Source organism: Pararge aegeria, chromosome 22 (genome assembly GCF_905163445.1).
Source record: "Pararge aegeria chromosome 22, ilParAegt1.1, whole genome shotgun sequence".
Lineage (NCBI taxonomy): Eukaryota > Metazoa > Arthropoda > Insecta > Lepidoptera > Nymphalidae > Pararge > Pararge aegeria.
In genome coordinates, this window is record NC_053201.1 from 9029006 (window position 1) to 9605721 (window position 576716).

Here is a 576716-nt window from a genome sequence, read left to right on the forward strand (position 1 = left end):
AAATGCGAAAACTAAACCGTCTGCTGGAATTAAGGGCAAATCCTGAGATCTTTAGTCGAGCAGTGGACTAATATGGAATTATTTGGAACCATCATTAAGTGCATTTTTAAGTACATTTCATAGTGTATCCTAATACATAATGTTTTTTTATTGTCTGACATCCGATTTACAGCAACTGTAAGCAATATTCAAAATAATTAATATTAAACAATTCTGCAGTCAGGAATTGGGAAGCAACGGATCAAATTAAGTACCCATTTGTTTTTTTTTTTTTGCTATATGAAACGATCGTTATTTATTGAATTTTTTCGGCCACCGCATCGCCCCGCTGGCGCCGGATGTAGGATGCTTCTTAAACACCAAACTAATAATTTTACACTCTTAATATTTTTATTATTGTTGTTAATCTTTTTTAATCAGACAGGTTAACCGGGTCACTGTTGTACGAAAGTAAAAAAGTCACCGTAAATATTTGAATTAGTGGGATCTAAGTTGGTGAATAATTTTGTTTTTTTTTATTTATTAGTTAAAATTACATTTTTATTCATCATAATTACGGAGGTAATATTTATTGATGTTTAGTCGCATATAAAACTCATTGATGATATAAAAAATTGTATTACTCTTTCTCTACATGCATACTCTTTAAACTTATAATGAGGTAAAATTCGAATATAAAAATTTCATTTTCATATAAACTAAAAAACCCGCGTGGGAAATATTGGATTATCAGCTTAAAAGCGATGTGCTACGATCAAGTCTATTGAAAAGTAGGTTTATACATTTTCAAAATAATATTCTATTTAAGTTAAAATGTAACGGACACTGGTAAATTACGAAAATCCTGTTTTTACTTATGTAATTAATTCGCGAAGATGTGCCTGAAGGCAGTTTTGTGGCGTCTAAAGCTCCGAATTATAACGAAACCCTAATTAAATATGTCACGAAGGCTTCACAGTTTCCTTTATACAAAAGTCATCCAAATATATATTAAGTAGTAGTACAGCATTCTATGGGCCTCATAAAAAGTCTCAGAGTCACTCAGCGGGCGATGGAGAGAGCAATGCTCGGAGTATCTCTACGCGATCAAATAAAAAATGATCAAATAAAAATCCTGTGAAATTTATTCACAAACGGCGGAAGTGCAACTTCTGAAAAGTAGCTTACGAGAGATTGAGGTGGATGTTGAGTATCAGAACTATTAGGATAAAATATGTAAGGTTTATTATTTAGTTTCCATGGTAACTAGAATAGGTAAAAAAAATGTATTATGTTTTCTATCTCACTCGGTCCTATACATTTATGTGTTTGTTTCTTTATCTAGATATTATTCGGTTTCCTTGGTAACTTAAATAGGAAAAAAATAGATAAAATAGTATGTATATTTCTGTCTCATTCTTTGCCGGCTTCATCCTACACATTTTTGTATTTGTGTCTCTTAACTGTCGTTTTTTCCGTTTCATCCGGTTTAAAATCAAAACGATTCTAAAGAACATCACTAATGTGGAGATTCGTAAAAGAACCAGAGTTACCAACATAGGTCAACAAGTCGCGAAGCTGTAGTTGCAATGGGCGGGCACATAGGAGAAAGGATGGAGTGCTGGAAATGACGAGGTGCTGGAATGGCAGCCCCGAACTGGTAAGCGCAGCGACAGCGCAGCGACCCCAAACGAGGTGGCCAGACGACATTAAGCGCGTCGCAGGTAGCCGCTGGATCCAAGCGGCACAGACCCGTGGAATTTGGAACTCCCTACAAAATACCTATGTCCAGCAGTGGACGTCTATCGATTGATATGATGATGCTGCTGTCATCATCATTTTGAGACACAGCTTGTCCGGGGAAAAACTACCACCTTACTTCTGCAACCGTATTGCTGTGTTCCGGTCTGAAGGGCGTGGTTGCCGGTGTGATTACATTTACATGAGTCTTAACACCTACGCCTCGGGTTGATTGAACAGGGCGTTACTTTACAGAAAGTGTTCCTTTCACGCCCTGCAAAGTGTCGCTTTGTTTATCATCATCACATTAATCCATTACCGGCCCACATAAGGCCTGCGTCTCCTTCCAAAATGAGAAGGGCTTAAAGCCTTAGTCCGTCACTCTGGCCCTGTGCGGATTAGTGGACTCCACACACCTTTGAGAACATAATGAAGAATGCATGGCATCTAAGGCATGCAGGTTTACTCACGATGTTTTCCTTCACCGTTGAAGCAAGTAATATTTAAATTACTTTAAACACACATAACAGGGTTGTTATGATAAAGCCTTAGTCCACCACGTTGGCTCTGCGCGGATTGGTGGACTCCACACACCTTTGAGAACATAATGAAGAACTCTCAGGCATGCAGGTTTACTCACGATGTTTTCCTTTAGCGTTGAAGCAAGTCATATTTAAATTGCTTAAAAAGCACATAACTTAGAAACAACTTAGAAACATTAGAGGTGCGTGCTGGGAGTCAAAGTGCTACCCACTGGGTTATCACCGCTTTGTTTATAGACGATAGGTATCTGCTTGTAACGTCTTTTGCACGCCTCATAAGCGAAGCGTTGAGGTTGTGCTCTACTCTCGACATTTCAAAAAAAGCAGTTTTCTCGAAACTGAAATTGATTTTTTGTTATTTATATTGCACTTACAGGTTATTTTGAGTACACTAATATCAAGTCAAATAATTTGTCAGGCACATAAAATACATTTCAATAACAATTTTTATGTTTAACATAGTAAATAATAACATTAAACATAATCTTTTTTGGACGTCCGTGTATGGACGGGTGTATGTGGCATCAAAATTGGTCGAAAAAATGATCGTGTCGGAATAATTTTTTTTTAATTATCTAAAGTAACACACGACATAATTTCTTAGTTAATATGAGCGTTCAATTCACTGTCGTTAAATTTCCATGTAATTATTCTAGCTAATATTAATTGTAACTTTCAATGTGCAATCATTATGACATTCCCGTGTCTTGTTTACAAAAAATGAATAATAATTAATATGAAAAAAAAATTTGTAATGAGCATTGAAAGTTTCAGTTAAAAAAAATTCAATTTTATTGTGAAAAAAATGAGATTATGAGGCGTGCACTTTTGGATTTTCCAAATTTTTTTTTTTTAATGATTTCACTTCATGCATACAAAGAACAGATTTAACAAAGTGCCGCTTTGCGACAATCAACCGGAGGTGTTGGTTTTAGGTTCATATGCCTTTTATTACACCGGCAACTACAGCAATGCGGCTTGGCGGCAGAAATAATCCTTGCCGGTACCTACATAATATTTGATATCCTTCATTGCATATATACTTATATTTTTTACATCCTTGTGTTTTTATGACTCTCATTTTACAAGTATTGTTTTGTATTTGTCCCTACTTAATATTATAAATGTCAATGTAAGTTTTTTGGTACGCTTTCACTCAAAAACTACTTAACCGATCCTCATGCAAGTTTGTACACATATTCTGGGAAGTGTTAGAAGTAATATAGGATATTTTTTATCCCGACGGTAAGCTCGGTTCCTTTGGGAGAGGGTATGAAAGTGTTTGACGATTTTACACTATAACTACAAATTATAACCGATTTTAAATAATTATTTTTGTACTAAGTATAGAGGTTATAATATGTGTTTAATTTTGCCCAAACTTTGTGTAGATCTGAATGTGGTTGGAGATAGAGGACAGAACTCCTCAGCGGACAGCAGCTAACCCCTCATTAGGCTTAGCGATACTGAATACTTTAATTTTTTTTAGAACTATAACTAAATTGAATGCCACATCAAAAAACAAAATCAAACGCAGACGAAGTCGCGGGCAACAGCTAGTTATAAAAATTTATGTAATTAATGACAATTTTTTTTTATGGGTAAATGATTTTTAGTTATAGTTTGCTGTTCTACCAGGTACCCTTGTTTATATACAACTTATCGGCGGAAACCTGCTATTAGTTTTAAGACAAGCAATTTATTAACTATTTAGTATTGTTGGTTTCAAATAAAAAAATAGAAATATGCACCACTACCTATTTTCTGAATTTGTTTTTTTCGCCATTGCCTGGAAGAAATCGCTATTAAGCGATAAGGCCGCCGAATTGTATACGTTGTTTTGTTATTTTTTTTTTAATGTACTTTTTGTGACGTGCAATTAAAGTATATTCATTCATTCATTCGTACACTAGTTGTTGTAAAACATTAATTTGAATCACGTACGTACCGAAATAACAAAGAATTTTCAGCATCATAAACTGCAGCGTACGGAACTAACATGTAAATAAATCTCCGTAAAATAATTCTTTTGCATAAACTACATTTCTTTCCGCAGTGTTTTAATAGAATCCGCCTCGTGCAGGACAGTCAAAGGTGCAATTAAAATAACGCTTCCACAAAAGTAGCTCGTATTTCTTCCACGGAAAATATAATTGTTTGCGCTCGCCACGTTTCATGCATAAAGACAATAACCTGATACGTTGCTTTTTGTATAAAGAAAATACAAAAGATTTCCACACACATTTCTTTTTAGCCGCTGACGGAAAAAGAATGGAGCTATTTAATTGGCCGCGTTGTCTGTGTGAGAGCGGTGATAGCGCAGTGGATCGAGCTTGACTTCACTTTCGGAGGGCCGAGTTCGAATCCCGGCTCGAACCTCTACTTTACTAAGTTATATGCGTTTTAAGTAATTAAAATATCACTTTCTTTAACGGTGAAGGAAGAAACCTGCATGCCTGAGAGTTCTACATAATGTTCTCGGACGTGAGTGGACTACGGCCTTAAACCCTTGTCATTGTAGGAGGAGACCCGTGCCCTGGAGTGGGTCGGTAATGGGTTGATATGTTGTTTTTTTATGCTAGATAGACTAGCGCTTTACAACTATCGTAATTTCGGGAAATACGGCAACAGACACACGCCTCAAACTTATAACACCCTGTCGTTTTTGTGTCGGGGGTTAAAAACTGTAATAAACTCTGACGAAAAAAGCGTACAGCAGTTAGTAAAATATAAAAATTGAGGAAAACGTTGCCGTCTCAAGAGGCCGCTGTTGCTCAGTATAATATAATGCAAAATACAATTAATAGCGCCGTGAACAGATTCCGCCGATTCACGTTTAAATCGCTCCTTTATAACTCCACAAAAACGCTTGACAATATTAGCTTTGTGAGAGTCTTTGTGAACAGGACAGCCATAAAGCGTGAGGAGACGCTATTGTACCGGACTCCGTGAAAAATCCAGTAAAAGTAAAAAAAAAAATCTCGATAAGATATGCCTACAAAGGGGAGATAAGTATTTACGCTTGTACTTTTTCTATTTCGGGCTCTTGTAAAGCGGCTAACTTTTATTAAGAACCGAGGATAATCTTACCTACGTAAGTAGATACTTACTAGGTATATTATAACTTAACATAGATTTGGTTGACGTCCAAGTTGGTATAGCGGTAAGCATGTTCAACTATGGATCACGAGGTCCGGGATTCGAAACCTAAGGTGTGCCATAAATTGTTAGATATTGTGTATTTTTAGTTTAATAAGTTGTTTAAGCCCACCAATCCTCATGGTAGCAGCGTATTGGATTTATGCTGTACCACTGTATTCTTCTATTAGAGACGACGCTTGAGGAGTATGATAATGATGATATACAGTGTTTTTTTTTTTTTTTGTTCAAATTAAATTGTAATAAACATTTTCCAATAACATCAGCCAACCTCTAAACTTTGCGTTTATGGTGAGGATGGCAAGTTCGCAAGTATATATCTATATAATCGTATGAATCTTTAACAACGTTGGCTAAAAAATGTCTTTTACATTTCCTTAAAAATATATGTTTTTTTTTTCATTACAACATTTGCAAAATGCGTTTAGAGTTCTTAAAATATTTTGGGTAATATGAATTTTACGCCTGTTTATGTAAAAGAAAGAAAAAGAGGAATGAAAATGAAAGAAACAAAAGATTTTTATGACCGTTTTTTTTACTGCTAGTTTGCCCTCGACTGTTGTCTCACCTGAACTTGATGATGAAGTCTTAGATAGTGGCGGGCTAACCTATTAGAGGGTACGGCAGTTTTATTAAGCCCTAATCGGTTTGTACGCGACTTCGATCTATCGATTTTACCTTACCGATAAAAGCCCCGAAGCTAATAACCTATCCAAAATCATCTGATCACAGATTAAATTTAGTAGTGCTCTCCTTTTCTTACTCTGACCTGCTCGAAGGATGTCTGTACAAACTTTCTTATTTGATCAATTTTTTTTATTAACCGATTAGCACTTACATGTTAGTCTGCTACTGTAAAATAATCACACAACAAAATATGCAGCGCAGATTTCAAAAGTGCCATCAGAAATGACTGAATATGTTAATCAACATCCATCCGGGATATCCATCAGACGACATATTCCGAACAAAAACCTCCATATCCATTATTTCATTATGCGAGTGCCAGGAACGATGAAAATGCATTTCAAATACAGGTACATAAGTATACGTATGTAGATAGCGGTTAGCGTATTGGGTAGGAGCTCGGCTTTATTTTCCAGGGGTTCGAATCCCAGCACGCCCCTCCGACTTTTCTAAGGTATATGCGTGAAAGCTGCACTATAGTTACTTGTGAAAAATGTATAGTTAATAATTAATAATGTCTTTGCACTCGCAATTGTTCTTAATGTACAAAATTGTAACTGACTCTAAAATCACTGACTCATTTTTCTTCTTCTTCTTCTTCTTTGAGTTAATGGCTTTTTGTCATGCCGGAACGCCACAGTTTACTTCGCCAATGACGGGTGGGTAGCTTGAAGAAAACACAAAGGAGGATGGTGAAAATGTCTTGAGACTATTTTAGTTCGCAAAACAATAGCAGGGTAGCGTTTTAGTAACTGTTAATATCTAACATTACAATATACTATAGATATTTATATATATATATATATATATATATTTTTTTTTTTTCTTTTTTTTTAAATTATAGACAAAAAAATATATGTGTTGTTATGCATAAAATGTACTGAATGTAATAGATTAGTGTATTTACAGTTTAATGTTGTTACGTTTAATGTATCTGCATAAGAATTTAACATACGGACTAAACACAAGGATTAATAGACATTGTACACTTATAGGACGAGGGATCTTGGGGGGAAGAACATCATAAAGTGTATGTAGGAGTTTAGGGCAAGAGAAGAGTATATGAGAGGTTGAACCTTCATCCAGACCGCATTCACACATTGAGTGATCTCTAATTCTTAATTTAGCTAAGTGTACTGGAGTGCAAGCGTGTCCGATCCGCAGACGAGTTATAGTTGAGGCAACCCACCGAACCATATTTCGGTGATAGAAAAACCAGGGTCGACGGGGGATTTCCGGTTGCAACGTAGCGTAGTATTTACCTTTGACCGAATTTGATAGGTTCCAACTTGATTTCCAAGAGTCAGAAAGATAAATTTTAGCAAGAGCGCAAAGATCTTGGGTGTGGTTCTTAAATTGGGTTAGGGAGCCTGACTCAATAGCAAGTTTTGCGAAAGCGTCCGCTCTTTCATTTCCTTTAATTCCAGTGTGACCGGGGATCCAAGCCAATTTGATAGAGAGTCCTTTTTTATGGCAAAGGAATAAGGTTTCCCGGATTTTGAAGACTGAAGAAACAAGTGCTCTACTACGGAAAGGATTTCCTTTGAGTGCTTGAAGGCAACTTAAGGAGTCAGTCAATATAATGGAGTTTTGTATATTGTGGGACTCTATAAAAAGGATGGCTTCCAAAATAGCAATAGATTCTCCAGTGAATACCGATGTTTCTGGGGGGCACTTGTATTGTAGACATATTTTATACTTTGGGATCCAGCATGCTATACCAACAAAACCGTTAATAGACAATTTTGAAGCATCTGTGAATATCGCCAAACAATCAGACCAATTATTTTGGAAAATTTCGTTAAACTTAGCATCAGCTTCGACCGTATCTTTACTTAATCCTAAACTTTCAATCTGTGGAACGTAGGTCAGCCCTGGGAAGGGGGTTGAGTATAATGGAAGCTTAGGAGAAGAGTGGAATGGATGTGGTAAACGAGTGAACTTACGGTAACTCATTAGAAGACAGGGGAGATTTTGATCGGATCTTAGGACAGAAGACAGTTTTTGTAGGCAATCAAGGAGAGGATGGGGGGAGAGTTGCAAAGTCCTGCAAATAAAACGATCACTGAGATATTGTGTACGTATAAGAATAGGTGGGTCAACACATTCAACCTGTAGTACATTGGTGGGAGAAGATTTCATTGCACCGAGGATAATCATCAGGCATTTAAATTGTAATTTGTTGAGTTTTTCAGTGGCAGATTTATTTAAGGGACCTAATATAAACAGCCCGTAGTCCATATGGCTGCGGACTATAGCATTATATAAGAGCTTTAGCGTATAAGGATGACCACCCCACCAGACTCCTGATAGAGCTCTAAGGATGTTTAGGGAGCTTTCACACTTACGGATAATATGTTCAGAGTGAGCTACGCCATTGAGTCTAGAGTCAAAAATTACTCCGAGAAATTTGGTTTTGTGAGCAAGAGCAATGCGATGATCATCGAAGAAGATATTTGGAACTGGAATTTGTCTTTTTCTAGTAAAAATGACGGTCTTGCACTTATCGATAGATAATGAAAGCCCATGATCTGACAACCACTGACTTAGATAATGCAAAGCCGAATTCAAGCGAGGAGAAATTTCATCCACGGATGAGCCGTTGGCGTAAATAGCAATGTCATCAGCATATTGCAAGACTTTGCAAAAACTCTCCACTGACAGTTCGAGATCGACGGTATAGATATTGTAGAGAAGTGGGCTCAGAACCGAACCCTGAGGTAAGCCTTTCCAAACAACTCTAGGGGAAAGATTTAGGGAATGTGTTCGTACCAGAATAGTTCTGGATGAAAGCAGATTAAATATGATCTGTGTCAGTCTCGGCGGGATGCTCAGCTGTTGCAATTTTTGCCTGAGTATCGGGAGAAGAACGTTATCATAAGCTGCTGAAATATCCAGGAATACACCCACAAGGTACTCTCGCTTAGATAGGGCTAATTGAATATCTGTAGAGAGGATACCAAGGCTGTCGGTTGTGCCAAGGCCCTTGCGAAAACCAAACTGGGATTTGGCAAGCAACCCTTTGCTTTCCAAAATCCATTCAAGACGGTTTTTTATCAAATGCTCCATAATTTTAGTCAAAGAGGAGGAAAGAGCGATGGGGCGATACGAATTAGGATCTAACGGGTCTTTACCGGGTTTCCTTATGGGAATTATTATTTGAGTTTTCCAAGGTCCTGGGATGATTCCTGTATTTAGAAACCAGTTTAACATGTTGAGAAAGCAGATTTTTGCTTTATCATTAAGCTTAACAATGAAAGAATATGGGATCCCATCTTCCCCTGGGGAAGAGTCCTTCAGGTCTGAAAGAGCACACTGTAGCTCGGAGAAACTAAATGGAGCATCCATAGGATCTGAAGAAGTCAGTGAACTAGGATAAGAATGAATGTTTTCACAAGGAACAAAGGGAGGGGCAAGTTTATCTGCAAAGGCCTCTAGCCAAACGGCAGGGTTGTTTGAAGTTGGGTCGTTGGAGGATACCGATTGCCGGAATCTTTTCATTCTATCCCATACCAGGGTAGATGGGGATCGAGGATCCAAAGATTCACAAAAAGTTGTCCACCCTGTTTTTTTCTTTTTGGAAGTCACCCTTTTGACCTTAGCATCTGCTCGTTGGTATTCCAGGAAATTTTCGTGTGTCATCGAGATCTTATAAGACATTTCTGCATCTTTACGTTTATGTATTATGTTGGTACACTCCTCGTCCCACCAAGGAGGGGATAATATAAAATCACGTTTAGCCCTTTTGAGAGGTATGTGGACGTCGGCTGTATCTTTTAAAATTTTTATAAAGTTCTCATAATAAAACACTATATTCTCTTCGTCTACAGATTCTGGTAAACTATCAATTTTAATATCAACCGATGCTGCGAATGAAGACCAGTTCGCTCTGTTAAGTTTGTGTTTGAGGAGCGGATTGGGGTTGAACAGAGGAATAGTTTTTTGGGCTATAGATATTGTTACTGGGAAATGATCACTTCCATGGCAACTTGGGAGAGTTCTCCAGGAAGTAAGAGATGCTAAAGAGGGAGAACAGAGAGTTAGATCGACGGCAGACTTAGGATTTTGGTGAGGGTATACTCTCCTTGTTGGAGAACCGTCATTGAGTATACACAAACTTAATTCATCCAGAATATCTAACAAGAGAGTCGAAAAGTTATCTGAGAAGTGGGAACCCCAGATTGTGTGATGGGAGTTGAAATCCCCCATCACGAGTATTGGAGGAGGAAGAGAAGAAATAACTGATTTAAGTTCAGAAATAATAGAATGATTAGGGTGAGGGATATAAATTGATAGAAAAGATACTTCAAGTGCTCTCACAGCCACAGCGTTAAACTGACGTGAGTGAGCCGGTAAGGTAAGACAGGTATATGCAAGAGAGCGCTTAAGAAAGAGGGCACTACCTGCATATCCATCATCTCTGTCATCCCTAAGGCAAGCATAACCTGGAACTCTGAAGCGAGAATCCGGCAAGAGCCATGTCTCAGAGATTGCAAGTACAGCGGGTTTATGTTCATTGATAATATGAAAAAGCTCATGTTTTTTGCGGCGTATACTTTGACTATTCCATTGAATTATCTCCATGGACGCCATTGTTGAGAAGAGATGCGATTTTGATAATAATTTGTGCAACGTTGGGCGGTAGGGGATGTTGATTTATATTTTCAAGAATGTTGTTTAATGAATTGGTGAGGGAAGGTATACTTCTATCATCGGGTGGCAAAGCGTAGTCGTGCTCAATATTTAAAGCACTACCATTGGGAAAAGATGTGGGACAGTTCCGGATGATGTCATGGTGTGCTTGACGATCGTAGCCCTTTGTTGGTTGAAGCCTGGGACGAGGAGTACGGAAAATTGTTTGCCTGTAAGAATTTCTTGGCGTTTGGGGATAGTGTACCCTATTAGAATTGGGAATAGAAAAGACTGGGGAGTAAGTGGGTTTAGTGAATAACTCTTTTGTCATGTCAGCATAAGAGCGTCGCACTGGAGGGAATCTAGCAGAGGCATCCTGATACGATAAGTTTTCCTCTGACATTAACATTTTTATTGATTGCTGCCGGGAGTGTTCTGGGCAGCTTTTGTTTGTGGCCATATGTTTGCCAGAGAACAGAAGGCAAGTCGAGTTTTCAGTTTCTATCTCACAAGATTCACCTGAGTGGGGTTGGGAGCATTTGAAACAACGCGGTTTCGATCTACATTGGTCCTTGATGTGCCCAAATCGACAGCAATTTAAACATTGGATAGTAGGGAGTCTGTAAGTATGGATAGGGAGAGAAGTGTGATAAGAAAAAATCTTGGGTGGGAGGGTTTGCCCTCTAAAAGTCAGAACGACAGACTGTGTTGGAATCCAGGTCACCACGCTATCGGTTGTTACCTTACGATTAAGACGACGAGCTTTAAGAATCTCCCCACAACCTGCGGGGAGTTCTAGAGAGTCAATAAACTCATCCAGGTGCCAATCAGTGGGAACTCCTCTTACTAATCCCATACGGGTAATATTAAATGTGGGGATAAAAGCTGTAAAGTTAGAAGTATCAAGTATAGGGTTATCTATAAATTCATTGGCCGCCTGCCCAGATGAGAACTCCACTGATATTTTATTTCTTCCAACACTTTTCACACCATCATTGAGTACTGACGTGATTTTGTTCTTGTGTAGAAACTGACCAAATTTAATTGCTCTCATAGAAGCGCCGGCTGAAGGGTCAGCGACTTCACGCGAGACGTATACTATATATGGGCCTTTATCATCATTAAAGTATTTTTTTGGACAATCAGAGAGAGAGGGATGCAGGTAAACAGATTGCATAGAGGGAGCTGTTGAGCCAGGATCTGTAATAGTTTTTTTAGGGAGAGAACCCGTTTTATAAGTGTCATTTAAAGGAATAGTTCGCTTAGTGCCACGGTGGGTAGATTCAGAGTCCATGGGTATAAAATGTGGGCTCTCGACCTGCTCTGCCGAAATATTCATATTTCCCCCCGGATCAGGGGGTTTAGGTGGGGGTTGAACCTCCATTAGCCCTTCACCACCTATCACCAACACAAAAACAAAGTACTCACTCCCAGACACCAGCTATTGTATAGAAAACTCAGTTGAATTTAATAAACAACCTCACTAACACGTGTTTCCAACAAAACCTACCTAAATTCAATCCTGACTCATTTTTAGCAACTGAACTATAACGAACACTGTCAAATGTCATCTGTCAGATGTCATATGTCAAATGTCACTCATTATAATCATTGTCTTGTCACTATTGTCCGTATGACGCCATCTAGCGTCGAGTGTGATGAACGGCGTGAACAATGCGTTTCAAGTAAATAAAATATCAACAGTGAAGGAAAACACCGTGGGGAACCTGAATGCCTGACTGTTCTACATTATGTTCTCAAAGGTGTGTGGAGTTCGCACTGTGCCAGCGTGGTGGGCTACGGCGTTAACACTCTTCTCATTGTGGGAGGAGACCCGTGCCCATTTTGGGCCCGTAATGGGTTAATACGATGATGATGACATAAAGGCCTACATTATTCCTGCATTCTATTATAACTGCTTGTGAAAGTCATGTTAAAGTTAAAATTGGTTCAGCCCCTCGGATATAATCACGTATAAACAGACAGACAGTAACCTTTAAGTACCTTAAAAGAAGTTTTTGAATGGCTGTCTGGTTTTTTCTTGCCACATACGTGTAGTTTCCTAGTTTAGTGAGAGCTATACATATAGATGGCAAACAAAGAAGTTCTGCGTAATTTTTCTCAGTCTTAGAAAGTTAGTACATCAGGCATTTTTATATAAAGTACGCTCCCATCAAGATTTCTCAAGCCGCATAAAAAAGGTTTGACGACCTCCCTGGCGCAACGGTGAGCGCTGTTTATTTAAGAGTCGGTCCCGGATTCAATTTCCGGCAGGGGCAATTTCAGAATTTTCTCTGGTCTGGTCTCGTGAGAGGCTTCGGCTGTGGCTAGTTACCACCTTATCGATAAAGACGTGCCGCTGAGGGATTATGCGTTTCGGTACGATGTCGCGTAGACCGATTAGGAATATAGTTTTAACATAGCTGCCATTCTCCCTAACATGTTAGCCCGCTACGTAAGATTGGAGTCAAAGGCTAGCTTGTAGTGGAAAAAAAAGGTTTCATTTCGAAAATCTAAAAATTTCTAATCGAGTAAAAAAGATAATTATTTGTCAACATTTTAAAATACTCATGATACTTATATGGTCAGAGCAGGTTAGCCCGCTACAATCTTAGGCAGCAGCATCACTTACCACCAGGTTAGATTGCTGTCAAGGGCTAGCTTCTTGTGACAGTTAAAAAAGCATGATAAAACATTAAATAACTATTCCACGTTATTCCACGTTTGCGAGAAGGCCTTTAAAGTTTACTGAAAGTTCTCTTATGGCGCGTTTCAATTTGGTTCTCATACGGCGGGCGACTTGAAGTGGTTTTCAAATATGGAGGGCTGCATATAACTGGGATTTTCAATAAACGGCGCAATATATCTGAAGTAGAAGTACTCTAAGTCAAGTTTTATGAGCTATCGAACAAATAGTGCCCGATGGTGTATTACTCGCCGAAGACCTTCTTTGTACGTTTCTTTTTTTGAGTGGCTTAGATATGGGTTCTTATATATCTAATCTATACTTATAATAAAACTGTAACTGGAAGATTTCTGTACATTTAATATATTTTGAAAATTTTGACCGGGGGATGCTTTATAATCGATACTGAGTCCAAAACAGATTTTTATTTAATTTTTGTCTGTCTGTCTGTCTGTCCGGGCATCACGTGAAAACTACTGAACGTATTTAAATCAAATTTAGTATACTGGTAGTTGATATTCCGGGTCAACATCAGGATACTTTGTATCCCGATAAACAATAAGTTCCGTCCGGTAAATGGAATGCATTTTTTATCAATTTTACTTCATAAAAAAATCTTAATTTTCTATAATTAATTAATACACTTCGCCATTAGACTAAGCTAAATTCAATTTTACTCATATCTACTCATTCAATGTATACGTCTTTAAATTTATTGGTATTACTTAATATATAAGAAGCTAATAAAATTTTTAATACGTTGAATGAGTTTACATTTTTTATATTAAATATTGTTTGTTAGACCAGAGAAATTACGAATTATAGTGAAAGTATCACTCACGAGAAAGAAAAGTGAATGTTAAAATAAATAATGTTAGTAGAAAAACGAATATTAATAATGAAAATAGAAAAATGAATAGTAAAAGTAAATTATTGTTGATGTTTTGAAATGAGCAACTGTTGTAGAATCTGCCGTCCGAACCGGTCAAAGCAAACCGGGATAGATTTATTGCAGACAGACAGACTCGACGTTTAAAAGTGCTTATAGAGTACTGTAAGTAAGCTTACTTAAAATAAATAAATATTGAATATTGAATAGAGAATTCTTTGACTTTAATTATTTTGTCCCTCTTTCACGAAGCATCAAAGCAACTGACGCATGTTTTTTTGCATATATGTAATTTGTGACATGTAGAGTGCCATACACTATTGCTACTAGTAAACTATTTTAGTACTATGACATTTATATGCATTTTTTATTAGTATTATGGCATTTATATGCATTGTTTAGTAGTTTAGTTGTTATGGCAATCTCAAATTTTAAGTGATCTTCTAAGTTTGCGATATTAATTAAATGTCAGATTATATCCCGCCCGGGATCGCAGGGGTGCCGTTATATTTAATATCGTTAGACGTAGCGCATTTAAACTTCCTAAAGGAGTGCAACTATCTCAGTGGTGAACAACTTACCTACACTAGATATTATATATCCCTACTTCCCAATCCCTATCCCTATCCGTACTAATATTATAAATGGCACTGTAAGTTTGTTTGTTAAGCTTTCACGAAAAAACTTCTTAACCGATACTCATGAAACTCTGTACACATATTTTTGGAAGTGTAAGAAATAATATAATATACTTTTTATCCTGACATTAAGCTTGGTTTCTTTGGGAGAGGGGATGAGTGTTTGACGATTTTCATCATAACTCAGACAAATTATAACCGATTTAAATAATCATTTTTGAACTATAGAGGTTATAATATGTGTTAAATTTTGGCCAAACTTTGTGTAGATCTGAATGTGGTTGGAGATAGAGGACAGACAGCGGACAGCCTCAGCGGTCGGCAGCAAACCCCTCAATTAAGGCTTAGCGATACTGAGTAATTTAATTTTTTTAGAACTACAACTAAATTGAACGCCACATCAAAAACAAAATCAAAGGCAGACGAAGTCGCGGGTAACAGCTAGTTTAAGATAAATAAATAAATATACTACGACAATACACACATCGCCATATAGCCCCCTATTCTACGCTTACATTGGGACTATATGGCGATGCAGATGGTAGAAAAGGTAACTATTTCTCGATAATCTATATTCGATATTATAGCTTCTTTGGTTTAGATCGTGACGGCCGTTACTAAATATAAAAAAACCACGACAAGAAAAATAAAATTTCGATGACCGCGCAACGGCGCAACGGTGAGCGCTGTGGTTTTAAGTGGGAGGTTAAGTTACATAAAAAAGATATTCGGCGATGGACTCTCTATGCACGTTTCGCTTAGACATCCTTAGGAGATGTTGACTTCGTGAAATTGGGACAAAATAATCCAATTCAAAGAATGACCTATTCAAAATTCATTTATTTTAAGCTTATTTACAAGACTCTATAAGCACTTTTAAACGTCGAGTCCGTCTGTCTGCAATAAATCTATCCCGGTTCGGCTATGACCGGTTGGAATACAGATTCTACAACAATTGCTCATTTCAAAACATCAACAATAATTTACTTTTAACACTCATTTTTCTATTTTCATATTAATATTCTTTTTTCTACTATTATTATTTATTTAATAGTATGATTGTGAAGATGATGTAGTGATTGTTTCGTTTTTTAAAATAGGCATGAATTTTACTCATACTCTGTGTGCCTTCTTGGCAAGAATGGAGATTTTCTAGGCCAGCACGCTCCAAAGATCTTATAATTGCTTTCCATCAGGCATCAAACGCAAGACTATCTGTTATAAAAAATTGTGAACGCATAATATGTCAATAAAAACGAGAGTTAAAAGAGAAGTGTTTCACGATTGGTAAAAATAAACCTTACAAGCTGGTCTATTGTTAGAAATATTATTTCAGGACCATGATAGCGTACGTGGGCCGTATTTTTGATCCCTCTGTCAATTGATACCACACATCGAGTTTTTGAAAAACAAAATAGAGGTAGAAAAATACTCATAGATCTAAATTCGGCTGAATTTATATCAGCTTGAATAATAAAAACATACGTTTTTTTTGTTTTTATTGTCTGAATAAAATACAGTGGCGATTCATGTCGGCACTAACGACTTCATCAAAGCGAATCCAAAAATGTTTCCATCAATGCCCTATTTGTTAGTCGATATTGATTTTGATAAATCGTTTTGTTCTTAATTCAAGGGTTTGTATTAAATTTTTTCCCCTAATAATAAACGAAGCTTAGCGGCATAGTTTCGTAACGTTTTGTCTGTGTATTTCGAATGTCATAATTCTTAAGACACTTACAGATGAATTTATGCATAATGTATATTAGTTTACTGTAACATTACTTTTAACCTTCCCTCCAAAAAAGGAGTGCTATAAGTGTCTTTGTGTGTTTGTGTCTGCTGTGGCATCGATTTCCCGAACGGATGGATCGATTTCAACCTTTTTTTTCCGGTTGGAAAGGTGAATTAGTCGGTATTGCTATTAGCTAAGTTTGATTAAAATCGCTCCAAGATGACCGCTTGCACAAAATGGTGAATATATAATTAATATATTACTTAATTTATATATTATTTTTCCTTTGACATAGTTAATAATCTTTTTTTCATCGAGTCCTTACAACCGGAGCGTGGAAGAGTTACATAGACTGCATACACTGTAAAAATGAACGAACCGAATCGATTAATGTAAAGCTTAAATCTGTTATTATAAGACTTGAAATAGAAGAATTGAATATAAATAATTTTAATTGGACCAGGCGCTACTGAGTAATTTTTTAACAAAACGAAGCAGTAGTTTTCTCTAATCCGCGCGAAAGCAATAAAATCTTATTAGTCTTTTGCTTGCAGGGAAAGTTTGTAGGTACCAGACACACACATAGTTTAGTTGGTACAAGTTTTCATTGACATAACTAAAAATGAGTTTTAACGTTGTGAAATAGTCAACGCTAAATTGCTTTATTCGCGGAAATTCGTCCAATCGCGGTATTTTCGCATACAGCCTACATAATAATCTTCGTTAAATAAACTTAAAGATTTGTTGATTATAGGAAATTAAGCTTAAAGTTTATCCTAATGTAACAGTTCCCTTTTTGTTTGACGATCAGTTCCAGTTGTGCTGTACATTTAAGCAGGAGGTCCCGGTTTCGATTCCCAGCACGCCTCACGGGTAATTTGGGAATTTATAATTTCAGAATTTTCTTTGGTCTGGTCTGGTGCGAGACTTTGGCCGTGGCTAGTTACCATCCTACCGAAAAAGATATGCCGCTAAGCGATTTAGTGTTCCGGTGCGATGTCGCGTAGAAAAGTGACAGATTAGCCCGCTACCATCTTAGTCTGCATCATCACTTACCTCCACGTGAGATTGCAGTCAAGGGCTAACTTGTAGTAAATAAAAAAAATAACAAGTTCCATAATTCTCATCTTCATACACGACTAACTTAATATATAAACCAGTAGTATTGTTACTACGAGTTTTTCAACTATACGTCATCCATACTCCTAAATACTCGCAAAGAGGTTTGCTTCTAACTTTTTCACCCGCATGGTTTGGAAGTCTCTTTCAATATCTGTGAATAGACATCTTCTAGCCGAAGTTAAAAGTAAGTCTAATCTACAATCTTCAGATGGCAGATTGAATTTGTAGTTCTATCCCTATCTACACGAACTAGTAGAAATATAGCGCTGCTAAATTAAATTGGATTGGGATTCCATTTGACTATTAACTTCTGGCGTTACTGGTGCAGTTGCTTATATCCAATACTAGCGGACTGTTTTATACAACTTCGATATACTTACTACATACTTTCGTCGTTTGGCGTAACGTTAACCGTTCACGCATCGCACGAATCAGAATCTTTCAAAATGGATATTTTTTGCAATTTTTTCAAAATTCCTCGTTAATGATAATAGCCATTGGTCGAAGCGTAATGTTATATAGCCATAATTGTTACTACCAAAACAAAAAAAAAATTAAACAGCATTTTCTGAGATTACCGTGTTTAACCAAACAAAATTTAAAAGCTTTATAATATTTCAATTATGCCTGTAAAAAAAACCACGTCAGTCTAGAACTCCATTGCGCTGATTTTGAAAAACAAATACGGATAAAATTGCGATGCTATCCTATAGAAGTTGTTTGCTTTTCCGGGAAAAATGAAGCCTTTGAGATATTCCAGACTATAATGTAGGTACCTCTGCCCGGAGGAAACTTATTGTTTATCTGGATAAAAAGTATCCTATATGTTAACCCGGTATATCAGCTACCACTATACCAAATTGTATTCAAATCCGTTCAGTAGTTTTTACGTAATGCCCGGACAGACAGACAGACAGACAGACAGACAGACAAAAAATAAATAAAAAATCTGTTTTGGACTCAATATCGATTATAAAGCATCCCCCGGTCAAAATTTGCAAAATATATTAAATGTACAGAAATCTTCAAGTTACAGTTTTATTATACGTATAGATAGATATATCGTTTATTTATAAGTATATTATCTATATATAAATAAACAATATATAAATTTGGAATTTAAAAAACCGTTGACATTTAATTTTGTGTAGTTACATTATTCTACTAGTCAAGCCGTTTAATTTGATACCAATATTGAGCGAAATGTGAAAAAAAAATTAAAAATGTAATTCTCCATTTTGTGGTGGCGGCCATCTTGGATTTGAAAGTCCATTCGTTTGTTGCCCGTGTTGAGGGAGTTGTGTTAAAATATGTAAATTTGTGCTGCGGCCAAGAAAGGAAATAAAAATAGGTCTATTGAATGCCTCAGACAGACACATACATACAGACGCGTCAAACTTGTAACGCCCCGACGTTTTGCGTCGAGTATTATAAACGTGCTAGGGCTGCCCAATTTCCCGCACAAAAATATTTTAATTTTATTTTTCGAAACTTATCGCCAATCTTTTCCATATAAGAATAACAGCCACGTCTAAGACAAGAAGTAGTGAACACGTTATAGTAAGTTTGCCTTTGATTTTCTAGGCAATACTGAAAGTTTGTAAAATAAAAGGTAAGCGGCTAACTGAATTAAGTAATCTTACTCTTCCATGTATGTAAGCTATCTACAGAGAAGATTAGAAAATAATAGAAGGAAATTTTTAGTCCGGGAAAACTAATAGTTCAAAAGTAAAAAAAAAAACAGAACATACAATCACAAAGTCGCCAGCATGTTACGTAGCAACATAATATCGTAGTTGTTACTATAATATTATAGTTTGTAGCCTTAAGATTGTTTTGTACCCCAATGTGAATGTTTTATATATTTCGCAGACGATGCACGCTAGTTTGATGTTTTGTCATTTCCTTCGAGATATGCTAATGGCCTATGAAGAAATAGCTTGAAATACAGACATGCATTTTGATTTATTAGAGTAGTTGTTATATGCATAAAGGAATCATTTATTTTAAAGGTACTTCGACAGATGATGTTTTTAACGACGATGTAGTTGTTTTTTTTTTTTTGTTTTTTTTTTTGTTTTTTGGCTTGCTTTGCGCTGAAATGCTCTTGGTTTGATTACCAGTTAGATTAGGGAGCCGATACTGACTGCTCAAGTGAAGTATAGCCAACAGAGAGGAGTTTAGGTAAACGGGTCTTAATATCGAAACCGTACCCACTAACTTAACAATAATGCGGAAGTGAGTATTGAAATCGTGGAGACCGAGTTCGATACCCGGCACGCACCACTGACATTTCGTACATAATAATCTTCGTTAAATAAACTTAAAGATTTGTTGGTTATAGGAAATTAAGCTGAAAGTTTATTTATTTATTTATACACTTTATTTGTACACCACAAATAGGAAAAAAAAACTATGGACACAACAAAAATAAACTTGAAAAGTAGGATACAAAGGGCGGCCTTATCGCTTAGTAGCGATCTCTTCCAGGCAACCTTAGGATTAGGAAAACCAAATTATCATAAGTTAACAGTTCCCTTTTTGTTTAACGACCAGTTCCAGTTTTGACGACCTCCCTGGCGCAACTGGTGGGCGCTGTAAATTTAAGTAGGAGGTCCCGGGTTCGATTCCCGGCACGGGTAATTTGGGAATTTATAAGTCCACTGACATTTCGGAGTTATATGCTTTTTTTTAATGTAAGCAATTTTTTTTTTTTTTTTTTTTGTGCCTTTTTCTTCGTCTCTGGTCCAATAAGGATGATGGATAAATCTCTGTCAGAAACCAACTTAGATGGTATTTGCAGTAAAGACACCACACCACCAAATTTCACATCGCTTCGATACAAAAGAAAACGGGATGAGGTTGGCTCTGCAGATTTTAGGATCTTCCAGGAAGAGATGAGAGATATGATCAAATCACTTTTTTCCGTGCAGGAACAAGAGTTAAAAAAGATTGCCCCCACACTCAAGGATATACAACAGTCGTATCAAAATATTGAGAAAACGATTGCATTCTTGTCTGCACAGAATGAAGAATTTAAAGAAAAAATTTTTAAGTTGGAAACTCAAGTTAAGGAAGACAGAACGTATATTGGTGTTTTAGAAGAAAAAATAGAGGACTTACAGAGAGGAAGTAGAAAATCAAATTTTGAAATAAAAAATGTTCCAAAGAAAAGTAATGAAACGAAGGAAGATTTAATTGAAATGGTCAATTGTTTGTCAAAATGTGTTGGTAGTAGCTTAACTAATGCGAATATAACAGACATATATAGAGTGCGTGGGAAAAGAGAGGGCATTACTAACACACCAATCGTTGTTGAAACCTCTTCTACCATACTTAAGTCTGATATCTTGAGGTTGTGTAAAATGTATAATGTTAAACACAAATCTAAATTGTGTGCCAAAAATCTAGGATTCCGCACCTCAGAAGACACTCCTATATTTGTATCAGATCAGCTTACCCCTAAGGGAGCCCGTCTTTATTTTCTTGCTCGTGAACTGGTGAAAACGAAGGCATACCGATTCTGCTGGACAGCGTTTGGGAAAATTCATGTAAGAAAGGACGAAAACTCCCCTATCATTACTATAAAAGATGAAGCTCAGATCTCATACCTATTACGTGGAGCATGACTAAGACACTTTGTTATTATTAATTTATTTTTATTAACACTAAATCTAGTTTTAAACTGCTGGTCAACTAATTTTTATTTGCTTTTTAAAAATATGTTACACTACTACAATACACACACTTGCACTCAAACATCAAACACATTACACTACAAGAATATTGATATAGTCCCGTTCAAACACACGCGTCATCATCAGTGGCTTAGCCACACACAATTCATGCTAAGAGTCATTGCATCCAGTCTTTTTCTATTAAATTATGGATAACACATCACTAACTCAATCCGACCTAGACAATGCAGAAATTTCGCAGGCAGTGATATGTGAAATATCAGATCTTCCAAAGCATATTAGTATTAATAACAAAGGTCTTACTGTCCTTTCTCAAAACATTAGAAGTATTTATCGTAACTTTGATGACTTTTGTGTGACCTTGTCCCAGTTAAATCACGAACCTGATGTTTTGATTCTTACTGAATGCTGGCTGAGCCAAAATAAGCCTATTCCTCAACTGAGAAATTACATCTCTCATAATTCTACTATGCATTTAAACCAAAATGATGGTGTAGTTGCCTATACTAAAAATACAATCAATGTTAATTTTAAAGAAGTTCAGCTAGTGCATGCATCATGCTTACAATTAGTAACAAATAACAACAATGTCATATTAGGCATCTATCGCTCGCCATCTCATAACAGTGCTGATAGTTTTATTGAATCTCTTAACTCGCATTTAGAAAATATTAAATCCTACAAGAATATCACAATAACTGGTGACATAAATATAAATATTATTTCAAAACTTACTGAACACACGTACGAACGCAATAATAGAACAAATTACCTTAATATGCTCACTCTTCATGGTTTACTTCCAGGTCATTTACTACCAACTAGGGAAGATAATTGCTTGGATCACTGTATGCTTAAATTAGAGAAAACCAAACGTAGTGCTTTTATAACTGTACTCAATACTACTGTTACTGACCATGCCATGCAACTTCTTCACTTATCAAATATAGTTGGTAGCAAATATAGATGTTCAAAGATCAAGACAATTACTGACTTTAATGAAGCACTCAAGAGTCTTGCTAATAAAAACATCTCTATACTACTACATTGCGATAACCCTAATATATTAATTGAAGAATTAACAAATAAAATTAAAGATTCTCTAGACGAAAATACAAGAACTTTAATAATTCCTAAATGTAAACGTATTATTAAACCGTGGATAACTCCAGGAGTCCTGCGTTGTATAAGGCACAGAAATAAGTTACAGAAAAGTTTTCGTGCTAATTCCTTTGATGGTAACTTAAAAATTGTTTACAAAAGATATCGCAACCATTGTAATAACTTAATTAAAAAACTAAAACGTAAATTTGAAAAAGACCAGTTGAATAAATCTACAAAAAATTATAAAGCACTTTGGAAGAACATTAAAAGTTTTACTAATCTGAATATCTCAAAAAATAAAAATACGGATCTCCTAAGTATTAAGCCTTCCCCTTCTGAATCTGTTAATCTTGTTAATACATATTTTGCTGGTGTTGGAAAAAAACTGGCCGAGAATATCCTTCTAAATAATCCGCAACAAAAGCCACCTAGGCTCATCACCTCTAACTACTCCCATTATTCATCATTTGGCCTCCTTGAAACTGATTTTAAGGAAGTTAGTGACATACTTGTGAATCTAAAAACGGGTAGTGCATCAGGGTGGGACAATGTCCCAACAGAATTTCTTAAACTAGCTAACAATTTGATTGCTCCCATCATTGCGCACTTTGTTAATCGTTGCTTCAGTACAGGAAATTTTCCTGCTATCTTAAAAAAATCGATTGTTACACCAGTCCATAAGGGGGGAACCACTAATGATGTTAGTAACTTTAGACCGATCTCAGTATTACCTGCTATCTCCAAAGTTCTTGAAAAAATAATCAACATACGACTGCTTAATTATTTAGAACAACGCAATATATTATCTGAATGCCAATACGGATTCAGACGAGGTAAGTCTACAGAAGATGCTGTATCAGCACTTAGTACTCTCATCGTAAAACAGTTAGATAGCAATAAAAAATGTCTCACAGTCTTCCTTGATCTTAGAAAAGCTTTTGATACTGTTTCGGTGCCCATTCTTATCAAAAAACTCGAATCTATTGGTGTAAGGGATACGATATTGTCTTTGTTTAAGAGCTATCTGAGTGAGCGTACCCAAGTAATCAAGATTGATGGATATATTAGTAGGGAGATAGATATTAATTATGGCGTCCCCCAGGGTAGTGTTTTGGGTCCAACCTTATTTTTAATCTATATCAATGAACTGTGTAATCTAAAGCTACAACATGGACAAATCTTCTCATACGCAGATGACACTGCCATTGTGTTCACTGGCAACTCTTGGGAAGAAGTTCACAGTCATGCTGAGAGAGGGCTCAGGGACATTTCTAAGTGGCTGGTATGGAATCTTTTGACGCTTAATACAGAAAAAACTAAATATATGTGTTTTACTATCCGTGAATGTACACAACCAGGTCAACATCTTAAACTTAAGATTCATACATGCGGACAGTTACGCAATGACGCGATCTGTGACTGCCCGGTTATACAGAAAGTTTCGACTATTAAGTACCTCGGTGTAGTGCTAGATCAACGAATGACTTGGTATTTTCATATAGATTTAGTCTCTAACAGGATCAGGAAACTAATATGGATATTCAAAAGCCTGAGACATATAGCTTCTAAAAAAATTTTGAATACGGTGTACATAACTCTTGTTCAATCAATTATATGCTACTGTATAACAGTCTGGGGTGGTGCAGCCAAAACGAAATTTATTGAGCTAGAGAGAGCCCAACGATCTCTTTTAAAAGTAATGTTCTTTAAATCTTATCTGTTCCCTACTTCACAACTCTACTCCACCTCTGGGATACTTTCAGTCAGGCAGCTATATGTTTTGAACATAGTTCTTAGAAGGCACAAATCTTTACCGTTTATAGCTTTAAATAAACGTAATCGATTTGTTGTGGCAAAACCTCTTCGCACCAGAACTGTTTTTGCGCGAAATCAATATTTCTCGCAATCAAGTTACTTATATAACACGATTAACAGAAAACTTAAAATATATCCGCAAAAATTGCATGCATGCAAAGAAATATTAAATAAATTTCTATTAACATTAAATTATAATGAAGTGGAATCGCTATTAAAACGCATAATTTAATATTAAAACAATTATAGAGGTTAAAACACACACACACACGCACGCACACGCACACGCACACGCACACACACACACACACACACCCACACGCATACTCACACCCTCACGCATACTCACAAACACGCACGCGAATTACTTTACACTTTAAATATATTGTAATGTCATTTTTCTTTAATGTTCATTTTTTAGTTAACTTAATTTCTTCTGTTAAGATGTCTATTATTTTTAATATCAACTCAAATATTTTTGTTTGTATACCTACCCTCGTTTTTATGTTTATTTCTTGTTATGGAAGAGCGGTGTCTTCTGACACAGGGGTAGTAATACTACCCTTAAAAGAAGGCTCCAGCCATTAGTGTTTAAAGTAATTTTATTTACCCAAATAAACTATTTTTATTTTTTTATTTTTTTTTTTTAAGCAATTAAAATATTACTTGCTTTAACGGCGAATGAAAATATCGTTAGGAAACCTGAGAGTTCTCAATGATGTCTTCAACGGCGTGTGAAGTCTACCAATCTGGACGGCCGATTGGCGCAGTTTGCAGCGACCCTGCTTTCTGAGTCCAAGGCCGTGGGTTCGATTCCCACTACTGGAAAATGTTTGTGTGATGAGCATGAATGTTTTTCAGTGTCTGGGTGTTTATATGTATATTCTAAGTATTTATGTATATTATTTATAAAAATATTCATCAGTCATCTTAGTACCCATACCACAAGCTACGCTTAAATTGGGGCTAGATGGCGATGTGTGTATTGTCGTAGTATATTTATTATTTATTTATTAATCTACACTTGGCCAGCGTGGTAGGCTAAGGCCTAAACCCTTCTCATTCTGCCCTCTGCCCTACAGTGGGCCGTTGGCCGTAATGGGTTGATGAAGATGATGACGATGAAATATGATTGGGTTTCGGTGAACTCTCTCTCTCTGGGGCCGTGAATACCTCTGGTTCAATCCGCGCCTAACTTAATGACTAACTAATCATTTCCGTATTATCTCTGGACTGGTGTGGGTAGTTACCGACGAAGACGTTCGCTAGCGTAGACGTGTGAGGTATACCGGTAAAATACCACATAAGGTCATGCTTGCAGTGCGATGGCTGTTGGAGTCGGAATGTTCCCTCGGGGGGAATTATGAACAGTGTCTGCAGTGTGGAATGCCTTCCTTTACGATGAGCAGACGTCATGACTCTGATGATGATTATATTTTGATTTTTTATGTTTTGTAGTGACAGCTTCCAAGACTTCGTTTGATGGCGCATTATACTTTCAGTTTAGTCGCATAAACTGACCTTAAAGGATATTGCCCGTGGACAGGCCCAGGATTTGGCAGCGTGTCACATGTATATTTAATCCAAAAAAAATGTCTTAAATCTGGGTGAATAAATCAAAATAGTTTGCAGAATTTTGAAAGATAATTGTTTTTTTTAAGTAATAAATTAAAACCACCGTGACATTAAATTACGTGTCATTAGGGGCCCAACGTTCCTAAGAAAATGGGCAATGTCCTTTGCAAGAAAATATCAGTAGTTTAGGAAAATACTTTAATTAAATAAATATATTTGCGCTCAAACATATCGGTTCGAACGGCAGTTTCATAAGTGAAGCAGTGTAAAGAGAAAAAGCTTCGTGGTAGTTTTTAAAAAAAATATAATTTTTATTACTTTCTATTTACGAAATTAACATACACTTATTGCTTTAAAATTTTGTTTCGAAATCCAAAAACGCAATCGCCACATTTGCGGACCTACATTAGTCGTGTAAAAACACCACCTTTGCATTGTAAATGTCGATACAGCCGCGCAAAAAACCGCCCAGCATTCCGACCTGTACAAACATTTGCGCCCATAGAGATTTTATAAATATCCTATAGAGCGGCTATTGGGTAAAAAAAACAACCGCAACGGAACTGGAAGTGTATAATTTGTACAAGCCCCTAAGCTTTCAAATAGTTTCTTATCCCTAATTGTGTTGTGTAACAAAAAGTATTTATTCAAAACAACTAACTCAAAGAGTGATAAATAAAAAATATAGAGGATATTTTAATACGAAAGTAATTGTTACTGTTTCATGTATGAGTGTTTTGTAAAAGTTACTTTGAATACTTTTTTCGTATAACGAATGTATGTACAACTGAGAGTTTACTAATTTAACAATTCGTGTGAAGTTAAAAATGTGTAAGTAGTGCCTAATCAGGTTGCTGTGTTGTTTCCAATCTTTGTGATGCAAAAAATTTGTAGTTGAGTGTTCTGTTGACACAAATATAGACACTCTATCTGTCTATATACGTGTTTAATTTCCATCTTCTAGGCAACAGATTACTGTTAAGTTAAGTGGCATTAAGTGTTTAACATGCCCGACTTTAGATAACATGGTCCTGGGTTCCATTCTAGTACTAGGACATTGGGCAACTTGCATTAAGTAGCGTGGTCTTACAGTACCTTAATGACAACTTATAGCATACTACAATTCAATGAAATAAACTAAAAAGCAAAATCCTTTTATACTATGATTTGTAGGTAATATGTATTTTTATGTGATATTGTTTAATTCGAAACAGAGAACCGCATCATTATAATACTGTAGTAGGATTTACAGTAAGGTTCACTGTTTCAGCGCTGATTTTCAGTTCAAGTCACTCGACATTTCAGACCGGCCCAGAAATGCCAAGGTTTTTAAGCTCCCAATCGCTCCCTCTCGAAGGAGACCTGTGCTCAACAGCTGGCCATTACTACTCGTAAGCTAGTAAAGAAGAGACAATATAGCGATAAGACCGCAAAATTATATCTTGTACCTTAACGCTCTTCTATTTGTATTTTTGTAATTTTTTCCTGTGGTGTACGATAAGGGTGTCATCAATTCATCCACTCTTTATAACAATTTTTTTTTTCGGCCATTATAAAGAGCGGTCTTATCGCTATATTGTCTCTTGATGGCCGACTGGCGCAGTGGCCAGCGACCCTGCTTTCTAGGTCCAAGGCCGTGGGTTCGATTCCCACAACTGGAAAATGTTTGTGTGATGAACACGAATGTTTTTCAGTGTCGGGGTGTTTATCAGTAAATTATAAGTATTTACGTGTTTTACGTGTATCTTATAACCCATAACACAATGCTTACTTTGGGGCTAGATGGTGATGTGTGTATTGTCGTAGTATATTATTATTTATTATTATTATATATCCAAATGCGCCGTGTGATGTGGTGTGTTAAATTTAGTAGTAGCATAGCGCCCTCGTAGTAGAAGCGGTGATAGCGCAGTGGGTAGGAGCTCAACATCACTTTCGGGGGGCTGAGTTCTAATCCCAGCACGCACCTCTTACTTTTATGTGCGATTTAAGTAATTAAAAATATCATTTGCTTCGACGGTGAAGGAAAACATCGTGAGGAAACCTGCATGTCTGACAGTTTTACATATGTTCTTAAAGGTATGTGGTGGCCACCAATCCGCACTGGGCCAGTAGATGGACTACGGCCTTAACCCCTTCTCAATGTGGGAGGAGACCTGTGCCCTGTTGTGGGCCGGTAATAGGTCGATATGATGATGATGGTGATGACAGCGCTCTCTGTGCTACTGTGTTAGGCCAGCGTGGTGATTATGGGCAATCCCTCCCGTTGGGCGATTTTAGTCCAGCAGTGGACAGATAGTGAATAGTAGCCAAATGGCTCCTTTTTACAAACGAAGGTGTGAGTCTGTTACTAATATAACGTGTATATATCTCTGTTTGCACCACTTTCCACGACGCGATGCAAAAAACGAAAACATCGTATGGAAAACAGGCACTCTTCGAGATCGCTTTACATTTACCGCGAAGTGTGAATGCCGGACTTATTTCTGCAATAACAGAAATTCTTTTAAAAAAACCCGACGTCAAAAGCCACTGCATAGATACGTCTGCTTGCGGCCGAAGTCTGCTATTAAAAATGTGTGTCAGTGGTCGATCAATGACAACAAGTAACAATAAAATAAAATTAAATTTAAAACGTTTATTAACATTAAACCACCAATTAACAAATTAAAAAAAATCCACACAAGGGAAGTTGTGTTTACTTTTCACTCTGCTTTTATGCAATGAATTATAAGCGTGCACTGCTGTTCGGAAACAAACTTTATCGCAACATGATATACATGACATTTTTTTAATATTAAACTTTTTTTTTAATTTCTTCAATATTTTTTTATTAAAATGAGGCAGGCAACGGGCTCTGGACTGGACGAATTGTAAAACGACATATTCTAATTAAAACTTGTGTTATAATAGAACTGTTGCTTAGATTAGTGTTGTTCATTTTGATAAAGTAGGCTCAGCTTTTATAGTGATTCCCAAGGAAAAATTCCTTGGAACCCTCGTAGCTTTAGTTTTAAGTTGACGAATTTAGTCATCAACTGACTCCTATGTCATATTTTACATGAAATGTATGCATCAAAGTGCCATCTAAGTGCCTATTTGAATAAAGAAATATTTGACTTTGACTTTGACTTTGACTAAGATAATTCTGGACCTACAACTGCTTACATTTAGAAAATGTGTAAAAACACATCTATTACAGCATCAAATGTATAGTAACACATTTGATGAATTTCTGAATAACAAGGTAGATTGGAAGCAGCCAGCTTTGCTCACATTTCCCGCAAGCATTATTTAACTACTTATTGCTTTTAAGTTATTTAAGAGTGGGATTTTCAAATTGTTTACTTTTTTTTCATGTAATTGGGAGAGCTGACGATGCCACTAAGTTGTTCTCAGTCTTCTCAAGAGACCCATATGATAGCCGTAGAGATCTATATTATTTAACTATTTATTGCTTTTAAGTTATTTAATAGTTCGATTTTTTTAATTGTTTATCTTTTTATGTAAGTCGGAGAGCTGACGGTGGCCTCTACCACTTAGTGACCTTCTCAAGAGATCCTTAGTATGGCCCCGGGATCTGTGAGTATTGTTAACTTTGCCGATAGTTTCCATCTTGAATCAAAGCCACTTGACAAATGAAATCGTTAAAAAAACCAACACGATCGCATTTAGGTCGAACCAGCCGCAGTTATAAAACTTTAATAACATAAAATAAATCTTATTCTACCACATCGAATGAATATCAAGCCGCCACTGGCAAGCGAATATGAAAAGAATTTTAAGTAAGGAATTAAACGAATTTTAGGCGCTTTACGACGGCGGCCGTATGAATAGTCCATGGCAGCCATTGTTACATGCGATGGTGTATTTTTGGCTACAAAAAAGGAAAATTTTCTTCAACTATTTTAGTAGGTACATAAACTTTTCGTAATAGAATAATTAATGTTTTTAGGAAATACAGATTATTTTTAAGGTTCCTTATCCAAACGGATCCTAATCCTAAGACTCCGCTGTCAGTCCATCTGCCTGTCTTTCCGTCAGTCAGTAACCATGACAGTTAGACGGTTAAAATTGTCACAGATGGTATTGTATTTCTGTTGCTACTATTTATTTATTAAGAGCAAAATACGTATTAACCGTTTTGAAATACAGAACACACACAATAACATGCACTTATATGCATGTGTCAATTATAAGTGCACAAAGCATTGACAAAGCGTCATGTAACTTTAATTTGAAAAAAAAATCTTAGAGAAAAACAAAAATAATTAACACAGTTATTAACTGTATTTATTGATACTCTTTATTTGTTACTACATGTTAAAGAATCAATAAACGTATAGAAAAACAAAGACAGAAGCAGAATATAAAAGGCAGCCTTATCGCATAGTTGCGATCTCTGCCACCTTAGGATTAGGATGAGGAAAACAGAATCCAGAAAGCAGAATATCTTTTGTAAATTTTACATGAAAACCTTTTTTAGCATTAAGACCCATAAGATTAACCTCACACCATTGAATTATTCTATTTAGATAAATTTGTATCAAATTAATGTCATTTTCCGATTTTACGGTTTCAGTAATACTCTCGGTTATCAGCTTGTAAAGAGCAAGAACAGTTATTCACTTCAGTTTTTATGTTTTTCATAAAAACCAGAAATAATAGAGGCCATAAATGAGAACCCTGAGGTACCCCAAATCGGGCTAGTTGACTGATAGATTCATAACCGTATACAACAACAATTTGGGATTTCTGCTCCAAATACGAAACTGAGAAAGCTTGTGGACAAGAAGTTGGTGGTCACTATAACAACATAACAGTATATTAAAAACAGTATGAAATAAATATTTAATGGGGCTCCCATACAAAGTCATGATTTTTTTGTAGTTTTTATAGATAATGGTACGAAAACCTTGGTGCGTAAGTTTTTAATATCTTAATATTATAACGTTTGTTATATACACCAGGTGTTGCATGCGATTTTGCCAGCGTTTGATTTGATTTTTTTTTTAAATCCTGTGTATGAGCATGAACTATTTTTAAGATCGGTTTAGCTGCTAAGCATTCTAGTCTATCTTCAGGTTGCAAGCTATCTCTGTGGCAAAATCGTAATAACTAGTGGTACCCTTGTGTGGTGAAAGGCTGAATTTTACCGTTATATGTAAGTTTATTGTTTCTATTCACTCACATTCTAAAGGCTGGACAGAATTGTTATTGACAATCCAGATCTCAGAGATTACCTTAACCTCGGTTGTCAACAATTATAATTCAACGATATATTATAACACCAGCAATACTTCCAAGTAAATGAAACGGTTCCAGTAAGTTTTCGGAAAAGATATGGCCGTCGCTCTCTATTTGTTCGGTAGCTCATAAACTTGACTTACAGCCGCACTCCAGATATATTGCGTCGTTTATTGGAAATCTCAGTTATATGCACCACTCCATATTTAGAAACTAGTCGACTTCAGTGGTAGGTCGTATACCAAGTTTACTTAAATAGAAAACTTACAGAATACAAAACGTAAAGCGGTGGTGACTGCGTTTATAGTCTGTTTTTCTAAAAATTGTCTAGGGAACCGTTTGTTTAACCATACTCTTTGACGACCTCCCTGGCGCAACGGTGAGGTCCCGGGTTGGTTTTCTGAATTTTCTCTGGTCTGGTCTTGCTTTGGCCGTGGCTAGTTACCACCAAACCACGAAAATATGTGCCGCTAAGCGATTTAGTGTTCCGGTGCGATGTTTCGTAGAAACCGATTAGGTTAGCCCGCTACCATCTTAGACTGCATCATCACTGGTGAGATTGCAGTCAAGGGCTAGCTTGTAGTGGAATAAAAACAAAAAATCTGATAATGGACAAACTGAACTCCATCTGGCCATCTGCTACTCATTACCCGTTTGCTCGGAAGTTTGTAGCTCGGATATATTTTTGTCTTAGTACAATTATATTTTTTCCTTTCAAGGTAAGCTTTAGTATATGATTTTTAAATACAATACTTGTTTTAAAAGTAGGTACATTAGCAGACCAGTAGTAATAGAGCTTTTTGTGACAGAGATCGTCCGGGTAAATACTGCAGCCATGCTAGTTTCTGCCGCTAAGCGACATTGCTGTCTGAAGAGCGTGGTTGTCAGTGTAATTACAGGCAAATAATTCTCAGCACCTACACTTCCGGTTTTTTCAAAGTCAAAGTCAAAGTCAAATATTTCTTTATTCAAATAGGCACATAGATGGCACTTTTGATGCGTACATAACATGATGTGACATAGGAGTGAGTTGATAGCGATAAATAAATTCGTCAACCTAAAACTAAAGCTACGAGGGTTCCAAACGCGCCCTGGTCTAAGAAGAAGCCCACAACGTATTTAGCTGGTTGTTATTTTTTTTTCGTTATGACCATCTCACATTGTCATTTAAAAACTATTTAAGAAGCAACCTGGTTAGAGCAATAATTTACACCCAAGCATTTTTATCGTTGACGTACTCCTCAATACTATAATAGGAAAATTTATTGGTCCCTCAACCAATCACTGGGCGACACATTGCTGAACGTGGCCCTTGCATGCCTTACGAAATTTTGCTTTTATTGTTACTCCATCAATTATTACTATAAAAATGACCATATCATAAAAATACCACCTACGCTTCCGGCTGATGGACATAAGCTGACACATTGCAGGACGTGGCACTTGCATGCCTTACGAAGTGTTGCTTTTATTATTACTCCATCAATTATTACTATAAAAATGGCTATATTATAAAAATACACAAAACCAAATAGTAAAGCAATGAATAAGAACCTCAAATGCAAGTACAAAGTTCCCTGTTTGCCGATAGAATTATGGCATATTATTTTAACCGAATGAACTGCTGGTGCTACTAAATTTTGGAACACCGGATTTATGTCTGAATGGACTTAGGAAAGTTTTGGAAACGAATTGGTATAAGTACGTATTTGTTACATAACTTGGTTCTATGCGGACAAATAGTCGAATAAAATGTTGCATTAAAGATAAGCAGGAGAAGTTCAGTCACATATTAGCAAGCAAAAATAGCGTGCCTCTTAATACATCCGTAAACATTTTTGTTGTAATTGAACGCAACACATCTTTGGTGGTTTGTCTATGGCACAGACAGGAACTGTATTTCTATAGACAATAAATTCTTCTTTCCGTAATCTGTGTTTGTTGCTTGTTCATCCTGCTGTCTGCTAGTCATTATTGCAACCATGTTATGTACTTAATACTTTCCGAGTAAAGAAATTGACTATGTAAATAGTCTACTTATTTTGTTTTCTTCACCACAAGCTATAAAAATCTACAGTTTTTCATAACTCTTCGGAGTAGGATTTGACATTTTTATGCCATACATTAGTTAGACGTTGTGTAGTAACCTGCATGCTAGAGATTTTGTATTTGTATATTTTGTTTGCCTTTTGAATTCTACTTCCTTCTCTATGTTTATTTTTTTTTTGTATTTGTATTCTTGACTAGCTTTGCCCGCGATTTCTTTAGCGATAAAATTTTGATTTGCCCTAAAATTAGAATAATCCGCCTATCTTTGACACCTATTTAATGACGGCCGATTGGCGCAGTGGGTAGCGACCCTGCTTTCTGAGTTAAAGGCCGTGGGTTCGATTCCCACAACTGCAAAATGTTTGTATGATGAACATGAATGTTTTCCAGTGTCTGGGTGTTTATCTTTATATTATAAGTATTTATGTATATTCTTATGAATATGATAACACATAAATACTTATTATATACAGATAAACACCCAGACACTGAAAAACATTCATGTTCATCACACAAACATTTTCCAGTTGTGGGAATCGAACGAACGACCTTGGACTCAGAAAGCAGGGTCGCTGCCCACTGCGCCACTCGGCCGTCAAATTCCTTCAGTTCATTAGTTCATACGGTAAATGGCTACAAACATACAGAAAAACACACTTTGGCGTAATTATATTAATATACTAGATGTGGTGTACGAATAAACAGTTGTTATAATAGTAATTTAGTGGGCCGTGCAATAATTGTAGACATTACTATTCCACATGACGATTATCTGGTGAAAGCTGAAAAGGAAAAAGTATCTATATACTTGGACCTTGCTCACGAGATAACCGCCATGTGGAATATTGAGTCGGCAGTTATTGTTCCGATCGTCGTTTCAGTCAATGGTCTTCTCGCGAAAAGCTTCGACCAACATCTTAAGAAGCTTTCGCATGGTTGTTGGATCAAGGGTCGGATACAAAAGGCAGTAGTCCTTGAAACGGCTCGTATTGTGAGGAGGTTCCTCACTCTGGAGCCATGACCGCTGGTTGCTTGGGCATTCAGAAGCCCCGCAAGCGGAGGGTTGTTTTTTTTTTCTTATGAATTTTTAATAGTGTTTTCTGTTTTTGTAAGCATTGTTAAGAATTTAAAAAAAAATGAATGAAAAAAAATAGTAATTTAAATAATAAGTAAGAATTTAGTTTAAGTAATTTCATAGTAATTTCTCCAAAACGATCTCAAAGGCGTTTGGAGTCTACCAATCCGCACTTTAGCGGCATGGTGGAAATGGTGGAAATCTCCCGCATTATGAATGAAAACCCGTACTCTGGTGGACTGGTAATCAGGTGATAACGATCGGTGAAACACCCAGTGCTTTGTTACTCCAAAATTGCAATTTTTCCGGTTCGGACCGCAAGCCGCAAATAGCCGCTAACGTATTATAAACAGTTGACCAGAAAAATGGAACTAACACAATATATTTGGAATAACGACCTTTATGTGACCAGCTATATGATTTATTCGCGTTCCATATTGCTTTGAAACAGCCAATTTACAGCAACGTCGTGATTCCAGTAGCTGCAATATGTTTACTGTGAACATGATGTATTGTTCAAGAGTATTTCTTCGACGGGCATCTTCGCGTATTGACAGACGGAGTGTTCCAGAAAATTTACCTATTTAACATAAGGTATTAAATTTATGTGTAGAAACTATTTGTTTTTTTTAGCAAAAACACGCCCTGTGAAAACATTACAGTTGCCTATTTCTCCTCCCCAGTGCAATAAAAAGAATTCAACATGTAAAATAATTACCAAAAATATATAAATAGCAATATAAAATTAAGAATTACTGAATAACAATAATAATAAAAACAAAGCATCAAACATATAATTATTATTGTAGATTACCCACTGTCTAATAACATTTTCATCTCATACACACATTGCCATCTAGCCCCAAGCTAGATGGCAATGTGTGTATTGTCGTAGTATATTTATTTATTTATTTACTATCATACGAGAATTTAATGGCACCTTTGAGTATTGGATACAAGCAGGCGTTACTTTGCGGAATTCCGTGTTATACTAACAATGAACTAAGCTTATTCCGCGAAAAGCAGGAGAATCTGTATGGTGTATGAGACTGTGACTTATAATGGACTGAATGCGAGTGGAATAGATTTTTAAGTCATCTTTGACGGCCGATTGGCGCAGTTTGCAGCGACCCTGCTTTCTGTGTCCAAGGCCGTGGGTTCGATTCCCACAACTGGAAAATGTTTGTGTGATGAGCATGAATGTTTTTCAGTGTCTGGGTGTTTATATGTATATTATAAGTATTTATGTATATTATTAATAAAAAATATTCATCAGTCATCTTAGTACCCATAACACAAGCTACGCTTACTTTGGGGCTAGATGGCGATGTGTGTATTGTCGTAGTATATTTATTTATTTATTTATTTATTATCTTAGGATGCTCCGATGTCGGAGCGAAACATGCCGAAGTATGGTGTGGATTATAAAGATTGACGAAATTATAAATTACACCGTAGCCGATTACCTATAGCAAAATAAGTTGATTGTACTTTAGGCATCCTTGACGAGTACATATTTTTTTTTTCATTGTAGTGAGATGAAATTCTAAGCAGTAGCGCAATTACTGCGGTTTTAGTTAATTAATATCATTAAAGTAGATATTCATTTTAAATTTAATCAGGTATTCTATTTGTCTAGTGGACGTTTAGAAATAGGGCACGTTTTAATTTAGAATACCATCTCTGTTTTCAATTTGCGTACCTTGCCTATAAACTCTGCGCACACCGGACGTATATTACGTCTATTTAAGTATTCCAAGGCTCATTCCAAAACAGAGCAACGCATTTACTGCTTGTAATTAAGTTTACCCCAAAATACAAATTCCACGAACCTATGTCAGTACCTTCCGTCACCTAGCCTTTTGTTCACCGCGTGATCTTGCACAGACAAACTGACATTATTCACAAACAAGGGTCATTGAATATACTTTTTTAAATGGGTTTTGGTTTGGTTAGTACGTGAATAAACTATGAGACTAATGAAAGAAAACCAGGTAGCTACTTTTACTCATACACACTCAACCATAAACAAACACACGCACACACACACACACAAACATACGCAAACACACACTCACCCGCACCCGCAAAATTATCTATATCCCACTATCCTAAGCATACAAAAAATAAAGCACTAAACACTATATCGCCTGTAATGTGAAGTAGGGTATAAATACAAAACTCCACCAGCTTAAATGATAATGGTTAACAGTCTGGACTCCGTTTCGGGGGAGGTAATGTTCTATCCCCGGAACGCACCTCTTACTTTTCAGAGTAACGTGCGTTTTTAATTTAACATGTCAATTATCAATCTCATTTAAAAATTAGTGATGTACGGAAACGATTGGTGTTAATAATAATTAATAATTACGGTACGGTATTCAACAATTAAATATCACCTCAGGCTAACCAAGTGCGTGTTGATAAAACGCACATTACTCAGAAAAATAAATAAAATAAAGTAAAACTTTATTTGGAACAATGGCACTTTAAATATTGGCACTGCAATAGTAACAACTGTGTTGCATGTAGGTACCACCGCCCACATCCGAGTAATATGATGCTAATTATATAAATTTTCTACTAAATTTAGTGTATTGTAACACATACGTGTTGTGTGTGTGTGTGGTGTTGGTGTTGCGTGTGTTTGTGTCTGTGTGTGTGTCTGTATAAGTATGTCTGCGTATGTGCGTGTGTGTGTGTGTTTGGGTGCATGAGTGAGTGTGTGTGATGTGTGTGTAAGAGAGCTTGTATGCATGTTTATACATTTGTTTGTGTAGTTAATTAAAGTGAAGTTTGTGAAGTTATAGTGGGGTATAGAACTTGGTAACCCAGAAAGGGAAGCCGCAGTCTTAAGATCTAGGCCTGTGAATAGCAGGTCCTATAATTTCAAAAAGGACAGGTAAGGGATTTATGTTCTAGTTAAAACCGAGGCACGTCGTGCTTCTTTTATATAGACGCCACTTTGTAATTTTACATTTAACCTTCAACCTTCAGTAGTTAACAATGTTTTAGTTTACTCAAAAGCTTTTTAATTACTTTCTCAACACTTTACACTAACGGGCAAAGGAAAGTGTCAATTTACAAGAATTAGCTGGCAAAGAGGAGACGAACGACGCTTTGATTATAGACAACCGGCAGTAATTATTGAATAATTAGCATCAAACCCTCTTTTTCCTAATGGCCGTGAACAGAAAGCAAAAAAGTTAACACTTTATTTGGTTTGTTGGAAAGAAATGTATTTTTTTGTGTGGTTAATTAGCGAACGTTTTATTTTGCAAGCGAATAATTTTACTACAACATTTTAAAGTAACATTTTCATTAATCTGTTTCTTCAGCAAGCTTTCTTCTATTTGTTCTAAGCTACAACCCAAAGTATGTGTACACAACTTGGAATTAAATTAAACAAAATGTAAAGATAAAATTAAAGTTTAAACAAAAAATAAACACAAAAAACCATTACTTGATACTAAATCATTATAAAGGCGGCACATGCGAACGATGGGATTGTAAAAGTAAGTATTGTTCTTGTAGACACTTAGGACAAAGGGTTTAAAATATTTTAAACTGGTTTTAACGTAAGTATTCATAGTAATGAGCGAATAATCATTACTAACATTTTCCGACGCAATGTTGCCTGTTTATCATTTTTTTACCTGATATACTTCTGTGAGTGTGCTCAGGAACTTCACAATCTTGTTCCTCCTTCCCCGTTCTATCACAGAACGGTGAGCGGTGGTAACCTTTTGTGGTTGATATTCCATCAACACGCACGAATCGTTTTTTATCCACGTTTCTGATACGTACCGTTAAGATATGGAACGCCCTCCCGGCAACTGTTTCCGGCTACGTACAAATTACAATTTGAGTATCTTCAAGGTTAGAGTGAATAGGCTTTTTCTAGGCAAGCGTGCTCCAAGCTAGACCTCATCATTGCTTCCAAAGGGTAAGATTGTCGTAAAAAAAATATAATAATTTTGGTAATTATTAGACTAAGTTCAGATGGTCGGCCTTTATACAAATTGCACTTAGTCTTATATAATTGGACTCTGGGCAGACGGATTGGTGACCGCAGTAGATTGTAATAGAAGCACAAAGGACACTGTTGACCGTTCTCCGATATATTATTTAAGTCCAGTCGTACGACACGGTTAAGAAGGGTGGTGACAACTGTATTCTATTCCACCGTCACCACAGGGCTCATCAAAATTCAAAATTCAAAATTAATTTATTTCAAGTAGGCATAATATAGGCACTTTTGAAATGTTAAGTATGTCTGTTTGTAGTGACTCCGGTTCAGAAGGCAGATTTTACAGAGAATAAGCCAAGAATGAAACTCAGTTGCTCTTTTCCAACATAATTTTACAATTTAACAATCATTGTTCTGTCTTGTGTGAAATATAAACGGAGCGGTATCCAGGCGACCTTGTCATTAAGAAATTCATCAATAGTATAGTAACCTCGAGGTGGACAGGCGACATTAAGCGCGTCGCAGGTAGCCGCTGGATCCAAGCGGCACAGAACCGTGGAATTAGGAACTCCCTACAAAATACCTATGTCCAGCAGTGGACGTCTATCCGTTGTATTAAATGTGTTTTTAACTTATGTTATGGTAAATCTAATATTAACTTCGATATCATGTTATAAAAGCATATACTCAGCCGTAGGTTTTCTGCAGTACATCATCATAATTCACAACCTTTTGACGGCCCACTACAGAGCAGGAGTCTCTCATGGTTTCGAGCGTCAGTGGCCAATTAGTGAAGGATTAGAAGACTTCAATAACCTTGGAAAACGCTAGCAGTAGATCTCGGGCTACTATTTAGTAGCAATAGTGTTTTGTTTACAAAGTTTAAACCTGTCCTGGGAGTTCTCCACAACATTCGCAAAAGCGTATGAACACTACCAATCTGCACTTGGCCAACGTAGTGAAATAGACTCTATACCCTTCTCATTCTAACATTAGAGCCGTGCTCTGTAGTTCGTTGGTAATTGGTGTATGATGATGACGATAACAACCCAATATTCAATACTATGCCGTGTGGTGACAGTAATCAGAATACAGTTGTCACCACCTCGTCTCTTCACCCGGGTGTCGTACGAGACATCTAAGAAATATAACTAAGAACGGGCAGTAGCGTTCTCAGTGCTACTACTACCATATACTGCAATCACCAAGCCGTCTGCCCAACGTAATGATTATTGGCAAATCCTTACGCTGGGAGAGGCCTACAGTCCAGCAGTTTACTGTTATAAACTGTTGCTGATGATGGTGATACAATACTATCATAGCTTCACTTTTTTCTCCTGCACACAAAATAATGAATTAAAAATATCTGCCACCAGCTAGCTCCCTAGCTTTAAACAAAGTTCGGTACGGGAAAATAAGATTGTGAGGGCAATATTTTTTAAACAAGATCGCCAAGCGCAGAATGAGTTTAACGAGGAATTTTTAATTTATCGCTAGCGTTACAGACGCCGCGGGATTATGGATTTTTACATCGCGGATACGATATAGCTGGGAACTTGAGCTATATTTTATGGAACACTGGCTTATGACCGCGACTTTAATCATGGGCATTCGACGCTCTCGTTCTTAAGAATAAAATGGAACTGATTTACTTGTAATACTATTTCCTACTTTTATATATCCCTATCCCTTCCCTACTAAGATTATAAATGTGAATGTAAGTTTGTTTGTCACGCTTTCACGCGAAAACTACTGAACCGATCTTCATGAAACTTTTAATACATATTCTTGGAGGTATTAGAAATAATATAGTATACTTTGAATTGAAAAAAAATACGTAAGAAAAAAAATGTTTGTGAAAAAATCTCAAAATCTCATATAGACTATAGGTGTAGACGATGTAGCATTACGCTGCCTCCCAAAATTACGCGGGCGAAGACGCAGGGCACATCTAGTAATATTATAAATGTGAAAATGTGGAAGTTTGTTACTCAATCACGCAAAACCGGCTGGAAGGATTTAGATGAAATTTGACATGCATTTCGCCTTTAACATGGAAACAACATGCCTGCCAATTATCCTGATCCCTTTAGTAGTTTACAAGGTATAATAGAAAATTATTTACGAGCTAAGCCACGGACATATAGTTTTGAAATTTGGTACGCATATACTCTATGGAAAAGGACATGTACTTTCTATACCGATCTCTCAAGTAGTTACCGTGGTAAGATTGAAAATTGTTAACAAGCTAAAGCTTTAGACCCAATTCTGAAGTCCACGCAGACGAAGTCGCGGGCAGAAGCTAGTATTATATTTGCGAAAGTGTGTTTGTTTGTTTGTGCTCCCTTCACGTCCTAACAAAGCAACGAATCAACTTGACTTCGGTAAGTTTCAGGTGAAAGGTCGGAGAGTAAATACATAGGGATTTTTTTATTCCTAGACACATACGACAATTCATTTGATGATATACGAGTATATATTTATATTTAATAATTAGATTCAAACATTGATTTAATAATATCGATTTTGATTTTACAACTCATGATGTTATTGCTGGGTCAACAGTTTTCTCACATGGCGTCGTCCACTGATCATCATGTCAACCAATCGACGTCCACTGCTGGACATAGGTCTTTTGTAGGGAGTTCCACAATACACGGTCCTGGGCCGCTAGCCTCCAGCGGCTCCCAGCGACTCGCCTGATGTCATCTTTCCACCTCGTTGGGGGGCCGACCTACGCTGCGTTTACCGGTGCGGGGTCGCCATTCCAGCACCTTAAGACCCCAACGTCCATCGGTTCTCCGAGCTATGTGCCCTGCCCATTGCCACCTCATCTTCGCGACTCGCTGAGCTATGTCAGTAATTCTAGTTCTTCTACGGATCTCCTTATTTCTGATTTGATCACGTAGAGATACTCCTAGCATAGCTCCATCGCCCGCTGAGTGACTCTGAGCCTTCTTATGAGACTCATAGTTAGCGACCATGTCTCAGTTCCATAAGTCATCACTGGCAACACGCACTGTTCGAAGACTTTATTGTTCAGGCACTGAGGGATTTTGGCCGAAAAGATGTCACGAAGTTTCCCGAACGTTGCCCATCCGAATTGGATTTGACGGTTCACCTCTTTCTCGAAATTGGACCTACCACTAATAAGAGGTAATAACAGTTTAAACCCACATCTGAATACCTCCCTCCTAAGATAGAGCAGGCCTCTTTTAATGCGCTGAAGATTAAACGATATGCGACTAAATGAAAATTCAAAAAAGAACAACTTCTGAAGTTTTCGCTTTTTCTTTCACACGGAAAATCACAGCTCGCAGAATAGATTTAAACGATAATAAACGTACAAAAAGCGGCCATTGTATTAAGCATTACATAATGGCGCCAAATTAATACTCAATATGTTATGAATTAAATTGATTTCTGTTTTGCTGGCGTTAATAAATACGGATTTAAGCAATCATTACAATGACAACGGTTTTGTTCGCAGATTAAATTTGCGGTTAACGAACAATATTTGATTATTTGCGGTAATCACCTATTTGTTTGATTTTGGAGGCTATAAAATGCAGGTAAAGGCGATCTGGGACTTAATTTTAAAAGGTTTTTCAGGCGGCCAGAATAGCTTACCAGCCACGGCAAGTAAGAACGAATCAATGTAAGTAATAAATAAGAAACAATGAAGTAAATACTATGGTGATAGGATTATCACTTTCACATTTATGTCCAAAATCCAAAATCTTTGAGAAGATACTTAATAAGAGGCTCCTTAGTTACATAAATCAAAATAATTTATTATCAGAAAATCAATTTGGTTTCCAAAATGGCAAATCAACCGAGGATGCAGTTTTAAGGGTATAGGAAAATATTATTAAGAACATTGATAATAAGTTAAAGTCCATTGCCATTTTCTTAGATATTTCAAAAGCCTTTGACACTGTCTCTGTCCCCAAATTGCTGACAAAGCTTGAACAAATTGGTGTTAGAGGTTTCGCTCTCAATATATTTAAAAGCTATTTGACTAAAACTTTAGTACTCAGTATGTTCAGATCGATAACTTTCAGAGTGATGAGACTTCCATTAATTATGGTGTTCCTCAGGGTAGTGTACTCGGCCCTACCCTTTTCCGTATTTATATAAACGAGTTATGTATGCTTCCACGTCCAAATGGTAAAATTATTACTTATGCAGATGATACAGTACTTCTTATTCACGGTAAGAACTGGAAAGAAGTCCAATATCTCTCCGAATCTTCATTAAAATCGATCTTGAGTTGGCTTCAGCTGAATCAACTTGATTTAAATGTATCTAAAACAAAAGTCGTTTCATTTGCTTCTTCTTCACTATCCCAAGCACCACCTACCTTCACCATTCGGGCCCACTCCTGTTTTAATGACAATTATTATATTTGCAAGTGTAAACCAATTGAACGCTGTATGAGCACCAAGTACTTAGGTGTAACAATTGATGGTTCTATGACCTGGAGGCAACATATTGACTCAATTGTTCCTCGGCTCAGGAAACTTATCTTTGTGTTTCGGCGACTGAGGAATGTGGTTGATCTCAAAGGTCGGTACTTAAGGTTATGTGCATAAAAGCTTTATATTTTCCTACCACTGAGCTGTACTCAATCACTGGAGTGTTGACGGTACGGCAGGTATTTGTCCTATCTGCGATTCTTCGTAAACATGCCGAAATGCGCTATGACCCTAACTTAGCAAACACGAAGCGTAGATCATATATGGTGTGTAGGATGGAGGCAACCCGCACCGCAGTCGCAAGACGCCATTACCCATGTTTGAGTTGCTTACTGTACAACAGACTAAACAAAGAAATTAATATCTACCCTTTACCAAGACACTCATGTAAGTTAAAATGTTTAAAGTGGCTTCAATCACTATCTTATGAAGAGACGGAAAAAGTTTTAATTACAAGTTATATGAAGAGACGGAAAAAGGTTCAATTGAAAGATTCTCTCACACACACGCACGCACGCACACACACACACACACACACAGACAGACACTTACATACTTACACACAAAATACATACACACTTACACACACTCGAAATCAAAATTAACATGTTTCATGTATCCCTTTTTTTAATCTTATTTTAATTAATATTTTTGAAGGTATTTCGATTATTTGATAAATATCAAGTGAACAGTGGTAAATTTTAAGTTTTGGAGGTGGGCGTGATCACTGTTACGCAGTTTCATACTTTTACAGTGATCATCGTTTCATTCATTAGTGGTTAAGATATGTTATTGTTCACAAAAAAAAAATGTAGATTCGAGATCTGTAATACGAAAAAAATGTTTTAAATAAAAACAAGCGTGGGGCTGCTTTTTAAGATATTATCGGAATGATGAACCTTCTTCTCATATCTATCAATGAAATATATAAAACACCATGCACCCCACGGCAACATTTTTTGCTTTTTTACCTACACAATTATTCATTTATATTTATTAGAATTTTTAAAACTATTCTTAATTCAAATTTATTTTCTATTTTATTTATTTGGATTTTTTGTAAAAATAGTTATGACGACAATGTCTCACAAACACTTATTATCACTCTGGTCTGGCTATCCATACACAAATGATAGCTTTAATTTAGTACCTACCCGTTTAAAGTGTACGAGTGTCTCTGGAACTAATAGTGTTTTTAATAATTCTAAATATAGTACATACGAAAGCGTCACACTAACCCGTCAAAACTAAGGTCTGTCCAAACAGTGTATATTTTCACAGGTAACACAGTATTCCGTCCGTATGGTACGAATCGAAGAGTACAAGCCGGCGAGCACAACGCCCAGCCTTTGACGACAAAGCTAATTTGAGGTGTAGTGTTGTCGATAATTGGAGGACAAACGTAATGTCCCGTTTGGGACATTACAACTACATTAAAGGTCAGGTAACTGGTTGTTTTGACGTTGATGTCAACGTTTTGTTAACATGGCGATTCCCTGCGGGCGGTATCGGTACTATTCTGTTTTACTCCCGCGCATACTGTGTTTATAAGTTATTGCTCATCATCGTCATCATCATCATGTCAAACAACGGACATCCTCTTCTGGACAAAGATCTTTAGTAGGGAGTTCTTGTGCCGCTTGGGTCCAAGCACTCGCTCGATTTCATGGGTCAACGTCGGGGGTCTAAGAACACTGCATTGGCCGGTGCAAGGTCGCAGTCCTCTGAGCTGTTTGCTTCATCCACTGATAGCTCCGCTCTGCATCTTTCTTAATTAGGTTGGTAGCACCGGTACTTCTACGGATCTCCTCATTTATGATTTGACCACGTAAGGATACTCCAAGCATAGCTGCGCTTAATAACTCAGATCTTTCTTATCAAGCCCAGAGTTAGCGTCCATTTTACAACAATGTTTGAAGACTTCAGTTATCAGGTCTTGAAGACATGGAATAGAAAAAAAAAGTAAATAAAACCTAAGTACTAAAAAAAATAAGTATGTACCTCTAACGATTCTACAAGCCCCGCCTCGTTCAGTTTTATCGGTAATCTAGGTTCTTTAACGGATGTTCCTTGGTAGTTAATTAAAAAATTAAAATTTTCCTGTAAATAACACTGAAGATTACATCAAAGGAAAAAGGAAACTTGTAATTATTGTTACTAAAAGAAGTGGAAAAGAAAGGTCTAAAAGCGAGTTAATTAAACGTCCCATCAGCGCCGGTGAAAATTAGAAAGTTGGATGTTTTCAGACGGACTCCATTATACATTAATAGCTTGATTTTAAAAGCTGTAGGCACTTTGAAACTATCTAGTTTTCTTAGCCGTAAGGGGCTGTGAAATATTTCTTTTAGATACAACTAGCTACTCGCCTCGACTTCCCATTGGTATAATTAAAGAAGGAGTAAATTAACTGCCTTTGCCTAAAGAATAGCAGTAATAGCCCAGTGGGTAGGACTTCGACACCTCTAAGTTATGAGCGTTTTAAGCAATTAAAATATCACTTGCTTCAACTGTGTAGGAAAACATCGTGAGGAAACCTGCATGCCTGAGAGTTCTCCACAATGTTTTCAAGGGGTTTTGTGGATTCCATCAATCCGCACTGAGCCGGCGTGGTGGACTAGGGCCTAAACACTTCTCATTGTGGGAGGAGGCCCACGCCCTGTAGTGGTCAGTGTAATCGAACAGAACCGGTGGTAGAGTCACTACAAACAGACTGACTTGACGTTTCAAAAGTGCTTATTAATTATTTGAAATAAATGAATTTAATAATTTTTTTTTTGATTGCAAGTGTTGATGAAGTCTAAGATGGTTTTGGGTACGTATATAGCCCCTAACTGCTTCTAAGCGGCATTGTACCGATAACTCTAAATCCCTTGGCGGCACGACTTTATCGGTAGGGTGGTAAGTAGCCACAGCCGAAGCCGTTCACCCGTCCAGACTAAGAAAATACTGAAATTAGAAATTCAAAGATTACCCCCGCTGGGAATAGAACCCGGCAGGGTGTTTACGTATCTTGCAACAGGCGTATATATTGCAATAACTGCTGTCAAACGTCACTTTTCCATACAATAAATAAACAAAAGTGACGTTTGATAGCAGTGATTGCAAGATATACGCCTGTCGCAAACCTGTTGCGAGATACGTAATCACCCTGCGGGATCTCCCACTCCCACAGCGTTGACATAACGCCAGGGAGGTCGTCAAAATACGTCCTAAAAATGCTACGTGTCTCATTGACAGTTAAAATCAAAACTCATGCGGTAGAGCTTCCGCAATTTTGAGAGTTAAAAGTGACGCAGGTTGAGGATAACTTTGAGCCACGGCTAATCAGGCTTGATGGACACATCCGAAAATTAACTTTCTTTGTTCAAACACGAAATTAATTCAATTTTGCGTAAGGTCGCTTAAATTGGTCCCGCGATCGCCGAGTGAAACTTCACCGGCGTCTTTTCGGCAAATTAGAATTTATAAATTAGGTTCATTTAACAATTATTTAATCCATCTTCTCTTTCCTCTATAATTATCAATTATTTATACAGCGCCAGCGTATTTATTGATTTAATTAAAATTAAATTATTTAACGCTGCCAGCATAAGTACAAATAATTAAGAATAAGGCAAAATCTAAGCAAATAAATATAATATAAATATCTCAGATATGTACCTACATCAAATTACCTTTTTATCAATATAAATTTTCAACCCTTTATCCCTTTATCATGAAACTCTCAAGCGTAGCAAGGGTGTTGCATCTAGAATCCTGATGGTAGCGATGGGTGTAGGGGCGCCTAAGATGATGTTAGCTTTACCCCTGGGTGAAATGCTATACTTTTACACATCTTTTAATTCCAATAATTATTAACACCATAATTCTGGCTAGTTTCAGGGCGCATATATCGAACCGAGAAAAAAATAACACATTTTTCTTCGGACCCGGGATGTTTCTTAATCAAATTACATTTCAATAAATGAGTGATACTTAACGGATTTTAAATGTAATGACGAGAATCCAGAGTGTAGCAATGGGTTTAGGGGCACCCAAGATGATGTTAGCTTTACCCCTGGGTGAAATGCTATACTTTTACACCTCAATTAATTTCAATTATTATTAACATTTAACACCATAATTCTGGCAACTGAAAAGGCGAATATTTCGAAGCGAGAAAAAAATAGCAGACTTTCTTCTGACGCGGGATGATTCTTAATTCAAATAACATTATAATAAATAATTGAGAGACAACTTTAATTTTAGATGTACATTACAACCTAGTGGGGTTGCCTGATCAATGTCATGACGTCTATAAATTTCAAAAACAGATATTGTCATAAAGACATATGTCTAGACTAGCGCTTGACTGCAATTATGATAAGTGATGATGCGGCCTGAGATAGAGCGCACTTGCCTAGAATATACCTGTTCACTCTATATTTAAAGGTCTTCCCCGATACCTATAATATGGGTTATATTATAGGGATCGGGGAAGACGGAAGCCCGAGACATTCCGGATCTTAGCGCTGCGAATTAGGAACGAGAAAGCAAATCATATGGACTTTGTACGATTGCTTGGGATATCAACTACGAAACGATGCAGAGCCATATTGTCGAGCAAGTGGAATGGTAAATTCTCAATACTTCCGTAATCCGCTCATAAAGATAGTAGGTAGAGAAATGGCCACCATTTCCTTAAATATATTAATATAATAACATCTAAGTGGTAAGCTAAACAGAAGATCCATCAATTAACGTCGCGTCGCATTTGATGAATGCCCTCCACCAATTTAATTCATTAACATAAATTAAGACACCAGTGGGTGGTTCTTTATCAATTGAAGTCAATTTTAACCGTCTGAAAAAAGGAGAATGTCCTAAATTCTTTTGTATTTTTTGAAGTTATACTTCTTTTGGCGCGTTAGGTAAAATTGATGAGAGTAAATTTGTACGATGCGCGCAAACCGTCATAAAAATCCGACACCATGAAGTTAGCTATGAGACTTGACAGTGTGCACTTTCAACTGTCAAAGCGTCTGTCTGCGGGTTCATTCCGGTGATTTGATAGTTTAATTACTTAAAACGCACATAACTTAGAAAAGCTAGAGGTGCGTGTTAGGATTCGAACTCGGCCCCCCGAAAGCAAAGTCGAGCTCCTACTCACTGCGCTATCACCGCTTCGATTAGGCGATTTAGTCCTTAATAAATAAAATAAAATAAATAATAAAATAAAAAGGTGCCTGTGTTAATTTTCGTCCTTTGAACTAACCTTATGCAAAGAATCAAGTCGATTAGTTGCTAAGTTAGGGCGGAAAGAAAGGACAAGCAAACAAACAATCCTACTTTCGCATTTATAATATTATTATCTATGGATTACAGTTTTTTTTGACATGGTGCAAATGTGTTATTTTAACATTCCAAAAGGACACTTCAATTTTTATTTATTTATGTGTATATAGTATAGAATATAGTATTCAAGCGTAGTGTTTCATCGCAGGATTAAATTCCATGTGCATTGTGACAGTACCGTTTGCGTTGTCCTAGTGCGAACTGTTTCAATATGAAACGTGACTTGTTGTACGAATAAACAGCGGGTTTGCCATTCGTGATTATTGCGTTCACTTTATTATTTTTAATCTTTATTTGCACACAAAAAATATAGAAAAATAAAAAAAAACACAGACAGAATATTGGATAGAAGCAGGCGTTACTTTGCGGAAATCCATGATATATTATAAAAATTTAAATTTGCTATACTTCGCGAAAAACAGGAGAATCTAAAGATTTCTTAACAATTATTAGTTGTAAAGTCAACAACAACAACATCTCCTGAGAATGCTCCGGTTTCGGAGCGAATCGAGGGTACATTGCCGAAGATCTGTTTGGTGTGGAGTATAAGGATTGAAAAAATTATGAATTACATTAAACCGATTCTCCTGCTTTTCGCGAAGTATAGCAAATTAAGCTTAATTTCATAATACACAGACAGAAGTAGTGTACAAAAGGCGGCCTTGTCGCTAAGTAGCGTTCTCTGCCAGGCAACCTTAGGATAGTTGGAGGAACGGAGACGAAATAAGCTTGTAATGTGAGTTTCTGCGAAGCGGTGATAGTTTAGTGGTTACGCCTTTAGCTCCCTTTCGGGGGGCCGAATTCGTTTACCTAAAAGTTATTCATAATTTTCACAAAGTCATGTGAGGTCTACCAACTTCGAGCCACCATGCTGGCCAAGTGTAAACTTGTTGAAAATTATGATGGGGATGCGAATTTGTTATGACGTTTGCACAATATAAATACATAATTTTTTTTTAAATCTATATTTAGCAATCTCACCGGTACCATGTTGGACTGGATGGTAACGGGCTAACATGTTAGGGGTATGGCAGTTAAAAAATCTCAAACCCCTAGTCGGATTCCACACAACATTGTACAGGAACGCTCTAAATTGCTTAGCGACACATCTGTAGGTAGGTAGTAACTAGACACGGCAGAAGCCTCCGGATAAACCCTCGGACTAACGCAAATCAGAGTTACCGAAATAGTTCAACAAGTTGCTGTAGCGAAGCGTTAGTGATAAAGGACAGGGCGCGTAACTCGGAGAACCGATAGTCCTTAGAAGTTGGTATAGCAATCCTGCACCAGTCAATATCATCATGCTCAATAATTAAACCAATTGACGTCTACTGCTGGCCATTGTAGGGAGTTACATAAAACGCAGTCCTGGGCGTAGTGAGCAGCGACTCTGCTTTCTAAATCCAAGGCCGTGGTTTCAATTCCCACAACTGGAAAATGTTTGTGCGATGAACTTGAATATTTTCCAGTGCCTGGGTATTTATATGCTATTCATTAAAATATTAACAAGGCATCTTGGTACCCATTACAGATACAGCTACGCTTACTTTGGGGCTAGATGACGATGTGTGTATTATCGTAGTATATTTATTTATTTTTATTTATTATTGTAATCAGATTCATCAGAAGCTGTTATTTGTAATCAATAAACTGGAAATTAATGTGGTAAACAAGCGAACATAAACTCCGTAACGAAAGGTTAAAACTAACTGTGATGTGTGGATGCATTCTAGTTTAAAGTTTTTGAACTTCTTAAACATGTTTTCAAGTTGACGCTACCAATACAAGAAGTTTGTAATAGAATCCCTGGCATTGTAAGGATAATTTAGGACTACAGATATTAGCTAGCTTATGATATGATTGAAAATAAGTATTTTAAAATCATTTTCTCCTTCTTCAGCATGTCCTACTGGCACTGGCTTCCTCTCTTAAAGAAGAGTAGGATCTAGAGCATTGACCCACCATGCTATAACGAAAACTAAGCTCTATCTGTATGGTGTAATTTATAATTTCTTCAATCTTCTTATTCGTCTCCGATACCAGAGCGAAACGTGCGTGCGTGAGTTGTTGCCGAAGATCTGTTTGGTGTGGAGTTTAAAGATTGAAGAAATTATTAATTACTTGGTTTTCCTAATCCTAAGGTTGCCTGGAAGAGATCGCTACTAAGCGATAAGGCCTCCCTTTGTATCCTACTTTTTAAGTTTCTTTATGTTGTGTCCATTGTTTTTTTTCCTATTTGTGGTGTACAAATAAAGTGTATAAATAAATAAATAATTACACCATACAGAATCTCCTGCTTTTCGCGGAGTAAGTATAGCAAATTTTGCTTATTTTTCGAAACATCCGATATTTTGCATATACTGTTTAGGTCCAGTAGGTACTTATTCCTCTTTGAAAATACCAACGCATTCTTATCAATGTTTTAGGGTTCAAAAAATGCGGTATCATAACATAATGTATTATGAATTTATTCGGATATTAAAAAAGGTTCGGAAGGTTGCTTATAACAACAAATATCTTCGGTCAGATTCCTTAAGCCGGGTGAAATAGGAAAAAGGTGTTGGCATCTGTATTGTAATTCCGCACGAATTTTCCTTGTGTTTTTAAAGATATCTTGTTTGGATTCTTATAAAAATGTAATTCAAAAACTTATTTTAAGGATACAATACTCTTTATACCCTGGGGTGATCTTACTGACTCGGCAGAGCCGCAGAGGGATCCGATAACAAAAAAAATCCATGGAAAGCCCTTTTTCATTCCACAATGAAAGCACAATATTAACGCCTATAGAAAAACAGGTTATAGTGGTATAAACTGATTATTTACTCGTGCGGCAAAGAAGCAGGTGTCTCAAAGTTCTGTAATGGTTTTGTTAATATATTTTCTTCCTTAACGTTTGTTACTTGACCATAAAAAAAAATTATGATGATTTTCAGCTCGATTCGATAAACGGTGCCAGCAGCACCTAACACGACCTAATTCTGACATTGACTCCCGCGTTTTTTAGCTTGTTTAGTGTGTTAGGTTAGGTGACAACAAGGAACACTGCGGGTACTTACCCTTTTTTATCGTGGTGAGTTTTCGAATTTATAAATTTTTAGTTCCGTATCTTTAAGACCTCGAGCAGTGATGAATTCTAGATTGGGAAAATTATAGCTGTATATATAACTATGCGTCTGTCTGTTCAGCAAGATCAGAATCAGACAGTTTATAGAAAAATCTATGTTTGGAGTATCCTGAACTGATCACATCAGAAATAAGGAGATCCGTAAAAATCAGAGTAACCAACATAGCTCAGCGAGTTCTGAAGCTCAGGATAACAGGGTAAACATCTCAGACAACCGATAGGCGTTGGGGTCTCAAGTTGCTGGAGTGGCCTCTTCAGACTGGGCAGTGTTGGTAGATGGACTAAAAGGCGGTTAGAGACAATGAAACACAGAAGTCAGCGATTGCGGAGCACATTCTACAAGGGGGCACCCAGAACTGGATAGAGCTACATGACCCTAAAGTTCTCTCCACCGACCAGCATTATATTACAAGACTAGTTCGTGAAGCGATTGAAATTCGGAAGCACAAAAATTTCAATCGTGAGGGCGATTTTAAATAAGCAAGTGTGTGGAACCCAGTGGTAGAATTATGCAAACCAAGAAAGCATCGTACAGCTTCTCAATTTAAAAGTGACGTTGTCTGTGCAGTGTTTCTAACAGTTCGTGAAATACCGACAAAAAGAACACGAAAGCGGGTAGTCAGATTCTGCCCGTGACATCCAACTTGACATCTCGTACCTACGCAGTCCCATCGTGACCACGATCCATGCAACTGGGTCGAAATATCGACAAATCCAAAATATTATCGTGGTATGTACCCGTTGAACTATATTTAAGAGATGGACTACCCACACATGAATCACAGGCAGTTGTATGCACTAAGCGTGTAAATTATATAAAATGGAGAGAATCTCTATTCTGGGATTTAAAAACTTAACGGTAAACTTTTTATAACTTTAACAGTAACTACCCTTAAGTTTTTCATAGCTCGTACACGAGATTGTTTTTTGGTTTTATATAATCTGCCCCCTTAGAACATACCCTGTCCAAACCCCGTATTCACGCCACTATTGGATGGAAATCTGTACTAAAGGTCTATGACTGCAATGATGTGTATCGAACGAAATTATAATAATGATGATCTTTCTAAATTAAACAAAGATATTTAAACCAAAGGCGTAGGTATAAATAAAGTAGGGCTGAAGAGGCTTGTTTAATACACTCGTAAATATAAACGCTTATCTTTGTTGCGTTTGAAACATAAAATTTTAGGACAGCTATTTGATCTTTAGGGATTGAGCGCTAGGTCACTGGGAGATAGGGAGGTGAATTCAGTATTTCGTTATACGTTATAAATATTTCATTGAGATATTAAACGAAAATGTAATGGACAAGATTGTACGGTATATTTAATAATATTTTATTAACAAAATACCTTCTAAAAGAAACTTACTTTCCCGCGTAATAGAGCAGATGTTTTTTTTTGTCCCATGGACAATCGATCAAGTCGACCTATCTTAAAGATAAATGAAAAATAAAAAATACCTATCTACCTATCTTTAGAAGTAATCATAGGTTGAAAGAAACCGAAAAAATCTCGGGTGCATTTTTTGGTTGGACCTATTGTGTAACAAAAAGTCAGCTGCAAACAAACTTGTTATTAAGGTTCCATTATCAGTAACTTCAAACCTTAAATATACCACGACAATCACCCAGACACTGAAAAACATCATGTTTATCGCACAAACATTTTCCAGTTGTGGAAATCGAACCACGGCCATTCAGACAACATTGTCACTGTCCACTGCGCCAATCGGTCGACACTCGTCAACTGTTGAACCGATCTTGATGAAATTTGATGATAGACATCATATTAACCCCGGAAACGCTGTGTGTAAAGTTACTGCGGAATTTATAATATAGCATTATTATATGGCTAGACCGAAATTTTGCATGGTTATATTTCAAAATGTCGGTAAAATAAAAAATAAATGTAGGCGGCGGGTAGTTATTGGGCTAGCTACCCGTCACTTTATGAGACGCCCTACTGTCTGAGGGGGGTCAAGCTGTCCTGATCCACTCTTCCTTAGCGTAGTAGCCCTGGCAATCGGTTGGGGCGATTGGTAGACGTCTGGGAAGTATACAACGGGTTCCCCGGACGTCTACTAAAGCCAACGAGAGGGACATGCCCTGGTGGTATTTAGTTTGGGTAACCGAGTTCTACAGAACCTCTGTCCTGCCCATAGACAGACAGGACAGAGGTAGCCATAAAGTTTTTCCACCACGACAAAAAATACATTTTCTCCGCATCCTGGAAACGGTACGGGATTTTTGCAGATTTTTAAAGACCCAAAATAAACGCGGACAAAATCGCTGACTACAGCTAGTTTCTAATAAAAGTGGAGGAAAATAAAATAACTGAAGCGGCAACATTGACGGAGCGACGACATAAAGTGGGGGAAATCAAAACTTTGAACGGGACTTTCAACGACTTAGCGAACGTGTATCGCGCATTCGAACGCAAACGAAGCAGAAATCATTGGATGTCGTAAAAATTGGTATAAACTAGGTTCTGTATTGCGTATAAAAATATGTGTATTAACCTATACTTTTTTAGTGTTCCGTTGTTAGTAAGTCCATCCGATCCGTCTGTCTCTCAGTCTGTATATCCGTGACTCTTTGGAAACCGACTATTAGGAATATCCACACACAATAAACCTATCTATACTCGATACACATTACTCGAACGTGGAATCTTCAGATCGAAAGTTGAATTATATTATATATTGTGCTACATACAGGTATAATTGTGTAAAATTATAATAGATGTATACTCGTACTAGATTGTAGCGCAACTACTAAGCTCTTAGCCAGAATTTTAAAAATCATACCACAAAATCTGCGTTTTTGTTCTATCTTATTTAAGATGAAAGCGAAACGGCTTGGTTCCAAGCAACCTAGTCATTAAGAAACTCATCAATGTAATCGCGATTTATGAATTGTGTTTTGATACATTCTTTTAACTTATGCAAATATTACATGTAATATTAGATTGAAATTTGCATAAGTTAAAAGAATGTATCAAAACAACAACAAATTTCTTCTAGGCTTGCGTCATGACACAGCCTACAAGCCTAGAAGCTGTGACAGCCCTCAGATATCTGTGAAAGTTAAACGAAAACATTGTGAGGAAACCTGGCCGCCGACGAGTTTTTTTATTATGTTCTCAAAGGCGTGTGCAATCTACCAATTCTTACTCTAGCGTTGTAGACTACGGCCTAAACCCATCTCATTCTGGGAGACCCGTGCCCTGGTCTAGTGGATCGGTAATCGTAAATTATGACGAAGGCTGATGATGATGATGATACCAGAATTTGTCGAACTTCATCCGCTATCAAGAAGGATAGGAGTCTAATGTTTTCCGTAAACAATAACATCTGTGTATTCCAAACAAATAACTATCGGAAAAGTTTAAAACACGAGTTAATGCGGCACTGTCCCGTATCCGGCAGGCGCTATCTCTCAAGTTATTGCCTTTAGTAAAATCTGCTACACTGCGAAACTGTGTTCTAGATCTAGACAAACAGCAATACTGTCGGCTGATATAACAAAACGTTATAGTTTTCTTCGCAGTTCAATAATAAACGTTTCTGAGTAATTGACAAAGCGTAGCGAGGTTTTAGTGTATACTTGTTTAATATTGGACTTTGTACGTTTGGTAGAACCCTCATTCTTTACTTACTTATGTCCCAACAGCTACTGCTCGGGGCTTTTAGTAGAAGGGCTCGTCCGGGGGAGTACTTCTGCCATGCCTATTTGCGTATGAGGCTTAACAACTACGTCTCAGGTTTATGGACACATGTTGCAGGACGAGTTCATTGCAGGCCTTGTTGCCTTGTTTATCGGCCATGGTTTACCAACTTACAATCAGGTGGTTCGGGTGCTTGGTCCGTCAACTTACATTATATAAGGTTCCTCTCTCATAAGAGACACAAGTTTAGAGCCATGTTTATACCGTGTGGTGACGGCATATCAGAATACAGTTGCCTCTGTTCAAAGTCAAAGTCAAATTTTTCTTTATTCGAATAGGCACATAGATGGTACTTTTGATGCATACATTACATGTAAAATATGACATAGGAGTGATTTGATGGCGATTACTAAATTCGTCAACTTAAAACTAAAGCTACGAGGGTTCCTAACGCACCCTGGTCTAAGAAGAAGCACACAAAAAACTTAGCCGGTTGTTATTCTTTTTTTTTTGCTATCACCATCTCACATTGTCTATTAAAACTATTAAAGAAACAACCTGGTTAGAGCAAGAATTTATATCGTTGTCGTAGTCCTTAATACTATAATAGGACTTTTCTATAAGCTTTCGTTTAATACAAACTTTGAAACTTTTTTAGAGACATCTCCAAGATATCAACTTGTACAGTACGATTCAAACGTAAATGTGCCCCTGAAGTTTGCGCATGACGTTGCGCACCACACACATTTTGGGTGTCCGTTGTAGCGGGGAGGGTCACAGCGCACGTCTGCCAACTTCACGCACGCATTTAAGTTTGTATCGTACTGTAGTTTATTGTAAAATGTTCTTTCCACAGGTGTTGTACGAGGCGACTAAGGGAATATAACAGAGATCGGGCAGCGGCTTCCCCAGTGCTTTTATTACATCAACTGTGACCACCAATCCCAGCGTGGTGTTTTGGCCAAACCTTCCCGTTGAGATAGGCCTCTAATAGAAAATAATAATCTAAAACAAAAATCTAGCCCCAAAGTAAGCGTAGCTTGTGTTATGGGTACTAAAGTAGCTGTTGAATATTTTTATGAATATAATACACATAAATACTTATAATATACAGATAAACACCCAGACACTGAAAAACGATCATGTTCATCACACAAACATTTTCCTATTGTGGGAATCGAACCCACGGCCTAGAACTCAGAGAGCAGGCTCGCTGCCGACTGCGCCAGTCGAAATCGAATCGAAAGTCGAAATCGAAAGTCGAATATTTTTTAAGTGTCTAGGTGTTGTAAAAATATTCATCAGTTATCTTAGTAGGATAACACAAGCTACGCTTACTTTGGGACAAGATGGCGATGCGTGTTTTGTCAAAGTGTATTTATTTTATTATTATTATTGCCGAAGGTCTGTTTCGTGTGGAGTATAAAGATTGAAGTTATAAACTACACCATACAGATTCTCCTGCTTCGCGCGGAGTATATCAAATTAAGTTTAATTTACATAATGTAGAATAGGCGTTGAAACTTTTTACAGGAAACTTCTATCTTGGGCTATAACTATTAGCAGAATAAAATGGCTTAGCTTCAAATATAGTTCTTTATTAGTATTCTTAAGAGTCAAGTACCAAGCATCCACCTGCGATAGATGCAAGAAAACGTAAAAGCTTCCGTATTCTATTTTTATTTAAACACCTTGAAAAGTGAAATAAAGAAAGGAATAGATGACCCAACTTCGATGTTAGGTAAAATACTTTTCAGTTTGGCCTCAATGAGTGTTGAAACTAGGTGAATACCGTTCCCATTAAATAGGGTGGTTTCCAATGCTTTCACGTACATTACCGTATGTTTTGTACATAATTTCATACGCAACTGAAATTACGAAGGTGGAAATAGCTTTTTATGAAAGTATATAAGACATGCATAAGCATGAGCTGTAATCTGTCTTTAAATGAAGTTATTTGAACTCGGATATAATTTTTCTTTTTTAACATATATATATATATATATATATATATATATATATGCAGCGTTAAAACTAACAACTTTTGTTCTACACCTATTCAAAATTCAGTTTTAATTTTGTTCATACCGAAAAAAAATTTGTGAGCCATCACGGGACTCCTGGCAGATGTCAAACATTGAAATGGTTTTGCCATGGCTAGTGACCACCCCACCAGGAAAGACGTGCCGCTAAAAGATTAAGTGTTCCGGTGCGATGTCGCGTAGAAACCGATTAGGGGTATGAGAACCATACTCCCTAACGGAACTTCAGTAGAATAATAAAATAAAGAAATAATACGAATACAAATCACTTAATCAAGCATAAATTAGTATGGCAGCTAAACTTTTAATAGCCTCACCATATTACATAGCGCTATGTTATTTAGCTTGGAATAACAAAACATGAAAATTTCGCACGGGCTAATGTATGAATATATTTTATAAGCTTCCGAGCTAAAACTTTTATAAGCGTAATGAATATAAATTAAAATTTAATAGCAGTCTCACTATGCTTCGCGAACTTATGTTAGCTTTAAAATTTAGATACATGCTTACATAAAGATTAATGCAATCCGAAAGGATGGGTTCAACTTCCATATTTTGAACTATTGACAATTTATTTAGTTTATTTTGCAGTGCCTCCACTGTCTCATAAAACTTCTACACAGATAGATAGTTAGATAAAGTCTTTATTGCACTATCGCTATTAAGCGATAAGGCCGCCTTTTGTATTCTACAAAGTGTAGCACTTCGCAGTATTTACAAAACTACTGCGAAGTGCTTACGTCTTTGTATTTCTATTTTTTTTTTCCTAACTCCATAGTGGTGTACAAATAAAGAGTTAAATAATAATTGGACAAATTAAAAAAAATCAAAAATAACTAAAACAAAAAAATATATATAAAATGCGCAAAGGCGGTCTTGTCGCTTGAATAAATATCATCAGATCATATAGCCTATAACAGGCCACTGCTGGTCTAAAAGCTTCTTCCAATGGGAGGGTTTTCCCGTTATCCCTTAGGAAGATGGTGGGACTCATAACAGGGCATAGCTCCTTAAACAGACATCTTTCCATTGTAGGTGTCACCGACAGCCCTCTTTGCAGAGCATGTATGCAGGTGAGACACCTATGCACGCGATGCTGGAGTGCACGGGCGTTACAGAGCAACGAGAGATCTACCTGAGATCACCAGCCACTATCCCGGAAGTTCTTAGGAACCTGGGCGGTAGGCTAGGATTCTGGAATGAGCTTGGATGGCTGGAGTAGCGAGCAACAATGGGAAATTTCGCCGTACAACAAGCGAAGTGCTTACGTGCGGAAACTGCCCAGAGAGAAGAAGAAGAAGTCACCACGCTGGGCAGACGGGTTGGTGACCGCAGTAGCAGTAGTAGTAGCACAGAGAACGCTGCTGCCCGTTCTTTGTTATGTTTCCTTAGTCGCCTCGTACAACACTTGCGGGCAGAGGAGGTTTGGTGGCAAGTGTATTCTGATCTGACGTGACCACACGGCATAAATATAAACACGTTGTTAATACCTGTCTTACGCCAGTTTTCACTAACGACGGGCAAGGCAATGTCTTTATGACGGCCGATTGCCGCAGTGGGCCCTGCTTTGTGAGTCCAATGCCGTGTGTTCGATTCTCACAACTGGAAAATGTTCGTGTGATTAACATGAATGTTTTGTGTCTGGGTGTTTATCTGTATATTTAAGTATTTATATTATTCCTAAAAATATTCATCAGTCATCTTAGTGTTTATAACACAAGCTACGTTTACTTTGGGGCTATGTGCATTTTATAATATTTTTTTAAAAAACGTGCCTAAATTATTTGCTCAAAGTAATCAAAGAAGATCCCTAGGTATTTACTTTCCACCAATCAATGTTCACTAAGCAACTCATATAACCTTATTTCTATGGTTCTTGCCACAAGGTGTGGTATTTTGTGTATGTATTAACATATATTTTTATTCTTCGAAGGGATTTAAGGTTATTAAAAAAACCGAATTGATATTATTTTCATCTGTCAAGTGTCAGTTTACGAGTCCCCTACGTTCTCCCGTTTGAACGTAATGAAACAATAGTATTTTATTCCAAAATTTTTATTCGAATTTAAGATATGGTTTATGATTGCAAGAACTTGCCTATTCATTAGAAGATGCTTATTCACTTTTGAAGGTACCGAGATTCAAAGAATCAGGATTCAATCTTGGGAGGGCGTTCCAAACCCAAACCAGCCATGCGTATGAGATAAGTAAACGCAAATCGCTTTTAGCGACGGTTTGTGATATTGGCGACGACATGTCTCGAAACGAAAAACTCGTTCTAAGTATTTCGATGCTAGGATAACATAGAGACGAGAAACGACAGAAAACGATGCGATGGTAAGATATAATATGTATATATATGCTAGGTATATACCTAGTATGCTAATATACGTCTCATCTTCTTGTTTTTAAAACCATAAGCTTCTCACTACAGGGCACGGATCTGCTCTCAGAATGAGAAGTGTTAAGGCCGTAGTCAACAACACTGGCTGAGTGCCGATTATTTAAACAGAATTCTTCTGAATAGGTATTTCTGGAGAACTGTCTAGCATTCAGGTTTCTTAACGATGTTTTTCTTTAACGTTGAATTAAGTGATAAAATTAATTAGAACGCTCATAACTAGGAAAATTTAATATTCCGAGCCGGGATCTAGCTCGGTCCACCTAAAAGAGAAGCAAAATCCTAACCGCTAGGCTTTCACCGCAAATGTATGTACCCAGTAATATGAATAGTTTGTGGTCGTACGGCCAAGAACCACAAGTTTATATATTGGCCAAACAAATAGCGAATCGCCGATCATTTAGCAATCACCACAAAGCTTTTATCACCAAAATACAATGCATTAAAAATATACATTTTGGTGTATAGAATTCAAATAATTGTTAACATCTGTTTTATAGTCACCTACAAGCTGAACAAAATTAACATTCCCAAATGGCCCCGCCCGGGAATCGAACCCGGGTCCTCCAACTTGAAACCACAGCGCTCACCGCTGCGCTAGGGAGGTCTTCAGAAGAGAAGTTGTATAAAATTACGATTTTATTTACATGGTCTTCAAAATAGTAATCATATATTTTCAATTAACTATCGTAAAATAGGAAAGTTTCGTAATCTAAAAACTTTTAAAACATTTTTTTTATTTTTTTAAATTTTAAGGTGTGTGCTGGCATCCGCTACAAAAGTTTTCACTAAAATATATTTTTCAAGTACTATCTCAGCAGAATAGCACAGGGAGTAAAAATTATCCCCCGATTGTATCCCCCGATTATATCCCCTGACAAGGGATATAACTTACGTGTTCACCAGCTAAAGCACGGGAACATGGAATAGGAGAAGTTTATCCCCTATTTATATTTAGTATTACCCATATATTTTATTTGGATAATATTTCCACTTGTGCGCCAATGCTCTGAGAGTTGATAAGCTGTGGGAGAAGTTAAATGTTTATCCTTTCCCCGGGGAGATAATTGCCCATGCTAGCCGGGTTGTAGATAAAAAATATGTCCCCCGATTATATCCCCTGACAAGGAATATAATTCCTCGTGTCCATCACCTAAAAAGCACGGGAACATTGAATAGGAAAAGTTTAATTCCGTTTATTATTACACATATATTATTTCCGCTTGTGCGTCAGTACTCTGAGAGTTTATAAAGCTGTGGGAAAAGATGCACCTATATCCTTTCCCCGGAGATATAATTGTCTCTCGCCCATACTAGCCGTGCTGGTTGCCCGTCAATTAATACTATAGTAAAAGTACTCATGTAAATTATTTGTTAAAAATACAGTTGTTAGCTTAACACCAAAACATTACTAGTTCGTAAAATGGGTACATGTTTACATTTCGGTTACAATCATTTCGTATTCATACTGTGGTCACATGTTTTCCATCGCAGTACGCGTGAGGGGTTTAGCCATCGTTTAGTGTTGAATTATATATCAATTGCTCATTTGTTTGTGGGTTACTAATTAATAACAATACACTCATAAAGCTGAAGTATTTAAATGTGTTAACACATCTTTGACAGCTGATAATGAGCAGAATTTTATTGCGTTTCTATTAGGTGTTTTTTTTCTATTTCATAGATGTAAAAAGTGATAGCATAGTGGTGAGGACTTAGACTTTACTTCGAGGGGGGGGGGGGTGTTTGTCGAATCCTAACACGGCACCTCTAAAATTCCAATTAATTTATGTGCGTTTGAACAGTCCCATCATTCATTCATCATTATTTGAACTTGTTCTATTTTTAAGAAACAATGAGAATTTATTTGAACGTTGTAGGGATAATTGTAGGTTTTAGGTGAAGGCTATACAAACATACAATAAGTTACCAAAGATCATAAGAGAAAATAATTTAATTAATTTTAAAAATAATGCTATGCATTTTTAGTTAACAATACATTTTATAATATTTATGAATTTTATAATAACTTCAAATATGACATTAATAGTATTCTAGTTTTAAATAATTAACTTAGTCTTTAATCTGCATGCTTGAGAGTTCTCTATAATGTTCTCAAAAGCGTGTGAAGGCAACCTGGTAAGTTTTAAACCATCCCTATCTCTATCCCAACTAATATTATAAATGTCATTGTAAGTTTGTTTGTTACGCTTTCACGCAAAAACTACTTAACCGATCCACATGAAACTTTGTAAACATATTCTTGGAAGTGTTAGAAGTAATATAGGATACTTTTTATCCCGACATTAAGCTCGGTTCCTTTGGGAGAGGGTATGAAAGTGTTAACGATTTTAAACCATAACTCCGACAAATTATAACAGATTTAAATAATTATTTTTGTACTATAAAGGTACAAAAATAATTATTTAAATCTGCAATAATATTTGTTTAATTTTGCCCAAACTTTGTGTGGATCTGAATGTGGTTGCAGATAGAGGACAGAACTCCTCAGCGGACAGCGGCAAACCCCTCATTTAAGGCTTAGTGATACTAAATACTTTAAATTTTTTTAGACAACTGAATTGAATGCATTAAATAAAAAACAAAATCAAACGCAGACGAAGTCGCGGGCAACAGCTAGTCGCTTATAAAGTGTTTATTGGTAAAAAAAGCTCTACTCTACACATATATTGTATGTAACATACATAGATATATGTACGTTACAGTAATTTTAAAAAGTGGTTAAATAATTTACCTTTTGATAACTATAACTTGATATGTCCCAGATATTCTATTAAATTGATTAGATTTGATGAAAACAAATCTGCTGGTAATAAATAAAATTATATTTGATCGACAGCCAATGACATTTTGCCGGTGGGTATTTTGATTTATATGTGGGTATTTTGGAAGTGAAGAAGACTCGCGCGGGAAGCCGTGCAATCCAATGATGTCTAGCGCCATGAAATTCATCTCAGCAGCCACGACCACTCTGCCAAGAGTGCACGACTAAGAAGATTTTGATTTAAAAAAAAAAGTCAAAAATATCTTTGTTCAAGTAGGCCCGGCCCTAGAATATATAGCCCTAGATAGGTGGCACTTTTGCGTTTATGCGTACATAAGAATTACACGGTAGTGAGATGATGGCGATAACCACATTCGCAAACTTAAAACTAAAGCTACGAGGGTTCCAAACGCGTCCTGGTGTAAGAAGAAGCCCACAACAAACTTAGCCTGGTGTTTTTTTTTTTTTTGTTATCACCATCTCACAATGTCATTTTAAATTATTAGAAGACTGGTTAGAGGAATAATTTACACCCAAACTTTTTTATCGATTACGTAGTCCTTTATACTATAATAGGACTTTTGTATAAGCTTACGTTTAATACAAACTTTGAACTTTTTAAGATTAATACGAGTTCATTATCGATACACTTCAGTCCTGTATAGACTAACGATGCAAAGATACCTCCCGGTGTCTCAGTCGTTACTCATTATTACATATCAAACTGCCATGTTAAATAAACCATGGACCATGCATAACCCATGCGTATAAAGATTTGGAGCGATCCTATTTGAATATGAATAAAAATTCACGGGTATACTTTATGCTGGGTGGATGGACGGATTTCCTTTTGACGTCGCTCGAAGAAGCCCGACGTCGTCAAGGGAACGACTACGTCGCACCGACAGACCTACGCGCAAACTTGTTTCATGCTAAAAGGTTATATTTTATTATTATAAACCCATTATAATCCCACTACAGAAGTTTTTAACTTTGCTCTCCTCACAGAACGATAATGTTTTTTTTGTGCCGTTTTTATACCGTTGTCAAAGCTCGTTTCTGTTTTTATAAATATAAATTCAAATTCAAAATTTCTTTATTCATGTAGGCCTATCACAGGCACTTATGAAGCGTTCATATAGATCACTTCTTCACATTGTTTTTTTATTCTATTTAATTGCAGATAGGAACAATAATTTTATCATCATTTTTGAACTTTGTGTCCTTCTAATATATATTTATTTATATTACTCTATTACTTTACATTTTAATAATAATAATAAATTAAAATTGTTGCAGAATAAAATTCCATATTTGTAAGTAACAATATTAACTCAGACCTATGTTAGTTCCGATCACGAATCCTTAAAACTATTTTACTTGCGCCCCCTAGCGATAACATGAGCACAGTTCCAAGTTTTCCAGAGAGAGAGGACTGTCTAGCTGAAGAAAATGTACTGAGGAGGACGTCAGTGCTGCTCACATGGACGCAGCGCGTTTGCGCGTAGCTGCGTAGCAGTCGTCCACGTGAGGCTCCGAAAACATTGCTGATGCGCTTGTAACTCCGCTGCGTGTAGTTTGTCCACAGACTGCAAGTGTAGAAGAACTGCACAGCTGAACAGTACAGCTTTAAATTTTTGCTTGTTTACATAAATTTAGTTTGAATTGTTTAATTTACTAATGAAAGTTTAATTTTATATTCCTCCGTCTGTACTCTGCATAAATGTTACTTATACTATTTTGCAGCTACTTAGTGTCTAACGAACATTTGTCTTGCATTCCTTTTAGATATAAAACGAACGATATAGAACGAGAATTGGTCAAAGCTTTATAGTCCACCACGATGGCTAACTGCGGATTGGTTGACTTCACACGCCTTGGAGAACGTTATGGTAAATAAGGCGTGCAGATTTTCCTTCACCGTTAACGCGAATTATTTTTATTTATTTATTTATTTGGTATCTATGACCCATCACTACGCACTACACTATAACATGAATAGAGTAATTAAAAAAATATATATATTTTGATTGCTTTCATTAAAAATGCTTGTAACTTTAAGAATTAAGTAATTCCGGTCCTTTCGGAACTATGTCTCACTAAGCTATGCATATCCGCGTAGAAGTTCTCAATACCTGTCTCCCGTGAGAGAGGATACCTTTACTCAGTAGTGGGACATTATGTGCCAGACGCTGAGGACCATAATGGAATCGCGACGGCCCATCTTGTTATACTTCTAGACGACCTCTCTGGCGCAACGGTGAGCGCTGTGAATTTAGGTCCGTAATTTCCGAAATCGATTTCGAATTCGAAATTTGGGAATTTATTATTTCTGAATTTTCTCTAGTCTCGTCAGATCCGAGGCCGCTACGCGACGTGCCGCTAAGCGATTTAGACTCCCGGTGCGATGTCGTGCAGAATCTGATTAGGGGGTATGACTGCAATCTCATCAGGTGGTAGGTGATGATGCAGCCAACCAGTACAAGAATAATGCAAAAATATATATAATTAGGTATTATTATATACGAGTACTAGGGCTTCATAAAGGATTATGATTTAAGATTAACAATTCATGACACGAATAATAACGAAGGGCATCTAACCTACCTCCAAATGAGATTAGGGTTGTTTATCGTTTATCAATACGTAATTTATTATGCACATCGCCATCTAGCCCCAAAGTAAGCGTAGCTTGTGTTATGAGTACTAAGATGACTGTTTAATATTTTTATGAAAAACCAGCGTACCCAGCCCGCTTCGCCGGGCTAGATTTTGCTTTATTTTATTTAAACAATAAACTTACATCATTAAATTTTTAATTTAAGTCTCATAATATATTAAATCATTTATTTCTCCCCGTATTCATTCTCTTCCATTCTCTTCTCGAGCGGGTGAAGATCATTATCTACACCCATGTACACCAAACAATAGAATATCATCATAGTAAATAAAAGCTGTATTTGACAGTTCAAAAATAGGAGTGCTCCGATCGTCACCAAACTTCACAGGATTACTCGCCAGGTTAATCCGGAGATTTTCTGAAAGTTTCATTGAAATCGGTTAAGCCGTTTCGGAGCCTATACGGAACATACCCACACACTTTCTCTTTTATATATATAGATAGATAGATAGAAGAAGATATACACAAAAATACTTAGAACATACATACATATACCCGGACACTGAAAACATTCATGCTCATCACACAAACATTTTCCAGCTGTGGGGATCGTACCCACGGCCTTGGATGCAGGGTTAGAAAGCAGGTTCGCTGCAAACTGCGCCAATCGGCCGTCATATCATTTCCACTTGTGCGCCAGTGCTCTAGGAGTTGAAAAAGCTGTGGGAGAAGATAAATTCTTATCCTTTCCCCGGGGCTATAATTGTCTCCTGCCCATGCTAGCCGTGCTTGGCAGACGTGTTGGAAATCGCAGTACATGGTACTAGAAACACAGAGGAGTGTGTTGCCCGTTCCTCGTTATATTCCCTTAGTCGCTTCGTACGAGAACCACGTGAAGTGGCGGGGTGGTGATCTGAACTGGGTTCTGATCTCGCGTCACCACAGAGCACGTTGCTGCACGTTCTAATTTATATTCCTTTAGTCACCACGCACGATGAAGTGGGTTGTGATTTGAACGGGGTTAACTTTTTTCAATAGTAATTAACTAAAGCTAAAGCTATGAAGGTTTCAAACGCGCCCTAGTATGACATGAGGAACAGCATGGTTTTGGGTTATCGACATCTTATAAAGTCGCTATACACTTAATAATCTAAAACTTAAAATCGGTAATAAATGTAAGACTCACCTTCTTATAATCAAATTAATAATCCTTATATATTCATCAGCTATCACATAGCAAGGTTCGTTTCCTGAGCACTGGGTTAATATCCAACGGGATTTGCTGAACAGACTCGCCAAGCGACGTTGCCTTTCACGGTCGATTGGAAGATTTTCTAGTGGCGTATCTAGTAGTTTTAAAATCTGGTAATCGGAAATTGATAGTATAATTTATAGTAAATAAATTAATCTTTATGTACTAGCTGATAAAAAGAAAGCTGACAATTTGAATGCAAAAAAATAATATAAATTTTTATTACGTACACGCAATAGGGTATTTGGTTATAACCTTATTAATTAGTAAAATATTTTTAGACATTTTATTATTTGCGGTTGGTTTTCCTAAGTTAATTAATAAACCAATAAATCTTACAAAGCAAGAAATTTCCAGTTCCACAATTTGCATGTGCGTGGGAGAAAAAATCTACTACAGCGGACGATGAAATCCTGGCATCCAGGTGGGACCTACGCCTCAGATTTATTGACACAGGGCTGCACTGTAGGACGTGTTCCATATACTGCTGCCTCTTTTTGCGAGGAGGTGATGTCCGCAAAGGAGGCAGCGGGGCGAGACAGAGAAAGGACATCAACACCCCCCTCTCGCAGGAGACGAACCGGGCGCCGGAGAGCAACCAATGACCTCCGGCCTCCATGAGTTGTAGGCCCGCGAGTGGCGAATTAAAGGGGAAGTTTGTCACCCAACTAATGACAGGCCTAAGAAGGTGGCGTGCCGTGTAGCGCACGCCGCTCTGGAGGATTTGGCAGCGATCAGGCCATTGATGATAGGACCCGCCATGCACTGGGGGGTGAAAACCTTGGCGAGAGTGCGGTGAATACGCAAGTGAACCCCGTGCTCTCACTTACAGGTCTATCGAGGGACACACAGAGTTTTTAGTGGGTGCAAGTCCCACATAACTACTCCGTTTCCCCAACGGAGTGGTATGCGTCAGGCATTTTCTCTATATAAAAAAAAGGACGTGTTTCATGCATCCCTTACGAAGTGTTGCTCTGTCAACGATGATTTTTCTCTAACCACAAATCCATCTGCCTTAAATAATAATCATAGAAAACAGGACTTTAGCCTTAGCGGATTAGTGTAATGACGATGATCCGTTCACAGATGTAATAGCGATCACGCAGAAAAAAATACACGTAGGTACACTGAGTGATAGGTATTTGTGTCTACTTACCGAAAAAGGTTGGAGCCCATGCATAAAAGATTTATTTATTGGGAAATCTGATAGAAATTAGGCACGAACATGTTTACGGCGTGGCAAATAAAATTATCCACGGGCAAATAGATTATATCCTTGATTCCGCTCGCGTGGGCCTTCGGTAAAGATGTCTATCGCAATCATTTCACGACCGTTTATTTATAAAACCCTCTAGATATATTTTATTTTTTTTACACAAGGCTGCTGCCCGCGCCTTCGTTTTAAAATCCTCCAATTGTTTCTCATTGAGAACCGATTTTATATTTGTTTTGGAGCTGAGTTTTAAGAGAAACTAAACGCTCAAATTTTTGGCAACTAGGCTAGTTGTAAGGATCATAACTGCCCCAGAGCTACTTGTATAGAAGCCCGAGATCTTTGAGAACTGCCTATAGAGGTAGAGCTTTCAGTGACAGCCATGCTTATTTCTAACACTAAGCAGCATTATTGCAATGCTGTGTTCCGTTCTGAAGGGCGTGGGTGCCGGTGGAATTACGGACACATGAGGCTTCGCATCTACGTCTCAGTTTGATGGGCACAGGGCAAAACTTTGCAGGATGAGTTCCTTGCATGTCCTGCGACGTGTTGCTCTGTTCATAGGCGATGCTTTTACACGTTCCATCATAGCCCATATGATTTTTCATCAAATTCTCTATAAAAAAAAAAACTTTTTTTGACGTGACAACGTCTTATAATTCGATGGAGCCGGCTGCACGCACGAAAAAACATGACGTATGCGGCGTTACCTCGCTCTGAGGCGTTTTATTCAAGGCTTGAAGTGCAAGCGAGAGAGCGGAACGAGCGACAAAGAGGCACAGTCGGCCTCCGCGTTCGACATCTGTCTCTCTCCTACTTGAGTGAGCGATGCGTCCGCGTGGACAGCTTCTATACAATAATACATTACATGTTTTCGGCAAGGATGAATTAGAGTGAAAAGTGAATGTGGTGTCAATTGTTTATAGCAACGATAATATCTATCAAACAAATAAATTTAAAATTTTCTTTTGAAAAATGCAACCATTCCATCAGTATTTTCTTACGACGTTGTCACGTTCAACTATCGTCAGTAAGCCGACTTTACAGACAACCAATTATTTTTACTTAAGATCATGTCGTATGCTGACACTGAGCATGATATTCCACAAGATTAAGTTTTTTAAGCTTTCCTTCACATTGCAGGCTATCGAATTGTGGAATGCTCTCCCTACGAACATACGACAGGCAAAATCGCTTGATATGTTTAAAAAATCTGTCAAATCTTATTATCTTGCGCAATAAGACGACTGGTTTTTATTTTTTTCCATCTATTCATTAATATAGCTTATCATAATATTTATAAGTTTAAGATTTTTTTATTTATTTTATATATATATATATATATATATATTTTGTTTATGTATTCCTATGTAGTTATTTGAATGTAGGTTTATAATATTTTTGCACCACCTATTTGTTCTCGCTCTTGTTGTCCTAATCCTAAGGTTGCCTGGCAGAGATCGCTTTTAAGCGATAAGGCCGCCTTTTGTATTCTACTCCAGTTGTTGTGTTTCTCTCTATCCGTCCATTATTTTCCTAAATGTGGTGTGAGTATATAAGATGCGGTTGGTACAGTTTGTTTGGAGCGAAGGCTCCACATATTCTTCATAGGCTACCAAGATGCCCGCGTCACGTTCCTTTGTACGTATTACCACTAAATTTCGTATAAAGGTTTCGTCATTAGCTTCCTACGTACCTACGTGTAACCTGCGCCTTAGAAATCGAACACAAACGATATTTACGTATGCTGAAATATGAATAGTCTGTGGTCATTTGGTCGTACACTAGATGTTTATTTGGCGAACCAAATAGGGATTGGCAGACCGCCGCAGAGCACTCATGTTTATTCATTAGATGATGTAGATTCATACAATTCATTCATACAAAACGTTTCTCTCCTTCTAGTGATATAGTTTATATCCAGTCAAATATAGCAAATACTATTTTAGCAGATCAACATCACGTGGTCACCTTGCTCGCAAGCAAATAATTTAAATCCAGTGAAATTTATTCACGCATTACTAAGTGAAACATCTGAAATTTTTCGACAAGAGATTGAGACGTATCAGGAGTATTGGATAGAAGCAGGCGTTACTTTGCGGTTTCCATAATATATTATGAAAATTAAGCTTAATTTGCTATACTCCGTGAAAAGCAAGAGAATCTGTATGGTGTAATTTATAATTTCTTCAATCCTTATACTCCACACCAAACAGATCTTCGGTAATTTTACGCACGTTACGCTCCGAAACCGGAGCATCCTCGGGGATGTTGACTTTAAAATTAATAATTGTTAACAATTCTTAATGTAAGGGGCATTAGTTTTTACTAAGCTTAAAATTATTTTTAAATATTATTATTCCATAGTAACCAAAATACTCGTAGGTAACAAAAAATGTAATGCATTCTATCCCATTCTCTCCTATACATTTATACGTTTGTTACTTTATCTACATATTGTACAGTTTCCATGGTAACTAAAATAGAAAAAAAAAGTGTTCTCTCCCTTAAATTTATGAGTTTTCTTTCTTACTTATGACGCATTTTCGTTTCATTGAGTTTCAAATCACAACAATTCTAAAGAATTTTACTTAAAACAAAATTACAAACCTTAAAACGCATTATTATTTTCTGCTCTGGGGTCTAGCATTTTGAGCCCGATATATTCATGAGTATATCCTTAACCACAGATAAATAACATGCACTAGCCCATAGGGTTCGGATGCGGGATACGTTACGGCAACATGATTACAATTTAAGATATCGCGCGAATAAATTCCATATTAAATGTACATTCACGATTATTATAGTTATACAGCCGATTGGATTGGATAGAAGCAAGATTCTACGACAGGTTAGCCCGTGCAGACTCATCTGGCGGAAAATGATGATGTAGTTAAAGTTTGTAACCGGTAAACTGTGAGTTCTCCATTTTCGCTCCGAAACCAGAGCATCCCTAGGAGATTTTGTTACAATGAATAATTGTTAAGGTAATAAGTAACGAATAATAATAATTGTTAACAATGATTCATTGTTAAGTAATTCATTCATGAGGATGCTCTTGTTTCGGAGCCAAATTGGAGAATTTACAGGTCACACAACACACACACAAAACTCACATGGTTTCGGAACGAAACGTGCGTAAACACGTGCGATTGGCGCAGTGGGCAGCGACTCTGCTTTCTGAGACCAAGGTCATGGGTTCAATTCCCACAATTGGAAAATGTTTGTGTGATGAACATGATCATGACTGCGCCAATCGGCCGTCAAATATGCAGTGCTTTTGTGCATGTAAGAAGTGCACGCGAGGGTAGATTAGTTTGATAGCCCGGACGGAGAGACGGAGAGAACATATGTTTAAAACATAATCTCTGAAGAGGCAGTTCTCATAAAAATCATAGACAATTTAACGTTTGCATTAATTCATTTATAACGAAAATATATTCATGTGTTTTTTTATGTTTATAGACGAGCGCTTGAATACAATCACACCTGATGGTAAGCGATGATGCAGCCTAGGGTGGAGCGAGCTTGCCTAGAATATGCCTATTCACTCTTGATTTGAAGGTACTCATATTGTAGGAACTGGAGAAAATGGAAGCTCGAAGAGCATTTCAGATCCTAGCGGTGCGGATCAGAAACGAAGATGCGAAGCGCGTCGTACGCGTTCGCGGTATATCGACTAGTTAGGGATGCAGTGTTACTTTTAACTGGCAGCACTGTCTGGGCTCTAGCTCTATTGAACCTGACATATTCATTAGTATTTTCTTAACCACTGATAAATCATATCCTCTAGTCAACGGGGTTATTTTAATGCCGGGATCCGGTGCGATAACATGATTACAATTTGAGATAGAGCGCGAATAGATTCCATATTAAATATGCATTCACAATTATAGTTCCGTTAATGTATTCCGGAAGTTAATTTCACAGTATCATGCATTATTAGATGCTAAAGTCGGTTGCACACTGCGACACAATTTTAGATTAAGCTTATATATAACCTGCGACAACAGACAATTCTATGCGGGTTTGGTATTTTCATCGTGTTTTCATATTGTATTAAAGCGTACCTGTGAGATTTTGTGTTTGACAATGAGGAACTAAAGAACGATAGCGGACTTTTCCACTCTAGTAGTATATATTTTTTCATTTCAAAATCAGATATAGAAATACATTAGAATTCCTTAAGGTATTTGTAAAAAACAGGTAATGCAACTCCACCTCTCTTTAATTTAGCACCTCTAAAAAAAAACCTTGACTGCAATCTCACATTTTGGTAAGTGATGATGCAGTTTAAGATTGTAACGGGCTAACCTGTTCGGCGTATGGCCCTAATCAGTTTCTGTGCGCCATCGAACCGGAGCGTTAAATCGCTTAGAAGCACCTCTTTGACGGTAATCTGGTAACTAGCTACGGCCTAAGCGACCAAATTCCCAAAACTTACAATGTTTCTGTTTCCGGAGATGCCTTGATGATTTGGGATTCGGGGTGGTTTTTAGAGAGGTTTTCTTCCGGTCACAGTCCGGCCGGTTAAGGCAAGACTATCAGTCCCGCTGGTAACCACACGATATCAAGGCATCCCACAGCAGGCTGGCGGTGACGAAGTTTTTAGTCCGTATCCGATTATCTCAGCTGCCAAGCAGTACACGCCGCCATACCCATAACTTGTTCTACGCTCAGAACAGAACAGTCCCCCTCCTACCAGGTTTTTGCCATCGTTCGGTAACCTATCGATGCGTTATCAGGTAAGTTACTGAACGATGCCCAGGATGCATCACGTGGAGGTAATCTGGTACAGCATCCCGATCATTTATCACCTACCCCTTAGGAAAAAATAGACTAAATATCTAGTATAAGTATATCAGATTGCATTTACACAGGCAATCAGACAGACAGACAAAAATTAAATAATAATTTGTTCTGGGTTGCATATCGATGGTTAAGATTCCTCCCATTAAAATTTAAAAAATATATTTGTGCACGGAATTTTCTAGTTACAGTTTCATTATAAGCATAGGTAGATAATACATTTTAACTCTAATAATACCGTGGAATAAAATCTCGGGATTTAGGTTATAACAATTAGAGAAGTTGAAAACACTTTGATGTGTGGAGTTCTCACATTCACGGTAACAATACTTAAAAAAACTGGTTGGAACTAAATCTTTAAAAAAATTAAAAAAAAAAAACAAAAATACCTGTGTCGTCTGCTGCGAAGAACTAAAAAGATAGAATAGATAAAAATTTTAATTTGATAGATTTTATTTTTAATATTTTGTTTTGGTTTTCAATAATCTTACTTGACAGTGTTAACAAATGCAGTCGAAGGCATAACACGCTCACTTCTCATTATATTTGTTTGGTGATATAGTTAGAGCAACAAAAGAGTGAGCAGATGCCTCCAACTGCGTTTGTCTTAGTTGACAGTAAATGAATTTAATAAGGATGGCAGATACCAATTCCAATGTCAATTTCTCCTAAAGATGCTCTGGATCCTGCTGACCCAAGTGTATAGAGCAAAATATACCTAAGATGATCATTTCGGTATCTGACAGGATAACCAATCCAATCTACGCAGTGTTATGTTGTGTATTAATTAATATACACATAACGTGTTAAAATTTAATTCGTAAATCCTACAACCTCCTAATGAAGAATTAACTTTCTTGTTTTGCTTACATAAGCTAATATTTGTTGTTATTTAGAATAGCGCACTTATGTACCTAGTATACCTATAATGATAAGCTTTTAACAAATAAGTCACTGCAATTGCGACAACATTTAAAACTATTAACTTAACAACCTCAATAGGTATAATATGTTTTGGTTCCGAACGCGGAACGTGAGCACATTTTATACACGTACAAACAAACAAATAAGAATCGTTGACTCTTATTTGCAGTTTTCTATAAATATGTGTTAACCCAAACCCTATCCCAAAAATCAAGTTAATCGGTTGCTTCGTTAGGCTGCAAAGTCAGGACAAACAAACAAACAAACCCATGTTCGCATTTATAATATTAGTATGGATTACGATACAGCTTTCCATCCCATGCGAAACGTGCCCAATTCTTTTCTGGAGCGGACCAACTTGGCATCCATCCAAACGGACGTTCCTTCGTATTCAACGAACACAGTTTAGTTGATGCTAGGTTAACCTAATAGATTCAGCCGAATTCAATCTGCACATTCTAGTACCTAAGTTTGCGCTAAAGTGTTTGTGTTTGAAGATACCATTAAAATTTTTGGCCCCAACATAAAGTGTTTGAAAGTGTGTGGTGAGATTTTATCTCACGATCCCAGGGAGATAGTTGGTAGACATATTTACAAACCGATGTTCGTATACAAATACCATGTGAGTGTGAATTTTATTTTTTATTAATAAAATATTTCTCTGTTAACTACAATTTCAATGTACCTTTGCAATTAAAAATCACTTGCTTTAATTGTGAAGGAAAACATGAGCAAACTTGCACGCCTGAGAGTTCTCCACAATGTTCTCAAAGGCGTGTAATGTCGCGTATAAAGTCTACTTTACAGTGGACATTCCAGTACTGTTTTTTTTAACTACATACATATTGACTATAAACAATGAGAAATAAGCGTGAGCGGTCGGGAGATCTCCTTCAGTAACGAAGTTAGCTCTACTCTGACCATCAGAAAAAAGTCAAATAACTACGCACGATGTAGTAAATACAAACAGCGCTTGACGAAAATATCCGAACTATGCCGGGCGGAACCGAACCTCGCGCATGGACGGGGCATAGCGCATTTTCTTACGTGACAGTATTTCTATGTTAGTGCCTACGACATAATCTTCCACTATCAGCTGAGTTAAGGAGATACAAGATGAAAAGAAGTTCTTTATTAATTCTGTTACTGGACTTTTCTTCACGGTCTGCCGAATAATTGTAACTTAAGTTCGTTGTTCTTGAGGTTCGACTACGGATCACAATGCCCTGGGTTCGACTCCCGTGATGGGCTGAAACTTATTGGGTTTCAGGAAATTCTCATCACTGCAGAGATTATAATTTCAATTATCAGTTTTCAACACCTTCAGCCCTTTTTTCAGGGCAAAAAAACCTTATGAACCTAGGAAGGAATGCCTAACGAAATGAAAAAGGTTCTTTAGACCTACGGCTAGCAGAGGGAACACATTCATTGCATTAATCAGGTTTAAAAGACTCGATACCCAATAACCCCGATTAACGTACTGAAATACGAGTAAATTTATATTCAGTAGAATTTGAGTCAAAGGGATCTTACGATTTAAAGTCAAATAAAGTAAAAGTCAAATATTTCTTTATTCAAATAGGCACATAGATAGAACACTTTTGATGTATTGATTATATACAAAATGTGTACATAGCAGTGAGTAGTGATGGCGATAACTACAATCGTAAACTTAAAACTAAAGCTCCGAGGGTTCCAAACGCGCCTTGGTCTAAGAAGAAGCCCACAACAAACTTAACCGGGTGTTCTTTTTGTTATTTTTTTTTTTTTTTTTAATATATAGACAAGTGCTTGACTGCAATCACACCTGATGGTAAGTGATGATGCAGCCTAAGATGAAGCGCGCTTGCCTAGAAGATGCCTATTCACTCTGGATTTGAAGGTACCCAGATTATAGGTATCGGGGAAGACGGAAGATGGGAGGGCATTCCAGGCCTTTGCGGTGCGGATCAGAAAGGAAGAAGCAAAACGCTCTGTACGTGTTGATGGTATTTCAACCACGTATCTCACATTATCATTAGAAAATATTTTTGTACAATTTAGTAATTCATAACAAGCACGTTACAGTTACCAAACGGCAGTAGTACTAGAGCTTTTTGTGACACAGCTCGTGTGGGGAATTACCTACAATTTTATTTCACAGGCACATGAGTCCTAACACCAACGCCTCAGGTTGATATACACAGGTCGGCAATTCAAAGAACGTGTTCTGTGCCCTGACTAAAAAAATAAAAACCGAACAGATTATTACCTGAGCATACACCATCTCAGAGTATACGAACAGCAAACTGAACAGTAAAATAGAAGTAGTGTTGCCATAAAAACCAACAACCCGCTATACAACGCAACAGAAATAATAATGGGATACAGATTATAAATGAATATTACTTGCTGTTTAAATACAATGAATGTAGGATACTGCATTATTTCTGTTTACTACTGCACGGTTATCCTAATTAGAAATCTAAAATACTAACTGGTTGTGTTGTCGGCTGTGCTAACAGCATTAATTTTATTTTATTACAGAAAATTATTCCTCTGTTTCGTAGTTATGTAGTTTTGCTATTACAATTATTGCAGGCGCTTTAAAATATTAAAACTGTAATCTTATTCAGTTATATTATATAACAATTTAATTATATAATATAACTGCCTTGTATAGGTGTTAGTAAGTTTGATGGCGAATCCTTAGATATTGTGTCAACCCCTAGGTTAAGCTAAAAACTTATAGTACCAAGCCCAGAGTTCTAAAATAATCGCTGTGCACCACCGTGCCCCGAAGAGTACGTTAAGACGTCACAACGACTATTAGCAGTATCGTGCGATTCTAATCGTTAAAACCCGCCAATTAGCATTTAAGCAGCGTGGTGGGTGTATATATCTTTCGCTCTGTACCGCAGGTATATTAAACTTGCAATATTACTCCTCACCCTGTCTGTGGCATCGGGGCTGCAGGGAGTATGTGACCAGACTCCGCGTCAAGCGAAAGTGTTGACACCGAGTGAAAAAAGCTATTTTCGTTTAACTATAGACACGAAGAATTCCAGTGTATATGGACTAGCCCAGACTTATGTGTGTAAGTACTTTTGTAATTTCATTCTTTGGTTAACACGAGTGAAAATCAACTTGCAGGGGATGTTATGTATATGAATTACCTTTTTTATAGTATTAGTTGACGGACCAAGATTTCATATTAGATCACAGTGGCTCTTAAGCATGCCTGAGATGCATCGGGAATCCATGATGTTCTGGAGCATAGAATCTCAATAAAGCTTTTTATGACAGAACCCATCCGGGACAGAAGGGCCTTTCGCCATGTTTATTTCTGCCTATTGGATAGAAGCAGGCGTTACTTTGCGGAAATCCATGATATATTATGAAAATTAAGCTTAATTTGCTATACTCCGCGAAAAGCAGAAGAATCTGTGTGGTGTAATTTATAATTTCTTAAATCCTTATAATCCACACCAAACACGTGCGTAGAGGGTACATTGCCAAGTAGTGCTTAACAATAATTGATTGTAAAGTCAACATCTCCAGAGTCCTGAGGATGCTCCGGTTTCGGAGCGAAACGTGCGTAGAAGAAACATTGCCGAAAACATATACTACTATACACATTTACTGTATCTCTATTTCTCCACTAATATTATAAATGCAGAAGCATTTAGCGTAGAGTGAACTATGAATTTTTCGGGATAAAAAGTCAGTCTAACTTCTGCGTCTTCGCAGCCTGTCGCCCGGACAATGGTTCTTTTGGCCCTAGGATAAATTCGTCCGTGATGATGTTATCATATTAAACGCGGGGAAACTTTTCAGTAATCTTGGAATCCATCGATAGAAAACGCCCGTTCAGATGGTTCATGATCACAGTCGAGGATGCTTCAATGGACAACAATACAGCCGATAATGAACACCGACCAATTGACGTAGGCAGCCTTAAAACCTTGGATACGAACAGGCAAGCTAGATACAGTGAGCGGTGTTACAATTCCGTCGAGAATTCAGATAACTCGGAAAAATATCGAGTAGAGGTACTTAATCTTGCTTTTTTTTTTTATTCTACTACAAGTTAGAATTTAACTGCAATCACACTTCTAAGGCACAACACTAAGGTAACACACGTCACGTCACGTCAAAGTCAAAGTCAAAGTCAAAAATATCTTTATTCAAGTAGGCCCATAGGTGGCACATAAGAATTACACGGTAGTGAGAGTAAACTTAAAACTAAAGCTACGAGGGTTCCAAACGCGTCCTGGTCTAAGAAGAAGCCCACAACAAACTTAGCCGGATGTTGTTTTTTTTTGTTATCACCATCTCACAATGTCATTTTAAATTATTGGAAGAGCAACCTGGTTAGAGCAATAATTTACACCCAAGCTTTTTGATCGTTTACGTAGTCCTTTATACTAAAATAGGACTTTTCTATAAGCTTACGTTTAATACAAACTTCGAACTTTTTAAGAGACATCTCCAAGATATGAATTGGTAGTTTATTGTAGATTTGTATGCAATTTCCTTTAAACGAATTATGAATTTTATGTAACCTAGTATATTGCACTGTAAGTTAATTCTTACTTCTAATATTTAAATGACGTCTTTGTCTGTAGAGTGGTCTTCTAAGCCGGTTCGCTCTTGTCAGAGCGGTCGTGGTCGTCACTTAAGTGTTGTGGCACGCTTGACTATTCGTCGCCACTCCTCTCTGGCAACTGCCTCTCTAGCACATTCATGTAAGGTGACAGCCATTGCAGCCTTTATTTGGTCAGCCCATCTCATGATTCCTCGATTCTTTCTTGGACAACCAGACGTTCAATGGTGTCGTTTTCTTAGCATTCTTCTCCAGCACCACATTTCAAGAACGTCTGTCTTCTTTTTCTCACTCTCCCGCAGGGTCCACGTTTCCGAAGCATAGAGGAATATGGGGGACACGAGCACTCTAACTAGCCGGATTTTCGTGGCTTTGGTTATGCCCAGCCCCTGCTGGGAATCGAACCCGGGACCTTTAACCACAGTGCTCACCGCTGCGCCAGTGAAGACCAAGGATTAAGCCCATTATATAGTCGACGTTATTTATAGCATTTATATACCTACTTACATTATTTATTGTATGTTAAAGTCTCTAAATATGTATGTGTTGCTATGATCTTCTTAATATATATAAATCTCCTGTCACGATGTTTGTCCGCGATGGACTCCTAAACTACTTAACCGATTTTAAATTAAATTAGCACACCGTGAGCTGTCTGGTCCAACTTAAGAGATAGGATAGCTTGGATCATTAATTATAATCGCAATTTTATTTTATTGCAATTAATTAAGTGACAGTCGCATGTTATATATACTACTACACTTATTTAAGGCTTAGCGATACTGAATACTTTAAAAACAAAATCAAACGCAGACGAAGTCGCGGGAAACAGCTAGTATATATATATATATAAGTTTATTTTATATTTATTAACTATATTATGTACTTTTGATCTATTTGTGAACACTAGGTTATGTATATGTGTGTTATTCGCATGTATGTATTTTTAAAATTTGTACCACCAGCAGTTTATTTTCCTCTTCTTTTTTCCTACCAGAGATCGCTATTAAGCGATAAGGCTGCCTCTTGTATTACTTCTTTCTTTATGTTTCTGTTTTTATTATATTTGTATATGTTATTGTTGGGGTATACAATAAAGAGTTAAATAATAAAATAAATAATAAAGGGATCTAAAAGACTGTACAAGCATTTGGTCCAAAAGTAGCATAATAATTATCATTTCCAGCGGCTCCCCGCGACTCGGTTGATGTCGTCTGTCCACCTGGTTGGGGGTCGACCAACGCTGCGTTTATCAGTATTGACGTGCGGGGTTGCCATTCTAACACCTTGGGACCAACAAACTGCCATCGGTTGAGCTGGAGAGTTGCATTATTTATATCCTGCAGTCAGTATGTTGATAAGGGTGAAATTTCCAGGTACACTGGGTATCACCTAAGGAAAACCTACAAAACAGAGATCAGACAGTTCGCCTTCGTGCGATGGTGGCTGAGAATGAAGAGGTGTGGTACGTGGGAGAGAACTTGACGTTAGTTCTAAAGAAGGATGACAGTAAGCCTTCAGACCACTTGCCTATAACGCCCACGGAATACTGTGGTTTGTGCAGTGAAGCTCGATATGAGGTTAGTTGTATGTCCAGTTCTAATAATATAAATGGTCAAACGAATCATTAGGTTTAAAGACCTTTTATTCTCAAAAGAAACAGTTTCACTAAATGACAAAATAAAATTAACAATCCTATGAAACGAGTTTGGCCAGATATTGATTAATCTAAGATTTCATGAATGCCTTCTTCGATAAGGATTGAGGTGGAATAAATTATTATTAGTTCATAGACCTGTACGATTTCAGGTAACATTCAAAGGACAATGGTCTAGACTGCTTCACCCTCATCAATATCCAAGCAAGCCCGACGAAAATGAGTACAGCAATTTAATTGGTGCTTCCCACGCTTATGACTACACTCTGTGGCAGCAAGGCGACAACGCGAGTGACGGTTTGAAGACTTTAGCTGAAACAGCGGACGTCACTAAGTTAGAAAGGGAGATCATCAACGCGGTAATGTATATCTAATTTAAAAAATAATGACGGCCGATTGGCGCAGTTTGCAGCGAGCCTGCTTTCTGAGCCCAAGGCCGTGGGTTCGATTCCCACTACTGGAAAATGTTTGTGTGATGAGCATGAATGTTATTCAGTGTCTGGGTGTTTATATATATTTTCTAAGTATTTATGTATATAATTCATAATAATATTCATCAGTTTTCTTAGTACCCATAACACAAGCTACGCTTACTTTGGGGCTTGATGGCGATGTGTGTATTGTCGTAGGATATTTATTTATTATTTATTTAATTTTATCGTAGTAAAGCTTTTTGTGGCACAGTGTAACTAAACCATTAACCAACTGGTTCCTAACAAAGATCTCTCCATGAGGTTTCATAATTTGTAAAATGTAAAATGTTAAATAATACTGGCATATGATCATCCAGAGGCTAAGACCCCAACCTTGTTGTCCCATGATAACTGAAGACTTTTAGAGCGTCGACATCGTCACTTGCCATCAGCCGAGATTGCAGTCGATGGCTACCTTAAGTAATAAATAAATAAATATACTATGACAATACACTCATCGCCATCTAGCCCCAAAGTAAGTGTAACTTGTGTTATGGATACTAAAATGACTGATGAATATTTTTATGAATTACTAGGGGTCCCGGCGAACTTCGTACCGCGGATCTTTTTTTTTTTTTTAATCCAAAAAATCAAATATCATAAAAATTGGTCCAGCCTACGTAAATACTTATAATTTACAGAGAAACACCCACACTGCAAAATAACAATGTCTCATCACGCAAACATTTTTCAGTTGTGGGAATAGAACCCACGGCCTTGGGCTCAGAAAGCAGAGTCGCCCACTGCGCCCATCGGCATTTTTTTGTTGCTTGTTGCACTGCAAGTGATGATCTTGCAGTGCAACAAAAAAGCATAGAGGTACTGATGGGTATTGTTGTTATCAGATGTCGACAGATAACGGGACACGTACCTTGATAAGGGGTAAAAGACGGAGACACCCGTACATGTCGGAGCCATCGGATTCACTATTCAGAGTGGACAGGATACACCACATGTTCTCAGTCGTGGTAGCCATAAAACCCTCACCGGACTGGTTCTTGGGGGTTTCGAGATTTGAACTTTGTACGAAACTTGGTTGGCATGAAGAAAGTACCATACCACTGTACCCTTGGGATGCAGGAGTGAGGGATGGCATATCGTATGAGGTAAGAGGGTCATGAAACAGTAGCTGTCAACCGCGACTACGTCCTTGAAAAAACACTACTAAAAGCGTTTATTTACCCGGACTATAAAATCCTGCTGTTTTCGAAAAAACCTATTCAAAATATTGGATGGATGTCTCTTATTGGGAGCTCCAAAATTCATGGTCCCAGGCTGATTGTTTCCAGCGGCTCCCAGAGACTCGTTTTATGTCGTCTCTCCATCTTTTTGGGGACCAACCAACGCTGGATTTAGCGGTCCGGGGTCGCCATTCCAGCACCTTGGGACCCCAACGTCCATCGGTTCTCTGAGCTATGTTGAATTTATGTAAATTCCGTAGGAACTATTCCCAGATGCTTTTCTAGGCAAAAAGGAATTTGGTCGTTTGTCCAAGCTATCGCTGAGCTGAATTTCGTCAAAGTGGATGCTGTTCCATTGAAAACCAATGCTGTGCCAAGAAACGAACAAACATATCGCAAATTATTTACACTGCGTTGTGTTGTTATTTAATAAAATCAGCTTTTTTTTGTTGCAAATAAAAGTGCATTCATTCATTCATTAATATTTCCGCATAGCTATAAAATTAATATGGATTGCTAAATTATTAGCGCATTATAAGCAGAAGTAACATATTAAATAGAAGATAATAAGCATCAAATAAAGTAAGATCTAAGAAGTTTCCACTTTACTACAACGAAATTGACTTGTACTACTGAATTCTTTTTTTCAAGTCGCCAACTTCAGTCACCACTCCGACGGACGCAGTGAACAGAGTGGCATTCGGTTCATTTGACATTCAATCACCATTTTACCAGATGAACCTAAACGATATGAAGGCGTTCGCTTATCTTCACGTCAAAAGACTTGCAGTTTATCCGCTAAGAGATTGCGAGGCAGGTAAGAAATAGGTTTTCGACATGGTTCGTAGGAAAAAGCTTAACTTCTTGGTCATTGGTACGGTCATCATCATCATCATATCCGGCGAAGTTTGTTGTGGGCTTCTTCTTAGACCAGGGCGCGTTTGGAACCCTCGTAGCTTTAGTTATAAGTTTACAAATGTAGTTATCGCCATCACTACTCACTGCTATGTTCACATTTTGTATATTAAACAACGCATCAAAAGTGCCATCTATGTGCCAATTTGATTAAAGAAATATTTAACTTTGACTTTGACTTTTCTTTGACTTTGACTTTGACTTTGACTATCACTTTCGGGGGGTCGAGTTCGAATTCCTTTAAACCTCTAACTTTTCTAAGTTATGTGCGTTTTGACCATTTAAATATCACTTGCTTCAACTGTGAAGGAAAGCATCTTGGGATACCTGCATGCCTGAGAGTTCTCCATAACGTTCTCAAGGGCGTGTGAAGTCTACCCTTTTCATTCTGAGAAGAGACCTGTGCCCTGTAGTGGGCCGGTAATGGGTGGATGATGATAGTAAAAAATGATAAAAATGGTGTTTTCGAGTATAAAGTATATTCGGTTGGCCTGACCAGACCTAATTAGGAGATTTTACCCACGTGTGAAAGTTAACTGCGATTTATATCGTATCAATAGAGCGCCATCTGTTTTCCAGAAACAGTCTTGTCACTAGATGGCGTTCTACCGATATCTCAAGCGACACCCGACGAACTTATATCCGAAAAGTTAATGGTGCGAGTCGGGGATCGAACTCTGTCCCCCCGAAAGGAAAGCCAAAGTCTAACGCTCTCAGTTAACTTGTATCAAAAAAACCATCCGATAAATTTTAATTTTCTCACATTTATTTCCCATTAGCATGTTCTTAAACGTGGTTCCGAGCTTTGTAATGCTATTAGCTAAAATCTTGTGTATCAATGTGAGACCGCACAATCTTATCTCCGTACAACATCTGCTAAAGACCCCAAAAAGGTTTTATTCAACAGATCGATTCGACAGATTAAAACATTTCCGATCTTTTTCAGAGGAAGGTACGAATAGCGAGGGTGATCACGATCAGGAACAAGAGGACCAAGCGGAAAACCTCGAGTAAGTATTACATTTATTCATTAGACTTATCTCTAATCTTTGGGTGGAACTTCAAACATGAAGGTATTTATAGAAACGTTCTTTATAGAAATGGTTTTTGAATCAGCAAGATTTTTGTGAGGAACTTGGAGTCAACTTACTGACGAACTCTGTAAGATTCAATAAAAACGAAAAACCAAACGTTAAATTAAGCGGCGCTAATTTAAAAGGAAACCGGCCAAGTGCGATTCGGATTCGCGCATGATGAGTACCGTGACATTATTTATAAAAAAACCCTCCTTAAATATTTATTTTATACTGTTTTTTAGTATTTATGGTTATAGAGGAAATAAATCATCTGTGAACCTCTTAATTGTCTATCACGTGATAGTTAGAGTCATGAGATATAGCATGTTAAAAAACGAACCGACAGACAGACAGTCCCGTTTTACCATTTGGGCTCGGAGCCCTAAAAAACAGAATAGTTTTGTATTTTTGCGTAACATTTTTCATATAATTTAATTACTTAATTATGTGAGGTCACAACTGCAAAAGACTTTACTATAATTTTTATTTGCGGTTTAAGAAATTTATTGTTTTCATAAGAAGAGTATTCACTTACATGAAAACTTAAGCTATTACATTATAAGGTTTGCTGAGATCGTAAGTTAGAGCGTGCTACACAAAAAATAGACTTAATTCAACATGCCAAAAACAATTAATTTACATGCAGCTATCCGTTAAAACTTTTAACTTAAAAGTATACAAAAATATGAGGGTAGTATGGTACCATTGTAACAAAAACCCACTAACGCTAGGCATATCTACGTCATGAAGTGGATATTACATAGATGTAGAGTGACAAGATGTGCCTCAGTTAGTAGATAGGAGAAATAGTTATTATTTTTCATTTAGTAGGTGGGCCTTTAATAGTTTTTTGAAATTGTAGAAACTTTTACTTTCTTTTATACACTTAGGGAGTTTATTGTATAATTGGGCACTTTCAAATGTTATATTTTTTTTACCGTAGTTAGTTCTTGGTGGCCGTAGTATTATATTATTTGCACTTCTTAACTGTCTCAATTGCGGGAATTTATTTTTAATAGTAAAAGTTGTATTTGTGTGTATGTCTTTTGTTAAAATTTTTCGAATTAAAATGCATGTGTAATATTTGTATGTACTTGAAATATTCATCAATTTTGTTTCTTGATATAGTTTTACTGTTGGTGTAAGAAAATCATATTTAAATAATATTTTTACTAATTTATTTTGAGCTGTTTGTAAAAGTTTTATATTGGTGTTGGCTGCTGAGCCCCAGATTTGAATAAGGTAGTCGATATGTGGCTTAACTAGTGAGTTGTATATTATGTATCGGACTTTTTGTGGTAGGCAACGTACTATGCTTCGCAAGGCTCCAGTAAGAGTAATTATTTTCGATTTAATTTTTCTTATGTGTGGTTTCCATGTAAGTTTGCTGTCTAAGATGAGACCCAAGTATTCTTCACAGTCTGATCTAGTGATTGTAGTATTATTTATTTTTAAGGGTTCAAAATTGTTAATTTTTTTGTTCTTTGCTGCAAAAATTACGTAATGAGTTTTACTTATATTGATGGTCAGTAAGTTACATTGAAACCAGACATTAAGTAAGTTAAGGTCATTTTGTGCGTCTTGAACTATTGTCTCTATTTTATTACCATAATAAAATAAAGTGGTATCATCGGCATATAGTGATAATTCACCTTTAAGTCCTATTTTACTTATATTATTAATATAAATCAAGAAAAGTATAGATCCAAGAATCGAGCCCTGAGGAACTCCGTAAGTTATCGATTTATGACAGCTTTGGTATTCCCCGATCTTCACTACCTGGGAGCGATCAGTTAAGTACGATTCAAAAAATTTTATGAGCATTGTCAGTGATACCTATGTCCTTTAATTTGTTTAAGAGTATTTGATGGCTGACTGTATCGAATGCCTTTTTTAAGTCTATAAATATGCCAAGTGCAATTTTTTTGTCATCTATGTTATTTTTTATTCTGGTGACTAAGTCTACAGTTGCAGAGAGGGTGTTAGATTTGGGTCTAAATCCGTATTGTTTAGGGTACAAAAAATCTATTGAGTTCAAGTACGTTTCTAGTCGATTATAGATTACTTTCTCAAAGATCTTCGAAAGAACCAGAAGCACGGAAATGGGTCGATAGTTACTGGGATCCGATTTAGGACCGGATTTATAAATAGGGGTGACCTTAGCAATTTTTAGTGTTGTGGGAAAGGTCCCTGTTCTAAAACAGGTATTTATACACCGAGTTAGTTCATCAGATATGCTGCCTTTCACAGATTTTATCACCCTAGTATTTATGTTATCAATTCCTGAACTAGTGTTACTATCTAGTTTGTTTATTATAGTAATAATTTCTTTACTTGTGGTTAAATTAAGGTTGCTTAGGCCAAAATTAGCGTGATTAGCGTCAGTTGTGGAGCTAGTATAGGTTTTGTTACTATGGTACTTTGTGGGGATAGCTTCCGCGAGTTTTAATCCAACAGTCGAGAAGAAATCATTAAAGTATTCACAAATATTGTTTCCGTCTTTTACTTCTAAGTCACCTTTCTTGAGTTTAGCCGGCTTCGCTATTTCTTTTGTCTTATTATTAGCTAAACTATTTAATAGGTCCCACATTTTCTTTGGTTTATTTTTACATTCAAAAAATCGTTTAAGATAATAGTTACTTTTCATCAGTTGTATATCTTTAGCTACTGTGTTTCTTTCTCTTATAAAGTCTTTTCCGATACCTTCGTCTTTCGGGTTATTTTTATGTTTTTGCCACAGAATATTCTTCTGGTTAATTTTGTCTAAAATGTTTCTATTTATCCAATCTTGCCTCGGTGGATTCAAAATTTTTACTTTAATAACTTTGCATTGTTTTATGGTTTGTGATAATTTACATTCAAATTCGGTATAGTTTTCATTTATATTATCCACTTTGTTATTTTCCATTAATTTGTTGAATCTTATATAATCAATAGCTTCGTATCCGATTTTTGGTTTAGATTGTGGTTGATATTTATCAATCTCAAAATAAATTTGCTTGTGGTCTGACATTGATGACTCAATGATAGCTAGATGGAACCGGTTTTCCTTGAGGTTCGTTGAGATATGATCAATTAAGGACTTATTCTGAGAAGTTTCACGAGTGCAATGTAAAGGGTCAATTTTATTGATTATTTTGAAACCACTTTCTGTTAAAGTGTCCTTATAATCTTCCACTGAACTGCTTGGATCTAATAGATCAAAATTAAAATCTCCAAAAACTACTGCTCTTTTTCTACGATCCAGTTGAAGTGAGAACGTGTCTAGGAAGTTTTTGACATTTGTTCGGCCAGGTTTATATATAGCGCCAATGTCTAATGATAATTTTTCTAAGTGTATCCATAAGTAGTGGTTATCATCTTGGGAGAGTTCTTCAATAAAATTGTGTTTTAGACTGTTATGAGCAAAGATAGAGACTCCACCGCCAACAGCATTCTGTCTGTAGTGGTAGTAGTGAGTGTAGCCAGTTATCTGAAGTCGTTTGGCCTCTTCATCGGATTTTATCCATGTCTCCGATAAAATTATAACATGCAGAATCGATTTAAAGGAATCTACAACACATCGTAGTTCGTCAAGTTTACCAGGTGTGACTATGCTTCGCACATTAGTATATAGGCATTTGAGTGTTTTTTTGTTAGTAATTATTGCGTCGTAATTGTCAAGAACTTGATAGGTAGTGCAATTATCTTTTAATTTAGGTTGACTTAATTTTTTGAGTTTTTTGGAGGGATGCTGATAATTTTAGGGACCCCATTGACATACTTAATTCGTAGGTTGTCCTCACCGTTTGCATTCCTGCGTTTCATTTCGTCTTTGAGTCGCTTGAATCGTGCTTGCTGAAATGGCGTTTGGTCAGAGAAGATTGTTATTAGATCATTTTTCAACATATTTCTGCTGCGTAGCAGGATTTTAACACTTTCTTCCGAGTCAAAGCTTACTTTCATTGCACGTTTTTCATTAGGTTTATATTTTCCGACTCGCACAACTTTAGCTGGTTCAGTGATATCTTTTGAGACCAGTTTGATAATTTTTAGTACTTCATTTTTGTCCAGTTCCCTTCGTTCCTTGAAGTCAGTCGATTGAGGCTCTGGTATTCCAACTATTAATATGTTTTTCTTCCTCAGGTTTTGATCCGTTATTTCAGCTATCATATTACTATATGCTTCTTCATCATTTATAGGTAGTTCATTAGACGTTGCCGTTAGCTTTTGGATACTGTACTCCAAGGACGCAACTTTGGTATCCATTGTATTAGTTAAGCTAGTGATGCTTTGTATGGCAGTTTTAATTTTATCCTGTTCTGCGGTCAAAGCTATAAGTTTTTGTTCTGTTTTTCCCATGCTTGATCTTATTTGAGCTATCTCATCCCTGATTGTAACAATATCATTGGTTATTTGAGTTGAGCTTTCTTTTTGTGCGGTTATAGATGAAGTCAATAGTGTCATCATTTCAGTCATTTGTTTTTGAATGCTTGTTAGCTGTATATTCACGTCATTGTCCAGGCAGTACTTACGTTTATTGCGGAGGGTAACTGAAGGTAGGTCTGAAGAGGCAATGCTTTGGGCACTTATAGTAGATAAATTCGGTTGAGAGCCACTGCGCTCAATGTTTTTGCCACTTCCAGTAGGTGAGCGTACTATATCCATGTTGATTCACAGCCGGTATTCGGAGTGCGTATGCATTCACAACAACGGCCGCCGGTGCGGGATGAAAAATCAGAGTCCGTCTCTTTTACCCGAAGAGGTGAAAGGAGCCGCTGGCGCGTCGATTGATTATGCGTGGTATATAACAGGCGTAATAGGCACAGTACTCAATATTTCAATTTAACTTTTAACTTCAAGACATTAAGGTGGGATTTGTTTAATTGCAGTAATTAATTTTAGCAAAAATATTTTGTTACACGTCTATCCTGCAAGCTCGCTAACGAGAGACTCTGAGTTTATTTAAGTTTTATTATTATTTTATTTTATTATTGAAGTAAAACTTCATTAATACTACGACCAGGGAGTAACTCAGATTTTTTTCTGACGGAAGTATCACGTCAAATGTCGTCGTCGCGTCACGTCGTTAGGCGCATACGTTAGACGTCTGTGTAGTTTGAACTGGTCGTAAGTATATGTCATATACTCCACGCTTTTTGACCTATACGCTAGCAAGTGGCAAATATCATAATCAATTAGGATTGTTTATTTCCAATATTTTCAAGCGGATCAATTGTGACTGCTATTCACAATTGTGAATAAAAATTCAACAGTTTTAATAAAATAATTTTAAATAGCAAAGTTTTTTGAAAATCTCTCTATATATTAACAACAATTTGTTTACAACAACAAGTAAATTTAGAGATATTTTATTTATTACTTATGTAATAAATAAATTATTAGTAAAATTTTTGACGATTGCGACATTCTATAATATTCAATGACAAGGTTATATTGACATGTGCTGATCTAACCTTCAATTTTCTACTCTTAATTATTCTATTTAACAAGTGATAATATTTATAAAATGTGAAAGGAATATTAATTAATATTAAGTGAATTTTAAGTAAAATGGCGGAGTCCCGGTAACATTTTACCCTTTCATCAAAAAATAATAATAAAAAATTTACTTTAATCTAACGTTAAGGTTACACGCACACAGTTTTTTATAATTGTATAACTATATTCGTCAGTTTTAAACGCGCCCTGGTTTAAGAGGTAGAAAATGATGAGACATTATGAAAACCAAAGTTCTCTTATAGGGAGCTTATTGAAGAGCCATTTCTGGAGCCGTTAATAGACAACACGATGGAAGATTGCGTGTTCGGTGAATGGACAGACTGGTCACCGTGTGTTCCCGACTCGGGTACTTGCGGACCCGGTACCCAAATCAGAACAAGAGAAGCGGAAAATGAAGTAAGTTTTTTTAACCGGCGAAGCAACGACAGATGTTATGAGTTTAACTTGTGTGTGTCTGTGAATCTGTCTGTGACTATTTTTTAAATCTAAGATGACCGCTACCACAAAATGGCGAATTCATTTTTTTTTTTCACAACTCCCTCAATAAGGGTACCTTTTAAATAAAAGAGCTTATAAACAAGTTAAATGACACACAATATTTATTATGGGTTTTATTTATATATGTTACTAGCTGTTGCCCGCGACTTCGTCTGCGTTTGATTTTGTTTTTTGATGTGGCGCTCAATTTTGTTGTAGTTCTAAAAAAAATTAAAGTATTCAGTATCGCTAAGCCTTAAATGAGGGGTTTACTGCTGTCCGCTGAGGAGTTCTGTACTCTATCTCCAACCACATTCAGACACAAAGTTTGGGCAAAATTAAACACATATTATAACCTCTATAGTACAAAAATTATTATTTAAATCGGGTATAATTAGTCGGAGCTATGGTGTAAAATCGTCAAACACTTTCATCCCCTCTCCCAAAGGAACCGAGCTTAATGTCGGGATTAAAAGTATCCTATATTACTTCTAACACGTCCAAGAATATGTGTACAAAGCTTCATGAGGTTGGGTTAAGTAGTTTTTGCGTGAAAGCGTAACAAAGAAACTTACATTGACATTTATAATATTATAGTTAGTAGGGTAGGGATGTTTTTTTACTAGCGGTCCCGCGTATAACTTCTGATATATTTTATCACATATGTTTCAATGTATAATCCACAGTTCTGCATAGCCTTTTACCCTACTCCTAAGGATGGCAGTGTGATGTTTTCTTCACCATAAACCGAACAATACTTCGAGGGCATACAAGGAACACACCGTCTCATGTGTCGGTGACCAAGCTCTTCAGGCCGGAACACAGCAATAGGCGGGGACCTCTCGCTGCCCAGCGTTGTATTTGCCATGCTGAGCAGCGAGAGGTCTTGGGAAGCCGTGGTGGTTTTTAGTTCGGGTAAACGAGTCCCACATAACCTATGTCCTGCCCAAAAGACCAGAGGTAGCCATAAAACTTTTCCACCACGACAAAAAAAAAATGCCGGAACATAGCAATGCTGCCTGGCGGCAGAATTAGGTATACAAGTAGTAGGTACTTCCCTGGATGAGCTCTGTAACAAAATCTCAAGTAGGTAGCATGTAGATTGCCTCAAGAAATGGGCATAGCCCCTAAAATAACTGATCAATTTGACAAACTCCACTTCGAACTAAAGTTACGCTTACGTTGATGTCATGCATCGTCTCGAATCCTCCAGTGAGATCGCACCATACGATATTTTTCCATAAAAGTGGCCTATTTCCCAAACTTAAAGATAAATTAATGCTTTGGTGATGATTTATTTTATTTCTTGGACGAACTCCTAATAAAATAGTAAACAACATTAAAGATTAAATTCGATCGGTAGAAATGTTAAATATTGGATAAAGTGAGAACAGGTTGAAAGGGAAATCTTGTTTGAATTAAGGAGCGTGCTGAGAAATAACTAAATGTGGAGGGTACTTCTGAATTAAATCGTTTTCCGAGTCTGATTTTCTTAACCGGGAGCTTTCTTCGGGTTATCTGATGTATATATCTAATGAAAATGAAAATTAAAAATTATTTATTTGTTATCTAAATTTCATTACAAAACAATAGGCTAAGACCTCAATTTAAGTTTGGAAAAAACCTGTGTTTGCAGGTCTCGCCCTTTCCGATATAAAGTTTACACATATACTAATAACATGACAACCAATTTATTACATTTATCTCTCTATATCTGATATATATATATATAGCGGTATTTTTTTTATTATTTTACTTCAAGGTAGCCCTTGGGGCCTTGACTGCAATCTCACCTGTTGCTAAGAGGGTAGCGTGCTTACCTGTTAGGGGTAAGATATTATAAGCCGTACGCTAATTAGATTCTATGTGATATCGTACCGAATCGCTAAATCGATTGACGGCACGTCTTTGTTGGTAGGGTGGTGACTAGCAACGGTTTAAGATAACGCACCAACCCTGAACTGTGAACACAAAACTAACGACGTTGGCAAATTATAGGACAGACAGGCTGGCGTACTGACACACAGACATTTCAATCTCCTATGTGTTCCTATTATACTGAACTCCAAATAATATGATGACAAGGTTTTTAAAAAGAAAATCAACTGATCTGTATAACGAAACGAATCGAAATCTAGGCATCTAGTTACAATACTAGGAACTCCGTACGTCTAGTAAAATAAATTTTAATTCATAGCCACCATTCAAACCGATTTTAGCTAAATTTTGTCCACATGCCAGTTCCCGCGAGATTTTAAAAGACGCAATTTAACGCCAAATAATGAACTTTATATTCAACATTTTGCAACATTAAGTTACTTTATTCCAATCTTCTTAAGGATCTCTAATTAGTGAAATAAAATTATAGCTTATAATTAAGCTTTCTGTCGGTGGTAAAATGGTTAATATTATTCCAGTACTTTGGAGCCTATTCGGTACAAACAAACGAACAAAACCTTTTTATAGTAATAAAAAAACCATCACCTAACCCATATCATATACCATAGCAGAGAAACATTTCGCAGAGCATGCAAGGTAAACATCCTAGTGTTCCGCCAAGTGTCCACCTACCTGAGGCGCCGGTGTCAAGCCTCATCATCATCAACGTATTAACCTTTTACTGGCACACTTCAGGGCACAAATCTCCTCCCATAATTATAAGGATTTTAGCCAAAAGGCCGAGGAGCGAGAGCCCTTTAAATAAATTAGATTAAAAAATAAAAAAAAATATAAGGCTTTAGGCCGTATTGATAAACTTCACGCGCATTTGAGAACATTATGGACAGCTCTCAGGCATGCAGGTTTCCTCACGATGTGTTCCTTCGCCATTAAAACGAGTGATATTGAATTACTTAAAAGACACAACTTAAAAAGTTAGAATTGCATGGCGGTAGTAGGTACTTCCCCGGACGAGCTCTGACACAAAAAGCTTAATTCCTACTGAAAATATAGATAATATTATACCCAAGTTTAAAAGTATAGATTATCCATGTACAAATCTGGATGGTTGGATGGAGTAATATCGATGAAAAATCACGTCCGCTTGAAAACATCCTCTGCTATTAAAAGTAGGAGGAAAGAGCTAAGTTCTGCACCTGCGTACATACTTGTAATATGGAACTTTATTTTCAGAACTTACATTCACAAGTGGATGTGGAGGAAAATCCAGAAGTTTGCCGACGAAGTTACAATGGCGGTCTGACTGAGTTTCAAGAATGCTTCGTGAATTGCTCTTAAAATTAGGTTATGAAGAAACATTAGTTACAATAAATTTCATAAAAGTATATTCATGACTTATATTATAGAGTGGATAGAAGCAAGCGTTACTTTGCGGAATTCCATGATAAATTATGAAATTAAGCTTAATTTGCTATAGGTACAGTTAGTTTGTTTGGAGTGATTAGGTATACCAAATTCGTATTGATGGATTAGCTATACCATCGGCTTGGAATGTATAATAATAATATATATAACCTAGTTCGATAGTCTATCTATTATGAATATCTATTAGCGGATATCCATAATTTCTATATCTACGGTCACAAGATATTTCAAACTTCAGTGCCTAGATACAGTGGTACTGAGACCAGGTTCGCAGCGGGTAACTGGAGAGATCCCGACTTCTTGTTTTTTTGCGCGAAAAATACCGGTTTCGAAGTTTTGCCGGTCGGCGCCCTGCGCGGGGGAAGACGCGGCAGAATCAACTTTACGAGTCGGGTATGAACATAGAAGCGGATGGCGCATGCTCCTACAGCAACGCGACGGCCCGCCTCGAACGAGCGCAACTTGTTGATTGTTCGCTCACTTCACGCCAGTCTGCCGCGAACGATGCGTTGGGCGGTCGTGTTCCGCGTCACGCCCGATATCGCTCTTAACTTCGAAATTGTTTTACGAAAATATGTAAAGTTTCCAAACATAAAATTGTGCAGAACTGCCGCGTCTAACTCAACGTGTAGTGTTTAATTGACTAGGACTTAACTTAATAAGTAGTTTTAAGTTATTGTAACTTAATAGGCTTACTCGTTACTCGTTTTACCTGCATGCTTCGTCCCACGAGTCGTGCGAAGCGGTTACCTTTATTGGATAAAACGAACATTTTTCAAATGGATGTGCGTTCTTATTATGTGATAGTGTGCGTGTTTAGTGTGAATACAAGACTCCGTGTGTGCCCGTCAGCTTCTTGTGACAAGTTTTTACTGTAGTGACGTGCTTTAAATCGTAATTTCTTCAAGTTGAATTGAGAAAATGTTCCGAGGGGGAGAGAGGGGCCTGTTCGCCGCGCTCTTGGTTGCCGTGGCGTCGGCGCAGTATACGAAAGGTAGGCAAAAACGGCTTCACAGTTGATGCTTTCTTTACCTGTGCCCTGTGCCCGCGCAACCACGACACTTCGGTTGTGTGCGCTTTGTTCTATAGCCTATTGTTCGCTTCTCGGAAACTAGAAATTTTTAACCATTCATTGTAGGTAATGTGACGTCATATTTTTGGAACGTGAATAATTTATCGTGGTATTTTCTTGGTAGGTACTAGGTACAGATTATTTACCTGGTAGGTGCAATTACTATCGATATGACTGAATAGTTTAGTATCTATACGACCAAGATAACAAGTGATATCGTAAAATAATGCTACACAGTACATACCTACCTACCTATAATTTAATCTGTATTTTATATAAGTTGCATAAACTCAACTTCACTGAATATTAAAGTATCAATGCTTGAGATCAACTAATTATAATGGATGTTAGAAAATCATATTTCGACGATGATTTTTTATTTTTGATACTTATTTAAAATTGCAATTTATATTTGGTAAGTAAATAGTTACCTATTTAATATAGAAACTTTTCCTGTGACATTATAAAACCTATCGATTCCGTAATATTTTAACTGTTTTAATTAATGAAATGATAGATATAATATAAAATAAAACTACAATGATGTTTTATTTTATATTATATCTATCATTTGTTTATTTAGGTTATTTATTTAGGTGAACGTTACGCCTTAAATTTATCACAATATTGTGTTTACTTAAAACTTTAAACATTCTCTCATTAAATATTTATTTAATCATAAAATAATATATACGAACATGCAAAGTAAAACCTAGTTAGGTATTAGAAAATAGACCTAATTAATTTGTGCTATAAATTAGAGCTAATAACAACAAGAATATGTGAATTGTGATAAGAGCAACAAGTATAGGTACTTATAAAATATATGCTTTGTTAAATCATTAAGATTATCATATCAAGAAAGACGGATCATTTTCAAAACATTATAATTTGTAGGTAAGAATCATCCTTATTATATATATAAGTATAATATAAAAATGTAGGGTTGCCACCTGCCATTTTTGGATTAAATTGTTTTTTTACACGATTTGCGCCATACGCCTTTGGCATATGATACTTTAGCTGCTGCTCGCGATTTTATCCGCTTTTATTGGGTTTTTTTTAAACCTGCAGGAATCCTTTATTTTCCCGGGTAAAACAGTATCTATAGGCGTCTGTCTCCAGGTCGCGTATTTTTATGCAGAATTATACCAAGATTTGTAATAGGTAATCCTACAATTTCTTTCGTGGTTTACTTTTACCAGTAGCTTTTCCTTTATTTCTATAACCCTATGTCCATCTGCAGAATGCTACTAGCTAGGTACATGGTTGCAAAATTTCATCAAAAATAGTTCAACGGCTAACACTTGCATAGGTGACCAACAAAGAGATACTCTTTTGCATTTATAGCAGTAGAGTAGTGAGAAATTCAAGTCCTACGCTGACTTGAATGAATGAAACTTTAAATAGGTATAGGTACACCACTAAACGATAGAAAATAAAAAACAATCGCAACACAGCTTATACAATTTGGTAGCCTTATCGTTCCAAAGCGATCTATACCCGGCAAGCAAGACTTGCTTCTGGGCTTGTGTAGATAGTCGGGTTTACATAGTTTACCGATGATCTGTACTAAATTTTTATTATAATGCACACGATAACTAAACTTGCAGTACCTCCGTGCCTTTTAATTTAGTCTCCTTTTCCAAATTGGGAACATTGTCAAAATGATAACATAATATTAGGTTAAATTATATCTTTCAGTTAAGTTTCTTAAGTTCATGTATGTACAACTGATACACTTGTGAAACTTTTAAGTCAGAAAATTTATGACAATACCAATAAAAATTATCGAATTTGCGTTCCTAGTTCTTCAAAAGTAATTTATCTGTATTTCAAAGAATTAACAAATTTCATGATATAATTAAAGTTAATATAATCCGAAAAAAAATCAACTAGGTAGGTATCTATGGGTTTATAAAAACATTATTTTAGCCTAAGCATGGAGTAATTGACAACCGTAAATATATTTTGACAACCCTAGATGGATTCGGTACCTATCTAATCGTAAATTCTTATTATATGCTAACGGTAATTTTGAATGTAACCTATCAATATTAAACGGTAGACTACCTACTCACTTATTTCATACATATATACAGTCAGGTTATCCTCATCATTATTATCATCACCACATCAACCCATTACCAGCCCACGGATCCCTCTAACAATGAGAAGGGGTTACGGTCGTAGTCCACCACGCTGACCCAGTGCGGATAGGTGGACTCCACACACCTTTGATAACATTATGGATAACTCTCAGTCATGCAGGTTGTCTCGCGATGTTTTCGTTCACCGTTGAAGTTAGAAAAGTTAGAGGTGCGTGCTGGGATTCGAACTCTGCCCCCCGAAAGTGAAGTCAAAGTCTTACCCAATTGACTATCACCGCTATCTTCAGTCATGTATATTCATAAATATAGACGCAAAATGGGAATGGAAACAACCTAGGTAGGACTATGAAAAAATAGACTATAGGTACATAATCTATGCAAAAGTAAAGTTTTTTTAACAGAGAGAGACCCTGTCCTTAGCGTAAAGGCATAGGGTAGGGTAGGGTTTTCCTAATAACGTAAACAAGTGAACACTACTGCCTACCTGCCGACCCTTTTTGGGATTTTTCTGCATCATATTATAATGGCTAGTGTGTACCTATCTTCCGAAAGGTGGTAAATAAATAGTTTGTAGTTTTACCTAATATTTGCTAGATAGCTAGGTGAAATGTCTTGAAATGAAATCATTATTTGTGTTAGCTGACACAAATAGCTGACTTTCCCGGCAAGTACCTCTAACATTTCTCAGTTATGTGTATTTTTTAATTTAAACAACTATCACTCGTGAGGGAAAATGTTGTCCTGAGGAAACTTGCATGCCTAAGACAGAGTTCTCAAAGGCGTGTTTTTTTTTTTCGGATTGTGTGTAGCTGATTAATCCGATTGGTGAGCCTCGGTATGGGGCTCTGCCAGGAAGAGTTTTAACCCTAGGGCTCGAAGAAGCGTCATGTGAGGCCGAACCTCTGCTCATTGCGATTGGAGTGTTAGGTTTACGGACGGTGATTAGTCCGCACGCTTCCGAGAACGTGGTGCGAGCCCACGTCCGGATGACGTTAGAAGTCAGAGACCTCGTCGTCGCCGTCGAAGACGCTGTACAGAGGTTGATAGTGTGTTCTGATAGGGAGCATTGTCAGTAGTAATCTGATCAGGGTCGTGAAGGATATGTTTAGGCCTCCTCTTGTTGACAGTGGCGCTAAGGTTGGGTGAGTAAAAAGAAGCCGCAACTATGAGAGATCTCAAAGGCGTGGGATGCAACTGCCCGCTCTTCTCATTATGAGAGTTGAATCGTGCTCTGTAGTCTGCCGAGGATATAAATAAATAAATAATATAGTAAATGAATATACTACGACAATACACACATCGCCACCTAGCCCCAAAGTAAGCGTAGCTTGTGTTATGTGTACTAAGATGACTGATGAATATTTTTATGAATTATATATTCAAAAATACATATAAACACCCAGACACTGAAAAACACTTATGCTCATCACACAAACATTTTCCAGTTGTGGGAATCGAACCCACGGCCTTGGACTCGGAAAGCAGGGTCGCTGCCCACTGCGCCAGTCGGCCGTCATTTTCACACCTGGATATGTTGAAAATGATGATACGTATTATGATGATCTGCTTTCCGAACCGTTGGCAGACTCACTAAAAACAGACTGACTTGACGTTTCAATAGTGCGTTACGTGTGATGTTTAAATAATTTCATTCAAGTAGGTAGGACTAACTCGAAATATATGAATACAATTGACTAGAATTATTTTTCAATAGTTAGTTACATAGGTGATTGACACGAGACCCTTTCTATATTTTATTCAATCTTTTTTATAATGACTACATAAAATTTATTTTACAATTTACATTAGTCAGGTATAAAGTATAAGTTAAGTACAAACTAGGAACTGTGCCTCGCTGCGGTGATTTCGAGGACGTTTTAGATTTTATTTAGTTTTAAATAGTTTATTTTAGGTTATATTTATAAAACAATTATTTTAAAGAATAAATAAATATATTAAGTGTAAAAAAAAACTAGCGGTTCTCCCATTTTTTGATTTCATTTCAAGTTAGCCTTTGACTGAAATCTCACCTGGTAGTATATAGAGTTTAACGCCAGGCACATTAGCTATGATTCTCCGGCTGCAAATCACAATAGATAGTTAATATGTAAATGTCATAGCGAACCAAAGAACCCTGATAACTAGTAAGTACTTATACGCCGAGCGTATAATTCATCCGCTCCAATAGTGTGCAGTACTTCCATACTCTTTTATTGGAACGGTGTGAAAATAAATAGTTTCAATATAATTTAATCATTTAGTTTATCATTTTAATTGTTTTAACGCTTAATATTGACTTTCACCCGAATCCTGACGCACTAACACACACTGTGGGTGTACTGTACGTGCCGAACCTTTGAAGTAGCCGACGCCTACCGTTCGAAATTACCGCGTTAAAAGCGCGAAAACTATTAGAGCGAACGAACAAATATGTAAATTGTCTTTATTAACAATGACTCAGAATGTAGATATATAATCGGAAGGCAAGAGTGGATTTAAATAGATACCTACCGCCTATTGGCTACACTTGCGTAAACATAAAGCTGCTTATTATGTTATGTTTCACAAGTTCACATATTTTCAGGTAATTTAGACATTCGATAATAAGAACGACTTAAAACCTCTGACGAAATGAATCGATACTGGGAGTAAGTATATAATGTACTAAGGGTCGTATTAAAATAAGCAAATATTAATAAATAAATATACTGGGACATTACACACATCTAACCCCAAAGTAAGCGTAGCTTGTGTAATGGGTATGAGTGGTATACTAAGATATTTGATGAATATAATACACATAAATACTTATTATATACAGATAAACACCCAGACACTAAAAACATGCATGTTATTCACACAAACATTTTACAGTTGTGGGAATCACACCCACGGCTCTGGACGCAAAAAGCAGGGATGCCCACTGTGCCAACCGGTTCTCAAAAATAAATATAATAAGGTATCGTAAGTACTGAATATTACGCAAATTGTGTGTAATCACATCAACCCATTACCGGCCCACAGCAGGGCACGGGTCTCCTCCCCACAATGAGAAGGGTCTCAGACTGTAGTCCACCACGCCCACGTACGGCCCAGTAAGGATTGGTGGACTTACATGCCTTTGAGAACATTATGGAGAACTCTTAGACATGCATGATCCCTCACGATATTTCCCTTCACCGTGGAAGCCGTTGAAGCAAGTGATATTTGAATTGTTTAAAACGCACATGACTTAGATAAGTTCAAGGTGCGTGATGGGATAAGAACTTTGCCCCTCGAAATGCTGTGTAAACTATGCTATATTTATATAAATCTACAAACATCTCCAGGTCATTTATTTAAGTCACGAATATTATCAAGAACTTATAATAAATTGCCCAAGTTGAGCTAAAAATAGGTAACAAACAGACTTTATGATATGATACTTCTTGATAATTGAGCGTTCTATTGGTTTAAACATGATTTAAATCTGTCTAGTGATTTGGTAGAATATCGAGTGGAAACAAATGAAAAATCTTTTCTCTTTATCTGGCCTGAGCTGTAGCGTGAGTGAACGTTTTTTTAAACTAATTTTTATGCAAATTAGGGAATATGACTACATCATAAAACGAGGCCCCACACACATGTCAACCCTTATCGTGTTGATGTAGGCGTTACATTAACTTTTTTGGCCTTACGTTAGGGTTGTCACCCAGGGGAATTGCAGATTACCTGTATGTAACCGTAAGGACTTATTTGCTAGTTGCTTAAATACTTACGTGGATTTAGTAATATAAGCAATTATATTCACTTGCTTTAAGGGCGATGGGAATCACCTTGAAGCATCATGCTGTTCTAAAAGCGTGTAAAGCTTGAAAATTCTAAGACCTGTAGTTGACAGCCAATCATTTATTCGATTCCATGTTAAAATCTTGACGGAAAAACCCTTATCGATATCCTAGTCCGTAAAATCGAACCCAATCTCGTCATCCAAAATCGGATGTGCTTCCTATTTGACTACGAGACAGTTGCTAATAAATAATAATAAATAAATAAATATACTACGACAATACACACACCGCCATCTAGCCCCAAAGTAAGCGTAGCTTGTGTAATGGGTACTAAGATGACTGATGAATATTTATTCAATGAATAATATTCATAAATACTGATAAAATATATATGAACACCCAGACACTGAAAAACATTCCTGTTGATCACACAGACATCCTCTAGTTGTGGGAATCGAATCCACGGCCTTTGACTCATAAAGCAGGGTTGCTCTGCGCTGCCCACTGCGCCAATCGGCCGTCAAATATAATGTCTAGACTAGAAATCGATCCTGGTATCCGAATATCGCAGGAAATTCAAGGTTCTATGAATTAACACAGGATAATAGAATAAAAATATATATTCTTTTCGATAATCAATTGGTGTGGTTAAAGTTAAGTTTTCATTCTTATTTTAATTAGATTTAATTTTTTTCTGGAAGTGACAACCCTAGGATTTCTCCGCAAGCATCCTACAAGTGTGTACGGAACTGATAAAAAGCTTACAGCTATCGAGGCTTGTTATTATGCTGAAACATTTTATTTAGTTGCATATATTTTTTTTATTTCACCACGAGGATTATTTTGACTGCGATCAAATTTAAGTGGTAATACAGTGTAAGATGGTTTCCAGCAACCATCTTAACCTACTAGTAGTGGTATTTATATCAACCCATTCCCGAACCACTATAAGTCACGGGTCTCCTCCCACAATAAGCAGGAGTTAAGGCCGTAGTCCACCAGGCTGGCCCAGTGCGGATTGGTGGACTCCACACGCGTTTGAGAACATTATGGAAAACTCTCAGGCATGCAAGTTTCCTTACGATGTTTTCCTTCACCGTTGAAGCAAGTGATATATCAATTACTTAAAATGCAAATAACTTAAAAAAGTTAGAGCTGGGATTCGAAATCGCCCACCCGAAAGTGCAGTCGAAATCCTAACCACTGGGCTATCACCGCTTGTCACTAACAACGTTCACTGTTAGAATACATTGACCTTTAGGGAGGGTAATTACGGTAGGTGTCTTGAAAATTGAAACTGAACAACCCTTGAGAGCTGTCTATTACGGCTTAGTTTGCTCAAAGGCTTTTTAAGCCATATTAAGAACAACCGGCTCAGACATGCAAACCGAACTTGTTACTAGCACTGAGTCGCTAGTCAATATCGAGATACTATAGCGTTCTACTATGAATATGAATGAATAGTTAATACCCTTTGTATCTAACTCTAATATTGTATACATAATTAAAATTTCGTTACCTACAAACTGATTGACACACATCGCACAAATTACCTAGTAAACCACGGAACGTAGTAGGTAGGTAAAGTAAGCACAGGTATTATGATTAGTTCGAAAATAAACGTTATGTGTAGTTCTTGGTTTTTCAAGTAAAATTAAACCTGATACGAATGTGAGATTCCATCGAATCATCTTTTATTTAATAATTTTCTCTTCTTATTGCTAAATTTATATTAAACTTGCTGACCCGCACAACTTCGTCTGCATCATATCGGTTATTATAGGTTTGAAATTCTTAAAAAACTAAGCACCGACTAACTAACTACCGATTTGCAGTATTTAAGGCAATGACGCGGCGGTAAAGGAACCGTAGCTTGGAAGTAAAGTGCTCGATTGCCAGAGAGTCGCAGGTTCAAATCTTGTCTTTTCCGTATTTGTTAATATATGCATTTACATAAATAATTATATAAATACACTGCGAACGTCGCCATCTAGCTCTTCTACTAAGATGACTGCGGAATATGTTTATGAATACATACATAAATACAGATAATCACTCTGACACTTCCAGTCGTGGGAATCGAACCCACAGCCTTCGACTCAGAAAGCAGGGTCGCTGCTGACTGCGCCAATCGACCGTCAAATAAAAAAAATATCAATTAAGTAGGTATCGCCAAAAGAGTTTCGTGAAATTCCTCAGCCAACTTAGCACCCACGGATGGGCGAATGGATGAATGCATAAACCTACTGCGATAAAAAGAACATTCGGGGCAGTCTGGGCCCCGGGGACCGCCGATGGAATGAAAACATAATATAAGTAGGTACATAATATTATATGGGAAGTATACATGGTATAGACATACAGTATACGTGGAGAGCGTGCCGTGACGATGACGCTTCCATGATTTTTTTCATCCGAAAAGTGCTCAACGCGCCTAAAGAAGTTTTCATTTCAAAAGTTTCCAAAAAACCAGTGAAGATGCAGTCAAGAAATAGACTAGTAGTGCAATCAAAAATATATATACAGATTTGTCTGGTTGTCGTGAAGTTATTACGTTAAGTTATGTTTATTGGGTAACTAGATTGTTAAGACTAGTAGTGCAATCAAAAATATATATACAGATTTGTCTGGTTATCGTGAAGTTATTACGTTAAGTTATGTTTATTGGGTAACTAGATTGTTATTTATAAATTCATTAGTCATTACACAATCAAAGGAACGCACACGACATAAAATTTGCCAATCCAGTTAAATAGAGTAACGGTTGCGTGTCACACGTTTTAGAATACGTTTGAAATTACTCATAACACACAAGACCCATTCAATAGCGTAAAGATTACGTAACCGAGAACCTAACACTTTACTTCTGCGAATTCTTGAACACATACTCGAATATTACGGCTATTAATATTAAGGGGCTACCTTTGAAAATGAGATACTTTAATGTAAGGTGCTTGTTAACCTATCTGCGGCTGCATGAAAGCTTATGCGTGTCTAAGACAGAATAATAATAGGTACGGCAGAAGTACTATGGTGGAAGTGTTTTTATGGTCGTACGCCATAGAAACGATAAATGAGATATTTGAACGTGAATGTCCTATAGTATCGGAAAGTGTGCTCCGGAACTCTTCGATTTAAATTCAAATTCAAGATTCATTTATTTCTAGTAAGTCTGCACGTAAACTGTGTGTTTATTGTGACTAAGTACCAAAGAATCGGTCCCGAGAAGAATCTGGCCAGCAACTCAGAAGATCCAATCGTCGTTTTAGTTTATTTATTATTTATGTACCATAAATTGTGATTGTGAACATAACATACATGAAGTGTACAATGGAAAGCTTATATCTATAAGAGATCTCTTTCAGCTAAAGTTTCCAGTTTGTATAAAACCAAAATTTAAGTTAAGTATTATATATTTGTTAAATTAATATGGACTGCTTCCCGCGATAGATAAGTGATAAACATTTTTTTTTCTAGTATATAAAGTAGCCTTTAAATATAAAAGATTTTAGTATAGAATTTTTATCCAGGACATAATCTATCTCCACTGAGTGAGAGGGAGTGACAAACATTTAAAGATAGGTACATCTATACACCCTCACGAACTTTCACGTTTATAATATTAGAAGAATTAACAAAACTCAAATAAAAAAGTTAAAGCGGGCCCTTAATAAGTGTAACGCGACCGGTCCAATAATAATTTCCTGTCCCTCACACAATAAGTCATTCATTAGCCTTAATTTATTCTCCTTGCACTCACCTCACTGCAGATAATGTAAAAATGTTACAACTGGTTTTTTGTTCGTGTCGTCTGTACAATACGCTTTTTAAATGAACCGAGGTTAAATGGCGATAAATTGAAGTGGCAATGTACAGTTCATTGTGTTGAAGTTCATTTGCCTGCGCGAGCGTTGGCTATGGCTTCTGTAATACGGCTGCCGAAGTGGTGACGTCACACGATCCTGCGCGACTGCTGTTTCAACGACGAAGCCATGCGGTTACTAAACTTGCGAATTGTATGAGAATACCTCAATATGCCTTGTTGTGATATTTGTACCAATTCTGTCAAACACAAATCTTTAAGTAAACAAAATGGACAGCTTTAGAGGTAGTTCTGTGTCTTTTTGATATTTGATACGCACAGACCTTTAGATAAGGACAGAAATATTTTTTTTGGTTTTTTCGACCTCTTTAGCTCAATGATGAGTGCTGTGGTCTTAAGAATCAGAGGTCTGGGTTTACTTCCCGGCAAACGGAATTAGGAAATTTATTTCCGACCTACCGATACGTCTTGCTTGAGAAGTCTTGCTACCCAGTGACCGCCTCATATATATTTATAAAGGTACCCTGATTATACGTAGCATTGCACCGGAAAGCTAAATCTCTTGGCGGCAAATATCTTTTCCCGGGTAACTAGCCACGGCCAAAGCCTGCGACCAGACCAAACCGTCGGAAATTCAAAAAATACAAATTTCCAAATTTCCCTTCCCGTTAATCTTCTCTTTATTAGATAGTATATTCCATTAACTATAGTCTCTGGTAGCAACTGCACGCCAAGTAGTTAATACACATACTTGAGAAGTTGGAAGTATTCGCCAAGCCAATAACGACGAACAGCGTCGGCCGGCAGCTTAAGTTATCGATAAAATGATAACAGAACTGGCGCACCGATTGTGCATGCCATAAGTAGGGTAGGCAAAAGTTGGTACTTCTATGGAATGTCCTTGTTTTTAAGTCTTATATTTTCGTCTTTATGTCATAATAATAGAATACAGGCCAGCGACATATATAAATAAAACGCGTGTGTACTTTTATGTGTATGACGCTAGATTTTTGTACAATTGAATCAATTAAATCACGGGAATGAGCCCGCAGACTTTAACAATTGCAAGCGTACACTGTCAAACCTTATAGCTAACTTCAGGGTGCCGGTTTTTGTAACGGTGTGCGCGCGCATCGTAAAAAGTGAACTAACAGACGGTGTATTCCCCTCTCGGACTCAGTTACGCAACTACCTTCATCCAGTTAAAATTGTGTAACCATTGTGCGCGCGCACTTTACACCATAGTTTCACTCCCAGGATTTTTTCCACACGCCGCTAAAGAAGTTAAACTTAAAAAAAATTACTTCCCGTATGAGGTACTGCCTAGTTAAACAGGCGCGTTAATCGGTGTTGAAAGGACTGTTTTTATTGTTTTGAATGAAAGAAACACACACCCGAAACAGCTGCAAAAACAACTTTGTTCTGTTTCTATAGCTGATTTAGTTATTCGGTAAATCTTTGCTAAATTTGCACATGATGAACTTTGATAAGAGTTTTTGGATTGCGGAATTTTTGGACTTTGATAAATTTGTAGATAGCCAATTATTATTTGGTAATATTATATATATTACCAAATAATAAAGAACTAAACGCACGGTCAGTTCAGATCCCAATAGGTATGTATAATGATAGACAATAAACATTTAAAGTAAACGGATAGAAGTCAAATTATTAATCAATTGGAAATACTTCCATCGTACCCATTTTAAGTTAACGAATGTTGTTATCACTTATAACCATCACTCACAATAATGGAAAATATATGCATGAACGCTTGATGTAAGTGGCCCACTTGAATAAATAAATTTTAATCGGATTTAATGTCCTAGTAAAAGTGTTGACCGTATGGTAATACTAGCTCTAACATTACAGTTTCGTGATTACAGACACGCTAACTTGTCCGAATTTGATGAATTTCGATTTTGGCCGATTTTAATTTGGCAGTAATTATCCATTTGATGATTAAGCGCGATCATTACGTAGGTATACGTTGTCTTATTCAATCGAAATTGGACCTACCTTTACTGTTAATATAGTTCAAATTATACATTCTAGTGCCGTCATAGTTATTAAGTCGATAATCAAATATGCTAAAAATTAATTGGAAATAGATGAGTTCTTAGTTCATGGCCCTGATTTTGTGTGACACTAGCTGTTCTCCCGCGGTTTTACCCGCGTTTACAAAGGGTTGTTACGGACTGTTGTTTCCGCATATTCTTATATTTATATTACCGTATTCATAGACGTAAACTCCCTTCCCGTAAAAGGCAAGGTTATGTACGTTCTAATGTCATGGTAATAGAAATCACATTTTTGTAATGATTAAAATTCTGTGCCTAATAATTACAATTGAGAATAACTTTTGAAGTTATACTTCTTTTGGCGCGTCCGGGAAAAATGTTAAGAGTAATTTTTTACGATACGTAATACGCGCACACCGTCACATAAAACCGACACCATGAAGTTAGTCAACATTTTAGTTTTTCTAAAAAAGGTTTGACAGTTGACTTTTAATAATTCAAACAATACCTTTTTTCTATTGTGAGTGTCGTTTTTTCTTCGAAAATAAGGCGAAAAATAAATTTTTGAAAAGGATTTATAACTTGTTACGCCAAAGTATAACTTCTAACGCGTGTTCATAAGTACACACACGTCTTTTTTAATTATGTGATTATACATCTCATAAAATGCGTTATTGTGACATATTTACCGAAGAAGGCTAACTAACACTATTTTAGAGGTTCAAAAGATCAATATTAACTATCGTATCGCAGCGGCCGCGTCATCAGCTCTAAGGTATGATTTAAAGTTATACGTGATTACTTGAGGCAACAGTAGCAGTTAGCTCCTTTATTAAATACATCTTATTGTGTAACTTCATTGGCAACAGCTATACATAACTGGACATGTAAAGTGCGGTTCGATTTCGCTCTGCTATCATATCTCGATGTGCTACAGGCGTAACTGACTAAATCTGGTTATATCCGTCACGAAATAGGTTATACTTAGTTCAATCCAACTGTATGCGGTCACACCGTATATTCTGTTATGGGTCAGGTGATTAATGAGGGCGCTATGAATAATGCCCGGTTAGTATGAATATCGACTAGCCGAATCGGGCAATTTGGTTAATTAAAATTCAAATCTATAGTTATGTTTATTATGACCTTTGCCTGCCACTTCGAAATTTTGGATATGATCTACTGCATCGACATTTGATTTTTTCAATATTCATTGACGTGCATTCAAGAGGTTAAAAATTTGTCGAGATTCGTTTCAATTAATTGTTTTGATTAGGTACGTTCATGTCCGCATTATTCAACGGAACTTCTGTCATCAGAAGTGGGATTGCAGTAGACAAATTTTTCGCTGAAGTCAACGCATCGCGTTCTTCGTTCAACGCATTACTATGTATTGTGGCCAATCGAGAACCAGCGTTTGGTAATCGAACAGCATTACGATTATGACATATTGCCATCATAGTTCAAGAAGATCCCATAATGTTGATATGACAAAGCCTTCGATGAATATTGAATTTAATTGAAGAGGTTAGAGTTGTCACATGACTTTTGTTTACTTATTCTAACATACGTTACCAGTAGATTTGGAGCGTTGTTTAACTGACTTCTTAAATCAGAAGTGGGATTTCAGTAGACAGCTAGAGTGCTGAATTTACATTAAGACTATAATCTATTTTTGCCAACAGTATCGCCTAATAATCATCATCAACATACCCTCTAGAAATCGAAATCAGTCCCCCGAAAGATCGAAGTTTCACTTTATAGGTAACATCATACCACCGCGGCTTCGGAGCCCTTAGAAGATCGATAGCATTTAATGCCATTGTCTTAAGGTAGACCTAAGAATTGACAAAAGGTTTTCTCACTTCAGTGCCATGGCATCCGCTGTCACTCCTAGGAGGGTATCTAATGGAAATACTGTGTATCTGTGTGAGTAGACAGGGGAAATTCGGTGTGTGATAGACGCTGATATCTTTTACGGAGTCAAATATCTATATAATATGTGTTTTCATTTTCTTCTTTAGCTTCAAGAATAATTTAGAATTTCTGCTAGTCTTTTTTTGTTATTTAATTTCCTAGCATATTGTTATATATGGGTTTAATATTAGTAATGTTGAAATAGTGTCAATGTATGAATGGATAATTGAGAGACAAATGCAAAGAAGTCAAGGTAAATTATATATCTTAGCCAGCATGTAAGAATACAATGCACAGTTTGTACTATTTATTTTATTATAAAAAATACATAATTAAGTAGTATAATAAAAAACTTAAAACCAAACGCTCCGCAACCCGTACTTTTTCGGACGCTTAGCACACTTACATTATTAGTTGTCTCACTAGCAAAGTAACGGAAATGGGTTCTAAACAACTGACAGCTGACATCATAATATGTAGCATATTAATTGATTGAAGATTGCACCGCTTTAGAGTTAACTGATATATAATGTAGTAAAAGTAATAACCGGTATATAATAATAAAAGTAATAAGTAAAAGTCTTAGTTTTCACAAGCTGTATGGAGTAAGGATCTTCGTATCCGACATTTTATACTATCACCGCAGTAACAATATCATTTTACAATCTTTTAGAATTTCCCGTGCACTCGTTTCCTACTACACTTGAAAGTCGTTGAAAACGAGAAAAACACAAGACATAAGGAACTGAATGTACACGATTTAGCATCAAGTGCCTTTGTCAGCGACTACAACTTCCCTCGTGAATTAACAGAACAGCACAACGCGTTTATTGGATTTTATTACTGAGGTCGTTGACAAGAAAAACTCAAGACACTAGAGAAGTGGAAAAATTTTACCTACTTTGAAGTGTCAGCAACTGCTACCACTAATAATTAATTATGACTCGTTAAATCCTTAATCCCGGTCATTATCATTAATACCTGACAATCAAAAAATAAAAATAAGTTGATATGGACAATTGCAATACCTTACGTGAAAGTTAACTTGAAATCGTAGTTTGTATAAAATGCTGTATGGTAATGAGCAGACCAATGCCATCGTATTGATATCGTTACTGTCAAGGCAGCAACAAGTTAAATATATAATATCACAAACTATAACATTTAGCCGTTCACTCGGTTTCCTATTACATTTTATGACTGAGGTCGTTGGAAACGAGAAAAACACAACCGAATAGCCATAAGGAACTGAACGTACATGATTTAGTATCGAGTGGCTTTTTCAGCGACAATGAATAAAATTTCATAACACAGCTTTAATCATTGATGATTTTTTTATCAATGAATAAAGTTGTGCTGCTCAGGTAATTAATTACATTCTTGAACTCTGAGGTGGTTGAAAACAAGAAAAATACAACACGTCACGCGCATGGAATAAGTATTTATTACGGTTAAAAAAAATCGTCTAAGGTTTTTCTTACTATTATATATTATCGTAAAGCGGTATCATCGCTTCGCGCATTGGGTAGGAGCTCGAACTTCACTTTCGGAAGGCCGAGTTCGAATCCCAGCACGCACCTCTAACTTATGTGCGTTTTAAGTAATTAAAATATCACTTGCTTCGACGGTGTCGGAAAACATCTAGAGGAAACCTGCACGCCTGAGAGATCTACATAATGTTCTAAACGGTGTGTGGAATACAATCTGCACTGGGCCAGCGTGGTGGCCTACGGGGTTAACCCCTTCTCATTGTGGGAGGAAACCCGTGCTCTGTAGTGGGTCGGTTATGGGTTGATGTGACGATGATGATGATATATTATCGTTAACCTAAACCCCATTATGATTGACTCTTGTGTGGTTTATACTTATTACCTTAAGAAAATCTAAGTATTCTAACGGCATTCAGACCGGCTCAGTCACCTTTCAGGAAATATGCTTACAATTATAGCGACTAAATTAGGTATATATCGGGAGTTTAATAACTAAAGGTACGAAAGTTGAAGTTAAATAACGGTCTTGATTCAAAAAACTCGATCAACAGTGTCCCCACGAATTGAGGTATACAGGTATACTTTACTTTGAAACCGAAGGCCGTTGACCCTGGTGAGGCGACCTTTCTTGAACCACCTCGAAAGTTTGACAAGAAAATGTTCTTGTTTTGAATATTTTAAGGCGAAAATCTCATTCTACTTATTTTGTAAGTAGAATAATAATTAAATAATTATTTCCTTGATGGGCCCTCTAAATAACAAGGATAGCATAACAATAACAGTACTAGGTAGGTACTCCTTTAAGTCAAATAAAAAAAAACTACATTATATATTAAGTACTATAGTATACATAAGTCTCACTTGCGACCGAAAGAGCTACGCATGGATATTTTTGATCCTGATCCTTAATCCGAATTTTAAATTTTTGAATTTTTTGAATTTTGATTTCTTTTTGTATTTGCTGAACTGAACCTATTTACCATGAATCGAATCACGAGCTATCAAAGAACATAATGGGGCGGAGAAACCAAGAAAAAAATTATAGTAACAGGCAACACTGTTGGCAAGAACCTTAGAGAACGGTCCAAACTAGATGGAGTCTGGTCACTCCAGAACACTGAAAGAATCCAGCTCGTACAGATTTTCTACCATTGCCAATATAGCCTCCCAACAAAAGTCAATGGACTTAATTCACCTGTTCGAAGCTGAGATCTTACTAGGAGCACGATCTTAAGCAATGAAAGAGCGGCCCTATTATTTATTTTTATTTCAACTCTTTATTTGTACACCACTACACAGTTAGGAAAATAAAGGACGAATAGAGAGAAACACAAAAAAACTGGAGTAGAATACAAAAGGCGGCCTTATCGCTAAAAAGCGATCTCTGCCAGGCAACCTTAAGATTAGGAGACAACAAGAGCGAGAACGAGCGAGGCCCTAGTGAGAGATATCAGTAAAGTTATATCCAAACTAACAGGAAGGTTTGCCAATAAGAGTCCCAAACGCTATAAGAGCTGTATAACGGTAATAGCGATCGGTATACAAGCCATAGCTCTAATGGTTGATAGTTGGGCCGTGTTCCAAATATTGATATCTCTAGCCGTTTACTCTGCATTGATAGATCAGTCAGATAATGTATGTTTTGGCAAGGCTTCATAAGGTGACATTATGTTGGGTGTAAGAAGGCTCGGAGTCACTCAGCGGGCGATGGAGAGAGCTATGCTCGGAGTATCTCTACGTGATCAAATCAGAAATGTGGAGATTCGTAGAAGAACCAGAGTTACCGACTAAGCACAACGAGTCGCGAAACTGAAGTGGCAATGGGCCGGGCACATAGTTCGGAGAAAGCATGAACGTTAGCGTCCCAAGGTGCTGGAATGGCAGCCCCGCCCGGGTAAGCGCAGTGTTGGTCTACCACCAATGAGGTGGTCAGACGACAGGCGTGTCACAGGTAGCCGCTGGATCCAAGCGGCACAGAACCGTGGAATTTAGAACACCTTACAAAAGACCTGGCGATATTACTTCCCCGGACAATCCCTGTCACAAAAAGCTCTACAAAGGTATCTCCTACATGTGATTTGGTAAGCTGACAAAAGAGTTACTATAAGGTATCTCCTAAATATTATCTGATTCCAAATCATATTTAGCTGACAAAAAAGTATGTTGCCTTACTTTGTTCTTTCATCTTGATCGCTGAAAGATAATCGTCGACTGTACCACTTTAGTACTGTATAACTCGTAGTATTTTAAATTATGTGGTTCCTTTCTCCTAAACTACTTCGGAATCTAACCCCTGCGTGGGTTGTATAAAATGTAATTAGTTACAAAGCTTTTCCGCGTCGATGTGCTCGCAAATAGAAGTAATTATCACTGAATAGGGCAATAGATCCCAATTACAATTAGGTACATCGCAATGTGCCCCCAGGGTCCCACCGGAGTGAGTAATAAACCCACTACAGTGATGAACTGTTGAAGTTTTATTGACAAGAGATTTCCTGTTTACTCGTAAATGTTGGTACCTAATAAGGATTTGGGGATCTTTTGAAGAAATGGGAACAAATGTCTGACAATATGTGGTTTTCATACTGATATCTATATTAATATTATATTTATGTGTTTGTTTGTTTGTCCCTACTTTACACCCTAACTAAGAAACGAATCTACTTGGTTTTTGGCATAGAGTTAGTTGAAAAGACGGTGGTAACGTAGGCTACTTTTTTTCTCGTTAAAAAAACGGTTCCCATGGGATTTGTATAAAACCGTAATAACGCAGACGCAGAACGCAGAAAACCGCTTGAAAGTCTGTTTCTTTATTTGCTACCTATAATCGGTGCTACTCTGTTCTAAATCTTGGAAATAAGATATTTTTTTCCCGAATTAGCCATTCTGAGACCCGTTCCTGCGGATTAAAAAAAATACTACTTTGTTACAAACGTTCAGCTTAAGAGCAAAACCGATCTTTGCGAAATTTTGAATGTATATAGATAGCATGCATTCTGGAGACAAACATATTTTAAAGCAAGGAAAATTATCAGTTTCCGTGGTCAGTACCCTGGATTAACACATAGGATTTTTATACCGGAAAAATGTACGGTTCTCGTAGGGTTCATGAAAAACCAAAAAACAGACGAAGCCGCGTGCAACAGCTGGTTAGAAATACACGGACTGTTATTAAATCGAAATCCATCGCGAACAAAGCAAGATGTAAACGTCATCTCCAAAGTGTCCGCAACAATGTAGAAATTAATCTCTATCATTTACAAGCTTGGCATCAGAATTAGAGCTCACGGGCATACGACGCCGAAATTTAATTAAACATGAGATGGCAATTGACTACAAACATATCACTTACCCAATTATAAAGGCTTAAAATGATAAGATAAAATTGCATTATAAACATTTATATATAAGGTCTCTCATAAAATGATTTAAAAATGTTTCTAACCGGAGCAACTTTTTGCCAATGCTTATGAAGTACGAGTAGTTGACACTTGTAAATCTATGACATGTGATGAGTGATTTGATTCATCTTTATCATCATCATATCAACCTATTAACGACGGTCTCACAATGAGAAGGGTTTATAGTTAGGTCGCAGTCCACCACACTGGCACAGTGCGTATTTGTGGACTCAACACTTTGAGATCATTAAGGAGAACTCTCAGGCATTAAGGTTTTCTTACGATATATTCCTTCACCGTTAAAGCAAGTGATATAATATTGCTGGGATTGGTAGTCCGCCCCCCGAGAGGCGAAATTCTTACCACTAAGCTATCACCGCTATGACCGTCAAAATCTTTTGTTTTTTTGCATCCCACTTTCAAGTTATCTAACCCTTAAATACTAATATTTAAAAAAGTGTGTTTGTTTATTTATTTGTTTGTTTGGCCGACCTTCACACTCTAATTAAGCAACCGATCGATTTGATTTTTCGCACAGATTTAGTTGAAAGGGCGGTGTGTAACGTAGGCTAACTTTTATTCCAGTTAATTAAATGGTTCCTCACGAGATTTGTAAAACACCTTAATAAACGCGGAAGAAGGACGCGTACAACAGCTAGTATACTAAAAAATAAATTAAGCTCTGTAACGTAACGTTTAAGGTTAGGTACACACTAAAACTACATCAGAAGAAAAAAAAAATATTATATTTTGTTATGAGTAGGTACCGTAACTTCTTCAGATGCAATAAGTAAAATAGCTGTTTACCCATTAAAAACATACACTTATTTATTTGAATGGATATCGATTAAGGAGTACAGATTCCTATTTATTTGTGTAGAAATAGATAAAGGAGTACGGACTCCTCAAGTAGCCAGCAGGAGATCGCTGTGGTACGGGACCCCTCAAGTCCCTTATCTACTTTCTCCGACTGTAAATATTTGCAATTAAACTGCACAGACGGCACAATAGATCCCTATTAAGTCGAATATCGTCCGTATGTCTCCCCGGGGCGTCGTTTCCCACAAAGCGTACCGTGGCTTGGCTTAAAATAAACTCTCTTTTTCTTTAGTCACATAATTGCAATTGATTTTCCCTATAATGATTTCCCAATCAGTTATTACAACCGGTTCGCTTGTCGAGAATTCGGGAAAAAGAAAGGTATTCAAACTTCGAAATTCAAAATCCACTTATTTATTTCAAGTAGCCCTAATATAAACACTTTATAACGTCAAGTCTGTCTGCTTGTAGTGACTCTACCACCGGTTGGGAGGCCGATTCTACCGAGACGAAGTCGGCAAGAAACTCAGCAGTTGCTCTTTTCCAAGATCAACTATTTACATTTTAACATTCATTTTTCTATCTTGTAAGAGATGAAAGCGGAGTCAAATACTTCCAAGAAACCTAGTCATTATATGAAATTCTTTTTTTTTATATTTTATTATTTGACTTTTATCCAACACAGATGCCAGCCCCATCATTCCTTAAGTAACTTAGGTAAACAACTAAAAACCTAATTATTAAAACAATACCTACTATAAGAGAAATGTAACAGTATCTATTATTGCTGCCTACGCAAAAATATCTCAACAACAGACCTGAAAGCTTTTGATATAAATCTTGTTTTTGGGCTAATACAGATATATGTATTTTGATAATGATATTTTTCTTGGCCAAATTGGAGATTGAATATAGAAAAAAAAAAACTTCTTGCTAGATTATTGTAAACAATCTTCAGTAAAGTTCAAAAATGAGAACCCTTTTACCCGGAGAGGATTACGCCTCCTATTCGCCTTCTGCATCGTTTTTAACTATCATTTCTTACTATAAGAGACATCGTGTTCCAAGCAATGAAAAGTCGATGATAAAAGTTGATAGTAATGATCTCTACTTGTTTAAATTACGTACACTTTCCTGCATTCTCATAAGAGCAACTTGCTTAGTCTATGATATATATCTGACCTGAAAGTTGGCTTCTGCCAAGCTGTAAGTAAGGTTTAGGTCCCACCACAAAATTGACATATTTAATATAAGTTTAGCTAAGTTCCTTAATTATATACAGACAAATTAACTAATATTTTTGTAATGTACATCTGTAACTGACTTAGTATACGTTTTGGCTAGCTGTAAGTATACTAAGGATATTAATAAATAAATAAATAAAAGACCCAGTTTTTACTTTGAATTTGGTGCTCTTAATGTTTCTCTTTAGTATACCCATACATCCGTACATAATAATAAATCAAATTGAAGCTTCTTTTGGTAAAGTCCTGGTTTTTTGTTATATGGGTATTAAAATCTGCACAGTTTTAAATAACAAATCTTCAAAGGCGTTGGTTTAAAAAAACCAACCAGAAAAGTTTGTATGGAAAATTATGCGGATAAAGTCGCGTGCAATAGTTTCTTAAATAAAGATCTTACTAGATCTTTCAGTACTTTAGTAACTAATAATATAAGGATTCAATAAAGTCCCTGCTTCTTTCAAGTTTTCCATAACAAAGGAATTTTCAATAAATCACTCGCTATGTAATACTTTTCCCATATATTTGAATAGTTAGTTAGTTATACGAAGTAGTTTGCGATACTCGTTAAATGCAAGTATATAAACAAGATAACGTACGCACTCGTTTCGCTGTTCCAAACCGACGTTTCTAATATTGTTGAGGCATATTGAGTGTATAGAGACAATATTTCCTTAACAAATTTTAACGAAATATGTCCATTAGGTTTTATGATTAAATGCTTTAAGTTAAATTGTTTAAATACTAGTTAGGAATAAGGATATATACTTGCCAAACAAGGCTATGCAAGGAATATATCCGTTGTAAATGGATGACTCACTATTTTCTTACTTGATGCGAATGAACTGTAAATGAATTTGTGTTTGCAAAAGTACTTGTAGGTCTGAAACTCGGACGTGCACTCTGGAGACGGAATAGACTTCAAAATACGAATTTTTATTAATATAAAGTTTCGAATTTCCTTTGCAGTAAGTTGTTTGACAGCTTCCGACGAGAGTCGGTTGAGATTTAAAAATTCTCCCCAGATTTGGAATGTAAGCAGGGATTTGTGATTTTAATATTTTTATTTCATCGTTTGATAACAGGATTTAAAAGTCCGAAACATATAATGAACTAGGTAACTTAGTATATGTACCAAAAACACTCATATATTGTAGCGCTTGTAGACTAGTGGGTAGGACTTCGGTTTCGTATTGGAGGTCCCAAGTTCCATCACCTCTAACTTTCGAAGATATGCAGTGCGATTTAAGCTATAAAATGTCATTTGCTTTAACGGCAAAGTGAACCAACGTGAGGTAACCTGCGTGCGTGAGAGTTCTCCATAATGTTCCCAAGGTCGTGAGAAGTCAACTAATTCGCACTTGGCCATCGTGGTGGACTACGGCGTAAAGCTTTCTCGTTCTGAGAGGAGACCCGTGCCAGGTAGTGTAAAGCTAATGGCTTGGATGATGACGATATAAACTTAAAATGTTGTGTGTTGTCTTAAATGACGGCCGATTGGCGCAGTTTGCAGCCACCCTGCTTTCTGAGTCAAAGGCCGTGGGTTCGATTCCCACAGCTGGAAATTTTTTGTGTGACGAGCATGAATGTTTAACTCATATTTAAGTATTTATGGTATATTAAGATATGTATTAGTATATTTATTTTTTATATTTATCAATAGTATTTTTGTATTTGTGTAGTCTGGTTTAGGTATTAGTATGTAGATATTCGTATGTATGTATTAAATAGTGTACCCCACCTATTCGTTTTCTTTTTAGTTTTCCTAATCCTAAGGTTGCCTGGCAGAGATCGCTTCTTAGCGATAAGGCCGCCTTTTGTATCCTGCTTCATTCTTCATGTGTTTGTTCTTTTTTTTGTCTCGTTTTTCTGAGTGTTGTACAAATAAAGAGTATAAATAAATAAATAAATGTTTTTCAGTCTCTGGGTGCTTATATGTATATTATATGTATCTATGTATATTATTCATAAAAATATTTATCAATCAACTCAGTACACATAACACAAGCTACGCTTACTTTGGGGCTAGATGGCGATGTGTGCGTTGTCGTAGTATATGAATTATTATCCCTCCTGATATTTGACCGTCCTCATCCCATGGCGCAGAAACAACTATCTGCCTAGGATTCCTATCCTGGTGCCTTCCTATCCTGGTAGGAATACCAGGATAAGAATTACGAAAAAAAAAATCCTTTTTTTTTACTTAAACTAGACGTCTAAATAATTCGAAACAAGATTAATATCGATAAATAATATATATTTGGGTTTTTTTGGTTATCATATATATTTATTTTTCAAGAATTCAGAACCCTTCCTAAACTATTCGACTATGTTATCAAAATAGAGTAGGTACTCTACTAATTGAGCTACAATCAAACTCTTGTAACGTACTAATATTTTAAACGTATTTTCTCATCGAAACGTTAATTAAAGTTGCTTTAACTTTTAATACAATTAGCTCTATATTAAGACCTCTACAAAAAATATCTCGAGTAGGAAACTGTTTACAACTTTCCTTTGGTAATATTTTCCTCGCTTTAATATAGGCAAAATTTACATTATTAACGACAAGCCGACATTTATCGAGAAGTTTTTTATGAAAATAATTTTCGTATCAAAGAAAAATAAGCTTTCTTTGGTAGCACCGAAATTGATAACAAAGAAAATGGGGAAAAAGCAAATTAGCGAAGTTGATTTAGGATATTGAAACCATGTAATTTGTTTTGTCTAAGAACAATTTTATTACTTTATTGGGTGATTGTTGAAGGATACTTCATGAGGTGATTCGATTGTAACAACATTATAAATAAATACCTTGCAAGAGAGACAAAGCGGTCAAAGTAATACTTTTTACCTCTTATTGCTCCAAGGGTCAAAAATGAGGAAAAAAGAGGCTCTTTCGACCAGTTGTCTCATTTAAAGCTTTACGAAGACAATGGCGAATCTTTCCCTCCGGGGCTTAGTAGACGGGCGGGAGAAGTATCGCCGTACGTCGTAAAATTAAGTGCAGTTCGCGTAGCTGTCAGCATTAAGGTCTTAGCTTTGAAGCGGAATGCGAAATGTGGTATTATTTTTAAAATAGTATGATCATTTATAGAGAAAGGAACGTTTTGTTTAGCGAGTTAGGTAAATGTGATGGTATGTAAAAATATCTTATTGAATACAGCGTTATAAAACTACCCCACTCTGTGTAACTGTCGTGAACAACACAGACATAAACGCAAAGCTTTTGAAGTTATAACATTCCTCTTATTACTTCTGAGGTTAAAAATGAGTAAAAGCCATTAGTTTTCGATAAGTGTTCGATTAGAAAACAGCTATGTCTGCGAGAACATATCGTTTATTTTGGTCTGGAGGCTTTGGCCGTGGCTAGTTACCACCCGACCGACAAAGCGGTGCCGCTAAGCGATTTAGTGTTCCGGTGCGATGTCGCGTAAAAACCTATCACAAGCATAACTACCATACACCCTAACAGGTTAGCCCGCTACCATCTTAGACTGCATCATCACTTACCACCAGGTGAGATTGCAGTCAAGGGCTTACTTGTAGTATATTTTCCTTCAGGGCGAAGGAGACGGCCCGGTGAAGAATCATAAGTCATCACGCACCGTCGTAAAATTTAAAGCGGTCCGCGTTTTCGTCAGTATTAGTACTAAACCTGATGATTGCTTATTGTTGCCCGCGACAATGCCCAATCAACGTTTATTTGTCAGTTCAACCCAAGATTTCGTGCTGTCGAATTTGTTAAAGCAACTGACATCACGTTTATTCGAGAGCCCTGAATAAATTTTGCTTTGATGAATAATGAATAGATTTCATAGCCAAATTATTTATTAGTAAAGCCTTCTGCTCTTCGAATGATAAGGAAATCTCTCAGATCTCCGAAATTATACTACGCCAGATCGATTGGTGCTACGAAATCAAAATGTTCCAGAAAAGAACCAGTCAAACACTCCAACCAGGACACACTCTTTTCCAAGTCCCCGCGAATCCCGCTAGCCCAATCATATTTATAAAACAAAATGTATCTACGTAATAACGCACATTTCGGAATCTGAGGTTGAGGTTTGGCTATGAAAATGCAATGACTTCGAATATTGGTCTAGTAAGAAAGATACGACAGTGTTAAAAGGTACCAACGAAATAATAAGAATTCAAAAGTTACGAGTCATTAATAATTTCCTCCTGGATTGCATAATTTGGCATGTTTTTAAGCGATCAGCCCTGGATCTTCGGGATTATCTATTATTATTTAATACACATGCTGTAAATATATTATGTAAACTACTTGAAACATCTTAGCACTAATTGATTAAAGTTTGTTATCTTTTTATCATTGTTGTCTATGCAGCTTCACTATTTTAATTGTTCATCATTGACAGGTATTAAGTTGTTCCTCAAAGGCGTTATTTTTTGCCTTTACTGGTTAAGGTATATCCGCCTTGTTAGTTAGTGTATATAGTCCAAAGAAAATTTATATACTAGTGTATTTTGATCTGGCAAGATCACTCATAATGGGATTTCAGTCTACCTGCTGGCCACGAGAAATTTGCGTCGTGCACTAGACTACAAAAAATGTATGGAAATATAACAAACTTCTCACTGGAAGCGGCGACTAGCGCGGCGCGGCGGTGCGGCGTGCGACACTTTTTTTCTTACATTATTCACATTTTTTTCGTGGCCATCACGTAGACTGTGCGTGCGAAAAAAATTTTTGGATAATAAGTGATCGAGAGCAATTCACATTGCTCCTTTGTTTAATGGACATTATATTAATCTTTCTTTGAAATTCATGAAAATATATTTCTCTAGCAAGAGGTGAGTGCATTTATGGAATTTAAGATTATGGAGAGTACAAAAGATTACTTCGAGTTTTGGCTTACATAATAACTTGTATTATTAAAAAGTAATTAATTCGTTAAACATGTAGATGGCGTTTATTTAACATAATTCACAATCTATGTTCCTAAGTATTGACATCAATTTAAATTTTCGCTGTTGGCGAACAATTTCCCAAAAGTGAAGAATTAATAATTTGAAATCCGAACTGATTTATTCAAGTCACGGCTGTTTCTATTAACCAGAGCTTCTCGTCCTTCCTTTATACCTTACCCCCATTACATAAATGGTACATTTAAAAGCTAAGACGGGTTCGGAAGCTTACTTACTTGAATATACTTTGCACGAATGCGCAAATTGATATAGAATACTTGGCTTCATGGTATCTGCCTCGGTTGCCAAGTTAGAAGTTTTTCTGCAAAAGTTATTAAAGATTTCTTATCTACGGAAAGTGTAGGGAACTTTTGAGGTGGGAAAATAATCTTTTTTACTATTTATTATTTAGTAAGACCTTTCGTTTCTCAGTCTTTTATTCTTAAGACGAAATTGTTCCTTCATTTTCTTTACTAAATGCCTAGAACTTTTGTTTTAAATGTTTTTGCGTCTTACCCAGTAATACTAATACGTAATTCTGGCTGTCAGGAGCTTACCGTATTGTCTCTTTAGTTTCATAACTTATTAATTACCTTTTTTTGTTTTGTTCCAGGTAAACCAAACCCACCGTCACGTAAAAACTACTATTCTGGTAAATTTTTAGGTGGGGAACCAGTAGCAATTTGATGTGTCGGTCAGGAACTATTAGATGTTTGGCTTTTAGTTACAACTCAATACATATAAGTCAAATCTAAACTGATTTCAGTTTTATATTCTTTGTCCATTTAAGAGGATGTTAACGGCTTATGTCTGCCCTCACCATAATTTGCCAAACTAATCGCCTACTGCTGAACAATGCCTTCTCTTGAAGAATAAGGGGCAATAGATCGATTTAGGATTTAGGTTGTTAGAATAATTGCGTCATAGCTAGGATTTTAATATCTTCTTCTTCTTACACCACTTTTTGTAGGGGTTTTCTGCAAACCTGAAACAGACTAGTTTTTGGATTCTGGCATATTTTTTACGTCCCCTGTCTGACTTCAACCATCCTTTGGATAGTTTTGTTGGTGTAATGACCGCCACCTTTCGGTTTTCAAGGTTACCGCTTGCGAATAATCAAGTAATTTATAGGTACTTACACATAACTCGCATCTTAACTAATATCCACTACACATACACATCGTAAATCTGAAAAACCTTCGTCTCAATTACACATACATGTTCGTACTTACATTATAAGAAACATTAAAACTTGTCACATAACTCATCCCTTTATTAGTTTCTGAACGATCTCTAATCGAGTTGGAGGAACATATGTTTCTACCATAAAAAGATCTTTATTTAGTACCAGTTTTTTTTAATGACACGCGTTTGTTCACGCTTGTCCGACACATGTTTGGTGGAAATTTCAGATGTAGTCTAAGAGCTTGTTTTAGTAAAAATTCTGGAGTCACTTTACTAAAAGAACTTTTATTTTATTGATGTTCACTATATATTAATTAATTTTGCGTGAAAATAAGCAAACCTTATATGATTGTAAATTGTCTTAGTATTTATGTTTACGTTAGTGTCTTAGTGTTTATTGGTTTATGTTTACGTTATTACTTACTAGGCTAGAAAATTATTTTGAATTTCATTATGTACCTAGTCTAATCTTTTATTTTAATTATTATATTTTCTTATTAATTTTCTCAAACGTTAACACTAACCCAATCAATGTAAAATAGGTGCAGTGTTCGTTGTTTTTTTTCTGATTACATACCCACTTGTTTTGAACAGAGGTGAACTAGTGTTCACCAGATCTCGCTATATATTTTGTCGAAATACGCCAGGGTTCCGTTTATGGGTAGTAACGGCTAGAGGAACCCCGCTGCGTAACGAGTTCTGGTTGTGACAACCCTATTTTATATAGAAATTGTCCACCGTTTGTCATTCCCCTGGTGTGACAGCTTTTTCAGCATTATTTATCCCGGTTCCCGAGTCCCGAATAGCTTTGCAAGTGACACCGCCCGCTCAGTGAAATTGTCGATTTTAATTTTGACGATTTTATAGTAGTTTCGCTCTACTTTCTAAGGGCCTTATAAAGGTGGGATAGTTGCGCACTGTTTTGTCGCACTTCAACTGACCTTCAATATTTTGCGACAAGGATGACATACTAAACTAAAAAGGCGATTTTTTAGTTAATAATAAACCTCGTATCGTTCTATAGGTGTGCCTATCATATTTGATAGTTTCCTCGTCTTCTTCAGGAGCCGCGCATTATCTTCACCAAATTAAAATGGCACTCTTTAAGGTAAAACGTACCAAACCAACCAATTTAGCGGAAACAAAGTCTGGTAACCCCTGCTTTTTTTAAGTCGGTTAAAAAAGGAGTACGAAATCATCAGTATCAAGCTCTCTACTAAATGCCGGTTCAAGGCATATACGAGGTCACTCGTCACTTTTACGTTTGCTCTCTATATTAGTCATAATTCCACTAATGCAACACTTCCATGCAGGTCTCATAAAAATATGACACTATTTACTAAGCGCATAAGAGTCTTGACACACCTCGATTTTTATCAGAATCGATATTGATTGTACAAATGGAAAGGGTAGATAACGTACGAGTATATCGCACCAAACTGCTAACTCGTATCACGCTACGAAGGTGTTTTTAAAAATTACAACTACGATTAAAGGAAGGAAGGTTCCTGTAGTTAAAGCGGTAAAGAAACGAAGAGTGATATATTAAAATCTATTACTATATTAAAAATATATGGAATAATACAATAATTTGGAATAGTTTATGAAAATCTTTGTAAATGAATAAAACTTGATGAGTTCGAATGAAATTCAAAACAGAGATATAAATTTTATCTCTGTCTGATATATTGATTGGTAACAGAAATAGTACAGGAATAGAGTTTCTTGCCGGCTCTTCTCAGTGGAATCTGCCTTCCGAACCGGTGGTAGAGTCACTACAAACAGACTGACCAGACTGACTTGACGTTTCAAAAGTGCTTATTAATTAGGCTTACTTGAAATGAATGAATTTTGAATTTTATTTTATCCTGGATACTTTTAAGCCCTGAAAAAGTCTTTAATCCCGCGTTCTTTTGTAATCATTACGTTCAATAACGCTGAATAGTCAGGGAAATTGTTTAAACATAATAAACGTCCTATGTTTTCATGTGGCTTCCCCCAGTACGCAGAACAAAGAGATGAATTGAAATACGCTATTTAATTAAATCAGTGTAATGTTATGCCTAAAGCCGGCATCGCATACCTACATAAAAATTTTAACACAAATGGGACACTACAATACTTTTATGCACAAGGTCACAGACCTTTGGCACACATCAAAAAGCAGGTATTAAGAAGAGACCTGGCTGCGTGAGATTTTCTATGTACGTTTACTTATTCGCGTGAAAGTAAACTAGGATATATATTGAATTTAAAGAGCGCCATCCAGTGGCAGTCGTCTAAACTTAAGTTAAGGTACTCTGTCTGTAACGGTATACACGAGGCATGTTGGTCTAAATTTCAAAACTGGAGTTGATTCTTGTATTTCGTATTTTTTATAACATCTTCAAAGTTTCGATACCATAATAGAATGCTATTAGGGGTCCAATATCATATTCCCTCCAAAGTAACAGACATGATTTATTAATATTAACCTGCAATTTAGATTTTAACTAAGATTACCATATTACTGCTATCAATAATTACTTTTAAAGTAGATATACAAAATCGATGCTTTACTTTCTTTTATTATATTTATGAGTAGCGTTGACCTGGGTTTTGCGCTGTGTTTGTTTCTTGGGAATAGTCGTTCTTGGAAGGTTTCATTGTTTGTTGGCATTAAGAACTTCTTAAGCGATTTGCAAACGTTACTTTCGCGTTTTGCGCGAACAACCAGTGACTTATCAGTTATCCAGTTAGGGGATAATAGGATTTTGACAAAATTTTTATTAGACAGAAAAATCTGTCTTTGATTTCAAAATGACCCATTTCAGGATTACCTGAATAAACGTCACATTTTCCTACTCTATCCATATTGTATATTTAATAATATTTATATGGGACCAAACTTACGCTAGATTTCGGAGTAAATGAAATGCAGCCAGCATTGTTATCACCGGCATTCTACGCGGGAATGAATGGTATGGCAGATCTATAGAATTTTAATAACTTTTCTCAAATAGGCATTTTACAGTTATCTACAATGCGTTCAAATGAATGTTTACATGTTTACGTTATTGTGATGGTGATAACTTTTTTCGTTGATATAAAACTAAAGCTCGGAGCATCGCTTACACTATTACGCAATAAACTTAAATTAAAAAACCTCTGACTTTCACTCTAATCAAGATCTTTCAATTGATGCCCATATTGGGGAGAGAGCTGTGAACATATAGAACAATACACACATATACAAATACCACATATATACACATACACACATATACACATGTCAAACTTATAACACCCTCGAACCCGTCGTTATTACGTCGGACAAAAAAAATTGAGACGCTATGCTGATTTAAGGCATCGAAACTATTTTGTATGGAAAATATGCGTGAAATGGGTTTTTGTATCCAAAAAGAAGTTGGTTTCTGACCTGCCGCATTTTTAGTTTTAAATCTAAAACAATCAAATGAAGTCCGCCTTTTCATCTCCGTTTAAATAACTACACGTAAAGTAAGTGATCATCTACAACTATAAATATCCAGCTGTACATTGCAGAAGTGCTATCGATTTCCTGTAGCAAATGCCACTCAGAATCACAAAGCGACATTCATACATTTGCAAAGAAACTGAGTCTAAGTTCTTTTGGCATGTAATGCGATCTGCGTCGAACAGCTTCAAACGGCTTGGAGGCCACGATTTTTGGGTCAAGTAGAATGTACCGGTAGAATACGGATACTAGCTTACTACCAAGTAGTTTGCCGTACTTATTACTTATTAGGAACAGAGGCAGACATTCTTAAACATAGTGTGAATCAAAACTAGATGAATCAGCTTTTATTTATTATTGGTAACATACTCGTGTGTGTGATTCATTGAGTAGGTATATGTATCTACCTACAATCATCTCATATCAACAAACCAACAAAGACACACTCAACAGACTTTCGCATCGATTCTTATATTACATATGCAAAAATTTGTCTCAACCTATGCTCGTATTGTATTTTTGGCATATATATGATACTTTTCAACACAAAAAGTAACTGGAAAATATTCTTACGCAATTAAAAAAAAAATCTTCGGACGGCTTGCAGCTAAACCGATCTTAGCGTAATTTTGCATAGACGGATATTTTCCGCCTGGGAGTATTTTTTATCTCTGGAAAACCAACGCTGTCAGTCGCAGGGACACAGCTACATAATATACAAACAAACCGAACAGATAGTTAAGGGATGAAAAAATACTTGTGACAGAGGTGAAAAGTATAACATTTTGAAGTTTATTTATAGGTCAAACAAATAAAGCTATGTATTCATAGCAAATTTAAGTTCACTCAAGTCGGTCGGTCAACAAGATTTTCAAGGACAAGTAAGTTACTAGATTCTACTTTGTGGGTTATGTTTATAATCTGGCACTATGTATTCATAGCAAATTTAAGTTCACCCAAGTCGGTCGGTCAACAAGATTTTCAAGGACAAGTAAGTTACTAGATTCTACTTTGTGGGTTATGTTTATAATCTGGCAGCCTATTTAATATGTATTAGAAATTCAAGGTCTGAGTCGATAGCTTTCCCCACAAAGGTGCTTCAGATAGGCATATTAAAACCCACTCTTGAATTATTTGCATTCGTTTTCTATTATAGGATAAACCTATGTCATTTTAATATTATTAATGCACGTTTTCAATAAATCCAGGCATCGCCTTTATGCCTGAAGATTTTCATGATGCCTATAAACAAAAAACGTACCACCAAATCTTAGGTTAACGGTTTTTGAATCCCCTTAGATTAGGCATTACCTATTTAGGCATTGCCTTGTTCCTCGTTAGTGAAAACGGGAAAATGTCCTTATTCTCTTTATATTAACAATTTTATCACGCCTTTAAAACACTTAGGCCAAGGACAGGCTTCGAAAGTGAGTTCAAATCATCTTCGCTTGCAAAGACAACTTCACGTTTCTGGTATGGGGACATCCGTGTTTTTTTTTATACAATTTCATTATTTGTCATGGGTATAGTGGCAATAGAAAATATACTGAGATAATTTCCTGCTTCCACCTATTATGGTCCATGGGATACAGCCCGCTATGCTAAAATATAGGGCTTGGTATGGCCTAGTTGCGATAGCGTAAGTCAGTCAATTGCACTATATGAAACTCGACGATATCTTCGATGGGACTTTAGCCATGATGTCATCGTCACTTAAGAGTTCTATTCCTTAAGACATTAAACGGTTTAGTTTAATATATATTACCCTCCCTTCTAGTAGAGGAAGGAACTGCTCAGTCTTGATACTTTAACTATGCTGATCTTGATGATGATGAAGATGATGGTAGTAAACAGATAACAGAAGCCTGTTGTTGTTTATGAGGAATGGTCACTAAAACACACCAACGAACAAATATTGATAGGTTCAAAAACAAAGTTTTATTATGAAAAACGAATACTAAATTTTAGTAGTGGAACTACTTTTAGCACTCTTTTCTTTATTGGACCATTAAACCGGTAACAATCAATTTCATCATTAGGAGAGTAACAAAAGTAAAAGCGATATATATACAGGAGATTGACACTTTCCTTTCATATTGAAAATATCATATTAAATAGGCTGCCAGATTATAAACATAACCCACAAAGTTGAATCTAGTAACTTGTCCTTGAAAATCTTGTTGACCGACTGACTTGGGTGAACTTCAATTTGCCATGAATACATAGCATTTGTTTGTTTAAACTATGAATAAACTTCAAAATAAGCTTTTAACCTCTGTCACAAATATGTTTTTATCCCTTAACTATCTGTTAGGTTTGTTTATATATTATGTAGCTGTGTCCCTGCGACTGACAGCGTTGGTTTTCCAGAGATAAAAAATACTCCCAGGCGGAATGCATGCCGTGGAGGTCTAAGAAGAGCCCACATCAAACTCAGCCGGTTTTTTTGTCATTACCATCTCATAGCTAAAAGGTAATTAGGTAAATAACAAAAACTTTAAATGTAATACCTGCAATACTGAATTTAAAAAACGGAAAATTAATAAATAAATGCTCTTAAGTTGAAGCTCATAAATTCACATATTTCTTCTATCTTATTAGTTATCAAGTGGGCCCAAGTCTACTGGAAAGCAGAGTGGAATTCTATTAAAGTCCTTTCAGGGAAGTTTCGACGCATCTTAACAAGTTTCAAGGATTACTTAGCAAGAGGTATTTTATAGCCCACACATACTACTTTACCCCACTTTGATACTCAAGTATGCTCCACAAATTACTTCAGCTTTTATTATGAAGACTTTATACATCCGCTACTGAGAATAAGATGGACGGAAAATGCATGCTAAAACTTTCAGAACAATAAATAACAATTATTCATTTAAAAGTCAACATCTCCTGAGGATGCTCCGGTTTTGGAGCGAAACGTGCGAGAGAGTACTTTGCCGAAGATCTGTTTGTGTGGAGATACACCATACAGATTCTCCTGCTTTTCGCGGAGTATAGCAAATTAAGCTTAATTTTCATGATATATCATGGAATTCCGAAAAGTAACTCTCCTATCCAATAAATAAGGCGCTTCAAAGCTGAGGTGCGATTGTATAGAAAAAATTATTCATTGGACAGCCTAAACGTATGGTTTCATTTGTCAACCAGCTAATTGCAATAATGTTTTGGGCTTCACGGATGTTTTACGAGTTGGGTCGTTAACTAAGACGATGTGTGAAGGGAGCATTCTGTTACTTCAGTAGCATAAATAACACTTCTGCTTGAATCAACGGTAAAAAAATATTTCTTTCGTGAAATTATACGTTAGCTTTAAATGTTGCACTATGTTTGTTTTTAAACCACTAGAGCAGGTCGTCCAAATGAGCCAAACCCGAGCATTATAACACCTTTTGTCTATAGTATCTACAACACTTGTGGACCGTCTGTTAGACTCTATGCTGTAGGTAAAGTGAGGTTATTATTTAGTAAACTTGCAGTTATTTTAAGATAAGGTACACGATTTTCTCGCTCGCAATCGAGAAATCGTTCTGGCATATCCCAACTCTGTTTCGCCAACCAACCAACCTAATGTCACTCGTTTTTAGTCGCAAATCCAGTACATCTGCTCTTTGTTTAACAAATATTCTGTCAAATGCCCGAGTTCATTAGTTGTAAGCAAATTTGAGTTTTAATGTTATTCACATAAGATCCATTTTACTCCGAGTACCTATTCCCATACTCGAAAACGACTCCTCGATTACGAGCGAGCAAATCTGTAGTAAGGCTTTAGAAATCGTAGGAAACAAAATCAGAACAATCCCCTTTAACAAGAAGGCAGGACAAAAAGTTTTCAACGTAAAGTTACTAGTGGGATCTTCGCTCGCAGTACTAATAATTGAATATTGAAATTTCGCAAGTATTTTGCTCAATTACGCAGTGAGTCATTGCACGAGATCGTATACGTATCGAACGGTCCAACTTTTCCACCTTTTGTTGACACTGAAGCCTTAAAAGTTGTAATAGGTCTGCCAATTTAAGAAGGTGCACAAATTATTTTGTATATCATAAGTATTACCTCTATACCTTTATCATATATCTACTATTTATGATAAGAGTTTTTTACCTCCTTAAGTCGACGTACAAAATAACCTGAAATTACTACATTCATCATCATCATCATTTACCCATATCCGCCCACTACAGACGGGTCTCTTCTTAGAGGAGGGTTTAGGCCTCAGTCCATCCCGAACTCTTAGCCATTCAGATTTCCTCACGATGTTTTCATTCACCGTTAAAGCAAGCGATATTTTAAATTTCTTAACACATTATTATCTCGAGTTTCATTATATCCTTGTTGTTATAACAAGTGATCTTTACGTCCAATTTTTTTCATCGATAAACTTTCTATGCATCTGTAACTGTGGAAGGTAATGACTATTTCCTTCCAATCATTTTTAATGTAATCATATTGTAAGCTCAAAATATTGTATCGTTAAGGTCTCTTGTTCTATGAGACGAGGCATTTTTGTGTTGGGTGATCTTTTGTTCTTGGAAATATATGGCGCCTGCGGCCACCTGCTGTTCGACGCAGCACTTGAAAAAAAAGGGACTTTATTTTGACGCGCTACGGTTTGTTCGGTAGCAAGGGACGATTCGGATGGTAATATTATTGTTCTCTGTGACACATGTTGCCTATTTTTTTGTGTCATCTTATGTAAGTTGTGCAAGATTTTTGGGTAGAAATTTTGGTGCGCTTGGATTTTATTCACCAATTTTGTTTTTTAAATACATAGTTATTGGATAAGTAAAATGTTAACTGATTGAGATGTGCAGTGTATGTCTTAGATTTCGAGGATCTGTGTGGTATTATCATGAATTGATCTTCAATGTATAACAGCCCAGTGCTGGGCTTAAGGGCTCTCCCAATGGAAGAGTGTGCGTGGTTGGTTAACTGGCCAAATTGACCATGATACAAAGTAACTCGTTGGTTTTTCTCTTGTATAATATATTACTCCTAGAGTCGATATATTGCCAAATGCTATAATACAGCCGCATATTATTACTCCATGAACATCAATCTTAACTTATATATCATAGACTTCCGCAAGGAAACGCCTGCTTCTATCCAATACTCCATATTGATTATTTTGATGTATTTTTCCTCCCTCGATAACGATTAACGATCAGTTAAACGAACTCGTGATTTGTGGACATCGTTATTACAGTTGTTGAAATTAGTCTTTTCGATCCTCTTGTAGCGCTGCAAATAAGTGGCGAAATGACTATCTTTAGTGACGGATGAAGACAATTTGTCGATTGAAAATACGTGACTCAGCAGCACGCAAAGGGCGTATGACACGCGATGCTATAAAAAAAGGATAAAGCATACACTTTGATGAAAAATGATATAGAAAGGGATCTCCACCATTTATTATCTGGATGTGCTTGTCAAGATTGCCATTTTTAATACTTTACGACATACACTTTGGATTTTTTTTTTGCGTAAAGCAATCGCTAGCGATACTGCAGCGCGCTGGGTGCGTAAACTTTAATTAGTTAAAAAAAAATTTTTTTTTATTGAATGCGCTATAAGAAATAAAGTTTTACTTTGGCTTTTGTCTGCGCCAACTGGGCAAAAGGTAAGTTTTACTTTAAAACTTTTACTAACATCTTTAAACTTCATTACTCATTACGCAATTTATACCTAGTACCTAAATTTGAAGTATAAGTTCATTCATGTTCATTCTGCATTTAAATGATGATGTATTTTTTTTACGCGATAAAAAGTATCCTATGTTACTCTCCGCCCGTTCAACTAAGTAACTAAATGCCACAACTTCCTTTTACTTCGAGGGATGGCAGTTATATTAAACCCAAAAGGTCTAAAGGGTTTCTATGTGGCATCTTACTCGAACGTTAATGCTTGGTACGTTCGTCTCTGCCGGTAGGACGGTAACAAGCCAAGCTGAAACCTCGCACCACACCAGAGTAAAGAAAATTCTAAATTGATTTATTGACGTCCAGTGCTGATGAACCTTCTGGTTAAAGTTTGACTGGTTAATGTCGTAATCAGAAACTTCCAACATTGCCTCCTCCATTCCAGTGTTAAATTGCAAATCGTTGATGTTAGAAAACAGCTAAGTTTATTGTCGCTTCTTCTCGTTAGAGTCACTGCAGACGACAGACGTGACGTTTTAGTAGTGCTTACTGAGTTAGGCTATCTATCTATCTATAAATATAAAAGAGAAAGTGTGTGGGTATGTTCCGTATAGGCTCCGAAACGGCTAGACCGATTTCAATGAAACTTTCAGGGAATCTCCGGAGTAATCCTGTAAGTTTGGTGACGATCGGAGCACTCCTATTTTTGAACTGTCACACTGTCAAATACAGCTTTTATTTACTATGATGATATTATATTGTTGTGTGTACATGGGTGTAGATAATGATCTTCACCCGCCCGAGAAGAGAATAGAAGAGAATGAATACGGAGAGAAATAAATGATTTAATATATTATTATGAGACTTAAATTAAAAATTTAATGATGTAAGTTTATTGTTTAAATAAAATAAAGCAAAATCTATCCCGGCGAAGCGGGCTGGGTACGCCAGTTTTAAATAAATGGATTTTGAATTTAACACGAATACAGTAAGGCAATCAGCGAATGTTATTGAATTCTATATAGAATAATAAACATTCATGAATTCCTAATGCAATACTGTAACAATTATGAGAGAGGATCATTTCACACCAGAATTACAAAGCGTTCACAAAGTTGATTCCCACTGAGTCGATAAAACTCACCTCAATGACAATGAATAGGGTTGCCATACATAGAATTTTCGTGGCTTAGATTACGTCTAATAAAGTTCCGATACCAGCGTTGAAATAAGCAGGTTATTTTGACTTAAGTTTGGATCTTCCATCCTTTTCTCCCCTGCTACGACATTAAAGCATGGTCTGACTAATCACTAATATTTCAGAGAGAGGTGATAATGAATTTACCTGGTCAGTATTTCTATTTCCTTACTTTAAAATTAATAATAATTTTAATTTGGCTTTCGAAAATACAGGTGCTCTTCTCATTTTTGTCAACTTAGAAATGTTTTTGTACCTTTACTTAATCCCCTGTCACTTTACATTGTGGCATACCAGCATATTTTTCTAATTCTGATTACATTTTTCCCACCGTGAGCCTCTACGTTGTATTTTGTACTGAATATTATATATATAGAAAAGTCCTATTATAGTAAAAAGGACTACGTAATCGATAAAAAAGCTTGGGTGTAAATTATTGCTCTAACCAGGTTGCTCTTCTAATAATTTAAAATGACATTGTGAGATGGTGATAACAAAAAAAAACACCTGGTCAAGTTTGTTGTGGGCTTCTTCTTAGACCAGGACGCGTTTGGAACCCTCGTAGCGTGTAATTCTTATGTACGCATCAAAAGTGCCACCTATGGGCCTACTTGAATAAAGATATTTTTGACTTTGACTTTATTAAAATATGTCAGAGCTCGTCCGGGCAGTACTATCGCCATCCTTATTTCTACCGCTCAGCAGCATTGTGTTATGCTGTCCAAAGGGCGTGGTCACCGGTGTTATTATAAGAACGTCATGAGGGTTAACACCTAGGGCTCAAATTGATGGACACAGGGCGCCATGTTACAGAACCTGCATGTCCTGTAAAGTGTTGCTCTGTTAAAAGGCGATGGTATTTCACTTACCATCAGGTGGCCCGTCTTGGTCGGTCAATTATTACTATTTAAAACAAAAAAATACAAAATTCTAAATATTCTTGTTTACCCATTGAATCGGGTTGTGTCCTCATTCAGTTTTCTCACAAGTGACAGCCCTAAAAGTGAATCACTAATATAACGGTAGCATAGATTACTACGTGTTTGTAGTGATGGCTCTCTGACACCGTTAGATAACGAACAAATATAGGTGTCGATAAAAACATAGTGTTCACTTCTTTTAAGGCACTTACCTACTTTTTTTTTTTTATTATAGGTATATTTGATTATAAAAATATAATCTTATGTTATGAGAGACATTAAAACTGTTTAAGCTACTTAAAGTAAAAAAAATACAATACTTACACGGCAATAAAAAGTGCTTATTAATTACCTTATCACTATACTATTAAGAAAACAACATGGAACAATTAAATACAGTACTATTGCTATTCGGTTTTTATTTTTACTACCTTTGAATTTACTTCCGATCTCGATTTCTTGCTCTCTATAGGCAAAAAAGTATGTAATTATATGTGTTTCATCTAAGATAAATATACACCATCCGCCTATGATTCAATTTCAATGTCTCCCTGGCATAGAGGTAGCCTGGAAGTGATCGATCTTTTGTGATAAGACCGTCCTTTTATATTTACATTTAGCTAAATGTAAGTGAAAATTGTGCTAATCTGTCCGCTTACTACTTTCTGTGGTATGCAATACAGTAGACTTTTATTTATTTATTTCTTAGTTTTTCAATGGTTACAAACAGAACTATTACACATAAGAGTAAAGCTGTATTTTAATGGCACATAAACCAGATGAAGTTTTCGTTTGACATTACATACTTTATTGCATACCACAGTATATAACTCCTTTTCTATATTTTTTTTATCAAAGGAGAACAATCTATTTCAATGTTTTTAGTAGGTTACATATATATACATTTGGTTTATGAAAGGTATATCGAGATATGATTTACTGATTGTAATCAATCTGATGATATATGCTAGGGCTTCCTAAATTGGGCGGGGCGCGGCGTCCTGGGTCTTAGAAATTGTATATTTGAAAAAATCAAGAAAATTTTTTTTATGATAGTCTATGTGCAGCGGTGCCACGGCTTGTCACTCCAAAATACGTGGAGATCCCATTGTTGGTGTGGTATTATTTTTCTTAATTCTTTGTTAAAATGTATTATTTCAGTTCAGTGAGGTTATTCTATTTTTTGCGCCTATATGCCTAACTAACTAGACCGATCTATTTAACTATCTAGGTAGGCGCAATTTCTTACCTTATAAGTGCGCCATTGGCTTAATTTGGTTAGGAATTCCATGTGCTATGGAGTTCTTTCCTCCGGTTTCCTTAAGATCTTCATCAGCTTACCAAATTAAAGTGGGAACAACTAGGCCGTTACAAAAATAATTATGAGTGACACAGTAGGCGCATTTAAATCTGGACCATAAAAACCACCACTGGCATGCCCAAAGTAAATATAAATTCGGTTTTTAATAATAGTGAGTATTAATAATAAAATTATATTAAATTTGACACTTGATTTCATGTTGACATTATTGTATAACATAGAAACATTAGGGAAATTAAAAACAAACAACATTTATTCGTATGAACGAAGCTAATGATACAATTAAAACAATGGTCCTTCGAGCCGGATGCCGTATTAAAAATAACAGCGAACTCCAGCGTGCACTCGGGTAGCTAGCGTATTATTAAAATTATATTTCTATAAATAATAATTACTGCAAGACCGTCGGTAACGAGTAGCGGTAAGAGTTATTCCCAGCAACGAAAACCTGTTTTTAACCGGAAAGTAGAACGCCGGCCTCATTCCTGTTGAATAGTAACTTGGTGTGTACAATTTGATTTCTTGACGCGCTTGAATTATACAGAGAATACGCAGATAGGTATTGTAGGTGTCGCGTAAAAAGAGCGCTGTTTTACGACCTGCGGAATTTATACAAATTTTATACGATCACGAAAGCTAACTGCCTTCTTGGTCTAGTGATTAGCATTTAGCGTATTGACCTTTATGTCTTGGTGATTCATAGTTCAGGGTTCTATTCCCGTGTCGTGCCAAAAATTATTAGGTTTTATGAATTTCCGTTAATAACCACTCCGTGCCGGAGATATTAACTTAGCGTTGTTCCATCAGAAAATAAAAATTGTTTAAGCTCCATTGAAGCTGCGTGGATTCACGAAGCTCTAAAACTCTCTAGGCCCCTAACAGGATTCCACGCGTCTCACTGAGACAGTAATAGTGAAAAAGGGGCTGAAAAAATGTAATATATAAAAGACACGTAAAAACGCCTGCTTTGAAGTAAGCGTCCTTTTTGCATGAAAATGATAACACCTACCTCGTACGTGACAAAATGTATTCATTTGGAATCTACCTTATTTCTGTATTTTCTGTGATAGTTTTATTAGTGATTTTTCTATTTAAAAACGTTATTCATTAACGAAATAAGGTTAATCCGATCCTATTTAATATTTCTCAGATGTAATTGTACTAATTAATCTTTTTTTCTGTTTTTAAGGTAAGAAATAAAATATGCGGTGTAATTGGACAACCCTCCGGAAAATGACACTCGTGAGTAAATAATAACCTGTTGATAGAATAACATCTTATATTAAGTATAATAAAATAAATAACTATACTAAGACAAAGCACACACAAGCTATGCCATCCAGCCCCAAAGGCTGGATGGCATAGCTGCCCTCTGCGCCACTCGGCCGTCTAAGTATCCGTCATATGTTTGATATAGAGGGATTTTTCATCTTCATGCTTAATTCCTGTTTTATGCCTTCCCTTGAAAAAAAAAACGCTGTGCACGCCACTGTTATCCAGCTAAGGAAAAATAGACCAAACTTAAGTATTCATATTGACATGTTAATTGACAGACATAATATCTAACCAACAGATGTGCTTCTAAATAACGCACGAAAAAAAGTTAAAGCTTTTAACACATATAATACGCACTATTATATCAATATCACATATAAAACTATGTTCAGATTCTCTCACTCATAGCTTTACCTACTTGTGTGTTTTTACTCCATATTTATTCCCGAACGGGTTTTAATTCATAATGTTGGAAAACGCTTCACATAATATGTTTGCGACTTTCACATGGCGGAATAATATGTCAGACATACTTGTATGCTGAGTGGCACGTGGTTAGTGTGGCCATATCTAGTTTACAGACATCGTAATGGAATTAAAATTTCTAGTTTCACTGGTTTTATGAGTATGTTATATTGTAAACCAAACATGTCTGAAAGATATTAAAAAAAACCTCTTTAACTTAAGAGCTAAGTTCTTGTAAGCACCCTCTAACCTTCCCTGTCCATTTCCTTTTTCCCTAAAAATAAAGTCTTGTCGTGATTCATCTCTTTCCCTCTAATATAGGTATAATAAAATATAGCATTCATCAAAATTTATTTACTAACTTTTTAATTTTGGTGCTAAATTTTTTCTCTTTGATATAGATTAAATATGGACTCAGAAGCAGACCTAGTAAATAAACCTATAAATTCTAAATAATGTATTGAAAATATATGTTGAATTCAACAAACGATTATTATTTCATCAAATTCTTAGTGAATTTTAAATATATTTGTCCCAATACTCTATCCAAGTAAACATTTATTTCGAAAAGGTTTACCTATTTAGAACCTTTATATCAGCACATTAATCACAGTTTATACAACTTCAGAAAAATTGTAAGGCAATTAAATCGTTAACATAGCTAAACGTTAACAGTTCGAGACAAAAATAAAATATTTCATAATTAAATTATGTTGATGGGCATGTCTTTAATTCCTAATATATTATTCCGCTAAATTAAAACCATGCTGAGACTGCTAAAACAGGATTGTTTCAGAAAATATAGACATCTGGTCACACTAAACAATATGATACAAGCATTTCGTATGTTGAATTTTATTATTGCAAATAAAGTAGGTCGTTAGTATTTCTTGGAAGTGAAATATTAAAATGTTAAAATTTTCATTTGCGATTAGAATATGCACATTTCAAGGTTCGGAATAATTTTGTTGGGTGCAGCAGCATTTGAACTGCAATTTAAGTGCAAATGGCAGTTTGGATCTGGTTATGACTGAACTCTTTGACAACGACAGCGCTTTTTAGAAGCGTGTGTCATCTTTTAAATTTTTCTATTTTTTTTTTTCTATAGAGACAGACGAGATATTGTTAAAAGACATTATTTTTTAGTGGTCCGTTGCAGACGAGCCACACGTCTACCGAGATTGGTTTAGCCAGAGTTGTTCACCGTATTGATTGGTACCAGTTCCCAGTTGGTTACCTAACGACAACGCTTAGCTTCCAAGCTATTTTACGTACATAAAAAAAAAAAACAAAAAATAAGCCGGCCATTATCTTAAGTTCTCCACACGGATCATAAAACCCACAATCGCAAATTTCCGTCTAATTTCATCCGGATGTTTCCTTTTCATTTGCCGTTGTTTTCCTCCCTAACCTCGGCAAATGGTTCCGCAGATAATCCCGTCTTTAATAATATTTACATTAATTAATTACTACGTATTGTTCGTGAAGTTGGCTTATCCTGAAACGAATTTTGTAAAAGATTTACTTTGTTTGAACGCGTGGGTTGCTAGGAGATATCCCGTGGCACAAAATTAGAGGTCGTGGTTTAGTATCATTATTGGTGCCCTTAGGTACCCTTAGGAAGGATGCAGGGTGTTGGGTATATTTTCCCGGGCAACTAGTAAAACCCGGAAGTGGGACATTTCGTGGTGGTTTCTAGTTCGTGTTTACACCCTCAAGGAATTCCCCTTCTTTAAGGGGGTAATCTCAACTAGAAACCACAACGCAAGAAGACGCAAGAGCAATAAAACTTTTAACCAAAACCAAAAAAAAATCTCTTCTCCCTTAAAAATAATACTATTTCTTTTATTGTTAACTTATATCAATAATATTATACATATATGGATATATTATGTATTGTGTCGATATTTTTATGCAGCTTACATCCAAAAGTATTATAAATGAAAAAAAAATGTTTGTTAGTTTATTTACTAGCTACCTCTGTTAGGCTCAACAACTGTACCGATCTTGACAAGTTTTGTACAGAGATGAATGAACGATGCAAGCTACCTTTACGGTAGCTTGCATCGTTGAGACGGACAATGTAGGTCGTAAAAGCGAACGTTTCGCGCTAAGTATATTTTTAAAGTACCAGAAAAAACGCGGACATAGCTAAGTTGTTGAACACATTTCTGCCCATTTTAATAACTTCCTTTGTTTGTGTTTAAAGTTACTGTGAAAACTGTTAAATTATGAATGTTCCCGCCCCAAGTTTACCCCTGCTTCATTAACAGGTGTAATCATGTTATCTCAAAGTGTTACATTATAATTATTCATAGGCGCTGATGAGACTATCAAGACTTTAGACAAATAAACATCGTTGTATATATTAAAGTGCGGTGTAAACACCTTGACCTAGAAACATCGAACTTTGCGTAGAAATTGCGTGAGGCAAGTAGGGATTTTGTGATCAGTTGTGTAGTTTCATAAGTAGGTTTGACTAAAAAGGGTTTGTTGAAATGTATCCACTTAGAGTGAAAACGGGATTTCGACTTTACTCCTTTTTAACTTTAGGTAATGATGTATAAAATAGCTAAGTTACTCTTACACTAAATGAAATTTTTAAATTGAAGCGAATGATATTAATTTTATTTTAAAATACTAATCTTCGAATAAGACATGTATGTATTACTTTTTAGTCCCTCAATATGTCTGATGTAAGAATAAAACGGCTCGTCTACTAAGCCCTTGACTGCAGTCTCACCTAGTGTTCAGTGATGACGTCTGAGATGCTAGCGACCTGTCTTTGTCGGTAGCCACGGCAGAAACCTACCAGACGACATCCTACTAATGACCATAACACTCACTAATGCGCAAAACATTAATTAAAAACCAAATATTCTTCCCCGTTCTGAATAGGGCGTAATAACAGACAGAGTGTCGTTGTCTATTTACCCCCCCTCACCGGAGAAGCATTTCTTTCATTGTCCTCACTAAATCGTCATCAAATTGTACACTTATGTGTTTTATGCACTTTATTTATTTAATTCAGCGGTATCACTAGATGCTTATCTCATTCTTGCCTACTCTTGCTGTTATTGAATAGGGGTAATGACAGATAAAGTACCGCTTGCTAATACCTCGAGCCATAATGGGGTTTCATTCAAGGTCCGAATAAAATCGCCTTAATTAGACACGTTTGTGTTGTTACGCACTTTGTAAGTTTAATGCTGGGATAATATATAATACCTACTGGCTGTCTACTACATTCTTACCTGCTCTTGAATAAGGGCTAATCATAGTTCAAGTATCGTTCGCTATTACCCCAGCCAGGAAAGCGTTTCATTCATTGTCCTCATAAAATCGTCCTCAAATACAGACACGTATGTCTCATACGCACTTCACGTATTTAATCGACCTATTTTACGCTTCCTACCATATTCGGCTATCGTAAGTATCACTAAAAAGTGGGGCCGTCACATAAATTACGATTATTGATTATGTTTACGGTTAGTAAACATCTTTACTATGGTGAGTTTAGTATGTGCGGATTCGTTTCCATTGTAACGTCCCTTGATACAGTCTACGTCTTATTTTATTTGAACACGAATGGAACAACTATCGCTTTACCTTTATATGTATTATATATATGTTGCCATAGATTTTTAGAAATTTAAATTTTTTAACACGCGTGTTGCCAGTGATGACTTACAGATCGGAAATGTGGTCGCTAACTATGGTCCTCATAAGAAGGCTTAAGAGTCACTTAACGAGCGATGGAAAGAGCTATGTTAGTAGTGTATTCTACGTGATCAACTCAGAGGAGATCCGTAGAAGAACGAGAGTTATCAACAGCTCAACGAGTAGCAAAGCTGAAGTGGCAATGGGCGGGGCACATAGCTCGGATAACCGATGGATATTGGGTTCCCAAGATGTTGGTCGACCACGTGAACAGACGACTTTAATCGAGTCGCGGGGAGCCGGCCCAGAATCGTGGAGCTTGGAACACCATACATAAGACTTATGCCATTGGATATCAATCGGTGGATTTGATGATGATGATCAATTTTTTTTAATTTATTCTTGTTCATAAAATAATTTTCGCAATATTTATTTTAAGCCCGGTCAAAAAACGCAGCAATGCCAATGTTATATAAGACACTGACTTAGTAGATACTAGAAGTTTATCTGCAAAGATAACATTACACGTAACGGATACATCAATGGAACCGGACTTGTACGTAGGGCTATAAAACTGAGACGGGCTTATCTTCAGTTTTTATGGTGTATTGCGCTGGCGACCACGTCAGCGTGGGGTATGCTATTGCGTTAGCACAACGTACAGGGCATACACCATGAATCACTGACGACTTCCCTGGCGCAGTGGTGAGCGCTGAGGTCCCGGGGACGAAACTCGGCACTCGCAATTTGTAAATTTATAATTTCTTTGTCCAGTATGATGAGGCTCTAACCGTGGCTAGTTAGCAATTTAGCACTCTACCGGCAAATACGTGCCGTAAAAAAAATTTGCGTTGAAGTACGATGCCTTTATGATGGCTTTCATATAACTTCTATGCTCCTAACAACTAGTCCGCTAACTTGTAGACTCGAAGTAAAAAAAACATTTCTTATTGTGTATTAACATACGGAGTGTTCTAGGAACACAATTTTTGTGACATGACACAAAATTGCAAACATTGCAAAAAATGCAACTAGACGCAAACATGAGAACAATGATAGAGCCGACATGTTCAACCTACTTGGAGTATGTTAGTTAGTAGTTAAGTTTGTCCGTTTTATTGCTTAACGTACTCACCGAGGCACGGGGGTAAAGAATTTCAGTTTCGTAACCTCAAACTGGTATTGAGAACTTTTTAATAGAAAGCTTTCTTTGGTCTGACCAAAAACCGACAGAGTCCGAATCGAATCCAGGATCACGTGACCCGCAGTCGATTTAACCCCTCGACTAACGCGGAAATCTATCTACATAGTTAACTGTAACTGAAACGGTTATCTCGATGTATCTGCGGAAGTCGATACTTAGTTCTATGAGGTCATAGAAAAACACGCACGTCACGAACCTGTCATCGAATGGTTTGTAAACAAATAATACACTTTCCTCGCGAATAGTTCGCAAAATTATAGTTAAAGAAAACAATACAATGCCTGTGAATCATTTGTACGCGAAGACAAAGGCTGCATTGTCAATCGTCGATGAAGTCAACGAGGCATGGAGAGCAGGATTAGCGGTTCTTATACATTGAATGACAAAATAGGCGCCGATGCTTTGTCGTTCACACAAATTGAATTGTTGCTTTTATTTTACTGTAACCGTACCTACCTACCATTATCTTCGACAGCCGATTGGCGCAGTTTGCAGCGTCCTGCTTTCTGAGTCCAAGGCCGTGGGTTCCGACAACTGGAAAATGTTTGTGTGATGTTTTTCAGTGTCTGGGTGTTTATATGTGTATTATAAGTATTTATGTATTATATTCATAAAAATATTCAACAGCTATCTTAGTATCCATAAAACAAGCTACGCTTACTTTGGGGCTAGATGGCGATGTGTGTATTGTCGTAGTATATTTATTTATTTATTATTTATTTATTATCGACGACAATGGCGATCGATGGTTTTTTTATTTCTTCCAGAGATATGCGATATCACGTTATTAGCAGCTTTGGTGACAGAGCTCGTCCAGGGAAGTACAGCTACCGCGATTCTTATTTCTCTCGCTAAGCTAAGAAATTACAGGCAAATTAGGCTTAGGGTTGATAGCTACAGGGCGGCACTTTATTGAACATTCTCCTCGCATGCCTTGCGAAGTGTCTATTAGGCGATGGTTTTAAATTTAACATTACATGAGCGATCTGCGTAGTCAACAATACTGTTAATATCTTTGTATGAAAACAAAAGTTTATTTATTAGAAATTATAATAATTTCTCTAAATTAATAATGCTTCGACTTCGACTTAACTTTCGAGGGGGCAAGTTCGTATCCCAGCACGCAAGATCTTTTTTTCAATTAAAATATCACTTGCTTCAACGGTGAAGGAAGACATCGTGAGGAAACCTGCTTGCCTGAGAGTTCTAAATAATGTTCTCAAAGGTGTGTGGGACCACCAATCCGCACTGGGCCAGCGTGGTGGCCTGCGGCCCTAAACCCCCTAACATGGTGGGAGGAGACCCGTGCCCTGCAGTGGGCCGGTAGTCTGTTGGTGTGATGAATGATGCTTTTTATTGGTGCTGTCCTAATACTGTGTTTCAGACTAGTATTTTGTAAAAGTCCATTTGGACGGCAAATCGATTTGATCATAGTACATAAGTTTTTTATAAATATGTACGAGTATGTATGGACGATTAAAAGTTGTTCAGTTTCAAAAATTGCGTGACGATAGTTAATTATTAACTAAATACGTGTTTACTTCGTTACTCAATATTGTCAAGTAAACAACCGGTGGTAAATACATTACCAACTGGGTGAATTGTAAAACCTTGCCGGAATAAAGAATATTTTGAGTTCGTAAAAGATCGCGGAATTTTCTCACGATAATGCGGCACGTTTTGCTGATTGTGGTAGTTTATTTCTTTTCATATCGCTTCGGCGCCGGATCGCGGGGAAATTCCTTGTATAATCTGTTCATAGTAAAGCACCGGATACATTTTATTTTCCAGGATTAAATAGCTAGTACACTAGTTTCCGCCAGCAACCCTTACCGAGTGGTTTCTTTTCTCCCGCGGGATTAAAACGTCTCTCCGGAATAAGCAGTATCATGATCAACGTTAATATTATTTAGAAGCTGTCCCTCGCAACTTCGTCCGGACCAACCGTCGTCCAACCTTAAAATATAGATATGCTGGCCAGAACTTTTTAAGGGGAACAACATTGTCATACATGATTTTATCGAAACTTTAACCGTATACGCAGCGCACCCAGCTTTGAATCATTCTTCATTGGTGCTTTGCTCCTATTGGTCTTACTCTTAGCGTGATGATATAGGTATTATAGCCTATAGCATTCCTCGATAAATGGGCTATCAAACACTGAAAGAACTTTTCCTATCGGTCCAGTAGTTCCTGGGTTCAACGCGTTCAAGTAAATAAACAAACAAAAAAAACTTTATATGTTAGTATAAGATAAGATATAAGATACTAAACCTTAGTTCACTACTAATCATATCTTGTTTATGACAATGTTCTCAGTTATCATATTTAATTAAAATGAGAATACAAAACTTAGCAATATTGTTGCTGTAGCCAAAGATGAATACCGTCGTCCAATGACTCAGGTAGAGTAAAAATGTAGCTTTGATTTTCAATGGCGCAGAAAGTCCACCACCGATAAAAGGGGCTTTGCATCCTTTATAAATGTCGTCAATTTGTAAAGCCTTTAGTTTCCGATGTCAGGTTTTCATTCACGCTGTCCTTCTTTCTCCGTTTGTTTTTGTGACACTTTTGCCGCACCAATGTGACAATGCCTCTTATCAACCAATCTCCGTGGATTCGTTGCATCCAGTCAACACCTAACCGGTTGCTATTCCTATTTCGCAAATATATTCCTATCCTACAGAGCCGGCGCTATTCTTTCAAGGAACACCAACGCGCACACGCTTTATATTAGCTTCACCTGTATGTATGACTCCTTTGGACTTGATTTTGCCCCTCTTTAAACGGTCTGATTTCGTTCAAAATATGTAGATATAAAACGTGAACTAATTTTGCTATAATAAAAATAGTAGTTTAAGAAAAACTAAAAATCAGCCTTTCTAAACTGAAAGGCAGAAATTAGTTTTTAAGTTTTTTCGAACTATCTATTTATTTATCATACATACTCGTAAGCTGTAGAGACGTGGACCTTTACATAAAAAGTCTGCACACGTTGGACAACTTAGGACTAAAACGTCCCGTTTTCACTAAATCTAGGCATTGTCTAAGTCGAATGCCTAATAATTTAGGCGATGTCTATAGAAAACGTTTTACTAACTCTTAGGTAATAACTATTGGTGAACGGTTGATGTATGCCTAGTAATCTCCTTAGATTAGGTGTAACTTATTTAGACACTGCCTTCATCGTTAGTGAAAACGGGCATATTTATGTAATGTGTGATGGAAAAAGCGATGTTAAGATTGGCGTTATTAGGCAGTTTCCAACCTAGCCCAGTAGGGTTTGACATGCGCGTTATAAGGTATATATGTCATTCTATTTATCGTGCTTTATTTGGGATAAGACGAGACGGTGGGCATATTTATCTCGTTGATACAAGAGGCGAACAGTGATTACTGAAATTGTGTGAAACAGTCCTTAATTGGAGCTGGGCAGGTTCGTATATGGTAGGCAATAGAGTTCAGAGATACTGGAAAACCTCTGGACCACCATATATGACAATGTAGTAAAGGAAGGGGAGAAAACTGGCCATACCCCCTAAAAGATTCGCCTGTTACCATCTTAGACTGCATTATTAGGCTAGATTGCAGTCAAAAGCTTACTTGTAATGGAAGTTAACAAAAAAAAGGTGTCTATGTGGCATCGTACCGGAACGCTAAATCACTGAGCGACAGGCTTTGCTGGTAGGTTGTTAACTAGCCACAGCTTCAATCTCTCAGACCAGAGAAAATTCAGAAATTATGAATTCGAAAATTGCGTTGGCTGGAGCTCGTCATTTTTAAGACAACAGCGCTCATTACTGTTTCAAGGGGAGATCGTCGATGTCAATAATACATCGCTTAAAAAGGGGGTAAAAGGGGAAATGGGGGGCGAAACAATATTTCCTTCTTGCAGTTGTTGTTAGATTATATTTTATCGGATATTGTGCGGCTACGTGTCGAAGCGGGATCCTTTTATGATTTGCTGGGCGTCTCCTGCGCCCGTAACATTGTTCACACGTTTTATTGGATAACGCAGCCGCGGTAGGCAAATGTTTGCGATGTGTCCCCAACACTGTAATGCATGCCTCTCGCTGATAACTTCTGATGGAATATCGATTTTCTTTGTATTACGGCACGAATGAATTTCGTAAATTTTGACGGCCCGGAACAGGGAATAAAGTTTAGTAAGACAAGCAATGAGTTTTCGGAGTTATGTGCGTTTAAATTTATGCAATTAAAAAACCTTAATTGATGGGTGAAAGAAAACAACGTGAGGATACATGCGTCCATAACGTTTCCAAATGCGTTTGAAGGCTAACAATCCGCACTTGGACAGCGCGGTGGACTACATTCTAAACTCTAATACCTTCTCATTCTGAAAGGGCTGCCGTGCTCTGTAGTGGGCCGGTAATGCCATGCTGGTTTGCCAGGTGGTCAGCATGTACATTTACACCTGACGAGCCCGTTTTTCGGTTTACCTACCTACCAGCCCGGAATTACGAAATCGGTGTTAACCTACTCCGTGCCTCGGAGGGCAAGTAAGCACGGTTGGACTCTGCTTTTATCACTAATAATAATAAGTCCACCAACCCGCATCGGAGCAGTGGGGTGGGTCTATGCTCTCTTTCGAGAGAGGAGACCTGTGTGGGAAAGGCGTAAATAGGCTGATAAAAAATTACAAGACTCGAAAGTAAATTGGTTATTACTGTACAGCGGACTTCTGACTTGGCAAATGAAATTGAACTAGATAGGATACTGTTTATTTTGTGATGCATGACTTCGCCCTCATTAATTGGTCAATTAAGGGGTTTTTTCAGCAGGCAATTCTCTACAATAGGTCTCATTCTTTGTTTGGCTTTTAGTTTTTAAAGTTACCTCAATAATATGTATTTATGAATACAATCAAACAAATGCGTCACAATTGTTTTAAAACAGGCGCTACAACTATATCGCAACAAATACTAAAACGTAGTCTCTTTTTATCCTAGCAAATACTTAAAGCGTAATATCTTTTACTACGCCTACGTACTTACGAAACGAATTCTTACTTTGAATAATACTTAAATTTATTGTATACATTAAAGAAGCATTAAAGTCTTAGAAAACTTTTCCATCCCCTTTTAAAAGATTAGCCTATTCGGTTCAACGAACTAAGTACTAAATATGTAAGTTTATGAGCGTAACGGAATTCATTATGAGGTAAGCCCTTTGGTAGCTTTTTGTGAGCCGAAAAATAATTTCATGCGATATTCTTTTAAACATACGTGAAAACTAAAATAAAACGGTATAATTTCAGTTGTCTTTTTATTCGCGATAGAATGTCATAAATTATTATTTATTTACAATGGATAATTTCGTTTATTGTACGTTGAGAGGTTGCTTGACAGTGCATATTGCGCCCTTTAGTATAAGTAGGAATTTATTTGTAGGTCGAAAATAATACCGACCAATATTTCGTCAGACATACAAAAAACTAAAATAATTTGAAGGTATTATCATTTCAGTTCTTTCTAGCCCTTAGTTACTAATATGACTTAAATAGAATATAAAATAGAAAAGAAATAGAAATAGAAAATATTTATTACAAAAACTAGAAATATTTAGTACAATAAATCTTTGGAATCCTGACCCCTAAACTAGGAAATCCCGTATCTTAGGGGCCTATGTATGTATATTATTCATAAAAATATTTATCAGTTATCCTAGAACCAATAACACGAGCTACGCTTTCTTTGGGGCTAGATGGCGATGTGTGTTCTGTCGTAGTATATTCATATTTATAAAAAAAAAGTACTAGTTTATTTAATGTATTACACTTGCGAAAGCCTAGAGTATACTATAAAACTTGTGTAGGGTGGTAAGTTATGTTGAAAAAGAACGCCTGACCTACGTAGAATCTAAACCCAGGGCTTCTCAAAGCTGTAAATCATTCAGCTGCATAATATTAAAAGACTTACATTGCTCTCCATATATCTAATATGATAATTTTGGACAAGAATGTTACTTTTAAATTGTAATGTAACTAAAAAACATTTGCTACATTATCGCCTTGACCTCGATAGGAAAATGCGCGCGCGAAAAATTCTAGGCGCGCCGCCATTAAATTGGGCGGAAAAAGCTACCTGTACTTGAACGCAAAACGAAACTAAGTCGCCTATATTTATAGCAGAGTTAACAAGGCTATGTAAACTTTAAGGTAGAAACTCATCTTATTTTAAAAGGTAGATACCTATATGTCCATCCGGTTCATGTGCGTTTTAGGGAAATGGGTGGCCACCGAATACGCCTCTTGGATTATAATGTTATTTAAATTATTAAAACAGCTGTTTAGATAGGTTGTTGTCTGGTTATATGTAGCTCATTTTTAATTTTTCCATCATCAGCATCCTACTTACGTTGTACTGCTAGGCACAGGCCTTCTCTCATGTAAGAGAGGTCATTTAGAGCGTTAACCAACTACACCGCTCCAATCGGGTTGACGGACTTTATCGATTTTTATCACATATGAAGCCACTTTGGTTTTTGATTATAGTTTAATTACTCCATAAAACCAGACGTTTTAGTTCTTAACTTTTTATTTTACTAATTATTTATAATTATTTTTGACCCGGACCGGGAATGCAACTCAGGACTTATTGTCAAGTATGCTAACCGCTTGATAAAGGAAACCGTGTAGGCAAGAAAACATTTTTAAATCAACGCAAAAGTGATTGAGTCAGAATTGCATTAGCCCGATCTTTGCACAATCTCAGTCACGGTCAGCACTGAACCAGTTTGGCTAAACCTGTATAAGTTAAGACTAAATTGTTAATAGTAGTTTCTCTGGTATTAAAATTCAAATCAATCATATCAATCAATAGCCTACAACAGTCAACAGCAGGGTTTGTCCATCATCACCTCGCTGGGAAAACGGGTTGTGATCGCAGCACGTGGTTGTAGTAGCACAGAGGACGCTGCTGGTGCGTTCTCCGTTGTATTATACGACGCCCGCTGGAAGGGTAGGAATGGTGACAACTGCATTCTGATCTGCTGTCACCACTAAGGATGTTCCACAGATACCAGGAACACTGAAAATAAAATGCCTACTGGCATTAAGTTCGCCTTTGTCCCTAATTCTATAGTGTGGAATTAATTAAAACAAACAAAACAAGGATGCATACTGCGGATAAGGAGTCAAAATAAGAAATGCGTTTTATAAATAACCACCATTTATACAACGCGTAACAGAATAACGAAATAATGTTGAAGGATGCATGAGTATATCATAAGGAAACACCCTGTAAAATTATTAAATCAAAAGAAGCCTAGTAACTTTTCCATACCAACGAATTCAAAACATTCTTGTGACAACCCTATTGAAGATAAAATACCGACACGCGCATAGTAGGTACCTACGCTACGCGACGAATAACTAATATAAAAAAACCATAACCCCAAACAGTTAAAATATAACTTACCACCAGGGGAGATTGCAGTCAAGGGCTCATTATTAGTGAAATAAAAAAGAGAACAAAAAAGCTAACGTACCGCAAATCCCACGAGTATCCGGAGCGGGCTTGAGGCTATTTATCTATTAATCTCTCTCCTTCTTTCTTAGTTACTATACCCTCGCACCTACTGGATGCAAATTTCAGCCCAGCCATTAATACCGAACTTTAGTTATGTACCGATATTAACTATATAATGTATCTTTGTCAATAGTATGCCAATATCGCTATTTATAACGTAACCCACTGCCCCTACGAGATCGGCTATACTGTCGTAAGACAAAGTGATTGTCCAGATAGTATCTCGGGCAGAAACTAACCATTTCTGGCTGCGTTTAATTTATCACTGTAAATAAATTGTATATGCCGTACACGCGTGAGGCCACAAGTTATGATAAATTGCTTATACCCGGAAAATGGAAATGAGATTAATTTTGTAATAAGAAATGATTTATTTGTTGTAGTTGTAATCTAAAATTTGACGACCTTCCTAGCGCAACGGTGAACTTAAGCAAGAGGTTCTGGGTTCGATGCCCGGCAGGGGCGATTTGAGAATTTATAATTTCTGAATTTTCTCTGGTCTGGTCTGGGCGTCTTTGGCCGTGCCTAGTAACCACCCTTCCGACCAGGTGAGATTGCTGTCAATGGATAACTTCTAGTGGGATAATAAAAAATGAAACATTACTTGCTATTGATATTCAGCAACTTAAGTGACACTGAAATCTGAGACGTTCAAGTAGGAGGAGGTAATAAAAATAATGGGGAAGACTTTCAGCCCCATAATAGATCGGGCTATGTCATTAAACATTGAATATGTCAATAAACGAACTGTTTGGCGTATATTTAATACTGCCTATAATACCTATAAAATGTGTGATAAATTTTCTAATTAGGAATTAGCAATTATTGATTGTAGTCAAATCTAAACCTTTAATAATTAATACTGAATAGCGCAAGTGGGACTGAAATCCGATGGGTTCAAATCGGGAGACGGCCCGAGTCAGGTTGGGTCGGGTTAAGATCGGATTGGCCTAGATTGGGTCGTGTGGGGTCGGATAGAGTTACGTTAGATTAGGTCAATCAATTGTGTATGCCAAAAGTAGGTACTTGCATGTACACAAAGTACAGCAGATTGCAAAAAAACCCTAAAAATGAAAATTAGAATTATTTTTTAATAATTATTTGTTGTGGCTAAAATCCAAACGCACTATAAGCCTGTACGGCTACTCGACATGGTACAATAGTTGTAAATATGTCAAATATATACCTGGACATAATATATGAAAAAAGGACAATTACTTTCTATACCGATAGTTCCCGTTTTCATATAGTTCCCGTGGTAGGTTAAAAAATTATTAGCTTTAGACTCAATTCTAAAGTCCACGCAGACGAAGTCGCGGGCAGAAGCTAGTAGTATAATAAAATTCTGCTGCATCTTGTCATGGTGTCTCATCTAAAAATATGCGTACCGCGCTAAAAGAAGTTTTCACTTCAGAAAAACTAATAACGAGGTTGCTCCGCTTTCATCTTACAAAAAACAACAAATATTATTAAATTTTAAGTTCGAAATTTGAAAAGAGCAACTGCTGAGTGTCTAACAGGCAAATACTTCACAGTGCGATGGTACTTAAGGTCCCATCGTGGATGATTGAAGTTAAATCATCATAACACGTTTACTTGAATCTACATTTGCTCGAAAAGCTAGACCATCATTCAAATAAGTTCTTATTTAAACATGTGTTAAAAGTAAATATTATGACAAACACTGACTAAAAACTAATGTCAATTAGTGACATTGTTAGTGATTTTGCATTTTATAAAGCCTTAAGCAAGACTTGACATCGCTGGCTATCTGGTTAAAACTGTTGAACTGACATACGAGTAGGTTGTGTATCTTACCTGAGACAGCGCAGATATGAATCGTGATTCATGTAACACACATCTTGGTTTATGACACACCAAGATATTATTATTATTTAACTCTTTATTTATATACTACATCAATAACATTTATAAAAAATGAAGAAAGAAGTATAATACAAGAGGCGGCCTTATCGCTTGATAGCGATTTTTGCCAGGTAACCTTCGAATTAGGAAAAAAGATGAGGAGAATAGACTGCTGGTGGTACAAATTTTTTAAACTAAACACATATGCGCATAACTACATACTAACACATAAACTAGAAATGTCAAATAACACACTTGTATCTCAAATTTAACAAGATGTAAAGGAATTCGTAGACGTTCGTAGGAACATAAATAACATCCAGTTTTGATCACCGATTTGTTGGAACTTGTAGTCACCTATTTGACCATAATTAAACGCCAATAAATGATTAAAACGCACCTCTAAGTTTTCTAAACTATGTGCGTTTTTAGCAATTAAAATATCACTTGCTTCAACGGTGAAGGAAAACATCATGAGGAAACCTGCATGCCTGAGAGTTTTCCATAATGTTCTCAAAGTTGTGTGGAGTGTACCAATCCGCAATGGGCCAACGTGGTGGACTACGGCCTAAACCCTCCCACTGTGGGCAGAGGCTCGTGCCCGTTTATTTATTTATTTATTTAAGTTTATCCTCTTTGGTTGACAGTGCATGTGTACGAATATAGTACACATAAAAAGTTTAAACAATAAGATTGTTAAAGAGATCACAAATTACTATCTTCAAGTTATGAGCGGTATTGTAAACGATTTTTATATTATCATTACAAAACTATTAATAACTCTTTAATAGTTTTAGCCGAGCCGAGCTCATACTTTAAACGCTATGATCAACTGATATAAATCGCTTATTTACTCGAACAATTTTGTTTAGACGCCTTGAGTAATATTGTGTTCGTAATATAAAATAGTGGAGTTTCTTGTAAACTAATTTCTCTGCTAAAATAATCCTAGAGAATGTGATCAAGTTATATAAATCGTTTTTACCAACACAAAAGAGTTTTTTAAAAAACGTCACTTTAGTAGCAGAAATTAATGAGAGGAATTTATACAGTTTTTTTGATTACAGGTTGTACACAAATCAGAAAATTTAACTAAATTAAATTTTCTTCTACTTAAATTAAGCTTCTGGAAGAAATCTCTTTAGCCATAAGTTTGTTGTGCACGTCTCGTTGTTTTTATGTTAATTTTAATTTTTGGTAGTAAATAAATAAAATCAAAAAATTGGCATTTCTAAAAACACTCCTTTTAACACACAGAATATAGTGTTAACAATAGAATGTCTACTAAAAAAGTGTGTATGTGCAAGAAACTGTTTGTTTAAAATTAAAATATTACGTTATATAAGTCTCGAGTAGTTTTGCAATGACAACGCATAATAATTAACTAGAGTACCTATGCAAACACCTTTTAATAATTCCCCTGTTAAACACAAGTATAGAAAATGTGATACAAAGCTATTGCAGAATCCTTTGATAAGCATCAGCAAACAAGGCTGGAGTGCGGTTCGACGGCAGTTTCCCGTACTTATTCAGCTTCCAGTCAGGTTGGGTTAAATCAGCCGCAAATATTGACTTGCACATTTGAATAGCGTCGTGGTTAGCCAAGGCGAATATAGTTTTCCTTTGTAGAAGTTTTATTCTTTAGTAAAAATATTTCCTTATTTTATTTAGTAAATGTATGATTTTCATTTTGACCGTTCTCAAATTATAGTTCAGTGTTGATTTTTACTGTTTTGTGTTAATTGTATTACTGATGTATATTAATTTATTTACTTAATCAGAGTACCTCATTCATTTTATGTTAAATCGTACCGTACCTATTTCAAAATCTTATATTTGTCTAATCTTTGTGGCCTTAGATTTGAATGAAACTATTTATAAATCAATTTTTGTTGTTGATTACGAATTAATAAATAAAATAAAGAATTAAATAAAAAGTACCTTTGACTCGACCTAAATGCGACGTTAGTACGTTCCGCTAGTCTTTCGGGATCTTATGCAATGCTATTAAAATATTAGATTATGGACATTGATTTAATATGGTACTATCGAGATTAGATACCAACCAAAGAAGAAATGGTTGACAGGGTTTTTTAAAACCGAAACACGTAGCATAAATCTTGCAGTTGTCATAGCTTAAGTTCCAATTAAATCTCAAATTATTCTTATACCTGAAAAGAATCAAATATTGAACAGTAAATGAAGAAAATGCGGCATCTAAAGACAAGATCGCACCATTTTTCACGTCAAAACGCGTTTCATTCCGGTGAGCGTGTAAAGAATTATCTAATTCAGTTGATCGTCGATCGCGTGTTTCAGTGGTAACGATTTGTTTTGATTACAGCTGGGGAAAAGAGAAACAAGCTATAAATTAAATGCAAAGACTTAATTAGCAACGCTGTTTCCAATACCATTAGTGGTTCATGATGACAGCCATCGGGTTCGTATACAAAATTGATGGTGTATTTGCAAAGGCGTTGCCGCCGTTAATGGAGCAAAAATTAGCGAGTTTCAGAAAAATTATTTCCCGGTTTTTTTTTCTCTCGATGCATTCGACTTAATGATTATGTTTGCATTTGCAAGTTTGCACGGAAAACCATAAAATTTCTCTGCAAAGACTGGGTACCATCGGAAGACTGTAAGGTATGGCTTCCTCCTTAAACTTCGCGATACGGTAAATTAAATAAAAAATTTGGTACATCCCAAAATACACAACAGTATTTAATATTTTCTTCTTGCCCTTAATCCAATCTAATTTGTAATTTATATAATTTTTATTTAATATACTACGACAATACACACATCGCCATCTAGCCCCAAAGTAAGCGTAGCTTGTGTTATGGGTACTGAGATGACCGATGAATATTTTTATGAATAATATACATTAATACTTATAATATACACATAAACACCCAGACACTGAAAAACATTTATGCTCATCACACAAACATTTTCCAGTTGTGGGAATCGAACCCACGGCCTTGGACTCAGAAAGCAGGGTCGCTGCAAACTGCGCCAATCGGCCGTCCAATCGTAATTATTCTTCCACTCAGTTCTATTAGCCGTCAGCTTACTATACACTCTTATTTCCCACCATCTATCGATCTCTTTAGTCTCTACTTTGTTGTCCTTCCACAAAAATCTTTAGAATTTGTATTTGGTAACATGATTTAAGAATAATAACAAACATAATTAATTAGTCAGTCAGTTAGTTTGTTGATCAAAAAAATTAACTGATAGTAAACTTTCAAGATAAAATGCGAAGTTTTTAATTTTTCATCCGAGGCATTAGTTCGCTATTCCATTTGCTCTTTATGCGATATATGTTATGAAATGCCACTTAAGTAATTAAAATGCATACATGCGCTTTATGCAAAAATTGTTGTAATGTTATTAAAATAACTCAACTTGGATTTAGAATAACTAGGACAAGAGGACTGCTCTGCCGTATTTATATTAAAAGGTCTACTAAATCGCTTGTTGGGTACAATGTTATTACGAATGTATTAATGTTATGTAATAGAAGCTAGGGCTGTTTTTTAAAAAAGGAATCGGAATAATTTTGTGACACTAAATAAAAAACTAAAGTGCGGCCAATAAGTCCACGGACGAAATCTAAATAAACAAGTGTCAGGACGCTCGCTTAGTGAGCTGGTAAACAAAATAGTAGTCTTCTGTAAAAATTTCAAAGAAAATATGTTTTTTACCTCACAAATACTAATATTTTTTTTTCACGTGGGGAAATCCTCATGGATACCACCGCGCCATGGGGGGGCGCGGGGACTATTCGGACTCGTACCGACTAAAACCCCACGGTGGTCCCACCAGTTGACTGGTGGCTGGGCCACGGGAACGCTTTCGCTTACATCCGCGACAATACTATAATAACCTAACCAAACCTAAAATGTTAACGACCTGTCGTTTGTTTGTTTGTAATTTGTCCGAGGATACACTCGTGGCCGCACTTTAGTGGCAGCTGTTGTGATGGCCAAGTTATAAGTAGGATATATCATTAATCGCAGACCAAAAAAGTGAAACAGTTTGTTTCTATCAAAAGATACGAAATAACCGATTGTTATATGTAACTTACATAAAACACACTATATCAATACGAGTTTAATTAAAAGCTGTAAATGATTTGTTTTGAATAAACAAAATCCAAAGCTTAACCTTTTGGGATAATTTGGAAATGTTTATCACGCTATCTTGAGGTTGAAATTATGCGACCGTAGAAGGAATTTCATTGCGTGAAACAGTGCTTGAACACGCAAGATTTTATTAAGTGTTGCCTTAATTGCACTTTTGGCTCAAAACTGGGTATTGTGAGGTTGTATATACGTACCCCAGTAAATTCAAACCGCGATAAGCGAAATGAACTGTAAATTGTACCGCCGGAAAATCTGAAATTGGAAAATTTGGTAGTAGAATTTACGAACTAGAATGCTCTATGGCAACAATTCAATATTTTTAATTTTATTTTTAACGTTCTATTAATTCTGATTATTTTACCAGCACATTACTTCTTTAATCGCATAGTAGGTAATGTGAAATTTGCAAAGTGCACAATAATAATAAAATAATAATAATATACAATATCAACTTTGATGAGATCAAAGCTCTAGCCAGCATCCTAACTTATATAATAAATGTGAATGTGTGGTTGTTTGTTTGTTGGCTTAACGCCCTAACTAAGCAACAAATCAACTTGATTTTTACCGGATAGGCTACTATTTTCACAGGAAAACAAACTGTTACCACGGGTTTTGTAAAAAACCTTGATAAACGTGCACAAAAACGCGGGCAAAAGCTAGTAAACATATAATCGAAAAAGGAACAGGTTATTATGACCACTTTAATAATAATAAAACTCTTTAAAATTACACAAAATACTACAAAATACAATAGAGGAAACAAAACTTATGAATTAACTTAAGGGCGGCCTTATCACTGGCAGTGATCTCTTCCAGGCAACCACTAAAGTTAAGGATAACAAAGAGTTAAAATCACCAGGTTTAGTGCACATATAAAAAAAAAAAAAAACCGGTTTATTAATTTTACAACTTACATAAAATTACATACACTACTACAGTTTTTTCTTAGCATTTTTATTGGGTTTATTATGAATAGATTTTGCATAATATGCTAAGCTGTAGTTTTTGGATGTACTGAAACTTTGGTCATTTTCCTTGCACTGTAGTTTATTTCAAATTTTATTTTTTAACACCTCAAATTCAGTTTATTATATATATAAAATATAATACAATTTTAGCTATCTACGTGAGTTCAAAATGTATGGACTTTGGTGCTAAGGAAATAAAACCATTTCACTTATTCTTAACATATCAGAGATTGACACAAAATAACTCATAACAAAAAACTGTAATTACTGTTTAGCAATCATTACAGTACAGTTGTAGTATCTAATAACGTATAAAATATTGTTTAAGAATAATAAGTCTCACAAGTTACAGTTAAATGTACACTCTTAATATAATTTCTTCGATTCCTCACAAGCATTAATTATACATTCTTACATGTATACCACATATACCTACTATAATTAAAAAAACTAAACGTCAACAATGCTAGTACACTTTTTGGTAGTCAAGATAAAGCTTAACTGTTCGGTATTTTATTTATGAATGTTGGTTTAATTTCGGCAGTTCCGTTCACCATATGCCATTCAGCCCGAACTTAATTGGATTTCGTGTAAGGAATAAAACCGTGCCGTGAGTAAATAAAAACTTTTTTAAACCCCTACGTGTATGGCGTAACACGCCATGTCATATAAACTTTATCCTTCATTACGAGTAACGAAGGTCTCGTTAAATAATTTCTCATATTACTCGGGATAATTCAGGCTTTTGACAAACCAAAAAATAAAATAACATTTGTTTTAATGAACGAATTTGTACCTTTTTGTAAGTGCTGGTCTTTGAAGGAGATTTGCTTTTCTGTCAATAATCCAAGTAATGAGCGAGTGTAGAATAGCGACACGTGGCGATTGAGTGTGGATGAGCCGCTCTTGAGTCCGTCTGCTATTGAAATAATGAACGAACCTTTTAAATACACGTCTATTTTCCTAGAATAATTTTATCCAGGTTTTTGACTGTGTTTAAACTATTTTATTGATTTTTATTTCATTCGATCGACATAGATTACCCATTTGATGGCAATTATAAACATAGCATGCTTCGCAGGGCATGCAATATACAACAAAGTGTCGCTGTGTCTCAGTGCTTCGTCCATCAACTTGAGGCGTCGGTGTTAAGTCTCATGTGCCTTTAATAACACCAGCAACCACAACCTTTACGAACAAAAAAACAACAACCCTTAAGAACGGAATACAGCCGCTTAGCGGAATAAATAAACTGGGTGATAGTGGACATCCCCGGACGAGCTCTGTCACAAAAAGCTCCTTAATACTAAAATAAACGTTCGAAAAAAACTTTTATTGTCATATTGACGTTAATAAAAGATTAAAGTATTTTCGACGTTTTACGATAAACATCAGCGCAAGCATCCCTACTAATATTATAAATGTCAATGTTAGTTTGTTTGTTACGCTTTCACGCAAAAACTACTCAACCGATCCGCATGAAACTTTGTTCACATATTCTTGGAAGTGTTAGAAGTAATAAAGGATACTTTTTATCCCTACGTTAAGCTCGGTTCCTTTGGGAGAGGGGATGAAAGTGCTTGACGATTTTACACCATAACTCCGACAAATTATAACCGATTTAAATTTAATTTTATACTGTAGAGGTTATAATATGTGTTTAGTTTTGCCCAAACTATGGTTGGAGATAGATAATAGAACTCCTCAGCTGACAGCAGCAAAGTCCTCATTTTAAGGCTTAGCGATACTGAATACTTAAATTTTTCTTAGAGCTAATTTTAATGCCACAAGAAAAAACAAAATCAAACGCAGACGAAGTCGCGGGCGACAGCGAGTATTGTATAAAAGTTTTAGAAATCGTAAAAGTAGAACTTTCTGCTATAAAACAGCAGTTAAGGCTACACGTTTTTTATAAACTTTGCATATTTGTTCCAATTACACGTCGGTAACGCAACCTTAAGCCTTGCAATGGTTAACAAAATATTAGGAGTAGGTGTTATGCGTACATTTTAATACATTATTCTTTCGATCAACATTTAGATGCTATGCAAAATCATGATATTCTGATAACAAATTATACCTTCTACCTTTTAACTCTATGATCTATTTATTTCTATATATTTATATTTTTCTTATTCCTTTTTTTTCTCCAATGATAGAAAAGGGTTAAAAAAAAGACGTCCATATTAATTTACGAACGTTTTGTCTATCCGAGTATCCAAAAACCGAATTAAAAACTTACTAACAGATAATATAGAATTTAATACTAGTATGTTGTACAATATGTAAGGTAAAAAACTACATTACTAAGTAAATACTATAATGTATCAGTATTAACATAAAATTGTATGTATTTTTGCAAGTTATAAAATACTTATTACCTTTGTGCTTGTAGGGCCAAGTAGCGGTACCCTACATCTCTTGACTGCATTCCATTCTTGTGAATCAAGAACACGGTTGATGATATATCTATCGCAGTGTACAGTAAGATATACGTATATTTCTACAGCTAAAGCTAATTGACACAGTATATTTTCCATTTAACACTGTTGACACTAATACAAAGTATGGATCAATAATGCTAAAGCCTATAAGAAATGAGGAAAGAATGAGTCGCTACTTAAAAGTCAAGTATCTATAAGTTTTAATAATGGTTGAAATGATTTCTGTTTATTTAACTATTAGATTGGCTGTTGTTCACTTATAAAATGATAAACCATAGAAAAAGAATTAAGTTTGGTCAAGTAACATCACAAAATTAAAACACACGCGTCATCATATAGATTTTAAAGTTAAAAAATATGGATTTCAACAGACTAAAATTTTTATTTGCCTTTTTCGAAATTGGCTAGAAATCTGCATGCAATTAAAGCAATATTGTGAAAGCTTTGTTGTTTGCGTCGTAGGAAACCTAGAAAAAGATTGAGAAATGAATTTAAATGAAATAGTTAAAGTAATGAAAGAACCAGGGAATGCTGGAATTTTTGGTTGACAACGTTAATTGTATTTGGATTTTAAAGGGGCTAGAGCCACAAAAATATTCTTTTTTAAAAGCCGTTGTTGTAAAACTCTTTATAAAAGTTGCGTATAACGGAAATGCAAAGCGGACATATATTGGTCAGGACTAAATTAATTACCAAATCAGACGTGTTTCCAATATATTAATAGTTTTGAATATTATAAATAGTAGTATTAATATTATAATCAACTAGTTCATTATCGTCCTTGATTGTCTTAATAATAATTTTTGCTAAATTGTTTTTCTAATTTGAGTCATTCCGTTATACAACTGTAAATAACTTTGTCTATGTCATCAATAGATTAAGTATTTCGTGAATATAAGAGACTTGATGCTAAAATATACTAAAGAATATATATCCGAGTAACATCGCCACTACTTAAAGGCTTCAGACCTAGTTTAATAACTTAAGTCGTAAGGTGACTGTCAATTCTAGTCTTTCCTCTATTAGTATTGGGGCTACTAAGTTAACTTTAATCTAATTGGTTTTATTTGAACGTTAATTGCAGTAAGCTACATAAAAAATGCACAAATAAAATCCATGTCACTGTGGTCCCGAACAAAAATAATACCTTTTGCTTTTTGTGTTATTGTTCAGTGAATATTGTTCAGTATTGGTGACAACGTAGTTCCACAATTTTAGGGCCGTATTTTTTCCTCGTGTACGAGTATACTCTAGCTATTATCTTTACGAGGGGTTGAAAGCTCTCACTTTTTGCTATTGGTATTTTTTATACTTTTCCATCCTGCCGGGTCCTAAACTCTTAAAGCGAGGTCAAGGGTCCATACAAAACAAGTTGATATTCGTTACGACTCACACAAGTCTAAATTATTTATGGCAGTTCATAAATTTCTCTTTACAGCTTTTGAGTGCGTTACGAATTGTAATTGGTTTATATTTTTGTGGAGTGCTCTATCGGTTTTATTTCTTTTTTTAAATTCTAGTCGTTTGCTTCGTGTTGTGATGGATTTTGGGATATAAATATCTATCACACGGTTTCGTGTACCAAAAATCAGTGTATCGTTATGTTAGGTCTCAATCTGCACTATGCAACAAAAGCTCGTAATTTAAGCGATTAACTGTCCCAAAGCTGTTAGTATCTTCAAAACAACTCTACACTATTTTCGAGTAAACTTCGTTTTTCAATTGTTTACAATGTTTTTCTTCGGATCACAAGCACCTTTTTGTTTGATAATCATAATAATCAGGTATGAAGGTATGAAGTCAGGTATTTCGGAGAAGAAACCAGTTGGTATAAGCCCGTTGTTAGCAAATTGGCATCGTCCGCCTCGGAGATAACCAACAAGCCATTTGTTCTGGTAATCATCACCAACTTTTTTTTATCAATTTCATGTTTTTTATGCATCAAAAAAATAGCATTGAGCAGAATGCTATTTTTTTCTCCATATAAACTATAAGTGATGGAAATTTCATACTCATCCGTGTCCGCAATTATCGTAAACAGAGGTAGATAGTGTTCGCTTCACCTAGTAATATATAGATAAAAAGTAAGAAGATATAAATTATAACATTTCTGTTATCCACTTCATCGCGTAATATGATAAGTCTTCGCGACTTTTAATTTCGTTCGTGTCATTATAGCAAGTAGCGACTTCACCTTCTCACTTGTCGGATGAGTAATTATACAATTAACTCAACAAGGCGCCTTATTATATAAAAGGTCGAGGGGAAACTTTGTTTTTGTGTGAAATAAGAAACAACTCTCATTGTTTCTGTTTGTTTGTTCAAAATTTCCTTCATCGCCGCTCTCGGAGCAACTGTTGTTTGTAAGTCCGTACTTAAGAGCAAATCTTCATATAAATTGTTTTTATCGATTCACTGTATAGGATGGCTTAAAATACATTGGAGGAACGGCGGTGCTTAATTATTGGAAATCTCTTGTTAAATGTTTAAAACAAGGTCAAAATGTCTATAGTTTTATACCTACTGCTGACTGTTATCTGTTTATGTTTTCCTAGTAGTAAGTGCCCTGTTCTAAAACGGGTCACAGACATCAATTTCCAATTTCTGGGTTGGTCTATTGGCATTTTCAGTCAAAATATATTGAGTATCTGCCCGGATTTAGGAAAATTGGTGTTGTTCCACCCTCGTTCCTTGGAGAACAATAAAGCTGTTAGTCCCGGTTGTAATAACTTAGCATAAAATACTAATAAGAATTAAATCCTGTCAACTTAAGTAGAAACACTAGACTTCATAGATAGAAGCTTACCGTTTTATGATAAAAGAGGCCCGTGCAAAGCAATAAGATATCCAGAAATTTACCATAACTTCTCGCTAACCACATTCCGGGGCGGAAGCGGATCAAGTGTAGTGGTTAGGATATTAGCTTCTATTTCGGGGGGCTAAGTACGAGCAAGCAAGCACTTCTAACTTTTCTTAGTTACGTGCGTTTAAGCAATCAAAATATAATTTGCTTCAACGGCTAAGGAAGTCATTGTGAGGAAAAATGCACGCCAGGGAGTTCTCCATAATGTTCTCAAAGGCGTGTGAAGTCCACCTATCCGTACTAGGCCAGCATGGTGGACTTAGAACTCTTCTCACTTTGGGAGATAACCTGCGCCTTATAGTGATCCGGTGATAGGTTGATAAGATGATGAATAACCACATTCTTGGTCTTAATGACGATGTTCATTATGAAGCAAAAATTATAAAGTGTTTTATATTGAAAGTCTTTAAAGTACCTCTCTGTCAAAATTTGAGTGGAACCACTTAACGATAGTTAACCACGTAAGCACTTCGCCACGTAGCATAAAAAAAGTTTGCTCATCTCCACAGAAAAGGTCTTAACGTAATCAATTTGCCCGTTGAAAGTGTTAGTTATTTTCACAGGCACCAAAGTATAATAACTTTCTAGTTTAAACAGAAGTTCCATTAGCGTGGGAATTACTCTTAAAGCGTTCGAAACGTGACAGAATACAATTAAAAAAATATCGCACCAATATAGCTGTGAAAAACCTCGACAAAACTATAAAAATAATACTAGAACTCCGATCAATTGACTCCGGTGCAATAAAATTTATATCGGCTATGAATTTTCAAACATACTTTGGAAATTGGCTGACTATAAAAGAAGAGTTTTTGCCCCCAATATTTTTTGCGCCGTGCACTACAATAAGCCGCCTCGTCGGGTCGTCAGAAATATTCGCTCGAATTTGATTGTGTGATTAGGCTTTGAATGTCCATTTCTAATTCGTGTTCTTAATTATTGGCCAGTAAGCATTAAGATATACGATCTCTATTATAAAATGAGAGGGAAAAAAGCATGCTTTTATTGTAATGAACCCTCGACCCAAATTTCAACATTATCATATAACAGTGATGTTTATTTGGAATAGTTACAAGAAATAATTCAAATTAAATTTGATACATACCGAATGTTGATGACACTGCAAAAATGTATTATTTATTATGTAATTTAAAATAAATTAGGGTCAATAAGCTTATAATAATGACAAAGTCAGAAATCAAAGTAAAAAAAACGTGCCACCTATTACTTGAATAAAGATATTATTGACTTTGACTTAATAATAAAAACTGTCTTTATTGTGTCTCATTTACAATGGATCATAATAATCTAAGGAGAGGTAACAGCCGTATTTACAAAGAAGGCGCAAAGATGGTTTTAGTTGTAATCACTTCATTAGATTAAGTAAGATTGCACAGCTTGTCTTCGTAAAAAAATATTTTATTCATTATCTTGATTTTAGGAAAAAAATTTGCATCGTTTAAATTTTTGAATATACAGCCATAAAAGCTATAATGAAGAATAAATACAACGCTCTTTTATTTCAAATCCCTTAATAATTGTAGATTGTTTTACTTCCCCTCTAATAATGGAAATTGTCTTTAAGTGCTCAAAGAACAAAGAGTCGGCTTTTTCAAAATGACTCTTGACTTAAAAAAGAGAAACACTTCTAAATACACGCTCATTTATAAAAACGGATAAAGGACGTCGAATTTCAGCAACGAATAATAAAGTTGTGGAAATTTAATGTCTGTTTTCTTTGTGGTGTACAAAGTGGGAAGGGAATTAAACTTTTAATAACTTATAATAAAAGGTCAAAAACGGCTAGATAATACCAACATCGTAATTATATCCTAAGCCGTTGATCGGCCCTAAAGGAGTAATCATGACAATATTTTAACTATTTTCGCTAAAACGTACCTTGGGGATCACCCAGGCAGAGTTCTCGAGCTGGTCACTCTTTTTATTAGCTAATAATAGTTGGCTTGGTCGGACTCATACCGACTCAAATTTTGCGATTTCCCAGCTCCTAGTTCCAGCAATATTACTGCATTATTATAAATGTCCAAATACTATTTGGTTTTTGGATATTTCGATTAATATTTGAGTAATTTTTGTGTATATTACATACATTAATCGATAGATCCAGTCTGATCTCGTCTAGTTGTGTGAGGCTGAACTCATAGCTCATAATATCTAAAATGTGAAAAATATTAAATCTGCGCGAAAACAGATTATCCACGCGGATGAGATCTCGGGCGGAAACTAATATTACCCATTACCTAAGCCTGGCAACATGCTAAATTCAAATCAGTGCGGGTCGTAAATTATATAGGATTGTGTTAACATGCAAAAATGTTCCCAGTATCTAAATTATAAGATTACCATTCTAGGACGTTTTCCTGCCAGTGCCAGTCACGTGCCAGTCATCTGGGGAAAAGTAATCCAGTTGGACCCTTGTAATGCGTGACCATAACATCCCAATAATGGCATTGGATCGTTCACGACAATTTCGGCTGTCCGAAATCTATTAGGTCTGAGGGTCCAACAATTTTTGGCTTGTTTAAAAGATATAGGATAAGGACGACATATGTGTAAAGTGGGCTTGATCGTTCTGGGTAACATATTGATCCCTCTTTCATTGAACATTATTTTGAAAGTATTTAAACTACTATAACTATGTCGCATATAATCAGATTTTTAAATCTAAACGGTAAAGGTAAATCTTCAACCTGAGCCATGATAGGTAGGATATTTGTAAGATAACGATTGGCACTAATGACGTTTTCTACAATCTGCATTCTATCATCTTTATTCTCTTGGCGACTTTAAGGCCCCTAGGGTGTGAGATGTGACAAAAATGGTAACTCATTTTTTTCTGCTCTCTTGTTATTTTTAGCTCATTAGGTGGCTGGTTGGCTTTTTAAACATATTATCTTGTTATCACGTGATGTGACAATATAGGTTGATTTTCTTGTTGTCCTTTTTGTTGATTGACTTCTTTGGTAACTAACTAATTAGAACAACAATTAGAATTTGAACATACTACCTTTTGGATGTCATTACACGCTCTAAACCCTTGATGCTTTGTGAGGCTAAGCTTGAACGCTTCCCAGAATATTCCTAGGCATAAACTGCAACACCACGTAGACTTAAACAGTGCTCGTATTTGTACCCGAAACACACATCAATAATACCAAAATCTGTCTTGGACCTAAATCCAAACCACACAAGTATCTCAAGTTGTTCGGAGGGAACTAAATAATTCATGCCCCGTGCAAGCTTAAATCATATTACATTTATCTTTGAATTTATGTTTATTACATACAATTTAACTATAATTTTTCTGTGTTGTGACAGATGAACCCGGAGTGGTCTCCCTCTAAGCGACCTTGTCATTAAGAAGCTAATACTTACCAATTACATATTTATGCTTGAAAACATTGTTTAAACTTATGCGATGGTACATCTAATATTTCTTTTGATATTAAGTTTGAAAGCATACACCCCAAGGATTGCTCTCATTTTCTCATCCTTAGACATATCGATATGCAGAATACAGATATATCTGTGATATATCACTAATTTAAGTCAGTTAATAATAAGTAGATTGGTTATCCACTTTTTGCCTATAAAATCTTATATATATAGAATTTGACAGTTTTGTATGCATTACTGAACAATGATTTTGTCATTTTTTAAAAGAATTTGCCTTGTGATATTTTACTTGATAGATCGCAAAAGTTTTTTGGGTGCTTGTGCACGCTTTATAGTTATACAAAAATATTCTCTCTGTTGTGAAGTCCCTTTGAAATTCTACCCGGAAACGGAAGAGGTACCTGTATATTGTTTTTTAATTGAATCATCGAAATTGTTTCTCTAAATCTTTGACTACGCCCGAAACACTGTGTAAACGAAAATGTAATTATGATTTCCTCTTACGTAAATGTTTTTGATTTAATATCCATGGAGGCTGAACCAACTTTTTATACCTACTTCGTAGATCAAAGAAAATTTAAATATACCCATTTCAAGCACCCGTAAAGAGCTTTAAAAACATCTGAAATTAGAATGAAGATTAATCTGACCGACCTACTTCGGAGAAACATTTTATCCGTGCATTTATTGGTCTTAATTCCTCGTACCTACTCCGTCCTTGTTTGGCCTGAGCTTCAGGTGTGTTGGATAGAGTGGGATGGGTATAATAGTTGAGTCGTTGAGTCAGTGTCTTAAGGCTGAGTCATTTGCTCTTGTCAATGATTCAACGTAGCCGATTTTTCCGGCTCATCGACGTTGTATTTCGTTTTAAAACTTTTATGGTCAGGTTTTAATCTTTCTTGCCATCGCTTCAACCATGGGACATTCAATTTTTTACCTACTTAGTCCTCATAAAGGAATTTCGACCTTATGCCACCAGAGCGCCTCCATGTGACTCACTTCTTTTACTTATGGGCAACCAACGTTTTTAACTCATAACGTTTTTATTTTGTTGACGTGACAACGTCTTATAAATTGGTTTGCTGGGTGACACTTCAAGAAACTGCGTTACGCTCCGCTCACGTTATGCGCTCACAATGAGAGCGAGTGAGAGGCACGCGTCCCTTCCACTCGGGCATGGTTAGCCCGCCTAAGAGCGAGAGAGACAGACATAAAAAGTGAAAGGCACGCGTCCCTTTGTAGTAAACGCTGTTTCATTGTACGCAAATGTATTGCAAGTTATTGTATGTATATTTGTATATAAATACGTATGTATGTGTAAAGGTAAAAATAAAATTTTTTTAATATGAAATTCAGTGCGAGATTCTTTGTATAAATTAATGTTTTAAATATAATTCTTTGTATAAATAAATGTTTTAAATTGTTACTATTATTTCATCCTTCTTCCTACTATACGAATGAATATTCACATTAAAATTATTTTACCACTCAAAGTCGTTGTCACGTAAAACTTTCGCCCGTATACCGACTTTACAGGCAACCAATTTTTTTTTTATATAATAAGTTATCATAATTTTTTTATATAAATTCCTTCTTTTTGACAACTTTCCTGGCAGAGCGGGGAGCGCTGTGGATTTGTGTGAGGTCCCGGGTTCGATCCGGCAGGGGCAATTTGGAAATTATTAATTTCTTCTGGTCAGGTCTGGTGGGAGGCTTCGGCCTTGGCTAGTTACAAGACGAATTTAGCTTAAGCGATTCAGCTTAGCTAAGCGATTTAGCTTTCAGGTGCGATGTCGCGTGCAAACCGATTAGGGGTATGGGTTTAATACGTAACTGCTGTAGGTACCCCTAACAGGTTAGCCGTAACCATCTTAAGACTGCATCATCATTTACCAGCGGAAGAGCTTGCATTCGAAGGCTAACTTGTAGAGAATAAATAAAAAAACTACTATTTTTAAATCATAAAATATTTATGTCGAAAATGTCGGTTATGTCGTGTTCTCATTATAATTCATAATAATAATTGTTTATTGTTCAAAAAAACATCGATAAAAGGTTCATTACATCTGCTTTATAGGTATAACTTATATTATTCTTATAATTTACGTGGATATACAGAAATAATCTGTCCATAAGGTAGGTATAAACCTGTGTTTCAGGCGAAAGTGATCGCCGTTGAAAGTTCAAATATGGCACGTTTAAACAAAACAAAGATGCTATTCACAGGTAAGGCAGGTAATCGTAATTGTAGTTAGAAATTTTATATCGATACTACTTAGGTTTAATATTTGAACTTTTTTATACCTACATTTCTATAGAAGACTAGCTGTTGCCCGCGACTTCGTCTACGTTTAATTTTGTTTTTAAAGTATTCAGTATCGCTAAGCCTTAAATGAGGGGTTTGCTGCTGTCCGCTGATGAGTTCTGTCCTCTATCTCCAACCACATTCATCAAATCTACAGAAAGTTTGGGCAAAATTAAACACATATTATAACCTCTATAGTACAAAATTAAATTAGTTTAAATCGGTTATAATTTGTCGGAGTTATGGTGTAAAATCGTCTTCCAAAGGAACCGAGCTATATGTCGGGATAAAAAGTATCGTATATTACTTCTAACTCTCCCAAGCCTATGTGTACAAAGTTTCATGAGGATCAGTTAAGTAGTTTTTGCGTGAAAGCGTAACAAACAAACTTACTACAAAACTTACATTGACATTTATAATATTAGTAGGGATAGGGATAGGGATAGGGATTAATTAATTAATATTATTATTAGGGATTAGGGATTATGGATAGGGATAGGAATTACAATGCTTGTCATGGTGTGTGTGTGTGTGTGTACGTGCGAGAATGTGTGCGTTTTGCTAATAAGAAGCAATGGCTCATTTGACTTTTTACGTAGTTAGACGTTTTGCTACTGAGAATTTCTGCAGGGCTAGCACGGGCAGGAGACAAAAATTATATCCCCCGATTATATCCCCTGACGAGCGATATAATGAACGTGTCCACCTGCTAAAGCACGGGAACATGGAATAGGAGAAGTTTAGCCCCCGTTAATTATTACGCCTATATATTATTTCCACTTGTGCTCTGAGAGTAGATAAAGCTGTGGAAGAAGATACTTTTTTATCCTTTCCCCGAAGATATACTTGTCTCCTGCTCATGCTAGCCGTGCTGATCGGAAAGGGACAAAATGTGACTACTTGTGTCTGTGGGTCTTTGCGATATCATTATTTCTGATTTAATCACGTAATTACCCTGTAAACGGAATTCTGCAATACCCTGCCCGTTGAGGAGGCTTTATTGGCCAATATGTTCACTTCAATACAATTCGTACTGGATATTTTACAAAGCCAACGTCCACCTAAAGATCTGTTTCGACGTGTGATCGCTTGTAGGTATTGTATCCTGATACAAGGTTCGATCTTGTGTTCAACACGTTCACTGGAACATGTAGCGGTATACTGTTGCAATAAGGTCTGTTGCACACTTCCCATATTTGATTATTGACCGAACAAATCGCGGTCTCGTTTTTGCGGCTGTTGATTGTGCTTGCTTATCGGCACCAAGAAGCATGGCGGTAGTAACGATCAGAGTCTCTCACAATACTGAAGGGTATTGCTAATGCACCAGTTTTTATACAGAGAATACTGTCTAGAAACTACCAACACTTTGACAAATTAATAAAGATTTTATAAATTTTCCAGTGTCTTTACCTACACTTGGAGGAAATACCAATTTTATAAATTTTAAATGCATATAGAAATTTTCGGAACCCACAGGATTTGCACCTGTAATTCTCTGGCAATCGTGGCCTGAGCGTTTTGATCTTTCTCTTACTGCCGATGCCGAAATTAGTAGGTATATACGCATTTATATCAGTTTTGTGTATTTCAAAGGTCTCTAGGTGCAGTGGACTCTTAAGGAAGTAGATCATTAAAAAATAACCCTTAAATACAGAGGGTGATTGAAGTTTTTATGGCTATGATACGCGGACGGAAACGACATCCCTTAGATTTAAAATCAAGTTCTACCGCAACTCTTTAATAACTCGGTTTTACTCTGAGAGAACGGTCAAGCCGAGTAGGTAATGGTATAAAAACATTTGAACGAGAGATTTTTTTTTGGGCTACACACTATTCAGAAATAAAAACCGAGACCGTACACTATTTTAAACAACATTATATGTCGGATCAGCTTAGTAGTGTTAAATGTTGAAGTGTATTATATATCCCTTTTCGCCTATTGCTCTGTTGACAAAGTTAAGCTTTTATCGGAGAGGTAGTCAGCAAGGTGCTCGACACGGTACGCTCTAGATCGTGTGAACATTCTCCAGGACATGTTATGTATAGATATTACATATATAAGTCTACTAATACATACTAAGTATTAATAGCTTGAGTGCCTTCAAGGCAAGAGTGAATTGACTTCATAGTCTAGCGTGCACTAACCTTGACTTTTATTTTCTGTCAGGTAGAATTATCATCAAGCGCAAGCCAGTAATATAAAAATACATGAGCTTTTGATAAAATTTACTTTCCCCGATTCTATTTTGACTGAGATAAATTTTGGTTCTGAACTTCTCTCTTTATAGTATGTCCTCTAAAGTATGTATGGTGTACTTATGTTTATTAAACTTCCTCGATAGTAAAATGATTGTCCTCGTATTGATTTTTAGTATTAGAGAAATATCGATTGTGAGAAGTTATAGTCCTCATATTGGATTTTACTGCCTTATTTTTTTGCCTAGATTTTACAACCCCGTGCCTCGCAGAGCATGTTGAGCGTCTTGGTTATTCTTATCACTAACATATTTCTTATCTCTATTTAGCGATAAGACTGCCAAACTGTACCTACCTGCTAAATTTGCTGATCTATTGTTTTTTTAATATCATGTTAATCTACTATGGCAGTTTACAATAAAAGTGAATTCATTCATTCATTTATGGTGACATCGTTTTAATCTCCTATAACATCTTAATCTCTCTCTCTCTCTCCTATGAGAGAGGAGACCTCTGCCCATCTGTGGGGCATTAATATTCTGAATATGATGAAGGATCCAGTTCATGGTCTTACAAAAATGTAGAAGCCTTTAGAAAACAAGTGATTTATGTATGACACCCTCATTCACCAGCCTAACACGATCCCGTTAACGTTATTGGGGGCACAACTAAACTCATAATCGAATTACCATCAGTTAAAGTTAACAACCTGTCGATACTGATGCTCGATTATGACACGTAGACAAGCGTACAATAGGGTATACTATGGCGTGCGGCAAGACTACATTATAATGTGGCATGTTGTATGGCGTGTCCACAGCTTAGCGATCGTACAGTTGAGAATTGAACGCACAAGTCCTTGAAAATATAATAAATAAAATAATAATATACATGTCGTTACCATCTTACACTGCATAATCATTTTCAATTCATCAAGGGCTTACTTTTAGTGGAATAAAATAAATTAAATTACCTTTATGGTCAATACATTTAACTGTTGTAACTAAAACTCCTAGGTTTACTTAAGTAAGTTAAGTTAACGAATGCAGTTATCTCCATCACTAAAATTTGTGTAATATGTTAAATGTATGAATGCTTCATAAGTGCCTGTAATAAGGTCTATATAAATAAAACAATTTTTAATTTGAATTTAAAACGTGAGGCTTAGCAAAGATACAGATTCCAATGTTTAAAGATCGAATCAGGAAAGGCCGATTGACGGCTTGGGGTGAACTTAAAACCGCTTTTTGGGAAGAATCAATTTAATACTTATAAAAAGAACTAAAGTTAAAATTGCGTGCCTTTAGCATCATCATCCACCCATTACCTCCTCCTCTCAGAACATATGGAGAACTCTCAGGCATGCAGGTTCCCTCACGATGTTTTCCTTTACTGTTTAAAGCAAGTGATATTTAAATATACGCTAAAATTGAAAACGCATATAACTCCGTAAAGTCAGTGTTGCGAGCCTGGGCTCGAACTAGGTCTCCAAGAGAGGAAAGCCGAGGCCTTACCCACTAGGCTATCACTGCTTTTAGCGACAAGCCGCAATTCTTAAGCGCGTTTTCACACTAAGTATTTGATTGTTAAACTGTGGTGAATGGCTTGGTACACGACTTCTGTTTACTCTCATGCCTTTCATAAGAGCAGGAATTGCGTTTTATTACAGCTATGGTTAAGAGTTTCCGCTTCTCCTATAGCACTATGTATGGGAGTCCTCCCATACATTATACAGTACCATCAATTGTCTGAGAATATGTTAAGCATGTATTGTTTTGCATATTCTGAACCTGAGTAATGATGGAAAAATGGAATCATTTTAGAATTACTTCGTTGTCTATAATCGGCCGCCATTTTTTTGCTTTACATGGCAGCTTTTAACTGCAATATTACTTGATGGTAAGTGATGATGCAGTATTAGATAACAGAGGGCTAGCATATTAGGAGTTAGTTAATGGCAGTTATATCCAATCCGTACTAATCGGTTTTTACGCGGCATTGTACCCGAACGCTAAATTGCTTGGCGGTTGCACGTCTTTGTTCATAGGGTAGCCACGGCCGAAGCCTTTCCAGAAACAAGTTTAGAGAAAACTCCGTAAATAAATTTTTTAAATTGTCCCAGCCTGCATCAAACCCGGGACTTTTCACTCAGCGATCACCACTTCGCCAGCGCCAATAACGTTAATAACATGATGAGGGATAACAATAAGGATTTTTTTTTAATATGACTAATACTAGTTATATTTACGCGTTTTTAGCGGGATGGCGTACGGAATGAAACTTCAGAGGTTTCTGCTGTGATAATGTTATTACACTCCCTGTTTTCCCATTATCCTGGTACGGTAATCTGACAAGGTATTCTGGTATTCTAGTATTCTGGTAACGGTAATCCGGTAAAGGTGAGTATGGGTAGCTGGCAAGCAGCTATTTTTATTGCCTATTGCCTCTAGTTGGCTAAACGCCGACGTTTATTCGTCGGTGTTTAGCCTACAAGAGGCTTTGCACAATCGTTACCGTGTACTTACAACACTCAAAAGCTGAACTTCGTAAATCTTATCTGGAGCACACATTCAATTTTAAAAGTTGAATGTAAGTATGAAATCTCAGTTCTCTAGGGTCTCTTCCCAGATCTAGAGATTTTGCGATAACTCACTGAGAGGTATTTCACGTAGTCTTCATTCGGCTGTATAAATATATCACTTGTTCGATTCGGTTGTATGAAATTAACCACAATTGTTATCTTCGCTATTAATAATTATTTTTTATTATTGTTTCAGGTATGCGTTTTGACTTATATAGTACAGCTTCTTCTTAGAACACGGCGATTTTGGAACTCCTAGCTGCACCTAGTGTAAGTTTTGTTTAATAATGACTAGCTGATTCGTCCGCGTGGATTAAGGTTTTTATTCCCACGGGAACTCTCTAATTTCCTGGGATTAAAGGTAGCCTATGTTCTTTTCCATGACAAAGGCTACTACATGCGTGCCAAATTTCATCCAAATCCGTTCAGCCGTTTTTGCGTGTAGTATAGTAAGATTAGTAGGATTAATAAGTGCCTCGCTGGTCTAGTGGTTAGCATGTTTAACAACGGATCCACTTAGGTTCAATTCCTATTATTAGGTATTGGGTTTTCCATTCAAATTACTTAACTGAATTACACTAGCCTGGTTAGGAAATATGGAGTGGTTATTATCTTACATGTGATGATAAACAATTGTAAAAAAAACATCAACCCGCATTAAAGCTGCGTGGTGGATTTAAGCTCTAGAGCCTTCCCTTCTGTAAGATAGGACGCCTGTGCCCAGCAGGAGGGCGTCAATAGCTGATGATGATGATGTTGATGATAAGTGCAAATGATACTTTATTTCGTATAAACAAAGGAATCCTCAGAAAATTAAAAAAGCATTCGTGTAAAAATGCGATTTTTTCAAATACTTACTTTTCCGGAATGTTCGCTAAATTTCGCGATCCACGCGGAATTTATGAGAGCGCCGTTAAAATTATTATAATTAAGCATTGTAAAGAACCATTTAAGTTTAAAAGCTACAGCAGACAACATAGACAAACATAAGTTTCGCTATAGAAAATTGGAAACTTTGTAGTTTCGTTGCTCACTTGTTTAAAACTCGCGAGTTAATTCATTTACCTACCGCACGTAACAGAGGTACTCGTAAAGCTCAACGAAACCGGTTACGAATTGCATAGGTCACCGATTAAGGTCATTTTGGATAAGGCATTTATTTATCAATCACTTTCAAATTTAAGGGCAAGCACCGAACCGCAAACGCAGCGTTGGTATTCCTCCGACGAGGTAAACGGATGGTACGGTGAACCATACAAAACACCTATGCCCAGAAGTTGACGTCCATTGGTTGACATGATGATTATGACCAAACCGTTCATAAAGCTGTGAATCTGTGATCGCCTAAGGGCTGCGACTTTAGCCTTCCTTTCGGGAGGTACCGAGTACATGCATCGTTATTTTTTAAGCAACTGAATATTCTAGAATATTAAGATTAAGATTTATTTCTTTGAAGAAAAAATCTTAAGACACCAGCATGACTACAGTGTGTTCCATAATGTTTTCCATTATGTATCATGCTACATTTGTAGTTTGCCATTTAACGAAAATAACCTTTCTCATACCATTCTACTCATACCTTTATATTTAGCATAAGCAGCAGTAATAAGCTCACAAGGGTTATTATAGCTCGAACATAATATTAAGAAAATGCAACTAGATATCTCAAGTGTTGTTATGAAAGGGCATAAGAAAGTGGGTCTTATCAGCTGCAGTTCATAAAACGAATTTCTTGAAAGACTATATTAAGAAACGAGTTTCGTGTTTAGTATTGCACGACTTCGCTATTGTTTATCCAACTAGTAAAAGCATTCAACTTTGTTCGTGTAAAAGGTTTTACTTAAAACACTTGACACTTTTGGAATAGACACAGATTTTAGCGTTATTCTGTGAAGCGTAATTTCTTTTATATTAGGACAAGGCGGAATTTTGGCGAGGATTATTGATGATGTTGAGTAACTTAAAGACTATTAGGTAAGTTAAATCGTGTTTATTTCGAATTCAAGTGAGCCCTCGACTGCAATCTCATGTGGTGGTTCAAATTATGATGCAGTACGTTAGGGCTATATAAGGGCCGGCGCTCACTTACGGCGTGGCACGGCATGGCACAGCAGGTTATGCTGCGGCATCCCGCGACGTCCCGTGGCATGCCGGAGCATCTCGTGCCTTGCCGGGGCATCCCGTGGCATGCCGTGGCATCCTGCTGAAAGCCCAGCCATCAACCAGTTTTGCTCCACGCGGATTCGAAGTTGGTTGTGTCGTTCGTTATGGTTTACTGGGATTTAGTATTATGTACTTATTTTAACTAGCTTAGCAATCATAATTCTTCGACTAAAAGTGACCCATACGTCTCGCGGGATGCGACGGCACACCGCGGCAACGCGTGGAATTAAACGGCATGACACGTCATGCCGGAGCATCCCGCGGCGCGTCGCGTCATGCCGCAGCACCCCGCGGCACGTCGCGTCATTTCGCGGCACTGTGGTATCGAAATAAAGTAACGTGAATTCTAAACTCGTTGAAATAAGATTCAAAATAACTTGATTAGTAATAAAATCTTTTGCCATGACACGCCATGCCATGCCAGCTGTGGGCGCCGGCCCTTAGTCACACCTTATCAGTTTCTTCGCGGCATCGCTAATCGTGCAAACGCTAAATGGCGGCGCCTGTTAGATGATAACTAGCCATCGCTGAAACCTTCCACCAGACCAAACCAGAGATAATCTAAATTAATAAATTCACAAATTTTTTTTTCGGGAACGAACCTAAGGCCTCTTTTAAAGGATCGCAGCGCTTACTGCGTCAACGCCGTCATACTTCTACATTGTATTACTAGATCCTTTAACGCCACGTAAAAAATAACGAAACTCGATGTGGATAGATAAAGAGGATCAACTAAATCACACCGAGCATACCGTGGTGATACGAAAATAAGATAAAAAAGAAATAATGTTGCACATTCTAACTAAATCCGTTATAACAAATAAAGCAGATAAGGTTAAATAAGTTTTCTTGTTAGCTTAATTCGTCTAAAACTTGCTTCCAAGAATTTCAGGCTCAAGAAGGATAGTCAAGCCAGATTAGTGTAATAAAGATAATTTAAGAGATATTTATAACTCGAGCACTTTGTACATTAGTTTCGCCTTCTCTCTTAGCAAAAGTTTTTATACTCGCTATTTTAAAACGGATTTCAGTTACGATTTCCTCGGCGCATTTTAAGTCCTACTTGGATTGGAATCAGAGTCCAATACTTATGTGTATCAGTATAATATTTATATAGAAAGCAGGCTATAGATATATGGAAAAAGTTGAGTGAACGAACTTGGTAGCTGGGACACTCAACGAACTGTCATCTGCGAGGTGAACACTCATGTAGCCCATTCCATTAATGATCATCATCTATACTACTATTATTTAGCTGGAGAGGTTAATTGAACGCGCTTATCTCAGGAACTACTAGTTCGAAGCTTTTTGTGCTAGATAGTTCATTTAATGAGAAAGTCTATATTATAACATATTTATATCACACGTTTCGACAAACGAGAGCGGAGCCTCAATGTAAAATGTAAAACCGGAAAAAAATTGATTCTTATGAGCTTCCGATGCGTACGATACGTAAAAATTTAAACGGTCCTCTTTAAAAGTTTGCGCGACAGAGATAGCACGACATGGCCGCATTTTATTAATGTAAACTTTAATTGTGCGGGTTATATTAAGGTTTACTTTTCATCCTTTTGATCTACATTTGTTTGTTCCGGTTGTAGTCTTAAACCGCGGGTCGATTACTATATTATCTTTTTCTTATTATATATTAGTACAAAAAATAATGGTTCAAATAAGCTGTACAATCTCCTAAAATTGTAAAAAAACAATAAAAGATCGATTTCAAAAGATGCAAAGGTAACTTTGAACGCGAACCATACTGAATTCAAGTAGTTACATTTCAAATGTTGACCTAAACTTGAGATGTAACTTTGTGAGGAAGATGATATAAATGAAAACAATTGTAAAAGATAAAAGCCCCGAAGAATAAGTTCAAGTAGCAACATTTTCAATTGAAATAAAAGATCTATAAACACTACGTGGTAATAGCAATATGAAAATTGCGGACGCTATAAATAAAAGAAAAGATAAATAAACGATAAAACATCACCGAATAAGTAAGAAACTTTATTCAATCTATAAAGTATAATGTCAAAAGGAAGACGCTATTTATAAAAGAAAACGGTTAATGGCCAAAAGATATAAAAATCAAAGTCTGCGGAGCGTAACCGACGCCGAACAAACTAAGTGTATTTGTAAAAGTTCATAACTTTGGGAACACTGATCGCTGTTGCAGTTTCCTCGTTATTTATTTAAGAACAGTTGTAAAGTAGTCAAAGTTCGGTTTAAAAATGTTTCTCGCGGCGTATCGCAAACAGGAGTTACATCGCTTTGAACATTTTGCCTTGGGCCTTTTGTTTTCTAAGTTTTTTAACCGAGTACGGTTTCATCACGTAAATGGACGTCGTTCGTAAGAAACCTCTTTAGGCTCTTTAGTATATTGAAATGTATATTAGAGAAACTTGAAACTAATAGAAGTTGAAAATCTCTGTTTTAGAATATTTTAAAGGAGTCGCGTTAGATACGCGAGTAGCAGCCTTACAAATTATGAAATTGAATAGGAATGCAAAAATCAGGTTACGCTGTCACTAGTCTCGTGCAGCGATATAGTCCAGTGAGTAAGACGACAGCTTCCCTTTCCGGGAGACCGAGTTCGATCCTCGTCACGCGCCTCTAACTTTCGGGGTTTTGGGCGTTCTAAGCAATGAAATATCACTTGATTCATTGGTGAACGAAACGAATATTCTCAAGGGCGTGTAGAGTTTACCAATCCGCACTTGGCCAGCTCGGTAGACTAAACCCTGAGCTCTTTTCATTCTTAGATGAAAATCGTACCCTGTTGTGGTCCGGTAATTGTAAAACGATGCTATACTACATATATGAAATGTGTATGTGGTTTGGCTGTAATAATATATAATAAACTACCAACAGTTCTCGAAAACATTAATCTAAATATGTTTAAGAATAATTTAAAATGCTTCACGAAAAATGTTATTATGATGTTAAAGAATATTTATTCTAAAATGAATTTCATTCCAAATATAAATTATAAAGCATTTCTTTCCATTGGTTATTAAAATATTTATTTATTGTCATTTTTGATTTTATTTTATGAGTTAATAGTGTTTATTTTAATCTAATTTGACATTTAATTAAGAGTGTTTTTAACCAAATTTGCACACTATTCATTTAGTAGAATTTTATGCCCACTGAACTGACTGTATTGTTTACTAACATCTTGATATTGTACATACATTCTTGCAAATAAATGACTATTATGTTGATGAGCATCAAACAGCGCCTTTCTTCTGCAGTTCAAGTGCGAATTCTTAGTTTCTTCGGTCACGTGTCCAGGCGTAATGACGTGTCCATTGAGTGACTTGTGGTTCAAGGTAAAGTAGAAGGTACCAGAGCACGCGGAAGATCACCGATGAGATGGACGGACCAAGTGAAGGATACAATCGATGCTCCTTTACATGAATGCGCAAGAAAGGCAACCGTTAGAGAAAAGTGGCGAAGTATTGTTAAGCGAGCCACAACACCCAGATGGCGACTACGACCAGTCTGTCAAGACTGAAACGACTAAGAAGAATATTGATGATGAGGAACCTCAACATAGAAAATGTGATATATAATACATTGTTAAACGCAATGTCAACACTGCTATTTCCTTCAGCATCACTCAAGTTATAAAAGCGTCCACTCAACCTCGATCTTTATTCAGTATTATTGATATATCCATTTTAACTGCTATGGAATAAAATGTCAAGTGCCCTGAGTCGTGAGTCCACTGCATCATGGTGGAGTGTCGCTGTGACCTATTGATATATCGGATTTGTATTAAACAGACTTCAACTAAGAGGATTGACTCAATTCGCCTCGTGTTTTTCCTATTATATATTTTACTAGATGTTCCCCGCAGTTTCATTTAGTTTTACTAGTGGTAGTAATGTACGTACTATTATACTGGAACTCACAAACCTCTCCCGTAGGTACGTCCCGTAGTATATATTTTTCAGTATCTCTTAGACTATGGAAACAAATAAAATTAAGTGGATGGTTTATCTACAGAAGAGTCTTGATTATAAGCTGACTCTTTTTAGTAAAGATTAATATTTTATGCCTTTAAATTACGATTAGAAATATATTTTTATAAAACGACTTAACTGCATTTTTGTGGATTATTTAGAATACTATTTAGGCCAAAATGGTATTATTACTGAAATTGAATATAGACTTTCGAATAAAATATCTTCGTAATAGTGAAACAATTATCAAAATCTGTTTAGTAGTTTCATCGACATTAAACAATTTTCGGTTAGACACCTCAAATCATTTCATTAACTACATTTTTATTTAAAAAAAGTTTGATTATTTATTTAGAAAACGCTTCTCAATTCATCAGAGTTCCTCTCGTTTAGAAGACTTATAGCTTGAATAACCTGATATCTTTATTTTTTATCCACATGCCAATCACTAGTATAATAAGGTCATAACTGTTACTAACTGAATGTAAGCCAACCGAAAATCTGTTTACGCAACATTTCGCAATTTGTATCAGTAATGAGTAGGTACCTAAATTTTGTATGCCAAATTGATTCGTGATTCAATAATGCTCACTGAATTTGTATGAATCCCACATCCGCGTACGGGGAAATCCTATAAAAATCGGGTATTGTGAATCATTAGAAAGGCTTGTGTGCTGATCAAGCTTTTTAACTGTCCTTAAATAAGGATGATTTAAAACAAATAAAATACACTTTTATGTCTACATAAAACGAGTGTATTTTTTATTTTATCCCAAAATTTAAAAAATCTTCTAATTTTCGTAATATGTAACTTTGTCATTTTTCATATGGAGAAAATTTTACAAATTCATTTACCTGAAGCGGACAACCATTTAAGTAGAAATATAAATATACTACGACAATACACACACCGCCATCTAGTCCCAAATTAGGCGTAGCTTGTGTTATGGTAAAGAATAACATATATTTTGTTTTAGCAGCCTTTGAAGAACTTCATGGATAACTTAATTATTAATACACACACCGGCATATTTAGCGTAACATAAAAAAAAGTTTTGATATCAGTATCATATAAGGTTTCTGGCTGGTTTATACGTCATTTAATTTAAAAACAAATATTTTCAAATTAAGAAAACAACTGAACATCACATTTTATGCAATTATTATACTCCTTGTATTTGAACAAAATTAAAAAAATCTGGAGCGAACTTCGAGTTTGATTTAAAATTTCATTAAAATACTGTTTTTCTTAGTTTTTTTTTAATTGCGTATCTTTCTGGAGTTGTGTTCCGCTAAATATGCCAGTGTGCATAGCTTAAGTTCTTTCAACCTCATTAAGCAGTACTCAGCACCTTATAGATGACGATACTAAAATACACATGGACAACTGTGATATTGACCCACATGACTCGAATAAACAAGATCTTAAGTAACGTGATTTTAATGGCGACGCGCGAATATGAGGTGCGCGGGCGTCGGTCAGTCGGGGTCAATGCACTGCGGCTGCCCGACAACCTCTAGTCTCGACGAGTTGCCCAACGCTAGGGTTGCCACTCACCATGTATGAGTAAACCATACCATACCATGCCATGTCCATAATCATCACGCTGGGCATACGATTTGGTGATCGCAGTAGGTGGCAGTAGTAGAACATAGGACGCTGCCGCCCGCACTGGGTTATATTTCCTTAGTCGCCTTGTACACCAAGCGCGCAAAGAGGAGGTCGCACCCTACCATACATCTGGTTCGAACTATAGTTTTTCACTTCTCTTACCATAGTTAGTAAATAACTAATTTTTACTTATTACTTAACTATTTTTCGTATATATAATTTGATTTTAATAATTAAAATTTATTTTTTGTTTCAACTTTGCGTACCGGTACAGAAGATCTTAACAGATATAATTAAGTTTTAATGACATCAATATTAATATTTCCAGCAAACTCGTAAGGTAATAAAAACTACAATTATATGATATTTGTTGCTTTAGTTAGATATCAAGGAAAGTTTAATACAATGGTCACAAGAACCTGAAATAAAAGATTACCTAGTTCAGGCTAGCGTGCTGGAATACGGCCTTAACCCCATCTCAGCGTGTGAGGAGACCCGTGCTCTGTAGTGTTTCGGTAATGGGTTGCTCATCTAGTCTGGTACTAGTTCTATTCGTGTAGTGGGTCGGTAACGGGTTGATGTGATGATGAAAAATCTATTGAAACTATGTTGAAAACAGACGTACATTTTAAGGGGTAAAAGACTAGAGAAATTATCACTTATCTTTCAAGTCTCAACCCTACAAGGCGCGAGTGTCCAGTGACATAAGTCACGACATTCTTAGCCAATACCGCAATTACAAAACATTAAATGTCCGAGCCCTGACACTCTATGTCACTGAAATCGCAACGATACACACAACAAAGACAAATAAACCCGAAAAAAGCGTGGTCTAGGGCTACAACGCTTCAACTCTTCGCTTCGCTTTTATTCTTGGTAGGGCATGTAGCAAAGCTGGAACTACATATTTAAGATATATACATACCCCTCATTGAGGCATTATTACATGCTGTTCATTGTGTCCAAAAACAGTGAAAACGCTCTGCGCACGTCTCACTTCACAACCGCGTGTTTTGCCAGCTAACAAACTTTTCCTATTTTCCATTGAGCAGGTGCGAAATGGAGTGCAGAGACTAACCTAGAAAACTACTAAAGTGGAGTGATTTTCGATCCTTCAACATTAATTGTGTATACTGATTTCAATGTCATGTATAATCCGCTCAGACTTCAAGGGTCCAATTTATTTATTCTGTTTCGAAATATTACCGCTAGATTAAAAAAAAAACGAAACAGACGTCATTGAAGTCACGAGCGGATAATCGGACAAATAAGCTTATAGAAATAATACCTAAATGTATAGATTTAGTCATATATTAAACTACTACTATATGAGTAACATAACCATGATTTGTGAATAAGGTGCCGCTGTGACGCGGACGCTTTAATTAATGAGATCGTCCAGTACAGCCGAGCAACGTGTTAAGAATTTAAAATCAATACGTTGATTTTGCTATTTAATTGATCTAAATATGGTAGGATGCTTTAAAAAAGCACCCTCATAATGAGTAATCGTAGGCCAATGCATCACTCGTAATCCATATAAAAACTTGAATGGAAGACAACTCTATAATCCGATTACGTTTTGTCGCCGATTTTCCTTATAGTTGAAATGAGTCATTGTCATTACTAGTAATACCGGGGTTTACTAACATAGATTAAAGCAGTATTATTTTAATACTGTTGATGGTCTCGTTTCTGAATTATAATCGATATTTTAGTTGTATCGTATAAAACTGTGATTTTAAAATAAAAGTGATTTATGCGTTTGTAGTTAAAACACAAAGCATACTACTAATATTTTGCTCTGAGCCATATGTCGGTTATTTTTTTTTCAAATCGATTTTAAACGCCATTAAATATTATGACAATACGTTTTGTTTGTAATATTATTTCGTAGTGTTATGTAAGACAATATTTTTTTTATTGTTTGCTGACGTAATTTAAACAAGACGATATAAGTAATATAAGGAGGATTCAGGAGAAGGCAAGGTAAAACAAAACGTGCTCCCGTGCTTTTACCCATTTGAGTGCTCAACTTGAAAGAATAATATTCTCGAAAATCCGTCAAATAACCTCAGAGAAATGGGTGTACATACATTCAAATAAAAACATTGCATCGAATCGAGAAACTAGTCATTGCAGTTAAACGAAAACGTTAAAGAGATAATCTTAATATCATCTGAAGTAGAAAATATCTTTGCACTAAAATTCATTTTGGTTAAGTTTTATTAACTCTATCCTATTGTTTCACGTTTTTATTATAACAAATATCACATTATTATAAGTAGTCAATTTATTGCAGTTACGAAAACTAGAGGTAACCAAAATGACCTCTGAAATACTTATCATGTCACTAAGGCCGAGTCTTAGTTCAAATGTGCTAAAAAGGGGGTTTTCGAAGCAGTGTATCTTATATATATATATATCATAATCCTTGAGAATACTTTTCATGTTTGATATTGTAGTCAAATTGACGTAATATAAACAGAAATAGTGAATAGATGGCACGCCACCCACTGTTAATTCCGTCATAGATAAGTTTCCGAATAATGGAAACCCGCATCGCGGCTATGCAAAGGTCGTAACACTTTTTTTTACAAAACCCGTGAGTGGGTGTCTTCCTTTCGAGGCCAACAATTTATGTATTGTATAAGAAAAAAAAACATTGTTATTGATATAGATGCACATATAAAATTTTATGTAGCAAGTAAAATTGAATTTTATGGCGTTGTATAGGATGATGTGTTGAAATAAAGAAAACAAGACTGAGTCATTTTCCTTTAAGGCACACTTAAAAAATATTATGGACCCTTCAAAATAAGCGTCTCTGGTACTCGATATTAAATTAAAATACGGAAATAGACTTCTGCGTTGTTGGATGTAGTCATATGCTTGATGCATTGCCTGATTATTTTTTTATTTTCTTTTAAATTTAAGACCGTTGATAAATAAATAAGATCTATAAATTTTAAGATGCGTAGATGTATGTATATATATGATATATATATATAAATGCTATTCAATAGTTTTTTTGTCAAAAAACCCCGGAATCGTTACGATAAAAATCTTGTTTAAATACTTTTGCACCTTTATTTTTACATTCTACAGTATGTAAAAAGTAAAACAAAAAATCAAACCAAAAAGAAAAAAAATATATGAAAGCAAATTCTATAGAATTGAAGTTTAATAAAGATATTTTCTTATTAGTGATTACATTAATTGTTATCTTTAGTAGAGAAATTACAAATCTTGCCAATCTTACAATACAATAATACTAATACTTTGAGATTGCTTCTTGTCTAATGTGGTCGTAAAATTGCCACAGACCTGTAAAATAACTAGATTGTCTTTTATGGCGTCTGCTTATTATATTTTACTACCTCCAAAAAGCGATGTTACGATCATATCGCAATCAGGACACGAATCATCGGAGTAATAAACATTTTTACTACTCTATAGTTACTTTATGTATGCTACCTAACACTTCGTAAATTATCGGCATTGCACGGTTTTGGTCGGCAATTAGCCACGGCCAGAGCCTCCCACCAGACCAGACCAGAAAAAAATCAGAAACAATAAATTCCCAAAATCCCTCTGCTAGGAATGCAAACCCGAACCTCCTGCTTAAATGAAAGCGCTCACCGTTGCTCCAGGGAGGTCGACGAAAAACTACCACGTGACTGAAACGGGTAACCGCTACTATAAATATAATAATAATCATCATCATCATCATCACATCAACCGATAGACGTCCACTGCTGGACATAGGTCTTTTGTAGGGAGTTCCAAGTTCCACGATTCTGAGCCGCTTGGATCCAACGGCTACCTGCGACGCGCTTAATGTCGTCTGTCCACCTCGTTGGGGGTCGACCAACGCTGCGCTTACCAGTACGGGGCTGCCATTCCAGCACCTTGGGACCCCAACGTCCATCCTTTCTCCGAACTATGTGCCCGGCCCATTGCCACTTAAGCTTCGCGACTCGTTGAGCTATGTCGGTAACTTTGGTTCTTCTACGAATCTCCACATTTCTGATTCGATCGCGTAGAGATACTCCGAGCATAGCTCTCTCCATCGCCCGCTGAGTGACTCTAAGCCTTCTTATGAGGCCCATAGTTAACGACCATGTTTCAGAGCCATAGGTCATCACTGGCAACACGCACTGTTCGAAGACTTTCGTCTTCAGGCACTGAGGGATTTCTGACGAAAAGATGGCACGGAGTTTCCCGAACGCTGCCCATCCGAGTTGGATTCGGCGGTTCACCTCCTTCTCGAAATTGGACCTACCTAACTGGATCGTGTGTCCTAGGTATACGTATTCGTCAACAATTTCGAGTGCAGTGTTCTCAACGATTACTGGTTGAAGCGGAACATGAGCATTAGACATAATCTTCGTCTTGCTCATGTTCATTCGTAGGCCAACCTGTTGAGAAGCTCTGCTGAGGCCATCGAGCATCGTATTTAGGTCTCCCAGAGTCTCTGCCATTATGACTACATCGTCGGCAAACCGAAGTTGAGTGATGTACTCGCCGTTAATGTTGATGCCAAGTCCGTTCCATTCCAGAAGCTTAAAGACGTCCTCCAACGCAGCGGTAAATAGTTTCGGGGAGATAACATCTCCCTGTCGCACGCCTCGCTGCAATTGGATTGGTCTCGTAGTCTGATCCTGTATACGAACTGACATAGTGGCGTTTTTGTACAAACACTGCAACACTTGGATATACCGGTAGTCAATTCGGCATCTCTGCAGTGACCTAAACACAGCCCAAGTTTCCACCGAATCAAAGGCTTTTACATAGTCCACAAACGCTATGCAAAGTGGCCGGTTATACTCTTCAGTCTTCTGTATAACCTGCCGCAGCGTATGAATGTGGTCTATGGTACTAAAGCCCTTACGGAAACCGGCTTGTTCGGGAGGCTGGAAGTCATCAAACCTACGAGCGAGACGATTCGTAATGACTCTCGAAAACAGCTTGTAGATATGACTCAGCAGCGAGATGGGTCTGTAATTCTTCAACAAGGTATTATCACCTTTTTTGAAGAACAGAACCACCACACTCCTGTGCCATGCCTCTGGCGTTGTGCCTTGGTGAATAACGGAATCAAACAATCGCTGAAGGACTTTCATATTTCATATTTCCATAATAATAATAATAATAATAAATACACTACAACAATACACACATCGCCATCTAGCCCCAAAGTAAACTTAGCTTGTGTTATGGGTACTGAGATAGCTGATGAATATTTTTTTATGAATATAATACACATAAATACTTATAATATTCATGTTCATCACACAAACATTTTCCAGTTGTGGGAATCGAACCCACGGCCTTGGACTCAGAAAGCAGGATCGCTGCCCACTGCACCACTCGGCTGTCAAATATATATCTCTTGTATCTAGATAATTTAGCTTCTTAAATTTATGCATCTTTAAAGGTTTCTGTATACATCGCGATGCTACACAAAAATCATTTTTTAATTACGCCATCTCGCAAATCTCTTAGAATATTTTTTTTTCAAGTTCAAGTTCATCTAATAAAGCATCTTTTCACATAAATCCCGACTTTAGAAAAAATAATTTTTTTTTTCTCGGACGCTCAAGCAGCTAAATAAGAGGCAGGTATTCGGGATCATCGTAAACATCAACCCATTTCCGGCCCACTACGGGCACGGGTCTCGTCTCAGAATGAGAAGGTTCTAGGCCGTACTCAGGCATGCAAGTTTCCTCATGATGTTTTCCTTCACCGTTAAATAATAATAATAATAATAATAATGATCATTTATTTCAGACGTTTCCATTCATAGATTGTTAGTATATTAGTAACAATTTTTCCATAACCACTATGTTAGTATTGAATAGTTAAAAAATAAAAAATAATAAAAATAAACAATACTATACTCGCCTGATTGCTACTTTCACACAGTGGCCCAGTACAGCAAGTGATATTTAAATTGCTTGCATTAAAAACGCACTTAATACCGAAAAGTCAGTGGTGCGTGCCGGGGCTTAAACACGGTTCCCACGAAGGAGCCAGTAGGCTATCACCGCTATATTCGGGATACTGCCATTTTATTTATTGACATAGTGCGTTGTACTTAGGGTGTACAAAATGCTATCCTTTGTACTTAACCGTGCGACCTCATTTAGACAAAATACAATCTTACCGAATTAGTCATAAGTACACTCGGAGCTAAGAGCAAAAGCCAAGGAACAAGTGACCTCGGCCCGAAGGAGAGCTTTCTTGGTTTTATAAAAGTTAATAGCGTATGAATTGTCGACATGGAAAGTTACTTCCCGTTCTTGCGTCAAGAGCGCGCGTAATCGATAAGTGTTCCCAGTTTATGCACTTACTTTGCTAGTTTCATGATACCCCCCACTCTATATGATAATGTTACAATCTGGGAATATGTATCCAATATGAGACTGGATGAATTCTTATATCGTATTCGGATTGTAGCTTTATATTGCTATGACATTAACACTTCCATGGTTTTTTAGCATTTGTATTGTTAGTTTTTGAAGAACTTCCCGGCAGATGCAATTTAGGAATTTATTATTTCAGAATTTTCTCTGGTCTGGTCTGGTGGTAGGCTTTGGCCGTGGCTAGTTACGAGCGATTTAGTATTCCGGTCCGATGTCGTGTAGAAACCGATTAGGGGGTATAACTGCCATGCTACGTAACAGGTTATTAGCCCGCTGCCATTTTTGACTGCACTTACCATCGGGTGAGATTGCAGTTAAGGGCTAACATGTAGTGGAATAAAAAAGAAATTAATACTTTGAAATTTCACAGACAGTTGACAGTTTATTTTGGATTTCGACTTCGCCTAACGACATACTTATAAATTAAAATATTATTTGAAGGTTTTATTGTTTTGATTATAAATATGATATATGCCCGCAACTTCGTTTCGCATTCCTGATTTCCTGTGAGATTGAAAAGATTTTTTTCTGAACTGAGAAACAGTCCCACCACACATTATTTTGGTCTGCTCAACTGTAACAGTTTATACAACGCACGTCGAGATAGCTCCCACATGGAAGATTTTTTTCTACTTACTTGACACTTTTTGTTATGTTTTGGCTAATTTACTAAATATATTAACTATAAGAAAAAGCCTATGTGTTGTTCTGATGTATTAGCTACACTACTTTAAAGTTGTATCACAATTTAATTCAGTGGTTTTGGTGAGAGTAACAATAATAAATTCTCACTAACTCCCAGGTTTATAACGTAAATGGAATAGTCCAATTTCCTTAGCTAGATAAAAGATACAGAAACAGCGAGGAAATTGGTCGCGGTGTACTAGGGTTCAGTACGGGATCTAGTAAAAAATTTTGTTTATTTTCTAGTAAAAAAAATAAAAATAACAGGATTTTCCGTTAAGGATGTAACAGTCCGAAATAAGGACTTAGTTCAGGTCCGGATATATAACCTACTTACTTAAAAACTGTACGTTGTTGAGTGAATGTACCTGAAGCTTCCGTCATTTAAACAACTGCTTGGATACAAAAAATTGCAAAAAATATTTGGCATAAAACAAACTTCTTAAATTTACCGCTTGTAATATTTCAGCGGACACAATCTACATTTAAATAGGACCCCACTTAAGCAGTTTGAACGTTATCCATACTGTTTTTGTCTTAAATATTAATATGGTAATCTATTTCTTACTACATAGAGGGGATAGTAAAAGTTATTTCTACATCTGACGGAATACAGATGCTCGTGTGCGTTAAGGGTCGTGTCTAAAGTACCTAATAAGAAAATTAACTTAATATAGAATACATTCATACCGATACCGGAGGATATTATAATTATCACTTTTTTGTTTGATCACTGTTACGCAGTTTGATACTTTTACAGCGATCATCGTTCATTCATTAGCGCTTAAGTTATGTTATTGTTCACAAAATTAATTAAAAAAAAAATTACAGTTAATAAATAAATAAAGTATAAATTTAGAAAAAAATTACGAGAGACGTTTGTCCACGTGAATTTATTTTTTGGAAAGTTGTGGTTACAAAATGACTTCGTTTTGTTTACGTTATAAAAAAAAGTTAATTAGGCTTTATAATAAAAAAAGAATCTGTGAATTGCCCGTTTTGAATGTCAGAATTATTAAAATGATGACGGTTTTTCACCATAATCCGTTTCGTGGTTTTAGGAGGAGTTAGCGGATAAATAGACAGACGTGGATAACGACTTTGTTTTATACTTATTGGAAACTAAGTATTTTCCGCATTCTTCGTCCAAGTTTATTACGGTTTTTAGCAATTGTCTTGGCCCTTAGTTTTCTTGGAACGAAAAGTAGCCTTTGTTACTCTTCGACCTTTTATCTGACACCATGCTATAAATAATGTGATGGTTTCCTAAGTTAGGGCCTGAAAGAAGGATAAACAAACTAAAAAAGAAAGAAAATTTTGCATTTATAATATTTGTTAGGATATAAACCATATGTGGAATATTAATTATCTTAACGATGTTGAAAACTGCATTACAACCTAAATAGACAGACCCGGAAAGCGACTTTGCCTTATATTTATTAGAGACTTCGTCTTTTAAAGGGTAATAATAACTTGAAACATTAGGGGGTAATATTTATATATTTATTTATTTATTCCCTGATTTTGCTATCCAACACTAAAATAATTCCAAATCAGACAAGTAATTCCTGAGATCATCGCGTTCAAATGAACAAACCAACTTTTCAGCTTTATATATTAGTATAAGATAAGATACAAAAGCTTCAGTCGTCTAATTTCCAAACAAATAGCTTTCGACTTGTTTGTCTAAACTTCCTTACAGTTTTATACAAATATGCAAAAATATCTGAAGTGCCTACGGTCGGCGCTTTCGCTTAGTTCACTAACAATTCGTAATTTACATATTTTTCGCATAAGTTCTATTTTATGATCTGACGGTCACAGATAATATGTAATATGTGGTTTATGTGGAGTATATCGGGTATGAGGCAAAGTACTGCGGTACTGCGGCCGGAGAACGACCCATGAAAATTATGTTCTGTAATATTGAAGATTATAAAAGTAAGCTATCGGCCTTCTTTATTGGCATTATTTTGTTATACCCCGTCTTTATTGGAGACCCTTTATTTTTTAATACTAGTACATTACAATGTAGGTTTTATGTTCTGTGAGATTCATAACATGTTAAGCAGGGGATGTATTTATATTTTTTTTTTCGTCTGGCCAAAAACAATAAAGGCAAAGTCGACCTGCTATGTCTACATTCTTTTTTATCCCACAAAAGGCCTTGACTGCACCTCACCAGGTGATAAATGAGGATGCAGTCTAAGATGGTAACAGGTTAACCAGTGAGAGAGTATGGCAGTAATATTTATCGCATATCCCAATCTGTTTCTACGCGACATCGTACCGGAACGCTAAATAGGTCAGCGAAACGTCTTTGTCAGTAACTAGCCACGGCTGTAGTCTCCCACGAGACTATATTGGCGTAGGGTGATATTGCCAGCTATAATCTTATATATATATTTCTTGTGGGCGTGTGTATGTCACTGAACTCCTCCTAAACGGCTGGACCGATTTGAATGTTTTTTTTTGTATGCGTTTGGGTGGCACCCTGGATGGTTTAGATTCAAAAGTCAGCCCGACAGATGGCGCTGGGGTCCGCTAGAAGGTATAAATAAGTCCAAATAATGACTACATAAAAACATCGTACTTTTAGCCAAATTGTCGATGAATACAAGATCTAACTTTTTAAACACTTTTTTGAGTAAAAGCTGAATGTCCAATGATGATATCATCCTCAGATTTTTAATATCCGACCTTATTAAGATAACACGTTGAAAATCTTAAAGAAGTTACTACCATTTCGAAAAGGAAAATTCAGTCTTGAATGATAAAAGGTCAGACTAGCATTTGCATTGGCAAATTCGTTAGCTCAAGTTAGTTAATTAACATTTTCTATTATTCACTAATAATTCCGTATAGTACGAGTATATTCATTAAACTTATTTCTACAACTAGTTTAAACGAATCGTAGTTGTTTCCTTTTGTCAACAAAGGAACAACTTTATGCGCGACGGTGGAGCAAGCAGGCGCCTGAATCAGTGTATTAAAACAGGTTTGAATTACTCATTTCCACTCTCGTCTCTGCAAGTTACGTTTTATTCAAAAGTCCTTTGTCAGAAGTGTCACAACGAACCCGGCAAAATAAACCAAAAGGCTGGCTTCAAGTCTAATTTATGTGCGATGAATGTGCAAGCCAAGTATCTCAAGGCTATTCTGTTAGGATTTTCTTGAGGAACGCCACAGAAGACAAATCTGGCTGGAATATTTTATAAGGATACTAAAAATTTTTCACTACACTTGTGCGGTGTGGTACAATATTCTCCTCAATTCTTGGCACGTCTTATAATTTGCTTCTTTATGACTATGTACAGGTATTTCGTGGAAGTGGGTACTAGGACATCGACTTTTAAAAGTATGATTTAAAATCATTTTTATTAAGCTTCAGATATATCGAGGACCGATGACAATACACTAACTTGGTAACAGTAATTCATTTTCGCAATTAGCAAAATAGGATTTATGTTCATTTATATAAATTTCGTCTAAAGTTTATAAGGCAGGCAATTATGTTAATTTTAACTTCCAACCCTTATCTTAAGCCGATTTCTATAGTATTAACAAATTTGATGGTTATCGATTAATTTTATTTTAATTAGTTTGTTTTTTTTATACCAAGCGTGTTTTTTTAGTTTTTTTGAACTATTAAATTAATAGTATATTTACTACACAAGCAACACAATACAGACCCCGTTTTAATTTCAAAAATCTTTACATGTGTGTTAGTGTTTATTAATTATACCTGATAAAGACACCTTTTCCTTTACTGAACGTTTGGCGTTAAATGCTGATGGTAGGAAATATGTTTTTCTATCAAATCAGCAATAGACAAAGGTCTGTGAGACCACATGTTAAAAGTTAAACTTCAATTAAATTTTTAATATATAATGTAACCTTACAATTCCAGCCTCAAGTAATTATAATGACTTGACATCATGATTTATATGATATACATGTGAACCAGGTACGGTGTAGTTTATAATTTCTTCAATTGTTAAGAAATTGTTCATTGTAAAACCAGAATTTCTTGAGGAAGCTCCGGTGTTTATGCGAAACATGCGTAGAGGGTACCTACATTACCGAAGATATTTTTGGTATGTATAATGATTAAAGAAATTATAAATTACATCGTACAGATTCAGTGCTAAATTAAAGCTTTAGGTGCATATTTTTCTGGGACCCTAGTATTTTATCCGTTACGATAGTAATCCGTGACAGCTGATTGTATGGTTGTCAGCGCGTACTTTTAAAAAAAAGTATCTCCGAAAACTTTACCGCCTTAACATCACTGTACATGTGTAAAATTGTACCTACACGGAAACCTGTGAATTTGTGTTTCAATTTTATCTTGGAGCTTAACCTGTTTTCTGTGCCTTAGTTATCCATGGCAATAATCGTATGGTTGTCACTACGTAATCGAAAAGTTTATGCAAAGTTTTTTAAACTTAACCTCCAAAAAGGAGTTTACATGAGTGTAATTAATTGTATATAAACGTCGCATTTACATGAGTGTAATTAATTGTATATAAATAAAATTAACAGAAACCTCGTTTTAATTTTGCGGAAAATTTAATTAAACTATTTTCCTCACTTCAAAAGCAATTGAGCATTTCTATTTGGTACGAAGCAGGAGAAGTTTCTGGAACACTAAACTATAACATTTCAAGACACAAATAACTAGGTAGTAATTGTAATCAAGTTTTAATTAGTCCATTGTGCACAATATTATCTTAAACTACGAATTTAACTTTTACGGCTTTATTTAATTAAACTACGAATAAGTATGATGTAGCCTAGTAAGTTTAGTATTAGCATATTTAATACGGTTGTCGAGGGCCTGGGTTCGGTTCCCCGGTCGGGTCAAATAAGTTTTTCTTTTAACAACAAAGTCACAGTACCAGCTTTTAGTTACAAAATTGGCGATCTCCAAACTACGTTAAATTTATCTTAGTTATTATCACTCATCATATCGACCCATTATCGGTCCACTACAGAGCAGTCCACCACGCCCAATACGGACTGGACTCCACATACCATTGAGAACAATTATGTAGAACTCTCAGGCAATCAGGTTTCGTCACGATGTTTTCCTTCAACGTCTAAGCTAGTGATATTTTTACTATATTAAAACGCACATTTAGTTCAAGTTTGCAGACAAGTTCAAACTTGTAGTGGAATAAAAATATGGAATAAATAGCAAATTAACGATGATCATCCTTGTAACAGAGATCGTGACATAATTTGTGGTAGAAGAGCTTTTTGTGACAGAGCTCGTCCGGGGAAGTACAGTAAGCACCATTGTTCCGGGCGTGGTTGCCGGTATGATTGTACGCACATGAGGATTAGCTCCTATGCCACAAATTGATAGACACATAACGGCATGTTGCAGAACGTTCTCCTTGCATGCCTTGTGAAGTGTCGCTCTGTTTATAGGCCATGGTTTTCCAATAGTCATTAGTCCGTCAATGCTAACTAAATTTAAAGAAATAGGTATACTTACTGTAGCTTCACAATATATTTATAATAATATAGTATTTGTAAGACAACATATTAGTCTTTATAAACAAAAAGTGGATATAAACAGTCGACTTACAAGAAATGGTCATGAATTAGTGACATCTGCATATCGACTGCGAAAGGTACAGTCATTTGTGGGATTGAGTATAAGCTTTTATAATATTTTAGAAATTTTGGACCTACCAATGCATAAGTTTAGAGAATGTGTTAAAACACATTTATTACAGCGAGGTTATTATACAATTGATGAATTACTTAATGACAAGGTTGCTTGGAAGCAAGCTCCGCTTTCATCTCTCACAAGATTGAAAAATGAATTTTCAAATGTAAAATGTAAATAGTTGATATTGGAAAAGAGCAACTGCTGAGTTTCTTGCCGGCTTCTTCTCGGTAGAATCTGCCTTCCGAACCTTTGGTAGAGTCACTACACACAGACAGACTTGACATTTCAAAAGTGCTTATATTAGGCCAATAAATGAATTTTGAATTTTTGAATTTTGATTCCGCTGGCTAAGCAACTTTGACCGACGACTGTTATTCGATGGATGACCGAATAGGTGTTTTGATAGCCATAAGTATCGGTCTTTATTGAGTCATAAGAATCTTAGTTCGATTCCTAATGTTTTGCTGATAATGACAGTGAGTCTCTCGTCAAAGATCGAATGAAGCAAGTGATCAAATATTATGCAAATGCCACAGGTATAGCTCAAAGAGTTTATCCTCAGTGACGGAGGCCTTTGAAAACGTCTGCAAACAACCCCGACCTGGGTTATGTAAAACACCTTTACACTGGAGCCTGTTTCGAAACCGAAGCTTAATTTTTTTGTTAACGAGTGTAGTTATCGCCATCGCCTCACATTTTTGTATGTATGAAAAATTCAGGAGCGCTTTTGATATGGATATTCGAGTAAAGAAGTTTTGAGGTTAAAATCAACCTACATGCAATGTTGTAACATTGTGTTTCATCCAGCCACTTTTTGTTACTCTTTAAATAAACATTTCTCTAGATGAAAGGTAAGTAATATACTATTTGTACCCCTGACAACATAAATTCGAAATTCTATTACAATCAGTTCATGAGTTAAGGCGTGAAAGCATGATAAACATACAAACCCACATTCCCATTCATATAAGCTAGGATACAAATCTCCATTTATTAATCAACATCCTTTTTTGCCACTGGCGTCCAGCTCCACATACCTACCAGGGTAACATAAATATATAGACAGCTTACTTATCGTCATTTACACTCACTAACTTTTGTCACAGTGTTTGTATTATTCTAGTGTTAGAAATATCTTTGTAGGATTAAGAATTTTAATAAGAATAAAAGTACATAAAAAGTGAAGGTCATTCGCACGTAGAAACTCTATGAAAACATGACGGTATGCCACGTTCAAATGACTAATGTCTCCCCCAGTGACTTGCTACGTCTTTTATGCTGCTTCATTCAAACCGTTTCCATGTTCTGTCCTAACGTTTTCAGGTAATTTATGATGCGCACTTCAACTTTGATAACAGAATGTTGTGACCCAATACGTTATACGTTTAATAAAAGGACTATTGTTCAGTTACTTTTTAACGTTAGTCATCCTTACCTACTTGATTTTCACCATTTTGTAGTTCTTTTTCTACCATCTAGACGGGCCCATTGGCGCAGTTTGCACCTACCCTGCTTTCTGAGTCATAGGCCGTGGGTTCGATTCCCACGCCTGGAAAATGTTTGTGTGATGAACATGAATGTTTTTCAGTGTCTGGGTGTTTATCTGTATATTATAAGTATTTTATGAATATTATTCATAAAAATATTCATCAGTCATCGTAGTACCCATAACACAATCTACGCTTACTTTGGGGCTTGATGGCGATGTGTGTATTGTCGTAGTATATTTATTTATTTATTTATCTGCCTTCAGCGCATCCTTAGTTATTTTGGACATATCACAAGACGCGGAAACGAGAGTATTGAGAAGTTGATAGTGGTTGGAAATGTAGAAGGCAAACGTCCCCGTGGCAGATCTCCAACACGCTGGTCAGATAAACTAAGAGAAAATGGTGCCCTTTTCTTCTATAACGCAATACAAATGGCCAAAGACAGGACCCGATGGAGAGATATAATATATGACAAGATTACTCGCCATAGCAGTGATCACGATCCTGTCATGAGGCACCGACTAAAGAGAGAGAGAGTATTTCTTTATCGTAATAATTATTTCATTAAAATCTCAATATAATGTCGCAAACTTGTTCTGTTAGCCATTGATGACTAAATAAGATTCCAGTGATAAGACCTAATCTTATTTAGTCAGGTCACTCTCAACAAGATTATGCAGACATGTGTAATGATTGTTCTTGTTGTGCACTTTACATTCCGCATGCTTAATAGTCGAATATGGAGGAATGTTATATTATAACAAGACCCATGTAAGCTCATAATCAGCGAATAAAATTTCATTTCAGTCGCTTATTATTAAGTATTATTTTAATATCTTATGTGACATACCTCGACGTCGATTAATACGATTATAATTTAAAAACAAAAGCGTTAACGATACTTAAATAAATTTTTCTAAGCTGTGGTAGCTGGCTGATTTTAATACTACATTAAAATATTCTCCTGACACGGTGCTTAACGCTCAGGTAAGTCCGGATACAGCTGGATTGGCCATTATGGGGTACACCAGTCAAATCGACCATGCTCTAGTTTAACTAGTTTCTATTCATACCTGTAGTTTCCTCCACAAAGACCAATCGATCTCTACTCAAATTCAAAACGAATCAAAAGAATGGCAATAAAAACGGGGGCGTCGAAAGAAATTCTCCGCTCTAAACATAAAGGCATAATGAAATTCATCCCCAAGTGTGTTGTGGGCTATTATTCAGCCACATACAATATGTAGTGTGCGGGTAACAAATGCTACTGGGCCGCGGCACGGAAGTAAAACAACTGGATGTACCTTTGTGTAGTACAACCGCAGAGTTATTTTATTAATTTGATTTGTAATTGCGGTTCAGGTGCTGATAGTGCGTTTGTTCAGTAAATTCATTAACTTCTAAAGTAGGATTTCATCACAAAAAATCCATTTAATTGATCCCTAATAATTTAACGATGTTAAAACCTAATAAATTCCACAGATGATAAAATTTAATTTTTTCGTGAATTATTTTTCGCAATGAACTTACAAGTATCTACCAGGACTGCGATTAATATGTCATAAAATATTTAATTACCATTAATTTAAATTTTTAATGTTTGTTTTTTGATTTTAATGCTAATTATTAATTTCTTTTTTTTGTTTGTTAAATATCTGAGTTTATTTTTTATATTTACAATCTCTAAACTTTGAAATACCGTGTGTCAATAAATACCTGCAATGTATCTAACTACCTCACCGGACTACTACAGGGTACAGTTCTCCTCCCAAAATGAGAAAGTGTTAAGGCCGTAGTCCACCACGCTGGCCCAGTGCGGATTGGTTAACTTCACACACCTTTAGAACATTATGGAGAACTCTCAGGTAGTGTCTATAATTTATTAGCGCGGATGGAGGTTAGCTGTTCCACAAGTTAAGTTTCCTTGGACCTTCGTGTTACCGCGCCCCGCGATTTGTATAGAAATAATTCCGCTGCTATACCGCGGTGCCATACTTCTTGCGAAGTGTAATTTGCCACAGAAATTTACCTACAATTACCGTGATTCCTCACCCTACACGTACGTAAACTCGTGGACTTGTTTTATACCCACTGTATCAAACGTATGTATTTTACTTGACACCAGAATTGGAGTGTCAAACGTTTTCTTTTATATGAAGTTTAATTGTCACCAGAATGGGATATTAAAAACTCTATTCATCATATTATGAACAATTTCAGAGGTGTACTATTTACCAGACTGTACTAATTGCGAATCACTTGCCGTTGTCCGTTAAGGAGTTCCGTCGTCTATGTCGGCAGATGATCTCTTAAACATATTATGAAAATTAGGCTTAAATTGCTATAGCCCGCGAAAAGCAGGAGAATCTGTATGGTGTAATTTATAATTTCTTCAATCCTTATATTCCACACCAAACAGATCTTCGGCAATGTACCTTAACAATCATAGTAGGATAGTAGGATTACAACTATTCGTTACGTGTATTAGGCACTTACTTATACACTTAGCTACGTCTGCGTTTATTTTTACGGGGTTAAAAAATTGGCAAAATGGTTCGAGTCTACATCATGTCGAACACGTTCTTTAAGAATCACACGGCGCGTTTTATACTGTTACTTTTAAAACATAAGTACTATACTAATTTAAATATAATTTTGCGCGATTATTGCTTACTTGGGTCTGGGTTAAAATCTACGTAAAATGAATGTTTCAAGATTAAGTAATTTAATTCTATCAGACCCCTCAAATTCTCCTAAGTGTTTCTTATAACTAAACATAATTACTTTTGCGCTAGTGTTTCCGACCTCTATAATAAACTTAGTTTGACCTTTATCAGATAATCTGACATATCCTACGAAAATGCTCGTTCTTTAGTAAGTTTCGCGTCAAGTTTGTGGCCTCAGGCCACCTTATCAGGCCCTTGAATGTCCCACTCACAGTAATTTATGTATGTTTGAGTACCGTCGCCTTACTTTTGCCTTTCAAAACGGGTCCAAACATTTTTTACTAAAATTTCGTTATCTTATCACCTTTACCATATTGAAAAGAATTATATCCTTTGTAACTTCTTCTTCTATCCCTTTGTGATTTTTGGGCTTTGTAATAAAATTAAACGATTACTGTTATGTCTCAACGTTAAACGAAGAATGTATACATAACTAATACATCCCTGCGACGTCGTCTGGGTGAAAAGTTTGGTTTATTGTCGAACTAACCGATGACCTCCTTGGCGCAGCGGTGAACGCTGTGATTTAGCTAGGTGGTCCCGGGTTCCAGGGCCAATTTGGGAATTTATAATTTCTCAATTTGTTCCGGTCTGGTGGAAGGCTTTGGCCGTGGCTAGTTACCACCCTACCGTCAAAGACGTGCCGTTGCGATGACGCGTAAAAAACAATTATGACTACCATACTCCCTAACAGGTTAGCCCGCTGCCATCTTAGACTGCATCATAACTTACCACCAGCAGGGCTAGCACGGGCAGGAGACCAAAATTATATCCCCCGATTATATCCCCTGACAAGGGGAACGTGGAATAGGAGTAGTTTATTATTATACATATATTAATTAGATATTATTTCCACTTGGGCGCCGCTGCTCCGAGAGTTGATAAAGCTGTGGGAGAAGATAAATGTTTATCCTTTCCCCGGGGATAGAATTGTCTCCTGCCCATACAGGTCACATGTCTGCTGCTACATAGAGCAACTTGTGGTGGAAAAAAAAAACTAATATGTTTTCCGTTATTCCTCTCCGCTTTCCGTGGGACGACGGCAGTTCAGAATACCGTTCTCACCATCCCTCTTCTACCAGAGGGTGTCGTACTAGGCGACTAAGGAAATGTAACTCAGAACGAGCCACAGCGGCTTCTACTACCATCCAATGCAATCACTAGCCCAACGTTATTATTATGAGCAAACCCTCCTTTGGGAGGTTGGGAATAGCCTTTAGTCCAGCAGTAAGCATAGCTTGTGTTCTGGGTACTAAGATGGCTGATGAATAATTATATGAATAATATACATAAATACTTATTATATATAGATAAACATCCAGACACTGAAAAACATTCATGTTCATCACACAAACATTGTCCAGTTGTGGGAATCGAACCCACGGCCTTGGCTCAGAAAGCAGGGTCGCGGCCCACTGCGCCAACCGGCCGTCAACAGTGCAGTACAGTAGCAGTGGACTGTTATAGGGTTATTGATTATCATAAATATGTTTTCTGATTGTTAAAAGTACTACGCCTTGTTTGCTACTGATATACAATGCCTACCATGATTTTTCAGTGTCGGTCTTCAACGCTTAAGCACTCCAAGAATATCATATTGTTTTATTTTTAAGCTTTCATTTTAAACTTGTGACATGAAGCACAAAAACTATACTTGTCTACCTAGTACTTACTTAGTTCCTATCTTAAGTACTCTTATTATTGGCAACAAGAGACTTCACAGAGATATATGTTTAAAAAATCTTCTTTGAACAAAGTAGCTAGTAATTTGAGCCATTCAGGCACAGGGCGTCAAGTGAAAAAGATAACTGAATTTTAGTGGAAAGAAATAAATGACACCCACTGCTTTTCTCCTATTTCAAAGATACACTTTTAAAAAACCTCGCACACTTCATTTAATGGACGTGACCGCAAGCAACCTTGACCGCATAAACTCAGACTAAGATGCAGCCTCCTATGCGGCCAGGTCGTAATTAATTCGCTACCCCCACTTTTGGTCGCGCATGCTGTTACACCAACTCTGAATATAGAGACTCTATTTCTAAGTAAAATATATCTAAGTGATATAGCTTGTATCGGAATTGTAAATTCTGTACTATAGAAAATTATTTTTTAAACGTTCCGTTCGGAGCTGTAGCTGTAAAAGTGTGAAAAAATTTGAGCTTTATAAAAAGGTCGCTAAGTTTACTATCATAAAAAAAGCTACTTAGTTAAAAGTAGAATATTATAGAAAGTTTATATGATGAAAATGAAAAAAATGAAAAATTATTTATTTGTTATCTAAATTTCATTACAAAACAATAGGCTAAGACCTCCATTTAAGTTTGGAAAAAACCTGTATTTGGAGGTCTCGCTCTTTCCCATATAAAGTTTACACATATACTAATAACATGACTTAACCAATTTAATACATTTTATAATTTTATACTTTTTTTTTTTGTTTAGAATTTTTCAAAATCTAAACAAAAAATCATGCAAGCATGCAAATTTGTGAGTGTGTGTGTGTAAGTGTTTGAGTGTGTGTGTGTGTGTGTTTATGTGTGTGCTTTTACTTTAGAATCAGGAAGAGAGATTCTGTCTCATCGTACGTTAATGACTTTATCCAATTTGTTACTGTTTTTTTACAGTCATGCAGTTTCAGTGGATAAATATTCAAAACTCTATTTATTCTATTATACAGCAGACAAGATTGTTTCTTTAGTTGCCTAGAGGCAAAGGCTGTTTTTGTGTTAACTGTAGAGACAATGCGACTATTTGTTCTTTTATTTAAAGTTATTGGATCAAAGTGTAGTTTTTTATGAATTTTTAAGATTACTAAGAGTATATATAATTGTCTGACTGTTAGGACATTGCTAAGGGCATATAATGAGTTAGTGGGATACCGAAAACACTTAAAATGCATGACCTTTAACAAATATCGCTGAGCCCTTTCAACGTCAATAAATCTGGTCTTGGCAGCACCTCCCCATACAGGTATACAGTAGGTTGTTATGGATTGAGCCAGAGCTAAATAAATTTTTTTGAGTAAGTCTATTGGAGCAATAGCTCGCAACTTTTTAAAAATCCATGTTAGCTTTCTGACTCTATTTGCTACTAATTCTATCTGAGGGTACCAAGATAATTTTTGATCTAGGATAACACCAAGGTATTTCGTGGAGGATACCCTTTCAATGGTAGGGCAGGAGCAATTTTGAAAAGAAAGATCACCACACTTGTGAATCTTGATACTGAAATAATTTTTTGGTTGAGAACTATTTTTGATTGAAAAACATATATAATTGGTTTTGTTTGTGTTAAGTGTAAGTAAATTCGCGCTAAGCCAATTAGCTATCATGGTCAGTCCATTTTCAGTCGTCTCTTGGACTTCCTTCCAAGTATGCCCAGAAAAAACTATGGCGGTGTCATCAGCGTAACAGAAAACCTGACCATTCTTGAGCTTGATTTCGCACAGTTCATTTATGTAGACCAAAAACAAGGTTGGCCCCAGGACACTTCCTTGTGGGACTCCATAAGTGATATCAGCCATATCACTAACGTATTCACCTATTTTGACCCTTTGCTTTCGGTTACATAAATAATCCTTAATTAATTCCAAAGGTGTACCTCTAATTCCTACAAGGTCCAGTTATTCTACAAGTTTGGGGACAGAGACGGTGTCAAATGCCTTTTTTAGGTCCAAAAAAACACAAAGACACTTTTTACCCTGGTCAATTTGGTCTACAATTAAAGAACTTAGATCAGATACTGCGTCTTCGGTCGATTTGTTGCGTCTAAAGCCATACTGGTTTTCTGATATTAAATTAAATCTGTCTAGAAATTTAACCAGCCTTAAGTTCAGACATTTTTCCAAAATTTTCGAAATAGAAGGAAGAACTGATATTGGTCGGTAGTTATTGACATCGTCTCTGGCACCACTCTTGTAAATTGGCGTTACAATAGCTTGCTTGAGTGGGGATGGAAAAATACCCTTTTCAAAACACAAATTGGACAAATGGGAAATAATTGGGGCCACCTCGCTTCTGGCCATTTTCAAAAAACTAGTAGGAATGTTATCCCAACCGACAGCACTAGTGGATTTAAGCCCCGAAAGCACCGCATTTACTTCATCAACTGACGTGGCTAATAGAACAAAAGACGAGAGTGGAGGATGTGGTGTTGTATTTGGAAAATTAAATTGTGAACAGATGGTTGTCAGAGATATTTTTTTGGCGAGGTTTTTACCTACACTTGCAAAATAATTGTTAATATGATTAACAGAATCAATTGCTAAATGTCTAAAACGGAGAAGAGCAGTGTTATCCACCTTCGTTGGAGATAAGTTTGTGACTCTTTTAATATTATTCCAAAGCGTTTTATTATTATCTGACTTGGCTAATTGATCCCTATCATATTGTTTTTTAAGTCTTTTTATTAGATTGTTGCAAAAATTTCGATACCGTTTGTATGTGATAGTTAAAATTTCATCATGTTGGTTTAGTTTAAATTTTCGCTGCATTTTATTTCTATTTCTGATGCATCGGAGGACGCCTGGAGTAATCCAAGGCTTGATAATACGTTTGCTTCTTGGTGCTATAACTGTTTTAGAATTTTCTTGTATTGACTCAGTTATTTTGCTTATTAGCTGTTGAATTATGGTGTTAGGGTTATCACAAAACAGTAAAAGTGAAAGATTTTTTTCTATTAGAGTTTTCAAAGCATCTTCATAGTTTGTTATAATTCTTGTTTTAGGAGCTCTGTTATTTAATTTTGAATTTCTGAGACTAAGAATAATCGTCGAGTGATCAGTTATAGTTGTATTAAGCACTGTTACATGTGCCGATATAGAATTTTTATTGAGTTTTAAGAAAAAGTGATCTAGACAATTAGCATCACGGGTTGGTAAAACGTGTCCAGGTGAGAAACCATTAGTAGATAGCATATTTAAATAATTAGATCTATTATTTCGTTCATAAGTCTGGTCCGAGATTTTAGGAATAATGTTGATGTTAATGTCTCCTGTTAGAATAATATTTTTATGAGTTTTTAAGTTTTCCAAATGGCTGTTTAAAGATTCAATAAAACTGTCAGCAACATTGTTGGAGGGAGACCTGTAAATACCAAGAACGATGCTATTATCTAGTTCAATTTGTAAACAGGACGCAAGAGATATTTTAATTTCCGTAGCGTGAACTGTTAATGATTTTTTAACATAGAGCACAACACCATCATTTTGATTTAAGTGGTTAGTGGTAGCAAAAGATATATACCCCTGTACGCTTGGTAAGATTTTCTTAGAATTTAGCCAACATTCTGTCAGAATAATTACATCTGCTTCGAAGTTTAACATTGAGAGGTTAATTTGTAGGTCATGTATGTTACTATAAATACTCCTTATATTTTGTGTTAAAAATGTAGTATCGTTATTTGTTATTTGTAAAAAGTTATGTAGATCCCTAACATCACACAGACTAGAATACGATATATCAGAACTATCTATTTCCTGCACATTATTAAACTGACTATCCATATTCAGATTTAAAATAAAAATGAGGTAACTCAGACTTTGATCTGCACGTATGGGCGTAATACAGTAATAACAACGAACTTATTTTGCCTGTAAAAAATAATGTATAGTAAATATTTCGGTGGCTATAAATAATTTTAAATTTTAATTTTAAAATAATATAGAGTAAGAAGTGCGTAATGCGGTGTGTAACAGTGTAGGTGATGTGTGTGTTATGTTTATGAAGTGTTTTTGTGTATTTAGTAAAAATTTGGGTTTGTTTTAATAATTCTTTGTTCAAATATAAATATGTCCTTATGTTATCTATTTGCGAAATATACATGCGCTTAACAGTTGTATTGTTAAAGAATAGGTATAACATTAAAGGTGTAATTATAAAAACAGTTTGTGTATCAAATTTAAAAAAGAACACAATATAATATCTGACTGTAAAGTAATAATGTAGTCATTTTTGTAAGAGAAGGTGCACTTGAGCCTCACTACTTATATGAATAATGGGTGAGTTTTCATTTTTACGAACATAGACCTTTCCAAAAGCCGTCCAGCAGAATTTATATGTTTTAGATTTGGCAAGATCTCGTGCGAGGAAATATAGGCGAGACCCTTTGGCTGTTAATTGTTCTGAAATATAAACAGGAGTCTCTTCATCTTTTCGAAAACCCAAATGCTTAGCGCGCAACTTTGATTTGTTTTTAAAATTGAAGGATTTACACATTTTGAGTATCTCTGTCTTTAAAATCGCCGATGAAGTTTCCACTAATATAGGGGTGCTTTTGGAATTATCTCCTTTTCCGCGAATTCGGTAGATGTCCGTAATGTGAGCTTTTTCAATTGTACACCCTATATTTTGGCATAAGCATGTAACCATTTCTATAAGGTCTTCTTTTGTTTCATTAGATTTTAAAGGCACATTTTTCATTTCAAGATTATTTTTTCTACACGACCTCTGCAGGTCCTCCACTCTCTCCTCGAGAACTGTTATGTACTTTTTATCTTCCTTCATCTTACACTCTAATAGCTCAATTTTTTTTTTAATTCTTCATTTTGAGCGGTGACTGAGGCAATTGAATATTCTATGGCTTGATTAGATTGTTGTATTTCTTTTTGTGTCATAATAATTTTTTTTAGTTCACTAGCTTGTTCAGCAAACGAGGACGAAATCATCTTTTTAATTTCCTCCTTAAATTCGTCAAATTCAGTACTGAGATTACTATCCCGCCCTCGTTTGTTGCGGAAAGCAACAAAGTTTGGTGGTGTTATATCATCAGGTAGAGCATACTTCGTGTTGGGTGATGTATCCATGTTGGCAGTATAATATGTAAAAAGTATAATCTAAAAGAAGCCCTATTACACCAAATTAAGGCCCACAAGTCAACGACATTCAGGACATGTAGTAGAAATCTTAATTAACAGGTGGTTGGTTGCTATGAACGAGTGTAAAAGAGCCGCTGGCGCACTGCAGAGGGGCGGAAGTTCGACGTTTCAAACTGCGTCAAATTGGTCGTTTATTAGTTTCAAAAATCCTTGCACAGGGTTTTGTTGTACTAGGGTCGCATCCAGCAATGCGGGCTATGTAATCAAGCAGAAGAAGCTCCAATTGTGTCGATAGATGGCGTTAGAAGGTTTAAAACATGGCTGGTCGGAGTCTTGTAGTACCAGGGTCGCAGCAAATAAAGCGGGTCATGTACTCACACGGCTATAATAGATGACGCGCGGAGTAGGTATGTCGGTGCGCACGAAGTAAGTGAAACCTCCTTACGTTTTCTGTACTCCTATTTTTGTGCACTATTTGTTTTGGTCTTATTATAATTTTAAATCGAAAATAATTACTAAATAAGGTTTCAGAGCACGTCTAAGCCACACGGCGGTCCGGGGGGAAGAGGAATGATAGAAGCAGGCGTTACTTTGCGGAAATCCATGATATTTCATGAAAATAAAGCCTAATTTGCTATAGCGCAGCATAACGAATTAGGCTTAATTTTCATGATAAAAGCAGGAGAATCTGTATATTATAATTTCTTCAATCCTTATACTCCACACCAAACAGATCTTCGGCAATGTATCTACCCTCTACGCACGTTTCGCTCCGACACCGGAGCATCCTCAGGAGATGTTGACTTTCCAATGAATAATTGTTAAGATAAAGTTTAGTTTTATTCGACTAAAAGCTAGCTTTTGACTGCAATCTCACCAGCAGAGCTAGCACGGACAGGAGACGGATATAATTAACGTGTCCACCTGCTAAAGCACGGAACAGGGAATAGGAGAAGTTTACCCCCGTTTTTTATTACACATAAATTATTTGTATATTATTTCCAGTGCTCTGAGAGTTAAAGGTGTGGGAGACAATAAATTTTTATCCTTTCCCCGTGGATATAATAGTCTCCTGGCCATGATAGCCGTGCTGCTGGTTGAATTGATGATGCAGTCTAAGATGGTAACGGGCTTACCTATAAAGGTTCTGGCAGTTACATTAAATCCTTAATCAGTTCGTTCAGGAACGCTAAATTTCGACGAGATTTCGACGAGAAAAGAAAGCCACGAGAAAAATAACCACTAAAAAAAGCCTCACAGCAGACCAGACTAAATTCAGAAATTTTGAATGTCCAAGTTGCCCTTGCCCAATCGATCCCGGGGACTCCCACTTATAAACAAACGATCACCGCTGCCCCAGGGAGGTCGTTGCTATAAATCTGACGGCACATTATCGGTTGGCCACTTGGGTTACGATTATTTTCACTGACCGCTGGAGCGAGGGCCTAAAGTTGCGAAGTTTAGTATGCCGAAGATTGTATGGATCGTTTCACCCAGACCTCCAAAATTATGTGTTCGCTTTAATGTCGTAAGACTAAGACTTAGAAACTCTAAGTAATCTTAATAATATTTGCATTAGAGGCGCTGTTTGTTTTCTTTGTAAGCATTCGAGCACAGAACATCTATAACTTTCACGGAATAAAATGAAAACTGTACGATTTTATTTACTAACTTCTATATTGTGTTTGAATAAAACGGGCTGAGACTTGCGAGTTTGATAAGAAACTTCTCAAGGCAGAGATGTATTTGTAGCGAAATCCGATTTGACCGCTACATTGTATTTGTCTCAAATATTTTCGGGAACGTGTTTAACTTTGTAGCCAGTTGTACTGGCTGTGGCTGTTTTTGGCTGGGTTGGAGTCAATGGTGGTTTTGCTATAAATACCTCTTCGGTAAGACCAATGAAGACTAAAACTATGACATTGATTGCTGTCTTAATCACATACACTTCCAGTCATATCTGTACACCTGAGAACGGTTTTTTTTTGTGTTTTGAGTATGGTCATTACTAACAACACTTTACTTAACAAACATTCATCATTATCATCATCCAGGTGGGTTAAGGCCGTAGTTCACCACGCAGGCCCAGTGCGGGTTGGTGGACTTAACACACCTTTAAAAACATTATGGAGACCTTTCAGGCATGCAGGTTTTCTCACGATGTTTTCCTTCACCGTTGAAGCAAGTGATATTTTAATTGGTTAAAAGTTAAAACGCACATAAATTAGAAAAGTTGGAGGTGTGTACTGGGATCTGAATCGGCGCCCCGAACGTGATACTGAACTCCGATATAGAATATCACTTTTTTATGTTTTTCTTCTCTTTTTAAAACATCATCATCATCATCATCATCATCTCAACCAATGGACGTCCACTGCTGGACATAGGTCTTTTGTAGGGAGTTCCACAATGCACGGTCCTGGGCCGCTTGCCTCCAACGGCTCCCAGCTACTCGCCTGATGTCATCTGTCATTCTTGACACCCCTTGCCCCGCCGTTACCATAACCGCTGCCAGAGCCAGGAATAGCGGGGCTGCCGGGGACTAGGGGCTGTGGCTTTCTTTTCTCCATTCGTTCAAAGATTTGCCCGGTAATGACAACGCTGGGCAGGCGGGTTGGTCATCGCAGGGCTAGACTGATCGCACCGGCGTCGCTGCTGCCCGACACCGGTCTGTGCCATTTATTCAGTCTAGCCAATTTGAAGTCGTTATACCGCCACTTGTCGGTCGCCAGAGCCTCGTCGGTTAGACGGCAGGGTGCACCACGTGCAGGTGAGGTTGGCATTTTGGGAGGCTGACTGGTACTAGCCTCCCCCTTACACCCCTTTAAAACATACTTCACACTAATAAGTTATGAAAAGATTGTCAACATAATAAGACGAGTTTAAAAAAAAATGGAGTGGGTATACTTTCTTCATATACTAGTACATAGCAAATTGACGTAGGTTTAGTTTTTTTAAACTTCTATAATAAGAGTCACATCACTGTTTTGTAAGATAAAGTTCTTTTCCAAGTTAAATGAGTTGTTTTACGAAATTCTACTGAAATTGTCTAGTTACTTTAAATAATGGAATTGGTGCCGTAAAATAATGAAGGTACGTATTAATTCAATAAAACATTTGGAAAACATTTAATGAGTGGTACGGTAATTTTCGTAAAATAACAAAACTATGACTAACGTAATAAGATATGTTGTAGATGTGTTTCAACTCACAGTCAGATATTGTCTTTGAATCTTTGTGATCCTGACCATATGATGTGTGGTTCGAAATAACTTCAAAGATGCCTAGACTGGTACCTTGACTAGTACAGCAACTCCGCGACACGTACACAGTCTCTATATGATTCAGTTCCAATACATTCAACGAGCATTACATTTGTACCTACTTATTTTAATCCACTACTATTACAAACGACTAAGACAAGAACTTCTGAATTCAAATAAAGACGTCATTCCCTATTTGTAATTTGTGACATGTCTTAATTAGTCTCTAGAGTTTTGAATTTTAAGTGTAAAGTTAATGGTCATATGCAAAATAATCTCGCAGTATATAAGGAAATGGCTCAAATCTATTCTATATTTTATTATTTATTTATTTCATAAGTATCAGTGAATTTATTATCATTATATCAACCCACTACCGGTGCAGTACATGGTATGAGTCTCTTTGCAGCATGAGAATTGTTTAAGCTACTGGCCAAGTGCGGAATGGAATACTTCACAATCCTTTCATAACATTACGGAGATCTCATTTTTAAAAGCATGGTCGCTTTATTGATAAACAAATATAGCGATTGTTTAAAATGGCGGACGGTTAAGGCAAGGCCAAACTGCGGCATTTAAGTTTTGGTTCAGCGTCACAAAAAGCGTGCGTTCTAGCAAGTCTTGTGACTGATCGCATGTAGGACTCAATCTTGAACACTGTAGGTTGAGAATCGAGATGTGAGCTTCGAAGCTTTAGTAGTCCAATCTTCAAGTTGTTTATTAATGCCTTACTTCCTTGGCTGTTATTATGGGCTCTTAATGCCTTCACAAAGTCGCACTTCATTTAACGGTGCTCGATTCAGTAATGTTGGGGTTACTGTTGTAATTAAATTGTTGGCATTACCAGGTCAAACATTTAGTTTACCAATCAGAGCAAATATGGACAAGAACAATGTTTGCAAAGCACTTCATTCTCAATTTATAACCTTTTATGGAAGAAGCGGTACTATTAAAGATTTTTCTTCTAATAATTTGTTTCTGCACTTCTTAACGAATGAAAATCGGTGATTGAATTTGGACAGTTATCTAAATCGACCTTTTGTTGTATTGTATCAGTAAATGACGGGAGTTCATTTATTTTGCTTGTCTTTTGGAGTGGTTTATTGACTTAGCAACGTCTTGCGATCTTTTCCTATTACCGTCAGTCCATCTGCCAGTTCGTTAGTTAACTTCTGAACTAGGCAACAAGAAACAATAAATTCACAATAATTGTTAAAGTAGTCTATGGTCCGAGTCCAGGATTATTTAACGAATATTTTGAAAACCGTATCTGTTTTATTCCGGGACAGTTAAAAAGCAATAAATATTTAAGGACTGCTCTCTTACAAGATAATTTTGTATAACCAAACTTATATATAAACGCTAAACAATGCGCAAAACACAGCTTTGCACAATCAGTGAGAAGTTGCACAAATGAATATTCAAAATTATTAGTAACTTACATTTTCTACAAATATTATTGCTTTGATTCGATGTTAACATTAGGTACATTAAAAGTCTCGTAATTATATTTTATAGTGTGCTTTACAATAGATTCTAATGGAATAATTAAGCGGAGATCACTGGAAAATGGGCCATTAATAAGACAAAAGGCTAGTATTCGTAGGCGAAATATTAAAGGAAGCAACTATATTAGCTTAAAAATATATTTTTTTTTTTTTAGGGTGTGACGATCTTATAATCTAATAAACATACAAGGGCTATCGTGCCAGGTAAGGATAGTAGTAATGTGGGTGGTGAAGCAAAGATACTTTTATTTTTTTTATCAGAATAAACATGTAAGACGACATAGGTATAGAGCATAACGTTTTTTTTTCACGCGTTTTGTTTAGCTCGTCGAAGCAGATTGAATAGTTTGTCTAGTTACACGTTACCGAAAAACGACCTTGACGAAATTTAGCATTTAGATGCATGCATCCTGATGTATTTGTGTGTAAATTAGTTTATGTATTACTATGTAGTTATTCGCATGTATGTATTTTTTTCCCTAATTCTAAAGTTGCCTGGCAGAGATCGCGATTAAGCGTTTCTGTTTTTCATGTGTTATATATTCTTGAACGGGTAAATAAACAGTTATTTTTTTAAACAGAGTGATCATTAAATCGCGTAAAATTTAACTTCGATTTGTATGGAATCGAAAGAGCGCCACCTAGTGACAATATTATGTGCCTTTAATGTAGAGGTAGAAAATCTCTCACCTGCACGACTAGTATGGGCAGAAGACAGTTAAGTTTTCCTACAGCTTTATCAACTCTCCGAGCGCATAAGTGGAAATAATACCCAAATAATATGTGTATTAAAAACGGGGGTAAACTTTTCCTATTTCATATTCCAGTGATTTAGCAGGTGGGCACGTTAATTATATCCCTTTTCAGGGGATATATTCGGGGGATATAATTTTTATCTCCCGCCCGTGCTAGCCCTGTAGGATGAAATCGCGCATGGTAGGTATTATTGATATGAAGATATTAAGTGTTGTATTTTACGGTGTGGAATCGAAAACGTGCCTGGTGTACGAAAACTACAACTTAAGTGATAAAGCAAAGATCCCTTCATTTTTGTCCTCATTTTTGTGCGGCAAAGTAAACATGGTACGAGACATTGGTATTGAAAATGACGATTCTGGCTTCGATGCGATTGCAAATTGCAGCGAACAGGATCCGAGAACAATCCAATAAGCGTTCGAACGCGTTTTGTTCAGCTTGCAGAACCCGATTGAATCGTATGTCCGTATTCAAGTTTCACGACATCGTATGTTGCGCAATTTTATACGTCTGCAAGAGTAATTTTCGTCGCGTAGTTGTTTATTAACTCGCGCTGGCGCTGTGATTTAACCCTTTCCGCCATTTGTGCTAGTTTTACGTGCACACTGTTGTTTTTGCTGATTTACTTCTGTGATTTTCATTTGTTCAACACAAAGGGGATTGTTTTAACTATAAAAATACCTTTTGCGAAATACCTCCTCCAGAAGATACTACATAATAAAATGTGGGTATATAAAACAAATGGGCGACTTCAAAATGCACGTACAAACAACATGTGTCATTATTATCAACACATAACGGGCCCACTATTGACACACAATATAATAGGGTTCAGGCCGTACTGTACTACATAATGGTGAATTGGTTGACTCCACACACCCTAAAAACATTATAGATAACTCTTTGACATGCTTAAATTGCACATAGCTACAGAAATTGAGAGCTGCGTGCCGAATATCGGACTTATTCTTCCGGTAAGGGAAGCCAAAACACTAGGCTATCACCGATTTTATTACGTAAGTAGTTGTTTTTGTGGTCTGATTTTAATATGGATTTCTGACCTTGACGCATGTGGTATAAAAAAGCAAGTAGGTTTGCTTAATAAATTAATGTGTAATGGAGCCAATTTAAATTATAGTGCAAGGCTTATTTTAATTGTTTATGGTCATCAATTTCAATGCTATATTCGTGCTTTATCCTTACAATATTTTTTGTTTGTTAGTATATTTGTCAATTGCCGGGCACAAATACGTAGTGTTTTAGGTTCTCTGTACGAACGTTAAAGGAAAATAACAAAAATGTATAAAAGTTTTTAATATTGTTCTTCAAAAGCTAGTAGATATCTACAAGCAAGAATTTGGTGTTGTAGAATAGATATGCCAAAATTAGCTTACCTTATAACTTTAATATAAATTTTGACGGGTAACCTCTGGATTTGTAAGTTAGCTGAATTGTATGATTTATGTATATCGCGGTAACTGGAATATTGTAATCGTATTTGAGGATATAACACAAATAACAAAGTTGATTGATAACAATCAACAGGCATGTTATGCAAATGTTGAAATAATAGGAACATTTCTCAAAACATGCTTCCGTGTATAATTGTTAAGGTGCACACGAGGTCCACGTACCTAATCAATCATATAAGCAGCGATACTAATATTAGAGGAAATAGCAACGATCGGTGGAACAACATAGAAGATGGAAATATTTGCTTAATCCAATAATTCCTTTTATACGTTAGTCGCAGAATTCCGATCACGTGCCGCTCCCCAAAAATATTTTAGTTGATTCTAAACGCAGAATTAAGGTTGCCAAACAGGAAATCGGCATTCGTTGCAACGTATTCCGATTCAAATAGAACAAATTGCTCGATTGAGATAGTATCGCGTACTGGATTGGTCACTATTGGCGATTCTGCGATCCCGCCACGTGGTATGCCTCACTGTAACTGAATCTGCGACGTGTTTGCATTCGGATGCAATGCTGCAATCTTTTAATAGTTTCCATTCATCGACATTCTCTTTCGAGTTACCAAATGAATTGCTATTCATTTTCAGTATTGGCAGATGTGACCGAAAATTCGTGAAATGCTACAGTTCCAGTTTAAAGAGGATCATTTATTTAATATTATGTAGAGCATAAATAATTATAATCCCATATGACCTCTAAAATATTGGTTTCTATACTTAAAACTTTTGCTTAACTTATTGCGATAGGAAAACCAAATTGGGCACACACTAATTTGATAAATTATGATTGGATTTTGAAATCATTTACCGAAACTTTTTTGACCGTAAAAATAGATATTATAATTTTACTTACTGATGAAGCTGATTGTTTACGTTCACTCTATAAAAGCTTTTTTTGATTGTATTACTTCTGTATAAGAAAAGCACCTAGATAATATAAATAAATAATAATCTTATCTTAATAATCTTTAACCATCTATACTGGTATAAAATACGGTACCGATATTTTGGTCAAATTGCTGGAGGTCTCGGATATTGCACCTTGGGAAAGACTATCAGTAGACTGCTGATAAAACGGATTTATTATTTTTGTGTAAATGTTGTGCGTTAGTGTTATTTTAAACCTAATGTTAATACAGAAAACAGATTCTAAATTGTGCAATCATAACATGGCAAGGTTCTGATTTTGTCTTGCTCTGTAATCTTAACTACACCCGAAATTAATTCCGTTACATGAATTTCGACGTTCTCATGAAAAGCTTGAATAAAACTAAAAATATAGCCGCTTTCTAGACCAAGAATTACTTTTGTATGCTTTCCTACTTATTCTTAAATGAAGGTTTGGTTTAATCTAGTCCGGTTTGCAGGATGTTGTATCTTTTTATTGAGTCAGTAATCTGATTAAAGCATCCTAGCGCTACATGAATACTAACTAACTCGCGCTACCTTCTAACTACTAACCTGCACTGTGTAATATATTCATTGAAGCCTTGCGAGTTGCTTTCTATCTGCGGTAAAACGTGAGATGCAAAAGTTTAGCATATAAATAAATGTTATGGGTAAGTTACGTGCTTGGTTCGTCGGACGGTCTGTTTACTTCAGCAGTCTTTACCCGAAGCTAGCGTTGAAGTTAACGGGTAGTAGAATGTTGTTTTATTTCTAATTGCAATATATTGGATTCAGTCTAAATAACGGCCTTTCTTTCTACTTTATTTTCCGCTTTGTTTCCTTCTAGTCGTTCTTTTATTAAGAACCATTTAACTTGTATAGGAGGTTATAGTTTAACAAGTTCTCAAGATTACAAACATGCATTCCGTTGGAAGAGTGATTTAGTCCAGCAGTGGAGTAGTTCGAGTGGGCAGCTATTTTAGACTATTCATGATGAAAAAACTAATATCTTAATTTCATTTCATTTCTTCTCTTTAGAATAGCAAAAATTTTACAAGCGTTTTTACTACTTAAGTTTACTTCGACGGTATTCAAGTAAACTTAAGTTATAAAAGCGCGTTTTATCTGTTAGCTCGACTTAACAAGCAATGATTTTTTTTTAATCCGAACTACAGAGTATTAAAATAAATGAAATGTTTTAAGTTGCTTGTTGAATTGAGAAGGGGAAGTTCTTTGCGTGGCCCCTTATTTAATTCTTACGCTTGAGATCGTTTGATTACTTAAATAAGCCAGCCTTAGTAGGGGATTTCTCTAACAATAGGCATTGCGTTCTTAATTATATTTCTTAAAATTAAAAATACTCATGTTGTATTATCAATTGGAAATAAACACCTGATTTGTGTGAAAATGCGTTTAAGTGCGATGGGTCATCCGCGAATAAGTACATTGTTCATCGAAGACAAGCTAACTGTAACTAACTGCCAACTTCATTTAAAGCTCCAGGATTAAAACTTAAAGAGGGTTCTGGCAAATTGTAAAGGAAGTAAATTATTGTCACTTCATGTTTAAATTAATGACAACTGTTATAGTCTTTCTTTCGTGTTTCGCTTGTAAAGTCGTTAAATAGAAGCAGTTACAACAAATATTCTTTTGGATCCTCAACTATAGACTGTTATTTTTCCTAATCTTAACAGATTACGGAAGAAACTTCCACAAGTACATGAATGTATCTGCAACAAAAACAGCCGACGGTATTGAATACAAATGGAGTAAGTGCATTTGTAGAATACCTTGGAAATGCTACTTTTCCCGATACTTGTTTTCAAATGAGCTTTAAATTGTACAGCAGAATTGTGTACTTTTCCCGGAACGTGGTTTGAAATGATCCAGTAAAATCTCGCAGGCCCGTTCCAGGATATTTGAGGTCGTCATGCGAACGCCGTAATCGCACCGTTTGGAAAATTATCGCGCCGTGTTAACACGTCGCTGTGCAAACTGGCTGCGTTCGGTTAAGCTAATTACACTTAGTGTAAGCCTCGCTTAAATACACGCGTTTTGTGATTCGACTGATATAGCTGATACTGTAGAACGCTCTATAGAACGCTTCTAACAAAAATATTCTTTTAAAATACCGAAATTCGAATATAATTTAACTCAAACATTGCCTGCTTAACAATTTTATTTTTATAGTAACGATAAGCATTCGCTTAGTCACACAATTCGCCATACTTTATCTGTAGCCTCAGCTTAGGTCGTGACTATTAGATTCTACGATTGTTTTAACTTTTTTGTATACCTACCATCCGTACAGTATATCTGTATGTTTTTACTATCTTCTATCTATCCGTACCCTTTAAGATGATGATGGTAATCTAATGAACCTAAGACCTTATAGCTGCACTATCTCGTAAAGAAGCTCAAATCACTCCCTGTCATCTATCATCTATAAAAAGAATTACTAAGAACGTAAGTATTAATAAATTAGTTGACTGAGAACATAACATGTAGAAAGAATTGCAGAAAAAAAGCAGAGTTTAGGGTTGTGACTTCTTTCTGCCTTAGTAATTTTAGATGTTACTTGGTACTGATTTAAAAATGTTGAAGAGAATATTTATTTTGTTTCTTTAGTTGTTTAACAGAGGTGAATTTGTTTTTTTATTTTCCGCATACAAAAAGTTCTTATATATATAAATACATTACAAATTTCAATTAAAGTTTGGAATAAATATTTTCTCATGTTGATTTAATTAGTGTGGCAATTACACGTAAGATTTAGGATATTAGACGAATAGTAATGCATTTTCCGAATTTTCCCCAGAGATTTAAGCACTCTTTAACTTGTAAAAATTCAAGTCGTTCATGCAAAAACACACCTTATAGTATTCCAGCAAATGTGGGATTAGCATCCGCGTTTAGAACACATTGAACATTTGCGGACGGTTTATTAAAGTTTCCACTTTCAATGGCTGCAATTAACATTTTGTCGCCGTACCCTAGAGACTGGCGGTTGTTAAATTGAACCCTATCGCGTGGTCCCTTGTTAAATTTCCCACTGGTTTTAACTCCGAAACTAGAGACTGATTAACTTGACCGAGCATAGACTTAGTTGGTTCATAGCAAATTCTGAACTAGAACAAGAACAATTCTGAAGTTACCGAGTTGAATGAAATTATGAAATTAATATCTTTGAAATGAATTTCTGGGAATTAAATATTTGCTAAACAAATTTAGTTAAGATTTCCGCATTGATATAATCAAAATAATCGAGAATAGCAACACAGAACGTTGTAAGATAATCTACAATATCGGATCGATCTTCCTCGTCTCCTGTATTATTTACTATATTAAAAATTCATGACGTACTCTTCCGTCGATGTTTTATTGTTTCTCCTGAACCGGTTAGCTCGAACCCCTCGGATGCACCTGTTTTGAATTTACTTACTATTCAAAGTCATTCTTCCGTTTATTTGGACCGTTTTGCATTTTTATTCTCTATTTATTAGCTGACACCCTAGGGAGGCCAAGGGATAAATTAGGGGAAGCCTAGTTGCCAATTCATTGGGGTCCGGAAAATATGTCAATCGTTCGGTTCAGGGATTTCGTTGTAGTTTAATGAACCGTGATTGTGTTGAGCACCCCACTAAATCCGATTTTTGACGGCTACAATATAGGCTAATTTATCACAAGTGGCTCAGTTTTTGTCGATGCATATGGCTGTTTTGTTATACAAATTATGCACATGTTCGTTTCGGTTATCGTTTGTTCCGAGAACACATTATTTTTATTACTTTAATACTAATGCTTATATTTTAGTTTTAAGTTAACTTATTATTTTCAATTTACGTAAAACAATGTTTCCGGAACAGTTTTTACAAAAATATCAATTAAAAAGTAACAACATACTTTCGATTCATTAATTAACTTTTTTAAATGTCTAACCAGGTTTATTTCAGTTAAAAGGCTAACCTAAGCCAAATAGTTTTGCCGATGGCTTCTCAGACCAGGACGTGTTTAGAAATCTTGTTGTTTTACCAATCACCTATCTACCAGGCATACATTTTATACGCATCCACTTTCTATAGTCCTATTTGAATAATAAAATAATTAACGTTGACTTTTATATATTTAACGAAAAAAAGCACCTTATTTAATGAATTAAAATTTAAACATCAATTTTTAAAATTTGGCAAAGATTTAGTAAACATATTTATATGGGAAATACCACCAGTATTTCCCACATAAATATGTTTTAAAACACTGATTTGGTTAATAGACATTTAACTGAAGGAATACAAATCACTATGTAAGTATAAATTACGATTTCTGTTCATCAGTATGAACGATCCGTTGGTCTCGCCGAAAGCTTTGAATGACTACCTGGTCTACATTACTTCCACCTGCCCTGTAGTGAATCCTTATCAGTCCCTCTCATTAGTTTAATGTACGTGTACAAGATGCATCGATACTATTAAGGGGATATCAACTTAGAATTTCCCGTTTACCAATCGTTCTTGTATGGTTATATAAATTATATAGCATGATATTTTTATAACAAACGTTTGATGAATTCCTGTCAGAGATTGAGTGGTGTATATAAGTCTCGAAGGTAAAAATATATAGCTAGCTTTTAGAATAGGCAAAGAACTGTGATAATGCAACTTAGAATGCCTCTAGTAATAGTCAAAAAGATTAGTTTTTCATTGTATTGTGAATTGTGATAGCAACTGCCATGTCGTTGACTTTAAAAAGATATATAGAAAATTGATTTGCGAAAGTGCAAAAAGCGTGGAAATAAATTAAATATATCTGACAAAAACAAACGGCCATCGGATTCAAATAACTGTAATGGGAAAGGCATTCGTGTAAAAAAATAATTGGTTCTCCCATAAAGACCGCCATCTATTTCCGATGAACGAGAGTTTAATTCTGTTTTTTTTTTCATTTTCGCGAATGTTTTAGAGTTGTTTGTTTCGACGATTTCCGTCAGCGGAATAGATTGTTAAGTTTTAAAAACGTTTTAAACAAAGAAATCTACGAAAAGGACACCAAATGTTAGGCGCCATTTTATTGTAAAACTATGGATGCTCTTTCATTTGATGTTTATTGCAATTTGTGTTTATTGAATACATTTGTTGTGCAAATGTATTTTTTCAGTGTCACTCGTAAACGTGTTTGCCTTAATAAGCTGGAATTCATTTAACGAAAACAATAGTTACGCAACGAAATTATGTGTTTCATTGTTAACTGCATATGCTAGAATTATGTTACGTTTGTTTACACCTATTTGCATTTAGATCGTTTCATCTTCCATGAATTTTAATTACAGAATAATCTCCGTGCGTACTCAAAATTCTTCTTTTGGTGGTAACATGCGAAGGTGATACCATATGTAACCAATTTGGGACGAAGTCAAACATCGTCGGGGCACATTCAATAACGGGCCCTCAGAAAGTTTAGTTAAATTTCGTATTCCACATTTGCCATTGTTTTATGCAGACGTCTCCGATGCTTTCCATAGACGTGCCGTTTGTCCTTCACCAAAATTTCATTTACTTAGGTTACCGCAAAACTGATTTGAATACATTCGCCGTCAACATTAAATTTCCCTAAATTAATGTCTCGAAAGTAAGGTCAAGACTTTATTTATTTTTGTGAATAAAGTTTAAGACAAAATAAAGATTTAAATTGGCGCAAAAAAGGCTGTCATTCCACAATGAAACGGTGTAGTGGGTTTCGCAAGAACCTCTCCCTTATGGGAATTTAATATGCTCAGGTAATGGTGATAATGATCACACTAAAAGTAGAATTTTCTAAGCACTGGATTGTAAATTCTTGTAAGAGATCAAAATCTTACATCGGATTGTAAATCTTAACTGATTAATCTGCAAGAGAAATTTGTTTATCAGCTTATAATCATAATAGCTATCTAGTAAAATTCACTAGATAGTTATTATGATTGAATAAGACGACATATGTGAGGCCAAAGTTCCTTAACTTTGAAAATAAAGTTACCGACCACTTTTAGACGCTTTGATGTTCCGTTTTGCTTAACTAAGCTATCAGGAGCGTTGCTCAAAAGATTTAGTCGAGTAGTTATAATGAGAGGCTAAACTTCGCCGAGTGACGTGGGTATTTCGAATTTTTACCCATTTTTTCTGCGAGCCCGCTCGTGTACGCTTACTTGGAGAATAATTACTACGCCTACTACCTCTTTGGTATAACTTGTTTACGGTATTGAACCAGACAACCCATCATTCTAACCAATTGATTGAGATGTATTTACCCTTATAAATATTGATAGTCTGGTGGGTTTACTTTTCGGGTGTACAGATTTCGATCGAACTATCGGAGTAATGTGCGTTTAAGTAACCAAATAACACTTGCATAGCTAAAACATTGTGAGGAGATAGGTATGCCGAGGATTTCTTAAATATTCTCAAAGACGTGTTAAGTCTACCAATCCGCACTTGGCTAGCGCGGTGTTGTGGTCTAGGGCCTAAACCCTTCTCATTCTGGGAGGCCCAGTGACGCATGAGCTGATATTGATTGTTGCTTGTCGAGGCAACTAGAGGAGAATTCATGTAAGGAACGTGCAATGTTCCATCAATTGGTATAGGGACGTAGGACAGAGTAGCATAAAGGACATAATCAAATGATGTATGCTTCCGCATCTAGGCTCCACTACCCTCCAGCCTATTTGGAGATAAACCAACCCAAATCGTCTGGGACATAAATTGCTCCGAATCAAAAACGTGGCTTCAGCCAGCTATCGCGGAATTTACATTCTGGGTCGACGAGCGTTGCCGTAAATCATTGTAATTTCATTTAGTCCTCAATTCCTTTTTTCATGCATTTCACTCAACTCTCGTCTCTTAAGTGTGCGGCATTTTATCTTGATTTATCTGGAGATGTAGAAAATGATCTGGTATTCTTCCTAATCAATACTTACATTTTATGATGAGGAAAGATTTGTTAGTTTATTGTTAATCGATAAACTTGAAAACAACTGAATCGATTTTATAAATTTAAATTGCATATTTAAACGATTGACAGGCAGATCTCTACTATGAGAGAGGTTTATGCCCAACACAGGTATGATAATGAGCCCACTAAGCCGCACTGTGGCAGCGTTGTGGGTCCACGCTCTAAGAATCTCTCCTATTCGAGAGTGGGCCTGTGCCTAGCAGTGGGGCATTAATTAGCTAATGTAGGTATCATTAGCATGGTGACGAAGATCAAATGATTTCTAGTAAGATCATATGAAAACGTATATAATCCATTTTAAATATATACATGTTTACCGAAAATTCTCAATTGGTCAGTCTATAATTATATAATGAGTTTTTTAGAAGGTCAAATATTCCCATATAAAAAATATTGGATTTTTTTATCTTTCCAGGAAAGGCATTTCATTCCACGCCTTATTTGTATTAGGAAGGAAGGTATCTTTAATATTTTGATATAAAAATATAAGGCAATTATATTTCTTCATTCGCCAATAAAAATACGTATTATCCGTTCATTATTCTAATGTCATAAATTACGGTTGAAAAACAACTCTCTTTGAAGCTGTTTGATTGTAAATTAAGTTAAATTACACCTACAAATTATTATTAAAGTAAATTCTTTATAATATCATATTCACCATCACATAAAGCAACGGATTGATGGACATAGGTCTTTTATAGGGAGTTTCAAATACCCACGGTTTTGTGCCGCTTGGGTCCAGCGGTTCCCTACGACGCGACTCATAGTTCACCTAGTCGGGGGTCTACCAACGCTGCGAGGTCGCTATTCCAGCACCTTGGAACCCCAACGTCCATTGGTTCTCCGAGTCACGTACCAGCCCATTACCAATTCAGATTCGCTACTTGTTGAGATGTATTGATAACTTTGGTTCCTCTACGGATCACCTCATTCCTTATTTGTTCATGTGGCTGCATGACTGAGCCTTCTTATAAGACCCTCGCTAACTGTATGCGACCACGTTGTGCAACCAATAGTTATCAGTAGCAACACTCACTGTACGAAGACTTTGGTCTTTAGGCACAGGTATTTTGGACGAAAAAATATCAGAGCGTATTCGCATAACACTTAGTTGAATAACGTTCCATTTTCACATTTATCACGAAGCTCATAAATAAATGGACTTTTGTTGGTATTTGCAAAGTGCACGTTTTTGACCAAATACTCCCTGGAACACTGAACGGTTTCTTTCAAATTGGGTTTTTCTAAATAATTATTACGCTCAATTCCTTTCACTACATAATCTCTCTACTTCAGTTAATTTTTTATGGAAACATTAACATTTTCTATTTTTTACCTCGTTAATTTATGAAATTATTTTTAGCTTAAAGTTACTTTTATTTTGTTTGAGAGACGTACCCAATTTTGTCTTTACTAATACTAATACTTTTAAAATTCAGAATTTTTATTTCTTAAATCTTTCTAAATATTTAAGTTAACAAAATCCCTGGCGACCTCATTTCTCGTTTTCTTTTTAAAATTAAAATATGCTTTGCTCCATATTTTTTGTACATGTTGAAAGAAAATTCTTTAAATTTCTATCGACCATTTATTTTACCTTCATGACAAAGAAGTAAAGCGTGGTGACGGCTGATCAGAATACAGTTGTCACCACTCTCTTTCCCGGGGGTGTCGTACGAGGAACCTAACGGAATATGACGAAGAATGGGCAGCAGCGTCCTCTGTGTGTACCGCCTACCGCAATCACCAAACTTCTGCCCAGCTAGATGATACCAGTGTAAACCCTCCCATTAGGAAAGGTCTATAAAAAAGCAGTGGACTGTTATAGACTATTGATGAAGACGAAATACTTTGTAATATCGAGGAGCCAGTTAAGTGGGTGAAAGGGTATATGCGGTATTTTACCCAAAATTAAATTGTAATAGCTCCATTACGTACCTAACTGCTGTAGTATTTTAAGCGGGTAATTTTGTGGGAGCAGATTTATCTTGTTACATATACTTTTATGTATTTTCGGAATGACTTCATTATGTAAGAAAGATTTTCAACTCAATGGAGTGTTTTTCGAATATTATGGTAACGATCTTAGGCGATCTTGAATTTGAATTTTTCAAATTCAAAATTCAATTATTTCCAGGCCCAGGTTATAAGCACCTTTGAAACGTACAAGCTGACTGACTTGCAGTCAGCTGGTACTACTACTACTCTACCACGGTTCGAAGGCAGAATACACCGAGAAGAGCCGGCAAGAAACTTAGCGTATTGCTCTTATTCAACATCATTTCATAGTTAACAATCTTTTAATTTTCCTATCTTGTAAGAGCGGAGCCTGCTTCCAAGCAGCCTTGTTAAGAAATTCATAAATCGTATAGTAGACCAGATTTATTGAATGTTTTAACACATAGTTTAAACTTATGCATTGGCAGGTCCAAAATTACCTTGGGAATCGTATTAATAAAGAATATACTCAATCCCACAAATGACTTCTGCACCTTTTGCAAAAGGTGACAAATCGAATCGAATAGTTTCGATTTGTCTTGTCATATCGACCTGCATTGAGAGGCATTATGTCCTCAATCAACATGTGTCTGAGAAGTAGACCTATATATATTTCAGTTGGTTACCGTGCATAAAGCACGGTAACAAACTGCAATATATATTTAAAGGTCTCTAAAAATACATCTTATTATGAAACTGAAACTGTATCTTTATTGATTTCTGAGTATTTGAAGCAACATTGGGCAAGTGCGGATTGGTAGACTTCACACACCTTAGAGAACATTAAAGAGAACTCTCAGACATGCGGGTTTCCTCACGACTTTATCTTTCACCTTTGGCAATTGATATTTCATCGTAAAACGCACATAACATTGAAAAGTTAAAGGTGCGTGACGGGGATCGAACTCTGCCACCCGAAAGTGAAGCCGAAGTCACAACCTGTACGAATTTATTTTAGGCAAAATTAGTCAGCGAAAAATAATAAAAAGTACGATTAAGAAAATCGATGTTGATAATCGCTTACGCCAAATTGCTTAAAGTGCCCTTAATCCACGTTACTCCTAATCGTATTTGTTCATAATCTGACTAATCAGCGGATCTTTAACGGAGGCCTTTGTTCGTTTAAAAATCTGTTAATCTCGAGCCAATTTCACTGAGGAAAGCTGACGTTTAATTTTATTGCCGCCCCGTCAGTCTTCATTGAATCGTTTATGGCATACGCTTCGTCAATTAATATCGAATTTTATGTCCTTGGTGTGCCTTGGTATGGCCAGAGTGTGCGCTATTCAAGTTACCAGCGAGTTCGGAAGGCGTATGTTTTCTCTATTTTTTATATCTCCAAATCAAGTTTTTTTTCGAACGTACCTGATCCCATCCCAATGTTGCTTACTATTGCCTTTTCAGCTTGTCGAGCTCGATTTACCCTGAAAACACAGCAGTTTCGTTCGTAAAAAGTTCGCTTTGTCTGCTTAATAATTGTTATCAGAGCCTTCTTTAGTTAGCTAGTTAGCTAGTTTTCTTTGACTGGGTTCATCGACCGCTCGGGTTCCATCTCGTAAATATCGGAGCGTTGAGGTGCGCTCGTGCACCCTTTATAAGAGTCATTAACTTTACATAAACATACAAGAAAAAGTTAACATAATATAAATGGCATACATGATTTTGTTTGAACGAAATATTTTTATCTAAGTAGAAATAAAGAGTTTCGTAAGGTTAAATGTTACATGCCGTGATCGAAACGTAAACAATCAAACAAAAGCATAGCGTAAACTAAATCGCTGTCACAGTTTACCCACAACGCTGCCCACTCGGCTAGACGTATTGTCACTCAGGCCTACACTTACGTTTGATTGGCTTGATTATGAGCTTTTTGAGGGACGATGATATATCTGACTGGAAAGTCACTAATGTATATTATACTAGTTATTGAAAGAAAAGAATTTAAGAAATGTATAAACTTATATATTTTTTTGTTTTATACAGGTACGACTACACATATTATCATCAGGAAAAATTCATTGCTCACGCGTAAATGAGCTCGTCGCAGCTTTAGCTTTGTTTTGGTAAAGTATGTTAGTATTATAATATATAAAAAAAAACAGTTTGAATTAGTAGGGATCAACGAAAAACGAAACCTTTTAGAAACTTTTTACTAAATCTGGATTTGATAATTTTTTGTTTACAAGTAAACAGGTACATGTACAGTTCGTGGACCAAATATCCCAAATGAACAGCTTTAGTAAAATATCCAAAGCTATATTATCCAAACACCTTCATAGTTTTTTTAGATATTAAAATTGTGAATTGTATTCCCCACTAAAGCGAATACAAGGAAAACGTTAACGATCAGTTATTCAATTACAAATGTACCAAAAACCCAAATGGGTGAGAAAAGGAATTTACAGAGGCAAGCTGTTCTTCTAACTCTATTGCCTAAATAACGATATATCACGTCGATTCGAAATGACACACGAAACCAACAACGTTAAGGAAAATCTACGTCAATGCGTATCCATTTTTCATGACATAAAAGATAACTAACGCACTTTTTGTGATGCGAAATTGAGATTTATGATTATTTCGAAAAATATCTGTTTAAGCATCACGTGAGAATAAATATGACTACGTCGCATAGTGTATATGTATATATAAGTATATAAAGCATGATAGAAAACTTTATGGTAAAAGAGAAAAAGACAGGTGATTTAGGTGGTTCAAATGAGAAAGATAGGACGATATATAAAAATCAAAATCATAAATAAAATATATAAATGAAGCCAGGCACAGACTTTTTTTCACTTTTTACACTAATATTAACGACTCTTGTGAGTCTAAAGACACCGAAAACTTATATTTTTATAATTTTTATTAGTGTTTTTACCTACACTTGGAGGAATTATCAATTTTATAAATTTAAAATGCATATAAAAAATTGCCTGAGAGTCGCAGGTTCAAATCCTGTCGGTTCCGAAAATTTTTATATGCATTTTAAATTTATAAAATTGATAATTCCTCCAAGTGTACGTAAAAACACTAATAAAAATTATGAAAATATATAAAAAAAAAAAAGCAATGAGCGATGACATCTCTTGTTTCAAACGTGTCTCATTGTAATATGGACCTTTGAAAAAGTAGATCGAAACTGCAACGTTTCCTACTAGATGACGCTACAGTCGCTATAAGACTAATGTGAAAGGCATTTACTAATTTCGGCATCGACGGCCGTAGCTTAATTGGTGAAAGCGCTCATGCCGCGATTGCCCGAGAGTCGCAGGTTCAAATCCTGTCGGTTCCGAAATTTTTTATATGAATTTAAATTTATAAAACCGAAAACTTAGTCTGTTTGCCCAACATTGGCAAAGGCCTCCCCTCTTCTTGTCCAATCTTTTCTATTTAAAACTTTCCTAGTCCGTGTTTTCACTGCTTTTGCTTCCAATTCGTCTTTCTACCTTCGAAACTGTACCACGATTCCTTTTTCTATTTCTTAATGTCAAAAAGTGGTTTCCTGGTTTTTTAACAGTTATTATTACAAATATGTTAAAATTATTATCGTTCGTTCCTTCGTTAGTAGTAAGTTCCATTTTACATTGCTATTTGAGTGTTTCGATATTCGAAATCCTTACTGCGATTGCCAGTGTATGGTTAATGTTCTATTAAGGGTACAGTCCAAACAAAGTTCAGACATTATAAATAAGGTACGTAGTCGAAAATACTAACCGGATCCACTAAAGTTAGACCAACGGGGTAGCATAGTAATGCCCATATTTTGTATACATAATTCAAATACAATATATTCTTGTTTCCATTGCGTTTGCACTCAATGCGAGATAGCCTGTTCCCGTTTACAAAACACATAACGAAAATCAAATACAACAAATTGAAATCTATCGTGCGGGGCAACGCAAACATCAGGATCGAGCCGGAGTTTTATACAGCGAAATTCAAAGTAAAATATTTATTGTCTGCGCTACTCCCCGACTTGAATAAACACCCGGTGTTTCTGTCTGAAGCCCGTTTTGAGTGAGGGGACTGCACGAAAAATGACACTTTCAAGTTGAAAAAAAACCATTACCAATTTCTGAACTGGTATTTTTCGACTACTTTAGCTAGATAGTTGTATACTAAAATAGCAATCAGATATGCAGGTAGATTCTACCTGTGTAGGTCTTCTTATCTTGCCCTTATCCAATGCTATATGGGTTTGGCAAAACAGGTCCTTTTCAAACTTGAGTGCAGACTTTCTTGGTCTAGATACGGTGGTATATTTTTAACGATCAATTACTACTTGCTTACGGTCAATACACCTGGAGAATGTTCTTGTTGGTAGAATAATTGTCACCTTTTGTTTGAAGGGGCTTTCATCCCAGTTTAATCGCTCAAACAGTTTTGGACCCTTTCGGAGAACTTCCTCTTTGCAGCAGATTCGTTTGTCATCAGAAGGTCTCCCTAGGCTATATAACGTCTTGGGGTGGTCCTGCTGGTTACGCCTGGTGGTTACGCTCCATCATCATCAGTATTTATCATTGTATTTAATTTATATTTAGGTGCGTTATTTGACCACGAAAATACTTTTAAAATACTCGAATACTAATTCCATATTTATTGGAGTATTTATCTGTCAAACATTTACACTATTCATATGAATTCATCCATTAAATACAAAACACAAATAGTGTTGAAATGTTTGCGGATCTACGACTATTTGGAAGCCAATAATTTTCAAACAATTTGAAATCAATTTAATAAGGGCCCGGTAACGCGGTGAGTGAATTGTCGCTTACAAATGTCATTTTGGGTCCCCGGCCCTTAAATAAACACTTCTTGTTATTCTCAGTCGTCCGTTTAAACAATTTGCTTGCTTATTAGGCTTTTGTTACTCGAAAAGTTTCGAAGCTCCTTTATTGGCATATTAATTTTGTAGGTCTCTTAAGGACCCCGTTTGATTAAATACGATAAAGAAACTCAGACGTCGGGAATAAAGTGAGCTCAGTATTTTTCTTGATTATTTTTACTTTTATCTTTACTGACTTTTATCTCAATATACTTATTTGATACAGCAGTTTTGTACTTTCATCTCTTGGATTGTCTGTTATTATTTTAAGCCATAGCCATTGGCCATATTTAGTTCGTTCAGTTTACATCTGATTGAGATTCGTAATAATTAAATACCCTGGTTCAATATTCATAACAAAAAATGGTATATTTTCACCTACCAAAAATGAAATAATATTATTAATTTTTGGTTTCCTATGTATTTATGGAGTTTATTTAATTTAATTTAGTTATTATAAACCAGTTTTAGATTTTCTGCTATGCACTCTCTTTGCAAAATGTACTTTATATGAAGTAAGGTTATTCCCAAACGAGAGATTTATTATTGTTATTGTAATTAAAATAAATCTTTGTCAACAATAGAAGCCGCAAAGGCTTATGAAGCTTAAATAAATACTTATAAAACTCGACGTTCATTTAAAATATTATCATAATTTTTAACATTCAGCATAATGATGATTTTCGTCATAATACTCCTGGAGAGTTCCGAAGAATTTGCATAGAATCATAATAAGTAATTCCGCTAAAGATTCCGAACGCCTACATTTCTCAGTTTATCCATCGGATACTTTATACCTTTGTGGAAATAAACCGGATCCCTCCTCAGGGATTGAATTCCCACTCGGTGTTTGTTCACAGCATCTTTATTTTGTGGACTGAAATGCAATATATTCTCTACCCTATTTCAACACTGTCTACAGATTAAATGTAGAAATAGAGTTATCAAAACAATGGGTGCGGCCATCTAAAAAGGACATCGAAGACACAGACAAAGTCAGTTAATTTATTTCATATACTTTTATTAACTTTTTAAGTTGACTTGTTCTAATTTTGAATCAAAATGTGTAATAGATTTTCTGTCACTTCCAAATTTACGATCAGATATATACATCTCTGTGGTTTGGATGACAATTAATGATCTCATAATGGAATTAGATTATGAGCATTGGAAAATACTATTATACTGTGTTATAAAAATAAAATAAATATTAATTTATTTCACTTATTAGTGATAAACGTGTTAGTAAGTTTTAGTAACAATTTTAAATTACGTGTCTATATTATGGTTGTAAGTCAACAATAATCGCTATTGTTATTCCCAATTATAGCAGCTGAAAAATTAATACTTGTACCGTAACCGTACCTACTGTAAGTGGAACTTGTGAAATAAACTCATATAAATCGTAATTTTTTTTTATTTTAATAAGATTAATACGACTGTGTAGGACGTACCTATGTTTAACGACCTTTACCTGTCCTCTAGCAGGAAAAAAATAATAATTTACATTATGATCAAATTAGACTTCTGTGCCTGACGCTGACAACACACGCGCGGTGTTCGTATTAGTTTACTAAGTGAGCTATATATTATAGCTACACTTTATATATCTTAATTCTCTCCCATGTTACGAAATTTACCTTAATGTGACCTTCACACATGTGGGGTGGGTGGCGCTTCTTGATTGTCCGCTGGCTGAATGATGATGATGATAAAGTAGAGTACAAGCAAGAGCGCCGACAATGTAAAGAAAGCCTTCTCGTACGAGAATATTACAGAATTGAAAGTAAATGAGAATATTAACAAAACCATTTAATTTCCATTCCTTCCTTCCCAAATGAAACCGAGCCTCGGAACCGCGTCGCGAAATTAGGAGCGTTATTAAGCGGCGTTCACACTGTTAATCAGTCTTGACGGAACGTGTGTGATTCGCAACGCGTATCCGAGTGAAATACTGCCTACGTGCCTGTACGTCCGGACTCCGGTATTAGCTATATCGCGGGCTAGCTTTGCCCGCAGTTTCGCCTGCGATCATTTAAAACTTCATTATCTTTTTCCATAACTTAAAAAGGCTCCGTTCTTCGGTAGAAATATTTGGGAGAGCATTATTTGAGCACCTATGGTAAGTATTAATAGAAAAATTTTTTTTAAACTGTACCTTAAGAGGGATAAGAGATTACTACTCCCAAAAAATATGTGTATCAAGAAAATAAACGTTCGAAAATATTGCTTTATTGCAACAGTAAGTTCTGAAGCAAGAATCGTAACACATTTTTCTAGTTTATCCCATACATTTTGTATTTTACCTATACTTTATAACTTTACCTTTGTCCTATTTGAACCGGGCATATGCAATTGGGGAAAATATTTGATTAGGCGTTATTTTACGAAAATCCATGATATGTTATGAAATTAAGCTTCATTTGCTATATATACTAACTCCGCGAAAACAGGAGAATCGGTATGGTGTAATTTATAATTTCTTCAATCTTTAAACTCCACACCAAACAGATTTGGACTATGCACATACTTTGCGCACGTTTCAATCCAAAGCACTCCTCAAAAGCACATCGTCAGGAGATATAGACTTAAGCAAATTAAGATTAATTTTCATAACTTCGGCAAAATTTCTTAGTCTACGGGCAGTGGCGTGCATAGGGTTTTCGGTCAGGGAATGCATGAAAAAAAATAGGTACTGAACATGCTATTTTGAGGTTACTGTATAATTTTATTTGTGAGTAGGTACCTAACCTAACATTGTTTGTGATACCCATGTAGATCTTCTCATCATCTCATATTTCCAGTAGGTATAGTAAGCTCTGAGACGACCGACTAGCGAGTTTTTAAAATTGTCTGCCATTGCGGCAATTACATTAAATAATGTTTTTTAGTGTAAACAATAAACAAACATAGGTATTATTATAAATAAATAATGAAACAAAACATTGATCACTGCTATTCGCCTGTTTCTGTAAGTTAGTCAGAGCTCTTTTTACGTGCCGCTCCTTGTAGGTGCATTCCTTCCTTTACGAATAATCTCAATTAAACGTTAGTTAAGAATTAGCTCTAAACTTCCCTACATTTTCCAAGCACACTGAACCATCAGATCACACGCCGAATATAAGAACTTTCTTACACTAAGAATATTCCTCACAATCATTTACAAACAGTACACTGTCACAAAGGTTAATGTTAACAATAATAATTGTAACTATTTACAAACAACCGTACAGCAAACGAAAAAAACAGTAATTAATTCTAATTCGGTGAATATAAGTTGTTATGACAGAAGGTAAAAGGTAAACAATAATGGCGCTGAGCGATCGCCAGCGATAATGAGAATATCATAGTCAAAATATGTCCGTAATATTTTCTTAGTACACAAATCCTATTAAAAGTTGTCATTTGAAGAATATTACTTAATCAGTTACCAATGGCACCTGGTAGGTATACGTTAATAATTTATTTAACATAATTCGGCAACTTTTAATTTGGTTATTTTAATATACTTTTTGAACAAATTAGGTACTTATAAATTTCTAAAGACCTTGAATGTTATAAAATTCATTGATAAATTTTTTAACTACAAAAAAGAATTATTGCCGTTTAAAACAATAACAAACAAAGCAAATTACTTGTGCTTATAAAAAAACAAAGCATACATTTGGATTTCAAATTTCCGTAAGCAGTGCTTTTAAGATTTGCACACAAGCGAAATCCCTATACTGGAAACCTGGAAAACTCGCACACATAGAAAGAGTCAAATATTGTGTAAGCACGCACGCGATTATATCACTACACACCAGAACTTCCTTGTGTGCTGGTGCACACAAGTAACGACAGATGCATTCAATCGCCGTGCTTCTATGGAGACCGCGGCGGCGCGGCGCATTAATTCGAGCGACGAATAAACGATTTGCCCGGCAATGGATACTTAATCGTGAAAACCCCAGCTAATTTTATGAGATTTAAATTATATTTAAAGCGTTACTTTTTATTTAGGGATACTGTTTACAACTCAAAATTAAAATATAGTCGAAATATTATGCAGTTTGTCTATTTTAGTTCTAAACCATGACACGGGACTTGTCCATTGATTTACATAGAAGTGCGGCCGGTTTTAACTAGATGGCGCTTTTATAGTTTTCTATTAACTGTTTAATTTTTTTTCAATCTTTAAATTTTAAATCGTCCTTATGGTCTGAGAGGCCCTGAGGTCAGGGTATGCACTGCTTATTTGCATCTATGAGATGCACGCCACTGTCTACGGGATACCTGAAATTCAACGCTGACAAAGTTGCCGCCTTCCCCTAGTTCATCTCATTAATCTGAAGGCTGCGTAGAAGCTGAAAAAACCAAGAAACCTTCGCATTTAAATAATGATAGTACGGATGAAATGCGTAATTCCAAATTTTACACTTTTTTTTTATACCACTACGAGTTAGCTCTTGACTGCGACATCACCTTGTGGTAGTAATGATACAGTCTGAAATGGTGACGTGTTCCCTAACCTGTTAGGGATTATGGCATTTAGTAATTTTGAAATCGGAATCGGAACTATTTGCTCTTTTGATACTACCTCGTGGAAGCATGCATTGAGTAATGAAGTAGCTTCTTACTCCCAAAAACAAACTCCTTATTAAAATAACCTTAACATTACTCCATTTCTGCATGAAAGAATCCAGCAAACACACTTTCGCATTTCTATTATTAATAGGGATTGAGAAATACCGCGACGAAGCCCGGGTAATGTGTGTATAAAATGATTACCTCACGCGTATGTTACTCTGTTTACAGTGACTCCCTGTTTCGTGTACCTTTGCCAGCCAGGCAAATGCGATGTCTCGAAACAGTTTTACGGTTGGATTATAAGAGACGAGATCTGATTTCTCGATCAGCGCGAAGCTGTCATCCGTGACTCCATCAAAAGGAATACATAAATCTTCTAACAAGATTAAAACCTTTTACTATATAATAGACCCTAGAAGGTGGGGAAATCCTATCCTTACTAATATTTTAAATGCGAAAGTGCGTTTGTTAGTTGTCCTTCCTTTCTTTTTGGCCTTAAGAAGCAACTAAAGGACTTGATTAAAAGACACACAACATTGTATACACAACTGTCATTAATAAACAGTGCGCTGTTCTGAATTCATAGTCGGTGTCTCATCCTGGCAGTTTTTCAAAATAACACACAGCCGCAGGTAACATCTAATATAATATAATAGGAATTTGCCTTATTGTTCGTAGTTGTGATATTATAGGCATATGGAATTTCATCATCAATAATACCTTAACCTAAATTAAATTTAATAGAATTCTTGCAAGTACTCAATTGTGCCAGAAGGTCTCCACTTCAATCTTTTTTTAGAGTTCCCTTATAATTAACGTTTGTATGTTGTAGTTTGAGTTTCTTGGTGTACAATAAAGAATACTTTTTCTTTCTGGCTTTCGTAATCAGAGTCAATGTTATGGTCAGAATCCAGGGTTGATAATCTTCGTCAACGGTCCACTAGCGCCTGAAGTTAATCAACAATGTAATTCAAAATCCTTCGATCTATTAATGAAGTTATACCTTTATATCCTTATCGACAAACGTAGGAAATTAATCTTGATTAATTGATTGATTTTGGATCAGATTTCTTATTGATTGCGGGCGTGGGTACGTTAACAGAGGACATCATCGTCGTCGTTTCTGTGAATATGCAATAGACTTCTAAAGGTTAAAATGATACTGCCAAGTATATTCTACTCTAAAACCTGTTCACGATAAAACTAAGCGTCTAGGTTACTCGTCCATTCACATTAGGATTGTAGGACTGTGATTATTCAAATTTATGCGCACCGACATTTACGGAGACCATCCATTTTGTGTGTAGTCGCTTTGTTCGATCTAAGTTCTAATGGATAATGCACATTAAGCAAACTGTCAAGTGAAATCTTTTGTATAGAAATAGCGGAAAGATTTGGCCCAGAGCCCAATGTTTGTCGAATTCTGCGAGAACGTCACTTACAATGTATTACACGTTACAGTCATGACTAAGTTGCGGATGCCAAGTCTGTTCGTACCAAACGTTCCGTGAAGGTGATAGTCATTATAACTTGTTGTATACACGCAAATTATTTTATGTCTAGAGGTTTTCCAACGCGTCAACGTTTGTTTCAGTCGCTTGATGGTTGCATGGCATGTTCCGTTAAGTACCTAAGTCCCTTATGTAATTATAAGGATGCTGGATCCAAGCGACACAAGACAGTGGTATGTGAACTTTTAAAAGTAACTTGAGCATTATCTATCAAATAGCACCATTTGGTCTGTGAAACTGATGATGAAGACCACGGATGACTACCGAAACGAATCAATCAATATTACACTGGATAGCAATTTAGGCTAGTCACAACAAAGTCACAAAAAAAATTCTACAACATTTTAAGTCGGTGACAAGTAAAATGCAGAAAGTTACTATGTATGGATGATGAACTTCGTATTCCTTTTTATACAGTAGCAAGAAAAGTACCAGTAATTTTCTACATTTTACTTGGACTTAACTTAAAAATGTTGTAGAAAATATTTATTTCTTCCTCTTATTTGTATAATAAAGTCGGTTCTTTTTTGTCATTTTTTTTTTGTCATAACAACAATATAGTTTAAGAATGATCTAATCCATTAAATTTTAAATCGGTAGCATAGTTACTGGATGATGTGACTGACTGTATGATGTGTCAACCGAAAAGTCGGATCATTACCAATTTAGTACGATACCCTATAAAGCTGAATTCCCTTCCAGTCACAAGCAAAGGTCTTGGTAACGAAAAAAGGTTAGCTTAATTGAGGTACCGATATTTTTAAACGGCCCAATCTTGAGGTCAGCTTTCAGGAAACTTCGTCCGCAATTTACCCTACCGGCGTTCCGGTTGGTTGCGATGGAAGTGAATTAGGAATTTGTTAGGGTCGATGTAAGTACTTCTTCTGGGTTTGCGTGTGTATATTAACGTTGATTTTAAGAGTCCTATAAAAAATAACGCGCTCAGTTAAAGGACAACAGTCATAGAAAGTCATTATATAACATTCGGGCATAAGATTCCTTCTAGTTTATTACTGAAAATCTTCTCATTTCTTTTCTAACGGGATTTTTTTTATCAGAAAAATAGTTTGCAATTTCAACCGTAGAGACTCAAGACATTGTGATCCCAAGTCAACCACTCGTTACTACTACAGGAACAAGATATTTAACGTATGCAGTGGAGATCTTCGTTGGCACTTGTTCTCGCATTAAATGGATTATAAAACAACTCATCATACCCTCTTATTCCTTGCAACAAAATTTGGCTGAATTCCCAAATGTTGAAATCAAATGTCACATGATATTTATTACGGTATACACATCTCAAGTTGCATCAATACCAAGATAAAGTCTCGAAGCAATCGTGACGAAAATACGTAGTGGGGGTCCGTACGGGGACGGTCTTCGAGCCCGCGCCTTCTAACAGCGCGTGTTGCTAGTGACCTAAGGCTTCGTAACATGGTCGCTAACTATGGACCTTATAAAAAGTAATTGGTTTACCTAGAGTTTACCGATAGACCGACATAGTAATAGACATATCAATGTCGTGCTGTGGCGGCACATTTGATGACCTTCATGGTGCGCGCTGTTCATTTAAGTGGGTCCTGGGTTTGATCCCTGGTATTTATAATTTCTGGTTTTTTTCTGGTCTGGTCTAGTGGCTAGTTAGCACCCTATCCTACCTGACCTACTGACAAGTCGTGCCGTTAAGCGATATAACGCTATAGCGTTAAGATGTCGCGTAGAAACCCGATTACGGCTATTAAGCCATCACTCGACTAAGGGGATATAACGGAGAACGGGCAGCAGTGACTCTGTGGTCACCAACCCATCTGCGCTGATGTTTACGGGCGAACCCTTCCGTCGGGGGAGGCTTTTAGCCCAGCAATAGACTGACTTAGGCTATTGATGAACGGACGGGACGCGAGCACGTAGGACCGATGGACATTGGGGTCTCAAGGAGTACTGAAAACTCCGCACTGGCAAGCGCAGTGTTAGTAAACCCCCAATTAAGTGCGCGAGACGAGACGTTTCATGTAGTCGCCCGGACACATTATACGGCACAGAATCTTGGAGTGAAGAAGAGAAAAAGGGAAGTTAGTTATGATTTATATTCAATTTTACGGTTACCGAGTAGGCACTTACAAGTGGTGTTCAAGCATTATCGTCTAGCCATTTATATAGCCGTGCAATAATCCATAGTCTCACATAAGAGTGTTCTAAGAAGGTCTTAGTCTTCGACAAGGAACATGTGTGCTAGCCTTAAACGGATTACAAAAATGCCTATCTGTGTTCCCTTTACGGGTTTTGATGCTGTATTTACCGAAGAGGATTTTATAATCTATTCACTTGAAATCTTTAAGGCAAGCCTTCCATAACTCACTTGGCTAAATACGGTTTGTAGATATAAGCATTACATTTGTCGAGTGCTACGCATTTTTCTCTGCGAATTTTGAATTTGAATTATGTAATCTGTGAAGAGTACGCGGCGCCTACTTCGAAAGTTTAACGCTTGGATTTTAACATACATTAATGCAAAGTGATGAATTGCTGATGCAGCTGATGCTACAAGATGTTAACTTTAGATTCGAAGGGAATCGTTCGTAGTTTACGATCTTATTCTATTTACAAATTAATAAATAATGCACCTTCTGAGATTATGAATGAAAACACTGTATATGTTTGTTTATAACCTATGTCCGGCTAAACAACTGTACCCATTTTGACGAGAGACTTGACGAGAGACCTGGAGAATTTTTCTGGGGGATAAAAAAAAAACTTTAATTGCCTAAATAAACTGCTGAGCAGGAAAAGTAATCCTTACAAAATTTGGTACACTTCCGTCCTGGAAACAGATAGTAATACTTTATCTCGCAACAATAAACAGCTCACGCGGGATCTTCAAAAAAACCTAAACATCGCGTATGAGGTCGCGAAACCGTCAAGTTAAACAATCGACGGTTGTATATTGATCTAAGTCGTTTTTCAAATAAATATTGTGACTAAGAAAATTTTGCTTAATCCTGCTCTTTGTTGAATTCTTCGAATCCAAATGTCACTTTCAAAGTAAACCTAAAGTCAAGACGAGAAGTTTGTAACGAACGCGCCTTGTAGATGTTACAAAGATACAATAATTTATTGCGCTCAGTATTTCTTGTTTTAGTTCTAATGTGAAAATCTAAGCTATTTGCACTTTCATTTGTCAGTATACAGTTTGCTTAACTTTTTATTGTATATTCTTTTAATATTATTATATTCATAATCTTGATGACTTACCACCTAAAATATTTTTAATATGTAACTATTCATTACCGATTTAACAATCCTAATCAAGGCCGAATTCAAGTCGAGTTGAAAAAATTAGTGTGATCTTACTAGCCTCCGGTTATCCAAGGAAAATATAAAAACACGCTAAAATCGAGGTCAAAAACAATAAATATTTAAAAAATTACGACTAAACACTATTTTAAAGGGACACCCAACTGTGCTAGAGGCAATTCCGTTGAGAAGTTATCTAGGAACCTAATGTGGAAACGAGAAAATAGATTTTTATATTATGGCTGGAAGTTTAAGAGGGCATAATATTTATATTTACCAAAGAATATCTTGGGATCGTATTCTAAACGCTTTGAAACAACCCTTCTTGCCCTTCAAAGGTAAAGTACTTATAACATGGTTTCCGTAATCCACGAGAGTCTTACCCACGTTTAATTCTGGCAAAATTAATTACTCTTAAGTAAGCTTACCGTTTTCCTTCTAATTAATTGCTCTAATATTTGAGCAGACGTAACGATTTATTACATCGATTAAGACCCAGTAACGATTTACGATTGTTCATTTCCTACTATTATATTGGTCGTTTAATTAGTAAATTTTGTAAATGGATGATACTTCAAGTATCTTTATATTCATATGACATCATATTATAATATGTAGGACGCCCCTGAATCCATTCAACTATTCTTATCATACCAGTTAGAAGAAGATATTAAGAATACAGAATAAGTGCTAGGAGAGCAGTATACAGAAGAATTTACAATAGAAGCACGGTTTGATATTCCAGGATTTATTGTAATTCCTGAAATAGCAGCACTGGTCACGTTTATCGGCTAACTACAATTACCATAGCACAGAATGAAATAGAAAATAACGATGTAAATACAAGGAGTTTGCAGAACCTAGTTTCGATAGCTGAAAGCTTAAATTTAGACTTAGATAGATAGGTTCTAAAATAGAAATACACAAGTTAATGAAAAAATACCAGAATTTCAGCTAATCGAAGAATTTTAACGTTTGCTATATGCCACGTTAACTATACCGATCAACGTGAATGCAGAGCCACGAGTTAATAAAGGTGTTAAAGAGCCTCTCATGAAATACCACGCTTAGATAACTTTTTAAACAGCAGCACTTACGCTAATAGCGAAAGCGTTAGTAATCGAGTTTAACGGCTGCTTACATTCATCAAACCATTAATGAGGAAGAAAGAATAAGACAGTTTAAGTATCTAGAGCTAGTTGCGTGAATTCTGTTTACGTTGGTTAACGTCACTTCCTTTGTAGCAATATAATTAAAAAACACCAAATTTATTGTTAAAAGTACTCCCGATAGATTCATAAAATAGGAGCACTTAGTTAAGTTAAGTAAGTATGGGGAAGGTTTATGTGCTGATTACATTCAATATTAGAGAAATGAGAATAAAAGGAGAGCTATGTAGTTACCAGGAGTTCAGTAGATGGAAGAGTTCCAATCACGTTGTTCCGATAACGCCTGCATTGAAGAGAATCCCATTAAATTCCAGGCTTAGATAATTCCTAAAATAGCAGCACTCAGGTTAATGGCGAGAGCGTTAATGAGCAGGTTTAACGGCTGACTACATTCATCATACCAGTAATGAGGTCATCGACACGCCAGCTGCGCTTGTAATGACCCGTGAACTATGCCCATCGTGTGTTTTTTGTTAATTAAAAGTATTCCGCCCGAGACATCCGTCATCAGTGGAATCTAAGGTTGGATACACACTAATTGTCCAGTGTCAATCCAGGGTATAACTGATAGAACGATGTGTTTGAGATTTGAGTGTGTTTATTCAAGTTGATTGTTAAAGTCCAGTAATATATTTGAGTACTTAAAATCTACGTACATAAGGTTTGAGCATAAACTTTTTTTAAGGGCAAGAAACTTCTCATTTTTTACTGCTACGCATTATTTATTACTCATTTATTTTGGCACGTCTGTCATTATTGGAACGTGTATAATTAATTTGTGTGTGAATAATGCAATGGCATTTTAGTGGATTTTTTAATAATTCAGTCTAAAGTTACCAATATCATCCGAAATGCCGCAAAGGCTTCCTGCGGACATCAGTATTCTAATTTCCCAATAGGACATTTCTTGTTTTTCTTAATTTGAGCCTACTTCATAGTTCACACCAACTACATGTTATTTAAGAAACTAGCTATAACTAGTAATGCGTCATTTCATGCTATTTGTTATGTGATTAACGTTAAAATTAGATATCGTTATTTTATTCCAATTTTTAATTGTATTGTACAACAAATTGTTGATAGTCTTTAAGAACTGTTCCGTTTATTAGAAAAAGATATAATAACACTTAGATAATAGAATTATATTGCCATAAGGACAAGAAGTTACTGTGTGATTACTTGTAATATTATTTACTAACTTTTGCCCGCGACATAGTCCGCGTTTTTATTTTATTTATTATAAATCCCACGGGAACCCATATTTTTCTCGTTGTTGAAAGAAATCATATCCACGATGCACGATATGTCACGATCAGTAAAAAAAAAAGCTTTTTTTTTTAAATTCCTCGGGAATGTTTCTCTGGCGGCAATGAAGATGTTGTTGAAAATAGACAAAAAAGAAATAAACAGATATACTTTCGCATTTGTATATAAGCATGGATTTGGATTGTTACTATTACTTTATTCCACCCTTGGTTCCAAGCTGGTGGTGAGCGATGATGCAGTCTAAGATGGTAGCGGGCTAACCCGTTAGAATTATGGCAGTTATATTAAACCTACTACCTCAGATCGCGTCTCTACGCGGCATCGTACCGGAACGTTAAATTGCTTATCGAGACGTCTTCTTCGGTAGGTTGATATCTAGCCACGTGACCGAAGCCTTCTATCAGATAATACGCACAATAGGCAGATACAAGGAAAAACTTACAGCTTTTATATTTATTACCTCGATATTCATTTAACTTTTTGTGCAATGAATTTATTTATTTTTGTAGTTTAACAGAAACACTCGTATTTTCTATTTCTCATTATACAATGACAATAAGTCATGCAAAACTCAGTTACGTTAGCGATATGGTCGAGAAAATCGATTTGCATTACCAACGATGCGATTAAACGGGTAAAACGAAAAAACTTGTCCACTGTCATTTATTTTAGTGATGGCAAAGGTTTTAATTAAAACGAAGTTTTTATCGCCAACAACAATTTGTTACAGCTCGAGTTCCCGCAATCCAGTGTACTTTTTTGGCTTCTTCTTATTGTTCACTGGGACTTATTGCCTTTTAGATCCCTCTGTGAATTAATCGTACAAATCGTTGCCTAGCAAGTGTAGTTATACATGTTTTTTCAGTATCATCATCATCATCATCTCAACCAATTGACGTCCACTGCTGGACATAGGTCTTTTGTAGGGAGTTCCACAATGCACGGTCCTGGGCCGCTTGCCTCCAACGGCTCCCAGCTACTCGCCTGATGTCATCTGTCCACCTCGTTTGGGGCCGACCTACGCTGCGTTTACCGGTGCGGGGTCGCCATTCCAGCACCTTAAGACCCCAACGTCCATCGGTTCTCCGAGCTATGTGCCCCGCCCATTGCCACTTCAGCTTCGCAACTCGCTGAGCTATGTCGGTAACTCTAGTTCTTCTACGGATCTCCTCATTTCTGATTTGATCACGTAGAGATACTCCTAACATAGCTCTCTCCATCGCCCGCTGAGTGACTCTGAGCCTTCTTATGAGGCCCATAGTTAGCGACCATGTCTCTGATCCGTAAGTCATCACTGGCAACACGCACTGTTCGAAGACTTTAGTCTTCAGGCACTGGGGGATTTTGGACGAGAAGATGTCACGAAGTTTCCCGAACGCTGCCCATCCGAGTTGGATTTATACAGGTCTACGCACCCACAACTGCGCACTCCGACGAGGAAGTAGAGGCATTGTATGAGGATATTTCGAAAGCCATACATGCCTCGAAAACCTACTATAGTGTTGTGATGGGGGATTTCAACGCGAGGCTGGGCAAGCGAAGCGGTGCAGAGCTGAGAGTGGGGCAATTTGGATATGGGCAACGGAACGAACGGGGGCCAAATGCTGGCCGACTTTATGGAGAAGGAGGGCCTCTTTATGATGAACTCCTTTTTCGAAAAGCGGCCGCACAGGAAATGGACCTGGCTGAGCCCCGATGGTTCGACGAGAAATGAGATCGACTTTATCATGTCGACCAAACGGCATATATTCAATGATGTCTCTGTGATCAACAGGGTGAAAACCGGGAGCGATCACCGTATGGTAAGAGGCACATTGAATATAAATGTAAAGCTGGAAAGGGTCAGACTGGTAAAGTCTACGCTCCGGCCTACTCGTGCTCATATCCAAAACCCCGAGAGCTTTCAACTGGAGCTGCAAAACCGGTTTGATTGCCTGGACTGCGATTCTGTGGACGATCTTAACAACAGGCTTGTGGAAACTGTCCATACGGTTGGGTCCAAGTTCTTTAAGACCCACCGTAAACATAGAACCAAAAAGTTCTCAGCCCATACACTCGGGCTTATGGAGAAGAGACAAGAAATGAGACTACAGTCTTCAAAAGATGCGTCTGAATATCGGCGTATTAATAGACAGATCTCGAAGTTGCAGACGAAAGACTTGCGACACTTTAACACTGAGAAAATTAAAGTCGCCATTGAGCGCAACAAAGGCTCGAAAGTGTTCGCAAGAGATCTGTCTATCGGACAGAGCCTGTTGACTCGCCTGAAGACTGACAATGGTAGTCTCATATCTTCTAAACCAGAGATCCTGAGTGAGGTTGAGAAATTCTATGGACAGTTATACACCTCAACACAAAAGCCTGTTGAAAGTTTGGCTAAAGACCCTAGAGCCAAATTGACCCGACACTTCACTGAAGATATCCCGGACGTCAGCCTTTACGAGATTAGTATGGCTCTCAAACAACTTAAGAACAACAAGGCACCGGGTGATGACGGAATCACAGCAGAACTCCTGAAAGCGGGTGGAAAACCGATACTTAAAGTCCTTCAGCGGTTGTTCAATTCCGTCATTCATCAAGGCACAACGCCAGAGGCATGGCACAGGAGCGTGGTTGTTCTGTTCTTCAAAAAAGGTGATAATACCTTGCTGAAGAACTACAGACCTATCTCGCTGTTGAGCCATGTCTACAAGTTGTTCTCAAGAGTCATTACGAATCGTCTCGCGAATAGGTTCGACGACTTCCAGCCTCCTGAACAAGCCGGTTTCCGAAAGGGCTTCAGTACCATAGACCACATACATACGCTGCGGCAGGTTATACAGAAGACTCAAGAGTATAACCGGCCACTTTGCTTAGCGTTTGTGGACTATGAGAAAGCCTTTGATTCGGTGGAAACCTGGGCTGTGTTAAGGTCACTGCAGAGATGCCGAATTGACTACCGGTACATCGAAGTTTTGAAGTGTTTGTACAAAAACGCCACTATGTCAGTCCGTATACAGGACCAGACTACGAAACCGATCCAACTGCAGCGAGGAGTGCGACAGGGAGATGTTATCTCCCCGAAGCTGTTTACCGATGCGTTGGAGGACGTTTTTAAGCTTCTGGATTGGAACGGGCTTGGCATCAACATTAACGGCGAGTACATCACTCAACTTCGGTTTGCCGACGATGTAGTCATAATGGCAGAGACTCTGGAAGACCTTAATGCGATGCTCAATGACCTCAGCAGAGTTTCTCAACAGGTGGGCCTTCGTATGAACATGAGCAAGACGAAAATTATGTCTAACGCTCATGTTGCGCTCCACCCAATAATTGTAGGGAACTCTGCACTCGAAATTGTAGACGAGTATATATACCTAGGACACACGATCCAGTTAGGTAGGTCCAATTTCGAGAAAGAGGTAAACCGCCGAATCCAGTTTTTTCAGTAAATTCAAGAATATTTACTATATAGGGTGATTATTTTTATTCTACCTATATCTGTCTGTTCCAAAAAAAAGGTGAACAGATTGTTCGTTTGAACGCGCTAATCTCCGGATTTTGAACTACCTGTCGGATCTGAAAAATCTTTTTTCGCATTCGATAGCCCAAATCATCCGAAAGGTTAAATTTATACATTTTCACCAACTTTCGCATTAGAAAATAATATTAGTATGAATACTGAAATAACGCATTGGCTTTTTATTATACCGCGTCTGATAAAATATTTTGCCACATATTCTGCATAGCATTCCTCAATAGTCCAAAGAGAAGAAAACGAAGATGACTCAAGGGTTGCGCTCGCGCCTCAGATCCAGAGATAAGGCCTACACGAATCGTTCCGAAGACGGCCGAACAGCTCTGCCGAGGTCATTCGCTTCATTTAGGCTTGGGCTACACGGAGTCCGGATACATCGTTTAGTTAAAATTATTTTTACATAGCTATTTTTGACGGAATAAGCAGATGGCCCGCTCAAAATAAGTGAAAATCATCAATGTGGCACTTCGCAGAACATTGAAGGAAAACGTCCTGCGACGAGCTTCCCAATGTGCAATCAAAGGGTGGTAATACTTCCCCGAACGAAATCTGTCACTAAAAGCTACTTCTACAGTCGTCCGTTTCGATTCAGCTCAGGTTCACTTCGGTTTAAGCCAATAGCATATTGTTACAGAACGTGCGGAAGTAATGTTTTAAGTTTTAGTGGTCAACTTAAATGGTAAATTGTCCACCATTGCCAACTTCATTCCCACTTCCCACAATGTTTTTTTTTCAAAATCGTAGTTTTGACAATTACATCCGTAGATAGGTGTCAATTTAACAAATTGAATGGCAGGCACTTGATGTTTAAGTTGCCATTAATGTTAATTCACGTGAAATTTGATAAAAAACGCAATAACCAATCTGGTATAAATGGTGGATGAACACGTTCAGATGCCTTAGTTGAACCGGAGCGCAACCGGACTTGTATGTAATCCGAGCTTTAATTCCTATCCCTTATTAACCTATCCCATCCACGTCTCCCCTCTCTGTCACTCGAATGAATATTTAAATTAATAGAATGCATTCTGACAATGATTTAGAAAAACGACTGGATGATGAGGGATATTTATTTATGGTTGAGGAGGCTCTTGCTCATGAATTCAATTGTTTCGGTCATAAATTAACTTTGATAAACTTGTAGGTCGCTGCCCTTTTTAATTTCAATTTAAATAATTTGAAAGGAATTTGCATTTTCTTTCATCTTATCAATTGGCTTCTTTTTCCTATTCTATTATAGAATAGACGAAAATTTAAAGAACATATTTTTTAGATTGAGTACTAGAGCTTATTAAAAGTTGACATATTTTTTCTAACTGTTTTAAAAATATAAAATAAATATGAGATAAAATGAATGAACAGAAAAAAAAACAGTTTTATTTATGTCAGTTTGTTTTTTATTAAATTTCTTAATAATTAGAAATAAACATTACCCTGAAAAGTATTGAATATATTGTTTATATTATATGACAAATGAGAAAAAAAATGTGCGTTGTTTTTGTTTACAAATAAACATCTACACCCAATACTTTTAGTGAGAGCATCTTTCAAATGTCAGAGCATGACAAAATACTGATTAACTCTTCCGACGTATTAGCAAGTTTATGAATAATGCGTTATGACAAGAATTTGATAAATAATAAAATAAAATCCTGTACAAAACATTTCTGTTAATAAGCATTGAATATAGGTATTACAGAGTAAGAAGCTAGTGAAATTCGTGGCTTCAATTCTAACTTTGTTAGTTCAAACTTGCCGTTCGGTGTTCGAACAATTTGATAGTGCATTCAACTGTAAATCTCATTTCAACTATAATAATAATTATTTTACCAACTAACGGAAACTTATCTAAATATGCCTGACGACCTGATTTATTAAGAGATCAACTTAAAGCGCAGATGAAATAGTAATGGAACAGAATAGTTCCATAGGTAATGCGCAGTTACAACTTTTTATATTGCATACAAATAGACTTTCTAAACACATCTTAACTCTCGGAAATTCGAATCTCTAAACCTACATCGGTAACTGTACATGCAAGTAACTGTACTACATAGGTAACTGTACATGCAGGGCAACTGCAAAGATATTTAATTGCTTATATAAAAACGTTATGTACGTTTTTAGAAGTTAGCGGTGCGTGCCGCTGATCGAACTCGTTTACCCCGAAAAGGAAGCCAAACCATTACCCGGGAGATGAACATGACATGGAATAAGCTAGTGAACTATTTTTTTATTAGGTTGCACTGTACCAATGTACATAGCAAGAAAGTCGTCCACAGTCCCGCGAAAGTAAGATAAGTACCGGTTTAGGCTTCGTCGCCTTAATTTCTACTTGATGTCAGCAAATTTCATCTCCTCACGCAACTAAGAATCAAATTTCACATCTACAAATCGTTACTACGTTATGACAAAGATATTTATTTGAATAGACTAGCTGTTTATAACATATGTCTGTCTATCGTTTGCTTTTCTCCAATATTTCGATTGATTCCTTAATAAGTTACACGCGTAGATGGTGATGCGATGCGATGAGAATTATTTATTAAAGTTAGAGTTCAGTCGTTATGAAAATCAGTTTATTTTAGAGAAAACAAAATGCAGCTTAAATGTCACAGTATAAAGTTAACTTGTACTTAAGAAGTAGGTATAACATAACATGACGTGTGTTGTACTGATAACAACATTCGTAAATTTAAAACTAAAGCTATGAGATTTCTAATCGAGATATTCCTACCAAGCTATATCGAACAAAGTTATTCTTTTTTTTCCTGATTTTCTCATTTAATTTTAACATAACATAACATATTGATGTATAAAGACTTCTTTTATAGGAAAAGGAACAAAAAAGCATTGCTCAGGAGTGTTTGAAAAGTGGCCAATTTGTCTCATTTTACTGTTTTTAAATGACTTTGTCCTTCTGGCAGTAATATGACTTAAAATATATTATGTGGAGTTATTATATCGTCTACACAATGCATACTTCGGGTTCGTTGGCCCGCTTATCTGTTGGATCGGACTCTACAGCCGGAGATATCGTCAATCAATTACGGAATGTCACAGTCATATATCATGCAGATGTCAACCCGGCCTGAGTACACTGTGCATTCAGACTATAAGTAAATTATAGACGATATACCAATGAAAATTAAATTGGTTTGGAAAATATTAGTACTGTACCGCCTCAATAAAGCTAAGTTCAGGGACCGAATAATCTGAGCCAAAAATGCTCTAACTCTGCTTTTAATAATATTTAACTAATATAATCAATAATTATTTTTCATTACTTAATTTTGCACAAGTTACAGTAAATTAATTAGTTAAGTACATAAGAAATCAAATTAAGCAAATTAAAAGTGAAAAAAATAATTTAATACTTTATGTTTTTAAATATATTTGTATGATCTTTAGATAAAATTCATGTCACACAAAACTAACTTTATCTATACTAATCAGCTTAGTTGTGAGGGCTATTAAAGAACGTGATTGGTAATATTACGCATCATACAGAAACACATGAAGTCGATGGTAATACGCAAAGACGTGAAATTTCTATCATAAACATTAAATTCAGCTCTCTTTCTTCTCTCTACGTTAAACCTTTCTTCTCCTTCCTGTAAAGAAATATGCTTATCCTTAACGCGTCCTTGCCAGCACGTCTACTCTCAATTACAAATAATTATCTATCGAATCGCCATCTAAGAAGTTTCAGATCAAATAATACACAAAAGGTACATATTTGTCTGGCTGACCCAGATAACTCCTTAGCTTTAGTGTTTATTTAGCATTGTATATTTCTTCCTCTCTCCTATTAAATGTAGACCAGCGAATTCATGATAATGATGATTTTTCTTTGTTCAGAAGGAAACATCACCTTGATAATAGGTATATCTGGGTCACTGAGCAATAATGATTTATTCTGATGTCTATGACCTGAATAGACATTAGTCTGTGACAATGCAGGATTGAGTTCGAGAATAATCTTATTGTAATAGGAAGCTACCAGTCAAAGTTAGATGCGTAATCGAATGACTGTAGATATAGTCGGATAACTTGGTATAAGCTCTGGATACTTTTATGGACTTTGTATATTAAATATTAATATCCTACGAGTTACGGGTAGTAAAAGTTGTCCGTGACTAAATGGGCGTACAGATTATATTTATGATTTGTCCTCTTTATCCTTTGTTGCATTTCAGTTGCTTCAATCAATATTCGAACGTTTCAAGCGAAGCTCTGGATTAAATACCCGTATTTATTGTTACACCTCTTTGCTTTCCCGTGTCTACTATAGATGTTTCAATTTTTCGGGCTTCTCTTCGAACTAGGTATCTGAGGAGATTTCGAGGCATCTCTTCCTTGCCCTTGGCGAGAAAACTATACTTTCCTGGTCTCGTGATTTTATTTGGTCATCCCGGCAACACCCGTAAGGTTGGGGATGCTTTCATCGTCGTATGTGGACGTTTTGTTCAAGCCTGTAGGTGGCTTGTTCGATCATCTTTAAATGATGAAAAAGTACTTCGATGATGAGATTACGATTTTTCGCCATCCTGAAAGTGTTTTTGTGCACGTATAAATCAAGCGCTATCAATAAAAATTCATCATTCGTTTGAAAATCAGAAGTGTGTTCAAAATATTGCGACTAATGGATCGATACCGTTTAATAACAGTCCGATATTCCTTTGTTTTCTTGGACATATTATGTTGGATGATGCCGGTGCTATCAATTTTCGGGCTCCCTTATAAATCATCCGTGCTGTCTTTTTCCGCTCACGAAAAAGGGATGTTCAGATTACTTTGACCCAATATTTTCGCTAGACTACAGGTATGGACATTTTAAATACATTGTTTACCATAGAGTCAAGTTATCTATAAAAACTGTTATGATTATTGGTCTTGTTTCATCCATGCACGTTTACACGCACCAATTGTTTTGTTATTCAAAGTTGAACGTAATTTGTAATTAGATCGGGTCTACGGATGGGGACATTGAACTTAAGATTCTGGTCTCACCCATACTCCGCTCTCTAAAAACTATTAACATTGACACCTAACTAATAACAATCGTTAACTTACTTTTGCAGTACATTATCAAAGCTTGCCAACTCGCTTTAGGGTTCTTGGTTGGTGTGACCCCCATATCTCGTATGTGTTATTTTAGATATTTTATTTGGTAACGCAAATCGCTCAATCAAGTCATTCCACAGTATAGTGTTCGAACAAAGATCTACCGCATCGATTTTAATTCATTATAATAATAAGAAACGTTTTTATGAAATAATGTACTAGTAAACCTACCCTTTACCAGCTTTCCGTTGGAAAGGACGACTATCAATTACCACGTTTCAGTCACATTAATCATCTTAGGTTTAGCGGCAAACTTCCTCGGCGACTGTCACAGTAGGATCATTTGTTCTGCTATTGTTGTTGCCGTTTGATTCATTTTAATGATGCAACGTTTTGAGGTGTTACAAGTCAGCTGCAAAAACATTATGACTTTTTTATATTTTGTTACAAGTTTAGACCAATATCGCGCGCTGGTACGAAACTTTTGCTACATCTTTTACTGTGATTATATTTCGTTTTATCTCTTCTGTTGGTTGCAACGCCCACTTATTTAGATGAACCCTTAACTCGTACATATCGAATATGTTGTTTGTTACACTCTATTTCTTGATTGTACTTAAAAGTAATAATGCTTGCAAAGAGCAGAGCAGAGCTTATAGGATTCACTACATTTGTTTAAACTCCAAAGTCATCGTAATGCAGCCGGTTTTTCGGTGTTTTATAGGAGTGTAAGGAACTATTCGCTCACGTTTCCTCTTTACCATTTTACCATCGCACCGAAAGACACCGGGCGGGTTTTCATGCTTATGTTGTCAATATCTTAAAAACTCGCACGAAGAGTTTTGCGTCTTTTTTTCTTATACGCCAGCCATGCGTATGAATTTCCCTTCCGAATTCTGTTTCTTAAAACCATCTTTAAAAAACGCGTGAATACGCATCTTTTAGGTAAGCGCGTCCCATCTTAAGCCACAGCTACACATTCCATCAGGTGAGATAGGCTCTAAAACGGCTGGGCCGATTTCAATGAAACCGGAATCTCCGGATTGACCTGGCGAGTAATCCTGTAAAGTTTGGTGACGATCGGAGCACTCCTATTTTTGAACTGTCAAGCTGTCAAATACAGCTTTTATTTACTATAATGATATTCTTTTGTTGGGTGTACATGGGTGTAGATAATGAACTTCACCCGCTCGAGAAGAGAATAGAAGAGAATGAATACGGAGAGTAATAAATGATTTAATATATTATGAGACTTAAATTAAAAAATTAATGATGTAAGTTTATTGTTTAAATAAAATAAAGCAAAATCTAGCCCGGCGAAGCGGGTACGCTAGTTCTAGATAAAAAAAGCCTAGCATATGACAAGAAAGTTGTATTAAGTCGTTTACTGTAATTACATTTTGTATTCTAATCCTTAGGATGATTGCCATTGCCTCGCCTACCCGTCTCTTGATAGAACCCTTATGTCAACTTGGATCCGTTATTAATTTCCTAATGCCCGCCATAGTCTTCCCTCCATCAATTTGTTTGACATTGTTATTGATTATGTTAGGTATGACTTTATTTATTACTTCATTAGTTTTCGCTTCTTATAAGAATGCTTATTTAATATTTATTCTCGAAACTAACTTTAGTGTTTAATTTAGTTACTAGAAATGGTTGGACCTACCTACTGTTTTATTAAACAGTAGGTATTATGGTACCTAGTGTTTAATTTAGTTACTAGAAATGGTTTGACCTACCTACTGTTTGTTTAAACAGTATACCTACCTAGTTTGGTATACCTACTGTTTTTTTTAAACAGTAGGTATACCAAATTTGTTAGTCAAATATCATCATAGCCTAAAGCAGTCCAATGCTGGACTAAGGACTCCCTCGCATCCTTGCTAACCCTCCTGGGTTTGCTCATGCTACGCTGGGCAGCCAGGATGGTAATCGCAGTGGATACTACTAGTGTAAGTAAGTTGAATCCCACGTTCCCAGTTTTGGGATGGTTAAAAAAACTTTTATTTTTAAACGGTTTAGCAGCAAGACCGATCTTGAGATAATTGCATAGATACTTAAAAAGCTTGCATCCTGGAGATTGACACTGGATGATTTTAAGCCTAGGCAAATAAACTGTTCCAAAGTGATTCTTTAAGAGACTAAACAAACGCGACCGAAGTTGCGGGCATAAGCTAGTATGATAAAATAATGATAGAAATGACATAATGATAAAAGTAATAGTGTACAAAATGGATATTAAGAGGCAGCATGCATATGTTTTATAAACTAATATAATCGGACTTTGAAGATAATAAAGTTCATATTATTATGAGAATGGGGACTCATCGAGGAGTCAAAGTTGAACGCCTTTTTATTACTCAAGCGTTATAAAGGGTGAGTTATAGGGGAAAATATAAATAAACAACAGCGGCGAAGAGAATAATTTTGCGAATTACAAAATTTATATTCATAACGAAATTATGTGCCGAGCGTGAAATAAGCCGATTAACGTACTTAGTTAATAGCTTTAACGAAAGCCGTCTTCACGCAACATTATGAAGCGCGAACTAAATAATCGGATGCCTACCTTCCTACAAACTTGTATGTAGCCATTAATATTATAATTCAGCCTTTTGTACCTAGTATATATTTTCATGTGCCTGGGAAATTAGTAAAGGTCATATTCTAGTGAAACTTCTTAGTTAGAAATATCATCATCATTTCAACCCAATACCGTACAATAACCCGCTAAAGGGCACGCTACACACCTTTGAGAACATTATGGAGAACTGTCAGGCATGCAAATTTCCTTACGTTTTTATCCTTCACCATTAAATATAGTGATATTTGAATTACTTAAACACATAACTCAGAGAAAGTTATAGGTGCATGCTGGGAATTGAACTCGGCCCCCCGAAAGTGTAGTCTAGCTCCTACCCGCTTTGCTATTACCGCTTCATTTGAAATATAAACGCACCTAAATCGGTAATAAATTGTAAGTTATGAATGTCTGCTTTATCAGAATATTTATACTTTAAACGATATATAGGCTATAATTTATTGTAAAATTCTTAATATTTTAACAAGTAGGTAATTTTTATATAGGGATATAAAATCTGCTTTGTGATTTGATGAGATCGAGTCCAATCAAAGAAATATGTATATATATTCCCGAAGCATGGTATATACTTTTGTTTGTTAAATATTTATTCAGATGATGAGATGAGAATGATTCTTTGTAATGCCATCCACGAGGTATTTTCCTATATAGAAGAGGAACTTCTTCGATGGATGTCACCTTGGATGATATTATATAAGCAATTGCTCTGGGAGACTGATTAACTTTGCAACTAAAAAGGGATTGTAACCCTACCCCTTTAAAACGAAAAGTGTAGGTTACAACAACAGCCAAATTCCATAGGAAGGTTGATGTCAGGCAGACAGTCGGTCGTAAAAATATGCTAAAACAAAAACAAAATATCCGCGAGCAAGTTTAAAGAAGAAATGTTTTTCGACTATGGTCCTAACGTAGGTTAAGGGCAAGGAGAAGAAGTTGCCTTTAGTATTAAGTATTTTGTTATTAATCTATTTAGAAAATCATCAAATATTTAGATTAGAATTATAACAAATGATATAAAGCAAATAATTACTAGTTAAGCAATTCTATATCAATGCATCCTATAGTGAGGTCATAGCATGTAATGTGGCCATAGTCTCCATTACATACATGATAAGTCACTTGCTAACACTTGTTTATCGCAATAATAAGCATACAGAGGATATCCTTAGAAAGAATCAAAGTAAGTGATGTAGTATAATGTGGTTTGCGAGGCTGGAGCGTTTATTTCACGGGGCATAATGGTCGTAGAACAGAACGGATGTTGGGGTATTCCGATTTGCGGTACCTTTATGTGTATTTATTTTAGGAAAGAGGTTTTATAAATAATATGTTTCTTATAATTATTAGCTCCTGCACACTTAGCCTCTACATATCTAGTCCAAGGTCTTTGGAGTCTTCCGCATGACATCCAGCGAATTGCCTGAGGTTGTCTATGGTGGGTAGATAAGAGTTTGCTAATACGGTTTTCAGTGAGTCGAAACACCTTAAAATATAGTCATTCTTCGGTCTCCCGAGCTACGTGCCCCTCCTATTGCCACTTGAATATCGCAACTTGTTTCTGATTTGGTCACGTAGAGATACTCTAAGTAACTCCATTACCCACTGTATGCCTCTTGTTTTCTTATGAGTCCCGTGGGTAGTTCATAGTTGGATATAAAATAGAACGCTAAAAAAAATCGCAAACCCATCTTGATTTTGAAGAGTAGAATAAAAATTTTAATGAACACTTAAAATTTCAATTTTTTGAAACAAAAACTCGCTCTGAAGTTCTGCCCATTCAGAACTCAAGAATTGCTAAACTATCTTATTGCGCATTTTAATAGGTAGGTATAATTTAATATCCAGCTTCATTTAAAATTCACTAACTTCATCTCAAAAGTGGCGTTTAGCGGCCTTAATTTTCAATGGTCTTATAATGAATAAAAATATTTTAAAAACATTTCAAGACTTCCGAATTCAAGTCAACGTTTTCAATTTATACTAACTTCCGTTTAAATGACCTCCTTTAGGTTAGTAACGGAGTTCCTTCGGACTTCTTCGAAAACTTCTTGTTGGTTACGATCAGATATTTTGTTAGACAGTTCTGACTTCTTACTTTTTATTTAATCATTTGATTTCATTTGTAGAAGCGCAGGCAGTCGTCATTTGGCAAATGATTTGACCAATCCATTTCGTTACGTGGAACGTGTAACATGGATCAAATTAGCTTCGCATGTCTGCAGGTAGTGCTAAGGAATTCACGTTCAATTTGCACTTATATTACGTGAAATATTGCAAAGCGACGGAACTGTGCCGTTGCCAATAGACTGGCGATTGGACATGAATACTACGAACTGGTATACGTGACAACATTTCAATTTACGGTACCTATACATTGACGTATTGGCAGTCCAAAGCGTTGATATCAAACCGATTGCTTTTGGAAGCTGTGATTGACCGTTTATTTATTTTATCTAAAGTTTTTTTTTTAACAACAACACAGATGTTCCCGTCAGGTTAATCTTCGTGTTTCCAAATTGTTATAAGTTAACTACGTCGTTTTAGTACGGGCTAGTGTTACCGACTTTTCTCAAGGAATCTCGAAGCTGATGTGGCAATGGGTGGGACACATCCATCCACACCCAGGACCCAAATCTCCAGATCCTTTTCCCGCAACGGTGAACACAGCATTGGTCGGCCCCTAAAGGTAGGCATTAAAAGAGGCCCAGGATTATTGATTCTGGAACTCTTTTCAAAAGACCTATATAAAGCAATGGACGTCAATGAGGTATGATAATGAAAGGAGAAGAAAATTACATTGCTATACTTCCAATAAACGCGGGGGAAGACACGGGAATACGTGGAATTATATATCTCAGTAACATTTAAGTAAATATTATACGGTACTTGAGTTTAATACACGTGTGTAAGAATGACAAGTCCCATGACCCCGCGATTTAACGGTTTATAGTCACGACATAAGGTTTTACCGAAACAGTTATTTTGATATACTTAATAACCGATCTTGGATACCCCTGCACTTGTTAGTTATTGTCGAAATTGTACAGTTGTTTAAAGAAGCAGTTAATATTAACATCTGATAATTATCTTAAAATATGATTTACCGAAGGAGTATAGGAGTTCTTTACTGATGTGCACCTAGCATAAATAAAAATAAATAAAATAAATATAGTACTGCAATAAACACAACGCCATACAGCCCCAAAGTAAGCGTATCTTGTGTTATTGGTACTAAGATAGCTGTTGAATATTTTTTTATGAATATAATACACATAAATACTTAAGATATACAGAAAAACACCCAAACACTAAAAAACAATCATGTTCATCACACAAACATTTTCCAGTTGAGGGAATCGAACGCACGGCCTAGAACTAAGAAAGCAGGGTCGCCGCCGAATAATATTATGTTATCTATTAAGGATCTTGTCTGTTATCTAATAGTTTGAAATAAATTATTACTTATTTCCGTTTATTAATAGAAATATCTGTAATATTTCACGATAGTGAAAATGTGTATTATAATATTGAATAATAAAATTAGAAAATTCAATACAACGAAAATTAAAAAAAAAAAAAAATTATGAAACAATCTACGATGGAACACACTAATCTGCTTGGCTTCTATTCCAGTAGCGACAATAAGACAGTCGCCGGTTGCTTATTCTGGTCATTGATAACAATTCGTTACTTATTTTCGGTTTTGAAATCTGTGCCATACTGATATTACCCCGCTACCCACACCCATGTTATTTACGACATAAATGTTTGCTCTAGCTCCAGCATATATATTTTGTAATAAAAATAGCAATAAAACTGTTTGACAATAGGCATTAAATAAATAAAGGTACATAGTTATTTGTGTCGCCTACACAGATTTCACAACAACGTTGAACGTAGGTAGTTATATAATTTTTATAAGTATTTTTCATACACTTGGAGGAATTAACACTAATAAAAATTATCAATTTTATAAATTTTAATGCATATAGAAATTTTCGGAGCCGACAGTATTAACATGCGGCTCTCTGGCAATGGAAGTCCTACTGTCGATGCAGAAAATAATTGGTTTATGCCTTTTATATCAGTCTTATAGCGACTGTAGCGCCATTTAATAGAAAACATGGCAGTTTCGATCCAATTTTTCAAAGGTGCATATTACAATGTGACACGTTTGGTACAAGAGATGACTCATTGCTTTTCTTTTAATTTTTGTTAGTGATTTTGCTACACTTGGAGGAATTCTCAATTATAACAATTTCAAAAAAAAATACGTAGGTAATAAGTATAGAAACCGTATCGACTGCTAAACAACTGAACTTTTAACTGAATCAAATTGGTGACTATATTTAGAGTTTTATTTTATTAAAATGCTTGTTTTTGCTATTCTAAAAAGCCAACTGAAGCATGACCCGATGTTACACAAATATAATTTCGTCCGCTAACCAACCTTGTTCATTTATAGAACAGTGAAGTTTATAAACGAAACTTTCGATTGGGGTTAACTGTGCCAAAACATCTGGACTTTTGTAATCACGGCTAAGCGAGTCCTTTTTTTTCGTCTCAGAATATCCCGGTACTTACGTAAACCGAGGGCATTTTGTATTTGAAATATTTTGTTATTGAATAAAAAAGTTCTTAACCGACGATAAAATTAGGCTTTTATTTCTGCTTCTATTCATTCTTTACCTCTGTATACGGATTTATTTTTATATCATTGTTACGGATTGCCAGTTTCTGTCACTAAACGGTTTGTAGATCCATTGAACAGAACAGATCCAAAGAACTCAAGCTTTACGCTTAATATATGTGTTTAGAGGATCATGAATTTACTAAATGCTATTAATTATCTTGATTCTTTTATCTCAAGTTAGTTAATCGCATAACAAAATTTGAAACGCATCCGTATTTTTCGCATTTATAAAACGCATATTATCTCATTTATATTATAAGACCTGAATTGGTGCTCATTTTCTCTGTTGGTAAGTTTCAAACGTGGCTAGTTACCGCCCTACCGACAAAGATACGCCGCTTAGCAATTTAGCTTTTCGGTACGATGTCGCGTAGAAACTTATAAGGGTTATGAGTTTAATATAACTGTTATTATATACTCCTAACAGGTTAGCCCGTTACCATCTTAGACTGCATTATCAATTACCAGATTGCAGTCAAAGGATACGTTGTAGTAGACTAGAAATAAAAATAATAATTAAAGAGGCTGGCGCAACGGTGAGCGCTGTTAGTTAAAGTCGGAGGTCCCGGGTTCGACTCTCGGTAGGGGAAATATATAATTTCAAAATTTTCTCTGGTCTGGACTGATGCGAGGCCGCTAAGCGACGTGACGCTAAGCGATTTAGAGTCACGGTGCGATAGACACCGATTAGGGTTAGACGTCCATACTCCCTGACAGATTAGCCAGCTATAATCTTCTACGCATTATCACTTACAAAAAAATTCTGCTGATAATTCTTATCTACATAAATATGGGTTTTATATAATAAATACGTTTATGTCTGCCTATCAGGTGAGATTGCAGTCAAGGGCTAACTTGTAGTGGAATAAAAATATAAAAAAAATGGTCCATAACATGACTCTTGTAATCACGGCAAAGTGAAGCCGGTCCTCTAGGGAACCAACTAACACTGCAATTTCAAAAATTGCGACGCGATAAAGGACAACGATTGTGTCTTTTCGAAACAGAATTTTCAATTTACTCGTGTTGTTCTGTCGCTGTTCTTTAGGTGATTGTAATTTAGTGTTTTATTGTACTCTTGCAAGAGTTTCCCAACGATTTACGGAAGAATACAAAAATAAACTCCGTTATGACATTTGTGTGTTTTTTGATAACGACTATGTCACCGGAAGGTATTTTTGCATCGTTCGGGTACATACGAGTACAGGACTGAAGTGTATCGAAAATGCACCCATATTTATATAAATAAGAATTATCAGCAATTTTTTTTATTTTACTACAAGTTAGCTCTTGCCACTGGGCCAGCTTGGTGGACTACGGCCTTACCCTTTCTTATTGTGGGAGAAGACCCGTGCCCGATGATGATGAGATGAAAACGTTGCTAATAAAAACTGTCAACATGTTATTAAATCATCTTACTCACATCCTGGGGTAGCTGGAAGAGATCTCTTATAGAGATAAGCTTTCCTTTGTACACTTCATGTGTCTTATGTTCACAATCACAATTTATGGTACATAAATAATAAATAAAATAAATAAATAAAAATAAGTTACTACCATCGCTTGAAGCAGTGTTATTTTGATATCGTTGACGTTGTTTTGGAATTAAAATTCCTATTTTAACAATGTTTTGTTATGTCATATAAAACTGACATTTCAAAAGAAATCATAGTAAGCCGTCAGAAACTAGAAAACGCCCTTAAAACTAATTTCGTTCCAACAACGCGCCTACAGTTTTATTCCTTTGAAAGCAATTTCAGAGAGATCTCCGTGACACGGCTTTTGTCCCAGCTTTACCGTTCGGTTCTTATCACTGGCCACAGACAATCAGAGCATAACAAGAGCAGGCGTTCTTTACACTCTTTAAGAGCTGGAAATGGAAATACCGTTGCCAAATTCCCACATACCGCCAGCTAAGCCACCATATCCTTTGATTCTTGTACGTGCTTGTTTAATTGTTTGGCGAGCTAAAATTACGCCTACCGAGAACAATGGCGGATGTTTGAAAGAACGTCCGAATTCGAAATAATCGTAGTGCAGTGGCGGAATTTACTAGTGCTTCATAAAGTCAAAAGTATTGTCCACTCATGAGAATATTTTAATGTTCGCCGCTTTAAAAGAGCGGACTGACTGGATTTTATATTATCATCTTGCTTTTAAAATTCGCATTTCAAAAAGGAAATACTGTCAGTGGGTTCCTTTGAATTCTGGTGATGTGTTCTACGTTTTATATTATTTCGATGGATTACTTTTTATCCCCTCGGCTTTTTTACAAGTGTGAAAAATTACAAACTTCTTTGTTTCTGCGCGTTACACGCAAACTGCTAGATCAATTGTGATGAAAATTCTGTATATCGAAAGAATAGAATTAAGAGAAACGCAAGGTTAAATATAGGAGATACATCTTGACCTGATTTAGGACTAGCAAACCCGAGGACAAGATATACTTAGCTAGTTATCTAACATGTATGTATTTATACAACGTGTAACATAATTACGAAATAATATTGAAGGATGCATAAGTATATTTCATAAGGAATCACCCTATAAAAATATTAAATGAAAAGAAGCACATTTATTTATCCATACAATCGACTTCAAAACATTCTAAGTTTTTAAATTTATAAATGACAACCCTATTGAAGACCGATGCGAGCAGACGACGCTACACGACTCGTCTTATAAAGAGACAGGAGTCACATGATTTTAATTTTGCATGTGATTTTGTATCTTATTTTTCAGTAAAAGCTATGGCAGTGTTTTTTTTTTAAACTGTTTTGTTTCGGTTTCACAGATTAGTCTCAGAGACAGTACATAATGTACCTCAAAAGCCTGTAAAGTATTATTTCGGTTTTCATTAACACGTTGTATATAATTCATTTCAGATTTGTACCAGTCATGTTATTGGATCGGGATTTGTATAAATAGAATCCGTTAACTACATTAGAGGTGATAACATCAATAGCTAAAACTTATTCGGGCTAACCTAACTTATTAGTATACTTACACAGGGTCTTATTCGGGTTACAGGGTTGTCAAAGAATTGAAAAAAATGGGACAAAAACTACAAATGTGGCCAACCATGTTCTGTTACCGATACCTAGTGAAAAATTTAAATCAGAAATGCTTTTGTATAGTTTGTAAGTGCCTTCAGATCTCACATGCAAACAAATCTTCTTAATAGCGAGCGCAAACTAAATGTCATTGCAATCTCTGATTTTACTGGTCACCTCTTCGAGAACCTCTTGCCATTGAAGCGCAAGAAGGTTTATCGTTATTCGGTCTGTAATAGTGACTATTAACGTCCGATTATGACTAAGACATCATTAGCTATCTTTGCATCGTCCGAGTCTCATACAAGAACGCAGTATATCGAAAATCACCCTTATTTATATCAAAATAACCACCGGCACATTGGCACATTGGCTGTAAATCAAATATCATTTTAATTATTTCTTGAAAAGAATTAATTAATTAAATAAGAATTATTAGCACATTCGGTAAAATGCCTATCAATTTAATATAATATCTGGCACATATCGTTAAAAATAGTTATACTATTTACCCACTTTCAATCCGTTAAAACAATAATGACGGTACCTCACTATCTCCCACTAGAATGCTCAACCTCAGTTTAGAAAATAATTAGCACATCAACACTGTGAACTACTTTCTCGGTGTGAATAATTGCTGCAGACGTTCGGGAAATGTGCTAAACACTTATCACCAGTTCGCTGTAATGTAAACATGGTATGAAACCGGAACATTGTTTCAAACTATTAACTGGTACCTAAGCCTAAATCAGTTTTTCCTTTTAACTACTCTTTGTGATTTAAGAGACAGAATTCTATATTCAAATAGTTAGCGTAGAAACGAACTCAATTTCTTTGGTTTCCAGCATAGGTAATACGATAATAACTGGTGTCTAGTGCAAGATGTTAATAAACAATCGAATCCAAAATCTTCAGATGGCAGATTCCAGTAACCTTATAGTAACATATTGAATCAATGGCAAATTCAATTTAGTTGTGTTATCGTTTTCTTAATCACCAAAATTCAGGCTATCTCTATACACAGACAACAAACTAAGAGACAGACAAACAGCCATTTCGTGTTTATAATATGGTATAGATTGTGGTGCAAGCTGCTTGAATTTAGTTGTGCTAGAGAAAAAGTGTGAGAAATGAAAGGACTACCAAATATGTTTCAATAGTTTGAATATAAACTTCGCGCGAAATTCAACTTAAAATATCGATATAATAGAATCGAATCCATTAATAGTATTTTTTTGATGTTATGTATTAAATATCTTTTGATTGTGCTATATATTTTTGATGTTTTTTGTCGTCATCTATATCTTCCTCTATTTATACTATTTAAACCAAAATACCTCGCGATTAATGTTTCAATTTTATTAAGCGGTGGTCTTAACAAAGTTTCATTATTAACGACACCCGGCAAAAGCGTTTGACATAGGCGCAAATACGTTACTAACTGTGTCTTAAAGTTAATATTGTTCCAGGCTTTCGAAAAATGTGTTAAATTGTATGTGCATCGAAATTTAAGATTTTTGATTCGTGTTACTATTAATTCAATCAAAGCGATAGAGTTTATGCAACGTTATAAAATTATCGACTACCGGCAAAACTGTTAAATTCAGGCGCAAACTGAAGTTACGATCTTACTGTCTTAAGGTTAATATTGTTGCAGGCGTTGGGAAAATGTGTTAAATACTTATCACTAGTTCGCGGCGAAGTGCAAACATACTATGAAACATTGTTCTGGAACTAAATGTTCGACCTATTTTAGCTGCCAACAGTTTTTACTCTAGTAACTTTGCACATGTGAATTTCCTAGATGGAATTTTCCAATCAACTTGTCTTTATATTAATTTATTGTTTTGCAACAGCTTCGTAAGTCTCAGGTCGGACGAGTTCCTGGATTTGATACTCGGTTGGGTCTAAAATAGTTAGGTTTGAGGAGGCTTTTTTGTCAACAAATTCTTAGTCCCTGATTTAACACCTTATGCCCTCGTTGGGCTTGCGGTTATCATATACGACTAAGGATTACGAGGCTATTTGTTTGATTCCCGGTTTAAGCCAAAACTGTTAGGTTATGAGATTTTAATTGTCGAATAATTTATAGTCGCTGAGATTAAGAAAATTGACATTAACCTCCTGTAGCGGAGATAATATTGCGAAATGGGTTGTAAAGACTAACTTGTGATAATAATCGATATGGCCCGCCGACCCCTATGAGAGCGGCGTGGTGGGTCTTAGTTCGAAATCTGAGCCAATGAGAGAACCTTTTTATAAAGTGGGGAAATCCTTAACGATATCCCTGTGAATGAGATTTTCTCCAATTTTCATAGATGTTTACCCACCCTGATCTCAATAATAACAATTCACTACCAAATTCAGCGACGAATTTTAATATTGCACGTCACGAACTACGCCAGAACTAAATGCATGACCTATTTTAGTTGGCAACCTATTTTACTCGAAACTATGCTTGATATGGAATTTCTCAATAAAATGTATGGATGCTTTGTTTTTAGTTTTATTGTTAGAAATCATTCAATTTTGTTTATGTTTAAGGTTGTATACGCTAGAGCATTATTATTTTAATCAATTAAAAGTTAAAAAAAAACTTAAAATCACGCTTGGTATAAAAAAAAGTTGACGTTATTTATTAAAGCGTAATTTTTTAGTTTTTCTTAAACTATTAATTTTGTTAGAGCAAAATTAATCGTTAACCCATTCGTTATCAAATTTGTCGATATTAGAGAAATCGGCTATAAAAAGTAGTAATAAGTATTTTCAAGAGATAGTGTTCCTATTGCTGAAATAATATTAAAACGTTTGTTGCTGGTAATGTATGGCCAATGTCAGCAAATTGGCGCAGTGGGCAGCGACCCTGCTTTCTGAGTCCAAGGCCGTGGGTTCGATTCCCACAACTGGAAAATGCTTGTGTGATGAACATGAATGTTTTTCAGTGTCCGGGTGTTTATCTGTATATTATAAGTATTTATGTGTATTATATTCATAAAAATATTCATCAGCTATCTTATTACCCGTAACACAAGCTACGCTTACTTTGGGGCTAGATGGCGATGTGTGTATTGTCGTAGTATATTTATTTATTTATTTATTTAATGTATTGCGCTTCTCTTTTTTCAAAAAGTTGTCGAGTATTAAAATGCAATGTTACTTCAAATTTCAAAGCAATCGGGAGAAAACTTGTGGAGAGAATGATCAAACGAATTCATGTTTGATGAATTGGCATAGAGAGAAAGACAGGGTTTTTTTTAATAAAGATTTAACAATTCAAAATTTCATAAAGTTTTTTATTTGTTGCAGGTATAATCACGAAGTTTCACGTCAACGAAACCTAAATGGCTGTAAAGCTGCGGACTGAAAGCTGAAAGGTAGAAGGTTAAAAAAACCATTCAGTCAGAAGAGCCGGTCAAGAGTAACATACCTTTATTTCACTGTGAACGATTACTGATTATACTATAAATAGTACATTCAATCTCATTGTCTGATGGAAGGCTTCGGCCGTGGCTACTTACCGACAAAGACGTGCGCTAAGTGATTTAGCGTACCGGTGCGCTGCTGTGTAGAAACTATAGGGTGTAATACAACTATCATACCTCTTACATGTTCACTTATTTAAGACTGGAACGAAATACTTTTGAAGTATTGGATAGAAGCAGGTGTTACTTTGCGGAAATCCATGATGTTTTATCAAAATTAAGCTTAATTTGCTATACTCCGCGAAAAGCAGGAGAATCTGTGTGGTGTAATTTATAATTTCTTCAATCCTTATACTCCACACCAAACAGATCTTCTTTACAATGAACAATTGTTAAGATACACAGCACTTAACAATTGTTCATTGTAAAGTCGACATCTCTTGAGGATGCTTCGGTTTCGGAGCGAAACGTGCGTAGAGGGTATATTGCCGAAGATCTGTTTGGTGTGGAGTATAAGGTTTGAAGAAATTATAAATTACACCACACAGATTCTCCTGCTTTTCGCGGAGTATAGCAAATTAAGCTTAACTTTGATAATACTTTTGAAGGGTGCATACATAAATTTCTTAAAGAATCACCATGTAAAAATAAGAAGCATATATATTTTCACATACAAACAAATTAAAAACATTCTAAGTGTTTACTTATGACAACCCTATTGAAGATAAAAGACCGACACCCGCATTGTACCTACGCTATCCGACGTACCTAATAAAGTGACGGGAGTCACTGCATTTTATTTTTTATAGGGCTTTTATTTTTGATATGTGGTGTAAGGGCTGTGGTTTACTCAAAAACTATTAGCGTTTCGGTTTCACAGATAAGTCTAAGAGACAGTAAATAATGTACCTCTAAAGTCTGTGAATATTTAGGTTTTAATTTACACGTTATATAAAAATGTATTTAATAATCGATACTCAGTCTAAGCTACTTGTGGAAATAAGTAAAGTGCTAAGTAGTTAAAGTTATCCGTAATTTACTTGTTTCAAATGTACTGTTAAAATCATAGGTTAAAAGTCCGAAATAAAGTTATTTAAACATAAGCACTTTTAAGGAAATGGGTTAACAAGCAGGTGGTAGGATCGCGTGAGACGTGGCGCGTGCAATTCGGACTTCGGCCATTCGCAGCTTAATGTACTTAAGGCCAATGCAATTAGGGTTAGCATAAAGTGAGGGTTGGGAATACGGCTGCAACAAGCTTGTCTTGGTTTTGGTCGGAAAGTATTCGTAACGTCTGTCGACCTCCCTGGCGCAACGGTGAGCCCTGCAGGCCTAGCACGGGCGGGAGATAAAAGTTATATCCCCTGACAAGGTATATAATTAACGTGCCCACCTGCTAAATTACTGGAACATGGAATAGGAGAAGTTTACCCTTCGTTTATTAATATACATATATTATTTGGATATTTTATCCACTTGTGCGCCTGTGCTCTGAGAATTGATAAAGCTGTGGGAGAAGTTAAATTTATATCCTTTCCCCGGGGATATAATTGTCTCCTGTCCATGCTAGCCGTGCTGTAGTTTTAAATGCCCCGGCAGAGCGAATTTAAGAAATTATAATTTCTGATTTTTTCTGGTCCATTCTAGTGGGATTTGAGGGATTCACAAATCCCACAGTGCCTGAAGACTAAAGTCTTCGAACAGTGCGTGTTGCCAGTGATGACTTACGGAACTGAGACATGGCCGCTAACTATGGGCCTCATAAGAAGGCTCAGAGTCACTCAGCGGGCGATGGAGAGAGCTATGCTAGGAGTATCTCTACGTGATCAAATCAGAAATGATGTGATCCGTAGAAGAATTAGAGTCGCGAAGCTGAAGTGACAATGGGCAGGGCACATAGCTCGGAGAACCGATGGACGTTGGGGTCTTAAGGTACTGGAATGCCGACCCCGCACCGGTAAACGCAGCGTTGGTCGGCCCCCAACGAGGTGGACAGATGACATCAGGCGAGTCGCTGGGAGCCGCTGGAGGCAAACGGCCCGGGACCGTGTATTGTGGAACTCCCTACAAAAGACGTATGTCCAGCAGTGGACGTCGATTGGTTGACATGATGATGATGATGATGATTCTAGTGGGAGGCTTCAGCCATGGCTAGTTACAACCCTGTCGGCAATTACGTGTGAAGAACAAACAATCAAACACCATTTCGCATTTATAGTATTAGTATGGATAGATTAGCAAGGAGGTCGAAGAATCGCGTGAGACGTGACGCGTGCACTTCGTACCCCCGACCATTCGTAGCTTAATGTAAGTCCAATGCAATTAGAGTTAGCATAAAGTGATGGCGGGGAATAGGGCAGCATTTCCATCAGATTATGAGTATGCGTAACAAGGGATATATGTAGCTCAGTTATGAATAGCTTTAAGGCCATGTTTTATATACTTGCATTAGTGTGACGTGACGAGTGATGAGGCGTTAAATCTATAGGTACTTATAATTAAACTTTAACGGGTCCAATTCTGTACATTGAATTTATTTAAAAAAAAAATTGGGGGGCACTAATTGTAATTTTTTTCACGTGTGTCTGTCTGTCTGTCTGTATCTGGGCCGCGCATGACGCTGAAGCTACTGAATGAATTCAAATGAATAGGATACTTTTTATCCCGAAATTCTGGTCAGTTTTTTTGGAATAGGGGATAAAAGTGTTTGACGATTTATCACCATAACTCTGTCAAATGTTAAACAATTTAAATAATCCTTTTTTACTGTATAGGCTATACTATCAGTTTAGTTATGCCCACATTTCGTCTAAATCTGATGAATATGATTGGAGATAGGGGACAGAACTCCTCAACGGATGGTAGCGAACCGCTCATATAAGGCTTTGAATGTATAAAATATTGTCAAATTTATGAGGAGTTCAGTACTAGGGCTGAATAAAAAATGTTAGAGAATTTCTAACATTTTTTTATTCAGCCCTAAACATCAACTAACAATGCGATTTCGATACTTCTTTTAACGATTGCTATTCTTTGTTAGTTATAGGAGCTAAGAATGATCGATATCAAATTACCTTTCAAATTTCCAAAGGCGGGCACCCATCCATTCGCTATTTCGCGCTATCGAGTAATATGTAATGCAGCAGCAGTTATGCAGTTATGGCATTTGCAATTAGCTATGTTTTCGTGATTTAAGATTTCAAATAAATAGGTGGTTAAAGCTCCAAGAGCAAAATCAAATATATTAATCGCCCACACCACAGTCGGTTGATTAAATATTTATACATTAATTATTATTTTGATATATAGATTTATTGTAAAATATAATTTAAATTTGTATATTTGGCACTTCCAGTGCGATTGAAATAACTTTACGTTTGGTATCTGATTCTTTTTTGTCCGAAATAAAGATAAATAAAATAAGTATAGAATAAAAATAAGAACGGTACAGGAAATTGTTTAGAAAGCAGATGGCAGATCCGCTTGAGACTTGGTTCGGACCCCGACCATTCGTAACTTTATGTACTTATGCCCAAAGCAATGTAGGGCTACCCTCATGAAGTGAGGGTGGGGTATTAGTTATATATAAAACGCTTCTCTTTATCTCTATTTATTTTGTAGATATGTGTGACATATATCACATTATAGGGTTCGTTTGAAGGCTTATGGCTCCCTACCCTAAAAATAATAGAATTGTTATCATCATCATATCGACCCATTACCAGCCCACAACAGGGCATGGTTTCCTCACACAATGAGAAGGGTTTGACGCCGTAGTCCACCACGCTGGCCCAGTGCAGATTGGTTGACGCCACACGCTTTTGAGAACATTATGGAAAGTGCAATTTATTCTTTCACCGTCGAAGCAAGTGATACATTAATTGCTTAAAACACAAATAACATAGAAATGGAATGGAATGGAAACGAAGTTATCCACTGGGCTATCACAGGTTTACAATGGTTATATAGATATAAAATATTGGTAAGACATAAGAAAAAGAGTAAATCTAAAAAAAATACAAAAAAATAATTAACATCTATAATAGCAATCGTATGAACTGGGAGACGTAGAGTGGGAGTGGGAAATTGATTGGGTCTACAAAATCATAGAATGTTATGGAAAAGACTTAGTAATCATATAATTTTATAGGAGAGCGTGACATGTTTTTACGCAGTGTCATGTATATCAAAGAAGATCGGTACTGCACGGTTTTTTGACAAAACTTTTTACGTTTTAAGTCTGAAATTGTACACATCTTCTACCATGGTACAAACTATTATGGCTCGGAAGTTTAATTACAGTTCAAAATGAAAAACAATCATGTCAACAAAAAAATCGTCCAAGTCGTTAATGAAGTTAGTGTACATTAAAAAAATTAAATAATGTACATTTACAATGAGAATTTATAAAAAATATATATGAAGACCCTGCTCTACCCGCCGCGTTAACATGGTTGCTTAGTATGGGCATTCATAAGAAGTCACACAGCGGGCGATGGAGAGAGCTATGCTCGGAGTATCTCTGCGTAATCAAATCAGAAATGAGGAGATCCGTAGTAGAACTAGAGTTACCGACATAGCTCAATGAGTCTCGAAGCTGAAGTGGCAATGGGCAGGGCACATACCTGGGAGAACCGATGGACGTTGGGGTTTTAACGTGCTGGAATGGCGACCCGGCACCGCTTAACGCAGCGTACGCATTGTGGAACTCCCTACAAAAGACCTATGTCCAGCAGTGGACGTCAATTGGTTGAATTGATTAACCCAGCGCTGCAGCTTGATTAACCTACAGGGATTCTCGCTAAAGGCATGATGTCTTTGACGAAATCCAATACTTGAATATGCCAATTGTGTTCTGCTTTGGGGCATCTCACGCCCTATAATTAATTACATTTCGTTATTTATTATATGCAGTGGGTACGGTAAAAGAAATGAAACTATTATTTCATTTGGACTCTTACATATTTAGAATAGCTTAGTGGAGTTAATTTGCTTTCAAATAAATAATAATAATAGTACAAAAATACATGAATAAAGTAAAGTAACCCTTTTACATAATATCCCCATAGGGACTTTCGCTCAGGGCGCGAATGTTTGTGACGAAATGCAATTATGCTTGAAAGAGCCAATTGTGTAACGCTTCGGGCCATTTCACACCCTATAATTACTTTTCTAATTTATGCTATGTGCAGCATTTAGGCTGAAAGAAATTTATTTAATTTAGACTCTACTATATTAAGAACAGCTTGAAGAAGTTAGTGTTCGTACAATTAAAAATAATAATAATACAGCAAAGAAACAGTTATTTGAAAAACTCCTGTACTTTTGCACAGCAGCTCCAAAGGGACTTTCGCCCAAGGCAAGATGTTTCTGACGAAATGCAATTATGCTTGAATGTGCCAATTGTGTACCGCTTCGGGACATTTCACACTCGATAATTACTTTTTCTTATTTCTGCTCTGTGCAATTTTCACGATAAAAGAAATCAAATTATTTCATTTAGAAGATTATTTTATTTAGAATAGATTTATTTTAGATATTTCAATAGTTTCGTTTTCAAACAAGGTACATTTTATTTTTGTATCGCTATCTTACTTTCTTGTGTAAGACGCCACACGTGTAGAAATCACCACTATAACCACTCTAATACCACCTATGAGTAACTTCCTAAAATCAAGTAGATTCTCGCGTCAAGATGAAATCATCAATAGTCTAATATATTTTTCTGGTAAATTATCAAAAATTGAAATTTGCCTGTAAGCCAGCTAAATTTTGAATTTCATACTAATATATGGTATTGGCCCATTAGCCAACTAACTGCCATCCAATATAATTTCCAAGGAATATTAACCGAATGGCATTAGTATTTGTAACGCCAGCCACTTTATACAAGTTAAGAAGATATGGGTATTTTAATTTAAATTCTGATTTAATAGGTACCGTTACGAATGTTGAGTTCAAAGAAATTTTAAACAAAACCCAAATTAGATATAATATATGCCATTTGATTTGTCACAAGTCTGTTATGGCGTTTTCCCTATTAGCACCTCTGCACTAAAATTTAACAGACAGAAAAGGTACCAAGAATATAAATTTATAAAATTATTCTAAAATTCATAATTACGAATTTACATGCAAATTGTATGAAAATGTATAATTATAAACGTGCCCGAGCAAACTGAGTAATCAACTCTTGTTGCCCGTAAGTGCAACTCAAATCCATGAAAGGCAAAATAAAATGCTGCGGGGTCTTTTGTGCCCGTAATTGCATCTGTTCCTGATTGATATTAACACGGTTGTAGCAACAAATTTAACACTCCCCTTCCATTAATAAGTATACACATTCGCCAGAAATTCAATTCATATAATGGTGGCGTATTATTTGGGAAATGCGCTAGCCAATTTGGGAAAGACGCCCTGGGCCCTTTTGTACCCCCGTTGCGCTTCATTGTAGTGTGTAATATTATTAATTTGCTTACTACTGAGTTCACGATTCTTTTTCGATGCCAAAACTTTCAGCGTAGAGATTTCAAATGTAGCTGATTTGCTATTTTTTTATTTAGTTCAATATTCATTTATTTCTAGAAGGCCTAGTTTATAAGCACTTGTGAAACGTCACGTCTGTCTGTTTGTAGTGATTCTATCACCCGGTCGGAATGCAGATTCTACGGAGAAGGAGACGGCAGGAAATTCATTTGATTGCTCTTTTTAAAATTCAATGACTATGAATTGTCTATAGGTATACGCTACGCTATAGCACGAATAAAAAGGTATCCCATGTCAGTCTCCGAATACAAAATATGTCTATGAAAATTTCATAAAGACCAGTTCAGTACAGTCGTGTATAGTTAACAGCCTTTTTGTAAATCCCTTAACTAAAAGTATAACTATGTCTATGACCTGGATGAAAGCTATAATTATATGTGTAAATTTGAATCAAGATCTGTGCCGAATATGATTGTTAATTAATTATGAGACAAGAATTTCCATTTATTTACCTACTCTTGTCGTGAGGAAGTCATAACATGTGATGGAGAAAATCAAAGACGGAAGGGCATTCCAGAACTGTAGGGTACGTATTTGATACGAGGAAGCGAAGCGACTCGCATCCATGTCAATGTAATATCAACTATATCGTTGCAGGTTATTACGGCATAACTATGTTTTTAGCCTTTTTGATAGCCTTTTTAATAAGATAAGCGTATGACACAGGTGACAATATAGCGGGCGCGTCATTACTTTTTGTTATTCTTTAGTTTTAAGCCATCTAACCTGGAAGTGGTTCATAAGATCAGTACTTTTGGGGAAAGAAGTACAAGGAAAAAAGATTTTCATTCTCATTAATACAGTAATATCACATTGGCATAGTAGAAATAGTACATAGTTTTCGAGTATCTTTGTCTAATTATGGCGTTATGGACTTTTAAGAAGCCTGCAATTAATTGTGCACTAAATAACTTTGCGCATTTAAAACGTCTGTTTCAAACAGTTGACAGGAGGGCGGGCTAGTTTTTTTATATATATAAATATTGATACTATAAAAGTGTGGATCACAGAAAAAAAAGTGGATATTATAAGTTTTTTATTGTCATTAATAGGTCGGTATTGTAATGCCCTATCGGCATTATATCTTCTTACAAGTGGCCTGAGATAAATACGCAGTTTTTTTAATATTTTTGGTTTTAGCCTTTTCAAAAGACTGTAATTAACTGTGTACTAAATTGCGTTGCGCGTTTAAAACGTCTCTTTCAAACAGGTGACAAGAGGGCGGGCTCGTTATTTTTTGTTGTAAAGAGCCCACGCTTACCGATTCAGCGCGGAAATGCGGCGTCACTCTTAGTACAATTTAAAAGCTGACTGTTGCATTTTGATATTTAAAATTTTTCCACCTATTATTCTTTTTTTAATTTAATTTACGAGAAGGTGCAACTTGGAGGAAATTTCTAAATGCGATTCATAGTTTTAGCATCTTTTAGTTAGTGATGTTTTACAATCCATGTTTTTGCTTTATAATAGGTAATAATTTAAGGACTCAGGGGCATAGGCAGATGCCCCACCTGATAGGATAAGTGGCCAACCATGGCGTATAAACATAGCACCACTTCACAGGGCACGCAAGAAACGCGTCCCGCAGCATTCCGTCCTTTTTTTTTTTTTGGCGAGGGGGAAAAGCTTTATTGCTTCCTCCGAGACTTGGGCAGGACGGAGGTCATGTGGGACTCCCCCCTCTATAGGGGGTATACCTATACTAAAAACCACCACTGCATGTCCCTCTTGTTGGCTTTGTTAGACGCCCGGGGAACCAGTTGTAAACCTGCCGTCCTGTGTTCATCAACCTGAAGCGTAGATGCTAAGCCTCATGTACCTGCAATAACTCCGCCAACCGTGCCCTTCAGACAGTAACATTGTAAGAATGCTGCTTGGCGGCATAACTAAGCAAGGCAAGTATATAAATATTGGATAGAAGTAGGCGTTAGGCGGAATTTCATAATATAGTAAATGAAGATTAATTTGCTTAAGTAACGGGACGTGTTTACTTCCGCGGCATTTAACAAATTAAGCTTGATTGTTATAGTATGGCGGTTTATGCTTTCATCTCCTAATCTTGCTCTACTATAAATAATAAATAAATATACTACGACAATACACACATCGAAATCAAGTCCCAAAGTAAGCGTAGATTGTGTTATGGGTTCTAAGATGAATGATGAATTATTATGTGAATAATATACCTACAAAAATACTTATAAGATATTGATAGACACCCAGACACTAAAAGACATTCTTGTTCATCACACAAACATTGCCCAGTTGTGGGAATCGAGCCGGCCGGCCTTGGAATCAGAAAGCAGGGTCGCTGCCCAATGCGCCAATAAGCCGTCCAAAAGAGGAGATCTGTTTTCTGCTGTTGAACATTAATAGCTAAAGATGATAATGCTACAAAATGCTAAGAAATTGTGTTTATTATATGTCTCAAATAATCGTATAAGCTTAATAAGCAGTAGATCTCAAAATAGCAGTCAGACGCTTGAACTTGATTAGTAAACTTAACCCCCAAGTTTCTCATAGATTGAATATCATTCAAAGTGTTGCCAACCTAAATTACTGGCATGAATAATTCCGCAGACGGCGGTATCAACACGCAATGTGCATTTGGTTCATAAAGGGAATCCGTCGTGTTATTGGGGTTCGCGGAGATGTGATCATGACGTCACACATTCAATACAAACGTAGTTGCTAATTTCCTAGTTTATAAGTAACTATTGCACTTATCAGACTAACCACTTGAATCCATATCTATACCTTTGCCTGCAATAAATATTGCAATGTTATTTTTTATTTCTCTACAAGTTAGCCCTTGACTGCAATCTCAATTGGTGGTTAGTGATGATTTAGTCTAAGATGGTAGCGGGCTAACCTGTTAGGGAGTATGGAAGTCTTACCCCTAATTGGTAAGTACGCGACATCGCACCGGAACACTAAATCGCTTAGCGGCATGTCTGTGTCGTTAGGCTATCCACTGCCAAAGCCCCACTCTACGTAGTAGTTTTAGTTTTTTTGCGATCTGCGACTCGTTTTATATAAATAAATAAATATGAATAAATATACTCGGACAATACACACATCGCCATCTAGTACCAAAGTAAGCTGCTGTAGCTTGTGTTATAATACACATAAATACTTATTATATACACATAGACATCCAGGCACTGAAAAACATTCATGTTTACAAAAATTTTTCCAGGTTTGGGAATCGAACCCATGGCCTTGGACTCAGAAAGCAGGGTCGCTGCCCACTGCGCCAAACGGCCGAAATATCTTTAGTTTAGTGGGGCCACACTGAACAAACATAAATTCCAACTTGATTTAGAGCTTACGTAGGTTCTATAAATATTTTCCACTGCACCCTTTCAATCCACATAGGGTGATCGTTACTTAGTTGCATGAATGTATCAGAATTGGGTTACGCGATGCTATTGGAAATATAGGCAGCTACTCAATGAATAACTGTTTGCAATTTTATTTGCATAGATTAGGTGCACGTTCGAACCTATGTTTTTCCGGTATTTGAAACGGAGTAATAAATTTTTATCTGTTGTAGCAATTTTTGAAATGTATTCCAAATATATTATTCAACGTATCAAATTGTTTATTTATGGTGGATTCAGATATATCAGATCAGTGACACTTGGGAGAGTACAGTCAGGGACAACGGTAAATGGTATAATTTGTATTGATCGCTTGTCATTGTCAGCATCAGGGAGCAGGTGTCAGGTGAAATTGCAGGGTTTTTTGTGTGTGGTTTTGCTCAAAATTTCGGCTGGCATCTGCAAAAATCGAACCACATAAGTAAGATGTCCAAAATCAGCACGTTTGCTCGACCCGGCATACACCTTCCACTTTGTAGACGACTGAATAAAATATTGCAATATTTTTTTTTATTATTATTCCTCTACAAATTGGCCCTTGACTGCAATATCGGCTTGTGGTATGTGATGATGCAGTTAAAGATGGTAACGGGCTAACCTGATGAATTTATAAAGTCACTCAGTCCTGTATCACTTAGAACTCCGACGCCTCATCTCCGCGATATAATATAAAAACAGACAATGGATAACATATGTCTTTTAACAATTTCGAATGTCAGGAGGACCTATGATGAGTTTAGATACACCCTTATAACTGTCGAAAAATAAATGTTTTGAATACAAGCAATATTCCGGTACTCAGTAAGAAATTGATATTCAATCGTTATCGATATGATTGTGAAATGAACGTCGTCAAACTATAAAATGTCAGTTTTACGATTGTTTAATTCTCTTGTTGGTCTAGTTGTTAGCATGTTGAACTAAGTCTGCACGAGTTCCTATGTTCGATTCCCTGGTTGGGCCAAAATAAATAAATAAATATACTACGACAATGCACACATCGCCAAGTAGCTTATGTTATGGGTACTAAGATGACTGATGAATTTTGTTATAAATAATATACATAAATACTTAGAATACACATATAAACACCTAAACACTGAATAATATTCATGCACATCACACAAACATTTTCCAGTAGTGGGAATCGAACCCTGGACTCAGAAAGTAGGATCGCTGCAAACTGCGCCAATCGGCCGTCATAAGTGTTTTAATCGTATTTGCTTTACCAGTCCGGATCTAGACAGTGTGACAGTTTTTGTTTACTGTACAATGCACAGTTGTGTGTAAAACGAATAACTACTTAAATCTGTGTACTGGGGTTTTTTTAAGCAGAAAGTCTCAATAGAAATCGCCTTTTAAATATCTGGTAAATGTCACGTGGTATGTTTTTTATAATAACTTTTGGCCATAGAGAAAAATGATAATTTTTGCAATGCAAACAAACAAGAGGCATTTGTCAAATGTTTGCGCGTGCCATTTTACGGAGTTAATACTGTACGGTTTTCAAATTTTTGTTTGTCCATCCTATAAGCCGTATTCAGATCCTATGAAGTAAGAAATGGTCTTATATCTTAAAAATACGCTTTTTAAAAAATCTAAATTTCTTACGTATTATCACTATAATTACATACCTACTAGGTACAAACCTCCGAAAGAATAAAATCTATATTAAAATATTGTCCTTCTATTTTTTCACTGTTAACTTAAACCAAAGCTTTAAGTACAAATCATTCACACTAATCCAAAGTAAGCCTCACGTGTTTAGCTCGCTTATGTACAGTAAAGTAAATGAATAAACATTTATATTCCACTGAGCCGATATATTCTTGACGTATAAAATGCTTAAGTTATTACGAAATGACGGTGTGGAAATATTCGTAGAATTTTACGAGTGTGTTATAAAGAGTCAGGTATGTAACGGGCTTACCACTTAACCCTTATCGGTTTCTACGCGATATCGTACCGGAACACTAAATCGCATAGCAGCACGTCACTGACAAAGGTGAGAAGGGTGATAACTAGCCTCTGCCGAAGCCTACCACAAGATCAGACTAGCGAAAAAAATCTGTAATTTTAAATACACATAATGCCCCAGCCTGGTGCGAACCACGGACCACCTACTTTAATCCACAGCGTTCACTGATGCGCCAGGGAGGTCCTAAATACGTATATCGAGTAAAAATCCCTTAATACTTAATTCGACTTATAGCAGGTAGACCCTCTACCATCTTAGATTCCAGCATCATTTACCACTGGGAAAAATTGAAAGTATAACTTTTAGCTGCCAGCCTGACTGGACAGCGCGGTACCTAATGCAGGCTGCATTCTCGGGACCATTCCAGGTTGGCATGACCTGTACAGTAATTAGTTTTAGTTATAAATTTCAATGTAACATTATCAGTAAAAAAACACAAGGTGAACAAAAGAATGTTTGAATTAAAAGTCAAAGTCAAAGAATTGTAGGTACGTACTGGAATTCAAAAAAATTGAGTCTTGTTGGTAAGATTTGCGAAGACCAACAATAGTGCAATGTGCAGTTATTTCATATAGATTTATGTAACACTGCGTCATCAAACGTATCACGTCAAAGGTTAACCGAGCTATTTCAATAAAGTTCAATTTTAGAACATGCCTATAGGCTGATCATTTGGGTTATGATTTACAATATCTGTAAGGGTCATATTTATTGGTTACAGACTCGTGTTATTATTTGATTAAACATACGCCTAAAAAAGGCGGAGGTTCTCAAACAGGTGTCTGTAAATTATATGCCTATTTTCATAAAAATAGTTATTTTTAAATAATGTTCGTTCAGGTGACCCTTCCTCTATCTTAGACAATTTTTTGAAACTTTACCAAACATTATCATCATTATATATATATTCAGACGGTCGATTGGCGCAGTGGGCAGCGACCCTGCTTTCTGAGTCCTAAGCCGTTGGTTCGATTACCACGATTGGAAAATGTTTGTGTGGTGAACATGAATACTTTTCAGTGTCTGGGTGTTTATATGTATATTATAAGTGTTAATGTATTTTAATCATAAAATATTCATCAGTCATCTAGTACTCATAACACAAGCTACGCTTACTTTGGGGCTAGATGGCGATGTGTGTATTGTCGTGGTATATTTATTTATTCGTTACCAAACGTATCTATATTATATTCTGAACATGTTACTACGCATGTTAAATAAAAATCCTTCTTATTAAAAATAATCGGTAGCTACCAGAGGTACGTAGAACCAATAAAAAGTTAAGTACGCGTAATCATGGACGAGAAATAACTTTACACCTATTCCTATAAAGAAAGACTCAATCAAAAAACTCAAAGGCTAAAAATATTAACTTCAAGACCGCAACAATATAATAAGATTTACTTTCCGATATATCTTATCTTATGAACAATAAATATAACAGAAAAAAAAATCCTTTCAATAAAACTAAGGAAACTAATTCGTATAAGACCCTAGAGTAATATAAATCCCCATTTGCTGACATAAAAGGGGAGTGCTCGGTAGGAAGTCCTAATCAAATAGTTGCTATTGTATTTAGAGTAGGTATACTGTGGAGACCCCTAACTAGGGCCTACTTTTCACTCCCTCGTCAAAGAGAAGACCCTCAGATACAATGTTAATAACAATTTTATATTTTATAAGAACATTGCCAACAAAGAGGGTATGATGAAACGAGAGTTTGCTCTCCAAACTTTCGCCTCATCATTCAGACGCAGAAGGGGGTTACCTTTATGATGTAGTCGTGTAATTATTTACGCATGACATGTATCTGCATGAAGAAATAGTAGCTTAAGGATAGCCCTCCTATTTTTTTTTCCTAAATGTACATTTTTCGATGAAATTGATTTCAACTTCGGGAGTAAGCCGTCAACCTTAAAAAGTAGTTAGCGGATTTTAGTGATGTTCTCACCAGTATATAGACAGTCCTTCGGAAAAGGTTAAGGTATATATATATATATATATATATATTAAATGACATAGTATCGTCATTTAAAAAATAATATAGTATTCATAACAGATAAGATGAAAAAAAAATATTCTTATTACCAGTATATCTTCCAATTGATGTAGGTAATCAACTTATATACCAGAGTTATGAAACATCGAGTGGGTTAAAACAATATCTTCAAGTCGATCTTTATTCTTCGGGTATCGATGTAGGAATCAATTCAAACGTCTCAACAATAACAACGACAGTGCCAATGGATTACCGAGTGCGATCACGTAGCCCCATAACGCTAGACGCGGGAGTAACCTCCGTGAAACCACGTCACCACTTCTGAGATTGCCCCATCTAGCGGACGCGCTCCAAATTTGAAAGCATTCGGTGCATTTCTGGAATCTGAAATGCACTTGTGAAATTTTAAATTTTATGCCCGAAGATTACTCGGTTGATTCAATTTTTGCGGGGCCAATCACTTAGTACGCTCCTACCTCGCTGTAGAAGCTAATATTTTGCTAAACTGTAACAAACTTATAATTTGTATTGTAAACAGACAGTAAAAGGAAATAGTTTGATCATTGATAACGTCACTAACGGAATAGTTTGTTAATTGACTTTGGATAGTGGAACATCATGAACAGTCATAAACTTACAAATACTTACAAACTTGTAATTGAAAATAATATTGTGTCGCTATAAGTAAATGCCTGAGAGTTCTTCATAATGTTCTCAAAAGTGTTTGAAGTCCACCAATCCGTATTGGGTCAGCGTAGAGGACTACGGTCGTAACACCTCCGTGTAGGAGGAGACCTGTGTCCTGTAGTAGGCCGGAATGGGTTGGTATGATAAATAAATACATATTATAAATTTTTACACAAATGCTCATAAAATTTTAGTAGTAGGTATTAGAATTTTTTGTAACAGTACCGCCATCCTTTTTTCTGCCGTCAAGCAGAATTGCTGCCACAATTAGAGTATGTTGTGTATATTCGGTGCCGTAAGAATCTTTACATGGCTCTGAGTTTACGGTAGCTTAAATTTTTTTTTTATAAAATTTATATGGTGGATTTATGGTGCCATTTTCAAATGAGAAAATTCGTAGCCTCTACTTAGTGTAAAATATTATCTACATTTATCAATAAAATACTTGCCCTGAAGTTGCCAAACTGATTCGTCACATCGTGTCAGAATTATAGAATTTTTCATTTATATTTTTCACCATCGCACAGCTTCTCAAAATGCACCTTCTACGTAGGTACGTGTGATTCCAATGCTTCCAAAGGGTGTCAAACTCATTTCGAAATACATCAGCTAGTTCGGACCTTTTCTGTAGGGCAGTCAAAACTTAATCTCTTTGTCTTAAAATCTTAATGTGCGCAAAACTTTCATCGACATAAAAAATAATTAATGCAGCAGCGTATTAAATTTTTCACTAGAGTTGACTTTTTTCATTAAAATGGCAGCCGAACTGAATCAAGACTCGCTATATTTATCGACTGCCATCTCTATATTTTCATACTCACAAAATAAATAAAAGGAGATAATGGAAAGTGTAAGCAATAAATTCAGGGCACATGGTGCACGAAGAGCTCGTGGTAAGTTTTGTGGGGGTGCTTGATAAAAGCTGACTGGTCTAGGTTTACATACTACCACAGAGTATGTATACCTTGAAGGTAACACTTCGGCCTCCCTTTCAATGGGACCGAGTTTGAACCCCGGCACCACCACCACTTTCTTTTAGGAGTTATGTGCGTTGTAGGCTCATTAATATCACTTGTAAATAAATAAATAATAAATAAATATACTACGACAATACACACAACGCCATCTAGCCCCAAAGTAACCGTAGCTTGTGTTATGGGTACTAAGATAGCTGATGAATTTTTTTTTTTTATGAATGAAATACACATAAATATTTATAAGATACAGAAATATCGTTAAGAAACCTGACGGACATTCATAAAGTTCTCAAAGGCGTTAGAAGTCTATCAATCTGACCTTATAACCAAACCCTTAGCCTATACCCTTTTTATTCAAAGAGGAGTGCCCAGTAGTGACCTTTAACAGGATAATCATGATGTTAATTGACACTTGAAAACTTCTACTTGTCTAGAACTCTCTGTATTTTTTTTTTACAATACAATCTTATTGGCCATGATTAGTGTACCTTAAAATCTTACTGCGGGAAAAACGAAAGGCGTTTTCCCTTCTAGCTAAACACTTATAGTTATCCTGCTTGCAGGATGTGAACCTATTACCATTCGGATTTCAGTCCTTTTGGGTTTTGCGAAACCAAGCGTTCCTATAAGTATATACCACAACTGATCAATACTCTAACAGCGAATAAAATTTTCAAACCAATCCTTCACTTCGCTTTAGTTGCCATAAGCTTTTTTCAAGTCATCATCAAAACTTTCCACTAGTTCTTGGGCTACACAGGGTTGTGCACCCCACGGTCTCGTCATTAATCAGCCCCCTCGCGTCAGGGTTGACGTATTATGTAATTTTTATCATACATTACCGTAACACGCAATGTGACAAGGGGCATCGTGCATCAGCCCTGACCTTATCCAAGGTTTAACGTATTTAATATTTATTTATTAATGTTTACAAACGTTTATAAAGTCGCCATTGCAGTGTTGTCCCATTTTTACTGTATTTGACTGGGTTATTTTTACTCTTTTAAACGATTTTTCAGTCATGTCAAGATCCCGTAGCAAATAACAGTCGATTGCGGTTTGTCGGAGTGGGAGATTTTTTTCGCTGACTTAATTCAATAATCGGATGGGTGACCCCTTGCGAAAGTCCAGATATGACTTTCATCAGTTCTCTGCGCCCGAAAAGCACAAAAAACGATCGAAAAGCACGGAAAATACTCGAAAAGTGCGAAACCGTCGCTCGGTCTATTCTTGTGTGTATACAAGATACGGGCTAAAATTTACAACATTTTTACAACCTTACTGGCCCAGCGGTAAGCGCTGTGGTTTTAGGTCGTAGGGAGGTTCGCCACGGCAGAAGCTTTTTGGGAAACTATAATTTCTGAATTTTCTCTCTAGTCTACTCTGGTGGGAGGTGAAAGACGCACGTCTTCCACTTCTCACAAGACTAGACTGCCGCTAGATTACCGCAAAGCGATTAAGAATCCCGGCACGATGTAGCGTAAAACCGATTAGTATTATGGATTTAATATAACTGCTGCTATTTAAAATAACCCTTAACAGTTTAGCCCGTTACCATATAAAATAAATAATATAAATAATAAATATAGTACGACAATACACACATCGCCATCTAGCCCCAAAGTAAGCGTAGCTTGTGTTATGGGTACTAAGACGCCTGATGAATATTTTTATGAATTATATACATAAATACTTAGAAAATACATATAAACACCCAGACACTGAAAAACATTCATGCTCATCACACAAACATTTTCTAGTAGTGGGAATCGAACCCACAGCCTTTGGCTCAGAAAGCAGGGTCGCTGCAAACTGCGCCAATCGGCCGTCAACATATAGTCAAGTGTAGTGGAATTAAAAAAAATGCACTTTAGTATTAACTTTAAATTTTACGGCTAACACAAGGTGGCAATCTAAGGATTGTTCCTATGATCTCAGACCTCGGCTTAAGGCGGTATGCATAAGTGAGCCTGTCTGGAATTAATTTGGTTGACCTCGCATGCATGGCAAAAGCATGCATGTGGAACATTGGAGATTAATGCGTTCTATTGCCTAGCCTGTGGTTGAGTAAAGTAGGTTAATAATATTAAGGTGCTTGTTTATGAACATATATGGATTCAAAAAAATCGAGCTAATAACGTGTTCTCAAGTTCAGTCTTAACGAAATTTGTAGACGACACTATTCTTTGACTCCAATGCTTTGCATTTATAATAATAACGAGCGGACCCGCGCGACTTCGTCCGTGAATGAGTCGACTTCAAAAAATAGTCGTATGTTGGCGCGGACTGTTTTATAGAACTTTAAAGAAACAACAATTCCGACAATTCCGATATACTTCCGTCGTTTGGCGTAACGTTTACCGTTCACGTGTCGCACGGATCAGGATAAAAAGGATATTTTTTGCAGTTTTTGCAACATTTCTCATTAATGATAGTAGGGTGATGTTATATAGCCATAATTGTTACTACAAATCGAAAAAAAAAACGAAACAGCATTTTTTGAGATTAGCGCGTTCAACCAAACAAAATTTAAAAGCTTTATAATATTTCAACTATGCCAAAAAAGCACGTCCATCTAAAACTCCGTTGCACCGATTTTGAAAGCCAAATGCGGAAAAAATGGTGATGCTATCCTGTAGAAGCTATTTGCTTTTCCGGGATAAAAAGAAGCCTATGTGCTATTCCAGACTATATTGTAAGTATCTCTGCCAGATTACAGCCAAATCGGTTCATTCGTTATGGCGTTAAAGCGTAACAAGTGTCCATACATACATCCAACCATCCATGCATCTATCCTCACAAACTTTCGCTTTTATAATATTAGTAGGATGGTACGCATGCATTCGATCGTTGTCCCATATGCTTTGCGACTGACTGTTATCTGTGAAAGATTTATGTTCTTGATCTCCGACAATATTCATCAATTTCACCATTTCCCGGAGGAAACTTATTGTTTATCGGGATAAAAAGTATCCTATATGTTGACCCGCGATATCTGCTACCACTGTACCAAATTTATTTCAATCCGTTCAGTAGTTTTCACGTGATGCCCGGACAGACAGACAGACAGACAGACATACAAAAATTAAATAAAAATCTGTTGACTCAGTATAAAGCAGTACTCAGTATCTATTATAAAGCATCCCCCGGTCAAATTTTTTAAAATATATTAAATGTACAGAAATCTTCCAGTTAAAGTTTTATTATAAGTATAGATAATTAAAGGGTATAGGATGCCATTCCTGCTTATCTAACATGGACAGGAGACAGTTTTGATCCCGGGAAAAGGACAAAATTGTCTTCTTCTATCTTCTCCAACACACCCATCTCAATCATGGGTGTCCGTAAAGGTTTCACAATGAGTCACGTCCACCAATTTACCATTAAGATTCTTTTGATGTCATGCAACTTTTTACTATATTCTTTTTTTAAATCGAGTAATACATAAACTGGTGTAATTCACTACATCAGCATCTTCATCATCATCATCCTATTACCAGCCCACTACAGAGCACGGGTCTCCTCTCAAAATGAGAAGGGATTAGGCCATAATCTACCATGCTGGCCAGTGCGGATTGGTAGACTTTCCGAGCCCTTGAGAAAGTTATGGAAAATAAATAAATAAATAAATATACTAGGACAATACACCAGTGGCGTGCACTTCATACATGCACAAATGCACTGCATACCCTAAAATTGATACATAACTCGTATAAAAGGAGGATTTTTGCCGTTTTATGCAATTTTCCTGCTGTATGCATACCGTGGTAAGAAACCCAGTGTACGCCACTGCAATACACACACCGCCATCTAGCCCCAAAGTAAGCGTAGCTTGTGTTATGGGTACTAAGATGACTGATGAATAATTATATGAATAACATACATAAATACTTATAATATATAGATAAACACTCAATCAAACCCACGGTTTTAGACTCAGAAAGCAGGGTCGCTGCCCACTGCGCCAATGGGCCGTCAAACTCTCAGGCATGCACGTTTCCTCACGATGTTTTCCTTCACCGTTTAAGTCAAGTGATATTTAAAACCCTTAGATTAAAAACATAACTCCGAAAAGTCAGTGGTGCGTGCCGGGGCTCGAACTCGGTCTCCACGACAGGAAAGCCGAACTTTTACTCAATTCAGTTACTGCACGCCAAATAAATAAGGATAATAAACCTACTCGACTACTCAACACATGTAAATCTCCCTTAATTGAGTTATCAGACACTGATCAAATGCACTATGCTCTTTAGTAGGTGTGTCCAAAAAGATCTATTTTTATTCCGCGCTTGGCTTATACGCGATTCCACTGTATAACACCTTAATGAATTGGTTAATTGGGGTAGGAACAGTTCGTGTCCATTTCAAATGGCCTCAGATCGTAGCGAGGACAAAATTGAATGCTCTGATTATATGGTGTAGTGTTCTAACAAGTTGGAGGGATCCGGCAGAAAAGGGTTAACAGAAAATGTAATACGTTGCCTTTGTTTTAATAGGCAAATTGGACACTGTGCGTTAGAATAGAAAATGTTACTTTGTTTTATATTCTAGCTCTTTCGTTTTGACGACCTCTGCAGTGCAGTGTGGGGCTGCTTTATAATTAAAAGGTATAGGATGCCATTCCTGCTTATCTCACATGGACAGGAGACAGTTTTGATCCCGGAAAAAGGACAAAATTCTCTTCTTTTATCTTCTCCCACAGCTTTATCAACACTCCGAGCACAAGTGAAAATAATATACGAGTAATAATAAACGGGGGTAAACTGCTCTTATTCCCGCCGCACCAAATCTAGCCCGAAAGTAAGCGTAGCTTGTGTTATGCGTATTAAGATGACTTATGAATATTTTAATATATATTATAAATTTAAATAAATATACACTCAAGACACTGAAAACATTCATGTTCATCACACAATAATTTTACAGCTGTGCCAATCGAATCCACTTAGTTGGACATAGAAAGCAGGGCCGCTGCCCACTGCGCCGATCGGCTTCCAAATCGTCATCGGTTTGCAGACAGATTCTGAGTCTCGTCTCTCTCTCCTATGGAAAAAGAGTAGCCCACATGCTGCAAGATTTTGTTAGGTTGATAATTGTGGAAGAATAAAAAGTCTTCTTCGCCGAAACACCAAAGCTGTAACGACATTTTTACAGTCTTAAATAAAGAACATAGAAATAATTTTAATGACAGTCATGAAATATAGACGCAATATTTAATATTATTACCCACATTTTCATTTATGAATAAGACGGGGGACGAAATGATTAATTTTAGGGATGCAGGGGGCAACTAAAATGGGAATATGAGCAATTGGAAACGATAAATAAAAACCCCTAAGCTTATGAAAAATGTTATTACAGAAGCCCCCGCGATTATTGAGTTTGTCGAATAAATGTGGCGACCCTAACTGTAAACAGGGCAATAAAATAAACACTGCAAAATGAATGTGGATATGTGTCTCATGTATATATACTAGCTGATTCTCTGGCTTTGCTTTCTCCCATAGTAGGATTGAGAGGCTGAGGAAGATGCTACAAATCGTATGAATTTGGACAGCATGTAATGTATTAATATTGCAGTTTTATATATCATACCTCGTAGATAAGGAAACAAGAATAATAATAAAATAAAAAGAAAATAATAATTAATAATATAATATGCTTTCGCTTGGTTGTTGAATCAAGGGTCGGACACAGAAGGCAATAGTCCTTGAAACGGTGCGTATTGTAAGGAGGTTCCTCACTCTGGAACCGCCTCTTGCTAGCCTTATGAAGCGGAAGGTCGATGTTTTTTTTTTATAAATTTTTAATTGTGTTGTTTTTATTATAACTAAGCGTTGTTAAGATTTTTTTAGGTATGGTAGTAATCCTCCTGGTCCTTAAAATGAAAGAGAAAAAATAAGTATGCATTATTGTACACCAATAAACATATACAATAGTATTACACAAACAACAACTATATTTGCTGATAGTCGCATCGCTAAGAGATTTATCTGCCAGGCAAGCTTTAGAGGTTATTATGGCCAGTGTGGGTTTATAAACGAAGGCTACATTACACTAAAATAATAAATACATACACACATAAATATAGATACAACAATAAAATAACAGGTATAGTTAAAAAAAACGTGTGTTTACTTATGTATACGCGTTTGAAGTTATACTTCTTGGGCGTAACTAAATAAAAATCTTTACAAAAATTTTATCTTTCGCCTTATCCAACCTTTGTAGGAAAAACGACACTAACAATAGAAAAAAGGTATTTAATACATTGAGAGTTTAATTATAGCATTATTTAGATATCTCATTATCGGACAAACAAGTTTCACTCAACTTTACAATTTCGGATTGTTATACAATTGAATCAATTAAATATACCGCAAAAAGAGAGAAAGTGTACACTGTCGAACCTTTTTTTTGATAAACTAAAACGTTGCTAACTATAGCTAACTTCAGGGTGTCGGTTTTTAGTGACGGTGTGCGCGCACATCGTTAAAATTTATTCTATTTTTATCTATTTTCCCTAACGCGCCAAAAAAAGTACAACTTCAATAAGGTAAAAGCTAAAAGACTGTAAAATTACGAGTATGAACTAATTGAATGTAGACTAATATATAATTGTTTAAGTAGAAATGAAATACTGCTAGTACATGAGTACGCTCAAGAAGCAGAAGAGAAGCAGAAGAGTTTCCGAGCTGCACCAGTTTCAACAGAAAAGGGGATAGAAGAAAGTATTGTAGGATGAAATTTTAAAATAATGTCGTCAGATCGAAGAAAGAGAAGAGAAGAGTGTTTGGATTGAATAGAATGCTTTACAAAGGGAATAAAATGTGTGCATTCCTGCGTCGGCGAAACGGGAACCACTCGAGTTCGTCGCGAAATTCTGAAACATTGACAAAAATATCTTGATCTTGAATGAAAATATATCTTGTTAAAGATTTTGAATGCGCTCAAATTTTTGACAACCTCCTTGGTGCAATGCGCACGAGGGTCCGATTGTTGTCGTGCTATTTATATTTTATTGTTATGAAATTGCTCTGATCTGGTCTGGTGAGGTATGGCAACACGTACGTCATGCTCCTGCAAATCGAAACGCGTTTCGGTATGATGCCGAGGTCGTGTAGTGTACCTACCCCTAACAGGTTAGCCCGCTACCATCTAAGACTGCATCATCACTTACCATCAGGTGAAACGGAAGTCAAAGGCTAACTTGTTGAATTAAAAGTTTAAAAGTAATTTCTCAGATAACGTACGTCAACGAACGTAGATAAGGTACGTCATCTCAGTCAGTCAGTCTCATCAGGTCAGTCTCTCTATTTCGGTACCACACCTGGACGCCCTATGTGTATCTACACTTTGTTATCTAAACAATACTGCATACATTGATGCTGATTTTCTTAATATTAGCAATGGCATGTCCGTGAGGGATATCTAGCTTTTGCCTACCGCTTCGCGAACGTTAGATTCCAATACAAAAAAAAATGGTCGTAACGATTTTACCTTTGCTTTGATAGATCAGTCGTTCACAATTTCCCGTTACATAAATAAATGCAGTCAGCTTCGCTCGCATCTCCCGCAAGATAGAAAAATGATTGTAAATGTTGATGTTGGAAAAGAGCAACTACTGAGTTTCTTGCCGGCTCTTCTCGGTAGAAACTGACATACAGACAAACAGACATACTTGACGTCTCAAAAGTGCTTATAAAGTTAGGCCTACTTGAAATGAATAAATTTTAAATTAGATGTTTATATAATTGTAAGAATATCAATCGTTTATACATAAAAAACAAAGCAAAAATACTTTACAATAGAACTACGTTCTTAGTTTTATCTTTAGTGGAAGGACAAATATTTTGTAAAAAGATAGGTTTCTGTTCGTAGGAGGTCTCTGGAGACTGAGTCCAGACCTAGTGTAAGATAAAGCACATAAAATAGATTGTCCCTGGCAGGTACAGGCTCTTTGTGGATTTATTGCCTTTCCTACATTGAAATTGTTTTAAACTTATACTGATTAATACTAAGATAAATTCTTCTACACCAGTATAGTATAGTATAGTATAGTATAGTATAGCGTTTTCTACTATTATTTTGTCTATTGCTCACTTTCTTTAAAATGTAAGTAAGAGTATTTTTGAGTTTCGAATTAGATATACTTATACACAAGGAAAGGTAAGGTAAGGATAAGTACTTATCCTTACTTAGTGTGTCTGTATGTTTGTATTTCCTTTACGTCTTTACTCAGCAACCAATCAACTTGATTTTCGGCATAGAGATATTTAAGAGAACGGAGAGTTACTGAGTATTTCTTTACAGTCCCAAGGGGACTGTAAAAAAATACTCAGTTTTGGTGAGAAATGTCATCAATAAAAAATAAAAAAGTTTCGCTGCATGTACTTATGTTAGATAACATGTCCAGTGTCTGTGACATTGGATATAATATTCGTATAAACTTAGTTTATTTACACAATAGCATATTTATATAATACAAGATCAGCATTTTATGTATCTTCTCATTCTGAAGACATCACTCTTTAGCAATAAGCCTGCCTTTTGTATTCACACCTTTCTGTCTCCAAAATTTAAGCTATGTGAGTACCAAATTTATTCTACATTAGCGCAGTGGTCGTTCCGAGCATAGGCAGTAGTTAATGTACAAATAAACAAACAAACAAATACTTTTCCCATTTATATTATTAGTACGGACTATTTTGAATATATAAATTTCAAACAGCCTGTCTTCGATGTTACAGCTATATTGCATAGAAATCACAGTAATGTCGGCAACAGATGCTTTAACGTCGCCGTACCTAGAGCAAAATACACAGACTTGCAAAAAAGTCCTACAGGCTAGATATTGCTGGACCTCTTCCAGCAATATCTAGCCTGTTTTGTTTTAGACGGTTTATAGAATAAGTAACAAGCATACCTTATCACCTTACCGAAGAAAAGCGGTAAGGAATGCGTGTAACTGTTTGATGAAGCATTCATTGAACTGGGTCGTTTATTTTATTCACGTTAGCTGGACAGGCTGGCATTATTATCGATTCCATTTTCCATATAGATTTTAAGGCATAAATAACTATAGCTACATGGTATCTATTGAAAAAATTGATTTCGTTTTACAAACATGCCCCAATTTGTTGTAACCGATACACAAAAACAAAACACCCTTTTTTAGGTAAAATAATTTCATAAAAGACGGATGGACGCACCGAAAAACCGCGCAAACAATTTAGGAATATACATGACCAATAGACCGAAACAACGGGCAAATCGGGGCAATATATTAAATGAATGTACCAGGGAAGCATAAAATGTGACGTATCGTATTGTTAGTAATTGGAATCGGGCGTAATGTGTGCAGAGCTTATCTGTGTTATGCTTGCTCATATTCCTGCCCCCGTATTGTTTGACAGTCGCTAACTGGGTGGTGACCTTTTAACGCCATATTATATTCATGATTTAAACCGTTTTGCCATCGCACCGCAAGACACCGGGCGGGTTCAGATCCCTATGTTGTCAATATCCCAAAAACTAGCACCAAGCGATTAAAATAATATGTCTTATACGCATAGCTGGGATTTGGAACGCCCTTCCAAGTCTTGTATTACCTAATTCTGTGTTCTCTAATTATGGACAAAACCTCCCGTTGGGAGTTGTCTGTAACTCCAGCAGTGGACTGTTATAGGCTATTGAATGATCGATTTGATTTAAACTTTTCATCTGCCTCACTGCAAAAAGTAGAATTGTAAGTATTTTCGTAAAAATGCTCAAGGCATGGCACCTATAACGTGGTTTACGACCGGCCCGTATTATTGTATAGGTAAGCGGAAAAACTAAGTGAGACTAATCGATCGGCCGTCATTTTCACACACGAAAACTTGTGTGAGTGAGGAAGTTGTAAAAGTAAAATGTACGTATCCTTGAAAGCATGTACTATAAGTAATAATGCTAGAAAGTTAAATTATCGTCGGTTTATTTTTTACTTCTCAATTTTTGTACACAACTATCTAACTGTAAGAATTTTAGTGAAAATAAATCAAGTAATAATAATGAATAAGAAAGTTCTACTTTCTAAACACATAAACATTAATTTAATGCCAAAACCTTGTTGCTACAGTGAAATTTGGAAAACGCATATTCTACCATTTTGTAAGTAACCAACCAATTCAATGATGACTTATAGTGAACTAAATAATTACTTAGTATAGGAACGTGAGTTATTCCAGTACCTTAAGCACGATATTGCGAAACTCGTAAACTAGTTGGATTTCGAATATCGAAACGTCATACCTAACCTAACGTTACAGTATATGAATTCTGAATGTAAAACTACATATTGTCATACATCTATAGCCCTAGCGAATAAATGCATTGTAAAATTAAAGTCAAACCAGTTTAGCAGTAGAACTTAAAATAAATATAGCAATCGACACTTTTTCGTACTAAAGGTACAGATTAAAGCATTAAATATAACAAGCTTAATTTAAATTAAAAGTATGATCTATAATCGTGATGCACGATCATCTCGTCACGAGAGATTCATATCAAAATGACATGACATAATCTAGAGCGTGGAGCAGATGGTTTCTTTAATATAAAAATGGTGTGTTACATAAAGCTGTAGGGACTACGGTGATGTTGTAAGGTGTATTCGACAAAATTTTGTTAAGAAATCCTTAGATAAAGAACATTCTAGAATTACCGATAGATATCTAGTAGACGAGCAGCGTTAAATCATGACGGCGCCGAGCTGATACTAAATGTCGATGTCACAATAGTGAGGGACATGAACGCCGTAATTCCATATGACAATGGGAACAGGAATCTAATAGATTTTTCGATAATTTCGAATACTTAGTGACTTAAAGTGTATTATTTAAAAAAAAAAAAATTTAGAATCAAATAATTCCATTTATGACCAGAAGAAATAGTCGAAGCAGTATCCATGGAAAGGGGTTTTTTTTTTAAATATATAGACAAGTGCTTGACTGCAATCATGCTGATGGTAAGTGATAATGCAGCCTAAGATGAAGCGCGCTTGCCTAGAAGATGCCTATTCACTCTTGATTTGAAGGTACCCAGATTATAGTTATATGATGCAGCTGTAACGGTATATAATAGGTGTTCCGGAGTTCCTAACGCGTATCTTCAAAAATATATTTATTTGTCACCTCCAACGGACACTAATCATAATAAACCGAAATTACCATCAACTCGCTATCTGTAATCTATAATAACGAAGCACGACCGGTCTGTCACGAAAGATTTACATCATAATGACATGTTATAATCTAGAGGGTGGGGTCAGTTTCTTCAATATTTAATGTTTTCTACGGACGGAACAGCGGTCGGTGAAATATAAGTGAATGGGAAAGTAACGAACAATATTAAATATGTTATTTAAACTGTGAGGACGCGTAGGGACTGTCGCAAAAAGGACAATCCCGCACTTAAATTAATACGGATCACAGGACTGTCTCACAGATTTAAGGTTTCCGCGCACTTTCGACACACTTTCCCTGTTTTCATTATATTATAACACATATAAAAAAAAAGAAGAGCACTAAAGAACCGTATACGGCTAAGTGCAATTCAGGTTACCTAACTTGTTAGTCCTAACTAAGCAACCAACGAACTTGAGTTTGGGCATAGTTAAAAAGGATGGAGAGTAATATAGAGAGTAGTACTTCTTATCCCAGGAAAACAAACGGGATGTGTAAAAAAACAGTAATGAACGCGGACGCGAAACAGCTAGTCAAAGATACATCAATTTAATGGAGAGGAAAGAGAAAAAGAAATAGAAATAATATACCTACATGGAAGAAAAAAATTGAAATGATGTATGGCTTTTATCGTTTAAGTGCAATATGGATATGATTGAGGCATTTGAAGGCATAAAATTTATTGATCTTGACGTGTCAGGAGAAAATCACTAAAACTTTTATGGAGGATTTTTTTTTTCTTTTTTATGTAAATTATTATTTTCTTCATTACTGGTCCATCGTAGATAGGTTTTTTTATTGGATTATTAAACTGCTAACTATCATCATAAGGACAAAAAAGTAAAATGAAAAGTTACGCGTTCAGTTCAAGATCTACTCGTACCAGTATTATTTAAAAAATCATTATGTTAGGTATATTTTTTTTGTTTAGAATTTAAGTTAAAATTGCAATGGTCTTTGGTTATAGATCGAGGAAGGAAGAACAAATATTATTGTATTCTTTATTCATCATCATTTCAACCAATTGACGTACACTGCTTAACTGGAGTTCCACAATACACGGTCCCGGGCCGCTTGCCTCCAGCGGCTCCCAGAGACTCGCCTGATGTCATCTGTCCACCTCGCTGGGGGCCGACCTACGCTGCGTTTAACGGTGCGGTGTCGCCATTTCAGCACCTTAAGACGCCAACGTCCATCAGTTCGATGGGCCCTGCCCATTGCCACTTCAGCTTCGCGACTCGCTGAGCTATTACGGTAACTCTTGATCACGTAGAGATACTCCTAGCATAGCTCTCTCCATTGTCCACTGAGTGACTCTGAACCTTCTTATGAGGTCGATTGTTAGTGACCATGTCTCAGACCCGCAAGTCATCACTGGCAACAAGGACTGTTCGAAGACTAAGTCTTCAGGTACTGAGGGATTTCACTATTAGTACTTTGAATGACTGCTATTTCATGGCATGTTTGTGAGAAGGCGTAGTGGACCTTTCATTTTCAGGGGTATGGCTAAAATTGATTAAAATGAACGAGGAATTAAGTGGACTTAAACCCTTATGGTATGAATGATGACGCAATTGTCCCTTTGGTTCCAGACAATTTCCCAATTAACTCTTGCTAATTCAGGCAACCCAATTCTGACTAGGTAGAATGTTTTTCTAGCCTGGAAAGTGAAACCTTTAAAAGCTTTTAGTTAATGTACCTTGTCTTAAAGGATTAATTATTTGACTAACCTTAATGTTGGGTTGTGTGTGTGCTATGAATGTTTCAATGTGGATGTGTGTGTGTATTTAGGTAAAGGTAGTTGAGGCAAATGTTAACACTTACTCATTTTTGTTTATCTCGAATACTTGTTAGAAAAACAAATTCAGTCAAAACTAGCGGTTTTGCCTTGATGTGCGTACGGAACCGAATGTTTCCTCATCAAACCCATATCCCCTTGTGGGGTTTTTATAAAAACGCTTTAAATATATCTCTAAAATGAAAAATAAAAAATGTAAACATGTTGAAAAAGAGCAACTGTTGAGTTTCTTGGCGGCTTCTTCTTGGTAGAATCTGCCTTCCGAACCGGTGGTAGAGTCAGTACAAGCAGACAGACTTGACGTTTCAAAAGTGCTCATATGTGGCGTACTTGAAATAAATGAATTTTGAATTTATTGAACTTATTTAAAACTTCGTGCTGTTTAAAACGTGGCAGTTCCACCATTGAGGTTTCCGTTATTAAAAGTAACCTATGTTTCCCACAGTTTAGTACGCCACCTGCCTGTGAAAATTTGTCCGTCCGTATCAGAGATTAGGCGGAACAGACACCGACACACAGACCAAAATTTTTAATGTATGTTTGATATACATATCCTTACAACGTATTAGTTTGGCTATCCAAAGGGGCAATGCTGCCAGCATCTTAGGAACTGTGCCTCGCTGCGGTGGTTTCGAGGACGTTTTAGATTTTATTTAGTTTTTAAATAGTTTATTTTAGGTTATATTTATAATTTTATTTCAAACTGTTCTAAATAAATATTAGCCAATAAATATTATAACTGTAAATATGTAGATATCCTTACAAATAATTATGAATTTAGTTAAAAAGTGCTATTTTCACATACAAAAACATAGTGTTTTTTTTTATTGAAAGCGTCTGTCCTTAGTATGGCCGAGTCTAAAAGCACTCTATATATCTGTATTGGGATTTACTTAAACCTTAAAAAAGCTGGGTGTGAATTTCTCTAACTTCATAGTTTAATAATAATTTACTGTGAGAGGGTGATAGCAAAAAAAAATTACCCGGCCAAGTTTGTTGTGGGCTCTTCTTAGACCAGGGCGCGATCGGATACCTTCGTAGCTTTAGGTTTTGGCATACGAAGTAAACACCATCCCCTTTCGATTATGTAAACATATATGTATGAACGCTTCAAAAATGCCTGTGATAGGCCTACACGAAAAAAAAAATGTTAAATTTGAATTTTGAATAACTAACAATTAAAAATATATATGAAAATAGGATCTATGATTTCCGATGTTCTTTTAAATATTCATACAAAACTTCCGCGCACCGTGTCGCATTTAGATGAACCTATCGGATATTTGATGTATACGTGTCCAAACTTCAACACGATATTGCTTTCCCACCAAAACATATTGGGTGTGTAAATAAAAAAAAACACGTGTGCGACGTGTTCGTACATGTTTTCAGGATGAATATATTACTATTATTCTAATCATAGAGAACATGCCCGGTTTAGTTCTCACACTCGTTCTGCTGTACTCGATTGTAGGGTGGTCTGCCTATCAGCTTCCCGATTCTGTAACTTTGCCAAAAAGTTGCCCACTGGTCATCTTTATGTCTTTACACGAAACGCGCAATTAAATATTATCTAACAGTTTTATAATCATTGCAAAGTTTGTATCCGCCGGCACTTCTGCCTTCCATCATGAATTTTGGGTTTTAACTTTTACAGCGAAAACAAATATAAATATTTCTTCAAATTTCCATATATCTAAGTTATCCGCTTTACACATTCAGTAAAATAATGTCGATATAAAAATATGTAGTAATTAAAATTTTCCTATAAATTAAATTATACTATATAGGTATTACGCGGTGATAGCGCATTCGGTAGGAGCTCGACTTAACTTTTGGGGGGGGTGTTAGTTCGAATCCCAGCACGCACCTCTAACTTTTCTAAGTTTTGTGCGTTTTAAATAATTCAAATATCACTTGCTTCAACATTTCTGAGTATTTTAGCTGTTTGAGCGATTGCTAAGACAGTGCTCAGAGTACACTCCGTAAAAAAGTTTGGTGTGGAGTATAAAGATATTATACAAATGATTCAGTTAAAAACATACAATTTTACTTATGACGAACTCGACGACTTCTAGATTGCATCAAAAATAATTTAATACTTAAATCGAATACGCTCATGATCTTAATATATTTATATATTTCCTCATCACAGCAAGATTAAAAGTAATTATTATCACGTACATTAATTTATCATTTACAGACGCCATTACATAACGTCAAATGGAGCGTTCGGAGGCTAATAACACAAAGCGCATTTAGAGCACTTTGGCAGGAAGCACTCCCTTCCGATTGATTGCTTTACAGACAGATGGTCACTTAGACCCCAACAAAAATAACTGGAGTGCCATGGCGAAATATACACGTTTTTATACGAAATTAGCTATCGATTTAACACTTCATCCATGTTTGGTTAAAGTATGTTTTTAGATGCTTTAATTCTGGAATCGAATTAGATGCAAAAAATATGAAACGAACTAAAAATAATTCCCGAAGTCACCCGTTACGCTACAGAAATTTTGTTTTTTTTTTTTCTATTATTAATTGATAGTGAGTGGAAAGCCATCACCTAGAAACCGAGCAACACTTCCCAGGTCGTTTAAGGATCACATCATGCAAAGTGTGGCCCTATGTATTATCTTCTATTTATGTACGTATGTTATGTACTGCTATGTCCATCAACCCGAGGCGCCGCTGTGAAGCCTCACGGGCTTGTTATTACACCGACAACCATGCTCTTCATACCGGAACACAGCATTCCCACAATACTCCTTGGGGAGTGTTCATAAAATACGTCAGATGTTTAAGGGGGGGGTCGATTCAAATCTCACCTAATCTTACGTTGGAGAGAGTGTGGGTCTCGGCAAATATCAATCACTTTTTTTGTTACATTTTTATCACACTTAAAATTAAACTCTCAGCAATATTGATTACTAGTATATTATGAAAATTAAGCTTAATTTGCTATACTCCGCGAACAGCAGGAGAATCTGTATGGTGTAATTTAAAATTACTTCAATCCGTATACTCCACACCGAACAGATCCTCGGCAATGTACCCTCTACGCACGTTTCGCTCCGAAGCCGGAGCATCCTCCGGAGATGTTGACTTTACAATGAATAATTGTTAAGTACTTAGTTTTCATAATATATTACGGATTTCATTTCATTTCATTTGAAAAATCATTTTTTTTGAACATTTTGAAAAATCTCACGTGAGATTGGGGGTTGGGGGAGGGGCTGAATAAAATCTCACGACATCTCACCAGGGGGGGGAGGGAGGCACAGAAAATTTAAAAATACATCTCACGTAATTTATGGACGCCCCCTTAGCGGCAGAAATATTTATGGTGGTAGCACTTCCCCGGACAAGCTCTAATAACCAGCTCTACTACTACTTGGATAGACTTTATTAAGTAAATCCTATCTAAAAGGATTTATATTAAGAAGTATTAGTATATATGTAAAGTACATGTAATGTATATCAATTATTTATTTTTAAATTGAATGTTGCACTATCCCGTTTTCCGTACCAAACATGCTTCATCAACCAACGGTTGTCTGGAGGAGATCGCTTCAAGCGATAAGGCCGCCCTTGCGCATATATATTTATTTACCTTTATTTTGTTCAATTTGTTGTTTTTCTGTATGTACAATAAAGACTTTCTATCTATCTATCCATCTAAAAGGATCCGGTAGTGCTAAAATACTATGTTACTACAAGTACACCTAGTGTTCGTGTTATGGCGACGCCGACCTCACATCCCCAACGTTACCTAAACCGTTATGTAGATTAAGTGCTCAAACGGCATCCGTATAAAACCTCCGGGTGACTGTTATTAATGCTTTGCTTGCAGGGCTTCTTGCAAAAACAATGTTTAACCAGTTTGGGATGTTTACCTTCGATATACCCAGCTAGTACTGTATCGAATAACAGTAATACATACCTACACTGTTTTCTACATGTGTACTGTATTTCTAAGGACTACATCTAAGCAAAACAATTATGTTTAGAGATGTATTTGATTAAGTGTACCTAACAAAATGAAGATGTTCTTTTAAAAAACTATGCCAGATTTTTGTACAAAATACACTACTTAAAAATATTCTGTAGAACTACACGTTAATTGAATGCTATTTACAGAATACGTATTTTAGTATCTTCTCACTTAATTTAAAGGTCACTATATGGGGTTAGTGATGAAAGATGAAACCGAATTACACTAAATTCTCCAAAGTGGGTACTTTTTCTTTACAGACTCCAATTAACGATTTTTTCCTGCTGCTACTGCAACTCATCTGTCAAAAAAAACTATTCCTAAGCGATGCTTTAAAAACCATCACAAACGCGGATGCACTCGCGGCCTACAGCTAGTTAAAATAAGTATTTATTTGTGTAATGCAGAAGCGATAATAGTGATCAAAACTTTCCCCTTCCTTTCAGTAAAAAATGTCGAAACCAAAATTATAAGTCTTACTTTAAGTTTCAAGAAGAAATCTTTGTCCCCACTTAACGTGGAATAAGGGCAAAAAGAAGAAGTAAGGACAGTTTAGTTCTTGACAGTAGTCATTTGTCATTCTCCGTCCCGTAAACTACATATTTATGTTGCAGTTAATCACTCCATTTCTTTGCTGACAGCCCAGCACACACTTTTAATATAAATAGGGAAATAGTGCAGTGACACAGCCGCGGCTCGCGTCAGCAGTTGACCTTCGATATGATTTTGATGCGATGGTACTTCAAAACTACCCACTTACAATTTACAATTTATTTATTGTACGCTCGAAGATGCAATTTTATATAATTACCCTCTTTTTGTAAATTAGCATGTAAGTTCCATTTAAGTGGAAATTCCTTTATGGAACAATAAATATCTTAAACCAGGAAGTAGTAATTGGAGCCCTATCCCTTGAGATTATTTAGGCCACGTTCCAAACGCTTAAAGCACACTTGCGATAAAAGTCTTACCGAACGTATGCGTGTTAAGTTGCTGAATGTCACAGCGAGTAAGCCCCTCGCTCGACCTAATCTTGCCCAACCCCAATAGTCTTAACTTAAGGTCGTTAACGGAATACTCTTGCTTACTTTACTTGCGCTATCATAAAGCCGATACAGCGAGATATTTAATTTGAAATGGCATATAACTACATCGCCTTTGACGGCCGATTGGTGCAGTGGGCAGCGACTCCTTCTGATTCCAAGTGTGCAACATAAATGTTTTTCAGTGGCTGGGTGTTTATCTGTATAAGTATTCTATAATAAGTATTTATGTATATTATTTATGAAAATCCACTTTTTTATCTGCTTCGTACGCTCAGCTTGCCTTTAAAAGATCACTTTTAGTGATAAGGCCGCCTTTGCACCCTAGCACTTAGCACTACTACTGTTTTCCTTGAATTTTTCCTATTGTGTTGTGTTGCAATAAAGTTTTTCTATTCTATTCGAAAAATATTCATCAGTCATCTTAGTACCCATAATACAAGCTACGTTTACTTTAGGCTTACTAGATGGCTGTGTGTCGTAGTATATTTATTATTTATTTATCATCATTATTCTCATCACTTCAACAGATTGAACTCCACTGCTGGACATAGATCTTTGGTAGGGAGTTCCAAAATTCTTGGGCCGTTTGTTTCCAGCGGCTCTTTGCGACTTGTTTGATGTCGTCTGTCCACCTCTTTGAGGGCCGACCCACGCTGCGTTTTCCGGGGACGCCATCGTCTTAGTCTACTCTTATTTTATGACATCCTAAAAATTCCAGAGACACTAATAAAACAATAATAGTGATAATTAAGGTCTACGCCAATCTGTGCATTTCTTTTTAAATGTCTAAAATCGGTAGTTACATGGAACATTGATAAACATGTTTATCTACTGGACCTGACCGAAGGAGCAGATAAAATACTGTTTATCGGCATAAAAATATCCTTATTTTTAACTCAATGTAGTCAAGGTGCAGAACGAGATTTCGATCTAAGGAAATCAATCTTCTTCTCCGTGAGATTTTATTTGTTTCCTGGTAAAAAATGCAATATTCAAACTGTATCTTATGTGTGTAGCCCAACCCTACGGTCTTTACTTAAGGTCGTTACCAAAATCCTCTTTCCACGGTACGCTATCCTAAACCCGATACACAGAGATAGTTGAGATAAAACGGCAGATTTACCACCCGAAGCGCACTTATGTGTGCTAAAACGATTTTATTTATAAGCGGACACATAAATAGCAGGGCAATTTGCTATTTAGGAATGTTGCAGAACATTTAACTGAATTGTGCCCTTTAATTCTTTCCGCTATTCCGGTTATGTAGTACGTTGATTTAACATACGTTCTCAGAACTTATTGTGGTTCACATACTTCAAGAGCGTTACATTTCAAAATGAAAACAAAAAAACGATAAATGGCACTAAACGAAAACTTTAAATATTATTATAAATACACACACAAAATCCTGTAGAATGTGTGTTTTTTGGCCTAACTGACGCTTGACTTATGCAATAGTTCACTGTAAACAGGTCTGGTCGCAAGACTAAGCTCAAGTGAGCTAAACAGCCTAGTTTAGACTTTCAAACCTTTCCTCAATTTATTAAAACAGAAACGTGTTTATTCACCTTAGAAAAGAGACATTTCAGATTGTGCGAAACTTTTGGTACACAGAAAATTTTACTTTTGTGTGCTAGACCATATATTATCCTTTTTGATACTCCACCATAGGTGCTTTGCAATATTAGAGCTCTTCGAGACAGCTCTTCCGGGGAAGTACTTCCTTCTGCTAGCTTATTTCTGCCGCCAAGCAGCATTGATATGTTCCGATCTGAAGCACATAATGCATAACACCTACGCCGCAGGTTGATGGACACTGGGCGAGACTATGTAGGACGAATAACTTGCATAACCTTGGGTACCATGCCCATAAGTGAACAGTTAGACGGCTTATATGTTTTTAAATATTAATGTTAGTTGTTAATTATTATTATGTGTTTTCTAATTGGAATTATATTTAGGCCGACTTGAAATAAATGATCATTTGAATCGTTATATATCACTTCTATACATGAAAGATGTTGATGTTCCACTAAACATCAGGAGGTCCATCTGTTTGGGCCGTCAAATATATCTTCGGAAAAAAAACCGTTGACGTTGAATCATTTAGTAGATTAGATCTACGCAGATTATAGCACATCACTGTTACTAAGCAATTAGGTACTTTTAGTTTCTTCAAAACTATCATAGTTCCGTTAAAAGTTCCGAAACAAGCAATCCTACACAATCTTCCGGAGATCAGCTAGTTATTTCAAGTATTATGTAATAGCTTTCTGTTTAAGGCTTCGAAAAAAAGATTTTACCAACAATGATCCGAGTCATTCCCGCACAATTATTGTGTTTCGAAGACGCCGTTGAGTGACAGTCACATCTGCAAAGTATTACCAGAGCTATCTTGAGAAAACAAATTATGTTCTTACTCGTAGATTTCATTTATGCGAAAATTGAGAAGCTTGTGTTTATTTATTTGTTTTTTTGTTACAGGTAATTGCTTCTTTTGATCATCGCGGCTTTTTTGGTATTATATATATGTAGGTACTTTTAATTACTTTGTAATTTGTAATGTATTAATATTATTATTAATAAGAGCTCGATGTTATTTTAATTTAACGGTTTCTATTTGGTGTTAGTGATAGAAGCTGAAACCGAAGTACGCTAAATTCTCTTTCATCTCTCTTTCAAATCTCTTTATTAAACTGTTCCTACAGGATGCTGTAAAAACAAAAAAACGCGGACGAAATCGCGGGCATTATTAATAGGCTCGTGTTTGAAAGGCTAATTAGTTGAGAGTTTTCTAGTTATGTTTGTTGAAAATCGGTCAAAGATGGCCTCCGCCACAAAATTGGGGATTACAATTTTTTTCCACAATATCATAACACGATGATAAATTTTAAATCCAAGATGGCCGCCACGACGACTTAATTATTTTTTCATTTCCTCTATAGGTACGGGTATCTTTAAAATTTGATGTCAGGGGTTCTTAAATTTTCAATTTAACATGTGTGTAGGAAGAAACGTCAAGCTTTTGGGAACACTATAGACCGACAGATTTACGTTAGGTAGGTACTACCAAGTTAATTTTGTTAACTTGACGAGTTATTAAGGGCCTGTAAAAGAAGCTTTAAGTATAAATTAATTAATACGTAGATGTTAAGGATTAATATCACGTATGGAAGTTGAAGCGATCAAAGGATTACTGTGCTCCTTAAAGCGTAAGAGAGGATGTGTGAAATTCCATACGATGTGTTTAATACCTGCTCTTGAACGCTGGTCTGTTTGTGTGGATTTGTGGCCGATCTTTATGCAATAACCGGACAAGAGAGAGTTGAACTCGCACACGGAGGGTTCCATATCACCGTGCCATATTAAACATTACAGAGTATTGCAATTATTATGATGTGCGAAGTCGCGAGGCAAGTGTACTTTCTAATTTAATTTAATACTAATTATTTCTTGTTATATTGTCAACAGACACGGACGGTTGCACGCACAGCTAACGCTAATTGAATCTCGTTGACTCTCTTTGGGTATGGAACCCTAAAACTTAAAATTAAACTTCGCGAAAAATATATATTATAATTAATGATGACTTCCAAACCTATTTGTACATAAGACGTGAATTATTTAGTCATCATTATTGGCTTTACGGCCGGGGTCTGTGTCAGTCGATCTCTCTACAAAACAAAACTGTGTCCTAACTTAGAACTATACTTTAAGGGATAGCGGTCCTATTTACACTGGTTGCCTGAATTCATCATTGTGACCATCGATCGATTGCCGGCTCACTACAGGGCACGCGCCTTCTATTAACGCAAGAAATGGTTAAACCATAATCATGCACTTTGCTGGCCAAGTGTGGATTAGTACCTATACTGCGCACGTTCATGAAAATATTATAGAGAACTCTGAGGCATGCTGGATTCCATACAATGTCTTTTACCTTTGCAAGTGATATTTGATAACCCCCTAAGTATGAGACCGAAGTCGTTACCCACTAGGACATCACAGCTTGATGACGACTTTGCCCTTTGCCGTAGTTCCGTGCCTCAGAGATAATACGTTCTGCTGTGGGTTTTAGTCCTTATCGCTAGACCTGATGATACCGTTACCTTAAGAGTCTAAAAGTAGCCGGATAAAACCCGCCAACCTGCGTTGGAGCAGCTTGATGGCTGAATCCTCTATATCCCTATCTCCGAGAGAGAAGGCTTTTACCATTTGATTATGTTGTATAAGGATATGTTTTGAAAAATCAAGAAACTATGAATTTACAATCATTTAAATTAACCTCCTATTGAATTTAAAAACGCAGGTCATTGTATGTCACGGTAAAATATGAATAATATTGTTAAACCGCACAAATAATCCCCGTGTAAATGAATTCAAATTCAAAATTCAAATTCAAAATTTCTTTATTCATGTAGGCCTATCACAGGCACTTATGAAGCGTTCATACATAATTGTTTACATAATTGTAACGGGATGGTGATAACTTCGTTCGCCAACTTAAATCTAAAGCTACGAATGAATCACTTTAAAGGAAAAAACAGATTTTAGCGTAGGAATTTATAAGCTATGTTGCGTTACAATGCTATTATTTTCGAGTATACAGCTAAAGAAAAAACGATTCCTGTCAATGTAAAGAACCTTGTACTTGCAGATGCACTTACGGCGCTCGTGTTTTGTTTCCGTTCATTTCCGTCAGAGGTTTAAGCGCTGTCACGGACAAACTTACGTATTTAAATCCGTGTTGATTGATGACGGAATTCCGTGGATCCACTTACCTGGGTGTTTTTAAAAGGTTTATACCCTTTAAATTTTACGTTGTGGTATGCTGAGAATTTACCGTTAATTTATTATTTTTGTAGTTTTGTCATTTATTTAACGAATGATAAATGCATAGATCAGCGGAAATCCGTTCGGTGGCATAGTAGTGGATTAATTATATTTAAACTATGGTTGTGATTAATAATCGGTGTTAGAGTAATGGATTAGGACTTAAGACTCCGATTGGGACGAACCGTCAACCGAATTCAGTCCTGGGCAAGAAAGTTAATGATCCGTTAAATATGTCATAACAGATGGTTAGTGTCGATTCATTGGTCAATATAGGCACATAAAAAATAACTTTTTTGAAAAGCCCTGCACTTATACCTACATAGGAAAAATCCCTTAATTTCTCGGTGAACAAAATTCTGAGCACGCTATTGCAATAAAAAAAATAACGTGTGGACTTATTCACCGCGGGTAACACCGCAGGGCGCATATAGTATGCCATAAGCCGGCTTCAGCTACTTTCCTCTGACTTGTCATGAATAATTTTAAATACAATGCAATAACAAAATGTCGTGACACTGACGCTACCCCATCTACACCGCATTTGAATTAATGCATCCGGCGCATGAATGCATTATTATCTGTACAAATATAAATTAATGGACTTACGGTTAACGATGAATTATGTTGGTAGCGTAATTAAAACCGTTGATAATGATATATTAACTTACCGCGTGACGTACTAACTGATAGGTGTAACTCCGTTTAACTGCACTTCGGTGAGTGAGCTCAGGAACTTCACAATCTTGTTCCTTAGTGCCCGTACTTTTTTAGGCAAGCGTGCTCAAACCTTTTCATTGTTTTCTAACGGGCATGATTATCGTCAAGCGCTGGCATATCGTTAATAAAATAAATATAAAAACAAATTTGATACCCCTAACTAGTCTTGGATTTCAATCTGACATAGTTGCAGGTTATGCAGTCTAAGCTGGTTCAGGGCAGTGGCGTGCATAGAAAGTATGCACATTGTATGCAGATGATATAAAATGAAAAAAAACTCCAGTAGGTACAATGGTGATAACAAAAAAAAAACACCCGGCTAAGTTTGTTGTGGGCTTCTGCTTAGACCAGGACGCGTTTGGAACCTTCGTAAATATAGTTTTAAATTTACGAATATGTTTATTGCCATCAGCTCACTACCGTGTATAACTTGAATAAAGAGATTTTTGACTTTGACTTTGTCATCATCATCATTGCTACACTATATAACAGTCCACTGCTAGACTAAAGGCATCTTCCAATGTAAGGGACGGTAGTAGTAGCACCGAGGACGTCTCGTACCACTCCCGCAGGAAGAGGCGAGGTGTTCACAACTGTAATCTGATCTGCCCACGAAACATAATACTTTCTTTCAATATATTCAATAATAATATAAAATTAGGCGACAAGACCTAAACAAGTTTTTAATTATTTCTTATTTGTAAATGTGTTTCTTTGTATTTTGTTTTTGTGTGTGCAATAAAGAATTTAATAATAATAATAATATTCAAATTAAAATGAAACATTCAAATTACGTTAATCAAAATAACTTGTAGTTATTATTTTCTCTTTGACTATTTACTTCATACCACTTTCATTTCGACCTATTCGTGACATATTACCTATTCTGTAAGCCCTTTTAATTGATTACGGTAATCCGCTTTAATAAATTGAATTCTGTGTTCAATCCACAGTTAGTACACGCGATACTGTCATAACGCCAAAAATATTAACAATTAGCCCTAAAATCTTTTTTGTTTGATTGTTATTGTTAATTATATTATGTTAGGAATATTAATTAAAACTTTTTTTGTTGCGTGCTTTACAAAATATAAACGGCGAGTTACCTATATTGTGTTTTAAAAATGTCACCGGTAATAACAACTGTTCGGACGGGTTAACATTAAATCATAACGGGGTACCGCTGTTGTGCAGTGGTCAGCACTGACTGGAAGGTCCCGGTTTCAATTCAGGGAAAAAATAATTTGGTAATTTCCTCTGTTCTAGCTAGTAACCACCCTACGGACAAAAACATACCGCTAAATTTATGCCCATTTTCTAAGTGAAAAACAAGGCTATATAAGTAATGCCTAATCTAAGGCAATTCCTAGGCATACATCCACCGTTCACCAATAGTTAATGACGGCCGACTGGCGCAGTGGGCAGCGACCCTGCTTTCTGAGTCCAAGGCCGTGGGTTCGATTCCCACATCTGGAAAATGTTTGTGTGATGAGCATTAAGTGTTTTTCAGTGTCTGGGTGTTTATATGTATTTTCTAAGTATTTATGTATATATAATTCATAAAAATATTCATCTGTCATCTTAGTACCCATAACACAAGCTACGCTTACTTTGGGGCTAGGTGGCGATGTGTGTATTGTCGTAGTATATTTATTTATATTATTATAGTTATCACCTAAGAGATGGTAAAACATTTTTTTCTAAAGACATCGCCTCAATCATTAGGCATTCGAATGAGGCGATGCCTAGCTTTAAGGTAAGCGTTACTATACGATGTCGCGTAGAAACCGATTAGGGATGTCTAGTATACCCCTTTAGCCGATTACTAGCTTAAGACCAAATGTTATTGCAATCGAGACTAAACCTCTGGAATAAAAAAAATATCTGTTGGATGAGAAAGAGAGAAAAATAATTGTTTTCCTCTTCAAAACAAACACTTAAAGAATGAAGTAGGAATTAAAAGGCGGCCTTATCGCTAAGTAGCGATCTCTGCCAGGCAATCTTAGGATTAGGAAAACTAAAAAGAAAAACGAACACATGGGGTACACCGTTTAAAACGTACATACGAATTACTACATACTAATACATAAACCAGACTACAAAAATACAACAATACTATTAATAAATATAAAAATATATATATACTAATACATACTTTAACATACCATTAATACTTAAATGAGTTAGAGTAGATAAATAAATAATAGTCGTCTTTATTGAGCGAGGCAATGAGCCTTAACAGTATTTTTAAATATGACGTCGACTTTCTTATGTTCAAAAGGATTGCATTCCACACAGTAGCTTTGGCAATGCTTCTGCTTTTAATCGGCTCAAATACCGTTTACAATGCTGACAACAAAACGAACCAACAATTATATTTTACGATGTTAGTTTCCGTTAAGTTACGAGTATAACACAAGCCAGATTGTTATTGATCTATTTAGAAAATATTGAATATTTAGATTAGAACTTCAATATCAATGAATCTTGTGGTGACGACACAACATGTAGGTATTATGGCTGGCGTAGGTCAGGCAGCAATCGCGAACATATCACATGCTAGGCAATAATGATGGATTCCATAGGTACATATCAACATTAATGATGAATATCATTACTATCCAATCCATTATCCCATAATCAATTAAGTCCGGTCCACTCTAACAAAACAACATATTTGAATCTAATGCAATACAGCTGAGTGCATTTCCTTCGTGTCGTGTTATGCTTGGATACACTGCCATCATCTGAACTCTATGATTATACCGATAGGGTTGAAATTGTAGTGATTTATTACATGTCAACGGTCATAATCCATCATGGGGAAGTGTCGGGTGAACATAACTATTTAGGAAATGGGTGCTTTAGTAATTAATTACAGAGTCTAAGCAAATTAAATTCTGTAAGTAATATGTCAGCGGATCCAACTCGGCTGGACCTGGTGCGCGGAACTTCGCGTATTATTTTACTAATCACCAGATTTTCGATTACAACTTCTTAGAATTATTTTTTTCCACATACAATTTCATTCGCTATTCTACACAATACACCCCGATACACCGCATCGCATCGCACGGTTGCCCTATCTAGCCCTAAGGGGCTAAACGTATTTTAGATAACCTTCTATAACGATTAATGATGTCATTCAGAGATAAGCGAGATTTGAGAAGTAAAGAAACTAACTTTCCGGATTTGCTATGTAAAAGTATAACTTTTTTTACTTCATATTATTTTAATTAATTTTGTCAGCCCTTTATATAAAGTATTTTTATAATCTTCTCTTTGTATATGGATTTTTTTGTTATTCCTTCTGCATTTGGGAACTTAACGTAAAACAAAGTTAACTGCCTCAAATAATTCTAAAAGATGGGGAAGTAACTTCTATTGCCGTGGTTACCCTTACCCTACCAACAAAGACATGCCGCTAAGAGATTTTGCGTTTGGTACGATGTCGCGCGGAAACCGTTAGGGGTATGGGTTTAATATTAATGCCTTACCCCTAACAGGTTAGCCCGTCACGATCTTAGACTGAATAATCACTGACTAGCAGGTAAGGTTGCAGTAAAGGGCTAACTTGTAGTGGAATAAATAAAAGTTAAGTTTTTCTAGATTACCATCCTTATTACTATTCTACTACAGGGAGCGGGTCTCAGAATGAGAAGGCTTTTAGGCCGTAGTCCACCACGCTGGCCAAGTGCGGAAGACTTCAAACGCCTTTGAGAACAAGGTGGAGATCTCTAAATGAAGCATGGTCGCTTTATTGAGAAAAACTATTCGATAGAAGCGGGCGTTACTTTGCGGAAATCCATGATATATTATTAAAATTAATTCGCTATACTCGGCGAAAAGCAGAAGAATCTGTATGGTGTAAATTATAATTTCTTCAATCCCTATACTCCACACCAAACAGATCTTCGGCAATGCACCTTCTACGAACGTTTCACTACGAAAACGGAGCGTCGAAACGAAAGTCTTAACTATAAATTGAAAGTATTGCATTTTAAAATGAATTTTCATAATAAAAAAAAAAAAACTAACTGTGGCGCTCTCCGTCAGCGTACAAATCCCGTGGCACTAGTAGAGTTTATTTTCCTGAGATAAAATGTAGTCTATGCTACTTCTCCATCCTTTCAATTCCTTTCCTTTGTTAGAGCGTAAAGACAGGACAAACAAATTAATAAACACACTTTTGCGATTATAATATTAGAAAGGATAAAATTAAAGAACGGCTTTCAAACGGCATGAAAGTTTGGTAGACTTGTCAGGTCACACGCCTTTTAGAACATTATGGAGAACTCACGGACGTGCAGGTTTACTCATGATGTTTTCCTTCACCTTAACTCGCTCTCTCCAAAAGGGAGGGCAAATCCATAATCAAAAGGCTACCATATTTCATCCATATTTCATCATAAATCTGTGTATACCTGAAATGGGGAATCTCTGAGTAGGTGCCCAAAAAATTTTACCCCGGCCATTCCTGAAGTCAAATGACTAGTGCAGAGAGATGATACTTGTGTTTACAGCTTATATATCATATCGTATTCCAATTTTGAATGGATTAGTTTCTATTGTCTGACATGCCAAACATTTAATTACAACTACATGACATCGGGTGATGCATGATAATGAGAAAATGCCATTTTGCAATACAATAGTTAACTAACTGGTGAAAATAAATCAAACATGAATTAACATAACATAACCATTTACTAGTGTAACTATGTGAGGGCATGTTCATAGCAAATCATATAAATATAATGATATAATATAGCAAAAATTTTCCGTCGTAAATTCCTATCATCCAACAGTAATCGTTGAATGTTTTGAGTTATGGTTCCCAAAAGGTCATTAGCTATTAGCTTCATAAGAGTCTTCTTAGTCGTAGTCTGGTGGGAGGCTTCGGCCGTGGCTACTTACCACGATACCCACTAAGACGTGCCGCCAAGCGATTAACGCTGTCGCCGAACCTATTACGGGTTGCGGCTTAATATAAATGCCATACAACTTACTTGTTACCCTGCTGGCATCTTAGACTGTCTCTTTACTGGGTCCCTGGAACTACTCTGCAAAAAAAGCTTTACTACTAAAATATCCTTTTAACAATGGAAAGCAACACTATTTTCAGACCTGCCATTTTATTTGTGAGATGGTGATAACACAAGCTTCCTCGACTTTTAATCAATTTTTATTATTGTTACTATCATTATTTATTTGTAAACCACATCAAGTTAAGAATGAACCAAAGAAAATAGAAACGTGAAGAAAGTAGTAAAATACAAAACGCGGCCTTATCGCTTAGTAGCGATCTCTGCCACGCAACCTTAGAATTAGGAAAACAAGAAAACAGACTGCAGGTGGTACAGCTTTTGTTGGTATATATATGGGTCGCAGTGAAAAGAAAAGACGTGTGCACTGTTCGACTGTCTACTTTATATTGAAATAAATTCAGAAAAACATTTTACAAGAAACGAAGAGAAAACAATGAGAAAAAATGAATGACGTAAAAGGTAGGAGTGAGTGTTGGAATGAATCATAGCCACAGACTATTGCACTTGTGTTTTTGGTATATTCCAACAGCTTTTTTTTAAATACATACATGCAAGTGACTACATGCTAATACATAAACTAATTTCCACAAATACAACCTACATAATATAATAAATTTAAAAAGAATATTATAAACCCTCATTCGTGTTTTAACTCTCCATATTAAACAACAGTTGCATAAATAAACAATGTGGTACAAAATCTAGTACTTTACAAATTCGTTTTTAATATAATTTTTCTAACGCAGATTTGGTACTTTTGCGATTATGACCTTGTATTTTCACAAAAAGTGAAAATACAATGTTTAAAGTCGCTACTTATACTAAGCGATATTTAAGTATCGTAAGAAATGGATAACAATTTTTGTAAGGTGCTAAAGCGTGCCTGAATAATGAACTGATTCTCTTTCAACTGAATAGGTTTCATCCGACGCGATGTCACGTAGGAATGTTTATTTATCATTCATTTGGCATTTAAATACGGTTCTATCATTAACTATTCATATAACTACCCTACATTTACATACTGTTTTACACTCTTTAACCAACTTCCAAATGTGTAAGGTTATCGATATCATTTTAAAGAGTAAAGATTGATTGAAGTGAAGTGTCTGTACCCGTGTTGAGCAGTATTTGGTATGGGAACGTACTCCTACCACAATGAGAAGGGTTTAAACTGTAGTCCACCACGCTGGCAAAGTGCGGATTGGTGGGCTTCACACGCCTTTGTGAACATTATGGAGAGCTCTCAGGCATGCTGATGTCATCACAGTGCTTTCCTTCAACCTTAAAGAAAGTTATATGTAATGTCTTAAAAAACGCACACTTGAAAAAGTTAGAGGTGCATGTCGGGATTCGAACTCGGTCCCCCGGACATTGAAGCCGCTGTCCTAAGCACTAGGTAGGAACCCATACTTATCTATACGCAATCATTATATATATATACTTGTATTTTCTACCTACCAGGAATGTATAAACACTACAACCTCCACCTTCCTTTTCTCCGAACAACGTGCTATATAATTTAATTGGTGACACTTCCAAGAAATTAATTATAATGAGGCTTAATTAGAAACTCGATTGCTAAAGCTTACTGTGATGTCGCATACACGCACGTCTTACGATACTGCCTAAGTTAAGGCTTTTTAAAGTGGTGGGCGTTGTAATGAGTCAATGTATGTGCAGTTTGAGTTTGTGCTCGCGTGAGATTAAACAAGTTTGTGCTTCCATTATGTTGTGTCGCTACGGTAAGCGGTAACTGACGGGTTGTAGAATTTAATGGATGGATCAAATGCTTGCAAGATTTTACTAAGAAATGTAGACCGTAAAGTTTTTAAACATGGTAAAAGAATGTCTCTTACTTCGAACCGTTATTCGATGTACACATATATCGATATCTGGTCTTGAATGACGAACAAAACGTTTTCCGTTTTTTTTTGTTTCAATAAACAGCATTCTATTTGCACGTTAGTTCGAAATTTAAATAAAACCTTTGATAATTTACCTCCTTGGTTGTCATGTTCTGGAGTAGAAGATCTTTCCATTTTTAAATTACACGATAGATATGTAATTTATTTGGCCGCTAAGTAAACCACGTTTGCAAACCTCCTAGCTTTAGTTTTAAGTTAACGAATGCAGTTATCACCATCACTAACATTAGTGTAACATGTTCAATGTATAAACGCTTCATAAGTGCCTGTGATAAGGTCTACATGAATAAAAGCTTTTTGAATTTATGAATTTGGTATGGATTTTCATACAACTATTGCCGGCCGCTGCTTGCATGTTCTTGGCCAATAGCTAGAGCAATTCCGATTTATCTCGAAGAAGGTAGTCAAAATAAGCATGTTAAGGTAAATATGACATTTATTCTAAATGAAGTTTAAGCAATCGTTAAGTGTAAAACAAGCGAACCCACATGAAGTTCACTTGTTTTACGCTTGACGCATATTCACCGGCGGGTAATAAAATCACACTGCTTTCAAATAATGGCGAATGCCACGTCAAAGAAGATGAAACAAGCGTATACAAAAAAGCGTAAAATTATTTTGCGGCTCTGTCAGGTAGCAAATTTTAATTTTTCCGTTTTTACAGTGTATTATCATGCGAGTGCAGCCAACAAAAAACATCTAAAACAATCCTGTTACTGGCTCAGACATGTTGAATGGGGGTCGCGAGGGCGCGGGGTAATTATGACCTCGTACGCCATTCCAAATATGTTACAATTTTAAAAGCATTATAAAATATTGCTACCAGCTACTTTGTCCGCGTTTGTTTGGGTATTTTTTAACGTTGGACCGTTGGTTTTTCCCTTCTAAAGAGTATCCCTCCCTCCCTCCTACCCTCTTGAGGGTACAAGCTATTTCTTCACAAAATATTGTCAAAAACGGTTTACCTCATGTATAGGTAACAATGGTTAATCTGTGAACCCTCGGGATCGTTTTCCAGATGCTTAAAATATACTCTAGGATGCAATCTTTATTTGTGTGCTTATTTTTCGCTCATTTAACCACAGAGTGGTGCTTAAGAAAATAGTGACAAACCAATAAATTGGGTTTCTTGAAATAAAAATAAAAAATATTCTAGGCAACATAACTGGTAGAAATTCTTGACTAAAATTCAATAACTTAAAATATTTGCCAAAATCGGGAATCGAACTCGAGACATCGTGAGTCGTAGCGAACATGCTAACCCTTTTGGTTTTGTCATAAATGGTTAAAGCCATAGCTGCTTATTGTTGCCACGTCAAGGTTGTACTAACCACGGCGAAAGCCTCCCACCAGACCAGACCAGAGAAAATTTTAAAATGATATTCCCAATTTTTTCCCGCCCAGTTTTCACTAAACTAAGCCTGAGCTTATTATTTAATACATACAGCTTGAAACAAACGTATCATAATATAATCACCTCTCATCGAATCATAATCCAGTTATTTAAAGCAACAAACTTAGGCTAAACTAAAGACTGCACGATAACATTCATTTATTTAAGCACAATTTACTACTACTAAATACTAATGCATGCCAAAATATTCGTAACAACCAACTTGTCAAGAAACGTATCTTATCTTTATCTTGCTTTAGGTATAACAAGTCACAGTGGCGTGCACTGGGTTTCTTACCAGGGTATGCAGGAAAATTGCATAAAACGGCAAAAATCCACCTCTTATACGAGTTATATATATAAATTTTAGAGTAGGCAGTGGTTTTGTAAATGTATGAGGTGCGCGCTAACTGACAAGTCACTATCAATGCTGCGCCTATAATTCTTCATAAAAATGGAGAAGTAAATCAGAACGTTTTTAATTCCCCCTCTCACGAGACGCGAAGGTGTTATTGCTCCGGCTTTATTAAATTCTGCCATGCGAGTGATTTTATTCTTTGAAGTACCAAACGTTGTATTCATCGTTGAGTTCGTCGTTGTAACTGAAACTTTTAAAATATTAAATGGCATAACTGGAACATACGTTGACGACGTAGATCTTTGCAATGTTATCTTTTCTGTAATTAAATGGCTAATACGGTCTGTTTGCTACAGACATTTATTTTTAATAGCTCGCAATTAGTACTCGTACATATGATTATCAGTTCAGCAGATCGCAGCCTCAGTAGGCCCTCAGTAGGCTCGTATGTACTCGACTCGTGCTCTAACGTTTTAACACTTAATTGCCACATAATAGCTATATTGCTATAAGGCAATTAAATGTTAAAACGTTAGAGTATACTATATATATATATATATACATATATAGTATATATATATAGTATAGTATATATATATATATATATATATATATATATATATATACATATACTCGTAGCATATACTAATGCGGTGGGTTAGCTATAGGGTTTGGGCAAAAGTGGACACAGGTTAATTATTTTCCTTAAGAAAGGAAAGGTTGCAACGAGGCGGCGTTGCCTTTTGCGGTCGTCAGGATTCTTGCCGCAGTATATATATTGTTTAGATATAATCTGATTGTGGTGCAGGTTTTTAACGCATAGTAAGCATACTATTTTGATTTAATTAGATATCTGCATACATTTTAAACAAAAAAGAAGATAAACTTGTCAGCAGTGTGCAAAGGCGGTCTTATTGCTAAAGCCATCTCTTACATACACGTTGCAACCGTAAGTATATACATTTATGTGTTCGCTTGTATTTTTCTTGATGTACGCGTGTATTACGTTGCGGCAGCGTTGAAAGCAAGGCTGTGAGTTCACAGAATAGCCATGTGTTATTTTTCACGACAAAATTGAAAACTCCTTTGGGCCTGATGGAAAGAAATACGTTCGCACAATATAAAGATTGGGTTTATTGGCTGTATAGATCGAGTCCGAGATGGGCAGGTAGGGCTGACTGCTAGGAGTGAGAGGCTCTCGTAAAGTCCTTTACGACAAATAAAATACACCCTTTCGATGCCGTACCCCAGCCTGGGGTGCAAATAAATCATTCAATCTAAAGAAATTCCAGTAGGGTTTTATAAACAAAGTTTTGTATGCAACTTTTTTTTTATTTGTCCGATTCGATTATCGCGAATAATACAGCCTTAAAGATTTATTTCAAGTTATAACAATATCAATATGCAATGCGATACAACTAGATGAAAATAAGCATGCTGTAAACTATAAGTATTATTGTAATATTGTTAACGGTTTGGTTTTTTAGGAGTATAATCCGCATTTTAGGGACTTCAAGGTATATAGGCAATATAAAACTGCTATTTAGAATACTGCGGTAGTATACCCATAGGTCTGTACTGTTAGTATGAAATCTATCGTAGTAATTTAAGAACATTCTTCTATCGTCATTTCAGTTTGAAACACTTTTAAAAAGACGTAACATAACCTACTGATTTTTATTAACAATGGTTGACTGTAAAAGTGTAAATAAGATTTAGAGCAAGTTAAATCTGGTAGATTTTACTCTTGACATAACAGTTTCGATGTTTAAAAACAGCAGGTTTGCGCAGTGGGCAATGGGTTCGATTCCCACAACTGGAAAAATCTTTAGTGTGATGAGCCTAAATGTTTTTGGTGTCTTGGTGTTTATCTGTATATTATAAGTATATATGTATATATGTTTAGAAATTTAGAATGCATATAAAAATTTTCGGAACCGACAGGATTTGAACCTGCGACTCTCGGGCAATCGCGGCCTGAGATACTCGTATAAGACTGATGTGAAAGGCATATACTAATTTCGGCATCGACGGTAGGAGAGCCGTAGCTTAATTGGTGAAAGCGGTATCATATCCTGTCGGTTCCGAACATTTTTATATGCATTTTAAATTTATAAAATTGATAATTCCTCCAAGTGTAGGTAAAAACACTAATAAAAAATTATAAAAATATTTATGTATATTATATTTATAAAAATATTCATCAGCTATCTTAGTACCCAAAACACAAGCTACGCTTACTTTAGGGCTTGATGGCGCTGTGTGTATTGTCATAGTATATTTATTTATTTAAAAACCTATTCTACGATTGCAAGTTTAAAATGGTACAGTGATTTTATGATTAAATGATTTTATTGTAAGTTATTGCTATTTTAAGATATACAAAAACCTTTGTTTATTGTAACTAATGACTCATAGCTGCAAAAAAGGCGTTGAAATGTGAAATAGACTGCTATTCATCGGGACGTAAACTGTACATTGTGACAGTCGGTATTAAAGGCTTTGTCGAACAGACAGCGTTAGAGTCGATCAATTCACAGGGTTAGTTTATATTTCCTTCATGATTCATACAATATATGTAATCACCAATATCCGCTTTTTAAATGCCGTTAGTCTTAAGATCTTAAGGCTAGGAAAGACCGCGCCTATTTAATTTTAAGTATATACTGTTCTTTTGACTTTTGTTTTGTAGTGCTCCTTAAAGCTTTTACATACAAGTTTATAAAATTGATAATTCCTCCAAGCAAAACACAAGCAGGGTAAAAACACTAATAAAAATTATAAAAAAGCAATGCGTCTTCTCTTGTTTCAAACGTGTCTCATTGTAATATGGATCTTTGAAAAGTAGATCGAAACTGCAAAGTTTCCTACTAGATGACGCTACAGTCGCTATAAGACTGATGTGAAAGCCATATACTGATTTGGGCATCGACGGTAGGAGAGCTGTAGCTTAATTGGAGAAAGCGCTCAGGCCGCGATTGCCAGAGTCGCAAGTTCAAATCCTGTCGGTTCAGAAAATTTTTATATGCATTTTAAATTTATGAAATTGATAATTCCTCCAAGTGTAGGTAAAAACACTAATAAAAATTATATAAATTCATTCGTGCAATGTTTTTGATATTTGTTATCATTGACGTACCGTCATAATTGCTACAAAACTGTTCTGTCAACTGTTTTGTAGCATATTATTGATGGGATACAAAAGTTAATCAAATTTTTATATACCCTGCATTTTGAGAAGGAAATAAAAATAACAGTTAAAAAAACACGCATTTATAGAGAATCCAACTAAAAAATAGAATTAAATCTTAATACATTTCGATTAAGAATAGTGTTAATAAGAAATAAATGTATGTTATTGGAATAAGCGTGGGGTGCATGCATAAATATTTTATATACATCAATATATATATATTTAGGACTGTTGTGTTAGTTACCCATTTATAACTCAAGAACAGCTGGACGGGCCGGAATATATCCGCGGTACGAAGTTCGCCGGGACAGCTAGTTACATATGAAGGTTTGAATCGAAAACACGGTCGGATACAATTGCACTCACAACCAGAAGTGACTTTAAAACATATATTAACATATCATTTTGGTCCACCCACCTTTCGAACTATCTTCTTTTACGACCATCCCAATTCGAAGAGTACATTTTTATCCCCAAAGGGACTGTTCACATCGGATGCAGAAAACAATATCAGGCATATTGGTATCTATGCCCTGCCCTTCAGTGATATATTTAAAGTAAAAATATAACACTGTCGCTGGTATAAACGCGTCATTTATATGGACGGGCTTACGTCGTCAAACGTAACCCGGCGTAACGTAAATCTGCCAAATTTTGTGCGTCACGTTGATGACATGAAAACCCTTACTAGGGGCTCAGGGAATTTTTACCTCCGCATCTGTTAAAAACTTTTGCCTGCGACACTGCGGATATAGGTTTTTTTTATAAATCCCATAGGAATTCATTGTTTTTCTGCAACATAAAGTAGTCTATGTCACTCTCCGACTCTTAAATTTTAACTCTTGACTTTGTAGATAACAAAGGCAACGACTTTACTTTCGCATATTAATGTATACCTACTATATATATATATATATATATCAGTATAGTTAAGTAAATTAAATTAAATATAGTTGTTATTGTATATTATCAGGAATACTAATAATAATTAGAAATACTACTGAATTACTCGCAACTACGGTCAAAAAAAGTTTATCGGTCTTATAAACGCATCTTCCAACAAAAACTATGTATAGATTGTATTTCAATCTTCATTGGAATATTCCTACCAGATTGGTAGAATTTGTCCAGCAGACTATCTAGAGAGATCTAAAATTTTAATTGTATTTGAACTTTATCAATATCCTCGTTGATACTTAGAACTAACGTAGTTTATAGTGGATACCATTATTTAGCACTTAGAAAAAAACACTTTCGCAAAGAAGGCTCTCGTGCGCTTAAGAGGTCGTAAAGTACCTATAGCCAGTGAAGTTTTTTGTACGTGCCGTCCGAGCGACCACGATCCGTCATATATGAATGGTCCCGTGAAGGTACATAAAATGGTACTTGAGCACGCGCAGAATTCCTGAATTATAGATTCGAAGACAAAAAGTTTGATTTACGAACACCGCTCAAGATTTATGTTCACTCCATTTCACGAATTGAATATATAATGTCGCTTAAGGGTCTCCTCGTATAATCTTCAACTCAAATTGCTCCGCCAGTGTAACGCTTTATCAAATTTACTTACGGGCGTTTACCTTCTGTAATGACTTTGTTACTTTTCTATGGAGTTTTGTATCTAGTTGATTTGATAAGAGCTCATACAATATTGATTACGAGCAAACGCTAAACTTAAGAGTAAGAGGCCACAGCAATGATCTTATTTATTTAATGACCTTAAAACTTTACGACTTGAGTAGTCGAATATAATAGTGACCACAGCCGGGATTTACGGCTTAACGTTTATAAACCGTCATATATAGAAGTATTAGAAACTTATAAACCTTATTACCAGTAGTCTTTCGAGCCAGTTAAAACCTCACCCATAAATATATATATATATTTTTTTTTTGTGATTTTTTTTTGAAGATTTTGTGTGTGTTTCATTCAATTTAACAGGCATAACAAACGATACGTAACGAGTTCAGAATCATACACACGCAGAATTATATATTAAAATTAGTTAAATTATACACAATTATTTTTAAGCAGTTAACAGGTTTTTTGCTAGATTTTTATTTATTATTTTGGTTACCGCCATCTCGCACGAATCGATATGATGTCTAAGAAGTATCATAAGACATCATATCGATTACTATATTTTTGTTTTAATATTTGAAATTTGTGTTTCCTCGCAAACTTTTTCATATCTCTGCTTCTTGGCGTTTCACTAACTTTTGTTATCTGCATTTAGATGAAGGTCAGACAGATGGCCTTTTAAGTGACATCGTTGTCAGTTAGCAAAGCTTTCGAGGATTCCTGCTTATCCGCCCTTCTTATCCGGTTTTCATTTAACACGAGGGCTTATAAGAGTTTCCGTGATAAAAGCTCTTTGGCTCTTTGATTTTTACAGGCATTTATTTAATTTAGTTTGTTCATGTCACTATCGCATACAAAGCTTACCATTTCTCAAATGCTTGTTGGCATCGATTGAGCTATATATTCGGCATTCATTATAATAATATGAAACTGTGAAGCTGGGATGATGATAGTCTGAAATATGCCTTAGTCTAAGATGTCTAATTGAGGAAATCCTCAGAATTTAACATTATATTTTGATATGATTTTATAAAAATCTGCTTAAAGGCAATGGATTAAAAATGAATAACTCTTATATGCCGCTCAGTTCCTATTTCCATTACCATGATAGTATTTAAAAAATTTAGAACGAATCTACAATGTTTTAGCAAAGTCGTGTGTGCTAATGAAAATGCCAGCCGTTTTAAAGTTAAAAGTCGCACTGACATTAAAAAGCATTTTGTTTTTCATTGTTGTTTGTCGTGTTGTGGTAGGAACGGATAATACCAAGGCTTTTGGTATTTATCTAGAAAAACGTACAGACATGTGTTAAAAACTAAATATTTAAATTATCTTCATCAACCCATAAAACCTCTTCCCGCGGGTGTCCTACGAGCTGACTAAGGGAATGAAACAGAGCACGGGCAGCAGCGTTCTTTGTACAACTACTACCATCTACAGTGGCTACGGTGGCAACAGGTACAGCCTATTAATGAATCATTCACTATTGGGAATAGGCAATAGGAGAGGGAATTCAAGCATAAGTACGGAAAAAAAGTTCGAAGGAAAGAGTTTACGCGATCGCGACCCGAGGGTAGGAATGTCCCGTCTACAGTGCGCGTATCATATAGCAGAGATTCGAAAGAAATGGAGACATCGAGTGAAGCAATATCGATTAGGGGCCACAATCATTGGTCATGAGGAAGCGACTCAGCAAAAAGAAGACTGACTAAACGTGCCTTGTGATTATTTTAAAGCTTTTTTCAGCATCCCTCGCTTCCCACATCAAACATATCATCGTTATCAACAGCCCACAAGCGTCCACTGCTGAACATAACCTTTCCAAGAGCGCGCCACCACGGTCTTCCGCCTTTCTCATCTAGCCGCTTCCAGCCACCTTTATAAGGTCATCTGTCCAGCGGCTAGAGGTCGTCAAACACTGCGCTTACCGATTCGCGGTCTCCACTCCAGAACACGTCTGCCCCAACGGCCATCGGTCCTACGACAGACATGACCCGCCCACAGCCACTTCAACGTGCTTATCCTTTGAGCTATGTCGGTGACCTTGGTTCTTCTACTTTGACGGCTTAAAATGTTTGTGTGATGAGCATTAAGTGTTTTTCAGTGTCTGGGTGTTTATATGTATTTTCTAAGTATTTATGTATATATAATTCATAAAAATATTCATCAGTCATCTTAGTACCCATAACACAAGCTACGCTTACTTTGGGGCTAGGTGGCGATGTGTGTATTGTCGTAGTATACTATTTATTTATTTGTTTATTATTATTCTACAGATTTCGTCGTTGCGAATTCTATCCCAAAGGGAGACTCCCAACATAGCTCGCTCCATAGCGCGTTGCGCGACTTTAAATTTGTGGATCATGTCTACTGTCACGTCTCCGCTCCATATGTCATTACAGGCAGGACACACTCGTTAAAGACTTTCGCTTTGGGGATCGGCGAATTGAAGACTTGACGCAGTGTACCAAAAAAAGTATAAAACATAAGCGATAGATATAAAACAATTATCTATAATACGTCCATTTGTTTGCTTTCGTGCCGGAAACCCTATCGGTATAAAATCAATGGCTCACTACTTCTGTTTTATTTATACCTCGTTCCACAGCGATATTTATTGCACGCTTCCTTAATAACCCACTTTGCTATCCGGCAAAGGTTCGAGCGTGAGGGCTGCATTCATATCGCAGTTTTCATTACGTACTCGCTGTGCAACGGTTCTATATATATCGTATATGGCCTAATGATAATAATGATATTATGATATTAGGCCTTATAAAGAACTACAATAAAGGCGATGTTTAATATAATAGTTATTTATGACATAAGTGCACATAACTGAAGTCATAGATAGTTTAACCGTTCAGTACTGCCGACGGGACCCTATTACTAATCCTCCGCAGTTCGTCTGTCTGTAAGCGCAACCGCAATAAGTAGAGTTTCAAATTTTCAGTGTTTTTTCCATTGCCGCTTTTGGTTCAATCATTCCAACATAACTTCATAATAATTATGATAAGAATAAAAATATATATGTACGAAGATAAATAATATACGAAGCTGGAATGTTACAGAACCGGTTCTTTTCATATAATTTTGTAATTTGTAATGTTACTACCAATTTTTTATCGATATAACTTGAAAAATTTTAATCCTCGATTTGATCCCCTTACGTGTGAATAAGATTTTATCAAATCCAAATAAAGGTACTAAATAAAGAGATAACCGCGGTAAAAAAACCAACTGTTCAATTATTATTAGCAAGTTCATTATTAAAAAATCAATATGTTTACCTTTTTAATTTTGATAAATAATATACGTAGCTCGTGCAGAAACGTATAATAAGAATAGTTCCTTTACTTACCTTCGCTTCAGCGTATTCGAATAGCTATAGAATTCTATAACTTATACGTGATCTGGATTTAATTTGTCTTAATGATCACACTGGCGCCCACTTATGCACTTCGCTACATAAATTACCATTATAACTCTTATCCTCAGTTAAATAAGGTACATAATCCAACGAAACTACTAACATAGCACAGTGTGGTATAATACAGAGAGTATCTTTGTGCAAATTAAAAAAGGACGGGTGGTGTAGGATATCGTCTATCTCTATGATTAAGATCTTATCTACTCTACATAATTTGATGTTGATGTATTGAAGCTGTGATAGTCAAGTGGTTAGAGCTTCGGCGTCCCTTTCAGAGGGACCGAGTTCGATGCCCGGACTCATATCTAACCGATCATCTTATAATTTTGCGAGACAATATCAGGGGTATGCAAAAGCACATAGGATAGTCAAGTAAAAAAAATCCTTAGAATAGGTAAAGTTTGGTTTGCTGCGGTTAGAAGCTATTTTAAATACACGCCCGTAGTATGTAGTTTTTTTTGTACAATTGACTACATAATATACTCGAAGACTGTCTATAGAATTACTTTATTTGCTGGAATGTGTTACATATTTTAACAATACTTATTGTTATCTTACAATTATCCACTAATACAATAGTAGGCAAAAATTCGAATCAAACTAAAATTTTCGTGTGCCAGTAACCTATTAAATGACATTACAGCCATAAAAATATTTAATATATAATATTTTCAAATTACATTTGGCACATAAAGTTTGTTTGGGTTGATTTAAAATCGCCTTTGTCCTTCAAATTCTCAAAAAATATCTGGGATAATTTTTTATCATGAATAATTATATCCTTAAAAGAATGCCAGGCCTAGGTAAAAGCTAACTTATATTTTAGACTTCACCCCAGTCTTGCGACGCTGTCGTTATTTGCCTAACACCAATAGATATCGGGGTTATTGGATCCTTATCAACGAGGTCAGTGACCCGTGATAAGTTGGAAGACAGCTAATGTAAATTGGGCGTGTTTAGTTTACTTTGACCTGGGTACGATTGTATTGTTGTTTTATCAATTTCGGTTAAATAGGTAAGTCAACCTAGCTAATGTTTAGGTTTATGTAAAAAATGTGTAATTTATAGCTGTTATATTTGCCTGCATATTGGAGCCAAATCAATCGTACACAAATCTTAGAATTACACTTTAAGGTCTAAAGTTGAGTTGAGCTTTTTACAATCTCTGACTTAAAAAAGGATAGCACTATTATTCAACCACTCGGCCTCCCGGGCGCAACGGTGAGCGCTGTGAATTTAAGTAGGAGGTCGCGGGTTCGAATCCGGTAGTGGCAATCAGGGAATTTATTATTTCTGAATATTCTCTGGTCTGGTGCAAGTCTTTGAGTGTGGCTAGTTATACTCCCTAACAGTTTAGCCCGCTACCATCTTAGACTGAATCATCACTTACCACCAGGTGAGTTTGCAGTAGAGTAGGTTAACTTGTAGTGAAATAATTAAAAAAAAACTTTTTGTATTTTGGTGATACACGAACGAGCTCTGTTTCAAAGAGCAACTTCAATAGTTCAGAATGTTCCAAACGAGCCCTGGTCTAAGAAGAGCCCACAACAAACTTAGTTGGGTAATATTTTTTGTTGTTGGTGACAATCACACAGTAAATTAATATTAAGCGAAGTTAGAGCAATTCACACCCAAGCTTTCAAGCTTTTTATCGTTTAAGTAATCCTTAACATAACAGGAGCTATAATACTACGAAAGAGTATCACTGAAGCTGAAAAGTTTAGGTCCTTATGCTAGTCGTTAAAGATATCTACTAATGCAAAATGATAGTATCAATAAAACAGTCTAATTGAAGTAATTAAACCCGACGATAGGATGACCGTATATAAAATACTCGCGGCACGGAATAATAAATTTTGTAGCCCATAAAGCATAGTACGAATAACCCGTATCTATAAACGTGGGTCAAGAAAGCTAGAATGCGTTTTGAACCGCTAAGAAGTCGTACGCCCCACCGGTTGTATTTCCTGCCTCGTATAACTTGAATGCTTTCAAGTAAGGAGTGAATAGAAATTTACTAAGCAAGAGCGTTCCAACCCAGACCTCATTATTCTTTGAATTAAGCAATACGACACCGGGAGGTATCTTTTCGCCGTCTGGGTTTCTCACAAGACTGCAGTGTATCGAAAATGCATCCGTATTTATATCAAAATACCTATCAACAAATTTATTAACATTGGCTGTCAATGAAATATAATTTTATTTGTTTCTTGAAAACTATTCATTAATTAAATAAGAATGATAAGAGCATTTGTTAAAATTAAAATACTTATCAATTTAATAATATTATATCGTAATCACCACGCTGGGAAGACGGGATGGTGACGGGTTCTTAGTCGTTCGACTGTATTCTGATCTGCCGCTACCACTCGGCACATTGCATAGAAGCAGGCGTTACTTTGCTGAATTCCATGATATATTATGAAAATTAAACTTAATTTGATGTACTCCGCGAAAAGCATCTGTATGGTGTAATTTATAATTTCTTCAATCCTTATACTCCAACCTTAACAATTATTCATTTTTATAATACATAGTAATATTGATAATACCACACGGCACTACTTAATAAAGTAAATTAAAGACGACATCAAATTTCCAAAAAATAACACCCATTCAAATACATTAATAATAAAAATAATATTTCCAATTGCAGACTAACTAAAATCGGCAAGATCTTTAGACTTATCTAATTTTCTTAATTTAAAGTTCCTATAACTTTAAAATCCGACACCTGTGCGTCGATACGGGACGGCTTTGTTCCTTTCTTTGTGAGCAACCGACCAACTTTGTGTTCCAACAAAGTGTATTTTAACTGTAATGCTGTCGTTGCTGGTTTGCAACCTACATTGGAGCAGCGTGGAGGCCGAAACTCTAAAATCCTTCTCGAAAGAGGACACCTATGCCCAGCTATGGGACATTAATGATACTAATAGGCGGAGAATGAAGTAGCCCAGACGTAAAGGGTTAAAGCCACCGATATTATACTGGCAAACAATTTGCGAATTCCTTCTCGTAGGGCGAATTCCGTAACAGGAACGTCAGTGTAATACAGCCGGACCTTGGTCGGAAACAGATCAAACACAACTTCGTCGATAACGACCAGGTATTCTGTAGCCTTAGTACAATATTTACTCGCTCTCGAGGAGTCGTTTTCGAGTAAGGAAATTCTTGCACAATGGAGTAAAATGGATCTTCTTAGAATTGCTTTAAAGTTCAAATTATCCTAGAATTATTTTAGCCCAGGATTTTGACACAACGTTCGTAAAACAAAAATCATAAGTACAAGATTTACGACCCTAAAACGAATTACATTAGGTGCATTTTAATTTGACGATACAGATTTTAAAACTAGAGAACGATTCCTCGATTGTGAGTGAGTTAATCTTGTACTAAGACTATGGATGTTATGAGTGTGAGATTTTCTAACTATATTTACTTATACGATTGCGTGAAAGTTAACTATGATTTTAATAGAAGAGCGCCATCTAGTGACAGTACGGAATCTCAGTATTGTCAATAGATGGTGCTCTTTCGATATCATATAAATCCTAGTTAACTTTAACGTGATCGAATAAGTAAAGTTAGGTAGAAAATTTCACACTTGGCACTGATGTCATGACTCCAGGAAACACGATTTTACTGGAAGATTAGTTATTTTCTTGTTAATAAGTATGAGAATATACCTACCTAACACAGCAGTGTTCGTGATGATTTTGAATCTCCCTACAAAATACCTATTCCCCATCAATCGGTTGAAGTGATTCAAAGTCAAAGTCAAAGACAAAAATATCTTTATTCAAGGTGGCACTTTTGATGCGTACATACGAATTACACGGTAGTGAGATGATGGCGATAACCACATTCGTAAACTTAAAACTAAAGCAACGAGGGTTTTAATAGCCGGGTGTTTTTTTTTTTTGTTATCACCAACAATGTCATTTAAAATTATTAGAAGAGCAACCTGGTCAGAGCAATAATTCACACCCATGCTTTTTTATCGATTACGTAGTCCTTTATACTAAAATAGGACTTTTCTATAAGCTTACGTTTAATACAAACTTTGAACTTTTTAAGAGACATCTCCAAGATGTCAATGGGTAGTTTATTCATGATGATGATACCAAACATAGAAGTGTCCAGCGAGGTTTACTCATTATGGTAGGTAATATATCTATCTTTACTAATCTATGTAAATAGGTATGTCGGTATATAAGCATTACAGGATATTATTTTTTTGAGACTTTTCAATCAATCAATCAATGAAAAATACTTTATTGAACACAAGAAAAAAAAAAAGAGACATAAACAACAACGGTACAATTAACTTATCTGTGATAAATAAATAATAAATAAAAAAAAAAAAAAAAGCCTTTTATTTCTTCATACATTTACATAGTTTCATATTTATCCTTAATTTTAAGTATATAAAGTGAAAAAATAATAATAATAATAGTAATAATAATTAAATAAACAAACTCCGTTATGAAGAACCCTTTTTCAAGGTCAAGGCCTCCTCCAGAGACAGCCTTATCTGTGATACCTACTATTATTTTCATAAGACGGCCGATTAGCGCATTGGGCAACGACTCCCTATAAGAGGTTAGTGTGTTGAAAATGAATATTTTTCACTGTCTGGGTGTTTATGTTTAGGTTATATATTATAAGCATATATGTATAATATTCATAAAATATTCATCAGTCATCTTAGTACCCATAACACAAGCTATGCTTACTTTTGAGCTTGATGGCCATATGTGTATTCTCGTAGTATATTCATTTATTTATTTAAACCTACTTATTATAGAGTTGAAGAGTTTGTTTTCTTTTTTGAAAGAGCTATTCGCAGAATTTGATAGATTTAATTATTCTTGAGAAAGGTTATAGGGCTATTAAACATCATACTGCGACCTTTAGGGGGATGTAACGTGGTGACTCGGAGTTTACTGTGTAGAATATCGGATGAAAGTTTTTATGGGAAAAATAGACTTACCGGAAATTGTGCGAACCGCAAATAGAAAAAAAAAACAAATCTGACTGGTAGTTGCGTTTAATAAACACACTTGGTAGCTTCATAAAATAAGTACATATTATTTAGCAGATAATACCTATTATCCTTATAAAATGCTTACTTAAATAAAGATTTTTCCGTACTCTTCTTTTTTCTTCTTCTTGTTTCGAATCTGTGTTAGTCTCCGCATTGAGAAGTCTTCTAGACTTCTGAAACGCACATCTTAGAATAAGAGAGAAATCCTACAAATCTAGTTACTAGCGTGTCTTTATTAAAACATTTAGTTCGCTCCACAAACTTAATAACAATAGCCTTGCTAATCCCGTGCAGTAGATTAGAAACAAGATAACTAACTGAGAGTCCTAAATCTTAGGAATTGATTTCGCAAATCTCGTCTTGGTCTCGGGAATGTCCTGTGACCCCAGAGTAGATGGCTGATATCGGCAAAGTTCTGTTTGATCCATTCCCAACTACGACTAAACCCGGCTGTTCCAGGGTGTGTCTAGGTGCTTTATATATAGGGTTGATACTGTTACAAATAAATTACATTGACATTATTAAATTAAAGTAAAAATAATAAATATGTACTAATTAAAAACTTAACTGTTTGATAATAATGTTAAATAAAGTATTTCTTTACGAGTAGGTGCATAACATTAAAGAAAAAGAAATGTGCATTACTCAACACCCGATCGCGAGTGCAGGGGATGCGATGCTGCAGTCACTTTTGCAATAATTAAATAATTCTAGCGAAAATGCGTTCCAGCTTCGAATATCATTAGACGGTATTCCAAAGTCAAATATTACTTTATTCAAAAATATGGTCCTTTTGATGCATACATAACATATAAAATTTGTACGGTAGTGAGACGATGGTGATTACTTCTTAAAACAAAAGCTACGGTTCAAAACCTGACCTAAGAAGAAACCCATAACAAATTTAGTCGAAACCCCAATATGTATTATATCATGATACGTGAATTAAAATGAACACATATTGAACAGTGCCTTTAGTGTACTTTAGATCGGATTGATGTAATACAAGTAATACTGTTAAGAGGTTTAAATAATATTAGTACATAGTGCGTGTATTACATACGTTCGATATAAATAGCCCACGTATATATAAATGCATATAGGTAGGCGATTTATGATTTGAGGTTTTCAGGAATGTCTTTTCTTATCAATGGTTCTGCTTTGAAATAAAAGAAAAGCAGCAGATCATATACCTAACTCATATAAATAAAGCATTATTTTATATTTACTGCGCCACGCCACTATCATTTTCTGACTATTCTATACGCAATTGTATCTTTATTTATTAAAAGTTTGTTTAAATAATGCAGAATACAGGTTAAAGAACGATGTATGCAACGGCGTTCATATATTTTTAACTTTAATAACTACGGGTGGCAACCCTATTTGAGCTGCACGCTAAGGAATTTGCAAATTGTGTGCAAGCGAAATTCGAACTTATATACCTTAACGCGTTTAGACGCCTAAGTTTTGCTTTCCTTTGTACATTCTCTTGCCAAGAACGCAGTATTGAAACCATAACTCAGCGTGTCTAGAACTAAAGCGCTTCTTGAAATAATGTAGATTTTTTCTTCCTCCTTTCTTGATTTCGCTTCCTTTATAAAAAAACTCGCAGATAAAGGAAACTTAACGGTTTAAAAGAATACAGAGAGAGCCTTAGTTCGTGAGTTTAAAAAGGAAAACTATTCGCCCATATAATTTAGCGGGGCTAGAATACACAAGAATAAATTGAAAGTTCAATGAGAAAAAACAGATTACGAAAGCAACTTCAACTCAATCAGCGTAAAACTATCTGGCTGGTTTTTATATTGTAGGAGTTACGTGAAAACGGGCATTACTCGGCTAAAACCGCGGCGAAAGCTTTACGTTCCTTTATCACTTGAATTGTTTAGTTAATAATATTTAGATATCTACTACGGGTAGACCAGAAGATTGACATTTAAAAGTGCGTAGGTAGGATGTCCTAATAAAGATGACCTTTATCATAAAATAGCTTCAAAGGGCTTAATTAAACGTACCGCCCTTAGAGAGTCTACCATCCATACTTAGTCCCACAAGACAGATAATAAGTTGAATATTCGTATGAACATACATTTTTAATTTATTAAATAATCATTACCAAAGAAGTACAAGCCTTCCAAAGGGCCCGGGTTGGGGTTTTAGAATTAATAGGGTTTTATCCATTATGATACAGGTCTAATGTAACAGTCATACCTCTAACAGCTTAGTCCGCTACCATAACTTTCCATCAGATGAGATTGCAATCAAGGGCTAACATGTAGTGGAATAATTAAAAAAAAATGCCGAGAGTGCGGTGAGTATAATGCATCCCGTGCTCTCGCCTATAGGTTCTTTGAAGGCCACATAAGAGTTGTTATTAGCAAGTCCACCAATCCGCACTGGGCCAGCGTGGTGGACTAAGGCCTACATCCTTCCCAATGTGGGGGGAAAACCAAGCCCTATAGTGAGCCGGTAATGGTTTGATATGATGATGGTGAAGTACCACTTAACCACTTCGTTTTCCCCAGCGGAGTAGTGTCTTTGTATGAAAATAAAAAAAGTCAAAGACGAACAACAAATCCGTTACATACATAGGAATCGTAATATACATAAAAGTAGTTTTGGCTATCGTCTGCTTCAATTGAAACGGCCGCGAATAGTTTCTCAAGCAAACTATTTTGTACAAATACAAATAAAGCAACCTACTTAACTGGTGGAATGCAAACATTTATGTAAGTTATGTAAACATTTATATGTTTACATTCCAATAGAGTTCAGGAACTACGCCTGTAGGTGGGAGCCGATGTTGTACTAATGATTCGCTTGTGGGCGTTTACTATTTGAGTATCCCAAAGTGGCAATGAATTCTTTAAAGAAGTAGATAGGTTCGATTTCCGGTTGAGACAGTGCATCATCATCATGCTTGACTTGTAAATACCTGTATATAAATTCTATGTTTTGTCTGGTCTGAACTGGTCATGGCTTTACCACCATGTCATGTCATGTCCATTTACATTAATAACATCAACGTCCCGGTAAGATGCCGCGTCGAAACCGCTTAGGGGTTTAGGTAGGAATAGGTTTCATACATGCCAAACAACATGCCTCTATCAGGTTAGCCCGCTACAATATTATCGGTAGCACCATACCTTACCACCGGGTGAGATTCCAAAGCTGGGAAGGTTACAGGGAAAGCTTATAGCGGAAAAAAGCTTTAAATATCGGCTATTATTAAAGGTAAGTCTCTCGACACCTTATTGTTATAAACCTTGCCTCAACGTGGCTTTAATGCAGTTCGTAATAACATATTGAATATTAACTCATGATTTTGGGTTCGATTCACACTACTGGAAAATGTTCGTGTGTTGAGCATGAATGTTTTTCTGTGTCTGGGTGTTTATATGTGTTTTGTAAGTTATTTATTTATATAATTCATAACAATATTCATCAGTCATCTTGGTACCCATAACACAAGCTACGCTTACTTAGGGGCTAGATGGCAATGTATTATCGTAGTAAATTTATTTATTTTATTTATTAAAAAAAAAAAAAATTACCTTGTCTTCCAACTCTTGCAATCATGCTTAGTCTATCCCATTGCTTGGCACTGGAAAGGACAGTGGCGTGCATAGAGGGTACGCACAGGGTATCCAGATGATATAAGATGAAGAAAATCTCCAGTATGAGTAATAAATACTTAAGGGTAGGCTTTTTATAACTCTTACAATGCCTATCCTTAAGTTTTTTAAGGATAGTCATTGTAAGAGTCCTATCCTTAATAACTGTTACTATGCACGCCACTGCAAATAGGATAATAGGCTAACCCTATACGCTATCACCGCTTACATAATATACGTATATATAACTCATACATAAAGAGTTACACATTTCGCGATGTTATTACGACTGATAGTTAAACCTTTGCATTCAGCTTCTCAAAAGCAACGGCCGTATCGATTTCCGCTTACCTTTTAAAAACTGGCACTTAAAAGGGTCCTCTGCAAAGTAAACGACGCGTGTTGAGTTACCTTTTTTAAGAGCACCTCAAATTCTTAAGGTCAGAATGAGTCACGTTTTTCCATGGAAATAAAAATCGGCTAAAAATTTCAATTCGATTCGAGAGTGACGACTCTATTATTTTTCGAGTGGGTAACACCAATACCAACTAAATTTTTTCTTAAATGTTCGATAATGTTACTCTATACCCCTGCCAAATGAACCGATAAATTGTTTTTTTGTATTGTTTAAATTGGTTCAATTTCTAAATATTGGATAGAGGCATTACTTTGCGGAATTCCATGATATACTTTGAATACTAAGCTTAGTTTGTTATACTCCGCGAAAAGGAGGAGAATATGTATGGTGTTATTTATAATTTCTTCAGTCTTTATACTTAACACCAATCAGATCTTCGGCAAAGTACTCTCTACGCACGTTGCGCACTGACACCGGTGCATCCTAAAGTGATGTTGACTCCTGCTTTCGCGGAGGATAGCAAATTAAGCTTAATTTTTCACAGTTTACCGTCTAGTATGTAATCAGTCCAGGTCGCGGGTATGATTCACCGCAGAGGCAATTCGGGAATTCACGGTGTAGCTTAGAAACCTATTAGGGGAAAGGATTTAATATGCCTTACCCCTAACTTGGCCTTGGTGGTGGACAACGGCCTAAACTCTTATTTATTTATTAAGGACACTAACAATATACAGTAATAAACTTGTACAATAATTAACACATTCCCTTATATGTACATCTATAACAAGTGACCATGACATTCACAAAAATTAATAATGACATGTAAACACAGCAACAATAAAAATAATCATATATGTATTTACAAGTTGTATATTAAACTCCACGTAGGGCTGCCTGGACGCAGAAATTTTAATTTGTAACTTTTTATATTGTAATAGAAAAAAAAAATATTCTATCGTGGCTTAGACTAGATTTTTTTCCCATAATATAAAAGCACAGCACTTACCTTCAATGAGTACTTCAAATACATTACCAGTAAAGAACCTTTATAACGGATAATAAATCGTGATCGAATGAGAGCAACACTGGAAACATATCCACCTACCAGTCGCATTCTCCACATAAAACCCATCATTTTAGACTCTAAACCAATACAATTAAGTGTCATAACTGCTTAGGACGGTTATGATAAGGTCATAAGTCAGCGAGTGAATCAGCAATATAAACATCTGGCCCACTTTTTACGGTCCGGCGTCAGAGTCACTCATAAAAGGTCGGGACGTGGACCCTTAACTAATCTCGAGTTCTAATGGAATTTGGTATAATACAACATTTTCAAGTCACGCCCTGTATTACGCTTGTTAGGAGCTCGGATACTTTGAAAAACGAAGTATAAGTTTTTATTTTAAAAAACCCATAACTTTTGATTATTACACTTAAAGTTCTTGGCAGTTAACCCAAGAACTTTAAGTGTAAAACTTTATTTTAAACACATTATTCATACAGCTGTGCCTATCGCAGACTATTTTGAAGTATTAATGCTTATCTTTCCTATTTTGTAAAAACAAAAACTACTTTGATAATTAAATTCAAGAGCATAGCCTTTGATTAAGGCATCACGTAAGTCATATTACTCGTCATTCAAGAAACTATTGAAAAAAACATTACAAAAATGCTTCCTATTTAGATAGCCTTCCCAGACCACAAACAATCGAGAAATCATAAATATTATTCCTTATTTTTAAGATTAGTTGGCGATTTTTTATTTCTTTGCAGCTAAATTCATTTTGATTTTACTTTAAATTGGATATTTTAAGAGGCTATAAAAATCCTCGTCAAAAAGATAAAAACGGAGCCTCCGCCAGCAAAAAGCGGATTTTTATTTATTCAAATCAACCAATGAATTCCGCAAAAATTCGTTCTAAAATTCTTTTCTTTGTGAACGAAAAAGAACACGCCGTGTTGCAATCCTAAATAAACTTCGGCTATTGGGCGAACCGTTCGCAAAATGCGCTCCAAAAATTTCCAAAAAGTTCGAAAAAAGCGCCATATAAAGCCGGTCCCGCTTTCCTAAACACCTGACCGAAAACGACAGGTGTTCGAAACCAATATCGATACACAATCAAGCGATTTCGGCCCCGAAGAGCAGATGGCCGAAAACACGCCACTTTATCTTACTTACTCCGTGGACTTTTTGGTTGTACTGTGCCGGTAGATTTTTTTGTGCACCGTAGACGTATTTCTGACTAGTGGTTCCCCGCGACTCCGACTACGTACAACTTCTGATAAGTAGATAATCAGTAGTAGAGCTATTTTGACAGCTCGTCTGGGGAAATACATTGCATTGCATTGCTTTTTTCTACCGCCAATCAGCCTTGCTGTACAACAGGCTTGCGACAGGCGTAAATGTAACGATATAAAAAAAAATAGTTCCACATAAAGATGAGTTTAAATAAAATTTTTAAATGACATTGACTGAGACTTTGATACATAATAAAATTTTTAAAATTTAGGTCAAATATTTCTTAATTCAAATAGGCAAAAGGATGGACATTTTTGATGCGTACATTACATGTAAAATATGACATAGAGTGAGTTAATGGCGATAACTAAATTCATCAACTTAAAACTAAAGCTAAGGGTTTCAAACGGGCCCTTGTCTAAGAAGAAGCCCACAAAAAATTTACCGGTTGTTTTTTTTTTTGTTATCACCATCTCAATTTGTCATTTAAAGAAGCAACCTGTTTAGAGCAATAATTTACACCCAAGCATTTTTATCGTTGACATAGTCTGAGACTAAAATAATTAATTTTCAGTTAATAATTTTATTCGTCATTAGAAAGACATCTATCTATATATAAAAAAGGAAGTGGTGTTAGTTATAACATTTATAACTCAAGAACGGCTGGAGCATTTTTTATGATATTTGATTTTTGGATTTCTCTTAGAAACAAAATGGCGTTCAACATTCATTAAATAATATTTTATTGATATAAGGAGATATTAAAATTATGCAACGTCGTATTATACGTATAACTGGTTAATAATGTGAATTCTTTGTTGCAGGTAAGCGTTCGTCAGCGATGATGCATCTCAGAGGAATGCTGCTCGGGCCACGGACTAATGGACTAGACGTTATTCGTATGACCCCCTTTTATGTTGGCTTAGAAATGCTCTGAGTTATCCTGAAAGGAAGGGAAATTAATTGGCTATATAAAAATAACTTTTTCTTGTCGCCCCCCCCCCCCCTTGCGGCCAGTTTGGAAATTTATAGTTGCTGAATTTTCTCTGGTCTGGTATGGTGGGAGGATTCGGTTGTGGCTAGTTACCACTCTACTGAACAATATAAACAACATAAAAAAATTTAAAAGAAATATTTTTAAAGTAGGTAGGTATATCCCAGACTGAGTAAGTTGGCCGGTCAGAAGAAAAAAAACACTGTAGATGTTCATTTTTGGAATTAAAAACATTATACCCTGTCGCACTGCACTTATAAAAAATTAGTACGTAAAGATTAAGTGTCTATCTACCTAATAATAAATCCAAAAAAAAAAGAAAATCATATTACGGACATGAAACAGTCTCAGATCAGCCCGTCAGAGGCAAAAAAGAAGAAAAGAAACATTTTCCAGCATTGAACCATTCACTAACAACATTTAGTGTAACATCTCATAAGAGGTTTATAGTTCACAACCTATTTACAAAGCCTTAATCCCATACAACTATTCAACATGTACATAAATCAATCATCCTTGAGTCTAAGCTAGCTTAGTTTGTAGCTTTAGTCTTGGACACCTTTGGACGTTGACTTGCTATACTATTGGTTAAATAGTTCTCCGGGGACTATCGCCATGCTTATATCTGCCCTCAAGCAGTGATGTGTTTTGCTCTGAAGGGAGTGGTTGCCGGTGTTGATGGACACAGACGGCACTTTTCAGGACGTATGCCCTGGGAGGTGCTGCTCTATTAATAGACCAAGGTTGTCCAGCAACGATCAGGTCAGACGGCAGCTTGGTATGCCAACTATAAGTTTATAAAGCAACGGGTCACGGATTACTAACGGCATTAAAAAAAGGATTGAGCTCCTAGATGATATTGTAACATTAATACACACACACACGTTCACGCGCACAAACATATATACTTATATATGACGTTTCGGTATGTGTGTTTGGGAAATTTTATTAATATTTTTTTAAGTACTTTAAATTTCAATTTATTCAGCACAATACACAATGTTTCATGTATTATACGATATTTAATTATATAATGTAAAACCCAGTTTGGGCGCAGCCATTTTTTTAAATAAAATAATTATATGAATTTCTAAACATAAGTAAGACATCGTATGGTAAAAAAACCGATTTTTATGGGGATGCTCAAAAAAAAAATCATTAACGGAGTAAAAGCTCTATTAGGTATTTTATAAATATTTTATTAAATTCATTTTCATTTTCAGTATTCCTATTGCATATGGACTTTGCTTGTAGTGCTACTTTTGGATTAAATTTTTTTAGTGTTTTTCCGGTTTAACTTTTTAACCGGAAAACGATGTTAAAAAGTTAAAAAAAAAATTTTTTTCTAGGGTACTTTTACTTGTCACTGTATATTTCAATAATATGAATTTCATTTTAGAGATTTTTCACCTCGAAAGTAGCTGACTATCATTTTACTTACGAATTATCCAATCCCAGTTGGTATGGTATAACCTGTATATTCTAAGGGACCACCTGTCTACCTGCCGCCATTTTGAAATTCGATCCCATTTAAATCTCTGGCCTTTTTTGCTGATACAACACTGAACACGCGCATCTTTCCGTCGGTTTAATTCAGCGTATAATATGGTTAAGAATTCTTACTTGCAGATGTTGCGTTCTTACATTGTATTGTGTTTTCAAGTCTTTATTTCTCGTTATCAATTATCTATGTTCTAGTTGTCGCTTATGACTATGTCCGGGTTTTTTTTGTTATAAAATAACGCGTGAATGTGTTTTTTTCCAAAATAAAAAGTATTCTATGGCCTTTTCGAGGATGCAAGCTATTTAATGTCGTGCATACAGGGTATGGTTTGGGGATAAGTTACTGGAAATGATACCTTGTTATTTAAAAAAAAGGGTTTTTTTAAATCACAAGAAACCATTGAAGCAATCTATCTATGCAAAATTTTGCCAAGATCGGTGAAGCCGAGCATTTGTAACAAAAATTAGTTTTTCATGAACCATTTCCAGTATGTTAACTTATTCCTAAATGATAAAAAGATCCTATATCTGGTGCTTTAAGATGCAAGCTTTATGAGCCAATTTTCATCGAGAGCGACGCAGTGATTGAGCCGAATATGATTAACAATATACAAACAGACACATATACAGAATTGTAACATTAACTAGCGGTGTGCCCTCATTCTGCGTTTCAACAGCATTTTAATAATGCTGCTAAGCGGCAGAAATATTCATATTACTTTCCCGGACGAGCTCTGTCACAAAAAGCTTTACTACTACTAAACTTACTGGTTGCTTAGTTAGGGCATGAAGGAAGGACAAACAAACAAACAAAAACACTTTGGAATATAATATTGAAGTATGGATATGGATGATTTATACTTGAACGCTCCTATCTCTATAAGTAGGAACCTAGATATAGTGTGGTGGCATTAAACGTTACTTTGTCACGTCGGGCGGCGTTTATATTTATTATTGAAATTACTTAGTAAAAGTTTTACTACCTACTGGTGATTTATTAAACGTCGTTATCAAGGGCAATAATTTTAATTTCAAATTAATTTCAATTTAAACAAACATTTATAGATAATCCTTGGACTAATAAGAACTATCATTACTAGCAGCAGCAGTAATGATACCACTAGCAGCCAGTGGCGTGCACTTCATAGATGCACAAATGCACTGCCTACCCAAAAATTTTATGCCACTTTTATAGAGGGTAATTTTTTTCTTGTGTATTTTTTTTAAATTTTATGCGATTTTCCTGTTTTATGCCTACCCTGGATAAGACCCCTAAGCTCGCCACTCAAAACGGGATTGTAGTAGTAGCACAGAGGACACTTGCTTTGCCTCTTACGACACCCGCGGGAAGTGGAGAGGTTCCACACGGCATATATATATATAGAAGTTTAGTCTATTAACTTTAAAATGTTTATGTTCATACCACATACCAATGGCAACGTTATAATATTAGCGTGTCATCAATTGTAAAAGAAAAGGCACGTAAGTACTAAAATAGACTACTGCAATCTTAATACCTAATGCCTTATAACATGCTTATTGTCTTTTAACTGTCCACGTGTATTGGTTGGTGGATCAGCACAATTGGCTTTCTCAGTCACTGCTGACAGCGTCTTGTGTACTTGGGCTAAACTGTTGAGCTGGTGCTCCGTGATTGTTTATTTGGGCAAACATTGGTCAACTTTCAGTCATGTAACCCATACTTGTTTAAAGCTTGACTGTTTGCTTCTTTAAAATGTAGCTAAAGAACTCGTGATCTGTTGTTGAATATCCACGGAATATCTTATCCCTGACGATGTTGCGCCATCTTGACCTGTCCGCGGCATGGTGCAGATAAATGTTTACGTCCTCTTGGTCTTTTTCTGGGTCTTGAATATTCTAACCGCTAGATCATCAAGTCGTTTCCAAAATTGACCAGGATGGAAAGCAAGAAACAATGAGATGAACATATGGTCAAGTCATTTTATATCTCAAAAGAGTTCGTGTTCATGTCATATATTACAATAGTAGCATCCATAACGCCTTTTAATATAAAGTCGCATGCATCGATTGCCTTTGTTTGCAAATGTATTAAATCTACGCTACCGTGTGCAGCTATAAGCTTATTGTCTTCAACTGTTCACGTGTATTGCATGATAGGTGAACAATGGTTGGTGGATCGACACAATGGGCTTTTCCAGTCACTGCTGACAGCGTCTTGTGTAATCGGGCTAAGCTCTGTTGAGCTGTTGCTCTGTGATTGTTGATTGGAGCAAACATTTGTGAAACTTTAGTCATGTAGTCATTTCTAAAGCTTGACTGTTTGTTACACACGCTTTTTTAAAACTTTAAAGTGCGATTTAGCCAAAGAACTAGTGATCTGTGTTCGAATATTCTAAACGCTAGATTATTAAGCTTTTTCAACAATTAACTGAGCTGGAAAACAAGGCTCAGTTTGATAAATATATGGTAGCCATTTTTATTATCTGAAAAAATTGTGTTCATATAATATAAACTAATGATATTGTTACAATAAAAGCATATCATCCATATAAAGGCACCTAAGTACTGCAATCTAAAGCCTTTTAATATGAAGTCGCATGCATCGATTGCCTTTGTTTGCAAATGTATTAAATCTACGCTAGTGTGTGCAGCTATAAGCTTATTGTCTTCAACTGTTCAAGTGTATTGCATGATAGGTGAACAATGGTTGGTGGATCGACACAATGGGCTTTCTCAGTCACTGCTGACAGCGTCTTGTGTAATCGTGCTAAGCTCTGTTGAGCTGTTGCTCTGTGATTGTTGATTGGAGCAATCATTTGCAATGCATCTGTCATGTTGCTAGAGTTTAAACTCTCGTGAGTGATGTTCGTCACAACTTATTGTATACCATGACCATGAGGATTTTTAAACGAAGTATATCTGACTCTGTTATTTACTTTGATAAATAAGAGGTCCATCATCTAATGAAGAAGCTAATGAATAAGCCTGTCAGGTTAAAAACTGGCTAGGCGGTTTCCCACATGTCCGTTTATTTTAAATAAAATTTCGCAATAAACAAGAATATAAATCTAAACATTTATTTAATGTTCATTTAGGTATTTCTAGTAAGCCTACTCTAGCACTGATATCATGTCAAGTCTGTCTGTTTATAATAATTTACCATCGATTCCCTTGGCTTGCCCAGTGGTTAGGACTTCGACTTCACTTTCGAGAAGCAGATATCGAAGCCCCACACCTCTAAATTCTCTTATTTTCCCTCAGGAAAAAAATTAGGGACTTGCTTGTGAGTTTTTTAGTGTGTGTGGATTTTTGTCAGTATTTTATAAGTATTGATGTATATTATTCATTTAAATATTCAAAAATCATCTCAGTACCTACCCATAACACAAGCTACGCTTACTATGGATTGCTACTACGCTAGATGGCGATGTATGTATTGTCGTAGTATATTTATTATTTACAAGTTGTACCCTGCCACGCTTTGCTGTGGCACATTGTGATTGAATGGTTGAGAAAAATAGATAAAAACAATCCTTGATGTGTATTATATATATCATGCTAAAATTGCAGCCCGATCAGTGTAGAACTTTTTGAGTTTTTGAAGCGTACACAAACCAACATAACATTTATATATATATCGATTTATTAATATTTTATTAAGTAAATTAATTAAAATCTTGAACATAACATAGAATGATTATTTATTCCATCGTAAGATTATTTGGGGCGCATCTCTTGTAGAGTATTTTGCTGAAATATCAACTTGTAATTAGCTTACATTTAATTTTAAACCTTTCGTACGTGATCCGAATCCAAATGATTGTGGAATTAAGTACAATCGCTCGCTTTGTATTGTCATTATCTGCCATTCTGCAGGGAATGAAGTGCTGTTTTTTGGGTTCGCTACCACTACGCCAATCGGCCGTCAAATGTCAAATATCGTATGTCTCCGGATTGTAACGCACGAACCGTGATAGATATACAGTTGAAATTTTGACAGATGATTTATTTATGATGCCGCTATAGCAATAAATGTAGAAAACAGAATATAATAAATATTTAAAGGGGGCTCCCATACAATAAACGTGATTTTGGTGAACGAAGAAGGGCACGTTGCAAGGCGTGTTTCTTGCATGCCCTGCTTAGTACTGCCCTGTTAATAGGGCGATGGTTTTGTACTTGGATCACTTATTATTATATTTTAAAAAAACTATTGGTTATTGGAGTTCTTGGAAAGATAAACAGGTAGTCGTACACTTATCCATATAAGATCATAAATTAAGATGAAACGAGATTGTAGCACGCCAGATGTCGCTATGGAGTGTGGACACCACATCTGGCTTCGATTAACATATTTAAGATATGCTAATGAAATAGAAATAGAAAGTTTGTATGTTAATGTAGATATTGATAGTGTAAGGTTAATTAAAAACAGAAGCTTTAACAAACCGATTCAAGAAAAGGTTTCCCGGGAGACGCTAAATAACATTTCATATTAGCTATAGCTGATGTTCGCAACTTTGGTTCATTAGTATTTTCGGGATAACAAGTATCCTACGTCTCTGTCAAGGACGCAATCTCTATTCAAAATTTCCACAAGATTAGCTGTGAAACCTTGCATTTCCAATGTAACCAAGGCTATTTTTTATTCCCCAGGAACGTTAAACTTATGCTTTTCCAGGGTAAAAAGTCCACACTATGTAAATTTTTATGATCCAAGCTGATATATATGCCAAATATCATTACGATTGGTGTTCTGGTTGAGGCTAATAATTATGTTAAAAACAATCAGGTACAATTTTGCATTTATACTGTTAGTATGGATTTCATGGATTCACATTAGTTTGCCAGCGAAATCTGTCTTGCCAAAATTTCGTGTTGATAGTTTCTACTTGTGAGAAAGATTTGATAGGAGGATACTTTTCAGCTCGGAATAATAAACGGTTACCATGGGATTTATCAATAGCTAGTCCGTATTAGTTTTTAGCAAGTCCGGTGCATATCATAAATTTGGTTATTTGGTTTACCATGGACCTTAAATGATAAAAGGATCTTGTAGTTTCGGAAACACCAACCGATAGCGCGACCTATTTCACTTCTGACGACATCTGATGCTGATGTACAAATGCCACAAAACAAGATATAAATTAACTCGCATTCAGATTTAAATTGTTTGCTCGCGATATGCTTATGTACGAGCCAGCATCCAAAATAATGCCAATTTTTGTCTTTGAGATTGTTTTTTCTTGATTAGGACCACTGCCTGGCCATCCTTTTGGTTTGCCAAAATATCCTTTTTGTAGTCCTAGATCTGTCCATTCTCCAAATGGAATCTGAAAACAAAAATTAATTTTATGGTCCACGTCCATTATTGGCATGTGTACTATCGTACAAATCTGGGTATTGAAAACAATTACAGTAACCCTAAAACGATAATGTAGTATTATCTATATAACTACTAACTTTTGCTCTACTTTAATAGTTGGTATCAAATGTGTAAAAGTCTCACTACCATCGTTAGCGCAAAACCTTCTAGATATCGTTGGTTTGATATTTCGTATTTTGAAAGGATGTCTACAAAAATCCTTTTTGTTTAATTACGTAAAATTTTCTAGTGCCTTTGTTAATACGTTCACAGGATCTAAGTATGGTAATTCATCACCTCGATTCATGGGGCCATGGTTTTAACGATCTTGTTTCTTGCGGCCTTGCGGACCCTTTGTTTATAAACAACCACATCCCATTTACCTCTCGACGATGGTACATCATCAATAGGCCCTTGTAAACAGTTGGGTCTATATTTAGTACGGGCTTTGTAAGTGAGTTTATAATGACCCACCCAATACTTTAGAGCACTTTGTTTTGTTAGGTTATAAAGCTGTTTATAATGGCTCTTATTAAAGAACAGATGTATTGTCCAGCAAATTTACTTTTGCTCATGAATTACATTCCATAATTAGCAGTAGTTTATGGTGCTGACACATAATAGGAGTGTTAAAAGACGTTTTAATAGTATTACATGAGTTTTCCTTACTTAGTCATTTGAAGTGTCGAACACTATTTTATCTGAACGAATGTTATAGATAGGTCAACATCATACATCTATAAAATCTTGGAAACATTTGTTGTGTACTTTTCTTTATTCTCCTGTTAACTCGCTGTTGTCGTTGCTATTTCTCAAAGGTCAGTTGTAGTGAAATCCTTCTCGGTAGAGTTCATTTTTCAGCAGCATAAAACTTATAGTCAACAAAGTCAGTATTAATTTCTCGATATTATATATCTAACGTTAAGTGATACCTGTCATGTTACCCCTTTTCCATTGTAGAAGGTGGTAAATACTACTTAGATGGATACGAGCTACAGGGAATACCAAATATCAAGGTGAAAATTTTGGCACTGCAGTTTGAAATCATCGGAATGGTTCTTTTCGGTGCTCCAACAAAGCTTTGATATGAGGCTTTACAAAGGACTTATAGAGAATTCCATTTTGAATCAGGCAATAGGTTCGGATTCTTCTGGTGTTAGGAAATAAATGTAATATTAAGAAGATTGCGTTGGACACTATTACCTATATAAATTTCAAGTTCTTAAATGAGGATTGCAGTTGACTAATAAATTCAAGACCGACAATGCATTTCTAGTTCGAGGAAACACAGTTTCAATTTTGGCTGTGTCTTCGCCGGTGAAAACGAAGTGACCGATTTCTTACGTCATCTGGACGTGGATCTTATCCACTGTCATGGTCGTGCGGATTATGCCTTAGTCCACCAAAATTGTGGCTGCCGCCTGAGAGGTAATTCCCTGTATGGAAACCTTGAGAATGAAAAATATTTTAGTAGGAGTAGAGCTTTTCGTGATAGAGGTCGTCCGGGGCTAGAACTTATGCGATACCGATTTCTGCCGCCAAACAGCATTGCTATATCCCGGTCTGCAGGAAGTGTACTTAGTTTCAGGCACACCAGGCTACACCTCAGGTTAATGGACTCAGGTTAGCACATTGTGGGACGTGTTTCTTGCATGCCCGGCGAAGAGTTGCTCTGGTTATAGGCAATGGTTTTCCGCGTACCATTAGTTTGTTGCGTCATTAATTACTAATAATAAAAATAAACAATGTTGCCAGTGTAGTTACCTAGACACCAACGCTTCAAGTTGATGGACACGGTGAGTCTTGTGGCTATAAAACCTCATTCGAGATTTGGATTTAGGAAACCGTATAGATATAGATGGGCCTAACTTCGAACCATATTGTAATATGGTTAAAAGTTAGGCCCATCTATAATGTTGTATTCGACCACTGACCGACTAAGAAAAAAGACAGTCTGCGGATCTACAGGATACAGGGTGACATTTGGCAAGACGTGTTCCTTCCTTGTGCAATATTGCTCTATTTGATGGTGACGGATCTTTTTCGGCCATTAGTTGACCCTTCTTATTGGTATCTCAGTTAATACTATACTTAATAAAAAAATATCAGCCACAGTGCTTATGTGACCCGTTTACCAGCGCCACTACCATCGCCTCTGTGTAGCAAAACAAACTGGAACTCAACTGCAACGTCGTTACCACTAGTCGGTAATATTTAACAATTTAAGTCAATGTAACAGCACTGTCTTCTCTTATTAAACTCACTAGGTATACCGATATCTGTAGAGACCGTCAGAGCAACACACAACACCCAGATCCGACTTTTAAATTACGCAATGCCATTACCAGTTGAATATAACGCGAATACACGTTTATAATCACGAAACAATGATTGACTCCGTGCAGGCAGGTGCGGACGTGTTCTGAATTTTATGCGCAATTTTATACCAGCGCGTAACACCCAACGTGAAAGATTCATAACACTGCTCCCGTGCACAGTACAAACGATTTTGTCATGGTGGATCTTTTGTAGTTTTCGGGGCGTGAAAATTTTTTGGACGCGCCGAAAATGGCTTTGCTATCAAATACTGGGCAGCCGCACTTTTGTTTTTGGTACATGCGTTTTCTTTTTCCGTTTGACCACGATCGTAGTCAATCGTTTTGCGACTACCTGGAAGAGGTTTTAGAAGTTCCCTCTGCGAGAGCTCACGGGATTTATACTTGAGACTACCACCGTTTAATGTTAAAATGAGACATTAATTTTGGACACAAAGTTTGTCTCGTTTGAAATATTTGTTTAGTCTGAGATAAAAAGAAAGAACCTTGTATCCATACTCAAAAGTGCTATTTACTTAAAAAAAAGAGGCCAGTCATTTGGTTTGTAGCAAAATTAATTCCATCGATAAATGTTGGTATGTATACCGTCTGCAAAACGCATTAGCTACTTTGTGGGTCACTATTTAGGTCGCAATGACTCTATAGGGCTTCGACCGTAACCCGTTGTTATGTCTGTGTAAAGGATTTAACTGATACGATTAAGTAAAATTAGGTATATGAAGCCTGGATTTAATTCACTACAGGTTAGATATGTTGCAATTTATAAATATCTTATAAAGCGCAATAAAAAAATAAGATATTTAACGATTCAAGTTCAACCGATTGACATCCACTGCTGGATATAGGTTAAAGACCTAGAAAGTTCCGAAATCGGCCCTGGGCCGCCCGTTTCACACAACTTAGGAAACGTTTATTATAGTACCGTTATCCACGTAGCTGATACGTACCGCTAGGATGTGGAAAACCCCGGGAGGGTTTTCCACATCCTAGCTACTGCGTTTCCTGCCATGTATAATTTGAGGCAAGAGTGAATAGGCTTTTACTTGGCAAGCGAGCTCCAACCTAGACCTCATCATTTCTTTCTAAAGGACATGATTGTCGTTAAGCGCTGGCCTATCGCTAATAAAAAAAAAGGAATCAAGGGGATTCGCTGGATGTCTGTGCTCATTGGGGGTCGACAGACGACATGGCATATCTTACAATCGTTCCTCATTTTCTAAAAGAATGAATGTCTTTATTGCTTTTAAATATTTTAAACGCAACGCGTACTCATATTGACGATAGATGAGGAGATTTTATGCATTTTTTGCAAAATATCACAAAAGCAGCAGTGTTGAAAAGAGTAAATATTGGATTTTGACTAACTTCAATTAATTCAGAAAATAATACTAATGGCAAATATGGGCCATTGCCATTTTTTTCTAAGAAATAAAAAAAAAGAATTAGTTAACAGTTATAATTCAAAAAGTTCCAATTATGAATTTCAAAGTTTTATTAAAATCAAGCCACCATTTCAATACAACTTTGAACATCTTCATAAACTAAGGCAAATTTGAAATACCTATACACTTTACAGCCATCTATATTATAATAAAGGGGGAAATCCCCTAGTGAACTATGAAGTTGATCTACCATCAGATCGATATATAATATCGATGATTATAATATATGGTTATGAGACTTGGTTGTAGTATTCATTAGAAATACGAGTAGATAGGTAAATGTTACCTTATAATTTATTAGGGTATTTTGGGGTAATTTTTGCATTTTTTTATTTGTGTCCGATTGGGTTTGAACAAAAAACTCTGCGTCGACAGAGAGCAAATTGGAAAATACTCCAACTCAACAATATTTGTTCCATGAAAAATATTAATAAATTCAAAATTTTGTATTTTTTTCTCAATAATTTGATTTTACGTATATATTAATTTATTTTCGTGGTCGTAGATAAAATAGTCGTCAATAGTCAAAGTGGTATCTTTCTTCGTAATAGTTGCATAAATAGCTTTTCATAGTTTAATTGAGAAATATTCGCACCAAAAATTGACAGACCTACTTTTAATAATATTCGCCAGACCATTAATTAGCCTATCATAAAACATTATCTTGGTTTGAAATGGAAAATACCCTATTCATTACAAACAAGCCAAAGGCGTTTTACCTTAGTTTATACTTACGTACATAGAGGCAGGGCTTTAACAGGCCTCAAAGGAATCTATTAAAGGGTCTAGATTAGTAGCTTTATCCCAAATTGTTTAGGGTATTAATGTAGGTTTACCTTATTACACCGCGTATATTGTATTAATCTTCAGTAAGTTATGTGGGACTTTACTAAAATGACTGTAGTCTGTAGGTAGTGCTTTCCACGCGAAAAAATCATGAGTTTGATGGCTTTACTTAAACGCTAGTATTAAAGCGAGTTAATTTTTATTTATATTTTCAACCGACTTAAAAAAAGGAGGAGGTTGTCAATACCACTGTATTATATATAATAGTAATAATAACAATAATAATTCTTTATTTGGTAACCTTGACCCATCTATTTACACTCTTATATAACCGAATAATTAAAAACGGTAATAATCAAAAATTTACATGAGATATTAATCTATATATAGGAAAGGCAAAGGTAACTGACTGACTGACTGACTGATCTATCAACGCACAGCTCTAACCACTTGATTATTGACAAAAATTACTTAATTTCTGCCTCCAGGCCAGCCCTACATGGAGTTGTACAAATAGTACAACTTACAAGCTTGTATCCTATTGAAGAGTAAAATATATTTGTTACGCGATTACTCCGCCAATTATGAACAAATTTTGCTGTTTCTTTTTCGTTTGGAGGTATACCATATACCTCAGAGATGGTCCGATTTTAATTTGGTGAAGATCTATTAGAGGGGTTTGGAGAAATCGAGGGAACTCTTAAAATATTATAGCGACAAAGGTTTCGCGATTTGAGTATTTTTTAATTTAACTTCTATCGTATACGGTGCAATTTAGGCTCGTCACAATACTGGCACCTTCCTTGCTACAGTTATAAAACAGAAAACGAAGTGTATGATCTATACCTAGTAATTTTGCTCTTTCTTGAATAAAAAACACGGTTTTTTATTTGGCAACTTTTTTTTTATTCATTGCGGACCTACATACGTTGCTATTTTGACTTATAATTGCTTTCGAGCTTCATCTGAAGCTGTATATCAAGGGATGTCAGAAATTCAACGCAAACGAAGTAACAGGCTTCTACTACTATTACGGCAGTTTTTACTATACTTACAAGCCTCCTGCAGTATCTGATCTATTCGTAGCACACACACACTATGCTTATCAAAGACCCTAATAGTTTTTGGCTCTTAACACCACTCTGGGGTCCTATAAATGTATAACGAAGTGACCAGGAAAATGCTTGGCCGTGCCTAAAACAACCTACGTAATTACTTGGCTACATTAATTATTAGCTTTTACCTTTGGCTAAGCCTGTTTACACCTAACTAGCTGCGTCCCGAGGTTTTATCTGCGGTTAATAAGTGTGTATACGTATTTTTTTACTGTACAGACTTGTTTATCGTGGGGAACACCGCTAGCTAAATGCTAGTTGAAATCTTATTCGAGGAGGTTTTTAAAGACAAACAATAGTTAGTTATAGTTCCATTATAGCTTATCGATTTTCGAATATTAAGATTTGCACAAATCACGCGAGAACCATGGAGTTTCCCGGGACAAGTGACAAGACAACTTTTCTTCATTCCAAATTTCAGTCAAAACTTCCAGTAGCTTATGCGTGAAAGAATAACAAACATTCACACTTCCATACATCCTCACAAAGTTTTAAAATTATAATATTAGTAGTAGATTGAGCTTTCAATAGCTATTTATGCAACTATTACGAAATAAGGGACCACTTTGACTGTTGACGAAAATTACTTATTAGGTATGTAAAGTTGCTAACAAGATTGTATATACGGCCACGATAAATAAATATAGACGTAAAATTATTAAGAAAATTAATATTAATATTTTTGATGGAACAAATATTTACGTCGTTTGGAGTATTTTCCAATTTGCTTGCTGGAGACTTTTTATCGACACAAATGAAAACTACAAAAATTATCCCAAAATAACTAATAGCTTTTGCCTGTCTTCGTCCGAACGAAACGAAAACTATTTTATATTTTGGACAAGAAATTTCACTGTACAAAAGTCAAATAATAAAATTAGGATCAATATATACGTACCTAATATATAAAATGTATTAAGAAATATTGTTGTGTTGAACGGTGCAATTTCTAAATTGCACATACTTTTCAACGCATAGATTGCGCCAGTAAATCACATACTGCAAACGTATTAATTACAACTGTACTCAAAATGTAGTAATTTCCCCCCAGCACAATTATCCACTACGGTGGAAAACAAATTAGCAACGTACAAAGTGGCGCTAAAAACGAAACAGCATGCAATTAAAGAAATATTAAGAAAGAATAAACATTGTTCTAAGGAAATTAAGGTAGCAGTCTTTATGGCATTTTAATTGGCCATTAATTTTCAGACACTTTTCACTGTTTTTAATCGCCTCTATTATCAGATCTGATAGAGTGCCAAACGACTTTAATCACACGCCGACTAGAACAAAGAGTTAAAAATATAAGCTAAAACACTATTTAATCTGCATAAGGACTAGCTGAGACACGTTAAATAAATAAAAATAAAAAACATATTGTAATGTACTTAATAAAACGACGGACTATCGCAGAATGGTTTATTGGTAGAACAACATAATGAAGTGCGGGCTAATTATTAAACTACCTACACATTACACTGTTCTTCTCCAAATTTAACTATTGGATTTACATAAAAGCCAATAAAAAAAAAACTAAATATTTACATCACTTAATTAATTACAATTTCATCATCTTTTTGACCCGCGGTCTTAATGCCATACGAAGAGGACTATTCGTATTGGGAATCGCTTGAGAAGGTGAAGGTGCCTTTACTAGCTGATTTTCTGTCTGTGAAATTTACAGACTCGTATTTTATTGTAAACATTTAACAATAATCGTTTCACTGTTTTGATGTTCTGCCAAAAGAATCATTAATTTTAGAAAACCTGTGAACTAAATATTCACATTGTTTGATGATTTTCGTGAGTGCAATTCACGATAATATGTAATGTGAAATGTCTCACTGCTAGGCCCAGGTCTTTACTATCATAAAGATATAGAGCTAGGACCCACCACGCTACTTAATGCGGATTGGGTAATACAGTTGTCATAACATCTCTTCCCGGTCTCTTCACAATACAAGGTTATCTCGTGCGCCCGATTGGTGCTCTTTTAATGATTAGCACCAATGGGTGCCATTTTTTTTTTGTTCAACGACCCACTATTCGTCTACCGGCACAGAACTCTTAACGCGAGAATCGAAATATCTCGTGGCCAGTTTTTTGTAGAGGTAAAGCGAGCTTTTGAATAAATAAACATCACAGAAGTCGGAGAAAATGCCACAGACATTAACGCTGACGAAGGTACTTTATGATGTTAGACATAAAATTTAATTTGACTTGTCATTTGCGGCTTAACTGACATGCCGTAATGACAGCCTAATAAAAACGGCGTTTTGTTTTTATTACATTTTGATTAAAATATGTTCGAGTAATTAGTGGTAAGGTAGAAATTTATATTCACACTTATATTTAAAATGCGGAAGTGCGCTTGTTTTCTTATTGTTTTTTCAAATTCAAATTCAAATTCAAATTCATTTATTTCAAGTAGGCCTACTTTATAAGCACTTTTGAAACGTCAAGTATGCATGTTTGTGTGACTCTACCACCGGTTCGGAAAGCAGATTCTACCGAGAAGAGCCGGCAAGAAACTCAGTAGTTGCTCTTTTCCAACATCAACATTTACAATCATTTTGCTATCTTGCGGGAGATGAGAGCGAGGCTGGCTGCTTCTATTCTACCTTGTCATTTTTAATAAGTTGAGGTCCCGTTTTCTATTTGCGGCAGGGGTTATTTGGGTATTCATATTTCCCCAATTTTCTCCCAAATATTTAATATATATAGCTCGAACCTACAAACTTTTTTTTTTCAAGCACATTATTTCTGGAGCATTTTGAGGAGAAACCTACAGAGTCTATCTCTAGATTTTTTTATTATAAATTGTATGCAATAACATAGATTATTTGATGGCAAGTTTAGGGTTCCTCGGATGTATGATGACATTTGTTTTTGCCGTATAAAATTTTTGAAATTCTCAAAATGTGCAACGCTTTCTAGCATTAATCAGAAAAAAGTTTTTTTTCATTTGGGTGTTTATAATCTAAATTTATATATTATGAGTCATAATACAAAAAAAAAATGTCTTCTTTTCATAATTCATGTGGACGTGCATTATTGCCGTCTCTTTCGCTATAATCGATAGGTAATAAGCTATCCTTTTCACACCCACGCTTCATACTGCAAACCTTATACGTTTGTAGTGTAACCCTTGCGTTGCGTAGGTATGGTTTCATGGTACATTTGCTTTTACGGTCGCCCATATAATGTATTATTACAGTAATAGCATTACCCACATATACGACGCAATATAAATAAAATATACTATGCTATTATGATTACTAGTCTACCTAATTGCGACTTATGTATAAAATTACGCTCGCGGTTTCGTCTGCGTGTTCCATGAAATGTAGCCTCAGTGAGAGAAAGTTTTTTTTATGTATGTGTGTGTTTTTTTATATAGCTGATGATGATGACGAAGAATAGGATTTTTTTGATAATACTTGATTTTGTTTGTGTTTGAAAGCTTTATTGCACACACACATTATATACAAAGTAAACACATATACAAAAGAAACTTAGAAACGGAACAAAATATACGGGCAGGTATAAATTCTAGTAGCAGAATTTGGTGTTACATTACAGTAAAAGGTTTTTTGGAAGTACTATGAAAGCTTTTTTTACAGTCAAATCCCATTTCAACTCTAATTGTGGAGTTAAAGAAAGGGCCAGCGGAAAACGTGAGTAATTTTAAGGGCCAAGATGAATAGCTCAGAAAGGGTTAAACTCTTAATCTAATTAATTTGTCACAGAAAATAGGCTTTTCATTGGTCACGATTTATTACCTTCGCGTTCCGCCTCGTGAGAACAAGTTAAAGCGTTTACGTATTACTAGATTCAAACCATGGTTTGTCCGCATCTCGTTTTGATTTTCCAGGATATAAGAACCCCGGAAATGACCAGAAAATAAATTTTAATGATATCCGGTGATGTTATATCCTGTTCTTCGCCTTAAATTAAAATTTTCTTTATTCATGTAGGCCTATCACAGGCACTTATGAAACGTTCATACATGCAGGTTTAAATAATTGTAAGAGGATGATGATAACTTCGTTTGCCAACTTAAACCTAAAGCTAAAAGCTTAAATTAATATTAAGCAATTAAGTCAGAGCAATTCACACCCAAGCTTTTTTATCGGTTAAGTAATCATTATGCGCTGGACTTCATCAATACAAGACGGACATGCCTACTGCCTTTTGTGTGAGCGTTTCAACGCGAAAGCCAGTGAGGCCACGGGCTCGAATCCCGTCGGTTCTGCAATAAAAAATAAACATCCAAAGTTTTCTGCCAATTGCTGGTTTCCAGTAACCCGTAAACCGGCAATGGTACGGCGTAGTGGGTCTAACCTCCAGATGCTTTTCTGTACCAAGAGACCTTTTGAATAAGCTAAACCAGTAGGTACTCTTATGAAAATTAAGCTTAATTTGCTATACATTGCTTTATAATGAATAATTGTTAAGTCAACAATTATTTATTGTAAAGACAGTAAATAATTGTTGACTTAACAATTATTAGAAACAATTATTTATTGAAACATCTTCTAAGGATGCTCCGGTTTGGAGCGAAACATGCGTAGACGGTACATTGCTGAAGATCAGTTTTGTGTGGAGTATGAGGATTGAAGAAATTATAAATTACTCCTGCAGATACAGATACTCCTGGTTTTCGCGGAGAAGGTATAGCACATTAAACTTAATTTTCATAATATATCATGGATTTCCGCAAAGTAACGCCTGCTTCTATCCAGTATTCTATCTACTTTGACTGACTTATGGCTGTCGAATATGTAGGTTCCTTAATTTTTAATCTTAGTAACTAGTTTTCAATTTATATTAAAAATTGTGTGCAATAAAGAATTTATCTATCTATCTATCTAGTTTTTTCTGATGTTTTATACCGAAATAAAGTTCATAGAGGAAAGTTGTCTAAGTTGAAAGCGGGCAAAGTCCTGAAAAACTGACAGTCTAGGTATAAAATTAATAAAAGTACTACTCCAACAACATCTCGTGATAATATAGCTTGGCTCTCGCAGCTCTCGAGAGCAATAAATTCTCCACTATGCCATTCAGCACATCTTGATTTCATTACGTAATATATGACGCTATATGGCAGGTTTTAGTCAGAATTACATTCGCATTTTCATATGTGTCTGACACTGTTTAAAATTATTTATTCACTTACGATTGTCCGCGACTTGTCCGCGTTTAGAAACTAACAACCGCGATCCGGCCGCGACGCATCGTCGCCTGCGCCTATGCTTTCTCGGATATTAAGGGTTTAAGCAATGCGTTCAACCATTTTTTATAACTTCTACCAAAATATGTTTATCCAAAAGCCCGCTAATCCGCATCAGAACAGCTTGACGAGCCTATTCTCTCAAACCCTTTCTCCTATGAGAGCACCCAGCGGTTAGTTGTTAATATGCTAATGAAAGAGTGATATAAAAATTATGAAAATTAAGCTTAATTTGCTATACTCCGAGAAAAGCAGGAGAATCTGTATGGTGTGATTTATAATTTACTTAATCCTTATACTCCACACTAAACAGATATTCGGCAATGTACCCTCTACGCAGGTTTCGCTCCGAAACCGGAGCATCCTCAGGAGATGTTGACTTTACAATGACTGAATGAATGAGGATGTGGACTTAGCAATTATTCATAAGGCTTAATTTTCATAATATATCATGGATATCCGCAAAGTAACGTCTGCTTCTATCCAATGATATAAAAATGAGATATATATATATTTTTTAAGTTACTTACCTTCTGGCATTAGCTTTGTACTGTGCTTCTAGCGATGATACTGAATTGTCTGACGTTACTCTTAAAAACACGTTAAAGTTTCTTCAGTGTGTATAAAGCCTTATAATAGGGGCAATTCCCACGTGCAACCCGGCTCGATGCCCACCACTGAGCAGGTCACGGTCTCCCAGGTAATTTAAACAAGTGAAAGTTTGTAAATCGTATATTAGTTTACTGCCACTTGAGTATATAATAAACATGTGTGAAGGGGAAAATTGGCCTATTTCGTGTTTACTTACTGTGTATTTTTAGAAAAATTCTAAAGTGGTATGACTTTTTTTGATAATGTACGTGCACACACGTGACCTTCGGCACGCCTAGCAGACCAGCACTTGCGTTTTAGTTTGATCAAAATTGTATTTTATTCTTTACCGCTCTCAAAATTCATAAAATACAAAAATTCATTTATTTCAAGTAGGCCAAGTTTTCAAGCACTTTTGAAACGTCTAGTCAGCCTGTTTGTAGTGACTCTACCACCTCTGTAGCTATTACGAACATAACACAATATATTCGAGAGAATTGCATCAGCCACATTTGTGTGTCATTCCATTTTGTATTGCGCATAGTTACCTCAAACTAAAGCCTAAGAAAATGTCAACGCATGTTGTTGTCGGTCCTGAAAATTCTATATGCATTTCAGATTATATATGTGATCTATGTTAAACTTCACTAGCTTAGTTCCTGTGAACGATGTCATTCAAAGGCAGTCCTAGTCTGCCGATAATCACGTTACGCACGAGGCCTAGTCGCACGGTCTGACACTGAATAGCTTTGCAAGTTTAGAACATTCGCCTATTACTGTGAGGGACAGAGTATTACTTAAACGAATTCGGCCAGCGGTTCGCCTCGAAGTAAGACCTCGCATTGGATGTGTATGAAGCGGTGAAAGCCCAGTGCCCAGGGACCGAGTTAGTATCTTCTTCTCTATCTTAACTTTTCTATGTTATGTGACTTAAGTAATTTAAATATCACTGGATTCAACGGTTAAAGAAAACATCGTAAGGAAACATAAAACCTGCAAGCCTGAGAGTTCTCCAAAATGTTCTTCAAGTTGTGTGGAGTCCACCAAACGCACTAGGCCAGCGTGGTGGACTACGGCCTTAACCCCTTCTCATTGTGGGAGGAGACCCGTGCCCCATGTACTGGGGCCTCGTATGATATGATGAAGTTACCCTTCTAAATTTTAATTTCTCTAGCTTTGAACAATATGAACTTATAAAATACAATTCTGTCTTTCCGAAATAAAAATAAGATTTAATTACTCCCTACATAATGAAGCTGCCTGTGAAAATCCAGTCGAAATAGGTAACAGCGGTTCTGAAGATAAACCCGAACAGACAGAGAGACAGAGAAATAAATTGTAACGTTATGGGTTATATCATGTATGTAATAAGTATAGCGTGAGTCAACTCAGCCATCAGACAGGGAAACAAATGACTGCGATGTTGAAGAGTGCGGAATTCTCCTTCTCTCTGTGACGCCTGCGGTAGGCCGCGCTGCGCCGCGCCGGTTTGGCATTGCTTGCGTGCCGATACTCTCAATGAGTATACAAACAAGTTAAACATAATATCGCTATGTTAAAATTCAAATATCCATACAAGCTTGTTAAAAGGCCGTTAATTGGAAAACACACGTAGACCTAGTGTGTAATTAATTGTATATGTAGATATGAAATTATATCATAATCATGTACTAATGTACAATTTCAGACTGATAAATCCGGCTACAGAGGGCTTTGTTGAGCATTAATTAACTAAAATATATTACTGCCTTCAAGTCATGTAGAGATATTCAGAAGTAAAGTAATGAATGTTCCGACATTCATAACTACGACTCAACTAACGCCAGACGGACAGACTGAATAATTTATTACGACATTAGTAGATGTACATGGCGATGTTTTAAATTATTAAGACATGTATCCACTGACGTTAATGTATCTTCAAGAGGCACGATTCGAATCTTCAAGGGCCTTACCATAAACGTGGAATCACGTCGGAATAGTTATTCAGTATTTTGTCTCGCTCTGACACGAAAGGTGCTGAACCGTTAAAGTGTGAAAAAACACTGAATTGCAGCTATTCCTCTGATATTCAACGTCTGTTTTTAAGACCCTATAGCCCGTTTTCACTAAACCTAGGCGTCGCTAACATCGAATGCCTAATGATTGAGACGATGTTTATAGAAAAAAACGATTTACCAAATCTTAGGTGATAACTATTGGTGAACTGTAGATGAATGCCTAGGAATCTCTTTAGATAAGTTGTTACTTATTTAGGCATTGCCTTTATGTATAAAATAAAAAAAATAATGAATAAATATGCTACGACAACAATACACTCATCGCTATCTAGCCCCACAGTCAGCGTAGCTTGTGTTATGGGCACTAAGATGAATATTTAAATTTATAATATACATAAATACTTATGCCAATAACATATATATATATATATATATATAAGCGATAATATAAGCGTGATATTTATTCATGCAGGAATCAGTATTTAGGAAGGGGGTTATGTGATTTTTCCTGCCTTTCTGAAAACATAAAAACTATTTTTTGCTATTCATATATAAATATATATAAAAGCAGGATAAAGGCAAGATGAATTAACACATGTACTTGATTAATTATGGAAACCTGATAACATTTCATAAATTGTTTTTCGTATGAAGAAAAATGCAATGTAATTTTTTTTTATTTCATTGATATGTCATGGTCATAATAAATGTTAAATGTGTTTAGTCGGAGTCAGGTGACATTATAATAGAGAAAAATACAAGCTTTAGCCCAAAACGTCGCTCCAATTGAGATAAATAAAAATTAGGTTAAAACAGCATATTTTCGAACAAAATTAAAATGTCACCCGTAAAATGGAAAATTAAAATTAAATTACCGATAATTAAAAAATAAATTCAACGCCAATTAACGAACGAGTGCTGCGTCCAGTCAACAGATAATAACGAGGATAAATTGACTGCAGTTAATTCTGATGAAATTTACCATAATTCGAGTATCATCAACGGATACTTTATCCATCATTTTTGCCTTTTAAGTAATCCATCAGGAAAACATCTTCTTAAAATGGAAATATTTCTCGATGTATTTTGCCTTTTGCATTTAGAATTATCGTAACTAATAAAGGTTTGTAAGGTTTAAATTGTTGGTTACTACCGTCTGCTTGAAAATGCGTCCTGGTCGGTCATTTATTGTGAAAATAACTGATGAAAAATTTATTTATTATAACCGCCAGTGCCCTATAAAATGGGAGAGCTTTGGAATAATTTCTACGCGGCATCGTATCGGTCAACAACTTCAAACATATATGTATTATGTTTTCGGTTATCGGTAGAGAAATCAGGTTTGCGGATAACCAGACAAAATCAATCCACTTGTGTGATGCACGCACTATGTTAAAGGGTATACAGCGAGTGCAAGAAAAAGTGAACTTAAATGAAGAACCTGTAATTACGTGTATAAATGGGAAAGTTTGGATGCACGTTTGTTACTCAATCACGCCAAAGGCTGAACAGATCTGGATGATATTTAGCACAGGGATAGATTCGAGTTTAGCTTAAAACATAGGCTACTTTTTATTCCGGTAACGGAAAATGTACGGTTAGCGTTGGAATTGTTTTTCACAAAGCAAGAGATTGACATGTTTTTTGTATCGTGTATTTCGGGGGTCAGTGGGGGTAGGTATACACATAAAATTACGGCAACAACTAATAGTTTAGAGAAAGAAGTGATATACATTGCATAATCTTTCTTTATTCGTTTAACCTAAAGCATTCGCCCATTTCCTACTTTTGTTTATTCATCAATAAACTTGGCCTTACCTTAGATCTGATCTGAGATGTTTCATAGGCATAACTCTCTTTTAAGACTGTTATCTCGACCCCGATTATGGGAGGAAGCCCTTTCTCGCCCCTACAATTCTTATCTCAGCTTAAATGTTAGTGATGTAACAGGTTTAACGCGTATTTAAAAAAAAAACTAATATACGGCTTAACTTAAATTGTTAACATCGTTTAAGTATATGTACACTTTGGACCAGAAAAAAAGAACAAAAACCTATTTTCAAATAGCTAACTATTTGGCATATCAAAAAATGTTTGTAATAAATCTGATTCTGAACAAGAGCAACTGCTGAGTTTCTTGCCGGCTTCTTCTCGGTAGAATCTGTCTTCCAAACCGGCGGTAGTCAATGTTTTTTAGTCAATGTTTAAGTAAATGTTTTTTTTTATTTATTTGAGTAATCGATTATGATACTTATATTATTAATGTGAAAGTGTGTGTTTAGTTTTTGTTTGTTACGTATGTTCGGCTTAACCACTGCAAAGATGTTGATGAAATTTGACAAAGACATAGCTTGTATTTTTGAGATGTAGGAAACTTTTTATCCAGGAAAAGAATCCATGAACCGTTTCCCGGATATTGTATCCATAAGTCTTTTAATACTTGTACAACAAGAGCACGACCGATCTTGACAATTTTGGCGGATAAGACTACATTTTGAAGAGAGACTTGAGATACTTTGTAGCCCAAGAAAATGTACGGTTTTCGGGGATCTCTCAATAAAAAAAGAAACGAATTTATGGGAACAACTAGTATATAATATTCAAATAATGAGAACATGAAACAAAGGGAAAAAATTAAGTCGAACATTGCAATTGCATTGCATTAGGTACTATACTAGGCATATATTCAGGTCGCATTACTTTGTTTGAATTTCTAAGGAAAATATTTTAGTTCTGACATGGAGAATTGAGTGGGAGTTTACTTAAGCAAGCTACAAGTTTTTCTTAAGGACTCTTAAGGACCTTTTCTTACAGGCGAATGAATGAATGAAATATGGTAAGGGTTACTGAGCTACATAAATATATTCATAGTATTATCTACGTATTCTGGTTAGGCTCGGTGACATGTTGTGAATGACAGATAAGCGCCTGTCGATACAAAATGACATTTTTCGATAAAACCGAGCCATTAATTTTTGCATGTTACGATGTACAAACTTTTCTCTGATGGAAAACAAACAAAAGTAATGGCTTTTATGGTTTTAGCAACAAACTCCTTAGCTTCTTTTTACTTAAATAGCTTTCGCTGGCGATAAGTGAACCAGAGTAATGTGTCACTTTTCGAATCCTTAACAAAGTAGCTCCTTCGCCTGAGCATAAGTAACTCTGTGCAAAAATAGCGCCAATATGTGTCCCCGTTGCTGCAAAAGTAAAGCACAAACGATAAAATTAATTTTGTAAAATTGATATAACTGCAAACTTTTGAGATTTGTACATCTTACAAACAATTTTTTATTTTTATAGCGGATATAGTCCGGCGGGCAAGCCTTCGACTTCCCTTTCGGGGGACAAAGTTCGAATCGCAGCACATACCTCTATCTTTAAAGTTATGCGTTTTAAGCAATTAAAGTATTAGCCTCAACGGTGAAGAAGAACGGTGAAGAGTATCCATAATGTTCTCGAAGGCGTGTGGAGTCCACCAATCCGAACTGGGCCAGCGTGGTGGACTACGGACTTCTCATTTTGGGAGGAGACCCGAGCCCTGTAGTGGGCTGGTGATGGGCTGGGCTAGGGTGATGGTTCACCGTCGAAGCAAGTGATATTTTAATTACTTAAAACTCACACAACTCAGAAAAGTTATAGGTTTGTGCTGGGATTCCTACTCGGCACCCCGAAAGTGTAACCACTAGGCTATCACTGCTTCATCATGTGCCATCAACGCATTATAAAATTGAGATATCCCTTTCAATTGTAAACCGATCTAAATAAAACAATCGCCATATTTAATTTACAAACAATGCACAAACACATTGACTAACAGTCCGTTTATTACAATTGAATGAAACAAATAAACGATGAATATAATTTTTGCTAATGTAACTAAAACTTTATTCGGGCCACTGAGCGGAATAAATACACATTTTAACATGTGGCTTAACTAAACTCTAAATCACTTTTAAAGCGATTGGAAAATTAAGCTGTCGAGAGCAGAGCAATTAATTTTAGTTCACCTCAATGTGCCACAAAAAGACATTCTAAAGCTGATTGCTTGCGTCTCTACTCTCAACTAAAAACCACTCACTGAAAGGGAAGAAAAAACCAAAAAAAAAACAAAATCCCTCAACGACCATCGACATCGCTTACAGAACGTGCCCACACTTGAATATTCAAATTGGCCCGACCAAAAGCAACGCGGGTTCTCTTCTCGAGGGTATAGTTTACCCCGCCACGCTGCGTTATCTTTGCCACAGCTTCGGACCACTTGGTCAAATAATAATTCAACGAAGAATCTTGGCGGGAATACAAAAAATATATTCCATATGTGTTTTACTTTTGTCCAACTGTATTATGTTATCGGAACAATAGTTCAAAATAAATGAATGACGTATCATCGAAGCGAGTCACTTTCCGTCTTTATTTTTGTAGGCTTAGCGTGATTTCCTAAGATTTCTCGGATTTCTAGACAAAATTACATCGTGATTCAAAGTCAAACATGCTGGAGTATCGATGAAGTTACAAAGAGTATTTGATTGCATTTTAACTTAATTCGAAGTATTAATGTCAGCAAATACATTTTGACGTGAATTGAAGTTCGAAAGATAAGTAAACCTAGGTACCTACTCGAAATTATTAAAAACAAAATGGACATAAAAATCCTTTAGAAAAAGTATGGTTACCTTTTGCCTAACACGTCCAACATTCTTATAAAAAAACCCCTGTAATAATATGAAATAAGTGATATTCATATGGAACGACGGTCGTCTTCTCTCAGGCGTGACGATTGATGTAGCCATCACAATTCACAATGGGACTCCTTTAGCCACCTCGCCCCCTCTTGGGCCTCGGACCCCCTTTCGTAGCAAAAGGAAGCCTAACAAAGGATTGCTGAGAAAAAAGCTAGGTTCCGGTGTCACAGACACGCAAAGCTGTCCGCCATTACAGGTGGGAGGAAAAATACTTCTTATTGCGTATGTAAATATGAAGTATTTTACTTTTTATAGTATCTAGACAATTCTATAACATAGTATGTTTGTGTAACTGTTATTTGATATCAGAAGGGTGAAAGTCTGTTAGGTTTAGGGCTGCCCATTGAATTTTAAATTAAAAATCGTAAGTTTTACTATAGAAAACCCATTTATTGTGTAAGTACTAGTAATATGCTACAATATAACATAGTAGCTAAATTTAATTTCGGATCACAGGTAATATCTTTGTAACTCTTGTAGTCTCAAAAGCGCTAGGTCCCGGGTCCTTGGCGGGCATAATTTGGCAATAAATAAGTTCTGAGTTTACTCTGGTTTTGTCTAGGGACGAAAGAACGCTTAGGAATTAGTTTCCACACAACTAAAGAGCCGTGCCTGTATACCGATATGTATGTAATACATATCGAATGTGTTAAATGTAAAACATTGCATTCATTCTAAATACATGTACTATATATGTGACAAATTTCAGCAAAATCCGTTCCATCATTTAATAGAGATTAAAGTACAAAGTACATCAAAATATCCAAACATGCCTGTTAACAATAACGCTTCCATTAAAGTAATAGTGTGATTAGTTTTATAACTTTACGTACTAACGTATCAAATTTAACGGAGCGAACCAACCAAAGTGAAGTCGACCTGAAAATAGTGGATAAGTAGCAACATAAAAAAGTTTTATGAAACTTGCCGTATTCACTCGACGAGTGCTCGAAATCTTTTACGAAATAAAGATTTAACTGTCGCGTAGTCCTACTAAATTATTAAGTTCTTTCACCAAGTTTATTTTTTCGTTATATGTATCGGCCTTTGTATTAAAATAAGAAAAATTCAATGACGCTACTTAGGCTAGAATTATTCTCTATCATGAGACCTCGATCATCTATCGATAATACCGTTTTACTGGGTCCAATTTAATAAGTCAAAAGCAAAGTACCGCCCAAAAAGCACGCGAAAGGTTGCTCATGAAATGGGACGATCAATTATATAGTAGTAGCTGTCCCCTTTCGTGACTGTAAACGGAACGCAGCTTCTAGAGAAGGGTGACGACGGATAGTCCAGCGACAAACGCCTAAACGACGACCACGACAAGAGCGAACTGACTTAGACACTTTAATAAATAAATAACTAAATAAATATACTACGACAATACACACATCGCCATCTAGCCCCCAAAGTAAGTGTAGCTTGTGTTATGGATATTAAGATGACTGATGATTATTTAAATGAATAATATACATAAATGCTTAAAATATACATATAATCACCCAGACACTGAAAAACATTCATGTTCATCACACATTTTTTAGTTGTGGGAATCGAACCCACGGCATGGGCTCCGAAAGCAGGGTCGCTGCCCACTACGCCAATCGGCCGTCAAAAGCCCAAACACGTTGTCTGCTGTACTTAGTGGTCTGATATCTGTCCGCGTGCATTGATACTGCATCATCAGTTCAAGGTCTTGGATACTTCCAAGGCCTTGAACTGATGGCTTTGATGATGATGGCCTTGACTGTAATGACCAGAGTAAAAGTACACCAAATATAAAATCAATGGAATCTGTGTAAGTTGGTAATACCCGTATGTCAAGTAGGAAATGAGCTGATTATCTTTAAACACCCAAACAGATCTTCATAAATTATAGCTTAAAACCACCTCAATGATGACAGCTTAAAAACAGTAAAACCCCAAAAAAATCAATCAATTCGATTGAGAGTTACTTCGCCACAGATATACCGTTGAAACCTCTCTTCTTAAGGCGGGGTGCTAAAAAGGGTTAAATAAAATAATTCAATGCAATAGTTCATCATGCTTATCAACAACCTAATAATGCTCCATTGCAAATACATAGGCCTTCATCCGTCAGCGGAAAATCGTAGACCGTTACACGGTTCTTAAGCGGGTTGGCGGGCCAACAAAATCAATTGTTAGTCAAACAATACACCACTCGAATAAATTGTTTCACGTGTATCATAAAGTTTCGTTTTATTATAAACACGTTAATTACTTTTATAAAATAGCGCAACAAATTATTCTCCCGAGCATTGACTGAATTTTCGATAACATTTCTACGCTGGCGTGTACGAAAGTTTAAAGGGGAATTTGCTAAGGTAATATCGTTGGGAATAGAATTTTAATAAATAGCCTTAATACCGAATTATTTACGTGTTTTATTGTTACGGTATAACTAATTGAATGTAAGGGGAAATTAAATGAAACTTATCAGATTTAATAAAGCGTGCGTTCACTACGCTTACAGAGTTGAGTGAGCTCAGAACCCGTGAGCCAGAATCTACGTGATATTGAACTTAACACTTAAAGGTAAAACAAATACATTCACTATGAAGTCTCACAGTGCATCAAAAAGAAAGGTGTCGATTACAAAGATCAGTTATTTACCTAGGTGCTAAAATGTAGAGATGTCTTATCCCAAATTTATATGCACTGCCAAGAGAGGTCTGCTTCTTTCTGTAATCTTTGAATTTGAAAACTGAGAGCGTCACCTTCTTTATTATAAATGAATAACTTACCCGCGTTCTATCTCCGCGTTTATACAGAACTGTTTCTTTTCCTAAGGTAAGAAATAGCCTATGCTACTCTATGCCATAAATCAGGTTGATCGGTTTTTTGGTTATGGAAGAACAAACATAAAAAGGCCTTTAAAATATTAGTAAGGATTGTACCTCACGCTATAGGAAAACTTTCATAGTTCCCTCCGGAATGCTTGAGTGCGTGGTTATCACTACCATACGTTAAATTAAACTATATATTACTGTGTACATTCCGGCCCCTACCACCTTCAAATTCAAATTCAAAAATGTTTTATTGATGTAGACCTTGTCACAGGCGCTTATGAAGCGTTTATACATTTAACATGTTAAAACTAATATTAGATGATGGTGATAACTGCATATTCGTTAACTTAAAACTAAGCTACGGGGTTCCAAACGCGCTCTGGTCTAAGTAGAGCCCACAACAAACTTAGCCAGGTTTTTTTTTCTTATCACCATCTCACAGTCGAGTTGATGTTTAAGTTCGAAGTTATTTAAGATGTTTTAATAATAAATAACAATTAATGATAATAAAAGTAAAAATAACTACGAGTCTCCTATCTTTTTAGCCGACTTCAACTAAGCAAAAGTGTTAAGTAATTTAATAAAGTGTTACCCACTTAATTAAACTATTATTTATTCCAGATATTTCATTAAATTCATTAGAATTTTAACAAATGTGCTGATAATTCTTTATTATTATTATAACTCTTTATTTGAACACCACATTAAGAATTATACAAGAAACAAAAGAAATATAAAAATAGAAGTAGAATTCAAAAGGCGCTCTTACCGCTTAGCAGCGATCTCTGCCAGGCAACCTTAGAATTAGGAAAAAAAGAGGAGAAGTAACTGCAGGTGGTACAAAATATAAAATAAATACATACGAATAACTAAATACTGTTTGTCAGTGTCTGGGTGTTTATCTGTATATTAAAAGTATCTGCTATCTTAGTACCCATAACACAAGCTACGCTTACTTTGGGGCTAGATGGCGATGTGTGTATTGTCGTAGTATATTTATTTATTTATTTTATAATGAAACCAATAAATGTTTGCATTCCACTGATGATGAAAAGGAGATTTCTTTTCTAACACAATATTTTCGCACTTACTGCATTATAGTGTTCCCGCCGGCACCGATTTGTTTTCTATTACAGTTTTATTATTTAATCCCATAACAGCGTAACGAATTGTTCTCCTGAGCTTAAGTTGAACTTTCGATAACATTTTGCAGTTCGTGTATGAAACTAAGGGCAATCATTCACTGCTTAACCTTCGATTCATATTAACTTTGAATATAACGAGCATTCGTATAGTAAGTTTTTTTATCCACTACAGCTCAGCTGTTTACTGCAATATCGCCTGTAGGGAGTATGGTTGTCATACCCCCTAATCGGTTTCTACTCGACATCGCACCGGAACACTAAATCGCTTTGCGGCACGTCTTTGTAGGTAGGGTGGTAACTGCTCATGGCCCAAGCCTCCCACCAGACCAGAACAGAGAAAATTCAGAAATAATAAATTACCACATTGCTCTTGCCGGGAATCTAACCCGGGACCTCCTACTCAACACAGTGCTCAACACTGCGCCACGGAGGTTGTCGAAAGGTACATCCTGGCACGGTGACCTCGCAGGATTAAATCATTTATTAATTCAGGAAACTTTCTGCAGTAACAAACATTATGGCAGTACATGAACAGTTAATGCATATTTAAAAATTTAATATCAACATCATAACCATTATCTAAAACACAAGATACCAGCCAGCCCGGTTATATACCCTGATGAGGGGTTCTTACAGGTAGTTCAAAAACTCAAAATAAACGCGGAAAAGGCGCGGGCGACGGCCAGTATTTGAGTCAAGTAGTTTTTTTATATAAAATGTCACTATGTTTAGGAGAATACATCATCATCAGCATTTCAATGAATGGACGTCCACAGCTGGACATAGGTCTTTTGTAGGGAGTTCCGCAATCCACCGTCCTGGGCCGCTTGCTTCCAGAGGCTCACAGCGACTCGCCTGATGTCATCTGTTCATAGCGTTGGGGGCCTACGCTGCGTTTAACGGTGCGGGGTCGTCATTCCAGCACATTAAGACCCCAACGTCCATCGGTTCTCTGAGCTATGTGCCCTGCCCATTGCCACTTCAGCTTTGCGACTCGCTGAGCTATGTCGGTAACTCTAGTTGTCCTACGGATATCCTCATTTCTGATTTAATCACGTAGAGTAACTCCTAGCATAGCTCTCTCCATCGCCCGCTGAGTGACTCTGAGCCTTCTTAGGAAGCACTTAGGGTAATACGTGCCTGTTAAATATGATTAGTCATAATTTCTCTCTTCTTAGAAGGAAGGGTAAAATTATAATGCACACTTCACTCGGTAATATATTTTTTTAATTATATTAACCTTTAATAAATTTATCAGAGAATCTTATGTAGTTCTAACAATGGTGGTGTAGGTTCCCTTTGAGCAAATATGCTTAATATTCGTAAGTGCAGCTTCTTAACATCCCTTAATTCCATACTAGTAGGATTAAAGGTATTGAAGGTAAATATGGAATTTTGTGTGTTGCTTTGTAGTTTCGTATAGGAGTGTATTTGATCTATTATTCTATTCTATACCTACATTATCTATCTATTATATTATTATATATCAAAGCCTCTCTCCCTTTAAAGCTCGCCCTTTGTTCCCAATTTATACGATAATTATAATCCGAACCTTATCTTAGGGAATTTGAACATAAAGTTTACAGACAAAATTTATCTATGGATGACGAGTAAATTTGTTGGCTACAGTCCTACAACTAAAACAACATAATTGTTTTTAACTAAACTCCCTATTTGTCTTGGAAAATAATACTGGCGAACGGGTTTTCTGTCTTATTTTAAATACTTTAAGGAGCCTTTTAAATTTATATGATACTTACACATGGGTCATATTGCCATTCATAACGTCCTGTAAACAAAAGGACGCAAACATAACCATCCGTCACCAACAGCTTATTAAATCAAGTAATAAGTTTGAGTTCTGATGTAACAGATGAATCTATTAAAAAACTATCCATTAGTTAAATACGAGAGATTTTACTCGTATTTAACTAATGGATAGTTTTATTAGTGTAGCACGAATACTTCAGCTATTTTTATCTAGTTTTCATAAATTTAAATTAGTTTAGACGCCAGTTAGTCATCCAATCCATCTGTACTAATCATCATGTAATATCATGGTAAACGGATTTTTTTTTCTGTTAGAGTCAAGTAGTTTTTTTCTGGTATGAGGCTTTGGCCGTGGCTAGTTACCACCCTACCACACTACCTAGTGTTCCGGTGCGATGTGTATGACTACCATAATCCCTAACAGGTTAGCCCGCTACCATTTTAGACTGCATCATCACTTACCACCAGGTGAGATTGCAGTCAAGAGCTAATGTGTAGTGGAATAAAAAAAAATACATATCAATTTTCAATAATAGATTGCTGATAGATTTTATTAAAAAAATTGCGTTGTTTAAACGCCGGTCGTCAAAATACGACCGATCGATACCAATAAGTACGTGTATAAAATATCATAAGACTGAAAGCGTACAAGCTCGGTTTCAAGCCAGGTAAGCATAATTATGGCATTATTGACTGAGTAAATTGGATTAGGCCTCCTTTTTTTGTGTCCTATTAATTTAGGAACGCTATACCTAATTATTAAGTTTCTCTTCCTAATCACAGTTCTAAAATTCCATAAAATCAGTAACTAGAATAATATTAATATGATAAATATATTTCTTTCATCACAATTGTACAATTAAGAGTTGACGAACTGGCTATGTTAGCTAGATTTTATCTGAGTTAACCAGCCCTCTTCCCTGGAATATTAAACATAAACAGTTCCAAAGAAGGACATTACTATTAAGTACATTTAATTTTAACATCAGAACTAGTCTAACTATGAAGTCTAATGACATTTTTAGGGCTTTTCAACGGTAGCAGTGATTGGGCGTTATGAGAGAGACGATATCAATTCAGGATAAGCATTAAAATCCATGAATTAGGCGCTTACAGCTGCTGGGACTTGTTTTATGAGTTCTGGCAACCTTACACGGGTGTCTACCGCTGTGTTTAGCTGTGCGGGTCATCATTCTAGCACCTTAGAAACACAGCGTAAATCGTTGTCCCAGCTACAGACTAACATGGGGCAGGGCGGTTACGTATCTCACAACAGGCTAGCGACAGACGTTAATCTCTTGATCATTGCTGTCAAACGTCACTGTTGCATACAAAAGAAATACTAAACCTCACGTTTATAAGCAGATTTTGCAAGATTTACGACTGTCGCAAAACCTAACGTGAGATACTTAATCCCTGCCCACCTTGATTTGATTCCCTTTATTTCAAAGAAGAAGCACATAAAAAAACTCAAAAATTCAAAAAATTCAAAATTCATTTATTTCAAGTAGGTCCAGCGGAGTTTTGGTTTACACTATACCCCACTAGATATACAGACAACTCAAAGTGAGTCACAGGGCCCACTAAATACATGAGAGTTATTAGTAGTCAGTGTCAGAAGTCTCTACGTTTCGTAAAAGGAATAGTTTCGAACGTAATTAATTCCTACGCATTTATAACCACATTTGTAGAACTAAGTTACTCTGTTTGTATTGTTAATAGAAAGCCGACGATACCAATACAAACATCAGCTAATTACAGGGAACATCTCTCTTTTCTTTGATCTGTTAATTGGTACTTTAACGCTGTACTGTTTGTATTCATTATATCTACAGTCTACTCTAGTTACGTAATTTGTTCCATTAACCAAACTACGTCATTAAATAACTGCACTTAAGTTCTAACTTCATTAGTATTAAGGTCGTTTCAACAATTATAATGCCTTGGTAAATTAACCTTATCTCGTTCATCGCTAAAGTGCACCGGAGCCGTGTCTCTTAAGATATGCTGTAACTGCCTTCCAGTAGTTCTCTTTCATTTGTTTTGTCTAGATTACTTGAAATAGTATACTTTTCCTTATCGCACTTATTATCTTAAACACTGTCCTAGTTCACCTTGTTAAATTAAGGCGCTAGACACTTTTCGTTACTGATTCGGGATACAACAATTACGAACATGCTATAAATATGAATTTAATCGTACGCTTCGTACGTGTATTCATACGCAATGGTTTCCAATTGCATCCACTTGGCACACGCCGAACGTATCGTATACACTAAGTAAAATAAGAAACTGGAAACTAAAAAGACGTAGGAAGAGAAACAGTTTTATTTTTGATACAACTTGTGCAGGTGATAACGTTGCTTTACACAATCATCCACGTTATTGTTTATTGTATTTGTTTAGCAGCAGCTAATGGACACAATACAACATACAATACTACAAGCGTTGATTGCTATCAAAGCTTGTATCCTTAAATGCAATCTTTTACCATAGGAGTACGGTGGTATTAAATCAAGTCTACGTTTGTGAACTGCCTAAACAAAACTAAAATACAGTTTGTCTGTGTGCATATTTAATTAACTTTAATGATTAAAATGAAAATTATATTTCACTGTACACCATGTTCGTCACTAATTAATCAACATACATAATTGCCGTTCTTCATTAAATAATTAATTTTGATTTCCGTAACCGCGGCGTTTAATTGATTATTAGAAGGAAACTGTTGTATATTACTCGTTCGAAATATGAAGAGTGTATTACAGTTGAACTGGTTCTAAAATTAGGTTAGTTCATTGTTGACCTATACAAAATGGTTTGCATAGTGTTCCTCGACAAGGATGGACAGACACTTGTACAGGGCTTAAAAGGGTTAAGATTTGACAATGTGGTTTGCAATGGAACTTTTTTTTAAGTACCTACCTCATACTACCTACCTCATACTACTTACTCATTTGATTGCAGCTATGGAATGCTTCGGTAAACCATCCGTAACAGTAAAAAAATTATTGACACTATTATTTATAAAAACCCAAACCTTTCGCATAAAAAAGGAAACCTAGCATAAAATTTTGTAGTTACTTACGACCGGGGAATCTTATGCTAAACAGACTTTATAATTTAGAAAAAGAGCATCTTCTGAGTTTGTGCATTGTAATTTTTGTTTGTGTACCCTGATTTCGCTACTGTTTCTCGACTGATTTTCGCAATTTTATCTCAGGGAATGCTATAACTAATAGGTCCCATTAAGGTTACTTTGAATTTCGTTAAAAAGTAAGAAAAATGTAAGCTTAACTTTAAAAAAAATATCAAATTGATGACAAAAAAATGGACTAAATTTTTTTAAAGCTATTTAAAAAGCCACCTCATTTAACACATTTTCTATAATACCTACTCATATTTTTATTACCGACCCGCAAAACAACACTCTGTTTGCGGTTAGCAATATTGACAATGGTGAGTCACAACGTGAAATAATGTCAATTATAGCTGTTAAATAAAATATAAAATGGCGACTGAGCAATAGAAGGCACGGTTCCTGTTATTGTCTGTTCTTGGTATGCTCTAGTTGGCAAGTTTTCTTACTTACCAAGCGTAGTTCCATTCATTACGGATTGGGTAAATTCTAATAGCTTTGGATAATAGCTAGAAATCCTTTCCAGTTTGTGTAATATGTTGAAATAGATCTCAACTTAACGTAGAAAACTAGAAAAAAGTTACGTAAGAGATTTTTTGACTAAAAATGCTACATTGGAAAACTTTCTACTGGGGTACTACGCTTCTGCTCATAATGTTATTGTAACTTGAAACTTTCGGTAATTTTCTATAATTACAAATGACTGACTGACGGACAACCTACAGCCGAAAATCAATTCTTTGTGAACCCTTGATACCACCCTTTTAAGATATAAACCTTTACTAGGATATAAACTTCGTATCTTAAGGCGATCGATGTTATTAATAAATAGTGTTATTAATAAAAATTGTTTCCTTATAGTAATTCTTTATCGTTTCAGTTCGGGATCACACATCACATCACGTTACGAGGTTAAGGCATTCGAGGCATCTTGATGGGTACCTGCCATTACATTCATCCGTGAGTATGCTACATCATCAAATCCATCGTTATTTTTACAATCATTCATCTTAATCATTTATCACTTATTAATTTGGCCCTGAAAGCTTTGTCCCCTTAGAGTTCATATTAATTTCTGGCTTATTTTTTAAAACTTTAAACTTGTATTGTGCATGATCATAATATAATCTCTGCTGTATTGTCTATTGTACTTTATATATTTTTGTTGATTAACTTAGCTTTCGAGGATGTATGTAAGTACATTATTCTTAAGTCACTATTTCATATCCCATTTTTGTAATAATCACTGTTTTAAATAAACTACTATTTTCAATACTAATAATGATATTGTAATGTTTTTTATAACAGACTTCTAATAAGTTATGTAAGTCCTGTTTAAAATTGATAATTTATCATAAGTGTTTTAACTAATTATTAATTCTGTATTTATTACCTTCTTTAAATTACTGTTTGCATGGTATTTATAATGTACGATCTTGAAAATTAGCGGTTTGCAATGTTGTTATCATGATTGTATTTATTGAATAGATATTAATTAATACGTAAATCATGTTCGCGTATATTGACGAGAAGTTACTTTCTGTCATTACTGATGAAAGAATATTAAATACTTTTTCCTAAAATGTACGAAAGTAACTTATTTTACCCAATGCTAATATCATAAACTTTCGTGATAATTTTCTCGAATCTGGAATACAATTTCTCGTGAAAGTTAAATTTTAGTGTTGGGTGGAACTGAACGAGCTTTTGGCGATGTAGCAAAATTAGCTCTATATTTATGTAGTAGCACCCACTAACGCGGTTTCAGTTCACGCCGGCGACGTCACCGAAGCTTGCTGTGAAGGATAACCACAAGCCACTGTTCACCGAATGCCTGAATTACAGGCCGACATTGAAAGAAGAACAGCCCATCGGAACTTATGTGTTTACTGTGAGTCAAAACCGTCTAATAATAATATTTGTGTTCTAAAACTCAAACATTTTAGGAGTATTTATCAATGCTTCAATCATTAGATCCGGTCTTAAGTTTAAAAAAATTGGCCTTCATTTTAAAACCCTGAATTATTATTTTGGAGGGTTCTGATAACTTTTCGGTAACGTTAGATAAATATTAGTATAGTTTATCAATATGTTTATATACATACACATCTTGATATTAAGCTTTTATTGACTCAATGTAATTTGAAAAACCTTGAATATAACCAAAAAAAGCAGTCCCTTTAAAACTATCTTTTAATTATTGCAAACCATGACAATTGTCTTAGAGTAGCTGGTACAAGAACTTGAAACACAGCATAAGGTTGATTAAATCTGTAGCAATATTGGGTACTTTTAAATTCTTATAAATTATTTCGTACAGGTTCATGCAGAAGATCGAGATCCACCGGAAATGGGTGGTACAGTTACGTACAAATTTGTCTCAACTCCTGGTGAGAAAGAGCGGTTTCACGTAGATCCTGAAACGGGAAGAATTACTACAGCTGATGTCAGTATGATTTAATAATAGGTTTAGATTTTTTTCCCATTTTTTTAAATTATCTTAGTTTATCCTAATTAATTATAGTTTTCTACATAATAAAAAAAAAAATTAGATTAACAGTAATTTATATGCATAAGCTTTCGCTAAGGAATTTGAAGGTAGGTAAAATGATGTAATTTGTATTTTTGTTCATATGTATACAATTGCGCAGATTTTTGACCATGATGAGCCATCTCGTGAAAAGGAAGCTTATATAACAGTTCGAGCGAGTGACAACGGCCAACCACAATTGGACGACGCGTGCACTATCAAAATTCTAATAGAAGACATCAATGACAATCAGCCAGTCTTCGATAAAGTTGTAAGTAGTCTAAAAGAGGTTACACTTTATTTAATTGATCACGTTAATATAACAATAGAATACCAAGTGCTCGACTAAAGGTACAGCTCAAAGTCCGATCTCATTGTTTGTGTAATTTCATCATTAAAATAATTCTAAATGCGCTATAATATTACCCTAATCTAGTAGATCATCTATAAACGTTAACTATACCTATACTGCAGATTAAAAGTATTTGTTCTAACAAGCTTTTGGCTCAATAACCATTGCAACGCAATGTTTTCAAAAAATTATATATATTCAATGTATGTAATGCCTCTTTATCACTTACAAGTTTTAGGTCTTACACTTCTGGAATGTAGTTATTTTCTAATCTTTTTTTTGTGTTCATATGTCCACTGTAACTAACTTAAAATTCGTCCATTAGCCTCAAACCGTGGCGCAGACTTTATTAACACTTGCCTGTTTTTCGAAGGTCTTCCGTGGAGATGTTTGGAAGGTTTGTCCTTAAGAACAGAGAATTTCACAAAATGAGAGACAGAGTTGCGCACACAGTTTTATTAAAAAATAAACACACTTAATATTGAATTTACTAACGATCGAGTGTTACCATTGCTTATATTTTTAAGCCTTATTGTATTATAACTATGTTAAGCTATGGTAACAATCGAATTTTCGTATAAATTTGAAAATAGTTCTATTTTTCTACTTGCATGTTGCTGCATGTCTGATTTAGGATCGTAAGCCGCCACTCAAGGCGTTATCGGTAATAATTTTGTATGTATCGTGTGTTTTTGATTCACTTTTTTTGCACATTACTAGTTGGTGTGTTTTCTTTAGCTAGGCTGCTCTTTTTCCCCTAAACGCATTTTTTCACACAGCACGATTATAATTATTTTGGAAAACTTTCTCTAAGCTTTAGGCATGCTTCGCGTAGAACATGTCAAAGTGAAATAACAACATATTTAAGCTAACCCTAAGGCTAAATATTTAACGAGGTGAACACAACTTTCATAACTTCGTAACAGTAAGGAATTTTACCAAATTATGTTATAGTCTTTACGTGACATATAACTACATTTATTTTACTTCAGATTAATTTATCATCTTCGTTTCTAAATTAACGAACATCATTTTTACAATTACTCATATTTGTTACGTACTTCATTTATGGAGCAAAAATATAAGTGTTGTCTTTTTGCGCAGTCATATTCAGAGTCAGTCCCACAAGATTTGCCGAGTGGCCGCGAGGTGATGAGGATATCTGCAACAGACATAGACGATGGGAACAACTCCATCGTGCACTACAGCCTTGATTCCAACTCTCCTGATCAGGCATACTTTTATATCGATCCAGACAACGGAGTCATATTTCTGAACAAAACTATTGACGTAAGTTGACATTCACATTTTGTTCGTAAAAGCCACTGACCAAAAGCTGTGTAAATTATTAACGTGAAGAATTTTCCAAACTGACGTCGAGTTTGCATGTTGGAATGCTAATGACGTCAGCGGCATTAACTTGCAGCAGTTAAATTCGTCTCTTCAATATCAAATCATAATTTACTGCTACGTACTTGTCAATAATAAGTTTTAACTTTTCGAATCCTTAAACTACTTTCAAACTTTTGAACATAAATTACTATGCTATTACACTTCTTACGAAACAGTATTAATTTTAAAGCGATATTGCCACCCTGTATTATAAACTTTGCACTAATTTCTTTGTGAATTTATGCAGAAAGTCCCAGGCTACAAATTCAAGTTGAGCGCGATAGTAAAAGACATGGGTGATCCGCCGCAACAAAGTTCGATTACTTTAGACATCCAAGTCGTCGAGTCTAACAAGAAAAGCCCGTCTTTTATAGAAGTGCCCGATCAACCGATAAGATTAAAAGAAAATTATGCAGACTTCACCACACCTATAGCTACCGTGAGGGCAATGTAAGTATTTGAATTTAATTTTTGAAGTATCAAATTAAATGTTATCAAAGTGTACTTAAAGTAGTCATGAGGTTGGCTTAATTGAATCTTTTGAGTTCATTAAGCAAAATAAATTATTCCAAGTCAAGTGTACTTGACTTTTGACTGAAACAAAACGGTGGTGGCTACGGTTGTTGAATTAAATGATTATATTGTTTTAAAATTTATCTTTTAGATCGAATATTCCTGAAGAAAGTAAATTACAGTTTGAACTGGTGATGGGCCAGACTGAACAAACAAATAAATGGCACACGTTCGTTTTAGAACCTGAGGCCAATTCAGCTTATATCAAACTAGGAAACCATTTGGACTATGAAAAAATCACTGACTATACATTAACTGTTAGAATACAGGTACGTACTATATGTATTATGAATACTGATCAAAATATGACAAGTGAGAACTGTGTTGTAAATAAAATATTCTCTTTTCAGAACAACTACAAATTAGCAGCTGAAACCATAATCCAAATAGAAGTTGAAGATGTCAATGACAACATTCCGATCTTTAGTGAAATAAGATCCGGTAGTGTTCTAGAAAATGAACCGGCGGGAACACCTGTCATGCAGGTTAGAGCATTCGATGCTGATGGGACATCAGCAAACAATCAAATTACATATGAACTAGGAGACGCTTCTGATCCTTTCGCTATTGATAGCATAACAGGGAATATAACAACACTTAAAATGTTTGATAGAGAAGAGAGAAGCTTTTATAACATAAAGATTATTGCAACGGACAATTCAGAATCGGCTCTAATTCCTGGAAAACATAACGCAGGCCAGCAAGTGTTTCTTATAGAAATCGCGGATAAAAATGATAATCCACCTCATTTCACACAAGATACATACGTCGCTGAGTCGATAGCTGAGAATGCAAACATTAACGAGCTCGTCACACAAGTTACTGCTTTAGATATTGATACAGGTAAAAATATTTCATTGAAAATTTGTATTTATCGGTATTACTATTTTAGAAAGTGCCGTGTTGTGGCACATCAGAATACAGTTGTCACCACCCCTCCTCTTCCTGCGGGTGTCCTACGAGGTGACTAAGGAAATATAATGGAGAACAGTAGCGTTCTCTGTGCTTGTACTACCATCTACTGCGATCACCAACCCAATCTGCCTAAAGTGGTGATTGTGGGCAAAGCCTCCCTTTAGGAGAGGCATTTAGTCCAGCAGTGGATTGTTATAGCCTGTTGATGGCATTGTTTATGTTAATATTAATAAATAAAATTGTTTTAGCATCCGTGGTTACATACAGCATCGTAGCCGGCAATACCTACGACGCGTTCGTTATCAGAAACTTCACGGGTGAAATCCGAGTCAACAACGAGCTTGACTACGAGAACATAACAAGCTACAGCTTGGATGTCAGAGCATTCGATGGGCTTTATGAAGACTATGCAAAAGTTCTCATCAAGATTGAAAACTTAAATGACAACCCGCCCGTCTTTTTGGCTAACTATACTAAGACGATTGAGGAGGAGAAATTGTATGAAGGTTGCATTGTTAAGGTAAATTATCTCTATATCAATCCATCTCTTACTACGTGAATATGGAATTAACCAGTTCAGGATAGTTAAAACTTACTAGCTGTTAGCCCTAGACCGAAGATCCCTGTGTTTTCGATTTGGGATGAAAAAGGTTGGCTAGGTTACTCTTCGCCCTTTTAACTATGCCAAAATTACTGTCGATTGGTTGCTTAGTAAGGAAGTACAAAACGAACAAACGCACTTTCGCATTTATAATATTAGTTAGGATTACAAAACTTTTAATGTAACTTATTATCCTTATTACAAAATTGCACAGCCACACATTTTAAGTGTTTCAATACTAACAAACCACCAATACAATAATATTGTAATACAATAATATTATTGTATTATTGTTGTTTCAATACTAACAAACCACCAATACAATAATATTGTAATACAATAATATTATTGTGTTATTGTATTACAATATTATTGTATTGGTGGTTTGTTAGTATTGAAACACTTAAAATTTGTAGTCAAGTGGACCTAATCCTACTTATTTTAAAATCCTAGTTCCCGCATCCATATAAAGCCCTACGATGAAATAATAATCCGTAACGCGGAGTGTATTAAATTTGTTAAAAAGTAAAGTTTCGGTTCCGACTAGTTGTCATAATGCATATTTAAATTGTATGCTAATCTAATTAAGATCTTTCCGCAAACTAAATCACTCATCAACAGTTTTTTAATTTCCATGAACTATCTTTACGAACATTAGTAGAATGAAAATGTATACTGAATATTTATACCGTTTACATTTGCAGCACTTATGTATCCCATGTCTAATATCTTTGGTAAATATTTCAAATGAGCACATTTTACAACACTAGTGATAATAAATTACAAAATTAATTCAGTGGCTAATCAAATAAAAAACAATTCAATCCATTTAAATCCATTTTTTACGCGCGATTAAATTACCAGCACTCTCTCACCCTCGCACTCGCGATAGGATTCTTTCTTTTAATTATAGGATTAACTTTAATACACCAAGTATTTTTTTCTTTATTATAATTGTTGATTTGAAATGCTTCAAAATTTTCACCGAGGCATTCGATGCTTGAATTTTAACACTAAGGTGTCAAATTCTCAATTGAAATAGTAATGAAAATAATAAAAGTATTTTATTTTTATAACCAGGTTGAAGCCTACGATCCAGATCTTGACAGAAATGAACCTCAGAACATAGTTTACTCATTAGTCAAGCACGAACAGAAGGAGTTCCTACAGATTGACAACGACGGTTGCCTCCGACTCACTAAGCCTTTAGACCGAGATCAACCAAGCGGTTTTGCGAGATGGCAAATCCTGATAATGGCTGCTGACCATGGGGGCAGGCTGGGATCGGATAGCTTGAGGTCAACCACTGAGGTCATATTGGAGCTGACGGATATCAATGATAACGCCCCGTTTTTGACTAATGTAAGTATAACATACTCCGTTCTACTGCTTGGCATTGAACTCTTCTCTAATAGGAGCGAGTTTTGAAAACCGGGAATTGAACCCGGAACCTCGTGATTTGTTGTCGATCATTAAAACCACTAATCTAACTATCTACTGAGAGACGCGATGGCTCGCAATACAGTGGTGTGCTACCTGCTGTTCACCGTAGTCCTTTTTTAAAGGTTAAATGATACTGTGTATTATTTATTTAAACTTATTAGATATTAGAGGAATGTGTAACGTCCAAACGAACTCATGTGAGTTTCAGGATGCGAAGAATATTAATTTTAGTAGTTTGTGTAATTAAATAAAAAAAAATTGGTTGTCTGTAAAGTCGGCTTACTGACGATAGTTGAACGTGACAACGTCGTTAGAAAATACTAATGGATTGGTTGCATTTTTCAAAAGAAAATTTTAATTTTATTTGTTTTATAGATATTATCGTTGCTATAAACAATTGACACCACATTCACTTTTCACTGCACTTCATCCTTGCCGAAAACATGTAAATGTATTATTGAATAGAAGCTGTCCACGCGGACGCATCGCTCACTCAAGTAGGAGAGAGACAGATGTCGAACGCGGAGGCTGACTGTGCCTCTTTGTCGCTCGTTCCTTTGAATGGAACGCCTCAGAGCGAGGTAACGCCGCATGTTTTTTCGTGCGTGCAGCCGGCTCCATCGAATTATAAGACGTTGTCACGTCAAAATAATAAATAACGATGCAATAAAGTAATATAAAAGACAAATTCATTTAAGAAATCCGACCATATTAATCGATATTCAAAGAGTTGCGAAGCGGGTGTCAAAGAGCAGGGCATATAAATCGGAGGAACAACGTATTTTCGTGTCCCAAGATGCTAGAATAGCAACCTTCACAGAAAAATTCAGCTTTTAAGGGCCCCGTTTACTAGTAGGTACGTAGTGGCTATATGAAAAACAATTCTGTTTTGGCGGAAAGGTAGCATAAACGTCACTTCCCCATTTAAGTTTGAAGTCGTAAAGATTTTTTATTTAACTGTAACGTTACAAATAATTACAATGCTGCGGTATAATCTCCGGAAGAAGAACAAGCCACTTATGTAACCTTTATATAACCAATTGAGGGGCTTTATGGACCATTTTGAAGGAATCGCTATCGATAGATTGAAATTGAGCCATCCATCAGGAGGACATTTTTGTAGAAACCATCTGTTATAAAATTACTTTAAAGATGGTGGTGGTTTTGTATTTAAATTGAGATATATAGGTAGAATAACAACATTCTTTGAGACAACAAGTTACATGGTTAAAGATTAATAATTATTGAAATTGATATGAGAAATTCTCAAATTTCTGTCAAGAGTTAAGAAATAGTTTTGACCTTGGAAAGCATGCTTTGCCATCCCAGTTTATCACTACTAACCTTGTATTATATAGGATATAAATTTCGGTACTGTCTTCCTTGAGAGTCCTTGAGGCCTTCATCCAAAAAAGACTCTTTAATAGGCTGACGATGACGATGGCTCTTAGCTGCAAAAATGTAGATGGGCGTTTCTCAACAAACGCTTCTTCTGCTTGTTCTTCTGGGATCATTAATTTTAGGAATATACAAAATTGCGATGTAAAAATTTGCGGTTACAACCAAGACACCAGCCGTCTTTAAATTTAAGGTCAATGAGTACCTAGGCAACAGGAATAAGATTAAGTTTTTAGATAATATTTAAACAATAATTCACAAATACACGTGTTATGTGATATCAAATGATAACAATTATTAGGGTTACTTATTTAAAGCTAGGTAGGTACTATTAAGCATGGGCGTATTCAGGAAGGTCAGGGGAGGGCATCTGCCCCCTCCCTGGAAATCTCGCAGATAATGTATGAAATCTTAAAATGTATGGTGGCCAAGATACAGACAAACAGTCAGACAGACAGAAAAAAAAAGATTTGGCTTCAGGATCGATTCTAGAGGGCCCTTTAAAAAAATTTCACAGAAAAGCATAAAAGTACTGTCCGAAAAAAATCTTTGTTCACTCAGCCACCCCCTAGACAGAAGTCGGGTACCTACATGGGTACTGTTATATAAAAACTAAAAATAAATTTACTTGAAAATTATAGTCCTTCTTCTTTAAATTTTAATTTTGATTAATTTATTTTTGACATATTATATCTTTCCAAATTTATGTATTTATTTTAATTGCAATTATTTTAATTTTGTAAACTGTTTAACTTATGTACTATGTTAAATTTTTATGGGTCAAGCCTGAAATAAATAATTATTATTTTTATTATTAAACAATTATATGATTGCGAGATTTTATGATAATAATTTATAATCTACTAGTGTTACAATTATTAGATGTTGGAGAAACCTACCTTTTCCCCTTATTACGCCTTACCAAAAATATACTAGTCTGCTAGACTTTCGTAATGACCTTGCAACTAAAATATGTTGCATTTAGTTTTCTTTTCATACCATAAATTGAAGTCTAAACACGAAAGGTAAGAGAAAGTAAATGCCCGCAATTCTACACCAAGCTCTCGTATACCATTTCAAATGTTCTCGAATGTCTTGATTAAAAACGATTGTTTCAGAGAACGCTTTTGTTTGGATCTGCAGTAGGTATTATTTTTATTTCAACAGCATTTCAGTTTCCATTTCTCTTTATCAACCAACTACGGACGGGTATTGTATTTACAACTCTATATATGCTTCTTCTTCTCGCCCTTATCCAATGTAACGCGGGGTCGGCACCACTTCTTCAGAAACCTTTGAAGACACTCGTTGTTTTAGTATTGGCATATTTTTTACGACAAACTACCAGTCTGATGTCAAACGTGAATACCCGAGACGTGTTTTTTTTTTTTAAATCCACCATCTTAAAATGTTAAGGAGCCATTTTAATCGCAAACTAAGCTAGCCCCTTTAAGCATACACATGAGAGAATAGAATAGCATAGGTCTTTATTTGCATATTATTTACACAAGTTTACATAGATGCCATTTAAATATCAATTACCAAGTCACAGTGTATTTATTGCCATTAGCTGGCTTGCAAAGGTAAGAATAAATAAAAAAAATGCAATTTTAATACAATGCAATATGATGTTTTTTGCCATAAAAGAAAAAACATAGTCATATTAAAAGCTTCAGAATTTGGAACATCGTCGCAAGGTTGATTCGATATGAATATATATTATTATTATTATTATATATTATATATATTATGATATATATAATATTGTTTGATATTCCTGCCTTTCCATATTCTATAGGATATATTTCGGAGAGTGCTCAAGAACGGTTTGATCTAGTTAGTGCCTCGCGGTTCGATGGTAAAAAGTCCGAACGAAGCGCTTCACATCTTAGTTTCTGATCCGCACCGCTAGGATCTGGAATGCCCTTCCAGCTTCCATTTTCCCCAGTACCTACAATATGAGTACCTTCAAATCAAGAGTGAATAGGCATCTTCTAGGCAAGCGCGCTCCACCTTAGGCTGCATCGTCGCATCGTCCATCAGGTGAGATTGCAGTCAAGGGCTACCTTGAAGTGTAAAAGAAAGTAAGCGCTTATTTTCAGTTTTTGAAAATTGTTTTTATGGTGTTGATATTTATAACGACTACGGCCGAGCCAAAAATATTTTATCGTGCGGTATCAGAGCTACGTTATTGCTTGGCTGTCCAAAATCCCTTTGACGAGGGTTCAGTTAGACACTGTGGGTTCAAAACTAATCTAATATCCCAATATACATCAAGAGCTTATAGTTATTTTTAGTCCTACCGAGTAAAGGGGAAGTGAAGTACCTACTGTTATTAAGCCTTATGTTACCCTCGTAACCCTGACGAAAGAGAAAGTGATAAGTTGTACAATATCCACCATTTGTCTACCTCTCTGGTGCAGTGGTTAAAATAAAAAATGCCCAAGGATTAACAAAAAAACCGAAACATACAGTCGTTTCGCTATGTCTTAGTTAGCTAGAATAAATTAAAAATAGAAATAGAATAGAAAAACTTGAATGCAACACAACACAATAGAAAAAATGCCAAGAAATCAGTAATAGTACTTAGTGCACCCTGCAACGGCGGCTTTATCACTAAAGGTGATATTTTAACGGCATCCGTAGCGTGCGAAGCCGATGAATAGGTGGAAAGTGGATGGTACATATACTATGTTACTAAAAATAAAAATAGTTGGAAAATCCAACAGTGCACGCCTCATAATCTCATTCATTCATTACAATAAAATTGAGATTATTCGTAAATAATAATTAAACTACGTCTAATTATACCGTGAAAAGTGATAGTCTTCTATTCCTCAAAATACTGAACCCTATAAAAAAAAAACCAACCCGATAAATGAAGTATTTCGCTCGTTATCGTGACCACAAGATACGGGATCCGCACATACAGACTCACGGACGTCTAAGACAGGACTTTTTTTAAACATTTTTTCAATTAGTTTAAATAATAAAATAATAAGAAGATATTTAAAAATATCGTGAGTGTTTTTTCTCCACATTTGTCTATTTATATGCACTTATAAAAGCAATAAAGAATAAAAAAGTTACATTTTAGGTTGGAGAATCACTCGGTGTGCGTAAACTGACAGTAATACCCACCTCAAGGCTTCGCTTATGAGGCATACAATAAAAACCATACTTAACATCGCATACCAAATAGACATATTGTATTTACTGCAACTAAACGGAACGACAGCACCTTATAAATAAATCCTCTTACGTTGCTATCATCGCATGGGGCTTAGTGAGAGGTGTTTGTTTTCTCCAACAATGCAAGCGATGTGATAAGAGAATACAGGATATATGATTGTGTTTGTAACAAGCTTTTTCCCCTCAACTTGTCATAAGCCGAATTATTTGGGAGATATAAACTTATATGTATAATAATTAGTATATTCAGTGAAAAAGTTATTATTAATAATAATAATTTATTCCCTGAATATACGAAACACCTGAAAGATTTATAATTTTATTTTATTCCATCAATATTAATTCCACTGCGCCAATCGGCCGTCAAAATTAGAAGGTGGGACCTTCTAATTTTGACGGCCGATTGGCGCAGTGGACAGCGACCCTGCTTTCTGAGTCCAAGGTTGTGGGTTCGATTCCCTCGACTGGAAAATGTTTGTGTGATGAACATGAATGTTTTCCAGGTGTCTGGGTATATTATTCATAAAAATATTCATCAGTCATTTTAGTACCCATAACAACCCATAAGCTACGCTTACTTCGGGGCGAGATAGCTATGTGTGTATTGTCGTAATATATTCATTATTTGTCATTAAATTTTCGAAACCTTATTGTATCATTTCATATTATTTCCATAGGTTTCCCATAGGAATATAAGCATGCGTAATGCGGGTAGCATAAAAAACATGGGTAGTACTTACCTACTTATCAAGTCAATTCGTACCCCACTTATAAGTTTCCTTTTAGGTAAAATCGCTTGGGATATACCCACTTGTCAATTTTTCATGCAAATGCCCCTACCTATGGCCTCGCTATTTCTCATTTTGTACGCGGTCCTCTTTACCCCGATTTCGGCCAGGTACCTTAATCTCTGTTTCTATAATATCGCCTTATACACTGACATATTAGATCATCTGATCTGTGAACTTATTTACTTTGATGCTTTATTTTGATTCGTAATCATCATCATCATCATATCAACCGATAGACGTCAACTACTGGACATAGGTCTTTTGTAGGGAGTTCCCAATTCCAAGGTTCTGTGCCGCATGGATCCAGCGGCTACTTGCGACGCGCTTAATGTCGTCGGTCCACCTCGTTGGGGGTCGACCAACGCTGCGCTTAGATTCGATTTAGATTCGTAAACCTATTTAAATATCTACGTTGTTTTAGACTGCTTATATCTCGTTAGTTTCCAAGCCAATTTAAAATATTATCAAAAATCTAAGACAAGCTATAGGCTTGGCAAAGGTAACGTTAGGCCTCCTCTATCATAGGAAGGCATAATTCAGAGCTTAGAACCTCGAAGTTGCGAATAAACCGTAACTAACGAATAACTGTATGTTAGGTAATACATAGGTATAATTGTTGATATATAATTTACTTTTTTATTATTATTAAAAGACTGTGAACTTCATGCCAACATGAAAATCATTGACAAACAAACAAAAAAAAAAAAAATTTTATCTTGGATAGCAGCAGGCTCTACTTTGCGGAAATCCATGATATAATAGGGCCCCTCATATCAGCCCATTAGCTTTTCGGGGAGTATAGTAAATTAAGCTTTATTTTCATAAAATATTAAAATCGCACATATTAAAACAGGTTAGCCTGTGATTGCAGTCAAAAGCGTTATGGAATAAAATTTACAATCTGACTATCCTTTGGGGTTAGGAAAACATTAGTATAAGTTATATGTTAAAACAAAGAATATAAATGTTTGGTGGGAGTCTTTAGCGATTTAGTGTTCCGGTGCGATGTCGCGTAGAAACCGATTAGTGTTATGACTACCATACTCCCTAACAGGTTAGCCCGCTACAATCATGGACTGCATTATCACTTACCACCTGGTGAGATTACAGTCAAGGGCTAACTTGTAGTGGAATAAAAAAAATTGTATTCTTTCATCATACGATTTTAATCCACAGACCCAGCCGGTAATATGGTATGAGAATGAACCACCCGGACAGGTTGTTATTCTCACGGCTAAGGACTACGACTCCGACGAAAATGGACCGCCTTTTACCTTCGCACTCAACGAGTCCGTGAGCTTCGATATCCGATCTAAGTTCCATATACAAGGTAATTAAAAAGTTTTATATGTCGAATAAATCTATGTTAAGTTAGTACTTGCTTTCTCGTATAATAGTGGTACCTACGTTAAGACGATGTTGGTGCACTTATTTTAGCTATATATTGTATATTATATAAATTAATACTAAATGTTTCTATGCCACCAATAAGAACAGTAAATAGATTTTTCTTTAAAAGGATTATCTGCCCGTGCTAGACCTGTGGAGCACGGCTCTGCTACCACAATGAGAAGTTTTAGGTTAAGGCCGTAGATCACCCCGCTTGCCCAGTGCGGATTATTGGACTCCACGCTCCTTTGAGAACATTATGGAGAACTTTTAGGCTTGCAGGTTTCCTTACGATGTATTCCTTCACCGTCGAAGCAAGTTTAGAGGTGCGGGCTGGGATTCGAACTCCCGAAAGTAAAGTCGAAATACCTACTGTTGAAAAGGCAGAAAACACGGAGCTCGGAAAGGCATTCCATTCCAAGTATGTGAGAAAATAGGACGGAAATAGAAAATAAACTTTTTATGTAATAATAATATTACATTTGATCACCCATTTAAAGTTAAAAAACATAATGCCGAAATATCGCAAATGGCACTTATTTGAAACAATGATGAAATTGCAAAAAGCACCTAAAATGTTCAATTTCTTAAATGGGTGCTTTAAAATCATTTACGGGAATTACAAACGTCTACTTATTCAAATTATTTTTAATGGCCTCCTTCTGATTCGACACGATTACCAAATTAAACATACAAGGTAAAGCAATTAGGGCGTTTTCACGCTTTGCATGAAAACGTTAAATTTGGAGAACCAGAAATTATCAGATGTTCTCGAATGTGTTCCCGATAAATATTGGATACTACAGTTAGTGCTTAAATTCGAAAATGTACTTTCTGAACCTTTACACTCGGCCATTTTGCAGGCTCGATTTCGGGAATATCCACGCTATAATGCAATCGGGCATTTTTACCTGCTCTCATTTTAGAAATCAAGGGACACACGTTGTCAGGTGTTATAGTTCCCAAGTGTACTATAAATAACTCTGATAACCTTTTCTGTGGCCCAAATTTGATTAATTATCTAGTAATCGATTTCAGGCTACAGAATATTAATTGGGTTTTAACGCAGACTGTGTACTACATAATTAACTTGATTCATGAAAGGGGTACTGTTTGGGGAAGCTAGCTTAGATATAAACTGCGTATACGTTAGGAAAATAAGCCTAAAATCTCAAAAGTTTCTCGGGACGCGCTTACTTCAATTTACATAAATCGCACACCTATTTCGACTTTTATTTCTGTTGTTACACATATAAAACGGTAGATTTACATTTACAAATATTAAGTGAACAGTACCACTTGGTTGGTGTCGCGGAGCCGATTATTTGTACTTGCGAAAACGATATAACTCATGATTTATCATGGAAAAAAGATAATATTGGAAAAAGATGGTAAGACGCTATATAAGAATTTATGTATAATCTATGCCTACCAATAAGCCGTAACACGTAAATCACTGAAAAGACGTTTTTACGATCTCGCCGGAGATGGAAAACATCGCGGTGGAATCGGCATGTCTAAGAGGAAATTTTAAAGACAGTTATTTACCCCTCAACCTTGGCATTATTAGGAATAAACAAAGAACCCGGATGCTAAAACAAGGAAAGGGAGAGGCTTATATTATTGAGGGACTAGTAGTGGCTTTTGTATTGAGCATTTTGATGAGCTTTTTAAAACAGATATTTACTAATCATTCTTTAGACCAAACAAAAAGATTTCTGACTTCAATAACTGGGAATGAAAGATTTCTAATTAATGCCATCCTTTTCACAATTTTGTTTGACGAATAACTGAGATTTAAACTGGTTTAAACCAGTTTCAATTGTTTCTGTAAAATTAGTTAAAAATAATATAAAAGCGGTGATAGCTCAGTGGGTAGGAGCTCGATTTCAATTTCCTTGGGCCGAGTTCGAATTCCAGAACGAACCTCTAACTTTTCTAAGTTATGTGTGTTATATGTAGTTAAGGAAAACATCGTGAGGAAATCTGCATACCTGAGAGCTCTGAATAATATTCTCAAAGGTATGTGGAGTCCACCAATCCGCACTGGGCCAGCATGGTGGACTACGGCCTTAACACCTTTTCATTGTGGTATGAGACCCGTGCCCTGTAGTGGGCCGGTAATGGGTCGATATGATGATGATGAATATAAAATTTTCACCCAAACCGTTTTGTGCGAGACTACGGCAACAATTTTAGGACTTAGAATGTTTTGATTGTGAAGGATTTCCTTTCAAAAGATCGTTTGATGCAATTTAAATAACCGAATTACTAGCTTACTCGAGCACCTCTCAATGTACCCTCAATCTCAACAACGCGGAATTTTAAGGAGGCTCCGAAATCGAGTTTCCGATCAATTAATGTAGTTAAAATGCAATAAATGGCGTTCCAAGCCGAACTCGTAACTTTGTTTTGGAGTGCCAATTCAATTTTAGCCGTTTCCCCATTCAACTTCGCGTGTTGATAATTGTAACTCGTGTCTGCGGAAATTATTTACTACCAAACTGTTACAAACTTTTTCGTTTAAGTAGGTAAGTAGACTTTCTTCGAGTGTTTTGAGTCTCAGTAACTTTTAATTCGTGTGTGTTCATTTCGGTCTTGTAGGCATTAAGACAGCTATTACGGTTGGTATTTACAACTCGTGTGTTCGTTACTCGGAAATGAAAATTCCACGGCGGTATTCGCAACACTAAATTATGTTAAGTCTTCGAATATCTTTACGTGTGCCGGGTACTAATTTGTTATGGGTATTAAAATTAAAATCTTCGAGGTGTTCTTGAGTCTGTTTTTCATCTTAAACAATTAACTTTTTAATTAACAAGCATCTGAAACGTGTATGGATTTTAAGATTTAAAACTGAATGTTTAGGTTCTTTCTTATAATTTATATATTTTTTTGCAGGAAACATTTTATCCACCCTTGTGTCATTCGATCGCGAGCAACGCAAAGAATATAAGATACCTGTAGCCATCACCGATTCAGGAACTCCAAGATTGACCGGCGTCTCTATTCTTCATGTCGTCATTGGTGACAGGAACGACAATCCCATGGGTCCTGGTCACAGTGACATATATGTCTACAATTACAAGGTATTTTTATTACTTACGTTTCATAATGGATAATAAATATATGTAGTTACAGACTTAGTAAATTATGATAAATACAGTCCAATATTTCGGTGAATGCATTTACCAAGAACAATTCTGCAGTTCTGCTGCAATGAAAAAAAAAGACATAATGATTATATTTGATGTTTCTATTCGTATTTAATATAACACGCAATACGATGCAGACGGTGATCGATTAGAAAAAAAAATCAATTTCTAAATGAGAATTATTGTTTACATAACGCAAATAAATAGCAAAGAGTACATTTACAAAACAATTTTTTGTAACTGTATTCGGCGAATTGATGTGAAAATAATGCCAGAAATGGAAAAGAAACACGTCCTACTAAAGTAATAATATGACACATAATTAATTGAATGTACATAATGTATTTATTGTACAAATGATGTTGTTTGATGTTATACGCATTATTTATGACAAATAAATGCTGACAAATTACGTAGACCATCCAGTACAATATTTCAGTAAAGTACTTTCATTATACTTACATCATAAATATTATAGGCTCCGTATATATCCATTTGTATATTAACTTTTTATTGGTGATTTCGCTGTAAAGTACTGTAAAATTCTAGCTGTGAACCATTTTATAATAATGCCTTTTTAGTAATGGCGCTGTAGTGAAGCAGAATATGACACAATTCTGGGGCAATACTTACGTTTTATTGGTTCAAAATTATTACGATATTGTTAATGTAAATTCGATAGACTTGATAAAAAAATTATATTTATTTTCAAAATTTGTTATTTTTTAAGTTACCCGCAGAAAATTATATTTCTTTCCTTTGAAATAATAAAATGCCTGTGTGGTTAACATAATTATTTTGAGTCTAAGAAAGACTATATCATATATGTATTTGTACTTTTCTCTTACATACCTTTCACACAATATTATTTTCTAACGTGGTTTATGCCTTAGTAACATAATTACCAATAAAATATAATTTATTAAGTTTTCATAACGAAAGAAACATTTTCCTTTTTGTATTCTGCGAATTATTTCGTCATCAAAAAAATATTGTCAGTAATATATGTGGCAAATTTCCGATGTGAGGCCAAATATTGTACGAAATATCTGTATGTATTATTTCATACGGTGAGGGCAGTGGCGTGCATAGCCCTTGGACCCAGGGTATGCACAAGGTGTTCAGCACAAACATAAAGTAAAATTTATATTTTAGATATGTCGGTTTATATTCAAATTACTTTACGAAAGTTATATTTTTGATTGATTTAATACTATCGTCTATCTACTGCTAATTGAATAAAAGTACATACCCTGATTTACGTCACAAAATTATGACACACCATTCGGCAGCATTTTCTAAGCACACTGAAGATGATAATATTTTTTTCCAACATGTTTTTAGCGTCTTGATGAAAATTATTAATATCACAATATCCTTTATCATTTCAAACTTTACGTATATTGGACAATAAAACAAAAGGAAAGCAAAATAATCGATTGGTGTGTACAAAGCCGCTTAGTCAAGAATAGGTTTCGTAATATTTATTATTACACATACGTTTTACTTTATCACCTTTTTTTGTGGATATTTGTAACATTGGTACACACCTTCCTTTGCGAATGATTTCTAATTTTACGATAAAGGGATAGAAATTAAAGTTGTCTCTAAGTACTTTTTCCAGGCACACTGAACCCAAACAAATACCGCACGAATATGCTTTCATTATAAAATGAATGAATAAACTATAAAATAACGTTAACACATTAAACTATCACTACTCAAACTTTTATAAGTTGCTGAATTTATGCACTTTAACCGTTTATTTATCACCAACGCCATAGAGCATTGTTCGAAGGTAAACAATAATGGCGATTGAATATGCTAATGATAATATTGCAATCGAAATTAGTCAAAATATGTCTTTAATTTTTTTGTAAGTATGGGTACGAACGCTATTTTATTTTGATATGTCAACAATAAATAGAAACAATATTTATTGTTAACTTTCTCACTTTCCAATAATTCCTGGAATACTTTTCATAAAAAAATCAAACACGTAATTGATTATCCACTTCCGTAAGCAGTGCTTATAGACACCTATACATAGAGAATTTATGAATGAAACTGTTCACACAAGACCGATGCTAATCTTGTAAGTACAAGCGCACGATTATAACATTACACGACACACACTACTAACTTGCACGCACACATCTAGCAGAACGATTCTTTCTTTGGGCGTGCTTATTTTATTTGATATTTCTATGCAACAGTAGATGGCGTCATATGTCGAGTGATTCATAATAATTGATTTACCCTGCAATCGATAACATGAGATTTAAATGATAATATAGGTATTTTTACGTGTTTTAAAAGGTAAATGTTTAGCATTTACGGTTAAAAATAATAAATACGATACGAAAATAATAAAATACGAAGTAGAAATTTTTATTTTATAAGCTATACCTACGCCTCGCGCGCGCTGGTTGCGCTGTCGCCTGTCTAGCGACACTTGACCTAGAAGTTTGGCCGCTCATTACTAGATGGCGCTTTCATATATTTTTTACTTAGTGTTTTTTTAATTACAAAACTTTAATGGTCCTATCTGAAGGTTCTTTAAGACCCTGAGGGTAGGGTATGCACTGCTTATTTGCATATATGCAATGCACGCCACTGGGTGAGGGGATTAATGTTTCTATAAATTTTTTTCACGGAGCTAAAGTATTAACTGTCATTTAATCCTAGGTATGCCCTACCTATATCCCAGATATTTTTACATCGGAAATTTTGTAATCACATAACTTGTCATTAGTGCGTGTCTTCAGTGACCGATATATAGGCCCGTATTAATAAACCAAAATCTAATCTCGAGCTCTCCAAGTTCCTAAATCGATTTCGGTTTACCAACGCGAGCTTTAGGGTAGTGCTCATAGAAGCGACACCTCGTTGGTCTAGTGAACAGCATTTTTGTCAATTTTTTTTTTAGGAATTGTTAGGTTTTCTTTTTGAGAGATTCACTGTACCAACTTGGAGTTCGGACGTTGGCGATTGGCATGGTCTAACTCTTGTCTGCTGAAGAGCTGTCCTATCCGTCAATACCGGTTATTATCATTGGTATAATATTTTGATAGTAATATAACGTGGACGGTCTAAATCCTAAATTCTTGTCGTGATAGGTAGGAGGGTTGCACCCATCAGTAGGTGATTTATCGATTGAAAATGTTTAGAATGGATTTGGTTATATATTGACATTAAAACCGTGAAGAGCGTATTTCAGTATGCGAGCATATCTACTAGTAAATCCAATGTTCTTATCATAATTTTTTTCCAAAATGCTATCAGACGGAAACGTACTTCAATGAAATGTACAGCTGGAGGTATTACGTAAGTACAAATTGGCGATTATTTTGTACAACAGTAGGGTAACTTTTAGTAAAAATGGTCTAATGGTTGTACTAACGTTTTATGAAACTGCGACGTTTGTTTTACGCCAAAAACAGTTTAACGTAAAATGAACTCACATGTTTATTTCTGATTGATGTGACGTGTATGCCGAGTTATTGATAATAAGTTAAGTAATTATTATGAAGCTACGTGTAAAAATGTCAGCTTATTAATTAAGTACCTACTTCATTTGTTTTCGAAAATTGTTCAATGAAACCGAGCTATTATATTACGGAACAGTTTCATTGAACAATTTGCGTAAAAAATATTTTTATTCCCGCATTCCGAACATTAATCAAGGGTCGAAAATATAATAAATACACTTTCGTAAATTCTTTCAATGAGATTATTCCAAGAATATACAGAGCTTAAAACGTATACTTTTATTTTTCTAACAGCTCAATTTGATGTTCGGATTCAGATTCATCGATGGTTTAGATTCAATAGATTTTAATTTTCGTTCATAATCTAAGTTTTCTTTCATGGTGGATCCGATCACCGTTTATTCATTGCATTGAATTTGCAAGTTGGTTAGTTGCATGAATTTAATTTGTTTTACTTTTCTGTGAAAGAAAATATCAGTAACGAAGTCGTTAAACAAAATGTATTTCCATCGACCATTTTGACTGTATATTTCCCGTTTTGTTAACTTTGGTTTTACGTTTTATCTTTGTCTATGGCGTACTGGATGGTTTAAAATTTAAAATTAATTTCTAAGTTCCTTTATCGGTACATTGATATCGTTTGGCGTATTTGCTTACATCATTATTTCTGTATAAACAGGTTTATTTTTATCAGTATATTAAAATGCAGATGCAAAATTCTTTTTGCTGTTATTATCTTGTATGGCTTATATATTATTAATATCTGTTATATTTTAGTTCTCATTTAACAAGTAAAGTATGATAATTCTTTTGATGTAGTATTATTATAGTATTATTGCAAATACTTTCAATAGTGAACCAAAACTAATCGTTTTACTACGTAAGGTTACTAGTAGGTTAGGAGCCCGAGTTTCCGTGGTTTGAGCTTGAAACTAGGTTTTTAAATTAAATAATCGATATTTATAAAAAAAGGGAATTATATGTGATACATCAAACTGCCTTTTCACCTGCGTTGTGCTGCACCATTGTATTCTGGAAAATGGAAAATTTAACACGAGCGGTCAATAAACCCAGTCAACGCTTGTATAAAGAAGCTCTTTAATTGATTCATAGATTTCGTTTCTTGATACCATTCTCAAACACAAACCGCTTTAGGTACTAGGGAAATTTTCTGTCTATAGTTGTACTAATAAGTACGTTGTAGGTTTTTATCCAACAGTGTATATGCAATTAAAACGTCCTCGAAATCCAATAAAGATTTTCGTTTATCTACTGCTATAAAAAAAAAGGTTTAAAGTAAGTCGCTTAATTTTAAAAATATTTACGCTAGAGTTAACTGTGGCGAAATAAAATTTCGCAGTAATTCAATTTCGTGTGATTCCATTTCACATTTTGCCATCAAATGAGCGACGAGCTGTAATAATAATATCTATTAAGTTAATTAAAAAGCCTTCACGCTCTATTTTGTTGGCTATTATTTCTGTTTTGCATGACTTTTGTGAAATGCCGTAGCCATTTTAGCTTTGAGGTTTATTAACGTGTATATGTTTATGTTTTGTGGAGTGGAAGTGTGGATTTAAGCTGATTGCAATTTGCACATTACGTTACGTAAGCTGTGATAGCGCATTGGGTAAGAGCTGGACTCCACTTTCCGGCGGGCCGGGTTCTTATCCCAGCACGCACCTCTAACTTTTGTAAGTTATGTGCTTTTTAAGTAATTAAACTTGCTTGCTTCAACGGTGAAGGAAAACGTCGTAAGCAAACCGGCTTGCCGGAGCCGAAGCCGGAGTTCTACATAATGCTCTCAAAGAAATGTGGAGTCCACCTATCCGCACTGGGCCAGCGTGGTGGACCACGGCCTTAACCCCTTCTCATTGTGGGGGGAGACCCGTGCCCAATAGTGGGCCGGTAATGGGTTGATATGATGATGATGATGACACGTTGCGTACTGCTCAATGGGAATGAGAGCTGAATATAATATGTCGTCTGCATCTTTTTTTAAATCTAAATATAATATAAAAGCATAAAGCTCTTGTTTTTTAATGTAAAGTGATATTCAAAATCTAAACTGTCCATGATGATGAATATTTTTAAGAAGGTTTCTAAGGATAATCCATTTGGGGTATTTTAATCTTTGTCTAAGCCACCGCAGTATTGATTCTCACAAAACAAAAATGAGTGTCATGGATGGAGCCATTTTCGAGTGTATGCGAGACATACGCAAGGCAACTGATATTTTTTTATTTCTGTGTATAATTATAATTAAGATTTCAATGTTATACAAATCCAGTATCAGGCATGGAACTTTTTCAACATTGACAGTTCAATTTGTATGGTGAATTGAGTTCACCATACAACACCATGCTTTTCAATCAACATGACCCGCGCCGCCGCTGTTAAATTTCCATACATATTATTTACCTTTCTCGTCAAACCTAGTAACGAGATTTTCATGGAAAACAGTACACTTCTGGTTGTGCAGGTTCTGATCGTAACTGATAACAGTTCCATTTAAAATTATTATAAGACTTCATTCAAAATCCTTAACGCGTGAATATCTGGTTTATTTTTTTTTACTGAACTCACTACTTCTTGATAATTGTACTAAATGTTTTTAAAAGTAAAGTTTGAAGGCAATAACTATAGTAACGTGATTTGGTTGTGCTCTCTTTTAAATAATATTAATAGGTTATTGCAAAATTTAAGACTGAAACCTTAAACCTATATTTATAGCAACTTATTATGTTGAGATTTTTTACATGGTGACAAAAGTTAGCTCCATTTTGTGTTCATGATTCGAAAGTCATTTGTTTCTTTCGAAATTAGCATAGAGACCGAGCGTTTTAATAACTTACGGCTGGTACCTAATATTTCCATGCATTTGAAGCGGCGATTGCTCGAGACACTATTAAAATAAAATTTGCATTCAACAGCGCTACAAAGTGCGGTATAAAACATGAAAATATCTGTAACAATGGCCGTAACGGATTCATTGCTCTTTACAAGTCACTATAAACAATTTTACGATTCCTACTTTGCGACTCCTGGGACCAGATAGGACTTTTATTTTCAACCGCAGGATTTTCAAGTATTTGACATTAAATATTTTATATCCCGTAGTGAGGTGAAGTCGCAGAGATTGAAACTATGTCCGTACTAGTTGTAGCCCACGACTTCATTCGCGTGGAATTTTTGATCTGTATATCTTTGTTATTCTCTGTCCCATGCACTAACACTGAAAAAGAACATATCGATACACTGCTCTCTGAAAAACTGCTCGTAAATTTTCACCCAGATCAGTTCGGCCGTTCTAACATGATTGGATGACAAAGTCCATCCATCTTTTCCATTTCTTTTAGATTAATAAAGCGGTCTCCTCCCACGATCCGAAGGGCCGTAGTCCACCTAGCTGCCCCATTGCGTGTGTACTCCACTGGCCTTTAAGAACATTATAGAGAACTCTCTGGCATGCAGGTTTTCTCACGATCCTCCACCGTTGAAGCGAGTAATATTTGAATTGCTTAAAACGCACATAACTTAAAAAGTTACAGGTGCGTTCTGGGATTCGAACTCGGCCCACTGAAAATGAAGCTAAATTCCACTGGGCTATCCGTATACGTAAATCTCTGTGTGGCCTATTAGTTGTATTAGCCATATTTTATCATAATAATTACCTTCCTCCATATCTGTCTGAATAAATTTCTATGAACCCTCGTCAAAAGAGTTTTAATGCGAGCGAAGTTCGTGCGATATGTAAACACATTAATTTATAGATACACTAAAATATTAAGATAGGTTATATATTCATAAGAATTGTATAGAGGTTAAATATTATATCAAAACGCGAATGAGGCCATGACTCCGACCAAGACTTTGAATAATTGAGTCCTGAATATAGATTCGACAAATTCATCATTCTATGTCATAATACCTTCTATTCTATAATTAATTATACATAAAACTTTGAACTTACCAAAATTTAAACTATCAAAGCTTCATTAAGTATGAACGTCAATTGTGAAATCATTTATGTCATGTTTAACTAGATCCGATAAACTGATAATCCATTTTCATAATACCCTTATGATATCCAAATTAAAATTATGGTCATTGATATCATCATTATTTTCTATAATTAATATTATGATGATTCATGAGATGAATATGTGATATGATAAAAATGAAAACATGAATGAAATGTCCATATACCTCAACATATTTTATTAAAAATACTAGCTTCTGCCCGCGACTTCGTCTGCGTGGACTTCAGACTTGTTCTCAACCTTCGTTCGTTAATAATTTCAAATCCTACCACGGGAACTATTTGAGAGATAGGTATAGAAAGTACATATCCTTTTCCATAGCGTATGTGACATGTATACCGAATTTCAAAGCCCGCGACTTAGCTCGTAAACAATTTTCAATTTCCCTCAGAAAAATTTTAAGGAATCCTAATAAAAGGTAGCCTATGTTCTTTTCCATGTCAAAAGCTACATGCATGCTAAATTTCATCCAAATCCGTTCTGCCGTTTTTGCGTGATTGAGTAACAAACATCCACACTTTCACATTTATAATATAACTAGCAGTTTCCCGCGAGTTTTTTGCGTTTGATTTTGTTTTTGGAGAGACATGTGGCATTCAATTTAGATGTAGTTCTACTGAAATTTTTAAGTTTTGTATTAATATAAAAAATAAATACTGGCGTAGTTTTTCAAAATAAATTTTTCAATTTACGTAGTAATAACAAAAATCTAACAATACCTAAACAATATCTAAAAAGAACTGTCTAATCAGTATCAGCTCCTTATATCACTTACAAAGAATAGTAATCGTTAAAGGAAGAATCGAAATCGCATTGTATGGTGATTCGTATGCTAAAGGTTAACAAAGAACATTTCTAACGTTTTTTATTTAATCCTGCACTGAAGTCCTCATAAATTTGGCAGCAATTATGTATTCAGTATCGCTAAACCTTAAATGAGGGGTTTGCTGCTGACTGCTGAGGACTTCTGTCCTCTATCTTCAACCACATTCATCAGATCTACACAAAGTTTGGGCAAAATTAAACACATAATATTATAACCTCTCTAGTAGAAAATTAATTATTTAAATAAGTTATCATTTGTCGAAGTTATGGTGTAAATTCGTCAAACACTTTCATCCCCTCTCCCTTTGGGAGAACTGAGCTAAAAGGGATAAAAAGTATCCTTTGTTACTTCTAATACTTCCAAGAATATGTGCACAAAGTTTCACGAGGATCGGTTTAGTAGTTTTTGCGTAAAAGCGTAACAAACAAACTTACATTGACATTTATAATATTATGAATGAATTAATGAATCAATGAATGATGAACGTATGAATTAATGAATGAATGAATGAATATATTACAGTAGGATAAATATAATATTATAAATAAAGTGAAAGCGATGGCGAGTCAGGACGAAACAATGTATAATTGAATCTATTGATCTATACTGAGAAGAGTATATAGATCCGATAACCTCATAATCCTTTGTCATAATGCCCTTATTCTATTCTATAATATATGACCATTAAAATGTTAATTTTGCCTTAATGAAAGTGGGTTTAGTGCGGTGCGTACGCGTAAACTGGGATTAGAGGGGAGGCAGTTTTTACTGCCTCGCCCTGATTTTCCTTAGTAGCAGTGGTTTTATTCCGGATAAATTTAGTATGGCCTTCGAAATACTTGCCTTTATTTTCTAAAACACCTAAAACGCGTAATAAATTTGATTGTAAATAAAACAGTCGTCAGCACTCAGCTCGCTATGAATTAAATAGAGTTGCCTCGAGAATTGAAGTTTTATTTTTAAGTCAATAAGTTTATCTTAATTAGTCATTTTTAACTTATTTGTAATTGAAAGTGGGGTAGACCGTAAAGTAAAGGAAGAGGACTCGAAAGTTATATAAGTAAAGCGTATACCTTGTAAAGGCTTTTAACTAAAAATAATACATAATTTTTTTTATTAAAAGCATAGAGTTACATTTATACGGTTATATTTATGGCCTAACAAACATGATACAACCTATTCAGGCAGTCAGAATGCTATTAGTTTTTGAGTTAAAATAAGATAAGTAGAATCATTGTTATTAATTTTCGTATACCTGGGGAACGCTGGAGATATCCTTATGCTTTAGAGAAGTCCCGAATACATTGTGAGGAAACTTGCATGCGTGAGGGCGAGTTCTCCATAATGTTCACTGCTCATAGGCGTGCTAAGTCCAGCCATCGGCAGGGTGATAACGTATCTCGCGACAGGTTTGCGACAGGCATAAATCTTGCAATCACTGCTGTCAAACGTCGCTTTTGTTTATTTATTGTATGGAAAAGTGACGTTTGACAGCAGTGATTGCAAGATTTACGCCTGTCGCAAGCCTGTCGCGAGATACGTAATCACCCTGCCGCACTGGGCTAGCGTAGTGATCGTGGGAGAAGACGCGTGCCAATGTAATAAGCCGGTAATAAGTTGATATGATGATGATGATGATGATGATGACAATGATGATGACAATGATGAATACTAAATTGAGGAAATCTTCTACTAGTCCCTGTTATTAAAATGCTAAATTAAGTTATGCTTTTTGCAATTTTTATCTATTGTCGGGTGATATAATCAGGGGATATAAATTTTGTCTCCTGCCTGGCCATACTGGCAGCCTAGCCATGATATCTTAGTAGGGACAAGCATAACAGGCGAAGTATTCTGACTCTTCGCCTATTTTAAAAGTTGATGAAGTCGCTGGCATCAGCTACTTAGATATAAATCAAAGACCACAACACCGCATTAAACTTGCGGGGTGAGTACCCGACTAAGTTAATGGGGCGGGCGACTTACCCGCAAATGCGACAGAATGCTCCGTTCTTAATGAAGATGCTTAACGACTCTTTACTATACCTTCTCTAAACTAAGCGTGCAATGTTATTAAGAACTTAATCTATTTGATAAACCACACTTAGTATTCTCCAACGTTGCTTTTCCATGTTGTAGGTGTGTGTTTATTTTTTTGTTACCTGTTTCCGGCTCAACCATTGCAGCGATCTTTATAATATTTGGCACATGTATATGAAAATATAAAAAAAACAGTTTTTTCTTCAAAATAGGGCAGCATAGTAAGAATCCGTCGCATAGTGGATAGTGTAGTTTTAAATAAAAGCAAATCAAAGGCCGCCCGCCGCAAAGCATTCAACTCTCGCAGAGTCCTGACCCGACTCGGTTAATGAGGCGACGACCCACCCACAAATACGACAGAGTACGGACCTAATGAAGTTTCGGACTAACGACTCGTTATTTTAACTTTGCTGGAAACAAACGGCGTTTAGACGCAATTTTGTTCGTGATTTATTAATAGTTCTAATAGTCTTAACTTCCTACGTATAACCCAATTTTTAAACCCCGAAGCAAAAAGTACGGGGTTTTAAAAGCTTAACGTAAATTTGTGGATATATGTACATGTGTGCGTGTGTGTGTATCTGTGTGTGCATGTGTGCGTGTGAACGTGTGTGACTGTGGCATCGTATTTCGGGCTTTTCGGCTAAACAGATTTTGTCCATTTTTTGAAAGATCAATAAGTCGGAAGGTTTTTTCAGATTACTACAAGTACTTAACATTAAAAAACAAGAGCATGATTTTAGGAATGTCAATATTTATGTATACTATACTATACTATGCTATTTATACTATATTATACTATACTATACTATACTATACTATTTACATTGCAAAAGGTTGTAAAAACAGAATTCTCTGTTTACAAATCGAACATAAAGAATACCCCAAAGGAAAATTAGGCATTCTGTGTTTCTCTTAATAGTCATCCCGGACGTAGATATTCTTCTAAGCGCATAGATTATTTTACCCCTTCATCGTCCCAATCATCGCAAGACTAAACTAAGGCGAGATATGATCTCACAGAACGTCGACGTCTTCCCGTTTACTGTAAGAACCAGCAGAGCGAAAAAAATCTTATTATTGTTAACAAAATTATAATTCTCAACTGTAAGTAATACTTATTAGCTATACGAGGCCATGAGTTTCTCAGAAGAAGTCTCAGTTTCTCAGAAGAAATATTGATAATGCGACTCACATAACATATATATATACAGTTAGATATAATTAATTATTTATATATTTTTGTCTATCAAAAATGTGTATACAAGTTAAATTGGTGTTCGAATACAAGACGTGATACGTTTATAAATAATTAATCAAGGAACTAACAAATTCCCGTAATAATTTCATACGGCAAAATAATGATCGTACAGAAAGCGTACGCACGCGTGTCTACTTGTAACAAAATAAACACGTACGTTGAAAGCTATCGGAGCGTTATTTCATAAACATTTGACTCAATAAAGCAAATTAAGGTACTAAAAGCTTATATAGCGGGGTAAAGAATGTTATCTGAGTCGACTTTGATAATATATATATATATATACGGTGTTTTAACATAATGATATCAGAAATACAATATAAATATTTAGGTCAACCAACCATTTGAAGTTCGAAAACTTGAACTCGCGAAGTCATTAGAACTAAAAAAACTACGTTAAGAGTACTACAGTCAGTAGTCTAGGAGCTGTCGGTACTTCAGAATAAAAAAAATACGGTTTTAAATATACTTAGTTTTTCAATTTTTTTTTAGCAATATTCGGTTTATTTATAACATATTGTAGCGCATGACGTTTTGCATTTCAATGATAATCCATTCCTTAGATTTTATTTCGGCTACTTTCACAGCTTTTGTTCGTGTGCCTCAAGTTAAATGTAATTCAAATGTATCATATATCTAACATATTATGTTTTGTGCAGGGTGAAGCTCCAGATACGGAAATTGGACGTGTATTTGTCAACGACCCGGATGATTGGGATCTTCCAGACAAACGGTTCATGTGGCTGCCATCTTACGAACAGAGAAGTCCGTATTTCGACGTGCATAGCAACACTGGGATGATCACTATGAAAGAAGGCACGCCAAATGGAACCTACATACTTAGGTTTAACGTAAGTTTTGAATTTTTTTTTTATTAGCTCCTGTCTTGGCAGAATGGTTGTGATCGTCACTTGGGTATTGCTGCCTGCGTGTCAATCCGTTTTCACTCTATCCTGTTGGTTTCCTTTCTAGTACATTCATGTAGGGGGCTGCAATCGCAGCCTTCGTTTGGCCCGTCCAATTTAACTAGTGCAATCCGCAAGTTTCCCTTACACCACAATGGTTTTTTTTAAATTTAAAGAATCAAATATCACTTGCTTCAACGTTGAAGGAAAACCACGTGAGGAAACCTGCATTCCTGAGAGTTGTCCATAATGTTCTTAAAGGCTAGACTATGGCGCAACTATTCTCTTTCTGAGAGGACACCCGTACCCGTGCATGATAATGATGATGACGATGATGATGATGATGGTAAAGTTTGCATAAATGATGCAAAGTCTCAGGGTTCAAATACCTCAATGGGTGTCCCACAAGGCTCGATTTTGGGTTCTTTTCTATTTTTAGTGTATATAAATGATCTACCGTACCATGTCAGTGGAACATGCGACATTGTTCCTGACCTGAGAACCTGCCTTCCGAACCGGTGGTAGAATCACTACAAACAGACAGACTTGACGTTTCAAAAGTGCTTATATTAGGCCTACTTGAAATAAATGAATTTTGAATTTGAATTTGAATTTTGAATTTGAATTTGAATTTGACGTGACCGAAGTAACTAAGAATATGAGCTTAATTCGTGGAAGATGGACGTTGGGTTCCTGCTTCATTACTTAAAATAATTCTCGGGCGATGAATACTTTTGCACGGTTAAAGTTTAAGCATTTAATATTAAACTATTTTGCGCAAGAAAACAAACAAAAAAGTTTCGAAACGCTAGAAATATCCAGTTAATTTTTGGAATCTCATGCCAAAGAATCATCTTTGTTGTTGAAAAATTAATATAGACTGAAAAGATTGCGCCGGCTCCCGTTCTATTTATATTTGCCAGTTCTCTTGGGCTCGTAGTTGCGGGAAAGTTAATAATTAAATGTTAAAGCATTCGCCGCGTGACCTGACCGACTGACTTGAGTTCTAGGTAGTGGTGCCAAATGATCCTATTTTAGTTCATCGCACACTGCTCCCAGAGCCGCAAGATAATCAAGAACCGATACCGTTACGTCATATCATTATCCTCGGCTTATTAATATCCCACTGCTGTACGGTTAGAGATAAAAGTTATATCCCCCGGTAGGGTCACTACAAACTGACTGACTTGACGTTTCAAAAGTTGTTTGTTGTTAAATTAATTCTACTTGAAATAAATGAATTATTTTGATTTTATGTCCTGACTAGTGATAAAATTAACGTTTCCACCTGCCAAAGCATGGCAACAGTATAGAAGTGTACCTACGTTTATAGTGCGCCAATACATGGCAAATTGATAAAGTTGTCTGTGGGAAAAGATATTTTTTTATCCTTTCCAAGAAATGTTAATCAATGCTAGTCTTGGTCGGCGACTTAAATACCTTCTACAAAAACCATCCTAATTTGTTCGATGTTGTCGAAATGCCAATGTTAAATGTCGATGATGCCAAAAACACGAGTCACACTGTTGGAGCGTATTATTTGCGGTGCTGGGCTATGTTATTAAAAATTACGATCGCATCGGGGACGCTATGATTATTAAAAAAAAATGTAATTATGAAGTGCCCGATACGGTACACTGGTGCTACTAAGGTTTCATAGCAAAGTTTTTTGGGACGATGATTATCGGCAAATCTATTAAAATTCAGTTAAACAATGCGAACTTAGGATAACGTAGACGACGTAACGATTTGACGGCCGAGTGGCGCAGTGGGCAGCGACCCTGCTTTCTGAGTCCAAGGCCGTGGGTTCGATTTCCACAACTGGAGAGTGTTTGTGTGATGAACATGAATGTTTTTCAGTGTCTGGGTGTTCATCTGTATATTATAAGTATTTATGTGTATTATATTCATAAAAAAATATTCATCATTCATCTTAGTACCCATAACACAAGCTACGCTTACTTTGGGGCTAGATGGCGATGTGTGTATTGTCGTAGTATATTTAACGTACAGATTCTGCCGAGAAAAGCAGACTCATGCGGTTTTATGGCTTATTGTAGCAGTCTGCGACTAACTTTAAACATCCCAATTTTCGGAAGTCATATAGGGTCACGTTTAATTTAAGTTCAAACTATGTAGCTACTGGGATATTAGCTTTTCTATGATTGTATAATCCTAGGATGCCTGGAGGGTTTCCCTAATAAATATTAATAAAACATGTTACAGTTAAACCCAGTTTTAACTTAATTTTTATTAATCAATATAAATTGACTTCAAACTGTGTTTAATTGTAAATTTTTGGATTTGCAACGATTTAACTCACGGATCCCTCTCAACTTACGCTATATTTTTTTAATAATAATAGTATTAAAACCCAAACAGACTTATCGCTTTAATAAATAATTAACTTGATAATATCAACGTAATGCAAAACCTGTAGAAGGTAGATTGAATTTTGTACTTTTCATATATAATGGAAAGAGTATAAAAAATATAGCACTACTCTGTCATTTAGAGTTTTTGAATTAGGTAAAATATGTGAATACATAAATATTCATTTTCTAAACGACCCTAAGGTACAAAATGACAGCTAGAATCAAATATATTATATTATTAACCGAGTCAATTATAGTTTTAATAGAGGCAAAGAGCTGAAATGTAGAAAAAGCCTTTAAACAAAAAAAACGGGTATTAACTGAAACATGCCTAACATAAAAATGAATATTTACGGGGGCTCTCATACAACAGACAATTTTTTTTTGCCGTTGTTATAGATAATGATACGGAACCCTTTGTGTGCGATGCCGAGTCGCACTTGGCCGGTTTTTAATCCCCATTTCATTTCCAATAGGTGACGGAGCAAAACGAGCCACTCGTACCATTCCACTGGGTCGAGGCGACTGTGAACGTGACGATAAAGGAGATTCCCGAGGAGGCAGTCGACAAATCCGGGTCGATCCGCTTCGTGAACGTCACCGCTGAAGACTTTATTATCCCCGAAGCTGATGTAAGTGAACTAGGTTAAGTTGTACAGTACTGTGTACCCTTTGTGTATAAATAGGATGTTTGTTTTTTTCAAACTATACAAACTTTCATCCCCTTGAATGTTTGAAAACCCCTTTTACTGAAAATGCAAAATTATGAGAGTGATGATCCCATACAAAATTTCATCTCCTTGAATGTTTGAAAACTTTATTATTGACAAAGCAGAAAATGATTCGAACACATTAACGATACTTCGCATCAACAAACTGGTTAAGGCAACGAACTTGTACCTACGCTTATAAGATTTTAATTTTTTATTAAAAATGAAATATTCCATACAAACTTTCATCCCCTATTTTATACACCACGTTTGTTGAATTGTGAAAATTATTTTCTATTAATGGACTCGTCGGGCATGTAAATCTTAATTTTTATCAAACATTCATACCTTATTCTAAATCATGTTTGTTGAATTGTGAAAATTTATTCCTATAAGTACAATTCATATCCATTAGTCTAAGACCACAATTTATGATGATAATTTTATTCCTATCAAAACATTCATCCCCTGTTTGGCACGAAAATTGCTGAATTTCATTTTATTGTAAAATTAAAAGTTAAATTAATCAAATTAATTTATTTTCCTAGGCCTTTAGGTAAAAGAGAGTGTCGGTGCAAAACTAAATCTCAGCGTAAGTGCGAGTTCTGCAGCAATGGTTTTTACACCTATACCTCTTTAGAATTTCAGCCATTCATTCTATGAATAAATAATAAATTCGATTACGTACTTTCGACTAGATGGACTGGACACGAAACTGTGTGAAAAATATAATTTGTATAATGAATTTAACACATTCAGGATATTGCCTAGAGGGATATTTCTTTTCGGATAGTCTACCACGCTGGCCTAGTGCGGATTGGTGTATTCACACGTCTTTGAAAACATAATGGTTTCCTCACGATGTTTTCTTTCACCGTTAAAGCAAGTAATACCGAAATTTTAAAACGCACGTAACTTTAATAAATAAACTAAAGTTACAGGTTATACAGTGCGATCCCTTTTCACGGGGAAAATGGTGACATCACTAATTGTAAAGCTGTCAATTCAGATTAAGCAATTGAAATATAGCTTGCTTCAACGTGAAATCCACCTGTAAATCTTACTAAGGGAGTTCACACGTGCCTATATAAATGCCATGTTGTAAAGGTATATACGCATAGATACACTGTGCAAACATTAGCTATACGGAATATTTGGGTAATTACGTCGTTTCATACGAACACCTCCATCCACGTGTACGAGTGTGAATTACCGGTAAATCCTGTTTGATTTCATCCGTACTACTAGGTATCAATTTACCATTAACTTTCGATTGATTTAACTTATTAAACCCCGATTAAAACGACAGGGTCTATTTGACGACCTTCCTGGCGCAACGGTGAACGCTGTGGTTATAAGTAGGAGGTCCTGGGTTTGATTCTCTGTAGAGGACATGTGGGAATTTATAATTTCAGAATTTTCTCTAGGCTGGTCTGGCTAGTTGCCACCCTACCGAGAAAAACGTTCCGCTAAGCGATTTGTGTTGTGAATTAGGGATATGGCTACCATACTCCCTAACAGATTAGCCCGCTACCATCTTAGACTGCATCATCGCTTACCGCCAGGTGAGATTGCAGTCAACGGATAACTTGTAGTAGTTGTAAAAAAAAAGTTGTCGGTGTGTGTGTGTATGTGTATGTACTGATAATAACCGGGATCGACATACTTCATGTGCTGTGATGGTATATAGCCTATAGCCTTCCGCGATAAATGGGCTATGCAACAATGTAATTGTTTTTTTAAATCGGACCAGTAGTTCCTGATATCATTGCGTTTAAGTAAAAAAAAAAATTTAACATACAGCCTTATGCATTATTATAAGATTTGTGTTCAATATGGAGAACAATCATAACCGACTGAATTATTTTAAAGATTTCAAAACGTTGGACGTTTATCTGAAGAATGCATCCGACGAAGGCCACAAACAATTCAATATGTGGTGAAAGACATTCCGGGTCGTAGGTCGACAAATCTGCATCGATCCGCTTTGAAACTCCTCCACTAAAGAGTGTGGAAACCCTGATACCGAGAAAACTAGGTTAAATTATCGTATTACTGCCATCAAGATTCCTTCAATATATCTAAATTTAAACCGTAACATTCAAGGAATGCCGTCATCACTATCATATAAATCCATTACCTGCCCAGTACAGGGCCCGAATCACTTCCAAAAATGAGAAAGGTTTAGGCGGTTATCCAACCACCCAGACCCAGTGCGTATCGGTGGACTCCACACCCCTTAAAAACATAATGGAGATCTCTTAGGCATGCAGGTATCCGATGTTTTCCTTCACCGTTTAAGCAAGCTATATTTCAATTGCTTAAACTAAATTGACAGCTTGAAGCAGCTTAAAAAGAGAATGCACTATTGTTTAACCTGTCACTTTAGTTTATTTATTACTAGCTGTTGCCCGCGACTTCGTCTGCGTTTGATTTTGTTTTTTGATGTGGCATTAAATTTAGTTGAAGATCTAAAAAAAATTAAAGTATTCAGTATCGCTAAGCCTTAAATGAGGGATTTGCTGCAATCCGCTGAGGAGTTCTGTCTTCTATCTCCAACCACAGTTTGGGCAAAATTAAACACATATTATAAAGTCTATAGTACAAAAATAATTATTTAAATCGGTAATAATTTGTCGAAGTTATGGTGTAAAATCGCCAAATACTCATTCCCTCTCCCAAAGGAACCGAGCCTAATGTCGGAATAAAAAGTATCCTATATTACTTGTAACACTTCAAAGAATATGTGTACAAAGTTTCATGAGGATCGGTTAAGTAGTTTTTGCGTGAAAGCGTAACAAACATACTTACATTCACATTTATAATATTAGTAGGGATAGGGATAGGGAAGGGATATGGAATGCAAGTTTTAAGAATTAAATATCACTTGCTTTATCGGTAAAACAAAACATCCTGAGGAAACCATTATGTTCTCAAAGACGTGTGAAGTGCACCAACCGCACTTGGCCAGTGTGGCAAACTATAGCCTAAACCCTCAATCCGAGAGTAGAGGTAATGGATTGACGACAATGATGACTACTATAATTATAGTTTAGTTTAAAGATTTGTGTACAACAGAATTGGTAGCAGTGTTATTAATGTAAAGATAAGACAATGTCTTGAGACCCGTAACTTCCTTCTTGACCTTGGCTTGCCGTACCTATTAGAAACTTCGCGCGGAACTAAAGTTGGGGCTTAATGTTACAACGAACTTTAGACCAAGTCCCTAAGCCAGTAAGTCTACCTTATCCACATTGTATTAGAGGCGTAATTTTGTATTTCCTGACTCTATAAGCTTTTGGCACTGAGCTCTCACGCGAGGTTTCACAAGGCTGGCGGTACTGCAAAATTATTTGGAAAGATTTGCTGTCGGAAATAGTCATACTGATTGATTGATTGGAAACTCTATAAAACCAAAAACCAAAAAAACCCAGTCTTCAGGAATGTTGTTCAGTTCGAGCGCCAATGTTTTGATACAAATATTGACGGAGCTGTGAAAAAAATACTCCAAAATCCGCCATTATGTGGTGGGAGCGATTTTCATCAAACATAATTAAGAACACTCACGACTAATTCACCTTTAAAACAAGTTCAACTTTCAACATCGGTTCATCCGTTCGCGCGCTATGATGCCACAGACACAGACTCACACACACACACACACACACACACACACACACACACACACACACACACACACACACAACACGCTCACGCTCACTCACCCACGCACACAAACACGCACGCATATTCTCTCACACAAACGCACAGACACGCGCGTACATACACGCACACATACACACACCCACATATTCGCACACTCGCAAGTCGCACATGCACTCTCACTCACGCACATATATGCACACGTACACACAGACAACACACACTACGAGACAGAGAGAGAGAGAGACTGATACGTCGAACGCTGTTTTGAGGATCAATATGATTAGCGTACAATCTATAATTTAGTAACTTTTCTATGTGTATTTCTGAACATAAAGAATTGCTAACACAAAATGAATATTTGTTCACTAATATAAATAAAATTAATCAAATAAACTCTATTAGAATTGTGTAGATATTACTAACCAATATTTACATAAACTTTGCTTCCTGAGAATATTGTTTTGTTCGCCGACCGCCTCCGGGTAACCCAAAACCCGAAATTAGTTTCCAATACAGATCAAACAACAAACAGGATATTATATATGAAAATTTTGATAATACAATTAATATAGATACTTATTTCATTTTTCTAATCACGTTAAATTTAGTGGCTCGTCTAGAGTTTTTATTTTCCTAGAATTAACTTCAAGTGAAACAAAAATTCACATTAATCTGTTTTTTTTTAAATTAGATGGTTTATTTAGTTTAAAGCCCACTGTTTTATATACGGTTCGTGATTTATAGCATCGGATACAAGCCCGCCGATGACACAAATGCGACATTTGTTCTGCGTTGTCAAGATCATTTCAAGATATATAGGGTGCATAATAAAATTCTTATCGCCGTCCTCTTTTCGCAGGGTACGAGTAAAAAGGACAAACTACACCGCCTTCTGTCACAGCTGTATAACAAGTCTATGGACAACGTAGATGTTTTTACGGTATTCAGCAAGTTGACCGTCAAAGACGCCTTCTTGGACGTTCGGTTCTCCGCCCACGGGTCGCCTTACTTCGAAGCTGAGAAATTGGATAGCATGGTCATTGGGATACAGGAAAAGGTATGATGTTTTCTTAAAAGTATATGTTAAACATGGCCCATTAAACTTTTTTCATAGAAAATTGTCTTATGTTTGAATACAATCATAATCAGCCAATTGCAAAGTGTACAGACCAAGTTTCCTGGGACTTAGCTTTAATTTCCGGGTTGGTCTTAGGATCACTAACGTGAAGCAACGGGAAGATTCTAGAAGCCTCTGTATAAATTTCTCGTGAGACTAAAAGCCATTGAGCCTGACTGAGTGATGATGGAAGATGCAATGTCATCATCTCAACCAAATCATGTCCACTGCTGGACATGATGTTGAGATGGTCTTATGTAGGGATTTCCACATGCTACGGTTTTGTGCCTTTGAAGACAGCGATTTATATATTGGATTGAAGCAGGCTTTAAATAAAACTTATTTTCTATACTCCGCGAAAAGCAGGAGAATCTGTACGGTGTTATAGATCTGTTTGGTTTGAAGTATAAGGATTGAAGAAATTGTAAATTACACCATGAAGATTCTCATGCTTTTCGCGGTGTTACAGCATATTAAGCTTAATTTCCATAATATTGACAGCGATTTGACTATTTCATTCGTGTGGTGGTTGGTATCTGTTTAAGAATTTTCAGGATCAGCTAATTACGCTGCCTCAGAGTGCACGTTAAGCTATCAGTCCAGATTACTATCCCTAACAATACATAAAATAATAGTCTATAAAACCGACAAACCTGCGTTGGAGCAGCGTGGTGGGTCTATGCTCTGAAACCGTCTCTCCTATGAGAAAGGAAACTTGTGCTCAGCAGTGAGAGGTTATTAGGCTGCGGATAATGATGATCCAACGAATGTGTGACTCTGATGGATGGATGGATACACTCTAAAAAAAAATTGGTTATTCCTAACAAGAAAGTGATTGTTGTGATCAAGCATCTTGATTACATACGAGCCTAACAAGAACATAGATACATCAAATAAGATGATAATGATTGTTTATCAAAATTCAATGGACTGGGCAACTGTATTTATTGCTCCTATTATTGTTACTTAACTAAGGCATATTCTTAACTGATTCAATTTACGTACTTGTTTAAGCTAAATAATTAAAAATGATTTAATCATACAAAGAAGTGAATAATAATAGAAACAACGTATTTATTTGTTAGAATCAATGAACATACCTACATTGTTAGTTCAATATATAATGAACTTGCTGCTATAACTAATCAGCTTTTGTTATGTTTATTATCATAATTGTTATAATTTATATAACGTCAACTAAGAGAAAATCTCTCTTAGTTGGCTTTCTTTTTTTAGAGTGTAGATTAATTCGCGTTGATTATTGTTTGTTTGATGTTATGTAAATGTCACGCTATTTATACATTTCCCCCAAAATACTGTATTACACGCGCACCTCGTGTTTCCTTTGACGAGTCTGACAAACGGGAGTCACGTCATCCTAATCTTGACGAATTATTTCGATGTATTCGGCTTAACACTGTTTGTATATTAAGCTTATGGATCGTTAACCTTTTTGGCGCCAAATTTACGCATTGATAGGCGAACCCTACTGAAGTTTCGCTTACTATAAAACTTAGAAGTTTATTTTTAAAATTAGATGTTGATAAATACGGCCATATTAATCCTTAGTAATGATATAAATTCGAGAGCCGGTCTTGTTAGTTAAAATGTATAGTTTGGCTAAAAATTTTTTTCGTATCTTATATGAAAATTTAAGTCATTTTTTAAATTTGTTCGATCACGTCTTGACATTTGAAAAAAGTGACATGATCCCGTTGCTGTAGAAATGATGGGACTTCTATTCAAAACACGCGACAAGAAGTTTTGGCAGTCTTCTCTTGATATTAACTTGACACTGCCTGAAGTGTTTGAAGAGATCCGAGAAATCCGAAGGTATAAGGTCAGCGCCATATGCATAAGCACCTGCCAGCCAAACTCTCGTTATTTTGCTAAGTGGCTAAAGATTTCTCAGGTTCAGGGCACAGGTATCCTTCCACAATGAGAAGGGGTTAAGGCCGTAGTCCACCACCAGGTCCAGTGCGGGTTGATGGATTTCACAAATTTTTGTTAGACTTATATTTTGTACAAATTTTTTTTTTTTTTTTTTAATATATAGACAAGTGCTTGACTGCAATCACACCTGATGGTAAGTGATGATGTAGCCTAAGATGAAGCGCGCTTTCCTAGAAGATGCCTATTCACTCTTGATTTGATTTTTCTACCAGTTAACTTTTTATATATCCAAAGCGTTTATTTAATTATATATATATTTTTTTATAAATTTTTTTTTCATCAAGTATCGAATATGTAAAAATACTAATTAATATGTTGGGCTTCAAAGGGCTCTCACGATTAGAATGAAAACATATAACAAAAAATCATCTTATCAGAAAAACACTTTAAAAAAACACCAAGAGAATTAGCTTAAATTGTGACTTTCACTGTTCCTTTTTATCTTTTTTGCTGTTCTTTGGTATGGCGTATAATAAAAGTATATTCATTCATGCACAAAATGCAGTCCGCCCAATTATGCATAATATCATTATTTCGCCATGTTTGTGTTAAAAAGAGAGCACAGCTAGAATTCGAATGCACAAGGCTCAAGAGTAACGATACGAAAGATGCTGCACGGATAAATCGCAGCGGAACATGCTAATGACATCGTTAGTCGGGGGTATTATGTCAGAGAAATACCGTATAATCCCGCATTTGACGCTAGATTTATAAAATGTATCAAATATACGGTGAACTTTGTCATTTATTCTTTTTCATCATCATCATCATCCGCAGCCTAGTAATACAATATTTTGGGGGGTTATATATAAATAGCGTGACATTTACATAACATAATATTACAAACCATCATATCACCCCATTAGCGGCCCACTACAGGGTACGGTTTTCCTCCCACAATGCACACGCTGGCCCAACTCCGCATACTTTTGAAAACATTATGGAGAACTCTCCGGCAGGCAGGTTTCCTCACGATGTTTTCTTTCACCGTTGAAGCAAGTGATATTTTAATTCCTTGACGCACAAATAACTTGGAAAAGTTAAAGGTGCGAATGCGTGTGCTGGGACTCGAACTCGGCCCCCGAAAGTGAAATAAAGCTTCTACCCACTGCGTTATCACTGCCAGGGTCCTCCAGTTCGAGGGAAGCCAGTTGCCAAGGTCAAAGGTCGTCTTAATTAGGGGCCTCAATAGATAGACTCGTAAGAGTTTACTCCCTCCATGCTCAGTCCACTACAACAACATTCCACGCCGAATTACAATCTATAAACTTGCATCGGAGTCGCCTAATAACGTCCCACTGCTATATAGACCTTATCTCTCATAGGAGAGACGGTTTTAGAGCATAGAGCCACCACGGTTCTCCAATGCGGGTTGGTGGGCTTTAACGAAAATTACCACACCTAAGTGATAACTGGGACCGACGACCTTACACGCTCTCCTGGGACTTACACCGCGAACTTTTACAAAGAGTAAATGATAACCGAAATAATACTTCCCAGGCTTTAGAGGAACATTATGTACTGTCTCTGAGACTTATCTGTGAAACCAACAATCTAATATTGTGTTAATTTTTAAGTGAACCACTGCCTTAGTGTTTACTGAAAAATGTCAGATACAGCCCTAACATCACATGCAAAATTAAGAGGTGTCTCCTGTCACTTTATTAGGTACGCGTTGCGTAGAGTTGGTACTATGCACGTGTCGGTCTTTTATCAAAGTCAAAGTCAAAGTCAAATATTCCTTTATTCAAATAGGCACATAGATGGCACTTTTGATGCGTTATTGTATACAAAATGTGTACATAGCAGTGAGTAGTGATGGCGATAACTACAATCGTAAACTTAAAACTAAAGCTACGAGGGTTCCAATCGCGCCCTGGTCTAAGAAGAAGCCCACAACAAACTTAGCCGGGTGTTCTTTTTGTTATCACCATCTCACATTGTCATTAGAAAAAATTTAAGAAGCAACCTGGTTAGAGCAATTGTTTACACCCAAGCTTTTTTATCGTTTACGTAATCCTTTATACTATAATAGGACTTTTCTATAAGCTTTCGCTTAATACAAACTTTGAACTTCTTTAGTGACATCCCCAAGATATCAACCGGTAATTTATTGTAAAATTGTATACAATTTCCTTATCTTCAATAGGGTTGTCAAATAAACACTTTTGACTGGTTTGTATACAAAACTAAATATGAATCTTTTCATTTAATATTTATACTGGGTTATTCCTTATATACTAATGCATCCCTCATCATTATTTCGTAATTCGGTTACACGTTGTATAAATTTGGTCCGACCCTCTCACCTAGCAGAGGCAAGCAGTGCCAAGGAAGTCGTCAAAAATTATGGATTTAATATTCATATAAGCCCTATGTTGTAAAAGTTTACCATAAAAATATCTTGTTTTTGTATCATTCGTAGTTGGAAGAAGAACTCCAAGCCAAGATATACATGGTCAAGATTGACGAGTGTCTTATAGAGAAGGAGCAATGCGAAGACTCCTGCCGCAATGTCCTGATGAAGAACAACGTGCCTCTATCCGTTTATACGAATACCACCAGCTTTGTGGGTGTTTCTGCCAGAGTGGAGTCGGAGTGTACTTGTGATGTGGAAGAGCCACTGATTTGTTTGAATGGAGGTAAGTTTGATTGTTAGCCAAGTGTAGTAGAAGTTACAGCTTCGGTATCCCTTTTGGGGGCAGCTTACTTTTCGGAGCTATGTGCCTTTCTAATTCAGGTAACTAAAATATCATTTATCACTACCCTTAGTACAAGAATTTCTCGCTGGCAATCTAGGAATCGTTTTCGAGCAGATATCTAAATACTAGAATAGAGTAAAATGGATCTTATTCATAGAGTACTTGAATTCAAATTTAAAATTCATTTATTCCGAGTACACCCAGTTTATAAGCAATTTACTTAATTTGCCTACACTTACCTATCTTCAGCTACGGCTTTTGGTAGACCGTATGTAAAATAAAAATCAGTTGTAGCGACTTTAAAGCGATTAAGTTTAGGCTCATTTAACTTAGATGGTATAGAGTTCGATGGTATGCGAATAAGATTCCCAGATTACGAGCTAGCAAATTTTGTACTAAGGCTACAGCAGGCCTGAGAGTTCATTATAAAATTCAAAGGTGTTTGAAGTTTCCAATCCATACTTGACCAGCGTGGTGGATTAGGCCCTAAACCCTTCTCATTCTGGGAGGATCTCATATAAGATATCTAAAAATGCACATAAATCTGAGAAGTTAGAGGCGTATGCTTAGGGATGGAACTCGGTACACCTAATAGGGAAACCGAAGTCTTATCGCCTGGACGAACCACGATTTTTCAAAATTTGCGATTAATATGGTCATTGTTTGTATAATTGAAAAAGAAGAGGGCTTAAGAAAAACACTTTATTTTGCACAGATAAAAACATACAGATTAACACAAAAAAAAAAATTGACATTCAAAGGCGATTTTATAGCTGCAAGCAATCTCTAACAGGCAAACTTTGTTAATGATTAATATTTTACGACGTGTTTGTCTAAATGTTTGCCTAATTGAAAATGTCGACGCGCGTTGACTTGGCATACAAATAATACAATTATTCCTAAAACGCTATACGATTATCGTATTGATCTGCCACGTATCGTGGATGTACGGGTTTGAACTGTGAATCTTATATGATGAATATTTTAATGAGTCTTACAAAATGTGGAGTACTGAGTACCTCCTAGAAATGAAGCTATTTACTTCTTCGCCCTTTTCCTAGACAAAGCAATACGGTCATAACTAGATATGCTTAGCATATACCTTTCATAATATCATAATATCAAACTTGAAAAAATAAAACTAAGAGAATGACTCTCATAACAACAATATTATTATTAGAATTTAGAAATTTAATTATGTGATTAAATTACTTGTGATATTGTGATTTAATAATTAAAATTTGAGGATTTCCTTAGATTTCAATAGGATGCACTTATAAAGTCATAAAGTATATTAATTAATTCATTCATTCAATGTCCCGACTGGCAACAATAGGACTACCTTTCGAAACGATAAAATAGTGTTAAAATTGATTAATATTTTTGGTAAGACGACTCGTGAATTAATAATCCGTTTCTTATTTAAAAAAATATCACAAAAAGTTTAGAAGGTAGTTATAAAAAAAGAGAATAAAAATAAAATAATTATAAACAGCCAAGCTACCTTTGACTCATTAAAATTCTTTTTTTTTTGATGTTTTTGTTTCCCTACAGGCACACCATTCGCGGATAAATGCGAATGCCCAGAAGGCTGGAACGGACCACATTGTGAACAAACAAGTATCGGTTTCCACGGCGATGGGTGGGCTATGTATCCGTCCCCTCCAGCGTGCCACGAAGGTCATATCACTTTGACTGTGACGTCACACACCAGCAACAGCCTCATCTTCTACCTTGGACCGCTGAGGTTCAACCCGCTATTGGATGTTCAAGGTCAGTACTTTTTCTTCAATCAAGGATTGGCTTAAGAGAACTAGGGCTGTTGGGATAAGTTCAAAATTCTAATTCAAAATTTCTTTGTTCATGTAGGCCTCACAGGCACTTATGAAGCGTTCATACATAAACTTTTACATAATTGTAAGGGGATGGTGATAACTTCGTTCGCCAACTTAAACCTAAAGCTACGATTGTTCCAAACGCGCCCTGGTCTAAGAAGAGCCCGCAACAAACTTAGCCGGGTAATTTTTTTTTTGTTATCACCATCTCACAGTCAATTTATATTCAGCTATGAAGCTAGAGCATTTCACACCCAAGCTTTTTTTATCGTTTAAGTAATCTTTAATAGTATAATAGGATTTTATAATAGGATATATACGTAATTAAGTATAATTATCACTATCCCTGGCGCAGCGGTGAGCGCTGCGGTTTCATTGGGAGTTCCCGGGTTCCATTTTCAGCACGGCTAGCATGGGCAGGTGACAATTATAGCCCCGGGGAAAGATTTAAAGTTTATCTTCCCCCACAGCTTTATCAACTCTCAAAGCACTGTCGCACAAGTATAAATGGGTAGACTTCTCCTATACCAAGTTCCCGTGCTTTAGCAGGTGAACACGTTAATTATATCCCTCGTGGGCAGTGGCGTGCATAGAGGGTAATACACAGGGTATGCAGATGATATAAAATAAAGAAAGTCCCCAGTACGAGTTATAAATACTTAAGAGTAGGCTTTTTATAATTCTTACAATGCCTAACGTTAAGTTTTTTTATAACGATTACTGGAGGTTTTCTTCATTTTACATGATCTACATACCCGTGCATACCCTCTATCCACGCTAGTGCTTGTGGGGGAATATAAACAAGGGATATATGTATTTTTTGTCTCCTGCCTTTTTGGCGTATTGGCGTGTTGGAAAAGCTTTATTGCTGCTTCCGACCCTTGGGGTGCTGCAGTTTTTTTTTAGAATTTATAATTTTTGAATTTTCCCTAAGACCGGTACGACTTCGTATAGTAACCAAGTAAGTATGGATTTAATACAAGTGCCATACTGCGTGAAGCTTCAAACAGAGAGGGTTTTATAAAGTACTGTGTAAAATTAGCCACAAGGACAATTAAAAGAAATAAAGCGAGTAATACAGAAACGCTGTATTTCTCGTATGATAGAATATAAAGACTTACTAGTATAGAGCAAAAATCGCTTTATTCTTTATAATAGGCTAAAACCTGCAAAATGCATACGGTCATTATCATCATCATCATCATAGCAACCTATTACCGGCCCACTACAAGGTCTCCTCCCAAATGGGTTAAGGCCGTAGTCCACCACGCTGGCCCAGTGCGGATCGGTGGACACCACAAACCTCTGAAAACACTATGTAGAACCCTCAAGCGTGCAGATTTCTTCACGACGTTTTCCTTCACCGCTGAAGGAAAAATATACACGGTAAAAGGCCAAATTTAAATTAGCGCAGTCTATCTATCTATCTGTATTACATATAAAAGAGAAAGTGTGTGGGTATGTTCCGTATAGGCTCCGAAACGGCTGGACCGATTTCAATGAAACTTTCAGGGAATCTCCGGATTGACCTGGCGAGTAATCCTGTAAAGTTTGGTGACGATCGTAGCATTAATATTTTTGAACTGTCAAACTGTCAAATACAGCTTTTATTATAAAATTAATGATGTAAGTTTGTTGTTTAAATAAAATAAAGCAAAATCTAGCCCGGCGAAGCGGGCTGGGTACGCTAGTACTTCATAAAAAGGAACAAAAAAAACAGTATTGCCCGTTACCATCTTAAAACTGCGTCATATCTTACCAGCAGCTGAGATTGCAGTCAAGAGCTAACTTATAGGGGAATTTAAAAAAAACTCGGTCTCCCAATAGGACTCCGAACACACTAGGCTACCTTCGCTTATTATGTGTAAAATCGCTTGTCAGTAAACAAAACGGCATTAATAATCCAGTACCGCATTGCGATAACTATTACACAGCATTTGTTATCATAAACAAAAAGTATTACTATTATAATATCCTTTCGCCTTACCAGCCCACGCGAGCCCTATTCTACGTGACCTTGCGTTTACCGCATCTCTGGAAAGCTACATTAGTTTTCGCTGCCCCTTTTTCTGTGTCAAGTGGTTTGTAGTAAAACAAAACGTTGCAGAGAATATGAAAAGTAACTATTTTTAAATCATGACACGTTTTTCTTTGTATTGTCTTTTATTTTTGACAGATTTGTGTATATATATAGTAATACAAAGACTTTGGCTTCACTTAACTAAAACGCACATAACTTTTTAAGTAATGTGCGTTTTTAGCAATAAAAATATCACTATCTTCAACGGTGAAGCAAAATATCGTGAGGAAATCTGCTTGCCTTAGAGTTCTCCATAATGTTCTCTAAGGCGTGTGAAGTCCACCAAAGGGCAGTTGTTTAAACGTTACTATAGTTTGTCTTTTAGCGCTAACGCTGTGAAAACGCACGTGCCACGTGGCACGATGAAACCGTGCTACTCTTATACTATTTATTCAAGTTAACGATGAAAAAGAAATTTACTTAAAATACGGGTGTATTATCATCTCTACAGATTTGACCTTGACCTTTGTAATAACCAAATTCATAACACATTACCCCTCATTCTACATTGTAATGCTAAGTCCACCGATAACCTAAATATAGTGTAATAGCGGCTGGATCATAAGTTTATTGTAGGGAACGCTCCCAAAAACGCATAAAACGCAAAACGCTTTATAAACAAAAGTAGCACGAGAAAACCTGCGACTCGTGAATTATTCAATATTCAAGTTCAATAGGAAAACGTTATGTTCATTCAGAAAGAAAAAGAGAAATTTACGTAAAATACTGGTGTATTAGATATCATCTCTGCAGATTTGACCTTGACGGTTATAATGAATAACCAAATTCAGTACACATTATTCCTCATTCTACACATTAACGCCACGTCCATGGAGTAAATATACTGTAATAGCGGCGGCACAGAAAAACGTTATGTTTGTTTCTTTGAAATCTTTATTGCACACACACATTTTATACATAGTAAACACATATAGACAGAAGAAACTTAGAATAGAAAATAGAACGTGCAAAGGGAATCTTATCACTAAACCGATCTCTTCCAGACAACCTTGACGTTAGGAAAAACGAAGGAACGGGTTGGTGCAGCATTTTAAGTTTAAAATATATCTTTATATATATATATATCTTGTGTATGTGTGTATGTCACTGAACTCCTACTAGACGGCTAGACCGATTTGAATGAATTTTTCGGTATGCGTTTGGGTGGCACCCTGGATGGTTTAGATTCACAAATCAGCCCGACAGATGGCGCTGGGGTCAGCTAATATGTATATATAATATGTTATGTTCATTCAGAAAGAAAAATAAATTTACGTAAATTACGGGTGTATTATCATCTTTATAGATTTGACCATGACCTTCACAATGAATCGCCAAATTCAGAACACATTATCCCTCATTCTACACATTAACGCCAAGTCCACAGAGTAAATAAAGTGTAATAGCGGTGGGAGCATAGATTCCTACATAAGATAGTATTATTGGATTACTTAAGGCGGCCATTAATCATATACCCTGAATTTGAACACGAAAGGAACCGCCCCGTTCCTCCACTTATGGACTTAAGGTTAATTTAGACCGGTGACATTATTAATGCGAATATATGAGTGAGCCCCACATTAATAAATAATATATTACGACAGTACCCACACTAGCACCCACAGTAAATTGTGTTATGGTTACTAAGATGACTGATGAAAATTTAAAAATAATATACATATTCTATATATTTTTCGTATTCTATATATTTTTGAGGGTTCTTTTTTTATGTATGTATTTATAGTAGAGTATTTGTATGTTTATATGTTTGTATACATGTATGGAATATATTTTATATTTTTGTTCATATCTTTTATATGTTATGTTTAATATGTACTATGTTATATGTTTATTTTATGTTAATTTAGTTTAAATCCTAATATTTCACCAATGTTTGTTGTACCACCTACTAATTTCGTATAGCATTTTCTTGTATGCCTTTGGTTACCTGAAAGAGATCGCTATTTAGCAATAAGGCCGCCAAATTGCACGTTCTACCTTACATACATACATACTCTACGTCACTGTCCACTACACCAATCGACCGTCGACATACTTACACTGTTTTATAATCTGGTTACTTGTTACAGTAAGCAAGAAGATAAAGCAAGTGACATACTCGTATTTACTGACTCGACGATATAATCTGCGCCTTACTCATTATCAGCATTTTACTATTGCACATTGTGATTGCGATTGTAGTCATTTCCCTATTAATTTTTTTTTCAAACCGATCTGGGTATAAAGATAGATGACCTCGTAATCTCTATCGTGTACATTTTTCTTTTCGATTTTATGCTATTTTGTTTAAAACGCAAAATTGCTTGTTATTGAACCGCCGATTGTCTTGTCGTTCTTGTTAAATAATTGAGAAAAATTTCTCTATAAAATTCAATTATAAATTAATCGCAAAATTTTTAAATGCGTTGTACAGGATTTAAAGGTCCGCCGTAAATACGCTGTGCTACGTATTTACGGCACACGTTCCGTTACTCAAAATAGTCCTTTAGTGCCGACTTAATTTAGAAAGCTGAAATAATTCCAATATTTTTTCGACTTGCTCTTGATCGCCGTAAAACAAAAATGCCTGAGCGTAATGGATACCTAACTGAATGGGAAAAAATATACTTTTAATTAATGCCCATATAATAGCGTAGATTAATGCATAGTACTTGTACACTGTTATTAAACATGTGGTTATTAATTGCGAGTGGTTTTAGGTCAAGCAAAGCTGGATTAAAGATGACAGGTCCCCAATTTATTAATCATTTTTGACGTATGACCTCAAGTCTAACCTAACATATGATAGGCGTGGTTAATTCGAAGTAGCATGATTTGATGAATTTAAGCCGTAGGTGTCACAAAAGTTAAACAGAATTCATTAAAGCTTTTTTATCTTCCATAATAACACTGAAAGTTACAGAACAGTTTGATTTCCTATAAATTGCGATACTCAGTTAAATCTGTGTGACCCAGTAACTACGCGCTCTACGCAACTCTCACTTCTATAACAAAGCTCTTTAGAAGTTTGCTTTAAAACGCACAAATGTAAAGTGACGAGAACGCAAAATGAGACACTATTATACCTTTCATATTAAACAAAAAACAGATTTGTCGGGTTGTTAAGGATTGTAGCAATTTGAGCTTTATGATTAAATATATATGATGGACTATGGCCAAGTAACACAAATATGTCCTTGATTTGTTTATCCATAGTGAAAAGAAGACCAATTGGCGCAGTGGGCAGCGACCCTGCTTTCTGAGTCCAAGGCCATGGGTTCGATTCCCACAACTGAACGATATTTGTGTGATGAACATGAACGTTTTTCAATGTCTGAGTGTTTATCTATGTATTATAAGTATTTATGTATATTATTCAATAAAAATAATCATCAGTTATCTTAGTACCTATAACACAACTACGCTTACTTTGGGACTAGATGGCGATGTGTGTATTGTCGTAGCATATTAATTATAAAAAAAAAAAAATGGTGTTATAAGTTGAAGTTGTAGTTGTACAGTAGTATTTCATTCGGATGCCTATGCATGTTTGACACCAAACACAATAGTACATACAGACTGCCCTGATGGAAGGGAAGCGCCAATATTTTTGAAGTCAAACTTCTTCAGAATCGTGATTTGAAATACGATGAATAGAGAAACTAACAGATATATGTATAAGATTAAGTCAGCAAGAAAATGATATAGAATACATTACACCAAGGTTTTAGTTACCATGCAAACTGAATAATCCTACTATCCTACTAATATTATAAATGTGAAAGTCTGGATGTTTGTTAAAAAACGGCTTAACGGATTCGGATGAAATTTAACATGCATGTAGCCTTTGACGTGGGAAAGAACATAGGGTACCTATTATCCCGATTCCTTAAGTAGTTCCCGAGGGAAAATTGAAAACTGTTAACGAGCAAAGCTTAAGCCCAACCCAATTCTGAAGTCAACGCAGATGAAGTCGCGGGCAGTAGCTAGTATGTAATATAGGTAACTTTATATTTTCATTAAATATAAAATATTTCATAAGCTTGGTAAAAAAAAAATCTTACATTTATCCTTACATACCTGATAACCCTTGTACTTATCAAACGTTTTACTTCGGCCGTCTGTGATTTGCAGAGGATTTTTTCCTTACCTTAACGGTTAGTACGCGAGGAAAGTTGGCAAGCTTTGAATGCCAATAATTCACGCGTTGCCAAATTGGCAATACTGTAAAGTAGATGGCAAACACTCGTATCAGATCCGATCGGTTAATTTATGTTGAATATATGTACTGTTTACCCACTTGGTTCCGAATAGCTCCAGTGAGTGTGAACTGTGGTTTGTTACTGATTTGATTTTAGTGCATGTGAGTTATTTGTTTAATTAACGCGAATGTTAAATGCAGTTGGTAATTTGACCAGCATTGTTTAATAACAACCAAATCATTAAAAAATTTTGTCCCTCCAATGAAAAAACTGGCTCGTTTGAGTACATTAACAACGATTAATAATTTATATTTATTATTATGTTTTAAATTTTATATGGCTCTTATATCGAATGCCGAACGGACGCCTTATGATGTATAAGTATACTTACTCAAAGAATGGCAATTCCAATCCTACATATGGATATGTGCTCAAATAAAATGCTTTATGCATATAATACTTGTAAACCTTTTCAGCTTAAAGACATTTATTTTCTCAAAAAATAACACAATAGTTCACTTACATCGAGAATACAATTACATTTTAAAATTAGTAGATGCAAAATCTCAAAGTGCTTTACAGATGTACCATATTATTTAAAAGTAAAAATTTTTGCGGGTGGTTAAAGAAAAAGTTAGCGAGCGATAATACAAATCGTTTTATAGAAAGAGGTCACATTAACTTAACTGAACGGTATTTTGTACATGTTCAATAACAAGTTTTTTAAACATTGGTAAACTTTTAGTGTTAATGATTCTCTCAGGTAAATTATTGTACAACAGCACTCCCTCACACAGTATACTTTTCTTTCCATAATTGGTTCTAGTTTTAGATAGTAAAAATTTAGTTTTACGTTTTCTTAGATAGTTTGCGTATGTTTTTGTTTGAAATCGTAATTGTGAGAGTATATTATCTGTGCTTATTTTTCTTATTAAGGTGCAGGTTTTTAATGCGTATAATTGATTTATATTAAGAATTTTAGTCTCTGTATACAATTTATTTGTAGGAGTTAGATAATTATACTTATAAAGAGCTTTAATAATTTTATTTTGGATAATTTGCAATTTTTACAAAATCCATTCGACTTTTTGCCGTTAATATAGGTAAACCCAATTTAATTTAATTATTTATTTATTTGTGCTTTTATTAGTCTTTATATATTAATTTTTACTTAAAACTAAAGGTACAGTTCCAAAACGTATGCGTCTAAGAATTCCAAAGAAAATTATTGTGTAATGGCAATAAAACAATAAGATTATTTAAATAAAATTGTATCAATTAATTAGTCTGTCGACATACCTGGTGTAGTGGAGCTTTGATCTTACAAGTGGGAGGTCCCAGGTTCGATCACCAGCAGGGGCGATTTCGGAATCATTCATTTCTGAACGTTCCCTGGTCTTCTGGCCTGGCCAAATGATGACTAAAATTTATGTTTTGCGTATTATTTTGCTTGCCACCTATTTCGGGATTTGGACACAAAATATCTTATGATACTACAAAAATGACACACGTAGAAAGAAGCGTTTTAAAATATTTCCAGTTAAACTTTTAAAATATATGTTCTTAAATATGCAACTAGCATTGCATTTTTATCAAATAAGATGCAATAACTAAATACCTACATGACATCTTAGGAGAAATATACACTTGCGTTGGCAAAGCTTTCGCTGGCGAGCAAATATTTCTTCCCGCGTTGCCAAATTGGCAATACTGTTAAGTGGAGTGCACACACTTGTCGCTACAGATACGACGGTTAATTTGTGCCGAATGCACTTAGCTTTGAGTGGCTCGAGTGTGGAGTGTGAACCCGGGTTTATTGCAGGTTTGACTCTGTGATTGATAGCTAACTCTATTTTATACGACAAAATATTTCTACTTCACATAGTAGTAATGTAGTTAAAAGTTATAACCTTTGAGTTCATTTGTATCTATACGTATGTTAATAAACGGAACGTATTTTGAAAATATATTCGAATCGTTAAAGCATTATTATAAGGACAAAACAGTATTTTAATAAAAAAAATAGCTTAAAGTGGCTTGAGTGTGGAGTGTGAACCCGGGCTTATTGCAGGTTTGACTCTGAGCTAACTCAAAACAGGGTTAGTTTTCAATCACAGAGTCAAACCTGCAATAAGCCCGGGTTCACACTCCACACTCGAGCCACTTTAAGCTTTTTTTTTTAACTTTTAACTAAATGTTTTAACTTTTAACTATAATTAGTTTAAAGTTAAAACATTTGAGTTAATTTGTATCTATACCTATATTAATAAACGGAACGTATTTTGAAAATATATCGAATCGTCAAAGCCTTATTATAAGGACAAAACAGTATTTTAATAAAAAATGTGTGTGTGTGCACACGTAAGAAGTGAAACTTTCATTTGACATCACTTTTGAAGTTATACTTCTTTTGGCGCGTTAGGAGGCGAGTAGTAGTTAGGCGAGCGCACGCTGTCACGAAAAACCGACACCCTGCAGTTAGCTATAAGGTTTGACAGTGTATACTTTCAATTGACAAAGTCTGCAGGCTCATTCCGGTGATTCAATTGTACGAAAATTTCAAATTTTAATGTTCAGTGAAACTTGGTGGTCCGATAATGAGATAACTAGATAATAAAGCGTTCAATGTATTAAATACCTTATTTCTATTGTTAGTGTTGTTTTTTCTACAAATGTAGAATAAGGCGAAAGATAAAATTATTGAAAAGTTTTTCATCTTGTTACGCCAAAGAAGTATAACTTTTAACGCGTGTACATAAGTACACACAGGTTTTATTTAATTATTTACATTCACTGATATTTACAAACAAAAACTGAGGTTAACCTTAATAAAAAGTGAAATAACTTTAATAAAAAGCCATGATCTCACCCACGGGTTGAATGTATTAGGAATAAATATGGCGCGTAACGGAACAATGTGCCTTAGAAATGAAGATGGCGTGTAACAGAAAAACTTTACATAGCTTTAAAATTTCTCCCATACGTCGATAAAGAAACTGCACTTGTTGGTCCGTTTGGACCTTCTGGACGCTCATCACGTTGAAACTGAACCAATTTGATTCCAAGCAAGGTACGACAGTCAATTTGTGCCGAATGCATCTTTGAGTTTGGCGTGTGAAGTCGGTTTGAGTGCAGGTCTGATTCTATGATGGAATGCTTACTCTATTTTATATATATAGGTATAGGTAGTAGTAATATAGTTAAAGGTATGTATAATTATATGTTTTTAAATATATTTTTGCCATTTTGCAAAAGTTTAAATATTATTTGGAATTTGAAATTTGCGATGAAAAGTGTATTCTGTGTGATCATCATTATCAACGTATTACTGACGAACTAAAGGGCACACGTCTTCTCTCAGAATGACAAGGGTTTCTGAGTATTATTATAAGTCTTTTTTATTTTTATTGTATAATTTAATAAAACTATTTATCAGTCATCTTAGTATCTATGACACAAGCTACGCTTACTTTGGGGCTAGATGGCGTTAGTATGTATTTTTTTTTTATTAATAGAACTATAAATAGGCAACTTTACACGAAACACAACGGATGTTCAGCTTGATGTTATCTAGGACCACGTTAAAATCCCGTTCAACAAATATCAAAAGGATACACGATACAAGGTACGTGATATCACGCAATACAAAGAATCTTGTATTGTGTTACAAAAAGGAAAAGTTTAAGAGGTTTAGATACGTCTGAATCGACTGTAATCTTCCCTTTGTCGATCCCAATCCGGTGGATAAAGTTGCTACGGTTTGCACAATGAAACTATTGGCAACGAACCCGAGTGAGCTAAGCAAGTCTTAACTTGGGCTGGGGTGTGACGAAATCGAGAAATTTACTTACTTGAGTGTGTCTTGGAGAATCTGTGGAGTACCCCGGGTTTTTAGGGTTCTGTTTCCAAATCGTAAAAACGAGTCCTTATGTTGGGGTGGAGTCACTACAAACAGACAGACTTGACGTTTCAAAAGTGCTTTTATAAATTTATTAGGCCTACTTGAAATAAATGAACTTTGAATTTGAATTTGATATCTATTAATGCGGAATGAAAGGGATGGCAATAGATAACGCTTGCGCAGATAAAATGCGATGTTTTTTTCTTTTTGTTTCATTAAAAAGTTTTAATGCAAATAAATAACTAAAATGGTTGCTTTATCTTCCATTGTGAAACAACGACACAACAGATTTTATAATCGTACTTCAATTTTCAGTTCAGATTCCCACTTTTAGCAGGTCATTTTATATTTATTTTTTATGCGCAATTATTGCTTTGTTAAGTTTTACAATATCTCATAATATACAATTTTTATTCGCAACATTAATAATATGTAAATAGAAATGTATGAGATAAAAACTTAAACGACATCTTCAAAGCAATCGAAAGCTTTCTACAGCCCTTATCTGTAATTGACCTTAAAGAAAGCTCAACAATGTTCCCCCAACGATAAATATGTCGGGGTTGATTGGCATAACGACTTGAATAATGATTTCCGACGAAAACCACGATTGTTGGCTCATAATGTGAGTAAGATGTTTTATTCTGATTTGAATAGGGAGATATTATATAGAGATTGGACGAGGATACACAATAGGGCCAGTTTTATTCATTCATTTTTATTTAGATATCTACCGAAATAAATTTGTGATTACAAACAATAGTAGGTATATGAGGTTTTTAAAGAAAGCTTGCCCATAATAAATATCTTTCGGCTATACTAAGATGTTTTAGTATGGCTGGTGTATATTTTATTTATCTCTATCGCTGCGGTGGTTTTGCAGACGTTTCAGATTTCATTTAGTTTTCTTTTTGCTCATTAATATTTTCGGGGTTTAACAATATAATTATTAGAATTTATTTGTTTATTAATTATTATTAATAACCTGAATAATAAATATTAAAAATTAAAAAAAAATCATAGGTTAGGTTTAGAGTAAGTTTTATTGAAACGAGCAAAAGTGCTTAGCCGATTTAGACTGAATTCTGTAAATTAGATAAAATTCTGGCATGAATTTTTGACCTGTAAATTATGTTTAGATTAGAACTTTACAATTGTGAAAGTAACGATAGATCAAGTAGAGACACTCCGTCGATTTTCAGGCAATTACCTTGTTTCAATATAGCCATTGTAGAGTTTGGGGCACACATTATGTGAGATTTTAAATTATGGACATAACAGTAACAGAAATTGTCGAGCAGTTAAATAGCCATTCATTTCAAGAGATAAAAGCTTTATTCATAATGGACATGTCACAGTTTTTCAATTCAATTGAAAATAACTGCTTTTAAACAGCAATTATGATGCAATGCAATATTTGTTATCAGTCTTTGTTATGCATCTAACCCGCGCTTCTGATGTATGAGTAAAAATGTCTCATATAAATTTTTAAGTCCTTTATATATCTTGATGGGTTGATAAAAAAAAACGTATCGGTACATTTAAATTTATTTACACAGTTTTTCAAGTTACTTTTACATGCTTTGAATGTATGGTACTTTAATTACATCCTCATACCTTGATTTTAAATGGGATTAAAGTTCAATTTATGGATTACCAGTATGAAAACTTACTTCCTGCTAGAAGTTTCGTTAAAAAATTATATTCCAAAGATTATCAGACATACAGACGTGTTTTAAAAACGTTTTGTACAAATAATGATACTACTTTTTCATTTTATTAAATCATTTCTACTGTAAATTTATTCACTTGTATTGATAAAGTTTATTTATCTGGTTTTATTAGATGTATAGTGTAGTACATCCTTTGCCAACTAATTAGAAAAAAATTAAACAAATCAGACAAAGAAAATTGATTCCGTTCATTTGCTATTCAGCAAGTTCGCATATAAGGGCCTAATCACACACCGCATGTCCTACAGTCCCGGTCACTGTAATGATTTTTTAATGATCCACGTAATGAGTGACAGCCGAGCACGAAATGATTTATGAAAGCGACCGCAACGGTCGCGTGATGGAGTACCCACTAACATACATATTTTCCACACTGTTACTCACATTTCGTGGATTAGGTACATTATTATCACGGCCTCGGGAACAATCCTCGTTAACTTTATGTACCTACTAACTGTGCTTTGCGGTTTCGCCTGCGTTAACTTTAGGTGATAGATTAAGGTGCATCGTCCTCAATAGCCTGTAACAGTCCACTGTTGGTTGCCTCTCCCATGGCAGGGTTCTACTATAACCACGCTGGGCAGGTGTGTTGGCGATCGCAATAAATGGTAGTAGTAGCACAGAGGACGCTGTAGCCCGTTACCCGTCATATACCCTTAGTCGCCTCGTATGACACCCGTAGAAACAGGAGGGTGACAACTGATCTGCCCTCACCACACGACGCAGCGTAAGGTTATATCGCTAAAAACATTCCTTAATAAATGTGCATATCTAAAGCGATAACATTTTTTTTAAAACAATTGGTTATTTTATCGCGTTTAAACGTAAAAACATGCATGGAGGTCACTTGATCCTCCATATAAAATGTCAGATTTACGCTTAGTACCTACATAGATCGAAGAAGCCTGGTTTCTACCAGGTTTTCTGTAGGAAGGCTTCGGCTGTGGATGGTGTTGAGATTGCAGTGAAGGGCTAAATTGTAGCGAAATTTGTAATTAGTCTAAATGAAAACTTATAGGCTACAGACATGGCTCAAAGTAGTTTAATTATCATCCATAATATGTTAGTGCGTGAGTTAAGACGTATTCAAAACGATCCTCAGGTCACATATACAAGGGTGTAGTATTTCCTGGTAATAATTTAATTACAATGTTATTCTAAACCTCATTGTTTGCTGTCAGTAACGCGGTTCATTATAAAACATCAATTGTTTTAACAGTGTTACTTTATACCGGTAACAAGACGGATAACAGGTAACGTCAATTTGTATTTGGTGTTTGTTTACAAACATACACTAGGTGCAAGACTAAATGCGAGACTACGGAAGTGAGAGCATTGGCAGGTGTAACAATATTTATCAGAAAGTGGATCTTGGGACAACAAAAGACTATATAAAGGCTATATGGGTCCCTTAGTACTGAAGCCGGTAAGAGCCCTTTCTTTGCCGTCAGAAAACTCTGTATAAACACAAATATATTCACTAAAGATGATGCCGTAGAAAATGTTAATAACCATAGCATATTTGTTATTCTGGACAGCGTGGGCCAGTGTATTATGTACTCATAATGAGCTGCTTACAAAAGCAAGGATCTTGAGCCAAGTACTAAAAGCTGCCTTATATTCCTTGAACTACAGCCAAGATAGTTGACTTTAAGGTTATTTGCACATTAACAGTGCGGTATCATAACGGTTTTACAACTTCTGCGAACATTGTTAATTAAACAGAGTGGTGTGTACTGCAGTAAAAAAATCGTAATATGCTGGCAAACGTATTATTTTAATATTATGATTAAAATAGACGCAAAAACTTCATAACACCCTCTGGGTAAATTTTTAGTCTTATAACTAATCTTGTTGCATAAAAATCTAATTTATATAAGAAAATATTACATACGAGTTTTTAACATCGAACGCTAACTAATGTAGTTGTATTAAGTTATGTTTGTATACTCTTGCCAAACTGTCACGATACCAGAGACATTATTATCCCCGTAATAACCGTCTTTCTAAATCGCTCTTTAAAACTTCTCTTAATCAAGACCTTTTTTTTTTATGACATGTTTTAAATTAACCTACTTGCCAAAATATAACTAAATTGAATCTATAACTTCTTTGATACAATCTAAAAAGGCTTGTTAACCAAGATGCTAACAGAATTGCCACTTTTGGGTTTCTTTTTCTCGTGTATCTATCCCTGTATGCCATTAAATTGAGACTGGTATTTTGTAGCGAGTTTCATAGTCTATGTTTGTTTCCAGCAAATGCCTTATGTGTAAAGCCATTCAAATAACACCTTAAGTAAATATTATTATTTGTTACAGACTTCATGTCACTGGAGTTAGTCGACGGTTATCCAAATCTGCTGGTGAACTACGGATCCGGCACAACACGCCTTAATAACAGTGTCATAGAGGTGGCTGATGGAAAACCGCATCTTATAGAAATCGTTCTAATGAGAAGCTCCATAGAGATGTTTGTGGACAGATGCAAGCTGTCGACATGCATGAGTCTCGCTGCACCGACTGGGCCCAGAGAAATACTTAACGGTTAGTAAAAAACGAACCATTGCTTTCTTGGGATACAAGATGTTACTCCTGTGTTAACCTCCGTCCTTTGAACTAACTCTATGTCAAAAATCAAGTTGATAAGTTGCTAAGCTAATGTGTAAACTTTGACTAAATTAGAGTATCTGTATCATACAAAAAAAAACATAATTTTGACTGTAAACAAAACAAACAGTATCATTAACTTCGTAGTAAAGTATGACCTCCTGCAACTAGACGTCCAGACCAATGTACAATATAAAACGGGTGTAATGAGGAGAAGGATATCCTGGCTGACCACTTCGCCGGTGGTTTAATAAAAAACCCCGCTCACTATTCAGAACTGCTGCGTCAAAATTTCAGGTTACCAGAATGACCGCTAACGTTCGATAGAGGCACTTCAAGTAGAATCAAGGAAAGAAAACCTTTTAAAAACAAAGGATCCCAAAGCACGTCCTTTCTGTCATTAAACCGCGAGGTATCGTACTGTTTGGACTAGTACAGAGTGTTTTGCATCCTCGTTTCTAATGGGCACCGCAAAAGGAGCTGAAATACCCTTCCGGCTTCCCCACTAACTGTAAATACAGGTTCCTTTTAATGAATATTGTAGAGACATATTTTGAGGCCAAAGGGCATCAAGTGTGATAGCAGTCAAGCGCTGTTTCATATATTTAAACACGTTCTTTAATCGTTCATCCTAATTCGTTAATATTCTCTTACCACCAGCCCGGCTAAATCTCGATTTTTAAGTTCTAAATAAAGGAAAAGTCAAAGGCGAATGAAAATCGTGCTTATAAGTGCTTATAAGCACGATTCTCATATGTTAAGGAGGCGTCAGAGGTTCCCCTTTTTTAACTTGTGTGTAAACTTTCACCAACTTCACTGAACTTTTAGGAAAATTAATTTTCCGCATGACACCTTATTCGAAGTTCATGTCAACAGGATTTCCTGGCACGCTGGCATTTTATCGCTCTCCTGCATTTAATGGCCAAAAATAAATCATGGGGATACTAAAAATATTTGGGCGACACCTTCCCCGCTGGGCATTATGCAAATGTTTGAAAATATTTGTCTTTTTTCCATTTCAACGAATACTTTAGCACTCACAGTCATTTTTAAATTGTAATTTCTTAAACAAAATACTTCTTCCAAGTTCCCTGTTTATCCATTTTTAATTTATTTTCTTTATCATGATGCAATAAAGTTGGATTGAATAGATAGGCATTCTTAATCTCTATTTCCCCATAGCTACTCGTGGCTATACAATTCCCTGGCACCTAATGGGTTCCGAAGTTGTCCTCTTTATAGAGAGCAATCTGCTGGGGTGGTGGATCCGGAAAGTATACAACGGGTTCTCGGTTAAGCAAAGCAAACATGCCGTGTTGGTTTTCAGTTTTGATATACCCTTCTTGACTATGGCCTCGAGGGTTGTGGGCGATGGAGAAAGTTATGCTTGGAGTATCGCTACGTGACCAAATCAGGAATGCGGAGATCCGTAGAAGAACAAGAGCTACCGACATAGCTCAAAGAGTCGCGACGCTAAAGTGGACGGTGCACATAGCTCGGAGAACTGACGGATGTTGGGGTACCAAGGTGTGCTGGAATGGTGACCTCGCAGCGTTGGTAGACCCCCGACGAGACGGACGAATGACAACAAGCGAGTCGCATGGAACTTTAACCAAGCGGCACAAGACTGTGGTTTGTGGAACTCCTTACAAAAGGCGTATGTCCAGCAGTGGACGTCCATTGGTTTACATGATGATACCTTTCTTAAGAGAATCATCATGTAAACCAACTCACATAGTAATGTAAAAAGGTCGAAAGGCTAAGGAGGATGAGAAGACATTCTTGCACTAATAAATTATTAAAATCCGCAGTTTTGCAAACTAAATCAAACTATTGTGATGTTTTGTTTATTGTTTGGTTTTTGGATATCGTAAAGAGTCATTTTAAAGCATTTAATCAAAAATTATTATCCTTTTTTTACATTTTACAGTTTTATTAATTTATAAATTTTAACAGTGAACGGTCCACTACAACTCGGAGGTGCAAGCATTGATCTTCAAAACCTGGCGCGGTCGTTCGGATGGAAACACGTGCCCACGAATACAAACTTTATGGGCTGCATCAGCAATTTCACGTACAACGACTTTGTAAGTATCTTCTCATGTAATACCTTACATTCATACTTTATCTATCAATCCGAGCATAGGCACGAGATGGAAAAATTATACCCCGATTATATCTTAATATATAAAAATCTCCTGTCACGATGTTTGTCCGCGATGGACTCCTAAACTACTTAACCGATTTTAAATTAAATTGGCACACCGTGAGCAGTCTGTTCCAACTTAAGAGATAGGATAGTTTAGATTTTTAATTACAGTCGCAATTTTATTTTATTGCAAATTATTTTTCTATAATTAATTGACAGTCACATGTTATATACATATAATACTACTATACTAATTTAAGGCTTAGCGATACTGAATGCTTTAAAAACAAAATCAAACGCAGACGAAGTCGCGGGCAACAGCTAGTATATATATATATATATATCGATATATATATATTATATCCACTGACTAAGGATAAAATTGTCTTGTCCACCTACCAAAGGATTGCAACAAGGATAAGAAGAAGTCTACTCCTGCTTAATATTATTGGGATATTTTTTCTACTCGTGTGACCATGCTCGGAGACTGGATAAAACTGTGGGAGAATATAAGTATTTTGTCCTTTCCCAATAAAGAAAAATATCTCCTGCGTTATATATTATCATTGGTGCGATCAAACGTGCGATAGAACTGACCTTATTCCAAAGACTTTACTTTAATAAAAATAATATGTCAATAAAATGCACTTTTATGCCATAAAGATGCAATATTGTTTTAATATACCCTGGTAAGACTGAGTCATGCTACTCAGATATCGTTCGACAGCACCTTTCAAACGTTAGAGCGTCACAAAACACTGCATAACTATTCCGACCTTATGCCACGTATTTTAATAAAAGTGCTGTATTGACTGTATGTTTTTGTCCCTAGATGTACAATTTAGGCAGGCCGTCCGTAGATCACAATGCCGATCCCGGCTGTCAGAAGAGCGTGTTCACAGCCGTCACATTTGGCATCGATACAAATTTCTTAGTTGCCATACTCGTCTGCATCGCCATTTTGATCAGTAAGTATATTGAAATTGATGTGCACATTTAAGAATGGTAATTTATATCTACCTTCACTTTTATTCTTTTTTATGACTTAAGAATCAGCTGTGTGCTAAATTTCTCATTTAAGCAACGTGTAAATGAAAAACGAAATAATACTTCACTGGCTTTAGAGGTACGTTATGTACTGTCTCAGAGACTTTTCTGTGTAACCGAAAACCTAAAAGTTTTTGAGTAAATCACTGCGACAGTTTTCACTGAGAGAAATCAGATAAAGTCCTAACATTTATTAGGTACGCGTCGCGTTACAAGGTACAATGCGCGTGTCGGTCTTTTATCTTCATTAGGGTTGTCATAAGTAAACACTTAAAATGTTTTTATTGATTTCGTTTGTATGGAAAAATAAATATGCTTCCTTTGATTTAATATTTTTACAAAGTGATACTTTATAAATCCTTATGAATCCTTTAATATTATTTCTTAATTCTGTTACACTTTGTATATGAATTAATTAATGAATGATCATTAATATATGGTGTAAAAATAAAAAAAATAATAGCAGAGTAAGCTTATGATCGGTTGAGTAAAAGCGTAACACACTCATACTTGCATTTGTAATGTACTGTACCTACTAGCTGTTTTCCGTGACTTTGTTCTGCGCGAAAATCCCCCGGAAACCTATTGCTTCTCAGAGATAAAAAATATCCTACGAGATGCGAATCTTCTATCTCCTAGATGCGAACTATCCCAGTGCCAAGTTTCATCAAGATTTCTACCGTGGTAAACATCTAAACAAGCGCACACACCTTTGCATTTGTAATCATCAATAGCCTATAAAAGTCTAAAGGCCTAAAGGCCTCATTTCCTTAGTCATCTCGTACAACACCAGCGGGTAGGGAGGGGGGGGGGGGGGCACAACTGAATTCTGATCTGCCGTCGCCACACGCATTTATAATAATATATGTATTAATCAACAACCATTTTACAGTCCTTCTGCTAGCAGTCGTGGTCCATCGGAAAAGAGCGGATGCGTGGGCAGAGAAAGAACTAGACGATATCAGGGAGAATATCATAGCTTACGAAGACGAGGGGGGCGGCGAGGGGGACGCGGGCTATGATTTGCATGTCCTAAGGCAAATGTACGACGGACCCCCACCAGACACGGATCCATCGTTTATGCATGCACCAGGTATTTATTTCTCTATTTATTAGATGGACTACAGAAAGTAAAATCATGCTATGGAAAATGGCCATACTCCAGATAATACTTCTTTATTTAAATATAGGCACTTTTGATGCGTAGCTACGTACATTTAACATAGTTATTATGGTGATAACTTCATTTGTAAACTTACATACCTGCACTTTACTGTGACCAAAATGTTTTATACTACGGTTATGAGTGTGCAAATCTTATAGAAATGGTGGAGAAGTACTTATATTGTAAAATGAGCATTGCATTGTGGAATAAACGCTGTAAAATCTTGTTATAACCTCGATTTATAATATAAGATTTTGTTTGAACAGATACTTCTTTGCGAACTTCTTTTTTTGGAAGGGTAATGTTTCTTTATCATACCAAAATATCGACACTACATTCAAATCTTCATTTCATTAGGTATAGTAGGAGCAGCACCGGACATTTCCGGCTTTTTGGATGACAAAAAGTCCGTCCTGGACCGAGACCCGGACATTAATCCGTACGACGACGTGCGACACTACGCGTATGAAGGCGACGGAAATACTAGCGGCTCATTATCGTCGCTAGCTAGTTGTAAGTAACATTAATTTTTTTTTTTTTTAAAGAACGTATTCTATAATTAAATATATGTGGTTCAGCGAAAAAAGTTACGAGTATGATATGCTTGAGCGTATTCCTTCCTAACTAAATGGTTATCCCTTATACAAGATTTAAAAAAAAAATACTGAAAATCATGACAGAAGTTTCTTAGTTATTTGGTTTAAAAAAAAAACTATAAAATGCATTTATCTGTGATTGATGTCTTGTTTGTGTTAAAATATAGTGAAAATGTACGTTTGGTCCCGTTTAAGTTAGCAACGTTCTGAAATTGAATTCCTTCATGTTACACTTAAAGCCACACATATCCACAGATTTTCAATTATGGATCTCGGTACTCTAAAAGAAAATATAATAATCAATATTTTATTACTTATAATATTTTTGGATTTGTCGAAACTTCAAAAACTTGTAACTCGGACATATTAGCAAAATAGGTACGTCCGCCAACCCGCTTGGAGCAGCTTGTTGGGTCTTTGCTCTAAATCCCGCTCTGTGATACATCACCAGCTTATACATGTATAAGCCGGTGTTGATAAAAATTATACCGTATTTAGTGCGGTCAGTGTGAGTACCAGGACAACATAACTCATATAAAGCCTTCTCTAAGTCTCACTTTGCTCATATATTTTATCATTATATTTTATAGTCGTTGTACAAACATCTAGCATGTTAGGTGTTTAAGATATAAATGCCGCTACAAACGGGTAGTCTTATAATCTCTTAGAAGCTTGTAGTAATGAGCGGGAACTTTAGATTACGTAATAGGAATGACGTTTATGCTCCCCGTGGGGATAAGCGGCATAGCCTGCGAGCTAGTAAACAGTATATTAAATGTTTTTAAACTAATAGAAAATGTTCATTGAACATGTTTAGCTATACATACGTGTAAAAACATGACGGCGGTTTGGTGCAGTGGGCAGTTACCCTGCTTTCTGAGTTCAAGGCTGTGGGTTCCCAACTCAAGCAACGCTTACTTTGGGGCTAAGTGACGATGTGTTGGGCTGTTGTCGTAATTAAAGAAAAAACTTACCATTAAAAGCAACCGCGTTACTAGTTTTGAGTTTGTTTTTGGAATCTCGCATCTGTCCAGCTGACATAGCTTTTTTTCTTAGGCATCTTTAAATATGTACATGTACATTGTACGTGCCCCAATCACGGACGTTTTACTAACGTAAATAAACGAATTCCGAGGATAAATGGGGCATAAATTTATACAAATTACGGTCTATGGATCAATTCTTCAACAACTGACGTTTTATATAATACAAAAGTTCTAAGGCCTTGTATTTAAATGGCGAAAATATACCGTTTTCTTAATGGTATTGCCGATTTTTAGTTTTAAAGGGATATATTTAACAAAGTCCCTTATGCTTTTTACTTAATTTCCGATTCATATTCAATGTGAAATAGGCTCGCGATTGACTAAAATCTCACCTGATCGAAAGTGTATATGTATTTTTTTTTTAAATCTTATATATAAATTTATAAATCTTAAACTAAAGTTAAAGTAAAGTAAGTCTTTAACACATACCAGAGCTATCTTTTTTATTTTGCCCTTATGTCACGTTATGCGGGGGGTCCAAAATCTCTCCTTTAAACTTATAGACCGACAATCTCTTCGAGTGCTAGTGCTATGTAATGCCCGTTTTCACTAAATCTAGGAACCACTTAAATCGGATGCCTAATGATTTGGGTAATGCGTAGAGAAAAAAAAAACCTTTCACCAACTCTTAGATGATGGTAAGGCGCCATCTGAAGTTACGATACCGATTCGGCGGTGCGCAATGTTTAGGGGAATTTAACACTTCATAGATGCAAAAAAAACCTCTTTTTTAAATAACTTTAAATCCACATACGTAATATGAAAAATATGATAATACAAATACAAAATACCACACCTTGTAGCAAGAATCATAGACAATTCACGTAATCTTTATTGGCTAAGCGTTATTTACTTAGGTATTTCCTTGTTCGTCGTTAGTGAAAACGGGCATAATAGTATCGATTTTAAATGTTGCTCTTCGCGCTAGTTTTATGTTCACCATCTCCTACACTTTAACTCTTATTACATTAATGGCGGGAATTGCTGAAAATTTACAATATTATGCTGTATATTTTGGTTTGGATAATATCCAGAGCATGTTGAGTAAAAACCACAAAGGAGCCACACCTCTTTGAGTGTTGCGGGCTGCATGTTTAAATGCACTAATAAAGCTTTAAGCCGCGCATTTCACATTTAGCTACGTATATAATAAATTAACGGGATAACATTTTTTTAATTAAGTAGATTTACGATCTTCATTTATGCTTTTTTTTCTCGGGGTTTTATTCATACTTGGCCATCGGGTTTCTTTTGCATTCATAACTACAGTTTGTGAAGATCGTAGAAATATATTAACCGGTACCGACGGCTCAATGTGCTTGCTCTTCAAGGCATCGGAGTGTACAACGAAATTTTTCTGCTTCCGTGTGGTACTGGAATTTCTTAACTGGAAACCCCGAAAAATTTTGATCGTACCAGGGAATCGAATTCTGGACCTTGTGATCCGTAGTTGAGCTCAACGAATAAAAGTCCGTAGAAAAAAAATTATATAATAATTTGGGTAGGCAGTGCTTTTGTACTTGTACGAAGTGCACAGGTCACTCTCCGGTCCATAAAGAAAGTCATCAATATATAATCGTCAATCCGTTACTGCGAGATTTAAGAATCAAGAACGCTGTCGCAACTAGTTGGACGGACAAGAAATAAATATATATTCTTTTATTTCCTAAGGTACCGACGACGAAGATCTCAAATTCAACTACCTGTCCACGTTCGGCCCTCGCTTCCGGAAACTTGCCGATATGTACGGCGATTCCGATGAGGATAGACCGCCACACGAAGAATCCTGGTGCTAGCGCCACGCCTGGCTCGTGTAGCCACCTAACCCTCAACCCTACGCCCCCGCGATAAGGGCGAGTATGTCCTGACAGCTTGGAGTACCCAAGTAAGACCAAGCTTCGAGATGCCTTATTAAAACAGCGTGTTTTATTTTGTGAATGCTGGTAAATAATTTAAGTGTTGTGACATCGCGAACCCACCGGACTTAGGAACTGAAGCCTGTGATATTCGCGCGGTGATTTTAATTTTTATATCTTTTGACGTTCGCGCTTTTTATGATATTCCCGCGGAGCGATTACGGTTGATGTTGCTAAATCGGGAGATACTTACGAGCTCATCTCGTAAATACCGTAAGAATCAAACTTATTTGTACTTAAAATGCCTGCTAGTGACGTTGTTCTTTACCTAATATTAAAAAAGTAGACACGTGTCAATTTAACTCGGGAATTTAATTTCGCGCTCGTTATTAGCTATCTCATTCAAATTGAAACACAATTTCTGCCATCAAAGTTTACATCTTTTGTGTCAACCATCAAAAATCAAATATACTTAAGTTACTATATTTAAGTTTGACATTGGTGTCACTACTGACATTAGTGCCATACAACAACTGGCCCCAGCTTTTATATCATGTTATTTATTTGTGTATCTACGCGTATCTGATAACACTGGTAGTGATCTCGCAGTGTTTTATACTAAAATATTATAAAATTATAATTATTATATGGAACGTGTCACACGTCACGGCGTATAGTGACATGCTGCGTCATCTTTCGTGACTGTTACAGCCCCTCTGTAATATATGAAGGAGAGTTGACGCTGCTTTCACATGTTTATTGTGACGTTCAGTGCACTTGTTAATTTACAAATAAGGAAACGTCACACCGGCTTAGTGTGTCATTTTATACAGTACGATCTCTGCTGTACTCGCTTTCTTTTTTTAGTCAAATCTTAAATATATAATGTATTTGTTGAATACATAATATACATGGATCATTTTTATTTAGCAACTCAACCTTCGGTCACTCCTATTATTTTGTTCCCCAAAACTAAGCGTTTGTGAATTGATGACAGTTGTTTTAGGTATTACGAAAATAAATGTCCTTAAATAATGTGTGTTAATCAGAAAGTGTATCTTGTAAAAAATCGTATGTAAATTACATATTGGAAAAAAATTCAAACATTAATGTTTTAAGAAATGACTGATTTGTAACATTGTTTAGGCATCGTTGTAGATACGCCTAAATTATTTCTTGTATGTAATTTTTATATATAATAAACTAAGGAGCGAACTTCATATGACTCGTGTAACCTTAAGCTTAGGGCATACTGTATGTACCTACTATTAACTTTGGATTATTATTATTTTTGTATGATTGTAAATTATTGCGGCAAAATGCAGGGTTGCCCTCCCACTCGTTATAGTATTATGATTGGCAGCATTTATGACAGTTGTAATTAAAGTTTTTTTTTTTGTAGTAGATTATATTCTAAAAGTTAAGTGCCATTATGTTCAGTTTGTAATTTTAAGTTTGCGTAAAACCTACCATGTGTACTCACATGCTAGTCACTTTGGCTTCTCTTTAAAAACTTTCGTAGCAGTTATTAGGAGAATCACATTTTTAATGTTGTAGCTGAAGTGAAGGTATCGTGGTAGAGGTCGATTCCCGCCCATTTTGTAATTTCTATTTGTGTTATCTTTTTTACATTGTTAGCCTTAAGTTCTTTTTTACAATTTATTTTTATGTTAATGACGTACTGTAATTTTTTATCTGTGCAAACTAATGTTTGTTTATTTATACAAGTGATTTTGTAAAGCGTCCAGTTCTAAAAATGTAGTTCGTTTAAATAAAAGAATGAGATAAATATACTTTGGTTTTATGGTTGAAAAACCTTTAATAGCCTTTGATAAGTATGTATCTATTCATCGTTTAAAGTTCACTAATATATATAATCGAATTAGAACATTGACTCACGTGGTTATTTAAATATTTTTTAGGCAGAATAAATGGTTATTTTGCAAAGCTAGTTTTCATATATTTGGAGTTCAAATTATAAAAGTATTATTTTGACACACGGATTTGAAAATTTACAGAATACCAATGTGTACTAGGCCTAAATAAGTGTAAATATGTAAATTTTAAACTAGCCCGTACATTTAAATTTATGTCGTATATTAACTAAATTTTGTATGGTAACATTAAAATATACAAGGTGTCTTATAATTATGCATATCAACGAATTGTAAGGTAAAATTCATCATCTTATCTCATCTGTCTAAAGTTAACTATATGTTACTAATATTCCTAATGAAAAACGTAATAATCATATATCTATATTCATAATTACATAATATAATAAATTCGTTAATAAAGATATCCGTAATTTCGCCAATCTAAGTAATAATATTTTAAAAGTTAATAAAACTTATAAATATTATAAATAAAGAAATACTAACTTTACGAAATTAATAAGCGAAGATTAATATTGTGTCAAGATTATATTTATTTCTGTAATATCCAAGTAAAATTATATTTAAATACTAACACTATCTTTTTAAAATAAAAGTAAATTCGCGTGCGTTTTACACGAGTAATAAAAACAGTAATACTGGTGGATATACGGATCGACAATTCTTTTATGTTTAATTTCATTTCATCACACTCCTGTACTTATAATATATGATTTGTCATCTTTAGGTAGCCATAATTGTGGTGATCGAAAACACAAGAGACAAGAAACAACGCGCAATAAACACGTATAGTTGTTCAAAGAAAGACGATAAATATCTGCGCAATCCATAATGTTTATTCGGTTGTATTCAATAAATATCTTAAGTAAACTAAATTGGCAGATCTCTCTTTCTTTTCTTCAGAAAATGATGACTGTGCTTTTAAACATGTATACTTTAATTCAAAGTATGTAAGTAGTTACAACCAAATTTGCACCATCATCCTCATTAAACAAAAGCAATATTATGATTTCGTGCATAAAAAAGTACAACGCACATGGATGACGGCCTACTTTTTAATAAATCCCGCTATTCGTGTAAAATGATATGTCCAAAGTTATCCCTCGAGATCTAGGCCGAGATGTTGAGATACACCATCAATCTTTTTGATTTATTACTCTGTCCATTCAACCCTTGTGTGGGTATAGGTATAGTTAGTTTAATTTTAGGCTTGTAATTTAGGACTCACGAGCTTAACGGTTATATCCCGCAAGAAAAAAACTATATTTAACTCTTAGCCAGTGACTTCAGATATATTTAGAACGTGTTTTGTTGTCCACGCTTTAATGCTTTCTGTTATCGGTTTCGCTTGTTATTGTTTTATTGAATGAAACAAAGCTGGAAAATACGAAAGACATGAATGACAATTACGAATATCTATGAACTACTATTACACACAGGTAACGTGTTTATAGACTAAACAGGTTCATTGGACTGCATAGGTGACTGAATCGATCAATGTATGACAGCCATCGACCTGCAATTGGCGATTTCATGTTCTGTCAGCATGCTTATGTCATCATTATTTATATGATAATGAATGCAATATAGGTAAATAAAAGAAAATATTATGTAACATTATCTGTTATTGTCACACTTATTCAAAACGTAATGACCTGTAAGATATATTCCATTCTAATACAATACCTAGAGGCCGAAATTCCAAATTGATCGAATGTGTCGGCACACTAGGTAAATGCGTCTTCTCATTTGTGCAAACATTTGGACAACTCGGTCGATTTCGCCCAAGCGATAATCGGAGCTGTTGACTGTTTTGGTATTCGTGTACCCTAAGCCTTACATTTGTATTGAGTAAACAAGCAATGTAGATACGTTATGACAGCAAAGCTTGGGGTCGCTATTTCTGGTAGTGTTTTTGATGAAAATTATGCATCTGCTTTTTTACCAATTACATAATATTATTATAGATAGAAAATACAGTTTATTATTTTACATTTAACAACAATAGATTTTTTTTGCGTTATATGAATTAAAGCTGAAAGAACGCGTCACTGGAGCAGTACCATTGGACGTCATAGTAAAAGGATGCAGAAGTTACGTTTTCATTAATATATGACAGCGTCAGAACGTCACACTTTCGTTAGGTGAGAACTACTGACACGACTCGAGCTAGTGATACAACTTTTAGTAAAAGGTTAGTATGACCTGATTCTCTTTTACATTCTATCCGTAACACTCTATACCACAATTTGTAACGTAACAACAGTCATTATATGGAAGGTGTCAAAATTTGAGTCAATAAATGCATTCCTTGCGCTGTATGCTTTTAATGCTATTGAGAATCAATAATATGATTGTACTAGTTCGTTCATGGATCGCTAATTTATACAATTGGACATGGATCGTTGTAGGTAAACTCGTACGGGGTTTTACAACTTATTGAATGGATACCTAGTGATTGGTGGCTTAAAAGCTTATTAAATTGCGTTTGATTTATTCAACACTATTACTGAAACGAAATTTCTTTAATTTCTAATGGTTTTGTCACACAAAAAATTTTGAGCTAAGGTACTTTTAATTTTATTAAAACATGTGAATTTTTTGAGAATTATTAAGTTCAGCTTTAAAATATTACGTTTATAACTGATGAACAGAAATTATCACTATGAAACTTTAGTAACAAGAGCTCGCTATTCTCATCGACTTGGGTAACGGTCCAAATCATGAAGACGCTTTATATTATTATAAACCTTAAACACATTTATTGATCTAATTGACATCACCTGTCAAATATTTATAATTTCCTGTCACAATCACAGTTTCTTGTTGTTGATAGAGTTCTGGCTACTGTTAACTTTAATCAAACCTTTTGCTTAATTTAATTTACGTTTGTACCCGATATTTTGCGTACAAAATATATTAAGGTTTTAGTGAAAAATAGAGAACACATAATGATTTTAAATAAAGCGATCTATATAAGTTATACCTATGTTTAAGAAATTCGTAATTCCTACATTCCAATAAATGAAAGTTTTATGATATAAATATAAAAAAAAACTGTTGATGTATTTTATTGATAGTGTTATTGGATCAATTATTCGTACTTAGAAGATAATGGCGGCCATCTTGAATTTCTCGTCAAAAAAAACAAAATGGCCTCCATAAAAAACACTGCCATTAAACAGTTTCTTAGCACTAATTGAATACCGTCTTGTGTTCTTAAATTGATAATTTTAATTTTTTACGGACTTTTATTTTTTATACGTTTATAGTATATATATCATCAATGTCGTATATTATATATATCAATGTGAGAACATAAGGCCAAGAATTGATTCATAATTTTTTAATGATAGAATAAGGAAAGTACCTAAAACTACAAAGATTTCAATTGTAGATATGACTTGAAACTTGAATTCCCAATGATTTCATGTTACATGACCGAGCTTTAGTATACTGTTGACAGTCAAGTAAGCGAGTTCACGCACTTCTCGTTTAACAAATTTCACCGATGTGAAACTAAAGCGAGAACTTTAGAATAATGATTGACTACGCTGTGCTCTTACCAAATACCACTGTTAACTTATAAAACGCGGCTATAAGGATTACGCCAAAGTCGGCGCTATTTAGAGTGTTTAACGTAATTATCTTTTATCAAGTATATTCATAACACAATTCTAGAATGTTTCAATAAAAAAATACCATTAATCTAGTATTTGATTAATTGTTTACGATATTAATTTCGCGTATATAAGGAGCTATTCTTAGGTTAGGTTCAGCGGAGACCTATCATTAATCTAAACCTAGGCCAACTTATCTACGATTTAAATCTTACCTTTGTGTATTTGTAATAAGTAATCTGCAATGTATGTTCAGTGAGATGTTATTACCTGACCGCAAAACCGATACAACCTGACATAAATATGGTATAAAGTAAAGTAGATTTTTTTGAATTCAGGCCTGGGGCAAGGAGTATTAATGTAGAATGTATTAGAAAAGTCAAAGTAAACATCACAGAATAATATGTTTATTTAAGTACAAGAGTGAATTTTTTGTAAGTAGTGAATTTGATTTATTTGAAGTGACGTGTATAAACATAGCATGGTCACAAACAGAAATAAATTTAAATAATGGCTCATCAATTATTTTAATAGGCCTACACTGGGCAATGATTGTAGTGTTCATAGGAATGTTTCCATAGGAGTGACAGTGCTAATTATCCGTTTAATACTTTCGTATCCGTTTCCTGCAATCCATTTGTCCACCGCAACAATTTTCTGTACGACGACTCTAGTACATTATTACTCAATGGCCTGGATTTACATTTCCAAATAACGTAACTCCTTACAGCAATATAACATGAGTAAATGAGATATCTATCTCTTTTACTCATGATACATTGCCGTAGTGTTGAGTGACCCATTTTGCGATATATGATCTATCCTTCTATGGGGAATAACATCTCATTGTTTGTGTTGGTCTATTGTCTATGAGATTGTCGCAGACTGCCGTATGAACAGTACCGCAACGAATTTTAAATGGACGACTTCTAAAAAGAGGTATTTTTCGAAGTGTAATTTGCGACGATTACTCATAATATATCCGATAAATCTAATTTCTCCTATTTATGACCGTTTGGTTGATTTCATTTACTATTAGTAATAATCTGATGAAAATCTTAGGAAAAAGATTACCCAGTAAGTTATTATTAATAAAAATGTTCACAACCAACTCTAAAAATTGAGGAATGAGCGTAATACGGGGAAATTGAGAACCTAATATTTAAGTCGTTTAAAAATACGTTGCGTTTACGATTGTTGCGGTAGGTGCACGCAATCAGAACAGAATGTCGCAGTAACTTTTGTTTGTATATGTATATAATTATTGCCAATAACAATAAAATGTTGCTTCTAATCACATGAATATTATACCTAATTTGTTCTATAACTTTTAAGACAACAGTACCTATTGTTTAATTTGGTCCAATACGATTTATAAACAACTGAGGTTACAGTTAACTCGGTAACCATGAAGATTTGTTTCGTCCAAAGTTTTTTAGGCACAAGTGAGATTTCAATCAAGCGCTAATCATAGAGTTATATTTAGACCAATATGTTGTAAAAAGAACTGGAATCCCAGTCAACTTGCCATGAGGTTTATTAAATACAAAGTCCTTAAGAATCAATTGAAATAGCAGTCGACTAACCATGATGTTTTATTTAGTCCAAAGTTTTTATGCACAAATGAGATTGCAGTCATGAGTTGTATTTAGTCCAAGGCGCTTCAGACACATGTCAAATTCTAACCATAAAGTTTTATTTAGTCCAAGACGCTAATATATTAAAAAAGCAATAATAAAACTAATAAAATAGAATATTTGTACGGAATAGTTTTTGCAATGCTCTATTTCATATTTGTGCATTTAGTTTATTACCATTCTCAAAACTAATTCAACTGTTATTTGTTATGAACCTATATTTTTATCTTTAAAAATTGTTTAATTGAGTAATAAATTGGGCCTTTTGACGATTTTTAAATTTTTTTATGGTTACAATTATGCCAAATTTATTTTCCAGCTATCGTGGTTCATGTGATTAGAAGAACGTTGGTTATAGTGTAAATTCATATATTTAAAATTTGAGTGTAAGTAAACGCGAGCGTTTATTTAAGAGCGAGACAAGAATATTTAAGATGTCTAGAGGATAGACAGAGAAAGATGAGTCCGACTGAAAGATTGTCATATTAATTGTGTAAGTAGTTTAAGGACGTATAATTTTTAAATTGTTTATATAGATAAAAATATTCAATTCATTGAAATAAAGTGATGATATTGATTGAATGTGTTTTTCTCTTAGATCCTTTTTTATAAACCTTTATACTTTACACCTTATTACGTTAAAGGGTCGCCTCTCAGAATGAGGAGGACCTCAACCTTATTCTACCACGCTGGCTAATTGCGGATTCGCAGACTTCTCTCGCCTTTAAGAACAATACAGAGAGCTCTCAGGCATGCAGGTTTCCTCACAATGTTTTCCCTCGCATCCAAGTTAAATAAATTACCAGTTGATATATTGGAGATGTCTCTGAAAAAGTTCAAAGTTTGTATTAAACGTAAGCTTATAGAAAAGTCCTATTATAGTATTAAGAACTACGTCAACGATGAAAATGCTTGGGTGTAAATTATTGCTCTGACCAGGTTGCTTTTTTAATAGTTTTTAAAGGACAATGTGAGATGGTGATAACAAAAAAAAAATAACAACCGGCTAAGTTTGTTGTGGGCTTCTTAGACCAGGGCGCGTTTGGAACACTCGTAGCTTTAGTTTTAAGTTGACGAATTTATTTATCGCCATCAACACACTCCTATGTCATATCTTACATGTAATGTACGCATCAAAAGTGCCATCTATGTGCCTATTTGAATAAAGAAATATTTGACTTTGACTTTGACTTCATGTGATAAATTAAAAAAAAAATACGAGTAACAGATGGAAAATACAATTTTTTTAGTAATAGATAGTAGGTAAACGGTTTTTGATCGCTTTTATTTTATTAAAAATTGATTTTTTAAAAAATATTATAAAAACAGTTTGATATAAATGAATCTAAAATATTTCTGCGAAAGTCGCATCAAAATCGGTTCAGCAGATTGTGGTTTCTGTAATGCAAAAGTAAAACCAGAAATGTTTACTGAAATATTACTTAGTTTCAACAGTAAAATAATATCTCGCTGAAAATTGAAACTTCCAATATTGTTCCAACATGAAAGCAACATAAGTATCTAAGTTCCTTTCTTGAAGTCACAAAGTTTAATAAAGCAAATTTTTGCTAATTAAATTACTTTGCGTGTGCTAAAATATAAAAATAAACTATATGAGCGTATTTACGCGTTTGGAAGCCGTTTTAAGTTTACGAATTTAGTTATCGCCATCAACTCACTTCTATGTCATATTTTGCAAGTAATGTACGCATCAAAAGTGCCACCTATGTGTCTATTTGAATAAAGAAATACTTCACTTTGACTTTATATAGAGAACAACATTTTGAAGTGCTTGTGGTCTTAAATCTAATACGTTAACTGTGTACGTATGTCGTACAATACGATGGCAAAACGTATTGATATATGTATATTTCAACATTTCAACCCATTACCAACCCACTACAGAGCTCCCAACACTGCGTTTGACTTTGACTTTATATAGAGAACAAAATTTTGAAGTGCTTGTGGTCTTAAATCTAATACGTTAACTGTGTACGTATGTCGTACAATACGATGGAAAAACGTATTGATATATGTATATTTCAACATTTCAACCCATTACCAACCCACTACAGAGCTCCCAACACTGCGTTAGGGAGGTCGTCAAAAATTTCCCTCTTACTGAACTGAAAACTTCAATAGTTTACCAACTTGAAAGTAAAGTACACAAAGAGATTGCACGCTTCTCAAGTATCAAGTTTTATTATAAAATTTCTTGCTAATTAAATTAGTTTACATAATGGAATACAATTTGTTTGTGAAACTAACGGAACTTAATTTGTAAAGTGGCTCAAAAATATGCTTTATAAACTGGATTTTCCTGGCAACTATAAAATATTATATTTCATTATATAACTTATTGAATCATAATAGATCTTGAGACATCAAGTAGCTAGCTGTGTCTAGGAATCAGCTTTCGTATTTAAATCGTTTATTTGTCAAAATATGCTAGTTTCTTGGTCTTACAAGTACAGTACAGGTATATGCGGTGATAGCCCAGTGGGTAGGAGCTAGACTTCACTTTTGGGTGGCCGAGTTCGAATCCCAGCACGCACCTAAAACTTTCAAAAGCTATGTGCATGTTTTGTGATTAAAATATCATTTGCTTCAACGGTGAGGAAACCTGCATGCCTGAGAGTTCTCCATAATGTTCTCAAAGGTGTGTGGAGTCCACCAATCCGCACTGGGCCAGCGTGGTGGACTACGGCCTTAACCCCTTCTCATTGTGGGAGGAGACCCGTGCCCTGTAGTGGGACAGTAATGGGTTGATATGATGATGATGATCTGAATCTGATGATGAAGACCAGTCTGGTTAGAGTCTTCGGCCGTCACTGACACATTGCGACAAAGCCGCGTATAAAACCGATATGAAGATACCCAAAGGTAGGTAACCTTTGCGTCTAATTAAATGCAAATATATATTTAAATAGTAATATAGCTTTTTGTGAGAGAACTCGTCCGGGGAAGCACAAAGTTTATTTCTGCCGCTAAGCAGAATTGTTGCAATGCTGCGTTCCGGTATGAAATGCGTGGGTGCCGGTGTAGTTACAGGGACATGAGGTTTAACAACTACGCCTTAGGGTAACTGACACAGTGAGGCACTTTGCATTAAATGCTTCTTGCATGCCCTGCGAAGTGTTGCTGTCGTCAGGACTGCCATCTTCTTGGTCCGTCAATTTAAAAAAAAAAAAAAGAGCGTCATAAACAAACATGTTTCCCGGTATTGTTACTAGAGTGCGCTCTTTCCATACCATCTAAATCGTAGTTATAAATAAATAAATACATGGCGCAGTGGGCAGCGACCCTGCTTTCTGAGTCCAAGGCCGTGAATTCCCACAACTATATTTCTACAAAATTTCTGTACTCTTTATTTCTACAAAAATAAAGAATTATTATTATTCTTATTATTATTTATTCGTACAAGTTACAACAACAGTTTATATTGGGAAACAGTTGACAGTTGAGCTAATTTAATAGAGCCAGACATCCAGGAGGGACGTTTAACTTTAACCCAGTTTGAATGTTGCCGGCTTGTTTTGTACAGCATCCTCGCAACAAACTCTGGCAACAAAGTCTTGCAAGTCACAAAACTTCGTTGTTGTCTTTAAAGTTAAAGTATTATATTGAAAACTGGCAACTACCCGCTTCGTCTGTATAATATAAAATTTAAGATGATAATTGCCTGTAACATCATGTTATAATTATTTTTGTACGCAATACAGTTAAGTAGATAAACAAAATTATTGCAATAAAAAAAAATCTAGAACGAAAGCCCACCGACCCGTATTAGATTAGCGTGGTATGTTTGAGTTATATTTCCTTTTCTCCACAGAATTAAGAACATACAGAAACCGTGTACACGACTAATATTGAATCATCGAAAACTACTCTACTTTAGTTGTGTTTCTCGAACAGGCGGTTAGTCAATTTACTCCATTTGGCAGACAGTAATTATTTTACCTCTTATGTTCTTAATGTTTACCATAAAATAAGGAAAATGGATTTTTTTTTTTATTCAGTAACATTCCGCGGGTGAGTGAGACGTGGGCGGGGCGTTTCCCTTGTTTTTGGACACAATGCAATCAATAATTGCTGAATGAGGGTCCTGTATGTTCTTTATTCTAAGCTATTCTCATATGAAGATAATATGAACTGAATAGTGCAGTAGGCAACTCTGTTCCTTGATCCCATCTGTCCCAGCAACGAAGACTTGTCGAATTCCTAACTCGTCTCTGATTAGTATCTACCTACGGAACTATCTAGAGTTAAAATTGTAAGTATTTATTTCCAATTATTTTATAAGTTGTTAATTAATTCATACATTTCTTTATTCATTCAGTTTCCTCTGTATATGTGTTTACTTTGTATAAAATGTGTGTGCGCAATAAAGCTTTCAAACAAACAACATAACATTTTACTAAACTCTCATAATACAATTATAAAGAACTGGAACACTATAAAATACACTTTGTATTTATAATAATAATTATTATTTCAGGTATCGAGTGTTAGCTTTTATTAAAATAAGATGTTAATTTTATTGAAACTTTTGAAACATTACGTAAGTTGTATAAAATAAAAGTACTGATTGTTAAAAATTTAGTTTAAAATTATAAATATTGTTCAAACTTCCGTAAAAATATGTTTAATTTAACTTGTAGATTTTCAAAGAGATGTTTAACGATTTTCATATTTTTAAATCCTTAGTAGCTCAATTTTGACTTCCGGTAATTATGATAAAATAATGTGATTAATCAAAATGAATACTCTTTTAAAATTTCATTTTGGTTTCTTAAAAGAGAGGGAATCAGTCTTCATGGAGCTGCTAAGCTAGTTGGTAGTGTTGTGGTGTAAGAAGAAATTATTAAATATATCTGCAGCCGAATAAGTGTTTTTAATACGAGATTCATATTTTTTGTTAGTAAAAATACATTATTTCTATGTAACTGAAAGATAATACGTAACATACTGATGCACAATATTCGAATATGCGAATCACAGCCGCTATTATCTTCAGGATGCTGGGATGTGAGCTACGTCTTTTGCGGATTGTGGGATAGTTATGCATTTATGTTATTAGTTTATTAAATGCATTCGAATGCAACCTCGATGCCGATGTAAACAGCAGAATGAGAGTATCTGCTTCTACTGCTTTTGGAAAGCTTCGATCTAAGGTATTTCGATCGCATGATTTCAAGCTCTCAACAAAGGCCTCCGTTTATTTAGCAATAGTACTACCAACTTTACTAAGACTGCAGAAACGTAGTGCTTATACCGCAAGCATATTCGTACCTCAAGTGCCTACGTGAAATTATGAACGTTCCGCAAATGTCGGGGATTGAGGTTTATATAACAAGGCGCCAACTCCGGTGTGGACACATATCCAGAATGGGTGAAGAAAGAGTGGCTAAGCGCATATTTTACTCTCAATTGCAGGTTGGTAAGCGTAAACAGGGCGGGTAACTTTTATAGCGCTCATAATCATGTGCCGCTTTGCCGTGAAGTAATGTGATATGGACCCATCAGTGAGGGAATTTGAGGCAGAAGGTCCGCCGCGATGGAGACACGTCGTAACCAAAAAAGTATCTGAGTTTGAAGTTAAAAGGTGCAAGAACGCGCAGTTAAAGGCCAGACCGTCGCCCGCCATATATCCCTATCCCTATCCCTACTAATATTATAAATGTGAATGTAAGTTTGTTTGTTACGTTTTCATGCAACAACTACTAAACCGATCATCACGAAACTTTGTACACATATTCCTGAAGGTATTAGAAGTAATATAGGATGCTATTTATCCCGAAATTAAGCTCAGTTCTCTTGGGAGAGGGGACGAAAATGTATGATGATTTTACAACAGGCTTAGCTATCCTGAATACATAAAGTGCTGCCACATTTATGAGATTTTCGAAAAACAAAAACAAAAGCGGACGAAGTCGCGGGCAACAGCTAGTATTACAATATAATTGGTAGATTACCTACTGACCTGCTGTCAATGTTCGCACATTTAAAACAAAAAGTGGTTATGCCAGCCACTTGAAAGCACATCAGGTACGCTCATAATGGTGTCTAGAAGGAGTCGCGGTGGTCGGATACGGCCAGGAGGAATATAAATTCCAAACACTATTTTATCAAACACAAATTTGAGTTTGTTAAAGCATAGAGTTGTGCTAAAACGAAAATTGCTCAATCGTTTAGTCGGGGAACCGTGCTCCACTCCGGGCAATGATGTGTAAAACGGCCGCACTTGAGCAAGCGAATCTGCGCGAGCTGGCGACACGCCAGCGGCCTGTGTGAACGTAATGGATTTATTCCTCGTTATAGGCTGTGTAATACAAAATTTTGTCTTTATCCTTATGATGCTTCAAGATTCTGTTGCCAACCGATTCAATCATTATTACTATTACTTACTATCGTATTACCTACTAACAAAGTATATTTAAACTACATTTTAAGAGCCTTTTACAGAGATTTAAACGCGTGTCTATACCCGTTAAGCAATGTAGTGACGGCAGATTAGGACACGGTTGTCACCTGGAAATCTCGCAGAAACTCTCATAAAAATGTATGGCGGCCAAGGTAGGTACAGACAGAAATAAAAAAAATACTTTTTTGCTTCGGTCACTTGCCCTTTTCACTTTTATCTCCAAGTTATGATAACATAAGATCGGTTTTGGTGTAAGTAAGTTGAAATACCATCTCAGCAATTATTTTCAAAGGTAAAAATTATCATCAGCTTGACTTATGTTCCATTGCTGGCCACAGATTACTCTTATATACCTAGATCTAGATCTTAGAAACACAACGCTGCTCGCTCCGACTCTTCATTATCTTTTTAATAATCGTTATCGTTAGGGTATGTCTAGGTACGAAGTTGTAGTTCTCATCCTCTATGAAAGTAACGGCCCGTTAATTGGCTCAGAATTTTGATATGAATGAATGACACTCTAATTATTAAACTAAGAGTATTACTGGTCCACTACAGGGCACGGGTCTTATCTCAGAATGAGAAGTGTATAGGCAGCTGTCCCCCACGCTGGCCAAGTGCGAAATGGCGGGCTTTACACGCATTAAAGAACACTATGGAGAACTCTCAGATATGCAGGCTTTCTCACGATGTTTTCCTTTACCGTTAGAGTAAATGATATTTAATAGCTTTAGACGCATATAACTTCAAAAGGTTTCAAAGCTGAAGGTTCGTGCTGAGGATAGAACTTGGTACTCTTGAAAGAGTGCAAAATCTATAACCACTAGGCTGTAACTACAGTATCATAAGTAGCATTATGAAATATTGGGTAAGATAAATATGTTGTATTACATTTAATATAATTATTTGTAAACTGAAAAATGAAATTAACAAGTTCATAAAACTAAGCAAGCTCCAAGTAATGACGTATAAAAATCGGAGTCCGCGGATTCCTAGGAGTTGGCGTCGTTCCAATTGACTCTGCGATATAGTTTAAACGCGTTTCGCCTCGCTCGCTGACAATACGGAAGCCTTCCTTTTCTTGTTTATTGACTGCAGCTATTGCTTTTGTAGATTTAAAAGGTATCTTAATAAACGAACAGTTATTTCATACTTCTTGGCAAAAACAGGCAAGGAACTGCTGTGATTTTACGTTACTATTTCCTTTACTTATAAAGCGGTGATTGTCCCATGAGTAGGATTCCGACTGTACTTCCGGGGGGTTTGGGTCCGAAGTAGATCCCAACTTTAATTTTTCTAAGTTATGTGCGTTTTAAGCAATTTAAATATCACTTGCTTGCTTGGTGACGTATAACATTGTGAAGAAACGACAGGGGAAATTTGGGAATTTATTATTTTTTAATTTTCTCTGGTCTGGTGGGAGGCTTCTGCCGTTAGTTAACACCCGACAAACGTGCCGTTAAGTGATTTCCCGTTCCGATACGATGTCGCGTAGAAACCGATTAGGGGTATATGTTTAATATAACTGCCATAGCAACTTGCGAGATTAGTGATTTCAAAGACACATAATGTATACTGACTTTATTCCATGGACTAATTAGGCGGTGGCTACAGTGGTGGGTATTTTGTTCCACTACACGTTAGCCCTTGATTTTTGCATCCTCAGGAGATTTTGACTTTACAATGAATAATTGTCATGGTAAAGTCAACATCTCCTGAGGATGCTCCAGTTTCGGAACGTAACGTTCGTAGAGGGTACATTGCCGAGGATCTGTTTCGTGTGGAGTAGGTATACGGTTAATTTTCATAATATATTATGGATTTCCGCAAAGTAACGCCTGCTTCTATCCAATATTTAAAAACGGTGAGCTTGACCGTGCAGGCTCGACTTAAAATAAAGTTAAAAAAACTAAATTAGCCCTTGACTGCAATATCACCGGATGATAAGTGACGATGCAGTGTAAGATGGTAACGTGCTAACCTGCTAGGGGTATGACAGTTTTATTAAACCCAACCCCTAATCGGTTTCGCGATATCGTTCCAGAACCCTTAATTTATTTTTTATTTTTACACCACTCTTTATTTGTACACCACTATAAAGTTAGGAAAAAAAAACAATAGAAATACAAAGACAGAAGTAGAATACAAAAGGCGGCCTTATCGCTTAGTAGCGATCTCTGCCAGGCAACCTTTGGATTAGGACAAGATGAGCGAGAGCGGACAGGTGGTGTAAAATTATTATAAACCTACATTCAAGTAGTTAAATACAAATACATAAACAAAATTGCACAAATAAGAAAAATATAATAAACTAGCTGTTGCCCGCGACTTCGTCTGCGTTTGATTTTGTTTTTAAAGTATTCAGTATCGCTAAGCCTTAAATGAGTATAGTAGTATATATATCTATATATATATAACACGTGACTGTCAATTAATTATAGACAAATAATTTGCAATAAAATAAAATTGCGACTATAATTAAAGATCTAAGCTATCCTATCTCTTAAGTTGGACCAGACTGCTCACGGTGTGCCCATTTAATTCAAAATCGGTTAAGTAGTTTAGGAGTCCATCGCGGACAAACATCGTGACAGGAGATTTATATATATTAAGATATAAAATAATAAACTAATATATACATAAATACTTGTGAACATATAGATAATAAAAATAAACATAATCAATTACTTTTTCGGGGGGGTGGTAACTAGCCACGGCTAATAAAGAATAAGTATCGAAAGAAAATACAAAATAAGCCCAGAGTAAGTTCTATTTAGTTTAACTTTCGCACGTTAAAACATTATAAAAACACTGTTGAGTATGCGCCAATTATGATGTAGGTAAGTAATGGATCATATTTAAAATACTAGCCTTTCTAGTTTTAATTAAGGCTTAAAAAATAAACTCACCGATGTAATAAAAACCTTGCCCGCTAATAACTATTACGTGTTGTAAATCTAACTTTAAGCTGACTTTAATTCATGCATAAATTCAAACCTTTTTTGCATTCGTAGCTGTACGATTACAAATATGTAGTGTAGTTTATGCGAAATACTTAGAAAAACTGTAAGCTACAGTAATTATTGTTTGCGTGTAGAAATGCTTAATTTTTAATTAAAACAGCGACATTTCAAGACTCTGTCGGATCTCGCTTCGGAGAAATTATACTGGCGTATAACAGTACTGGTATAGTTAATAGTAGAGGTAGACCGAAAGAAAGATGGGTTAACGAAATAATAAGAAAAGCCGGTGAATATTGGTTAATTAAAGCAAAGGACAGACTGTCGTGGGGAAAACTGGAGGAGGCCTTCACCCGTATAGGGGTCCATAGTGAAACTTGATTTTATTATTTATTACTACGAATTTAATATATATATATAGATATAATTTTTATGCATGCACATATTATAATGTATTAATAATTGATAAAAATGTATTATGGAAATAAAGAGGCTATAATAATAATAATACTGGAATACTATTCTGTAGGTGCCTCTTTTAATTGACGGCCGATTGACGCAGTTGGCAGCGACCCAGCTTTTTGTGTCCAAGGCCGTGGGTTCGATTCCCACAGCTGGAAATTTTTTGTGTAATGAACATGTGTGCTTTTCAGTGTCTGGGTGTTTATCTTTATATTATAAGTGTTTATGTATATTATAATGTATATTATTCCTAAAAATATTCATCAATCATCTTAGTACCCATAACACAAGCTACGCTTACTTTGGGGCTAGATGGCGATGTGTGTATTATGGTACCTAGTATATTTATTCATTTATTCTCATGTTATTTGTTATGACGGCCGACTGGCGCAGTGGGCAGCGACGCTGCTTTCTGAGTCCGAGCGTGGGTTGGATTCCCAAAACTGGAAAATGTTTGTTATTCAGTGTCTGGGTGTTTATCTGTATATTATAAGTATTTGTGTATATTATTCATAAAAATATTAATCAGCCATCTTAGGACCCATAACAGAAGCTACGCTTACTGTAAGGTTAGATGGCGTTGTGTGTGTTGGTCGTATTATTAACTGTAAACTGTAACGTTAATCAACATTAGATAGATTTTACCCACAGAATTAAGAATATACAGAACCCCATTATTGTATGCAGTGCATTGTTTCCAAAAAAGAGGGAAAACGCCCTCACGTCTCACATCTCACGTCGCTCACAATTTTATCCCATTTTCTCCATTTTATGGTTAACTTTTAGAACACTAGAGGTAAAATAATGCGGTTAACAGCTAAATTTAATGATTTGACCACTTGTCCGAGAAATACTACTAAAGGTTTTGATGAATCTCTATTACTCGTGTACACGGTTAAAATAACTAACAGGTACTAACCTGACCGAACCTAACCGAATGGGCCTCTATTAACTAAAACCACAAAGATTTTTTCTGTAGGTACTTAATATTATAAATAACTAAAAAATAGCTTTTTTAGTAATGCCATTCTTGTTGCATATGAGCGATATTATAGCATTGTAAAAATGCAAAACGTTCATGCTGTAAATAACTTCCACTAACGCCATGTATACTCATTGTACTTACTGAAAAACATTTCAATTGCAGAAAAAGTCCACAAGTAACTTAGTCCAGTTTAACAAGGCGGCTGCTCGAGATATAATTTCTAGAAAAAAAGTCAATATTTCTAGAGATATCTTCGTAAGATGCTCCTGTAACGAGGGTCGGCGATTAACGCGAAATTCTTGAATTCAAATCCTTGAAAGTTGACCCGGTGGATATTAAACAACTCGTGTTATGTATATAGATTTTAGGGTTGGAATATTCTTTACCATTATAAAAATAACCACTATAAAATAAAAAAAAATATTATGTGGAGGTGCTGGGATTTGAACCCAGGACTTTCAGCATGCGAAGCAGACACTCTACCACTGAGTTACTGAGAGATGCGTAAAACTAGTAACGTGTGTATACGGTATAATAGATACTGACTACCTATGTTTTATTTAACAATAATAATCTTTATTGAAAGGTATAAACCTAGTTATTAAAATATAAAGAGATACATTTAAATAACAAAAAAATAATAATAAGTAACGATATTTTTTTTTAATAAATTTTAATAGTGTTTTTTATTTTTTTAAGCATTATTAAGAATTTAAAAAAAAAAACAAAAAAGAATAAATGATAGTAACAATAAAAATATTGGAAACGCACGTCCGTCATTAAAATTACTCTTTCTAATAACAAGCGTCATAGTTTACACCCGTAAACTATGACGCTTGTTCTGTCTTCTTATCTATCTATCTTATACCTAACCTTTAATAAATCACTACAGTTTCTTTTCTATCCGCCTCATGATGCACCGAAAGCCAGTGCTTGAAAATCGAGCCGTCCAGACCTACTGCCAAAGTTCTTAGGATCTCACTATCGGAGGCTCGCAAACGACTCCAAAATGTTGCGATTCGCGATCTCATGATCGCAAAGAAATTCGGTACTCTGGCCCTAGCGAGAATTTTATGTGATCGCTACTTTATAAAACTACTGGCGCTGGTTTTAACCAGCATATTTCTCACCATGCCTCTATCCTGTAAAATTTTAAAATTTATATAATAATTTAAAGCGGTGATAGCCCAGTGGTTAGAAGTCATGCTTTATCATAGTAGTCGGTGAGCCGAGTTAGAATCCCAGCCGTGCCCTGTAGTGGGCCAGTCACGGGTTTATAATAACGATGACGATTCATCATCATCATATCAACCCATTACCGACCGACTACAAGGCACGGGTCTTCTCCCACAATGGGTTAAGCCCACCACGCTGGCCCAGTGCGGATTGGTGGACTCCACATAACTTAAAAAAGTTAAAAGTGCGAGCTGGGATTCGGACTCGGCCTCCGAAAGTTGAGTAGAAGTTCTGCCCACTGAGCTATCACCGCTTCACTGAATTTCATGATGGCGATCATAAAATCCTTTTTTTAAAGAACTTCAATTAAATAAAATTATATTAGTAGCAGTAGAGTTTTTTGTGACAGAGCTCGTTCAAGGCAGTATTACCGGGGCGTGGTTTCTGTGTAATTACAGTCATCTATGCCTCAGATTGAACAGAGGGTAACACTTTGCAGGATGTGTTTCTAACATGCCCTACGAAGTGTGCCCAGATTATAGGTGATGATTTGCCACTTATTTATTTATTTATTTATACACTTTATTTGTACACCACAAATAGGAAAAAAAACAATGGACACAACAAAAATAAACTTAAAAAGTAGGATACAAAGGGCGGCCTTATCGCTTAGTAGCGATCTCTTCCAGGCAACCTTAGGACTTACCGTCCGATGGGCTAGCTGCTTGGTCCATCAATTATTAATTTAAAAAAAATGCAAACTTTTTGTAATTACGCCGTATGTATGATTAGAAAAATGATTGTTTATGCAAAACACTTTGATTGCAGGAAAAGTCGGCAAGCAAGCTGTTTGCGTGCCAAAGCGCGTAATTATGATTAACTTGGCGGCACCTCGCGGCATCGCTTCTGAGAAACGAAGCGGATATTTCTAGAAAACTCGATGCGATTGTGTGAGAAATTAAAGGAAATCACAATAGAGCAGGGCTTCCTAACCTGGGCGCCATGGCCGTAGAAAGTACAGAGGTGCACCGCGAGGCTCCTTCTTCCTTCATTACTTAAAAAAAAATAACTTTTTAATTGTCTTTGTGCAGCGGTGTCACGGCATTTAAAATTGTGTTGAGATCACCAAACTCAGACATTCCATTGTTGGCTGTATTTCTCATTTCTATGTTAAAATTTATTATTTACTTACTATGGTTTCATTTCTTTTATAATCATCACATCAACCCATTACCGGCCCACTACAGAGTTAGGGTTTCCTCCCACAATGAGAAGGAGTTAAGGCCGTAGTCCACCACGCTGGCCCAGTGCGGATTGGTGGGCACACACCATTATCAGGCATGTTTTCCTTCACCGTTGATGCAAGTACCCTCTACGCACATTTCCGAAACCGGAAATTCCACTACACGTTAGCCCTTGACTTTAGCATCCTCAGGAGATGTTGACTTTACAATGACAAATATTCATTGTTAACTCAATGTAGTTGTGCTAGCGATTGACACGTGACAGCTACGCCATATTACTTATTGTGACGTCCATACAATACAATAGCCGATGTTTAATTGCTCAATTAATAATGTTTTCTTGTTTTCCGAGACACAGTCTCAACTAGTTCGGAAAACAGGTATAATTATTGTGTGTGTAAAATAAAACAAAATTTGTATACATTTTTGATTCTGTCTTGTTTTTCTTTCATGACAAATAAATCATTTTTTCATAAAAAAAATAATATGTATTTGCTTTATTGAATTCTTGGTAATTCTTAAGTAACTATATTTAAATCTTCCAAATAGATCAACCAATATATAGTATGTAAAATAACTAACCGGAAACTAATGTCTTAAAATATTATTGGTTTGTTTTATTTGAGCCGTTTAAAACTCACTACTACTTTTAATTCTTAAGTAAAGAAAAATAAAAAGTAAAATGATGTTTTCAAAAAATAAAATAGAAAGTAATTTGGAGGTGCTGGGATTTGAACCCAGGACTTTCAGCATGCGAAGCAGACACTCTACCACTGAGTTACACCCCCGATGCTTGAACGTTTCAAAAACTAGTACGGTCTAGAAACCAACTTATAAATGGATACCGTCTGATCATTTTTTTTAACTTTCACCCACCCATTGATTTAGTATGTTACTATCCCTTCCACCACGCTATCCACACAAATACCAAAGTTGAGTCCACTAATAAAATGAGTCTACCAAAGTCCTAAATTTTTAATCAATGTAATCCAACATTTTCGAATTTCTATCTGCAATTCGAATATATTGGATAACATTGATTAATAATTTAGGACTTTAGTAGACTCATTTTATTAGTTCTTCCTATTCAGTCTCTAATCTGGAGATTTTGGATTAGATCATATTTGATTATTTATGAAATGTACAATATAGATTAGTATATAATATCTCTAACTTCTGGGGTTATAGGGCGACAGTGCTATTACTAGGGGGGTTGCTATAATAACCACTGGATATAGATATACTAATATAATATACCGTGTGTAATATAACAGTACACTGCTAGACTAAATTTATCTACCAACGGGAGGGCTCTCCCATTATCACCAGTACCCAGTAGACGGGTTGGTGATCGGAGTATATGGTGGTAGTAGTAGCACAGAGGACGCTGCTGCCCGTTATATTCCCTTAGTCGTCTCGTACGAAATCCACGGGAAGAGAAGGGGTGGTGACAAATGTATTCTGATCTGCCACGGTAGGAGCAATTTGGGAACATAACTTCAGATGTGGTGTGATGTCACGGAGGAATCGATAAGGTTCTTATATAACTTAACTCGTTACTATCTTCTGGCTGCATTATCACTTAACAGCAGAAGATTGAATTCATAGCAAGGCACATGAGTTTGGGGGAATATTTTCTCCCGGGACGAGCTCTACATGCGCTGTACGAGGGGGGCACCGTTGCGTGCCGTGCGTTCTTAGACGATCCCGGAGCCTCCCAAAAATGTGCCGAGGATTGCCATCGAGGGGGTTTCAGTGGGTAAAAAACCCACATAACCCGATCTTCCCTGAGGTCCCGTGAACAAAAAAAAAAGAAGATTGAATCAAGGGCTTAATTGTAATAAAAAAAATTACTAAATATGTAAGCCCCTAAATCTAGCCATGATTATCATACTGTATTTTTATTGACTTACATGTAATGTTCCCTTTGTTACCTATGCTTAAATAACAATAGATATAGAGTGTAGAGACATAAGTTGTATAATATTGTATATAGATTAGAACCTTCTTCAAGGGTACTTAGACATCGGATCAAGATCTGTGGAGACTGTCATCACTCGATGCTAGGTCGAGCATGACATTTTAACGAGCAAAACACAACTATCACCGATCGCCTTAAAATTAGGGTGACAATGGTGCCAATAAATCTGATGTGTATATACACTAAAATATATATACCGGCTGTATACTGTATTGATTTTTAATGGTTAAAATATGATATTGGATATATTTAAACTTATTAGATTTTAGAGGAATGTGCAGCGTCCAAATAAACTCATGTGAGTTTCAGGATGCGAAGAATAATAATTTTAGTAGTTTGTGTAATAAAAAATAAATAAAATAAAAATAAATAAATATATGCATGTTTGAAAATAGTGCTGGCCTTGTTTATTAACTACACAGTGAATAGGATGGCACTACTTTTACAACCGTCGATTGAGTTCCATTTAGAGATTTCTGTACAACAGAATTTGACTCAAAAAATCCTAATCCTTAACTGACAGATGAGAAATTAGTACTAATTCATTATTTCCTATTTTAAAGAATACTTAATGTCGATTGTGTAATATTCTGCATTATTTAATAGAATATGACATGCCTTGAATATGAACTTTGTTGATTTTTTTTAGTAAAATCAAGTTTGACAACGATATTAAATTCTGAAAAAAAAGATCAGTCTTTTTAATCGTTAGGATTTGTTACACTAAACATTTTTGAATAAGTTAACTTATTCAGCTAGTTTTGTTTCTTATTTGAATTGAATAGTTGCACTGCTGTTGCTACATCAAAAATTAATAATGTAACTGACTGACTGACAGACGTGAAAGTAATAACTATCCTTTTACCACTGTTTATTATTGAATATTTCGGGTAAAACAGGTCAAGCCTAGTCCGGCTTAAGTCAGTGTTTGATCATGAATTTCGGATCAGTTGACATGCTACGTTTACAAGACCATAATAACGATAAATTTTCCGGTTTCATAACAGAAATGCAGTTAATAAACAAGAAAATATGCGCCTAAAAAAGTTTTGGATTAAAAATATAGGTACAGAAGGTGCGTGGTCAATTTAACTAGAGAAAACATGGTCATCCTACTGCGGATTAACAATCTCCGTATATTTGCACCCTTGGGCACTGAACAGGTTTTTGTTTGATAAGTCTAGTCGGATTTGTCATAACCCGCCTTCAAGCTGTTGACCAAAGGAGCTTGTTAGAACAACAGACAACCCTTGTGTTTATTTTATGTGTAAAACTTTGTACCACATTTTTTCTATTAGACTTACACACTGTTTCTGAAATCCTGGTCACTATGGATTAGCCTGGACCGACCGATTATTATTCTTTTATATCTCTACAAGTCTACAATCTCACCTGGTGGTAAGTGGTGATAAGATGGTAACGGGTTAACCTGTTATCGGAACAGCAGTTATATTTTTCGGAAATAGCTTAGAATTTCTTTCGGGAATGGAAGTTACGTGAATGCTTTCAAAAAAATCGTAAATAATTAAACGGGCTATAATTCAATCGCGTTTATTAAAAACCGCTAATGCAGGCTATTTTGCACGTTTAGTCTGTCTGTTTGTAGAAGGTTTTGAATCCGTTTTGATTTTCTTATACCAGTTCTGTGATTTTAGTTTCACAGCGATGTCAATAGAAGTATTATTTCTCAAAAGTTTTTCTTGTCAGTATAAATAGCTCTTTTAATTTCGTCTCAAAATTAATATTTGACACCCCGTTTTGTTGTTTATTTGGCCTTCTAACAATAGTCCGATAATTTGAAATGCATTTAAAAACAAAATTTAAAGTAAACCCTTTTGATGTTACGTAGTAAGTGAAAGAGAAACGCTAAGGAAAGTAGGAATTGGAGAGAGCTGGGGTAAGGGCCAGAGAAGACTTCTACCGCAAGTAACAAATAAAAAGCCATAACGCCAGCTATTAAAACATTAACATAATGAAACAAATATGTGATTAAGATTTGTTAAAATATGTATTAAGTTTGATTGTGTAATGTAGTAAGTAAATTTTAATAGGAATGGTAGTGAATAAATGGCTTTTTTATTTTATTTATTTAAATGCTTGTGATGCTTTCACTGCGAGATCGAATATGTAGGTCACTCAACTCAGTCAACGATTACAAAAGCTTATTTAAGGATTTGGTTATCTTACCTGATACATTTCTTAAATAAACTACTGTAACTGGTAACTACGCTTACTACTGTAAAATAATAACTGGTTAAAGCCAACTATTACGAAAGTCTTTTTGGAGTTTAGTTAATTACACGGTTTTTATTCAAAATGAAAACAAAATGTTTTCATTTAGTTTTCTAACCACTATAATAATTTACCAGTTTTGCAAGCTCTAGTTTTAGTGGCTCTTCTGACAGTTTTGTTTGTTTGTCCATAAATGCGGAGCGCTCTAGACCCAACTGTGCATAGTAACTAATCGCATTATTTAGTTATTTTTTCAAATTCCATCAATTTAGTGACTGCGTCAAGCAAGTAAACTCGTCAGCTCGTCAAATATCGGGCCGTGATCCGATTAATATTTTCCGGCTAGCCGGTTTGTGGTATCGTAATGAATAAACAAAGCCGCGTAAAACTCGGCCGTTTCCAAATTGAATTCATTTAAAGTAACAATATATGCAAATAAATATTGAAATATTATTTATTTTTATTCGATTATAAAACGCAAAAAAAAATGGACTGATGAAGTTAGTTACAAAAAAATATGAAATCCCCTCGTCTTAACTTCATGTACTTTGGTAGGTTTCCTGTTAGAGATCGCTTTTAAGCGTTAAGGAAGCCTATTGTACCTTTCCTTGTTTATTTTAATTGTGTTTTTTTTTCAAGGCTTTGTATTTGGTGTACAATAAAGTGTATTTGATTTGATTGAAAATTGAGAGGTGTAAGGCGTAGTGGCGTATTATTTTTCGCGTGCGGTCGGCGATGTCTTTGACCCGTTACCATAGCGACCATATGCGCCGCCCGCGCCGGCCCGACTAGCTCCTTACCCGACCGGTATATCCCTACTTCCCTACTAATATTATGACAATGTGAGTTTGCTACGCTTTCACGCAAAAACTACTTAACCGATCCTCATGAAACTTTGAACACATATTCTTGGAAGTGTTCGAAGTAATATAGGATACTTTTCATCCCGACATTAAGCTCGGTTCCTTTGTGAGAGGGGATGAGTGTTTGACGACTTCACACCATAACTCTGACAAATTATAACCGATTTAAATAATTATCTTTGTACTATAGAGGTTATAATATGTGTTTAATTTTGCCCAAACTGTGGTAGGAAGCTGATATTAAACTTCACTCGGGTGAAAAATGAAGCGAGACACAGCCGGGCTAATATTTACTCGTCCTCGTTTACTTCTGAAATCAATTAAATAAAAAAAATATAATAAGACAATACACACATCGCCATCTAGAACCAAAGTAGGTATTAGCTTGTGTTATGGGACTAAGATAACTGATGAATATTTTTATGAATAATATACATAGATAATTATAATATAGATATAAACACCCAGACACTGAAAAACATTCATGTTCATCACACAAACATTTTTCAGTAGTGGGAATCGAACCCATGGCCTTGGGCTCAGAAAGCAGGGTCGCTGCAAACTGCGCCAATCGGCCGTCAAAGAGACGTCACCTTTATGGATTATAATTTGCATTTATGATTGACTGATTATTAACTTTGGGCGTTTAGATAATAAAAGTATTACAGTGTATTTTATATTTCCCGTTGATTTTAATGACGAAGACTTTTTACACGATAAAGGCCTTGTACGCCGGAAATGGCCCACATTATCATCGGATTATAGAACGAAATCCTTTAATTAAAAGTTTAGTCTGCAGTTTAAATGAACGCTGTGATCCAAGTCTCCGGATTATAATCGGTAAATGATCTTTTCGAAACGGACCCATCACTCAAGACTAGTTTCTGTTCTTATTCCCAATAACAAGACTTACAAAGTCTGAATTTTATTTATTTATTTAAGATAGCTGATGAATATTACTTATAATATACATATAAACACCCAGACAATGAAAAACGTTCATGATCATCACACGAAAATTTTCCAGTTGTGGGAATCGAACCCACGGCCTTTGACTAAGAAAGCGACCTGCGCTGCCCACTGCGCCAATCGGCCGTCAAAGCACCCGTTACACAAGTTATTCTAATATATTCTGTTCTTCTATTATATTAGTTGGTTATAGGCTACGGATGATGACTAATTTATAGTGATATTTAGTCCAAGTGTAGGTAAAAAAACAATATTGGAATGCAAAATAATTGCATACTGAAATCGAATTCGGCCATGTTACGATCTTAAAGTAGTGTTTTTCTAATATAATTGACGTTTAATCTCTAAATACTCTAATTAAAAAAATTATACCGCTTAAGCGATGGTAGTAAACCCCTCAGGCACTAAAACTTAAGGCACAGACGGACAGCGTTAGTGTTGTCCCTGGGGTAAAGAGATGAAATTTTATGTCCACCGAGCATAATGCGGTCGTTAAAGTTGCAAAATATTTAATGAAATGATAAAAAGTGTGATGTGCGAAGTTTTTAACGACAGCACGCTGAAAGTTAGCCGAATTGTTTTTTATGGAGTATAAATTTCAAGTTCTGGTGTTAAGAAACATTCACAAATTGAAAAATGAATGAACACATTTTAATAATTGTTTAAAATGTAGGTACATACTGAAAGAAAGGGGCCTCCCCCATTCTTTTCAAGCAGTAGGTTGATATATACAAAATAATATGTATATTACAACGTGTAAATGAACACCGAAATATTACTTCAAAGGCCTTAGAGGTACATTATTGACTGTCTCTGAGACTTATCTGTGAACCGAAACGCTTTTGAGTAAAAAAATTTTTGAGTAAACCGCTGCCATAATTTTTGTTGGACGAAATCAGATACAGCTAAATTAAGTTACAAATTTAATTACATCACATGTTAAATTAAAATCAAGTGAGTGAGGTACGCGCCAAGCAGCGTAGGTACTATGCACGTATCGGTCTTTTATCTAGAATAGGGTTGTCATAATTAAACACTTGGCTAATTAAAAAAAAAATGTGCTTCTTTTGATTTAATTTTCTTACAGGGTCTTACTTATGAAATATAGGTATATGCATCCTACAAGATTATTTCGTAATTCAGTTACATATCTATATATATATATATATACATATATAGATATATCTACGGGCACTTAGTGGCTCCATCGTACCGTATGAGTAGTAATTTGTTGATCTTCTACATGAATTAGGTACTGTAAAAATGTTGATGTTGAAAAGATCAACTGCTGAGTTTCTTGCCGGCTTCTTCTCGGGGAAAACTGCCTTCCGAACCGGTGGTAGTGTCACCACAAACAGTCATACTTTAATGAATTAATTTTAAATTTGAATTTTTCATTCGAATTATGAGTTTGAATTCTTTTTTATCTGTGTAACAGTTTCGATAACATTTATCTTAATAAAACAGCTCACTCCGTAGCCCCAGATCCAAAGTGGCGGATCCATTAGTGCAGACGTTGTTGATAATTTGCATTCAGCAACGATACAATCGTCTGCGAGCTGGCAGCGACCTGTTACAAGCACTGCGTACATCTCGCCTAATTTCAAAACACGATTTGCATTATAATCCAGCATTTGCATATCCTTTGATCATCACATAGTATAAAGTGAAGTCTGTTTGTAACGGTAGTTAATATAACTAGATATATATAACTACGTAGAAATGAATGATTTTCAATACTTTGTACGGGAGCTATGGTGATACGCTCGAAAAATTCAAAATTCATTTATTTCAAGTAGGCCTAATATAAGCACTTTTGAAACGTCAACTCTGTCTGTTTGTAGTGACTCTACCACCGGTTCGAAGGCAGATTCTACCGAGAAGAAGCCGGCAAGAAACTCAGCAGAAAGACCGTAACAATACGAAGATCTTCCTCCGAGCGGGTGATCGTGCTCGGGGACCGAAGTCCGAACATTCATTTTTGGAAGTTGTATATGTAGGCATTCTTCGTGAACATCGCGATGCAGGATTTTTGTAGCGCCATCTAGTTCTGTAATGTGGAGACCGCTACAACTTTAACTTTATACCAACGTAATTGAAAAAAAAAGCTGTAATTGCCTAGTGGGTAATACCTCGGATTCTCTTTGGGAAAAATAGTTTGACCTCCGTTTGCGTTTTTGTTGGTTTCTTTTTATATTTACAATTTAAATTAAATCAAGAAATAACACACGAAAACATGTGAGCCGTCACGGGACGCCTGGCAGATGTGAAATATCGAAATTGTTTTCTGTAAGTTATTGCAGATATTGCATAATGAAAAGATAAAGCATTACAAATTTGTTCCACAAATTAAAAAAAAATACAACCAAATGGGTAACCACTTCTTTTTGTAAGTCGGTTAATAATGATTGTTTTATTACAAAATTAATATTCATTTTTATAGTTACATACGAAATACAAAAATTAAATCATATAGCGTGGCGCGCAATGCGTCGCCACGGCCTGTGTTGCCACGCCAAAAATCAGGTTTACCCTCCGCCTATAGATGTTTCACATCAAAAACATACAATAATCAAGTTGCCGCTTAAATTCTTAATCTTATAAATACACAAGAATAGCCGGCAAACGTTTGAAAAAATTATTATAATCATTTTTCATTCATTTATTTATTCATATAAACACATTTAGTGTTACACGAGTAAAAATATAATAGACACATTCTTACAATTTAGAAATTACAATTAAGGTGTATTTAATTACGGAAGAGTATCATTATAAACAATACATGCGTTTCTAATTAATTAAACAACTAAATATCACTTTTTTAACAGTGAAGAAAAACATCGCGGGGAAACCTGCATACCTGTGAGGTCTCCACTTCACACGCCTTCGAGAACATTAAAAGGCGTGTGAAGTGTACCGATCTGCTCTTGTCCTGCGTGGTGGACTCCGGCCTTAACCATTCTCATTGTGGGAAGAAACCCGTGCCCAGTAGACGGCCGGTGATGGTTTAATAATGACTGGTTGGAATGGTTGGCACCAGTGGAGGTTATACTCATTTAAGGTACAAAAAAAAAGAAACAGGTATATACTTTCGTAGCTTAGAAGTATTTTATTATACAGCTTGAATGTACCTTTTGAATTATTTATAGCATTTACTTAGAAAATTAATACGATGGAGATATTAAATGACTACAATTCCGTTTTGGTCTTTGTTAATTTCATATCACAAAATACCACGCAGATTTGGCATCCCACGAAGCCCGCGGGCGAATGGAATAAAACTAACATTATTATCCTTCAAACCGATATAATAAAACATTTACATAATCGTAAAAGCGAATCTCAACAGTCGGTTTCTATGAGAACATTTTATTCGCAAATGAACATAACAAAACATTATTTTATACGCTATGACTATGTACTTATACTAAATGTTTTTATGACAAGGAAAAGCGTATGACAGGGCTGTATATTTTCGCTTACACTCTTCAACGTATACCAAAAAGAGAAAATGTGGTCAAATTTAATTTCCCGATAGGGACTGAGACAGTGGAAAACTTATCGTATCCTGGCAATTAAGCAGAGAGACTTTCCAACTACTCAGGAGACATTTTGAAAAATACAGGTGCAGTCTCTATTCCATCACTATCTTAGTCGGAAGGGATGGCAGCTCCGACACGACCGGTAAGAGATCAGGCGCAGGATGAATGTGAATCATTGCCAATTTCCAAGCTCCGGGCTGGAGCTAAGAATTTCTTGATATGAAACCTCAAAACTATTTATTGTCGAACCCAGGATCGTCGTCGATATCGTGACTGGCAGTCGAACATGCTAACCAGAGAGCAAGAGTGATATTATATGTATATATACGAGTATGTGAAAGCAGAATATTTATAAGGAATACATTTATATTAAGCCTTTAAATTTTGAACTATATAAATTCAAAATTTAAAGGCTTTTTTGACGGCCGATTGGCGCAGTGGGCTTTCTGAGCCCAAGGCCGTGGGTTCGATTCCCACAACTGGAAAATGTTTGTGTGAAGAACATGAATGTTTTTCAGTTTTTGGGTGTTTACTATATTATAAGTATTTATGTATATTCATAAAAATATTCAACAGTCACGCTGTATTGGTCGTAAACCCATAACACAAGCTACGATTACTTTGGGACTAGATGGCGTTGTGTGCTTTGTCCTAGTATATTTATTTATTTTAGCGTAATATATAATACGCATCCAGGATTGTTTTTATCTATTTTTCTCAACCATTCAATCAAAATGTGCCAGGATACAGCTAGTACTAATATATATAATATATACATAGCATGCCCTATATATATATATATACTTTCTTTAGCAGATGGAGATGCAGATACATTCCTTATGAGGATTAAATTGAGCGTACTGGACCAATTAAATTGGATAGTGCAGATCTAGGATCTTTCAACCAAAGTAATATCAAACTTAAGATGGTAGACCGATCCAATAAACTTCCGAATGCTTGCAGCGTTCAAGGGAAACATCTCTTATCACGACTTTGATCTATAACGAAGGAATTTGTGTTTTACGCAGAATTACTAAGGATGCAATGACGATGATCAAATTAATTCGTAGACCGGATCATTAGGAATTTAACCAGTATTATTTATTGTAGGAGGGTTGGCATGTTGCAGGACGTGCTCGTTGCATGCCTTGTGAAGTGTTGCTCTGTTTATAGTCGTTGGTTTTGTATTTACCACCAATTGGCCCACTTCCTTGGTCCGTCAATTATTATTATAAAAACAAAAAAAAAACAATTTGCGGCTTGTCATTGTTGCTAAGCCGGTGATAGACATCTATGTGAATGGCTCAAATCGATGGACATTTTGGTCCCAACTTGCTTAAATGGTAACCCCGCACCCAAACGTACCGCGGTTAGATCCACTGTTTGTCTGTCTTCTAAGTCGGTCAATGGTCAAACACAAGATTTTAGGTCGGTATAGCTTTTCAACAATATTATTTCCTAGAGCTGAATGTCGAATGATCTAACGTTGAGTCGAATGATCCACATCGTATTGTTGGCATATTGTAGGATCACCTTGTGTCGATCAACGAGTTGCGTAGGTTAAGCCGCATTACATCGGCAACCACGCCCTTAGGGCCGCAGTACAGCAGTGCTGTTGGACGGCAGAAAAAATCATGGCGGTAGTACTTCACCGGACGAGTTCACACAAACAGTTCTAGTATTCAAAATTCAAAATTCATTTATTTCAAGTAGGCCTAATACAAGCACTTTTGAAACGTCAAGTCTGTTCGTGTGTAGTGACTCTACCACCGGTTCGGAAGGCAGATTCTACCGAGAAGAAGCCGGCAAGAAACTCAGCAGTTGCTCTTTTCCAACATCAAAAATTTACATTTTATATTTTAACATTCATTTTTCTATCTTGTGAGAGATGAAAGCGGAGCCGGATGCCTCCAAGCAACCTTGTCATTAAGATACTCATCAATTGTATAATAACCTCGCTGTAATAAATGTGTTTTAACACATTCTTTAAACTTATGCATTGGTAGGTCCAAAATTACCTACCAGTACTAATGATGACTAGGTTCTTCAAAATAAAGAGAAATATCATAGGAACTACAACATCACCATCGTCATAATAATAACGGCCCACTACTGGGCACGGGTCTCCTTTCAGAATGAGAAGGTGTGCAGATTGGCAAACTTCACACGCCTTTGAGAACGTTATGGAGAACTCCCAGGCATGCAGGTTTCTTTCTTTTTAATTTAAGAAATTCATTGCTAAGTAAAGTTGTAGATTCGTGTCGGGTATCGAACTAGGTCACTTCACAATGAAACCGAAGCATTAACCACTAGGCTTTCACCGATTACTCTCAAATACAACATAGTATGATTATAAAGATACGTGCGAGTAGAGACTATTGAGTGTGAAAACATAGTAAAATAATACTTTTCCGAATTTATATTCACGGAACATCTAGACGTATCGTGGAAATAAGACTCGTCGCCGAACTTCATAAAATTTTGTGTACGCGTTAGGATAAAGCCACACGAGAGACCTTCTATAACACACTTTTAGTAGCTTGATATCTATCTAACGTGATTTGCCCCCCGTCAGATGGATTTGAAACTTGTCAAGGACAATGCAATTACTGATGTAGTTTGTCCCAATATCCTTCATTATTTTCAACTTTATAGATAGATAGATAAATTCTTTATTGCACACAATTTATAATATAAATTGAAAACATAAATATAAGAAGAATAAAAATGCGCAAAGGCGGTCTTATCGCTTTAAGCGATCTCCTCCAGACAACCCTTAATGAAAGAAGAAAAGGAATATGGAAACGGGATAGTGCAATTTTAAAAATATATAACATAAACTACATCTACTATATATAACAATAATACATAAACAGCTAATACAAATACAAATAATACAGAAATAAATACATACACATATAAATATATATATATATATATATATAAATATACACAAATACATACAGAGCAAATATATTAGTTTATGACTCCGTAGATAAATAATATTCTTTTAAACGACTTTTGAAGATGCTTAATGATTTAGACTGTCATATGTCTCTTGGCAATCCATTCCAGAGTATAACCACCTTGACTATAAAAGAATTTCCATACGCATGCGAGTGACTGGCAGGAACATGCAACCTGTTGCCATCCTTAGCCCTCAAATAGCACTGAACATTGCTACCAAGAAAGTTGAATCGGTCTTTTAAATATGGTGGCGTCTGAGGATAAAATAAAATAGAATATAAAAGACAAAGAGCGTGCAAGTTCCTACGTGATCGAATTGGTAGCCAGTTTAACCGAGAACGATACTCGGACACATGATCAAACTTACGTATACCAAAGATATATTTATAGTTGTCTTGCTTGTCTATTTTTTAATAACCGGACCCGACGGCTTGCTGTTAGTCTGCGACCCGTTATCAACGCCTCTACTTCAGAAGGTAATGCGTTTTATTTGTTAAGCCATTTGTCCATTTCATAATAACTCAATTTAATCAAATTTATTTGTTTCACTTTGATTAATGGATTAAGTAATCCGTAACTTACGTAAGTTGTATAAAACCACGATAATCTACTCGTAGGCAGTCCTACATTATTACAAAAATCAATTTGTAGAATGCTACTTACGTGAGAGGAACTCACAGATTAACTTTGAGGAAACCGATTAGGGAGTATGGCAGTAATATCAAATTAGTTAGCCCGTGGGATCACTTATCACCAAGGGATATTGCAGTCAAGGTATTGCAGTCAATAAAAAAACACAGTAAAGATCTATCTTTACTGTGTTTTTGTACAGCATGAGCATGTAATCATGTGGGATTTTAAAAAGAAAAAAAAAGATGCAGGTAACAACAAAGAAAAAATGTCGCAAACATTGAATGTCGCTTTGTCACTCAGTTTGCCATGACCCTTATACTTTATGACATGAAGAGTACGAGGCAAATAAAATAGGTAAGTAGATAGTCGTTTGTATGAAAATTTGTAAAATATTTAGTTGTTCTAGAATCTAGACCAATTTTGGAATATATAAGCAGTATCAAATTTATTAGCTAGACTATACAAACGTCATAAATTTTGTGAGTATTCCGATCGATACTACCTAGTGCCTTCCTGACGCAATAATGTCTGTCTGAGTGCCTGCATGTGGGTGAGTCTGTGATATCGTTTTTCCCGCCTATTAAAATAAACCGAATATTTATTTAAAAAAACCGAATTAATATTTTTTTCATCTGTCAAGTGTCAGTTTACGACTACCATATACGCCGTATCGTTACTTTAGATGGCGCCTAGAGTCGTTAGTCACCACCTAATAGTCATCATCATCTGGTGAAACGTTTTTTTTCTCTACGCATCACCTTAAACCTTAGGTACTCGATTTAAGCGATTCCTAGGTAGTGAAAACGGTTATAAGACTTCTCGATAGCAATGAGGAGTAGCGTTTTTTATTACTTTATGTTGTTTTATTTATTGTTGTGTCTGAAGTTTTCAAGTTACAAATCTCATTGACAACCGGATGCAATTTCAATTACACGAAAAGCAATCAATACCACCCCGCAAAACTCAGGTTGGTCTATCCAGCGACGTGATTGGAAAGCAATAAGAAGCCGTTATTAGATTCTTGTAGAAAGCGCGAGCAAAGATAGGGTTGATAGCAAAGAGATTTAACTAAAGCGTAGAGAAGCTTTTCATTATTACCAACCCATTACTGATCCACTACAGAACATGCGTTTCCTTTAGAATCAGAAGTGTGTACCCGTTAGTCGACAACGCTGGCCGAGTGCAGATTATTCTTCACCACCTTTGTTAACTTGAAAGAAAACTTATTATGTAATATTGTTATACGTATTATTGATATATATATGTAGTTCATGACAAATTTTTAAAATATTGTACTATCCCGTTTCCATAATCATTTATTTTCTTCTCTCATTAAGGGTCGTCTGGAGGGATCGTTTAAAGCGATAAGACCGCCTTTGCGCATTTTTAATTTTCTTGTATTTCTGATTTCAATATTTTTTATCTTTATCCCTTAATTGTGTGCAATAAAGAACTATTCTTACTATTTATCTATCTAAATAAATTAAATATCTACTAAGCGGCTATTACGTCCACATAAATGCCTAAATATAATGCTTGCCAGGCTTATTTCTGCCGCCAAGTATCATTTCTGTGTTCCAGTCTGAAAGTAGGGTGTCAATTTGTAGGTCGTGTACCTTGTATGCCCGGCGAAGTGTTGCTGCTTTTTTAGACAATGGTTCTCCAGGTATTGAAAATTCATTTACATATTCATCATAGCATTTTGTAGATTTATAACGGTTTTTTTTTAATTTGCAGTTTTGACATCCTCACAATCATACTTAAGATATCTATCTACCTGAGAGAGAGAGATGAGATTTTGCAGCGGGGTATGGTAAAATGGCAGGTTTTTACTTTTCATTAAGAGACACAACATAGCGATCATTCGTCTACATGAATTATCGCTATGTTACTCGCATGTTAAACAGCGGAATGTTTGGTATGTAGTTCAACGACCTCAAAATAGATAGTCTGATCTTTATTTTTACTTGATCTTTGATCTTTACTACTGCAAGTTGGCTCATAACTGCAATCTCATCTGGTGATAAGTAAGGCAGTCGAAAATGCTAGTAGGTAAACCAGTTATATGGCAGTTATATTAAACATATAACTCGGTTTGGCTGTTAGCCGCAGCACATACACCCTGTGTGGTTTTTAGACGAGATTTGCCAAGTTATTAATATTTGTTAAATTTTACTCGTATGTTGATTCATAAAGAATATATAGTTGTGAAACGTAGTACCCATGTTATTAGCTAAGGAAATCTTATTCTGAAATATCCTTGACGTATAGTGCAGCTACAATAACTCAATGTCAGGTTCGTAGGTTACGATACGTGACATGCAAGCAGTGAGTATTAAGCATTATTAGATTCTACACTCCTAGTTAAAATGCATAACACTATGTCAGGTTAAAGTAATATTTCGCATATCACGTCTTGGGAAAGCCTTTTATTTCAAATTGAATGGATAATGGACAAAAATATGATTCTAAAAAGTAATAGTTAAAGTAAAATAATCCGTTTATTGCATTTAACGATTTATTCATTAGGTACTTTTCATGTTTTGTCCTATACGTCGTCTAGAAACAGTTTGAATATCTTTGGTAAAAACCTTTTATCGCAAATTTATATGGTTTAATAACTTTATTATTTAACGTAGAAGGTACGGCTGGTGCTTTTATTGAAAGCTAAATATAGTAGAGTATACGTTATCGTAAACTAACAGTAACTAAGAGAATGTAACGGTGAGCGGGCAACAGCGTTGTCTGTGCTACTGCTTACCATATACTGCTATCATTAACCGTCTGACCAGCAGCGTGGTGATTAAGGGCGAACTCTCCCGTTGGGAGAGACCTTACGGTGGGCTTTTGTAGGCTTTTGATTATTGTTGATTTATTATAATGTAATACCAAAACACAAATTAGATAGTCCAAAGTATTTTAACTCTAGTTCGTGAACTACCGAATAAAATAAGAATCAAGCAACGTCTCAAATTGTGGACCTCTTCGTTTGATAATGTTGGTTAAATCGATTCCGAGTAGGTACCTACTCGGAGTAGATAGGTATATATATACGTAGCCTATTAACGTCCGACTGCTACGCACAGGTCTAGGCATCGCGTCATCTAGGAAAGACGGTATTAATACAAAAACCACCACGCTCCTCTAATGCAGACTGGTGGGATTAACCAACCATTAGCTTATGTCAGAAGCGAGGATAACCCCAGTGGGAAGGAACTCGACTTCACTTTACGGAAGCCGAGTTTGAATCTCAGCACGCAACTCTAACTTTTTAAGTTGTGTGCGTTTCAAGTAATAAAAATATCACATGCTTCAACGATGAAGGAAAACATAACCCTTCTCATTATGGGGTGCGCTGTAGTGGACCGATAATGGGTTGATATGATGATGATAAATAAATAAATACAACGAGTTATCTAAAAAGATACCTGGCATCGTTATCTTTCATGACTCCCCCACTGCTTTTAGAAAAAAAAACTCACCGAACACTTATCGGTGAGTTATTTTTTTTTGTCAAATTAAGTTTACACGACGCTTTGTCAATGCTATGTGCACTTGTAATTGACGTGCAAATCAGTCCATGTTTTTGTGTGAATCGGTTAAAAACGTGTAATATGCATGTTGTTAGTGCTCTTCATAAATAAATAAATGATGATGATTTATAAGCTCATATGTCAGTGATAGTAACCGGCATGTCTTGACGTGCTTTCAGAAGCACAGGGGTCCACGAGTCCGCCTAGTCCGTTAATCCAGCGTAATAAAAAGTTTGAATTCTTTAAAAATAAGTCCAGTACCTATATGCCCGACCTGAGATTCGCACCCAGGACTTCGTGACCGTAGTTGAACACGCTAACCTAGTGGTTAGCGTGTTCATCTACGGTCGCGAAGTTGTTGGTCTAGTAGACCAACAGGCTGTTGTGAGTGTACCTGAAATATTGTTTATTCTTAGTTGGTTGTAAAGTGAAATATTTAATTATAGGACGTCGCTTATTCTTCAAAGGGAAAACTTTAAAAGAAACTCGTTTTCCTTTAAAAAACTTTGAAGTGTTTTTATTTAATAGGTAGGCTTTATTAGCATAGTCAATAATTAATGTTTCCAAAAAGTTTGAAACTTCGCTGTTTGAGAGAAAAATAAGTTTACTACATTTTATGAATTAATAATTTCAAAACAATAATTAATCGTACTAGATGGTTCAAATAGTTGGTTCAACTAATTAAGAGCGCCTAGGTACAGCGGTGATAGCTCAGTGGCTAAGGCCTAGTTTTCAGGAGGACCTAGTTTGATTCCCGGCACGCACCCCTAACTTTTCCGACTTATGTGGCTTGAAGCAATTAAATATCACTTGATCCAGCGTTAAAAACCCTGCATAGAACTGTAGTCGCAGTTAGTTGTACTTTGAGGTCCTAAGATGAATATTGCACCCCTCGCTAGGTAACGTCTTCTATAAATAGTTAATTTTGTCCTGCAAAAAGCTTAAAATCTTATATATTCTGTTAATTACGCTTAAAAATCATTGTAATATAACAGCTACCATCGAAAATGGAACCAATTTTATTATGTTATGACATGTTTGGGGGATCTTATCTGGTTTTAATGGATTTGCTTTGACAATTTTTCCTTAATCCTTAGATAGACAGATCTGGGGACGGTAGGTACTTTTAATCTGTGTAAACATGTATTAGGAGCTAAATTGAGTTTTAAGCGAAGGCTTTTGGGTAAGACCGTTAATTCATAAAGTATTAACGTACAGTTGTATGTACCATTAAGCAGTGGCGTGCACTTCATACATGCACAAAAGCACTGCATACCCAAATTATTTTATACAACCCGTAGTGGAGGGGAATTTTTCCATTTTATGCCATGTACCTGCTTTATGCATACCCTGATCAAAAACCTTGTGCACGCCACAGCCATTAAGACATTAAATTATTGTTTGGGAGCTATGGTCGACTGTAACAATAGAAAGATCTTCCTCCGAGCGGGTGATCGTGCTCGGGCTCCAACCGTTCATCTTTGGAAGTTGTATATAGGTAAATTTTTGTGAACACTTCGTTAGCGCGATGCAGGATTTTTGTGGCGCTATCTAGTTTGGTAGTGTGGAGACCGCTTCTTTATATTTGAAAACACTTCAGAATACACTACGCTCATATAAGTGGTAAAAAATAAGTCTAAAATTGTGGTAAAGTGATCTGTATAAAATAAAAATATATATCTTGCACGGTTTAGATGAAAGTTATAGTCATAGGAACAGTAAGGAATTCTTGTAAGTTTTTTTTTTCTTGATTTCTAACTCAATTAATACTTCAGGTTAGTAAACGATGAATGAGATTTTTTTTTTAATTTTTAAATTTCATTACTTGTTGTTGTTTTAATTAGTAAAAGGGTATTGATTCTTTGTTTGTTTTTTAGTAAAAGCTCTCAATTCTAGGCTTTGAGCCGAACTTGTCGCTTGCTTTAGGTTTTAATGATTGTATTAAACAGTGTATCACTTCAGGACCGATGTTAATCGGTCCTGAAGTGATACACTGTTTAATACAAATGTACGTATACAATATTTAGATAATCAGCATCTAGTTAAGGTAGAAAGCAATACAAAGGTATTCAGTTAGCTCTTGACTAGAGTCTCACCTGGTGGTAAGTGATGATGCAATCTAAGTGGTAGCGGGCTAACCTGTTATAGAATATGGTAGTCTGATCGGTTTCCACACGACATCGTAGGGTTGGTAGGGTTGTTACTAGCCACGGCCGAAGCCTCTGAAAATTCCAGAGAAAATTCAGAAATTGCTCTTGCCGGGAATCGAACCCGGGGCCTCCTACTTACATTCGCAGCGCGCACCGTTGCGCCAGGTAGGTCGTCAAAACGTTCTACCTTGTTACCTTAACTAAACTCCTAAATAGAAAACAATAAAATAATATCATGAAAATAAAAGAAATGCCAAACCGCCGCCGGCAAATTTGTCCATGAACAGTTTTTGTGTCCATAAATAGACTATGATCGTTTCGGCCAATATCATACGGAAAGATATTTTTTTCGGCCGATATCACCCGATCGAAACCATATGCGGGTGCCAAATTGGCAATGTCACCTCTATTTGGCACAAATTTACATAATATAGACAAAATTTTATCATGATGAAAATGCTAAGCCTGGGCAATGCCGAGTCTTTCTTTGTCTCTGGAACTTTGGCTGTAATGCAATAAAAATAAAAGCGTTAACGAATCTACCTGGTTTCCTGGAACTGGCAAGAGTGACTTTCGTAAAACTATTGCCATTCAAAGAGCCAATACTGTTAGAATTTTAGCCATTCGCACATGCCTCGTTCCGGCTGTTTTCAATACATTTGAGATTGAATTTAGTTTTATTAGCTGGCAGAGTTACCTTGGCTAAAGTATTGCCATTCAAAGAGGCAACACTCCTAGAGGGCCCTCTATAATCGATAATGAAGTAAAAACTATATTTTCTTTTCATTTTTGTCTGTTTTTTAATCTCCGATATTTCCAGGGTGTAGGGGGCAGCTGCCCTTCCCTGACACCGCCTGTTCTAAGCCATTTCAGATTTAAATTAGTTTTATTTTGGGTCACACTTTATTTTAGTCAAAGACAAAGGCTAAGCGATTTAGTGTTACGGTGCGATATCGCGAAGAAACCTATTAGGGGTATACCTAACTACCATACTCCTTAACAGGTTAGCCCGCTACCATCTTAGACAGCATCATTACTTAACTTTTAGTGAAATAATTAAAAAAAAATGCTTTAATGTTGAAGGAAAACAGCCGGAGGAAACCTGAATGTCTTCTTGAGTTCTTCATATATTGTCCTCAAAGGCGTTTGAAGTCTACCAAACCGCACTCAGCCAGCGTAGTGGACTACGACCTAAACACTTCTCATTCTGGGAAGAGAAGGGTTTACGCCTATAGTGGATTGGGTAATGGGTTAAAGGCCCAGAAAGGTACGTCAATGATGACGATGATTATGCGAAGTGTTTTAAACAGACAAACAGTTTGGTAAGACTATTGTTGTCCGGGGTACGGTATGAAACTCTTCGAAAATATTCTAACTAATTCAATGAGGCTCTTCGTTTCTTCCGACGGCCGAGCGTATTGTTTTGTCGGAAACGAAGTCGGCAGTTCGCCTTTTATTATATTACCTGCTATCATTTCCTTTTGGGTAAACAAACACTGTCAGTCTACCTCAAGGTAAACATGAAAACTTGAATTTGAATTCGGAACATTGAATAAAATGAAATAACAATATTAAATGAAAAATAAAAAAAACAAGGAAATATTTTATTACTATTCCGCAGCGTGCCATAGTGCATACATTACGTACATACCAAAACATGCATTTACTTACATCCCATGTTCTAACATAGAATGGAGGCAATTCAATGACAAGCATGCTTTGTTTGACGGCGGATTGGCGTAGGAGGCAGCGACCCTGCTTTCTGAGTCCAAAGCTATTGGTGGCTAATGTAAAAAATGCACCACAGAGCAACCGTTGTGAGTTCAGTCACAGTTTTACATTGTCTGGGTGTTTATCTGAATATTATAAAAAGATATGAATGTATATTATTCTTAAAAATATGCATCTCTGTTCTCAATGGTTCTCTTAGTACCAGTGGCGTGCATAGGGTTTTCGGTCATGCATTAAAAAAAAATAGGTACTGAACATGCTATTTTGATGTTACTTTATAATTTTATTTGTGAGTAGGTACCTAACCTAACATTTTTTTGTGATACCCATGGAGATCTTCTCATCATCTCCTATGTCCAGTATAGTAAGCTCTGATACGACCGACCAGCGAGTTTTTAAAATTGTCTGCCATTGCGGAAATTACATTAAATAATGTTTTTTTTAGTGTAAACAATAAACAAACATAGGTATTATTATAAATAAATAATGAAACAAAAAACTGATTACTGCTATTCGCCTGTTTATGTTAGTCAGTCAGAGCCCTTTTTACGTGCCGCTCCTTGTAGGTGCATTCCTTCCGTTACGAATAATATCAATAAAACGTTAGTTAAGAATTAGCTCTAAACTTACCTTCATTTTCCAAGCACACTGAGCCATCAGATCACACGCCGAACATAAGAACTTTCTTACACTAAGCATATTCCTCACAATCATTTACAAACAGTGCACTGTCACATAGGTTATTGTTAACAATAATAATTGTAACTATATACAAACAACCGTACAGCAAACGAAAAAAACAGTATTTAATTCTAATTCAGTGAATATAAGTTGTTATGACAGAAGGTAAACGGTAAACAATAATGGCGCTTAGCGATCGCCAGCGATAATGAGCATATCATAGTCAAAATATGTCCGTAATATTTTCTTAGTACACAAATGCTAATAAAAGTTGTTATTTGAACAATTAATAAAAATAATATTACTTCATCAGTTACCAATGACACCTGGTAAACGTTAATTATTTATTTAACATAATTCGGCAACTTTTAATTTGGTTATTTTAATATACTTTTTGAACAAATTAGGTACTCATAAATTTCTAAAGACCTTGAATGTAATGAAATTCTTTGATCAATTTTTTAATTACAAAAAAGAATTATTGCGTTTAAAACAATAAACAAACAAAGCAAATTAAATGTGCTTATAAAAAAACAAAGCATACATTCGGATTTCTAATTTTCATAAGCAGTGCTTTTAAGATTTGCACACAAGCGAAATCCCTATACTGGAAACCTGGAAAACTGGCACACATAGAAAGAGCCAAATATTGTGTAAGCACGCACGCGATTATATCATTAAACACCAAAACTTACTTGTGTACACCTGCACACTAGTAACGACAGATGCATTCAATTGCCGTGCTTCTATGGCGACCGCGGCGGCGCGGCGAATTAATTCGAGCGACGAATAAACGATTTACCCGGCAATGGATACTTAATCGTGAAAACCCCAGCTAATATTATGAGATTTAAATTATACTTCTAGCGTTACTTTTTATTTAGGGATACTGTTTACAATTAAAAATCAAAATATAATCGAAATATTATGCAGTTTGTCTATTTTAGTTCTAAACCATAACACGGGACTTGACCATTGATTTACATGGAAGTGCGGCCGGTTTTAACTAGATGGCGCTTTTAAAGTTTTCTATTAATTGTTTAATTTTTTTTTAATCTTTAAATTTTAGGTCGTCCTTATGGTCTGAGAGGCCCTGAGGTCAGGGTATGCACTGCTTATTTGCATCTATGAGATGCACGCCACTGCTTAGTACCCATAACACAAGTATCGCTTACTTTGGGGCTAGATGGTTATAACTCATTGTCGTAGTAAATTTATTCATAGTTATTTATAATGCTTGCTAAGCTGAACGTCGGTAAAATTGTGTATGTAGTTTTAACTTATGATTAGGTACGCACTCAATTTAATAATTACCGGTTGTTTCTGTGAATTTCTTTTATTGTTATTAGGTACACAAAACAGGTAATAACTAAACTAAATAAAAGTAATAACAATTTTTTTCCTTTTATTCTAAGCTACAACCCAAAGTATGTGTACACAACTTGAATTGAAATTAAACAAAAAGTAAAAATTAAATTAAAGTTGAATCAGAAAATGTACACTTAAAAAATAATATATGTATATAGTGCTCAATAATTTGATTTTAAAAATATTTTTCCTTTTGTTAAAAATTTCTTGTCAGAAGCCCCAAAAATTCCATTCCAAGACTCAACCCGTAATGCTAAACCACGACCGGTTGTCATGCCATTACTAAACCAAGTTTCAAATCTTGCAATCACTGCTGTCAAACGTCATTTTTCCATACAATAAATAAACAAAAGTGACGTTTGACAGCACTGATTGCAAGATTTACGGCTAGCCGCTAGCCTGTCGCGAGATACGTAATCACCCAACCAGCATACTATAAAGGATTACGTAAACAATAAAGCTTGGGTATGAATTATTACTGTTACTAAAAGCTCTCAAATAGTCTTAAGACACAATATGAGATGGTGATCCCAAAAAGTATATCGAGATAAGTTTGTTGAGGGTTTCTTCTTAGACCATGCAGGTTTTGATCCCTCGCAGTTCATATTATTAAGTTATCTCTATCATCTCACTACGATTTAAACATTGCAAAAAATACCTTTGCATTTAAAGTACCTTCAATAGAATCTATTTCAATAAAGAAAGTTTTGGCTTTCAGTATACATTTAAAAGACCCTATTTTTTAAAAGAAATAGGCGCATAAGATATTTAATTATAAGATAATACTAGAAAAGCCAACGACCTGAACACTTCAATTATTATTTAAGGGGGATGCCAACCACAATGGCTTTGTGAAAAGATATTTACTGGGAAGAAATAACTCTCTGAGATAAGATATCCGGATCTATCTAGCTAGACTGTACAAACAATCAACTTGGTTTTTCTTACCATTTTAAAAAGAAGGAATTTCATTTCAACCAGTTCTACGTTAATTAAATGATGTTCAAACTTGCCTTCGAGACTTCGCAAGACAATTTTTATCGTTGAATCTTATTAATATGATTCCTTTGGATTTTATAAATGCGATTTGAATTCAATCGCTATGATAATGTCCAATTTACAAGAGCTATGAAACTTGGGATATGACTTATAAATGTCATGATACAAGTCTGCTAAATTGGTATTTCAAAAGCGGGAACTGTAAACCTGGATAAAGTACTTTGTTTTTTAAGCTGTTTCCCACGACTTCGTCTGCGTTTCGAAAGACATGTGCAATTCGATTTAGATGTAATTGTACGCAGTTTATGTAATTAGGATAGCTAAGCCTTAAATGACGGGTTGGCAGCCGTCCGCTAAGGAGTTGTGTCCTCTATCTCCAATTACATTCATTAGATCTACACGAAATTTGGGCAAAATTAAACAGACATTATAACCTCTAAAGTACAAAAGTAGTAGTATTTAAATCGGTTATCATTTGACTGTGTTCTGGTTTAAAATCGTCAAACACCTTCCACCAAAATAACTGAGCTTAATTTCGGGATAACAAGCATCCTATATTAATTCTAATACCTTCAGAAATATGTGCACATGGTGATCGGTTTAGTAGTTTTTGCGTGAAAGCGTAACAAACAAACTTACATTCACATTTATAATATTAGTAGGGATAGGGATATAATTCAGTACTACAAACATTTTTTGATTTAAATTTTTTTAAAACAATTTTCACTATCAAACTAGGGCAAGAGTTTCCAAGCTGCCCTACTAATATTAGAAGACAGTAATAATTAGAAAAAGTAATAATTTAATTGCTTGAATTAAAAACGCACATAACCCCGAAAAGTTAAAGGTGCCTGCTGGGTAACGAACTCGGTACCCCCCGAAAGAGAGGACGAAGCCCTTATTATTAGGCTATTACAGCTTTTATTAGTGTCTTGTTAAAGATATATATGAAATCCCCTTCATTAATAATTGTTAAGTCTTAACAATTATTCATTTTAAAGTCAAAATCTCCTGTGGATGCTCCGATGTAGGAGCGAAACGTAGAGAGAACATTGCCGAAGATCTGTATGGAGAATAAAGATTGAAGAAATTATAAATTACACCGTACAGATTCTCCTGCTTTTCGCGGTGTTATAGCAAATAAAGCGAAATTTTCATAGTAAATCATGTAATTCCGCAAAGTAACGCCTGCATCTATCCAATATGTTACATAGAATATATTTTTATATCTTTATATATATAATTCTTCTGTGAGTGTGTATGTCACTGAACTCCTAAACAGCTGGACCGATTTGAATGAATTTTTTAGTATTCGTTTGTGTGGCACCCTGGATTGTTTAGATTTACAAATCAGCCCGACAGATGGCGCTGGGGTCCGCTAGTTTAATATATTATCTGACGAGACAAAGCTTGTAAAAGCGCAAGCTTTAACTTTTTATCATCATCGGTTCAGCCGTTAAGCCGTATCTTGCAAGCAACAGACACACTATATACACACAGATATATTATTAGTTTTGTTTTAATTTAGAAAGTACAATATAATTTAAACATTGGAATGTAAATGCCGAAGTTATTGCATGATTGTTATGAATCCACGAAATGGTGGCGGTATCGGAAAACAATACTCCACTAACGCTCTGTTTAACCGGAATCATGTTAACATTACATTTTATGGCGCATATTTTTTTTGCACTTTTTAATACATTCATGTGAATGAATCCATGAATATTCGTTTTTGAAACGTCGTAAATCTATACCTTTATAAATAACCCTTACCCTATAGATTAAAATGATTATATTGTTTAACACTACGCTTATTTTGACTGATTTGACAATCTTTTTAACTCAGCTACGGAGTATTGACGATAGGCGTACGATCCTTGTGTCACACAATTCAATTATCATTTGACGGCCGATTGGCACAGTGCGCCGCGACCCTGCTTTCTGGGTCTAGAGCCGTGGGTTCGATTCCCACAACTGGAAAATGTTTGTGTGATTTACATGAATGTTTTTCAGTTTCTGGGTGTTTATATCTATATTATAATTATCTATGTATACTATTCATATAAATATTCATCAGTTATCTTAGTCCCATAACAAGCTAAGCTTACTTTGGGGCTAGATGGCGATGTGTGTATTGTTTTAGTATGTTTTTTTTTATTTAATTAATTACAGAAGTAAACGAGGACGAGTAAATATTAGCCCGGCTGTGACTCGCTTCATTTTTCACCCGAGTGAAGTTTAATATCAGCTTCCTAAGACACCATGTGTTATTAATGGACACCAAGAGAAGCTGATAGGAAAGTCAGCGGGCATCCGAAGCCAAGTCCCGTAAAATGAGTTTTGTGATGAAAAATGAATTTTTATTTTTAATTACTTACTTTTTGGGAAAAATGTGACGTCTTTATTAAAATTGATATCTGCGGTTTGCAGCCTTATAACGTACCTCAATATAACGACTTCCTATATTTAAAAAACTCTTGTTAAGTCTGTTGAATTGAAGCAAAATATACCTTTACATTGCGAACAACCTCCTTTAATTTAACGAACTGTTAAATATCAAATAGTGTAAATACTCTAACTAACGAAATTTTGTGTACCTTACTGGTTTTTTGACGACCTCCGTGTCGCTGAGCGCTGTGGTTTTAAGTTTGAGATCCCAGATTCGAATTCCGACAAAGGCAATTTGGGAATTCTTAATTTCTGATTTTCTCCGGGTTAGTCTTGTGGAAGGCTTCGGCCGTGGCTAGTTACCACCCTGCCGACAAAGGCGTGCCGCTAAGCGACTGAGCGTTCCGTTACGATGGCGCGTAGAAACCGATACTGCCATACTTCCTAACCGGTTAGCCACTTACCTGAGACTGCATCTTCACTTACCACCAGGTTGCTAACTTAAAGTGTAATAAAACAAAAAGTTATATAAGCTACAGTGAGTAAATAAGCTGAAAGCGAAAGTGTATTTAATGATGTTATTTTTTTTTCACGCAGGAATTTTCGCATTTATAGCATTAGTTGCGATAGATCACCGCGGGCAAGGCAAAACCGCGGGTCGAGCTAGTGATTAATTTAAATAACGTTGCGAGCATACGGGTGTTCATAATGAGGTTTCAAGTTAAATTGTGAATACAATGACGCCAGAAACAGGCATGCTTCCATTAAAAGTTGAGAGTTAGTTCAGTCGGTTTACACACTAACAAATTCTTAAGGTAATAATCTGTGGGTAGGTATATACATTTAAGGAAAGTGGTACTTAATGACTTACTGACTGACTAATGTACTGACTGACTGACTGGCTGATCATAATGAGGTTTCAAGTTAAATTGTGAATATAATGACGCCAGAAACAGGCTTGCTTCCATTAAAAGTTGAGAGTTAGTTCAGTCGGTTTACACACTAACAAATTCTTAAGGTAATAATCTGTGGGTAGGTATATACATTTAAGGAAAGTGGTACTTAATGACTTACTGACTGACTAATGTACTGACTGACTGACTGGCTGATCATAATGAGGTTTCAAGTTAAATTGTGAATATAATGACGCCAGAAACAGGCTTGCTTCCATTAAAAGTTGAGAGTTAGTTCAGTCGGTTTACACACTAACAAATTCTTAAGGTAATAATCTGTGGGTAGGTATATACATCAAAGGAAAGTGGTACTTAATGACTTACTGACTGACTGACCGGCTGATTTATTCATAATGAGGTTTCAAGTTAAATTGTGAATACAATGACGCCAGAAACAGGCTTGCTTCCATTAAAAGTTGGCAGTTAGTTCAGACGGTTTATGCACTAACAAATTGTTAAGGTTATAATCTGTGGATGGGTATTCATAAAAGCAAAGTGGTACTTAATGACTTACTGACTTACTAACGTACTGACTGACTGGCCGATCTATTTACAAAGCAGAAACCACTGGAGCACGCAGCTTCTCTCTCTCTCTGCTCTTCAAGCATGCGTGGAGAGTTCATTTTGGAAGATGTTTTGTGTGGTGTATAAAGATTGAATCTTTGTAGACTTCGATCTTTGGAAATACGCAACGGATTTTCTAATAGTTTTCAGCAATAGATAAAGTGATTATAGAGGAAGATTTATATGCTGTAAACATGCATACTACTGAAGAGAAAAGCAAGCGGAACAAATATTTTTGTGGGCTTACATTACAAACTCTGCTTAAATGGTAGTGCCACATAAATAATAAATATACTACGACTATACACCCATCGCCATCTAGCCCCAAAGTAAGCGTAGCTTGTGTTATTGGTACTAAGATGACTGATGAATATTTTTTTAATGAATAATATACATACTCGTAAATACTTATAATATACATATAAACACCCGGACACTGAAAAACATTCACGTTCATCACACTCACATTTTCCAGTTGTGGGAATCGAACCCACGGCCTTGGACTCAGAAAGCAGGGTCGCTGCCCACTGCGCCGATCGACCGTCAAATAATCACAAATCAAATAATCGATATCATTTACATTGCACCAGAGCGAAGATCGCTTGTAAATTATGAATTGCACCGTACAGATTTGCCTGTTTTTAGAGAATCATTGAAAATCATCATTGTCGTCGTCACCGGCCGACTGCAGGGCACGGTTCTCCTCTCACAATGAGAAGGGTATAAAGCCGTAGTCCACTACGCTGGTCCAGTGCGGATCAACGACACCACGTATATTACTTGGTCTCGTTGATATTGTAATTTGTGGCGCAATGATAAAATACATTTTTCCATATACTTTGGGCATACGGAATACAGACAGAATATACGAAAATATTCGTATAAACCTGTCCATCCTTATTGAAGTAGCATTGTAGTTCCAAGCTTGAGTAACTTTACTTCGCGAGAGGTCACTGCCCAACAGGTGATTATAATGCGTACATAGAATTAAACTTGAGAGCTGTCGAATTGTATGTAAGCGATTAACATATATTTTAATTAGCAATTCAGTTAAACAGACCGAATTGTCGTTACTAAAAACCCATTGTATCAATTATACTTGTTAATGAGCCTCAATTATGTTGATATCACAAATGACGAGTTCGTGGCAATTTCAATGTCCCCCAGTAATGTACGTGTTTTTAAAGCTAGTAATACTTAACTTGAAAAATAATGTTTTACAAAGATTTTACTAAATCGATAGCCTTTAACAGTTCACTGTTGGACTAAAGGCCTCACTCTGGTGATGGGAGGGTTTGCAGTGGCGTGCATAGAGGGTATGCACAGGGTATGCAAATGATATAAAATGAAGAAAATATCCCTGCATACCCTGTGCATACTCTCTATAGACGCCACTGAGGGTTTGCCCATGATCACCACGCTGGGCAGACGGGTCGGTAGTCGCAATAGATGGTAGTAGTAGTACGGAGGACGCTGCTGCCCGTTCTCCCTTATATTCCCTTAGTCGCCTCGTACGACACTCGAGGAGAGGGGTCAAGTTTATTCTAATCTGTCGTCACAATTATATAGTAATACAAACGAATTTATTTCTAAAGCATGGGTTCGATTTTTAAATATCATAATTTCGAAATAATGTTGGAGGATGCACAAGTATATTTCATAAGAAATCACACTGTATAGATTAAATCAAAAGAAGTAAATTTATTCTTCCATACAAACGAATTCAAACCATTATAAGTGTTTACTTATGACAACCCTATTGAAGATAAAAGACCGACACCCGCATAGTACCTACGTTACACATGACTTTTATTTTGCATGTGATGTTAGGGCTGTATCTGATGTGTTTCAGTAAAAAATCGCAGTGATAAGTGTAAGAGACAGTACCTAAACAATTTACCTCTAAAGTTTGTGAAGTATTATTTCAGTTTTCATGTACACATACATTATCTATGAGCGCTGAAACTCGGTACGCCTGAAATGGTCAGGCTACCCTTTCAGTTGTACCCAGTTCGATCAACGTCACGCATCTCTAACTTTTCAGAGTAATGTGCGTTTTAAGAAATTAAATTCGCTTGCTACAACAGCGAAGGAGATCATCGTGAGAAAACCTGAAAGCTTGGGAGTTCTCCATATTGTTCTCAAGGGCTTGTAAAGTCTATCAATCCGCACTGAGGTTGGTGTCCACCACGCTAGCCCAGTGCAAACCTTTCTCGTTCTTTGAGGAGATCCATGCGCTGTAGTGGGGCAGTAATGGGCTAATAATGTACCTAAATATCAATCCGATTTGACATTGACAATGTACTTGCCTTGTTGGTCTGTTAGCATGTTCAACTATGAACACGAGGTCCTTGAATCCAGGTCGGCCAATATTCTTGTAGACTCTTCGGTTAGGAAGGTGGCGGTGTCAGCCCCCTTGCCTCGGACAGTTCGCCGGCGGTCCGGGTTATTATCATTTTATTGTGTCGTTAAAGCCTGTGCCTACCAGTGGGACATTAAGAGTCTGCGGATGAATAATACTAGATGACAATACACACATTGCCATCTAGCCCCAAAGTAAGCGTAGCTTGTGTTATGGGTACTAAGATGACTGATGAATATTTTTTTTGTATAATATACATAAATACTTATAATATTCATATAAACACCCAGACACTGAAAAACATTCATGCTCATCACCGAACATTTTCCAGTAGTGGGAATCGAACCCACGGCCTTGGACTCAGAAAGCAGGGTCGCTGCCCGCTGCGCCAATCGGCCGTCAAAGAAGAATGTATCCTAGAGACGCATATCGCAGCAAAACAAACTATTTTTAAAAACCGAAACAAACTTGGATGAATTTACAGGCAACAGCTAATAGTGGTAAAATATTGCACTTATTGTAAATTTTAATTACACATTCTGAAAAACATATCCAATACTTCATAATAAATACACACTGTTTTAATTTAATTTGTTAATGAGCCTTAATTATGTTGATTTAAATTACTAATAAAATTGTCTACGTTTATTCAATTTCGTATAATTTATGTAGAAATATTTTGACCGTTTAATATATTGACTGTTGATATTTGTTTATTAAATGGTAATTACTCTTAAGGGCCAGCCTGACGTTTTTTAATCCATACGTCAATAGCTTTATCTTAATATATATAAATCTCCTGTCACGATGTTTGTCCGCGATGGACTCCTAAACTACTTAACCGATTTTAAATTAAATTGGCACACCGTGAGCAGTCTGCTCCAACTTAAGAGATAGGATAGCTTAGATCTTTAATTATAGTCGCAATTTTATTTTATTGCAAATTATTTGTCTTAAATTAATTGACAGTCACATGTTATACATATATATACTACTATACTCATTTAAGGCTTAACGATACTGAATAGTTTAAAAACAAAATCAAACGCAGACGAAGTCGCGGGCAACAGCTAGTATATTATATATATTTTTAAGTTGTTTACCTCTTTCTCGTAGTTGGACCTTTCTAACTATAACGTGTGTCCAAGGTATACGGTTTCGTCGAAAATTTCGAGTGCAGTGATCTTAAAGATCATCGAAGATGAACATGATCATTAGACATTAATTTTATTCAGACAGCTAATTTTATTATTATTAATTGTACTCTTAATTTTTATACCACAACATTAACATATACAAAATATAATAAAAACAAAAACATAAAAAAGTAGAATACAATAGGCGGCCTTATATATATAGTAATCTCTGCCAGATAACTTTTGAATTAGCAAAAAAAAGAAGAGGAGAATAGACTGCCGATTTATTGTGCACTATAGAAAAAAAAAACAAAAATAAGAATACAAAGAGCCACCTAGATAGAGGGTACAATTTGACGTCCTTGTGGCTACATAGCGCAAATGCATTTGTTATTATTAGATACTAGCGTACCCAGCCCGCTCCGCCGGGCTAGATTTTGCTTTATTATATTTACACAATAAACTTACATGATTAAATTTTTAATTTAAGTCTCATTATATATTAAATCATTTATTTCTCTCGTACATGGGTGAAGATCATTATCTACACCCATGTACACCCAACAATAGAATATCATCATAGTAAATAAAATGAGTGCTCCGATCGTCACCAAACTTTACAGGATTACTCGCCAGGTCAATCCGGAGATTCCCTGAAAGTTTCATTGAAATCGGTCCAGCCGTTTCGGAGCCTATACGGAACATACCCACACACTTTCTCTTTTATATAATAGAAGATATAGTAATTATTCATCGTTCAGTATTCTGCATCTATTAATACCGTCGTAGGCAACCTACTAGTAAATCTACAACTTACCTACATTAAATAACATTAAAAACTCTTTTGAAATCTTCCATTGACATAATATCCCCGTTCACTACTTGCAAGAAAACAGAACCATTACAGAGCACACTGATCTATTTTTAACTCACGTTTTTAGAAGAGAACCGATAAAGATATTTCATGGCATATAAAGAAAATGATCCGACTAAAAGAAATACTATATCGAGTATGAAAACTGTAGATAGTAAAATAATACGATTTCCCTCCGCGAATTTATATTCACGAAACATGTACACGTTACGGAATACGGGACGCGTTTCCGAACTTCATAAAATTTTGTGTACGAGTTATGCTTTATGACGTGACAAATACGAGCTAAATAAAATGCCTAGATGTTTGTTTATGCGGGTTACTGTAAAATGTTCGGCCGGTTGCGATGCAAATCAAATAAGACACTTCAAAATATATTGGAGTCGATTATGTGGTACACAAATCTCTCAATTACACTAGTTTATTTTTATTTTTCTGGGGAAGGACAGCACTAGTTTAACACATTCTCATCATCATCATCAACCTATCACCGGCCCACTACAGTGCACGGGTGTCCACTCAGACTGAGAAGGGTAGTGAAGTGTGGGTGTAGGTCGTAGTCTATCACTCTGGCCAGTGCGGGCTGTTAGACTTCACAAGCTGCTTAGAACATTATGGAGAACTCTCAGGCATGCAGGTTTTTCTCGATGTTTTCCTTCACCGTTTAAAGCAAGTGAGACATAATAAGACATTCTTATGAAGTATAATTTTATAAAAAATAAATTTTAATATTATAAATTTTAATTTAATACTCACATATAAATGATTGATGGATAATAGAGTTAATGTTTATGGCATCATTAATTGGTCAGTAAATATAACATCAAACCATGTTGGTTTGATAACGCCTACGGTACGCATCTTTAGATACATATATAGATTTGTATGCCTTTTAATATGTACTGACTACTGTGCTGTATTTCTGTGTGTCTGTATATAGAGCTGAAATTAATTTATCGATTTGAATGCAGTTGTTTATATAACTACACATCTTACTTCTCCGGACGAGCTCCGTCACAATAAGCTCTAGATGAACTATAACGCTAATTGTCCAACAAAACGATTGTATGTCCCGGAGTAATCTCAGAAGTAAACAAAGACATGTCAGCTACGATTTCAGCAGGCAGTCAGTATTTCTCGCTTCATTTTTCACTGCGCCTGAAGTTTTAATATCAGGCTTGTAAGACGCCATGTGTTGTTAATGGACACTAGTCTAGTCTTCCAAGATAGGGAAGTCTATTCTTCAATCCCTATCAAGGTGCTGAAAAATGAGTTTTACGATGAAGCCCAGTAGGTTTTTTTTCTTTATTCACTACAAGTTAGCCCTTGACATCTCTCGCCTGCTGTTAAGCGATGATGCAGTCAAAGATGGTAACAGGTTAACCAGTTATATGGAAGCTGAACCCCTAATCTGCTTCCCTGCGAAATTTCCGGAACGCTAAATCGCTAATCGACGCCGAAATATTAAAAACCCAAGTAGCCCCTGCCGGGTTTTGAACCCGGGCCTTTCCATATAGAGTCATCGCTACGCCAAAGAGGGTCGACCAACGCTGCGTTTACCTGTGCGGGGTTGCCATTCCAGCACCTTGGAACTCCAATATCCATCGGTTCTCCGACCTATGTGCCCCGCCCATTTCCTCTTCAGCTTTGCGTTGGCTGAGCTATGTTGATAACTCTGGTTCGTCTATGGATCTCCCCATTGCTTTCTCTATCGCCCGCTGAGTGACTCGGAGCCTTCTTATAAGGCTCATTGTAAGCGACCACGTTTCCGATCTGTAAGTCATCAGTGGCAACACGTACTGTTCTGAAGACTTTGGTCTTTATTATCTATGGATACCGTCATTCCTGATTTGGTCACGTTCAGATACTCCGAGCATGGCATCGCACGCTGAGCGATGGAGAGACAACAGAGCCTTTAAAGATGTTTTATAGTGCGAACATTTTATTCAACAAGATATCGCTCATGACCGCTTAAATTATAAAATCAGTCCTATCAACGTGATTTCCTTTAAAACATTCAAGCATTCATGAATATCGCTTTCAAATCTCGTCGAGATAACTTTGAGAGGCATTTATTACTTACTGTAGTACTGAAATGAAATTCATTCCTTTGAAAGAGTAAGAAAAACTAAGAATTGTTCAGTTGGATGCGGAGCTGTCTTAAGGTATTTCCAGTATTTCTTATAATACTATTTTCCTTATAAGTACCTTTGTAAGAAGCTACCATAATACCAAGAATCTGTTCGCTATTAATGTTTATTTATTTCGTTATTTTTACCAAGACAGAATGTATTATCTTCATCATTATCATCAACCTATTAACGGACGACTGTAAACCACCACGCTGGCCAAGCGCGTACTGGTGGACTTCACATGAGAACATTATGGAGAACTTTCAGTCATGCTGGTTACTTGTCGATGTTTTCCTTCATCTAAGTAGCAGTAGTTGCTCAAAAAGCACATAATTCCGAAAAGCCGGGGATTGAACTCGGTTTCGTCAGAAGTCAAAGTCAAAAATATCTTTATTCAAATAGGCCCATATGAGAAATGAGAATTATGCGGTAGTGAGATGATGGCGATAATCATGTTCGTGAACTTAAAACTAAGGCTACGAGGGTTTCAAACTCGTCCTGGTCTAAGAAGAAGCCCAAAACAAACATAGCCGGGTGTTTTATTTTGTTATCACCATCTCACATTGTGCTTTAAAATTATTAGAGCAATCATTCACACCCAAGCTTTTTTATCAATTACGTAGTTTTATATATATACTATAATAGGACTTTTCAATAAGCTTGCGTTTAATACAAATTTATGACATCTCCAAAATGTCAATGGGTAGTTTATTGTAGAATTGTATGCAATTTCCTTTGGACTGATTATGATTTTTTGTAACCTAGTATATTGCATTTATTTATTGTAAGTTTATTCTTAATTAAAGGGGAGTCGAAGCCTTTTCTACTAGGCTATCTTGGCTTCCAAACCGCAATATTAGGATTATTTAACTGCGTCGATTTTTAATAAAGTCATATAATTCTTTGATAAATACTTTTTTTTTTTTTTTTATTGATCAACTTAGAGTTATGATGGCTCATACATCACGGGACGTTTGGCCGATGTGAAACATCGGAATTGTTTTGTATAAGTTATATACATTAAATAACAGATTACAACAGGAGTTAGATGTGGCATACTGCAAAGATAAAGCATTACAATCATAGTCTGATTTTGCTTTCTTTGTATGAGGCTGCACACTTTCGCTTTCTGAATTATTGCTGTCAGATATAGTTTATTGTTAAAAAAAATTTTATAAGTAAAATACAGGTTAATCTTACACGTGTGACGAGGTAAACAATACTGCATACACTTTGCACGCTATTACGTATGGCAAGTGGCGTGCATAGAGGGTATGCACAGGGTATGCAGATGATATAAAATGAAGAAAATCTTCGATAAAAGTTATAAAATATTTAATAATAGGCATTGTAAGAGTTATGAAAACCTTACCCTTAAGTATTTATAACTCGTACTGGGGATTTTCTTCATTTTATATCATCTGCATACCCTTTGCATACCCTCTATGCACGCCACTGCGTGTGGACCACGTATAGTACATATAGCGTGGCATGTATCGCCACGCCAACAATCATGTTTACCCTCGCCCTTAGATATTTCACATCAAACACAAAGAGGTAAAATATTACTATTAGTAACCGTATGTTCGAGAAACCAACCTAAATAGTAGAGGTTTTTGATTCATCAATAAATTCAAGTTCAAATTCATTTATTTCAAGTAGGCCTTCTTTATAAGCACTTTTGAAACGTCAAGTATGTATGTTTGTAGTGACTCTACCACCGATTCGGAAAGCAGATTCTACCGAGAAGAGCCGGCAAGAAACTCAGTAGTTGCTCTTTTCCAACATCAACATTTACAATCATTTTTCTATCTTGCGGGAGATGAGAGCGAGGCTGGCTGCTTCCAATCTACCTTGTCATTAAGGAATTCATCAAATGTATAGTAACCTCGCTGTATTAGATGTGTTTTTACACATTATTAAATGTATGTATTGGTAGGTCAAGAATTACCTTTGGAATGAATGATTCCTTAGGTAATTCTTGGCCTGTGATTCTTGTTATAAAAGCGTATACTCACCCCCCACAACCACCAATACAACCAACCAACCAATATTAGTCGTGTACACGGTTTCACTAGTGTATATGTTCTTTAATTCTGTGACGAAAACTAGATAACTCTTCTCGTCTCAAACTATACAGGAATTATGTGACAAGGCATAATTATATTAATTTTTTTTGAAGTTGTCATTACAACATGCCGAGTTTATGATAACAACTTATATATAGATGATACACCAGATCCTTAGTCCACGTAAAATTCTCACTGATAAAGTTATTTTAGACTAAAATTGTTAAGGTTGCTTTCACATATTTGATGTTTTTAGTGTTTTTAATCTTATCAAACTAATTAACTGGAAGCTTAGCGATTACTAATGGGCAGCATAGATTCGCGCTGGCCATATGCTTTATTATATAGAATTTTATATTCAGAATTAAAAATAGAAAATTTCGATAAATATACGTTTTGTACGCACGGCGCAGCGTTGCCAATTTAAGTATCTCGCGACGTATGCGACCATCTAAACTCTGCTCTACATAATAATAAATTGCTACATCTTATCACAAAAGTCGGAAAACCGCTTAAAATTCATGGCAACACCGCCGTACAAAATTCCCCACTAACCGAAAACTGCAGGTTATTTCCTTAATTCAGGCTAACCGTCTTTGTCGCTGAAAATGCAACCCAAAGAAAACATCTCCAAACTGCATAGCAGACGTTGGCATATTACCTACTTAACTCCATAATAATGGTATTCGCGGTACAGCCATCGGAAAATGCCATCGGTTAATGAATATCTCCAAACGATATTCGACTATATCCTTTAACAATAAAGTTCATATTCTGGTGTAGGTGGACACCTTTTTCAGGATAATGTTTGGCTATACTGTTTCCACCTGGAACAGTTCCAAATGTTCTAAGCCGGCTGTGGTAAGTATACAGACGATACCTGCGATAATGTGCCTTTATTAATTTCAAAATACATTTTCCTTATTACGGTTTCCTGTCAATGTCATACAGAGCTTTATAGATATTATCTATATTTCTGAAAAACAATTTATTTAATGGAATTTCCATCATTCGCTAGTGGCTTCTAGCCCCACCGACGAACGTGTCACGTCATACATGTCACGTTACACATGTCACGTAGTAACAGATTGGGTTAAATTTAACTGCCATACTTCCTAACCGGATAGCCCCCTACCATCCTAGACTGCATAATCACTCACTAGGTGAGATTACATCTGTAATTTGTAGAATAAAAAAGAAACTGTAAACCTCAGGTTAAGAAGAGCACTTTCTATCGCTGTCATAATATATTTATCGCTCACTTATTATAGATATGAATTTATCTATAAATATATATGTAGGTATATATATATAGAGATAAGCTTTCCTTTGTACACTTCATGTATCATATGTTCACAATAACAAGTTATGGTACATAAATAATAAGTAAATTAGAACTTGCCATATACTTTCTTAACAATATAATACACTCATACTTAAAGTTCATATTTTTTACATCCAACACTAAAAATCAAAAATTAAAAGTGTTTAATATGTTTAACAATTTGATTTTAATTAAAAATAAATAAATAGTAGTATTATTTTACATTTATATTAAAACTTTTGTTTACTTTCTCCCAGAGATGTCGTTTTCTCGTCTAATACAAATGGCTTTCACATTTTCTCCCCAGCCTGTGCTTTGAAACCATCCAAAAGGTTTTCAACAAGTGCTGGTGATAGTTTAGAATTATTTTGCTTTTTTAATTCTTTTGTGTATTCGATTATTATTATCAGGAACATTATTATGAGGCCTGTAAAGAGAATTATTATGCTATAAATTTATAATTTAATTGAGCAATCGACTATGGAAAAAAAATAGCAAACTTTGATGATGTTAAGCTGTTAATGTTGTACTCAAAGAGTTAAGAACATACAGAATCCTCATTCAGCAGTGCAATTACATGCAGTGCATTGTGTCCAAACACAGTGAAAACGCCCAACGCACGACTCACTTTACACCCGCGCAATGTGACTAGCCTACAAACATTTCTATTTTTTTTTAAATTTTATTGTAAACGTTTATAGCATTAGATATTAAATGATTAATGTCACACTACTAAAATGGAGTGGGTTTTAATGCTTAACATTATTGGATAAAATCAGGCATTACTTTGCGGAAATCCAAAATATATTATGATAATTAAGCTAAAAAAAGCAGGAGAATCTGTATGGTGCAATTTGAAATTTCTCCAATCCTTCCGAGGATTTCTCAGAGGATTTATCAGATTCTTCCAAGGACCTGTTTGGTGTGGAGTACCACACCAAACAGGTCCTCGGCAATGTACCATCCAGGATGACTTTACAATGAATAATTGTTAAGTATTCCATATTAATCGTGTGCACAGTGGCGTGCATAGAGGGAAGGTACTCACAGGGTATGCAGTTGATATAAAATGAAGAAAATCTACAGTACTAGTTATAAATACTTAAGGGTAGGCTTTTTATAACTCTTACAATGCCTATCCTTAAGTTTTTTATAACTCGTACCGGAGATTTTCTTCATTTTACATCTGTATACCCTGTGCATACACTCTATGCACGCTACTGGCTCTACACGGTTTCTATAAGATCTTTGTTCTATGGCATAACTTGTGGAAAAAAGCTTGTGAAATACGTACAGACATCCACAATTTTGTATAGTATATCCAGTAATCCGTTATTGTACGACGACTGAACGCCAAAGTTCACGAACTGGATGACAGCTTTAACAGCGGTCGCGGCGGAAAACGTAACCATCGGTCCTGGAGTTTTCTGTAAATAAATTTATTAAATATCATGTGTCAGCCGTGTGGTGACGGCAGAGCAGATTAGCCCTTGGCTGCAATCTCACCTGTTGGTAAGGATGATGCAGTCTAAGATAGTAGCGGGCTAACCTTTTAGGGAGTATGGTAGTCATACCACTATTTGATTGATTTGTACGCGACCCGTTGTGTTATGGCCTTTAGTCCAGCGTTGGACTGTTACAAGCTTTGATGATGAAATATTAGTATCCTTACTAATATTATAAATGCGAAAGTGTGTTTGTTTTTCCTTCCTATACGCCCTAATCAATCAACTAATTAACTTGATTTGTGGCATAAAATTAGTTGAAAGAACGGAGAGTAATATAGGATAATCTTTAACGTAGGAATAAAACAAAATTCATTTATTTCCTACTTTATAAGCACTTTTAAACGTCAAGTATATATGTTTGTAGTGACTCTACCACCGGTACGAAAAGCAGATTCGATTACTTTATTAAAACCCCTGACTTTAAAAACGATATTATTATGTGCGATATTTTAACAGCCCTTTCAGTAGACATTTTAAGGGGGTTTTGAAAAAAAAAATGTAATACGCCATGTTGCGGTGGCGGCCATCTTGGACCGACAAAATAAAAAATAGCTAATAGCACCCTGGACTAATTCATCTTTCGAACAAAAACAAAAAACAAAATTTCAAATGGTTCATCCGTTCGGGAAATACGATGCCACAGACACACACACACACACACACACACATAGTGTCGTTTTTGCTTCGGGGGTTAAAAAAGAATAGAAAAAAATAGACGAGTTCTCAGGAGAGTCGCGAAGCTAAAGTTGCAGTGGGTGGGGCACATAGCTCGGAACAGTGGCGTGCATAGAGGGTTTGCACAGGGTATACATATACTTGAGGTTAGAAATTTAATAACTCTTACAATGCCTAGCCTTTAGTTTTTTATAACTGGTATTGGATATTTTCTTCATTTTATATCATCTGCATACCCTGTGCATACCGTCTATGCGAGCGAAATGGCGACTACGCACTGGTAAACGCAGCGTTGGTAAACCTGCACGAGGAAGACGGATCACATTAAGCGATTCGCGGTGTGCCACTGGACGGTGGACCCAGGAGACTCCTTGGGTTCAGCAGTGGACGTCCATTGGTGATGAAGATGATGATAATACTTATTTAAAAAAAAATACTCACCTCATGAACAGCAGTAATAAAAGACGTAGTAAACTTAAGCCACAGAACATTAATTAGAAAGTACATGATTTCATTCGTGTCTACGTGTGACATCGCTGGATAGCACGGAGCATTGTTTTCTACTATCGGCAGATATTGGATAGACTGAGTCTGATGATAGTTGAATATAAGAGGGAAGGAGTAAAAGCCGTGGGCTCCAAAGTTTATGATCAGTAAAACCGGCTCCAACCAACTCCATTGTACAGCGCGGAGCTGAAAAGCAGAGTTTAATCATCAGATATAATTTTTATCACTTAGAACTGAACCGAGTTTTAAATAATGTTAGCATAGAGAGATAGTTTGTATGTGATGGATACCTATAGGTTGTCAATTAGACAAAATCATATTTATATTATAAATTATTAACGCAGACTCAGTGGCGGGTAGATCATTTTGTATCAGGGTAACCATGAAGTAAGAAACTGGCATGAAGTTGATAAACACTCCTGTTATAAAAGTTTTTTAACTGTAAACAAATATTTATTAGGATAGGCAATACTTTTGCGCATTTATGACGTGGCATGCACGTTAGGAACTTTTAATGCGATTTTTTTTCATTTGTTGTCTCTTCTCGGCGTAATAACTACAACATCCATGATGAAATTTGAAAAAAAAATATAGCTCGCATAAACAGTGATGTTCTAGTGGTTACGACTTCAGTCTCCATTTTAGGGAGATCGAGTTCTTTTCTGAGTTATGTGCGTTTTATATCACTTGCTTTATCAATGAAGGAAAACATGATGAGAAAACCTGTTTGCCTGAAAGTTCTCCAATTCTGATAGGCCCTATCTCCTGTAGTGGGCTGGTAATGTGTTGAAAATGATGATAGAAGCTTGCATAACGTTAATGGACATAGTATTGCCCATCAGCTATTTTGAACGAAACTGAGGCCTGAACGTAGTTTGAAAATGTGAGGACAAGTCTCATTGTCAATACTTACGCTCGCTTTGCTTATTTCACACTGATAACCGCCGGTTAAGATGTAAACGATGATCAAGTGACTGCAGATGTTAAATAAACTGGCGATCTAGAAGCAAAATCATATTTTCCATTTAAGTTCTATCAAGATAACAAAAGGGTCAGCATATTTTTTTTTTTTTTTTATAAATAAATAAGTATAAATATCCTACGACAATACACACATTGCCACCTAGCCCCAAAGTAAGCGTAGCTTGTGTTATGGTTACTAAGATGACTGATGAATATCTTTATGAATAATATACATAAATAATTAGAATATCCATATAAACACCCAGACACTGGCAAACATTCATGCTCATCACACAACATTTTCCAGTTGTGGGAATCGAACCCACAACTGGAAATCGGCTCAGTAAGCAAAGTCAAAGTCAAAGTCAAAAATATCTTTATTCAAGTAGGCCCACAGGTGGCACTTTTGATGCGTACATAAGAACCACACGGTAGTGAGATGATGGCGATAACCACATTCGTAAACTTAAAACTAAAGCTACGAGGGTTCCAAACGCGTCCCGGTCTAAGAAGAAGCCCACAACAAACTTAGCCGGGTGTTTTTTTTTTGTTATCACCATCTCACAATATCTTTTTAAATTATTAGAAGAGCAACCTGGTTAGAGCAATAATTTACACCCAAGCTTTTTTATCGTTTATGTAGTCCTTTATACTATAATAGGACTTTTCTATAAGCTTACGTTTAATACAAACTTTGAACTTTTTTAGAGACATCTCCAAGATATCAATTGGTAGTTTATTGTAGAATTGTATGCAATTTCCTTTAAACGAATTATGAATTTTATGTAACCTAGTATATTGCACTGTAAGTTTATTCTTACTTCTAATGTTTAAATTATTGCAGTCACATAACCATATTAAATCTATTCTCCCCACCACTAATTCGGAGTTCAGAAAATGCCGTTGTCCACTATTGCATAAGCCACTAGCTCTAATCCACCCAGGAAACCATGAATTTTTCCGAGGTTAAAAGGTAGCGTATGTGTTAATCTAAAGTATTTACTTATTAAAGAAACAGCAATAGTGTGTTCATAATACACATGATAGGAAATGTCACAAATACTTTGTGTCTAATCAATGTGAATTGCCACTTATCATCATTCATTTCGTAGAAAATAATGTGCATGTTTACATCACAGCCTTTTCTACAAAATGGCCGATTATCATTAAAGATACAAAAATTAAACAATTTGAAACGCAAAATTAAGATCTAAAAGTGCAGGTAGGATAGGTCGACATATCAGGATAAAACGTTTAAAATCATTCGGCTTCTGACAGAATAAAGCAATATTATTATTGATATGGGTAAGATCATTATAAACACGATATAATCCATCTCCGTTCTAAATATCAGTCAAACCAGGTCAGTAGCTTTTTTGTGAAAGTATATCGAACATAATGTCGTTTAGGTAACCTGGAAGAGGTCACTTTTAATGATAAGATCGCCTTTTGCCTCTAATTTTTTTTATGAATATTCTTAATTTATCCTACACTACACAATAAAGATGTTTAAATAAATAAATAAAATAACACTAACAAACTTTTACGTCTATAATATTAGGTAGTAGGATACTTTATTTTAGTAGTAGATTTACAGTAGTAGTAGGAAGTAGGATAGGAAGTAGAAATAGCCCTCGCAACAATATTATGTCCAATTACCAGATGCCAGTATCCAATGATGAAACATTTCGTCCGTAGATGGGACCGGAAATCGAACCATCTTTTAACAGCTTGCTTTTGTAACATTTTTAGTTTCAACTGTAAAAGTCTGACCCAATGGGTACAGAAATTAAAATATAGAATTATGCAATAAAACCACAGATACTAAAGAAATTTTCATTGGTGGATTGTGGGCGTTTTAGTATGACCCGTTCAAAATATTCAAAATTCATTTATTTCAAGTAGTAGATGCATAAATAAATAAATATAAGCACTTTTGAAACATCAAAATTAATATTGTGCTTTCGATTTGTTACAATATATGTGAAAGTGTGGATGTTTGCCTACTGAACGGATTTGGATGAAATTTGGCATGCACCTAGAATGTGGCATGGAAAAGAACATAGGCTACTTTTTAGCCCGATTCCTTAAGTGGTACCCGAGGAAAAATTTAAAATTGTTTATGAGCTAACCCACGGTCAGCTCAAGCTCAAGACAGCTTTGAAATTTGCATGTCACCTATGCTATGGAAAAGGACATGTACTTTCTACACCGATCTCTCGAATAGTTCCCGTGGTAGGATTAAAGATCGTTAACGAGCGAATGAAGTCCGCGCAGACGACACCCGGGTCTATTTGTTATTTTTATGTATAACCTATATTACCGTAAATTTTTTAGAAAATCCGTCCTTTAGTCTTGGCGTGAAAGGGTGACAAACATCCATTTCCATCAATCCGTACACTTTCGCTTCATGCGAAAACTTGTAAACGCCAAAACTACTATAGGTACCTATTAGTAGGATAGGTACTTTGCTATTCGCTGCAGGCGTCAATCCAGTTGGATGCATAAATAAATGAGTTTCAATTATTGTGAGATCGAGCGTAAGACTTCTCCTATTTCTCTCTTCTCTTGTACTACTCTCTACAGTTATTTGTTTTTTTGTGTAGTATACCTTTTTTAATTAGCGTAGCGTAATTTTCACTGGATTTATAAAAGTTCTGTCTCCATTTTTTTTTATATGACAGTTTTATTTGAAATAACTCATTATATATCTATTTAATTATTTATTTACGAGGTAGTTATTGAGCCGTCCGATCACGGTTGATGGAACGGGGTCAGAGAGGTTACAAGTTTTTAAATATTATTTCACGTTGTGCTGGAAAAGTACTTTGCAAGCTTTTAAACTAAATATGAGTTTGTTCATACGAAATTAAATAAACCAATTTTTAATAATTATCAACGACTAAATTATCAAAACTATTCCGGTTACCTAAACGGGATGAAAAGATCATAATTTTTTTTATACTTGAATAAAATAAAAACACGTCTATCAATCATAACCGTATAGCAGCGAGTTGGCATTTTCACAGAATGCGTATTTTTATTGCTGCTACAAACAATAACAAAAATCAAACCTATAGATACCTATTCACTATTTCATACAATCGACCTTGATCTTAAATACGAAAACTCACCTACTAAGTTGTTTATAACAAACTACTTACTTAACTTACTGGTACTTAAGCATATACAATCACAAAGTTAAAACAAATCTAAACAAGACACTCCATACAATATCATGTACGATCAACAACATTGACACCGTAGTTGCGACTTGCCACTGTTCACAATGATGACGAAACTCTAAAGTCTTGCCATTGCCAATGCGCAGGCCATACACGACCTGTACTAGGCTTGTTGAAATAAAATATATTGATGTATCGATGTTTTGTATTCATGTATTATGTATATCGATACATTTTGACTGTTCACTATTTACCTTTTTGTGACAGAGCTCGTCCGGGGTACTAATGCCATGCCTGTTTAATTACAGGCTCATCTACACTTCAGATTGATTAAGTGCTTTGTTTATTGGCGGTCGTGCTCTACTTTTGCTTTATCGATACTTTTTCACACAGCCCTAACTCATATCACGGTAACACTGTCTTAGGCTCGGTCTTAACAATTTCATAATCCGGTTTCCATCCGTACCGATTCGATCCGGTTCCGTTTAAAATCTCTTCTTGGTTCAATTAATAACTGAAGTCTGTAGAAGAATATCCTCATTGATATTATTTTATCGTGTTAGTAAACATTAGACTATTTTACAAGAGAGTATGAAAACAAATTATCATTTTTTTTTATTACATTCCATCAATAATTTGACGGCCGAGTGGCGCTGTGGGCAGCGACCCTGCTTTCTGAGTCCAAGGCCGTGGGTTCGATTCCCACAACTGGAAAATGTTTGTGTGATAAACATGAATGTTTATCTGTATATTATAAGCATTTATGTGTATTGTATTAAAAAAATATTCATCAGCTATCTCAGTTCCCATAACACAAGCTACGCATACTTTGGGGCTAGATGGCGATGTGTGTATTGTCGTAGTATATCGTAGTATATTAATAAGAAAGAACGAAAAGAAACAAAGTACTATTGCACTCCAAGAAACACACACAACATATTGATCGTAAGTTGAACAATTGTTAGTTATTGACTACAATTTCATCTAATGGTAAACTGATTGTGTGTCTTAAATGGTGGTAGGCTTACTTGTTGGTACGGCAGTAATTGTGTTATATGCCATATGTCGGGTACATACGGCATTTAACACATTCGTTTCTTGGAGTGCACCTTTATCAGGTATGTTTGCGGAAGCGAGAGTAGACTGCTTTTATGCCTTTTATTTTTAAAGATGTGGCTCCCTGGTGCAAAGGTTGCGGGGGAGCACCAACAGCATCCTGAAGATTATTGCTGGCAGGTTGGACTACTGGCGAGTGAGTCGTTACTGTGCTACTTCAAATGGATTGGAGCAGCAGTGATTCGCATATTCAAACATTAATTTTCTTTTAATTGTCTTTAAGTTATATAGAAATAATGTTTTTTTTTTTACTAACATAAATACGAGACTTGATGCCTGAAATAAAGATTATGATTTAATTTTGGTGATGGAGTAACAAAAATCCAAAAGTACTTGAAATGTTCACATTAAGTATTGCGTAAGTTTGGTTTCTGTTAATCCCATTGCCTCGTTGGTTTACTAGTTAGTTCGACTGATAATCACGACCACCAGGGGTCTGAGCTTTTCGACATTGTAATATATATTAAGAAGTTTCCAGCACAGCGATGTTTTTTTTTCCACCAAAAGTTAGTCCGTAACTGTGGTGAGTGATGATGCGGTCTAAGATGGCAGCAGGCTAACCTATTAGGGGTTTGACAGTTATTTAACACTCATGCCCCTAGTTGGTTTCAAATCGCTGGGCAGCATGGTATTGGTAGGTACCACAACTAGCCACAGCCGAAGCCAGAGAATACCCCAATTAGCCCCGCCGGGGACGAACCCGTGATATCCCACCTATAAGACAGCGTTTGCCACTACGTTAGCGAAATCGTCGGTGTTTAGAAATTGGTTTTGTCAGAGGGAAAGTTCGCAATTGGTCTTGTTTATTATCACTTTCATGTGACGGCCGGCCGATGTCATGCTATCTCATTCGCACAATATTCGCAAGCCCGCAATATGTGCGACAGAGATAGCACGACATCGACCGTCAGTTATTAATCTATTATTAGTAGTAGATACTAATTCTTAGGATGAACTGTAAAGATCCTATGGATAGGGTTAACTTATTGTTCTCGTTATAAAACCGGATTGGAACCGGCATTCCGTCATGTGCAGTCCTACCTTTATAAAAGGTGATAAATGTTTACATTTAGCGAACTTACATAGAGTAGGAGATAAACAGAGACTTGTGCTTTTAGAAAGTCTTTTCAAGACCAATATTTTATTTGAAGTTTCCGTATGATTAGAGCTCTGTGATTTAGTTGCGTATGATATATACACTTTCAATGTGTGAGTGAAACTTGAATGGGTATTGGGGAAACCTACTGCCCATATCAGTATAAGGAAAAAGCATCAATTTACTTGAAGATTGTGGCTTTGTATTGAACGATTTGATTTTATAGGTGGTTATGTACGATCTTACATTATTATGATTAATTAATTAATGGAATTAGTAAAAAAGCGGTGATAGCGTAGTGGTTTAGACTACGGCTTCACTTTCGGAGGACAGAGTTGAAATCTTAGAACCTCTAATTATTCTAAGTTATGTGCGTTTTAAGCAAATAAAAAATCTTTCTTTAACTGTAAAACTAAACATTGTGAGAAACCTGCATGCCTAAGAGTTCTCCATAACGTTCTCAATGGTGTGTGAAGCCCACAATATTCACTGGGCCAGCGTGGTGGACTACGGCCTACACCAGGACTACACCATTCTCATTGTAGCCGGTAATGGGTTGCTTAGAATTACACTAGTAATAAATAAAACCGTGCAAATCTACGAGGGGTGGGAATGTTAAAGTTTTTAATTGCACTAGTATGGTCAGAAGGCAATATTAAAATATTTCTCCCACAGCTTTATTAACTGGGCGGACAAGTGAAAATAATATCCAAATAATAAACATACATGAATCCAATAATAAATGGAGTTAAACTTTTACTATTCCCCTTGTGAAGGGGTATAATTGGGGATATATTTTTTGTCTCCGGCTGCTAGCCGTGCTGACAAGGGATAAAATTAACGTGTCCACCTGCCAAAGCGCCAAAGCACGGCAACAGGGAATTTTACCCCCTTTTATTATTCATCATGTCATCCCATCTACCCATTACCGGCCCTACCTACAGAGCACGTGTCTCCTTCCACAATGAGAAGGGGTTAAGGCCTAAGTCCACCACGCTGGCCCAGTTCGGATTGGTGGATTCCACATACCCTTGAGAACATTATATAGAACTCTCAGACATGCAGGTTTCCTCAAGATGTTTTCCTTCAGCGTTGAAGCGAGTGATATTTTAATTACTTAAAAGGCAAATAACTTAAAAGAAGAAAAGTGTGTGCTGGGATTCGAACTTGACCCCCCGATAGTGAAGTCGAGCTCTTACCCAATGCGCTATTACCGCTTTATTATTATACGTTTGTTATTTGGATATTATGAAGATATATCTTTCACCGGGGGATGTCACCTGCCCATCATAGCCTTTTTTTTTTTTTTTTGGCGTGTTGTAAAAGCTTTATTGCTTCCTCCGACCCTTGGGCAGGACGGAGGTTATGTGGGACAAACTATGCCCATGATAGCCTACGTTGTAGGTATAACGCTTCGTTCAGCATCATCTAAGAATTAGCGTTCTTAGCTTTGTCGGCAGTTTGGCTACCAGCTACCTCCCATCACATCCTTGGGATTTTTTTTTTAAATATTTTAGTTCATTACAAGTTAGCCCTTGACTTAAATCTCACCTGATAGTCTAAGATGGCAGCGGGCTAATCTGTTAGGGGTGTAGTTATAGTAATAACATAACCCTAATCTGCTTCTACGCGACATCGTATCGGAACGTTTAATCGCTTGGCGGCACGTCTTTGTCGGTTGGGTGGTAACTAACCACGACCGAAGCTTCCCACCAGACCAGACCAGAGAAAAATGAGAAATTAATAATTCCCGAATTGCCTCTGCCGGAAGTCGAAACTAGGAGCTCCAACTCACATAGCTTACTGTTGTGTCAAGGAGGTCGTCAAAATACAACCTAGAGCTAGGCTAAGGCCTCAACGCACAAGCTAGGTTGTCTATACTTTTATTCGTAAAACGTTGGAGCATTTCCCGTAGGATCGGGTTATAAAGCGAACTAAATAGATAGTTACAGCTTCGCCCTGTAATCAACTGGTGCGGGTGTTTGGAACTTGTTTGAGTCTCAGATTAATAGGAACCCGATGCCGAACTAACTAGTAGGTAAATCGAGATTTCGGATTAGCTTTAGGTCAAGGCTGCATTATTCCGAGACGTAATGACTATATAAGCGTAAATTTGAGATATTTGAATAGGAATACATCACCGGATTCAATTTCACAATACAATTTTGCAATTTTTTGCTACGAATGCACTCTAGGAATCGCCGATTTCATCATTTATTTTTTACTTTTCCTTCACTCGTAAACAACTGTAAACTGAGTAAACACTGGTAGCTTCTTTATTAAAATCCAATGGTAAACGTCTTGTGGTCTCCTTGCAAAACAGAACGATTTCATTTTTATCACTATCAGAGAATTCAAAAAACACTCTTGGCACTACTACTTAGTCTCAGGGTCATATTCTTAAAGGTTAAAAATTAAAAATAACACTGCGTTTCTGGTTTAAAGATATGGAATGGTAAGTTTTCCTTATTAGAACATCGATGTAAAACCTAAGTATCTATATATACTACTTGTATTGAAATGTACTAGCGTTAGTTTATTTATTTTCATATTTATTATTATTATTTAATGTGTGTGTTTTGGAATAGTCATTCGGTTTTCTTCAAAAATAGAGAAAGAGATTAAGAGATTGATTTATAGAAGTAAGAGATTTCTACAGAGCGATCAGGTCGCCGTCTGTCATCTGTATTCTTTATTATTTTTATAAATATAAAATGCATATAAAAATTACGGAATTGACAGGATTTTTTTTTAAACCAGTTATAGCGTATTGGGTGTAACCTTTACGCGCGGTTGAAGTAAAACTTTATTTATTTTTTTATTGATGAAAGAGTAAAATGTTCCTGTGGCTCCGCCATTTCATTTTATATTCTATAAAATTCATTATAATAACTTCCACATTTTATAAATATTTTCATTTTAAATATTTTCTATTTCACATAAAGTAATTGAGAGTAGAAAATTGAAGGTCACATCAGCACATGTCAATATAAACTTGTCATTGAATATTATGGAATGTCGCATTTGTCAGAAAATTTATCCTCGTTTATTTATTAAAAAAAATAATAAATAAACGAGTATATTTAGAGATTTTCAAAAAACTTTGCAATTTAAAATAATTTGCTTAAAATTGTTGAATTTTTATTCGCTTTGCAATACAAAATTGATCAGTTTTAAAATATTGGAAACAAATAATCCTAATTGATTATGATATTTGCCGCTAGCTGGCATATAAGTCAAGAAGCGTGGAGTAGGTATACGACATATACTTCCAAATCCAAATTATTATTTAATAGCGGAAACTACACAGACATCTGACGTAAGCGTTACTTCCGTCAGAAAATGGAACTCCCTAGTCGCGCCTAAAGAAGTTTTACTTCAAAAAAAAAATCTTCAGCGACTATACTGACTTTATTCTTCTGCTTTTAAGATTCTTCTTCTCCTGTCCATGTCCTTCACAAAAAAAGTATAAATAAATAAATAAATGTTTAAAACATTTAATACCGTTGTGTGAAAGAAGTTCTGCGTTAAAAAATATTATATTCATATGAAATTATGCACGCTAAATTTAGGCAACGTCCAACACAAACCTTTTCAATTTTTCAATTCTGTTATTCAATTAAAGTTGTCCAATTCTCAGCACATCGTCAGCACTCACTGCATGCAATTTGCGAACTCGACTACGCTAAATTAAATGAACTCCGCCTAGAATAAGCGCTCCTATTCCAAATCTGTATAAACGTTCGTACAAAGTTTAAAACCATTAATACATCACGTTCGATACGATAGGAAACTCTTAATCTTCCATATTTTGTGTTGTGGGAGGCTTCGGCCGTGGCTCGTCACCACCCTACCGACAAAGACATACTGTTAAGCGTATTAGCGTTCCGGTATGATGTCGCGTATAAGCCGATTAGGGGTATGAAAAATGAAAATAAAAAAGTTTATTTAAACATCAACATTACAACTTGTTTGTTAGAGATACATTAGGTAAATATTGATATTAGACGTAACAAAATTAATCGCTAGCGAACACACTAAGCTATGGTATGTAGTTAGGCAGGTATGGCTAAATATAACTGCCTTACTTTTTAACAGGTTAGCCCGCTACTATCTTAGATTGCATCATCACTTACCACCAGGTGAGATTGCAGTCAAGGGCTAACGTGTAGTAGAGAAAAAAAATGTTCGAAAATATAGGAAACTGTGTATTGTTTACTAAACTATTGCTTTCTTTATCATGACTGACATCGTAACTCTCTCGTTGGTACAGTAGTTAGAATGGTTGACTAACGATCACGAGGTCTTGGGATACGAATACCGGGACCGGAAAGCGTTAGCTCTAGGAACGTGCCGCATGCCGTGATACCTCGCCGTTCCCAATATTCAAAAAAATCATATTAACAATTCTTTAATCACGTCTCTACTGTAATCCCGACAGACGGACTATATCCGAGTCAGTAGTCCCGATTAGTTGTTCGACACCTCCCATATATAAAAAGCTTTAGGTAACTATTGATAAACGACTAAAAAACGGGAGGTATCATCGTTCGAGTCCATGTAGGACTGAAGTGTATCGATGATGCACTCGTATTTATATCAAAATACCCACCAACTCAATGTCATGAACATTGGTAATTAATCAAATATAATTTTAACTGTTTCTCGAAAACTATCTATGAATTAATTAATAATTATTAGGGTATTTGTAAAATCCTAATCAATTTTATAAAACATCTGGCAAATATGAATTTATACTTATCAAAAGGTTGGATATTTACCCACTTTATACGAGTAATATTACTGTAACACTATTGCTAATATTCGTAATAAATGAAACCGGTTCGTTTTTGATCCGTGATTCCGTTCTCATCCGACCACTCAGTAGGTAGTTAGATCCCTGAATTAATAATAAATAATATATCAATCATTAATAATAAATAATTAATTTATTATTAATGATTGATATATTATTAATTTTATTAATTTATTATATAATTAATGATCCGATCATTATAACGTTCCTGCTTCTTTACAACAGTGCTTTTACGCAATTATGAAGTGCACACTACAGGCTGAGTATGAAAAATAAATAGAAATCGGATCGCTCATAGTGGTATAACAGCTTTAGGACCCAGTGTGAATGCACTGCGGTAGTGTATTGACACAGGAAAAAAATAATGTTATTCATTCCCCCCCCCGACTGAGGGTAAAATCGGTCAAGTACATCTTGAACTACAAATATGGGTTCCCCCTAGTTTTCACACTGGCACCTGCGAAATTATTTTCCCTTAGTAAGTTGCTTAATTTTTTTATCCCTCAACTTTAATTAGAAAACCTTCATACTCCCATACTCTTATTATAAAAGTGCGAAAGTTTATGCTTGTTTGTTACCAATGTTTAGCACAATCGCTGCACCATTCTTGAGCAAATTTTCAACATAGAATATTTTATTTAATAAAAATAACATTAAAGCGTAGTGGTTACGAAGCGGTTATAGCCGTTTAGTTAGGACTTCAGCTTCGCTTTCGGGGGGCCGAGTTCGAATCCCAGCACATACCTCTAACTTTTCTAAGTTACGTCAATTAAAATATCACTTGGTTGAAACAAGTAACAAGTTTAAAACCATTAATACATCACGTTCGATACGATAGGAAACATTTAATCTTCCATACTTTGTCTGGTGGGAGGCTTCGGCCGTGGCAAGTTACCACCCTACCGACAAAGACTGGCTGTTAAGCGATTTAGCGTTCCGGTGTGATGAAAAATGATGAAGGAAAACATCGTGAGGAAACCTGCATGCTTGAAAGTTATCGAAAATGCTCTCAAAGGCGTGTGAAGTCCACAAATCCGCCCTGGGCCAGGGTGGTGGACTATGACCTAAACCCTTATTGTGGGAGGAGATCCGTGCCCTGTAGTGGGCCGGTAATACGACTTAGCAGCTGGACCTTTATAACATTTGCAAAGATATCTTGTTGTCGGGCATACTGTCCATATCTTAATATATAATCTCCTATCACGATGTTTGTCCGCGATGGACTCCTAAACAACTTAACCGATTTAAAATTAAATTGGCACACTGTGAGCAGTTTGGTCCAACTTAAGAGATAGGATAGCTTCGATCTTTAATTGACAGTCACAATTAACTCCAAAAGATTCTAACAGATGTCGATACTTTTCGACTGGATTCAGTAAGTAATCAATAGATGGTTATGGTAAACCGACAAACGTGTCATATAAGCTAGCTTATAAGCTATCCCTATCCCTACTAATATTATGTCAATGTAAGTTTGTTTGTTACGCTTTCACGCAAAAACTACTTAACCGATCCTCATGAAACTTTGTGCACATATTTTTGGAAGTGTTAGAAGTAATATAGGATACTTTTTATCCCGACATTAACCTCGGTTCCTTTGGGAGAGGGGATGAAAGTGTTTAACGGGTTTACACCGTAACTCCGACAAATTATAACCGATTTAAATTATTTTTTTGTACTATAGAGGTTATAATATGTGTTTAATTTTGCCCAAACTTTGTGTAGATCTGAATATGGTTGCAGATAGAGGACAGAACTCCCCAGCGGACAGCAGCAAACCCCTCATTTAAGGCTTAGTGATACTGAATACTTTTAATATTTTTAGACTTACAACTAAATTGAATGCATGAAATCAAAAAACAAAGTCAAGCGCAGACGAAGTCGCGGGCAACAGCTAGTTTGAATTGAAGAAAGTAAGGAGCCATCCTCCTTATCAACAGAAATGGGATAGCAGTAATAGTTTAATCTTCATTTCAAATATTATGGATTCGATTAATTATTAAATTTAATACATTTGGAAATATGAAAATGGTTCCTGCAGGACATTGAAAAACCAAAATACCGTTCAGTTAAGAAAATACCGTTTAGTTGAGTAGTTAAGTGACCTCTTTCTTATAAAACGATTTGTATTATCGCTCGCTAACTTTTTCTTTAACCACCCGCAAAAAATTTTACTTTTAAATAATATGGTACATTTGTAAAGGACTTTGAGATTTTGTATCAACTAATTTTAAAATATTATTGTATACTCGATGTAAGTGGACTATTTGTGTTCTTTTTGAGAAATAAATGTCTTTAAGCCGAAAAACCTATGCGGTTGTAGTCGAGGGCAATGAATAGTTTTCACATATACGGACAGATGATGAGTAATTTCGTTGGACGCTTTTGGGATTTTACCAAAATATTACATACTCGTAATATCTGCATTTACTAGGTTAGGACCATAGTATAAAAGGCACTAATTAAAAGCGCTTTTGGCTTGAAAAAAATAATCTTTCATTTGTATGATATGTGTTTTGGATTTTTTGCTTTATTTTATGAAGCCATAGGTTTCCAAACTTATTTTGACCGAGGCTCACTTTTAAACCTAGTGCTAATTACGTGACCTCCAAAATTTTAAACTAAACATGTAATTAGAATTATTATTTCAAATGGCGTTTTTAAGATATTTTTTGGAACAATTAAATTTTTAATAAATATATAGATATTTATGTTTACATATATGTACTTATATTTTGTATATATCAATCCATAATATAGCTATACAGTTCATGTTTTTGCAAAAATACCAAGTTCTTGTGTTCAAACTTTCGTACAAACTGATTGATGAAGTTAATACTGCAACATTGAAATCTGCTCGTAACATTTCATCTCAACATCCAAAATTATTTGTTTGAAACGTACAAAAATTAAAATTTTTGCTTTTTTATAAAAAAAAAGTGATCCTCCAGACCGTCTAAATTACTTTGGTGCTTAGCATAAAACAATACTTGTAGGGGTATTTTATCGCCCCCCATTATTATCCCGGAAAAACGTACGGTTCCAGAGGGTTAAATCTGTTTTGACACAGAAGGACATTGACATGTATTTTTGGATACGCAGGGGTAGTTTCAGAGAATAATGAAGGTATAAACATCACAATTTCTACGCGAACTTTTTAAGGAACGAAACGAATTCTGAACGAATTTTTTGTTCGCGAGGAAATTGTGTAATGTATAAATTATATTAAAAAAAATAATAAATTATATATTATGTAATGAAAAAAGAAAAAATTTAGGACAAAGTTTTTGGTTTTATTTATAGACCAGAAGCGTCTAAACCTCGTTATAATCCAGTCAGCATGCAACTATGGATACAACAATGTCATAATTAAAACCCTTCTTGAATAATTATACACGTTAATAGTATAATAAATAAAAATTTCTTAACGTATTAATGACGGATTTCTATTAAATCCTTCATCATTGTTGCTGTTCTTCTTTAGGCTCCGTTTTCTTCTCTTCTATAATAAAAAAGACATCTTTCTTCTCATCAACCTTAGTGGATGGTCCATTTATAAGACATTCAATGTAAGATGGTGGTTGGTCGACGTCCTTTCTAGCCATTTCGATTCTTAAATATGTAATGTATTTTTTGATCAGCACCAGATAAAGTGTAGCAATGCCTGAAAGATAAAGTACTTTACTTAATAGCAAATACTATTTATTTAATTATTATTTATGTACCATAAATTGTGATTGTGAACATAAGATACACATACATGAAGTGTACAAAGGAAAGCTTATCTCTGTAAGAGATCTCTTCCAGCTACACCAGGATGTGAGTAAGATGATTTAATTGTGGTATAGGTCAAATAAAGGTACAATATACTACATAATAACTACTAAGGATATTCAATATATCTATATAATGACAAAAATCTACATACCAATACAATAAAATTTAAAGATACTATATTTACGTTATGTTTAGAAGCATGGGAGCAAACACCATGTACAGCATGTTATTTGCTATGCATAAATAAACGGTTTTTTTACGAGTTTACAATGAACGTTAGGATTTACATTATGTTTAGAAGCTTCATAGAAGAAGAAATTGCACGTGCAACACACAGGAAAAGAACCAGTAAGGAGTATACAGTAAACAATGTAGACATGCAAAGGCGGCCTTATTGCTGCAAGAACTCTTACAGGCAACAAAGACAGGACTTACAGCAAGAGAACGGGATAGTTGTAGCCAAGAGTGTTGATATATATACATAAATACCAAATTGTATAGAAACAAATATATAAATAATTTAAATAAATATAACATAAACATAATATTTATAAATATATAACATACATAATATATTTGCGGATTTGACTTTTCGCGAAGTATATAGCAAAATAAGCTTAACATCGTTGTACCTAGGTATATTATAGATATTAACAATAAAACGCAAAGTAACGAATGCTCTATTCAAGCATGAATTATGTATACTTAGTATGCTCGACTAAGAAATCACGAGGAACGATTTCCGGGTTGGGCTAATAAAAGTAAAGAAAAAAAGTGACGAATGACGCACAGTCGGTATCCATTTTAAGAATTAACGTTCAATTCGTAAACGTTATAGTTTTGGCACATTTTTCTAGACGTCATTCCGGATCCAATGAGCTATCGCACATAATTTTAAGAATATATAATATAAGAATTCTCTATTTTGTACCATTTTCAACTTGTCGACTAGACTATAATGGTTACCGACCGGGACTCCTATTTGCATTCGAATTTATTATTTGTTCTGTAATCTATGGATTATAAAACTACTTGAATAATTATTCAGTGGTATTATTATATTGGCTAATAAGTTAGACGGCTAATATCTTTTGTAAATACAGTGGACCCCCGGTAGTCCGGCCCCTGTCTAATCCGGCGCCCCCTGTAATCCGACATGGTCTATTATTTATTATTGAATACGTATTCGCTAAGCATGATTGAACAAGTTACAACTTGTACGCACCATCACTATTGTGGTCGGATTACAAGGTACTCTTTTGTAAAAAAATCCGGACTAGGGGTCTTAGGCAGTACTCTATAATTCGACGAATTCGATAGTTCGACACTGCCCTGCAAAATCTTTGTCGGACTACCAGGGGTCCACTATATTAATGTTACTTTGTAATTATTATCATTTTTGTGTCACAATTATTCTTTGAAACTTTAATAAAGTATTGACTTGTATTTTTGGTTCATTACTCGCTTTCGGATTTTTTTTTAGAGTTGTTGAAAATTTCGAGCGAACCATTAAATTAATATTATTACATTTCACAAAAATAATAATAATTATTTCCTAAAATTAATATCAAAAAATATATAAGCCGTCTAAGTGTTCACTTATTGGCATGGTACCCAAAATACTGGCGGTTTTGGCCCTTTGAATTGTTAAGACTTTTTAGCCGTTGGGCTAAATAAGCGCCAGCTCTTGGGTCACCAGACGTCAAGATCAATTTTTAGGTCATAGTTAAGCAAAATACGTACAAATATCCGCAATTTTGAAAGAAGTGAGGACGACGGTGTTTCCGAATGACGACTGGAAGCTCAAATCCAGTAACTGAACTGCCAGCTTTACTGTAGACATGACAAGGAACATACGAATCGGTTCTGGATCTTTCTGGAAAGATTTTTTGAATTTATATATCTTTTGGCGCGATGGAGTGAATTTTTACGATGCGCGCGCACACCGACACCTGAATTCTACATCGTAAAGTTAGTTCTAGGTGGCACGAAAATCTATAACTATGTTCAAGTTGTATATTCTAGTATTTATATATTTAGAACACGTGTTTCCTAACAGTACAAACAGTGTGAATAAATAAATATTATGACGTTATTATTTAAATAAAATCTTTTTGATTAATTTTAATATTATCGTTAATCACTACTGCATTTTAGTTTTTATTTTTTCCATACGCCTAAGAAATATAACTTCTAAAGCGTGTAAAACCTCTCAGCACCACGATGATGTTAGGAAATTGGCGATGCCCATCCCCTTCCTCGGATGTTAGTCCATGTTAAGCCATGTCAGTCCCGGCTTATCACTAACATGTAAAAAAAATCGTTAATACCCGCCAACCCGCATTACAAAAGCGTTATGGGTCTATGCTCTATGTAAGAGGAGGCCTGTGGTCAGCATGAGAACCTTAATAGGCTAATAGCAGTTTGTGAATGACATAACAGCTGTTTCGGTACCGGTCAGATTTTTAGTGAACAGTGCTTTAAGTATAACATGTATGGCCAGAAGTGCTAACATACAATAACTAGGCAGGAAATAACTTCAAATTGTTTTTATTTAAGAAGCCCACAACAAATTTAGCCGGTTGCTCTTTTTGTTATCACCATCTCACAGTGTCATCTAAACATCACTTTGCAAGATGTGTTTTATTCACTACCTGTAAAATGTTGCTCTGTGTATAAGCGATGGTTTACCACTAACCATCAGGTGGCTTATGTGGTTGGTACATAAATTAATAAGTATAAAAAAAAACACCACAGTAATCGTATTGAGATGTTACAATACACGCGAGGTATGATGACATTTTTATTAATCTATCAAATGTTGAGCCAGTTGAGCAAAAAAGTTGTTGAGATGTTAAAATACACGCGAGGTATGATAACATTTTTATTAATCTTAAAAATGTTGAACCAGTTGAGCAAAAAAATACTAACCTTATGAACTGCACCTACGAAAGCCAAGACGAACTTGAGCCAAACGGCGTTAACCAAGAAATACAGTATGTCGATTATTTGTAAATGCAGCATCCCAGGGTAACATGCAGGCTGATTCTCCGTTATTGGCATATAGTCGATCGGAATGTTATTGTAGTAGTGAAACGACAGTGGGAAAGGGTAGAAACCGTGGTTTCCAAGGTTTATGAGCCCGACAACCGGATCCAACCATTTCCATTGGACGGCGCGGAGCTAAAACAGAAGCAGACGTAAAATTAAAAAAAAAAAACCCCCGACTTTCAATATCGTGTAAATTTATTAATCCAATCACAATTCCATTACAGATGAATTTTTTAATGACAAGGTTGCTTGGAAGCATCCGGCTCCGCTTTCAGCTCTCACAAGATAGAAAAATGAATGTTAGAATACAAAATGTAAATTGTTGATGTTGGAAAAGAGCAACTGCTGAGTTTCTTGCCGGCTTCGTCTCGGTAGAATCTGCCTTCCGAACCGGTGGTAGAATCACTACAAACAGACAGACTTGACGTTTCAAAAGTGCTTATATTAGGCCTACTTGAAATAAATGAATTTTGAATTTGAATTTGAGTGTCATAAAGGTTACTTATATATTTTCAAAAGAGAATGTCAATATAATGTTTACATTTGAAATGGAACTCTGTGAGGGTCGTGTAACCAAATTGGATACCCATATTCAGCATTCAGTCTACAGCATTCCTGTCGAGGCATCAAGTTTGGTTCCCGTACGCATATCTAACCTTCAGGAGTTATGTGCATTTTAATGTTCTTTCAGGCTTCTTACTGATTTCCACGACACAGCGAAATCCTAGTGTGGAAATCACAGACTTTATATGTATTCTTTGGATTACTTTTTATGTCAATTTGAAAAAAAAAAGCAGTGGGAATGACTACGGTCTCCATCTTTTTCATTCTAAGAAGTGATCTATTCCTTGTCCTATGCCGGAAATGGATTGTTGATGGTCATGATGATGACAAGTTTACCTAACAAAATTACCTTTCAAAGACTTAAACTAATCAAAATAATATTTTCACCACTGTAACAATTGCATTAATTAATTAATCAAACATTAATCATATTACTTATAGTTATTTCTTCCAGGCAACCATTATGAGGAATTGACTCACATATGAATTGTTATAGCGATGCGCAAAATGCAAAAAATAACTTACATATTGGTATTTACAAAAATAGTAGATAAATATTCACTGCTGTAAAATAAACTAATACATAATATTAACGGTAGAGAACATTGTAATGTGGAATATAATAAACATACTTGCAGTGTCAAATAACAATTCTTTAGAAGAGTCTTAAAAATATTATGTGGTTAAGCGTAACGAATGCTACGTGGAAGATCATTCCAAAATTAAATAACCTACCTAAATGTTTATATCACTCAGCAAGCTTAGCACGTGAATGAAATTCCGAGTAAGTAACATAAGTGCTGTCAATATTGAATTACTCACGCTCTCCTTGCTAACGTCGCATTGAAAGCCACTGGTGACAATGAAAACAATGACCACATGAAATCCGATGGCGACGAGACTGGCTATCTGCGAAAACAAAAGATGGAAAAATTGGTAAATTAAGAAATATAATATTTGCAATAACGTGCATAGAGGACAAGCACAGGGTATGCAGCTGATATAAATGAAGAAAATCTCCAGTACGAGTTATAAAAAGCATATCCTTAAGTATTTATAACTCGGACTGGAGATTTTTTTCATTTTATATAATCATCATACACCACTGGAAATAACAATTAAAAATTTATTTCAAAGTGCTTTAAATTTACAAGATATACTTGTTAATTAAAAACACCTTTGTGACTTAAAGTTATTCTATTGCTTTAAATCTAAACAGAAAGAATATTCTAAATTAATAAATTAAAAAATATACTACGACAACACACACACCGCCATCTAGTTTCAAAGTAAGCGTAGCTTGAGTTATGGGTACTAAGATTGCTGATGAATATATAGACGTATATAAAATATAAATATAATACACGTCAATATTTATAACATACTGATAAACACCCATGAAACTGAAAAACATTCATTATTGTTAAGAAAATAAAAGAATAAAATCTTCATCAGATTAACATTTTTCCAGTTGTGGGAATCGAACCCCATTCTACCAATTTAAACCAAGTAGTTGTTATTTTACAATATCGAACAATAAATAACCTTTTTTATTATGTAACTAGCTTATGCCTGTGACTTTAACGGGTTTTCTAATAATCCATTTCAAACAATCAAAAGTAACTGTAACTAGCAGCTGGTCCGGGATAATAGTAATTATTCTATCACCATCTGCAAAACCTCATTATATACTTCTACTATATTATGTGCTAAATTTCATCAATATGGGTTCAAAGACTGAGCAGAACATAAGTAGCAAACAAACAAGTAAACACTTTTACATGGTTTTTTCAAATGTATAGTAACTTCGACGTAAATATTGTGTATTATTACGTTCATTAAACTTATCAACCCATCACCCACCCACTACATGTACTCTCCTCCCAAATTGAATAGGGGTTAAGGCCTTAGTCCACCACGTTGGCCCAGTGCGGATTGGTGGACTCCACACGCCTTTGAGAAAATTATCGAGAACTCTCGGGCATGCAGGTTTACTCGCGATGTTTTCCTTCACCGTTGAAGCAAGTGATATTTGAATCTTTTTAAAACGCAAATAACTTAGAACAGTTATCGGTGCTGGGATTCGAACTTGTAACCCCAAAAGTGAAGTCTAATTCCTACCCATTGAGCGATTACCGCTTTTACTCGTAGATCCAATATTAACATTACGTGATTTAAAAGCCATGCCACTTTATGCCTGTTTCTAGTGTGTTGATAATACGGAAATCTTAATCGGATTCATGATTATGTGACCTCATACTGACAGAGATAGGTTAATATTTCGCTTGTTGACAGCATTGACCTGAAGCGATAGTTAAATTTCGGAGGTTCAACTTTGTTATCACCCCTCCACAGATCCAATATACAAGTTACAGATTATACTATGACAATACACACATCGCAATCTAGCCCCAAAGTAAGCGTAGCTTGTGTTATGGGTACTAAGATAGCTGTTCAATATTTTAATGGATATAATACACATAAATACTTATAATATACAGATAAACACCGAGACACTGAAAAACAATCATGTTCATCACACAAACATTTTCCAGTTGGGGGCCATCCATAAAGTACGTCACACGTTAATGGGGAGGGAGGGTATCACCGAAGTGTGACATCGTGTGACAAGGGGCATGGGGGTCAATACTTTTGTGACGTCACATGTTAAAATTTAAAATACTAAAACGCAAAGTTTGGATGTGAATTAAAAATTTAAAAAATTTACGAACTTGATCTATATTTATTAATAATTTAGCATTCTCGCTATGCGATAATCTCTCATGCAACGTCATTTAACTTCTAGAGCGGCGTTGTAATGCAAGTGAGACACTCAAATTCACGACAATTTTGAATGGTAACGATTTAAATAGGTTTAAGTCGTCGGCGAGTGCTCGCTCGCTTTTCTATCGTTCCGCACGTCGGTTGTTTGCGAGACCTTCGACAAGTACTACTTACTTACTATGAAAATAGCTGTTTTCTCTCGATTATTTTTAAATACATACATAAATTTAAAAATTGTGTGACGTCACATCAGGAGGGGGGGGTTATAAAAATGTGACAACCTGTGACAAGGACGGGGGGAGGGGTTCAAAAGTCCTAAAATTCGTGTGACGTACTTTATGGATGGCCCCTTGTGGGAATCGAACCCACGGCCAAGGACTCAGAAAGCAGGTCGCTGCCCACTGCGCCAGTCGGCTGTCAGTCGGTTGTCAAGAATGAAGTAGACTATCTATAATGATTATTTACTCTTCTATTAATTGATATTAATATACTTTTTGGTACAGTAGTTAGTATTTTATGTTGTTTATATAGTTAAAACATATATATAAATATTTTTTTTATTATTTATACTGGCTGGTTATCCTTAACACAGATAAAATCTAGCTAGTGCATATGTTATTTATTATCGTTTATTTTATTACCAGACTTTCTGTTTGTATGTGCAATAAAGACTTTTTCTTCTATGTTCTAGTAAGGAAATGAGGTCCTGAGTTCTCACCAGCTTTGCTTTGGAGAGCACGTTATGCTGTCAGCCCCGGTTATATAAATAATCACTAACCAGTAATAGTTAAAGTCTATCAACTCACATTAGAGTAGTGTGGTGGGCCTACACTTCAAAATCTCTCTATTTTATTAAAGAAGAAGCCTGACCCAGTAGTGGGAAATTGATAGGCTTATGGTGATTATTTTCTACATGTTTTATACCATAGAAAATCTAGCTTGATGGAAATAATGAGGTATGGCCTTCACGCATTATATTATATGCATACTACACCGCCTCGATTGAAATGAAAGCATTGGAAAATGAGCTTTATTTTATTTTACATTACGCAAAGTTTCCTATAAATGTGTGCCAGTAGTATACAACTTGTAACCGAATTACGAAATAATGTTTAAGAATTTATAAGTATATTTTATGAGGAATCATTCTGTAAACATTTTTAATTAAAAGAAGCATATTTATTTTTCCATACACGCGAATTCAAAACATTCCAAGTGTTTGCTTATGACAACCCTATTGAAAATAAAATACCGACACACGCATAGTACCTACGCTACGCGACGCGTACCTCATAAAGTGACAGGAGTCACATGATTTTAATTTTGTATGTGACATTAGGGCGGTATCTGATTTCATATGAAAACTATGGCAGTTGTTTACTCAAAAACTTATAGGTTTTCGCTTTCATGGATAAGTCTCAGAGACAGTACATAATGTATCTCTAAAGCCTGGGAAGTATTATTTCGGTTTTTATTTACACGTTGTGTGACGTGTGATCCACAATAACACAACACTTTACGGCACAACTTCCCATTCTAACTTCCCAACTTATCCTAACTTAATATCATAAATGCGAAAGTGTGTTTGTTTGTTTGTCTTTTCTTTACGCCCTAAGTCAGCAACCAATCAGCTTGAATTTGGGCATAGAAGGACGGATACTAAAATAGGCGACTTTGTATCCCATGAAACCAGATTCCCTCAGAATTTGTATAAAACCACAATAAACGCGAATGAAGAATATGAGCAACAATCAACTAGTAAGACATGAAGCTCAAGTTTCAATGCTTTATTAAGGGTCGAGTTAGTGTCAAGCCCTTGTCCATTGTATCCAAAGGTTGCATGGTTGCCTTTAAAACTATAATCATCATCATAATGTCAACCAATCGACGTCCACTGCTGGACATAGGTCTTATGTAGGGAGTTCCACAATACACGGTCCTGGGCCGCTTGCCTCCAGCGGCTCCCAGCGACTCGTCTGATGTCATTTGTCCGCCTCGTTAGGGGCCGAACTACGCTGCGATTACCGGTGCGGGGTCGCCATTCCAGCACCTTAAGACCCCAACGTCCATCGGTTTTCCGAGCTATGTGCCCTGCCCATTGCCACTTCAGCTTCGCAACTCGCTTATCTTTGTCGGTAACTCTAGTTCTTCTGCGGATCTCCTCATTTCTGATTTGATCACGTATAGATATTCCTAGCATAGCCCTCTTCATCGCCCGCTGAGTGACTCTGAGCCTTCTTATTAGGCCCATATTTAACAGAAAACTATACATACTGGCAATGGTAGGGTTTCTTAGTAAAACATTTTATACCAGACTCAAGTATCCAATGAAGAAGCAGCTAGCACGAGGGCTGGCCCTGAAGCCGCATTTTCTGGCGACTCTCATTTTGATCTGTAAAAATAAATTATCGTCTGAGCGTAACATAAAAAAATATTTGTGAATATATTAACTTTCTGTCGTGTGCAATAATGAACGCTTTATTGCACACCAATTGTAAATATAAAATAACTACTGTATAAATACGAAAGTACGCGTGATTTCTTGCACGGATATGATTATTTATAGCCTACTTTTTATCCACTGCTTAATAGAAATGCACAGTTATATAGGGCAGATATTTATTTACTTTAATTCAATTAGTACCTCCACCTTGACACCAATTACACTAATTAAATACATAGCAGATTAAAACGAGGACAAAAAAAAAGAAAATACAAAAATAAAAACGTAAACAAAAAACATAATTATAACAATACAATTAACTTTACAATAGTTTTATACCTACTAGAAATTATACTATCTTCTCGAAAAATCAAAAAATATGTATGGATGTATAGATATGGATGTATATAGGTTAGCTATAACCCTAAAAGGTTAGCCCTCAAACATTTAAACCGCATCATCACTCCACCAGTTTCCTAAAATAGGGTTCACATCTTCATCATCATCATTATTATCATTACCGGAATGAGAAGGGTTTATGTTAAGTTTGTATTGAGTGAGAACATTATGAATAACTCCCAGGCATGTAGATTCCACGGGTTAAACAAAGTGATATTTAATTGTTTAAAAACGCGCATAACTCCGAAAAATATGCAATATGCAGCGGTGGTTAGGAATGTGGTTAGGAATTCGGCTTTAATTTCGAGGGGCCGAGCTCGATCCCAGCATGCACCACTAACTTTTCTAAATAATAGTAATAATAATAATAATTGTTTCATTCAGGTAAAACCCTGAAAAAACCCTTTTACTCAATATAAACGTAAAAAAAGTAGCAAAGTATTTTAAAAGATCTAAAAAATTATAAATGAAATGAAAACAATTAAAAAAAATACAAATAAAATATTATAAATTACCCCAAAAGACGGTTCGTACACGTATAACCTACTATTTACGGTTTCCGTCGCGATGCAACGCAAGCCAGCTCTTTACAATAGGATTTCTGAGTTACGTGCGTTTTAAGCAATCAATTGCTTCAACGGCGAAGGAAAAAAACGGCATGCCCGAGAGTTGTCTATAATGTTCTCAAAGGGGTGTAGAGTCCACAGCCTAAACCCTTCTCATTGTAGGAGATCCGTGTCCTGTATGTAGTGGGTCGGTAATTGGTTGATATGATGAATGGGAGGCTGAATCCTAACCACTAGTTTATCATGGCTGTAGCAAAATAGTATATGCTCTTATCAAAAATCAATGCCAGCTGTCGTTTGTTTTTGCAGCTGGTGATAAACGTGTTGAATATTAATAGGTAAGTACCAAATGAGTCAAGCTCGGTATACGTACCTACGTATTTTAAATACACGATTAAAATAATATGGTGGGTTGTTTAAGTGACCATTTACCTACACAATGCATCGATACATATTAATTGAATGGTAGATATTTACCTACTACGGTTATCAATAATTAATGATTGTTTAATGGCATTTTTAATGTATTTGATGAAGAGCTAATTTGGTGCCCAAAAAAAATATGACTATTATAATAATTTATTTAATTTTAACCCTTAGCATCATCAATAGCCTGTAACAGTCCGCTGCTGGGCAAAAGGCCTTTCCCAATGGAAGTGTTTGCCATAATCACCAAGCTGGGCAGACAGGTTGGTGATCGCAGTAACACTGAGAACGCTGGTTCCCGTTCTCCTTTATATTTAACGGAGAACGGGAACCAGCGTTGGCTGTTGGTGTCTTACAAGGCGACTAATACCATTAGTCGCCTCGTACGACACCCAACGGGGAGAGAAAACGACTGTATTCTGATCTTCAGTCGCCACACACCCTTAGCTTACCTGGCGGTAAATAGTTACACATTATGCCTGGTACGTCTCTCAGACTCTTATTTTCCAAATAGTGTTGTTTTTCTCTTTTTATCGCACTTTAATAAATCGGCTTGCAATAAGAGGAATTAATACGAAAGCTTTTTCAACCTGGAGAGTAACTGGGGTTGCCAATATTTCTTTCTATAAATTTTATTATGTTATCCGTCCTAATACATTTCCTTGGACGCTAAGAAAAAAAATTACATTAAAAACTATTAATGGTTTTTAAATATTTTACCTTTACCTACTCCATAAAAACTATTGTAAACAAAAAATAGACTGCAAAACTTTGGGGAGACTCTTAATTTATATTGTGTTTAGTCTAGGTAGTCTTCTTCATTTTTCTAAGGCTTTACTTTAATAAATAAATAAATATACTACGACAATACACACATCGCCATCTAGCCCCAAAGTAAGCGTAGCTTGTGTTATGGGTACTAAGATGACTGATGAATATTTTTATGAATAATATACGTAAATAAATAGCAACATATATATAAACACTCGGACATTGAAAAACATTCATGCTCATCACACAAACATTTTCCAGTTGTGGAAATCGAACCTACGGCCTTGGACTCAGAAAGTAGGGTCGCTGCAAACTGCGCCAATCGGCCGTCTAATAGTACTTTGCGCATTTAAATATTGACGATTCAGATAAATGTGGTTCAGTTATTCTCACAAATGTATTGTGTTTTGCGACGTCGAGTGTTTCGTAATATTAGCTGGCTGTTACGAAATGAGGACGGTTTATAGTTACCACAACGGTTTGCGTACCGGTGTGGGTCTGACAGACCCTACTAGGCTTGCCAAGGGTCAGCCGTGCCTATGATTATCATTCCCCTGTGTCGTAATGTTTGTTTTCGTCACAGGGAATCAAAGTCATTGTTCACTTATCACCTTTCTACGTTTTATGTCCTCATGAATACTTGTTCGCGATATCGATTGGATGATTGGTTGTATCTAGACAACGCTTTATACACTTTATAATGGCCCTACCCATAGAAATCTTAATTACAAGACACAAGAAATATTGTGTATGCGTCACCTTGTCGCCGCGAACGAGACTCGGACCACTCGAATTTTAACCAAACATGGTAAAAATAGAAATGTATGACTCCCAATGTATGAAATGTATGATACGGATGTATGAAATGTATGATACGGTCGCTGTTTGACGTTTTTCGGCAATCAGTATTTTCTATACTTTTAGTGTTATTTCTATGGTCCTACCTAATATTATCCCCGTATATATAGTTTACAGAGTACAGACTACAGAGTACATAACCTATAAACCAGCTTATGTATATGTTTGTTGTACCACCTACTTATTTCTTATAACATTTTCTTGTATGCCTTTGGTTGCCTGGAAGAGATCGCTGTTTAGCGATAAGGCCGCCAAATTGTACGTTCTACCTTATTGTGCTGTTGTATTTGTATCTCTGTAAATTTTCTCTGTGGTGTACAATAAAAGTGTATTCATTCATTCATTCATTCAAACCAGCTATACTCCAGTTACTAATATGAATCCAGTGGGTCTCTCTTATACTAAATGATTATAGTTTGACTGTGGTATTCCGTAACAGGAGCATTGAGTTGAGTCGGAGATTTTGTTATAATAACAAATGACGGACCAAGGCGATGCCACTCCTAACGGTAAGTAGAAATGTATGCTTTTAAAAAGATCAACACTTCGCTGGGCAAGGAACATGTCCTATAAAGCACAGCTGTATGATGTGTCCATAGACCCGAAGCGTAAGTATGTTAAGATTTATGTGCCTTCAATACCGGCATGACCTTCAGACCGTAAAAAAACAATTGCTTGGCGGCAGAAATATGCCTTGCGGTAGTACAGAGTACTTCCCCGGACGAACCGAGTCACTAAAAGCTCTATTATTAAAACTTTCCATTATAATCGTTAATAAATGTGTTGACATTGATTTTGTATATCAAAGTAAAATTTTAAATGTCGAACCTTTATATGAAAGGATTATGGATTCCGATTTATGTAGTAAATAAATAAATAAATAAATAAATATACTACGACAATACACACATCGCCATCTAGCCCCAGAGTAAGCGTAGCTTATGTTATGGGTACTCAGATGACTGATGAATGTTTTTGCGTATAATATACATAAATGCTTATAATATACATATAAACACCCAATACTAAGAACACTGATGAGTATTTTTATGAATAATATACATATAAACACCCAGCCACTGAAAAACATTTATGTTCATCGCACAAACATTGTCCAGTAGTGGGAATAGAACCCACGGCCTTGGGCTCAGAAAGCAGGGTCGCTGCCCACTGCACCAATCGGCCGTCAAGGGTATCTCATAAACGCCTTATAAAATTATTGTTAGTATAATTCCTGAAGATTTTATTCTGATTTCCTTATATCCTATTGTCCATCAATAGGAATGGATATTGGTTGGAGTTTTTTTAAAGGTTTTAATGTGGCATATTGAGCTATGTGGTGACGGCGGGTCAGAATACAAGTGACACCACCCCCCCCCCTCTTCCAGGGGGTGTTGAAGCGACTAAGGGAATATAACCCTGAAAAGGCAGCAGCGAACCCGTGCCGCTGCTACCAGTGGCGTGCATTGAGGGTATGCACAGGGTATGCAGATGATATAAAATGAAGAAAATCTCCAGCATGAGTTATAAATACTTGAGGGTAGGCTTCTTATAACTCTTACAATGCCTATCCTTAAGTTTTTTATAACTCGTACTGGAGATTTTCTTTATTATATATCATCTGAATACCCTGTGCATACCTTCAATGCATGCTACTGGCTACTACCATCACCAATCCGTCTGCCCACCGCGGCGTGGTGATATGGACAAACCATCCAACCCTCAAGTACGTCTTTGGTTGCCTTTAGTCCACCAGTGAACTATTTAAGGCTCTTGATGTCGAATATGGCACTATGACTCGTGATACCTACTTATAGTGAGTCCTAGATCCAGTATAAGAGTACACCGCTTTGTAACAAATAACTACTTGTACTGTTCCCATTTATGGAATAGCTCTGCCAAGTATCAGCTAGATGCCCTGGATTCGGTGGATCGCCGTGCTAGAAGGCTCATCGGTGACCTAGCCAATAAAACACTTCAGAGTTTGGAACATCGTCGCAAGGTTGCGTGCCTTTCGGTGTTCTATAGGATATATTTCGGAGAGTGTGCTCAAGAACTATTTGATCTAGTTCCCTCCTCGCCTTTTTATCATCGAACCGCGAGGCACTGTAAAGAACTGCATCTCTACGTGGTCGATATACCGCGGACGCGTACGAAGCGCTTCGCATCTTCGTTTCTGATCCGCACCGCTAGGATCTGGAATGCTCTTCCAGCTTACATTTTCCCCAGTTCCTACAATATGAGTACCTTCAAATCAAGATTGAATAGGCATCTTCTAGGCAAACGCGCTCCACCTTAGGCTGCATCATCGCTTACCATCAGGTGATTGCAGTGAAGCGCTCGTCTATAAATATAAATACAAATCTAGTTTTTCACTTTATTGTCACTGTCAAAATAACCGTGACATTAATGAAGAATTATAACTAGCCATAAGGAACGTCTGGCATAATATTTAAAACAATAACAACTTTTAACTATATAATGAGCGATACATTTTCTTTTGGGAATATGTTTATCCAGCACGGATGGCGTTGGCAGGAGATAATAATTTTACCCCCGATTATATCCACTGACAAGGGATAAAAACTTGTTCACCCACGGCCCACCAATTCACGACTCGCTCGCATGGGCAGGAGACAAAAATTATGTTTCCTGACAGGGGATATAATTAAAGTATTCACCTGCTGAAGCACGGGAACATGGAATAGGAGAGGTTTACAACCGTTTATTACTACACATATATTATTTTGATATTATTTCCACTTGTGCAGCCGTGCAGTAGTGCTAGCATAGGCAGGAGACAAAAGTTATATCCCCAGATTATATCCCCTGATAGGGGATATAATTAAAGTATCCACCTGGAGGGCTAGCATGGGCAGGAGACAATTATCTCCCCGGGAAAGGATATAAATCTATCATCTCCCACAGCTTTATCAACTCTCAAAGCACTGGCGCACATGTGGAAATAATATATATGTATTAATAAACGGGGGTAAACTTCTCCGTTTCCATGTTCCAGTGATTTAGCAGGTGGGCAAGTTAATTATATTCCTTGTCAGGGGATATAATCGGGGGATATAATTTTTATCTCCCGCCCGTGCTAGCCCTGCTGCAAAGCACGGGAACATGGAATAAGAAAAGTTTACATCCGTTAATTAGGTATTACACATATATTATTTGGATATTATTGCCACTTGTGCGTCAATGCTCGGACAATTGATAAAGCTGTGGGAGAAGATACATTTTTATCCTTTCCCCGGGGAGACAATTGTCTCCTGCCCATGCTAGCCCAGCAGAGGGAAAAAGTTTGAGTGTACCTCCGTATAATATGACACATGTATTATTTGCATATTATTTTTACCCGGGTGTGAATAAAACTGTTGAGAATATAAAAAGGAAATCTTTTTACCGTGGAGAAAAATGTTAACATCCCATGCCAGCCGTGCGGTGGGTATAGTCAGGGATAACTAAGCTGTTAGCAGGTAAAAATAAAATAATTACCTACCGTACGTAACTACCTTCCATTTTTGTACCTACATATCAAGAGTTTTTACCATATTGTATGTTTCATAAAAATTACTAAACGTACCTATCTACCTGTAGTTGTAGGTAGGTTAATGTACAAAAGCACTTAATATACATATATTATGTGTATTTAGTATATAACTAGTTTGTACTAAATTCTCTCTTCAAAATTATCGACAAGTCTGCATATACATTAAAAAATACCAGTTAGATCGTATTACTCAGCGATAGCTACTACTTACGTAGGTATAAACGGACGTTAACGATTTCACCGCAATTCACGCAATATATTGCAACAAAACACTATTTTTAATGTTAGAATACAACCAACTCACCGGTTATACTCTTTATTAAGCACAAACTTCCACTAGAGTCACATAAAACGTATGTAGGGATATAAAACGCTTGCACCGTCCGAAATTACAGCGCGATCGACAACACCCACTGCGCAGTTGCGCGTGCGCAATGCGAGATGTTTGTGTGCGGCGATCTACATAGCGTAGTGGAGACACAGAGGCGTAGAGGTTATCAATGCGTGATGATTATTTTTATAGTAAATGGTGCCTAACGTAAGATTTTCTACCTATTCGATCTGGTGATTGAATAAAAAAGAAAGAAATTGCAAGAAAGAATCCGAAGAGCGTTATCAAGATGTAATATTGTTGCCCAGTATTGTTACTATATAGATGGCAATCTTTTGATCGCGTGATCGAATAGGTACAAAATCTCAAACTCTGCATTCTGTAATTAAACTAAACTTTCTTATTTTAGTTTAATGATAATTTTACAGTTTTATGTCTAAATAATTGTTTTCCTTTTATGTAATTTACTTTTATTAGTTAACTATTGAAACAGATTTTTCACGAAATAAGTACACCTATGTGTACCATTATGTAGAAAAGACTTCTGCACTAATGACAAAACATTTTTTCAAGTCGCTATGTATATATATTTTAAATTTACGATATAAAATATATAACCCTATTAAAAGAAACTTTTAATTTTTGTATATACTAATTTCAATATGTTTTTCATTTTTTTCCTCAAAGATGACGAATTTGTTCTTCAATTACGAAAACTTAACTCGCGGAAGATACCAAACGCGCCCTATCGATACGATTTTGATTCAAAAGCTTACATTTATCTATTAAATAAGATCTTTTTTTATAGCAAAGATTATCAAAATGTGATTTAAATATTGCTACATATTTTCAGTGCCGCGTAAAAAAAAGTGATACAAAAACTATTTTACAATGTAATAACATCATTACATTTAAAAAAGCACATTGATTTGGCGGGTACTAATGTGTCTGTGATTAAATTACACTGTAAAGTTGATTCAAATGTGTGAGTTTAACCTTCTTGGAAAGGCCAGAATGAAATGCAGCCATAATAATGCCATATATATAGTACAAGGAACATCGTACGTATAAATTTAACTGCACGTCTTACATTGCAGCTATTGTTCTGAGCTATTTGTTGACATGACATTCCAAACGCGCAGTGAAGTAACAAAATCTATACTTTTGAAATTATATTAGAGCGGAAATTTGAGTTTCTGTATGTTTGTATGTACCTGGTAAACTCAAAAACTACTTAACCGATTTAAAAAATCCCAAAGATACATTAAGGTTTCATAGGCTATATATTTTGTTTCTGTAATAATAAGATTACATCCAGAAAACAAAGATGTAAAGGTACTCGTCTTTGTTAAGCAAGCGAGAAGAAAAAGCAATAGCCAAAAATTCAACAAAATATGGTCCATCAGACGTAGAGTACAATGTATAATTATATATTATTATAGTTATTTTTTTTATATTATATGTGTAGGTATATAAAAAAAAGTATATCTTGTTTAATCTATTATTATTTAGGTTTTCATTTTTGTAATTTAAGTTTATTATTTAAATATTATTTTGTGTACACCCTAACCCTTCTTTTTAACTTCATGTCCTTTGGTAAGTTGCCTGGTAGAGATCGCTTTTAAGCGATAAGGCCTTCCATTTTACCTTTACTATCTTTAAATTGTGTTTATGATTCTTTATATATGTTTTACAATAAACTATATTTCATTAGATGTATTACAAAATATTAATCTTTAGCTGATCTAAAAAAAATTCTTCGGAACAATATCTCCGTATATTGTAAATAAACCACAATAACATATCATATGTCAAATTTTTTTTAAAATAAAATGTTTATTTTAATCGTCTTAATTAGACATAGAAAAAAATCTTTACAAAATATATGTAATATATAATGTATTTAGATACATTTTACCCTTTGCAGTGTTGGAAACCACAATTTTTTTTTTTTTAAAAAGCTACACTATCGCATTAGGTTTAAGTGTTCTGTAGTGATAGTGTTAGAATAAGAATATAAATAAATAAAATAACTGTTGTTCTCCTTCCACTCTCCCACCTAACTTAGTTTTTATATTGTTTTTGTATTATGTTTAGTTTGGGTGTAATAAATAATTTAATTTTATATGCTAGGGTGAAGATAAATTTCAATGTGACATTACACGTACACGTAAGTATTAAAAATGACTGCCATGGCATGTGGTAACGGCAGATCAGAATACAGTTGTCGCCACTCTGTAGTTGTATGACTTACAGAATGTGAGAGTGACCGGGCAATACCGGCCTCTGTGCTATTATCCACTTGGATCACCAAACCGTCTGCCCAACGTGGTGATTATGGGCAATCAATCCAATTACCGTTGGAAGAGGCCTGTATACTAATATTATAAAGAGGAAAGTTTTTGAAGTTATACTTCTTTTGGCGCGTTAGGGAAAAATTATGCAATTTTTTAACATGCGCGCGCACACCGTCGCAAATAACCGACACCCTGAAGTTAGCTATAAGGTTTGACAGTGTACACTTTGAATTGTCCAAGTCTGCGGGCTCTTTCCGGTGATATAATTATTGGTTAAATTGTACAAAAATCTCTAATTTCAATGTTGAGTAAAACTTGGGTTTCCGATAACTATTCATTAGTCCATTAGTGTTCCAAATTTAATTATTTATTTTATTTATTTATACACTTTATTTGTACACCACAAATAGTAAAAAAAACAATGGACACAACAAACAAAAACTTAAAAAGTAGGATACAAAGGGCGGCCTTATCGCTTAGTATCTCTTCCAGACAACCTTAGGATTAGGAAAACCAAGGGAAACCGATTGGTGGGGTGTATTATTATTATATACGTACTTACGAACAATTACACACTAATACTTATCAAGATTACACACATAAAATACTAATAATAATAAATATAAAAAATAATAAACTAATATATACTAAAACATACTTAAATATGAGTAAGAGTTAATCACTGTCGTCTTTATTGTTCAAAATTATGTTTATTATGTCCATTTTTTTAATTATGTACAAGTTGTTTTTTTTTGTGATATTTAAAATAACTTTATTTAACTACACAGTGCGTTATAATAAACTTCCAATGTATGAAATATCTTGTTTCTATTGTTTGTTTCGTTTTTTCTTCAAACGTAAATAGAATAAGGCGAAAGGTAAAATTATTGAAAAGATTTTTATTTTGTTACGCCAAAGTATAACTTCTAACGCGTGTACATAAGTACACACACGTTTTTTTTGTTTGTTTGTACCCACTAGGCTCCAAAAGTACTGGACCGATTTTGAGCATGAAAATCCTCAAAACATGCGAACCACTAACGCAACTTAATTCTATTCTGGAGTAAAACGTCACGAACTTTGACAATACATGTACAAGTAAAAACTATTACCCTACCCTCGGTTTCTAATAATATCGATTAAAAATCAATACAACCTAGCAGGTGTGCCATTAGAGCTGCATTATAAATTGCACATGGCGGACATCCATGAATATTGTATGGACGAAACATAGATATAAACAACCGAAGATACACAGTTACTTAGAAATGTAGCTCCAGCTTCCAGTCGCTCGTACCTATTTACTGCTAATACTAATTTTAGAAGTTTGTTTAATAAATTAAAAAAACAAATGTAGTCAAGTGAAATACTTCACGTCGCCGACCAACCCGCATTGAAGCTTCGTGGAAATCTAAACCCGTCAGTCCTATATATGGTCGGAGGTTTGTATACAATAGTGGGGCACTAATAGGCTTAAGATGGCAAACAAATTCCATTCTCAAAAGTCTGCCCGGATTTTCAATGCTCGCTTCATTAGATAATATATACCATAAATTAGGTATAGCTGGTATCAGAAGTATTTTCGTTCCAATCAAGGTAATTGTAAAATCTAAGCTACCGTACCCTTAAACCTATAATTTCAGGGGCTTCTAAGTGCGGATATGAAATCTTAAAAGCCAGTACTTTTTTGCGTCAGAAGGAATGGCTTATTGGCCTGGGTGTTCAGCGTGAGAATGCAGCGCAGCTATCATTCCTTGCGGCATTCCACGAGGTCATGACTTCTAGACGCTAATTAGTTTAGTTATAAGTAATATTGAAACATAGCGTAAAAGTAGAGGCATTCTTTCCACAGTGTTCTTTATGAAAAAGGTATGTTCATGACAGTTGATTTCATAGTACAGTTTTGAGGTTTATGACATTATCAGAAGCATTCTCCAAAAAAATTACGTAGATAAATACGTAGATTATTTGTTATATGGTTATTGTATACGTTGTTTTGTTAAACTTTTCTTTTTTATGTACTTTTTGTGGTGTGAAATAAAAGTACATTCATTCATTCATTTGGAGTTTTTTTACTTCAGTTTTGAGTTTTATGACATTATTAGCAGCACTCGCCGAAAAAAATACGTAGATAAGATTATTTATTTGTTATATGTTTATTGTATAACTTAATTTGTTATACTTTTCTTTTTTATATACTATTTGTGGTGTGAAATAAAAGTATATTCATTTATTCATTCATTCTTTTTGGAGTTATTTTACTTCACTCTATCTTCAGTTAAGTAGAGCAATGACGGAAGGATGGATAGTGGGCGTTAACTGTTCGGTGATAGGCAACTAGGTTGTAAAAGAGTTATCATGTCCTCTGACAGTTATTTGAGTATAACTATATAAAGTTCGATAACCTTATTTCTTATGTAAGGAATCCTTTATTGAAGTAAAAGATGACTAACTCGTCCACAGTTAAAGAGATGTAGTATAAGACTTAGTTTACTGCTCTGGTATTTCTGCGGAAAATTTAATTTTTTCGGTATAAATAATTGATTCCGTTTAAATTAAACATAGGTAATTGTCTACGCGGCGGTGTCTAGTGGTCAAGACTCTGGCTTCAATTTCGGGGGCCGAGTTCGAATCCCAGCACGCACTTGTATCTTTTAACATAACAAAGTTATGCACGTTTTAAGCAAATTAAATATCACTTGCTTAAACGGTGAAGGAAAACATCGTAAGGAAACCTTGCAAGCTAGTTATTTATATTACAAAGAGCAGCTGTTCGATCTATATACAAACTTAATCGTGTGAAAAAATGAAAGAAATAAGTATACATTCAGTAGCTTCGCAATATATTTATAATAATTTAATTTTTGTAAAACAAAACATTAGTCTTTATTAAAAAAAAGTGGATATAAACAATCGACTTACCTACTAGAAACGGACATTAATTGGTGATATCAGCATATCGTAATAGAAATGTGCAGGAAACCTTTGTGGGCCTGAGTATATGCTTTCATAACATGTTACCGAAGGTAATATTAGATATACCTTTAAATATGTTTAGAATGTATAAAAACACATTTAATACATCGAGGTTACTATATTGATGAATTTCTTAAAGACAAGTAAATAAATAAATAAATATACTACGACAATACACACATCGCCACCTAGCCCCAAAGTAAGCGTAGCTTGTGTTATGGGTACTAAGATGACTGATGAATATTTTTTTTTATAAATTATATATACATAAATACTTAGAAAATACATATAAACACCCAGACACTGAAAAACACTTATTGCTCATCACACAAACATTTTCCAGTTGTGGGAATCGAACCCACGGCCTTGGACTCAGAAAGCAGGGTCGCTGCCCACTGCGCCAGTCGGCCGTCGGTACGTAACAAGTGTTACGGTAATTTTATAAAGTGGGTATTTTGATATAAATACGGGTGCATTTTCTATACAATTCAGTCCTACATGGACTCGAACGATGCAAAGATACCTCCCGGTGTCTTAGTCGTTTTATCACAAGGTTGCTTGGTAGCAAGCCACTTCACTTTCATCTCACAGAAGATTCAACGGTAATACTAGTCGTGCCACACAATGTCATACAAGTACTGATTCAGCTACATATATTTAGGAAACCGGTATTGCCGACCCAGGACATCTCAGAGAGCACGTTTAGTTATTATCAATAACTTGTGGTATAATTACGACCTCACTGGCGCGGCGCAGCGGTCAGCTTTGTGGTTTTAAGGTCTCGAGTTCGATTCCCGGCAGGGCCAATTTGGGAATTTATAATGGTTTTGTCTGGTGGGAGGCTTCGGCTGTTGCTAGTTACCACCAAAATCGTGCCGCTGAGCGATTTAGCGTTCCGATACAGCGTCGCTAGAAACCGATTAGGGGAAGGGTTCAATAACAGCCATGCTCCCTAAAAGGTTAGCCTGCTACCATTAGACTGCATCAACTTACCACCAGATGAAATTGCAGTCAAGAGCTAACTTGTAGTGGTATAAAAAAACGCTTAAGGCGGCCAGCGTGATGGAGCAACGTAGAGCTTCGAGTTTTACTTTAGAAAGGCCTCTGCCCAGCACAGTAGGTCATTATGACTAGCATAATAATATTATTTTAAGCTTCCATGGAATAAAAACCCAACTAACTTCAAAAACTAGATGAAAATTTATATGAACCAGGTACAGCTGATAGCATAAATCATTAGGTACATCTGTAATAGAGTCCAATCTTTTACCGCTGGTACAAATATTACCATATAAATCAGTTATCGGGAGTTGAATGTCAGATACTTTCTGTTTAGAATTTCATATTGGTATGATGATGATATTTCAATGGCTTTCATAAATCGGATCGATGTGCGGTAGCTGTATGAAGCGATGATGTTTATTCATCACGAATGAAACGTGATGAGTAAACATCATTATTATCATTATGACGTCCCATAGACGTCCGTTGCTGGATATAAGTATTTTGCAGGGAGTTGTAAATACTTGTTGGATAGAATCAGGCGTTACTTTGCTGAGTTCCATGATAAGTTATGAAAATAAAGCTTAATTTGATATACCTACTCCGCGAAAAGTAGGAGAATCTGTACAGTGTAATTTATAATTTCTTCAATCTTTAGTATACACTATCCACTATGAAAAGAAGAACGAGTTTATGACAATGTTTGATACTACCATTGATGCAAAAAATAGAAAATTGAATATCAAAAAGAAAAAAGATTAAAATAAATACATGATGAGAAAGATTTTTTTTATACTACGACAGTACACACATTGCCATCTAGAGTTATGGGTACTAAGATGAATATTATTATGTATAATATACATTAATACTTAGAATATACATATGAACACCCAGACACTGAAAAACATTCATGCTCATCACACAAACATTTTCCAGTAGTGGGAATCGAACCCACGGCCCTGGAATCAGAAAGCAGGGTCGCTGCTAACTGCGCCAATCGGCCGTCAAAAAACAGATTTAAATATGAAGTTTAAGATACTGTCTTCCTTAAGCCACTCAATTTTATTCAAATTTAGGCACAATGTGGCTTTTTTCCGACCGGTTACCGGTACCGGTACCGGTACACTATTAATGATGATTTCATAACATTCTGTTTATCTACTAGTAAGTTTAATCTTTTTCATCGAACACATAATATGTTTAAGTCAATTTTACAGAATATTTAAATTAACGATAATTGGCTTGACATGGTTTTGCTATTTTATTTAAGTTACTTCTCGTAACTATATATAAATTTTCAACTTTTCAAATTAATTAGATAGGTCGGAGGTGCGCGTATAATGTAAAGGTTTTGGGCATAAATTATTAATGCTCAGTTAAGTGGTTTATTTGCCGTTCAATGTTGGTATTATGAGTTAGTTACTAAGTAATTTGTACTTCGAAAGAATTTCACTATGGCCACAAAGTGCCTGCACCAAATGAGCGCGAAAGCTTTCAAAACTTTGCAGACATCAAAGTTACTGAAGATTACTCTAAAATATTTCGAATATGGTTTTAAATCTTGAGCATGAGCTTGAATTAAAGCCAAGTTAACATTGGGGTAAGGAGCTTAAAAATAATATGAATAATTATATACATACGTACAGAATGATATCTAGACGTGGTTGCACGTAGGGTTGCCAACGTTACTGTTTAAATAGTAGGTAGTTTTTTTTCACGTAGCTTTATTTTGTTGCTAGTTGTTGACCGCGACATATTCTCTGACCCCTGGACTACCACTATGCAAAAAAAACATGCCGAACTCTTGCTCTGTGTAAAACAAAAACAAATCTATCCAATGGGATATTTTTCCTGGATAAAATTTAGCTAGTAGAATTATTACAGTTCGTTTAAAAATTGGTTGTATATTTTTAGGAAAATCAAGTCTTTCTATAATATAATCTTATCTTCCTGTGAAAAAGTGTATAATCCTGATAAGTTTCACTCATTATCTTTTATTCCCTATTCTACACAATACCCTCAAAACATGGAATCACATCCCAACATCTGGTAGCATCATCATCATAACCCATTACCGATCCACTAAGGGCATGAGTCTTCTACCACAATGAATAGGGTTTAAGGCCGTAGTCCACCCCGCTGACCCAGTGTAGATTAGTGGAAAAGCCTTCCTTTATAATTAGGCTATCAAACAACACTTCAGATTAATAATTAATATAGAAATATAACAATATTAATATAAGACAACCGGTTGGCGCAGTGGGCAGCGACCCTGCTTTTTGAGTCCAAAGCTGTGGGTTCGATTCCCACAACTGGAAAATGTTTGTGTAATGAACATGGTTCATTTTCAGTGTTTGGGTGCTTCTCTGTATTTTATTAAGTGTTATTTAAGTGTTTGTTCTTTGTTTTTCTGAATGATGTGGTGTACAAATAAAGAGTATAAATAAAAACATTCATCAGCTATCTTAGTACCCATAACACAAGATACGCTTACTTTGGCGCTAGATGGCGAAATGTGTATTGTCGTAGTATATTTATTTATTAATTAATATATATATATGCTAAATGTTTATTGGACAGGGCTTCCCAACCTGGGCTCCGTAATAAGTGGATAGGCGCTCTTAAAAAAACTCAAGAAATGTTATTTTGTGGAACTATCATTGACTGTGTTCTTTAGTTGTTGTCCTAAAAAAGACTGGCAACCCTAAATGTAGCGCATAAAGGGAATAAGCCCCAAGAGACATATAATTTTCTCTGTTAGCGTATTCTGTGTATCTTGTTTAGCACTTATGTGTACTGCGGGTGCGGGATGAGTTGTGGTATTAGTAATTTATCGTCGCAATTATAAGTGGGTAAATATCCACAAATCGAACGGTTCATAAGCTTGGCCAATTACCAGCAGACAGTAAAAATTTACGATATTAGTTACCTACAGTATATACAACCTCTTAGGAATTTTGAGAGATTTCTAGTGGATTTCCAATACGAGAATTGCCTAATGTCAATCCTCAGGTGATGTTTATTGGGTGATTTCAATCAAAACAATTGAAATGATAACCGAAGTGAATAAGGTAATTTATTTAAGGTAGATAACAATAATGTTTTATGTTACTAAGTGCCATCTAATAATTTTTGAACACGAATTAAATTTGACGAAATGCCAATTTTAATAAAACCATTTTTAAGAAAGATCTTTATTGGATATAAGCAGGCGTTACTTTGCGGAAATCCATGATATATTATGAAAATTAAGCTTAATTTGCTATAGTCCGCGAAAAGCAGGAGAATCTGTATGGTGTAAATTATAACTTCTTCAATCTTTATAATCCACACCAAACAGATCTTCCGCAATGAACTCTCTATACACCCTCTCTATGGGGTCCCGTTCACACATATATGTGTGTACATAATTTAAAGGGGATGGTGATAACTTCATTGGCGAACTTAAACCTAAAGCTACGTGGTTTCCAAACGCGCCCTGGTCTAAGAAGAGCCCACAACAAACTTAGACGGATAACTTTTTTTTGTTATTACCATCTCACAGTAAATTATTACTAGGTTAGAGCAATTCACACCCAAGCTTTTTTATCATTTAAGTAATCCTTATCATTATAATTGGATTTTACTGTAAGCTTACGTTTTATATAAACTTTGAACTTATTGAGAGACATCTCAAAGATTTCATTTGGTAATTTGTTATAAAAAATTGTTTTAGGTATATAAAATCAAATATATATGTATATATAATATTTTTCCTTGCAAGTCACGGAATACCAGTGGCGTGCATAGAGATATGCAGATGATATAAAATGAAGAAAAGTAGGCTTAAGTTTTTTATGAAACGTACTCGAGATTGTCTTCATTTTAAATCATCAGCGTACCCTGTGCATACCGTCTATGCACGCCACTGAGGAATACCCCAAAGAATGCAATCGAATCAAAAGCTGTTAATCTCGCAAGCTGATACTAACACGGTCTGCTTTTAGGTAGATCGAGTAATTATGTGAGTAATTATCAAAGTACCTAATGGTACCTGGACGTGACTAATTCCGGGCCTGTGCTGTGACGCATATAAAGAGAATTAAGCCCCGAGTGACGTATAATTTTCTCTGCCAGCGTTATGTATTCTGAGCTCCATGCCTGGCAATTAGGTGTAGTGCTGGAGAGGGCCCCAACTCTGCTATTACAATTGAGTCTCTGTAGTCGATATCATAGTACTAATGAAAAAAAAAGTAGCGAAAAACATCAGTATTGAAAACCATTATTTAAGTATTTATTGACTGTTAAAGTGTATTTTATTATCTAGCTTAGTGTATGTTAGTAGTTAGGTAGTATATGCGTTAGCGCATTATATATATATTTTTTTGTTCTTGTTATTTCTTGTTTTCTCTTTTAATAACTTAATTTTTTAGTCCTTTTTTTAGCGATCTTCTCTATAAAATCATGTTTTTACAAACGTCAAAGCATAAAAAAAAATGCGTCTCTTTTTAATATGGACCTTTGAAAAAGTAGATCGAAACTGTACTACTGTGTTTACTAGATGGCGCTACAGTCGCTATAAGACTGATGTAAAAGGCATATACTAATTTCTTCATCAACGGTAGGAGAGCCGCAGCTTAATTGGTTAAAGCGCTCAGGCCAACGATTGCCAGAGGGTCGCAGGTTCAAATCCTGTCGGTACCGAAATTTTTTGTATGCATTTGATAAAATAAATAAATGCATAAAGAAAGTTGTAATGTCTTTGTAGGTACCTTTAAGCCTGTGTACGCTGCCAAGTATGGCATTAGAGGACTATGAGACACCTTGGACATTCAAACAGGATCGGTTACGTAGCTAAGAAGTGTAGCACAGTCGACTTTGTATACATCAAATAAAGCTTACTCGGTGGCACCTGAGAGCATTCTCATAAAGTATGATAATCCATTGAAGGTAGTCTAAGTGCATCATACGGGCTTATAAAGCCAACGACTCATGTACACGTATCCCACTAAGACGTCTTATAGTAGAGTCTGCGTTCTGAACGTAGGCTTCAGTTCTGACTATTACTACCTACTGGCAAAGATATATAGGAAACAGTTAATCTATTTTGTGTGTTTTTTTGTAATGGATTGACACAAAATTAACATAACCGATTAAAAATATTCTTTCACCTTTAAAAAGCAAAGCAGTGACAGCGTAATGGTAAGGGCTTCGTCGCCCTTTAAGGGGGACCGACTTCGATCCCCGCACATCTAACTTTTCGGAGTTATGTGCGTTTTTAATTTAAGCAATATAAATATCACTTATTAAATATGTATCAAATAAATCTATCAACTTCCCTTATTGAACATATTCAGAGAGGCTAATGAAAAGTGGGAGTTGCTTAGACAGATAAGAAAGGTATAAAAGGCGACACATTTGGCGAATTTTTCACTGAACAATTATTCATTGTAAAGTCAACTGAGGATGCTTCGGTTTCGGAGCGAAACGTACGTAGAGGGTACATAGCTTAAGATCTGTTTGGTGTGGAGTATAAGGATTGAAGAAATTATAGATTACACCATACAGATTCTCCTGCTTTTCGCGGAGTACCTATAGCAAATTAAGCTTAATTTTCATAATATATCATGGAATTCCGCAAAGTAATGCCTGCTTCTATCCAATATCCAATATCACTTGCGGTGAGGAAAATTATCCTGAGGAAACCTGTATGTCTAAGAGTTTTTATAACAAAAACATCGTGTTGTCTATCAATCCGCACTCGGCTAGTTAGGTGGACGGCGGCCAGAACCCTTCTCATACTGCAAGGAGACCATTGCAGGGTGATAACGTATCTCACAAGTCACAACAGGCTTGCGACAGGCGTAAATGCGGCGATCATTGCTCTTAAACGACATTGTTGCGTAAAAAAAAGTACAAAAGTGACGTTTGACAACAAAGATTGCAAGATTGCAGTCGTGAGATCCGTAATCACCGTTCTGTGCCCTGTAATCAGTGGCGTGCATAGAGGGTATGCACAGGGTATGCAGATGATATAAAATGAAGAAAACCTCCTGTACGAGTTATATAAACTTAAGGATAGGCATTGTAAGAGTTATAAAAGCCTACCCTTTAGTTTATTGTTTATAATTTTTTTATAAGTAAAATACAGGTTAATCTTACACGTGTGACGAGGTAAACAATATAAACAATACTGCATACACTTTGCACGCTATCACGTATGGCAAGTGGCGTGCATAGAGGGTATGCACAGGGTATACAGATGATATAAAATGAAGAAAATCTTCGATAAAAGTTATAAAATACTTAATAATAGGCATTGTAAGAGTTATGAAAACCTTACCCTTAAGTATTTATAACTCGTACTGGGGATTTTCTTCATTTTATATCAACTGCATACCCTGTGCATACCCTCTATGCACGCCACTGCCTGTAGTGTGTTAGTAGAGTGTTGATAATGATAAGTATATTATGTTATATTATATTTATTTGTTTGCAGTAATAGTTAGAACCAGTGGTTAGAACTTCTGCTTCACTTTTGGAGGGCAGAGTTCGAATCCTGGGATTATGCGCCACTAACATTTCAAAGTTATGTGCGTTACAAGTAATTTAAATACAACTTGTAAACTTGTGTGAAACCTGCATGCCTGAGAGTTCTCCGTAATGATGTTCTCAAAGGCGTTTGGAGTCCTCCAATCCGCACTGGGCCAGCTTGGTGAACTACAGTCTAAAACTCTTCTAAATGTGGGAGACCGGTAAATTATAAAGAGGAAAGATTTTTTTTGTTTTTTTGTTTGGACCCAATCGGCTCCTAAAGTACCGGACTGATTTTAACCATTTCTTCGCTAAAATAAAGCTAATCTATAATGAAGTAACGTTACAATAATTATATTTTTATACATAATATCTAAGCTGTAAAAATAAATGAAACAATATCTTAAAAATAGGTCTTTTAAATGCCACTTAAATGAGTGGTAACTCCATCGAAAGTTGAACGTTTGATTACGTGAACTCAAAAAAAAACGCTCGTATTATTAATGATTCACTACACCGCACTAGGAGACTAAAAATTACATGTACGTTTTTTTATTCCACTACAAGTTAGCCCTTGACTACAATTTCATCGGGTGGTAAGTGATGATGCAGTCTAAGATGGTAGCGGGCTAACCAGGCGTGTGAAGTCCACCATTCCGAACTGGGATAGCGTGATGGACTGCGGCTGCGGCAGCGACTGCGATATGATGCTGATGATATTTGTTTGTAGTTATTAAAAATTAAGTAAGGATAAAAGGATTATTTTAAGAACACTAAAAGATTAAGCTTAATTTGTTAAAAGCATACTCAACTGATCTTATTTCAGTTAATTAATATAAATAAGACAGATTACAGTATCTACAGCCAAAGGAAAGCTCGGCACCATCTTAATTTTGATTGAAGTTAGCCTTTTCATTTTAATATTAATTTAACCGTACCTAATTTATTTATTAAAGTGTTATCTAAGCTTGAAGGAAATAACAAAATATTTTTAAATTACGTCTAGTTTTTTTCAATTACTTAATTGATGACCTCCCTGGCGCAACGGTGAGCGCTATGAATTTTAATAGGAGGTCCCGGGGTCTAAACCCGGCAGGGCAATTGACGAATTTAAAATTTCTGAACTTTCACTGGTCTGGTGGGAGGCTTTGGCCGTGACTGGTTACCCAACCGCTAAGCGATTTAGTGTTTGGGCGCGATGGCGCGAAGAAACCATTTAGGGGTATTACTTCCATTCTCCCTAACAGGTAAGCCCGCTACCATCTTAGACTGCATCATCACTTACCACCAGGTGAGATTGTAGTCAAGGGCTAACTTGTAGTGGAATAAAAAAACATACATGTAATTTTTTGTCTCCGAAGAGTGAGGTGTAGAGAACCATTAATAATACGCGCGGTTTTTTCGAGTTCACGTAATCAAACTCGAAAAAAACGCTCGTATTATAATCCCTATCCCTATCTCTACTAATATTATAAATGTAAGTTTGTTTGTTACGCTTTCACGCAAAAACTACTTAACCGATCCTCATGAAACTTTCTACACATATTCTTGGAAGTGTTAGAAGTAATATAGGATACTTTTTATTCCGACATTAAGCTCGGTTCCTTTGGGAGAGGGGATGAAACTGTTTGACGATTTTACACCATAACTCCGACAAATTATAACCAATTTAAATAATTATTTTTGTACTATAGAGGATATAATATGTGTTTAATTTTGCCCAAACTTTGTGTAGATCTGATGAATGTGGTTGGAGAAACAGGACAACACACAAACACAACTCCTCAGCGGACAGCAGCAAACCCCTCATTTTAGGCAAAGCGATACTGAATACTTTAATTTTTTTTTAGAACTACAACTAAATTAAATGCCACATCAAAAAACAAAATCAAACGCATACGAAGTCGCGAGCAATAGCTAGTCATTAACTAGTGGAAATCACACGCGTTTGAGAACATTATGGAGTCACATGTAACTTTATGATGCAGGTTTCCTCACGATGTTTTATTCGCTTAATACGCTCATAACTTATATTAGTTAGAAGTGAGCACTGGGTTTTGAACTTGGTCCCCCAAAAAATGGCTTTACTTGGTGGTCTGGTGGGAGGCTTAGCCACTAGGCTTTCACCGCAGCTTGTTTTACTACACACAAGCTGCGAATATGTGTGGAGAGTGGCCACCGAGGAAGCGCTACCCCTCAGAATTCATGCGGAGATTTCTCCCCCAAAAAAAAGGCTAGAACCGCTTTTTTTTTTGTCCATCACATACCTAACAATTACTTTGTATGCAGTGGGGCCAATTTTGGAAGTGATATTCGAGACTTCAGAGCTCAACCAAGCCGTAAGCTTGAAATTGTTTTGCTATATTATTCACAATCGATCGAAGTCCTTTGGCATACGTAGTGTGGACGCAGTTCAGTAATCTATTGCCTGAAGCCACCTGGCTAATGGAGGTTAAACTTTCTGTTTGAGCGATTTAGACTATATTGCAAATACATAGACAACAAGATAAATACTTTATTGCACACAAATTACAACTTGATCAATTTACACAAACATTGGTATTGCAAAGGCGGTCTTATTGCTCAAGCAATCTTCAAGGAAACCTTTGGGGAAAGTTATTTAAAATATTCTGTTTTATAGCAGAAATGAAGCAGGGAGCTTAGTTCTTAAACATAACGACGTATTATCCTAACTAATATTATTACATGTGAACGTGTGCGTGTTTTTTTTATAATGATAATTGACGGACCAGCCAGATTGTCCACTTGATGGTAAGTGGGAAAACTATCGCCCATAAACATGCTGCCCTGTGGCCATAAACCTGACGCGTAGGTGTTAAGCCTCATGAGCCTGAAATTACACCGGCAACAACGCCCTTCAGACCGGAACATAGCATTGCAACAATGCTGCTTAGCGGCAGAAATTACACCGGCAGCAACGCCCTTCAGACCGGAACACAGCATTGCAACAATGCTGCTTAGCGGCAGAAATTACACCAGCAGCAACGCCCTTCAGACCGGAACACAGCATTGCTACAATGCTGCTTAGCGGCAGAAATTACACCGGCAGCAACGCCCTTCAGACCGGAACACAGCATTGCAACAATGCTGCTTAGCGGCAGAAATTACACCAGCAGCAACGCCCTTCAGACCGGAACACAGCATTGCAACAATGCTGCTTAGCGGCAGAAATTGCACCGGCAGCAACGCCCTTCAGACCGGAACACAGCATTGCAACAATGCTGCTTAGCGGCAGAAATTACACCAGCAGCAACGCCCTTCAGACCGGAACACAGCATTGCTACAATGCTGCTTAGCGGCAGAAATTACACCGGCAGCAACGCCCTTCAGACCGGAACACAGCATTGCAACAATGCTGCTTGGCGGCAGAAATTACACCGGCAGCAACACCCTTAAGACCGGAACACAGCATTGCAACAATGCTACTTAGCGGCAGAAATTACACCGGCAGCAACACCCTTCAGACCGGAACACAGCATTGCAACAATGCTGCTAGGCGGCAGATATTACACCGACAGCAACGCCCTTCAGACCGGAACACAGCATTGCAACAATGCTGCTTAGCGGCAGAAATTACACCGGCAGCAACGCCCTTCAGACCGTAACACAGCTTTCCAACATTGCTGCTTAGCGGCAGAAAAAAGCATGGTGGTAGTACTGACCGACGAGCTCTGTAACAAAAAGCTCAGCTACTACTACCGGCCCGCTGCAGGCCACGGGTCTCCTCCCACAATGAGGAGGGGTTAAGGCCGTCCACCACGCTGGCCCAGTGCAGATTGGTGGACTCCACACAACTTTGAGAACAGTATGGAGAATATAGTTCAACGGGTACATACCACGTTAATATTTTGGATTTGTCGATATTTCGACCCAGTTGCATGGATCGTGGTCACGACGGGACTCGATCCCGACCCGTCGAACTATAGTTAAGAACATTTTATTTTAAAAGAAAATTAACATTTCTAATATAGTTCGACCGGTTAATTTAACCTCGAAAATCTTAGTTTAAAATCTTAATCAGTATGGAGAACTCTCTTAGGGTTTCTCACGATGTTTTCCTTCACCGTTGAAGCAAGTGATATTTTTATTGCTTAAAACGCACATAACTTATAAAAGTCAAAAGTGCGTGCTGGGATAAGAACTCGGTCCCCCGAAAGTGAAGTCGAAGTCCTATCCACTGAGCTTTCACCGCTTCATTCATTTTACAATCGCTTTGTACAAAAGACTGTATATTTATCTCACTGCTCAATTTCACTATACAACGTATTCCCAAGGAAATTTATATCATATAATCGCAGGCAGCCGTGAATAAATTTTTCATATCATCACACATAACGATATTGGATTCGAAAGACGGCACGGCTCGCTGAAGTTAATGTAATGGTTTGAATTGAATGAGTATAGTTGGAGTGTAGGTACAGAGCTACACATGCAACAATTTACACCCCATCAATCATTCGATATTGTCACCTGGATATTGTAGGGTATAATATATTTCAAATGTTGGACAGAAGTAGGCGTTACTTTACGGAATTCCATGATATATTATGAAAATTAAGCGTAATTTGGGCTCCGCGAAAAGCAGGAGAATCTGCTTGGTGTGATATATAATTTCTTCATATGCAATTTATAATGTCTACAATGAATAATTGTTATTTAACAATTATAAATAAAAAATATATTTACATATGTCATTTATTTCGGCCGACTTGGATCATGAAAATATGATTCATTGTAATGTCAACGTCTTCTGAGGACGCTCCGGTTTCGGAGCGAAACGTGCGTAGAGGGTACATTGCCGAAGATCTGTTTGGTGTGGAGTATAAGGATTGAAGAAATCATAAATTACATCATAAAGATTCTCCTGCTTTTCGCGGAGTATGTATAGCAAATTTAGCTTAATTTTCAAAAAATATATTTTTCAAAACATTGCCCCGCAAGATAGTTAAATTTTCTTCCTTGCAACTGTGGGAAAAAAGTCGTGTAAAACGCGTGTGCGTTTATCATTACTACACTCCGGCTCATTTGCCGCATATTACCGCCTCCAGTGTAATGACCAGCAAACCAGACTAGTATCATAATGTACTATTAGATATCCAAAATTTTTTTTTTATAGTTATAACTGACGGGCCAAACATGTGGCCTATCTGATGCTAAGTGGAAGACGTTTTAAGCAGTAAAATAAATAGATATACTACCAATAAGTTACTAAATGAATATTTTAATGAATAATATACATAAATTTTTACACATAAGCACCCAGACACTGAAAAACAATAATTTTCATCACACAAACATATTTTTGGTAATTGAACTCACGGCCTTGGACTCAGAAAGCAGGGTCGCTGCCCACTACGCCAATCGGCCGTATAAATACTTGCTTTGCAGGCTTTTATGTTAGCTTTTATCACATTTTTCATTTGTCTGTGTTTAACGCCTTTGGTTGCCTGGAAGAGATCGCTATGTAGCGTTAAGGCCGCCAAATTGTATACATTTTGTTAAATTTTTATTTATAATTTTACTATATGTTTATGTGGTGTACAATACAAGTGTTTAAATATAAATATAAAAAAAAAACTTTTCTCTTTATAAAACACCACTTGCGATTTTCATAATTTTAAAATGTTACTGAACCTGTATTCTGTTAAAGGCGCGAACTCCTAGGTTGTTGTTAAGTACTTAAGTAATAAGTTAATACTAACTTGTAAGAACTAGCCGAAGACTAGCGAAGTCTAATGTGAACCTATCTAGAATTTGTATTGACTTTGTCAATTAACGGTACTTGATTTCTCTCGTAGAAGGTAATTAAGTAACTTTATGTTTACGCCAAGTTGGTAATTGTATTTATTATGTTTAGAAGTGGATAAACAACTCGGAGATTCACTTTGTTGCTCGAATCGGATCTGACAAAGGAAAGTTAACGTCAATATATATAGTATCACTAGCTGTTCCCCGCGACTTCGTCCGCGTTCAACTTCTTAGATATAATTTTTATTTTTTACCACCCCACGCAAAAACGAAAGGGTGTATAAAGTTTGACGTGTTTGTGTGTTTATGCGTTTGTGTACGTATAAACATTTGTAAAATCTGTTCGGCGGTTCCAGAAATAAAATTCAATGTTAAATATAATGATCTATCTATACACTACCGGCCCACTACAGAGCACGGACCTCCTCTCATAATGAAAAAGATTAAGGCCACCACGCTGGTTTACTGCAGATTAGTGGACTTATCACCGATACATTTCGGAGAGGGTGCTCAGGAGCTATTCGATTTGGTCAAACCATCTCCTTTCTACCATCGAACTGCGAGGTACCGAAAGAATCTGCACCGTTACGTGGTTGAAATACCATCAACACGAACGAAGCGTTTTGCTTCTTCCTTTCTGATCCGCACCGCAAAGGCCTGGAATGCCCTCCCATCTTCCGTCTTCCCCGATACCTATAATCTGGGTACCTTCAAATCAAGAGCGAATAGGCATCTTCTAGGCAAGCGCGCTTCAGCTTAGGCTGCATCATCACTTACTATCAGGTGTGATTGCAGTCAAGCACTTGTCTATATATTAAAAAAAAAAATAACGCCTTTGAGAACTCTTATTCTTTCTCATAAGTCATGTTCATCTCTAGGATGCAAGCTGTATATGTATTTGCAATATTGTAATGAGGTAAGTGCAGACCAACAAAATATATCAACAGCACTCTCACATTTAAAATATTAGCTTGGACAAAGAACTTGACCCAAATATCATCGTCATCAGTCAACTCATGGACTTCCACTGACTGCTTGTCAAAGGTCTTTTGTAGGGAGTTCCAAATAAGATGTCATCTGTCTACCTCGTCGGAGGTCTACCAACTATGCTTTTACTGGTCACCATTCCAGCACCTTGGAACCCCAACGTTCATCGGTTCATCGTTCATTCTACTCGCTACTTTAGCTTCGCGACTCGTTGAGCTTGTAGCGGTCACAATAACTAACTGGATAGCGCTCCAAAGATCCTGCGTCGTGCTAAATGGCCGGACCTCGGAGGAAGGTTTTCCTATTATCCCATAGCTCCCGTGCAAACTAGGTCGTTAACTCTGTTTTTATTTACTGATCTCTTCATTCTGATTTTGACGGCCGATTGGCGCAGTTTGCAGCGACCCTGCTTTCTGAGTCCAAGGCCGTGGTTTCGATTCCCACAAGTGGAAAACGTTTGTGTGATGAACATGAATGTTTTTCAGTGTCTGTGTGTTTATATGTATATTATAAGTATTTATGTATATTATTCATAAAAATATTCATCATTCAGTCATCTTAGTACCCATAACACAAGCTACGCTTACTTTGGGTCTAGATAGCGGTCTGTGTATAGTCGTAGTATATTTATTTATTTATTTATTCCTGATTTGATCAGGTAGATATACTCCGAGGACAGATCTCTCCAACATCCGCTGAGTGAATCTGAGCTTTCTTATGAGATCCATAGACCATACATAGCGACCATGTTTTTGAGAAATAAGTCATCACTGGCCCGGATATGTTGCGGACGAATCTATATAGTAAAATATAAATTGTGACACAACAACCACATTATGAAAACGTCAAAACACTGAAACTCGATATTGTTCACGTAATTATTATGATATTCGGACATCTTGACAAGCAGCGCAGGTCACTTAATTATTTACAGGTGAAATTTACGATTGCTTTACAGTATTCGATACAAGAAGCGTATTAATTTATATTTTCATCGAGGTGTCTACAACCTACACTTTGATACGTAGTTAACATTCCATCCATCAATGGCCATCTTTTTTTATTTTACTACAAGACTGCAGTCTGTCCTGGCCGTGGGTGATAGCGGACTGATCTGACTGAACTGAATAGGTGCAGTCCTAGACCTAGATAAAGTCAGAAATTAAAAATTCCCCAATTGCCGACGATATAACAACTGATATTGCCCCTTAGTGTAAAAACCTTTGTAAACGCACTAAGACAGTTTTTTGGTTAAAAACTTTGCATTTAGCAAGTGGTAATAAAATAATATATAATCTGATAGTACCCGTTCCGTCACAGCGTAGTGTAAGCTTATCCATCCATTTGCCAGGTGGCTTCGAGCAATAAATTATTGAACAGCACCGATGTGCGCCAAAGGAAGGCGATCGATGCTGAATAATACAATACCACGATTGCACCTTAATTGATTTGCGATACAGCTTTTGTCACGCAAACCTTTACGGTGATGTGTGCACAGCCACATGTTAGATATAATACCTACCTACCGGTGGCGTGCAAAGAGCCCTTCCAGCTTCCATTTTCCACAGTACCTACAATATGATTACCTTCAAATCAAGAGTGAATAGGCATCTTCCAGGCAAGCGCGCTCCACCTTAGGCTGCATCGTCGCTCACCATCAGGTGTGATTGCAGTCAAGTGCTCGTCTATAAACATAAAAAAAAGATGATATAATCGACGTACGAGTTATAAATACTTAAGGGTAGACTTTTTCTTCATTTTATATCATCTGTGCATACCCTCTATGCACGCCACTGCTACCAACATAAGGTGAAGAATCGAAATCGTTGTGAAAGTGGCTAAGACCTCGAACCGGCCTCGTTTTTGAAACGAATAAGTTCGATAGCCGACCCTCAACTCTAGCTTTTTGAAGTCATGTGCGATTTAAGTAATGAAATATAACTTTTTTAACGGTGAAGGAACGTATCGTGAGGAAACCTTCTCAAAGGCGTGTGAATTCTAGCAACCTGCACTAGGTCAGTGGGGTGTACTATGACCGAAGACGATCCGCATTCTGTCGTGATGATGAAGCTAAAGAAAATAAACTTTTTAAGTCTTCATGGTTAAGGCTTCTGGCCCAAAAGGTTGGCAGATCGATCTCGATTCCTAACAAGAATCTCTAACTAAGAACTAAGAATTTTCTTAAGAAATTAAATATCATTCGTTACAAATGTCTACCTCCTCAGATGTATAATAAAAGTATAATTAGTAAATTTTATCCAACCACCTGTAATAAAGTAAAAGGCCTGTGATTCTACGAAAACATCTACGGATGATTTCTTCGACGCAATTCTAATCTCACGGAGCGTGATTAAAGCTAGCCTTTTCACTCTATTAACATTCCATCAAAGAAATTATTTCTATTCACAAATGAAACGGGTCGACTCAAATACTGGATTTCCTTGCAACTCTCTTTGAATTATTTCAATTGCCCCAGAAAGCGCTCCACTTTATCGCTGGCCCCTGTATACAAAGTCCGCGCGTTAGCCGGTTCTTAAACTATTTTAATATAATATAGCAGTTTCTTTGAGGTTGTGAGACCCAAAGGCTTATATAACTTTGTAGTCTGCGAGATAAACTCTGATTAAACTCTTGGTATCTACTCTCGCAATCATAGATGGGATGCTGCAATTTCTTAAATGGAAACAATATTTAATATGACCTCTTTGATGTAGCATTGCAGTTAACAAGTTGTCTACCACTTTAAAATAATGAATGTTTTGATTAAGAAAGAAAGAAAAGGGATTAACACAAAAATCCCCGTGTAGTTTTCCTTCATCGTTTGAACCGCGAGGCGTCGTAAGTATCTGCAATCTTATGTAGATCAGACGTACAAACAACTCTTCTAGCTTCAGTTTTAAGTTAAAAAATCAATCAAACAATTTTTTATTTTGCTTGAATATGGCACAAGCAACATGTTTACATAGGTGTTAATTAAATTTTATGAGTATATATATCCTGGCAAGATTGGCGTGCAATAATTATGTTATATATCGTTAATGATTATACCAATTTTCTACATTAAATAACAAGTCACATTTAAATAATTAATTAAAAGTAAAAATACAAAAAAAAGGAAATGAAAATATCAGATTAAAAAAAACACTAATACTTAATAAATAAAATGAATTCATGAATGTCTATAATTATAATAATTTTCCATTTAGGTAGTCATCAGTGGTGTGCATAGAGGGTATGCACAGGGTATGCAGATGATATAAAATGAAGAAAATCTCCAGTATGAGTTACAAATACTTGAGGGTAGGCTTTTTATAACTCTTACAATGCCTATCCTTAAGTTTTTTATAACTCACACTGGAGATTTTCTTCATTTTATACCGTCTGCATACCCTGTGCATACCCTCTGTGCACGCCACTGGTAGTCATTGATATGATAATAAAGTCTATACAAAAGTTTATCAAATAAAACTGCAAGTGGTTGTAAATAAGTAAAGCCATACAGTGTGCACTTTTACTGGTCACGGTGAACTTTTGCATCGGTACACATAACTTAAGTTTATTCCTGTTATTCGGATTTAAAGTTAAAGTTTACCCTTCGCCTATAACCAGAGCAACGCTTCGCGGGGTATCGATGGAACCGCCCTGCACTGTGCCTATTTATCTATCTATCTATCTATATCTATCTGAGACGAATGTGTTAAGCATCATGTGCTTGTAATCACACCGACAACCATGTCCTTGAGACTGAAACACAGTAGTTGGCAACATAAATAAGCATGGCGCTAGTACTTTCCCAGAGCTCTGTCACGAAAAATTCTACTACTACATCCACCACACAATAATGTAAACATAAATGTATTAACGCTTTCTAAGTGTCTGTGATAGGCTAAAATGTGAATGAAGAATTTTTAAAGGTTATTTAGTGACCATGCACGGGTCATGGTTGTGTCAGGCAATAATATATCTATACTTATAATAAAACTGTAACTGGATGATTTCTGTACATTTAATATATTTTGAAAATTTTGACCGGAGGATGCTTTATAATCGATACTGAGTCCAAAACAGATCTTTATTTAATTTTTGTCAGTCTGTCTGTCTGTCCGGGCATCACGTGAAAACTACAGAACGGATTTAAATAAAATTTGGTATAGTGGTAGCTGATATCCCGGGTCAACATAGGATAGGATTTTTATCCCGATAAACAATAAGTTTCCTCCGGGATATGGGATGAAATTTTTTATCAATTTTACTACATATCTTCATTAAATTTGCACCGATTTTAATCATTCTTTTTTTATTTGACAGTGTGTACTACTAAGCTCAGATAGCATCGCTCTTTTTTTTTCCTATCTGTATTTCAAAATCCGCGCAACGGAGTTTTAGATTGACGTGGTATTTTAGATAGGCATAATTGAAGTGTTTTAATAATATAAATAATAATAATAATATAAATTAACTTTTCAAATTCAGTTTTGGGACTACAAAATAAGTGCTTCTAAATCTGAAATGAATGCTAAATCTTTTGGCGGCACAATTTTTTCGGTGGCTTGGTAACTAGCTTCAGCGGCTTCGATAGTACGGTTGACGTGACATCAGGGACCAGGCGAACCTGAGCCGCAAGCAGAAGAAGAAGAAGAACTAGCCCTAGACGAGGCCTAAAACCAGACAAGGTAAGAGTAAGTCTAAGGCCTCCAAAGGACTCAGAAAATTAAACTCCAAAACAATAATATAACTTGACTGCAGCACGGCGTAATCAATCGATTCACCATAATGAAATTGGGTCGAAACAATATATGATTCCACAGACTGCACTTGTTAAAGAAAGAGCAAATAGGTTTAAATCGAATGTAACTTACCAAATAAACAAGTTTTGTTTCCTCTCGAGGCACTGTTCCGTTGACAAAATCGAGGAAAACTACTGAGTAATATTATATCATATCCATAGATGATGATATCAAGACACGACACTCCGAACTAAAAAACTAAAGTAGAAAAAATAGCACCATCTATTTGAAATACTCTATTCCACATCGGTCACAACTATAGTCCACTAATCATTAATGCAGTCTTAACCTAGCACTTGACATTAGGCTTAAAATGTTTATATTAGGAAAGTACTTATCCGCGAGCTTAATCCTGAGTAAGAAGGAAATTGTTGAAAGCAGAAGGCAAAGGTACAACTTAAAAAAACCAATAGACAAGCCGATTTTGTAAAAGAAGAAGCTATTCGCTCTAATTAGGGTAGGTATTTCTCTCACCTTCGACAAGTAGAAAGTAGAAAAAATAGCACTGTTTATTTGAAAGAGTCTCATTCTATAAGTTGCTATTTCATTTTTGCAAATGGCCCAGTGACTAGCTTCATTTAAACGCAACTTCCATACTTTGGGCATATAAATTAAGCTTTTTTTCGGACGTGCCTACCCTTCCGCAAAGATCTGCTGCCAGGCCTAAAAAATCTCGTAAAAACTGATTATGGGAATTGGTTTAATATAACTGCCTACAGTTTGGCACAGAAAAAAACTACTTTGCCCCGTGCAGTGCAGGCCGGCCGGTCCTCTATATTTGTCAATGACAACTTCAGAGTAATATTATATTATACCCGTGTCGCAGGTAAAACATCACCTGCATTTCAAGGATTACCAACTGTGCGACGGTAACGTATATTTGTGTTGTGCTCAGTAAAAGCTAAGAGCTCAGTATAGCTCTGGATGCTATAATGTTGACTTTATAACATTTTCCTAAGTGCATAGTGAAAAATTGTGTCCTTTCATTCGAGTAGAATATAGTTAGCTATTAAGTTTACATTATAGCCAACTTATAGTAGGTAGGAACTATAATTAGTAAGGTAAGAAATTAAAACAAGCATTACTCTAAGGCTGCCCACACACACTTCAATATTCTTGCCAATATTCTGCATACTTTCAGTTGAATTTGACGGCTGAGTCGGGCTGCGTGCAGCGACCCTGCTTTCTGAGTCTAAGGCCGTGGGTTCAATTTCCACAACTGGAAAATGTTGGTGTGCTGTGCATGAATGTTTTTCAGGGTCTGGGTGCTTATCTGTATATCATAAGTGTTTATGTATATTATTCATAAAAATATTCATCTGAGTACCCATAACACAAGCTGCGCTTACTTTGAGGCTAGATGGCGATGTGTGCGTAGTATATTTATTTATTGTCTGTGGCACGAGGCTTATTAAAGTATTGTCAAAGAATATTTTCTGGTAAGATTCAAAATAAACCGACCTTAAAGTAAAAGTTTGTAAAAAGAGGTCTTACCGACATAACGAAACCTCAGAGTGCACGTAAAGAATCTTTACATAAGACACCTCTGATAGCGTTTTAACTTCAATTGTTAACTTGTATTGCTAATTAAAATGTTAACGTGAACATGACGACTTGTTTGTTAAGTTTTCTAAGAATTACTTGCTAAGATTGCGTTGAACTTTAATTTGTATGGAACTAAATCAACTCCAGGAACTCCTCGTAAGTTAGTTTATTGAAGATGCTGATGACGACCTCTATTCTCTATGTCATAGACTAAGCCTACGCTTACGACTACGAATGTCATAGACTATATAAAACTCGTAGATATACTTCGTAGGTACATTTCGTTCGCAGTAGCCTCTAGCTGTAAGGTTGGGGTAATTCTATTATGAGCAATGTCAGAGGTAAAATAAAAGTGAACTGACTTTATAATGACATTCTTAACCATATTAAATTTGGCATAAAAATTGACAATGTTTGAACATTTACAGAATATAAAACTCGAGAAAAGTCCATCTCAACTTATTAAGGCTTAAACTGAGGTCCGTTTTAATAATATACACAGAAACAAGTCCAGGCTTTTGTAAGTATCAATCAATCTATACTTAAGACTGAATTTAAGGGGCTGTTATTAGCTCAAACCCCTGTTTATTAACACTGCCCTGAGATTTAAGATCCTGCTTTGCTTGCCAATAAATCCCGATTATAGAAGAAAAATCGAGCCCCGTCGTGACCACGATCCATGCAATTGGGTCTAAACTCATGTAATTCATGTAACTAGGTCTGTGGTGGGATAAACAGATTTAAGGCCGTAGCTCACTCATCGACTCATCACCGTTCCAACACTGTTCCAGCGTCGCTTTAAGTTCAATTTACGATTCACCGTTTTTTTCTACTTTCTGTATAAATAAATATAATCTAAATAAATAAATATACTATGAGAATAGAAAACATCACCAATTAGCCCCAAAGTGGCGTAGCTTGTGGGTACTGATAAATATATTTTACATAAATACTTATAATATAGAGATAAACACCCAGACACTGAAAAACATTCATGTTCATCACGCAAACATTTTCCAGTTGTGGGAATCGAACCCACGGCTTTGGACTTCGAAAGCAGGATCGCTGTCCAATGCGCCAGTCGGCCGTCATACTGTTACTATATTTATTATGTAGGGGCCATGACCACATATAACTAAACAAGTGATAATATTATGTACACCTACCTATATTGTTTTGTTCTCTATTTTAATGCTATTTATAGTTATATTATAATTGAAAATCACTTCTACCGCACCAATGCACGATCGACGCGGTATTGACGAGTTGAGAACGCGTGAAAATGAGGGTGCAGCCCGCCATACCAGTTACAGTTTATAACAACTGCTACAACTGCGGTACGCCGTAAGACATAAAGCCTATTTTTCCATGCTCAAGTTTGGGTGGAATTGGTGTTGTTGGGTCAGCATCGAGTCGATACGATGTGCGAATAGCTTTACGCTAACACTACTTATATGAAGTTTGCTCACTTGAAAACATACACTGGTATCACTCAGTAAGTGTGCACTTAGGAAATCGTATAATCCATTGAGGTATATACCAGAAACAACATCATAAATACAAGTTACTGTCACAGACTCAGCACGCCTTAAAATGCAGGTGATGTTCAAGCTGATTTTTACAGTTAGAAATGAATTTATGGTTTTAAAACGGAGTGAAAAACAATGTTTTATGTTAACTTGCGCGGCTATTTTTGTTTAAGGTTGAACCTCTATCCACACACATGTAGGTTTTCTTCCCATCTTTCCCCTCACCGTTATCTTTTTCTTCTACTACCGTCCGTACTGAGGTTGAGCAACCATTAGGACTAACTGAACTTTATTCTTTAGAAGCGGTGATACGCAGTGGGTCGGAGCTCGAATTAATTTACGCGGGGCCGAGTTCGAATCCCAGCACTCTAACTTTTCATATAACTTTTCCTTTGTGCGTTTAAAAAAATTCAAATAGCACTTGCTTCAACGGTGAAGGAAAACATCGTGAGCAAAACGCACATAACTCTGAAAAGTTAAGCTGGAGTGCCGATGATCGAACTCGGTCCTCCCGAAAGGTAATCCGAAGCCTTACCCACTAGGCTATCAACTCTCATGTAAGTTATATGATCAAATAATCTTTTACATTAGCCTTGTCTCTTGTTTTTGTACCACAGAGAAGTGTACCATAGTTACAATATTTAAATCTAACTTGCTCTATGATTAGGGGTAGGTTAAATATAACCGCCATAGGGTTACCATAGTACCATAGAGTTACTGTAACCTGCTCCTTACCATTTTAGACTGCATAATCACTTTCCACCAGGTTAGGTTGCACTCAAAAACTAACCTGTAAAAGTAAAAAAAAAATATTGTCCGGATAAACTCCTTAAGTGTTTAAGTTAAAAGTGAACATTAAAGTTTGTATTCTCAGCGTAAATTCAGTAAACAATGCGAGGAAATCGCGTAACAGCCAGTAAATAAATAAGCATAATTACTTACTACATGGAAAAGGTTTTCGTTTACTTTACGCGGAGCTGAAAACTTTCATCAGGAACGACAGTTTCCGGAGATTTTAACGCATTAAGAATAAACATATTACTACTGAAAGTTTACTTGAAATTCAAAGCTGCAGTGAACGTTTACGTTCACTTCTGCAGTTTTGCTACATAGGAACCAGTCTAGTGAAATCATGAATCCTTACAGGAGGCTCGGAAACGTGAAGTCCTTTTCGAGCGACGTAACATAACATAACCCCAAAGGAAAATTAAGCTAATTACTTACTAGTTTTAGAGTCGCAAATTGTGTGGTGCTGTTTTATTTATTTGACAATTCCTACTTCACGAGTGCTTGCTTTTGAAGTGTAGATGATTTAAAGCTTTCAAACAAGCAGCAAAAATTAAAATTCTCGCCCTTTTACAGTTTATGAGATACAGCCCAAGACCGATGGATGGATGGACCGACGGAGACACGGACAGCGGAGGATTTTAAATACGTCCTGTTGGCATATAGGACAACATAAGGAAAGGTATTGTTCAAACAAATCCTAATAGAGCATGGATCAATAAATAAAATACCTATTAAAAGCTATCAAATTGCTTATTATATTATTTTAAATATTTCATAGCGGGTTATAATTGGTTGTGATAATAACATCTACATAATAAACTATAATTTTCAAACGGCTAACGCCTAGTTTGTATGGTTTATATGAACCCATTCGGCCATTAAAGCACATATAAATACCTCGGTATATATACCTTTGTAGTTACAAATGAGAATTAAATAAAATTTATATGAAATCCAGTAAAATCAAGTGACTCCCGTCACTTAATCAGGTAGGTACGCGCCGCGTAGTTACTATGCACGTTCTTTCAGAACGCTTTAATTCTTATTGTTTAACGTACGTGCTATAGTTAGGAAGTTTATATATTGGAGTGGTTGGCAACGCCTATACAGGCCCTGCGTCTTTTATGCCTACAGTCCATTTACTCGGTTCCTATTACTGGCCATTGACGAAATAGCGAAGCCGTGCTTCGCTAATGGAGAAAGGAAATAATACGTTAATAGTGCACTCTTCCTCGAGCTTGAGAAGTTTCTTAAGTAAAACATATTCTTTTAAGGCTCTTAGCATAAAAGCTTCATATGCCAGTTATATGTGGAAATGTGAAAAAAAAGTTACTTTAACCCCTGACGCATAAATAATGGGGTTATAACACCCCAGTTTTAATTGTCTGTGTATGTGTCAGGTTTTTGCCCAGCTGTGGGACGCAAATAGTATACCTATAGAACTAAACATAGTATTTGATTAATTTCTCGTTCAACACAAACTTAAAATTATATACTGTTCTGATTCACAGATATACTTAATATACATTATTAAATTGATTATTAAATTTTAAAAATGAAATAATAGAACATTTTCATCCTATGCCATTGGTTGTGTGGAAGAGATCGCTGTATAGCTATAAAGCCAAATTGTACCGTCTACATTATTGTGCTATTGTATGTGCATATCTGTGAATTTTATCTGTGATTTACATTAAAAGAGTAAACATAGTGTTTTGATCGATATCGATTACATAGTGTTTTGATTAATTTACAGTCAACAGTACATTTTAAAATACAACTCTTCACATAATATTGCCGTACAAATACGATTATTTCGGTAAATGAACGCGCGCACCGTTTATCTCGTAACCACAGAAGTATAACGTTCAATTAACCAATCGGAATGTAGGTATACGAACTGTAGTAAACGTGCTTCCGAATCAGGGTACAAGTGAAAGTTGATACTCGTAGATATCTTCTGACTCTAGACTTCTATGTCATATTTTTATAAATAAATAAATAAATATACTACGACAATACACACATCGCCATCTAGCCCCAAAGTAAGCGTAGCTTGTGTTATGGGTATTAAGATGACTGATAAATATTTTTATGATATACATAAATACTTATAATACACAGATAAACACCCAGACACTGAAAAACATTCATGTTCATCACACAAACACTCTCCAGTTGTGGGAATCGAACCCACGGCCTTGGACTCAGAAAGCAGGGTCGCTGCCCACTGCGCCACTCGGCCGTCAAAAAGTAGGAGAATCTGTATGTCAAATATTTCTTTATTCAAATAGGCACATAGATGGCACCATGATGCGTATTTTACATGTAATATACGCATCATGGTGCCATCTATGTGCCTATTTGAATAAAGAAATATTTGACATACAGATTCTCCTACTTTTCGCGGAGTAGGGCAAATTAAGTTTAATTTTCATATTATTTCATAACACAGTCGTATGGCATTTTTAAGAATAAGCGGTTTAAATTATGATATTTCTTTTGAATTACGCTTATTCACGCCACCGGTTGCTTATCCCGCGCTATCGACCAATAGTGTAGTAATGCTGTTAAGCCACACATTATTCATGCATTCATTTGTTATAAGGAATTCAAAGTATTTTAAATAAGTAGAAACGGGAGTAGGGACGGTCATTTCCGATTGGCAATGCTTACGTAATTGAAGGTTTCAAATAGTGTTTGATTAAAGCTCCAAGAGCAAAAACAGATATTTTATTCGCTCAGTCGTTTGTTTTAATGTATGAAATACTATCTGTAGGTACTTAATATCATAGGTTTGTATATTTGGCACTACCAGTACGATTGAAAAAACTTTACGTCTGGTATCTGATTTATTGAGGTACGTGTGGACTATGTAGCAGTACGCTGCGTTCCGTAATTTACGCGGGTGAAGCCGCCAGTCACATCTAGTAAAAATATATTTATTAAACCAAAGAAAACTCGATTCGGGCATAATTTTTGCTCTTTAACTTATTAAAATTCGTAGATATTTAAGCTGAAATACAATTATTTCGGTAAATGAACGCGCGCTTCATTTATCTCGTAACCACAGAAGCATAACGTTCAGTTAATCCGTATCGTATCAATGATTTCAGTAAATCGAATATTATGTACTTAAATTGCATTCGAATTATTTTGTTCATCGGCATAAAGCTAAAAACAGACTAAAAGTCACCGCAGTAACACCGCACGACCTCCCACTAAACAAACAATAACAATTGATTGTCAGTGATAGTGCAGACTTATGTAACCTAAATTAAAAAAAGGTTTTTTTATGTATTTGTATTTTTTATTTTGAAGGAAAAATAAGGACTGAAGGGCATACCAGATATGCGGTGCTTATTAGAAACAAAGAAGTATAGAAAAAAAATAGAAAATATTTATTAGAAAAACTCGGTAGGTACAAAATATCATTGGAATCCTGAAACCTAAACTAGGAAATTCCGTATATTAGGGGCCAGTTCTTCCCAAACATTGATTAAATTAATGAGATGATATCTAGTGCACAACAAAGGAAACCTTACAATGGTTGGTTGAACTCTTTAATGGTTAATTGGAATAGCATCCTGACTAAAACGCGTGTGTATAATATGTGTGTGTATGTGTAGGTGTGTGCATCTATCATATGTGGGTGTAAGTTTGTGTGTATATGTGTATGTGTGTGCATATATCATATGTGCATGTTTTCGTGTGTGTGTGTGTGTGCTCGCAAAAACTTCAGATATTTAGGTTAAATGATGTTGGAAATTTAATATGTTCTTATATATAATTTTATAGAGCAAAAATTACGATGCCCCGCAGTTCATTAAAAAGGTATGGAGGGAACTAATGTAATTGTTCTTGAGCATGTCTCTGATAGACAGGCAACCTTGCCATGATGGTGAAGACCCTGAAGATTTTAATTGCAAAGTCTTGGTTGCCGATAAGTGAGCTCAGTAATCCACCAAATAAAATGCGTAACACTGATAATTGAAAGAGAAAAAATATGAGGTGTTTTGTATCGGTTTTATAACAAAACCACAGTTTAGTTTAGTGCGAAGGCTTGCCCAAATAAGGGGATTACTTACTGTAGCATCAACCACAAAAACCACAACAAAATTGTAGTTTATCGAACTGTCATATTATAAGCTGCTTCGTGACACTCTTGTCATAGCTGTCATCGTTTTTATAAAGTGACGCTTTATTTAGTCACCTCAACGCACCTGGCACTGCTCCTTGCTCTCCTCCTTGCCCTCACTGGTCTGGTTTTGAAGATAGAAGAAGGAGGAAAACAAATCGGCTGGATATTTCTTAATTACAAATTATCTATGCAATACTCGTAATGTTTTCCAAATCATAGGAATAGGGTTAGGTTTACTAAAAAGATCATTCCAGTTGCACAAAAGTGAAAACAAAAATTGGTATTCAAGTAACACATAACACCGATACCACTCAAATGAAGCTTTCAAAAGAATTGAATTTTTATGAATACGAATGCATCGACGCCATTTGCCGGTCTCGGAAGTTAAAAAAGCTGCATAGCTCCGGAAAAGGTGTTATTACTGACGCCCATTTTTACATTTTTCATCGTTTACTGTCATGAATATTTTCTATCGGAAGTGTTACTATCATGCACTATGCTCACGTAAGTAACGTGACACTAACCTGACTTTGAAGTGGCATGTGATGTAACATGTTAACAGTTAACTACGAAAGAAAAATAAAATAAGTTCGTAAGCTATTACACGAATTTAACGACCCTGTGCAACGCTCTTTGAAAAAAGAAACTTCACGTTTGATTCCTGTGCACATGGTGTTTACGAGAAGAGAACATCCCTAGTTTTTTTTTTTTTTTTAATTGAATGTTGCCCATTTATTTTTGGTGGATGGCATTCGATGGTGTCTTCTCGTGTCTTCAAGTAGCGGAGGGAAACAGATGCGTGCGACGCGAAGTGCAAGAGTCGAAAGAGTATGAGTCAATGAATTTAATCAATACGTCGTCCCACAGTCCATTCAAATTTAGCGCCACCTAGCGACCAATCGCCGAACAACCACATAAAATCGATACAGCGTTTTCTTACGCTGTATAGATTTTAAAAAAATAAGTGTTCCGATGTACAGATGGCGCTGGCGTATTATTTATGACCCCAGTCTAACCTCAACCATTCTTTGTTTTGTTTTTTGCTGGTGGCATACCCATAGGGCCCTTTTAATCGCAAAATCAGACAGTCTACCAGCTCATTCCCATGTTATCATTCCGGACCCTTTCATAGAAGTTCAGGCTAGTATCAAACTTGTAATCAGAAGGTATCCACTATCCGCTAGGCTATGGTATTTTGTGAACAATTTCATAATTTATCGACGTTATTCTGGTTCCACTCATACTTCAATCGCAGGTAATGTTTATTGCGAAGGTTTGACTGTCTGTTTGTTTTTTATTAGAACTCGATGGAATTTTGAAGAAACTTTGTACCTATCCCGAAATTGCACAGGGTACAGTTTCAGGATTGTTGAAGAAAGTGTTATTTTTAAAAGGCTTAGCAAGAACAGCTTTAGAAAATTATGATTATAGGTATTACATAATTATAAGCCCGGGAAAATAAATAAACTTCACACGCGATTCTTTCCAAATCTTAACAATCGCAGACGAAGTCGCGGGCAAAAGCAATTTTTAATTCAACTCCCGTCACTCCCAAAAGCCACCCGTATTACAAATGTCGAATCAGAATTTCACCAGCCCTGCATACGACGCTGAGCATATCCGGCCGGAAGCGGTTGCCATTTCCGGCTGACAGCCGCGACGGGTGCGGTTACCGATCAAACCTTGACTACACCACTGACTACTTGATTAGGGGCTCTTTTTACTCCCGTACCAAAAAGTAGGAGTAGTTATTTGACCACTTGTAACACTTGTGGCTCATTTGTATGCCATTTGTACTGTATACCTATTACATTGGCATTTGCCCTTTAATGTATACACAGCTGATGTTATGGTTGACATTGCGTATTCTTTTATGGCTTTGTATAGTTGTTTCCCTAAAAGTAAAAATTCATGAAAAATTTGGAGACAAAAGTTTTTCGTTCGAAGTTCTAAATTCATTTATTTCACGAAGGCCCATTGGCGTGCATAGAGGGTATGCACAGGGTATGCAGATGATATATTAAAATAAAGAAAATCTACAGTAAGAGTTATAAATACTTAAGGGTACGCTTTTTATAACTCTTACAATGCATATCCTTAAGTTTTTTATAACTTATACTGGAGATTTTCTTAATTTTATATCATCTGCATATCTGTGCATACCCTCTATGCACGCCACTGAGTAGGCCTAATATAAGTTCTATTGAATAGTCAAGTCTGTCTGTTTGTAGTGATTCTACCACCTGTTCGAAAGGCAGATTCTACCGAGAAGAAGCCGGCAAGAAACTCAGCAGTTGCTCTTTTCCAACATCAACAATTTACATTTAATATTTTAACAATCATTTTTCTATCTTGTGAGAGATGTAAGCGGAGCCGGATGCTTGCTTATTCATTACTAGGAATACTTACTGTAAAACCCTATTAAGAACCACCCCACCCCATTATAAATGATAGTTTTATAACAATATCGATTAAAACAGCGGCTTGTGATAGGCCTATCAGACTGAGAGTAAATTCGAAATATCTAGCGTAATAGTATTTTATTCAAAATAAGTTTGTGTTTTGTTGGCAAGTTTCTGTTAAGTTTACTGGCAAGATTTTTAATTTTTTTTATACTATTTACGTTATTTTATGGATAAACCCACAATATAATATATCTATATTATAAATCATATAACATCATCGTTCTTAACTTAAGTACCTACAGGAATTATTATATCAATGCACTGCGATGCGGAGCTGCTCTGATTGGATCGGAAATGTAAAGCAGAAAGAAAATACATATTAATGGCGACCATAACTATCGCCTTGAGATTACGTTCGTACGTGACTGTATTCATTTAACCGATTCATTCATCACTTAAGTTCTTAAATTCGAAGTCAAAACTTTTGTTATTCAAATAGTCATGCCCACCGAAGACAATAAAGTTAAAGTCAAAAATATATTTATTCAAGTAGGCCCATAGGTGACACGTTTGATAACCATATTCGTAAACTTAAAACTAAAGCTACGAGGGTTCCAAACGCGTCCTGGTCTAAGAAGAAGCCCACTACAAACTTAGCCGGGTGTTTTTTTTTATGTTATCACCATCTCACATTGTCATTAAAAATTATTAGAAGAGCAACCTGGTTAGAGCAATAATTGACACCCAAGCTTTTTTATCGATTACGTAGTCCTTTATACTATAATAGGACTTTTCAATAAGCTCACGTTTTATACAAACTTTGAACTTTTTAAGAGATATCTCCAAGAGTCAATGGGAAATAAATAATTTCGTGAAAGTTTACTTAAAACTAAACGGAGAACGGGCAGCAAAGTCCTCTGTGCTACTACTGCAATCTACTGTGATCACCAACAAGTCTTCCCAGCGAGGTGATTATGAGCTAAATCTTCCTTTTGGGGAGGCCTTATGTCCAGCAGTGGGCTATTATAGGTTATTGAAGATGGCTTAGAACTAAAACGAATTATATACTGGTATCAAAATCTGAAAAGCTCTGGTTTCGGAGCGAAACATAGATTTAAGAAAAAAAAATGCAATGTTTCATATCTTGTTTCAAACGTCTCATTGTAATATAGACCATTGAAAAAGTAGATCGAAATTGCAATGTTTCCTACTAGATGACGCTACAGTCGCTATATATAGACTGATGTGAAAGGCATATTCTAATTTCGGCATCGACGGTAGGAGAGCCGTAGCTGAATTGGAGAATGCGCTCAGGCCGCGATTTCCAGAGAGTCGCAGCTTAAAATTTTTATACGCACTTTCAATTTATAAAATAGATTTAAGAGTACATTTTGGAAGATCTTATAAAATTCAACTTTAAAACGCGTCCCTTTCTTAAATAACTTAGCAACTATGTTTGGTCAAACAATCTTACTTTTTAAACATGGAAAAAAGGTGTAAAATACAATATAAAAGTTTTAAAGCTCGTGTCGCACGCGACTTTATTCACTTTACTATGTTAAGTTTACTGAACTTTGAATTGAGCAATGAAATTACGTTAAACATATAATATTATGGTAAATTCTTTGACAATTTTTTAAAAGTTCACAATTTACTCAGACATTATTTAAAGCTAAATAAGTAATAACTGCCTCGTTGGTCTGAGTATTTTGAACTTCAGGTCACGGGGTCCTGGTTTCTTTTCCCTGGTCGATCCTGGAGTTCGGGAATTGGTGGTGTCTACTGTCTACCTCCGTGTCTCAGACAACACGTCAAGCTGTCCCGTGTTCTCGGTTATTATCGGTAAACCCCACCGACCCGCCTAGTACCAGCGTGGTGGAATTATGCTCCTATGAGAGTGGAAGTCTGTACCTAGTAGTGGGGTGTTCATAGGCTAATGAAGTTAAATGGTTAGGATTGATAGTTTCACGTATTACTCGGGACTGACCATTGACGAAAACCTTGTTTAGGCAGCCCAATGCCACGCGTGTTTGACTCCTGGATAGGGTTAATATTAAGGCCATCACAAGCAACAAAAAACGAATTCTACCTTTTTACGATTTAAACATTTTCTCCTGTGTGTTTTATCGATCATCGTAATGGCTCGGTTTTTACATGTAGAGAAAATCTCAGTACAAGCTCAGAGCTAGAGAACTAGCTGAAACCCTTTCTGAATCCAAGGCCGTGGGTTCGATTCCCACAATTGGAAAAAGTTTGTGTGATGAACATGAATGTTTTTCAGTGTCTGGGTGTTTATATGCATATTATAAGTATTTATGTATATTATTCATAAAAATATATATCAGTCTACACACCGACAATACACACACCGCTATCTAGCCCCAAAGTAAGCGTACCTTGTGTTATGGGTACTAAGATATCTAATGAATATTTTTATGAATATAATACACATAAATACTTTTTTAATATACAGATAAACACCCAGACACTGAAAAACATTAATGTTCATCACACAAACATATTTTCAGTTGTGGGAATCGAACCCACGGCCTTGGACGCGGAAAGCAGGATCACTGCCCACCGCGCCACTGGGCTGTCAATAATGATATATTAATAATCGTTAGAACCCACCACCTCAAATTGCAGCAGCTTAAGGGTTAAAAGGCTAGTGATACTGATGTCAACTTAATAACTTAAGTCATCAAACCTAAAGGAAACCATGAAAAAAATATTCAATATACTTTGTTAGTCTCTCGAAGGCAAGGTAACCTCGACCGGATGTCATACGCAGGCCCCACGGTTGTCGGGGCTAAAAACGAGAAAGCCTCCGTCTGTCTTCAACAGATAATAACTACGAGTACTAGCAACCGCAATATGAATTATGAATTAGAAAGAAATATGAAAACAGGAACGTCTGGAGAATATCAAACGGAAGATCCCTCCGACCGAAGAATGTAAAAAATGTGTGAGAAGGCCCATTACGAAAACGGATGAATTAGTACTCATCGTTTACCCCACGTTTCTCTCGTGGGGAAATTCTCATTGATACCACCAAACAACGTGAGGTTATGTCAGCCTATTACCAACTAAGCCACACGGTGTTCCAACTCGCTGCCTGGTGTCTGGGCCCCGGAACGCTTTCGCGCAAAAGCGCAAGCCAGCGGTGCCCACCGAGACAGAACCTCCTCTCAGACCTCAGCAGAATCCCTAAACACCATCGAAGGCACACCAGGAACATGGAGTGTGCCTTTAGGATTAGTACTAACCTTAGGTACTAAAAGTCGTCATTAATTAGTAAGGGTTATGTTTGAGTTACGTTATATTTTATACGTAGGTAAGTACCTACTTATGTTATAATTCTGTAGGAAAATTCTTCAATACTTTACGCTAACGTCAGCGAGTAAACGTTCAGAAACTTCAAGTATCCTTTCGATTTCCCCCAGTTTGAATTTCGCAACCATCGAATGTTCCATCAGTGGAACGCATACAAGACGTTTCCGCCGGAAGCGATTACCATTTCCGCATGTGAATGTAGATGTATGCGGTTACCGAACGTACCTTGAGAATAGCCCTGTTTGTGAATTGTGGCTCCGTGAAATATGCTACACAGTAACAGTTGTTTCTAAACTAAAATCCGATGCTATGGATTTTCTAAAGATAGTTCTTAAGAAATATAGCAAAGAACACGAAAGCTTCAGGAAAAAAATCAAATTATGAGACATATTTAAAAAAAAAAAGATTATATTTAAAATTTGAACACCCCCGACATCATCATCAAACATAGCTAAGAATGCACTTGACTATTTCACCTTTAAAACAAAAAAGAAAATCAAAATTGATTCATCCGTTCGGGAGCTACGATGCCACATACACACACACACACACACACAAACACACAAACACACACACGACAAACTTATAACACCCCGTCGTCCTAGCGTCGGGGGTTAATAATAGCATTCGATTTTTTTTTTTTTTTTTGTGGATATCTTCTTAAATGGTAGTATCAACCTAGAGATTGTACAACTTATATTAAGAAAAAGTACACGTACCGCCAAGCGATTTTGCGAACTGAACCGATACTACATCGAAACCGATAAGACCCGCTTTCAGGTAGGCGTATTTCCATCTAGAACTTTGTGGTTAGATACCATAAGATGAGGTCAAGATTACAATATTATTTGTATAATTGTATAATGTTATTAATTTATTATATCCCCATAAACCTATTAAATGCTATAAATGCGAGAATAACTACGTTGATACTTTTATAAATTGTTAGTGAACAACTCTTTGAAATGAAAATAGTAAACAAGAGCGAAGTTGTATGCAAAGCTGATAGTAGGTTACACAATGAATGACTTTTAATAAATCTGGATTTCTTATAAAGAACTAAAATAAATTATTAATCATCTTTTTGAGTAAAATTTTCCTTAGTCACTTAAAATTCATATAAAATAAACGCACTTATTTATAAACGGGACACAATAAAAATAAGTAGGACTTAAGAATTTTAATTTAGACAATCTTTTAAGAAGATTTAAGAAGACAAAGAAGGCTTTTGGCTAATTAAAAAGTCAAATTAAAAAAGGGAAAAACAAATACTCTTAGACTTGAGAATCTTTTTAATGTCGTAACTTGTTTTAAATTCATTGCGATAATAATTAAATACCTACGGAAATAATGTTATTTCGTTCCGGAGGTATAAAGATTTCAGAGCTAAAAAAACCTTAAGAACACAAGACACAACTTGGACTTTTAAAGTAACTTCTTAAGAATCGTTGTGATTTCAAACTCGATGAAACGAAAAAAGAAGCCCATCGAGACACACACACATAAATGTATAGGGCATGGTGAGATAGAAAACATTATACATTTTTTTACCTATGCTAGTTACCATTTAAACTAAATAATAAACCTTACATTTATCCTAATAGTTCTGATACTCAATCTCTCGTAGGCTACTTTTCAAAAGTTACACTTCTGCCGCGTGTGAATAAATTGCACAGGATTTTTTTATTTTTACTGATTGATGTTCTGTTGTATCAAAGAAGATACCGCTCTACCTAATAGTCATCAACAGCCTATAACTGTCTACTGCTGGACTAGAGGCCTTTCCCAAGGGTAAGATTTGTTCATAATCACCACGCCGGATTCAGACAGATTGGTGATCGCAATAGATGGTAATTGTGGCGCAGATGACGTTGTTTCTCTGTTACATTAGCGGACGTATAATATTCTGAATTATCGCACACATACGGCACTGTTTTATATAAAATGCGGTTACGGGCAGCATACCTCTGTGCCTGAAAACTAAAGTTTACAACTAGCGTCCTTATTGATGGCGCTAAAACGTGGTCGCTTACGAATGAACTCATCCACAAATTTAAGGTCACTCAAGCTATGGCGAGACTATGTTGGGAGTATAATTGGAAACGAAGATCAGTAGGAGAACCAAAGTCACTGGCATAGCCCAAATTAACAGCAATTTGAAATGGTAATGGGCAGGCCATGCCCGTCGTAATTGCGATGGCCCAACGGCCATAGACATTAGTGATCCAACGATCGACGAAAAGACCACGAACGAGCAAGCGTAGTGTGTGACGCCCTCCAGCAAGATGGACTGACGAAATAAAGAGAGTGTCGGGGATGAGTAGATGAGGAAGGTTAAGGACCGGGTGTGGTGGCGCTTCTTGGGAAAGGCCTATGTTCAGCAGTGGAAGTGCGCAGGCTGAAATTATGATGATGAAATGCGGTTACTATATACGCTTATTGACAAGTTTCTCGTCTGCATTCATACAAAGATTTGGTCGATAATTACCACGCTGAGTAGATTTTCGGGCAGCAGCAACACCGAAGGATTGAATCCGTAACCTCTTTAAAATTTTACAACTACAGAGGTGTCAAAAACTTTTAAATAAACAAAATTGCGATCCCCCTACAAATAAAACAAACATCTGGCCTCGACAAATTAATAACAGTTGTTACAGTACTATTTGACGTCACAGATGCGGTTTTGTAGGGACTAAAATTCACTCCTAACCTAACTTTAATAATAATTTAAGAGAATAGAAAAGTTTTCGCTGTCTGCGTACAATGTTAGTGTTGTTTAAACTATGTTGTCTACTAAATGTATTAAGAGACACACTGAATTTAAGCTTTGCGAATTAAATCTCCATCAAAATGTTTTGCTGCAGTAATATGCCCGTATACAGAACGCAATAATTTTTATAATAGAATATGAAAAAATTATCTAAAATACTCATCAGTGATTAAGTTAGTTATTAATTACCTTATTACCTACTTCATTATAATTATATTTTCTTAATTATTTGGTTGTATCATGATTTTTTTTAACATACTTACATATTGGATACAAGGCGTTACTTTGCGGAAATCCATAATATATTATGAAAATTAAGCTTAATTTGCTATACTCCGCGAACAGCAGGAGAATTTGTATGGTGTCATTTATAATTTCTTCAATCCGTATACTCCACACCAAACAGATCCGGAGCGAAACCGGAGCATCCTCAGGAGATGCCGACTTAACAATGAATAATTGTTAACAATTATCCTGAGGATTAAGCTAATAATTTAACTAATTTTCATTACATATTTACATATTCTCATATATTAATATAAAAGAAGAAAATATAACTTGTAAATACATAGAAAAACGCTTGTTTCGCTTCGACACTTATTTACCGACAACACGTGGCATAAACACTCGCAGTAAGACAAACACTTCTTATTAATTAAATAAGAATATTAACAGTTCATTGTAGGATTTCAATCAACAAAAAAATCTGACATGCTTAAGCTACCCTATGTATCAGAATTCAGCGGGAAAAGAATAATTTCGCTCTCCAAACGATCGGACTTTATATTTTGACCTCGATTTGAGAGGGTACCAATTTATCAAAGTTTTGCTCTTCAAATAAACAGAATTTACGGAGGTATTTTGCTTAACCTGTATATTTATTTTTTAAATTAAAATTGTTGAGCAAAAATATGACTTTAAATGTGGAGAAATATTGAAGCAATATTACCGTCACTATAGGGCACGGGTCTCCTCCCACAATGAGAACGGGTTAATGCCGTACTCCAGCACGCTGGCCCAGCGGATTGGTGGACACCACACACCTTTGAGAACATTATTTAGAACTCTCTGGCATGCAGGTTTCCTCACGATATTTTAATTATAAAAAAACGCACATAACTTAGAAAAGTCAGAGGTGAAAGTCAGGCGCTCTGGGATTTGAACTCTACCCCCTAAAGTGAAGTCGAGTTTCTACGAAATGCGCTATCACCGAAATATTGCCTTTATCAGTAAAATTAATAAAGTCATAAGTGACCTTACTTAAAATGTTAATAACCCCAAAAATTCTGCAACACTTTGGTCACCTGGTGCTGCGGGTGCTCATGGGCGGCGGATCACTAAACATCAGGTGACTTCGCCCGCTATTTATGTTTAAAAAAAAAACATGGGGTAGCTTTTACTTCTAAAAATTTACTAAAAATATTAAAATTTATTCTTATTCTTATTCTTATTCTTATTCTTATTCTTATTCTTCCGGACGTTGACGAACTCGTCCGCTTTTTCACTAGAAAATAAAGTTGTGTTTTGTTTCTAGTAGTAGTAGAGCTCTATGGCCGTGCTTATTTTGGCCGCTTCATGGTTTTCCACTTACCATCAGGTGGACCATCTGTTCGGCCCGTCAATTATAACTATAATAAAACTATTGCGTTCCGGTAATATAACCTGAAATAAGTTTAAATTCATGGTGAGAAAATCGACAAACCAAAATGGTGACACTTGTATTATGTTTTTCATCTGTGGATGGAGCGTGTGCGGAGCGATTTGAAGCAGTCTTGCCTTCTTGAATATAATTTCAGTGTGGGTATGTGTAAAAAAGGGAAAATTTATTGTAAACATTTGATCGATGATACTAATATTTTGGATTACTTAAACGATAAAAAAGCTTGGGTGTAAATTGCTCTAGCTTCGTAGCTAACTGTGAGATGGTGATAACAAAAAAAAATACCCGGCTAAGTTTGTTGTGGGCTCTTCTTAGACGTTTTGGAACCGTTTGGAACCCTCGTAGCTTTAGGTTTAAGTTGGCGAACGAAGTTATCACCATCCCCTTACAATTATGTAAACATGTATAAATGTATGAATTTGAAAATTTTTAATTTAACATATATAAAAATTGCAATGTGTTTCCAGTGGAGAAAATTCAGTAAGGCGTAACATGATAACGGAAACGTAATATTAAAAGAGAAAAGCTTTCTGCATACCTCTGAGGAGCAGCAAGTACCGAGTGTTAGTGCTAGCGGCAAGTAAGCCTTTGTGAATACAGTGCAATGCGAAGCGCGACTGATTGGATCTCAAGAAAGAAAGTATAAGACAAAAATGCAATACAACTGAATATGATAATGTGTAACGACATCAATCAGAAGATTTTTAAATCTATTTGCCCGCCTTGGTTATAAAATCGAGCGAAATGAATTGATAATATCGTCACGGTAAGTGGCATGACGCGCTGTTATGGCATCATGCCTCTGCTCTACTCTCTTGTGTACGTTTGCATGGGTAGACCATAGAATGTTAAAGGAACTCTTATTTTTAATTATTTGACTCATATTTTCTTCATTGATCAAAAATTCTAATGTAAAAAATTAATAATATATTACACATCTGGCGGGTCTTTTACGACACTACTTTTACGTCGCGTTTACAAAATGAAGTTCATTGCATTGACACTAGAGGTGATATTGACGATGAAATGAATGCTAAACTTATTTACAATTGACCGAATAAACGGTTAAAGCCTAGTTTTTAGGACTTCGGCTTCACCTCTAACTTTTCACTGCTATGTGCGTTTTAAGAAATGAAATTAATTATCTCCAATTATCTCCCTATGAACAAGGTGAATAAGAAGCCAAAGCCAATTATTATACGGTTTTTATCACGCTATAATAAGGATGAGTTTTTGAGCAGAGTGAGACAACTTGGAAGTTTAAAGGCGTGTGACTTAGGCTTTACGGGTGTGCAATCTTCAATTTTCTTTAACGATCATTTGACAAGTGCAAATAAGGGGTTATTACACCAGGCTAAAAATAAGTGTAAGGAATACAATTATCGCTTTGTTTGGGTTAAAAACTGTAGTGTTATGGTGCGTAAATCCGAATCTAGTCCCGTTCTTCACATTAACACTGAGGCAGATTTATTCAAAATAAAATGAGTGCCATCTTTGTTTATAATGTTATAATATTTAGTTTAGTCACTTTTATTAAAATCAGAGATATTTGTCACATTTTTGCCCATTTAGGTATTATCAAGTTAACATACCCAATAATATTTATGTATTTGAGTCATTGTATTAGTAGAATAGTTACTTTCTTCTACCAATTCTCCCTAATTAGTGTTATGGATCATATACATTTCATGATTTTGTTGTTTTTAAAAGAAATTATTAGAGAGTATATTTATATAAGTTGTTTGCTGTTTCTAAAGAGTTACAAAGTTACTCTAAATATTATTTTTTCCAGACTTAGTACAAGAAATTACAAAAATTTAAGTCTTTTCTTAGGCTTAAAGAATATTTTTAGGTTTTTATTCTCATTAGTGCTTGAAGGGTGTTATATTTATTTCCATGGAGTTTATTTAATGTTTTTAGTTTTTATAAGATATTTCTATATGTTTTGGAATATCAAGTTCATTTTGTTACTTTTGGTATTTGAAATTGTAAAAATTGTATGTCATGAAGAACGTGTACTTTATTACTATATAAGTTTGAGACTTACTATGAAAAATGTCCGAAGATCTTTAATTATTCGGTTGTTACAGTGTTTTTCCGAATGTTTTTGTTGTTCGCTGATTACCTTGAAAGTTCTATACATCCACTGTCTATTAACTTTAAAGAGTTGGGCGCAGGCCTGGTTCAAGGGTGCTAGGGTAATGGGTTGTGAGCCCGCCATTCTGCGTCAAGTCAGTTTTGTGGTAAATAATAGTTTAAGTATAAAGTTTTATCTCATTATGTGTAGGTTAGTTCATTTATTTACAATTTACTTCTCATGTAAATTCTTTATTAAAATTAATCATAATTTGTGTATTCTGCGACACAATTATATTCATACGTCAGTTTCATCTAACGACAACTTGGCGCATGTCATAATAGTTATTTGCGAGTTATTTTGTATGTATTATACTTATACCATTAAAATACGCGTCTGATTTGAAAATTTACTATCAAAACGTTCGCGGGCTACGTACGAAGACAAATAATCTTTTTAGAAGTGTATTAAATTGTGATTATGATATTATATGTCTGACGGAAACCTGGCTGCTCCCGAGTATTTTTGATCTCGAATTATTTGACAACAGATACAGTGTCTATCGTTGTGACCGTAATTATGCACTGAGGGGGGACAAAATGGGTGGCGGTGTTTTAATAGCAGTTAATCGTGAACTCAAAGTTAAGTACTCAACTACCATCCCATCGCCCGACTCAGTGGCTGACATTATTTGTGTTTCAGTTACCATTAAAAGCCGACATATACAAACTTGGAACTTTTATTGTTGCTATTTTCCTCCATGTCGTGCTCACAGGGACTTGTTGTTAAATTTTTATGAACGAATGACGGATTTGACTTTGGCTAGTCCTGATGATTATTATATTGTATTTGGGGACTTCAACATACCTAATGCTACTTGGGTGAGCAATGTGCATCCACACGTGTCTCTCCAGGGTGACTTTTCATCGGACTTAGTCAACGAGCTTTCAAATTTTCTTGCTTTTAATAATTTTCAGCAATACAATGGAATAAATAATTCTAACAATCGTATTTTGGATCTAGTAATGTCGAATATTGAGTGTAAAATCATCTCATCTTCGGCGCCACTGGTGCCTGAGGATGCACATCATCCGGCTTTCGAGGTTATCCTGGCTAGTACAAGCGGAAAGTCACTTGGACCCCGGCAAAATAAGATAAGAATATTTAAGACTGCAGATTATGACGAAATAAATAAAGCTTTGTCGGTGTTTGATTGGGAAAGTTATTTACTTTCTGATGATATTGAAGTTTCGGTTGAGAGATTTTATATTAAGTTAAATGAAGTTATTGAGAAATTTGTCCCTTGTAAGTCTTTTAATTGTAACGCTAAATATCCAATATGGTATAACCGGGCATTGGTAAAGATAATCCGTGAAAAACAAAAATTTCACCGTAAGTGGAAAATCTACAACCAGTATTGTGATTATCAATCTTTTTCAATACTAAGGGACAGGCAGAAGATTATGGAAACTGAGTGTTATAACAAGTTTATTGAGAGTGCAGAGTATAAGATGGGCATAAATAGCAAATACTTTTGGTCATACGTTAAATCTAAACGTAAATCTAATGACCTACCGGACTCGATGTACATTGGTGATGTTAGAGCCTCTGATGGTGAGACAATTTGTGAATTGTTTAATAGTCATTTTAATTCGGTTTTTGACAAAAATAAGGACTCCCCTAGGGATACTCAGTCTTTAACTTCGTTCACTTCAATATTTGTTAATTCTGTTTCCTTCAGGGTGCCCCTAGTAGCTTCGTATTTAAAAAAATTAGATATTAGTAAGGGAGCAGGACCCGATTGTATTCCTCCTATATTTTTGAAAAGTTGTTGCTATCAGCTGGCGTATCCCTTAGTATTATTATTTAGACAGTCCTTAGGGCAGGGCAAAATGCCTATGGTATGGAAAAAGTCATTTATTACTCCTATCTTCAAATGTGGTGACAAGCACAATATTAGTAACTATCGTCCTATTTCAAAGTTGAGTACTATTCCCAAATTATTCGAGAAAATTATATATGATACCCTTTTTCGTATTATTCGACCAATTATTATACAGGAACAACATGGGTTCGTTACACGGAAGTCTACAGAAAGCAATCTCTGTGAATTCCTCGACTATGTCTACAGAGCCATGGATGCCGGGGTTCAGGTTGATGCTGTGTATACTGACTATTCTAAAGCATTTGATAAAATATCGCATGAAATTCTCATACAGAAGCTCGATAAAATTGGTATACATGGTGACCTGTTACGATGGCTTGCATCTTACCTTAGGGATCGTACCCAGGCTGTAGCTATAAAAGGATACTGTTCCTCATTCCTGCCAGTTTCCTCTGGTGTCCCTCAAGGCTCACATCTTGGTCCGTTGCTATTCAACATCTTTATCAATGACGTTATTTCTTGTTTTAAAAATTCAAAGGTTTTGCTTTTTGCAGATGACATGAAAATTTATAGGTCTATCAATACACTTCATGATTGTAAACTCCTACAAGAAGATCTTTTTAGATTGAATACGTATTGTAAAGTCAACCTTCTTGATATTAATGTCAAGAAGTGTAATGTTATTACTTTTACCAGAAAGAAAAATCATATAATTAGTGATTATTACCTAAGCAATAGCTTGCTTGTTAGAGTGGATGAGCTGCGTGACCTGGGTGTACAACTTGATAGCAAGCTCTTGTTCAGGTCGCACATAAATATAATTACTAATAGGGCATTTGGAATGCTTGGTTTTATCATGCGTGTTACTAAGGATTTTAAGAAGACGTCAACTCTGGTTCTTTTATTTAATGCCTTGATACGTTCTATTCTTGAATACTGTTCAGCATGCTGGAATCCGCAGTATAACGTGTACATTGATGCAATTGAAAGGATTTATAGTAAATTTCTGCGTTATATTAAACGTCGTAATTTACTATGTGATCACAGTATATCTGCAACTGAAATTACTTTAGAAAAAAGACGCGATTTAAGAGATCAAATGTTGTTATTTAAAATAATACATAATTTAGTTGACTCCCCTCTTCTTCTAAGTAATATCGATTTTGCATGTCGTAGGTTAAATGCAAGGCGTAAACCTCCCTTTGCGTGGGCTAGATGGAATACAAGGTATTCGGCAAATAACTTTTTATCTCGTGCGTGCAATGCTTTTAACAACAAATATTGTGAGACGGACATTTTTCATGTCAAAATTGGCACGTTTAGAAAATTTATTTTGACAAAATAAGTACTATAGCTTTAAAGTTTTTGTTTTTCATTTTTGTTTTACTTACATTATTATTATTTTTTCTTTTTTTTGTACAATAATTGCTTGCTAGGTACTTACTCCTAAGCAATTGTGGTTAATGTTATCGTGTTATATGTATAACCAAGTTGTGGAAACTTTATTGGTCTATGTGATACAAAGATACGGCATTACTTTTATGTATAATTATACTGTTTGTTTCCCTTGAAAAGCTAATAAATAAATAAATCTCTTGTGATAAACGACTAAGACACCGGAAGGTATCTTTGCATCGTTCGAGTCCATGTAGGACTGAGGTGCATTGATAATGCAGTCGTATTTATATCAAAATACCCACCAACTCAGTGTCATGAACATTGGTTGTTAATCAAATGTAATTTTAATTGTTTCTTGAAAACTATTTATTAACTATTTAATAAAATATCTGGCAGATATGAATTTATCTTATATCTTTAAACTCGGAATCGGCTCCAACGATTTTCATGAAATTTAGTACACAGGGGGTTTCGGGCCAATAAATCGATCTAGCTAGGATTCATTTTTAGAATATGTCATCTTATTTTTGTTTTCCGGTAATAACCGATTTGGTGCAACGAAGTTGCACGGGTCAGCTAGTAGTTATCAAAAGTTTAATTATTTACACTTCCTTTAGAGGTGAAGGAAAACACCGTGAGGAAGCCTGCATGCTGGACGAGTTCTCCATAATGTTCTCAAAAGCGTGTGAAGAAGGGTTATAGCCTGGTGGTTAAGACATCGGCTTCACCTCTAACTTTTCTATGTGCGTTTTGAGAAATTAAGTTTCACTTGCTTTAACGGTGAAGGAAAACATCGTGAGGAAGCCTGCGTGCCAGAGATTTGTCCATAATGTTCTCAAAGGCGTTTGAAGTCCAGCGATCCGCACTTTGGCAGACACGTGCCCTGTAGTGGGCCGGTAATGGGTTGACATGATGATGATGATGATGATGTTGGAACAAACAGAAGAAATCCCGAACTTTTTTTTATTAAACTACAAGTTCGTCCGCAATCTCACCTTGTGGTAAGTGATGATGCCGTCTGAGCGGGCTAACCTGTTAGGGAGTATGGCAGTTATTTTAAGCCCAAATCGGTTTTTATGCCGTGACATATGACGGCCGATTGGCGCAGTGGGCAGCGACCCTGCTTTCTGAGTCCAAGGCCGTGGGTTCGTTTCCACAACTGGACAGTATTTGTGTGATGAACATGAATGTTTTTCAGTGTCTGGGTGTTTATCTATATATTATAAGTATTTATGTATATTATTCATTTAAATTGTTCATCAGTTATCTTAGTACCCATAACACAAGTTACGCTTACTTTGGGACTAGATGGCGATGTGTGTATTGTCGTAGTTAATTTATTTATGTATCGTACCGGAACGCTAAATCGCTTAGCGGCACGTTTTTCTCGGTGGGGTGGTAACTAGCCATTGCCGAAAACTAGTACCAAACAAATCTACTCTATTAGTGCTTGAATTTAAATGACTATCAATATATTAATTAATCGGCGTTAAGTAAAAGATCGTACGTGATGCTTGCATCGCTCTGCTGGCTTTGGTTGAACAGTTGTTTGCTAATCCTGTACCGAAGTGTAGGGCTTCGAGATTACGCTCTCTCGTTATGGATAGCAAATACTCTACTGTTTTTAAGCGCTCTAAATAATGAAAAAAATCAGGTGATCCAAACTATGCGAAACTTAATGTTATAAATTGAAACAAATAAACTGTGTGTTTGTAACCCATGTTTCACTCAACCGTTGCACTAATCGTTATAAAATTTGGTATAGAAATAGCACGCATTTAGGAGTAGGAATTTGAACGTTAGAAGCAAAATTAAACTTGCAGTGCAGTACACTAGACTACATAAAATAAGCAATTCATTTAAAGGAAATTGTATACTATTTTACAATACATTACCGGTTGATATATTGAGGATGTCTTTAAAAAAGTTCAAAGTTTGTATTAAGCGAAAACCTATAGAAAAGTCCTATTATATGTAGTATAAAGGATGGAGTAAACGATTAAACAGCTTGAGTTGCGTTTGGAACCCTCGTAGCTTTAGTTTTAAGTTTACGAATGTAGATACCGCCATCACTACTCACTGCTATGTACACATTTTGTATATAATCAACGCATCAAAAGTGCCATCTATTTGCCTATTTGAATAAAGAAATATTTGACTTTGACTTTGGAGGCGGACGTATATATTGGATAGAAGCAGGCGTTACTTTGCGGAAATCCATGATATATTATGAAAATTAAGCTTAAGTTGCTATACTCCGCGAAAAGCAGGAGAAACTGTAAAGTGTCATTTATAATTTCTTAAATCCTTACACCATACAGATGCTCCTGCTTTTCGCAGAGTATAGCAAATTAAGCTTAATTTTCATAATATATCATGGATTTCCGCAAAGTAACGCCTTCTTCTATCCGTTTGGTTTGGCATATACGCCATATGCCAAACCAAACTAACAACTACGCCAACTGAAATCAAAAATCAATTTTATGTGAAAAACACCCATGACACAAGGTACGCTTACTTTGGGGTAAGATGTCAATGTGTGTATTGTCGTAGTATATTTATTTATTATCTTGAAAGTCCAGGTTACGCAGTAGTCTTCGTCCAGTTGGAAGCAGAAAATGGGACAATTCTTTTATAATAGGTTTTGATTCTGATGTCGTTACAACCGAGCGCTTTTCGAACAATCATGGCGACAGTCTATACGTTTCCTCCCGATAGGAGCGCTGGTGATGCTTTGTGCCACCGAAAATTCGGCCAATCAGCGATCGCCGGGACGGAACCATAAGCAGGAGTATTACTAGTTGCAAAAATTGGATAACTACGGTTTGGATACTGAACACTAAGGATTATTGTTGTTGAGGCATAATAAAAAGATATTCAAAATAAGGTGAGTAGTACCAACACTATTATCATTAATTAAAATTACTTTAGTTAATTAAAATTAAATTACTTTTACCCAGCAACTATAGAGAACGCTGCTTAATTACTTTTTTGTGCCAATTGTATTTCAAGCGAAATTCGTAGCATGATAAATGGATTGCGTTCGTATATTGACATAAAATTGCTTTATTTTTTTTGTGGGTTTTCGGTGCTTTATCTATTTCATATTATAAAACAAAGATAGGCCTTTACCTGAGAGGGGTCCCTCCAAATTAAATATGAAAACTAAAATATATATAAACCAATAATGAATACATTTCTTAATATAATAATGGAATAAAAGGTTAAGACTTGAATGTAAACTTTGTAGACACTATTTTTATTTTATAATTTTTTACTATGCCTAGTTTTTTTTTCTATGCATGGATTAAAAGACATTTTTATCTGTTTTATCATTAAGATAAGTATATATCGCACAAATTAATATAGAAAACAAGAAATAACAGAAACTAAAATATATATACGAGTACATATAAAATGCGCAAAGGCGGTCTTATCGCTCTCTGGAAGAATCAAGTAAGGGCAAAAGGTTAATAACTAGTGATAAAATGAAACATATTACTAATAAGGGTGCTTATACTAGAATGACAATTTTATTATGATTTTGAACTATTTACTTATCTTTTAGCTAAACCTAACGCGAGCTCAATCTTATAAATTCTGCTTAATACTGTTAAGCGAACTTAAAAGCCTTATAAAATCTTCAGTTCACACACACACAGTGAAAAAGATTTCTTTTTTGTTTCCGTATTGGGCAAAGGCATTGACCAATCTCAATGAAATTTGACATACATACAGCTTTCTTATTTTTGACATAATATGATACTTTTTATCCCAAACACCACAGCAACGTTCCCGGGAAATCTATGCATGCCTTCACAACTTAACTAATTTTGGCGAAATTTTGCGTTGAGATACCATGCATCCTGGAATCCATAGAAGATGGATCCATAGGATAATTTGATCATGTGAAATTTTACGGTCGGTAAAAAATTAAAAAAAAAGTTCTTTCAACGTGATTTTAGATTACTCAGCACCGTATAAGGATACATTAACGCGAATGTATGACGCTGTCACGATTTTATCAGATATCAAGTAGGGTTAGAGCTTATGCAGTTTATAAGCGGAGAAGCACGTATTTACAAAGAGAAAACCGAATGATAAATACTAGCCGTGTATAACACTTTTAACTAACCTTATTACCTTCTATAACTATAAAAGGCTCGGTCCTGACTGACTGACATACAACCTACAGCCTAAATGTAAAAATTTTAAAATTTTAAAGAATATTCTTGAATATATTTTCTAATTAACATACAGAAGTTTTATATTTATAATTTTGCCCCCAATTTGTATTTGCACCAATATGGCTTTTGGCTAGAACATAAGTAACGTGTTTTATAGTTTTAATAATAATATTTCTAGATATTTTTCAACATCAAAATTCATCAGATCAGATCAGATATGTCAATTCAATAATTATTGATTTTAAGTAGAACTTCTTCATAACCACTTTAAAAACGTCAAGTTTATCTGTTTGTAGTGACTCTAACATATTGTGATTGAAGTGAATTCCTTAACTTGTTGCTTATAGACCCAAATAATACTATTAACGGAGCACTATAGATGGAAGGCGATGGAAGGTTTGAGCTAAAAGGCGCCTCTCATAACTTAGTTTAATGACTAATAATTAGTATACTCTGGGTACTCTAGGTATATCGACTGTTGTTCTAAATGCATTAAGGCTACGAGGTATGGGCATACTGCTGTGATGAAATGAAATTGATTTTAACGGAACTTTTCCATTGAGATACGAGGAGAACTTTCCAACCAATGTGTCTATGTTTTCTTGTAGTTATAATTGACGGGCTAAGCAGATGGCCCACCTGATGGTAAGTGAAGAACCATCCGTCCTGCAACGTGCCGCCCTGTTCAAAATTCAAAATTATTTTATTTAAAGCAGGCATAATATAAGCACTTTTGAAACGTCAAGTCTGTCTGTTTGTAGTGACTCTACCACCGGTTCGGAAGGCAGATTCTACCGAGAAGAAGCCGGCGAGAAACTCAACAGTTGCATTTTTCCAACGTCAATAATTTAAAATTCATTTTTGTATCTTGTGAGAGTAGAAAGCAGAGCCCGAGCTTCCAAGAAACCTTGTCATTAAGAAATTCATCAATTATATAGTAACCTCGCTGTAATAAATGTTTTTGTAATAAATGTTTTTGACGTGACAACGTCTTATAATTAGATGGAGCCGGCTGCACGCACGAAAAAACATGACAACCTGCGGCGTTACCTCGCTCTGAGGCGTTCCATTTAAGACTTGAAGTGCAAGCGAGAGCGCGGAACGAACGACAAAGAGGCACAATCGGCCTCCGCGCTCGGCAGCGTTCGACATCTGTCTCTCTCTTACTTGAGTGAGCGATGCGTCCGCGTGGACAGCTGCTATACAATATTACATTTACATGCTTTCGTCAAGTATGAAGTGCAGTGAAAAGTAAACGTGGATGATAGAAACTATGTACATTGTAAAAAATTGACATAATTGTATTCATGCGTACAAATAAATGTAACTTGATCAATTCAATTATGATTTCAATCTATCTACTTTCTATATCCATACAAAATATCTATCAAACAAATAAAATTTAAATTTTCTTTCGAAAAATGCAACCATTCCATCAGTATTCTCTTATGACGTTATCACGTTTAACTATCGTCAGTAAACCGAATTTACAGACAATCGATTTTTTAACATATTCAAATCTGTGTCCATCAACCTGAGGCTAGATGTTAAGCCTGTACATGGGAATATAATGGTGAATTATAAATATACTTACAGTTTTTTTTTTTTGGATATTTTTCATTCAGTTATCAAAAGCAAAATAAACAATATTGGTCACAAGACTAGTAATTTTGGAAAAAGGACACATGTCAGAGGACTGTTTTTTGTTTGAGTTTGATTAAATCAAGTATTATATTATTAAATTACTAAGTAAGCTGTGGCGTTTACAAGAATACCTCATACTGTGGCGTTGTTAACACAAACAACTTAGAAATATTAAGATTTCTCTCATAAAATTTGCTTGGGACAGCTATTTCCATTTAGTAGAGAAATACCCATAAATGATAGTCGCGTGAATTTAATTATTTCAGACGCTGAAAATCCCAAAATGAGATTTTAGTTCGAACCTCATTTTGGGGTTTTGAATGAATGAATGAATACACTGTTATTGTACACCTCATAAACATATAGTAAATTTTTCTAAAATAAATTCTATGTAAATCTTCACAACGTAAAAAATATATGTAATTTTGTCAATATTTCTGACGAAATCGTTTTCCGATTAAGTTAAAGTTACCTGTAAAGAAAAATTGTTGCGATAATTATTTCTTAGGCATTCATTAAAAATTCGGGATTTAATAAAAAAGGTAGGTAGGTATCATCATTATTATATCAACCGATAGACATGCACTGCTGGACATACTCGTAGGTATTATGTAGGTTATTCCAAATTCCAAGGTTTTGTGCCGTTTGGATCCAGCGGCTACCAGCGACGCGCTTAATGTCGCCTGTCCACCTCGTTGGGGGTCGACCAACGTTGCATTTATTTATTTAACTTACTTGTACACCACTATGAAGTTAGGAAAATAAAAGAACAATAGAAATTCAAAAACGGAAGTAGAATACAAAAGGCGGCCTTATCGTTTAGTATCGATCTCTGCCATGCAACCTTTGGATTAGGACAAGATGAGCACTTACCAGTGCGGGGGTGCCATTCAAGCACCTTGAGACTCCAACGTCCATCCTTCCTCCGAACTATGTGCGCCGCCCATTGCCACTTCACATTCGCGACGCGTTGAGCTATGACGGTAACTATAGTTCTACGTTGTACGAATTTGATTACGTGGAAATACTCGGAGCATAGCTCTCTCCATCGCCCGGTGTGACTCTGAGACTTTTAATCTTAGTTAGCGACTATGTTTTAGGTATACCTGAAGAGATTACGGATTAATCTGCTTATATTTAATTTTGCTATTATATGAAAACTATCGTTAACAGCAGTTACATCCTAGGAATATTTCATAACCATTCCGTCTGGCGAGTTAACCTTGAACATCAATTTTGATAGGATGACACAGTGTCAGTTGCATTCAGCGTATTCGCCGGAAGCAAGCGTCATTTCCTCTGCAACATGGTAGCAACAATGCGGTCATTGATCGAACTCTGTAGGTATAAATACCTATCACGAAGATTTCACTATTTTAAGCGTGGATAATAAATAAATATACTACGACAATACACACATCGCCATCTAGCCCCAAAGTAAGCGTAGCTTGTGTTACGAGTACTAACATGACTGATGAATATTTTTATGATTAATATACATAAATACTTATAATATACATATAAGCACCCAGACACTGAAAAACCTTCCTGTTCATCACACAAACATTTGCCAGTTGTGGGAATCGAAGCCACGGCCTGCGCAGTACAGTACCCGGGAACTTCCACTATAAAATCACAGTACACACCGCGGCGTGTGTACTGTGATTTTATAGTGGAAGTTCCCGGGTTTCATTCCCGGCAAGCATTATTGGGGAATTTATAATTTCCTCTGGTCTAGTAAGACGGGAAGCTTTGGCGTCGCCAAACGACAAAGACGTGTCGCCGAGCGATTATGTTCCCCGGTACGATGTCCCGTAGATACCGATTAGGGGTTAGGGTTTTTTTAATATTAATAGCGGGCAAACCAGCAAGTGACTCACCTGATGTTAAGTGATCACCGCCGCCCATAAACATCTGCAGCACCAGAGGAGCCATCGATGCCGGCTAGGGTGTAATAGAACTGTCATACCCTCTAACAGGTTAGCCCATTACCATCTAAGACTGCATCATCACTTACCTCCTGAATGTGAGATAGAAATCAAGGGCTAACTTATAGGGGAATACAAAAAAAACATAAAGTGTAAGCATGGTAAAAGTCAAACGGCTCATAGTTCATCAATCATTATCGGTGTTAATTCGATTGATTTATCTAAAACCCATCCACTTTTCAATCTCCGCTACTTTTTGCAACTTTGGTTGCCTAAATAAAATTAAATTAGTATATTTGTATACCTACTATTTTTAATTAAATCCCAAATTTTTAATAAATATACCTAAGAAAACCTTATTGCAACTACGACAACGGGCGACATTGACATATTTTTCTGCTAAGCAACTTTAATTTAATCTTGTACAGCGTAAAACCATTTCGTCAGAAATATTATCAAGAATTAGATATAAATTTTTCGCTGTGACGATTGATTCATAGAATTAATTTTAGGAAATCCAATATGACATTCAAAAAAGAGCCTCGTTTTGGGATTCCCAGCATCTGACATAATTATTAACTTCGTATTAGTAAAAAAAGTATGAACAAAATACTAATACTGAAATTGTAGTAACTTTGTTTTAACCGGCTGCATCGATACAAATATTTACTTAAAAAATGTCAAAAACATATGTTTTGTAAAAAAGTTAGATAAAAAATGTCTTTCAAGTTGAATGACCCCATTTGATTCACTGCTGGCCAGTACAGGTCTACAAAGTAAACTATCTGCCACTAATCACAATATTTTAGTCTTTGAAATAGCGATTTGCCAATTATAATTGTGTGAATGCCAATACATGACCGATTTACCAGATAAGAATTTAAGAATGGTGTGCACAGCACAGTGGCTTTCAGGCAGGTGATACCGAAAATAAATTTTCAATATTGCTTTTATTATATTTTCAATAATGTAATATTGCTTTTATACAAGTGTGGACTGAACACCACTGTATGATTGCTAGACTACGACCAAACCGTCTTCAAAATTACTTTTGGAATGGAAATGCAAGTTTAATTACTATATGAAAAAGGTTTTCGTTTACTGTCTGCGACGCTAAAAACTTAGATATGCGAAGACAGTTTGCGGGGGTTTTAACGCAGCAGGAATACAAATATTATGGAAAGTCTTGAAAGCTACTTGGAACTCCTTACAACTTCGTTTGCAGAAAAGTGCATTATGAAGACGTGTATTTGTTGTTTTAGAAGTTTTTCATAGTTGCGGTACCCGGTTTTTTACTAAAAAAAACCGGTTAAATGTGAATAAAACATGCACACTCATTCGCATTTTGGATATTAGAGCTGAATGTTTTTGCTGACTTCTAAATACATCTTTTGTCTTATTTTATTAACTTATAAGGTTTAACTTACAAACGCTTAGGTAAACTAATACTTTTTTTTTATTATAAACTATTCAATGAAAGTGTAGTGTTTTCTTAAAAGTAAACACAGCATAGGAAAATATATTATAAGTTAAAGTTTAAATATTCACAGTATAGATGAGAAGAATAGGCATTATACAAAATAATTAAAATAAAAGGAATTGTGAACGAGAATACAATAATGACATATTATATCTAATAAACTAAGAAGGGGAAACAACAAGGAAGGCTCAGGATAAAAATACCTTTATTTTTGAACTTATACCAAGAGTCAGAGTAATTCTCGATAATAGTTTATGTGGTTTAGGGTCTTACATAATCTTGGGACAGGGGAATTTGCACTAAGAACAGTTCTACGCAACGGAGAGTACTATCCAGTTTTAGATTTAGCAGGAACCCATAATCTCAAACTGGAAAGTGATTGAGGACAGTCAATTTTAGCGTTTAGGATCTCATACACGAATTGCAGGTCTAGAAGTTCCATTGTCTGAAATTTTTCTGTCAACGTTTCAAATACTTGCAGCTAAATGCCAGAGAAATCTTAGATGACCACCGAATTCTGGTTCTGACTTACTATCTACGTTCAAATGCTCCGGATTTATTTCCATTCAAAAGCAGTGACCAGATTTGCAAAAACAATAACAAAATTCAGAAATCCAATAACAATACCATATCTTCTATCTATATATATAGTAGCTGTTGCCAGCGACTTCGTCTGCGTTTGATTTTGTTTTTAAAGTATTCAGTATCGCTAAGCCTTAAATGATTATAGTAGTATATATATATATATATATATATAATATATATATATATAACATGTGACTGTCAATTAATTATAGACAATTTGCAATAAAATAAAATTGCGACTATAATTAAAGATCTAAGCTATCCTATCTCTTAAGTTGGACCAGACTGCTCACGGTGTGCCCATTTAATTCAAAATCGGTTAAGTAGTTTAGGAGTCCATCGCGGACAAACATCGTGACAGGAGATTTATATATATTAAGATAAAAGAGAAAGTGTGTGGGTATGTTCCGTAAAAGTTCCGAAACGGCTGGACCGATTTCAATGAAACTTTCAGGGAATCTCCGGATTGACCTGGCAAATAATCCTGTAAAGACTTAAATTAAAAATTTAATGATGTAAGTTTATTGTTTAAATAAAATAATGCAAAATCTAGCCCGGCGAAGCGGGCTGGGTACGCTAGTAACGTATTAATTAAAAGAAATCTTCAAGTTGGACTCCCACACTGAAAACTTTGTACTACGTGCAACTCGAAAACGAACAATGATGCATAGTGTGCAGCGTCACTTCTCAATATGGCGGTACCTCACGCACGATGCTATGATTCTTAGTAATACAAATAGTGGTAAGCGTGTTTGCCTCATGACTCATGACGTCCTGGTATTGTGCTTCATCTGTAAAATAAACTGTACATAAAATAAAGTCCAAATTCTGGACGTTGGAGTTGTACTCTTGCCTCAGGAAGCACGTTACGCTGTCTGTCCCATTTATTATCACCAATCCAGACTGCATCCGCATAACTAAAAATCGTCAAACCCGCTTTAAAACAGCGTAGTCAATGATCTCTTCTTCGATGAAAGACGAGGCCTGAACCCAGCAGTCGGACACCAAAGACTGGGTTTGTTTTAAGACTTGTAGGGGCCACTTTCAACGACCATATCAGTTAAAATATCAATACAGATATAATCAATCAATATAGGGTGTGTAGTGCGTTCAAATCATATAAAAATTTAAACCAAAAAATGAGGCTGTCATTTCAAAGGTTTGTAAAGCGAACCATGTTAAATAAAATTGATAGAAGTTAACGTAAATATAGCGGACAAAACAAAACTATTTGTCCGCAATATTTACGTTAACTATTTCGTTATATGTATTAACCACCTACCGCGAAGTTTTTTTGAAATCAACAAAAATACTTTTAAAACGTGAATGCACAGTTGAAATAGGAAACTAAACTTTAACTACACAACCAGAGGTCAGTTTCGGACACCGCTATTCTAAAAATAAAACTAGCATCATTAAGAAAACATTTACTTAATACAAGCGTTTTCCCACAAAATGTATTCAT

At 35.8% G+C, this 576716-nt stretch overlaps 4 protein-coding genes and 1 non-coding gene across 8 annotated transcripts; 2 read left to right on the top strand and 3 right to left on the bottom strand.

Moving 5' to 3' along the window:
- Positions 1-20565: 20565 nt before the first annotated feature.
- On the top strand, positions 20566-92180 carry LOC120633977 (spondin-1-like). Its single transcript, XM_039904413.1, has 10 exons — positions 20566-20894; positions 75905-76080; positions 76821-77035; positions 78966-79169; positions 79399-79605; positions 80565-80825; positions 81552-81717; positions 82762-82825; positions 88636-88789; positions 92003-92180. The coding sequence occupies exons 1-10, from the start codon at positions 20566-20568 to the stop codon at positions 92105-92107; spliced, it is 1881 nt and encodes a 626-aa protein (XP_039760347.1). The 3' UTR covers positions 92108-92180.
- Positions 92181-92704: 524 nt separating this feature from the next.
- On the top strand, positions 92705-428100 carry LOC120633612 (DE-cadherin). The gene is made up of 24 exons (XM_039903854.1): positions 92705-93188; positions 360151-360230; positions 361039-361161; positions 361591-361716; positions 361922-362071; positions 363257-363442; positions 363792-363994; positions 364209-364386; positions 364468-364960; positions 365281-365552; positions 366714-366995; positions 373634-373787; positions 376748-376935; positions 389322-389513; positions 392419-392574; positions 397178-397375; positions 401814-402030; positions 403645-403863; positions 418163-418387; positions 420407-420537; positions 421432-421567; positions 422539-422739; positions 423169-423324; positions 426125-428100. The coding sequence occupies exons 1-24, from the start codon at positions 93116-93118 to the stop codon at positions 426247-426249; spliced, it is 4464 nt and encodes a 1487-aa protein (XP_039759788.1). The 5' UTR covers positions 92705-93115; the 3' UTR covers positions 426250-428100.
- Positions 428101-447428: 19328 nt separating this feature from the next.
- On the bottom strand, positions 447429-447500 carry Trnaa-cgc. Its single transcript has one exon. It is a non-coding gene; the product is annotated as a tRNA-Ala (tRNA).
- A 36891-nt stretch (positions 447501-484391) lies between these two features.
- Positions 484392-491144, bottom strand: LOC120633722. Of its 3 annotated transcripts, none has more exons than XM_039904046.1 (6): positions 490996-491144; positions 489482-489590; positions 487773-487859; positions 486794-487045; positions 485464-485596; positions 484392-484596 (listed from the first exon to the last, which is right to left on the bottom strand). In XM_039904046.1, the coding sequence occupies exons 1-6, from the start codon at positions 491007-491009 to the stop codon at positions 484460-484462; spliced, it is 732 nt and encodes a 243-aa protein (XP_039759980.1). In that variant the 5' UTR covers positions 491010-491144; the 3' UTR covers positions 484392-484459. The 3 variants fall into 3 exon arrangements, with proteins under 3 accessions (XP_039759980.1, XP_039759981.1, XP_039759982.1); XM_039904047.1 differs by having other exon boundaries at positions 490987-491143; XM_039904048.1 differs by having other exon boundaries at positions 490957-491143.
- A 10163-nt stretch (positions 491145-501307) lies between these two features.
- Positions 501308-517678, bottom strand: LOC120633759. Of its 2 annotated transcripts, none has more exons than XM_039904095.1 (6): positions 517535-517678; positions 510523-510603; positions 506250-506336; positions 504744-504995; positions 503556-503688; positions 501308-501699 (listed from the first exon to the last, which is right to left on the bottom strand). In XM_039904095.1, the coding sequence occupies exons 2-6, from the start codon at positions 510595-510597 to the stop codon at positions 501497-501499; spliced, it is 750 nt and encodes a 249-aa protein (XP_039760029.1). In that variant the 5' UTR covers positions 510598-510603; positions 517535-517678; the 3' UTR covers positions 501308-501496. The 2 variants fall into 2 exon arrangements, with proteins under 2 accessions (XP_039760029.1, XP_039760028.1); XM_039904094.1 differs by having other exon boundaries at positions 517442-517678.
- Between the last annotated feature and the right edge of the window lie 59038 nt (positions 517679-576716).

Coding starts and splice junctions, on each gene's coding strand:
- LOC120633612 (XM_039903854.1), top strand. CDS start 93,116: ATGTTCCGAGGGGGAGAGAGGGGCCTGTTCGCCGCGCTCTTGGTTGCC. Junction 363,443..363,791: donor TTCTGAACAAAACTATTGAC/GTAAGTTGACAT, acceptor GAATTTATGCAG/AAAGTCCCAGGCTACAAATT. Junction 418,388..420,406: donor GCCCAGAGAAATACTTAACG/GTTAGTAAAAAA, acceptor AAATTTTAACAG/TGAACGGTCCACTACAACTC.
- LOC120633977 (XM_039904413.1), top strand. CDS start 20,566: ATGATGGATAAATCTCTGTCAGAAACCAACTTAGATGGTATTTGCAGT. Junction 77,036..78,965: donor CGGAAAAATATCGAGTAGAG/GTACTTAATCTT, acceptor TGAAATTTCCAG/GTACACTGGGTATCACCTAA. Junction 79,170..79,398: donor GCAGTGAAGCTCGATATGAG/GTTAGTTGTATG, acceptor GTACGATTTCAG/GTAACATTCAAAGGACAATG.
- LOC120633722 (XM_039904046.1), bottom strand. Junction 487,860..489,481: donor TCATTGGATACTGGCATCTG/GTAATTGGACAT, acceptor TTTTGCTTCTAG/ATCGCCAGTTTATTTAACAT. Junction 485,597..486,793: donor TTATTACTGCTGTTCATGAG/GTGAGTATTTTT, acceptor ATTTATTTACAG/AAAACTCCAGGACCGATGGT.
- LOC120633759 (XM_039904095.1), bottom strand. CDS start 510,597: ATGAGAGTCGCCAGAAAATGCGGCTTCAGGGCCAGCCCTCGTGCTAGC. Junction 506,337..510,522: donor TCATTGGATACTTGAGTCTG/GTATAAAATGTT, acceptor TTGTTTTCGCAG/ATAGCCAGTCTCGTCGCCAT. Junction 504,996..506,249: donor GCGACGTTAGCAAGGAGAGC/GTGAGTAATTCA, acceptor CTTCTGTTTTAG/CTCCGCGCCGTCCAATGGAA.